At 45.8% G+C, this 451,890-nt stretch overlaps 1 protein-coding gene across 1 annotated transcript; it reads right to left on the bottom strand.

Annotated features, from left to right (window-relative positions):
• Positions 1-180,171: 180,171 nt before the first annotated feature.
• On the bottom strand, positions 180,172-437,510 carry LOC146863565 (phospholipase A2 inhibitor and Ly6/PLAUR domain-containing protein-like). The gene is made up of 4 exons (XM_085643188.1): positions 437,459-437,510; positions 428,825-428,941; positions 416,135-416,290; positions 180,172-180,344 (listed from the first exon to the last, which is right to left on the bottom strand). The coding sequence occupies exons 1-4, from the start codon at positions 437,508-437,510 to the stop codon at positions 180,172-180,174; spliced, it is 498 nt and encodes a 165-aa protein (XP_085499314.1).
• Between the last annotated feature and the right edge of the window lie 14,380 nt (positions 437,511-451,890).

Here is a 451,890-nt window from a genome sequence, read left to right as displayed (position 1 = left end):
AAAAAGAATTTGGAACCCAGATGGCGGGAGCCCCGGATGGTCTTGCTGACCACGAGATCAGCAGTTAAAGTCGAAGGAAAGAAAAATTGGATCCAAGGTGTGCATTGCAAGAAAGTGCCTTTGCCTTTGCCCTTTGATCAGTGGGTTCGTAGAGGTGTTGGTGACTGTGAAACTGAAAGGACTCCACGATTCGTGCCTTTTAGCGATGCACACCTGAAAGAGACACTGTCTGAGAAAGAGGACAACAACATTTTGCAAGAGGCAATACCACCACATCGTCGCTTAGAAACGACTAATCCACGAACATTGTTCCAAGACCAAAGCGCCCCTGGGAAGGAGCGATACCACTTAAGACCTAGACCAAAGAACATTTAAAAACCTTTTCTCTCCTGTGTAGTATTCTGTCCCGGTTGCAGGGTCACGGTAGGAGTCTGAATCACGACCTGAGTAGTGGCAATAGGCCTGCCGGACCTTACAGTGTCATAGGACGGTAGACAATCGTGATTCAGCGATTGAGGAAGATTGCCGTGAGCATCCATTAGTAAGATTGAAAATACACTAGGCAAAAGAGAGAGAAAAGAAGAAATAAAGAAAGAATCCTGTAAAATAATGTACAGTCGTTTCAGTATAACTTTATGTGTTATTATATTTTTGAGTATTGTTTTGGCGTTTATAAGTTGGATTATTTATGCTCTGCAGCCAAAAGTTATATCTCCTTCTCCTTCTTCATCTTCTTCAACTGTCTCTCCACATCTCTTTTATACTCTTCCTCAACATGAACTCATTAGAAGAACTGAATATTATAACAATTCCTTTATCCAGTTACTACATCAGCATCAGTTAGTGGTCAATACGACTAATTGTTGGGTGTGTTGACTTATGCCACACACCACAGAGAAAGGAATGCCATATTTAGTTCTCCCGTTTTCTTATGAGGGTTCTGCTTGGGCTTATTTCGTCATCTTCTCCAATGCTTATCAAAGCAAATTCAGACGATCTATTAATTCACATGTTAGCGATCCTGATTTTAGTCATAGTTCTTTGATTAAGGGAAAGGTGGCTATGGCTAAAATCATGGAGAATAGTAAAATCTCCATTGATGAAAGAAAGGCATACACCAATTGGAATGTCACCCAATATATGTCCAGTCTTAGTGATAAAGTTAAGAAAGGAAAGTCTTCACCGATTTGGACTATACCACATCAGGGCAACTTCTGCTTACAGATAAATGATCGCTCTTCTGACACTATACAAAGGAATAATCGATCCTACACGTACTTTTATTCCTCTCAGAACTCGCCTCCTCTAGTACCGTCTCAAGGCACCTATTTCATTTGCTATAACAGAGCTTATATATGGTTACCAACGGGTTTCTCCGGTACTTGTTATATAGCCTTTCTTCTTCCTCCTACTTACACCGCTTCCGCAAACCATCATCGAACCAGATACGGCAGAGGGATTATCGATTCAAAGGACACAGCAGGACAAGAGGGAGGAGATTTCCTCAAAGGATTTCTTCCTTTCTGGGGTCCAATGGCCAACAGCAGAAATATAAGGCAACTGGTTCGTGTCGTAGAAACCACAATAGACATCACTGTAGGAGCCTTGAGTAACATCACGGCAGAACTACAGGCGGATCGTCTTATGACCTTACAGAATCGAGTTGCCTTAGATTTTGTTCTCGCAGATCGTGGTGGAGTGTGCAAATTGATCAGGTCAAGTTGTTGTATTTTCATACCTAATGACGCTCCGACAGTATACCAAGCTATCTCCAAGTTGCACATAATCTCCGAGTCTATTCACCAGGACGAAGGAGATTGGTCTTTTACGAAGTGGTTTTGGGGACTACTGTCCAAATGGGGTTGGAAAGCATTAACATTCCTAGGTATAATTCTGACCATTATTTTCTCCTGTTGCCTTTGTATGTACTGTGGTCCCGCTATCTGTGACCTTTGTGCTACTATGTGCATTCCAAAACCCAAACCACCAGTAACGGAAAACATAAGAATGATGTTACAGCAACAACTCGATGACCTCATGTCCATCGACATTGACTCAGATTAGCATGAATCTATATTGCCTGAGTTCTGGCAAAAGGAGGGTCTGAGGAACTTCGATTTCTGATCACGATCGAATCGACCCGCCATTTTGTGCTCCACCGCCATTTTTATGTTGCCATCACTCAGGCAGCATGGCGAGCCAAGTCCATTCTGCTTTTTCTGCACCCTGGTGTCGAAATACGCTTTCTGCCTCTATTTACAAAGCTGGTGTTAGGACTGGCTGAGTACACTAATCCCTGTCTGGCTTTCCTGATCCCTGGCTCAACTATCTATTGATTCACACCATTCTTTTCTGACTTTATCTTGTCCCCTGGCCTTCACTGCCTTCTGCTAGCATTCTCTCGTTTCACAACTGTCCTCCAACACACACAAACGTATCTCGCCACCTGCAAGTTAGTTATGAATCTGTTAATGAATTAGCTTGAGGGAGGGGTGACCGACATGATTGGAGGAGAGGTTTCTTCGAGTCATCTGACACTTTTGTTTTCCGATCTCTCCTATTGGTTCTATACTGTTTTCCAACTTTCCTTATTGGTTCTTTCTCGTGTGTTCTGGGAGTGTTCTTAGTAAATGTTTCTGAGCCCTGTATAGTATAAAACCCTGTGCGCCACAGAGTGAAGTGGCAGTCTCCTGAGAACCTACTTTGTGTACTTCTAGGATAACTGTACTAGCTGCAACTAAATAAATCTGATCTTCTAACGCCGACAGAGTGTCCCGTGTCTCTGTGTAGCTGAGCAGGAGAACTCCGGAGACTTGGGCGTACCCTGCGCCGCCAGACTCAAAGAGTTCTGGTTCTTCAATACCACTGAAGGGTTTAGTGTTCATAGGCAAGACCCACGCTATGTATAGTCAGAACACTCGGGGTGGTGACATCTTACAGTGTAGGTAAACTATGCCTAGAGTGACTAAAAACCTTGACGCTGTCTCAGGTGAAGCAACACTTGTCCCTTCTATCAGACAACATGGATCTCAGGGATTTTTTGTTAGGTCTCCAGAAGCACCGTCGTAAGCGCTTCTTGTATGCTATTTACAACTAGCTATGTAAAATCTCCCAACAGGAGGCTGATGAGAGATTACATGAAATAGATAGGGTTAACCTAGGAAAGGCTTTGGCTGTGGCCGGCAATGGTATGGCACGCTATTGTCCAGAATGTATTCACTGGGCAACATTGTGTCTTCTGCAATAGATATAAAGGAACAAGATTTCTATATTTTACAACATGGGCAGTCTCAATTGCGTTCCAATTATATTGCTAAGCTGGACACTACAGTCCTTGCGATCTGGCCACATGCCCTGGCGTTACATCAACAGGATGACTCTGTTTTCTGTATACAATCTAACAGAAAGACAGATGTCAAAGGCACAAAAAGATGCAAAGCACACCATGCTGCAAACTGAAACATTGGAATTTCACCGTGGCTGAGTCACCTTCCACAGAATGGTTAATCCGTGGCTCTATCACTCTACTAGTCATGACTCTCCAATTTCAATTCTGTCTCCAGTATCATCCGGTAGGCAGGTATGAAGCGCTGGGAGAAGGGTACATACATGATTACTGGGAATTACCTACAGATTTAGGTGCAGGAATGGGGACACTGAAGTTTTTCTCAGCGGTTCAAACTGTGAAAGTGCTTTAAGTGGATCTCTTGTTTGCAAAGAGATTACACTCCACAGAGCCTGCAACGCTTTGGTTGCAAACCTATCCTGTTATTTGAAGGGCTCCCCAGCTGCCATGATTCATCCGGTGTTCGAGCTGGAGTTACTTGATACTGAATGATCAAGGCTGCTGTGGGATGTGACCGGGCATCGCATATCTGGTCACAGTAAGCTCCAGGGTTACTTGTATGGAAGTATTATTTCCACCAGGCCCATACAGTTAGGGAGGCAACGCTATGGCATATGTTGAAAGTTTCCTTTGTACAGTTTGATTCTCTGAGCAGACTGAAAGCCATGCTTTTTCAGAAAGATGTGGCCTTAACCTCAGCCCTAGAGACTTTTCATCTCCAGGTTGCATAGTCTTCATCTAACATGCAAGCACTAGTCCGTACAAACTTTCGACTCCATTTCGGGGAAATGGTTCATCATATCTTTAACATATCTGATGCTGGGGGGGAAGTATCGTAAACCTATTTAAACGTATAGGTTCTGGACTGGTTAGCACCTTTCAGACGATCTTCTGTGTAATTCCAGCATTTGTACACTCCGTATTGGAAAGCGTTTTTGGAGGGTTCCTGCTGGTCCTACTACTTGTAGTGGGCATCCTGATTTACATTTTTCTGCTTCACAATTGACATCCTAGTTCATCGAGAAATAAAAAGAGCCCTACTGGTCCAACGTTGTCGTGAATGCATGGTGCTCCATCTGGGCACACCTCGGCTTGGGGAGTTCAGTGAGCATTGGTTCCTATCGTTCAGACCTGTCTGGTTTGACTGCATCTTGCCTGTGCTCCTCTGCATATTCTGCAGATAGGAATGCATGTTGGACTTGTGTCTGACCCTTCCATCGGCTGCGCCGCCAGACATGGACATACTACTGGACCCCTTAAAGGCCCTTGTGTATCTATGTCCTCAGCGCATTCCCATGTTGATGATGGCATTCTTAAAGCCTCCATGGGATGCTTTAGCTCTTGGCCAAATGGACACTGGCTCTACAACAGGCTCACAGGTGTCTAGTTCTTCCTCAGGGACTGATGTGGGAACCTGAGAAGATCACCTTTGCTCCATTGACCAGATACATGAGGTGCTAGAGGGACCATTGTCTGTCAATGAGAGCAACAGTGATGTTGTGTCTCCCACACAGGAAACATGAACAGTTCAGCTCTCTGTTTGATGGTAACAATTCAGCCTTTTCCAAAACAAGCCATATTGGAATGTGAAACATCTTTTTGTTTTATTTTTTCTGCTCTCACTGAGCACCATGGCTTTCAATGTGCTCAGTCAGTCTGATCATATATTGACTTTTAGAGCTTATTGGATTTTTTACAGCATCCTTTTACCGCATTTAAGATTAACATGTTTTTAGATGGTTTTAGACAATGATTTTATAGCAATAATTTTATGCTTTTTAGCTGGCTTATTTTAGCATTAGCTGACCTTATCCACCTTCGGATAAGGAGTGGGTGTTATATTTCATAAGCTAGGCCTAAGTAGAAAAGCGACCCTTTACCTACATTCATCCTACCTTTCTCTATATAACGGTTCTACTGCTGACCTTTTACCCAGTTATGTGCTGTATAAATGTTGGGTGGTTTACTTTGAAAACCAGCCTAATTTATTATGTATGAGGATTCTTAGTATCATATCTTAATCCCCTGCACATAACGTACATAACAGGAATAACATACTCTGCATAATAACTCTGTACAAAACTCACCGCTATCGTCATCCTTGGACGACAGGCCACATAATAGCAATTATTGATTCAGGTTGATTCACATAATTGCAACCATAACATATCGATCTGGGTAGAACCCCTGAGGGCACCTTTTTGGTATAAAAGAACCACACCTTCTCTGGGTAACCAGAGGAGACTCTTCCACGCTGACACTGGGTCCTGCATGCTGAAACTTCTACACACAGCAGTCTGACATTCCTTGCGGGGTGTCCAACTTGAGACCAAGACGGGGCCCTTTATTCTCTCCCATTAGGTAATGGGGTTGGCTCTTCCCAGGGGATTCTTGGCTTCACACACATACATGTTTCACACTGATATACGTTAGGTACGGGAAACATTGTTTACAATGCGGGCATTGCATCACAATGCCATTACATCACGGTCATTACAACGCAAGTCATTACAACGACTTGCGCTGGATGGCACTCTAACCTAAGGAACAGTATAATTTACTATTCCAACACCTTCCCTACTGTACGTAGATGGGAGTTGGAATAGTAAATCATATTATTCCTAAGTCCACCGCCCTCCAACGCAAGTTGTTATAACGACTTGCATTGTAACAAACGTGATGTAAAATACTGCGTTGTAATGGCTTGTTATGTAATGACATACATCCGTTAGGTACATTTAGGTACACTTAGGGTCTGCGTCATAGGAGTATGCAGAGATTACTGCTTTATAAATTCTTGCATATATTCATTGCGTTAGCCCCATGGTAGAAATATATCTACTGTTTACTCTGTTGTTGCTTGTAATCTCTTACATTTGCTTCTGTCTAAAGCTTGTTGCAGCACATATGTTTTTAACTAGAATGACACTGGTTCAATAAAGGCTTATTTAAAACAACCCAAACGTTTATTCTGTGTATCTCTCCGAAACTAAGGGGCAGATTTACAATAACTTGTGCATCCCTGCATATCAGCAGGGATGCGCCAGTTATTGTGCGTCACGGCTCCACCACGATGGATGCGCCGCATTTACAATGCGCCGCACCATGGGGCAAAAATGGACAGATGCATGACGCATCTGTGCCGTAAAGGCAGCGCATTGCTGGAGTTGCGTCGCAAGCGTGACGCAGCTCCAGCAAGGCTCTGGGGTGCCCTATCTTTACAATGCTGCGTCAATCCTTACGCCTGCTTCAAGCAGGTGCAGGGTTTTGACGCAGCATGGGCTCAAAAGAGAGTGAGTGAAATCTTGTAGATTTCACTCAGCCACTTTTAGGAGGCGTTCCTGCGACTGGACGCCCCCCCTGCACAGGAACGCCTACTTCAGGCGCAGGGCTTTACAACAAGACGCATCTCCCAGATGCGTCACATTGTAAATACCCCGCAGCATGGCGCTGGTTTTGCGCCGCCACTGCGTCACAAAAGTGACACAACGGCGACGTAAAAGAGGCGCAAGGGGCTTGTAAATCTGCCCCTAAGTGAGAACACGTGACTGAGTGAAAAGTACTGTACAGTTTCCACGATCCCTGAGGGGTCAGTGTTGTCATGTTCAGTGGTTGCCAGAAAGTATTCGCTCTGTGGTAAGATTCTGGGGCTTATGGTGGCACTGTGAGCTTGCAGGTCTATAGTCCGACAAATCCTGCAGGGGTGTCTGGAATCAGTCTTGACACCAAGCCCTTAGTTTCTATTGACCAACAAATGTGCATATCCTATGCATTTTAGTAACTACATGACAAGCCCATACCCCGTTCAGAAGCAGAGTTCTCAGTAGCCTGGGCATTTCTTATTTTAAGGCCAGCTACCTTCTTATTTTTATTTTGAGCTTTAGTTTTGGGTTTATCTTCTTGTTTGATAATGTAGTCTGAAGTGCGATGTGTCTCCCTTTTTGAATTGACTCGCTCTTCTGATCTTTGTTCTGAAAGTCCTTCACTCTCCGTGTGTTTTGATGAATTCTGAGAGGAACGTATATCAGTATCCTGATACCTGTCAGGTTTTTTCATATTATCATGGTTTTTGAGATTGTATCGCTTTTCAGAGGGCTCCTGTTGAGGAGACACACCCCGTGATTGTGATGCATTCTGCATATTATTTTATTATTGTTTGTTATTCCATTTCTTTTGAGATGAATCGGGTGCTTGCTTAGACTTATCCTTTTCAGAATTACCCGCCACTTGTGGTTTCCCAGGTCTGGCTCTCAAATTATCTCTACCTAGTGAATCATAGGTTTCGTCAATAATCCTAGGCAGTTCTCGCTCCTGTTGCACAGGAGTGACTTCCCTCAGGTGTTGGCATATAGCCACCGCTGAAGCCTCCCCTTTTATGTTACTTAACATAATTGCTGATACCTGGGCAAAACTGCCCATCAGTTTCATCCCTAAGTCCAGGTCAGGTCCTGCCCGTACTCATTCTGCATCTGTTTCAATATATCCGGTAAAACTGCTATCGATGAGGTAGCATGAATTCTGATATAAACAGCAGCGAAAATTGTACCTCGAGTGGTACAATCCTCTATCGGGGGAGCCATCCCCATTGGCAAGCAAATTGCTGGTATTCTGTGTTTTTCCTGCGGGCTTGTATGGGGAAATCCTGTTTAGAGCTGTGCTATTTTCTGTGCTATCCAGAATGGAATTTGCTCCCGATTGGTGGGCATTCTTCCCATAATCACGTTCATCATTTGTCAGCTGATAGCTGGTTCAGTCAATTGAGGTTGACCAGCTTGAGAAATCTTTGCAGATTGAATTGGAAATGTTTGCATTATGAACTTTGTAAGGTTTCTGTAGAGTTTTACTACTTCTCTGTAAAGTGTATGGTTTTCTGCTGCTGACAATGTATCAATGTCTGGATGAGTTGTATAAGCAGCTAGGACCGGCCAAGTCGCTCCTTCTCTGCTGAGTGGACCAAGTCTCACATTTGCTGTGGAGTGGGGAGAGCACTTTAAACCAATGTATATGCTCTTGGTAAGTAAACAGGACTTCTATGTCCACGTACGGAAAGTATTCTTGAGGTGTGTCATCTTCAATGTAAGTATGAAAGAACTGTGTGCGTGCGTGTGTCTGCAGGGGGAAATTTAACCCAAGAATAGAATACCTCTGTTCTGAATGCTTCATGTGCCTCTATCAAGAAGGTAACACTACCACCCATTGCCAGGAGGCCGTATTGCAATGATTTCTTATGTCTGCAATTTTCTGTAACGTTAAGAACGTCTTCCTGCTCTTCTACTCCTGTGCCAATACAGGTGTTTCCATAAATAGACAATGTGGGAGGAAGTAGTAAGGAAAAGAGATAAGGTTTTGCACAATGTGGGAAGCTATAATCCTTCAAGCTTGATTTAACCTACCACCAATACATAGGGTGCACCTACTCAGCTGAGGCAGAGTTCCCTTCCCATGCCAGACGTCTCTGGTTCAGTGTGAGTCGGGGTCTCTGAGAAAGAACAACAAAACTACTCAGATTTGACTGTTAAATAAGAACCAAACAAACGTTGGCGGTGCCATGTCGTGTAGTTCCTATAAATATATAGGATATACGCATTTGCTGGACAACTTAAATGAAGGGCTTGGTGTCTAGCCTGATTCCGGACACCCCCTAAGGATATGTTGGCCTATAGACCAGCTAGCTCACAGTGCCACTGTAAGCCCTTGAAAGCTACCATGGAGCGAATAGATTCTGGCAACCACTGACCATGACAACCCTTGACCCTTCAGAGATCGTGGAAACAGTACAGTTCGTTTCGCTCAGTCACTGATGCTCACTTAAACTCAGAAAGATACACAGAATGAACATTGGGGACGCTTTCAATGAGCATTTATTGAAGCAGTGTCAATCTAGTATAAAATATTTGCTGCAACAATCAGTAGACAGAAGCAAATGAAAGAGATTGCAAGCACCAACAGAGTAAACAGTAGATACATTTCCACCATGATGCTAAAGCAATGAATATATGCAGGCATATATAAAAATAGTAATCTTTGTGTACTCCTACAATGCGGACCCTATCTAAGTATACCTAAATGTACCAAGCATGTATGTGCGTGTAAAGCCAAGAATCTTCTAGGAAAGAGCCAACCCCATTACCTGAGGTGAGAGCATGAAGGACCCCGTCTTGGTCTTGAGTAGACAACCCACAAGGGATGACTGACCACTGCGTGTCGGAGCTTTGGCATGCAGGCTTACCTAGTGAAGGTTTGGTTCTTTTATACCTTAAGGGTAGCCTTGGGGGTTTTATCTAGATCAATATATATATGATTGTGAAAAAGCCACTATCACTTATCTTTTAAAAAAATTCTATTTCCTAACTACAACGGCCCTGTGACCTTTTTTCAGTGAATTTCTATGTTTTTTAAGTAGCAATGGTGTTTACAGAGAGGTGTGGAAAAGGGGCGGGCCTCTGACCAGCTCTAAGCAATCCCACTGGCTAGGACCTACAGAAAGTACCACAAGGGCTTCTTGTTCCCCAAGGTCCCTTAGCATCCAAGAGAATTTATATCCCCAACCAGTGGTGTGCCAGGAGACGTGTTTGCAGAGTGGTGGAGAAAGGGTGTGTTGCCTCATTAGACAATCTTAGCAAATTAACTGTGTGGGACTTGCTGGAGGTAACGGGGGGTAGTTGTCCCCCAAAGACCCTCAATAGCCAAGGGGACTTCATCCCCTAATTAGTAGTGTACCAGGAGGCACGTTTGCAGAGTGGTGGAGAAATTGTTCTTGATGATTGTGCATGTAGTGCCTGTGGGATTCTATGAGTGCAATTGCCAAGGACACACTGCGAATACCGGATGTGTTTAACAAAGTGTAAAAAACACATATAGACATATTTTACATAAAGTTTCAGTGTAGCTATTTAGTAAGATACTAATTTAACTTTCCACTTTGTATTCATTTGTCGAAATTGTAAATGGTGTACTTGCCTGTTAAACCGCATAATTGTTTTCCTCCACTGGATAATATTGAAGTGTTCTGAAATTGCACTGTTTACTTCTGAACCTGAAAAGTATTTTTAAATGAAACTTACTTACCTGATTGCGAAGACCTTGGTCGGGAAATAAAGTTTATTTTTCTAAAATTGGTCCGGATCTCCTTCTTGAGTCGGGTGTCCATTATTGATCACTGTTGTGCGATAAATGCCTTAACCTCCTCTATGTTAGGCCTGCGGCTGCTCGCCCACACTACTACTCTTAGAGCACTTTGGGTTTTACGTTGAGCGCTGCACACTTTTGGGGAACCACCTAGCGGTGATACGATATACAGAGCCAACTTCCTACATCTAGAAATAGTATTTTGCACTGAAAGGGGGCCATTCCTGTACAAAACATATTCTAGATATGATACATATACCTTTGCACTATGATGCAAAGATGTTTTCGTGGTGCTAGGCATCCTGAGTGTGCATGACCACTAGAGAGAGAGAGACTTACAGTGGAATTCAGCACAGTACTTTGGTTGCAGGATTGTACTGAATGACATCTTTATAAATGTGCACCTAAGTGCTGGGACTGTAGTGTAGTTCCTATATCCCTGATAGGCTCTGCGCATTGTTATAACATACACTATAGATTTGACATAGGACTAAGGTCAGTATGTCTCTATCAAGTATATTAAACTTAATTACTTGTGTGTGCCAGCTAACTCAGAAGTCACTAGAAACTTCTCGTATATACAAGAAGTGATCAGTCTCTGACATCCGCATAAACATGACAACTTTGTTTCCCTTTAGAATCGGAACAGTCTCAGAATTGTGGAAACACTAGATAACAGTTTCACTCAGTCAATTGTGCATGCTTCGTTTCTACAGAGTTGCACAGAAATAGAGAGACGGGCGTTTCAATAAAAGGGTTTATTAAACAGTCTTATTTCTCATGCAAGAGATATGAATTGCTACAATCGTAAGACAGACTGCGAAGTACAATATGTACGAGGTTAGCAGTAAGATAAAAAAATACTGCAATAGCATGGTTTGTAGCTATGACACATATTAATCAAAATACATACATAAATAACACAAGCGAAAAATGTGATACTCATCTGATACCATTAAATTGTTCTACCCCAGTGTACCTAACCTAAGTGTAGTACGAGGTTTGAAGTAGGTGCCGTTTCTAAAGTATAGCTAGCTATATTTTAGTTTTAACCAAGAGTTGCCAAAAGTTTCTCTAAGTTCTAGTCAGCTCCATACCTTAGAATGAGAGAGGTTGGAATCTCTTTTCTGGACTCGATAGTCTAACCCCCCGCAAGGGAAGTCAGAGAGCACTGGAGCTGGATCCTCTGCGAGGAGGATGGCAGCGCCAGGTCAGTGCATCAGGCTGGAACTCGTTCTCCTTCCGAAATTGCCGTGGCGAACCGCGTAGTCTGGGTTGGATCGAATCATCCGGGAACCGCAATTTACCAGAGCAAGTGCAGGTATATTTATACCTTGAAGGTGTTTAGGAATGCCAGTATTGCCGTAAAAGTCAGGCAGAGGAACGTCATGAATGAACCCCTAAGGGATAGATGTTCATGCATACTTAATGATTTCTTGGAGAAATCAATATTCAAGCTGAGGGAAATTCCTGAAGGCTTCAGGGTCTGGTTTTCCAAGAATTTGTTGTGACGTGGATGGACGGATGTAGGTGGCCATGCCTGTATTTGGTTTGTACGAACGATATCTAAATAGGGCTGGATTTCTATGTCCAAATAAGGGCAATGTGAATTGTACCTATATAAGGGCATAAATCGGGAAACCTATATACGGAATCTAAATCAGCACACAACAGGACCCAGAGTTTTTCTTAGAAGTCCGCCACCGGGGCTGCAAATGTCAGCATTGTGAAATACCATGGCAGTCTAGCCTTAATCATATGTTATGCCTCTTCCATCCTTCTCCCTGCATTCTCTGTCCCTTTATCTCTCTTTTCCAGGTTATTTTTCATCAATTCTTTCTCCTATTTCCTTTATTTCCCTATCTTTTTGTTCTTCCTTAATTTTCTCCTTCTTATTATTTGCTCTCTTGCTCTGGGTCAAACTTTGTTTACTGAAAATAAGTTCTGGTCCACAAGAATGAGTGCAGGTGGGGCCCACCATGTCCTGCAACCACTGGCTCAGATTCGGCACTGCTGATTCCACAAACTGCAACAGATACACTTAGAACTCTGCATTGACTCCACAAGCGCAGGCAAGAGCACCTGTGGGACATATTTACGGGAATGGTGGCACAGGACAGTGCGGCGAATTACCTTGCTACGTTGCCCTGCGCCATGGGAAACGGGCAGGAATGCACCACATTTCTCTGATACGGTGCACTCCTGCCCTTTCCCCCTGCGCTGGTGACATTTCGGCAGCCTAGCGCCAATGCAGGCACCATTGCACCAATGGTGCAAGTGTGCCTGTGTTGTAGGCATGATTGTTTTCGTGCAGCAATGGGCATTCAGACCTTCCCTTCTGTGCAGGGCGAGGGAAAAACAAGACAGATCTTGTGCTGCGTCTATTGAGGGGTCAGGACCTTCTCTTCTGTGCAGGGTGAGGAGGGGAAGATGAGATGGATCTTGTGCTGCATCTACAGAGGGGTCAGGACCCTCCCTTCTGTGCAGGAATAAGACAAGACAGATCTTGTGCTGTATCTACTGAGGGGCCAGTACCTCACTTCTGTGTAGGGTGAGGAGGGGGAAGACGAGACAGATCTTGTGCTGCGTTTATTGAGGGGTCAGTACCTCCCTTCTGTGTAGGGTGAGGAGGAGAAGATGAGACATATCTTGTGCTGCGTCTACTGAGGAGTCAGGACCTTCCCTTCTGTGCAGGAAGAGGGAAGACAAGACAGATCTTGTGCTGCATCTACTGAGGAGCCATGACCTCCGCTTCTGTGCAGGGCGAGGGGGGAGAGACAAGACAGATCTTGTGCTGTGTCTATTGAGGAGCCAGGACCTCCACTTCTGTGCAGGGTGAGGGGGGAGAGACAAGACAGATCTTGTGCTGCGTCTACTGAGGGGTCAGGACCTTCCATTCTGAGCAGGGCGAGGGGAAGACAAGACAAATCTTTTGCTGCGTCTACTGAGGAGTCAGGAACTTCCCTTCTCTGCAGGGTGAGTAGAAGGCAAGACATATCTTGTGCTGCCTCTACTGAGGAGTCAGGACCTTCCCTTCTCTTCAGTGTGACAAGGGGAAGACAAGACATATCTTGTGCTGCGTCTACTGAGGGGTCAGGACCTTTCATTCCGTGCAGGAAGAGGGAAGACAAGACATATCTTGTGCTGCGTCTACTGAGGGGTCAGGACCTTCCCTTCTGTGCAGGAAGAAGGAAGACAAGATATATCTTGTACTGTGTCTACTGAGGGGTCAGGACCTTCCCTTCTGTGCAGGAAGAGGGAAGACAAGACAGATTTTGTGCTGCGTCTACTGAGGGGTCAGGACCTTCTCTTCTGTGCAGGGCGAGGAGGGGAAGACAAGACAGATCTTGTGCTATACCTACTGAGCGGTCTGGACCTTCCATTCTGGGCAGGGCGAGGGGAAGACAAGACAGATCTTGTGCTGCGTCTACTGAGGAGTCAGGACCTTCCCCTCTGTGCAGGGTGAGAAGGGGAACACATGACAGATCTTGTGTAATCCTGGGCGTAGTTCGCAAAGTAGCACTACGCGAAGCTACGCAAAGTGAACTTCGCACTACGCGAGCTACGCATAGCACTTCGCGAACTGCGTAGTACCCTGTTCGCACTGTGCAAGATGTCATTTTCAATGATTGCACAGTGCAGACAAGCAACCGGCACTGTGCAATCATTGAAAACGGCATCTTGCACAGTGCGAGCTGTAGTTTTCTGCTGCTCGAGTCGATTTTTACTCGAGCGGCAGCTTTCTCAACGCGAACTGGTAGTTTCTCATCGCGAGCGGTCTCGAGCATACGCGACCACTCGCAATGAGAAACCTTACCTCCTCGCGTTGAGAATCTCGCCGGGAGGTTTATTTTCCACGCTCGCGATCGCCAACTTGATGTTGCTGATCGCGAACGAGGAAAAAGTCTCGCCGGGATGTCATTTTGCTTGCTCGCCGTCACCAACTTGACGTTGAGGACTGCGAGCAAGCAAAAAATGACCGCTGCACTACGCAACACTACGCTACGCGTGTTCGCACTGTGCTACGTGCAATTCGCGTAGTGCGAAGTAGCGCAAACTTCGCAAACTACGCAAGCGTAGCGTACTGCTTTGCCCAGGCTTAATCTTGTGTTGCGTCTATTGAGGAGTCAGGACCTCCCCTTTAGTGCAGGGTGAGGAGGGGAAGACGAGACAGATCTTGTGCTGTGGCTACTGAGGGGTCAGGACCTTCCATTCTGGGCAGAGCGAGGGGATGACAAGACAGATCTTGTGCTGCGTCTACTGAGGATCCAGGACCTCCCCTTCTGTGCAGGGCGAGGGGGGAGAGACAAGACAGATCTTGCGCTGCCTCTATTGAGGAGCCGGGACCTCCCCTTCTGTGCAGGGCAAGGAGGGGAAGACAAGACAGATCTTTGTGCTGCGTCTGTTGAGGAGCCAGGACCTCCCCTTCTGTGTAGGGCGAGGGGCGAAAGACAAGAGAGATCTTGTGCTGTGTCTATTGAGGAGCCGGGACCTCCCCTTCTGTGCATGGCGAGGAGGGAAAGACAAGACAGATCTTTTTCTGCGTCTATTGAGGGGTCAGGATCTCCCCTTCTGTGCAGGGCGAGGGGAAGACAAGACAGATCTTTTGCTGCGTCCATTGAGGGGTCAGGACCTCCCCTTCTGTACGGGGTGAGGGGGGAATGACAAGAAAGATCTTGTGCTGTGTCTATTCAGGAGTCAGGACCTCCCCTTCTGTGCAGGGCGAGGAGGGGAACACAAGACAGATCTTGTGCTCAACCAATCAATCAATAAAATAATTTGTAAAGCCCACTACATACCCGTGAGGGTTTCAAGGCACTGGGGGGGGCTGCTGCTGCTATTGGTCGAAGAGCCAGGTCTTGAGTTGTCTCCTGAAGGTCAGCAGGTCTTCGGTTTGTCGCAGGTCGAGGGGGAGGGTGTTCCAGGTCCTGGCGGCGCGATGGGAGAAGGATCTGCCTCCGGAAGTTGTTCTCCGGATGCGCGGGACCGTGGCCAGGGCGTGGTCAGCAGAGCGGAGTTTCCTGTTGGGTACGTAGAAGGAGAGCCGATTGTTGAGATAGGCTGGTCCGGTCTTGTGGAGTGCCTTGTGTGCGTGGATCAGGAGCTTGAAGGAGATTCCCCTGTAGACGGGGAGCCAGTGCAGGTTCCTTAGGTGGGGGGTGATGTGGTCACGGAGCTGGACGTCGAGGATCAGGCGTGCAGATGCGTTCTGGATTCTCTGCAGTCTGTTGATGAGTTTGGACGAGACTCCTGCGTAGAGGGCGTTTCTGTAGTCGAGTCTGCTGCTGACTAGGGCCTGGGTGACTGTTTTCCTTGTGTTTGTCGGGATCCATCTGTAGATCTTGCGGACCATGCGGAGGGTGATGAAGCAGGTAGAGGAGACTGCGTTGACTTGTTTGGTCATGATGAGTTTCGAGTCGAGGATGACTCCCAGGTTGCGTGCGTCGTCGGTGGGGGCCGGGGGTGACCCCAGTGATGTGGGCCACCATGAGTCGTCCCATGCTGAGGGGTTGGACCCGAGGATGAGGATCTCCATCTTGTCTGTGTTCAGTTTGAGGTGGCTATCCTCCATCCAGTCTATGACGGCCTTTATTCCCTGGTGGAGGTTGGATTTGGCAGTGAGGGGGTCATTGCTGAGGGAGAGGATCAGCTGAGTGCCGTCGGCGTAGGAGGTTATGTTGAGGTCGTGCTGTCGGGCGATGCGTGCTAGAGGTGCAATGTAGACGTTGAACAGCGTCGGGCTGAGGAAAGATCCTTGAGGGATGCCGCAGATGATCTCGGAGGCATCGGATCGGAACGACGGGGAGGCGGACTCTCTGAGTTCTGCCAGAGAGGAAGAAGGTGGTCCAGTCCAAGGCTTTCTCCCGTATCCCTGCGTTTTGGAGTCGTGTACGTAGTGTGCGGTGGCAGACGGTGTCAAAGGTGGCGGAGAGATCCAGGAGGAGGAGGGCTGCCGTCTCGCCGTTGTCTAGAAGGATCCTGATGTCGTCTGTGGCGGCGATGAGGGTAGTCTCGGTGCTGTGGTTACTGCGGAATCCTGATTGGGACGGGTCCAGGATGTTGTTGTCTTCGAGGTGATGGGTGACCTGGGTGTTAACTATCTTCTCGATGAGCTTTGCTGGGAACGGAAGCAGGGAGATGGGTCGGAAGTTCTTGAGGTCGCTCGGATCCGCCTTGGGTTTCTTCAGTAGGGCGTTGATCTCTGTGTGCTTCCAGTTCTCAAGGAAGGTGGCGGTCTCGAAGGAGAGGTTGAATGATTTTGTGCAGGTGGGGTGCGATGGAGTTGCTGGCTTTGTTGAAGATGTGATGCGGGAGAGGGTCGGACGGGGATCCGGAGTGGATTGTTCCCATGGTCTTGATTGTGTCTTCGATGCTCACATTGGCCCAGTTTGTCAGGGTGTCGTGGGCGGTGGGGTGTGGTGGGTCTGGTGCGGCGAGGTCTGCAGGGGTCGTCCGGGGTATGAAACTGTCATGGATGTCGGTGATTTTCCGGTGAAAGAAGGTGGCGAGGGAGTCGCACAGGGCTTGCGATGATGGGATGTCGTTGGCGTTGAAGCTGGGGTTGGAGAATTCCTTCACGATGGTGAAGAGCTCCTTGCTGTTGTGTGCCTAGTTGTCAAGGCGGTCTGTGAAGGAGGTCCTTTTGGCGGCTCTGATGAGGTGGTGGTGGTTGCGGATGGCGTCTTTGTGGGAAGCGCGGCTGTCTGGCGTCTTGTCGCTGTGCCGTATGTTTTCCAGTTTCCGGCAGGTGCATTTTGAGTTGAGGAGTTCCGGGGTGAACCAGCTGACTCTTTTGCTGGTGTCTCTGCTGGTGGGTTTTTTCAGCGGGGCTACGATGTTGGTGCAGTCGTTCATCCAGCAATCGAGGGTGAGTGCACCCTCATCGGGGTTGGTGGGGTTAGTTGGAGGATTGAGTGCGAGGCTTATCTGTAGTTGTTCTTGGGTGACTTTGCCCCAGCAGCGGCGGGGGGTCTGTATTGTGCGGTGGTGTGTGAGGGGTTTTCGGGAGTAGAAGTGGATGCAGTGGTGGTCTGTCCAGGTGAGTTCGGAGGCGTGGCTGAAGGTGACGTGGGGGCTTGAGGAGAAGATGGCATCTAGCGTGTGGCCGGCGATGTGGGTCGGCGTTGTGACAAGCTGTTTCAGTCCGAGGTTGGCGAGGTTGTCGATCAGGGTGGAGGAGTTGTTGTCGTTGTTGTTCACCAGGTGATAGTTCAGGTCTCCGAGGAGGATGTAGTCGGTGGAGGTCAGCGCGTGTGTGCTGATGAGGTCGGCGATGGAGTTGCAGAATTGAGGCCGGGGTCCTGGCGGTCTGTAGACAAGGGTGCCCCTTAGGGTGGTCTTGGGGTCCGTGTGGATCTGGAAGTGCATGTGTTCGGCGGTGCTGAGGGTGTCATTGGTGTTTGTTGAGACCCTGATGGTGTTTTTGTGGACGATGGCGATTCCTCCTGTTGGTGCGGTCTCTGCGGGTGATCTTGTACCCGTCGGGGATGGCTATGGCGATGTCTGGCGAGGAGCCTTCGTTCATCCAGGTCTCGGTCAGGAAGGCGACGTCCGGTGATGTGGTGTTGAGTAGGTCCCAGAGTTAGTTGGCGTGTTTGTGTGCAGAGCGGGTGTTGATCAGGATGCATCTAAGCTGGTTGGGTTCGGTCGTGGCAAGCGTCTTGGTGCTTTCGCGGCAGGAGAAGCTGCAGTTCCGGCAGGAGAAGGGACCGTGGGTACGCTTCGGGGCGGCCTTGCAGCAGGTGTGGGTCCTTCCTGGGTTGAGCGCGACGAGGGTGTTGGCGTCGTAGCGGAGGCGGCAGTCCTCATGGCTGCTGCGGGGTCCAGGGGTTCTGGCACTGGGTGCGGTCCGGGCACGGACGGGCGCAGACGGGCTTGCCTTAGGCGCGCCTTCGGCGCGCCAGCGGCACGGCCGCGCATCGGCAGCCATATATGGGAAGGTGGGGAGGGAGGAGCAGATAGGAGGCGGGAGGCGAGGGACGGGTGGAGCGAATGGGCGTGGAGGTGGCGGGGCCGCAGGGGCGGCAGTAGTGGGGATGGGGCAAAGGAGACCGGCGCGGGGCACGGACTCGAGAAGGGGGCACAGAAAAAGAAGCACAAAATCAGAGGGGGCACACGAGTACAAGCACAAAATCAAAGGGGCACAGGAGTACAAGCACAAAATCAGAGGGGCACAGGAGACAGTGGTACAGAATATAAGGGGGCACAGAGGTTGGCGAGGGGTACAGAAATCAGAAGGGGCACGGAAGCAAGCGGTGAGAGGGGCCAGGGGGGCACAGAAGAGGAGCGGGCAGACAGGCAACACAAGCAACAGGCACAGTGGAAACGAACCTTAGGCCACCACTGGCCACGAGGGATGAGGCACACGGTGAAACCTGCGGGTGAAGGAGGGCCTCGATATCACCGGCGGCGGCAGCAGAGACAGCGGGGGTGACGGCGGAAGTGCAGCGGCGGTGAGTGGCCTACCAGGAAGGTCAAGGGTCACTCTCCTCACCGCGCAGCGGCCGCCATATATGGGGAGGTGGGGAGGGAGGAGCAGATGGGAGGCGGGAGGCGAGGGACGGGTGGAGCGAATGGATGCGGAGGGGGCGGGTCGCAGGGGAGGCAGCGGCAGGGACGGGGGAAAGGAGACCGGCGCGGGGCACGGACTCAAGGAGGGGGCACAGAAAAAGAAGCACAAAATCAGAGGGGGCACAGGAGTACAAGCACAAAATCAGAGGGGCACAGGAGTACAAAGCACAAAATCAGAGGGGCACAGGGGACAGTGGTACAGAATATTAGGGGCACAGAGGACAGAGGTTGGTGAGGGGTACAGAAATCAGAAGGGGCACAGAAGCAAGCGGTGAGCGGGGGCAGGGGGGCACAGAAGAGGAGCGGGCAGACAGGCAACGCAAGCAACGGGCACAGAGGAAACGAACCTTAGCCCACCACTGGCCACCAGGGATGAGGCACTGGTGGAGCCTGCGGGTGGAGGAGGGCCTCGATATCACCGGCGGCGGCAGCAGAGACAGCTGGGGTGACGACGGAGCTGCAGCGGGGGGGAGAGACCTACCATCACTCACTCTATTCACACCCCAGAACCAGCACTGTCTGCATTGCCAACGGGGAATGCTCAAACTTTGTGCATGAGTGGATGATTCATCTCTGGACATAAAGTGCCATTTCAGGTTAACCCACCTGCTCTTCAGACCAGAGGTGGGCTGACCCACTGGGTGAAATGAGGGACGTAGAAGGGTTGGTGCCCGTGAAACACCTGTACCAAACCTCTCCCGCGTTTTCTCGGTTTTCCGTCGTTTGTGTTATGTTCCGGTGGACCATAGTATCTGGTGGCCCGCCGGTGGGTGTACTGAGGGTTCAGGACCGCCCCCTCTGTGCAGGGCGAGGAGGGGAACACATGACAGATCTTGTGCTGCCTCTAATGAGGAGTCAGGACCTTCCCTTCTGTGCAGGGCGAGGATGGGAAGACGAGACAGATCTTGTGCTGCGTCTACTGAGGGGTCAGACCCTTCCCTTCTGTGCCAGGGAAGGGAATACAAGACACATTTTTTGCTGCATCTATTGAGGAGTCACAAATCATTTTCAGATCATCTGATTGATAGATTTCGAGCATCCATAGTCACTCTGATGGGTGCCGGTTTGAATAATCCAAGTTTGGGGCCTGGTGTAGAGTTTTGAAGTTTAGTTACTCTGTCACAAATGCAATGGAAAATCCTGTCTGTCTGGTTAAAAGAACCATAGGATATATTGCACTTTTATTAAGGCAGACAGGATAACTTGCATGTCTGTGACAGATTACCCAGTCCTCCAAACTTCAGTTCAGTCTCCTAATGTCCAATTCGACGATAAGGGGTGCAGGGCCAAATATTCCATCCATTTAATGTTGGTTTCTGGGTAGACATCTGTGGAAATATACATTTTATGAGGAAAGTGAACAACATAGGAGATTATAAAAGCCATCGCTTTCCCTGTTCAATGTGTGGACGGTTCAAAGGTGCTTACCTTTGGCATGTCTGCTGCATTTGTCTGATGTGTGTGTAACCACTGCACAGCCAAGAGAGCACCAGCCATGTTCTTGTATCCTTTTATCGTGATAATGGGATATTGCGAAGGTATTCTTGCTTACACAATTGGATGACCACCACTGTTCAGTTTCATGCACTTACTGGTTCAGTGGTGGAAACCGGTGTCACTCTAGCGCCTTATTAAATCCCATGATACCTGACACTGTAGAACAACTTGAGCAGGATACAAAATAGAAAACACTGTTGGAATGGGGCAGAGCGCTTTACATAGCACCAGTTGCGTTACATGAGGACATTCATTTTTGTTGGGCATGGGGAGTTTAAGTGATTTGCCCAGGATAACAGGATGTTCAGCGTCATTGCCAAGACTCGAACCCCGTTCCCCAGATTCGAGGTCCACCGTCCTAGCCGTTAGGCCACCTCCTCGCCCCAATAGTGGGCAGGGAGATGGACTGTGTGCTGCAGGTCTCACAACTACCTGGCCAGCATGTTGGTGAGGTGGTGACTAGAGGATGCTGTTATCTCATCACACAACGCGGCGGATTTAGTGAGTTGTCACCTGCCTGGAACCATGCTTACCATACCTTGCCTGCTCATTGTGACATCAATTTGAACCAAGCAGAGTCTGGTGCTAAAAGATAATCAAATATAGAATAAGGCATGCTCACATTGCTTATGACTGGATGATATTTTTACAAGTCTCAGAGCCTGGGATGTCATCTCCGAACTGATGTAACCTCATATACACTATGGAAAAAATACTACTGAGATTTTGGCGTTTCAGACATAGAAGACGGACATTTGGAGGAAGAGCAGCGCAGAGAGCGGGGTGCTCCACTGTGGGTCAGCAGACCGAAGTGACCCATGGAATCCTGAAGAACTCCCCAGGAATCTCCCAGAGGAACCCAGTCACACCTGCCTCTCCCCAGCCTATCCTCAGCCTGTCCTCAGCCTCTGCTCAGCCTCTCCCCTGCCTATCCTCAGCCTGTCCTCAGCCTCTGCTCAGCCTCTGCTCAGCCTCACCTCCACCTCTCCTCAGCCTCTCCCCAGCCTCTCCCTAGCCTCTCTCTAGCCTCTCCTCAGTCGCTCCTCAGCCTCTGCACAGACTCTGCTCAGAACCTCCCCAGCCTATTCCTAGCTTCTCCTCAGCCTCTCCTCAGCCTCTGCTCAGCCTCTCCTCAGCCTCTCCTCAGCCTTTGCTCAGCCTCTCCTCAGTTACTTCTCAGCCTCTGCACAGCCTCTCCTCAGCCTCTGCCTGCCTCTCCTCAGCCCCTCCCCAGCCTGTGCTCAGTCTCTCCTCAACCTCTGCTCAGCCCCTCTGCTCAGCCTCTCCTCAGCCTCTCCTCAGCCCCTTCTCGGCTTGTGCTCAGCCTGTGCTGAGCCTCTCCTCAGACTCTCCTCAGCTTCTGCTCAGCCTCTCCTAAGCCTCTGCTCAGCCTCTCCTCAACCCCTCTTCAGCTTGTGCTCAGCCTCTCCTCAGCCTCTCCTCAGCCCCTTCTCGGCTTGTGCTCAGCCTGTGCTGAGCCTCTCCTCAGACTCTCCTCAGCTTCTGCTCAGCCTCTCCTAAGCCTCTGCTCAGCCTCTCCTCAACCCCTCTTCAGCTTGTGCTCAGTCTCTCCCCAGCCTCTCCTCAGCCTCTCCTAAGCCTCTGCTCAGTCTCTCCTCAGCCCCTCCTCAGCCTCTCCTCAGCCTCTGCTCAGCTTCTCCTCAGCCCCTGCTCAGCCTCTCCTAAGCAGGGGCTCTTAAGTTCCAGACAGCAGGGAGCTCGGTGGGATATGTACCAGGTGCGTAGGGTAGAGTGGTACATGGTCGCGGAAGCTGAGAGGCCATTGCCTCTTGTTCCTGCTCCGCTCCCACATCCTGCTCAGTGTCCTGAACTCCAGTAACTCCCTTGGCCCCCAGTGGCCCTCTTCATATCCTTATCTAGCTTCAGGTGCTTCCGTGGCTGTTGGGGTAGGGGTATAAGCATATGTTCCTCCCTTCAGTCAGTCTGTTTTTTCATTAGGTTGATTGCTTTATTTTGTGACACAACACAGTAGTCTAGTTAGAGTGTAGAGAAGGAAGATATTTTATTTCCATTTATCACTTTTTAAAGCCATTCCACTCGTTTTTAGGTCTCGCCTATGCAGTGCGCATATGAAAGATCTTTAGCCGTCGGCACAGCTTTGAGGGCAAAAATGTGCAAGCGTTGCATTGCTTCCAATGGCAACCCGTGCACATCTGGAGATTCCCTTGCAGGAGCGAGCAGCGTCATATTGTCACACCATATGGTCGCAATCATCGCGCCTTGCTGCTCGCTCCCGCAAGGGAATCTCGTAGGCCCCCTCCCCCTTGAGAACAGCAGAGAGCCATCTGAGAGTGGGGTTCGGGCTGCGAGTGGGCTCCTGAATTGGTGGACAGCTGTGCTAACCACTTTTAATCAATTTTAACTAATGTGACAGAATTGTTTGGAATTTTTAGTTGTATTGCAGACACTGTTTTAAGGATTCTGCAGACTTTTAAAACTCCGGGTTTTACCTCCATCATTCTCCCTTGTCCTTTGGAGCACTTCTCCCGTCTCCACCTCCCCTGGTGCGCGGTGCCCGTCCGTACGAGCGGGCCCGCCCACCATCTTCCGGTGAGGTTAGCGCTCTAGTTTCTGCCTTTGCTGTCCATAAAACACACGCTGGCACGAGCGCGCAGCGTGTGTTTGAGAACAGCAGAGAGCCATCTGAGAGTGGGGTTGGGGCTGCGAGTGGGCTCCTGAATTGGTGGACAGCTGTGCTAACCACTTTTAATCAATTTTAACTAATGTGACAGAATTGTTTGGAATTTTTAGTTGTATTGCAGACACTGTTTTAAGGATTCTGCAGACTTTTAAAACTCCGGGTTTTACCTCCTTCATTCTCACTTGTCCTTTGGAGCACTTCTCCCGTCTCCACCTCCCCTGGTGCGCGGTGCCCGTCCGTGCGAGCGGGCCCGCCCACCATCTTCCGGTGAGGTTAGCGCTCTAGTTTCTGCCTTTGCTGCCCATAAAACACACGCTGGCGTGAGCGCGCAGTGTGTATTTGAGAACAGCAGAGAGCCATCTGAGAGTGGGGTTCGGGCTGCGAGTGGGCTCCTGAATTGGTGGACAGCTGTGCTAATCACTTTTAATCAATTTTAACTAATGTGACAGAATTGTTTGGAATTTTTAGTTGTATTGCAGACACTGTTTTAAGGATTCTGCAGACTTTTAAAACTCCGGGTTTTACCTCCTTCATTCCAACTTGTCCTTTGGAGCACTTCTCCCGTCTCCACCTCCCCTGGTGCGCGGTGCCCGTCCGTGCGAGCGGGCCCGCCCACCATCTTCCGGTGAGGTTAGCGCTCTAGTTTCTGCCTTTGCTGCCCATAAAACACACGCTCGCACATGCGCGCAGCGGGCGCGCCGGCGGCGCGCCAAGGGCGCGCCAAAGGCAAGTCCGTCTGCGCCCGTCCATGCCAGGAACGCACCAGACGCCTTGCCTTTGGTCGCCAGGCATGCCTTATATTATACTCAGGAGAGATTGATGGAGCTAAAGGTGAGGAGCTTCCCTCAATCTATTCCCCTGCATGTGCATGACGACACACATAAGTATCTGTGCCCAGGCTGTTGCTACTCTGTGGTCAGGGAGGCCAGCATTGATGGAGGAGACCTGAATACTGCCTCATGTAGGACTGGGGACAGTAAGAGGGTGGGGGTTGGAACGGAGGTTGGTCCCTATGACAAACAGACCCGATCCTCAATCCCAGCCTCACGGGCAAACTTAGGGAATCACTTGTTGGGGATCCTCTTAAACGCACGTTCCGTGACTAAACATAGAGTAGAACTGGAGCTGCTGCTAACGGATCATTCCCCTGATTTGGCCTTTGTCACAGAAACGTGGACAAACGCAGCCTCCTGCCAGCCTCGCAGTGGTTGAAAACCTTTACGCTGAAGCAGTACAATTCAGTATTTTTTCAAAAGATATAATTGTCTCCCATGGGCTTTAGGTCTATAGACCACCTGGACCACGGGTCGCTTTTTTGGGGGCCCTGCAAAATTATTTGGAGTCCTGCACTAAGTTTGAGCCGTACATTATTCTTCGGGACATCAATTTTCATCTGGAGGTCAAGAACCATTCAGATACGGCCAGACTGTTGGATAGTATGGAGGGATATGGATTCCAGCAGTGGGTTTCCGATCCCGACCCACATGGGGGGACACACTGTAGATGGTTTATTCTCCAGCCATCCTGAGCTTCTATATCTTGGGACAGAAGCTCTCCCATGGACTGACCATCGGGCTGTGCTATTTAGTGTGGGAGTTAAGACTAGACCCATAGGGAGTCCGCAGAGACCTGCCAGAATCATGTTCAGGAGATGGAGTAGAGTCACACATTCATCCCTTCTCGAGGCGCTGGATACCCCCCCCCCACCCTGGACACTAATAATGACACAATCGATGTGCAGTTTACGGACTGGATCACTAGTGCTGTCAACCACGTCGCCCCCCTCCAGGTAGCTACCCAGAACAGACGTCCACCTGGTGCCCCTTGGTATGGCCCAGAGTTGAAACGTCTCAAGGTTGAATGTAGGCGGCGGGAACGGTTGTGGAGAGGAAGTTATGACAGGACCTGTAAGCAAGCCTACGGTCTGGCATTGTCCAACTATAAGCTTGCCATTCAGAATGCTAAGACGGATTACTACTCTCGGAAAATCTCGGAGGCAGGAAATTCGGGTGTGTACGATCTGTGATGCTGACAGCTATAACAGTGGGATGTGCCAGGTTTGTACGATCTGTGACGCTGACATCTTTAAAAGTGGGATGTGCAGGGTGTGTACGATCTGTGACGTGACATCTTTAACAGTGGGATGTGCCGGGTTTGTACGATCTGTGACGCTGACATCTTTAACAGTGGAATGTGCAGGGTGTGTACGATCTGTGACACTGACATCTTTAACAGTGGGATGTGCCGGGTTTGTACGATCTGTGACGCTGACATCTTTAAAAGTGGGATGTGCAGGGTGTGTACGATCTGTGATGCTGACAGCTATAACAGTGGGATGTGCCAGGTTTGAACGATCTGTGACGCTGACATCTTTAAAAGTGGGATGTGCAGGGTGTGTACGATCTGTGACACTGACATCTTTAACAGTGGGATGTGCAGGGTGTGTACGATCTGTGATGCTGACATCTTTAAAAGTGGGAAGTACAGGGTGTGTACGATCTGTGATGCTGACATCTTTAACAGTGGGATGTGCCGGGTTTGTACGATCTGTGACGCTGACATCTTTAAAAGTTCGATGTGCAGGGTGTGTACGATCTGTGATGCTGACATCTTTAACAGTGGAATGTGCCGGGTTTGTACGATCTGTGACGCTGACATCTTTAAAAGTGGGATGTGCAGGGTGTGTACGATCTGTGACACTGACATCTTTAAAAGTGGGATGTGCAGGGTGTGTATGATCTGTGACGCTGACATCTTTAACAGTGGGATGTGCCGGGTTTGTACGATCTGTGGTGCTGACATCTTTAAAAGTGGGATGTGCAGGGTGTGTACGATCTGTGATGCTGACATCTTTAACAGTGGGATGTGCCGGGTTTCAACGATCTGTGACGCTGACATCTTTAAAAGTGGGTTGTGCAGGGTGTGTACGATCTGTGATGCTGACATCTTTAATAGTGGGATGTGCCGGGTTTGTACGATCTATGACTCTGACATCTTTAAAAGTGGGATGTGCAGGGTGTGTACGATCTGTGACGCTGACATCTTTAAAAGTGGGATGTGCAGGGTGTGTGCCGGGTTTGTTCAATCTGTGACGCTGACATCTTTAACAGTGGAATGTGCAGGGTGTGTACGATCTGTGACGCTGACATCTTTAACAGTGGCATGTGCAGGGTATGTACAGTCTTTGGCTCTGTCTTCTGTATCTGTTCAACTTCAACATCTGTAACTGGGTTGATTTGCAGAGTACTCAAAGTCCGTGACTCCAACATCTGTAATGGAGGGGATGTGCAGGGTACCTTTAGTCTGTGACTCCAACATCTGTAACAGAGGGTGTGTGTAGGGTATTTGCAGTCTGTGACTCTTTTGTCTGGAATAGAGGGAATGTACAGAGTACATACAGTCTGTGACCCTGACATCTGTAACAGGGTGGATGTGCAGGATACATACAGTCTGTGATTTTGACATTTACAACAGGGGAAACATTCATAGTATGTACAATCTGTGACTTTACCATCTATAGCAGAGGGAATATGCAAAGTAGTTACAGGAACAGAGCTGATGTGAGTAACCACAGTCTGTGACTCCATCAGTAGCAGAGGGCATTCAAGTGCATGTATAGTCTGTGACTCTGACTTATGTAGTTGATGGAATGTGTAGAGTGGGTACAATAACAGAGGGGATGTGCGTATGTATAGTCTTTGACTCTGACATCTGTAACAGAGGGGCCGCACAGGGAAGGGGGAGTATTGGAAAGTGGTTTATTCGTAGAATTGATAGTGACTTTCCACTAGTAATAAGACCACAAACACAATATAAGGTTCAGTTAGGGTCTCAATAAATGAATCTCTTGCTCAACTCTTGGCAGCTGGCAGTGAGCAGGAAGGATTAACTTAGGAGACAGGGGTGTAAAGCATTTAAAAACACTAAAATACATAATAAGTAGGACACAAACACAACACAAATCCAATACAATTTATGAAAACAAGATTATATTTTTATGACAAATAGACATTGAAATGACAAAAAACTAATGTAGGGAATCAGAGATATGATTTTTTAAAGAGTAAAATAATAAAAGTAAAACTAGTGTTTATAAGCAAACAGCGCTCAAAGGGTCAGAAAATTGAGAGTTCTGTACTTGGTCCATAGCACCAGCCAACGGATCATGTGCTCTGGTTTGCCTCTTTGGGTCTGGTACTACAATTATCACAATGCACCTGGCCACCTTATAGAGTATTTTTACAAATGTTGCTCCAAATCTGATGGTCTTCTTGTGGGTTCAAATTGGCCAAAACTCGAATCCAAGAGTCTAGGGGCTCTGAGATAGATGTTAGGATTACAATTCCCACAATGCACCTGGGCAAATTGTTAAAAGCCATTAGACACACTCCAGAATGTGGACTTCTTGGTGGAGATGATGGAGTTGGACTCTGTTAATCTGTGGCTTTAAGGAAGCCCACTCATTAATCCTTTTTGAAGCCAGGCAAAGTCCTTAGGGCTGTAGTTCCAGGATGTCCAGCAGGTGAAGTTCATAAGAGTGCAGACCTTTGTAGTGCAGAACAGGTTTCTAGCAGGGCAGTCCTTCTTCTTCTTATAGTTTCAGGCAACAGATCTGAGTTGTTTGGCAACACTTCCATATTAATGCATTGTTCATGGGCAGCAAGCAGGTGTGCACCCCTGGTCAATGGGATGCAGAGTGCCACCCTCAGCCATGACCACTTCCACCAAAGTGCGGCATATTCTTGCCTTAGGAAGCACCGACCCTCCAAAACCCAACATGGAGAAATTCTCTCCTTGGAGGTTAGATCAGGCTGAGTCAACCCATTGGTGTGGCTAAGACTCCCTAACATTCCCATTCCAACCCTCTCCCTTATCTAATTTCAAGGGGCCCTGTGAGGCTGGGGATGCAGGATGGCCAGTTTGGCTGCCCCTCCCTCATCCTGCCTTCTGCCCTGCATTTCTCAACCAACAGTTTCTCTAGCAGGCTACTTCACACTAGATTAGAACAGCTTGGCTCAGCCTGGCAGAGGCTAGCCAATCAGAGAAGCACTGCGGGAAGGCTGGATTTAAGCTTACAGAAAATAAAGTTATGGCTTATTTTCTATCATAGCTATTAAAAATGTAACAGTGGCAAGTTGTTGGATTTATCATAACTATCATTTTGAGTCTTTGAATGAAATTTCCTCGTTCATGTCAATATTTATACATTAATACAATTTTCCAATGTCAGCCCATGGAGCTAATTATTTACATGGGGAAAAACGAGATTGGCAGGTTGGGATGTATGTCGTTACAACGCACACTTTTACAACGCATGCACTTACAACGCATTTTTTACAACGCAACATCCATTACAACGCATTCCATTACATAGCATGACACTACAACGCATTTTTAAAAACTACCTTTACAACGCATTCCATTACATCGCATACTACCTTTACAACGCATACCATTACAACGCATAATATTAAATTGCATTTAAGGTAAGTATTAGATAGTATAGGGGTAAAAATTACTTTTCTAACTCCAGGGGGTGCAACAGTAAGGTAAGTGTTGGATAGTATAGGGGTAAAAATTACTATTCTAACTCCAGGGGGTGCAACAGTAGGGAAAGTGTTGGATAGTATAGGGGTAAAAATTACTATTCTAACTCCAGGGGGTGCAACAGTAGGGTAAGTGTTGGATAGTATAGGGGTACAAATTACTATTCTAACTCCAGGGGGTGCAACAGTAGGGTAAGTGTTGGATAGTATAGGGGTAAAAATTGCTATTCTAACTCCAGGGGGTGCAACAGTAGGGTAAGTGTTGGATAGTATAGGGGTAAAAATTACTATTCTAACTCCAGGGGGCGCAACAGAAGGGTAAGTGTTGGATAGTATAGGGGTAAAAATTACTATTCTAACTCCAGGGGGTGCAACAGTAGGGTAAGTGTTGGATAGTATAGGGGTAAAAATTACTATTCTAACTCCAGGGGGTGCAACAGTAGGGTAAGTGTTGGATAGCATAGGGGTAAAAATTACTATTCTAACTCCAGGGGGTGCAACAGTAGGGTAAGTGTTGGATAGTATAGGGGTAAAAATTACTATTCTAACTCCAGGGGGTGCAACAGTAGGGTAAGTGTTGGATGTATAGGGGTAAAAATTACTATTCTAACTCCAGGGGGTGCTACAGTAGGGTAAGTGTTGGATAGTATAGGGGTAAAAATTACTATTCTAACTCCAGGGGGTGCAACAGTAGGGTAAGTGTTGGATAGTGTAGTGTAATATTATGCGTTGTAATGGTATGCGTTGTAAAGGTAGTATGAGATGTAATGGAATGCGTTGTAAAGGTAGTTTTTAAAAATGCGTTGTAGTGTCATGCTATGTAATGGAATGCGTTGTAATGGATGTTGCGTTGTAAAAAATGCGTTGTAAGTGTAGTGCGTTGTAAAAGTTGCGTTGTAAATGTTGTTCCCCGGCAGGTTGTCCTCCACCAGGGCACATAAAAACAGAGGGCCCGATTCACAGACCTAACTTAAGTCAAAATCCTAAACTTACTACCATTTTGGTATTCACAGAAAGCACTTACTCATTTTGGTATTTACAGAAGTTAAGAGTCCTAACTTTAGGACTCCTAAATGCCTTCTGTGAATACCGAAAGCCTTAAAATTAGGATTTTTCTCAGTTTAGTAGTAGTAAAGTTGGGAGTCCGAACTTCTGTGAATACCGAAGTGAGTAAGTGCCTTCTGTGAATACGAAAATGGTAGAAAGTTTAGGATTTTGTCTTAAGTTAGTTCTGTGAATCGGGCCCATATTTTATAATGTTCCTGCTTATAGATACATGGCATCCTACTACCGGGGTGCCTACAGGAGACCTTAGGGGTGACTTATACGTAAAAGTAAGGTAAGTTACTACTTTGAAAGTACCTTTAATTCCAAAATTGAATTTGCATATAATTAAATTTTTATAGGCAGTCTGCAAAGCAAGGCTGTTTTTAAAATGACAGCTGGCATAACAGCAGTGCTGACTCCAGCGTAGGAAATTTAATGGACCTATATACCACCCTGCCTGATTCTAGGGATTTATAGATGGTTTGAATATCACTTGCCTGAATTCTCACATATGATCTGTGACTCCGACATCTATAGCAGAGGGAATGTTCATGGAATGTAAAGTCTATGACTCTGACATCTGTAGCAGAGGGTATGTGCAGAGTAGGTACAGAAAGAGATGGGGTGTGCAGGGTACACAAAGGTGCCGATTCCGATCCGGTAAAACCCGGGTACAAATGGCGTTTTCTCCGTCTGACTCGTACCCGGGAAAAACACCTTACAAACTCGCAAGTACGATTCGCACAGAAATACCATTTCCGTACGAGTCGTAAAAAACACCGACCGGCTAAAAAATACATACAAATCTGATTCTGGACGGTGCATACGCGACGTCCGGACGGAGTCAGGCAGCGTTTTATGAACCAGCAAGTACGATTCATGCCTACGTCACTCCGCTCGTAGCATTTTTTACGGGAGCCAAAAACTGCCTGGAAATTGAGGACGAGGTGAACAAGGAGCACCGGTACGCGACGGACAGTGATGGACCCCAACCTATGCGTCATCCCGGCCCTCATAGCCTTCGACCTTGTGTTCAGAAACCGACGCAGACGCTGCAGAAGGTCAGAACAACCCCCAGGGGCAAAGGGGGGTGGGGGTGCAAGGGCAGGAAACATAACCCATACCCCACAAAATACAAATACAATCTGCACATTAATTACCTCCATGGTCTGGTCACTTCGGGGGGCGTGTCCACCAATCCCACGTCCCGCCACAACGGAAGTGGACGTGGACGCGTACCCGTCACCACCATAATGGTGGTACGGGATGTACCCATGCCCCTCAGAGCATGGGTACGGTCCGTACCACCATTGTAGTGGTGATGTAGGGGTACGCGTGTACGGCCCGTACCCACGCCCCCAGAGCCTGGGTACGGTCCGTACACGCGTACCCCTACATCACCACTACAATGGTGGTACGGACCGTACCCACACCCCCAGAGCGTGGGTACGGTCCGTACACGCGTACCCCTACATCACCACTACAATGGTGGTACGGACCGTACCCACACCCCCAGAGCGTGGGTACGGTCTGTACACGTGTACCCCTACATCACCACTACAATGGTGGTACGGCCCGTACACACGCCCCCAGAGCGTGGGTACGGCCCGTACACGCGTACCCCTACATCACCACTACAATGGTGGTACGGACCGTACCCACGCCCCCAGAGCGTGGGTACAGTCCGTACACACGTACCCCTATATCAACACTACAATGGTGGTACGGAACGTGCACACGCCCCCCAGAGCGTGTGTACGGTCCGTACCACCATTGTAGTGGTGATGTAGGGGTACGCGTGTACGGACCATTCCCACACCCCCAGAGCGTGGGTACGGGCACTCCCAGCAGTGCCCAGACATATGAGGGGTGGGTGCCTATCACTCCCAGCAGTTCCCAGACATATGAGGGGTGGGTGCAGAGGACTCCCATCAGTGCCCAGACATATGAGGGGTGGGTGCCTATCACTCCCATCAGTGCCCAGACATATGAGGGGTGGGTGCCTATCACTCCCAGCAGTGCCCAGACATATGAGGGGTGGGTGCCTATCACTCCCAGCAGTGCCCAGACATATGAGGGGTGGTTGCAGAGGACCCCCAGCAGTGCCCAGACATATGAGCGGTGGCTGCCTATGACTCCCAGCAGTGCCCAGACATATGAGGGGTGGGTGCAGAGGACCCCCAGCAGTGCCCAGACATATGAGGGGTGGGTGCAGAGGACTCCCAGCAGTGCCCAGACATATGAGGGGTGGGTGCCTATCACTCCCAGCATTGCCCAGACATATGAGGGGTGGGTGCAGAGGACTCCCAGCAGTGGACAGAGACATGGGGGTGGGTGCAGAGGAATACCACCAGTGGACAGGGACATGTGAGGGGTGGGTGCCCATCACTCCCAGCAGTGGACAGAGACATGGTGGTGGGTGCCTATCACTCCCAGCAGTGCCCAGACCTATGAGGGGTGGGTGCCTATCACTCACAGCAGTGCCCAGACATATCAGGGGTGGGTGCCTATCACTCCCAGCAGTGCCCAGACATATGAGGGGTGGGTGCCTATCACTCCCAGTAGTGCCCAGACATATGAGGGGTGGGTGCCTATCACTCCCAGCAGTGCCCAGACATATGAGGGGTGGGCGCCTATCACTCCCAGCAGTGCCCAGTCATATGAGGGGTGGGTGCCTATCACTCCCAGCAGTGCCCAGACATATGAGGGGTGGGTGCAGAGGACCCCCAGCAGTGCCCAGACATATGAGGGGTGGGTGCAGAGGACCCCCAGCAGTGCCCAGACATATGAGGGGTGGGTGCCTATCACTCCCAGCAGTGCCCAGACATATGAGGGGTGGGTGCCTATCACTCCCAGCAGTGCCCAGACATATGAGGGGTGGGTGCAGAGGACCCCCAGCAGTGCCCAGACATATGAGGGGTGGGTGCACAGGACCCCCAGCAGTGCCCAGACATATGAGGGGTGGGTGCCTATCACTCCCAGCAGTGCCCAGACATAGGAGGGGTGGGTGCAGAGGACTCCCAGCAGTGGACAGAGACTTGGGGGGTGTACATCATTATCAGATGACCACAGCTCCATGGGTCAATGTACGTATCCATAACTTAGGACAATGATGATAGTGCCATACCAACACATCACTGACAGCAGTGTCCCACTCCCAGGAGGATGGATGTCTTTCCCCCACTGCATGACACACCACATGTGGGTGTGGGGACAAATTACACATGCATAACCACCCCTGGCAGATGCAGCACAATACACACACTGAGATCATGCCACAAGACTGTATAGTCATGCCACTGCCTAATAAACTAAGAGAGCCAAAGAGAACACACACTGACACGCACATCCCAGGACTGATAGGAATGTTCAGGTGCTGGGCTAGCCACCAAGATGGTGTCTGTCACGGAAGGAATCGGGTGGAGTTCCCACAGATACAAAGGCCACAATTGTGAGTCAGGTGTTCAAATACCCAGCAGAACAAGTACCATATGTGTACTAGGCTGGGATTACACACATGCATTGTGCGGAAAAGGGACAATGTCTCCATGAAGGCATGGCAAAACACTCTATACACAAGTACAGTGAGTACCAAGGATGGCACAGACTATGCAGCCGGACACATTGCTGAGCAGGCATGGCCAGAGTTGAAGGGATCCATCACCAGCAAAGGAAATGTAGACACAGGGCAACACAACAATTGTGCAACTCTCTGCAGGGGAAATGTCAGGTGACAGAGAGGAAAGAACACTCCTTAGGACAATGTCTCCAAACACAACGAGCATACACGACAAAGAATCTTTGCAGAGACCTTGTGATGGCACGCAGATACCAGGTCCCACCCCATGAGCAGCAGACTACAACATTTCCCTGAAACATAACACATGCCCACAACCCCAACTCCTGGAGCCTCAGCATCAACATCAATACCTGAAATGCAAGACTTTCCAAACGAAAAAGAAAATGCTTTATTCAGCATGAAAATAAGAATCTGTAAACGAGACAATTCACAAAGGCCAATGGCCTGTCCATATCATCAGTCCTTGGGGTGGGGGACACATGGCCATGCGTCTCCACTAGCTTGCCTGCACATCACAAGACTGTGTCGTCGACTGGGGGGTGGGCATCATGTGGGGAAGGACCAGGCACCGCAGGGACAGGAGGGGGAAGGGTAGGTGTGGTGGGTGCAGGGACGGACGACTCCACCACAGGGGGTGGGGCAGCACCAAAGGTGGAGGCGAGCTCGGTGCTGCACACTTCTGCCAGTTCTTCAAGCGTCTCCCCTGCACCCGGAGAAACAACAGGCCCCAAGGAGGGGGGGGTCGGAGGGATGGGTTGCAGCGCTACTGGGGGAGGTGGTGGATGGGCTGGGGGACTTAACTCCCCTACCCGTGGAGTGCCTTGACCGTTTGCATCCAGGTGAACTAGTGGGGCTGAGGCCCAGCCCAGCAAAGTGGGCCTCCTTCTCCGAATCTGGTACAGGTGAGCCAAGGGGAGTGAGATCGGAGGGACTGGGGAGTGAGTCATGTGGACGAGGACTGTGGCTGCGTGCCTGCCTGTGTGCCCCAGACCCAGTGGGTGTGCCTGCTTCCCCCTGAGTGTGTGTGTCAGGAGGTGTGCGCTTGCCCTTATGTGGTGGTGTGCTGCTACTGTCTGGTGGGGTGCATGTGTGTGGATGTCTTGGTGTGCCTGGGACAGGCCTGGGTGTGGGACTTGTGGATGGGGCAGGGGTAGGGGGGGACGCAGCGCTGCAGGTGACTCGCTACTGCCACCAGTGTCGAGTCCAGGGACCTCAGCAACATCCGTTGGTCAGACATCGCTGATGACATGCCCTCCATGTACGACACCATCTGAGTCAGCAGTCTGGTGTGGCCATGGAGGACAGTCAGGATCGATGTCTGTCCAACTTGCAACTGCCACTGAATGTCCACAGACTCAGCAGTGAGGGCAGCAGGGGGGGCAGGGGGTGCGGTGCCTGGCACGAAGGAGACACAGTGTGGCCTTGCACGGACAGAAGGGACCCGAGCAAGTGGGAGGGCGGTGATGGGAATGGAGGGGGCGGCGAGAGATGTATTGGTGCTTTCAGCTGTGGGAGCAGCCTCCGCCCCCTCTGAGAGCTCAGCCTCGGACCCGTCTGCCTCGTAGTCAGTGATGGTACTGGGCAGATTCTCCGCCTCACTCCCCTCGCCCTCCGTGCCACTAGATTCCGCCGACTCCTCAGCAGTGGTGGCACCAGTGCTCGATCCCTCCTCCACGTCCGTGCCGGTGTCTCCCTCGGTGTCCTCCGATGATACTGTGGGCAAGGTGAAGAGACAGGAAAAAAACAGTCACCTGTATACATCTGACACATGAGTCCAAACAAAATAGGCAACAGTGCATAACAGGAAAGGCATCATGAGTAACATCTAGAATACTCCCCACATATGTAAGCCCTGCACTCCCCAGTTGGTTGACCCACCAAGCCACTTGGAAAAAAAGAACATTAGGACACAACAGCAAAGAACTTGAAATACCAAGATCCTGAGAAGCTAGTGTCTGGGATCAGTTGAGCACAGCAAGATTATGAAGGCATGCCACCTCTTCTTCACTGTGAACCCAACAGTAATGTCGCACCCAAGGCCAAATACCACATGCCAATGCAGAAGGTGTCCCCACACTCAGAGACCTGTGAGTACTTAGGAAACCCCAAAGGAATACATTGTGATTCCTGGAGAATCACAACCCTTTACAAAATGGACATGTCTCGAATGCGTGAATGTGCCACTTTGTGAACAGAACACACATGTGTCTGTATAACAGAAGTCACACAAGCAGGTGCACACCAAACTACATGTACACAGTCATTGTCTGAGCTGCCAGACTCATTCAAATAAGCCACTGTTACCCAGAAATGGGGTATCAGTAAGTACATATACATGGCACCACGGTGGTCTGGATGACTTGACACTCGTAAGTTGGTATCTGCATCAACCAAGGACTAACCCAGATGCAACCACACTGTGAGAACATGGATATGTATGAACTCCAAACAAGTTTTGTTCAAACTGTGCCTTACTTTAAAATGTGCCAGCGGCTCCCAGGAAAGTGTAAAGGTGGTGTCTTGTGCACTTCCTTGGGAGACATCTGTCATGCAGGCACATTATTGTCCTTCACAACACAACAACAAGGTCAAGCATATGAAACATTGAGAGATGTTGACTGGTGTAGTGATTGCCAAGGGACAATTTGTCTGAGTAACAACTTGAATAATGTCATTTGTCACATGGCTATCCGCACCTGATTACCCAGTTGGCTACACATATGACCTACTGACTGTCATCTGGAGTGGCACACATGTCCACACCCAGGACAACAAATAAGCTAATGGGCCTGCAATTGTTTTGTAAAAAAAGCCTAGCTGTACTGTGGGGACACCCTCATGGCAAGCCAGAATGTACCCACAGATGTCAGCACTAGGGATGGGCGGAATTTGCTAAATTAACTTTCGCAAATTATCGCGAAAATGCTAAAAATCTCCGCAAACACGCCGGAAATATCGCGAAGACGCGGAAGTTTTTTTCCCGCCTGTTCGCAGTATTTTTTGCGTGATCGCGGGTCGCCAACTTACCCATGCGGTTGCTCAAGGGCGCGGCCATCTTGTTTTCACTTGTCCCTCCCTCTCGCGATGCTTGCTTCCTGTTCCGGGCCGCGCAATGCATGTTTGCGCCCGTTCGTGGTCGATATTTCCTGTTCGCGACCGCTTTTACTTGATCGCTTTGCTTTTTGCTTGCTCGGGGAGAAAATATCGCGCGAACTTGCGCACGTGGTCACAATGGGCGCGGCCATCTTGTTTTTCACTCTATTGCATGGTTCTGGGGCCTGATTTTCAATCCTCCCAAAATCCTTTCAATCCTTTGTTTATAGCCACTTTTTTTTGATCTTTATTACTTATTATTTCTCTAACTATTTTCCTGCATCTATATTTTTGTTTTTTTGCTACTTTTTCCTCTTTCTATTGCCTGCTATTTATTTCCTTTACTTCTTTATTTATATTACCTTTTCTTTCCTGCCCCGTCCCCAGAACCATGTCCAAGGGTAGGGCTGTTCGCCGGCGCAGCCAGAGCCGCGACTGCCTTCCTTGCGGAAGGCGGCGCCCACAAGGGGTGCAGGCACGGGCCTTATTTGGGGAGGAGGAGTTGGCTGCACTAATGTGCAGCGCCACCTCCCCTCAACCCTGGCAGCAGGTGGCAGGCCTGGGTCCGGGTACGGCCTCCGGGAGCGTCGGCAGTGGTGGGGGAAGGTGCACCGGGCAGTGTCGCGCATCTCTGGGGTCCGGCGCACCCAAGCACAGCTGACGCACCGGTGGTCCGACATCCTGGACCGTGAGCAGGACCGTGAGCAGGACCTGCTGGACCTGCTAGGAGTGGAGGTCCCGGGGCTTGGTGAGTACATATTTAATTACTACAACTTTGTGTCTGTTCTTCTGCTCTGTGTTATATATTGCGAATATTTTTTTTCCTTCCAACCAGCTAGAATGTTGCTGCTTACAATACATTCCAGGTTAATAAAGTTTAAAAGTCTTCTGTGATTATGGTGCTCTTCTGCGCTACTACTAATCTTACTTGTTTGCAGCTTTGCGTTTGCGCTTGCTTAGCGTGATTCTTTACGAGTTTATTTTAGAGAAATTAAGTTACATAATGCTACAGTGACTCTAGTCAACTCCTTACTTTGTCCCGTCACTAATAGATAGGGGCGGATTGATGTTTAGGTACACCACTTTGTATGAGCTTCTAATTTGTTAGTGGTATGCGTGATGCCCCCTCACTCAGTTACGTGACGTGCTGCTAGTACGGCAGTCTTTAGAACCTTTTCTAGTTTCTTCAATGAGTGGTGGTAGGCTTAGCAGTTACTTAGCAGTAGCAGATCAGCATCAATCAAACCAAAATTTGGTGTATACAAAAAATGTAGTCATGTTCATGTGTCCTCCATGATTTGACCATACGCATTGTTGAGGAATACAGTCAAATGTACAATTGGCATGCCTGGAATAGGTAGGCTAGGTTGGGTGGTACGTTGTACTTAGGCTTAGTTGTAACTTAGTTTTCTGGAATCAGAATGGAAGACTAGATTACTGTTGATAAATAGTAACTTAAGTAGTCGAACTGCGAATCCCCCGATATTACATGTTGACCAGATGAGATCGGTCAATGTAGTTATTGCAATTGTTGTTTACATAAGTGTTTTTTGACCGTTGTTGAAAAATATTGTATTTGTTTGACACCATCCATCAATGTTTGTCTCTTTCTTATATCTTTCCTGTTCATCAGCACCCAGGGGCTGACCGACTGGGACTGGGCAGTCGGCGGGACAGGAACAACACCACCAGGAGGACACCGCTGAGTGCTCCTCTGCTGGCCCCAGTAAGTCTTCTTGTTTTTAATAATATTTCTTATTCCATAACTTTTACTGCCCCATATTTTTCCTGAACTATTGTTTGTTTCCAAATGCAATTTTTTTACCACCAATTATCCTTCGATCTGTACGGTTTCAAAAATCGTATCCCTGCCTCCGCTATGATGACTCTGAGTACTACTACTACTACATACTATCAGTCTGTCTGTACTGTAGTAGCTAGTCTTGCCCAGTTGGCCAGTGCCACTCTTTGTGAAAGATTGTAATATAAAACTCATATTCACCAGTAGCTCGAGCCACTGAGTCCAATCCGTTGGGTCGTCGTCTTGTACTACTTTTACTCTTATTGATCTTGAGGCTTTGAAAATTCACAGCAACAACAGCCCTACCAGATTTATTACTATTTTGAAATGATACCCTATAGGACATACTACTGTTGTAGGGATCTTGCACATACATTTGCACCAGAAAATAGGATGTTGGTGATGGTAGGTTGGACCTTCCTTGCACACCTCAATCAGAAATTCCGCACCCACCACAATTCCACTGCTTGACTATAGTACTGTCTTGTCAAAACTATTAGGTCTCGGAACCCTCCCCCCAAGATACCCAACAAGTAGACAACCCAGAACATAACACACCCAACCTCTCAGTCGTGGAAGCAATTCACATGCACACCCTTACTTTAATTTGCTCACTCGTGTAAGTTAGTCCACACCAAATACCACCAAGTCTATATAAGTTCAAAATGTTTATTTCAATTTGAGAAGGTCTGTACACTGTTTTCTTAGCAGCACCAACCGGAAAATCAATAACATTAAAACAATATACATTGTTACACTTATACAGTTGGGAATTAAATCATGATAACTGAACAGTGGTGGAAGGCAGGAAGCACCACCATTCCCTAGGAATTTATTTTATATAAATTTATAAAAGAAGATGTGAGTGAAGGAACCCCTCACCTTAGAAGAACCTAGTACTGGTAGTTGTTGCATCATTCAGAAGCTCTGGTTCGTAGAAGGGAATCTTGCGTCTGTAATGCGAAAAAAGAAATGGTGTGCGTTAGTATATTGCAACTTGCAAGCATTTCTCAGCCGTGCCAAAAAGTGTAGCATCTATGGATAAGCAATATGGACTAACAGTAACAGTAGTACACCAGTACTTCCTAAAAAAGTGGCTTGTTAATGTTTGTGGACCGCTTGTACGCAGCGCGTAGACTAGACAGTAGCAGTGTGAGGCTGGTCATGTGGGCTCAAAGGTGTCTTAAGAAGCTGCAAGGTAAAGGTAACGTCACATGTGCAAAAATAAAAGCCACAAAGGTAAAATGGTAGCATGGCTAGGGCTAATTAAGCAAAGGCTACAATGATCATATATAACTATTAGTGTCTACTCTACTACTACCTGATTTGTACTAGTGATGTATGTTAGTATTAACTCATTTTTCAACCTTGCAACTGATCAATAGGGGGGAGGTGTATATGACGCCTAATAAATGTGTAATGTTTTCTAGGCGCACTACCGACCACCAGTGCCGGGGCCAGCGAACAAGGCGACGCGGAGGGAGAGGATGCGGCAGTTGCTGCCGATAACGACGATGGAGCGGTAGGGGGAGTGGCAGCACCAGTGGCAGGCGGTGGTAAGTTAGATTCATAATCCTTAACTATTGTTGAACTTGACAGCACACTCACTGCAAGGGTGTACTGTATGTATATGTATACTGGACAGTTATGACTTAGGGCCCCATTAGGATGGTGGGCGTATTGCCCCCGCCGGGCCGGCTGGAATTCACTGCCGACACCGCAGGGGCAAACTTCCGCCATCCCTGTAGAAATTATTCAGACCCCCCACATGTCGACCAGGCGGAAAAGGGTTCAATATGCCGGTGGTGTCTCTCTGAACACACCGCCAGCCATATAATCTGCATTTTGGAATGCCTTTGCGTGGCGGTATTGCCACGGAAAGGCATGCAGACATTGCAGAGTATGCTTGGGGGCCCCCATGGAGGGTACCTACCTATGCTATGGTACCCCCCTGCCTTTCCAAGCAAAACGTGACAGGGTCCGTGCGGGGCCCGTCATGTTGTGCTTGGAAAAGCAGCACAACATGTATTTTTAGCATTGCTTTCGGCACCGCCAACCAGAATAAAAAAAAAACAGGATGCGCCAGCCACTGTGCCGGGCGCATCATCCTAATTAATTGTCCCCACGGGACCCCCACCCTTTTTAGCGTGAGGATGGCGGGCGGACAAAGTCCGCCCGCCATACGATGTCGTAAGTAGTAAGTATGAGTTGTTGTGAACGTTTGAAGTGTGAACTATAAGACTAGAATCCCTTTAATTGGCATAGGAGCGGGAGTATTGAGTAACCAATGGCCTCATCTATCTAATTTCAACTCCGCTTTGAAAGTTTTATGGAGAAGAGCACCTGGTGCACTGTTCAACTAAAAAGTGAAAGATGGGTGGAAGGAAGAAGGACGGGCGCGATTTAAAATGTTATGTACTACTGTGCTTTATAGTGCTACTCTACCATGCCACTATGTGTATAAATAATTAACTTGTCTTACTGTTTTTCTAAGAGTATATTTTACAATTGTCTTGTTTTTTTCTTTTTGATACACAGCTACTCCTAAACTAAATCGAAGGGAGTTGGCCGCCAAGGCACGGCGCCGGAAGCTGGAGGCAATCCAGCGAGAATACCGGCGGCTGGTGGTCTTAGCCGAGAAGGAGGAGGAGACTGCGGCTGCAATTGGGGAAGCCTCCTCCCGTGGCCCGGGCCCCAGCCACCACCCTCCAGCGGTACGGCGCCACCGTCTGGCGGCTGCCCGCCGCCACCGTGCCATCTCCGGTGCCCCCCCCACTGTGGCTGCAACTGCCGCACCCTTAGACGCCGTGTCGCCCGTTTAGAGGGCGAGATGCGCCAGATGCGTGTCCTCCTCGAGTCCTGCCCCACCAGTTAGTCCCTGTCATCCTGTTCTGCCCCTTTTTTAATTCTTGTTTGGGTGGGTGGGTGGGAACTTGTTTAGGTGTTGTTACGGACTTCTATGGACATTGGTTGGGGTTAGGGAGGGGGGTGGGTCAGCTTTTGTGTGTTAGTTTATTTATGTTAGGGTAAATTAAATATATTTTTCTATGTTACATGCAATGTTGTTAATGTTTTGTAGGTGGGGTAACTGTTTAACATCACACTGTTTCCTTGCTGGTGCATGGCCACCCATAGCCTGTGTTTGATTTCAATAATTGGCTGACTGTATAAGACCCAAACCGATAGATGAGAGACACACCTCACTCATTGACTGGTCCTTCTAGTACTTTGTCTGTCCTCTAGTCTATGCATTCTTTGTACTGGTGTGTGAAAACGAAATCATTGACATGTCCATTATTAATTCTGCCTCCCCCAAACTTGTCTCTTACCGGTGCTTGATGTTTATGTCCAACTGTGTCCCAGCACTGGCTGCATGGTGAAGATGGTTTCCTTTTTCATACATGCCATGATTGGGGTGGTGGTGGTAGTATAGTAGTAGTAGTAGACACTGGCAGGGCGGCAGCATTTCCAAAAAAAGAAAAGGAGACAGTCAATCGCCTTTGAGAGACTGTTAGAGGAGAAGTTGAATGAAGTACAGTAGAGAACTTACCGAGCAACAATAATATGCTCAAATATTTGACAAAAAAAACTGAATGGTGGTTAGGAGGATAGCCTACTAGACAGAGTTACAAACTATAGTTGTGTCGAGTCACTTGACTAGACCTACAGCCTAACAGTTAGTGCTGTATATGAGGAATGACAACAAAGAAATCCAATCAATGCCGGCAATTCATGCTGAGGTATATGTTCCTTTGTTAAATAAAATAACCTCTGAAATATCCTACTCATGGGTGGCCAAGCAGAAGAAGATCATCGCTCTGCCTTGAAATTGAAGTAGTGTTGCTTTCACCACATCCACCCCAGCAAGTGTGTGATTAAGTATTGGTGTACATTTAATTTAGTTACACCTCGACAATAAGTCACGCAGCCCGGGGGAAGAGGGTTAGGGTTTGTTGAATGGATGGGAAGGGGGTTTTTGGGAAAGGTTTGACATAGAAAAACAGTATGCATACATAGACAAACAAACGACAATCAATGAAGACTACCATATCCATATGTTAAGGGAGAAAAAGGCAATGCATGCATGATGATGAGAGACCCGTATTACATACACTTCTAGTTCTTGTTCTGTTGTTCTGGCCTTAATACTTTAACACATAGCAAATAGAACTTTTAAATATTGGTAGGGAAGAAACGTAAACACAGAGCAAACCTAATGATGATAACAACTCCAAAAACACACTGTTGTAAAGATTGTATACAAGATATTAATCAAATTATTTAAAAGAAGATAAAAGTGGATACTGTTACTGTCTTATCCCGGTCAAAAATGTGGACTGGATTTGCATCTCGGCATTCCTCTTGATCCTCTCGTCCATCAATCTTGGGTGTGTCGCCTTGCCACTGCCCGGCTGGAAAAAAAAAGGTGATGGATTGGTAAGGTAATTAATATGCATTGTAATGTTTTACAGAGTTTAGGGCAAGGCCCGGCCTGTAATTGTAGATGGAAAACCAAAGGGGATATTGAGAAAGAAAGTTAAAACAAATGCACAAGTGATGGTGTAGTGCAACAAGAACAAGAACACTTTCCGAGGTGGCATGTATGCATATGCATCATCTCTAATCTAGTCTGTTTCCAGCATTGACCTTCAACAGTAACAGGAGAGAGCAGGCCCACAGTGCTTAGCATTAGCACATCCTACGTTAACACTTTAGAGTCCTTTTTTATTCTCTCAAAGAGTTGGACAAACGCAAAGCACATTATCCATTCCAAACATAGCATTTTACAGTTTAAGTTAGTAAAATCAATGCACTGCAGTCATCCCACCGCTACACTCTATTCAACTTCTACACAGACATTTGGGTCTGCAGTGGTTGTTGTTGACGTGTTTACCTTTAGGCTTTTCCGTTTTATGCCACTCCTGAAACATCCTCCTGACATCTCTGATACTTTTACTGACTGACTGTGAAGATCGGCCTGCAGTATAAGTAACATTTTTATGACACAACAAGAGTAGAAATATAAATATTACTGACTTGAGTCATTCTTTATTGTGTACAGAAAGATAGATTACTAGTACACTTTAACATCACTTTGTGCACAACAAACAAACAACAGAAACACAAAGACCAATAGCTCAGAGTCAGGTGTCCAATGCATGCCATTAATTGTCATCATTCATTACCTGTTCCTTCTCATCTTAAGTTAACGGGCCGTCTCTTTCGCCATCATCATGATGGACGGTGCTGTTTGTGTCACAGTCATTTGCATTGCGCAGATTGAGTGAGAAGTACACATTTCTTATTTGCAAGAAGGGGAAAATTAGTGTGTTCTGTAGAAAGTTGATTAGTGGCAGTGCACAATTACATAAATTCATGCGCAACAAAGTACAAACACAACAAAATCTGCATCATTCCGTCTGTGACTCTGCTGCCAATGCATGGCATCAATCATTACCTGTTCCATCTCATCTTGTTAACGGGCCGTCTATTTCGCCATCATCATGATGGACGGTGCTGTTGTGTCACAGTCATACGCATTGCGCAGATTGAGTGAGTTCCCTTCCTGTATTGAATTAAAAGCAATGTATCACCAAGATGCAGGAGAAGTACACATTTCTTATTTGCAAGAAGGGGAAAATTGAATTCACCTTGAGTTAAGTTTAGTGTGTTCTGTAAAGTTGATTAGTGGCAGTGCACAATTACATAAATTCATGCGCAGCAAACACAACAAAATCTACATCATTCAGTCTGCGACTCTGCGGCCAATGCATGGCATCAATCATTACCTGTTCCATCTCATCTTGTTAACGGGCCGTCTATTTCGCCATCATCATCATGGACGGTGCTGTTGTGTCACAGTCATACGCATTGCGCAGATTGAGTGAGTCCCCTTCCTGTATTGAATTAAAAGCAATGTATCACCAAGCTGCAGGAGAAGTACAAATTTCTTATTTGCAAGAAGGGGAAAAATAGTGTGTTCTGTAGGAAGTTGATTAGTGGCAGTGCACAATTACATAAATTCATGCACAACAAACACAACAAAATCTAAATCATTCAGTCTGCGACTCTGCGTCCAATGCTTGGCATCAATCATTACCTGTTCCATCTTATTTTCAGTTAATGGCCAGTCTCTCTCGGATCTGAAAGGAGGATAGCTATAGTAGTCATCTGATTCATGGTCCACTTGTTTTGGAAGGACGAGGAAAGTTTGAAATTGAATTTGTTGTTACCATCATCCAATCATCATTCATGAGGGAAATGGAATTGAGCAGGAGATTCAGTATGATCGAGCGGAGGAGCTGGATTCGGAGGACTGTACTGTCAAATGGCAGACACCTGAAACTTGTATATTAAATTAGAAGAGTAGAAGATGGTGATAATGGATTTGTTGCGATTCACAAGTTTATAACCGGAACGACAGACACATAAACAAAGGGGGAAAAAAGGGAGGAAGACAGTAAGTGCGAGCCTAATTGTCAGGGAAGTATAGCTCGTCCTCAAACTCTGGGGGTTCTTCCAGTAGTAGGTAATCATCTGACACAATACTTCCGTCACCTGAGCCGCTGTCCTCATCTTCCTCTGTTGATTCATGTATTGTGTAATTCGGTGGTATGAAGTGCTGATTCATTTTGATCATTGTTAACCTCTCCACGTTTTTTGGAGATAGACTGGTCCTTCTCAATGTTACAATGGAACCAGCAGCACTGAAAACACGTTCGGAAGAGACACTTGCAACAGGGCAAGCCAGATAGCTTATCGCCAGCCTGCTGAGCTGTGGCCATTCAGACCTTTTCCTATACCAATACTGCAATGGGTTTTAATCAACGTACACCTCTGTTGGGTCGTCCAGATAGGCCTGGACCATCCGCTCAATGTTCAGGGTTGCTGATGGTAAGCTTTTGTGCTGTTTTTTCTGTGCATCAGCACTGTGCTTACAATAGCCCATCTTTACATACCAATCCTGTAATGATAATGATTGTGCTCGGCCTAATGATCCATTTTCTGTTTCTGTAGTCGATAGTGATGGTGAGTGTTGTGATTGTGAGCCAACCGCACTGCCCTCAGCCGACGAAGTTGCACTTGATTCTGCGTGATAACTCTCCTTCAATATGCGGAAATACTCCTGTTTCATCTCGCCTCAAATGAAATGAAACAGGAGTATTTCCGCACTCGAAGCTGCTAACATCGAACATATAGGTGACGCATATTGAAGGAGAGTTATCACGGATCCCCTTCACGCCGTCTTGAGTTGCTACGTGACGCTAATATTCGCGCACGATTTTTGGGAACAGGTGACGCACATTGAAGGAGAGTTATCACAGATCCACGTCACGTCGTTTTTAATATATTTTAGTATATCCGTCCGTGAAACATACAAGTCCCAGATCAAATAATGAGGACTTAAAGCCTATAAACTTGTCTTGATAAAGATGGATTAATAAGATTTACCATCGAAACGCGTAGACGCTTCTGATCTACACAATCTTGGGAGAACCGTGGTTTCAGGAGTAGATATAATTGTGCAAAATATCACAAACTACGGATATTGACTCATTACCCAACAGGATGTGTAACAAATGACAAAGCATACTGTCTCTCGTTGTTTTCTGTTATGCGGGCTCATAACAGTTTGTTATATGTATTTTAACTGATATTTGTCAAGTAATATATGGTGTGAAATCCGGTGTTTTTTAATACTCATGTAAATGTATGATTTGATTTTATGAAATACATGTATGTAATTTTTTACAAAAATTTTTGTTGCATAATAAATGTGATTAACATACCATGACTATTTGAGTGGAATAGGATTGATTGTGGTGTTACGTGATACTAGTATTGTACCATTGTGTCCCAGCAGAGGGATTGCATCTTGTGAAGTGGTTGTAGTACCCCATTCCCTTGGAAGATACAAGGGGTCGCTCTCGTTCATTTGTCAAGCAACAAAACCAATACCAAGCCCTCTGGGCCGCAGCCATTCCAAAACCTTGGTGCAAAACTCTTCTAAAATGTTTTCAGCCGTATGAGATTTCTCCATGGCGAACATGGCTACAGTTGCATGTTTCCGAGTACCTTCAAAAATCGCAGCTGTGTCAACAACACCTCGTGCAGATAGTTTATCTCTAACCCCCACAAAAGAGATCCAGTGTGCAGTGATGCACATGTGATCTGTGGCTTGGCAACTGCTCCACATGTCTGTTGTCAGGTGGATATTGTGCACAGCACTCTGCTGCAAACCGTGACCAACCAATTCCAGCACATCATGATGTAGTGCCGGAACAGCAATTCTTGCGAAATAGGACCGGCTGGGAACTTTCCATTTCGGGCAGATGGCAGACACAAATTCAAGGAAACCCACCCCTTCCACAAATGAAAAAGGAAGAAGGTCCAGCGCTAACATTTTAGCCAGCTTCGCATTGTACAATCGTGCCGTTGGGTGGTTGCGTTGGAACTGCCCCTCCAACCTAAACATGCTCTTAATGGTAGGCTGGCTTACTTTCCTTAGTGGTGCTGTTTTCATTAACCCACTAAGGCTCAACGACACAGATTGTCTCATTGAGGTACTCGCCGGTCGCCTTGGTGTCTCACCCACACTCTGAGTATGGCTCTTACTGCGGTGCCACTCTGATGTTACTGAGGAGGATGTGGGCGTTACCACTGCAGTGACTGCACTACTGGAGAGAGGGCTAGAAATGCCTCCCTGTTCTTCACCTGCCACCACAATAATATCGCTCCCTGATTCTGAATCCTGACCAACTTCAATGGGTTTAGTTTTTCTACTTTCTTTTAACTTAAGTAGGTGATCCTCCCACACGATAGTGTGGTGTATTCTGAGATGACTTGCTTGTCCTCCGGTACCATAGTTTGTACCAAGCTTACCACGCCGAACACCTTGCCGACAAATTGAGCATATAGCAATGTTCTCCTCCTTGGCGCTAACAGAAAAGAAGTCCCAAACTGGGGAGGAGAACTTTCTGGCACTGCTGGATGTGCCACTTTCAACACCAGATGAACTTGAGGGGGTGCTTGAAAATATGTGACCCTGTGCACCTCCACTGTGACTTTTACTACCACTTCCTACTGAGATGGTTGAGCTGGATGTAGGTCCCTGCCGGGCCTTGGAAAATATGGCAGCTGGAGGTAGTGGTGGTATAACCTGTGTTGGTGAGATCCGTGCTACATCCCGCTCAGTAGCAGCCTTTCTGGATAGGGTGAGAATGTCGGTCTCCAATCCCTTTGGGGCGGGAGTAATGTGCGTGATGACTGGCTCGTCTTTATCAACATCATCACCCCCCCTCTTCTACATCTACCTCCATAACCCTAAGTTTTTCTGGGACCTTCCTTTTCAGAAGCATTGTCTTGTGGCGTATATCACTCTCAGACTGAGCTGGTGGGACCCAAGTGTCATCACGATCATAAGAAGCGGGGCTTGAAGAAGAAGATGATGGACTAAGCCTCCTTTTCCTTGCTGGTGGTCTGGAAGACAATAGATCTTCTGAAACAGTGGTTTGAATTTGCTCCACTTTCTCTGCAGGAAGCTCGATTTCCTGAAATGCCCCTACGTCAGGAGCAACAACTACTATGGTGGGCTGTTGCGGCAGCTGCTGCTGTTCTTGTAGCGGCGGGTGCTGCTGTTCTTGTTGCGGCGGGTGCTGCTGTTCTTGTTGCGGCGGGTGCTGCTGTTCTTGTTGCGGCGGGTGCTGCTGTTCTTGTTGCAGCGGGTGCTGCTGTTCTTGTTGCGGAGGCTGCTGCTGTTCTTGTTGCGGCGGGTGCTGCTGTTCTTGTTGCGGCGGCTGCACACTGATCTGCTGAGTTTGCGCCTGCGTTGAACTTGATTGTGTACTACTTTGCGGTAATGACATTTCTTCAACATCGCTGCTCGTTAGTAGACTGGCTACCTCTGCGACACTAAAGCCCTTGGGCCTAGGTTGGTGGGGTTGGACCGCTGTGCTGCTCCCAGCTTGGTTCCCGGACAACGCTTTGGTGCCAAAAAAACATTGGCCGGCACACCACCAGTCGTGGTTAATGGCACTTCCTTTTTCTGTTCCTTCTTCTCACCGGCAACTTTCTTGGTACTGGACCTGGTACCTTTCTTTGTCAGGCAGATGTCAGGCAGGATGCAGATGCACAACAAGTTCTGGTCACACGTGGACGTGATGCGCAGCAGGACTTCTGTCTGTCTGGCAGTACAACGGGTAGCCGGGTGATGCTGATGACACCTCCTACTCTGTCTTTTGTGCACCTAAAAGCAAATAAGACAGGAAAAGAACATCAGTGAAATGTTGCATTTGTTGTTGTGGTTCAGTTACTTAGTACTGTACTAGTGCAAACAAAAGATAGTCTAGCCATTTATGACTTTTTTTTTTAACTAGAGCTATGTAATACTACTGTGTACAGCCACACACTACACTCTCAGGAAGGATAGGAAAGTTAATAATAACCACCAAAATAAAAATGAAATGAAAGTGGGGTGGACCGTTAAATTTTTTGAGCATCTCAGCATCCATGGAGATGCTGCTGGCAAAGGGGGTCGATGGATGGAAGCAGTAAGCCAAATAGCCAATAGGAAAACCATGCAGGCCTATGGCAAAAGCAGGACACTAATAACTCACAGTCCAAACACCAAAAAAGCCACCACCCACATGGACACTCACAAATCACAAACAAGCCGGGGGCCTGGGAAACACCAGGAGCTGACAAAAGGCCTATAAAAGCCAGGTAAAGGATGCATGCTAAATCACACTGCTCTGCCTTTTTAATGCAACAAAATGGAAATACGAACATTCACAGGCCCCAAAAAGGTCTGCAGGGTGCATGCATTGCACACCAACACACCAGACACATACAACAAATGCATGTCTTTAAGACAACCAACATCAGAAAGGCCACCCCCAAAAAACACTTCCCCAACTCAATCCAATGCCATCCATGCCCTAAATGATGTCTAAATTCAACAGATCACACAGAAAACACTTGATTAATAAAGCTGTGGCTACCTGCTCTGATCCTAGTGGATGAAAAAGCAGGCCTGTTGGCAGATAACGCCAGGCAAGCTTGCAGGCCTAGGCTTCAAAATGGCCACCAGCCACATGGCCAGGCCCAACAACATCACAAAGGCCACCCCAAAAAACACACTTCCCCAACTCAATCCAATGCCATCCATGCCCTAAATGATGTCTAAATTCAACAGATCACACAGAAAACACTTGATTAATAAAGCTGTGGCTACCTGCTCTGATCCTAGTGGATGAAAAAGCAGGCCTGTTGGCAGACAAGGCCAGGCAAGCTTGCAGGCCTAGGCTTCAAAATGGCCACCAGCCACATGGCCAGGCCCAACAACATCACAAAGGCCACCCCAAAAAACACACTTCCCCAACTCAATCCAATGCCATCCATGCCCTAAATGATGTCTAAATTCAACAGATCACACAGAAAACACTTGATGAATAAAGCTGTGGCTACCTGCTCTGATCCTAGTGGATGAAAAAGCAGGCCTGTTGGCAGACAAGGCCAGGCAAGCTTGCAGGCCTAGGCTTCAAAATGGCCACCAGCCACATGGCCAGGCCCAACAACATCACAAAGACCACCCCAAAAAACACACTTCCCCAACTCAATCCAATGCCATCCATGCCCTAAATGATGTCTAAATTCAACAGATCACACAGAAAACACTTGATTAATAAAGCTGTGGCTACCTGCTCTGATCCTAGTGGATGAAAAAGCAGGCCTGTTGGCAGACAAGGCCAGGCAAGCTTGCAGGCCTAGGCTTCAAAATGGCCACCAGCCACATGGCCAGGCCCAACAACATCACAAAGGCCACCCCAAAAAACACACTTCCCCAACTCAATCCAATGCCATCCATGCCCTAAATGATGTCTAAATTCAACAGATCACACAGAAAACACTTGATTAATAAAGCTGTGGCTACCTGCTCTGATCCTAGTGGATGAAAAAGCAGGCCTGTTGGCAGACAAGGCCAGGCAAGCTTGCAGGCCTAGGCTTCAAAATGGCCACCAGCCACATGGCCAGGCCCAACAACATCACAAAGGCTACCCCAAAAAAGACACTTCCCCAACTCAATCCAATGCCATCCATGCCCTAAATGATGTCTAAATTCAACAGATCACACAGAAAACACTTGATTAATAAAGCTGTGGCTACCTGCTCTGATCCTAGTGGATGAAAAAGTAGGCCTGTTGGCAGACAAGGCCAGGCAAGCTTGCAGGCCTAGGCTTCAAAATGGCCACCAGCCACATGGCCAGGCCCAACAACATCACAAAGGCCACCCCAAAAAAGCACACTTCCTCAACTCAATCCAATGCCATCCATGCCCTAAATGATGTCTAAATTCAACAGATCACACAGAAAACACTTGATTAATAAAGCTGTGGCTACCTGCTCTGATCCTAGTGGATGAAAAAGCAGGCCTGTTGGCAGACAAGGCCAGGCAAGCTTGCAGGCCTAGGCTTCAAAATGGCCACCAGCCACATGGCCAGGCCCAACAACATCACAAAGGCCACCCCAAAAAACACACTTCCCCAACTCAATCCAATGCATTCCATGCCCTAAATGATGTCGAAATTCAACAGATCACACAGAAAACACCTGATTAATAAAGCTGTGGCTACCTGCTCTGATCCTAGTGGATGAAAAAGCAGGCCTGTTGGCAGACAAGGCCAGGCAAGCTTGCAGGCCTAGGCTTCAAAATGGCCACCAGCCACATGGCCAGGCCCAACAACATCACAAAGGCCACCCCCAAAAAGCACACTTCCCCAACTCAATACAATTCCATCCATGCCCTAAATGATGTCTAAATTCAACAGATCACTCAGAAAACACTTGATTAATAAAGCTGTGGCTACCTGCTCTGATCCTAGTGGATGAAAAAGCAGGCCTGTTGGCAGACAAGGCCAGATAAGCTTGCAGGCCTAGGCTTCAAAATGGCCACCAGCCACATGGCCAGGCCCAACAACATCACAAAGCCCACCCCAAAAACACACACTTCCCCAACTCAATCCAATGCCATCCATGCCCTAAATGAGCTTGAAAATGAAATACATTAAAAAAACAACAAAAGGAACAGTTGCTTCATCATGCACACACACACCCATGAGGCTATGCCCATGGCTAGCTCGGGCCTACTACTACTACTACCCACAAAATAAAAAATAAAAAAAAGGAATGATGATAATTATTTATCAAAAATAAATTGTAGTTACAACAACTGCAATGCCCACAATCAAACAAACACAACAACCACTTACTTGTAAAATATCCTATTCCAAAAATCCTCAAATCCAATTGCAATGATGCAGCAGACAAAAAGAGTGATCTTTCCAGCTCCAAATCCAAAGGCAGAATGAGCAGGAGATGGACAAATCAGTGGGAGGAGCCTGCTGGACAGGAACAGGAAGTTGGAGATTCTGTGTCACTTCCTCCCTCTCTCCACCTTTTAAAAAAACGACTCCTTGCACAAAAAAGGAAAGCCAAATATCAATGTAAGGAGTTGTTTTCATCCAAAATCAGCATTTGCAGAAGGTTTCATGCTGCTAGAGCTGATATTCCTCTCCAAATTGAAAATTTTACGTTGTTGAGTTCTCGAGCTTCACATTACTTCCGCCGGCGTGTCGAAAATGACATGATCGCGTTCTCTTCTTTGTCCCTGTCGCGTTGGATATGACGTGTTCGGGGTCTCTTTCTCCTGTTCGCGTTCGATTAGACGTGCCCGCGTCCTCATCCTCTGGCTTGCGATGTAGAATGACGTGTTCGAGATCTCAATCTTCTCATACTTGCGCGGTGCATGATCGCGAGAAGAAAGACGTGATCGCGTGACAAATGACGTGATCGCGCGACAAATGACGTTAATGCGGCCGCGAACTGTCGCGAGACAGTGCAAAATGGCTACCAACAATCCAACATCTCGTGGAGAACGCGACCGGGTCAGGAAAACTTGTCGGCGAACGCGGGGATTCAGGTAAGGCGATCGCGCGAACGCGAGAATGTATTTTTTTAGAGCGCGAGCAAGAAACAAATTATCGCTAAGCTGCGGAATGCGGAAATTTTGACATTTTCGCGCTTTCCGCGGAACGCGAAGATGCAAAAATATCGCAATTTCCGCGAACGGAACGGAATTTTGGCCCAGGCCTAGTCAGCACAGAAAGTCACAACTGTGTAGCATCTGAACCACACACAGGTGCAAAAAATGTACAAGCAGGATACATGATTGTCAAAAACTGACCCAGGCTACGAAGCACGAACGTTAAGCACTGGCCAACATCACGGGGGCACTGCACGATGACTTTCTGTACTGCGAATCATCACACACAAGTCAGAACTGGCAATGAAACATCAGGGTTGAACATGTACGCCCCTCCCGCACACACCCACCCATACCTGAGTCAATGTGACTGATACCGATCAAGAAGTTAAACCTCTTACTCAGGGTTACAATAACTGTGCATGAAAACTAGCTTCATTAACACGACATCACCTTGTAGGGCTGGCAAAACATATTGGTCACAAACAAACATCAACAGATTGTTGTGAATAGCCACACAGGCACTGCCCAGTGTGAGTATGCATAAGCAAACTGGTGTATCCCTGTCCAGTGGGCAAATGTATCACACATGTGAACACTACTACCTAGGCCAGGGAACAATGCCACAGAGGTAGAGCCATGATGTACCCACAGTGAATGTGCACAGTGTTGGATGACACACATGAGTAGGAGGGCAGGCTGTGTCAAGGGACTGTAGTGTGCACACTGCTCCATGGTCCTGGAATGAGCTGACTGTTACAGGAGCAACCATCCCGGCACTATGCATATGTCCCACTCATGCACATCATGTCTGAGGCCACAACATTGGTAATGAATGCTGCAAGTCTGTTCATTTTAACCCTCACACTCCTATGTTGAGACTCAGCATCAGTGCCAACAATTAAACACCCCCAAATGACTGCACAGACGGACGCTCCCTCCCACTGCTGCTACCTACCTGCCTCCGCTGCCTGACGCCTGTTTGCCGCTCCTCACCACCTACCTGACGCCGCTGCGTGCATCTCGCCTCCGCCTCCCAGGTACCGCCTGCTGCTTCCTTGTCGCCACCCACGCCGCTACCTTCACTCCTCACGCCCGCTGACCACCGCCACTTACCTGGTCACTCCTTAGGCTCCGTCGCTTCCCGCCGATTTTCCCGCCGTTTTCTCGGCGCCGCTGCCCCAGGCGCACACTCCCACTCCCGCCTCCTCCTTCAGTCCCGCCCCCCCTCCCTGCCCATTGGCCACCCCGCTCCCGCCTCCCGCTGACCCTCCCTCCCGGCTCCTTATTTATGACGCCCCATCAGCGACCGCGCAGCGGACGCGCGCAGCGGGAGCGCCAACTGAGCGCCGAAGGTGCGCCAAAGGTAAGCCCGTCTGCGCCCGTCCGCGCCTGGACCGCGCCCAGCGCCAGACCCCCTGGTCCCCGCGCCCACCAGCCCCCCCGCAGGACCTACGACTTCGCTACACTCATCGCACTCAAAACCGCCCGAGCCCCCGGTTGCTACCGAGCGTCCCCGCGACGCACCCATGGACCCTTCGCCTGCCGATCCTGCAACTTCTCTTGCCTCCAAACAAGCACCACGCCCACCAAGACGGACAACAGCAACCACCTCAAGTGCATCCTGCTCAACACCCGCTCCGTCCACAGACACGCCGTGGAACTCTGGAACCTCCTCGACACTGCATCTCCAGACGTCGCCTTCCTCACGGAAACCTGGATGAACGACTCTTCAGCCCCCGACATCGCCATAGCCATCCCGGACGGCTACAAGATCATCAGGAAGGATCGCGTCAACCAGACCGGAGGAGGCATCGCCATCGTACACAAGAGCACCATTCGCATCTCGACTGACTCCATCGACGTATTCAACGCCGCCGAATACCTGCACTTCCAGATCCACACCGACCCCAAGACTACCCTCAGAGGCACCCTCATCTACAGACCCCCGGGACCACGCGCACAGTTCTGCGAAGACATCGCCGACTTCATCAGCCCTCACGCCCTCCCCTCCGCCGACTACATCCTCCTCGGGGACCTCAACTTCCACCTGGAGAGCAACAATGACCGCAACACCACCGCCCTGCTGGATAACCTCGCCAACCTCGGACTTCAGCAACTGGTCAACACCCCCACCCACTTCGCCGGCCACACGCTCGACCCACTCTTCTCGTCCAGCAAGTACGTCACCTTCAGCCACTCCACCGGACTTCACTGGACCGACCACAGCTGCGTCCATTTCAGCTTCAGAAAGAACACGGTCCACCATCACCCGAAGCAGGCTCCCCACAGAAACTGGAGCAAGATCACCGCCGACCAGCTCGCCACCTCCCTCAGCCAGAGCCCACCTGTCAGGACCACGGACCCTAACACAGCTGCCCTCGACCTCACGCAGTGGCTGACCTCCTGTGCCGACGACCTCGCGCCACTGAAGAACCCCCTCACCAGGCCCAGAAGCAAGAAGGCCCCCTGGTTCACCGACGAACTTAAGGACTCCAAGAAGGCCTGCCGCACCCTCGAGAAGGCCTGGCTCCTCAACAAGACCGCCGACAACAGAACAGCACTGAAACTCGCCACTCGCAGACATCACCAGCTCATCCGCACCACCAAGAAGAAATCTCTGCGGGAACGACTGGACAAGAACGCCCATGACAGCAAGGAGCTCTTCAACATCGTCAAGGAGTTCTCCAACCCCAGCACCGGCAACAACGACATCACTCCCTCACAGGACCTCTGCGACTCCCTCGCCTCGTACTTCCACCGCAAGATCGCCAACATCCACAACAGCTTCGACATTTCACCCCCGCACCCATCGGTCGTACCTTCGCACCCCGCCGCCACCCTCCAGACATGGACCGAGGTGACCCCCGAAGACACGTCACGCATGATGAACACCATCCACTCCGGATCTCCGACCGACCCGTGCCCCCATCATGTTTTCAACAAGGCAGCCTCTACCATCGCACCCCACCTCCGAGACATCATCAACACCTCCTTCAACACAGCAACTTTCCCGGAGAGCTGGAAGCACGCCGAACTCAGCGCTCTGCTGAAGAAACCAACAGCGGACCCGACCGACCTCAAGAACTTCCGCCCCATCTCGCTCCTTCCTTTCCCCGCCAAAGTCATCGAGAAGGTCGTCAACAAGCAACTGGCAGCCTTCCTCGAGACGAACGGATCCCTCGACCCATCACAGTCCGGATTCAGAGCCAACCACAGCACCGAGACCGCCCTCATCGCAGCCACCGACGACATCCGAGCCCTGCTCGACAACGGCGAAACAGCGGCACTCATCCTCCTAGACCTCTCCGCAGCATTTAACACTGTCTGCCACCGCACACTAGTCCAACGCCTCAACGACACCGGCATCCAAGGGAAGGCTCTGGAATGGATCATCTCATACCTCTCCGGCAGAACACAGAGAGTACGCCTCCCTCCGTTCCGCTCCGAGGCCACCGAAGTCATCTGCGGCGTCCCGCAAGGATCGTCGCTCAGCCCCACTCTCTTCAACATCTACATGAAACCCCTCGCTGCCATCGCACGCCAACACAACCTCAACATCATTTCCTACGCCGATGACACCCAGCTAATTCTCTCCCTCACCAGAGACCCCGACACCGCCAAAGCCAGCCTGCACGAAGGGATGACAGACGTCGCTGAATGGATGAACATCAGCCGCCTGAAACTGAACACGGACAAGACAGAAGTCCTCATCCTGGGACCATCACCCTCCGCATGGGACGACTCCTGGTGGCCCCCGGCACTAGGCACCGCACCTGAACCGACGGACCACGCACGCAACTTGGGCGTCATACTGGACTCCCTCCTATCGATGACCAGACAGCTTGCTTCCACAACCTCCGCATGCTCCGAAAGATCTTCCGATGGATCCCAACCGAGACCAGGAAGACGGTCACCCACGCTCTCGTCACCAGCAGACTAGACTACGGAAACACCCTCTACGCCGGTACTACGGCCAAGCTTCAGAAAAGACTTCAGCGTATCCAGAACGCCTCCGCCCGACTCATCCTGGACGTCCCCCGACGCAGCCACATCTCGTGCCACCTGAGAGACCTGCACTGGCTCCCGGTCAACAAGAGGATCACGTTCAGACTCCTCACCCACGCACACAAGTCCCTCCACGACCTAGGCCCAGGGTCCCTCAACAGCTGCCTCACCTTCTACATGCCCACCCGCCGGCTACGTTCCGCTAACCTCGCCCTCGCCGTCGTCCCTCGCATCCAGAGAGCCACCGCTGGAGGAAGGTCATTCTCCTACCTGGCAGCTAAGACTTGGAACTCCCTACCCGTCCACCTGCGGATGACCCAGGACCACCTGGCCTTCAGGAAACAGCTCAAGACCTGGCTGTTCGAGCAGTAGCAGACCCCCTTCCCCAAGCGCCTTGAGACCCTTACGGGTGAGTAGTGCGCGATATAAGTTCCATGATTGATTGATTGAATGACCGAACAGGACAGGGCACAGGCAGACCACCCCCACACATAATGCTGAAAGCAGTGTGCACCTTGATAAACTGGCAGCCTAGATGACCATGTGCAATAGTGATGGCACACAGACCAGGTAACACATGTCAAGGAGGGGAAGTGAGGAAGAACAGCACAGGTTGACTTTGGGTAACAGGATATGCACTGCACATATATAGCCTGGCAGTGTATGCAGGCGACTGAACAGATCCAAAATCTGGCAACACACATCAAACACACATGTACCTACCCCCTTCCTGCTGCTGTAACTCCTGTATCCGCCCATCCAGGTCAGGGAAGACCACCGCCAGGAAACGCCGCATCTGGTGGGTCAGGCGCCGGCACCCGCCATGCTTGCGAGGAGCCTCCTCCTTCAGCATGACCCGGGCGATCCTCCGGGTCCAGCACCGGATGTCCTGCCATCTCTTCCTCACTTGTGGCAGGCGCCACATGTGACCCTCCACCGATTGCATGGCCTTGACGGCATCCTTCCAGATCTTCCCCTTGTGGTAGGGGGATACCTGTGTGTATGACAAAGTGGGACAACATCACTACACCTGCACCATGTCACAGAGACACACATTTGAACATCTTTGATTTGTTGAACAGGGCATAGTATGCTGGCAATTAATAGCACCTTAGTCATAGGGACTTTTTCCACTGTGGGCGCACCAATGTACAACATGGCATAGTAAGTGCACAGGTGGCATGAGGGGTGCGAAACAATCCCTGATCATGGCACACACTGTGCATCCCAAGCAACACAAGGCTGATGGACAGCACCGAAAATCAGTCTCATGCCGCAGGCCACTGACAAAACCTCAGCAGAGTACACAGACACACACTGGCACACATCAATCACCTGCCATTGCCAACTGCGGATGCACACCTCACTCTGCACATGTGCCACTTGCCAGGGGGGGGGTCACAGGTCTGGGGCTAGCTCAGCAAATCAGACACACAGCACGGCTTACTTCACACATCAGATGGATTGAGCAGTTGCCTCCTCCATACAGCTGTGGTGCAACACTCCACATAGACACTCACCCACATGACAAGAAACATTCACACACATCAATGTCCAGGGGGCGTACACATCATTTGGATACTCTCACCACTCTCACCACAGCTCCATTCAACTCTCACACACATCTGTGGGTGCAGTCACCTGTCACAGCGTGGTGACCACTGAATCACCGCAGGACAATAGAACAAGAATGCCCAAGAGGATTAGGCTGACGGAATGTGCCATGCACTAATCAGTGAATGTCACAGTAAGCACAATGCAAGTGAGGAGTGCACACATGAACTACATCAAGCCCTGCATGAGAGACATAAGCCACCCCCCTCCTGGGACCCACTCCAACCAACATTGCATGGCTGTCACACCTGGCCACAATGCCAGAAGTGACAGACACAAGAAAGGTGCACAGGCAAAGGTAGTGGAGTCAGCACTCACCTGCTCCCCTGGTCGACCATACAGCATGGGGTACTGTGGGAGGATCACATCCAGCAGGGCCTGGTTCTCCTCCTGGGTGAAAGGCTGGGCCCTCTCCACAGTCCTTGACATGGTGCCAGAGGGAGACAATACAGCAGCAGCAGTAGTATCGACTGACGTGTTGTGCAGGCAAGTGCCCTCTCATGGGTTCTGGCTGCCTTATATCTGCCTTGCTGGCCTATTTCATTTAAAGGAGTACAGAGTGATTGGTCAGACTCATTTGCATCCTACGTTTCCTCCAATAAACATACACCAGTGACAGCCTTTGCATCTTTCGATTTTGCAGCATCATGTCAAGTCAACAACCACTTTGCAACAATGTTAAATGTGGCCAACTGCTTTTTCCAGACCACATGATGTTAAATTTTGAATGTGAAACTCAGTATCCATGACAACCAGCATGCATTTAGGCCCTAATACTTGTCCATTATGTGTCCCCATTGTAATTCCTAAGTCCCCACACAGGTACGGCGCGTTTCACACGTACCCCTAGGGCACCATCACTACAGTGATACGGGCCGTACTCACGAGTGTACGGGCCGTACACGCGTGAGTACGTGCCCATCACTATAGTTGGGGGTACCATAGGTCCTAGTGATACGGGCCGTACTCACGCGTGTACGGCCCGTACACGCGTGAGTACGTGCCTATCACTATAGTTGGGGGTACCGTAGTTCCCAGTGATACGGGCCGTACTCACGCGTGTACGGCCCGTACACGCGTGAGTACGTGCCTATCACTATAGTTGGGGTTACCATAGGTACTAGTGATACGGGCCGTACTCACGCGTGTACGGCCCGTACACGCGTGAGTACGTGCCTATCACTATAGTTGGGGGTACCGTAGGGCCTAGTGCTACGGGCCGTACTCACGCGTGTACGGCCCATACACTCGTGAGTACGTGCCTATCACTATAGTTGGGGGTACCGTAGGTCCTAGTGATACGGGCCGTACAAGTATGACTACGGGCCCTACACACGCCCTCAGAGCGTGTGTACTGCCTTTCACAGCTTACACTGGTGATAGGAGGCGCACACGAAAGGAATGGAGGCGTCAGACTCGCACAAGGCTGTACATCAAGTCATTGTCAGTGCAGTCCTTCATGTGCAGGGCCTAGGTGTGTCAGGCAGTGATGTGGCACATGTCTCCTCATGATGTGTAACAATAGATGTGTGATGAGCTGTTTACACATGTCATGTGTGATGGGGCACTACTTGGCACACTTCCCATTCACACTTTGCACATGTGTGCATGTACGACACACGTGTCAAGCACTGCATCACTGGTATGGCACAGTCAGCAACACCCACAACTGTCCCCTGATGCCAGGTACATGGATAATTACACCTGACATGTGACTCCCAGCGTGCCACGATTTGACTATGTCAAGTGTGTGTCATGTGTTCCCATGAGCTTTCCGTTGGTGTTCCATCAAATCCATCTGCTGTTGCAGCATCCAACATGTGTCTGTGTGCATATGTGCATGACACGCATATACGCACACTATGCCACATGTGGACTCACACGTTACATGTGTCATGATAGTTCGAAGATGACTTCCTGACATGAGGCAATATCTGCATTCTCTCAATGTCTGTGTCATCAGTTTTTGACATGTACCCCTTCATGGAAATGTGTGTTATCTGTCCTTTTCAAGATTACATGTGACCTGTGCGTCTAGACTCCCACCAGCTGTCTGTATTAGATGACATCCTTCAAATGCTGATATGTGGATGTCTGTCACTCATGTAATGTGTCTGGCTTTTCACTTACACTGGCCCACAGCTATTTTAATGGCATGTCACGTCAACATAGCCATGCAACTATTGTGGCTGGCTCTTCTTAGGAGTATCACCTGGCTGGCCTATGTGTCCTGGATGTATTGCACAGCACAGACTCTGTATTAAGCAGATGTGTATTAGCTGTTGAACATGTGCTCACCTCAGTGAAATTGGTGTGGTAATGTACTCACTCTTTGTTATTCCTTCCAAATCTCTGCAGGGCACCGCCTCTCCCCAGACGAATGCCAGACCTGGATGCCATGCATGAATATGACTGCATACACAGATACCGCTTCTCCCAAGAGTTGATAGAGGACTTGACCCGCCGGCTTGCACCACACCTCCAATCACAACACAGGTATCCTACAGCTCTGACCCCCAAGATGAAGGTGATGGCAGCCCTACATTTTTTTGCCACTGGCACGTTTCAATTGACCATAGCTGATGTCGGTGGCATGTCCCAGACAATGTTCAGCCGTGTCCTGCATGATGTTATAGAAGCCATGTTGGTGCACCTGGATGACTTCATCCATTTCCCCACTCGTGAGCAGTTGACAGGTGTCAAGGGTGAGTTCTATGCCCTGGGAGGGATGCCTCATGTAATTGGGGCCATTGATGGGACAAATGTGGCTTTGGTACCACCACAGGCACAGGAGGTAGCCTATAGAAACAGAAAACATTACCACTCCATTAATGCCCTTGTGGTGTGTCTTGCTAACATGCTGATTTCCCATGCCTGTGCCCGTTTTCCAGGGTCTGCACACGATGCATACATCATGAGGCGTAGCAGGGTGCCAGAAATGATGCTGCAGCTGCACGGGGAACGAGCATGTCTTGTTGGTGGGTATACTCTGTTGGTCCTGTGTTCAGCGCTATCTTTGTATCTTACGGCATCTCCTGACCCACTTCTTCACATGATGTTTCCATGTAGGGGACTCTGGCCATCCCAACATGCCATGGCTGATGATGCCTCTCCGCAACCACAGAACAGCCGCAGAACACCGGTACAACGACACCCATGGGCAGATGAGGCGCGTGATTGAGAGGACGTTTGGACTCCTGAAGAGCAGATTCCAGTGCCTCCACAAGACTGGCGGCACCCTTCCATATGCCCCGGTGAAGGTCTGCAAAATCTTCATTGTCTGCTGCATGCTGCACAACATGGCAGTGGAGAAGGCCGTGCCACTCATCCCTGATCCGGATGAGCAGGATCATCCACCCGTGGAGGATGAAGGGCTCGGGCACGGGCAAGTGAGGATGAGGATGAGGACATCCAGAGTCAGCTTATCCGCAACTTCTTCTCATGATGGTGAGTCCCTGTGTCTGAGTGTGCACGCTTTGAGCCTTGTGTGGCATGTGTTGCAATGTGTGTGTCGAGCTGACTGTGTGCTAAGGGACTTGGAGGTGTGTTCTGATGTGTAATTCAAGTGATGATGTCAGTCCACACATTTTAGCTGGGACACTAAATTTATTAAGGGCATGGTGACAACATCATTCCTGTAGAGTACATGTACATGTCTGAGGATTACTAGCTCTTCGCTGACTTGTTGTGTGTCTGTCCTCCCCAGGTTCTTGCGGCTGTCGTCTGCTCATGTCATCATTGCCCTCCTGCTATTCCTCATGAGTATTGCAACGTGTGCTGGATTGGAGTTACATGCACAGACATGGTGAAAAGTCATTTGGGGTAAGGAGTGCAGCAAGGCATTTTGTGGGTGGTACGTGTTTGTGATATGTGGGAACTGCTCCTGTGCATGTAGTGTTACCATGCATACATGTCGACTCACCATGGGCCACATAACGTGTTGCATGGCTCCCATGAATTGATAGTCACCCTTCCTGACAGTCATCTGTAATGGTTTGTGGATTCTGATGAAGGCATCAATGTGTGTATAACGTCCATCAGGCACATACGGGATGCTAATGGTGGACATAGTGTGGGTCATCCCCATATGAGGCTCAATGGGGAATTTCAGACTCTCCGTGAGCAGCAAGGGGTGTTAGGCTCAACCCCTTCACTTGTGTGCCAGCTCAGTAGGATTTACCACATCTGTGTGTTGAAGGGGGTGTCCAGTGTAGGTCACACATGGTCAGCCAAATGACCTGTGAGTCTGTTCCAATGGATGCATTTGCATTAGTGTGAGGCTGTGTAATAAAGGTGTTCGTCACACTCCAAGGTGCCTCATCTCTGTCAATGCAGGTCTCTTGCCACTTTGCATGCGGCATATCTGGCATAGTTGTGGAAGATTATGCATAGGAGTCCATGTGTAGTTTAGCAACCTGCATGCAGTAGCTCATGGATTAGGCTCCCTATTGGGCATGAAGTACATGGTCGTGTATGTATTTTGGCATGTTGGTCCACACAATGGGCCATCAACAGCTGCTGAGGGTGTGTCTCCTGTGCGCAGGTCGGCCTTCAGTTTCATGATCCGGTGTCATGCTTCTTTAGTGATTGTGCATGCATTGTCTCTGGGTGTGCCATGTGACAATGGACACTCCTTACTTTCCACACGCGCCTGGCTGGAGTTAGTTCAACACTCAGGCATAGTTAGACATTTCCACACACATATGTCGTTGAATAATGCCAAATGACAGCAACATCTCAGGAGAAGAAAAAAAGATTTTATTTTTGGTGGGGTGAGTCTTTTGGTAGATGTGCTAAGGTGCTCTACCGGGTGCATAGAATCGAAAGTTCACAGGGGGAGATGGCATCCTTGTCAGTTGGAGTCATCAGAGTCCAGAGCACAGTGTTGGTCATCATTGGTCAGACTGTGACCAGCAAGTCCATGTGGCAGAGAATGTGATTGCATGAGGTGCTGCTGTTGCGCCAGAGGGCCAGGTGCCAGGCCAGGTGACCTGGGAGATGTGGATGGTCCGCTGACTCTCACGGTCTTTTCCGTCGACGACCCACCTTCCTCCGGGGACCCTCAGATGCAGGCCTTGACGATGCTTGGGACGCTCCGTCAGACGAATCCTCCTCCTCCTCCTCCCTCCCTGTGTCTGGTGCTGGTCTACGCCTGGCGGCACAGGGAGGGTTGCCGATGCTTTGGGCGATCTGACGGAGTGATTGGCTCACGTCCCTATGCACCGCCAGGAGCTCAGCCAGTCTTGCCTCCATCCGTCCTTGGTGTTGTTGATGACTGGCATGATGCTCGACCTGCAGGTTCTTAATCTCATCGAGGGTCCGTCCCCTGCATCTCGGAGAGTCTTGACACGACCTGGTTGATGCCTCTGGTGTCACGCCAGTATGAGTCCAGGATGTTGCGTATGTGTGACATACCGGTGTCCTGAGCTGGCTGGTCAGGTTCGCGCCTCCGCCTGCCTCCACTCCCACCACCCCTGCCCACTTGAGGCTGGCCTGCCCTTGTGGGCACATCGGGTCTACGGGACCTCTGAGGGATGGCATTTGCAGGGTTGCCTGCCTCCTCCTGGGTGCCCGGAGAACCTTGTCCCTCCTGGTCAGACTGGCTCTGTTGTTCAGTGTGAGCAGGGCTCCTGGGTGTGTCCTGGGATGTGGCAGGAATGGGGGTGGTGGTTGGCACAGATGTACCTGACGCAGGTGCTGCAGGGGCTTGGGCACCAGAAGGTCCAGGTTGGTCGGGGTCATCCACGGAGTGGTGAGAGTCGTCGCTGCCGGTGGGATCGTCTTCACGCGGAGCCTGGGACTGTGATTCTTCCCCCCCAGTGTTGGGGGGAGATCGACAACGTTGCCCTGTGTGAGAGAGAGAGACAATGTTAATGGTGTTTCATGCCACATCTATGTTTCATACATATTCAAGTTGACACAGTTCCTCCATGTAGTTGGATGTCCCTAGCATTCCTCTCAATGTCCACTTGGGGATGGGTATGTTGCGGGGGACAGATTGGGATGTTCTCCTGAGTGTTTGAGCTGTAGATAGTTGGCTCTGATGCTTATTTGGCTCTGGATTGGTCTTGTTGTGTCACATGTCCATTGTGGAAGTGTGTAAATCTGTTGCCTGCCCCGGGGGTGTGTGCTTGTGTTAGGGGGGGGGGGTTACCGGGCCTGCTGTTGTGTGTAGTGTGAGTTGTCATTGGGTCTCCCAGGTGATGTGTCTGTCCCCTCGTGGTGCATGCTGGCATGACAGTGAGTGTGAGTTCCTGTGCTAGATACCTGTGCTTGTGGAGTTGGTGTTTGAGTGTACAGTGGTCCCAGGAGGGCCTTGTGCTGCATACAGTAGGGCCCAGTGTCAGCTACCTTGTCAGTAGTTTGCCAGTCCCTGTGCATTGTGCATGGGTATGTACCATATGGGCTGAGGGCATTGTTGTCTGCGTCTCATTTCCACAATGTGTTGTGTGGGGCCCACCCTCCTGGACATCCAGTCTTGTGTTTGTGGTTGTTGTAGCCTTGGACATGGCCTTGCCTTGATTTGTGAAGGGTGCATGGAGACGTTAGTGGCATGAGCGTGGTTTTTGAGTGTGGTTGTGTGCGGTGAGTGCTTGGGGGAAGTTGCGTGAATTTGGTGTATATGTGGTGTGGACTAGGCCTGGGCGGTAAATTCCGTTCGCGAAATTTGCGGAATTTGGGTAATTTCGCGTTCTGCGGAGAATGCGAAATTGCCCAAAATTCCGCTTTCCGCGACTTCGCAAAATTTTTGCTTGTTCGCGTTCTCAAAATGCGTGTTCGCGAGATATTTCTCCCCGAGCACACAAACAGCGATTGTGAACAGGAAAAAAGCATCGCGAACAAGCAATTCCGCGTGTTCACGGAATTTCTGCGTGTTCGCGGAGATTTTTACCGATTCGCGGAGATTTGCGTAACGCGATTACGCAAATTCCCCCCACCCCTAGTGTGGACCCCATTGCCCCCATGTTACGTAAGTTGTTTGTGTACTCACCAGGCTCTGCGACTCCTTCAACTCCGTGTACTCCCACCGGCGGTAGCAGGGCCATCACCTTCTCCTCCCAGGGATGGTAGTGTACGGGTCTGTGGGGCGGCCCACCTCCAGTGATGTTACTCTGGGCATATTCTTCATTCATTTTCCTCTTGACCGCCCGGCGCAGATTGTACCACCTGGCTTGGCATTCATGCCTGGTCCTTCGGATGGGCGCAACAGCATTCACCTTATCGACAATCCTCTGCCACATGGCAGATTTTGCAGATATGCTGGTCTGTCTGACCAATGTTCCAAACAGCTGTGGCTCGACTCTGATGACTTCGTTGACAAGGAGGTCCAGCTCCGCCGTTGTGAACTTTGGATTCTTGTCTGTGGGCATGGTGTGGGGGGTGTGTGTGGGTGTGAATGGTTGTGGGTGTGAATGTGAGTGTGTGTGTGTGAATGTGAAGAGGGGGATGTTTGTGGAGGAGGTTGTGTGAAGGTGTGTGAGTGAAGGTGTAGTGAAGGTATGAGTAATGTGCAGTTGTTTCTCTGTGGGGTCTGGCAGCAGTGGGTCTGTTGCAAAGGCTCATGGGTTGTGTGTGTGGGCCCTTTTTATTGGTCAATTTTTGGGTGTCGCTGTGTTTGAATTTTGGTGGGTATGTTATAAGAGGTGGTTGTGATTTGGGGCCTCTGTTTGCCTGTTTGGATGTGCCAGGTCAGTCATTGAGATGTATTTTGTCTTGTAGACGTGTTTTGTGGTGTTGTGCGAGTCGAATTGACCCTCCTTGTGCTGTTTTACAGTGTCCTGGTTCTGTATGAGTCTTTTTCGTGTAGGTACGATCCGTACATACGCGATGCTGGATGAGGGTGCTGGGGTACGGTGTTGGAGTGCGGCGCGTACATGCGGTGGGGGTACGGTGCGTACACGTGCGTCCCTGGGGTACGGCGCGTACATGTGGAGGTATGGCGCGTACATGGGGGGACGGCGTGTACATGGGGGGTGCGGTACATACATGCGGTGGGGGGGCAGGGGGTTCGGTGCGTACATGCGGTGCTGGGGTACGGTGCGTACATGCGGTGGGGGGTCAGGGGGTACGGTGCGTACATGCCGTGGGGGGGCAGGGGGTACGGTGCGTACATGTGGTGCTGGGGTACGGTACGTATATGCTGTGCTGGGGTACGGTGCGTACATGCGGTGGGGGGCTAGGGATACAGTGCATACATGCGGTGGGGGTACGGTGCGTACACGTGCGGCCCTGGGGTACGGCACGTACATGCGGAGGTACAGTGCGTACATGCGGGGGTGATGTGTGTACATGGGGGGGAGGCGCGTACAGTTGCGGGGCTGGGGTACAGTGCGGACAGGGTGGCGTACGGTGCTGACATATTTGGGGTGGGGGGCTCTACGGCTCGTACAAGGGCATGGGTTTACCCGTGTACATGTGTGCTACTGCGTTAGCTCTGTACGGGCCATTTTCCGTGCGATTGTGTATTCGGACGGACGGTCGGGATCGTACTTGCGCGCTCGGACTTGTGTTTTACGATTTGCACGTAAAAATGTCCGGCTCACTCTCGTATGCTTTTCCCGACGTTATTCGGACGTAAAAACTTTCAGACGCACTCTCGTAGACTTTTTCCGACGCTACTCGTAGATGTTTTTCACGTACGAATCGTACTTGGCCGTTTGTATGGTACTTGTGCGACTCGTACGTAAAAAAATACGGATACGAGTCGTATGCACAATTTGTGACTCCAACTGTAACTGAGGGCATGTGCAGGGGATGTTCAGTTGTCAGTCTGTCATCTGGAGCAGAGGGAATGTACAGAGTAGGTACTGTAAAAGGGTATGTGGAGTGTAAGTTCAGTCTGTGACTCTGACATCAATAAAAGAGTGGATGTGCAGGGTACTTGCAGTCTGTGACTCCAAAATCTATAACAGAGGAAATGTGATGGGTACGTATATTCTGTGACAACAAAGTCTGAAACATATGGCATGTGCAGGGTACTCACAGTCTGTGAAGGTGATGTCTGGTAGTGTTGGCAGTGGGAGGACTGTGGTCGTGAGTGTGGTCTTTGATGTGAGTGTTGTGTGTGGTGTGCAGAGGGTGTAAGAAGATCATTGGGGTGAAAGAAGAGGTGCAAAAGTGACAGGAGAATGCCCCGTCACTGTGTCTAGTGTTGTGTGGCCGCAACGCATGAAGGGAATGAGGGCATGGAGGAAGGCGAAGGACTAGCACTGGGGGGTGCGGAGATGATCATGAATTGTCAAGGAGCGCAGGGCTGGAGACTGTAAAAGCTGCCGGGGTAACAAAGGAGAGCAGAAGAGTAAGAAGGAGGGGAGGATGCACAAGGACTAAGATGGGGGAAAATGTTCATAGAAACATTGATGGAAGTGAATAGAGCAAAGACAAAGCAAAAAAGGCACAGGAGAGCTGCATGAAGGAATGCATGAGAGGAGTGTGACACTGTCCAGAAAGCTGCAAAAAGAGATTGCAAAGCTTCAAAGGATGAGAGAGAATGAGAAAAAGACAATGCAAGGCAGCAGAAATGAACAAAAGATATCAAAGAGAGACTTTGAAATACAGAACCGCGGCAGAGCAAGAGAAAGAGAGAAAGCACATTACAAGGAGGCAGCAAAGTTTGAGTGTGTAGGGAAAAAAAGTGCCAAGAAGAGAGGTAAAAACTGGATGCTAGAGGGCAAAGAGAGTAAAGACATGAACAAAGGGCACACATATATGTAAAGTTGAAACATCTGGGCCTCCAATGGGGATCTAAAATGTCTGTATCTGTAATACCATTCAAAGTGGGATGTCTAACGCTATTGTTTGATAATGGGGGGATTTAGTCATGACTTAGCAGCCCTTTAATGAATAGAATTGTGCTTCTCAATTTCTGTCCTGGGCCATTTCAGTGCCTGCTACAGACAACACCCCAAACAGATATAAATGTGAGGAGTGCTTTAATGAACAATCTGCGGGCGACTGCATAGCGACAGGAGCGATTCAATGCACGGGGAAGCAGAACACCTGCAGCAGCTTCTCTGGAATTGCCTCCAGGCCTGGTGAGCTATCTGCATTTTGGTAATTTTGATTTATATATCCCACTGCACCAAACCACTTGGTTTCCAATTATTTCCTTGAAATTATATCCTCTTCTAGCTAATTATTTGCACCACATAGAATCCCACTGGATATCTTCAGCAGGCCTCATTCTACCAAATACAAAGTGCAAACCATGTCTCATTAGCAAAATACAACCTGGCATCTGATTAGACCATCTTCATATAGTGCCAACTACTTTTCAAAGCGTGCAGGTTTTAGTGAAGTTACCTAACTTATTGTCTCATTTGTACTTCTTGGGCAATAGGAGGTTCAGACGTTGTTTGTGTCTGTAAGTGTGTGCCAGTTATGCAAGACAGACCTACAACAACCTGAAGGGGGCACTGCATAGGTTCAAATGCAAACTAATCCAAGGCTAGCCCTTAGAGTAACCACAGTGGTTTGGAGATTGAGTTTTTGACCCCTGGAATGTGTGTCTTGGAAGACTCTAAGCCCAGAGAGCTCCTGCTGCACTGCACTAAAGCAGGGCCACCAGGCTCCTTTACAGGGTTGGTCTTTGTTGCATTAGTTGGCGGTTTCCAATTAATTCAAGAATAACCTCTGTGCTTAACTGATAAGCATTTCAGGGATATGGCTACACATTCCTTAGAACTAAATGTCATCTCTACAGTCATAAGCTTTGTTTCTCTTACATTTGTTCTCAGCAAGCCATCTGTGTTATTGTTTTATCAGTTCTTACTGCCAGAAGGCCCCCTATTGCAGCAGACATCTTGTGTAATATCTGAATTACATTTCATGAAACAGCAATACATACCATGACACTGCAGTATGACTCCCAAGAGCACAATGAGCTATGAGATATAGGCTACAGTGGCATTTTACTGATAATAATTCCAGGGCCATGAATTGTCTTTGATAAAACTGAGCACAGTCCGTCCCTATCACAGTCAAGGAAGATCATTACAAATCAAAAGTAGTTTGTACATTGTTTTTGCCCCGCTGTCTGTTCAGGACACATAGGGGGATATGTACAATGAAGTGATGGAGTGAGGCGTTCGCCGTCATGGCTTAACGCCTCACTCCGCCTCTTCAGGAATGCCAGGCTGATATGATTCAGAAAGGATTGAGTACCTGGAGCAAGATGGCGGCAGCCTAGATTGCCGTCACCGAGGTGCTCCCCATAACCAGCTCCGGTGATTACGGCTCGGAATGACTGCTAATTGAGGAGAAACGAAAATTGATTACCTATTTTTGGCATTCCGGTGTGAGAAGGTCTTGGTGCGGTAGGCTCTACCTATTGCTGGACTTTCTTTGTGTTTGAAGCGAGCACTGCGAGCGTCCATGCTGATGCTGGCCAGGCTGCTCGGAGCAGGCATCGGGTCCTCACCGCGGATTGGGCTTCAGGATCCAGCGATGCTGCCCTGTTCTAACAAAGTGCAAAAGGAAAAGGAGAAAGAGCGCATAGAGGTGCCGAAAACCACAGTTCTACGCCTCAGATCACCAGCGGTGGCAAAGCGAAACTGAACAAGCATTGGCATAGCCAATAGGTCTAGCCTTTGGGATCATATACGTTTTTTGCCATGCAACAAGCACATCACATAGGGGCATATTAACAATGCGGCGATAACAAATTATCGCCGCTTTTGCAGCCGTTTATCAGCAAAGACACGCTATCGCGTGTTCGCGATATTTACAATGCGGGGAGGCGATTATTTAAATCGCGCTAAGTATGCCTTAATGCAGGAATTTAACATCTGTTAAATTCCTGACTAAGGCATACTTACCATGGGGAGTGGATTGTGTGGCTAAGACCACAGGGCCCTATTATCAAGGGTATCGCCGTTTTCCATGGAACATCGCTGGAAAACCAGCGATGTTCCATGGAAAACATCGCTATTGCTAGGATAATTATCACCATTGCGCTGAGCGTTGTTGATACAGCGCTAGCATGGCGTGTGTGTGTGGCAGCAAAGGAAGGTGTGCGTTAAAGCAGTGAGTGAGACATAATTGAGCGTGCGTTGGGGAAACGCAATTTATTGGGTACCACATACAAGAAAAGATTCAGAGTACATGGAGCAGAGTAGGGTCACTCAGGGCAGAGGGGCAGGATTTATACCTGCCTCTCCCTGCGTGCTTCGCCTTTTAGAGTATTTGGGAGAACATGAGGCAGCTGCAAAAGTGAACGCGACTGCCATCTTTGGGGGGGTTGGGGAATTGTCTGGCTGCCTCTTTGGCAGAGTGTGTAAAAGCGCGTGTGTGGCAGCAAAGGGTAGGTGCGTGTTAAAGCAGTGAGTGAGACATAATTAAGGGCACATTATGGAAACACAAGTTATTCGGGGCAACGTACAAGCGAAAATTCACAGAGTACATGGAGCAGAGCAGAGTCTGTCAGCTCAGAGGGTTTATACCTGCCTAACCCTGCGTGCGTCACCTGTTAAAGTGTGTGGGAGAACATACGGCGGCCACAAAAATGAACACGACTGCCATCTGTTTCCAATTAACGCGACCGCAAGATAGGCAAAAGTAAACAAGCGCAGGCACGATATTTAGAAACAGATGGCGCCGCTGCTTGCTCCTGCAAGGTGGATGCCGTACATGCACGAGTACTCATTGGAAACAGCGCAGTACATGCACGAGTTTGCGAAACAGTACAGACCAATTCCAAGAGGTCATCTCCTAAGTAGCGCTTGTGCGCTGCCCTTGGTTCGACCTAAAGACAGCATGTTTGCTTGACGCTAAATACAATTTAGCATTGCCCTGTGACACAAAGGCAGGGAGGCACAGTCTTGCATGAGATTTCAACTCATGGCACACTCCCCGGTACAAATATTTACCTGTAGACACTTCACCTGAGTGTAAATCGCGTAATATGTTTAATGTCAAAGAAGTGATAGCTATTTTACTCAGGAAAAACGTTCGATTTTCATTTTGACCACTGTTTGCTCCTGTTTTCATTTGCGTGAAAGATTACACGCAAAGCCATGTGGCTTTGCTTCAGTTGATATCACAGGGGTTCTTGCGCTCTTCCCTCCCTATTACAGCTCCTATGTTTAACTCATCTGGGTGTTTGGCACTACACAACACGATGGAATTTGGTAATGACGCTGTGTCAAGATTAAGATCAGGAAAGACTTTTGCCTACAAGGGTTGATCCACACTGCCCTTTACACCACTGAAGAGTCTGTGTAAACCTTTATCTTACCTGGCCCTCAGTCACTTATACGGTCACCAGAGCAGCCTGGGTACAAGAGCCATACAAGATAGGCATAAGAATATTTATGGTGATTTCTGTAGGATAGTGTAGATACATCTGCTATTTGCAAATCTTAGAAACAGCAGAAGTATGGGATGAAGAGCTTGATAAAAACATGTTGTTATTGTTATTATCACTCGTTCCCAAAGATCCTTTATGATGGTCGTTTCCCAAGATCCTGTCTGGCTCCGGTGGGTTTTGCAGCATCTCACTAAGGGGGTGTTCTTGTTATCAGCTGATCCCTGTGACATCAGTGCCTGAAGCACAGTTTGGGTCCATTAAGATTGCAATAGGTGCCGGTGACACCAGGGCCTTTTTCTTCCACAGAAGAGGGGTGTTTTTTCTTGGCCATTTTCCCTTTGAAATTCAAGGTTTTTAAATCCTGTTGGCCATGTTGCATAGGTTGGATGTGACAACCCCTGATTTAAGCTCTCTGTGGTTCCTTCCTAGGCCTCACGTTTGCATCCAAAATGCCTTACGTCAAAAGGAGACCAATTGATGGCCTCAGTGAGACGTCTTAATCTAAAATCTAGCCTCACTCTCCTTACAAGAACTCTTACCCTCATTTTCCATAATGAATGTGCTCTCCTAAAACAATATAAGCATTCCTCTTCTTCATCGCCTCAGCATCAAACCTGTAAACAAATGAAATAACAGAATGAAGCGCTGCAGTTCTTCAACGGATGCAGTTGCCATGACTAAGTTCACCTCTTTGGATTTGCCAAGATCACATAAGAGCTCTTAAGGAAGCCATGATGGTCTTACTCAGTGTTCCTCATGGAATCTCTGGCACGTCCTCTAGAGATGCTACAAATCTACTGGTTCTTACATCGCGCACTGGCTCGTCGCAACACTGGCAGCTTCAGCCCGAGCCCGTACGTCCTCTGCCCGTACCTGCTGGCACCGCCTTCAGCACATGGCTTGGCAATGTTGCTACCTGGACTTCTGAAGCCCAGGAAGCTGACCACATTGGTTTCAGACAATACAGTATCAGGCTTTGCTCCAGCCCTGAAGTCAGTAGACCCAGCTCTCTCCTGCCTCTGACCCCAATGACCGACCTTACTCTTCTCATAGAGAAGAAGAGCCAGCATGAAGCCGCTGGACGAAGGCTGAGAGCCTGGAAGCAATAGACAACGATTATCAGAGCAGACGACTTCTGAAGATTCCCTGACCCTCACTCCGCATGAGAAGAAGGGTAGGATGGTGTGATCACGTGTTGCAGCGTGGAACATCAAATTCCCCCTTCGGCACAGACCAAATACCTCAATAGTAATTTCACTCAAATACATTAATTGGTGGGGCCCATAACACCAACACTCACACTCCGTTGATCTGCTTCCCTAGAGGAATAAGCTTCCAAACACTGACATGAAAGGAACATCTTTACCTAACCCTAAATGCGTTGACTCCAAACCTGAGATATTCCCCTCATAAGGAGATGAATCATTTAGTTGTTATAAATGGTTTTAGTGATCAAATTCATTTATCTATGCTTTACTCTTTATCCTAGTTTTTCTTCTTCAAATAATCGACACAACACATTTGTCAATTTATCAAATATCCATTTATCTAAGAAAATTGCACACTGTTAGAAATCATCACTAGAACCGCGGAACATCATATTTACCTAATCTGGCTAAAAGTCGTCCTCTAAGTGAGTCAAGTCGTGGAAAAACCTTTAAATTTCATCAAAGTCCGCCCGCAATTCAGTCTCTCAAAGGTTCAGGATAACAGCTGTCCAGCAGTGTCACCGTCCTCTCCGTCAGCATAACGTCAGGAAATCGAGTTCGTAAAAGAAGAATAGTTTTTTAGTTCATTTCCCTACCTACTTTTATAATGAAAATAATGTCAAATGTATCAAGATCGGGGTTTTGGAAAGTTCTGATTGGTAGTCTTGGGGTCATTCGTTAAAGTTCTCACAAAGTCTGCAAAATGAAGTAATCGCACTTGCTGGTTCCGGTTTTAAGACAGTCCTTTGTTTTGTCGTTGGCAAAGTTCCCGGAGCGACCTTGAATAGAACATCAGCTCCTGGGGTCAGGACCAGGCCACTGTTGCTGGCGGTGACGCATGCGCACTTCACCTAGAACCTTGTGTTGTCAGGAGCAGTCACGTTCAATGTCTCGTTCAGCCATTTTGACTAGGCCGAAATGGACAACTTAAGCAAAACAAACACAAAAATGTAATTAAAACATGGAAATGACTAATAAAATGTTAATCCCTCGCTAATACCCTTATGTGTAAGTACTTATCTAGCAGAAAGCATCATCCAAAGCGTTTATACTCACTCAATAAAGCCCAATTTACAATTACATCACAAAAGCAACATGTATCAGGCAAAATTCTAATTTTCTATTATTAGTATGCGTACATATGTTAGTTTACAATTAATTTAGCCATGCAAAGTGCAATTCCCACTGAAGAACCTGAACCTTTTGGGCCTGGCGGCGCAGGGTACGCCTTAATCTTCTAGGTTCTCCTGCTCAGCTACACAGAGACACGGGACACTTTGTCGGCGTAAAAGATCGGATTTTATTAGCTGCAGCTAGTACAGTTATCCTAGAAGTACACAAGGTAGGTTCTCAGGATACTGCCACTTCACTCTGTGGTGCACAATCTTATATACTATATAGGTAACATATACATTAACCAAATACACACCCAGAACATATAAGAAAGAGCCAATAAGAAATGTTGGAAAACAGGACAAGACCAATAGAAAAGGTTTGAAAACAAAGTGTCAGATGACTCGAAGCAACCGTGTTTGTCACCCCTCCCTTAAACTAATTTATTAACAGATTCGTAACTAACTTGCAGGTGGCGAGATAAGTTTGTGTGTGTTGGAGGACAGTTGTGAAACAAGAGAATGCTAGCAGAAGACAGTGAAGGCCAGACGATAAGATAAAGTCAGAAAAGAATAGTGTGAACCAAAAGATAGTTGAGATGGGGATTAGAAAAACCAGGCGGGGATTAGTGTACTCGGCCAGTCCTAACATCAGCTTTGCAAACAGAAGCAGAAGGCGTATTTTCGACACCAGGCTGTAGAAAAAGCAGAATAGACTTTGTTCGCCATGCTGCCTGAGTGATGGCAACATAAAATGGCGGCGGAGCACAAAATGGCGGGTCGATTCGATCACGATCGAAAATCGAAGTTCCTCACCACGTGTAATTCTTTTGTTAATATGATTGATAAGTCTTTCACTGCAAACAAATTAATAACATTACTATTAGCTAATTATTGAGATTAATATAAACATGCAGAATGGGGGGGTATACAAAATGTTGTACTAACATGCTCCAGCAATTCCCCCCTTTGGTGATTATATCACCACACCAACAAAACATTTTGTATCCCCTTTCACGGAATTTCAAATTGATTTCTTGTTTCATTCATATTTCAGTTTCTCCTGTCTCTTTCCTTTTTGCTCTTTTATACATACTGTTGGACCTGTCAGCCCTAGGGTGGTCTCCCCGTCTATTTTTGATCGTGCCTCATTTTTTCCACCCTCATTTTTATGTTGGACTAGGTCTCCGGGCGCCTTTTCATTGCTAATCAGTGTTAAGGTGCAGGTGCTCCCTTCTCCCAAGATGGCTACCACAGGCCCCTGCTACTGCAGAGTGGTCTTTCATTGTAGCACCCTAGCTGCCAGGAGCTGGCTGGAACCCCACAACAATGTTGTGACTCCAGCCCGCCTTTTTGTCCCATAGGTAGAGTGGGGAAGCTCCTGGAATGTGCTGGAACCTTCTAGAAGGGAGGTGTGGTTTTTCTTTTGCCGCCTTGGCCAGAGGTCACCTGACCTAGGGCTACTTAAGTGAGGGAGGGAACTTTTTGTGTTGAGTTGGCCAGTGGGGTGAAGCAGAGCTGGAAGAATCCACCAGGAGTGTAGGCGGTAGGGCCTAGCCAGGGACTTATGCCTCTGAGAGTGACAGGATTTAGGTGCTGACTCTTAAGTGAGTGAGGGACCCTGTGAAACCCACTGATCTTGCCCAGCAGTAGGAGGACCCAGAGAAACTCTGCCCAGCCTGACTAGGAAGGACCTAGTCGCCTTCTCCATCCCTACCCCCCTGTAACAGAACCCCTTTAAGGGCGCCAGATACATCTGCGCCAACAAGACTTCATCTAACATCTGAGAACAGAAACTTATAGGCCAAGCACTGAGACTGCGTGTCCAGATTGAACTCTAAACTCATATGCCAAGCACTGACACTGCGTGTCCAGATTGAACTCTAAACTCATATGCCAAGCACTGAGACTGCGTGTCCAGATTGAACTCTAAACCTTATATGCCAAGCGCTGAGACTGCGTGTCCAGACTGACCCCTGAAGCCGTATGCAAAGCAGATTGGAGAGCCACCGGGGATCGACCAGGTATCAGCACTGTGACCCCTGCGCTCCCTGACCTGAGCGCGGAACCCCCATCCTTAACTTGAGCACCCCCCTGTGACGTGGGAGCCAGCGCGCTCACCGCCGCGGCCCGGAGGCCGGAAGAAGTGCCCTGCAGAAGTCACGAGGCCCGTGAGAAGCCCGGGGCCCCGCCGAGGGATCCTCTCCTTGTGCCCCCTTGAACAGTACTGAAGCGTGGTGCCCTAAGAACTGCACCGGAGCTGGGAGACTCGCTCTGCAAGTCCCGTGCGCTCCCTGCGGACAGCCCCCTTGTGAAGCATTGACTGCCCCTGAGTACGAGTAGCGCTCTGATAGCCCGGTTCCGACCTGAAGGGCTAGACACCCGAACTCCTGAATAGCGCTATGTTATCTATGCTCCGTAGTGAAATGCTGAATGTCATTGCTCACAAATAGCGCTATGTTATCTATGCTCCGTAGTGAAATGCTGAATGTCATTGCTCACGAGTGGCGCTCTGTTATTCATGTCCCATATTCAAGTGCTACGTGCTAGTGATTACGAGTAGCGCTCTGTTATTCATGTGCCATATTGAAGTGCTACGAGCTAGTGATTACGAGTAGCGCTCTGTTATTCATGTGCCATATTGAAGTGCTACGTGCTATTGATTACGAGTAGCGCACTGTTATTCATGTTCCATATTGAAGTGCTACGTGCTAATGATTACGAGTAGCGCTCTGTTATTCATGTTCCATATTGAAGTGCTAAATGTCCTTGATCACGAGTAGCTCTCTGTGCTAGATGCCCCGTTCTGAGGTCGTTACCGATTAGCGCGCCTAGCGCTATAATCACCCCCCTAAGGCGCTACAGGAAAGTGAAGTGCGCGAGTACATATACGTAAATGGTAATTGTATCTCAGGCAGTACTGATATTTTATGAATTGCATTTAGGGGATGACCAACCTTTATAGCTCCTGACTGACAGGTATATCGCTAGGAATGGTGTTATCAGCTTATGAAATGTACTGCTACCTCATGAACTGCATCTAACGTGATCTACTTGGATAAACTTGAGTATTTACATAACTCCTCCAGTGTGGCGTCACTTATTGTGTGTGTTCCTCGTCCCATGTGAGGTGCGTGTTGTGTGGTTGCTTTACACACAGACCTTTGGTGGCCCGACCGCTCGTGTCACGTTACCGCCCCATAGGGCCTGGAGACCCCAGGTCCTACATTGTTGGCGAGCGGTGGGATCCTCAGGACCTGTGACCATACAGCACCCTTCCGTGAGGCGGAGGGCGCCTCAATTAAACGCCTAATTGTTCCAGGGCACTAAAACCATTGATTGCTGCATTGTTATTTCCACTGTCCAGGGTGAGAGTACAAGAAGCCTGGTTAGCAGAGAACTGTTGCCTATCGCCTAGGAACTTTTCTCCTTGGTGTCTAGGTCCCCACCTGCCAGAATGGAATTCCGGTTAGCTGACCTCGAGGGGTACTCGGTGAAGCAACTAAGGGAGTTCGGGCAGGGGATGGGGGTGCCTGGGGTACGGAGGGCCAAAGGACCGGAACTCCGCACCGCCATTAGGGCATGGGTAGAGGCCCACCCAGAAGGGAGAGAGGATGAGGGACAGGAGGCGCCAGATGCACCTCAGGAGGAGAGCGCCCAGGAAGTACTAGACATACTAAATGTAGATGTGTCTGAAAATGTGCCCCAGGGAGACGTTCTGGGGCCAGTAGTAGGACAGGGTCTAGGAGGAGCGCGTCTCCAGAGGAGTACGAGGACAGGAGGGAGGAGAGGCAGTTAAAGTGGGAGCTGGCCAAGTTGGAACAAGAAAGAAAATGGGAACTGGCCAAATTGGAACAAGAGAGAGAAAACAAGAGATGGGCAATGGAGGAAAAGAAGCTGGCGCACGAGCTTCAGCTAAAAGAGTTGGAGCTACGCGCCCTCCAATTGAATGCGTCCAACAAGGACAATGGTGGCAGCATACCTAAAGAGTCTCACGAATCAAAATTTTACCTACCCAAGGAAGTCATTGCCAATTACACAGTGGGGGACGACATTGCTAAATGGTTGGAGGCATACGAGGTAGCCTTGACTGCCCATGGGGTACCCGAGAGTAATTGGGGAGGTGGTTTATATCGGTATATACCTCCCAATGTCAGGGACACGCTGCTATATTTGGCCAAGGCGGATCAGGTCAGGTATGCCCCCATGAAAGAGGCCTTGCTCAAAAAGTTTGGTCTTAACCCCGAGAGGTACAGGCAGAAGTTCCGTGGCAGCCATAAGCTGTCCACACAGACGTGGGTGGATTTTTTTGATTATGCAAGAAAGGCACTAGATGGTTGGGTGCGTGGCAGCGAGGTGCAGGACTACCAAGGGTTGTACAATCTTTTTTTAAGGGAGCACCTCTTCGATAAGAGCTTTCCGGAGCTGCGCCAACATCTGGTGGACCGCAAGCTGATGGATCCCCGTGAGCTTGCGGAGGAGGCAGATATTTGGGTGAGCACCCGGGTGTCTCATAAGGGCCCCGGGGGAGATGGCTCGAAAGGCGGACAGGGTTTCCCCAAGAAGAAAGAGGGGGAGATAAAAAGGTGGAGTTCTCAAAAGGTCCCCAAAATAAGTTTGGGAAGGGAGTAGGAACCCCACCCCCGTCCAATTCCACAAGACCCACTTACCCTGACAGGAGTCAGCAGCCTAGGATTGTGCGGTGCTACGAATGTGGGGAGATTGGACACTACAAGGGAGATCCCAAGTGTCGCAAGCGACCCCCAGCCCCAACGGGCGGGAAAAGCCCAGGGGTGAGTAGTATAGCGCTTGGGGTGGAGCTGCCCTTAGATAGGGAAGGGGAGTGGACAGGCCTGACGCTGGTTTCACTCGGGGATAGAGAGGTGGTCCCCGTAGTTTCCCTGCCCCCGAACACTGCTAAATATCAGCAGAAGGTGAGAGTTAACGGGGAGGAGGTGGAGGCTCTGAGGGACACAGGAGCCAGCATGACCACTGTAGTGAGGCGGCTGGTGTCCCCAGACCAAGTAGTCCCCGAGGAGTTCCATCCGGCCGTATTGGCTGACGACAGTGTGAGTCACTATCCAGTGGCTCTCGTTCCATTCGAGTGGGGAGGAGTCAAAGGCCTACTGAGACTTGCGGTGAGCCCTGCCTTACCTGTGGGGTGCTTGCTAGGGAACGACCTGGAGCACACCAAGTGGAAAGATGTCGAGTTTCAAGCTCACACCGAGATGCTGATATTACCAGGGTGGACTTGCGTAGTCACACGGTCCATGGCTGCCCGGCATGGAACTCACCCTGGGTTGGAGCCTGGAATCATGGCCCAACCCAATGCCAAACATGGAAAGAAGAAGGTGGTAGAGGACACGCCCCGTGAGACGGATGGGGAGGCCGCAAAGGTGCCCCCAGAGTCCGCGGAGGTGGATGTCATTCCTGTGGAGGACTTGCCGACCCTTGCTGACTGGCATGTGGGAGGAGGGCCTACCCGGGAGGAATTTTGTCAGGCACAAAGGCATGCGGCGACAGGCCGAAGCCCAAGTGGCCAGTCAGGAGATGGGAGGATATCATGTGTATTGGGAGGATGGTCTCCTATACAGTGAGCCCAGGGTGCCGGTACATGGATCTTCGAGGGCCATAGTGGTCCCCCAATGTTACCGGGCCTTCCTGCTGGAGTTAGCGCACAAGATACCCTTAGCCGGACATCTGGGTCAGGACAAAACCTTTGCATGGTTGGTCCCACATTTTTATTGGCCCAGGATGAGGATTGCATCAGACACCTTTTGCAAGACCTGTAAGTCTTGTCAGACAAGTGGCAAGACTGGGACTAAATTGAAGGTCCCGTTGGAACCGCTCCCGGTGGTCGGGACCCCTTTTGAGAGGGTCGGTATGTTGTAAATTAGAACAGCAATGTGATTAAGCATTTACTGACGACATTAATGCTTTCCCTTTCGATCATGTTTTCTCCGTTATGTTGACCGAAGTTCGGACTCCATTTTGTATTGTCATGCTGCCACGTGTTCGCCACGAGGAGAGTCCGACCTTTGTGTTAGTTGCTCTTGTAATCTGCCTAGTAACAGTTTATAAATAGCTCTCTCTTGTCCATTTGGCGCATGCCCAGACTTGACCACATCTGTTATAATTAGCCTTGCTTGACCATGTGTTTTGCGGGCTCAAGAAGTGTGTTGGCTCCGCCTATGTATTGATTCAGTATCGAGAATGACCATAAATGGTAATGTTCTTCGGCCTCATGTTGTATCCACCCACTTATGAGCCCCTCTGGTGTGTATAAAAAGGGACTGTGTACGCAAGTTCTTCGTGCTACTCTATGCAATACTGAAGGGTATTGTATGGATTGTAGGACCACCCTTAAGGGTTAATAAACCTTGTTTTCGTACTTTGCAGTTTCCGTGCCAACTTCCTTATAGATTCCGTTACAGGAGAGCGAACCCTTGTGCCTTGCGGGCCTAGCTGGGGCCTGTACACATCAATTGGCGCCCGTCACGTGGGGCTCATCGGCGACTCGGATGCTCGAAGGACTGGTCGCGACGAAGGTGAGGAGTTTGGCCGGGGACGTGATCACTGCCGGCGGCGTTTTAGCCCTGGCATCCCGAGGTTTTTCTTCCTTCCCTTCCGAGCTGACCGTCTGGGTGGCGCCGGTCATCGACTGAGACCTCTTCTGTCGGTCCTGCCGTGAGAGCCGTTTGGGCGATTGTGGAGCTTGGCAGTTGGAATCTGGACTCTTGATTGGTAAGAACCGTTGTACGGTACTTGCTCCGAGTTTTTGAAGCCTGGGTTGGCTATTTGAGTTTGATTGATGATGACTAGTCATATTTTGGATTTGTCTTTGTGAATATATATGCGTTGCAACACATATAGGCAGGTAATGTGGAGAGATTTCTCCAGAGCTGTGTAACTTTGAACGGCGCAACGATTAAGTGCCATTTTTTTTATAATATTGCATATTTTGCATTATTTCTGAGCATGCCTGCTTTCAGCGCACTCCGTAAGTGGTGCTGCTGCTTTGGACACCGGTTGAACCTCGAGGAATCTGCTCCGGCTCCCCCAGAGGGGACGCCTAATAGGGATATGTATGTGAAGCATGGTCTTTCTTCCATAATGTACAGCACAGTATGGAGGAAATACACGAGGAAGGATCCTGAGTTGCGATGGCCTTTGTATGGATCGTTTGATATACGTAAGATTGAGTATGTGGAACAGTGTATGTGTAAGCGACGTGCTCGTCAGGATATGTTTGAGTGTGTGCGATTATGGGTGAAGGAAGTGCGTGAGCGAGAGAAGCGTGAGAAAGCGCTGTATGATAAAGACCAACGAAAGAATGATCATGTGCGAGCACAGGAAGCGAAGCGTCGGGAGGACAAAGAGCAGGCGGACAGACAAGAGAAAGAGCGTAGGCTCCAAGTTTCGGGTCAATATGTTGTTCGCCAGCCACTTTATCCTGTCCTTAATAATCCTGATGATGATTTTTATTTGCTAGATCGCTCTCCGCCCCCTTATGTTGGCGCATCTGCTCCGCGGCCGCAAGATTCTGGCCCGGCCTCGGGTAAGGTAGACACACGGTCCATGTTATCGGCCGAGCATATGGCTGAGCTTCGGAAACTTTCCCTCCGTGCACTTAAGGGCAAGATGTCTAAGGAGGAGTTGTTCCATACTTGGGGGTCGTGGCAAGATAGAGAGAGGGTGTATTTTCTGTCTCATTTCGCGGATGAAGTAATTACCGCTTTCCGAAAATATTCTAGTGTCCTTGAGCCTGACGAAGTGTCTTCGGATGCCGGAGCATTACGTAATGGTGTTTTTTCTCCCCCTAAGGCTCCTGAGGCGGCTCGGCGGTTGTTTGCTTTGCGGGATGAGGTGCTGGCCCTTAGAGAGAAGGCACGCCAACAAACGGAGGAGGAGAAGCAGTCGGATTCGTTTGCAGCAGGGGGCCACTCATCCACCTCCCAGTCAGATAAGGATGACGTAGTGCATGCTAAACCAATGCGAGAGGCAGCGCCTTTGTATGTTCCTCCTAAAGGAGCAGGGACTAGCTCGGACATTACCTCCGCCGATGCTAAGGGATATTTCGTGTATAATTGGGTTTACACTCCGTGGCATAGGGCTGATGTTATGGCATTGAAGAATGCGCTGCCCGACCCTCGCAAGAATCCAGCGGCCTTCTATGAAGAAGTTGAGGGGGCCTTGAATTCTTGCGTTATGACTTTAGCAGACATAGACCTGTTCTTTGGCCTTATTCTACCACCGGACATGTGGCGATCTGTACGAAAGGTAGATGATATAGTTGCCTTTAAGGCCCGGTGGTCTGAACTTGAGGATGAAGACAGGGAGAGGAAGCCCGCGCAGAAACCGCCGCAGAGTATTTTAGATCTCCCTGCTGCTATTGTGACTAAGCTGAAGACGATTATCCCCCCTAAAAAGATTGACTGGAATATGTTAGCCGCATGTAAACAGAAAGTTGACGAGTCAGTTGCAGATTTCTTCACGCGCTTTGAGGAAACGTTTCATGATTTTAGTGGCCAGTCGCTTACTGACGACACTGGCCGCCACCTTTTCGCGGACAAATATGTGGCTAATCTGTTACCGGCAGTTGCGGCCCGTTTAAAAGCGAGCGAGAGTTCCTGGTCCTCCGCGACGCCGACGGCCCTTCTGACTATCGCTCAGTATTATGAGCGTCAGGAGCACGAGGCGAAGGGCCAGGAGGAAAAGAAATCGAAAGATCTTAAGACTAAGGTAATGTTGGCACAAGTTTATGGCCCGCCCCGACGGGGTAATAATAGAGGAAGGGGAGGATCTTATGGTCCCCCTTCGGGCCGATCTGATTTGAATAGGAACCAGTGTGCGTATTGTAAGCAATTGGGCCATTGGGCCAGGGATTGCCCAGTGTTGCGTGCCTCGCGACAGGGGCATACTCTGGGTGGCCCGAGAGGTAGAGGGGGTTCCTCGAACTTTAGAGGGAATTCTACCGATCATGTTCGTTTCGATACTGCTGGGCAGCACCGAGATAGCTCAAATGTTTTCGATCGCCAGCACCAGTATCACGTGTCGGAGATCGATCGGTCGGGATATCATGATTCGCAGCATGCATAGGAATGCGTTGGATGGGGGTCTGAATCAGTTGAGGTGCCGGTCGATCAGACGGGTCCTTATGTATCGGCTGAGGTTTTAGGTTCTACTGATCAGTTCCTAGTAGATACAGGAGCGACACGTAGTGCATTGTCTAGGTACTTGGTTCCGGGGGCTCCCCCATCCGGCTCAGTGGTTACATCGGTAGGGTTTGACGGTACACTCTCCCGAAGCCCTCTTTCACAGCCCCTTATATTTAAGGTTGATTCTTTTTCTGCGCCCTGTCCGTTTCTGCTTGCTCCGTATACACCGGATAACATTATGGGCTTTGATATGTTAAAGCACTTTAGGGCTACGATCCGCTGCTCCCCTGAGGGTGTGAGGGTGATCTTAAATGACAACTACCCCCGGTCAGAGCGGATGTGTACGATATCAGAGGATGCGTTGTTGGCCACCCTCCCTCGAGCTTTATGGGCGACTTCGGACACAGATGTGGGACAAATGGTGATTCCTCCGGTCCACATTAGTGTCCAGGAGGGGGCGGTGTTGCCACGCCTCCCGCAGTATCATATTTCCCAGGAGGGCGAGGAGGCTCTCATACAGATTGTGCAAGATTTGATCGCAGTGGGAGTAGTGGAAGAAGTTCCCTATAATATCTGTAACAGTCCGATTCTCCCTATTCTGAAAAAGGACACGGATGCAAAGGTCTATCGGTTCATAATTGATTTGAGGGAGGTAAACAAGATCGTGATACCTCAGTACCCGGTGGTTTCCGATATCACGACGTTGCTTACCTTGGTCCCGCCTACGGCGACCATGTTCTCAGTGATTGATTTGAAAAATGCTTTCTTTTCTATTCCCATTCACCCCGATAGCCGCTTTCTTTTTGGGTTCACATTAAACAATAGATCTTATCGTTTTTGTAGAATTCCCCAGGGCTACACAGAAAGCCCTAGTATTTACAGTCAGGCTTTGAAACGACAGTTGGATTCCTTTGTTTTACTCGAGGGGGTCGCTCTCATTCAATATGTCGATGACATCTTGTTGGCGGCTGACACCCTGGAGCTGTGTGAGAAAAGCACGCTATCCTTACTTTCCTTTTTAGCCTCCCACAATCATAAGGTATCTCGGAAGAAATTGCAATTCTGTAGACCAAAGGTGACTTATTTGGGTCACCTTTTGTCTAAGGAGGGACGTGCACTCACACCGGATCGTATCCAAGTAATTTTGGATACACCGAGACCATCCACACAGAAGGATGTCCGTGCATTTTTGGGCCTCGTTTCTTTTTGTAGACAGTGGATATTGGGGTTTTCACACATAGCTAAGCCATTGTTAGCCCTTTTGACAAAGGATACACCTATCCCAATCCCGCACCAGTGTTAGGGACCCCTGATTATGCAAAACCCTTTTCGTTGTATGTGCATGAGAAAGATGGATGTGCATTGTCAGTTTTAGTGCAGATGCACGGCGACAAGCAGCGCCCTTGTGCATATTTCTCGGCTGTACTTGATCCTGTCACCCGAGCATTGCCTGGTTGTTTTCGCTCGGTTGCGGCGACAGCTGTGTCAATACGCCAAAGCGAGGGAATTGTGTTATCTCACAAGCTGTTGGTATTAGTCCCCCATGCTGTTGATGCCCTGCTTAATCAAACAAAGACGCAGCATTTGACCAGTGCCCGTTTGACGGGATATGAGTTGACGCTTTTGGCTCCTCATATTACGTTGAAAAGGTGCGTAACACTAAACCCGGCAACATTGTTGCCATACCCCGAAACTCAGCCTGAGGCGCGGAAAGCGCATGATTGTATTCTTGTGACTGAGGAACAAACAAAGGGTCGTATTGATCTCCAGGATACGCCCTTTCCAGATGTAGATGGAGAACTGTGGGTGGATGGATCCTGTCTGAAGCTACCAGATGGTACGACTTCAGCAGCGTATGCAATTACCACATTACAAACAATAGTGGAGACAGCACGCATACCGCAGAAATCAGCTCAAGCAGCGGAACTGATAGCATTAACACGAGCATGTGAGCTCAGTACAGGATTATGTGTGAATGTTTACACAGATAGCCGCTATGCCTTCGGAGTAGCGCACGACTTCGGCCTACTCTGGAAGGAGAGAGGGTTTCTAACGTCACATGGGGCGCAGATAATGCATGGAGAGTTAGTTCACAATCTTTTAACCGCATTGACATACCCAAAGAAAATTGCCATTGTTAAGTGTAGCGCCCATAGGAAAATAGTTGATAAAGTTGGAGAAGGGAATGCGTTAGCAGATCGAGTAGCACGGGAGACTGCGATGCAGCCCGGTGCTACTGCCATGTATGTAGTAAAGTCACAGGTGGAAAGATGGCGTGATGCGAAGGAGGAAGTGCGAGAAATGCAAAGGACCGCTTCTGATAAAGAGCGGGAGCAATGGGCTAGCGAGGGAGAGTTGGATGATGAGGGTTGTTGGAGAAATAAGCAGATGGATAGATGGAAGTTACCCACGGCTTTCGTACCACCTATGGTTCAGATGGCACATGGGCTAGCACATGTTGGAGCTTCCGCAATTGTGAAATTGCTTACTCAAGTTTGGGAGCATCCAGAGATTGCTAGCACGGCAAAGAGGGTGGTGCAGACCTGTATGATCTGTCTGAAGTATAACCCAGGAAAGGGTACTCGAACTCCAGCAGGAGGATTTGCGACACCTACTGCACCCTTTGAGGTTCTGCAGATGGATTACATCCAGCTCGAGCGCTGTAATAATCTGAAGTATGTTCTAGTAGTGGTCTGCGCTTTCAGCAAATGGGTTGAAGCGTACCCTACGAAAGACAATACTGCAATGACTACTGCGAAGCTGCTGTTGAAGGAGTTTTTCCCCCGATATGGCGTTTGTAGACTTCTGTGGAGTGATAATGGCCCTCACTTTGTAGCGGATGTTATAAAGTATGTCTTGAAGGGTCTAGGCATCACTCAGAAGTTCCACGCCGTGTTTCACCCTCAGTCTGCAGGCCTAGTCGAGAAGTATAATGGTACACTGAAGCTTAAGATAGCCAAAATCCAAGCTTCAACGTCTTTGACTTGGCCAGACGCCCTGCCACTGGCGTTATTGTCAATTAGATCAGTACCGCACTCTCGATCTGGCCTTACGCCGTATGAAGTGGTATTCGGACGCCCAATGAATATTTGGGGTCCACCAAGGCCTAAGGCTGTGTATGATGTACCTTGTGTAATGATGAGCGATTATCTGGCACAGTTAACGGATAACTTGGTTTCTATTCATCAACAGGTCCGAGAGGCGCTCCCTGATCGGTCTACCGGTGAAGGACATGGTCTCCGGCCTGGTGACCATGTGATGGTGAAAGTCTTTGACAGAACGAACAGCTTGGAACCGAGATGGGTGGGCCCTGAGCAAGTCCTCCTTGCAACGAGGACGGCTGTGCGAGTCTCGAACAGGAAGAATTGGATCCATTCCTTGCATTGTCGAAAGGTACCGCCCGGATTGGTGGAGTCTGCCGTGCTGACCGATCAACGAGAAATCCTGGCAGCAGAGACAGGCCGTGCTGCAGAGCCAAGTGACACTGAAGAGCTCTTTCCGGACCACGCGACTTCTGGAGGAAGGCGATATCATCTTCGACCACGGAAGTGAGTTTTCCAGTACCGGGACACACTGTCAGAACGGCCCTTGGGTTAGTGAAACGGAGAGCCGATGAGGCAAGGGGGGGGGATCAGCCCTGCATTAGTGTAGCGACACCCGTCTTGGCCCGCTGGTGAAGAAATCAACCGCTGCCCAAGGGGAAGAGTTCTGACAGACTTTTTAGTTTCAGGAAGATATCAGGGTATTGTTTCCTTTGACATGGAGAAGAAGAAAATCCTTTGTGCGTTGGGGTTCATGCTAACAGTAGCTATTGTTGGGATAACAACATGGTTTGTAGAGGAGGTAACTCCTGCTCGGAAAACACTTGTGTTGACGACTCCGGTGCCTGCGGAGCACTACTTCTATACATTGCCGTATCAAGAGTTGAAGCATCGACAGTCTTATTTGAATAACACTTTCATTCAGATGCTGCATCATACCCACGTTGCTACAAACGCTACGAACTGTTGGATATGTGGGATGATGCCGGCCCATCAGAAGAAAGGAGGTACGCCATTCATACCACTTCCTTTCTCTCATAATGGCTCTTGTAGAGCATGGTACACCTTACTGTTTGCCACTCGGAAACCGACAGTGGGACGATTGCTTTTTAGACTTAATAAAGAATGCCATCAAGACAAGAATGGGTATCCACAAGCGAATGGGACAATTTGGGAGTGGGAAGAGTACCGACCAGACAATGAATCCATTCCCTACATCTTCACGAACACCAGAGACACTGTGGGGAAGGACAAATTCGTGATCCAAGTGGCACAGGCTCAAGCGGACCTGTGTGTCCAGAGTGTGGGTTTTATCCCTGTTGGTGTCAGTGATTGCCTAACTGTCTTGAACATTGATGGGTTGAACAACAGTACCTTCCTAGCGTCCCATAATACCTATTTTGTGTGCGGAAATAAAGGTTATTACCGTTTGCCGGCTGGGTGGTCTGGGGTATGTTATGTATCCTTCTTATTACCTCCTGTATTCCTAGCACCAGCATCTTACCATAAGGACTTGAAATTGTTGAATAATGTGACTGTAAATAGGTATAAACGTACTTTATCGATTGATGATGTGGATCAAACTGATACCAGCTTGCAGCAGTATATTGATTTTAACTTAGGACTGTTTTTCTTTGTTGGAGCCGCTTTGAATAGTAGGAAGATCCGAAGATTAACAAGAGTGGTAGAAGCTGTGACAAATCAGACTGCTGCTGCTCTTGGGAATCTTACGGAAGAGTTACAAATAACTAGGATTGTTGCATTGCAGAATCGTATGGTATTAGATGTAATGCTAGCTGATCGAGGTGGAGCCTGTAAAATTATTGGAAGCAGTTGCTGTGTATTCATCCCTGATCATACGCCATCCGTTTATAATGCCATTAACAAGTTGCATAAAATAGCAGCTGAAATCCACACAGAAAACGGCACTTGGTCCTTTTCTAGATGGTTTTGGGCATTGGTTACTGCCTGGGGATGGAAGGTCTTAACTGGTTTCTGTATTATTATAGCAATTCTGTTTTTTTTCTGTATGTGTGTTCAATGTGGACCATTGTTCTGTTCTGTATGCATTTCATTCTGCATTCCGGATAAGAAAGCTATTGCCGATGTTGCTCATCAGAAGCGTCTAGCTAAAGAGGTTAAAGGAATGATGATAATTGACATATATGATGATTTTTGGAAACCGGATGTCTTCAGTAAATGCTGAAAGGGTCGTCTGTTGTAAATTAGAACAGCAATGTGATTAAGCATTTACTGACGACATTAATGCTTTCCCTTTCGATCATGTTTTCTCCGTTATGTTGACAGAAGTTCGGACTCCATTTTGTATTGTCATGCTGCCACGTGTTCGCCACGAGGAGAGTCCGACCTTTGTGTTAGTTGCTCTTGTAATCTGCCTAGTAACAGTTTATAAATAGCTCTCTCTTGTCCATTTGGCGCATGCCCAGACTTGACCACATCTGTTATAATTAGCCTTGCTTGACCATGTGTTTCGCGGGCTCAAGAAGTGTGTTGGCTCCGCCTATGTATTGATTCAGTATCGAGAATGACCATAAATGGTAATGTTCTTCGGCCTCATGTTGTATCCACCCACTTATGAGCCCCTCTGGTGTGTATAAAAGGGGACTGTGTACGCAAGTTCTTCGTGCTACTCTATGCAATACTGAAGGGTATTGTATGGATTGTAGGACCACCCTTAAGGGTTAATAAACCTTGTTTTCGTACTTTGCAGTTTCCGTGCCAACTTCCTTATAGATTCCGTTACAGGAGAGCGAACCCTTGTGCCTTGCGGGCCTAGCTGGGGCCTGTACACATCAGGTATTGATATTGTTGGGCCATTGGACCATCCAACCGCAGCGGGACACCCGTTCATCCTGGTTTTGGTGGACCACGCCACTAGGTACCCAGAGGCTATTCCTCTGAGGACCATCACTGCACCGCTGGTGGCGTGGGCACTGTTGGGGATTTTTACCCGAGTGGGATTCCCCAAGGTCGTGGTGTCAGACAGGGGCACGAATTTTATGTCGGCCTACATGCAGGCCATGTGGAAGGAGTGTGGGGTGACCTACCGGTTCTCCACTCCTTACCACCCCCAGACAAACGGACTTGTAGAGCGCTTCAATAAGACTTTGAAGGGAATGATCCGAAGCCTGCCAGAAGGCTTCAGGCGTAAATGGGACGTCCTCCTCCCCTGCTTGTTATTCTCCTACCGGGAGGTCCCGCAGAAGGGAGTCGGGTTCAGCCCGTTTGAGTTGCTCTATGGCCATCCCGTTAGGGGGCCCCTCAGCTTGGTTAAGGAGGGGTGGGAGAAGACTTCGCAGAAGCTTCCCCGTGACATTGTCAGCTCAGAGAACCTGGAGGCTAGCCAGACCGTTATGAAGGAGTGGTATGACCGCAACGCTCGGACGGTCGAGTTGGACGTTGGACAGAAGGTGTGGGTTATGGAACCTGGGGAGCTTTGTGCCCTCCAGGACCGGTGGACTGGCCCGTACGACATTGTGGAACGGCGAGGCCAGACCACGTACGTTGTAGATTTGAAGACCCCCCGTCAGCCCCTCAGGGTGCTCCACGTCAACCGCCTGAAGCCGCACCATGAGCGATCAGGCCTTGCTCTCCTTATGGTGACGGATGGGAGCGAAGAGGAAGAGAGTGAGGCTCTTCCTGACCTTCTCGCGGTACAAGAAAAGGATGGTTCGGTGGAAGGTGTAGTCCTCTCCCCATCCTTGACCCCAGAGCAACAGAGAGACTGTCGCCATGTCCTGGGACAGTTCGCCTCGTTCTCTCATTTGTGTACCCATGATGTGGACACAGGGGACAGCCCCCCGGTGAAGAACAAGTCTTACCGGCTCTCTGACCGAGTGAAGGATAGCATCCAGCGTGAGGTGGCAAAGATGCTGGAGCTGGGGGTGATAGAACCTTCCAGCAGCCCGTGAGCTAGTCCAGTGGTGCTGGTGCCGAAAGCGGCCCCACCGGGTACGACACCGGAGCTTCGGTTCTGTGTGGACTACCGGGGGTTGAACTCTGTCACGACGACAGATGCTCACCCCATCCCACGTGCAGACGAGCTGGTGGACCGGCTGGGTGCAGCCCGGTACCTCAGCACCATTGATCTGACATCCGGATATTGGCAGATTGCCATGGCCGACGGAGCAAGGGAGAAGACAGCGTTCTCCACCCCCGAGGGCCACTACCAGTTTCGAGTGATGCCCTTTGGGCTTAAAACTGCTCCGGCCACATTCCAGCGGTTAGTGAATCAGGTACTATCTGGCCTGGAGTCCTTCTCAGCGGCCTACCTGGATGACATAGCTGTCTTCAGTAGCACCTGGGAGGACCATCTGCAACACCTCCAGGAGGTATTGAAGGCGCTGCAACGCGCTGGCTTAACAATTAAAGGCATCAAGTGCCAGATTGGACAGGGATCTGTCGTGTACCTGGGACACCTTGTGGGCGGAGGTAAGGTGCAACCCCTCCAGGCCAAAATAGAGACCATCTTGGTTTGGGAGCCCCCCAAGACCGAAACAGAGGCCCGAGCTTTCCTCGGCCTCACTGGGTATTACCGCCGGTTCGTCAAGAGATATGGTACCATCGTAGCCCCCTTGACGGAATTGAGCTCAAAGAAGCAACCTCACAAGGTCATATGGACAGCTGCATGCCAAGAAGCCTTTGACACGCTGAAATATGCGACGTGTACCGCTCCAGTACTAGCAACACCCGATTTCAGCAAAGAATTTATTGTACAGACAGATGCCTCAGAGCACGGTGTGGAAATATGGATTTTTATGATCAGTTATGTCCCCTATCTTGGACCCCAACGGTTTCATGTATAAATCACAAGTACATGTATGTTCTCTCCAGTTCCAGTTATGAAGACGCAAACACATGTGCGTCCACCGTCAACATGTCCTCTTTCAGATCCGCCATGAATGGGCCGGATATTCCATTCCTAAGTATGAAAGGCCACCGGCTTTACATGGTTCACTTATGCCATTTTACAGTCCGGGCAAGTAGGCCCTGATTCTGCCATCAAGCTTTTCCTGCCTTCTGCCCCTGAAAGCTCCAGTCTGAGCTCGCATCTGTATCCATGAACTTTGTCCTATTCCCTGCGCGGCTAACGGTGCCTGACTCCAGCCTGTTGCCTGCCAAAAACTGTATTTCACCTTGTGATTATCTGCTCCGCTCCCTACCCAATGCATTCCTGTCTAGTAGTTTAAGTAAACATTCTTCCAGCTACCGAGCAAAAGGCCCGGCTTCTCTGTCATTATGCAAGTAATTCATAGCCGTGTTACTATGGAAGATTTCTGCCCTCGCATCTAGTGTAGACACTTAGACGCTTGTACACGCACTAACAGTCAGTATAGTCAGTATAGAATAAGATTCTACTCTAAGAGACCTCTCTTTTGGATAACATAGTTCTCTAAACATAGGATGTTAGATATGATTTGGGATTAGGTTGACTTGACCCTCCAGACTTCTGTCGCCACATGTAGAGCTAAATGTCAAGTCCCCTTCACCCCCTAGTTGCACGTCAATCACACGTCATGCTGCTGCGCGCGCATTTCTGCCAAGTATTTCTGCTGACATTGCGAAATTCTTTCATGGAACCACCCTATTATGACATCATACCTGATGACGTTCTTTTAGTTACGCCCAGTTACACCCACTTTTGCTACGCATGTATGTTTTATCTTTACTATCAATTGTTACGCCTCCTGCATTTGCTTCACTGTAATGCCTATTGTATAAAAATGATTACTTGTCAATAAAGTAGCGTCTTCACTTCCTGAACCTTCGTGGTGATGGAATATGGAGCTCCTCAATTTAAATTGATCTTGGAATAAAGCCCGTTCCGAACCTCTAATACCACGGATTCTGCCTCTTATTTTACTGAGCTATTGTTATAGATTTTCCGCATCAAATTAAGTTCCGGTAATTAAATTATTTACCACATAAATGGCGCCCGAATAGGGACACTTTCTCATCTCACGCGCCGGCGGTGCGTTGCAGGCCCGGTCTCCTGTCACGGCTGGACGGACAACAACGCGTAACCACAGGATTTCCTGTATCTCCCTCCTGCCGAGCGGGGGTAACTGAGGCTGCGATCAACACCCAGACGAGGCGGTGAGAAGTGCGAAGTATCCCGACCAGAGCCTAGCTGAGAGAGCAAGATCCGAGGTATACAGAGGCCCACCAGTTTCCGAAGTTTCCGAAGTTTCGAGTCGAGTCCAGTCCGGTTCAAGTTCAGTTCAGTTCCGAGGCCTTCCGTTCCGAGCTACCCGGTGAGTACCATTATCGGGGAGGCGTTCTGACGTGCACATAGGTTGTGCCGGTCAAGACGGGTTTGGGTACACAAATCCGGTCTGCACTGTTTCAGCAGTGTATCTGTACTGTTTAGCAGTATATCAAGTATGTCTAGTATAAAATTCAGAATTACCTAGTTAGTATCGAGTATTATGCTTAGTGACTAGTTCCCCAAATGACCATCATTGTTTATTCATTAAATGTTAAATGTTGAAATGTTTTAAATACGTTCTGTATATTGTGGTGTGAATGACTGTTCATTATTGTGTTTTATGGTATTAAACGTGTTCAAAATTAGGTATCAGATCAGTTCTCAATATGCCGCTCTTTTCGAAATTAAGACAGATCAAAACCAGAAAAGGGGTACTCGAAGAAGCTGTTCCCATTCCTCCTAGGGACACTCCAGGGTACTTCATGTATCATAAACATGGCCTAGACGCCATATTATTTCTTGATCTATGGGTAGACTACACCAAGGAATTACCAGAAAGTCAGAGGTGGCCCGCAGCTGGGACCTGGGATGCAGATTGCATTATGAAAGTAGAAGAAGAATTATGGAAAAAGAAAGCTAGACAGTCACAGAAAGATGCCATTGAATTATGGTGTAAAGAATCATATAGACGTACAGAAAAAGCGCTCAGACAGGAAGAGAAAAGTAAGGAGAATTCAAATAAAGTTCGAGAAAATGTATTAATTGAAGAAGGTACTCGAGTAAAGTCAGAACAAACAGACAGACAAAGAAATGCCCTTGTGAATGGTATGTATCCTCTTCTGGCCGAAGGATTACCTAAGGCTACTCCGGAAATACCAAAAGACTTGCCACCCCCATTGTTTCCGATAAAAGTACATCCCAAAGGGCACCCCAGATCCGCAGAAGATGTTTTTCTTTCCTCTTATTTAGACGACGCAGCTCCCGAGTATGCTAATGCTGCGCCACATAGACCGTCTGCCGAGGGGGTTCAACGCCAAGACCCTCCTCCGTCTGTACCTCTGCAACAGCAAACCCCGACACAAGTTCCGGCAAGCACATCTGTTTCTACATCCGCATCCACACCTATGGTTGCTATATCACGTTCAACGAATCCTTTCACATCCAGCACCCCAGGTGGTGCTACCGGAGGTACATCAAGCATTTTTTCCACGCCGCCTAGAACAGATAAACTTTCCTTTCAAGAATTAGCCCACCAACGTACACCCAAACTAGTAACTCCCAACACGCTCAAGGAACTTCTAATAGATTGTAGATATGACCCTGTGCCCGGAAAAGGGGACGAAATGATGCTGGCATCATTACGTATCCGACGAGCTGCAATATACTTAGGAAAGCTACCAGGAATGACTGCACATTTAGAAAATATATATCACTTTGTTCAGTCAGGGCGAGACCCTGAGAGTATTAACAGAGCCATGGAGTACCAAAAGGTGGAAATACAGGGGGAACTGTTACGTTTCCTCATAAACTGCGTGATCAGAAATCAAGATCAACCAGGGGTAAATCCGGAAGAAATGCAAATTCTTACCACATGGGGTAAGAATATATCAGAGGGGAGACACGATAAACGAGCATGTATAGTAGCTATGAGCCGAAAGATCCGCAAAGAAATAGAACGAATACACGAAGAAAGATTAGCAGTAGACGAGCCTGAACAAACCGAGGACGAGGAAGAATTAGAACTGCCCACAGGACAGTTAGAAACTATGGCCTATGTAGGTAGAGGAAGATCTTGCAATAATACTAGATGCTTTACTGATCCGATATGTCCGATACGTCCAGATAATAACAGAAAATTCCAAACTCCTATAATAAATATAAGGTCCCCCGAACATTCATTCCAAGCCGCTGACAAATTACTCCGAGAACAAAGGGGTTATCATATACTCGATTCTATGGACGAACAAGAATTAGCCAGGTCAGCCGTACACTGGGTTGATAGTCCTGGAAAATATGGTGATGATACACTAGCACATACGTTTTTGAACCTCGCCCCAGATGAACAGCGTTTAGCTGGTATCTATATGATTCAACAACTCCTTATATTATATAAAAGCCAACACTCCGATCCTGGCCCCTTACCTGATATATTGACTGAATTACTCACGAATAAATGGAGAGGTTCCGGTACCAAGTTAATTAGAGAAATACTAGAATCTAGAAGGCAGTACATTCTTTTTGTATGTCCTGAACATGTCTCACTGCCCATCAAGGAAAGAACGACGTATTACATGGATAGACAAAATCCCTTACGCGAAGTGCACCCGATAAAGGGTGATGACAATGAGTTTAAACGTGTGTTTGTATACACACCCATATCTAAAATAGAACTATTAGAAATGAAGAAAGTGGTACCCAGTCATGACAAAGACCCAGCGGGTTTCCACAGTGAAATTAAAGATATGTTACTCATGGGAGAATATACCTACCCCGACATTATGACAATATTGAAGGTATTAATGCCTGCGGGCATTTACGAAAAACTCAAGGAAAAGGATTGGGAGGTGGGAGACCAGAAGATAGATTGGACAGGATTAGAGAACGAAGAAAAAGCTCGAGGTCCAGGTTCAGGGCTCGGGGACAAGACCAAAGCACTACCAGGTTTACTAGTACAGGTACTGCCACGTTTATTAACTACGAAAAAGGAAGACTGGGGTGCAATCTCAGCCTGTAAACAAAAATCAGATGAAGACACTAGTGATTTCTATTCCCGATTTGAGAAATGTTTTGGTATAAATAGTGGAATAAAAGCAAGTAGCGAGTCGTATCCACATCTGTTTGTGACAAAATTGGTTGAAAATGCCTTGCCCCAAGTTAAGAATAGAGTATTGAAGTTCGAGAGTACCTGGCAAGGTAACACTCCGTCACAAATGTTACAAATGTTACAGTACCATCACAATAGAATTAGAGAAGAACAAGAACATGAACATAGACGCATGAAAGACACGAAAATGAAAATGCTAGTTTCCCAGACAGTTCCAGCTGATGGTCATAAGAAGGGTATAACACAGCCCAGTGTTTCAACAGGTCCTGTTAAAGGGACGTGTAATTATTGTAAACAGCCAGGTCATTATGTAAACGATTGTCCAGTCTTAAAACATAATATCGCCATAGGTAACACAAAAGAAAGACCACGACCACTTAGACAGGATCAGAACCAACAAGGAGCACTGCAGCATGCACAGTCCATGCCAGCTCCGCAACAGTCTATGCCAGCTCCACCACCGCAGCCTATTGCTGCCACACAAGCAACGACCCGACAGATGTATCAGACCGCACAGTATGACTATCCTGATTATCAACGATACTCATGAAACAGCCTAGAGAGGGAAGTTGGCTTACCCCTTATTGAGGTCCCTGTAGATCAAGAAGGACCTTATGTACACAGTGAACTGTTAGGTCAAGATAGAAAATTCTTACTTGATACAGGGGCAAGCCGAACAACAATAAAACGTAGTGAAGTTCCAGGGGCACCCCTCTCAGGCTCACAGAATATTTCCCTTGGCTTTTCAGGAAAACCTATCATTAACGAAGTAACACAGCCTCTTCCACTTACGATCGGTCCCTTGACACGAACTACAGATTTATTACTTACTAAATCATGTCCAGAAAACTTGTTAGGCATAAAAACTTTGAAAGCTCTAGGAGCTATTATATGTTGTTCTCCGGAAGGAGTAAGATTGTTTTTACGTGATTTCAAAGGGCACTACGTGTCCCGAGACATGGATCACCGACTACAGACTTTACCCACACATTTATGGGCACAAGGCCCTACAGATGTTGGTTGCATGAACATTACACCATATCGAGTCACACTAAAGGCAGGAGTGGTACTTCCACGAATGCGACAATACAAGTTACCCCCAGATGCTGTAGTGGCTTTACTACAAATCATTGACGAGCTTATTACCCAAGGAGTGGTTGTGGAAACAGACTCCAATGTATGTAATTCACCGATAATTCCGATTCTTAAACGAACTGATCCAACAGCCCCGCCAGTATATCGATTGGTTATTGATCTGCGCGAATTAAATAAATGCATAGTACCACAATACCCCGTAGTCCCAGACATTTCTTCATTACTGACAGCCATTGATTCCGAAGCAACATTCTTTACTGTAATTGATCTCAAGAATGCCTTCTTCAGCGTCCCAATAGATCCGGAAAGCCAATACTTGTTCGGATTTAGTTTAAATGGACGAAGCTTTAAATTCACACGCGCACCTCAAGGATTTACAGAAAGCCCCAGCATTTATAGCCAAGCACTGAAACGAGAACTCGACAGTATCCACATGCCAGTCAACACTGCCCTGCTTCAATACGTCGATGATCTGCTGATCACCGCTAGAAGCGAACCTGAATGTGAAAAAGCCTCACTGACGGTTTTACAATTTTTGGCCGAAAAGGGGCACAAGGTGTCCCCTTCTAAGCTGCAATTCTGTGTCCAGCGAGTTGTTTACCTTGGTCACTCGCTGTCCAAGGAGGGAAGGCAGCTTACACCAGATCGCATCCAGCTAATTGCTAATATGCCAATACCCAAGACACAAAAGGAGGTGCGGGCTTTCATAGGCCTCACTTCATATTGTAGGCAGTGGATCCCTCAGTATGCATTTCTAGCGAAACCACTCATTCAATTGACAACACAGGAGGCAGCCACATCGACTGTTCTCCCTTGGACCCAGGAACATACACAAGCTTTTGAAAGCCTAAAGAAAGCCTTATGCCAAGCACCTGTTTTAGCAACACCATGTTACAATAAACAGTTTACACTCTTCGTTACAGAACGCGAAGGTACTGCCTTGTCAGTACTCACACAGGAACAAGCAGGATCACACAAACCATGTGCTTATTTTTCTAGTACATTAGATCCCGTAGCTCAGGCTTTGCCTGCATGCCTGAAATCAGTGGCAGCAACAGCTTTAGCAATCAGACAAAGCGATGCCATAGTATTAGGACATCAATTGACAGTACAACTACCACATGCAGTAGAGGTTCTCTTGAACCGCACACAAACACAACACTTGACTATAGCACGACTCACTGGTTACGAATTAACATTGTTTCAGCCACATATAGAAATCAGACGTTGTAGTACATTGAATCCTGCTACACTGTTACCTGTAAATGGAACAGACCCACTAGCACATGATTGTATTGAAGTTATCACTATCACGACGAAACCCAGACAAGATTTAACAGACGTCCCATTGTTAGACCCAGACCTGACGTTGTATGTAGATGGTTCATGTATGAGAACAGGTACAGGAGAGCTAGTGGCCGCTTACGCAGTCACAACAGACACTGAAATCATTGAAACAAATTGCATAAATACCTTGTCAGCTCAAGCCGCAGAGCTCATCGCTCTGACACAAGCCTGTATTCAAGCCACAAATAAAAAAGTCAACATATACACTGATTCACGTTATGCATTCGGAGTTGTACATGACTTCGGCGTGCTGTGGCGAGAGAGAGGTTATTTAACTTCTCACGGTGCCCACATTCAGCACGGACCCCTTATTCATGCCTTATTAGATGCAATACATCTACCCACTGCAATATCAATTATGAAATGTAAAGCTCATACGAAAGTTACTGATATCATTTCTCAAGGCAATGATCTAGCTGACAGAACAGCTAAACAGACTGCTCAAACTCAAACATCCGACATGACAAAGACAATAGTCCCGACACCAACACATTGCATGATGGTTAAGGATCCCGCTCTTGACGTAATCGACATACAGACACATGCTACACCAGACGAAATAAAGAAATGGACTGCATTAGGAGGGATCCAAACGGATCAAGGATGGATGACGAAGGAAAAATCTGTGTGGTTCCTTCCTGATTCAATGGTCCAAGTCGTTATTAACACTGTACATAGTCCAGCACATCTAGGAGAAAAAGCTATGCTAGACAGCATCCAACACATTTGGTTCAACAAACATTTACGAGCAGCAGCTAAACAAAAAGTTCGTACCTGTATGATCTGTTGTCAGTTTAACCCAGGAAAAAGCATTCCCGTAGAACAGGGTGGATTTCAGCCTCCTGATCACCCTTTTGAAGTCCTCCAGATGGATTATATCCAGATGGAACGATGTCGAGGATTCAAATATGTTCTCGTAGTTGTCTGTGCTCTTTCCCGTTGGACAGAGGCATACCCGGTTTCAGATTACACTGCCCCGACTACTGCCAAACAGTTAGTTCGAGAATTCTTCCCACGATACGGTTTACCACGTGCTGTCTACTCAGATAACGGCCAGCCGTTCTCATCCGAACTAATGAAACACGTTTTACTTTTGTTAGGCTATCAGTGGAAATTTCACTGTGTCCGACACCCCGAGGCAGCAGGTCTCGTGGAACGACATAACCAGACCCTGAAAATTAGATTGTCCAAAATTTGTAGAGAGAAAGGTGTCGACTGGGTAGTAGCCTTACCCGTTGCACTCTTTTACATGAGAATGGTAGCACACTCTCGAACAGGGCTATCCCCGTATGAGGTGATCTTTGGCAGACCACCAAATATGTGGGGGACGCCTATACCACGCAAAATAACTGATATTGACTGTAATATGCTGACAGATTACCTGGCTTCCTTGATGTCTGCACTACAATCTTGTCGTTCACAGGTAGCTGCAGCCTTTCCCGACAACACCGAGGTGAAACCCCATGACGTAATTCCAGGAGACTTAGTTTTAGTGAGGAACTTTGACCGGAAGTCTCAGCTGGATCCTAGGTGGAAATCGCCTCAACTCGTATTACTAACGACGAGGACAGCCGTAAAGATCGAAGGACGAAAAGGCTGGATACATTCAAGTCATATCAAGAAATTTCATGGACTACCGTCAGACGTAAACGACACACCTTGCGTGTCTTCACCGATTGACTCTAAACTTCCTTTGGTTGAACTGAATAACCATGAACAATATAAACTAAAACTTCGGTCTAGCAAGTCAGGCAATTTGATTGTTTAAGTCCTCTCCAAGGTGAAGCGGTCGAATTTGTCTCTGACATGTATCCCTTAGACCTGTATTGAGAAAGAAACAGAAGGATAAAGTTGAAACGACATGCGTACTGTAAATCACTGCGTAGTCATTGCACAGTGACGTTATTAATTTTGTTTTTCTTAAGTCTTTTAATAATTACTGCAAGTATATTGTTGCACACATATTATCCTATTTCTAGACATGTTTATAATGTTACTGCTGAACATTCTTTTAGTGAATTACCTCCGCATGAGTTGTCTTATAGATTTGCGCTGCGCAATAACACTTTTATTAGTATGTTACATCATTCCCATCAGGTTAGCAATGCTACAAATTGTTGGATATGTGGTCGACTCCCTCCCTATCAGAACTATAAAGGAATTCTGCCTCTCTTTCCATACCCGTTCACACACAACGGCTCCTGTGGAGCATGGTTTAGTTTAATTAATTCCCTAGATTCGAATTCTGCAGTTTACCAGAATAACTGGGTATGGGGAAATCTGAACTTAGTTTTACTCAGAGTCTGTCACCCTAACAAGGAGGGACTTCCCAAAAGAACAGGAACTGATCTAGAAAATGAAGTATATGGATTAGGTAATTTTACGCTTAATCTTATGATCCTAAATGTCGAATCCGAAGCTACACTAATTTTGCCCGCCATGTCAGTATTTCCAGTTAAAGGTGAATTATGTGTAAGAAAGAATGGTTCCATACATATGGGCCATAGTAGATGCACCACTGTGATAGAATTTAGTAATCAAGGCAAGTCTACATTTAGAGCTTCCCGCCATTCCTACTTCATATGTGGTCAGACGGCATATATACGTTTGCCTCTAGATTGGGATGGTACCTGCTACATCGGATTCCTTTTGCCACCTGTTTTCCTAGCTCCTCCTGATTATCACAGAAACACTCATTTAGTACACAATAGAGAAAGGAGAGATCTCCCAATAGTCGATTACACTGAGACCGCATGGGAAAAATACACAGATTTCAATAAAGGTCTCTTTCCCTATATAGGTACAGTTACCAATAGTAAGCTGATACGTAGATTAACCAGAACCCTTGAAGCAGTAGTGAACGAAACTATTTCCGCCTTAGGCAATTTAACAGAAGAGCAGTCTGCTATGCGGATTGTTGTGCTTCAAAATCGTCTTGTCCTTGACGTCATCCTGGCCGATAGGGGCGGAGCTTGTAGGGTCATCGGATCAAGTTGTTGCATTTTCATACCAGAAAATTCGCCATCTGTATATAAAGCCATAACTCGCCTTCATAAGATTGTAAGCCAGATACACCAGAATCCAGGCACTTGGACTTGGTCCAGTTGGTTTTGGAGTGTATTATCTACCTTTGGATGGAAGGTCCTATCCTTCCTAGGTATTGGCTTCCTCATATTATTCAGTTGCTGTCTATGCCTACAATGTGGACCAGCGATCTGTGGTCTGTGTGCCACATCGTGTATTCCACCACCAAGATTTCATTCATCACGGAAGAAGAAAGAAGAACAAATGATGTTATATGAACAGATCAACGGATTGATGAAGATTGATATCTCTTAACGGGCAAGTAGGGGACAAGGAGGGAATGTGGAAATATGGATTTTTATGATCAGTTATGTCCCCTATCTTGGACCCCAACGGTTTCATGTATAAATCACAAGTACATGTATGTTCTCTCCAGTTCCATTTATGAAGACGCAAACACATGTGCGTCCACCGTCAACATGTCCTCTTTCAGATCCGCCATGAATGGGCCGGATATTCCATTCCTAAGTATGAAAGGCCACCGGCTTTATATGGTTCACTTATGCCATTTTACAGTCCAGGCAAGTAGGCCCTGATTCTGCCATCAAGCTTTTCCTGCCTTCTGCCCCTGAAAGCTCCAGTCTGAGCTCGCATCTGTATCCATGAACTTTGTCCTATTCCCTGCGCGGCTAACGGTGCCTGACTCCAGCCTGTTGCCTGCTAAAAACTGTATTTCACCTTGTGATTATCTGCTCCGCTCCCTACCCAATGCATTCCTGTCTAGTAGTTTAAGTAAACATTCTTCCAGCTACCGAGCAAAAGGCCCGGCTTCTCTGTCATTATGCAAGTAATTCATAGCCCTGTTACTATGGAAGATTTCTGCCCTCGCATCTAGTGTAGACGCTTGTACACGCACTAACAGTCAGTATAGTCAGTATAGAATAAGATTCTACTCTAAGAGACCTCTCTTTTGGATAACATAGTTCTCTAAACATAGGATGTTAGATATGATTTGGGATTAGGTTGACTTGACCCTCCAGACTTCTGTCGCCACATGTAGAGCTAAATGTCAAGTCCCCTTCACCCCCTAGTTGCACGTCAATCACACGTCATGCTGCTGCGCGCGCATTTCTGCCAAGTATTTCTGCTGACATTGCGAAATTCTTTCATGGAACCACCCTATTATGACATCATACCTGATGACGTTCTTTTAGTTACGCCCAGTTACACCCACTTTTGCTACGCATGTATGTTTTATCTTTACTATCAATTGTTACGCCTCCTGCATTTGCTTCACTGTAATGCCTATTGTATAAAAATGATTACTTGTCAATAAAGTAGCGTCTTCACTTCCTGAACCTTCGTGGTGATGGAATATGGAGCTCCTCAATTTAAATTGATCTTGGAATAAAGCCCGTTCCGAACCTCTAATACCACGGATTCTGCCTCTTATTTTACTGAGCTATTGTTATAGATTTTCCGCATCAAATTAAGTTCCGGTAATTAAATTATTTACCACAACGGCATAGGTGCGATGCTCTCGCAACTCAATACCGAGGGCCAAGATCAACCAGTGGCCTTCATATCCAGAAGACTCCTCCCTCTGGAACGGCGATGGAGCACCATTGAGAGAGAAGCCTTCGCGGTGGTCTGGGCGCTGAAGAAGTTGAGGCCATATCTCTTTGCCACTCACTTCCTTATTCAGACCGACCACCGGCCCCTTCGCTGGTTCATGCAGATGAGAGGCGAAAACCCCAAGTTGTTGAGGTGGTCCATTTCCCTACAGGGGATGGATTTTCGGGTGGAACATCGGCCCGGAGTTGACCACGCCAATGCTGACGGTCTCTCCAGGTTTTTCCGCCTTAGTGATGAGAACTCCCTAGAGGTTGGGTAGCTCTCCCCTTTTTCGGCTGGGGGGGAAGCATGTTGGACCTGTCAGCCCTAGGGTGGTCTCCCCGTCTATTTTTGATCGTGCCTCATTTTTTCCACCCTCATTTTTATGTTGGACTAGGTCTCTGGGCGCCTTTTCATTGCCAATCAGTGTTAAGGTGCAGGTGCTCCCTTCTCCCAAGATGGCTGCCACAGGCCCCTGCTACTGCAGAGTGGTCTTTCATAGTAGCACCCTAGCTGCCAGGAGCTGGCTGGAACCCCACAACAATGTTGCGACTCCAGCCCGCCTTTTTGTCCCATAGGTAGAGTGGGGAAGCTCCTGGAATGTGCTGGAACCTTCTAGAAGGGAGGTGTGGTTTTTCTTTTGCCGCCTTGGCCAGAGGTCACCTGACCTAGGGCTACTTAAGTGAGGGAGGGAACTTTTTGTGTTGAGTTGGCCAGTGGGGTGAAGCAGAGCTGGAAGAATCCACCAGGAGTGTAGGCGGTCGGGCCTAGCCAGGGACTTATGCCTCTGAGAGTGACAGGATTTAGGTGCTGCCTCTTAAGTGAGTGAGGGACCCTGTGAAACCCACTGATCTTGCCCAGCAGTAGGAGGACCCAGAGAACCTCTGCCCAGCCTGACTAGGAAGGACCTAGTCGCCTTCTCCATCCCTACCCCCCTGTAACAGAACCCCTTTAAGGGCGCCAGATACATCTGCGCCAACAAGACTTCATCTAACATCTGAGAACAGAGACTTATATGCCAAGCACTGAGACTGCGTGTCCAGATTGAACACTAAACTCATATGCCAAGCACTGAGACTGCGTGTCCAGATTGAACTCTAAACCTTATATGCCAAGCGCTGAGACTGCGTGTCCAGACTGACCCCTGAAGCCGTATGCAAAGCAGATTGGAGAGCCACCGGGGATCGACCAGGTATCAGCGCTGTGACCCCTGCGCTCCCTGACCTGGTCTGGGACCCCCGGCAGCGTGCTCCGCTGAGCGCGGAACCCCCATCCTTAACTTGAGCACCCCCCTGTGACGTTGGAGCCAGCGCGCTCACCGCCGCGGCCCGGAGGCCGGAAGAAGTGCCCTGCAGAAGTCGCGAGGCCCGTGAGAAGCCCGGGACCCCGCCGCTGCCGTCGCAGCTGTGTGAGAAGGTGCGCGAGGCCTGGGGCCGAGTTTCCCCATCGTCGCTGGAGCGGACGCCTGCTGACGCCGAGAACGAGGTAAGCCCGGAGGCTGGGATTTCCCCTGGTGCACCCCCTACTGGTTGGGAGCCACACCGCACCCTCAGCCCGGATCCCCTCTCCGTGGGAGTTCCCCCCCTGTCATCGCGACGGAGAGACCCCGCCGAGGGATCCTCTCCTTGTGCCCCCTTGAACAGTACTGAAGCGTGGTGCCCTACGAACTGCACCGGAGCTGGGAGACTCGCTCTGCAAGTCCCGTGCACTCCCTGCGGACAGCCCCCGTGTGAAGCATTGACTGCCCCAGAGTACGAGTAGCGCTCTGATAGCCCGGTTCCGACCTGAAGGGCTAAACACCCGAACTCCCGAATAGCGCTATGTTATCTATGCTCCGTAGTGAAATGCTGAATGTCATTGCTCACGAATAGCGCTATGTTATCTATGCTCCGTAGTGAAATGCTGAATGTCATTGCTCACGAGTGGCGCTCTGTTATTCATGTCCCATATTGAAGTGCTACGTGCTAGTGATTACGAGTAGCGCTCTGTTATTCATGTGCCATATTGAAGTGCTACGTGCTAGTGATTACGAGTAGCGCTCTGTTATTCATGTGCCATATTGAAGTGCTACGAGCTAGTGATTACGAGTAGCGCTCTGTTATTCATGTGCCATATTGAAGTGCTACGTGCTATTGATTACGAGTAGCGCACTGTTATTCATGTTCCATATTGAAGTGCTACGTGCTAATGATTACGAGTAGCGCTCTGTTATTCATGTTCCATATTAAAGTGCTAAATGTCCTTGATCATGAGTAGCTCTCTGTGCTAGATGCCCCGTTCTGAGGTCATCACCGATTAGCGCGCCTAGCGCTATAATCACCCCCCTAAGGCGCTACAGGAAAGTGAAGCGCGCGAGTACATATACGTGAATGGTAATTGTATCTAAGGCAGTACTGATATTTTATGAATTGCATTTAGGGGATGACCAACCTTTGTAGCTCCTGACTGACAGGTATATCGCTAGGAATGGTGTTATCAGCTTATGTAATGTACTGCTACCTCATGAACTGCATCTAACGTGATCTACTTGTATAAACTTGAGTATTTATATAACTCCTCCGGTGTGGCGTCACTTATTGTGTGTGTTCCTCGTCCCATGTGAGGTGCGTGTTGTATGGTTGCTTTATACACAGACCTTTGGTGGCCCGACCGCTCGTGTCACGTTACCGCCCCACAGGTCCTACACATACTCTCCTTGATTTCTTCTAATTCTATTTCTTCAAATTCTCTTTCTTCTTTCTTATCTCGTCTCCTTAAGTTTTCTCTTTTTAATCTTTTCTGATTTTTATTCTTTTTACTACAAATACATCCTAGTTTAATTAATACTACTAAGAAAATCACACATGTTAACGGAAACAATATCTTACCAATAAATGTACTACCTAATTTTACTACAAAGTCTTTAATAGCTGATATCTTCTTACCAATCTTTTCCCAACACCTTCAACCTCCAGTGGTACAATTTTGTCATGCATTTCTCTAATATTCTTAATATAAATTTTCAAATCTCTACTTTCGTCAGGAATGTAAGTACTACAATGTTGAACTTTCAGCATTCAAAAGACTCCACCCTCTTTTGCCAATAAAATATCAAGGGCAAGTCAATTTTGCATTATCATAGCATGCATGGCAACCATTTCAGTATTTACCAATAAGAATCCTCCAGCAGTGCTTGATGACAAGCGATCCACTACTGTTGAAAGTCTTCTAATTTTGTTTGCATTCAGAGATATTCCCAATGCGGGTATTAGTGCTCCAAAATTTCTGTCCAAGATTCTCTCTTACTACATGCTAAATAACTACCTAAGCTATGTACACCATCTTCTCCTCTATCGATATGACAAATCTTTGGAAAAACCAGGCCAACATATCATGTGCCATACCAATGGTCTGGTAAACGATAATATGCCCTGTTCCCACAAATAAAATACAGTCCTGGAAAGACTGGATCTCTTCTACCTTTAAATCCCTATCCTCCCTTCTTATACACAATTTCCCTTTCTGAGGCCAATCTAAAGACATAGTTGGACTCGTTTCCCCTTTCAAGTGATTCTCCATTTCTACATCCCAAACTGTTTTCTCCACTTTCCCTTCCAAAGCCTTTCTTTGCATTTTCAATCTCCTTTCTTCAACCATATCTAAAAATGTCTTCTCCTCTTTCTTTAAACTGCAAGTCAAGTTATTTCTAAATATGTATTCTAATGTTAGTTCTTTAGTCTCAAAGAAAAATTCACCTAATATCTTTGCAGGTTTTACCTTGTTTAGTTTGTTAATTGCTGGAAAATATAGTATCTACATCTGAAAAATAATACTCTAATTTACCTGTTTGATAAAATAAACTAGCTATTACACTACATGTTATTTCATATGTTACTGGAAGGTAATTATAAGTCACTCCTTCAGATACAGATGCAGGTAACTGCATACATACGTAGCAATCCCTTAGGTCCATTGTTTTTACGTATTCATACAATAAATGTGAAAACACATTATTAGAAAAATCGGTTATAGACCTGTCTTTATACAAATAGTTTCTATCTATTCTAGTCGGAACTACCTTTTGAATCTTCCCTATATTAGTTATGTTATCACTATGTCCTTCTAATGTATCTATAGTAACTTTAAATGAAATTAGTAGAGCAAGTATACTCCAAAGAAGCATTAATAATCTTGTACAACAACAACACATTTTGCACCATCTTCTAAAGAAGGTACATCTAATTTTGCTACTTTCTATGTTTGCCATCTTATCTAAAATGAGCCGTGGCTTTTGACTTAGCCTCTTCTACTTCACAACTAGTTTCTAACCCAAGGCTCTAAGCACCTACGTGGTTCTACCAGTTTTTGTCATTTTCAGTATTTTATTGTCTTTCCATCAGTAATTTTCTTGTCTCATTCAGTTTGGCATCTTATCATCTTTCACTTTTCCTTCGTTTTCAGCATACAGATTGTCCTGAACATCCGCTTCTTCTCCAATATCGGACAAGATAACTCTCAGGATTTCCGATTCTTCGTCTTCCTCAACCACTTCTGGTACAACCACCTCTGGATTTCCTTGGCTATCCGCCTCTTCTTTTACTTCAGGCATGGCCACATATGTCCATTCTGGTGATTTATACCTCTGGTTGGGTTTCCTTGTTCTTTTGCTTTCTTTGAATGCTGACAATTCCTCTTTATTCAAATCAATTGGATCTCTCACATCACTTCTTGTCAATCGTACCAAAGGTTTTGCAATCAATGAAAAATTGCTTATCCACTGACGACAATATCCAACCGTTCCCAGAAACATTCTCACTTCTCTTTGGGTCATTGGTGGACTCATGCTTTTGATAATTCTGATTCTGTCTATGGTTATTTTTTTTTTCCTTTATCAATGTTATGTCCTAAATATTGTACTTCCTTCTTACAAAATTGTAATTTCGATGGTGACACTTTTAGTCCTCCATCTGCCAAGTGATTCAGCAAGGCCACTGTGTCTACCTCACAAGCTTCATGAGTTTTCGATGCCACAAGGAGGTCATCGATGTATTGAACCAATACAGAATTTTCAGGCATTTCTAGACTTTCCAAAGAATTCTTCAACAACTGATTAAATATTGAGGTGGCTTTCTGTATACCCCTGTGGAATTCGGCACCACGCCAAAATACGCTCACCGAAACTAAATGCAAAAATCTGCTGACTGTCATGGTGTAATGGGACGGAAAAGAAAGAATGGCATAGATCAATTACTGTATACCATTCTGCATCATGAGGGATCTGATATAAAATCACAGATGGATTCAGTAAAATGGGACAACATGGTACAACAATCTTGTTTATCTTTCTCAGATCTTGCACCATCCTGAACTTCCCACTAGGCTTCTTCAGTCCCATTATTGGTGAATTACATGGGCTACTCATTATTTCTCTCAAAATTCCTTGTCTTATCATTTTCTCAATCACAGGAGTAACTCCTTCAATTATTTCAGGTGTCAACTTATATTGTGGGATATTTGGGTAACTTACTCCTTCTTTTACAGTTATTTTTACTGGATCTACATTTCTCATCAATCCTACATCTTCTCCAGTGAAATCCCAAACTTCTGGCTTAACAGATTGTTTTAATTCTTTTGGTAATTCGTCAGGGTTAAATACAGCATAGGTTCCTGTAACCTCTTTTTCCCTGTTTGCCATTGTCATTTTATACAGCACATCATCATCTGGTGTTTCAAAGGCTATTCCATCAGGAGTACAAAATATGGTGCAGTTCATCTTGCACAACTAGGGGTAGATTTATGTTGCCTGGCACATCCCTGCAAATCAGCAGGGATGCGCCAGGAAAGATGCGTCACGCAAGTTTACCCTGACATCACCACAGGTGCACCACATTTACAATGCAGCGCATCGTGGCGCAAGGATAAACAGATGCGTGACGCATCTGATGGCATAAGGGCGGCGCATTGCTGGAGTCGTGTCGCAAGCACGACGCAACTCCAGCAATGCTCACGGGCTGCCCATACCTAGCATGCTGTGTCATGCCTTACGCCTGCTTCAAGCAGGCGCAGGGTTTTGACGCAGCAGCATCGGAAAAATGACTCAGTGAAATCTTGCAGATTTCACTGCGTCACTTTTCCAAGGCTTTTTCCGACGGAACGCCCACCCTGCATACATTAAACCTGATGCAGGTTTAATGTAGCGCAGGGCTTTACATCGTGACGCATCTCCCTAGATGCGTCACGCTGTAAATAAGGCGCAACATGGCGCATGGTTTACGCCGCCGCTGCATCACAGAAGTGACGCAACGGCGGCGTAAATGTCTCTCAAGGGGCCTGTAAATCTGCCCCTAAATGTCTACCTAACAAGTTCACAGGACTGGTGCCGCACACGACAAACCGGTGCATTTCAGAACATTTCCCTAAACTAACTTTCACTGGTTCTGTAAGGTAAGTTTTAATCTGTCTGTTGGATACACCAACTACTTGGATCGTTTCCTCCGAGAGAGGAAGATTCTTGACATCAGATGATCTAACAGTTGATCGAGTAGCACCAGTATCTACTAGGAAAGTAATATTTTCATTGTTAACCTTCCCATCTACAAATGGTCCTGTCTGGTCTACTTCTAGAGTTGTGCCAAGTACGCACTCTACTTCCTCCCTTCGGCACCGTCAATAACCCTCTTCTGAATCGCTTTCATCGCATTGCAGCCAATACTAGCGCGTGGCAGCTTATTTACCTGTTCTTCATTGTAGAATCCATTCTCTTTACTATACTTCTGGCAATTTTTGTTCTGTGGAAAAGGTGGTTTTGGCACCTGATTCTGTTGTGTTACAACCTGCTGTTGTCATTGCTGTTGACCACTCACCTCATTCTGCACCTGTGTATTCAATGATGCATTTTCATCGTTAGTACTCGGAGAAAATTTACACTCAGATTTCCAATGCCCTATCCTACCGCAATTATGACACGGAAATTTATTTTTAGCTTCCTCGATATTCCCTTTATTTTTCCCAGGATTACATTTTTGTCTTGACCCAGCTTGTTCCGCTAATTGAGCTTCCTGTCTCTCTGCTACCTTTGCTTGTGCCCACATAGCCTTTTCTTTTAATTTCCACTGTTTTGCTTCAATTTCATCACTGAAATATTTAGCATGTCTCAGTACTTCGTCTATTTTCTTATTTTGCCAATCTACGGTATGCTGTTTTATCATCTCACTAATTTCTGGACGAAGACCATATACAAATCTGTATACGAAATGACTCAAATCCTTGTCACTTAGATTTTCATCTCCACTGAATTGTTTAAAGGCTAAAATTAACCTCTCATAATAGGCATGTACTGACTCTTTGCTTTCCTGATGTGTTCTGTCAATTTTTACCCAGTCTGTCTCTTTAGGGGGTACCTTGTTTTTCAAAAATGCCATAACCTGTTCATATTTCTTCATTACCTCGGGGTCTGGAGCCCTGTTTTTGGATCCCTTGGGTATTCCTGTGTCGGCCAATCTATCATGATTTTGCACTCTGTCCATAAATCTGCTGGTACTATTATATCAAACAAGCTATTTAGATCAATCCACAATACTTTGGATAATTTTACAAATCTATCCACCTGTCTGTACCACTCAACGGGTTTTTCACGAAGTCGAGGGAAGTCATACATAAATGACAAAATATCCTGTCTAGTCAATGGGACATGTATATATCCTCCTCCTGGAATCTCTCTCATAGGGCATTCTGTCACAACCTTCTCTTTGTCTCTCACAGGGAAAGCTGAAAACGTTTTGCCTGAAACTTCATCTCGTTTATGATACCATCTGCTTTTCCATTTGGCCACATCTCCCCATTTTCTCAACTAAATAATTATCTCTTTAATCTGACCTATTCATCCTGTGGTATTCATGTTTTCAATGTCTTTTTCAGTGAAATTTACTCTATAGGGTTTCTGTAGTGCTTTACCTTTTCAATATCAATACCCATTTCATTTGCCACTTCTTCTAATCTTTCATGGAGACTTTTTGCTCTCCATGTTACGCTTTTACACAGAAATAACAACTCCTCATCTTGGATAGTTCCTACTATTAATTCTTCCAGTACCATTCGTAGTTTGGCCACATCTATTGACTGAGATTCTTTGTCTTTCCTTTGCAAGCTTCTCAACCATTCACTTAATTCCTCTGTAGATGGTGCTACTGGCTACATTTCCTTGTCCAAAATTTTTTGTGTTTCTGACATTGACTCCACTATTGTCATCCGCTTTTCTGCACAGTTTTGACCTACGAACGGATTATTTGCAAAATTTGGTTCAATCATACTCATTGTCTGTCTCCATGGATTCTCATTCTGACTCATTCTTGGTTGTGCAGCCGGTTTACTACTTTTATAAGGGACCGTCAGACAATGTTCGCTATCTTTCTGTTTATCAAAAATAGGCATTACTGGACCTATCGTTACTGGAATGGTTACCGCTTCCAGATTCTTAGTTGTTAGAAATGGGATTTCTGGTTGGCTAGGGCTTGCGCCAAAGCCAGGCAGAAACCACCACTTTTGTCAGGGCAAGGAAGTTACACGCCAAAGATAACCCCTGCTCACCACCTTGGTAGCTTGGCACGAGCAGTCAGGCTTATCCCGGAGGCAATGTGTAAAGCGTTTGCGCGTGCACCCAGCAACAACACCCAAGGCCCACCACAAAAGAAACTCCACACAAGGTTATATATAAAAATAGCTTTTGTATTATACCAAACACATTAGATAATAAATACACACTTCACAATGTGCCACTGGCACGGGCAGAATTTAAAGGGGAATTATCTACATGGGACAGGACCTCATGGACCACTGTCAGGAATAAGCACTTTTAGAACTAGCACTTTGTAGGAATAACACTTTGGAACATAGCACATATAATCACTGTAGCACCAATTAGAAAATGTAGCGCACAACCAGTAACCACTGGTAACAGGTAGGTACCACCTACGCAACCCTAACCACCTTAGGAAAATATTACGCAGGGAACCATGAACTCACTAGTATCACTATACTAGGTAACACAACCTCCTAGGTATAAAAATACATCTAGAGGGATACACAAAGCATTGCATAAATCACATTAGGCAATAATTACAAATAGCGCACAGATCACCTAGACCTGTCCCCTAGGCCAACCTGGCCTCTCAGGGGCTCAAACGCCCTTTGTCCAGCAGAGTCAGGGCAAGCTGCGAATGCAGCAACGCACAGGGTGCAGGGCACCACCTAAACGTTGCAGTTGCAGTTGCAGTTGCCCACTAAGTGCTGGGCAGCTGTGGAAAACGAGCCTGGGCAACGCTGTGCCTTTAAATATGCAGCGCGTAGGGGGGCCACCTAGGCTCTGGGAGTAACTCTGCCCAAACGTTGGAGCATGCAAGCTCTAAAAGAATAATGCCCCCAAAAAGTTGGAGCGCACTGGTGCTCTGGATTAATAAAAGGAATATGCCCCAGTCACGTTTTAAGCCTTGTGGGCTCTTGAACAATGATGCCCCCTTTTGCTGGAGCCTCTCAGGGGCTCGAGAACACTGCCCCCGACGTTGGAGCCTCTCGGGGGCTCGAGAACACTGCCCCCTATGTTGGAGCCTCTTGGGGGCTCGAGAACACTGCCCCCTACGTTGGAGCCTCTCGGGGGCTTGAGAACACTGCCCCCGACGTTGGAGCCTCACAGGCTCTGCAAAATATTGCCCCCGACGTTGGAGCCTCTCGGGGGCTCGAGAACACTTACCGGGTTTCTGCTCCGGGGTGCTGGAGCTCTCTTCACCGGAGCTCTTCTCCTGGGAAGCCTCCGAGGCGCCGGTGATTTCGGTGGCACGCGGGACTCCTTCCTTCGATACAGGAGCCCCGCCAGTACTTCTACCCGCTCCCTTCTTTCGGGGGGGGGTCTGGTGAGACCGGAGCCGTCCGTCTTCCCAACGTAGTGCACCAGAGAGCGGGGTAGGCTCCCGTCGCTTCCGGTTTCCTCCTTCCAGTACAGGAGCGTGGGGTAGGCTCCCGTTGCTTCCTGTTTGAAGTCCCGCCCACGTCTTCACCAAGGCTGCCTTGCTTCCTGTTACAGACCGGGCCGCAGCGGTGATTTTTTCCTTATCCTTCCACTGAACCGCGGGGTGGGCTCCTGCCTTCGTTTCAACGCTAGATACGATCACATAAGCGGGGTGGGCACCCGCCAACGAGCACCCCAATGCGGAGTGGGCACCCGCTATACAACACGGCAGAAAGCGGGGGAATCCCTATGTCGGGGTTCCCTCACAAATTATCGCAGCACAGCGCTGCGGGTCACCACGAAGGCGCTCCTCCATCCAAACCACAGCGCTCCTCCAGACAAGGCAAGGTTCCTAGGAATAAAGGCATCCAGGAGGCAGGGGGGCAAGGGCTGGGCCCAGGGGCCAGCTCACAGGGCCCTCCAGGCAGGGAGGCAGTCCCCAGTGGCGGTCTCTCCTGGTGCCCAGCAGCAGCAACAGGCCCCCCAGTTAGGATCAGCAGAGATCATTTTACATGGGGTCACAGCCCCTTTTTATACACAGGTTACCTTTGTTTCAAGGTGCAGGGGAGGGGCGAACCAGATGCAACTGGTTCTTGAGCACTTTGTTTTGCTCAGCCCCTCTCCCTATTCACAGAACAGGCCAGGGTCATCAGTCACACCACAGGGGGCGGAGTCAGCATTGTGTGGGGAAAGCCCAGCCCTATTCAGGTCCCAGGTGTACTCCTCCCACCCATCTGGATGTAGATCTCTCCACCCACCACTGGGGCAGACCCATCCTGACTCTGGGGATTCCCTAGCCCATCACATGATCTCAGCCAGCCAATCGCCAGACAAGGCACTCATCTTACGCTGCACACAGAAATGCCAACTTCTAGAAGTGAAATCACAATAGGGCAACCCACTATTCCCCAAGGAATTGGGTAGATCAGTTAAATACAATAGGTACCTTGAGGATTTATTTAGTAACACATTAATTATTTATTCAGGAAGTCACAAAGTGATCTTAATTTCCTAGGACTCAAGCAAAGTCGGGGAGAGCTCATATAGTGTGTAGATACAAAAAACTCAGATTCATTCGAAGTTTTTTACCAAAAATAAATTTGTATTTTGAGTTTCTGAAGTCGTGAAATAATACACTTTACATTTCATGTATGGCAACATAAAGCTACTGTCTTATTTACAATCTAGTTGGCAGTAGTTACTGACATTTCTTACATATACAGCAGAGCCCACCAATTGTTTGGCCAGGCGATGAATTAAATTCATACAAACTTAAAGAATTTTCTAGGCTACCAATGCCTCTTAGTTATGCAAGAAAATGTCGCAGCGTCGACGTTTCGGTCTCACTCACAAAGAACAATCACAGAGACCATCCTCAGGACCGAAGTTGCACCATGAATCGGCAGTCACCAGCCGACGAGACGGCAATAATCGTCTCCTCCGTAAATTTAATTCACCTTCTGGTACAGACAGCTCCGAATTCTGCCTCTCACTCACTGGATCAGCTCGATCCAGTGAGTGAGAGGCAGAATTCGGAGCTGTCTGTACCAGAAGGTGAATTAAATTTACGGAGGAGACGATTATTGCCGTCTCGTCGGCTGGTGACTGCCGATTCATGGTGCAACTTCGGTCCTGAGGATGGTCTCTGTGATTGTTCTTTGTGAGTGAGACCGAAACGTCGACGCTGCGACATTTTCTTGCATAACTAAGAGGCATTGGTAGCCTAGAAAATTCTTTAAGTTTGTATGAATTTAATTCATCGCCTGGCCAAACAATTGGTGGGCTCTGCTGTATATGTAAGAAATGTCAGTAACTACTGCCAACTAGATTGTAAATAAGACAGTAGCTTTATGTTGCCATACATGAAATGTAAAGTGTATTATTTCACGACTTCAGAAACTCAAAATACAAATTTATTTTTGGTAAAAAACTTCGAATGAATCTGAGTTTTTTGTATCTACACACTATATGAGCTCTCCCCGACTTTGCTTGAGTCCTAGGAAATTAAGATCACTTTGTGACTTCCTGAATAAATAATTAATGTGTTACTAAATAAATCCTCAAGGTACCTATTGTATTTAACTTCTAGAAGTGGCACTTCCACACTAGGTACATTGACGCCGCAGACATCATCGCGCAGCATTTCATCACCCGAGTCCGCACATACCAAACTCGCACCTGCACTCCCCACGCATCAGGAACTAGCAGGGACACATACATTCCCCCATGCATTCCTATGGGAGGGCAGGCCAACCTCACTACACGCACGCACTTTACCCTGGTGTCACAGTGGTAAAGTGCGCAGAAGCCAAAAATCACTAACACCAGGTCACAATAAAAAAACAAAAAGTTTTAGGGGTGAACCAGCCTGAAGGGCCAAGTCCAACACAACCATCTTCCAGCCAAAACGCAGGGTAGACCAATCACCACCGTGATGGTCTTCCCTGCTTGGGGCGATAAAACACGGATGCAGGCCCGCAACGGCAGGGACACTCTCCAGTTTTACGCCACTCTGAACCCACAGAATTGCATGACGAAATTGTACCACTGGAGGTTGAAGGTGTTTGTGAGAAGATTGGTAAGATAATAACAGCTATCAAAGACTTTTTAGTAAAACTAGGTAGTACATTTATAGGTAAGATATTATTTCCATTAACTTGTGTGATTTCCTTAGTATTAATAATAAGACTAGGTTGTATTTGTTGTAGAAAGAATAAAAACAAGAAAAGAATAAAAAGAGAAAACTTAAGGAGAAGGGATAAGAAACAAGAGAGAGAATTTGAAGAAATAGAACTAGAAGAGTTAAAAAGAGCATGTATAAAACAGCAAAAAGAGAAGAAACAGGGGAAACTGAAATATGTATGAAACAAGAAATCAATTAGAAATTTCCGTAAAAAACTACAAAATGTTATGTTAGTGTGGTGATATAATCTTCAAAGGGGGGATTGCTGGAGCGGGAAGTACAAAATTTAGAATACCCCATTCTGCATGTTTATATTAATCCGAATAATCAATTAATTGTAATATTATTAATCTGTTTGAAGTGATAACTCACCAACTATATTAACAAGAGAAATATATGTGGGAATTGCACTTTGCATGGCTATATCAATTGTGAATTAACTTGTGTACGCATATTAATAGTAGAAAATTAGAATATATATGTTATATGTTGCTTTAAGTGATGTATTTGTGATTTGTGCTTTATTTAGAGAGTATAAACCACTCTGAGTGTTGCTTCTGCTAGATAAATACACACACATCTGGGGATAACATTTTATGAGTCATTTCCATCTTTTATTTACGTTTTTGTGTTTCTTTTGCTTAAGTTGACCATTTCGGCCTATACAAGATGGCTGAACGGGACAGTAAATGTGACTGCCCTGACAACACGAGGTTCTGGGTGAAGTGTGCATGCGTCACCGCCAGCAATAGTGGCCTGGACCTGACCCCGGGTGAACATGTACCCTCCAAGGTCATTCCAGGAACCCATCCAAGACTAAGAGACAATGCCCAATTTAAAAGCCGGAACAAGCAAGTTTAATGACTTTACCGCTCATTGCCAGTCGAAATTGACCAATCAGAACTCTCTAAACCCAATCTTGATACATATTTGTTAGTATCTTCATTATAAAAGTAGGTAGGGAATTAGGGTAGTATCGTTACAACCGGCTCGCTCTTCTTTGACGAACTCGATTTCCTGACGTTATGCTGACGGAGAGGACGGGGACACTGCGGGACAACTGTTATCCTGAATCTACGAGAGACGGAATTGCGGCCTAACTTTGCTGAATAAATTCTTCTTTGACTGATTGACTTAGAGGACAACTTAGCCAGAATAGGTAAATATGATGCTCTGTAATGCTGATGATGAGGATTTCAAATTTTCTTGCAAAATAATTTAGATAAAGGGTATTTGATTAATTGACAAATGTGTTGTGTCAGTTATTTGAATAAAAGAAATGTGGTAAGAAAGTAATGTATAGATAGACGAGTATTATTCATTAAAACCAAGTAAAACAACTAAATGATCAATCTCTGTATGAGAGGGATATCTTAGGTTTGATGTCAAAGTATCTAGGGTAAAGTAAAGGTATTCCTCTCATGTCAGCATTGAGAAACGTATTTTCCCTCAGAAAACAGGTCAACCGAGTGTAAGTATATTGGTGTTATGGGCCCTGATGTAGTCTTTACGATGCTACCTTGTTGTGTGTCCCTTTCAAGCTCTCAGACTCTGGTGTAGTGTTTATGATGCTACCTTCGTGAGCGTCCGTTACAAGCTCCCAGAACATGATGTAGTGTTTACGATGTTACCTTGGTGTGCGTCCCTTGCAAGCTCTCAGATCCTGATGTAGTGTTAATGATGCTACCTTGTTGTGCGTCCATTACAAGGTCTGAGACCCTGATGTAGTGTTTACGATGCTACCTTGGGATGCGTCCCTTGCAAGCTCTCAGACCCTGATGTAGTGTTCACGATGCTACTTGGTGTGCGTCCCTTGCAAGCTCTCAGACTCTGATGTTGTGTTCACGATGTTACCTTGTTGTGTGTCCATTTCAAGCTCTCAGACCCTGATGTAGGGTTTACGAGGCCACCTTGGTGTGCGTCCCTTGCAAGCTTTGATATCCTGATGTAGTATTTACGATACTACCTTGGTGTGCGTCCATTACAAGCTCTGAGACCCTGATGTAGTGTTTACGATGCTACCTTGGTGTGCGTCCCTTGCAAGCTCTCAGACCCTGATGTAGTGTTTACGATGCTACCTTGTTGTGTTTACGATGCTACCTTGTTGTGTTTACGATGCTGCCTTGTTGTGTTTGCGATTGTCAGACTACCGCTGCTGGCACCACTTCCTCTCAGCACGGGAGCAGAATGTCGCAAGTTCCCAGCACCTCCCCTAGCCTTCCCAGTGTTCCGCGTAATAACCTGAGCGAACACACCAAGGAATTCCAGGGGGGGAAAGGGGATGGGACAGAGAAGAGACAGCCACTATTGTCCTCTTGGTTCTTCACTCTTACGCCCTTCTATCATCTTGGACTGGACAGGTGAGTCTTTACTAAAAGAGAAAACAACATTTAAATCAAAAACATCCTTCCTGCCTATCCATATGTTGGTGTGTTGTGTAATCCCCCTCTAGACACCTACCCAGTCTATAGTGACCTATGCTTCTCTTCTTTCGCTCTTTAATCTCGGTTCTTTCTTTCTGTTCTTCTGTGGCACTGTAACTGAATGGATCGATATTAGTTTTCTTTTCCTTTGGTCTTTCTATTTTAATTTCTTTATTTTATATCTCCTTAGATGCCCTTACCCACAGACTCGATACGAGCGCCTCGACTGGATTCTTTTCTGGTGAGTAATATCCCTCTGTACACGTTTTATTCGGTTTTCTGTGAGAGTCTGGAATTCCTTAGGGGCATATCAACAAGGGCTTTATCTCTGCTTTTTTGGCTTTAAAAGCCAAAAAAGCAGAGATAAAACTAGCGCCCTATCAGCAACAGGGTGCTAACATGCAAATTTGCATGTTAGCACCCTTTTACTCTACGCTTCCCCTTGCATCTCTAATGAAATGCAAAGGGGGCGTTCCAGAGTAAAATAATAGGAGAAATGTCGCTAAGCGACATTTCTCCTATTATCAAGAATGTCGCTAACCCTGTTAGAGACAAAAAAAGCAGCGCTAACCGCGGTTAACGCTGCTTTTTTACGTCTGGTATTTTTCTGACTTAGCCATGATATCCTATGGAAGGAGGATATCATGGCTAAGTTTGCCTGTCCCTATCAACAAGCTAACGTGAGATTATCGCTGGGTTTCTCACGTTAGCCTGTTAGCGTGAGGATTTTTATCGCTATTGAGATAAGCGTTGCTAATAGCACGCTATCTCAGCGATAAAAATCCACGCTAGCCAGCGATAATTATCCTAGCGCTAAGTGCGCTTAGAGATAATTATCGCCGGTTGTTGTTGATATGCCCCAAAGTTCTTTCTCCTCCTTGCTCTGAAAATACATCTGACTGAAAATCTTTATCTTACATGGTATGAGTTGTTCTCATGAAAAGCCTTAAACTGTTGATTTCTGCTCTGTATTTCTCCGCAAATTATTCTGCCTTAAACTGCGGTAGGTAATTGCCACTAATGTGCTCGAAGACAAGGCAGACTACTTCAGCTCCAGGAAAATATCTCAATAATTAATATCAGGAACAGTCTTACTTTGCTTTCCTCCGCTACAGACTAACAATGTTCAAATACAGGTTTGCGCGACGAAGCGTCTTATCCCTGACTGATTTCACAACGCTTGCCAAAACACGACCTCAGCTTCTTGGTGAAGTGCAAAGCGGCAACCGCTCAATACCTGCACCTTCATTATCTTTGTGGAACGCTAGAGCGCTAACCTGCAGCTCCTTCGGTCCAGTGTTGGCGGCCATTTTGGGTTCAGCTCGATCCTTAAATAAGCTTAAGGAGCCGCTCTTCTTCTTATGAACGTTCGTTTCCAGCACCCTTGCCCTTACAAAAGACTTCAATATTATCTTTGGTCTGACAGTCCTGACAGTACCCCCTCTCAAAGAGCTTCCTCCCGGCCTGGGCTTATTTGGAAATCGCCTATGAAACTCCCTAATCAATCAGGGGGCATGAACATTAGAGGATGGTTCCCAAAATCTTTCCTCTGGCCCATAGTTCTTCCAATCCAACAAATAGTACAAATTCCCCTTTTGCACCTTAGCATCCAATACTTGGTGTACCTCAAATTCTTCTCCTTTCTCAGTTTGGATCGGCTTTGGGGGGCTTTTAATTCGTAAATCCCTTGAAACCTTCTTTAATAACGAGACATGAAACACGGGATGAACCAGCAAGCCTTTGGGTAATTGTAACTGATAGTTGACTGCACTTAGTTTCTTCTTAACTAGATAGGGGCCTACAAATCTTGGCTGAAACTTTCTTACCCCTTTTAGTCTAAGGTTCTTCGTGTTTAACCATACCTTATCTCCAGCCTGTAAATCGGGCTCCTTTCTTCTCTTCACGTCTGCATAAAATGTGTAACTTTCCTTGGCCTTAGTTAAATTTTCAGTGGCTAATTTATGTATTTGTGTCAGATGTTCTACTAAATCAGTAACAGCTGGTACATCTACTTCCTGGAGATTTAGAGATTGATGGGGGTGCCTTCCGGTATTCAAATAAAAAGGTGAGTAACCTGTGGACATATTCTTTGCATTGTTATGTGCAAACTCTGCGGCCCACAGATAATCCGGCCAATCCCCCTCCTGTTCTAGCAAACACAATCTGAGGTATTGCTCTAATTCCTGATTGGTTTGTTCAGTTTGACCATCAGTTTCTGGGTGATAACTGGTTGTGTACCTAGAATCTATACTCAATTTTTTTGTAAAAGCCTTCCAGAAATGAGATAAGAATTGAGAACCCCTATCTGATATTAACACCTTAGGTATTCCATGGGCTCGAACTATGTTCTGACTAAAGGTATGTGCCAAAGTTGCTGCCGTGGGAACCCCTTTTAAAGGTATAAAATGGGCCATTTTGGTAAAAGCATCTACACACACCAAAATAGTATCAAACCCTTTGCCAGATGGTAAATCTACAATCAAATCTAAGGTTATAGTGTGCCATGGATAAGGTGGTGTGGGCAAAGGTTGCAATAGACCCTTGGGAGCTTGTCGTTCCGACTTTCCCCTAGCGCAGACCTCACAAATGGTTACGTAATGTCGCACATCCTTAATTACCCCTGGCCACCAAAAACGTCTCCTCACTAGATCTTCAGTCTTCGTAATGCCCTTGTGCCCAGCCAATATGTCATCGTGACTTTCCTTCAAGGCCTTTTGCTGCATTTCTTGTGATGGCAGGTAAAGAGCCCCATGATGGTACGGTAAACCTCCTCGAATCTCTCGCCCAGGATCTTCTTTCACCCAGTTTTCCATTTCCGCCAAGGACATTGACGTCTGGTCTTGTTCTTCCTGCGACTCTTGCAACACTGCTCCAATTACCCTATCAGCAGGTAAAATTGTTTGGTTCTTGATTTCTTCCAAATTTCCTTCTGTTCCCCTTCGGGACAAGGCATCAGCCTTACCATTTTGGGAACCAGGACGATAAGTAAAGACTAAGTCATAATCTGCGAAGTATAGAGACCAACGTAACTGTCTTGGAGTTAGCGTTCTGGCTGACTTCAGAAATTTTAGATTTCTATGATCTGTATAGACAGTCACCTTATGCCTTGCCCCCATCAAATAATGTCTCCACTCCTTGAACGCATCTTTGATGGCTAACAACTCCTTCTCAGTGATGGTGTAATTGACGCGTTACAACAAACAAATGATGGACGGAATGCTGACAATGCAGACATTCTCCCCCAGTCAAGAGATCTGGGTTAAATCCATCGTTCTTTTGCCCACTACGCCACCCCAGTTTAGACATGGCCATATGCAAATCAGTCTTGACCCTGTGCCTCATGGGAACAGTCCAGCCCGAACTGCCAAGCCATGTCTTCCCTGGACCGGAATCAAGCATCCTAGGACCGGTTTCTGGCTATCAGCCGTCATCAGCCAGGATAGCTTGACTCCAGTGGCGTAGTGAGCACGGGTCCCATGTCTGGGAATACCCATCCCACTTAGGGCGAAAAGCGTTACAACAAACAAATGATGGACGGAATGCTGACAATGCAGACATTCTCCCCCAGTCAAGAGATCTGGGTTAAATCCATCGTTCTTTTGCCCACTACGCCACCCCAGATTAGACATGGCCATATGCAAATCAGTCTTGACCCTGTGCCTCATGGGAACAGTCCAGCCCGAACTGCCAAGCCATGTCTTCCCTGGACCGGAATCAAGCATCCCAGGACCGGTTTCTGGCTATCAGCCGTCATCAGCCAGGATAGCTTGACTCCAGTGGCGTAGTGAGCACGGGTACCACGTCTGGGAATACCCATCCCACTTAGGGCGAAAAGCGTTACAACAAACAAATGATGGACGGAATGCTGACAATGCAGACATTCTCCCCCAGTCAAGAGATCTGGGTTAAATCCATCGTTCTTTTGCCCACTACGCCACCCCAGTTTAGACATGGCCATATGCAAATCAGTCTTGACCCTGTGCCTCATGGGAACAGTCCAGCCCGAACTGCCAAGCCATGTCTTCCCTGGGCCGGAATCAAGCATCCTAGGACCGGTTTCTGGCTATCAGCCGTCATCAGCCAGGATACCTTGACTCCAGTGGCGTAGTGAGCACGGGTCCCACGTCTGGGAATACCCATCCCACTTGGGGCGAAAAGCAGTTCGGGCTGGACTGTTGCCATGAGGCACAGGGTCAAGACTGATTTGCATATGGCTGGGTTCAAACTGGAATGGCATGGTGAGCAAAAAAACAATGGATTTAGGCCCAGATCTCTGTACTGGGGTGAATGTATGACATTGTTCTGCATTCTGTCCATCAATTGTTGTTTTTGCATTTGTCACCCCGAGTGGGACGGGTATGCTCAGACGTGAGTCCCGTGCTCTCCATGCCATTGGAATCAAGCTATCCTGGCTGAAGAGGGGTGAAACCCCGAAACCGGTCCTAGGATGCTTGGTTCCAGTCCAGGGAGGACCTGGCTTGGCAGTTCGGGCTGGACTGTTGCAATGAGGCACAGGGTCAAGACTGATTTGCATATGGCTGGGATCAAACTGGAATGGCATGGTGAGCAAAAAAACGATAGATTTAGGCCCAGATCTCTGTACTGGGGTGAATGTATGACATTGTTCTGCATTCTGTCCATCAATTGTTGTTTTTGCATTTGTCACCCCGAGTGGGACGGGTATGCTCAGACGTGAGTCCCGTGCTCTCCATGCCATTGGAATCAAGGTATCCTGGCTGAAGAGGGGTGAAACCCCGAAACCGGTCCTAGGATGCTTGGTTCCAGTCCAGGGAGGACCTTAGCTTGGCAGTTCGGGCTGGACTGTTGCCATGAGGCACAGGGTCAAGACTGATTTGCATATGGCTGGGTTCAAACTGGAATGGCATGGTGAGTAAACAAACGATGGATTTAGGCCCAGATCTCTGTACTGGGGTGAATGTAGGACATTGTTCTGCATTCTGTCCATCAATTGTTGTTTTTGCACTTGTCACCCCGAGTGGGACGGGTATGCTCAGACCTGAGTCCCGTGCTCTCCATGCCTTTGGAATCAAGCTATCCTGTCTGAAGAGGGGTGAAACCCCGAAACCGGTCCTAGGATGCTTGGTTTCAGTCCAGGGAGGACCTGGCTTGGCAGTTCGGGCTGGACTGTTGCCATGAGGCACAGGGTCAAGACTGATTTGCATATGGCTGGGTTCAAACTGGAATGGCATGGTGAGCAAAAAAACGATGGATTTAGGCCCAGATCTCTGTACTGGGGTGAATGTAGGACATTGTTCTGCATTCTGTCCATCAATTGTTGTTTTTGCACTTGTCACCCCGAGTGGGACGGGTATGCTCAGACCTGAGTCCCGTGCTCTCCATGCCTTTGGAATCAAGCTATCCTGGCTGAAGAGGGGTGAAACCCCGAAACCGGTCCTAGGATGCTTGGTTTCAGTCCAGGGAGGACCTGGCTTGGCAGTTCGGGCTGGACTGTTGCCATGAGGCACAGGGTCAAGACTGATTTGCATATGGCTGGGTTCAAACTGGAATGGCATGGTGAGCAAAAAAACGATGGATTTAGGCCCAGATCTCTGTACTGGGGTGAATGTAGGACATTGTTCTGCATTCTGTCCATCAATTGTTGTTTTTGCACTTGTCACCCCGAGTGGGACGGGTATGCTCAGACCTGAGTCCCGTGCTCTCCATGCCTTTGGAATCAAGCTATCCTGGCTGAAGAGGGGTGAAACCCCGAAACCGGTCCTAGGATGCTTGGTTTCAGTCCAGGGAGGACCTGGCTTGGCAGTTCGGGCTGGACTGTTGCCATGAGGCACAGGGTCAAGACTGATTTGCATATGGCTGGGTTCAAACTGGAATGGCATGGTGAGCAAAAAAACGATGGATTTAGGCCCAGATCTCTGTACTGGGGTGAATGTAGGACATTGTTCTGCATTCTGTCCATCAATTGTTGTTTTTGCACTTGTCACCCCGAGTGGGACGGGTATGCTCAGACCTGAGTCCCGTGCTCTCCATGCCTTTGGAATCAAGCTATCCTGGCTGAAGAGGGGTGAAACCCCGAAACCGGTCCTAGGATGCTTGGTTTCAGTCCAGGGAGGACCTGGCTTGGCAGTTCGGGCTGGACTGTTGCCATGAGGCACAGGGTCAAGACTGATTTGCATATGGCTGGGTTCAAACTGGAATGGCATGGTGAGCAAAAAAACGATGGATTTAGGCCCAGATCTCTGTACTGGGGTGAATGTATGACATTGTTCTGCATTCTGTCCATCAATTGTTGTTTTTGCATTTGTCACCCCGAGTGGGACGGGTATGCTCAGACGTTAGTCCCGTGCTCTCCATGCCATTGGAATCAAGCTATCCTGGCTGAAGAGGGGTGAAACCCCAAAACCGGTCCTAGGATGCTTGGTTCCAGTCCAGGGAGGACCTGGCTTGGCAGTTCGGGCTGGACTGTTGCCATGAGGCACAGGGTCAAGACTGATTTGCATATGGCTGGGTTCAAACTGGAATGGCATGGTGAGCAAAAAAACGATGGATTTAGGCCCAGATCTCTGTACTGGGGTGAATGTATGACACTGTTCTGCATTCTGTCTATCAATTGTTGTTTTTGCATTTGTCACCCGAGTGGGACGGGTATGCTCAGACGTGAGTCCCGTGCTCTCCATGCCATTGGAATCAAGCTATCCTGGCTGAAGAGGGGTGAAACCCCGAAACCGGTCCTAGGATGCTTGGTTCCAGTCCAGGGAGGACCTGGCTTGGCAGTTCGGGCTGGACTGTTGCCATGAGGCACAGGGTCAAGACTGATTTGCATATGGATGGGTTCAAACTGGAATGGCATGGTGAGCAAAAAAACGATGGATTTAGGCCCAGATCTCTGTACTGGGGTGAATGTATGACATTTTTCTGCATTCTGTCCATCAATTGTTGTTTTTGCACTTGTCACCCCGAGTGGGATGGGTATGCTCAGACGTGAGTCCCGTGCTCTCCATGCCATTGGAATCAAGCTATCCTGGCTGAAGAGGGGTGAAACCCCGAAACCGGTCCTAGGATGCTTGGTTCCAGTCCAGGGAGAACCTGGCTTGGCAGTTCGGGCTGGACTGTTGCCATGAGGCACAGGGTCAAGACTGATTTGCATATGGCTGGGTTCAAACTGGAATGGCATGGTGAGCAAAAAAACGATGGATTTAGACCCAGATCTCTGTACTGGGGTGAATGTATGACATTATTCTGCATTCTGTCCATCAATTGTTGTTTTTGCATTTGTCACCCCGAGTGGGACGGGTATGCTCAGACGTGAGTCCCGTGCTCTCCATGCCATTGGAATCAAGCTATCCTGGCTGAAGAGGGGTGAAACCCCGAAACCGGTCCTAGGATGCTTGGTTCCAGTCCAGGGAGGACCTGGCTTGGCAGTTCGGGCTGGACTGTTGCCATGAGGCACAGGGTCAAGACTGATTTGCATATGGCTGGGTTCAAACTGGAATGGCATGGTGAGCAAAAAAACGATGGATTTAGACCCAGATCTCTGTACTGGGGTGAATGTATGACATTATTCTGCATTCTGTCCATCAATTGTTGTTTTTGCATTTGTCACCCCGAGTGGGACGGGTATGCTCAGACGTGAGTCCCGTGCTCTCCATGCCATTGGAATCAAGCTATCCTGGCTGAAGAGGGGTGAAACCCCGAAACCGGTCCTAGGATGCTTGGTTCCAGTCCAGGGAGGACCTGGCTTGGCAGTTCGGGCTGGACTGTTGCCATGAGGCACAGGGTCAAGACTGATTTGCATATGGCTGGGTTCAAACTGGAATGGCATGGTGAGCAAAAAAACGATGGATTTAGGCCCAGATCTCTGTACTGGGGTGAATGTATGACATTGTTCTGCATTCTGTCCATCAATTGTTGTTTTTGTAATTGATTTCCGCAGCAGTTTGTTTTCTCGAGCGGTAAGCCACCGGGTGCAGTTGTCCTGTGATTTTATGTCTTTGAGATAGCACTCCTCCTAAGGCCCAGTTGGAGGCATCAGTTTCTACAAAGAATGGCTCTGAAGGATTGGGATGGAGTAATATTAGTGCTGTGGTGAAATCCTTCTTCAACAGTTTGAACGATTCTTCAGCTTCCTTAGTCCATTCAAACTGAACTCCTTTCTGCAGTAATCTTGTCATGGGAACCAATTACTGAGAAAAATTTGAAATGAACCTCCTATAAAAGTTTGCGAATCCTATGAAACTCTGTATTTCTTTTACTGATTTAGGAGACTCCCATTCCAACACTGCCTTGATCTTGTTTTCATCCATGGTCACCCCGCTCGGGGCTAACACAAACCCTAAAAACTCCACAGTGGTAACACTAAATGCACATTTCTCCAATTTGACAAATAAATTGTTCTCACGCAGTTTCTGCAGGACTTTCTTAACGTGTTCTTGATGTTCTTCCACTGTGTTGGAGTAGATGAGTATGTCATCTATATATACAATAGCATTCCTATCAATGAATTCTTTCAGCACATCATTAATGAAGTGCTGAAAGGCAGCTGGAGCATTGCATAAACCATATGGCATTACTTGATATTCAAAGAGCCCATGCTTGGTCCTGAATACCGTCTTCCATTCATCCCCTTCTCTTATTCGGACTAGATGGTACGCCCCTCGCAAATCCAGCTTGGTGTAGATTTTAGCTTCCTTCACCTGGTCCAATAACACAGAGATTAAGGGCAAGGGGTATCGATTTTTTACAGTTATCCGATTTATTGCCCTGTAGTCTATACAAGTCCTCAATTCTCCATTTTTCTTCGGAATGAAAAAAAGTGGAGAAGAGACTGGGGATTGTGATGGCCTTATAAATCCATTCTCCAAATACCTTCGTAGATACTCCTTCAAATGTTTACTTCTTGCTCTGTTAGGGCATAAATTCTGCTACAGGGAGGATTACATCCTGGCTCCAACTCGATCTTGCAATAAAAATTTCTATGCGGGGGAAGCTTCTCAGCTTCTGCTTCACTAAAAACCTCCTGAAGCTCGGCGTATTCTTCAGGCAATTCGATTGCATTTATCACACAGATAGTGGATTCTTTTTCACTTAGATGAAAAGCTGGCGTCCTTTCTTGATCTTGTAGACGTTCATGATAACAATACTCTTTACAATACATTGAGTTCAATGTTACTGTTCGGGCCTCCCAATTGATGGTAGGGTTGTGTTCTGTAAGCCATGGCAGTCCCAATATCAGTTGGAATTGAGGGGCATCTATTAAATTAAATTGCAAGCTTTCTCGATGTCCTTCTTCAGATTCCAACTCCACAGGTTCTGTATGGCTTCCTATGGGCCCAGATGAAAGGTTTGTTCCGTCTACTGCTCGGACCGCCTCACTTCTTTCTTTCATGATTGCCTGTAATCCGATCTTTTCCGCAAACTTTAGATCACAAAAGTTGCCCGTAGCTCCTGAATCAATCATGACAGTTACTTGTTTCAAAACTCTTTCTCTATACCGTAGCGTCATCATTATCACCATGTGCGGAGCCGCTGACTGTAAGGTATTCGCCAAGGTATGTTTTGTTGGAGCTGTTTCAGTATTAGCAACCACCAGTCCAACTCCACTTACTGGTGGTGCAAGGCGTTTTCCAACGTTTTCTGTTTCGGCTTCTTAGGACAATCTCGGACGAAATGTCCTGTACCTCCACAGTAAAGACATTGCTTGTTCACCCTCCGTCTTTCCTTTTCTTCTTTAGAAAGCGGTCCTCGGATTGCTCCTATTTGCAAATCGTTTTCCTTGTTGCCTTCTGTCCTCACTCGATCGAATCTAGCCACAGTTGGACAATAATCTCGTTTCCTCTCTCCTATTCTCTCATTCTGATGAAAATCGATTTCTAATACTAGATCTATTAATGCCGAAACCTCTGTGGGCCTATTGGGGACTTGTGCTAATGCATCTTTTAATTCATCTTTTAGCCCACGATAGAACACTGCTGCTCTTTTATTCTCCGGCCATTCGGTCTCCACAACCAACTTATTAAACTGAGCCAGGTAAGCCACTAAATCTCGATTGCCCTGTTTTATCTCCAGTAACTCGTTGTCAGTTGCCTGCGAAACTCTTCTTCTGTCAAAGATTCGAAGAAAATCTTTTTTAAACTCATCCAAATCGTATAAGATTGGAGCATTTCTAGTGACCAAGGGCATGGACCAAGATGCGGCATCCCCACTTAGGTAAGACAGGATAAATGCCACACGAGATTGCGCGTCGGGGAAAAGTGCTGGACGACATATAAAGTGTAATGTACATTGTGTCAGAAATACTTGAGCCTTTTGGGGATCTCCACTGAAACACTCAGGGGGTGCTAGAGGAATTACTGAGGACAGGGAATGAATTACTTGTGTAGTAACCTTAGGTTGAGAATCCCGAGTGTCACTAGTACTCCCTTCAGTATACGCTGAATATCTTAAATTAGGGCAAGACTCAAAACTACTCATCTTTAAGGTTAAATCAGTAGTTTCTTTCCTCAACTCCCTATTCTCCTCTCTCACAGAAATCAACTCCCTTTGTATTCCCTCCAGGATTTCTCCTAACTTTTTTAGATCCAAACCTTCCGCCATTCTGCTCAGGTGCAAATAAAAAACGTGGGCACTTCACTCTGTCAGACTACCGCTGCTGGCACAACTTCCTCTCAGCACGGGAGCAGAATGTCGCAAGTTCCCAGCACCTCCCCTAGCCTTCCCAGTGTTCCGCGTAATAACCTGAGCGAACACACCAAGAAATTCCAGGGGGGGAAGGGGATGGGACAGAGAAGAGACAGCCACTATTGTCCTCTTGGTTCTTCACTCTTACGCCCTTCTATCGTCTTGGACTGGACAGGTGAGTCTTTACTAAAAGAGGAAACAACATTTAAATCAAAAACATCCTTCCTGTCTATCCATATGTTGGTGTGTTGTGTAATCCTCCTCTAGACACCTACCCTGTCTATAGTGACCTATGCTTCTCTTCTTTCGCTCTTTTAGCTCGGTTCTTTCTTTCTGTTCTTCTGTGGCACTGTAACTGAATGGAACGATATTAGTTTTCCTTTCCTTTGGTCTTTCTATTTTAATATCTTTTTTTTTATATCTCCTTAAATGCTCTTACCCACAGACTCGAGACGAGCGCCTCAACTGGATTCTTTTCTGGTGAGTAATATCCCTCTGTACACGTTTTATTCTGTTTTCTGTGAGAGTCTGGAATTCCTTAGTTCTTTCTCCTCCTTGCTCTCTAATTCTTTTCTTATTATTCTGTACACTACTCTCCACACTAAGAGTTCTGAAAATACATCTGACTGAAAATCTTTATCTTACATGGTATGAGTTGTTCTCATGAAAAGCATTACATTAAACTGCTGATTTCTGCTCTGTATTTCTCCTCAAATTATGCTGCCTTAAACTGCGGTAGGTAATTGCCACTAATGTGCTCGAAGACAAGGCAGACAACTTCAGCTCCAGGAAAATATCTCAATAATTAATATCAGGAACAGTCTTACTTTGCTTTCCTCCGCTACAGACTAACAATGCTCAAATACAGGTTTGCGCGACGAAGCGTCTTATCCCTGACTGACTTCACGACGCTTGCCAAAACACGACCTTCTCTCCTCAGCTTCTTGGTGAAGTGCAAAGCGGCAACCGCTCAACACCTGCACCTTCATTATCTTTGTGGAACACTAGAGCGCTAACCTGCAGCTCCTTCGGTCCAGTGTTGGCGGCCATTTTGGGTTCAGCTCAATCCTTAAATAAGCTTAAGGAGCCGCTCTTCTTCTTATGAATGTTCGTTTCCAGCACCCTTGACCTTACAAAAGACTTCAATCTTATCTTTGGTCTGACAGTCCTGACAACGATGCTACCTTGTTGTGTTTACGATGCTACCTTGTTGTGTGTCCATTTCAAGCTCTCAGACTCTGTTGTATGGTTTACGATGCTATCTGCATTGACTGCCCATAAAATTGTCAAACTGGAGGCTACCCTGTCTACATCCTCCTCCTCCTCCTCCGTCATCACTTGCATCACATCCCATGGTTTGAATGTTACATTTAAGACTGCCCCAAATACTCGTCCAGGATAAGTAAAGTTGGAGAGGCATGATTTAAGCTTGGGAATCGATTATATAAGTTTAGGAGTTGTATTGTAAAGTCTCCACTAAGAGAGGAAATATTCAGACCTAGTATATCAGTAGTCTTAATGTTTAGCTTTTTTACATTGCATATCATGGTTGTCTTTATCCAAATTATTAACCTGCCCGGTGGCCAACCCATTGGTGAAGAAGAAGCCTCTAGATTATCATGCATAAACCCACTCTACATTCTGGGCATGACGCCCATGTTTCCTGAAGACGCAGACATGGACGCCATCTATGACTGTCCCCTTTCCACGTTCTTTAGTTTTGACCTCAAGCCTGCCACATTCCACAAGGGTCCTTCAACTGTGTGGAGGCATCTATTACTTTAAGGATTTGTGATGTTTGCAGGGGCCCCCCTATTTCCTTGATCTCAGCAGTATTTGTTTGTACCCCTGGGACCCTGGTAGAATGGGACTAGACTCAGTCTCTTCCATACAAGCCACCCCTGTGTGTCAATCCAAACTTCTGAATCAGACAACAACAACATTTCCCTCCCCCTTCACCCCTTGCTCTAGTGAGGGTTGTCGGATAGCCTGATCTTTATCCTTTACATCAAGCATGCTTCTCTCTGGGGTGGATAGTAATCTTGGATCCATGGGGGGGTGGGAGCGGCGGGTGAGGGGGGGGTGGGTAGTAAGCCTGTTGAGATTCACCAGACTTTATGCAAGTTCTTTTTCTAGTTCCAAAATTATGCCATCACATTGATCATCATATTGGCAATGTTTCACTGCAAGTATATCAGATCTTACCATTGTATAAACAGTGCCAGTGATGTCTAATCCAGCGTATTACATTGTTTGCTAGTGAATCATTCTTCTCTCTTACTCTATCCCAGAGTCTAGGAACATGGATCATGTACAATGTAGTATCATTCCTCTTATGTACCCCACTTGACCCTGGGAACTGCTCTTCTCTCGAGCTGGTATCAATGTCCCCTTGCTCCCCTTTCCAGCAACAGCTCACTTTTGTTCCCACTGTGTTTTTCTACTACAATCACGCACAAGCCCAATTGGGTGATTTTAAGCTATTGACATCGTAAATGGTAATGCCTTTTATTTATGTGTTTTTCAAATATATAAAAGGCATTGTCATGTCTAATGCTCATAGCTCAAACTCTCACGAATGCGAGACCACTTTAATGGTGGCCACACCCCTTTCTTTAGACGCTGCTCGCCATATTCAGGTTACAGTGAGCTGCCTCTGAAGAAAGGGGCGTGGCCAACATTAAAATGAAAGCGCAGAATGGGCAATTTTACACAAAGTGTAATTATAAATAAAGAAAGCTTTTGTAGCACAGCCGTTACAGTGAAAGTGCTCGCGCTGTAAATTACATAAATAAATAAGCACGGCTACTAAAGTGAAAGCGGACCATGCCATAGATTAAATAATTAAATAAGTGTGGCTGCTATAGTTAAAGGGGACCGCGCTGGAAATTAAAAAATACTTGACTTATAACAATATAAAACGGTGGCGGCATGCTGTGATGGCATGGGTGGAAAAGGGAAGTCAATGAAGTAAAGAGTTCTCACCGAATAGGTAAAGACTGTGTAGCAACAAAAGTAAAAAGTCCAGTCGTTATGGGAGGTTACAAATGCAGACAAGGCGGTACCAAGATGGGACCACTAAGCCTATTCACAAATGAAAAGCAACGATTTTGAAAGTACAGTAACAGAAGACAATTGAAAAGATGGGCAGGAAATGGGCAGAGCTTCTACGCCAGGGCCGGACTGGGAACCAAAACCGGCCCTGGCAAAGTGCTCAGCTGCCCCCCTCCACCCCCCGCGGCTATGCTGCAAAAACGGCACTGCAACAAAACTGGCCCCCACCCGTGCGGCGCACCGGGGGATTGCCCTGTTCAATGCCATACCTCAATACAGCATTCTTCGCAGAGCAGCGCATTCGCTGCCCAGTCTCAACCTTAAAAAGGTAACCTCATCTCTTAACCACTGATGGAGACAGGAGGCAATCTGACATCTCTTAAAGCTATGCAATCTCAGAAGAGGCAAGAACAGGCTTTTGTGAAACCCTGGTGATATTTACAAAAATGTAACAGAGAGTGACTTGTGACTCCAACACAGGGGCAAATGCAGATGTCAGAAGTACTGTAATGCCCTAATAGGAAACAGAGTGCGCATCGAAAAGCGACATACCCAAATAAAAAAAGTAAAGTTCTCTCCCAGGGGCCTAGAACCAACTTCAACTAGGGCAGACAGGATTTTAAAATAATATGTCCTTCTTTATAATAGCAGAAGGATTCAAAAACAGAGAACAAGCAATCCCTTTTAAAAAAATGTTCATCAATGTACGACAGACACAGCCTTTCTAGAACTTTGGCACAATATAAACAGCCATTCATAATTGACTGAATAAGAATTGCTTAGCAATTAGACCAAATCAAGATCCATAACATTAAGGGGAGATCTCGATTAGGTCCTGCAAGTACAAAATCCCCAGCTTCATGTGACATAAGTAATTGGAAGTACAAGGTGGCAGTGAGAGAAGATGTCAAAAAAATCAATTCTCTTCAACATGTAAAGATATAGTATTGGCAAATCCTCACACTCCAGACCCATAACTAGAAATCATTCCACTCTGAAGCTTGTAAACTTTCACAATCCGTACAATAGATTTCCCTCCTAAAGATGACAAAAGATTAAACAAGGCACCTATTGCATGAATACATTTTAGGCGCATTAAGGCAATATTAGACCCAAAGGATGAACAAGATGCAAAACCTACACCCTAATATGGACAACTTGGAACTAATTCCAATCTGTTGTTATCTATGTTGAAGTTGTGCAAATTGGGACTTCAAAATCAACAGGGCATTAGTTGAGACTTTGAGAAATTAGCGCTAAGATCAAGACTGGCAGGCCAACTGTACCACATCATCTTCATATAGCAGAACTGGGGTTGATTTACCATGGACCATTGGAAAATTGGAAAGGCTTGAGTTTATTTATACGTAGAATGAACAGTAGTGGGACAAGTATAGCGCCTTGGGGGACACCATTTTCCAAAGTGAAAAAATCAGTTAATTCTCTTTCTGGACCATACCACGGGCCCGATTCACAGAATCCTAAACTTACTACTTTTGGTATTCACAGAATGCACTTACTACTTTTGGTATTCACAGAATGCACTTACTACTTTTGGTATTCACAGAATGGATTTACGACTACTAACTTTACGTCCGCACTCGGGCCGGAAACTCCGGCCCGGAGGTGGAGCTTCCGGCCCGGAGGCGGAGCTTCCAGCCCGGAGGTGGGGCTTCTGGCCCGGAGGCGGAGCTTCCGGACAGGAGGTGGGGATTCAGGCCAGTGGCAGAGATTTAGCCATGGCCAAAATCTCCACCTCTGGGCCGGAAGATCCCTGATTGGTCGATGTTCAACTTCAGACAATGCTCTGACATCCGGGTCGCCATCTCTGAGAGGCAGTTGTTCAAATTAATCCTGGTGTTCTCATGCTTTTCCTCAAGGGCAATCATCATCTTTATGTCATCTGCATTGGAGCAAATGCTGAATCCCCACTTCTCACTGATTTTAGCCAAAGATGATAGATAGGCGTTAAAGAATGTGGGGCTCAGAGAGGCTCCTTGCGGGACACCATAGCTGGTTTTGGACTTGAGGAAAACGTGCCCATTTGTGCAGTTTGCGTTCTATTGCTCAAGAAAGAGCTGAGCCATTGAAGGGCTTTGGCATGTATACCTTTTTCGTGTAGAATTTTCAGCAGTAGTCCATGTGAGACCGTATAGAACGCCGCCAACAGGTCCAATAGGATCAGGACTGCGGCTTTCCCCTGATCAATTAAAGATCTTATGTTGTCTAAGACATCCAGGAGAGTTGCCTCCGTACTGTTGGTGGCTCTGAAACCAGTTTGAGAAGTGTCCAGCAAATCATTGGTTTCAAGATAGTTTGATAGTTGTTTATCGGGAGATTGGTCAATAATTAGTTGTGTTGCGGACGTCTGCTCCTGCCTTTTTCAGTAATTGGGTCACAGCAGCCTTCTTCCAAATTTCTGGGAAAACTTAAATTTCCACTGATTGATTAAATAGTTGGGTTACATATGGGCATAGTGCTGGTATAATCTGGGAAAAAATTAAATGCGGGCATTGTTCACGTGGGGATCCTGATTTGACTTCCCCCATTGCCTTTGCAACCTGTTCCTCTGTTAAAGGTTGCAGGAATTGCTATTAGCATGAGCTGACAGTCATTTTGTTCTTGGCAGCCATTTTAGTTAGCCATGTGCTTTCTCCCTCTTCTAGAGCCTTGCACATGCTCACAAAGACCTGTAGCTGCCAGAATGCACCTGCTCCTAGTATAGAACTGTCAGGCTGTTCTAACTGATGTCAGCAACTCAATACTCCTCCTACTTGTTGAATGTGCAGTTTCTGTATGACCATCTATGTGTGTAACTCTTCTCATGTTTTCTTGTACCGCCGTCTTTTGAGCCCCTGTGTGGGTATATAAGGCCCCTGTTGTCTGTACTCCCTAGAATGCCTCCTACAGTGATTTGAGATTACTGTGTGACGCAATCTCCCTCATCTGAGGTTAATAAATGCATTATTTTTATATTCCAGCTTCCGTGCCAATCTCTTCTTTGTTGGTTTAAAGGACCAGGTGTATCAGTGAACCCCTTAGGAGGTTTCTATTTCTTCACCTCTGTAAAAGGTGAAAAACCTTCCAGTCGAGTTAGGGCATGAAGGTGAGCATCCATGTAATCCCAAGCTATTATGTCTGTCGGAGGTTTAATACTAAATGAAGAATATATCTCACTGATTTTGTCAGAGAAGAAGTTGCTAATCTTCTCACAGCATTCTTCTGAAGGAAGTAGGTTTTCGGACATACTTGCTTGTTTGCAGAGTTCTTTTACTATTTTACACAATTCTTTAGGCGAGTTAGTGTTTTCGTTTATTTGCTTTACGAAGTAGATTTTCTTAGCTTTCTTAATGGCATCGTTGTAGCTTTCCAAGTCTGCCTTATATGCCAGCCTGTCCGTGTCCTGTTTAGACAATCTCCATTTGTGTTCCAGCATTTTACACCTTCTTTTTTGTGTCTTAAGTTCAGGCTAATAACATTTGCCAGATGGTGTTCTCCTCTTAGGTTTGTTTTTTATTCTAGAAATAAATAATTCATCGTAATTAAAACACAATTTGGAGCCACCTGCTGTGCAAGGGTACTTTGTAAGCATGGAGTGACATTGTTGAGCCCATTCATAGACTGAAAATGAGGGACCCATAGGGATTCAGAAATAAAGGTACTTGTTGTGGGTAAAGTGCAGTCACTAGCCCATATCAAATTTATTGTCTGCCAAAAAAGCTTCAGGCTACGCCTTTGATAACTATCCACTACAATTTCCCAATTCATTTTCTTTAATTCCATTTTCCTCATTTTAATACCAAGTTTAGAGATAATTTAGCAGGACTTAACTTCATCTTTAATTCTACGTTTTCTCGCTAATGCCTCAGTCAAATTCCTGTTGGCAAAGGAGCATGAGTCATCAAACCATCTGGAGTGCTTTGATTTTCAAGGAGCTTATAGTATCAGATGAGCAAGACAAGCAAATGTGGAGATTGGATTCTGCCAATTTCTTTAAAAATGCCTATGGAGAAGGAAGATTTTATACTATACTAACGTCAAGCGGTTGTGTTGAGCTGATAGTGAACATAAATAGTTGACAGATGTACACATTTTTTGCTTGAAGGATGTACAAGGGCCAGAATTAAGGGACAATGATGCCCATAATGAGCATTCAAGATATCACTGCATAGTTAAACCACAGGACATACAAATATAATCTATAGAAGAGGCACAGCCTCAGCTAAAAAAAAGTTGTCAATTTATACGTTTTTGGAGGAGAGGAACTCATGCAAATTTATGAAACCCTGAAACAGAATTTAATCTTGTAAAGCATTACATTTTGTAAAATGCCCAACCAGAAATGATGGTGTTTTGTAAAATATTACGAAATGAGCTGATATAATTATTAACAGTTAATCGTGTGCTAAAATCACAACTAATTAGCAAATTCACTTGAGGTTTGGAAGACTTTTTATGAAGCGGTGAATTATAAGATTGAACAACAGTTGAAAATTAGGATTTTTTTCAAATGTATAAAACCATGGTTCAATCAATCAGGATTTTTATAGCAGTGATAATGACCTTCAAGGGTTTCCCGGAGCTGGAGGTTCTGCTGCTCAAGGGGAATCAATCGAAAAGCCAGGTCTTGAGTTTCTTCCTGAAGTCCAAAGGTGGGAGGTGTTGTGAAAATGGATTGAAAACAAATTGTAGTTGTTCAGTCCATTTATTAAAAATGCTTGAACTCCTCACAGACAATGTTCAAATAAGCTATGTTAGCCATTAATGACAATTTGAAGAATGCATATCTTCCTCCCTTGGCTCTCCCTGAACTTGATGAGATAATGAGAAAAGCAAAAAACAAATAATCCCATCTAATAACACCGGGGTAATTTAACAGGTTTCTGTAACAAAACTATATCATATTTAATCATAAAAACACACTCAGGCCACCTGGGATTTGAATGAATGCCTGCAATGTTCCAGGTACTTAGGGTAATCAAATTATGATGGAACTGTGAGCCGCTGTTAGAAATGGAATTTCTCAATGTGGGTATATAAAAAGAAGATTTGCTAAATGGGTTTGGGTTTAATAACAGTTCAAGTCAATCCACCACGGTCCAATGAGGTACGACTGAATATCTATTAGATAATTCAATGTTGTTACCACCTAGTGATGAACCATGATTTTCACACTGCGTCGCAGGGATTGTAGCTGGAATCAGTGGCTGTTTCAACAGCCTTGGTGGCTTACTAAATTAGCAAAGAGGTGGGCCAATATACAGGTCTGCTTAATAGCAGAGAACTGATTCCAAAATAAACTGTGAACCTAAATAGGGTTTCTAAAGTGAATTACAATTCAATCCCTTTTGAAGGATTTAAGAGAATGGCCTACACAGAGACCTCTTCTCAGAAATAATCTGATTGTAATTACAAATATTAAAGGCCTTGCGTGCACATAGCCAATGTAAAACATTATTCATTCATTAATCAACATCTTCGCTCGTATTGGGATTGAAAGTTGGAGCATTCGCTAAAATGAGAACATAAGGACAGGCTGAAGAGGGCAACTTGAGGCTTCAGGAGTCTTTGAGCCTCGTTTAGAGTCTGGTGGAGCAAGAACCTCGCTCAACCCTTCCAAACCTGCCAACCCTTCCGACTCACTTAGACGTGGGATAAGAGACAGATTTCTTGTGGCCATGCCTCAGTTCCACCTTCAGAAACCTTCGACCAGCGGCCCACCAACATATGACCATCAGTCTATGTATGCGTGAAGGCACACCTCACTCAGGGCAGTCTTTCCTGCAAACATGCTTCCTTTAAAGGTTGAAAGCGCGTCATGTGATTCTGAAATTCGTAGGGGTGCATTATATTCACTGTTAGTCGGCACCCGCATATTAATCGATGTATGTTAAGAATGCCATAGAAATGTATTGCTGAAATCGTTTAACATAGAGGTGATTAGAAATGTAATAATGCTTTTGTGAAGAGTAATGTTGCAAGTTATTGTGAATGTATTTAGTAAATGCATAATGATTAGTTTTTGTGCAATGCAATGTATTAGGTTAAACGTGTGTTATGCTGAAATTATACATGTAGGTTGCTTAGCCACGTATATGAGGATAATGAACTAATGATTTTAGAGTGTGATTTAACAGTGTGTTAACATTGTAAAGGCATGATCGCATATACGTTTAAAGAGAAAGACATGTTCATTTCTTATGTTAGCTAACGTTGTAGGCCGAAAATGATTTCCCTTGGTAAAGGCTTTGGGTTGCAGGGAGATGTAAAATCTTAAAGACGTGAAATGGTTTTCGTTCGCATGTTTCTGTTGCAGGTGCAAGGACATTTGGCTCCTTAGTGAGAGTTAAATGAGGCTTTGTTCAACATTTCCACCAACTACTAATCCCTATTCTAAGACAATGGGGCTCAAAAGATGTCAATCAGAAGTCCAGAAGTAAGAGTGAGTTAGCATAAGCCAATCAATAATTAATAATAGCAGAATCTCCCATGAAGGGAAACAAAGGATAGAGCAAATAAGCCTTGGCAAAGCCAATGAGTCAAAGCAAAAATCTGAATGGAACTAAACCTACAGCTCATCTGCCTACGTCTGCCTACGTTCTGCTCTCCATCAAGGTCTGCCCTCTCCTTCACTGCATCTGTAAATCACTTCTGCCCTCTCCTTCATTTCTGCGTCGGAGTCTGAAACTCTTCTGCAGCTTTGCGTCTCTAAATCTCTGTCTGTCTGTCTCTCTCAAAGGGCTCTGAAAGTCTTCCTGCCTGCATTCTTAAAAGCGTCCTCTCTCCACCTCTCTTCTCTCTCCTCTCTCCCCCTCTGCTCTCTCCCTCTACTCTCTCCAAACTCCTAACTAGGAACGCATTTATCAAATAATATTGTTACAAAGCATGTGGCATGACTTTCTCTTCCTCCAACTGTAATCCAGCATTCTCCAAAAGGATGCCTCCACCCATCTGCAGATTTCATACGTCATCTCTCAGACAGGCAACAGGCAAAGATCCTTCCCACGGTACATTCTGCATCTTATTGAATACAATTTCATCTCCTAACCTTCCTTTTAAAAGAGACCTTTTATTTCTAAATACACACATAACATGAACTGCAATATAACCTTTTTAAACTAAGCAAGAAACATTAAACTTGGTAATGAACTTTTGAAATACGTGATTTTCTGTTCTCACTAAAGCAAAGAATTAAATGAGGCTTTGTTCAACATTTCCACCAACTACAGAGATAAAGCTCAGACCTAGGTCACAGCTGTAAATCACGCCACTGTTCTCTTCCCACGGAGAGAAAAACATTCCTCTGCTTATCTTTAAGGTCGACAGAAACTAACAGACAAAGCTGAATCAGGAGCTGGTTCTGTTTTCTACATTATAAAATGTTGTTCTAATTCAAATGCAAGTTGTTGGAAGGCGTTCCCCGGGGAGGCTGCGGAATGCGTTCCTGACCACCCTGAGGCCCACCTTTCCCAGAGCTAGGCCGAGCAAGAACAGGGAGGCCCTTCCTGGAAGGGTCTCGTACCTAGGATCGCACACGCTGCGCTTACTCTCTTCTTCGGATAGAGGGACACCACACAGTAATTCGTTGTATGAGAATATACTTTTATCGATGGTTAATAGGGATCTTTATGATCCGGCAGGCAGGTGCAGAATTAATGCCACAAGCGGCAGCGATCTTGTGATGAGGGGTAGGGGGTAGCGGGACAGTCTTTCAATCAGTGTCTCTGCGAGGTATCCGGCACCCAGCTCTCAATCCTCGAGCTGAGGGGATGTTGCTGCTCTCGGCGACCTCTGCCGATTCTCTTGGAGGAGCGGGCCGCGAGTCACTTAGCAGGCACCGAAGGTTCTTAGTTCAGGGAGCCGCGACGGCGTCAGCAGGGCTCAGGTGGTTCAGAGTTCGGGGAGCCGCGACAGCGTCAGCAGGGCTCAGATGGTTCAGAGTTCGGGGAGCCGCGACAGCGTCAGCAGGGCTCAGATGGTTCAGAGTTCGGGGAGCCGCGACAGCGTCAGCAGGGCTCGGATGGTTCAGAGTTCGGGGAGCCGCGACAGCGTCAGCAGGGCTCAAATGGTTCGGGTAGCGTTCTTCGGTTCGGGGAGCGATCGAGCCGCGACCAAGTCCGCAGGCTCTCGTCAGTCCAGGTCTTCTCTGCCTCCCGTCCCTTCAGCACCCCTTGTTATACTTCCCCTCCTCTTTGAAGTCCGGAGTCCTCGCAGAGAGGGGTCTGGTGCCTGGGGGCGGTGTGTGGGGGTTTTCCCGTCGCTCGGCCCTTTGATCTGTTCAGGTGTGTCCGGGAGGGACTCCAGACGCCCAGCAGGCGATGCGCCCGCTCACCGGGGGCCTGGTGGTCGATCGAAACCTCCCTCGGGGAAGAGACCAGAGGTGTGACCGGGTCGGCACCTCTCGGTCTGGCCTGGGTTGGGGGGTTCGCTCTCCCTCGGCCAGGCATTCGTGTTGGGGGTCTGGTCGGCCCTCGGGATGTTGGTCCACAGGAGCCGGAAGGCCGTGTCCACGAGGTTCGGCGTGGTTGTCGTGTAACTCGCTGGTCGGGAGGGCCCACGCCACGAGGCCGGTCTCACACGTGCCCCCCCCAGCTGAAAGGCGGGGAGAACTACCCATCCACTTGGGAGTTCTCCTCGCTGAAGCGTAAGAATCGGGACAGGCCGTCCGCGTTGGCGTGGTCCGTCCCGGGGCGATGTTCCACAGTGAAATCCATCCCCTGGAGAGAGATGGACCAGCGTAGCAGCTTGGGGTTTTCTCCTCGCATCTGCATCAACCACCGCAGGGGTCGATGATCTGTTTGTACCCGGAAGTGTGTTCCGAACAGGTAGGGCCGTAGCTTTTTGAGGGCCCAGACTACTGTGAACGTCTCTCGTTCAATTGTGCTCCACCGCTGTTCCCGGGGCAGTAACCTTCGGCTGATGAAGGCTATGGGTCGATCTATGCCCTTGTCGTCGAACTGAGAGAGGACTGCCCCGATGCCGTGTTCCGAGGCGTCCGTCTGGACTACAAACTCCCGGGCGTAGTCGGGTGCCTTGAGTACTGGCGCCGCGCACATTGCGGCCTTTAGGGTGTCGAACGCCTTCTGGCAGTGTGGTAAATATTTCATTACCGGTACTATTTTTTATGCGGTAAAGTCTATTAAGAATAACTCAGTAAATATAAGAGGCAGAATCCGTGGTATTAGAGGTTTTAAAAGGCTTTATTCCTATACAAAGGAATACAATTCGAATTGTAGGCTTTCTATCCCAGTTCACGGAAGTTCAGGAAGGAAGGGCATACATTATTGACAGATAGGCAGTTTTATAGAAAATACATTACAGTGAAACAGATGCAAGAGGCGTAACAGCTGATAGTATAGATAAAAGGTGCATACGTAACTAATAGAGGCGGATGTATGGGCGTAATTTAATAAACGTCATCATACATGATGTCACAAGTGGGTGGATCCATAAGAGAATCCTGTAATGTCAGCAGAAATATTTGGCAGAGATGCGCGCGCAGCCGCATGACGTGTGATTGACGTGCAACTAGAGGGTGAAGGGGACTTGACATTTAGCTCTACATGTGGAGACAGAAGTCTGGGGGTCATGTCAACCTAATCCCAAATCATATCTAATATCCTATGTTTAAAGAACTGTGTTATCCAAAAGGAGAGGTCTCTAGGATAGAATCTATTCTATACTGACTGTTAGTGCGTGTACAAGCGTCTAAGTGTCTACACTAGATGCGAGGGGGTAGGAATATTCCATGGTAACGGGGCTATGAATTACTTGCATGAGGACAGCGAGGCCTGGCCCTTTGCACGGTAGCTGGAGGAATGTTTACCTAAACTACTAGACAGGAATGCATCGGATGAGGAGCGGAGTAGATAATCTTGAAGGTGAAATACAGTTTTTGGCAGGCGACAGGCTGGATCAGGCATCGTTAGCCGCGCAGGGAGTAGGACAAAGTTCATGGTTACAGATGCAGGCTCAGACTGGAGCTTTCAGAGGCAGAAGGCAGGAAAAGGCTTGATGACAGAATTTGGGCCTACTCGCCTGAATCTGTAAAATGTGGAAAGTGAACCACATAAAGTCGGTGGCCTTTCATACTTAGGAATGGAATATCTGACCCATTCATGGTGGATCTGAAAGAGGACATGTTGACGGAGGACGCACATATATTTGCGTCTTCAAAACTGGAGCAGGAGGGAACATACATGTACTTATAGCATGCACATGGAGCCGTTGGGGTCTACGATAGGGGACATAACTGATCACAAAATTCATATTTCCTCATTCCCTCCTTGTCCCCTACGGACCCTCAGGAGATATCGATCTTCATCAATCCATCGATCTGTTCATATAGCATCATTTGTTCTTCTTTCTTCTTCCGGGATCTCGAACGAAAACTTGGATGTGGGATACACGAGGTGGCACACAGACCACAAATCGCTGGCCCACATTGTAGACATAAGCAGCAACTGAATAGTATGAGAAAGCCAATACCTAGGAAGGATAGGATTCTCCATCCCCAGGCTGACAACACGCCCCAGAACCAACCGGACCAAGTCCAGGTGCCTGGACTCTGGTGTATCTGGCTTACAATCTTATGAAGGCGAGTTATGGCTTTATATACTGACGGCAAATTTTCTGGTATGAAAATGCAGCAACTTGATCCGATGACCCTACAAGCTCCGCCCCTATCGGCCAGGATGACGTCAAGGACAAGACGATTTTGAAGCACAACAATCCGCATAGCAGACTGCTCTTCTGTTAAATTGCCTAAGGCGGAAATAGTTTCGTTCACTACTGCTTCAAGGGTTCTGGTTAATCTACGTATCAGCTTACTATTAGTGACTGTACCTATATAGGGAAAGAAACCTTTATTGAAATCTGTGTATTTTTCCCATGCTGTTTCAGTGTAATCGACAATTGGGAGATCTCTCTGCTGTCTATTATGTACTAAATGGGTATTTCTATGACAATCAGGAGGAGCTAGGAAAACAGGTGGCAGAAGGAATGCTATGTAACAGGTACCATCCCAATCTAGAGGTAGACGTATATATGCGGTCTGGCCACATATAAAGTAGGAATGGCGAGAAGCTCTAAATGTAGACTTGCCTTGATCACTGAATTTTATTACAGTGGTGCATTTACTATGGCCCATGTGTATGGAACCATTCTTTCTTACACATAATTCCCCTTTTACTGGGAATACTGACATGGCGGGCAAGATTGGTGTAGCTTCAGATTCAACGTTCAGGATCATAAGGTTAAGTGTAAAATTACCTAATCCATATACTTCATTTTCTAGATCAGTTCCTGTTCTTTTGGGAAGTCCCTCCTTGTTAGGGTAGCAGACTTTAAGCAAAACTAGGTTCAGGTTTCCCCATACCCAGTTGTCTTGATAAACTGCGGAATTTGAATCTAGAGAATTAATCAAACTAAACCATGCTCCACAGGAGCCATTGTGTGTGAACGGATAGGGAAAGAGGGGCAAAACTCCCTTATAGTTCTGATAGGGAGGGAGTCGGCCACATATCCAACAATTTGTGGCATTGCTGGTTTGATGGGAATGATGTAACATACTAATGAATGTGTTGTTGCGTAGCGCAAATCTATAGGACAACTCATGCGGAGGTAATTCGCTAAAAGAATGTTCTGCAGTTACATTGTAAGCACGCTTAAGAATAGGGTAATACATGTGCAATAGTATGCTGACAATGATGATCAGAAGACTTAGAAAAACCAAAATTAATAATGTTACTGTGCAGTGACTACGAAATGATTTACAATACGCATGCTTCTTAAGCTGCATCTGATGATTTCTTTCTCTATTCCGGTCTAGAGGATACATGTCAGAGACAAATTCAACCGATTCACCTTGGAGAGGACTTAAACAATCAAATTGTCTGACTTACTAGACCTTAATTTTAGTTTGTAAAGTTCTGAGTTTGACTGCTCAACCAAGGGGAGCTTTGAGTCTGTCTGTGAGGGAATACAGGGTTGAGTATTCACACTGGATGGTAGTCCATAAAATTTCTTGATATGACTCGAGTGCAACCACCCTTTCCGTCCCTCAATCTTCACGGCTGTCCTTGTAGTCAGTAGAACCAACTTCGGTGACTTCCACCTAGGATCCAGTTGGGTCTTCCGGTCAAAATTCCTGACCAGAACCAGGTCACCAGGGACCACGTCATGGGGCTTCACCTCAGTATTATCGGGAAAAGCTGCGGTTACCTGTGAACGACAAGATTGTAGTGCAGACATCAAGGAAGCCAGGTAATCTGTCAGCATATTACAGTCAACATCAGTGATTTTGCGAGGTATAGGCGTCCCCCACATATTTGGTGGTCTACCGAAGATCACCTCGTACGGGGATAGCCCTGTTCGAGAATGTGCTACCATTCTCATGTAAAAGAGCGCAACTGGTAAGGCTACTATCCAATCGACTCCTTTTTCTCTACATATTTTGGACAATCTAATTTTCAGAGTTTGATTATGGCGTTCCACGAGACCTGCTGCCTCGGGATGTCGGACACAGTGGAATTTCCATTGGTAGCCTAATAAAAGGGAAACGTGTTTCATTAGTTCGGATGAGAACGGCTGGCCGTTATCTGAGTAGACAACACGTGGTAAACCGTACCGTGGGAAGAATTCTCGAACTAACTGTTTGGCAGTAGTCGGGGCAGTGTAATCTGAAACCGGGTATGCTTCTGTCCAACGGGAAAGAGCACAGACAACTACGAGAACATATTTGAATCCTCGACATCGTTCCATCTGGATATAATCCATCTGGAGGACTTCAAAAGCATGATCGGGAGGTTGAAATCCACCCTGCTCTACGGGGATGCTTTTACCTGGATTAAACTGACAACATATCATACAGGTACGAACTTTTTGTTTAGCTGCTGCTCGCAAGTGTTTGTTGAACCAAATGTGTTGAATGCTGTCTAGCATAGCTTTTTCTCCTAGGTGCGCTGGACTATGTATAGTGTTAATGATGACTTGAACCATTGAGTCGGGAAGAAACCATATAGATTTTTCCTTCGTCATCCATCCTTGGTCCGTTTGGATCCCTCCTAATTCAGTCCATTTCTTTATTTCTTCTGGTGTAGCATGTGTCTGTATGTCAATTACATCAAGAGCGGGATCCTTAACTGTCATGCAATGTGTTGGTGTCGGAGCTATCGTCTTTGTCATGTCAGTTGTGTGAGTCTGATTCTGAGCAGTCTGTTTAGCTGTTCTGTCAGCTAGGTCATTACCCTGAGAAATGATATCGGTAACCTTTGTGTGGGCTTTGCATTTCATAATCGATATTGCAGTAGGTAGATGAATCGCGTCTAATAGGGCTTGAATGAGGGGTCCGTGTTGGATGTGGGCACCATGAGAAGTTAAATAACCTCTCTCTCGCCACAGTACGCCGAAGTCATGGACGACTCCGAATGCATAACGTGAATCTGTGTATATGTTGACTTTTTTATTTGTGGCTTGAATACAGGCTTGTGTTAGAGCGATAAGCTCTGCTGCTTGAGCTGACAAAGTGTTAATGCAATTTGTTTCAATGACTTCAGTGTCTGTTGTGACTGCGTAAGCGACCACTAACTCTCCTGTACTTGTTCTCATACATGACCCATCTACATACAATGTCAAGTCTGGATCTGACAAAGGGATATCTGTCAAGTCTTGTCTGGGTTTCGTCGTGATAGTAATGACTTCGACACAATCATGTGCCAATGGATCTGTTCCGCCCACTGGTAACAGTGTGGCAGGATTTAACGTATTACAACGTCTGATTTCTATATGTGGCTGAAACAATGTTAATTCATAACCGGTGAGTCTCGCTATAGTCAAGTGTTGTGTTTGTGTGCGGTTCAAGAGAACCTCTACTGCGTGTGGTACTTGTACTGTCAATTGATGTCCTAACACTATGGCATCGCTTTGTCTGATTGCTAAAGCTGTTGCTGCCACCGATTTCAGGCACGCAGGAAGTGCCTGAGCTACTGGATCTAATGTACTAGAGAAATAAGCACATGGTTTGTGTGATCCTGCTTGTTCCTGAGTGAGTACTGACAAGGCAGTACCTTCGCGTTCTGTAACAAAGAGTGTAAACTGTTTACTGTAACATGGTGTTGCTAGGACAGGTGCTTGGCATAAAGCTTTCTTTAAGCTTTCAAAGGCGTGTGTATGTTCTGGAGTCCAAGGGAGGACAGTCGATGTGGCCGCCTCCTGTGTTGTCAACTGGATGAGTGGTTTTGCTAGAAATGCATATTGAGGGATCCACTGCCTACAGTATGAAGTGAGGCCTATAAAAGCCCGCACCTCCTTTTGTGTCTTGGGTGCTGACATGTTAGCAATTAACTGGATGCGGTCGGATGTAAGCTGCCTTCCCTCCTTGGACAGCGAGTGCCCAAGGTAAACAACTCGCTGGACACAGAATTGCAGCTTAGAAGGGGACACCTTGTGCCCCTTGTCGGCCAGAAATTTCAAAACCGTCAGTGACGCTTTTTCACATTCAGGTTCGTTTCGGGCGGTGATCAGCAGATCATCGACATATTGAAGCAAGGCAGTGTTAACTGGCATGTGGATACTGTCAAGTTCTCGTTTCAATGCTTGGCTATAGATGCTGGGGCTTTCTGTAAATCCTTGAGGTGCACGTGTGAATTTAAAACTTCGTCCATTTAAACTGAATCCGAACAGATATTGACTTTCCGGATCTATTGGGACACTAAAGAAAGCATTCTTGAGATCAATTACAGTGAAGAACGTTGCTTCTGAGTCAATAGCTGTGAGTAATGAAGAGATATCTGGGACCACAGGGTATTGTGGTACAATACATTTGTTTAATTCGCGCAGATCAATAACTAATCGATATACTGGTGGTGCTTTTGGATCCGTTCTTTTAAGAATCGGAATTATCGGGGAATTATATACATTGGAGTCGGTTTCGACAACCACTCCTTGTGCAATGAGCTCGTCAATGATTTGCAATAAAGCCACTACAGCATCTGGTGGTAAGTTGTATTGTCGCATTCGTGGTAGTACTATTCCTGTTTTCAGTGTAACTCGATATGGTGTAATGTTCATGCAACCAACATCAGTGGGGCCTTGTGCCCATAAATGTGTAGGTAAATTCTGCAGTCGGTGATCCATGTCTCTGGACACGTAGTGACCTTTAAAGTCACGTAAAAATAGTCGTACTCCTTCCGGAGAACAACATATTATGGCTCCTAGAGCTTTCAATGTTTTTATGCCTAACAAGTTTTCTGGACATGATTTAGTAAGCAATAAATCTGTAGTACGTGTCAATGGACCAACTGTAAGTGGAAGAGGTTGTGTTACGTCATTAATTATAGGTTTTCCTGAGAATCCAAGGGAAATATTTTGTGAGCCTGAGAGGGGTGCCCCTGGAACTTCACTGCGTCTTATAGTTGTTCTGCTTGCCCCTGTATCAAGTAAAAACTTTCTGTCTTCCCCTAATAGTTCACTATGTACATAAGGTCCCTCTTGGTCTACAGGAACCTCAATAAGGGGTAAGCCAACTTCCCTCTCTAGGCTATCTCATGAGTATCGCTGATAATCGGGATAATCTGTTTGTGCGTACTGATACATCTGTTGTGTCGTTTCTTGTGTTGCAGCAATAGGCTGCGCTTGTGGTGGTGCTACGATCTGTTGTGGAGCTCCCTGTTGTGGAGCTAGTTGTTGCGGAGCTAACCTAGGTTGTGCATGCTGAGGGATTTGTTGTTGATTCTGATCCTGTCTAGGTAAACGTGGTCTTTCCTGCGTTCTACCTGTGGCAATATTATGTTTCAGGACTGGACAATCGTGTATATAATGACCTTGTTGTTTACAATAGTTGCATGTCCCTTTCGTAGGACCTGCGGAATCACCCTTTTGATGACCATCGGCTGGAACTGACTGTGCAACAAGCATTTTCATTTTTGTATCTTTCATACGTCTTTGTTCGTGTTCTTGTTCTTCTCTAATTCTATTGTGGTGATATTGTAACATCTGTAACATCTGTGATGGGGTATTACCTTGCCAGGTACTTTCGAATTTCAATACTCTATTCTTGACTTGCAGCAGAGAATTTTCAACTAATTTTGTCACAAACAGATGTGGATATGACTCACTACTGGCTTTTATGCCACTATTTATACTAAAACATTTTTCAAATCGGGAATAGAAATCACTAGTGTCTTCATCTGGCTTTTGTTTACAGGCTGAGATTGCACCCCAGTCTTCCTTTTTCGTAGTTAATAAACGTGGCAGTACCTGTATTAGTAATCCTGCTAGTGCTGTAGTCTTTTCCCCAAGCCCTGCTCCTGCAGCTCTGGCCTTTTCTTCGTTTTCTAATGCTGTCCAATCTATCTTTTGGTCTCCCACCTCCCATTCCTTTTCTTTGAGTTTCTCATAAACACCGGCGGGTAATAGGACTTTTAATATTTTCATAATGTCGGGGTAGGTATACTCTCCCATGAGTAACATGTCCTTTATCTCACGGTGGAAACCTGCTGGGTCCTTGTCATGGCTGGGTACTACTTTCTTCATTTCTAATAATTCCAGTTTAGTTATAGGCGTGTACACAAACACGCGTGTAAAATTATCACCGTCACCTCTTATTGGGTGCACTTCGCGTAACGGGTTCTGTCTATCTATGTGATACATTCTTCTTCCCACGATGGGAACTGGAAAGATTTCTGGGCATACGAAATTTAAATATTGGTTTCGGGATTCTAGAATTTCCTTAATCAAATCAGTACCTGACCCTCTCCATATGTTCGTGAGTAGTTCTGTCAATATGTCAGGTAAGGGTCCTGGATCGGAGTGTTGGCTTTTATATAATATAAGGAGGTGTTGAATCATGTATATACTAGCTAAACGCTGTTCATATGGGTCAAGATTCAGAAACGTGTGCGCAAGTACATCATCATTGTATTCGCTGGGACTGTCAGCCCATTGTACTGCTGACCTGGCTAATTCTTGTTCGTCCATGGAATCGAGCATGTGGTACCCCCTTCGATCTCGGAGTAATTTATCAGCGGCTTGGAATAGGTGTTCAGGGGATTTTGTATTTAACATAGGGTTTGGAAGATGTCTATTATATTCTGGACGTATTGGACGTATCGGGTCATTAAAGCTTCTGGTATTATTATGGGGTCTTCCTCTACCTACATAAGCTATCGTTTCTAATTGCTCTGATTCTTGCTCCTCCTCTTCTTCTGATTCTACTCTGTCTGTTTCTCGTCTTTCTTTATGTATTCGTTCTACTTCCTTGCGGATCTTTCGACACATGGCGATTATACACGCCTGTCTATCATGTTTCTCTTCTGATATGTTCTGACCCCATTTGGCAAGTCTTTGCATGGTATCGTGATCTGCCCCAGGCCTGTCTTGATTCCTAATTACACAATTTATGAAAAAACGTAGTAGTTGTCTTTGGACATCCACTTTCTGGTATTCCATAGCTTCGTTAATACTTTCTGGACCTCGCCCTGTTTGGACAAAGCGATATATTTCGTCTAGGTGTTCACCCATTCCTGGTATCGTCATTAAATATAATGTAGCTCGTCTTATACGTAGTGATGATATGAGCAATTTATCCTGTCTACCTGGTACTGGGTCGTATCTACAATCCACAAGCTGTTCTTTAAACATGTCGGATGTCGCTAGTTGGGGTGTACGTTGGAGTGCTAAATCTCTAAGGGTCTGTTTATTTCGCGGCGGTGTGGCAAACATGTCTGTCGTACCTCCTGTAGCACCATCTGAGGTGCTAGGCACGAAAGGATTCGTTGGGCGTAGGATAGAGATTGTAGATGTGGGAAAAACTGTAGAAACGGACGGGCCTGTTGGAACTGGTGTAGGAGTTTGTAGTTGCGGGGATACAGCCGAATGCTCTTGGTGCTGAACACCATCGGCAAGCGGTGTGGGTGGTATGGCATTAGCATACTCGGGAGCTGCGTCATCTAAATAGGAGGAAAGGAAAACGTCCTTTGCTGTTTTGGGATGTGTTTTGGGATGTGCTTTTATCGGGAGTAATGGAGGAGTTAAGTCTTTTGGTATTTCCGGGGTAGCCTTAGGTAACCCTTCGGCCAGAAGTGGATACATACCATTCATAAGAGCGTTTCTTTGTCTATCTACTTGTTCTGATTTTACTCGGGTACCTTCCTCAAGTAATAGATTTTCTCTGGTTTTATTTGAATTCTCTCTACCTTTCTCTTCCTGTCTGAGTGCTTTTTCTGTACGTCTATATGATTCTTTACGCCATAATTCAATGGCATCTTTCTGTGACTGTCTGGCTTTCTTTTTCCATAATTCTTCTTCTACTCTCATGATGCACTCTGCATCCCAGGTCCCCGCTGCGGGCCATCTCTGACTCTCTGGTAATTCTTTGGTGTAGTCCACCCATAAATCAAGAAATAATACGGCATCTAGGCCATGCTTATGATACATAAAGTACCCTGGAGTGTCCCTAGGTGGGATGGGAACAGCTTCTTCGAGTACACCTTTTCTAGTTTTGATCTGTCTTAGTTTCGAAAAGAGCGGCATTTTTAGACATTATTACTAGAACACACTTTATACAAGAAAACACAATAATGAACAGTCATTCACACCACAATATATAGAACGTATTTAAAACATTTAACACTTAACAGTTTTACGAACAATGATAATTAATAGAAAACTAGTTACTGACATAATACTGACATTAGATAATACTAGATAATACTTATTTATATGCAAGACATACTATATATACTGCTAAACAGTACAGATACACTGCTGAAACAGTGCAGACCGGATTTGTGTACCCAAACCCGTCTTGACCGGCACAGACTATGTGCACGTTAAATGCCTCCCCGGTAATGGTACTCACCGGGTAGCTCGGAACGGAAGGCCTCGGAACGGAACTGAAACTGGACCGGACTGGACTCGACTGGACTGGACTCGGAACTTCGGAACCTGGTGGGCCTCTGTATACCTCGGATCTTGCTCTCTCAGCTAGGCTCTGGTCGGGATACTTCGCACTTCTCACCGCCTCGTCTGGGTGTTGATCGCAGCCTCAGTCGTCCCCGCTTGGCCGGAGGGAGATACAGGAAATCCTGCAGGTACGCGTTTTTGTCCGTTCAGCTGTGGCAGGAGACCGGGCCTGCAACGCACCGCCGGCGCGTGAGATGAGAAAGTGTCCCTATTCGGGCGCCAATTTATGTGGTAAATATTTCATTACCGGTACTATTTTTTATGCGGTAAAGTCTATTAAGAATAACTCAGTAAATATAAGAGGCAGAATCCGTGGTATTAGAGGTTTTAAAAGGCTTTATTCCTATACAAAGGAATACAATTCGAATTGTAGGCTTTCTATTCCATCACCACGAAAGTTCAGGAAGGAAGGGCATACATTATTGACAGATAGGCAGTTTTATAGAAAATACATTACAGTGAAACAGATGCAAGAGGCGTAACAGCTGATAGTATAGATAAAAGGTGCATACGTAACTAATAGAGGCGGATGTATGGGCGTAATTTAATAAACGTCATCATACATGATGTCACAAGTGGGTGGATCCATAAGAGAATCCTGTAATGTCAGCAGAAATATTTGGCAGAGATGCGCGCGCAGCCGCATGACGTGTGATTGACGTGCAACTAGAGGGTGAAGGGGACTTGACATTTAGCTCTACATGTGGAGACAGAAGTCTGGGGGTCATGTCAACCTAATCCCAAATCATATCTAATATCCTATGTTTAAAGAACTGTGTTATCCAAAAGGAGAGGTCTCTAGGATAGAATCTATTCTATACTGACTGTTAGTGCGTGTACAAGCGTCTAAGTGTCTACACTAGATGCGAGGGGGTAGGAATATTCCATGGTAACGGGGCTATGAATTACTTGCATGAGGACAGCGAGGCCTGGCCCTTTGCACGGTAGCTGGAGGAATGTTTACCTAAACTACTAGACAGGAATGCATCGGATGAGGAGCGGAGTAGATAATCTTGAAGGTGAAATACAGTTTTTGGCAGGCGACAGGCTGGATCAGGCATCGTTAGCCGCGCAGGGAGTAGGACAAAGTTCATGGTTACAGATGCAGGCTCAGACTGGAGCTTTCAGAGGCAGAAGGCAGGAAAAGGCTTGCTGACAGAATTCGGGCCTACTCGCCTGAATCTGTAAAATGTGGAAAGTGAACCACATAAAGTCGGTGGCCTTTCATACTTAGGAATGGAATATCTGACCCATTCATGGTGGATCTGAAAGAGGACATGTTGACGGAGGACGCACATATATTTGCGTCTTCAAAACTGGAGCAGGAGGGAACATACATGTACTTATAGCATGCACATGGAGCCGTTGGGGTCTACGATAGGGGACATAACTGATCACAAAATTCATATTTCCTCAGCAGGAGGGAGTCCAGTGTACCTTCTTGGGGTGTTTCTTCGAGGTTAGTTCTGTGAGGGGGCCTGCGATGCTGCCATAGTTCTTAATGAACCTTCGGTAGTAGCCGGTGAGGCCCAGGAAGGCTCGGACTTCCGTTTGGGTTGCAGGGGGTTCCCAGGACAAGATGGCGTCGATCTTCGGCTGGAGGGGGGGCGACCTGCCCACTTCCCACCTGGTGCCCCAGATAGGTTACGGAGCCGTGTCCAATTTGACATTTGCTAGCTTTGATGGTGAGGCCGGCCCGGCGCAGAGCCAGCAGGACTTGACGGAGGTGCTGGAGGTGCTCGGCCCATTGGGAGCTGAAGACCGCTATGTCGTCGAGGTATGCTGCGCTGAACCCCTCTAGTCCGGACAGGACCCTGTTCACCAGCCGCTGGAAGGTGGCCGGGGCATTCTTCATTCCGAACGGCATCACCCTAAAGCGGTAGTGCCCATCCGGGGTGGAGAAGGCGGAGCTCTCCTTGGCTCCCTCGGTGAGGGCAATCTGCCAGTACCCACTGGTCAGGTCGAAGGTGCTGTGGTAGTGAGCGGCCCCAAGGCGGTCAATGACTTCGTCGGCACGGGGGATAGGGTGAGCGTCCGCTCGGGTGAACGCATTGAGGCCTCGGAAGTCCACGCAAAACCTCAGCTCGGGGGCAACACCTGGGGTCGTTGCTTTCGGAACCAGGACTACCGGGCTGGCCCAGGGGCTGTCGGAGGGTTAGATCACCCCGAGGGCTAACATCTTTGCCACCTCGGTCTGGATGCAGGTTCGGACCCGATCAGGGACCCGGTAGGCCCGATGTCTCACTGGCGGGCTGTCTCCGGTGTTCACGTCGTGGACACACCAGTTGGTGACCCCGGGGGTCAGGGAGAAGAGATCCGCAAACTGCCCTAGTAGCTGGTGGCAGTAGTCGGTCTGTTGGGCTGTGAGGGCGGTTGACAGTCTCACTCCCTCCACGGATCCATCGGTTTCCTTCACCCCCAGGGGGTCTGGAAGGGGCTCAGTGTCTTCTTCGGCCCCATCGTCGGTGGCCAGGAGTAAACTTAATTCGGTCCGTACAAAGTGAGGTTTGAGGCGGTTCACGTGGAGAACCCGGAGGGGGTTCCTCGGGGACTGCATATCGATGAGTTATGTGACTTGGCTCTTCCTCTCGACCACCTTGAAGGGCCCAGTCCATTTATCTTGGAGAGCGCAGGGTCTCACCGGGGCCATGACCCAGACTTGTTGGCCCGGCTGGAACTCGACCAGCGTGGCATTGTGGTCATACCAGCGCTTCATTTCTTCCTGACTGGCTTCGAGGTTTGCTTCTGCGAGTTCTCTGAATTTCCGGGTCTGGTTGCGGAGCGCCAAGATGTATCGGAACACATCCGGGGGGGTCCCCCGGGGCATTGTTTCCCACCCCTCCTTGACCAGGCTCAGGGGTCCTCGGACGGGGTGCCCATATAGTAGTTCGAATGGGCTGAATCCCAGGGATTTTTTGGGGACCTCCCGGTAGGCGAACAGGAGACATGGGAGGAGGACGTCCCACCTCCGGCGTAGGGGTTCCTCGAGGCCCATGATCATCCCTTTCAGTGTTTTGTTAAAGCGCTCGACTAGTCCGTTTCCTTGGGGGTGGTATGGGGTGGTGAATTTGGACGATACTCCGCACTGCTGCCAGAGGGACTTCATATATCGGGAGATAAAGTTCGTGCCCCGGTCACTCACGACTTCGCAGGGGAACCCCATGCGGGAGAAGATCCCCATCAAGGCCCGGCCTACCACGGGGGCCGTCACGGTGCGAAGAGGGATGGCTTCGGGGTAACGGGTGGCATGATCCACTAGGACGAGGATGAACCGGTGGCCCTGGGCGGTCTTGGGGTGCAGCGGCCCCACAATGTCTATTCCTACCCGCTCAGAGGGGGTACTGACGACGGGGAAAGGTTGTAGCGGAGCCTTGCGCTTGCCCCCACTCTTTCCGCTGGCCTGGCACGTGGGGCAGGACTTGCAGTGGGCCTCCACATTTGCTCGCATCTTGGGCCAATAGAAGTGGGTGACGAGTCGTTGGTAGGTCTTATCTTGGCCTAAGTGTCCGGCCAAAGGTACATCATGGGCCAGTCCCAGGAGGAGACTTCGGAAGCGTAGGGGTACCACCAGTACCCGGGCCGATCCCAACTCGGCCGACTTCTGTTCGCTGTACAGGAGGCCGTCCTCCCAGTATATCCAGTGGGTGCCAGTCTGGTCGCCTGCTGCTTGGGCCTCGGCCTGTTGTCGGGGTCCGATGAGGGACGGGCAGGTGGATTGTTCTTGGCAGAACTCTTCACGGGAGGGGCCCCCTTCGCAGGGCCACTGGGCCAGTTCTGGCAAGTCCTCGAGGTGGGTCAGGGTTTCGGGGTCGGAAGGCACTGACCCTTCGTCGGGAGCGGTCGGCTCGTCCAGAAGGGGGTCGTTCGCCTCTGGTGGTGTATTCTGGATCTCGGGGGTGGTGGCGGTGTCCAGCGGCCGGGCCTCTTCCCCCTCGGAGGGAGGCGCCCTGAGAGTCATGGAGCGCGTGGTGGCGCATACCCATTCGGGTAGGCCCATCATCTCGAGATGGGCTCTCCGTTCCACTTGTCCCCACGGGGAGTTCTCGAGGTCGTTGCCCAGGAGGCAGTCCACGGGCTGGGAGGTTCGGACCGCCACCTTTAACTTGCCGTGACTCCCCCCCACTCGAAGGGGACTAGGGCCATCCGACAGAGGCTCTCGGAATTGTCTGAGGATATAACGGGGCAAAAGGCGCCAGGCAGGATCTGATCTTCGGAGATCAGGTGACAATGGACCGCCGTGACACTCGCCCCTGTGTCCCGGAGGCCCTCGATGCGGTGACCGTTGACCGTCACCTGCTGTCTGTACTTCTTCGTATTGGCGGGCAGGGACGTTCCGGGGACCATCTCCCGATCCCCTAGGGAGACCAAGGCCATGGCGGCTGGTTCCCATTCCTCGTGGTCTTCTATCTCTTCCCCCAGGGCTACGGAGGCCATTTGTCGAGCCGGCGGGGTTGTTGTGGCGGTTCGCTGGTACAGGGGACATTGAGGGTCGCTGGCATAGTGTCCGGTCTGTTGGCAGCGAAAACAGGTGATCCTTACTCAGGGCCCCGGCCTCCCTGGTGGCCCGGTGCTGGCCGGAGGTGGAGCTGGAAAGGGCGGAGATGGTCCTCTGGGAGGGCTGAGCGGGGGTCCCCCCGGGAGCTCCCGTTGCCGGCCTTGATTCCCTCCGCCCCTCTGGCGGGGGGGCCCTTGACTGTGGCGACCGTAGTCTCCCACGGGGCCCCGGGAGGCCCGGGTGTTCACCCATCAGTCAGCCTCGACGGCCAGTTTTCGAGGGTCTGTGAGCTTGCTGTCCAGGAGGTGCTGGCGTAGCTCTACGAAGCAATTAGCGGACAAGTGTTCCCATGCGATTAGGTCGAACAGCTCCTCAAAGGTGGAGACCTTGCTGCCCTTGATCCACCCGTCCAAGGCCCGGCTGTAGAAGTTCACGTACTCCACCCAGGTGGTACCGGGTATCTTTTTACAGTCTCGAAACCGTTGCCGGTACATTTCAGGGGTGAGCCCATACCTGGCTACTAGAGCCTCTTTCATGTGACTATAGGAGTTCATCATGGTGGAGGGTAGGTCCAGCAGGGTATCTCTTCCCTCGCTCAGGAACCGGCCCCACAGCCCAGCCCCCCAGTCTTTCTGCGGGACTCGGTGGGAGGTCATGGCGACTTCGTAGGCCTTGAACCATTGCTGAATATCGTCGTTCTTATAGTATTTTTTTACCACATCCTTGGGGATGTGGACATTTGGTTCCACGGTGGAGGAGATGGGTTGTGTTCCCGAGGGTTGGGCCCCCTCCTTCCTAGCCTTGAGCTCGATTTCTTTTAGGCTACGTTCGTGCTCTAGTTGGAGTTTCTTTTCGTCGTGCTCTCTCTGTCATTTCTTTTCCTCTAGTTCTCCTTGTAGGCGTAACTGTTCCACCGCCAGTTTTTTCTCAGCCAGTTTTAGCTCTCCTTCGATTTTCAATTTTGCTAGTTCTAGTTCGTGGTGGCGATCTCTTTCTCGGTCCGCTAGTTCCTCTGGGGATAGGCCCCTCTCGGGGGTGCCGTTCCTCCCCGGGTTGCTTCGTGGTTCGTTGGGGGGTTCTCCTTCTGTTTGTGTCCGGGGAGTTTCCGCCTCGACCCATGTTTTTAATGCCCCCTGAAAGTCCTCTTTCGTGCTTAGTCCGGTGGTAGCGATTCCAAAGTCTTTGCAAAATTGTTTCAGTTCTCGGTGCGTATAATATTCTAACTGGTCCTTTTGGAATGCCGTGCTCGGGTTGGTGCCTGCGGCACCTAGGGAAGTTTCTCCTTCCATTCTTCTTGGTAGTGCGTACGCCGTCTACTGTATGATCTCTAGGTGTTGGCTCGGATCCCGTCGCCTGCCACCAAATGTTGGAAGGCGTTCCCCGGGGAGGCTGCGGAATGCGTTCCTGACCACCCTGAGGCCCACCTTTCCCAGAGCTAGGCCGAGCAAGAACAGGGAGGCCCTTCCTGGAAGGGTCTCGTACCTAGGATCGCACACGCTGCGCTTACTCTCTTCTTCGGATAGAGGGACACCACACAGTAATTCGTTGTATGAGAATATACTTTTATCGATGGTTATTAGGGATCTTTATGATCCGGCAGGCAGGTGCAGAATTAATGCCAAAAGCGGCAGCGATCTTGTGATGAGGGGTAGGGGGTAGCGGGACAGTCTTTCAATCAGTGTCTCTGCGAGGTATCCGGCGCCCAGCTCTCAATCTTCGAGCTGAGGGGATGTTGCTGCTCTCGGCGACCTCTGCCGATTCTCTTGGAGGAGCGGGCCGCGAGTCACTCAGCAGGCACCGAAGGTTCTTAGTTCAGGGAGCCGCGACGGCGTCAGCAGGGCTCAGGTGGTTCAGAGTTCGGGGAGCTGCGACAGCGTCAGTAGGGCTCAGATGGTTCAGAGTTCGGGGAGCCGCGACAGCGTCAGCAGGGCTCAGATGGTTCAGAGTTCGGGGAGCCGCGACAGCGTCAGCAGGGCTCGGATGGTTCAGAGTTCGGGGAGCCGCGACAGCGTCCGCAGGGCTCAAATGGTTCGGGTAGCGTTCTTCGGTTCGGGGAGCGATCGAGCCGCGACCAAGTCCGCAGGCTCTCGTCAGTCCAGGTCTTCTCTGCCTCCCGTCCCTTCAGCACCCCTTGTTATACTTCCCCTCCTCTTTGAAGTCCAGAGTCCTCGCAGAGAGGGGTCTGGTGCCTGGGGGCGGTGTGTGGGGGTTTTCCCGTCGCTCGGCCCTTTGATCTGTTCAGGTGTGTCCGGGAGGGACTCCAGACGCCCAGCAGGCGAGGCGCCCGCTCACCGGGGGCCTGGTGGTCGATCGAAACCTCCCTCGGGGAAGAGACCAGAGGTGTGACCGGGTCGGCGCCTCTCGGTCTGGTCTGGGTTGGGGGGTTCGCTCTCCCTCGGCCAGGCATGCGTGTTGGGGGTCTGGTCGGCCCTCGGGATGTTGGTCCACGGGAGCCGGAAGGCCGTGTCCACGAGGTTCGGTGTGGTTGTCGTGTAACTCGCTGGTCGGGAGGGCCCATCCCACGAGGCCGGTCTCACACAAGTTATTTTCTACTAATGCACATTTAACAGTTTTCAGAAGTTAGAGTAACATTTTCATAGTGAGAACATCTATCTAAACGCATTTAAATCGAACTATGAATTACTTGCACATGGGTTACATACATTGCTAAATTAAAGTGTCTGGCTGAAGTCTGTGAATTTCAAGAGCTCATGTTTTCACTCTGTGGCACTGAAATGTGCATGCCACCTTTCAAATGCAGTTCTTTATTTCTGAAGCAAAGGCAGGATTTCCAAAAGTAAAGAAAGCACAGGTTTAGGCTCTTTCAATAGTAATAGTGAATAATGTTAGATTATTCACTATTAGGCTTATAAAAATGGAGCAGAAAACCTGGAAAATGACTTTTCCTGACAGATGAGATAAGTAAAAAAATGCTGTCAAATGGATGCTGTGTCCCACCCACAGTCCTCCGTCTGGGATCCGAGGTTCCCTCTGTGCCTGTCTGCCCAGGGCAGTGCAGCTGGGCTGTCTCCGTCCCAGCGAAGCTCTGGGGCTCGGGAGGGTGGTCAGTGAGGAGTCGGATGGAGAGAAAGGGGCATGTCTGGGATTCACTTCCGGTGTTGGAAAGATTCCTTGAACACATTGTGAGAAGTTTCAGGAAACGACAGAGGCAAAGACTAACAAAGTTTTTCTACTTTTAAAGCAACGTTAAACTGCTCGTGTTTTTCCCTCTACCTTTGGGGTTTCATTTGAGTTAGTTTTGCAGGTTAGGGGTGGGCGAGTCAACAAATTCACAAGGGGGGCGGAGCCAAAGGTGACACTTCATTGTAAGAGCCCCTGCGGAAACCGAGCCCTGAGAAGATCTGGCATTTAAACTATGCAACAAACATCTCATAATAATATCAGAAAGTCTGTTCAGAATTAAACAAGCATTTACAATGCAAATTGGTCTCGCCTTTGGGACCTTATAAGTGTTTAGCCACGCATTATATTATCGCACTTTACTACAAAGGACTGTGTGGAAGTGATTATAACTGTGGCATTAGATTAGTTAGTGAATGTGGTATTTGAGCTCTTAGTAGTTGTCTGAAGATCAATACATTAAATTATTGATAAACTTTAATTACATTTATAATAAGTGGAGCCTACAAAGAGGTGTGTGTACGTTTCTATAAATTAACATGCATGCTATGCAGTGTTTGAGGTGCACAGAGAAAGAGAAAGTCAGACATTGTTAGAGCAGGGAGGCTTTGTCAGGGGGACAGGTGTGTAAATATGAGAGAGGAGGGGGGTGAAAGACAGGAGGAGAAATAGAAGAGAAAGAGAGTGGGGCAATTAAAATGAGAGAAAAGACAGCATATGTTTGGGGACAAGTGATGGTTCTTATTGTAGTTAGGGCAGTGACCTCTGAGAGGTAAGGCAGTGACACAAGCAATGAAACATAGCTGGGCAGCACAGTAGGGTGCATTAATGGTATAAAACTTTAAAATTATTAGTGGGAATTGAACTGGTCTGTGTTTGGTAAATCTGATGACTGATGAGAGGTGTGGCACAGCGATGGAGAGGTGTGCTGCAGCAGCCAGGGCAACTGGCCTCGGAGCTCAGGGCTCACGGTTCGATCTACGGCAGCAGCTCAGCTCAGCACAATGTGACTCTGGGCAATAGCTCACTTAATTTCCATGACAGTCCCCAGCGCCTTGAGACCCTTAGGGGTGAATAGTGCGTGCTTTACAAATACAGGAGTTACGATTTTTATTTTATTTTAAGGCTTTGCTGATGACTAAGGCTTTGTTATGACTTTAAAGAAGAAAAGGAATCGCTATTGTTTACCTAAGATAAATGGCGCTGTGCTGAAAAGATACGAGCTGTGTGAATGCTTCAGTTTTCCAACCTGAAAACAACGTCATGGAAATGATGTTCTTTCGCACTCTGCAGAACATTTTAGAAAACATATGCGCATTCAGCCTTAGATCCTGAGAATTTTTTGTTGTCAGGATCACTCTGTTTCGTCATCGCATATTAAAGATGTCAATCAATGTCACGTTCTTCACAACAGCACAGCTAATTTTCAAGTAAATCTTAAATTGACAAAATGTATTTATTATATAGACTTTAGTTTAAGGGAAAATCCGCTCTCAAAACTGGAGAATGACAAGTGATTAGACAAGATCAGAGAGAGTGTCTGCTTTGGCACTGATGGCACCTGGAGCAATATTGTTTGTTGGCACAAAAAACCCTTCTCCACAGATTCCCCACCCACTACCACACTGACACTCCAAAATTGCCCCTTATCTCTCCATAGCCCTTCTCTCATGCAATTCTGTTTTATACTGCTGTGTGAGGTGTGTACACTGTAGCTGTAGTGTAGGCTAAGGTGACTGCTAAGGCGTTATATATTTCAAAGTGAAGTAAAGCAGAAGACCGATGGTACGTTAACCTATGCATATCCTGCTGTCACAATCATTACAATACCCAGACTCTAAAAGCCCACAACAATGGTTTCAATGCTCAGATGTTCAAGTCGTTGCATCAGTTTTGTACACTTTTATATTTCTTGTCTGGATGTGTGACTCCTGCTGTGGTCTTTGAATGGTGAACTAAATGAGTCCACAATATGCATATCTTCTCTTATTACACCCCCCTCATGGCATGGGAGTTGCCAGGTAGAATATCATATCACCATCACCACCAGGCAGGCAATACATTAATCCTAAAATTTCTTCTTGAATGCTGCTGGTTTGTGGCCTGTTTAGCTGGTTGTTTGTTAAATTAAAAAAATCTGTGAGGTACTCAGCATTGTATCTCGAAGTCTGTTATGAAGCGCTGTGGTTATACTAAATAAGCAGCTACCTATGTTATTATATGATATTTCTTTATGAATGGAATAACTGCACTTCACAATTGCTTTATTAACCTTCTTGCTTTCTCATATTTGCTTGAAAATGCACCATTTGCCCACTCTATTTTCAAAATTTTCTCGGGAAGAGAAACCCCCCATCCCCCCGGGCCCCCCTTAGGTTGTTCGGGCTCGCTCGCCGCTGTGCATTGCAAAACAGATTTTATGGCTACCACTTTCAAATGTAACCAGCTGCCACTACAGGAGGGTGCCCCTCCACGTACCTCACAGGGGGCCCCCCTCGAGTTTTGTTACACCACCGCTGCCTATCACAGACTGCTGAAACTGAACAAAAGTCAACTTTTACGCAGGAGAACACTCCTAGAAAACAACAAAAGCATTGAAAGTTGCTAAATTGAAGAACTGGATGGCCAACTTCTTATACCAAACATAAGCCTTACGAATAGCAGTGTAAGGTTCCAACCTCTGATCTACTCTATCAACACCACCCATGTGCTTATTGTAGTCTAAAATGCACACAGGTTTGCGCACTTCAGCAATCTGACCCCAAACAGCCACAGGGGAAGTACTCTCATCATGGATGGTAGTCAGCATGTACACATCCCTCCTGCCCACAAATTTCACTGCTAGTAGTTCATCACTATGCAAGGAACTGCACTGTCCCCTCTGAAGTTTTTTGCAAACAAGCTCTTTTGGATAACCTTTACGGTTAGAGCGAATTGTGCCACATGCAAAAGTGTCCACTTTATACAATTCCTTAAATAATTGCACAGCAGTATAGAAGTTATCAAGGTACAAATGGTGGCCTCTGTTAAGCAGTCCTCTTGCAAGATCCCACACAATTTTCTCAGAAACTCCAAAAGTGGACAGACAACCACGGGGGTCAATAGTGGAATCCCTACCACTGTACACACGGAAATTAAAAACATATCCTGTCCTACACTCAGACAACATATACAGCTTGCTAGGGATGTACTGTCTAAAAACCAAACGGCCCTTGAACAAGACCAAAGACTCATCAATAGATATTTCTTTCCCTGGAGTATAGATCTCTGAAAATTGATCTACAAAGTGATCAAGAACAGGCCGAATATTAAAAAGACGGTCACAGTCAGGGTGATCTTGTGGCAAAGCAAAAGTAAATACCGATCACGAGTCATAACTGCAGGAAATATGGCTGTTGCCATCAAGGGACTGGTAGACCGATATAAAGCCATGGACGGCTTCCTTATCAAACCCATCAATAGAGTCAAACCCCAAAAACTTCTTCATCTCTTCCAGATATGTGGGAGTCCACCGGGTAGCTCTAGAGTGGGGCCTATGTTTGTCACTGTTGTCCCTCAAAAATTGTTCAGCATACAAATTAGTCTGCTCAACCATCTCACCCAAAAATACATCATCCATAAACAACGGAAAAACTGTATAAGCAAAACAATTTCACAATCCACTCTACACCCTGCATCACCGCTAAAGGCAGGCAACACCGGCTGCACCATGTTTGGATCAACCCACAGTCCAGCACTTCCAGTAGGAAGCCTAGCAGCCTCAGACTGCAATCCAGATGCCTCTTGCACCGTCGGCACAGCAGTTTCCTCCTCTAAGACAGGCACTTCATCCGCACTGAGAGTTGCTTCATCCACACCAAGAGTACCTTCATCCGCACTGAGAGTACCTTCATCATCCGATGATTCCATGTGGAGAGAAAACTCACTGCCAGAATCTTCCCCTCCCTCCTCTCCCTCAGACGCACTGTCAGTCTCATAATCCTGCTCAGAGCAAGATTCAAGAAGCATACCGACCACCTGCTGAGCAGTCATTCTACGGCTAGACATAATACTTACTAATACAGGTAACTTGACAAACAAGTCTACAACAACAAACACTTTGTAAAATAAGTAATAAACAAAATGCACCTTTATCAGAAATACCTACATACTCCAAAACGATACCACTCACTTGCCAGATTCAGCTAAACTACTCACCACCACCTACTCTGCACAGACATAGTATGGATCAACAATATCTCACTAAACAAGAAAGAGAAAAGGAAATTACACATAAGACAATGCAAAACACATTGCAAAGAATGTCATGCTAAAAACACTAACTAACTATGCTGCCATTATGACACCACTTACATACAGGACAAGAATACTCATTTGGAGTAAATGCAAAAAAAAGGTTTTTCTTACCAAAAAAATGCAACTACGCAAAACTGCAGAACAACCACTGTCGAAACTGCAAACAGGAATCTAAAGCTTTACACTAGAATAAAAAGGAGAAAAAAACATTACTATCACATATGCAAATAATGCACCAGTCCACACACAATCCACCAGCCAAGCTAAGGAGTAGGTGGGCCTAAGAGTATAAATAAAAAATTCACCCCCGTAAAAGGGGAGCAACCCTTGCCCTTGAGGCCAATCCCCAACACAAAAATAAAATAAAAAACTGGTGTCTATTGGCTTCTGCCCCCCTTGGTGGCAGATGGGCCTAAAAACATACTGCTACCCAAAAAGGGCAGAAATGGCCACAATCATCCTCCCATAAAGGGGAGCGAACCATGTCCAAGGGGCCGCTCCCTTGTGGCCTAGTGACCCTACAAAAAAAAAAATCAGACGATCTGCCCCTCAGGGTGTCAGAAACTGGCAAATTAATGCTCCTCAAAGGGGAGCAACCCTTGTCCAAGGGGGCACTCCCCACAAACAAATCCCTGGTGGTCTAGTGGGCCCAATTTTAAAAAAACATGGCAAGATCTGCTCACCAGACACAGCCACAAATATTGCCCCCAAAGGAGAGCGACCCTTGACCAAGGGGTCACCCTCCACAAATAAATCCCTGGTGGTCTAGTGGGCCCAATATAAAAAAAATGGTGAAATCTGCCCCCCCCCATGGGGGCAGGTGGCCACAAACAATGCCCTCAAAGGGGAGCGACCCTTGCCCAAGGGTCCACTCCCAACAAATAAATCCCTGGTGGCCTAGTGGCCATACAAAAAAAATCAGGCAATCTGCCCACCCAGGGGGACAGAAACGGCCAAATTAATACTCCCCAAAGGGGAGCGAACCCTTGCCCAAGGGGCCACTCCCCACAAACAAATCCCTGGTGGTCTAGTGGGCCTAATTTTAAAAAACAGATGGCGATCTGGCCCCCTGATTGCCAGACACAGCCACAAGTATTGACCCCAAAGGAGAGTGACCCTTACCCAAGGGGTCACTCTCCACAAATAACTCCCTGGTTGCCTAGTGGGCCCTAGATTTAACAAATGGCAAAATCTGCCCCCCACGGAGGCAGACAGCCGAAAACATAGCCCCCAAAGGGGAGTGACCCTTGCCCAAGGGGCCACTCCCCACGAAATACTCCCTGGTGGTCCGGTGGGCCGTTTGTGTTTATATTTATGCAAAATATGCCCCCCAGGGGCAGACAAAGCCAAAATTATTACCCCCATAAGGGGATCTACCCTTGCCTAAGGGGCCGCTCCCCCAAACAACAAAACTGACTCACATAAGCAAAAAAAAATAGCCCCAAAGGGGAGTGACCCTTGCTCAAGGGGCCACTCCCCACTAAATACACCCTGGTGGTCCAATGGGCCATTTTTGTTTAAAATTAATAAAAATCTGCCCCCTCAGGGGGGCAGACAAAGCCAAGATTAATACGCCCCATAAGGGGAGTGACCCTTGCCTAACGGGCCGCTCCCCCAAACAACAAAAATCACTCACCAATACAAAAAAAAAATCCCTGGTTCTAGTGGGCATTCTTGCTGCACGATCGCACGATCGTGCAGCAGGAATGCACCAAAGAGGCATCGGGGGAAAGGATAACCCTTTCCTTTCCCCAGATCCCTCTTTTGGATAATTTCCCCCTCCCCCTCCCCAGCCCCAGAACGTACTTGTTTGTTCCCCGATGTACTGGAAGCAAATGGTTTCCTGTGCATCGGGGAACAAAGGAAAACCTCCAATGACGTCAGTTGACTTATACAGGGGAGTGGGGGGAGGCAGGGGAAGGGCTTCCCCTGCCTTCCCCGGTAAAAATACCCGGATCTGCCTCCCACGGAGGGAGCACCAGCGCATCCCCGTGGCTGGATGTCATGACGAGCTGGGCTTGTCATGAGCACACGCCCACTGTGCCATGACGAGTCCAGCTCGTCACGAGCACCAAAGAGGTTAAGGGTTGTTCAACTATAGGCTGAGTAATTTGAATTATTTTTGATTTGTGAGCATAAGTCACTCAACATTGTCAGAAGAGTAACTAATTTATCAACAATCGGGCTATACCCACAGATGCGGTTATTATCTAGAGCATAATCCTGTATGGTTTGCGGAGAGGTGTTCAACGGGCCTAACTTGCCATCGATTGCAACCACAAACACTGCCAAAGTATTCAATAAGGTTAGTTGTGTGTCCATTTTGTCAGATTGATAATGTAGGGCCTCTACCAGGAGTTGCACTATTTTTAGCAGAATTGACCAGGCACTCCCATAGTCTGTTTGCTGCGTGACTCCATGTCGATCATCAGGTGCACCACCTATGCATCCGGGTGAGTTATGTTTCTCTTGCGTCTTCTCGGCTGCCCAATAATCCTTAGTTTTCTTGGGCCCCTCTATTTTTGAGTCTACAGGGGTGTCATTCCTGCACTTGTCCTGCAAGTAGGTTTCAAAAAGTCCCTCCCACTCCTCTTTATCAAGATAGGAAGATAGGAGAATATGGATCTTAATATTCTGTATCCCTGGGTATCCTTGTACACCAAGATTATCAAATTTTGTTAAAGTCAAGTCTAGCCTGCTGGTGACTACCACAGAGAACTAGAAGCTCTGAACTAGAGACTCGTGGTAATCTCAAATTTTCGAGGTATAGTTTATTCTATGTACTCTTTTTTTTTAGTACTAGTTATTTATTATTACTTGATACTCTTTGTGGGTGCCGAGAAGATGTTGTCCTTAATGTTGTCCTTGTCCTTAATTGCCACTAATTTCGGAGGCCTCCGGGTGCTTAGAGGATTCAATGGGTTCCTTTGAATTCCCCTGCTCCCTGTCCCTCACTCACTCTCTCACTCACTGCCTGCTCCTCTTTTTAGGCCTCCTGGTATCCTGCTGTCTTGATGTCACTGCTCGTCACACCTGGATGAACCACATCCCTTCTCCAAGGTTACAGGCAGCTACAGGTGGCAGCCCTCCCTTGTGTATGCTTTCTACTCTACTACCGCAACATTGCAGTGTACGCAACATACACAATATGACCTATGAGCTTGTAGCACGTTTGTTGTATGGCATAGGGGGCTATATGGGGGGAGGGCAGTACCCCAGTGATCAAAGGGGTGCCCCAATGTTCAATGTCCAATACAGCAAGCAGAAGACAGACTCCACAATATTTTGCCTTGCTGCCTTGCTGCCTGCCAGTCTGTCTGCTCTCTGCAGTGTTGAGCTCACAGCACCCTGCTTCCCGTCTCCCAAGAGCAGTTACAGGGGCAAGTAAGGGGCAATTTTAGGGGCAGGAGCAGTTCATCAAGATCCCTGCAATGCCCCCGCCTGTGTGGCACACGCAATAAGTGGCAGCTGTACCACACCATCTGCTCTCTTTTACTATGCTGAGCCCCAAAACAGCCACCGGCACACCAGCAACGACGTCACCGATTACTGCAGTCTTGCCGGCACAGTGACGCTTGATTCCCGGTTTCCAGGTCAGGGCAGGGGCTGTGGCTGGGGATGGCCCTGCTCCGTGCTGTCGTGGGTACAAGGATTCTGTTCTTTCGCAAGCAGTGGAGAGAGCAAACAAACTGGAATGCCCAGAAACATTATTATCTAGAGAATGGCCTAACATAGAACGTCTGTCTGTTAAGTAGGGAATTCAAGTTGTGGAGGCAGGGAAGTAGGAGTGGGGTTAGAGGTAGGGAGAGAGTTTGGAGGGGGTTGGTTGTTAGAGGGAGTGAGAGTTGGCATGACAGCATGTGCAGTTGTGATGTGTAGGTGGGGTGGGAGACAACATAAGGCCGTCAGGCATTTGGGCTGAAGACGGGTTTAGAACTGGTTGACAAACAGGTTGAGGTGGTAAACAGGGAGTTGAATGTGTGAAGAATGAAGGCTGATCGCCAGGGGAACAGAGGGATATCTATCGATATGATAATCCCAACCCAGGAGCTCAGGGAAGATCTCCTACTCAGCTGCTATCTTATCCTCTGCACCAGCTGGTCGAGTGGAAAGGGATGAGTGGCCTGGACAGTGAGCCAGTCACTGCAATGTCATACTTGTATATTTTCTCTATTAAAGGGTCATCCTGTCTAGTATTTCAGAGCAAATAATTTGTTTCCCAAAGTTGTGGTAAGGAAATCGCGAAACTGAGATGAGACAGGAAACTGAGTGAAAAGACAAAGGGCCAGATGTATGACCCGCCAATTAGCGAGTCTCAAATTGCTTCGCATTTGTGACTCGCAATTTGCGACTCACTAATTGGGATGCACAACAGTGTCTGAGACACTGTTTACAATTCCCAATGGGGTTTCGAATTGCTGGCACTCTCAGGGATGGTGGGCTGCTGGGGTCAGCAGACCTCCATGTGACTATTTTTAAATAAAGCAGTATTTTTTTTTTAATGCAGCCCGTTTTCCTTGAAGAAAAATGGGATGCATTTAAAAAATAAAAAATGGATTTTTTTCAGTTTCATTTTTTTAAGGGCAGTCAGTGGTCCCTAGGCCTGCCCTTACAGATATTGAGGACACTGCTTTGAGTGGGGTGTGGCCTCTGACAATGCTAGACAATGCGGCATAAGTCATAATAGTTCAATGAAAGATTGTCTGGCAGCAGTAGTGTTGAGTGCATATATTGAGGTGCCAACACCACATACACGGTAAAGTGTCCTGCATTGTTGATCTGAGATGCATCTCCTGGTGGAGGACTTAGACATAGAGAGACCAAAAAACATTAATCTATAAAAATTCTCTTGGCTAAAAAGTATTGGTCAGCGTAATTTGTCATAGACTGCTTAAAGGGAGAAGTTCACATGTTACCTTCTTTCTCTGCCCTCGGTCCTGAGTCATTAAAAAATTCATGTTTCAAGTATTGGGCTTTAGCATAAGGTCCTTCATTATACTACAACCCTCTGGGGTGGGAGAATGGTTCCCCATATCATGAAAAACAACTGAGAACGACACCACAACTTCAAAGGCCTATACCATTAAAAATGAGGGCAAAAATTAAGTTAGTGAAATTTGCGAATGGCTTGAGCTGCACCTCTCTCATGAATAAATATTTGTTTCCCATAATGAGACCAGATCATTATCATTGCTTTGTGTTAGATTATAGACACCTAAGCACTGCTACACACACCTTTGTAGTGCAGAACACTAAAAGTGCAACACTAATAAGCAACAGAGTGTGAATAAAATACAAAACCACACTGGATATCTCAAATGGGTATTTCTGCCAAAATATGGCACCTGAAAGCAGGTATTTGACTGCATTCAGTGTGATAGGTTCTCAAAAGCAGCTCTGTCATTTGTAACAGGATTAGAAGAATAGCCCCTGGCTGTTTTCAGCAGGGGTGACAAAAATCTTACAACATTTTAATGACCAGACATTGTCCTATGTTGATGACATATATTTGACAGATGACCTTTTACTACACTTTACAAGAATAGATCGCATAGTTCTAGGATTTCCTCACAAAGGCTACAAATTTAATTTAAAACAAATCTAAAATTGCCCACCTAGTTGTTCTATTTCTGGAATATGAATTGTTAATTGAAGGCAAAAGTCTTGCAAAAAAACCCTTAAAGAAGTTTGTACAATCCCTATGTTTCCAGAATTTTGAAAGAACTTACATTCCAGATTACACAGACCACGTTAAATCATTCTACGACTTGATCTGTCCAGATTTTTCAAGCATACAACTGAACATACACAGAATTTATGTTCAGTACAACCTGACATGGTAGCTTTGAAACACTTACACACACGTGTAAACACAACTAATCTGGTGATCGGATAATTGCGAGGGCATCAGGGTACGCCAATGTTACATGGAATGATGGTGACACTGTATTGATTTCAAATAAATCCCTTTTATACACCAATGCTTAAATGTGTTTTGTACCAGCAGAAAAAATACTAACTGCAGTACAGACTGCTGTGGTGAGAGAGAGAGTACTAGCTCAGGGAAATCAAATAATTGTTTTGACCTCGGTGCGGACCTTAGAGGCGGTCATGAGAGCATGCATTCCAGATACAATAGCAATACATACAAGTTGGATACAATGGACTACCTTACTCTTTGCAACCGATTATTTTCTTTAATATGAACATGATTATCCTCTGCCTAATGAAGTCATACTTCTTGATTAATATGATTACATGATCTAAACTACCATGCCTGCTGTAGGGACAAAGCACCAATACTCAGCCGCATGCACAGCCATGAAGGGTCACACGCAGGACAGGGAATGCTATCCTTGAAAGACCTGTATGCAGTCAATCGATGACTGCACAGCACAGCTGCAGAACTCAGAGCTCTAATTCTGGCGCCATAAAATACAGATCCCAGATTCCTCACACTTATAGTTTATGATTCGTATTATTGTGTCCAGTCTTACAATGAGAACTTACATTACCGGAGCAAGAATGTGTTCAGAGATTCTAAAAGGTGCACAATAAAGCACAAGAATGCTTGCTGCCGACTCTTGCATACTTTGAGTCACCAACGTGTAGGTGTACATCTCGCATGGAATTCCATGGCCGGTGAAGCCACAAAAGCAGCATTGCAAACTGCTGCTGTCGCTGCTTTCACTCATTCCAGTCCGTGGAAAGATGGAGACATCATGACGGCTGCCAACGCTGCACATGGTGTCACGCACCTACTTAAAGACTTTCCACTCAAGTACTCCTTTCAGTTAAGTGTGGGACACATACAATTTGCTCATATTCCCAGATTAAAGGATAGAGTAATGCCAAACTCAGACCACTGGTTATCTTAATCCTAGCAGCACATAAGGGCATGGCATCTGCACATGGGTGGCAGCTACAATTTCACTATTGTAGCCACGCTATTGGTGGTCACTGCCCTACAAACAGACCAAGGACTTTGGCCTTTTATGTGACATTTGCCAGCGGATGAAGGGTTCAGCCCTAGCACGCCCACCACAGACACCTGTAATGATTTCAAACAAGCCTCAGACTTGTGTTTACTTGTGGTATGTTCCCGGGTTAGGCCCGTGTAGCGAAGCTGCTCATTTCTTACATTGTCCTCTTTTTCACATAACCATTTCCGCCATAAATATTTTTGCACACACTAAAAAGTCGGATTAATTTCCCTGAAACTACCTTTTTTACACATCTAGCTTCCCACAATGGAATCACGAGGCCTCGAACATCATGTATCTATGTGCAAATGTAGTTTTATATTCATCCACAGGGCGAAAGAGCTCTGTACATATCCACAACATCGCTAATCTACAATGTACATCGCAAGGCTGCTTTCTTTTTGAAATAATGAGCATCCCGATAGATTAGCAGAGGATGCACTTCAGCTGACACTGAGGGTCCCAGCAGGCTGAGACTTCACCATGGTCTGCCGTCTTGTGAGGGGTGTGCAGTTCATAACCAAGATTGGGTTCTTTATTATCTTCCTCTAGGTGATAAGGTTTGATCGTCCCTAGCGTAGATGCTCGGCTCTACACCTGCACACACTAGGTACACTTAGAGTAGTGTTTGCATAGTAGGAATATACCTGATTACTGCCTTGTAGAATATGCCTGTATATCTACGCTGTTTTTCTACCATCATAGAACTGTATCTACTATTTACTCTTTTGGTGCTTGTAATCGTTGTCATGGCTTCTCTCTACTGGTTATCGCAGCACATATTTTCTATACAAGAATAAAGGGGCATATCAACAACAACCGGCGATAATTATCGCTCAGCGCACTTAGCGCTAGGATAATTATCGCCGGCTAGCATGGATTTTTATCGCTGAGATAGCGTGCTATAAGCAACTCTTATCTCAAAAGCGATACAAATCCTCACACTAACTGCCTAACGTGAGATTATCGCTGGAAACCCAGCGATAATCTCACGCAATGTGGCGTTAGCTTGATGATAGGGACTCACAAACTTAGCCATGATATCCTCCTTCTATAGGATATCATGGCTAAGTCAGTCCTGCAGCAGGCGTGAGTAAAGTAGCGATAACAGGGGTTATCGCTACTTTTCTTGCCACTATGCTTCATAGCGTGGGGCTTGATGATAGGAGAAATGTCGCTTAGTGACATTTCTCCTCTCATGTCAGGTCAGAAACGCCCACTATGCATCTCATTACAGATGCAAAGCTGGGCGTTAGGAATTCCTACGCCAACGCAAGTTTTCACGCGTTAGCGTAAGCTTGCTAATTAGGCGATAAAATTATCGTCGCTTTTCGGCCGAAAACGGCCGCAAAAGCGACTATAATTTTATCGCCTCGCCTTGCTGATATGCCCCCAAGCTGGTTCACTCAATAAATTAAGGTTAGGGGGCTTATAGTGGCACTGTGAGGCAGCTGGTCACTAGGCCAACATATGTTGCATAGCAGATCATACGGATTAGTAGGAACTACACAATACTTTGACACATGCAAAACTATTTAAAAAGATCGGGGCATACACAGATGGCACATTCCACTTTGGCAATGGGCCGGCGTTCACTTCTGAGGCTTACAAACATGCCAAGGGAAGTTTGGGTGTGGGCCTGAGGTTTCCTTCACCCTAACTTTCTGAGGTAAATTTTGCTGTGGAGAATGACAACTTGGTTTTAAAGCAGTCCTGAACAGCTAGGGTAGTAGGCTCAGGTTACAGTTGTGTCCATCACCTATAGGGAGTCGGGAGTACTTTGCACACTGTACCTGTAAAATCTCAGGGTGGTAGGACTCTGTATGAGCTTGTGTTTGGGGTTGAGATGTGGGTCCAAGACTTAAACTATCCCAGCACAGTGGAAGCTGAAAAATCATTTGACATCAATTATTAATTGACTGATTTACAGGAACTGATTATCTTCCGGGATGAATAAAGCAATGTCCAAGTAAAATGCACTGCCAGTGGACAAGAGAATGAAGCACCAGTGACTCCAAGTTTGATACCTAAGATTGGGGATCCGGTCCAAGAATAAAATATTGGACAAGAAATAATTCAGGCCATCTTACAGAATGCCTACTCCCATCCTGTCTGTGAAAGGTGCAAGAGCTATACTTCTCCTGTGCAATAGTCATTGCAAAAACAAGGCGTTCCTCTTAATTGATCTCATCAAACTGCATTACACAGTAGGTTTCTTGGGATCCTAGGTAGTTACCTGCCTCTTCTCACTACCATACAGGAAGTTCCGATGGAAGCTTTGATCAGTGATGAAGCTTCTTCTCTCCAACTGGGACTGTAACTAACAACTAAGTATCATGCCTACCTGTTACACAAACAGCTATCATAAGTTAACTGCCAAAAAAAGGTTGGACTGCCACTGGATACTTCAACGGCTTTGATGACTTCTCTTTGCATTCATTTGCCTCTGTCTCTACTCTTCAGAATGAGACTGCATGCTTTTAATCTTTGGCTAAAGAAGACGGAATTTGTTTCTCCATGGGTATACCTATTGATTAGAATGTTGTTACTTTTCCTCATCCTTTGTATTTGTTTTGGACAGTCTTTATCTTGCTTCTTAATGCACACTATCTTCCAGAATGCTCTGCTGCTAGTGACTTGGTTTTAACATCCCATTCTTCCTAAAGCAAAGTGTAAAGATATCTTTTTCCTGGTGAGCATTTCCGCTGTTCCGGTTCCTGATGTCATTGTTTGGGATAGGGTATCAAATGATACATTTGGTCCTACTGAACTTCTGCAAATATGATATGCATTTCACATTTCTCTGAATGACTTCATCACCCCTAGTTTTATGTCTGATAATTGGGACATTGATACAGTGCATTCCATGCTAGAAGATCTAGAGCATTTTACTGTTTTTAGCTCAGATGACTTGCATAATGGTATGGCTAAATATGATGAAATGATCGGTTTTCAACATTACGGTCACCATTTCTTTTATAAATCAAGTACACCACATGCACATGCGTAATTTAATTACACACAATGGGAACACTGCCCTACACCATCTCAAGGTAGTTCAAAGTCGTTTGCACAGAGGTTAGGTTGTTTTTCTGGTTACAATACAGCTGATCCAGAGTCTTATTATAAGCCTGCAGCATCACTTGTGAAGACAATTTTGAAAACAGATACCAAGCTGATATATTCTGCATCTTTTCTTTCCCATTTGTCCACACAAAGGTTCGGCTTTTGGTGGGATACTGTACACGTGAAATAGATTTGGTGAAGCAACGATTGGCAGGTTCAGGGGAACAAGATTTTGTTTACAGCATGTCGATAATATGAGGGACGGAGGGCCAATGAAGGCCCCGGATACATCCCCCAAAATGCAAGTAATGTCGAGGGTATGCGGCTCCTAAGAGAACAGACAGGTCAGGAGCACCTGAGAAATAAGATCAGGGGATCTGACCTATCAGGAGCGAGAGACCTCACACAACCTACGTGTTTTCATGCTTCATCATCGTGCAGCTCCTGGTTGGGCTGATGCTGCAATGCCCAATGTGCCCCTCAGGGGGCCTCTTTGCTGCAGTTCTTCTTGTTTGCTGATGTGAAGAGTGAGGTGCTGTGTGGTTGTGATGAAGTGTGTAGGTTGCACTGAAGTTAGTTAAAAGTAACTAAGGCTAATCATCATCATCATCATCATTTCACTTTATTCGGTTATAAAATACAATAACCATCAAAGTACAATGTTAAAAGACACATATAATTAGCAACAGTAAAATCCCGATCAAAACATAGGTATTTTAAAAATCACATAATCATTGTTTTCCGGCATCTAAAAACATTTTTAAGAAATACAGTTACAGTAGCAATGATGAATTTGTCTTCTAGAAATTGCAAGGCTAAGAGGGCAGGGCGACAACGTCTCAAACCAAGGGTCCTCAAGGCTGGTACAATCCAGGTCTTTCTTGGCACTTCATAAAATTTGCAAAATAGAATAACATGAATAGTGGATTGCATGGATGTACCATCACAAGGACAATTGCACAAATGTTTGGACCAGTCGTTCATCATTGGGAAGCTAAGAAGTCTAAATATCAGGTTGAATCTAAAACGAGTCAACAAAAAACGATCAAAATCATTATCAGTTAGGGATAGGTATAACTGGATGGTGGGTGAGGAGAGGGTCAGATAATGAGCTTGGGCAGTAGGTTTTTTTAATTCAATAGCTATTCTTTTATCATCTAGATGCTCCATGCAGCAAGCCTTAAGATCTTTCCTGGAAATGGTACGCATGGTAGTTGGATCTATATAGTATTCTGGATGGCCTATGTCTAGCATGAGTTTTTCCACGTATTCTAGCCACTTGATGGATTTAACACCGTCTGATTTCAGTACATCGGTGAGTAGGTAGCGGTTAAATCCTGTTTCCTCTGACATCCAGATACTATGCCATAGAAGGACGGGTTGGATTTTAATGATATCTTCCAGGTATGGGATACCCAATTCCATATGTATTGCATATGTTGTGGTACTTTGGGGTACTGCTAAGAGGAACTTCAGGAACCTGTTTTCCGCAGTCTGCATAGTGTGTGTATCAGCATATCCCCAAACGCCTGCTCCATAGATGGCAATAGGAACACATTTTGCCTTGTAGATGTGTATAAGTTCAGCCGGTGAGCGCTTGCCTAATTTTCGACTGAAGTTCGACAGGGCCGCTAATGCCCTGACGAACAGTAGATGTCTATTCTTAATCGACTCAGTCCAGCTTCCTGTCCTCTCAAATAAAATCCCCAAATAGGAAAATGTTTTAGTTTGCTCAATAGGGCTGGTATTAATAAATATAGTCTTAGCCCTCCTGTTCGTCCCAATCCCGCAATTCATAGTGTAAGTCTTTGTACAGTTTATAGACAACCCCAAATTTGACATAAAACTAGTGTAAGAATTAACTACCCTCTGTAGAGCAAGTGGGGTACGGGCCATTAAAACAGCATCATCTGCATACAGAAGTGCTGGGATAGAACGTTTTGCTGCCATGGGTAGATCCCTACACTCCTTGGTTAGGATAGTTTCCAGACCATTTATATAGAGTGTGAAAAGGAATGGAGCAAGGACGCAGCCTTGCCTCACCCCTTTCTCGATACCAAAGTGCCTCGTGCATTCTCCATTTCTTCCATATCTTACCTTAGCCCTGGCCCCCGAATAAAGTTCCCTTAAAAACGAAATGATTAAAAGATCTACGCCGAGCCCTTCTAGAATCAACCACAGCTTGTCATGCAGGACACAGTCGAAAGCTGCCGTAAGGTCGACAAAGGTCATGAATAATCTACCCTTTTTTGCCTTTGTATATTTTTCCATCAGTATATGGAGGTTCAACCCCTGTTCGACTGTGCCCAATCCCTCGCGAAACCCGTATTGGAGGTCACTAATGATAGCTTGTTCGTCAGCCCAGGTCTGTAGTCTATTAAGTAGTACCCGGCCTATGATTTTGGTGGTAGAATCCAGCAAAGATATCGGGCGATAACAAGCTGGATTTGATCTATCACCCTTTTTAAAAATTGGCACGATCAAGGATTCGTACCAAGTTGGTAAAAAGGTAGAATTGCATGCGTTAGAAACCTGGGTTAAAAGAGGACCCCATAGTGCTGTACTAGATTTAAAAAGGTCCGCGGGAATGCCGTCTGGGCCTGGAGCTTTACCAGAAGGGCTAGAATCAATAGCTGCAATAATTTCATTTAAGGTAAAATTCATTTTAAAATCATTTACTATATCCAATGTATTAAAAGTGGGACCTTGTTCCTCAGAGTTTGAATTCTTGTACAGATTGGAGTAGTGTTGGACCCATTCAGATTCCGAGATGGCAACCTCCATTACTGCCATATCTTTATCTGCCATGAAAGGTGAGTTCACCACTTTCCAAAAGGCAGAGAAATCACGACTATCTGCAGCGTCGCGTAATGCCCGCCAAGTATTGAGTTTTAAAAAAGACTTAGCATTTTTAAGGACATTTTTATAATTTCGCCTTGCCTCCCTTATGTGTTCAGTGTTCTTGGGTGATGCATGAATACAGTTTTTAAGGTAAGAATATGCTTCTGAACACTCGATGTTAAACCAGCCTGATTTGCTTCTCGAGGTCTTATTCTTTTTAACAGATAATGACTCTTTTATGTATTTCGAGATTGCCAGAAAATTCTCCCTAATCTCAATACTGGGTGTGGTCTCGTCGAGGCACTTCAGAAACATGTTTTTACAATTGGTAACTATATTTGAGATAAGTTCATTAGTATTTACGTTGGACCATTTTAGTGCAAACCCATTTTGTCTAATGCCAACAATGTGGTCAACATTGTCAGCAATTATTGATCTAGTGGTACAGCTCTGTTTGGATGTAGTTACGTCAACACTAAGAGGGAAATGGTCACTAAGGACTATCTCATGTGTCTTAAAGTTATTAATACAAGAGGAATATCTGGATGAGAACAAGATAAAATCAATAGTAGATACTCGACCATGTGCATGAAATGTAGGGGAAAAGGGAATCGTGGGGGAGCACAGTCTGTTAGCAAACCCTATATCAAATGTAAACATTAGATCATTTAGAACATCTCCATAAAGCGTGTGTGAGAAATGAGCGAAATTATCCCCGTTTCCATAAGTTAACCCACATACATCGTCATCAAAGTGTTTACATAAGGAGGAATTAAAATCCCCACCCCAGATCACAAGCACCTCTTTCTTTAGTCGGGCAATTAGTGTGTGCAGGAAATCGGTCAATGATCTCAGGGTATCTGTAACCAGAGTCGGTACAATATTATTATAATAATTTATAATTACTAAACAGAGGGCACTATTCAGATGGAGGGTCACAAGATGATAATAAGGATTGGTGGAAAGAAAATCAATTTTATCGACAATAAGAAAATTAGAAACATATGTGGAGAGGCCCCCCTTGGCTCTCCCATGTGGTGCTGCAATGGCTGACGTATGAAATGTTTTATAACCATTGATATGTAGGGGGTCTTGCATCCAGGTTTCTTGTACATTAATTACATTAGCGTTATCGATAAACTCGATCCAGAGGGGGTTATCCACCTTTGATTTTAGCCCGGCGATGTTCCCAAAAATTATTTTACTCTTAGCCTCTTGGGCTCTTTCATGATCATTAGTCCCTACTCTATTGTCTTGGGGTTGTAATGAATCAGTTTGTTGATCTGGGTTAAGCGCTCCCTCCCAGGTACAAGGACCCAGCACAGCTTGCACTAAGGTAATGTTTGTTGGGTCATTATGCGCAAGTGGCTCTTCCAGGGTGGTGTCAGATTGTAATTCAGGGAAGTTTGCTGGGTCATTTTGTGCGGGTGGCTCTGCCAGGGTGATGTCAGGTTGTAATTCAAGGAAGTTCATTCTGTCCACCCGATCTTTGATATTGAATACATCAGTGCTGGGAAGTTCTCTCAGTTGTTGTCAATCAACTCAGTTGAGGTTTGAGAAAATTTCAAAGCGGTTTTGAACAGGGATACTAAATGAACTTGCGGGGCCTGAAATAGATGTTTCCCTGAAATGGGCCGGTTTACTTAGGCTATCTGGATGGTAAAAAAAGCCTAGTGGTACCAGATTTATGCCCTGAGTGACGGTAGAGAGGGAGCCTGCTCTGTGCAAAATTTCCCGGACCAGATTTGGGGTTTTAAATGACAAGATCACACAGTCCCCTCTCATAAGTTTCTGGCCTTTGCCAATCCACGGTGCCCTTCTGGCCAACTTGAATTCATCATACAACCTTTCTGTGAGGCCGGTTCTAGTGCCTAGCCAGTGTAGTGACTTGTTTCGTAAGCTCTCCCAGGATTCTATGGTTCCCTTTGGAAGGCTCGGTACATTGGTTAAAACGGCTACATAGGGGGTCACTGCGGGTGGTAAATCCGGATTATTTTTCCATTGATCAACTGCACGATCTTTACCAGTAACGGCGGGGGTGTAGTTTGGACCCCCGGCATTCAAAGTTGTGAGCATGGTTGGGGAATGTATGATTGGATTGATGTCAGGTTTAGGAGAGGGATTGTGAGCAGAACTACGTGGTAAGCCTCTAGTCTGTTCCTCGTTGCATTCAGGCAGGATACCGACCAGCTGACAATTGACTCTCTTTTCGTTACCTCCCTTTTTTGGTTTATGCATATCTAATAGACCCTCAGAGAGCTGCTGGGTACTACTAACGCTGGTGTGTACTAGATCCTCTAACTTCCCAATTCTATTAGTTAAATTATCTAGGGTTGCCCTAATGAAAGCATCCAAAGAGTCCAATTTAACATTCATCTTGTTTATCTCCTTTGTAATCTGTGCGTTTGAAGTGCCTAATTGCTTGCTCCTGTCCCCTGGTTTATGGTACCCTACCTGGGGAGCCTTTTTATAAGTCTTTTGGCGCGTCGTTGGTTGGAGTATTACCGGCGGTACATTAAGGTTTCCCGCGGGTTTTTGTGTGGGAGCTGGGTTTCTTGGTCGTTTCGGGGGTGGTTGGTCTTCCTGCTCGTGATCGCTTTCAGAGATGTGATCTGAAATATCCACACTGCACCCATTAGTAGTAATATTTGCTGGTGCAAGTGTAGCAGAAGTATTAGAGTTCCCCTGCGTATTGTTATCGGCCGTTGACTTAGTAGAGGGTTCTAGGTTGGCAGTACTTATCGACTCCTCCACCGTTAGTATCTGCTGCTCAATTACACCCACTGCCCCAGTTAAGTAGGTGAGTAGTGTCTGTCGTGAGCGCGTCTGTGGGTTGGGTTGTTTATTTACATTATGGGGACCAGTTTGTGCCTTTCGTTTACCCATAGTTAGTACTCTCCAAACTCAATTCTGGAGTGGATATTACTCTCCCACCTTAGGTATTAAAAAATATGAACATCAAAAGCGTATGATCTTAATAAGCAAACACAGGAGTAACAGTCACAGGACTAGCTCACACAGTACCTTGCAGGCTCGCGGGACGTGGCCCAGACCAGTCTACTTCAGTCTATGACGGGCTAAGACGGGCCCGTCTTGGCCCGGTCTTCGCCCGGGCGTGCCCGCGCGTGTCCCGCGGTGCGGGACCTCGTCCGTGCTTTTCACATCCCTCCAGGGACCGGTAACAAAGTGCTGCGTGCGTCTGCAGGGCCAGGGCTCAGAGAAAAGTGCAGGGTGCTTCTCAGGTTTCTAGCGGTCTCCCGCCGATGCGGGACCGCGTCCGTGCTTTTCACGTCCCTCCAGGGACCGGTAACAAAGTGCTGCGTGCGTCTGCAGGGCCAGGGCTCAGAGAAAAGTGCAGGGTGCTTCTCAGGTTAGGCTAATCTAATAGTATATGTAATTTCTGAATCGCTTTGTTCTACTAAAAACCCTTGACCTTGTTCAGGCAGGTTGCTCCCCACGCCACCCAGCTCCACCTGTCTGTGCCGTGTCTCCCGCCTTGCTGCGGCCGCGAGTTCACCCTGCCAGAACTCTCCCTGGACATTTCCTCTGCCTCTGTTATTTATTTTTCTGAATCTTTCTCCTGCTGCTCTTTTTCCTCTGCCTCTGATAATTATTTGACTGCCCCTTTTCCTGCTGTTCTCTCTCCCTAGCCTTTCTCTACTTTTTGTTCTTAAGCTCATTCTTGCCCTCTTGCCTTCCTGCCCTCTTTCGTCCCGCTCGCCTTTCCTGCTGGTACTTCCCCTGCGGCCCTGCCCTCCTCGATCACCCATTTGCCCACACACTCGCCTCCCAGCTGCCCCTCTCTCCCACCTCCCTTTCTTAAAGGCACATCTAAGGCAAGCCCGCCTGCGCCCGTCCGCGCCTGGACCGTGCACAGCACCAGATCTCCTGGCCCCCACAAGCACCACGACACCCGATGCTGCAATGACGCCAACCTCCTCCATGCACTCAACGCCGGCTGATCAACCACCTGCTTACAGGTCACCCCAAAGCTCACCCGCGGACCCTTCACCTGCTGGAACTGCAGCTTCACCAGCCAGCGAACACCTGCACGTCCTGCCCCTCCCACCAGGGCAGGTCGCAACCACCTCAGATGCATACTACTTAACACCCGCTCCATCCACAAACACGCCGCCAAACTCTGGGACCTGCTCGACTCATTCTCCCCGGATGTCGCCTTCCTGACTGAGACCTGGATGTACCCCTCTTTTGCGCCGACATTGCCATAGCCATCCCTAATAGCTACAAGATCACCTGCAGGGACCGCACCAACAGACCGGGAGGAGGAATCGCAATCGTCCACAGGAATACCCTCAGAATCTCGACCTGCACCGAAGACACCCACAGCAGCGCCGAACACCTGCACTTCCAGATCCACATCGATCCTAACACCACCCTCAGAGGAACCCTCGTCTACAGACCGCCCGGACCCCAGCTTCAGTTCAGCGACTCCATCACAGACATCGTCAGCTCACACGCCTTGGCCTCCACAGACTACATCCTCCTCGGAGACCTGAACTTCCACCTCAAGAATGTCAATGACAGCAACTCCACTACCCTGCTCGAAAACCTCGCCAACCTCAGACTCAAACAGCTCATCAGTAGTGTAGGACTACTGTCTCAGTGTCGCACAAAACTCTGTGTGAAAGATTCACTATGAATTTGTCTTGTTGTGGCTGCTGGTCTGTCTCCTCGTTTGTTGCTGTGTTTCTGCCAGGGGTTCTAGCCGCTGCAATAATTTGTGCTGTGTGCCTCTTCTATTTCCTTGCACTCTGCCCCAACCTCTCCCTAAAAAGGTTGGTTGACAGGGTGATGCAAAAGTATGGTGTGGGCCCTGAGGGCACATGGAATATGGAAGAGGATACATTGTTGGAGGGACTTTTAATGTAGGCGGAGGGCCTTGGTATGAGGTCATACCATAGCCAAATTGTGACAAAGGGTGAGGCCTAGGGAATTGTGGACCGCATCAGGTCCTGTCACTCCTCCAGCTGCCGATGTGAGGAGCCACTGTCGTCCGAGGAGTATCCCCAACCTATAGGGTAATCCTCTCTTAGTTAAGGGTAAATCTTCTCCTTTTTCAATCTGGCCTACAGTCTTTACCCAGAAACATTGACAATCAATGACAAATGCAAAGAAGACGAAGCTGATAAATGAACCTTATGACCAGGGCTTATGGCCAGTGCAGAAGCAGCTATCTAGGGTCAGGATGGAGGTAACTAGACCCACATTCCAGGCATCTTACAATCAGTTTGCAAACACTGAGATCACTCCAAAGTTCAGCCCCGGTTTATTTTGCCTTTGATCTTATACAGTGCCCCCTTCATTTTATAGAAGTTAGTGCAGTACAGAAATCACATACATACAGATACATATATATTACAGATGTGGGAGATGGACCCAGGGAAGTTTGAACCCCCTTTTTGGCATGCTGACCTGGTAGCAAAGGGAAATTCCACTTAGAGGACAAAAACTGCACTCCTTGAGAGGACCTTGGCCCTAAATGAAGATAGTCTGGTTAGATATCAGGTAGTGTTTGGCCACTGGGACATGATTTATATCACGTTCTTAGTAGAATGATGCACTCTGAGAGTATTCAGTTGGATTCTATGTGCTACAGTTAATTAGCGGGAACAACATTTATTTTGAGAAAAATGCTTGGAAAACAAGTAGTGTGCTGTAGTGGAAAATAGAACTCCAAACTACAAAAATCTGTATATCTCACCAGGCCTAGGAGTATTTCCATAGCAGGTGACACAGGCGTTCTGCATCCCAGAGCACTGAATTTTTTCATTTGCTGTGCAATCGTCTGTGGATTGGTCATTAAGGCAATCATCGCATTTATATCCATTGGAAGTCTTGTCTACAGCAGGCACTGAAACAACCCAAAACAGGAATTGAGAAGACAAGCTATGGTTATGAAAAGGATGCTAAGTCATGGGTAAATTCCCCCATCCTCACAACAATATCTTTAAACATCCCACTCTGTAAAATTAATGTAAGATCAACTCTTGGGGCCCAATATTTTCAAATTCACGATTGCTCATAAAAAGTACCAGAATCCTTTAAGTCTTGCGGAATTTCGTGTGCTTTGGGAAACTTACTAGACATGATACATTATATTTTCCAAATCTGTGAGTTGTGATGCCAACAATACATTCACACACATATGAACCGTGGAACAGAATGCAATGTACCATTGAGTTTTAAGTGAAAAGAGTCTTTGCAATGTGTTAAGTATCTTTATACACGTCAATTGGCACATGTTCAATGCCACAGCAGACAGAGAAATTTAAGGCATGGGCAAAGTAAGCTCTCCAGCTTGGGTAGCAGACCATAACAGGCATCATTGAGGACACACAGTAATAGACTTGATTCCAACTACAAAAAACAATGATGCTACCAGGAAGTGTGTCAATTGTTTCTGAATCATCACCTTCATGTTGACAACTATCATACTATGAGCAGATGTATGGCTGGCAGGAACCACAACAACTCCATCTGACCTTTAGTGAGACTAACCTTGTGTTGAGAAGGACAAAGCGGTAACAGGAAGTGCAGCTGGCACTTCCTCTTCCTCTTCCTCTCTAGCCTCCCTTACAAGGTAGCCGCTGAAGCCTTAGATGCCTTCACTGAGCTGCCCAAAAACAGTTAGAAGCTGGTGAGAGGAGCTTTTAGATCCAGGAGATTCCCCTTCTTTAGACTCACCCTGAGAATTATCACCAGACAACAAGATCACTACAAGCAACCAGAACAAAAAACAACCTGTAGCAGAAAGAGAGAGTGTCTACACACATGGACTGCCTAATCCTGTATTTGAAGCCCCAATCGAAAAATACTATTTCATCATTTTATTGCTCACTACCTCTATTCAGAAGCAGGAAAGTTTATTTCTGTGGGTGACAGGTTTTTCATTCTTAGGTTTATGACAAAATCCCTGGGGAAGGTTAATATAGACATACTGTGCAACACCCACTCTGGTCATTTTCAAACTAACCTGGCCATAAATGCCTTTGTCATGAACATATTCTGGCCTTAACCTTTCATTTTTTGCATACATGTTGACCCGTATTTAGTTCGAGAACTAAGTAGGAACCTTGAAGTTCTAAAATTAGGATAGCCGGGGAACTATTGAAGGTTCACTGTGATTGTGTTAATGTTTTGATTTTTTAGATGCCTGTGAAGATGGGCATCACTAGAGTAGAGCAAGTGCAGAGAGAAGCCATTCATATAGTGCCTTTACTGGGGCCATGGGTTTCCAGGGCCCAGTTATTGGAACTGGTAGAAGAGCAGACCCATACTCTAAAGGCAAGAGACCATACAAAATATTTTCAGGAGAAGCCAAAGGATCCAAACAAGTCATTTTGCCCACTTAGTAGCCATACAAGGAGTCTTTCCCCGGAGAAAAATACTAACTACATAAAACTACATTCATAAAGTTTATAAATCATACACTCATACGTCCTTTGTTCCTATTATAACCTCCTTAAACAATCAATCCACAGCTATTACCTGCTATTAGTCTTTCCCTTTTATTGACATCGGCAGAATTTTCACAAATGTCCTGATAATCTGATAATGCATTGCTTGATAGAGTGACCAAGATGCACAATCTGCTTCTTGGAACTAATAGTTAATGTGTCAAGCAATGAACAGGTGAAGAGTATACTATTTTCTGTTGTGGCATATAGAGCTTCAAAATGTGGCAAAGCACTTTAGTTTCTATCAGAATTATTAAAATGCCCTTTTAGGAGGGCATAGTTGGAGTGGTGTTGGATATAGCAGTCCTATGTGTGTAAAGTTCTGAATTTTTTTTTCATTGTTGGTATGAAAAGCGTTTCAAAAACATATTCTGATTTGCTGAGAGTAGCTGCAGCCAAGCATCTACTTGCCAATTTGTTGAATGAAGTAATATTGATATGAAAAGCCAAGCGGATATGATAGATAAGTCTCCATATTTGAGGATGCATTAACTTTGAAAAGTTGGTTAACTGGACAAAAGTGGAGGCAGGTTTGCTAGATTGTGTTTTTTGATGGGAGGTACAGTCAGTGGTTCAGCCACCCTTGAGCTGTAATTGCAGCTCTTGCTTGGTAATATATGAGATGATTTTGATGACGAAAGCCTATTCTCATGGACTGTTCAGAGAGCTATGGATGAGACTTTAAAGGCTATTGCAAGCCAGTTTCCTGAAATGAGACCCAATGTGCCGCGGCTCTACAGCAAGAGATTAAGAAGCTGATTGAAAGACACTGTTTGGATTTACTGCAGTTTCCAAAGTATTCAAAGGGAAGCATCAATTTATAACCAATAGGCATGGTCACTGTGGGAGATTGCCAGTGATCTGTCTGCTTGGGCTTTTTGAGAAAACCTATGGTAAATAACAATTCCTCAACATTTAAAAGCTTTGTATGGTCACTTTATGGCATCTAAGCTCTTCATTTGATCTGAGTGGGGTGGTGGCCGTAAAAGTTCCTGAGGACAAATGTTTGACTGGTGGCCTCTGATATGGTTACCACATGCTGGAATCTCCATTTTTGGAGATGTTGAACTTGGGATATTTCGCATAATTTCAGTGACCAATTGTTCACAGACTCAGCCCTAATGTTTTGGAATCACTGACAAATGCAAATGAGCTTTAGAGCATTAGAATGATGTGTGCATCTTTAGCATCATTACAGCAGGTGGGATTAACAGTGGTACTCACAAAGGGCAGTGCCACCCGTGGGAAAGCTACACATGTAACTTTACTCTCACTCTTTAGAGTGACTTTCCTACTTTTGGCTATTCACTTTTAACACGTGTACACAGTGGGAAGAGGCAATCTTATCAGAATAAATGAATGCAACCAAAAAAGGAGCAGTAGTGAGCCCACCCCTTCAAATGGGAAACCAGTGACACTGGAACACTCTCTCACAGACAATAATGGAGGCAGGGCCTTAAAATAGAACTATATCTACATTAAAGGTTTTGTTAAGTGGTGTGTTGGAGAATATTGTGGAGAATAGTGTTGTACAGTGTAAGGTTATACAGTGTTGTGTTGTATAGTCGAATACAGTGAAGTGTAGTAGAATGGAGTGCTGTAGCATTCAGTGGAGTCACGGTAATACAGTGAGTGGCATGGTGTGCTGTATAGTGTTGTAGAGTGAAGGGTCATGTTGTACTATGTAGTTGAGTGTCATACAGTGGAGTGTTGGTGACTGCAGTGTTGTGGAGTCGTGTGGCATGGAGTGCTATCGAGTATACTGTTATACAGTGACATAGAGTGGTGAAGAGTGGTGCAAAATGTAGTGGCATAGAGTAGAGTATTGTGCATTAAAGTGTCATACAGTTTAGTGTTGTAGAGTGCAGTATCGCCCAGTTGAGTGTGCGACATTCCACTCAACTGTGTATTGTCATACTGTGGAGTGTTATGAAATAGCGTGTCTTACAGTGGACTATGATAAAGTGTTGCACAGTGGAGCAGAGTAACATAGAGAGGAGGGGTGTGTCACATAGTGGAGTGGCGTGTTGTAGAGCATAGCGGAGTGGCATGTGGTACAGTTTCATAAAATGTAGCACAGTGGCATATAGTTAGGCTTTCCTGTTTTCAGTTTCTATTTTTGGTAAATTCTGGTGGGGTTTTTTAAGTGTTTTCCAGTGATTTCAATACCTTAAAAAAACAGTGGTTACCATTTTGCCTATTAGTGAAAGAATCAAACACAGCCAAAAAATCAAATATAATTTTGATTGTTCCTGATTCTCTACAGTTTATAAAATAATTAAACAAGGCCTAAAACATGCTTCTAAACCCTGTATCTTTAGACCAAAGACCACAAAACTGTAAAAATCAAAAGGAAGAAGAAACAATATTTTAGTGGCATCCCTAACCAACAAAAAAATGACTCTTTCACTCTCTTCTTCCTTTCTTTGAATGGCATTTAGTTTGTGGTGGTGCAGGTGTTTTTTCAGTGTTTATATGTTTTCACTGGTGAGGGCTATTTCTCTTTCAGTGGGGTTTTATCAGTTATTATAGGTTTAAACCTAAAACCGGACAGCCTACATATAGTGGATGGGCAGAGAGTGGACTAGAGTATCATATAATGGCACAGAGTGCAGTTGAGTCTTGTTAAGTGGAGGTGCATAGATTACAGTACGCTATCTTACAGTGGAGTGGTGTAGAGTGGAATGTTGAACAGTGCCTTAGAGTGGGGTAAACTATTGAACAGTAGATAAGAGTGGAGTGGAGTTCAGTTGAGTCACATAGTCTTGCGTGGAGAATAGGATGTAGCCTTGTGGCTAGAGCGGTCAACGTCGAAGCTGGGGAACCAGGTTCGAGTCTCGGCTACAACGCTCAACATCCTGTGATTCTGGGCAAATCACTTAATCTCCCCGTGCCTAAGAAAAAATGAATGTGTTCTTTTGTAAAGAAACTGGTGCCCTGTAAAGCGCTCTGATACCCAATTTATCGGGTCTAGTTCACGCTATATAAAACTTCCCAAAATAAAATTAAAAAAAATAAATGTTTGGAAAAACAGGAACAAGTTGGTTTAATTAAAGCAACGGCCGGGAGAGCATCAACAGAGTCGCGTCTGAAGATAGTCTTGATGTACAGATGTTTTGGCAAGTTCTTGAGGTACAATACAACGATTACACATTCTTGTGAAGCATGTAGCTATAGGCCTAGTCATGAACCATAAATACAACCATCTGATAAGGGGGACATAGGTGGCTCTCAACCTTGTGAGAGCTAGTGTGGCCCAGTGTGAATGTGTCAAGATGTACGGCATGGGAATGATCACAGCATGTAGTGTGCATGCTGTCTTCTGATTGGCTGAGTGTTCCTAACTACATGTGGCATCTGACTTTGTTTTATTTGGAGAACACACGCCTTTGGCCAAATTTTTTCTTTTTGGCTAATCTCCTCAGACCTGTTTGTGGTGTAGTACCGATCAGGGTTTTCCCCTACCCCACCTATCAATCGGTAGGCTTTGGTTTGGGTGGCAGGGCCTGTTTGACCACATATCTCTGACTCAGTGTTGACAGGGAGCACTGATATGAGTTTTCTATTAAGTGTACATATAAAATGCCATTCACTAATATCATATTTACCCACATTCGTATTGTTATGTGCACATTTGTCATTAGCATTGATACGTGTGCATAGAATATGGGGTATACTGACATTGCATTTACTGGTATTGAGGTTGTTATGCTTGCATATATCATGGCATGGATTGAAATTGCAATCATGAATTTTAACAATAGGATAGAGTGGAGTAAACTGTAATACAGTGGAGTGTTATGTTGTATAGTAAAGAGGCATGGAGTCAAGTGGAGTGGCCTGGTGTATTATAGACTGGACTAAAGTGTCACAGAGTGGAGTGCTGTTTGGAGTTGGAGTTGCCTGACATGCCATAGAGTGTTGGAAAGTATTGTTCATTAGAGTCACATAGAGTGGATTAGAGTGTTGAAGAGTGGTTTGCCGTATAGTACAGTATTGTAGAGTGTGGTACAGTGTAGTGGTATCGAGTGTTCTAGACCTGAATGCCACAGAATGGAGTGGCACACATTGTAGTAGAGTGGAGTTGTGTGTTGTAGAGTAGAGTGGAGTAAAGTGGGGTTGATTGGCATAGAGAGAGTTGTGAAATGTGTTTTAGAGTGGCATAGAGTGTTGTAGAGTCGCGAGAGTTGAGTGTCGTACAGTGCCACTCTGTGGAGTAGAGTGTTGTACAGTGGAGTGTAGAGGCATATAGTAAACTAGAGTGATATACACTAGCATAGAGTGCTGTAAAGTATTGTAGAGTGGACTTCTTTAGAGTAGAGTGTTAGAGAGTAGAGTGTGTAGAGCTTAGTGTCATACCTCAGGGCTAAGTGGGGTAAACAGTTTAGCCAAGTTGAATGGTGTAGCGTCTAGTCACATAAAGTGTTTTATTGTGGAGTGACATCTCATATAGTACAGTGCTGAGGAGTGGAGTACAGAGAAGTGTAATAGCATAGAGTAGATTAAAGTATCACAGATTGGAGTAGCGACTCGGACAGTCAAGTGGTATCCATGTCACAGAGTGTGGAAAACTGTTGTAGAGTGGAGTGGGGGAAAATAGTGTGGTGGTGTGTGGTACAGTGGAGTGTCATTGAGTTTTGTAAAGTGGCATACAGCGTTGTTGAATGGTGCAGCATAAAGTAGAGTAGTGGATTAGAGTTGAATAGATTGGAGTAGTGTGTTATCAAGTAGAGTGGAGTCAATTTTGGTGAAGCATCAGAAAGTGCATTACATAGTGTCATAGAGTGGAGTATACTTTGCTAGAGTGGCATAGAGTGGACTGCAGTGTGGCACTGTGACATGGGCTTGAGTACAGTGACACTCTTCTGGTTTGGGGCTTACTTTGCTGCATAAATCCTACCCACATATGCCCTGGTGGGACTCCATGTTCCAGGGTGCTCCTTCATCCAAACTCACCTCAGCTGTCACAGGGAAGGCGTGGTCATCGTTCTTATAGCACTGCCTCTTCCCTCATGGTGTGGGACGCTCTTCTGGTTTGGGGGCTCCCTGTGCCAGGGTGCACCTTCATCCAAGCGTGCTGCAGCTGACAGCGGGAGGCAAGGCCATCACACTTTTAGCTTTGACTCCCCCCTCATGGCAGGGAATACTCTCTTGGTTTTAGGGCTTACTTTGCTGCACAAATCCTGCCCGCATACATTCTGATGGGACTCCATCTCCCAGGGTGCACCTTCATCCAAACATGCCGCAGCTGACAAAGGGGGAGGCATGGCCAGCGCGCTTATAGTGCTGCCTCTCCCCTCCCTGTGTGGGAATCCTTCCTGGTTTAGGGGCTTAATTTGCAGCACAAATCCAACCAGCATACAACCTGGTGGATTACCCATTAGTCGAGGCACACATAGACAAAAGTTTAGCCGAATTAAGATGATTTCCACTGTGCATAAATGTATGTTCAAAGTCCACAACATGCTCCACAGTTTTCTTTTAATTTTATTCTTTATTGCTCCTTCTTGTCATGCACATATATGTACTAAACAGCCAACACGTGTTTCGTCCATCAGGACTTTTTTAAGGCTGTAGACAAATATATACAAATACACAATCACAAACTTAAAAAAGAACACATTAACAAAATGTAATAGTTTGAAAAAGCATTGTTTTCATAATAATCATCAACAAATGCTGGTGTCAAGACATTAACACTGTATCGCTATTTCTAAAAACAAAAATCAGGACAGGGGGGCTTGTGTCCAAAAATTGTTAAAAAGAAAATATCTCAGACAGAAATACCTTGTTACTGACTAATAGAAAACTGATTTAGGACCACCACCAAAAACCACAGTGTCTATAAAGAAGTGGATCCTATAATGTCACCAAACAGACATAATGTGCACGAAGTGACACCAAAGAACCAAACATTCCCTAATAATAATTACTCACCTACTACGTATTCAGACGGAAGTTAAGAAACTCCTTAGTCGATTGCTCAGTTATAGACAACTAAGTCCTTTGCAACTCTGTATCGATCCTTTCTTTGTGGACCAAGTAATCGCATTTCCCAATTTAATTTTAATCCTCATGATATTTCGATCAGAATCGCATTAACAAATATCACCGTGTTAGTACATTTCAATCAAAAAGGAATACGACCCCAAATCCACATTAATGTCTAGACACACCGAAGGATCGTGTCTATAAAGTCAAAAGACCAACCTACATTTGCCCCAGTACATCCTTAAAGGAATACTCCTAGTTGGGAGTCAAGATGTGTGAGAGAGAAAGGAGACGAAAGTAAAAGTGGTTAAGATTGTTAACAGCCCCAAAGTGATAACAATGTTAATTCAAAGCAGTCATTTGTACTTTCGCACATTTTCTCAATATCTTGATGTTATCATGCAGACATTTTATAGTTGTTTCATCTAATAAACTTGTCTACAAAAATGTATACAGTTCTCTATCAACGTTCAAACCCAGATCCACTGCTCTCAATCTGATCAACCATTTACTTTCTAACTGTCTTAAGTACAGGGTATGGTTGCCCCCACGATTGGATATTTTAAGGCTTTCAATTCCATGGAACATAATATTGATTTTTCCTTCCACCATATGTTGTTCGTTATAGTGCACTGCCAAAGGATAATCCAGATTCCTATTCCTAATAGCACGGACGTGTTCCTGAATACGTTCTTTTAAAGGACGTATAGTGCTGCCTACGTATATTTTGCCACAGCAGCATTCGATACAATACACCACATGCTTCGAATTACAAGTCATGAAATCATGGATTTTGTAGGTTTTAAACGTGTTATATTTGAAAGACACTAATTTGTTCTTAGCTAGATGGCAAATACTACACTGTCCACATCTGTGGAAACCGCTAGGCGGCGCTGGCATCCAGGTAATAGTAGGCAATGGTTTGAGGTAGCTATGACATAATGTGTGTTTTAATGTCTTCCCCCTACTGTGTATGATATTCGCCCTTTTGGAAATTGACCCCTTTATTGTGGTATCCATCTTAAGAATATACCAATGTTTATTGAGAATGCGAAAAAGGTCTGGAGTGGCTGCACTATATGGAACTACTAGTGCTGGCCTCCTACCCCGATCTTCCTTTTTCATTTTTTTGTTTCTGTTGAGTATTGTACGGTAAGTCAGATCGTTTTACCCGGACAAGTTTTTCTTTTGCCGAGGCCAAGATTTGTCCTGAATAGCCTCGGTTTTTGAATCTCCTTTCCCAATTTTCAAGTTCACCAAAAAAATCTTGATCTGTACTGCAGTTTCGTCTCGTTCTAATCATTTCCCCATAGGGGATTGATTTAATCTGTGTTGGAGGATGGGCACTGGTCGCATGCAAAACCAAATTGCAAGCTGTTTCCTTGCAGAACATCTTAGATCTAATCGCCTGTCCCGCTACATACAATGTAGTATCCAAATAGTTAATACTTTTAGTATCAAGTTGATACGTAAAATGTATATTAAAAGTATTATCATTCAGATAACAGATACATTCTAGTAGGCATTTCTCAGTTCCAGACCAAAATAAAAGAACATCATCTATATATATGGTCCATAGAATGATGTTCTCACTATAGTTGACTGGACATTGTCTCCAGATGTGTATCATTTCGTATAGACCCATATACAGATTTGAAAAAGAAGGCGAAAATTTTGCGCCCATTGCAACACCCCTCTTTTGTCTAAACCATTTGCCTTCATGTAGGAAAAAATTATTATCCAAGACAAAGGTTATTAGGTCCATAAGCAGAATATTATGCTTATGTGCATTGGCACTTCTTGTATCTAGAAAGTGTTGGATTGCTTCTAGTCCCTTATCTCTCGGTATACAGGTGTATAAAGAACTTACATCTAACGTGACCAAAAAGTGACCTTCTGTCCATTCAAAATCTTCCACTTTACACAGCAAATCTTTTGTATCTTTAAGAAAAGCAGGTAGGTTCTGTACTAGAGGTTGCAAAAAAAGATCAGTATACTCTGACAATTTTCTGTAGGGGACCCAATCCCGGCAATGATAGGCCTGCCTGGGGGAAAAACCCCGCCCTTGTGAACTTTAGGTAAAATGTAAATGCAAGCTGTAGTTGGTAAAGGGTTAAAAAGATATTTTTGTTCAGCATTTGACATTTGACCCTGCGTTTTCCAAAACTCCAACTTCCTTTCCATGAGATTGGTTACGATGGTCGTAGGATTATAGTTAACCTGCTCATATGATGCACAATCCAACAATTGTCTATCAATTTCTGCAATATAGTCTTTCCTGTTCATAAGGACTATATTTCCGCCCTTGTCAGCTTCTTTTATCACTAGGTTCTGATTTTGAGCAATTCTATACAGAGCCTCCCTCTCTTCTTTACTGATGTTATATTTGACATGTTTTAATTTGTTCTGATATTCATCCTCTAATTTATACAGTTATTGTGTGATTTTGTCTGAGAATATATCAATCACATTGTCTGGAGGCAGGTTTGGTGTAAACCGTGACCTTGATCTCAAACCGCTATTAATATCAGTTTGTGGATTGATATCTAAATCATGCAATATTTGACTGATAGTGGGATCAGGGGTTTCCATTTGTTCCAGGGATAAAAGAAGTTGTATGTTCTTGGCATCACTAACAGTTATTGCACACCGCGTAGGACCTCTAGATTGATCTAATTCATTCTCGTTCTTATTAGCAAAATACTTTTTTAATTTCAGATTCATGACAAATCTAAAAAGACCAATATGATACTCAGTGAAATCTGGCAGTGAAGCAGGTCAAAAACCCAAACCTTTGCTCAAGATTTTTATTTCGTTCTCATCTAGAACATGATCGGAAAGATTTATCACATTTACATTTTCATTGTCACCATTCTGTACAACACTTACTTCTGAACTGTTTTGGACGTGGATCTTGTTGTCATCCTTTCTTTTCCCTTTGTTCCCCCTGTGTCCTCTTTTTTTCCCTCTTCTTGTCTTTTTGGATTTGAAACCACATTCTGTGGTCTCTGTCTGGTGCCTTTTCTGAATCTCTCCATCTCTTAAAAAAATGAGTTGGATTGCCCTAAATTGGCACTGGTTGATGGCCCTCCTGAGGAGTTAGATTCTTCACTTGTGAAACTGGTGATGCTGGATAGATCTCTTTCACTGGATGTAACCTTATTCAAAACACCAGTTTCAGGTCTATTAAATCTGTCTTGTTGATTATTAGTGTTCACATTGTCAAATTTACTGCCATACGTGAATACTCGGCCATTTCGATAATCATTGTCATCGCGCTTCAATTTGCGCATCTTTTTCTCCTTTATGTACAACTGGTGATTTTGTAAAACTCCTTTGAGAATTTTATAATTTTTCTCTATCACCTCAGGTAGGTTTGTTGCTTTAATCTCTTCCTCTAGATCCTTAATCTCCAACAACAATCTCTCTCTTTTTAAATTGGCATCTCTTATTAGTATTCCTATCATGCCAACCGAAGAGGACGTAATCAAGTGTTCCCATTCCTTTAATAAATCCGCCCCCAGATCATCAGTAGAAGGAAAGATTACTCAGTCCTCTAGGAACTTGTTTGATGTCCAAATACCTTTGTAAAATAGTGGCGTCCCACCAACGTGAGAGTTCCTGTTTTTTGAGACGTTCTAAACGTATAAACTTCACTTTAAGCCCTTCTTGTGTTGAACCACTATCAGCAACATGCTTAACACCAGTGTTCATACTAAACAATTCTTCTAGTAGATTGTCCCTGTTGTCATCAAAGCTGGACATATTTGTAGACTTATTCTCACTATTTAATACCCCTAAAAGGACAACAAATCTGTATACATCACAGAAAAATAAGCAATGTGTTGAAACTCCTTGTAGAGCATGGAGTGCAATACTGACAAGCTAAAATTTTAAGTCATTGCACACACGAAACTAAGCAGAAGTTTGCCAGAAATTCACATGCACATCCATTATATCATCAAAGTACCTTCATATTTAAAGTAAAGAATCTTTTTTTTGGTGAACAAAAGGTGCTCTCAGACAAGAAAAATCCCTCTGCCTTTGGAAGATACAACAGATTTGCAGGGGAACCAACCGGATACCCTACTGAAGTCCACACACTAGTTACCCATTAGTCGAGGCACACATAGACAAAAGTTTAGCCGAGTTAAGATGATTTCCACTGTGCATAAATGTATGTTCAAAGTCCACAATATGCTCCACAGTTTTCTTTTAATTTTATTCTTTATTGCTCCTTCATGTCATGCCCACATATATGTACAAAACAGCCGACAACCTGGTGGGAATCCCTGTCTCAGGGTGCATCTTCATCCAAACTCCCTGCAGTAGACTCAAGGAAAGGCATGGCAATTGATCTTCTAATGCTGGTTCTCGCTTTCTGGCGTGGGACACTAGTGGGCCATGCCCAGGCTAAGCCTGGTCCAAGGGCTGGCCCATTCAGGCCCTTCAGAGCCCGGAGGAGGCTGGGCTAGATCCTGCCTTGACTTTGGAGTAAGGAGAATGAAGACCTTTCGTCTATGTACTGACTAGCAGGCAAAATAGGTCCGAGGTGGAAGGGGTTGAAACATTGAGCCAGACTCAGTGTCTCCTGAGCCTCACCTGATATTAAGTGAATGATAGGAGTGTTTCCTTTTTTTAACACATTTTGCCACACAGGCCCAAGCTTCATGTGTTCTACTTGCCAAACTAGGTCTTTATTTCTGGTCCAAGAAATAAGTAATTGGGGTCTGGACAAGTAGACCTAGGCAGTGGGCATATTGTAGAAGAGCAAGCTTTTTAGGAGTCCTATCTCAGTTCTTGCATGAGATAATATTAGGGCATAACATAGGGAAGCATCAACCATGGTTTTGTGTTTCCAATGCCCCTACCAGTACAGTTACCACAAGGGAAGCCTTTTCAACAAGGGTAGTGGGCATTCCAGACGGAGAAATTGAGCTGGGAACTAAGAGACTGTGTTTTTTCCCCATCACTACCTTGTCTTCTGAGTTACCTAATGCACTCTTGACTGCTCCTATTGACCTGGTTGTTGGGCTTTCACTTACATCACCCCTCAAGAGTAGAAGGAGAGAAGACTCCCTTTCTGTCCTTGATGCTTCCTCCATAGATGGGCCAGTGGAGCTTGGCATGGGAAGGTCAAATAGCATAGTGTTAACCTTGAAACCCTAATGGAATCTATTCACGCTACTGTAGTTGCAGTGCTGGATGTAAAACTTGATCCTATTTGCCAACGATTATTTGCAATTGAGACAGAAATGTCAAAATGGAGCCATCTAATCCAGTCATTGGTGGTTGTCTCCCTGCATGATCAATGGCAATTTCCAACGTCATTTGAAAGGCCGGGCAGATTTTGGATCCACCAAAACTGGCTTTCTTGCACAGATTCACACCACTGTCTGCTCCGGATGTATGTGATTGACTGACTGGAAAGACCCAGCTGAACATTTCCCTCGAAAGGAACTTCAATTAAGCTAAAAGTTACAGCCACTTGCGACTCCAGCAATATCATTTACCTTCTTAAATGTCCATGCGGTCTACCATACGTAGGCAAAACTGAAAGGAAGATGAAAACCAGACTGATAGAACACAAAAGCAACATTCGAACTCTCAACACTAAGTCTACGGTTGCGAAACATTTCCTTGAAAACAGACACAACTGCAGCCAACTGAGATTTTTGATTTTGGAACAAGTTCCACTGTTACAGGGAAGAGATAACAGTGCCTTTCTATTGCAACGTGAATTATTTTGGATAAATAGACTTAATGCAGTTCATCCCTTCGGAATGAATGAACGTGTTGAATACAGTTGCTATCTGTAAAGGACTTTTTGAATTGTATGCGCTTTTCTACCACACTGAATTTTAATGGTTTACTTTTTATGCTGCCATATTTATTTTGTTATTACTTTGTTTTTATGTTGTTTATGCATTTGCAGTTATCGCGCTATTGTACATTCGGATACCTTTTCCGGTTATCCTCACTTTTTCTTGTGGTTTCCTTGACTACCTCACACATATTCTAGTCTTTTTTCACTTGCTCTTGATCACACGTCACTTTACGCAGTACACGTACCTGTCACTTCCGGGTGAATGGGCTTTATCTTCCGCTGTTTAAACTTCGTACCGGTATCACCTCTCCACGCGTCTACTTTGTAGAAGCTCTGGCGGTTTTTTCAGGTATTTAATGTCGTATTTTAATTTACCCGCATGTTCCTTTACCTTTTGGACGCACTATTTTGACTGGGTTTTTACGTAGAAAATGGTTCACCCGTTGGTCTTTCGGCTTTGCACTACATATACCTTGTTCCACCCCTTTCTTGTCATATCAGCTCCTTTCCGTTAACCTACTGCTGACCGCATTCCGACTATTTCTTCATTTAACACAAACTGAGGTTTATTTTCCTTTTCGTAATTCACCATCGATCACCTGATGCTTCGGCTTGTTAGCTTACTAATCCACACTCTCTACGTCCTGGACCTCTGCTTATATTCTCTCTTTTTCTCATAGAAATACACATTCCCCTGACGAAGGGCGAGTCCCGAAATGCATCGGGGACATCTGAAAAACCATGTCATAAATATTGACCTTCTTGCCTATTAATATGGAAATCCTAATTTGAGTATGAGATGTATCATACTTGACTACTGATGAATTAAAAGACATTACAAAGACCTACGAAAACAGTTTACTTTGTCTTTAAAGCGGAGTCTCCGCTCATTGAGTGCTGACGTGAGGTCTTCTTTCCTATGAGACGCTGTTTCCACTTTCATACGCACACCTCTGAGGTTAGGAGGTGGTCTCACTAGCACCTAAGCAGTTTACCTTGATTAATTTCTTCGTACCAGTCTACACTGAGTGCAACCGTATCTCATCTTTTTCATTCATTGACTCCCTAACCTACACGGTTTGCACCTACCTGATCATGTCTTACGACGACATAGCTAACCTTACAGCAAACAGAGCAGAAACATTTGGTTTCTCCACGGAAGAAACTAATCAAATTTATGCATTGATCCAGGACACAGAAAACTTCACTTCCACTACCGTTTCAGCTCAATCATTAATTAAACAATTATTATTTACAGCCAAACGCGAGATTAACCAGAGGCTGCATGCAAGTACCCTGATTCGCTACCACAAAGTCCAACGAATACCTAGGGGATTACGCATTCCTTTAAAGTCTACCCTCTGCAAAAACAACACGAGATTTACTGAACGTTGGTACGCAATCCTTAATAAGTGTTCTTTGGACCTCATCCTTTTAATTGTTGAAGAATTATCAATTCTTCTAGAAGACCTTAGCAAAGAAGTCACACAGTTAAAAACAGAACTAAGTGCCAAAATAACCCCTGAAGAAATGACTAAAACATTAGAAGACGTCAATAGTCAACTTGATAAATACCAGAAAGAAATCAATGACAGAAAAATACGTAAATTTAAGAGAGACACCATGGATTATAAGCTTGGGGAGGTGTACACATGGGCAGATGTGTATGCTGTACGTAGACAACAAAGACCATACAACCGATCTACGGATGGAGAGACATCATCGTCAGATGACACACAGGCTCAACCGAGAAGACCCACATCTAAACCATCGGACGACCCCACTACGAGTCAACCATCGACCTCCACAGAAAACACTAACGAAACAACCCCTTTTTTAGGGAGAGGCCGAAAAATCCCAGACGAACCAGGAGGGCAAAATCTAAGAACAAAAGATACTCCGATAGCGAGAACAACTCGGAGCCAGAAAACTTAGTCATCAACATATCTCACAGACACCTAACACCAGAGGAGACATTCACCCTACAGAAGGGCACTTCATTCGTACCCACTTACAACACCAACGAATTGGAAACCCAAGTATGCTTATTCAAGTTTATGCGTAATCTTCGCCTCAAACATTTCTTTACTAACATCATAGAACCATCCACGACTCATGATAAAGACACACTCATGGGCTTAAGACCCAAAAACAAATTCATGGCCCCGGTGAGCCATAAAGTCTTGGATTCTTTCGAAATCATTGTTGGTAAAGAAATCACCAATTACTTCCAAGAGCCACCGGCTAAATCAAGCAATTTGACTCGCAAAGAACGAAACATCATAAAAACATTGGCAGCGGATAAGGACATCACGTTTAGTAAGGCGGACAAAGGGGGAGCTCTTGTCGTATTGGAAACTGCCTTTTACACTGAAAATGTTAACGCTCATGTTAACGATCAAGACACATACCTTCAATTGACTACGGATCCTACCAAAGAATTCTCAGCTATTTTACTGGCAATTGTAAATAAGGCACTGGAACAAGGCACTATCAATGATAGAGACAAACGGTTTCTCATCACAGACTATCCCAGGGTACCATATTTATATATGATACCTAAAATTCATAAAAATCTTGAGAAACCTCCATTCAGACCAATTGTCAGCACCAGAAACTCCATCCATGAATCAATTGGGAAATATATTGATAGACACTTACAACCCATTGTCCAAGCCATGTCTACATACCTCAAAGACACTACAGACTTTCTTGTCAAACTCAACCAAATTCAAGTTCCAGACAACGATCAAATAGTTTTATGTACTATTGATGTTAAATCTTTGTACACCTCCATCCCACATGATTTGGGCATGCAAGCGGTTGAATCGTTCCTTGTAAACACGACTATGGATGAGGACTTAAAAGTTTTTCTACTCGAACTATTACACTTTTCTTTATACCATAGTTACTTTGTTTGGAATGACAACTATTACATTCAATTGTCGGGGACATCGATGGGCAATTGTGCCACACCAGCCTATGCCAATATCTTTATGCATCGCTTTGAGATTGATCACATTTTGTCACAAGAAGCATGGTCACAGAATTTACTTATGTTTTACAGGTACATTGATGACATTTTCCTTATTTGGAAGGGCACACAAAGGGATCTGGTGACAGAGATTACCCACCTCAACACCATCAACGACCGTATCCAATTTACCCATGAACTTAATCAGAAACACATTAAATTCTTAGATGTAGATATCACAATACAAAATAATGAAATCATTACCTCCGTCTTCACGAAGACGACTGACCGGAACAATATCTTACACTTTTCCAGCTTTCACCAAAAATCTTTGAAGAAACACCTCCCATACTCACAACTCCTAAGAATAAAACGCATATCTTCTACAGAGGAGATTTTTCGGAAACAAAGTGACATCCTCATGGACAAATTCAAAAAGAGATCTTACCCAGCTCCTATTTTACAAGATGCCAGAAATCGTGCTGAAACTAAAGACCGATCTACCCTTTTAAAAAAATCTACCTGTATGACTTCTAATGAAAGATTGGTATTTGTATCCAAATTTTCTAGACAAAGTCACAAAATTAAGAACTCCATTCGGAAATATTGGCCACTTTTGCAGTCCGAGCCTGATTTTAAAGGTATTTTTGATCAGTTGCCGATTTTTGCTTATCAACGGACTTCAAACCTCCAACAACTTTTGAACAAGACCTCCTCCGAATCCAATACAATACACAAAGGAACTATCCCATGCTACAATTGTGGTGGGTGCAACAACATCATCAGAGGAACTAGTGTCATGCATCCCTCGAAAGGAACTTCAATTAAGCTAAAAGTTACAGCCACTTGCGACTCCAGCAATATCATTTACCTTCTTAAATGTCCATGCGGTCTACCATACGTAGGCAAAACTGAAAGGAAGATGAAAACCAGACTGATAGAACACAAAAGCAACATTCGAACTCTCAACACTAAGTCTACGGTTGCGAAACATTTCCTTGAAAACAGACACAACTGCAGCCAACTGAGATTTTTGATTTTGGAACAAGTTCCACTGTTACAGGGAAGAGATAACAGTGCCTTTCTATTGCAACGTGAATTATTTTGGATAAATAGACTTAATGCAGTTCATCCCTTCGGAATGAATGAACGTGTTGAATACAGTTGCTATCTGTAAAGGACTTTTTGAATTGTATGCGCTTTTCTACCACACTGAATTTTAATGGTTTACTTTTTATGCAGCCATATTTATTTTGTTATTACTTTGTTTTTATGTTGTTTATGCATTTGCAGTTATCACGCTATTGTACATTCGGATACCTTTTCCGGTTATCCTCACTTTTTCTTGTGGTTTCCTTGACTACCTCACACATATTCTAGTCTTTTTTCACTTGCTCTTGATCACACGTCACTTTACGCAGTACACGTACCTGTCACTTCCGGGTGAATGGGCTTTATCTTCCGCTGTTTAAACTTCGTACCGGTATCACCTCTCCACGCGTCTACTTTGTAGAAGCTCTGGCGGTTTTTTCAGGTATTTAATGTCGTATTTTAATTTACCCGCATGTTCCTTTACCTTTTGGACGCACTATTTTGACTGGGTTTTTACGTAGAAAATGGTTCACCCGTTGGTCTTTCGGCTTTGCACTACATATACCTTGTTCCACCCCTTTCTTGTCATATCAGCTCCTTTCCGTTAACCTACTGCTGACCGCATTCCGACTATTTCTTCATTTAACACAAACTGAGGTTTATTTTCCTTTTCGTAATTCACCATCGATCACCTGATGCTTCGGCTTGTCAGCTTACTAATCCACACTCTCTACGTCCTGGACCTCTGCTTATATTCTCTCTTTTTCTCATAGAAATACACCCCCCTGACGAAGGGCGAGTCCCGAAATGCATCGGGGACATCTGAAAAACCATGTCATAAATATTGACCTTCTTGCCTATTAATATGGAAATCCTAATTTGAGTATGAGATGTATCATACTTGACTACTGATGAATTAAAAGACATTACAAAGACCTACGAAAACAGTTTACTTTGTCTTTAAAGCGGAGTCTCCGCTCATTGAGTGCTGACGTGAGGTCGTCTTTCCTATGAGACGCTGTTTCCAGCTGAACATTTCACAGGTGGAACAAGCCCCGGTATACTCTCCACAGACATATGATACTTTGATGCACAGGAATAATGAGAAAACTTACAAAGATTTTAGTTGGACCTTTGCTGGTATTGCAGGAAAGTTTAATGATTCTAAGTGGTTATCCTTTATCAGAGGTTTTTCTGTAATTTGCCTTCAGGAAGCTTGGGCAACAGAGAATAGCTACTTCCTAGAGGGTTACAAACCCTTTTTTTTCCAGCAACAGCTTTAAGGTTAGGCAGACTGAAGGGGGGAGGGTTGAGTACTTGTGTTGCCTTAGGAATCTTAGGCTGAAAGTGATAATTTCTAGTGATGTACCCCGGCAGGTCTCTACTTTTTCATCAGGCACAAACAAGCTGCTATTGATACGTTTTTATGATGCGAAGTCTCCCTCACAGGGCGTTTGTAAATATCCATCCTTGGGATATTTCCTGAGGAGCCTTAATGGATTTACGGAGTCTGCTGCACACATAGTAATAGCAGGGGACCTCATCGTTCACTTGTGTGGGGGCCCAAGGGATGACAGGGAGAAACGTGTAACATGCCCTCTAATGACTGATATTCCCCTGGAACAAAGCAAAGGAGGTTTAAACCTAATGCATTCCTAAATTAATTCAACCTAGCTTATACCCTGAATAGGATGTCCCTGTTTAGAAATGATATTGCCCGACCTTTGTAGTGAGAGATAGCGGGTCTTTTATAGGCTTTGTCTCAACACGTTTTCTCTCGTACAATTCTGAATTCAGTAAGCCCTCAAGTATTTTGAGTGACAATAACCCAGTATGTATTTCAGTCTTTTGACACCCTTGACATCAAAACCCAAAGGTACATACCAGTGGGGCATTGAAGGCGAAAAGTAGTGTTAGGAGACTTATGTGGGCTCAGATTACAGGATGAGTTTTATAAGTCTCTGTTCTCTAGTTGCACAAAGGCAATGGTTCAAGCAAGTCATGTGATACTTGGGGACTTTTAAAGAAATTTCTAATGTAGTATCCAGCTTACTAGAAACACCTGTGCCATGGCCCCATAATGATTCACCTCGAAGGTTCACCTCTGGGTGCTCCAAAGTGGCAAGGCATCTTCAGATAGCCCTGAAAGACCAGTGCAGGTACCCAGTCAAAGTTGAGTCATGTCGCTATGTATAGAAACATGAGCAGGCCAAGTGTAAAAATGACCTTAGGGAGGAGGCCTTGACCAAATTGTCTAAGTCTAGTACCTAGAAATGTAGGGGCATATTAACAAGGAACAGGGAAAATTAACGCTACGGGCGCTTAGCGTTAATTTTTTTAACGCCCGCTATCGCTGGATAATGTCGCCTGGTTATCGCGTTATTAACAACGCTAACCGCCTAGCCGATAAAAAATCCAGCGAGAGCCGCATTTTGAGAGGTTATCGCTGGTAATACAGCGATAAAACTACAAGTATAGGGATATCCTTGTTGATAGACCATGGTGGACTTAGCCATGTAATCCACCTCCCATTGGATTACATGGCTAAGTCTGAAAATTAGCAGACGTAAAAAAGCAGCGTTAACCGTGGTTAGTGCTGCTTTTTTTGTCTCTGACATGGTTAGCGTGAAGATTGATAATAGGAGAAATATAACTTAGCGACATCCTCCTATTATTTCTCTCTGGAACGCCCACTTTGCATCTCAAAGGGAAGCGTAGTGAAAAAGGGTGCTAACATGCGATTTTGCATGTTAGCACCCTGTTGTTGATAGGGTGATATTTTTAACTCTGCTTCTTAGGCTTTTAAAGCCAAAAAAGCGGAGATAAAGCCCTTGTCAATATGCCCGTAGTTCAAAATTCTGGAGAATCATTAATGGTCCTCTCTTCTGGTCTGAGGTGGCCATATCCTTAGAGTCACACATTACTGATGATTCAGGGATGTCCTACTATGAGGATATATATCATTTAGCCACTGAGAAAGTTAGGACAGTGGAGGGAGAGTTGGAAGAATCCGCCTCATTGATGTTTACATGCGAGGAAGTAAAAAAGGGTATTATGGGTCTTTCAAAAAATAAAGCACCTGCTTCAGGCGGAAACCTCCTGCTCTTTATGTGAATGATGCAGGGTTTTAGGCCCATATTTTGACAGCCCTTTTTGATGCAGCAGTAAGAGTAGGTCCTCCAAGTGGGATAGAGATAGCCCTCCTTGTGATACGCCCATCTCCCAATTAGATTTAGCTCTAAAGGTGATGAGGAGAATCCTTCTGGATAGAACTACTTAGCACATATTGGACAGGAGTGTCCATTATCTACACATGTGTTATCATTGATAATATCATTACTCATTTTTAGAAACTTCACATTTCCATGACCGATGAAGCCCAGACATCATAATTAATAAAGACCAAATATATATATTGTCCAACCCATAATTACAAGAGTGTACATTAGTTATATACAAGAGTCATTGAATCTTGATGAAAAAATCTTGATTTATTTCTATTCTCTTTGTAGGTGTAAGCATTAATTCCGCCCATCCATCTTTTTTTTACCGTAAATGGGTTCAGAGTGATACTCTGAAACCGGTTGATGGTAGCTGTTGCTTTGGCTCCATGGAAGAGCAATATAATTGATGACAATGAATTCACTTCTGATGAGGAAGATGGAGAATTGGAATAAATACATTGAATATTTGATAACTCATCTTTTATACTATCATCTGGGATCCACTCCATTACAATGCAAAGCCTAAGCAGAGATGATAGACCTGATTTTGATCATTTACTTACAACCCTGATGAAGTCCATTTTAGACGAAACGCCTTGGCTGGGCTGAATTTATATATTTGGTCTATATTAATTATGATGTTTGGGCATCATCAATGATGGAAATGTGAAGTTTCTAAAAACGATTAATGATATTATCAATGATAACACATGTATAGATAATAGACACCCCTGTCTTGAATGTGCTTAGAAGTTTTGTGCAGTTATTCGTTGACGGTAGAATCACAAACAGTTGAGTGTCTGGGACTAACTAAAGAAATAATACAGATAAATACTAGTGTGACTGTCCTACAGCCCTACTACCTATCTTTGTCTTATAAAATCCTTCTGGATGGACTTTCTGTCTGGGCTGAGGCAGGAGGAGTTCTAACTGAAGTCAGGTCAACTATCAGCCAATGTTTTAATTTGTACCTGGTCCTTTGTAAATATACAATTGCACATCCCGGTTCCATATAATCTTAAGGATCACAATTATAGCAGATCATGTTGAATATGGGGGTGGATCTCAACATTCTCCTATTTCTTATGGACCTTCATAGAGATACTGAGGCTTCAGTGTGATTTTCCATGGATCTACATTGCACACGATGACTGAGTATAAAAAGAGGTGTCTGCCTGGGCTGCATTTTGGTCCCTTATTTGTTTAACTTGTACATTAACAATTTAGATAAAACCATGGAGAACGTTAGAGCTGATTTTCTCCAAGAGGGGCCACACAGCCGTTAGGTGTTGTTATATGAGGATAGCGCCGTTCTTATGGCCAAGACCGCTAAGGGGATGTAGTTGCTGTTGAACTCCCAATGTTTTCATGAGGAAGTCGGACCTATCAGTCAATGAGAGTAAATCATTTGTGATGGTTGTTGGTCCATGTGCTACTAAACCACCAAGTTTAACATAAGATCTTGTACCAACCCTAAGACTAAGGAGTTTACTTACCTGGGCATGTTTTTTGGCTTGGCACCCTCAGATAAACAAAAAAGTGATGATTTTAAATGCACTAATGCTGCAGTTTTTAGTTATGCCCAAGGTTGGTCAGTAGCCCAATTGGTGCCCTTCCATAAGTATATAGAACCAAATGTATATGGAAGGTAGGAGTGAAATATGGGGCAGGAGTGAAATATGGGGCTATGTTAATTTGGTTGAGTTGCAAGCTAGGGAAAATACATTTTTACGGTGCCTCCTGTGTGTTCTCCAAAGCACCTCTACCTTCACGATGCATAAGGACTTGGGTGCATGACACATAATGGACACTGTGGCATTTCACCCTCTTGTGCTTTTGCTGAACATTTGGTTAAGATCTGGCATTAAGGTTAGCAGGAAGATTTTAAAAGAATATTTATCCCTTGACCATGCTTTTCACATCCCCTGGCTAAAATATATTATGGTCTCTTTGCAGAATCTGGGGTTAAGACACCTTTTTAGTATGCCAGAGGGGATATGCACAGCAGATTTTATAAGGACGAAAAAGCAAATTTTCAAGATGAGATTCACGGAGAGAAAAGGGCTTTCCTTAGCCAAGCCCTGTGCATTTTATGTTAAAGGCAGTGCCATCTACAAAGCCATATCGTCTTATTGTTAAAAGAAGGCATGACCCTTTCTTGTTAACCAGGTTCCATTTTGATTTACTGCAATTCCTGCTAATCCTTGGGGCAGTCACAGAGGCCATGAGCTCTCAGCATGTGAATGTGATAATAGGTCCCTACAAGGTACTCTCCATTTTACCATGTTTGCAGTGTTTATGAAATGCCAAGGAAAGTGATTATGATTCCCATTTTGAAAAAGGCAAATTTACTCCGGGTTAGACCCGCCCTCATGTTTCTACAAATGCTCTCAGGGACATTAGTTTTAGCATACTTCATTTTTTCAAAGTTGCTGTAAGACTGAGGAACAGTTGTTAGTAGGAATTACTTGATGCATGTTTTGACTATTCCCTGGTGATATGTACTGTATTAATTGCGCTTGTACATCTGGAAAGATTTCTGGACTACCTCAATACCCCCTAGCAACATTTATTGTATTAGCTGTGTTTGTATAAATAGTAATATTATATGTCTTTCTAATTCCTTTTTATGACTTTTCTTCTATATTTTATTAGTTGCTTTGCATATTGTATGTGATTTCATGTTTTTTCTTTTTTTGAAACCGAATAAAGTTTATTTTGTTTGATTGATTGATTATCATGTTGTACAGTGGGACTGCATACAGTGCTGTATAATTTGGTAGAGTGGAGGGGCTTAGAGTGGAATAGAGCTTAGTAGAGCAGGGTAGACTTGAGTGGCATAGATTGGAGTGGTATAGAGTGCAGTATCGTTCAGTGTTGCATCGTATTGTGTCGTATTGTGGTGTAGAGTCATGGCGTGGAGTGGAGGGACTTAGAGTGGAGTAGAAGTCAGTAGAGCAGAGGAGACTCAAGTGGCATAGATTGGAGTGTCATAGAGTACAGTATCGTTCAGTGTTGCTTCGTATTGTGTCGTAATGTAGACTATTTTGGCATAGAGAGTCCTGTCATAGAGTGGAGGGGCTTAGAGAGGAATAGACATTAGTAGAGCAGAGAAGACTCTAGTGGCTTAGACTTGAGTGGCATGAAGTACAGTGTCCTACTGTTTTGTGTCGTAGTGTGTTGTATTGTAGACTATTGAGGGATACCGTGCAATAGCAGAGTATAGAGTAGCATATGGTGGAATAGCAAAGAAAGGAGTGCTGCAGAGTGGAATGGGGTCCAATAGAATAGCATACAGTGGAGTGGCCTAGAGTTCAATGGCATATACTGGAGAGGCGTAGAGTGGAATACTATCTAGTAGAGTTGCATATAGTGGTATATCTTAGAGTGGAGTGCCTTAGAGTGGAGTGGCATATAGTCAAATAGCATAGAGTGGGGTGGTATAGAGTGGAGTATCATAGAGTAGAGTAGTCTACCGTGGAGTGGCACATATTTCTTTTAAAAGAATCTCAGCTAGAGTTGCGCTTGGGGCGCAAATCCGTAAGTAAATAAAAAATAAAAAAAAAGTGCTGGCTCTCGTGCTTCATTTGTATTAAGCCGCAGAGTGGGCCAGGTCCCAGGGGCAATGTCCAATTATTTAAGGGGGCCCGCGGGTACCCACGGGGACCCTCTAAGCCCCGTGACCACCACCTCCCCAGGACTTTATCAATAATGTGCACTGGGCATGCAATCCCCCCTGCAGCCCTGGGGACTGTCAACGCCCTGGGGCTTTATTTATTTTAGGTCAGGAAGCCCTCACAGGTCCCATAAACCTTGGGGACAGCCACCTCCCAGGGGCTTCACTAAAATATGGGTGGGGGCCTCGTGGGCCCCCCAAGCCCAAGGGACCACCACCTCCATCAGTGATGTCATCAGTGATGTCATGTGAGATGTCATCAAAGATGTCATTAGTGATATCATCAGTGATATCATTGACAATGTAATGAGTGATGTAATATGTGACATCATCAGAAGAGTATTGCGGGGGCACGAGTTATAGTTATTACAACTAACTATAACGGCTTAATTTCTCTGCTTTTGTACGAGTTAAATGGCGAACGAACTATAATGTCCCTAAAACCTATGTTTTTTTCGGAGAATATATATATATTCACTGAAAAACCCATAGGTTTCAGGGGCGTTATAGTTAGCTGGACTTTTCACTCGTACAAAACCATTAAAATTCCCCAGTTATAGTTAGTTCAGCTAACTATAATTCTCGCGCCCGCAATGCACTGCTGATGACGTCACATATTTATCACTCATGACATGGTCAGTGACATCACTCATGACATCACTGATGACATCTCAAATGACATCACTGATGACATCACTGATGACATCATCCAGTGAATGTGTGTTTTTCTGAAAATTACATATGTTTTATATATGTATATTTCAAGGTCGACGGAAGAATAAATGGGTATATAAGTGTCTAAATGGATGATTTGTTTTTTAAAAATTGATTGTATAACTGACTGATTAAGTGTATCTTAGTGAATACATGGCTTAGTGAGTAATGTTTAAATATGTAAATATCTGTATCAGTCTCTCACTTTGTGTATAAGTGGCTGCATGGGTTGGTGAGTAGCTACATGAGTGTCTATATAGGTTATTAGTTGGCTTTTTGCGTATCAGTATGAGTGTCTAAGTGTCTGTATGGTTCGGTGGGGTGTATTACGTAGTGAATAGGTGCATGAATGAGTGACTCACTGTTTGTATGTGTTGAAGACAGCATGTGTGCAGGACTGTATGGGTGGATGAGTGTGTGCATGGGTGTGTTAGTGAGTGAATGACTGTCTCAATAGTGTCTTTATGAGTAACTACATATGTTTTAAACTAGTATATGTGACTATTGGTGTATATAATTGAGTATATGTGAGAGTGAGAGATTGAAAGAGTTCCTGTATGAATAAGTATGTGTTTCTATAAGTGATTGTTTAAAAGACTAAGTATGTGTACGTTTCTGTAGAAGTAAGTGTGGTGGTGTGTATAACTGTATATGCAAGTAAATTGATGTTTGATTCTTTATTAGCATGAGTGACTATGTGTGTGAGTAACTCTATGGATGAGTGGCGTTATATAACAGGATGTAGAGGTGTATGAATACATATGATGAGTGAGTACATGTATGAGTGACTGTATAGGACTGTTGGTGAATGCGTGGATGTGTATGTGGATCTTAGATTTACTGAATAGGTTGTTGTAACTGATATTGGTATGTCCATTATTTTGAAACTTTTAGTTTCTATTTTTGAATGTTTGTATCAAAGGTTATATTAGGGGGAGGGGAGGTCTGCCACGCTATCACAAGGATGATGTCATCAATTATGTCATTTGAGATGTCATAAGTGATGTCATGAGTGATGTCACTGACCATGTCATGAGTGATGTAATATGTGACGTCATCAGCAGTGCATTGCGGGCGTGCGAGTTATACTTAGCTGAACTAACTATAACGGGGGAATTTCAATGGTTTTGTACGAGTGAAAAGTCCAGCTAACTATAATGCCACTGAACCCTATGGTTTTTTCAGTGAATTTCTAATGTTTTTTAAATGCTAATTCCTAACTATAACGTACCTGAAACCTATGATTTTTTCAGTGAATTTCAAAGGTTTTTTAAATGATAATTTCTAACTATGCCTACAGAGATAGGACATGTGAAGAAAGAAGAAAAAACGCACAGAAAGAAAAAAAAAGAAATGCAGAAAGAAGCAACAGAAGTCCTCAAAGACGAAGAAAAGTGCAGGAAGAAGGATAACGTGCAGAAAGAACAAACAGAAGAGCAGAAAGAAGCCTTGATGCAAAATAATCCCATACCCTCAACTTTTTCAGACGGATACTGGTGGTAACTGAGTCTGACTAACCAGTCCTAGAGCCAGTGCTATGTTAAAAGACACTCAGAATACAGTGAAAACGCCTACATACACTATGGAACACTATGCGTTGGGGTCCCCCTGTGATCAGCATGACCTCCTCTGTAAGCCCCTAGTATATAATAGGGCAGGGGATTAAAACTACCTCTCAAAACGCGCCACAGGACGTGTTTGCACACGTCACCTCAGGCCCCGTCCCCTCACTTCCTCACTGTGTAAACACGCCATGTGGCCATTTTAAGTTGGGAGATTAAGTCCCCTTGAATCCTGAGGGTCCCTAGGGTCCAACTAGACCACTGGGTACCTCCAGTAAGCGCCACAGAGCCGCGTTGCAAAAGGAGCACGGCCTAGACCACCTCTCTGCAATGCAGCGCAGTGGCGTTTACTGGAAGCACCTGGTGGGCTAGTTGGCCCCCAGTGTCCCTCAGGATGGAAGGGGAATTATTTCCCCAACTTAAAATGCGCCACAGGGCTTGTTTGCACACGTTAACTCAGGCCCCGTACCCTCCCTTCACCACTGGATAAACACGTCCTGTGGCCGTTTTTAGTTGGGAGTTTAAGTTCATTTGAACTCTGAGGGTCCCTAGAGTCCAACTAGCCCACTAGGTACCTCCAGTAAGCGCCACAGAGCTGCGTTGCAGAGAGATGTAAAAAGGGGCACGGCCTAGACCACCTCTCTGCAACGCAGCGCAGTGGCGCTTACTGGAAGCACCTGGTGGGCTAGTTGGCCCCCAGGGTCCCTCAGGATTGAAGGGGAATTATTTCCCCAACTTAAAACGCGCCATAGGGTGTGTTTGCACACGTCACCTCAGGCCCCGTCCCCTCCATTCCCCACTGTGTAAACACGCCCTGTGGCCGTTTTTTAAGTTGGGAGATTAAGTCCCCTTGAATCCTGAGGATCCCTTGGGGCAAAATAGCCCACTAGGTATGTCCAGTAAGCGCCATTGCAGAGAGGTGTAAAAAGGGGCACGGCCTGCACCACCTCTCTGCAACGCAGAGCAGTGGCGCTTACTGGAAGCACCTGGTGGGCTAGTCGGCCCCCAGGGTCCCTCAGGATTGAAAGGGAATTATTTCCCCAATTTAAAACGTGCCACAGGGCGTGTTTGCACACGTCACCTCAGGCCCAGTCCCCTCCCTTCACCACTGTGTAAATGCGCCCTGTGGCCATTCTAAGTTGAGAGATTAAGTCCCCTTGAATCCTAAGGGTCCCTAGGGTCAATCTAGCCCACTAGGTACCTCCAGTAAGCGCCACAGAGCTGCGTTTCATAGAGGTGTAAAAAGGGGTGTGGCCTCAGAACACCTGTCTGCAACGCAGCTCCCTGGCGCATACTGGAGATACCGGTTGGGCTAGTTGGCCCTCAGGGACCCTCAGTATTGAAGGGGAATTAATTCCCCAACTTACAACTGGCCAGGGGGCGCGTTTGCAGAGTGCTGCAAGGAGGGGGCATGGCCTCCAGCGCGATGCCGGTCTTTTATTATTTTTTTTTAAAGAAGGAGGGCTGTGTGGCCCCCCTTCTTTTTCTAATTTACTGGCCCTGGGGACCCCATTCCCCAGGGCCTGCACCCTAATTTTTTTTGTCGAAAAAAATACATTTGGCCCTCCCAAGGCCTTAATCGGCCCCGGGGATCCCAACCCATGGGTCATGGCCTTTTTTTGTTTTTTAATTCTTTAGGAGGGGGCTGCGTTGCCCCCCTCCTCAGGCCACTTATGGCCCCGGGGACCCCATCCCCCGGGGACGGCCTTTGTTTTTTATTATTTTTAAATAATATATATTTAGAGAAACACCTAGGACATGCTGGACAAACCATATGTAGCTATCACCATGACGATTTGCGTGATATTCATTAAAAGGCGACTATGCATAGAATGAATCCACATGGAATGTATTTACACCGCTAGTGAAGCTCTGACGTGTCTGACGCCCTACCGTGCCTAATCCCGGCGCCCCTGCCGGTGGGTACTCTCCAAGTAGACACCCTTGTTGTTTATTTATACAAACATGGGTAGCTATTGACGGGCACATTTAATATACACGCACACCAAGCCATTCAAAGGGGACTCGACAAAAATTCGACCAAACTATGCAAGAAACCCCCCTCACGGTTAATAAAACACACATCCACCGCCGGATGTGTAATACTTTTTATTTTACTCTCTGGAAAGGAGACAAACCTCACTTGAGAGTCACAGCGTGCTCCTGGCTGAGCCCAATGCTGTGTTACACTCACCAGTGCCCGCCGAGTGCCTCACACCTCTGTGTTGTATTCCACCAGCTAGTGCGTATGCTATGACACTCTCTAGCCCATGTGCACTGTAACACCACCCCGTGAATATGTCATGCCACACTTGCCTTCGCACGGGTTATATCGCCCCATCTAACACGCCTTCCTCGATGCCTATGTTATAATGCACAGCGCTATGCCATACATATTACAATCTGGGATCCATATCTTTGTCACAGTGCATATGCAACGTTACACTCCCCAGCACATATTTTATATTACAACTTTAGAGACTAGTTAGGTTACACAACACTGCCCTGTGCATATTACACTCCAAGGCGCATATCGCATAGCACGCGCTAGTGCCTGTGCTATCTCGCGCTCTCCAATGAATCTGTCATTGCACAAAATGTATTGCATATTATATTTCACGCCCCGGTTCATCTTATATCACACTTTTTGGTGCATAGTTTATACCATATACCATATCTAATTTTCATTTTCAATCTTGCTCTCAGGACTATGTTCTATATAACACTGCATCCACCTACCCTTTTTACTGGCATTACATTTTGCGATGGGGGTGGAGGGTCAAGGGGTGTTTCTGCCAAGTGAGCCCGGAGTCACAGTCACAAACGTCCTCTTCTTCCTGAATAAAAGTGAGATTATGCTGCATACTTGTTCATATTTTAAGTAGTTCGCACAGACACACATTTTAAAAACAATAAAGTTCCTAATACCCACTTTCTCTGAACAGTTAGCTTGCTGCCCCATCCACCTCACCCCTATCCTCTGTTGTCTGAATCCATGGACTAGCCTCTTCCCTCCTGCCATGCATGGTTTGATGTGCTGCCACTGCCCTCCATTTAGCATGATGTACCAGTCCACTCCTCCTGCCCTCCATTGCCCAATTCTATGGCCCATCATTGACCTCCTGCTTAGCCTCTGTGCTTAGATTGCTGCCCCTATTCTCCTTCCCCCTGCCCTCCGATGTCTTTGTGCATGCCCCTGCTCCATCCTTTTTGCCCACCATGTTCCATGGACCTGCCACTCCTATCTACTCTGAGTGTTCTGTTGAGCTGCCACTCCCCTCCCACCTGCCTAGCATTGTTAGATGACTGTAACCTGTCCCTGCAGCCTCCACCCTGCCTGTCCACATGCCGTGCCCCTATCCCCTTCCTCCTGTCCTCCATGGTCCATTTTACTGCCACAACCTTCTGCCCTCCCTGGTCTGTTGTGCTGCAACTGCTCCTCCTGCCTGCCCTGTGCGGTCTGTTGTGAGGCCCCTTCCCCTGAACTCTCTTGTCTGTGCCCAGGCCATGACCCTCCCTTCTATCCTCCATGGTCCTTTGTGCATGCCCCTGCACCCTCCTTCTTGCCCATAATAGCCATTGTGCTGCCACTAACCCTCCCGCTTGCCACGCATGGTCTTCTGTGCTACCATGGCCCCTCCCACCTTCCCTGTGTGGTCAGCTAGCTGCCCCTGACCCCCTCCCACCTTCCCTCCATTGTCTGTGTGTATGGCATCATAGTCTCACTGTTGCTCTCCATGGTGTGTCTTGTTTCTAGTGCCCATCCTGCCTGACCTCCATGGTCATCTTGCTGCTCCTGCCCTGCCCCCCTTGCCCCCAGCCCTCTGTTTCCATGTGCAGTCCCCTATTCCCTCCCTCCTGGATGGTCTGTTCCATTGTAATGCCCCTGATCCGTCCCTCCTGCCCTTTATGGTCTGTTATGCTGCAGCTTTCTCTCCTGTCTGTCCATTATGGTCAGCTAGCTACCATTGCCTCTTTCCCCTCTGTTCTCTGTTGTCCATGTGCATGGTCCTGTCCCCTCCCTATTGCTCTCTATGGATTGTTGTGCTGCACTCCCGTCCCGCATGCGCTGTGTGGTGTATTGTGCTGCTGCAAACCCTGATGCCTGCCCTGTAGGGTCAGTTTGGTGCACCTCTCCATGTCCCTCCTGTCCTCTGTTATTCCAGTCCATGTCCCTACCCCAATTCCTTCTGCCTACCATGATCCAATGTACCATACTTGCGAACATTTTGAACAGGGTAAGAGGGAGATTTTGAAAAAAAACTGGGGTATTGATTTTCCCCTTTGAGTTACATTGAAAAAGAGGAGATTGTAGACAGGAGACAGATCAAATAAAGCCCATTTGAGCTTAAAAACATTGGACGTTTCCTGGCTGAAACGGGTCTGTTGGCATGTATGGTTGCACTACCACTGCCCCTTCCTTCTGCCCACAATGGACTATTATATTGCCACAGCCTCTCTTGCCAGTCCTGTATTGTTGGTTTGTTGCCCCTGCCCCCATTTCCACTGCCCTCCTTAGTCTGTTGTGCTGCCACTGCCCTTCCAGCCTGCCCAGTGTGGTCAAATTGTTGCATCTGCACTCTCCTACCTGCCTTCAATTTTCAGAGTCCGTGCCCCTGGCCTCTGCCTCTCAACAGTATCCCAATGAACAACTAGTTGCTAACATTCTATATTTATTACAAAAGTGTGGAACGTCTGACATCATCTTGATGTAATCAAAACTGTAATACCTAGAGTATTTCCTTTCGAAATTACATATATGAGAGGGTCTTACTTGCATCAAAATTATGGTTAGTGCTCTAAAAAACTAAACTGAGGACATATTTTCTGAGTTTTCAAATAGCGACAAAGAACTTTTGAATTAATTGTAATCTTTATGTTTTTTTATCCAGTTGACCACTTGATTAAATGTTGCACCTAGGGGAGAGGATGTGGTGTTACTTCCAGAGCTGCAGACTTTGCAACTGGGGAACCAGGTTGGAGTTTCTGCTTCAGCTCAACATTCTGTGATTCTGGTCAAATCACTTAATCTCCCCATGGCTACAACCAAAATGAATTTGATCTTGTGTGATGGAACCAATGCTCATGTAAAGCACTCCAATACCTGACTAGTCTACACTATATAAAACTGCAAATACACAAAAAATAAGTGTTTTGCACACTTCCGTCATTGGGCTATACTTGGGCTACATCTGGGTGATATTTGGGATACATTTGGGCTCTTTTGTCTCTGGTGGCCATCTTGGGAGATTTATTTGTTATGAAGTTTCCTAATTTCATTATTTACTGCAGTCTCCTCAGTAGGAATACTTTCAGTTTTTTATTTTGGTTCCATCAAGAAGGCATTCAGATGTGTCACACATTTGCCATAAATTCTGAATGTTAGTACTCTAGTTGCTCATTAAATCACTGTAGTAAAACTACTGCTCACCAGGGAAGTCTGCTGCTGGTATTCAAAGTGCATGTTTCAGTCTGCATGTCAGAATTCTTTTATGAAATAGAAGAGGACTTGAGAAGTCACTCAAAATGTGCCCTAATTTTTCTTTCTGCAGCACTGATCATACTTTCTATGGCAAAATTAACCCTCTCATTTTGTTCCTTTTTAAATGAAATGTTTTAAGAGTTACCACTTTATTCCAACCAAGATGGCTTCAGGTGTGCCATACTTTTGTCATAAGTAAGACTGTTAGCGCTCCAGTTGTTCGTTAGAACACTCTGGGACATTCTGTCATTTGGCTATACTTGGGCTACATCTGGGTGATATTTGGGCTACATTTGGGCTCTTTTGTCTCTGGTGGCCATCTTGGGAGATTTATTTGTTATGAAGTTTCCTAATTTCCTCATTTACTGCAGTCTCCTCAGTAGGAAATACTTTCAGTTTTTTACTTTGGTTCCATCAAGAAGGCATTCAGATGTGTCACACATTTGCCATAAATTCTGAATGTTAGCACTCTAGTTGCTCATTAGATCACTGAAGTAAAGCTACTGCTCACCAGGGAAGTCTGCTGCTGGTATTCAAAGTGCATGTTTCAGTCTGCATGTCAGAATTTGTTTATGAAATAGAAGAGGACTTGAGAAGTCACTCAAAATGTGCCCTAATTTTTCTTTCTGCAGCACTGATCATACTTTCTATGGCAAAATGAACCCCCTCATTTTGTTCCTTTTTAAATGAAATATTTTAAGAGTTACCACTTTATTCCAACCAGGATGGCTTTAGGTGTCCCATACGTTTGTCATAAGTAGGACTGTTAGCGCTCTAGTTGTTCTTTAGAACACTCTGGGAAGCTGCAGTAGAACACAAAGGAATCAACTGACAGTCTCTGCCCTTGTTGGATGTACATGTTTTACTGAGAATGTCAGACTTCATTCTCACATGACTGAGAAAGATAATGTGAATTTACAGAAAATATGCTCTCAGTTTAGCTTATAGATCACCTTCCAAACCTCTTTGGAAAAAGCATGAGAAAATAGTTTTCTCCCAAACATGATTCATGATATCACTGCAGAAGGCTTTTTCACATGGTAAAATCACCTTAGAACACACCACAATTCCTAAAATGAGTATGGTACCATTAACAAATGATTTATAATGTAACTAAAGTCTTAAAACCTTCTATTAACTGCAATGCTTTTTAATGAGGTGCTATTGATGGAGCAGGGTTTTCATTATAAACCCAAATATCTGTTTGTCATTATTAAAAATACTACTGATTAATTAGTAACTACTAAAGGTTTGTCGTATTTGATTAATCAACCTTATTAACAGAAGAATTACACGTGGGAATGCAATTGCTTGGCTAAAATAATAAGTGAACTAAGTTGGTGAGCATATTGACAATATAGATGTCGCATATGTGATGTTATTATGTTTTGCGCTTATAATTAATATGCATTAATGGCTTTTATGTCGCAAATGGCTAGATAAATACATACACATAAGGGTTTTAGCAGGGGAATAACACTGTATAATCATTTCTGTGCAGTAATTATGTTTTGTGTTTCCTTTACTCTTAAGTTGACAATTGTGGCCTGCTGAAATATGGCTACCATCTGCAGCCTGTATTCGAGTAGATGTAATAATGAAAAAGGCTTTGCGCAGACTGCGACCCTGACTTCTACTTGAACTGAAAAGCCATCAACATGACGACAGATCCAGGATGGCATCCAAGTACCCCTGGAAGTGATTATTGTAGCAACTGAAAAATCCGACTAGATGAACTTTTAGTGGTCTTACAAAGAATGATACATTTTATCCAAAAGAGACATCCGTAAAACTTATGATTTAGCCATGAACTTCTGACTTTCTATTCAGAAATTAGATTATCAATATGTGAGAGAGAATACCGAAAAGTATCAAGACGACATCTTTTCCGGCCTGACAGATGTTTGAATAAACCATTTGTAACTTATGAAAAGTAAAATTTTAGTATAAATACTAGTAGACTAGAGAGGTCTAGTGCCACTTCTTTCCGAACCATTGATCAGAGGTCCTGACGCTGACGAAGAGGATGGTGACTCTACATGATGGCTAGAAACTTGAACTTTTGCTGAGGACCAGATTCTGACTTAGAAAAACGACTTTTAGCCAGAATAGGTAAATATGAGAAGAAATGACTTTGCTTTTATTTGGCTTTTCTTACAAATTGATTTAGATAAACTATTTCCTGTTTGAATTACTGTGTCGGGTGGTTATTTTATTGTCATGATTTATTGAATTTATTTGCTTGTCTAAGATGTTTTTCACTAGATCCATAAGCAACTAGTTGGTCGCATTGACCTCAAGGTATATGCAGAGTGGTTAGATATATAAAGAAAGTGTTTCCCCTATGCAAGGCACGGATAAGGTGGTTTAAGTTTGAATGTTGGTGTAATGGGCCCCACCAGCGTGTGATGTGTGTGTGTGCGTGTGACTGTGAAATCACTCCGTCCGTGGAAGAAGAGGGGATTCGGAAGCTCTGATCTGCACCACTATCATGTATATTGGTCCCAAGATGGCTGCCAACACTTCTTGGATGAAGTGCTGACAGCCAATCAGATCTCACGATGAGATGTGTGGTTAGACTCTGCCCAGATATGTATATGATTTTACTTTTGATTTTCTCAGGAACTACTGAACGGATTTACACCATTTCAGCAAAAGGCACGAGTCTGAACTGAGGACTACCTCTTTGCCAAATTTGGTGTAATTCCGTTCAGCACTTCGGGCTGTGTTTCGACTAAAGGTCCTATAGGAAAATGCATGGGGAAAACGTGTTTTGAGACCCCCCTTTTTTCTCAGACCCCACTTGACGAATAACCCCGAGACTTTCAGGGTAGGAGCTGAGCGGAGCGCCCCGTTAGTTTTAAAAATTTCGCGAAGATAAGTCAACCGGCGCCAAAGTTATTCAAAATAGAATTTTCAGATTTCCTATGGAAACTAGGTTGTAACTATAACTATCTACTGGCGACCGCCAGTAGATAATTATAATATAATATTATGATATATATATTACCTACTGGCAGTCGCCAGTAGGTAGTTATAGTTAGGACCTATTTTCCATAGGAAATCCGCACCATTCTATTCCCAATAACTTTGGCGCCGATTGATGAATCTTTGCGAAATTTTCAAAACTTTTGGCCAGCTCCGGTCTGCTCCTTTCCTGAAAGTCTTGGGATGATTTGTGTAGTGGGGGCTGAGAAAAAAGGGGGTCCCAAAACATGTTTTCCCCATGCAAATTTCCCATAGGACCTTTAGCCGCAGCTACAGCCCGAACTGCTGAACGGAATTCGGCAAAGAGGTAGTCCTCAGTCCTACTGAGGAGAATGTAGTAAATGAGGAAATTAGGAAACTTCATAACAAATAAGTCTCCCAAGATGGCCACCAGAGACAAAAGAGCCCAAATGTAGTACAAATATCACGCAGATGTAGCCCAAGTATAGCCCAATGACAGAATGTCCCAGAGTGTTCTAACGAACAACTAGAGCGCTAACAGTCTTACTTATGACAAAAGTATGGCACACCTGAAGCCATCTTGATTGGAATAAAGTGGTAACACTTAAAACATTTAATTTGCAAAGGAACAACATGAGGGGGTTCATTTTGCCATAGAAATTATGATTAGTGCTGCAGAAAGGAAAATTAGGGCACATTTTGACTTCTCAAATCCTCTTCTATTTCATTAAAATATTCTGACATGCTGACTGAAAGATGCACTTTGAATACCAGCAGCAGACTTCCCTGGTGTGCAGTAGGTTTACTACAGTGATCTAATGAGCAGCTAGAGTGCTACCATTCAGAATTTATGGCAAATGTGTGATACATCTGAATGCCTTCTTGATGGAATCAAGTAAACAAGCATTGAAAATGCAATAGGTCTCGCCCTCGTTTAAGTTAAAGCAATTCTGTTTGTAATTAGGTGGCTTTTTAGCTTTGCTTGTATTGACTGTTTTTCAATCTTTCATATACATAACATGCATATGTATGCATATATGTATATGTATATGTATGCATGCATTTATATTTGTATTTATATAGATATGCAGATTATATATATGTTTATACATGTATGTATATTATCTACTGGCGGTCGCCAGTAGATAGTTATAGTTAGGACAGAGTTCCCATAGGAAATCTGAAAATTCTATTTTGAATAACTTTGGCGCCGGTTGACTTATCTTCGCGAAATTTTCAAAACTAATGGGGCGCTTGGCTCAGCTCCTACCCTGAAAGTCTCGGGGTTTTTCGTCAAGTGGGGGCTGAGAAAAAAGGGGGGTCCCAAAACACATTTTCCCCATGCATTTTCTCATAGGACCTTTAGTCGAAGGTACAGCCCGAAGTGCTGAACGGAATTACACCAAATTTGGCAAAGAGGTTGTCCTCAGTTCAGACTCGTGCCTTTTGCTTAAATGGTGTAAATCCGTTCAGTAGTTCCTGAGAAAATCAAAAGTAAAATCATATACATATCTGGGTGGAGCCTAACCACACATCTCATCGTGAGATCTGATTGGCTGTCAGCACTTCATCCAAGAAGTGTTGGCAGCCATCTTGGGACCAATATACATGATAGCACCTCATTAAAAAGCATTGCAGTTAATAAAAGGTTTTAAGACTTTAGTTACATTATAAATAATTTGTTGATGGTACAATACTCATTTTAGGAAATGTGGTGTGTTCTAAGGTGATTTTACCATGTGAAAAAGCCTTCTGCTGTGATATCATGAATCATGTTTGAGAGAAAACTATTTTCTCATGCTTTTCCCACAGAGGTTTGGAAGGTGATCTATAAGCTAAACTGAGAGCTTATTTTCTGTAAATTCACATTATCTTTCTCAGTCATGTGAGAATGAGGTCTGACATTCTCAGTAAAACATGTACATCCAACAAGGGCAGAGACTGTCAGTTGATTCCTTTGTGTTCTACTGCAGCTTCCCAGAGTGTTCCAAAGAACAACTAGAGCGCTAACAGTCCTAATTATGACAAACGTATGGTACACCTGAAGCCATCTTGGTTGGAATAAAGTGGTTTCATTTAAAAAGGAACAAAATGAGGGGGTTCATTTTGCCATAGAAAGTATGATCAGTGCTGCGGAAATAAAGATTAGGGCACATTTTGAGTGACTTCTCAAGTCCTCCTCTATTTCATTAAAAAATTCTGACATGCAGACTGAAACATGCACTTTCAATACCAGCAGCAGACTTCCCTGGTGAGCAATAGCTTTACTACAGTGATCTAATAAGCAACTACAGTGCTAACATTTTGAATTTATGGCAAATGTGTGACACATCTGAATGCCTTCTTGATGGAATCAAAGTAAAAAACTGAAAGTATTTCCTACTGAGGAGACTGTAGTAAATGAGGACATTAGGAAACATCATAACAAATAAGTCTCCCAAAATGGCCACTAGAGACAAAAGAGCCCAAATGTAGCCCAAATATCACCCAGATGTAGCCCAAGTATAGCCCAATGCCAGAATGTCCCAGAGTGTTCTAACGAACAACTAGAGCGCTAACAGTCTTACTTATGACAAAAGTATGGCACACCTGAAGCCATCTTGATTGGAATAAAGTGGTAACACTTAAAACATTTAAATTACAAACGAACAAAATGAGGGGGTTCATTTTGCCATAGAAATTATGATTAGTGCTGCAGAAAGAAAAATTAGGGCACATTTTGACTTCTCAAATCCTCTTCTATTTCATAAAAAAATTCTGACATGCAGACTGAAACATGCACTTTCAATACCAGCAGCAGACTTCCCTGGTGAGCAATAGCTTTACTACAGTGATCTAATAAGCAACTACAGTGCTAACATTCTGAATTTATGGCAAATGTGTGACACATCTGAATGCCTTCTTGATGGAACCAAAGTAAAAAACTGAAAGTATTTCCTACTGAGGAGACTGCAGTAAATGAGGAAATTAGGAAACTTCATAACAAATAAACCTCCCAAGATGGCCACCAGAGACAAAAGAGCCCAAATGTAGCCAAATATCACCCAGATGTAGCCCAAGTATAGCCCAATGACAGAATGTCCCAGAGTGTTCTAACGAACAACTGGAGCGCTAACAGTCCTACTTATGACAAAAGTATGGCACACCTGAAGCCATCTTGATTGGAATAAAGTGGTAACACTTAAAAAATTTAATTTACAAAGGAACAAAATGAGGGGGTACATTTTGCCATTGAAATTATGATTAGTTCTGCAGAAAGAAAAATTAGGGCACATTTTGACTTCTCAAATCCTCTTCTATTTCATACAAAAATTCTGACATGCAGACTGAAACATGCACTTTGAATACCAGCAGCAGACTTCCCTGGTGAGCAGTAGTTTTACTAAAGTGATCTAATGAGCAACTAGAGTGCTAACATTCAGAATTTATGGCAAATGTGTGACACATCTGAATGCCTTCTTGATGGAACCAAAATAAAAAACTGAAAGTATTCCCACTGAGGAGACTGCAGTAAATAAGGAAATTAGGAAACGTCATAACAAATAAATCTCCCAAGATGGCCACCAGAGACAAAAGAGCCCAAATGTAGCCCACATATCACCCAGATGTAGCCCAAGTATAGCCCAGTGACAGAAGTGTGCAAAACACTTATTTTTTGTGTATTTGCAGTTTTATATAGTGCAGACTAGTCAGGTATTGGAGTGCTTTACATGAGCATTGGTTCCATCACACAAGATCAAATTCATTTTGGTTGTAGCCATGGGGAGATTAAGTGATTTGACCACAACCACAGAATGTTGAGCTGAAGGAGAAACTCCAACCTGGTTCCCCAGTTGCAAAGTCTGCAGCTCTGGAAGTAACACCACATCCTCTCCCCTAGGTGCAACATTTAATCAAGTGGTCAACTGGATAAAAAAACATAAAGATTACAAATAATTTAAAAGTTCTTTGTCACTATTTGAAAAATCAGAAAATATGTCCTCGTTTTAGTTTTTTAGAGCACTAACCATAATTTTGATGCAAATAAGACCCTCTCATATATGTAATTTCGAAAGGAAATACTCTAGGTATTACAGTTTTGATTACATCAAGATGACGTCAGAGGTTCCACACTTTTGTGATAAATATAGAATGTTAGCAATCTAGTTGTTCACTGGGATACTGTTGAGAGGCAGAGGCCAGCGGCACAGACTCTGAAAATTGAAGGCAGGTAGGAGAGTGCAGATTAAACAATTTGACCACACTGGGCAGGCAGGAAGGGCAGTGGCAGCACAACAGACTATGGAGGGCAGTGGAAATGGGGCAGGGGCAACAAACCAACAATACAGGACTGGCAAGAGAGGCTGTGGCAATATAATAGTCCATTGTGGGCAGAAGGAAGAGGCAGTGGTAGTGCAACCATACATGCCAACAGACCCGTTTCAGCCAGGAAACGTCCAATGTTTTTAAGCTCAAATGGGCTTTATTTGATCTGTCTCCTGTCTACAATTTCCTCTTTTTCAATGTAACTCAAAGGGGAAAATCAATACCCCAGTTTTTTTTCAAAATCTCCCTCTTACCATGTTCAAAATGTTTGCAAGTATGGTACATTGGATCATGGTAGGCAGGAGGTATTGGGGTAGGGACATGGACTGGAATAGAAGAAGACAGGAGGGACATGGAGAGGTGCACCAAACTGACCCTACAGGGCAGGCATCAGGGTTTGCAGCAGCACAATACACCACACAGCGCATGCGGGACGGGAGTGCAGCACAACAATCCATAGAAAGCAATAGGGAGGGGACAGGACCATGCACATGGACAACAGAGAACAGAGGGGAAAGAGGCAATGGTTGTCAAGTACCTTCAGCTGAACGTGCCGTTTCCACAGGAGCAGATGCTTGATCTCCACTCCCCCACTCCGCTACCGCGAACTCAAGGCTCACAAGCAGCAGTGAGGGGGAAAGGGGAATTGGACAGACAAGAGAGACTGAACTGTGTCTTCTTCCTGGACTGGACTCGGAACACCTTCCTCAAGACTCCTGTAATGAGAGTTACTCAACAACAGCTCTACAACTGACTAACTCTAAATGTGCATATTAGAAGTAAGTTCCACACTATTACCTGTCCTGACACAGTGGGTAGCTGCTCTCTGAACTCATTCTGCTGGGTACCTTTTAAGTGGAAGAGGGGTTGAACTGTTGGCGTGCAGCAACTCCTGCACTGCTATTTTGCTATTTGTACTCTTCCCTCTCCACCCTATGTCCGCACTGCTTGCACCTTAAAAACCGAAATTTACTAGACTCACCATTTGGGTGATTTCGTGCTGCTCTCTCCCCCGACCGCCATCTTGGTTGTGTGTTCGTGACGCTCCCGAGACGCCTCTGGGGATAGCGTTCTAGTGTTGACGCCGGTTCTCTGGCAAACACTATTTAGGGGACTAGGTATCGGCGCTAGGACTACTGACAGAATCATTATACCATTGCTGCTGCTCTAGTATTATCGCTGCTCGCTCTTTTGTGAAATTTTTAACTTGTGTTAGAGCATTCTGCTTTTTAAAAATTTTGTGACCGTATTGTTCTGCTGCACTGCTATTTTGCTATTTGTACTCTTCCCTCTCCCCCCTATGTCCGCACTGCTTTCACCTTAAAAACCGAAACTTACAAGACTCACCATTTGGGTGATTTCGCGGTGATTTCGCGCTGCTCTATCCCCCGACCGCCATCTTGGTTGTGTGTTCGTGACGCTCCCGAGACGCCTCTGGGGGTAGCGTTCTAGTGTTGACGCCGGTTCTCTGGCAAACGCTATTTAGGGGACTAGGTATCGGCGCTGGGACTACTGACAGAATCATTATACCATTGCTGCTGCTCTAGTATTATCGCTGCTCGCTCTTTTGTGAAATTTTTAACTTGTGTTAGAGCATTCTGCTTTTTAAAAATTTTGTGACCGTATAGCTCTGCTGCACTGCTATTTTGCTATTTGTACGCTACCCCCAACTTGTGTTAGAGCATTCTGCTTTTTAAAAATTTTGTGACCGTATTGCTCTGCTGCACTGCTATTTTGCTATTTGTACTCTTCCCTCTCCCCCCTATGTCCGCACTGCTTGCACCTTAAAAACCGAAACTTACAAGACTCACCATTTGGGTGATTTCGCGCTGCTCTCTCCCCTGACCGCCATCTTGGTTGTGTGTTCGTGACGCTCCCGAGACGCCTCTGGGGGTAGCGTTCTAGTGTTGACGCCGGTTCTCTGCCACACACTATTTAGGGGTTTAGCATGCGAGCGTGCAGCGCACGCGCGCAGCGTCGCGCCGGAGGAGCGCCAGAGGAAAGCCCGTCTGCGCCCGTCCGCGCTGAGGACGGGCTGCAGGACGGGCTGATTAAGGGGAACTTAGAGCTTTCCTCCAAGGTAACCCACTCATATACCATCCAGGATTTGCTAGCTATGAAACCTAGCTCGCTCTCTTGCCATCATAGACATACCCCGGAAGCTCTCCGGGAAGGATATTTATGTGGTATATGTAGGTCTAACTCATCTACTATCCCTGATCTTACTAATAATGTTCAGTCTCCCTGCCATTTGTTTAATGAGGATACTGCTGAGAAAGGCTATTTGATCAACGCCCGTTCAATCATCAAAAACAACATCTACTTTCACGATTTCGTGACAGCTAGGAATCCAGCATGGGTGTTTATCACGGAGACTTGGGCTATAGATACATCGGGACATGATCTCCTCCTAGCCATCCCAGAAAACTATGCCTTACAGAGATTAGACAGAGTTAAACGTAGAGGTGGCGGCCTAGCTATTATTTACCGGTCCCATCTCACGTGTAGAACTAACGCTCTGTCAAAAACATCAGACCCCTTTGAGGCCCTTCATTTCTGTATTCCATCATCACCATCCTCGTCATTCTCTGGGATTCTGATGTATAGGCCACCTGGGCTGAGATCACAGTTCAGCAGTGACCTGTTTAGATTATTAGAACCTTACGCAGGCAAACCGCACTTCACCATATTAGGGGACTTCAACTTTCATCTAGACGATATCACATCTAAAGATACTATATCTTCTCTAATGAGTCCCGGATCATGACAGGCCCACTGGAGCAGCTAGTTTGGACTGATCACCTAGCAGTACCTATCGTACTTACCACCTCTAGTAAACAGTTTCCTAGGAAGGAGTCCTCTTCAAGAGAATGTAAACGAAACTACAAAAATATCTCTAATGAATCCCTGGCCCCGTTTTTTGGAACCTTTTCCCTGACTTCAGACCCAGAGAAGGCAGCCACGGAACTAGCCAATTGCATTTATAGGGCGGTGGATGCTTTAGCTCCGGCCATCCCTAGGTATGCTGCGAGGCGTAAACCCTCTGCCCCGTGGTTTGGGGAGCAACTTAGGCTCATGAGACAAGGATGTAGAAGACAGGAAAGACAGTGGAGGAGGACATGGGACACTAAGGATAGAGAGCTGTATAAAAGCTCCCTAAAAATCTATAAGACCTCAGTTATCAAAACCAAACAAGACCACTTCTACAATATTACTACATCCTTGTCATCATCGAGGGAACTTTTCAAAATCGTAGATTCCCTCTGCTCACTACAGACACCTGATCCTATAATAGGCTCTCAGGAGCTCTGTGACAGCATCTCCAGCTTCTTTCACATGAAAATTGTAGATATTTCCATGCAATTGGAAATACAGAGAAAGCGTCTGGGAACACATATAGCCACGGATCTGTCAATTTTAGAAACATGGTCAAAGGATCCTGACAAGACCCTTATCAATTTCCCTCTTGTCACTCTGGAAAATCTTAACCTCCTCCTGAATAGGACAAAGTCCTCCTCTCCCTTGGACCCATGTCCGCTTAAAACTTTGAAGGAATGCAGGGACACCCTCCTTCCCTACATCTTGGAGGTTATGAATGGTGCTCTACAGCGCGGTGTATTCCCCTCGGTTTGGAAGAGGGTTAAAATGGGCAAATACCTCTCCCCGGTAAAGTCTCTGCAATTTGGGGTGCCACAAGGGTCGGCTCTAAGTCCGACCCTATTCAACATCTATGTGGCCCCACTTGCTAGACTAGTGAGATCTCAGGGGATCGAGGTAGTGGCGTATGCAGACGACACTCAGATCATGGTGTCCCTGTCACGGTCTGTCAGCACCACATCGTTCAGCTTCAGGAGTTGCATGCAATCGGTTGCCGATTGGATGACCCTCAATTCCTTGAGGCTGAATGGTGATAAGACCGAGGTGCTGATTTTCGGAAAGGACAGGGACGCCTGGTCGAGTGAATGGTGGCCGTCATCACTGGGAACCTGTCCAACCCCTTCACAGTCGGCAAGAAACTTGGGGGTCATCTTTGACGTTGAGCTGGCCATGAATCTACAGATTAATAGAACTGTAGCTACCTGCTGGGGAGTTCTAAAAATCCTCCGTAGAATAGCTCACTACTTATCCCCGCAGGCAAGAAAACAAACAGTCGTAGCATTGGTTGGATCTCGCTTAGATTATTGCAATGCGCTATACACTGAGATTAACAAGGGATTGTTACTTTGTCTGCAAGTAACACAGAATGCAGCAGCGAGATTTGTTCTGGACCTTCCTTGTTCTGCCTCTGCCACATTAGCTAGGAAGAATCTCCATTGGCTGCCCATTGAGCAACGCATCTCTTTTAAAATTATCTGCCTAGATCATAAGGCCCTTACAGCAGGACCTGCCGACGGACTGGGATCTATGCTTTCCAACTATGCACCCAGCAGATGTATCAGATCTTCTCAACAGAACCTCCTTGTTATCCCCTTCATTAAAAAGACAAGATGGGGAGGTAGAGCCTTTGCATCAGTGGCCCCTCGACTATGGAATGCTCTCCCCTTTGAACTCAAGGCTCTGTCATCCTTGCCCCTCTTTAAGAGAGCTTTGAAGACCTGGTATTTTGGGAAAGCCTATTACTAAGCAGTGCATGGTGATTCAATATATTATGTTAGGCGCCTTGATGCCCTTTGGGCTGAGTTTGCGCATTATAAATTTATTTTCATTCATTATTTTCATTCCTGCCATGAGAATCACATGTAATCCCTGTTTGTCTGAGACCCCACCTACCGCTCTATATGACTGTCATTACCTGTCTACGACCTTGGAAGATTTACCGTCTTTTCATAGAATGTGAATAGGTTCTTATAAGTATGCAGACTAAATCCTTCTTTCTGGTTCCTGAACTCCGCAGATGGATGCTGGGTTGGTAAGTACCCTTATGTATATATAATTGTATCTACATAGATCTTACGGTGAAAGTCTCTTTCTCACTCCCTCCTCCTTACTGCCTCTTCTTTCCTCTGAAAAGCTGAATTCAGTCCTTTGCTGGCTGGCGCTACATCTGCTGCGCAACTGCTGCTGGACTATTAGACTCTATTATGCTTGACACTCTCTGGCTTTACAGTCTGACTGTCTTATCTTAGTTTCCAATTTAACTGAGTCACTGGATGCCTTCTCTAGATTGCGGGCGCTACGAAGATATGATAGAAGGCAGCACTTACTTCTCTGAATGTCATTCACTGGACTTGCCTCTATCACTTCTCAACTTCTGTAGCGCTGAGTAGGGGTGGGCGGAATTTGCGGAAGCAACTTCCGAAAATTATCGCGAAAATGTTAAAAATCTCCGCAAACAAGCGGAAATATCGCGAAGATGCGGAAGTTTTTTTCCGGCATGTTCGCGAGATTTTCTGCATGGTTGCGGGTCGCCAACTTACCCATGTGGTTGCTTGCGGGCGCGGCCATCTTGTTTTCAGTTGTCTCGCGGTGCATGATCGCGAGAAAAAAGACGTGATCGCGCGACGCATGACGTCACTGCGGACGCGAACTGTCGCGAGACAGCGCAAATGGCTAAAACAATACAACATCTCATGGAGAACACGACCGGATCGGGAAAACTTGTCAGCGAACGCGGGGATTCAGGTAAGGCGATCGCGCGCGTGCGAGAATGTATTATTTTACAGCGCGAGCAAGAACCAAATTATCACAAAGCTGCGGAATGCGGAAATTTGGACATTTCCGCGCTCTCCGAGGAACGCGGAAATGCCAAATTATCGCAAATTCCGCGAACGGAACGAAAATTTTGCCCAGGCCTAGCGCTGAGTCAACTCGTCGTGTTTGTGAAGCCTGCCTCACTCCTGTAAGCTCCGGACATTAACTCCCCAGTAATACCAAGGAGAGAAACTTATACGGAAAATCCCACTCACGGGACCAGAAGACTGGTGCACTGGAGCGCAACAATCACAGACAGATAATTTGGAGACAAACTCCGACAGGAAAACCTGAAGAGTACGGAGCTCTCTTCGAACACCGCCTCTCCACAGAAGTTTAACGGTTGAAGTGCACCGCGCTCTGAACGCTCGCGCGCAACATCAACCAAGAAACACTGCACCTCTGCCTGAGCGAACATCTAGGGGAAAAGATGACTAAACCAGCGGCCATCTTGGAAGGGGGAAATTAACCTAAACCTTCAATGCACGTAGGAAGGCGGAGAGCGATCTTACTGAAACGCTTCTACGCCTTCCCCCTACACGCCAAGCCTGACTCCTGGGTTGTATCCTTAACTGGGGGAATCGAGCCATCTCAGCCTCGGACCTGACAGTACGCCCCACCAAACCCTCCCTCCTCTCCTCCTTGGGCTTAGTGGGATGAGTGTGATGAAACTCTCGGAGCAAACGTGGAGCATGGATATTGGATTGTGGCTCCCAGGATCTCTCTTCAGGCCCACAACCCTTCCAGTCAACTAGATAGAATATTTTCCCTCTTTGAAGTCTAGAACCAAGACTTCTCTTCACCTCAAATTCCTCACTTCCTTGCACCGAAACAGATGAGGGAGAATTCCCGGCTCTAAATCCCTTTGGACAACGCTGGAGCAGGGAAACATGGAAAACTGGATGAATCTTCAACCTTGGAGGAAGACAAACCTTTACACTGACTGGATTCACCATTCGGTCTACCTGAAAAGGGCCCACAAACCTCGGCTGAAGCTTCCGGTTCCCCTTCAGGCGTAAGTTTCGAGTGGAAACCCAGACCTGATCTCCTTTCTCATAAACTGGATTTGGACGTCTCTTCTTGTCTGCCTGCTTCTTATAGGAAACCTTAGCCTTAGACAAATTTCTGGAAGCTAATCGATAGGCCTCGTGTAATTCTTGTACTACCGTTTCCACTGCAGGAACATCACTGGTTTCTTTATCTACCAAAGTGTTTGGATGTCTACCAGAATTTAAATAAAAAGCGGAGTAACCAGTGGAAGCATGTTCGGCATTATTGTAAGCGAACTCTGCTGCCCAAATCAGGTCTGGCCACTCTCCTTCTTGATCCATCAAGAATAGGCGCAAGTATTGCTCCAATTCCTGATTAACTCTTTCCGTCTGTCCATCCGTCTCAGGATGGAAGCTGGTGGACAGACGGGAGTCAACACCCAACCTTTTCAAGAAGGATCTCCAAAAACGAGAGACAAACTGAGGGCCCCTGTCGGAAATGACTGTCTTTGGGATACCATGAGCCCTTACTATGTGTTGCGTGAACAGTTTGGACAGCTGTGTGGCATTTGGGAGAGCTTTTAATGGGACGAAATGGCTCATCTTAGAAAAATGGTCCACCACCACCCAAATGACCGAAAGACCTCCACTGGACGGGAGATCCACGATGAAATCCATGGAAATGGTATGCCAAGGGTACGGGGCTAGAGGCAATGGCTGTAATAGACCTTGAGGAGCCCTTCTAGGAGTCTTTCCCTTGATACACAACTCACAAGTGGCTACATACTGTCACACCTGAGCTTCCATTGCCGGCCACCAAAACTCTCTTCGGATCAGCTCCATAGTTTTCTTCACACCCTTATGTCCAGCCAGTGGCTCATCATGGAAGTGTTCAATTATTTGTCTTCGCAGTTCCAGATTCGACACGAACAACTTGTCTAGGTAGAAGGGCCTTCCATTTTTGACTTGGAATTCTTTCCCCTTGGCCGTCCAATCCCTCACCTCTTCGTGTGACAGCGAATCTAATAGCTTCTTTTCTATGTCTGTGTAGGTGAGAGTTCCGATTATTCGATCAACAGGAATGATAACTCCTTTTTCAGCAGTCTTGACATTATCGCTCACATTCAAACGAGATAAGGCATCCGCCTTTCCATTTGCCGATCCTGGTTTGTAAGTTAAAACAAAATCATAATCTGCAAAAAATAGAGACCATCTCAATTGACGTGGGGTAAAGGTACGGGCGGACTCCAGAAACTGGAGATTCCGAAGGTCCGTGAAAACGGTGACCACGTGCCTGGCCCCCAACAAATAATGTCTCCATTCCAAGAACGCGTCTTTGACTGCCAACAGTTCCTTATCCGCGATGGGATAATTGATTTCAGCAGCTGTTAATTTCCTCGAACGAAACGCTACAGGATGTAACTGGCCCGTCTGCTTATGGCGCTGAGACAAAATTCCTCTGATGGCCAAGTCTGCTTCCACAAAAAATGGTTCTCCAGGATCCGGATGGAGCAGCACCGGGGAAGATACAAAAATTCTCTTGAGTTCATTAAATGCTGATTCTGTTTCCGCATTCCACTCAAACTTAGTCTCCTTTCTCAGTAATCTTGTGAGAGGACAAACTTGCTCAGAACAGTTAATTATGAAGCGCCTATAAAAATTGGCGAAGCCGAGGAAACTCTGAACTTCCTTCACGGAACTCGGGGAGGGCCACTCCTTGATGGTCCTTACCTTTGATTCATCCATAGATACACCATTAGGAGACAAAACAAACCCCAGAAACTCTACTTGTGTGGAATGAAACACACACTTCTCCAATTTGACAAAAGGTTGGTTCTCAAGCAACTTCTTCAAGATGGATCTGACGTGCTGGATATGTTCTTCTAAGCTGGCCGAGAAAATGAGGATGTCGTCAATGTATACTACTGCGAATCGATCCAAAAATTCACGCAAAACATCATTGACAAAGTGCTGGAAGGCTGCTGGAGCGTTGCATAAACCAAAAGGCATGACTTGATATTCGAAGAACCCAAAACGAGTACGAAAGGCCGTCTTCCACTCTTCTCCTTCGGCCATGCGTACCAGGTGATAGGCGCCTCTCAAATCCAATTTTGTATATACCTTCGCTCCCTTGACTTGATCCAAGAGCTCTGAAATCAAAGGTAGTGGATATCGATTCTTCTTGGTAACCAGATTGAGAGCGCAATAGTCTATACAAGTTCTCAGCTGGCCATCTTTCTTTGGAATGAAGAAGAGTGGAGACGAAACCGGAGACTGTGAAGGGCGTATGAAACCATTGGCCAAATATTTACTCAGATATTCCTTGAGATGGACATTTTCTGCTTCCGACAGCACGTAAATTCGGCTACAGGGCAGGGAGGCTCCTGGCTCCAGCTCAATTCGACAATCATACTCTCGATGGGGAGGTAAACGTTCAGCTTCTCTTTCATCAAACACTGAGGCGAGATCTTCATATTCTTGTGGAATTTCTTGGGTATCTAAAGCACAAATGGTCTTTGGAATGCTTGCTAAAAGTTGGGATTGTGAAGCTACTGGTGGTTCTGGATTTGAGTGAAAACAATGACGTAAACAATAATCTGAGTTCATGCGAATAGATCATCTGGCCCAATCAATTTGAGGATTATGCTCGGTGAGCCAAGGCAGACCCAAGATTAATTGAAATTGCGGAGCATCAATCAAACTGAATTGCAAGGAACTAAGATGTAGACCGGGTCCACACAACAAGATCTCCTCAGAATCATAAACAATTGGTCCAGAGGACAAACTCGTTCCATCTACTGCACGAACCAGCTCAGGCCGTTCCTTCCTCACGAAGGTGATTCCGAGAGCCTTTGCAAAACCAATATCGCAAAAATTTCCCGTGGCCCCCGAATCGATCATGACCGAAATCCCTTCCTTGATCTGACCTCCAAATCTTATTTGAACAGATAACATTAAATGTGGGGCCGATGATTGCAAGGTATTTGCCACTAATTTCGGATCTGGAGTTGACTGTTCCTTCGCTTCCACCAGGGCAACCCCTTCTTCTGGTGGAGCCGATCTTTTACCCAGGAATTGTTCTTGGGCTTCTTTGGGCATTCCTTCACAAAGTGACCAGAGTTCCCACAGTACATGCACAGCTTGCCCAAACTTCTCTTCTCTCTTTCTTCCTTTGACAAGGGTCCTCTTACAGAACCAATCTGCATTGGCTCGTCTTCAGATACAGTTTCCTTGGGCTTGGATCCCTCTGATTTCATTCTGTCAAACCGGGGAGGAATGTACCTAATTTCCTTTCGCCTCTCGTTCTTCCTCTCACTTTGACGCTGGTTGTTAGAAATGGGATTTCTGGTTGGCTAAGGCTTGCGCCGAAGTCAGGCAGAAACCACCACTCTAGTCAGGGCAAGGAAGTTACACGCCAAAGATAACCCCTGCTCACCCCCTTGGTAGCTTGGCACGAGCAGACAGGCTTATCCCTGAGGCGATGTGTAAAGCGTTTGCGCGCGCACCCAGCAACAACACCCAAGGCCCACCACAAAGTAAACTCCACACAAGGTATTATATAAAAATAACCTTTGTATTATACACAACACATTAGATAAAAACACACACTTTACAATGTGCCAACAGGCACGGGCAGAATTTACAAGGGATTATATGTACAGGGGACAGGGCCACATGGACCACTGTCAGGAATTAGCACTTTGTAGAAATAGCACTTAGAACATAGGAATAATATTTTAGAACATAGCACACAATAACATATATAACACCCAACCAGTAACTACTGGTAACCAGAAAGTACCACCTTCGCAACCCTAACCACCTTAGGAAAATACTGCGCAGGGAATCAGGACCTCACTAGCACCACCTGTCCTAGGAGCAAAACAACCACCTAAGTATCACTCTACCTGTAGGGGTCTAAGCACATAAACACAGGATGCATAAAATACATTCAGAGGTGTAAAGCAAAGCACATGAGGCATAAACACATTCAGAGGTGCAGGAAAGGTACAATGGTGCAAAAACTCACATTAGCCACTATCTGTGGCAATCCCTGGGCCAACTGGCCTAGTAGGGGCAAGGACGCCCTGCGTCCAGAAAGTCAGGGGCAAGACTGCGCCAGCTGCGCCAGCCAAAGCGTAAGGATCCCCACCTAAACTTTGCAGCTGCCCACTAAGTGCTGGGCAGCTGTAGAACTGAGCGTGGGCACCACGGTGCCCTTCGAACACAAATCTGTCGCTCTCGTGGGGAGCCTCTCTGGGCTCTAGCTAAAAAGAATGCCCCCTAGAGCCTTCGCGGCTCTAAATAATACTGTGCTCCAGCGTTGGAGTCCCACACGGGGGACTCTTTAAACACAATGCCCCCGGAGCCTTCACGGCTCTGAAACAAAATGCCCCCGAGGTCGGAGCGTTCACTGCGCTCTTCGTTTGAGTCCCTCTCAGGGACTCGAGACACCACAATGCCCCCGTTCGTTGGAGCGCTCTGGGCGCTCTGAGCACAAGGATGCCCTGTACACGTTGGAGCCACGGGGCTCTGAACACAAGAATGCCCCCTCGGTGCAGGGTATGGAGGAAGGATACGGAGGAGCTCTACGTGAGCTCCTCACTTAGCCAGCACTCACCGGACAGACGCGGGGCTCCTCACGGCGGGGGCGCCTCCTCCGGGGTAGGCGCGGGGCTCTCCCCTCCTCACGGGAGCCCCGCCAACCACGGCTGCTTCTCTTCCGGAACTTCGGCGCCGTCCAGCGCGGGGTGTCACAAGAGAGCTCCCGCTCCTCGGGGCTCTCTCGCTCTGTCGTTCTCACTTTGTGGACCGGAGCGCGGGGTAGGCTCCCGTCGGCTTCCGGGTTGCGGCGAGGCCCCGCCCCCGTCACAACAAGACTTGCCTAACTTCCTGGTTGCACCAGGGCCGCGGCGGTGACTTCCTCGGCGGCAACGAGGGGTAGGCTCCCTCTGTAGACGCGATATACGGCGGGGTGAACACCCGCCGTAAGATAAACAAATTAGCGGGGTGGGCACCCGCCGACAAAATAAGCAAATAAGCGGGGTGGGCACCCGCCAACACGCACGGCAATGTCCCTGGCAGGGTGGGCACCTGCCAGTGGACGTAGGAATCGGCAAGGACGGGGCACACGCCGGGTGGGCACCGGCTTTTCGAAATAGCGCGCTCCAATCGCTAAGGAAAACAAGGGAGAGCGCTCCCAGCGCTCACGGCCAGTTCAGCGCTTCCAGGTGCTTAGAGATCCAAATAAAGCGCTCCCAGCGCGTTAAGGGTGCCAGTAGCACAAAGTCCAGTAAAGTTCTCCCCTGCATGCAGCAGGGCAGGGGTGGGGGGCAAGGCTGGACCCAGAGCCAGCTCACTGGGCCTCCAGGCAGGGAGGTAGTCCAGGTGGCGGTCCTCTGGTCCAGCAGCAGCAGCAGCCCCCCTCAGGCAGGATCCTGGCAAAGAACAGTTTCTGTGGGGACACAGCCCCATTTTTATACAGTAAAACCCTTTGTTCTGGGTTCAGGGTGAGGGGGAAAACCAGTCGCAGCTGGTTGGGGAGCACCTTTGATGTGCTCAGCCCCTCACTCTATTCACTGGAAGGGCTAGGGTCGTCAGTCGCACCACAGGGGACGGGGCCAGCATTGTGTGGGGAAAACCCTGCCCTATTCAGGACCCAGGTGTACTCCTCCCACCCATCTAGCTGCTGATCTCCCCATTCACCACTGGGTGACTCATCCTGACTCTGGGGAATCCCTAGCCCGTCACATGACATGACCAGCCAATCACGCGACAGACACACTGCACACAGAAGTGCCCACTTCTAGAAGTGGCACTTCCACACTAGGTACATGCACGCCGCACACATCATCGCGCAGCATTCACTCCCACGAGTCCACACATACCAAACTCGGGCCTGCACACCCCACGCATCAGGAACTACTAGGGACACATACATTCCCCATGAATTCCTATGGGAGGGCAGGCCTATCTCACCACATGCACTCAGAGTGCGCACGCACTTTACCCTGGGACACAGGGAAAGTGCGCAGAAACCAAAAAATCACCACACCAAGTCACCAGTAAAAAGCAAAAAAAGTTCAGAGGTGAACCTGCCAGAAGGGCCAAGTCCAACACAACCCCCTTCCAGCCAAAACGCAGGGCAGCCCAATCACCACCGTGATGGACTTCCCTGCTTGGGGCGATAGAACACGGACGCGGGCCCGCAACTGCAGGGACACCCTCCGGTTCTACGCCACGGTGAACTCATGGAATTCTTTCTAACACCACTGTCTGGACCAACTGGGCTACCCCACTGGTACTCCCAAGCTGTCCGCGGCCAAGACCAGGCCCTAGGCCACCCAGGTGCCACCGGTCTTTGCCTAATCACAGAGTGGGGGGTAGTAACCCCTGGCACATAGCGGCCATTCTCCACTCTTCCTCTCTGCAAGACAGGACTAGACTGCCACTGGTTCTCCAGCCTAGGGTCTACACCCTCAGGCGGACCTGGAGTCTCAGGGAAGGCTCTCCTCCCCCCACCTCTCCTCCTAGGGTTCCTCCTCCTCCGGCGAGGGGTACACCTAGAACGCCATTCCAACCCAGGGTTTAACCCCTCAGGTTGTACCGGGGCCAGAGGTGGGCTCTCCCACCCTCTGCACCCCCTTCCAGAGCCCTGCTCCCTACCAACTGGGGCGGTACCTCTGGAAGAAGAACTGGTCGGGACGCTGGTTACAGACGTCCCACCCTTCAGGTCAGGCTGATCCCGAACCTGGCCTTCCAACCTCCGGCCTAGAACCTTTGGTGGAATAATCGCCTGGTACTCCAGGACTTTTGGGGAATTCCACTCCATCCCCCTGAGGCTATCAAATGACACATATGTCGAGCGACTGTCTGTCTGGCGCTGATCTCCTGTCCCCTGTCCACCTGACAGTGCGCGGAGATCCCCCAGAACAGAAGTGGTGCCACCCTGGTCACTACACGGGATCCTAGCCCAACTGGGTAGTCCCTGACCCACAGGCTCTCCCACTGGGGAACTCATCCCCCAATCACTCCTCACACTGGACTCCTGTACCCTCCCTACCGGAGGGGTACTGCCAGACTCTAGAACCACAGGAGCCCTGGTTACAGGTGCTCCAGGTCCTCTACACACTAAGAGATCTTCCTCAAGTGGAGTAACAGGACAGCCTAGGTCCCCAACTTGGTGTTCCCTCAAGAAACCATCCAAGTCCTGAGGCAGGGTTTCGTGCGTCTGGGGACCCTCGGTCACCCTCTCACTCCTGCTCCACTGAGCCAGGCAGTGAGCCCCTACACCCTCCTCGCTATCCTGGGACCTAGCTGGGCTACACTGAGCCTCCTCCACCACGCTGGGCTGGAGGATCTCTGACCCACTATTGTTGGAATCACTCACTAATGACACTAGAGGACCTCTAGCACTTTCCCAGCGCTCTGCTTCATCTCCAAGCTCAAATGGCTCAGACAATCCACACCCCAACAGGTGTTGGCGCAACCCCGGCACACAACAATTGAGCAGGTGTTCTCTGAGAATCAGATCACACAGTTTGTCATAATCAGATTCTGCGGGAACTCTTATCCAATCAAACAGTGCATCCTCACATTCATCCACAAACTCCTCCCAAGACTGGTGAGACAGTTTCCTACTGCCCCTGAACTTCAACCTTAACTCCTCCTCCTGGGGAACAGGTACCAGACTGGGGGAACTGGGACTGGGATTTCCTACACTGGAATCTATCTGGCTGCTACCACTGGACTCAACCCTCCCTGGGGAGTCCAGAAAACCACAACTGCGCTCAGGGGATAACCTACCCTCCAGAGCTAGTTTCTCTCTAGCAAAGGCCCTCTCAGCCTCCGCCATCTGTCCTTTGACCTCCAGCTGCGCCATCGCCTGGGCATGCTGCAACCTGAGCTTTTCTAACGTCAGCTGGTGCTCCCTTTCTTTCCTCCTATCTTCCCACTCCTCTGGGGACAGGGAAAGGGATGAGGTGCTGCCTCCTACTCTGGACCCAGCAAGGGACGCCCTACCTATGGGGTCTTCACTCTCTACTGGCGTCCAGGTATTGTCATCCTCTACCTCCTCTTCTGAATCTTCAGGGCTCCCCACAGACCCACCACCCTCCAGGTGTGAGGCCTGGGCCCTTTCCGTACTGCGCTCAAGATCCCTTTGCCTCTTAACCCACTGGATCATGTGGCCCCTAAGTTCACACATAGTGTCTGACTCTCTCACCCCTATGCCTCTCTCTCTACAGAACCTTTCCAACTCCTGCATACTGTAATAAATTAGATCACTGAGATCAAAAGCAGACTCCATTCTGGCAGACGTTCTAGAGAAAAGATCACACAGGGAACCTAGGGGTCTGTGTTTAACACAGGAGTACACACTTCACAAAAAGATTCAGCAAGCTCTCTAACCCAGAGAACTCACACTCACTTGCCTAGTGCCACACACCATTCATCCACACACAACCCTCCCCTCGGACTGGTAAGGCAGTTTCTACCACCCCTGATTCCTCAACCTGACCACTACGTGACACAGGTACCAACTCTGGGCGCAGGGCGGGGGACAAATGTACTGGACACGATTACGCTGCCACCACTGGATCCCACCCTCTGGTGAATACAGAAACACAATGCACTAAGGGGGATGATCTACCCTCCCGAGCTAGGGACACCTAACTCACAGTGCACAAAAACACATTTCCAAAGAAATGACAATTAAAAACAAACTCAATAATCCCTATACCATGTGATTTATCTAAATGCAGAGTTTTGTAGTGCGGCCAGTTGCCGCTGCGGTACAGCGCAAACGCAAGTCCAAATCCCACCGCTGATCACCAATGTTAGAAATGGGATTTCTGGTTGGCTAAGGCTTGCGCCAAAGTCAGGCAGAAACCACCACTCTAGTCAGGGCAAGGAAGTTACACGCCAAAGATAACCCCTGCTCACCACCTTGGTAGCTTGGCACGAGCAGACAGGCTTATCCCTGAGGTGATGTGTAAAGCGTTTGCGCGCGCACCCAGCAACAACACCCAAGGCCCACCACAAAGGAAACTCCACACAAGGTATTATATAAAAATAAACTTTGTATTATACACAACACATTAGATAAAAACACACACTTTACAATGTGCCAACAGGCACGGGCAGAATTTACAAGGGATTATATGTACAGGGGACAGGGCCACATGGACCACTGTCAGGAATTAGCACTTTGTAGAAATAGCACTTAGAACATAGGAATAATATTTTAGAACATAGCACACAATAACATATATAACACCCAACCAGTAACTACTGGTAACCAGAAAGTACCACCTACGCAACCCTAACCACCTTAGGAAAATACTGCGCAGGGAATCAGGACCTCACTAGCACCACCTGTCCTAGGAGCAAAACAACCACCTAAGTATCACTCTACCTGTAGGGGTCTAAGCACATAAACTTTGCCCCTGACTTTCTGGACGCTGGGCGTCCTTGCCCCTACTAGGCCAGTTGGCCCAGGGATTGCCACAGATAGTAGCTAATGTGAGTTTTTGCGCCATTGTACCTTTCCTGCACCTCTGAATGTGTTTATGCCTCATGTGCTTTGCTTTACACCTCTGAATGTATTTTATGCATCCTGTGTTTATGTGCTTAGACCCCTACAGGTAGAGTGATACTTAGGTGGTTGTTTTGCTCCTAGGACAGGTGGTGCTAGTGAGGTCCTGATTCCCTGCGCAGTATTTTACTAAGGTGGTTAGGGTTGCGTAGGTGGTACTTTCTGGTTACCAGTAGTTACTGGTTGGGTGTTATATATGTTATTGTGTGCTATGTTCTAAAATATTATTCCTATGTTCTAAGTGCTATTTCTACAAAGTGCTAATTCCTGACAGTGGTCCATGTGGCCCTGTCCCCTGTACATATAATCCCTTGTAAATTCTGCCCGTGCCTGTTGGCACATTGTAAAGTGTGTGTTTTTATCTAATGTGTTGTGTATAATACAAAGGTTATTTTTATATAATACCTTGTGTGGAGTTTCCTTTGTGGTGGGCCTTGGGTGTTGTTGCTGGGTGCGCGCGCAAACGCTTTACACATCGCCTCAGGGATAAGCCTGTCTGCTCGTGCCAAGCTACCAAGGGGGTGAGCAGGGGTTATCTTTGGCGTGTAACTTCCTTGCCCTGACTAGAGTGGTGGTTTCTGCCTGACTTTGGCGCAAGCCTTAGCCAACCAGAAATCCCATTTCTAACACTGGTCAATCTGAAGAACTAAGTCAATTAATTCGGAAACCTCCGTGGGACGTTTAGGAATCTGTGATAGACCATCATTGAGCTCATCCTTGAGACTGCGATAAAAAATTGCTGCTCGTTTTGCCTCAGGCCAATTTGTTTCCACAATTAGTTTGTTAAATTGAGCCAAATATGCCACTAATTCACGATTTCCCTGCTTAAGATCTAATAACTCATTATCCGTGGATTGAGAGATGGACCGTCTATCAAAATCCGTAGAAATTCTCTTTTGAATCCTTCAAATTCATACAAAATGGGATCATTGTTGTTCACCAAAGGCATGGACCAGGCAGCGGCATCTCCACTCAGGTACGACAGCATGAACGTCACCTTAGACTGGTCTTCCTTAAAAATGATGGGCCGACAGAGATAGTGTAATGAACATTGCGTGAGGAAAATTTGGGCCTTGTTTGGGTCCCCACTATGTCTTTCAGGAGCTGCCAACGGAATTGTAGGGGTGATTGCGTGGATAACCTGCGTAGTGAGTTCAGCTGCAGATGGGGCAGGGGAAAAAGAGGGTGGCTTATCTTCCTTGAAAGTTGGACGAGAACCCCCGGAAAACTCTTCAAACTGTTGACGCAAATAACGTGCATCTTGGGCTGACTTCCTAACCTCCTCTCTCAGAGACTTGTTCTCTTCCATGGTATCACTTAACTGCTTTTGTATACTATCTAATACTGTGGCAAGAGCCTTTACATCAATTCCCTCAGCCATCGTGCTCAGGTGGAAATTAGTTGCGGGCACTTCAATCTGTCAAGTACCTTCAGCTGAACGTGCCGTTTCCACAGGAGCAGATGCTTGATCTCCACTCCCCCACTCCGCTACCGCGAACTCAAGGCTCACAAGCAGCAGTGAGGGGGAAAGGGGAATTGTACAGACAAGAGAGACTGCACTGTGTCTTCTTCCTGGACTGGACTCGGAACACCTTCCTCAAGACTCCTGTAATGAGAGTTACTCAATAACAGCTCTACAACTGACTAACTCTAAATGTGCATATTAGAAGTAAGTTCCACACTATTACCTGTCCTGACACAGTGGGTAGCTGCTCTCTGAACTCATTCTGCTGGGTACCTTTTAAGTGGAAGAGGGGTTGAACTGTTGGTGTGCAGCAACTCCTGCAATGAGAATCACAGGTAATCCCTGTTTGTCTGAAACCCCACCTACCGCTCTATATGACTGTCATTACCTGTCTACGACCTTAGAAGATTTACTGTCTTTTCATAGAATGTGAATAGGTTCTTATAACTATGCAGACTAAATCCTTCTTTCTGGTTCCTGAACTCCGCAGATGGATGCTGGGTTGGTAAGTACCCTTATATATATAATTGTATCTACATAGATCTTACTGTGAAAGTCTCTTTCTCACTATCTCCTCCTTACTGCCTCTTCTTTCCACTGAAAAGCTGAATTCAGTCCTTTGCTGGCTGGCGCTACATCTGCTGCGCAACTTCTGCTGGACTATTAGACTCTATTATGCTGGACACTCTCTTGCTTTACAGTCTGACAGTCTTATCTTAGTTTCCAATTTAACTGAGTCACTGGATGCCTTCTCTAGATTGCGGGCGCTACGAAGATATGATAGAAGGCAGCACTTACTTCTCTGAATGTCCTTCACTGGACTTGCCTCTATCACTTCTCAACTTCTGTAGCGCTGAGTCAACTCGTCGTGTTTGTGAAGCGTGCCTCACTCCTATAAGCTCCGGACATTAACTCCCCAGTAATACCAAGGAGAGAAACTTATACGGAAAATCCCACTCACGGGACCAGAAGACTGGTGCACAGGAGCGCAACAATCACAGACAGATAATTTGGAGACAAACTCCGACAGGAAAACCTGAAGAGTACGGAGCTCTCTTCGAACACCGCCTCTCCACAGAAGTTTAACGGTTGAAGTGCACCGCGCTCTGAACGCGCGCGCAACATCAACCAAGAAACACTGCACCTCTGCCTGAGCGAACATCTAGGGGAAAAGATGACTAAACCAGCAGCCATCTTGGAAGGGGGAAATTAACCTAAACCTTCAATGCACGTAGGAAGGCGGAGAGCGATCTTACTGAAATGCTTCTACGCCTTCCCCCTACATGCCAAGCCTGACTCCTGGGTTGTATCCTTAACCGGGGGAATCGAGCCATCTCAGCCTCGGACCTGACAGTACCCCCCACCAAACCCTTCCTCCTCTCCTCCTTGGGCTTAGTGGGATGAGTGCGATGAAACTCTCGGAGAAAACGTGGAGCATGGATATTGGATTGTGGCTCCCAGGATCTTTCTTCAGGCCCACAACCCTTCCAGTCAACTAGATAGAATATTTTCCCTCTTTGAAGTCTAGAATCAAGAATTCTCTTCACCTCAAATTCCTCACTTCCTTGCACCGAAACAGATGGGGGAGAATTCCCGGCTCTAAATCCATTTGGACAACGCTGGAGCAGGGAAACATGGAAAACTGGATGAATCTTCAACCTTGGAGGAAGACAAACCTTTACACTGACTGGATTCACCATTCGGTCTACCTGAAAAGGGCCCACAAACCTCGGCTGAAAATTCCGGTTCCCCTTCAGGCGTAAGTTTCGAGTGGAAACCCAGACCTTATCTCCTTTCTCATAAACTGGATTTGGACGTCTCTTCTTGTCTGCCTGCTTCTTATAGGAAACCTTAGCCTTAGACAAATTTCTGGAAGCTAATCGATAGGCCTCGTGTAATTCTTGTACTACCATTTCCACTGCAGGAACATCACTGATTTCTCTATCTACCAAAGTGTTTGGATGTCTACCAGAATTTAAATAAAAAGGGGAGTAACCAGTGGAAGCATGTTCAGCATTATTGTAAGCGAACTCTGCTGCCCAAATCAGGTCTGGCCACTCTCCTTCTTGATCCATCAAGAATAGGTGCAAGTATTGCTCCAATTCCTGATTAACTCTTTCCGTCTGTCCAACCGTCTCAGGATGGAAGCTGGTGGACAGACGGGAGTCAACACCCAACCTTTTCAAGAAGGATCTCCAAAAACGAGAGACAAACTGAGGGCCCCTGTCAGAAATGACTGTCTTTGGGATACCATGAGCCCTTACTATGTGTTGCGTGAACAGTTTGGACAGCTGTGTGGCATTTGGGAGAGCTTTTAATGGGACGAAATGGCTCATCCTAGAGAAATGGTCCACCACCACCCAAATGACCGAAAGACCTCCACTGGACGGGAGATCCACGATGAAATCCATGGAAATGGTATGCCAAGGGTACGGGGCTAGAGGCAATGGCTGTAATAGACCTTGAGGAGCCCTTCTAGGAGTCTTTCCCTTGATACACAACTCACAAGTGGCTACATACTGTCGCACCTGAGCTTCCATTGCCGGCCACCAAAACTCTCTTCGGATCAGCTCCATAGTTTTCTTCACACCCCTATGTCCATCCAATGGCTCATCATGGAAGTGTTCAATTATTTGTCTTCGCAGTTCCAGATTCGACACGAACAACTTGTCTAGGTAGAAGGGCCTTCCATTTTTGACTTGGAATTCTTTCCCCTTGGCCGTCCAATCCCTCACCTCTTCTTGTGACAGCGAATCTAATAGCTTCTTTTCTATGTCTGTGTAGGTGAGAGTTCCGATTATTCGATCAACAGGAATGATAACTCCTTTTTCAGCAGTCTTGACATCATCGCTCACATTCAAACGAGATGAGGCATCCGCCTTTCCATTTGCCGATCCTGGTTTGTAAGTTAAAACAAAATCATAATCTGCAAAAAATAGAGACCATCTCAATTGACGTGGGGTAAAGGTACGGGCGGATTTCAGAAACTGGAGATTCCGATGGTCCGTGGAAACGGTCACCACGTGCCTGGCCCCCAACAAATAATGTCTCCATTCCAAGAACGCGTCTTTGACTGCCAACAGTTCCTTATCCGCGATGGGATAATTGATTTCAGCAGCTGTTAATTTCCTCGAACGAAACGCTACAGGATGTAACTGGCCCATCTGCTTATGGCGCTGAGACAAAATTCCTCCGATGGCCAAGTCTGCTTCCACAAAAAATGGTTCTCCAGGATCCGGATGGAGCAGCACCGGGGAAGATACAAAAATTCTCTTGAGTTCATTAAATGCTGATTCTGTTTCCTCATTCCACTCAAACTTAGTCTTCTTTCTCAGTAATCTTGTGAGAGGACAAACTCGCTCAGAAAAGTTAATTATGAAGCGCCTATAAAAATTGGCGAAGCCGAGGAAACTCTGAACTTCCTTCACGGAACTTGGGGAGGGCCACTCCTTGATGGCCCTTACCTTTGATTCATCCATAGATACACCATTAGGAGACAAAACAAACCCCAGAAACTCTACTTGTGTGGAATGAAACACACACTTCTCCAATTTGACAAAAGGTTGGTTCTCAAGCAACTTCTTCAAGATGGATCTGACGTGCTGGATATGTTCTTCTAAGCTGGCCGAGAAAATGAGGATGTCGTCAATGTATACTACTGCGAATCGATCCAATAATTCACGCAAAACATCATTGACAAAGTGCTGGAAGGCTGCTGGAGCGTTGCATAAACTAAAAGGCATGACTTGATATTCGAACAACCCAAAACGAGTACGAAAGGCCGTCTTCCACTCTTCTCTTTTGGCCATGCGTACCAGGTGATAGGCGCCTCTCAAATCCAATTTTGTATATACCTTCGCTCCCTTGACTTGATCCAAGAGCTCTGAAATCAAAGGTAGTGGATAACGATTCTTCTTGGTAACCAGATTGAGAGCGCGATAGTCTATACAAGTTCTCAGATGGCCATCTTTCTTTGGAATGGAGAAGAGTGGAGATGAAACCGGAGACTGTGAAGGGCGTATGAAACCATTGGCCAAATATTTACTCAGATATTCCATGAGATGGATATTTTCTGCTTCCGACAGCGCGTAAATTCGGCTACAGGGCAGGGAGGCTTCTGGCTCCAGCTCAATTCGACAATCATACTCTCGATGGGGAGGTAAACGTTCAGCTTCTCTTTCATCAAACACTGAGGCGAGATCTTCATATTCTTGTGGAATTTCTTGGGTATCTAAAGCACAAATGGTCTTTGGAATGCTTGCTAAAAGTTGGGATTGTGAAGCTACTGGTGGTTCTGGATTTGAGTGAAAACAATGACGTAAACAATAATCTGAGTTCATGCGAATAGATCGTCTGGCCCAATCAATTTGAGGATTATGCTCGGTGAGCCAAGGCAGACCCAAGATTAATTGAAATTGCGGAGCATCGATCAAACTCAATTGCAAGGAACTAAGATGTAGCCCGGGTCCACACAACAAGATCTCCTCAGAATCATAAACAATTGGTCCAGAGGACAAACTCGTTCCATCTACTGCACGAACCAGCTCAGGCCGTTCCTTCCTCACGAACGTGATTCCGAGAGCCTTTGCAAAACCAATATCGCAAAAATTTCCCCTGGCCCCCAAATCGATCATGACCGAAATCCCTTCCTTGATCTGACCTCCAAATCTTATTTGAACAGATAACATTAAATGTGGGGCCGATGATTGCAACGTATTTGCCACTAATTTCGGATTTGGAGTTGACTGTTCCTTCGCTTCCACCAGGGCAACCCCTTCTACTGGTGGAGCCGATCTTTTACTCAGGAATTGTTCTTAGGCTTCTTTGGGCATTCCTTCACAAAGTGACCAGAGTTCCCACAGTACATGCACAGCTTGCCCAAACGTCTCTTCTCTCTTTCTTCCTTTGACAAGGGTCCTCTTACAGAACCAATCTGCATTGGCTCGTCTTCAGATGCAGTTTCCTTGGGCTTGGATCCCTCTGATTTCATTCTGTCAAACCGGGGAGGAATGTACCTAATTTCCTTTCGCCTCTCGTTCTTCCTCTCACTTTGATGCTGGTCAATCTGAAGAACTAAGTCAATTAATTCGGAAACCTCCGTGGGACGTTTAGGAATCTGTGATAGACCATCCTTGAGCTCATCCTTGAGACTGCGATAAAAAATTGCTGCTCGTTTTGCCTCAGGCCAATTTGTTTCCACAATTAGTTTGTTAAATTGAGCCAAATATGCCACTAATTCACGATTTCCCTGCTTAAGATCTAATAACTCATTATCCGTGGATTGAGAGATGGACCGTCTATCAAAATCCGTAGAAATTCTCTTTTGAATCCTTCAAAATTATACAAAATGGGATCATTGTTGTTCACCAAAGGCATGGACCAGGCGGCGGCATCTCCACTCAGGTACGACAGCATGAACGTCACCTTAGACTGGTCTTCCTTAAAAATGATGGGCCGACAGAGATAGTGTAATGAACATTTAGTGAGGAAAATTTGGGCCTTGTTTGGGTCCCCACTATGTCTTTCAGGAGCTGCCAACGGAATTGTAGGGGAGATTGCGTGGATAACCTGCGTAGGGAGTTCAGCTGCAGATGGGGCAGGGGCAAAAGAGGGTGGCTTATCTTCCTTGAAAGTTGGACGAGAACCCCCGGAAAACTCTTCAAACTGTTGACGCAAATAACGTGCATCTTGGGCTGACTTCCTAACCTCCTCTCTCAGAGACTTGTTCTCTTCCATGGTATCACTTAACTGCTTTTGTATACTATCTAATACTGTGGCAAGAGCCTTTACATCAATTCCCTCAGCCATCGTGCTCAGGTGGAAATTAGTTGCGGGCACTTCAATCTGTCAAGTACCTTCAGCTGAACGTGCCGTTTCCACAGGAGCAGATGCTTGATCTCCACTCCCCCACTCCGCTACCGTGAACTCAAGGCTCACAAGCAGCAGTGAGGGAGAAAGGGGAATTGGACAGACAAGAGAGACTGCACTGTGTCTTCTTCCTGGACTGTACTCGGAACACCTTCCTCAAGACTCCTGTAATGAGAGTTACTCAACAACAGCTCTACAACTGACTAACTCTAAATGTGAATATTAGAAGTAAGTTCCACACTATTACCTGTCCTGACACAGTGGGTAGCTGCTCTTTGAACTCATTCTGCTGGGTACCTTTTAAGTGGAAGAGGGGTTGAACTGTTGGCGTGCAGCAACTCCTGCAATGAGAATCACATGTAATCCCTGTTTGTCTGAGACCCCACCTACCGCTCTATATGACTGTCATTACCTGTCTACGACCTTAGAAGATTTACCGTCTTTTCATAGAATGTGAATAGGTTCTTATAAGTATGCAGACTAAATCCTTCTTTCTGGTTCCTGAACTCCGCAGATGGATGCTGGGACTGAAAAGCTGAATTCAGTCCTTTGCTGGCTGGCGCTACATCTGCTGCGCAACTGCTGCTGGACTATTAGACTCTATTATGCTGGACACTCTCTTGCTTTACAGTCTGACAGTCTGACAGTCTTATCTTAGTTTCCAATTTAACTGAGTCACTGGATGCCTTCTCTAGATTGCGGGCGCTACGAAGATATGATAGAAGGCAGCACTTACTTCTCTGAATGTCATTCACTGGACTTGCCTCTATCACTTCTCAACTTCTGTAGCGCTGAGTCAACTCGTCGTGTTTGTGAAGCGTGCCTCACTCCTGTAAGCTCCGGACATTAACTCCCCAGTAATACCAAGGAGAGAAAATTATACGGAAAATCCCACTCACGGGACCAGAAGACTGGTGCACAGGAGCGCAACAATCACAGACAGATAATTTGGAGACAAACTCCGACAGGAAAACCTGAAGAGTACGGAGCTCTCTTCGAACACCGCCTCTCCACAGAAATTTAACGGTTGAAGTGCACCGCGCTCTGAACGCTCGCGCGCAACATCAACCAAGAAACACTGCACCTCTGCCTGAGTGAACATCTAGGGGAAAAGATGACTAAACCAGCGCCCATCTTGGAAGGGGGAAATTAACCTAAACCTTCAATGCACGTAGGAAGGCGGAGAGCGATCTTACTGAAACGCTTCTACGCCTTCCCCCTACACGCCAAGCCTGACTCCTGGGTTGTATCCTTAACCGGGGTAATCGAGCCATCTCAGCCTCGGACCTGACAATGGTAGCTAGCTGACCATAATGGACAGACAGGAGAGAAAGCTGCAGTGTAACAGACCATAAAGGGCAGGAGGGACGGATCAGGGGCATTACAATGGAACAGACCATCCAGGAGGCAGGGAATAGGGGTCTGCACATGGAAACAGAGGGTTGGGGGCAAGGGGGCAGGGCAGGAGCAGCAAGATGACCATGGAGGTCAGGCAGGATGGGCACTAGAAACAAGACACACCATGGAGAGCAACAGTGAGACTATGATGCCATACACACAGACAATGGAGGGAAGGTGGGAGGGGGTCAGGGGCAGCTAGCTTACCACACAGGGAAGGTGGGAGGGGCCATGGTAGCACAGAAGACCATGCATGGCAAGCGGGAGGGTTAGTGGCAGCACAATGGCTATGATGGGCAAGAAGGAGGGTGCAGGGGCATGCACAAAGGACCATGGAGGATAGAAGGGAGGGTCATGACCTGGGCACAGACAAGAGAGTTCAGGGGAAGGGGCCTCACAACAGACCGAGCGGGGCAGGCAGGAGGAGCAGTTGCAGAACAACAGACCAGGGAGGGCAGAAGGGTGTGGCAGTAAAATGGACCATGGAGGACAGGAGGAAGGGGATAGGGGCTCTGTGGTTCCGTAAATTCTGAACCCGTGTGTTTATATCATGGTTCCGTTACGATTTTGGTATCTGCATATCGTAAATAGCGAGTTTGGTATGTACGAGTGTTTTCGTCACGCTTCCCGATGAATTTGCTGCCTATTAGTAAATCTCGTTAATGAACACACGGGTTCCATCTTGTGCACGGCATCCATTTTGTTTACATTGCCCTCACTGTAGGCAGCCTGACTCTGCAGGACACGTCCACCCCCCCAGTTTGGCCTTGCGCTGACTCATGACCTGGCGAAAGCTGACGCTATTGCCTGAGGCTAAAACTTGCCAAACCAGTACCTGCCCTCGAGTTAAGCGAGGTTTTGATCAAAGGCCAGTGTTGTATAAACTTATATGACCCGCACACACCTGCCCAACCTTACTTACTATCTCTTTCCTCCGTTTCTGTTCCTTCCTTTATGACCTGTTTATGGTGGGGAGGTGACCATTTGTTTGTTATGAGTGGACGGTCTCTTCAAAGGAGGATGTTAGGTTGGTCCGGTTTCAACCCCAGAAGAACGTACGTTTTAGCCAAGAGGCCGGACACATGGGATTGTCATCAATAATAAAGTATTGTTTTGGGTACATGGGGTGCGACCAACTGCACTTCAAAGAATGTTTGCCTGAGGCATGATTTTGGGTATAAAAGGAGCGACCTGCTTTGTATTGTTGAGCAGTCTCCTCGCAACCTACTTGTGTGGTACTTGTTGGACCTCTGCTACTGGCTGCAGCCAATAAACCGATCTTTGATGCCATCTAGAAGAATCCCGTGTTTCTGTTATATTGGTAATCCAGGCAGGAGAACCCGAGAGCTTAGAGCGTTGTTCCCTGGCGCTGCCGGACTATAAAAAAGTTTGGTCTCTCAGTTGGCGCCCAACGTGGGGCGATATCAGCGGTACCGGTCCAAGCTTGAAGATCGTGTGGGGCTTCGTAAGAAAATTCCGGAGGAAGAGATCTCCCACTTCATCGATCCCTGTATGTCGCAAAAGTGGTCCGAAGGTCTTTTTCTGCGAGGTTCCCTCTTCCAGACGGCTACGAAGGACTGCTGCCCTGACTGTCGCCCTGCCTTGGACCCATTCATAATTCTTTGGACGGCGAAACACTAGACGGGTGATCTTCAGATGACGTCATCGATCATCAATAAATTGAGTTAAGTATAAAGTGGGTCGCACCCAGTCCTTAGTTCTTTGGTCCCTTGGTTTAAAAACCTTGGTTTGTATTTGGTCTGGTTCTTTGGTACCTTGGTTTAAACACCTTGGTTTGTCTGGTTTTGCATTGGTCCTTTGCATATTGGTTTGGTCTTTGGTAACTTGGTCTTTGGTAACTTAGTTTGGGTCCTTAGTTTTATTTGGCAATTGCAATTTCCAAAAACCGAGGGTCTCGTACATTTACGAGTATATCGGTAAAGATAAGCCCTCGAAGTTTGAAACTGGGTTAGTGAGCACGATGCCTAGCCGCAGTATTTTTGGTAATTTGGTTTTTTGTTGCAACAGAGATTCCCGGTTGGAGGATTCGTGTCCGATACCTCCAGTTGGAACTCCAACGTATGAGCTCTACTCGAAGCATGGCGTGGGTCCAATCACGTATAATGAAATATGGGTCCGCTACACCAAGAAAGATGGTGTTTTGCGATGGCCCCAAAATGGAAGCTTTGAAACAGAAGTCTTAGATAATTTAGAAGTAAAGTTATTTAAGAAAAAGGCTAGACCCGCAATGTTTGACTCTTTCCGCCTATGGCGTAAAGAAGCCCGACAACGCGAGATTAAACAAGCGAAGAAAGATAGAAAAGTAAATGGCATATCTATTATGCAAGCTGCTAGGCAATTTAAAAATGATGTAGAGGATAAGGCTCTTGAGGTGTCTGAACGACAGCATAATATGGCAACCGATAGATGCTATCCAGTATTAACACCTCTGTTGGAAAAAGTAGCGGAAGATTCTGAAAAGGATCCATTAATGTCTTATTTGTTAAAGTCTCCTCCCCCTTACGCACAAGGTGCTACTGCACCAATGTTGCCACAGGTTGCTCCTCCGCAATTGCATGTTCCCGTTCCTGCTCCCCAGTTTGTCCAAGTTCCTCCGGCACCTCCTCAGCCCGGATTACCTATTGCACCTGTACCTACTTTACCTGTGCCTGTCCTGCCTCCCACTACTTTGCCGAACTTTTTCTCTCCTGTCCTTATGACTGACTCTCCTTCTGTTCGTCGGCGAGTAGCTGACACTGTCGCTAATTTTCTGACTCCTTTGTTTAGTTCGTTAACTACGAACGCCGTTTCTGACAGTCGACAGAGACGTAGTCAGCTCCCTAAATTTCAGGAGCGAGAAGTGTTGGATTTGTTAGCTCGTAGGTGGATTTCTAAACCGGCCAAATATAGTCCGCAGGTGGTATTGGATACGTTTCTGCAGTGGGACGAGCCTACGCAAAGATATGTGTTTGACATTATGTGTGCTTTCCTTAAAGAAGTTTGGGATAGTGATGAGTTAGATACAGTCCCCGAGGAGTTGTCTGAGCTACGGAGCAAGTTTGCTAAAGGTGTGATTGTGGGTTCTGAAGTTAAAAATGCGGTAGTAATACTTCTTTCGTATAGGTCTGCTCTGCCGCCGAGAACTTTGTTTAAACCTGATCATTCAGTTGGGATGAAAGCTAGGCAGTATCCTATGAGAGAGGTTCCTCCAGTTTGGCGAGAGGGAGATGCAAATGCTAATCCTCCTGTTTTACCACACTTCCAGCGCGTATGGATACATGTCCCATGGAAACGATCGGAAGTATTGACTCTTAAGCAGACTTTACCTGATCCCCGCAAGAATCCTGCAGGGTATTATGAAGAGCTATCGCAGACAGTAGAAGCTTGCGTACTGAACTTGGCTGATGTTGATATGCTGTTTGGCAATGTAGTACCACAGCCTATTTGGGCAAAAATTCGGCATGAAAATCATGTAGCAGAACTGGGTGATACGTGGGACAACATTGCTTTAGCGGATGGTAGACAAGTGGGCGGTGCGAAGCCAGAACAGTTAGTGACGGATTTGCCAGGTAGGATAATTACTCTCATGAAAACTCTAATGCCCGCGCTGAAGGTTAATTGGGATAAGTTAGCTGCCTGCAAACAGAAGAAGGATGAAAGTGTCTCTGATTTCTTCACGAGGTTTGAAGAAACTTTCATAGACCATAGTGGTCAAGATATGAGCTCTGAGGGTGGTCAACGGTTATTTGTAGACAAATTCGTTTTCAACTTACTTCCTGAATTGAGCCATAAGTTAAAAGATTCCGAGAGTTCTTGGGCAGTTTCATCTACAGCTCAAATATTGGCTACAGCTCAATATTATGAGAATAGAGACAAGGAGGAGAAAGACAAGGTAGAGAAAAAGACGAAAGATCTGAAAACTAAAGTCCTGTTACAACAAGCGTATCCACCCCGTTCAAACCAGCCTGAAGTACAGCAACGCCCTGCGTATCAACAGCAGCCCCAGCATCAGCGAATGCCACCCAGGTTTGATTATTACCATCAAACACAGCCCTTAGGTTTGAATCAGTGTGCGTATTGCAGAGAAGAGGGCCATTATAAAGGTGAGTGCCCTGCTTTACGGCAACGTATGAATGGTGCTTTTGTTCCAAGGGGACGTGGTAATTCTCAGCAGATAGCTAGGGGTAGAGGACGTGGTGCCCCTGTTCAGAATGAGCGCTCTTCTCAACCACAACAGTCACAGAACTATTTTGATCGACAGAATGTGCAAGATGGTAGATCTCAGCAGTACTATGCTGACGATTATCATGTCGATAATGAGAAAGTAGAATATGCAGATTGCTAGGACAGCCATAGACAAAGAGAGGGAGTAGTGTCGGTTCCAGTAGACCAAAAAGAGCCCTATGTCTCTGTAGTTACATTAGGTGTGACAGAGCCCTTTCTTCTGGATACTGGTGCGGCTAAGAGTTCTATCATGCACTCTAAACTTCCTGGCGCACCTTTGTCTGGCTTAACTAATGTCTCGGTGGGATTTTCTGGCGCCCCGGTTCATAATCCAGTGTCTAGTCCTTTGTCTCTTTCCATTGGGCCTTATGAATTGGAAGCTCCTCTGATCTTAACGACAGGTTGCGGCGAAAATTTGTTGGGTCTAGACTTGTTGAAAAGATTATATGCGACCCTGCATTGTTCTCCCTCAGGAGTACATCTTACCTTGGGACGGAGAGTGGTTTCTCCAATGTATGTGTCAAAAGATAAGCTTCCACTGGAATTGCGCTGTCTCCCTGATTCTCTTTGGGCTGATGGTCCTAATGATGTGGGTCTCCTTGAGATCCCACCATATATTGTGACTTTGAAAACAAATGTTAAACTACCACGCATTCCTCAGTATAAGATTTTGAGTGATGGTGAGCGAGCACTTTTGGCGATCATTTATGATCTGATCGAGAAGGGTGTGATTGAGGAAACTAGGAGTAATGTATGCAACAGTCCAGTTTTACCGATTATGAAACGTACAGATTCTTCTCAGCCACCCGTATACCGCTTTGTGATAGATCTTCGCGAAGTCAACAAAATTGTCATCCCACAGTTTCCTGTGGTACCGGACATAACTGCCTTACTGACGTTGATTCCTGCCTCAGCATCCTGGTTTTCGGTTATTGACTTAAAGAATGCCTTCTTTAGCATCCCGATCGCTGAAGAAAGCAGAGATATCTTTGGCTTCTCATTAGGTGGGCGTAGTTTCAGATTTCGGCGCGCTCCCCAAGGTTATTGTGAGAGTCCCTCAATCTATAGTCAGGCTCTAAAAATGCAGCTTGATACTCTTGTGTTGCCGGCTGGTGCTGCTCTCATTCAGTACGTAGATGATCTTCTTGTGGCAGCTGATAATGAGGAAATATGTAAAACAGCTACGATTTCTTTGCTCCGTCATTTATCTGACTACAAACATAAAGTATCACCTTCGAAACTACAGTATTGTTGTCAAGAGGTGACCTACTTAGGTCATCTCTTATCAAAGGAGGGAAGGAAGTTGACCCCAGAAAGAATTAGAGCGATTGCACAAATGACTGTACCAAGTACACAGAGAGAAGTGCGTGCGTTTTTAGGTATTACGTCATACTGTCGCCAGTGGATCCCCAATTTTTCTTTGTTAGCAAAACCTTTGTTGGCTCTGACATGCAAAAATACACCCAATACTCTTCCTTGGTCTGACGAGTGTCAGAAAAGTTTTTCGGAGTTACGTACTGCACTCTGTTCGGCTCCTGTGTTGGGTACACCCGACTACTACTGCCCTTCACATTGTTCGTTCACGAGAGAGAAGGTTGTGCATTGTCGGTTTTGACACAGTTATTTGGTGACAAACAACGTCCATGTGCGTATTTCTCGTCAACTTTAGATCCGGTAGCTAGAGCATTGCCGAGTTGTTTGAGAGCTACAGCAGCAGCTGCAGTCTCTATTCGACAATCTGCTGGTTTGGTGATGGACAATGACCTGCTGGTATTGGTTCCACATGCAGTGGATACCTTGATGAACAGAACTAAAACACAACACCTCACGAGTGCGAGATTGTCAGGGTATGAGTTGACACTATTAGCTAGTCACATACACATAAAAAGGTGCAATGTGCTGAATCCCGCAACACTGTTGCCGGTTTCCATGAATGCGAATGAGGTAGAGCATGATTGTTTTCTGAGGACGGAAGAAGAAACAAAAGGAAGAGTGGATTTACAGAATACCGCTTTTTCAGATCCGGATGGTACATTATGGGTGGATGGATCTTGCTATAAGTTGCCGAATGGTGATACGACTGCTGCGTATGCGGTGACGACGTTGAGCACGATTGTTGAAACAGCACGAGTGAATCACAACTCCGCACAAGCTGCAGAACTGATTGCATTGACAAGAGCGTGTGTTTTGTCTGAGGGAAAGAGAGTGAATGTGTATACTGATAGTCAGTATGCATTTGGTGTGGTGCACAGTTTTGGACGTCTGTGGAGAGAAAGGGGATTCCTGACGTCCCATGGCACAAAGATTCAGCATGGACAGTTGGTGAATGAGCTTCTGGAAGCACTTACATTGCCGAAGCAAGTTGCGATTGTGAAATGCAGCGCGCACCAAAAGATTACAGATGACGTTGGTCGTGGGAATGCGTTTGCGGATGAAGTTGCGAAAGAGACAGCGAGAAACATGATGAGTCGAATGTATGTTGCGAGTAATGCGAGATGGATGAGTGAAACCGGAATGTGTGAAGATACGATTGAAAGTGTGAAACAGATTCAAGCTGAAGCTACTGAGAGTGAGAAGAACGTATGGAAAGAAAGCACAGGTAAATTGGATTCGACTGGATGTTGGATTGATTTGTCCGAGCATCAGAGATGGATGTTGCCAAACGCGTATGTACATGCAGTAGTAACGATGGCACACGGTCTGTCGCACATCAGTGTAAAAGGGATTTGCAAGGTGCTAGCTCCAGTGTGGAAGAATTCTGGAATTTCTAAGTGTGCAGATAATGTGGTGAAGAATTGTATGGTGTGCTTGATGCACAATCCTGGTAAGGGAACTCCAACTCCTGCAGGTCACTTTGCTCCCCCTACATGCCCCTTTGAGGTCCTACAGCTAGACTTCATTCACATGGAAAGACTCAACAACTTGAAATACGTCCTTGTCGTAGTTTGCGCCTTTTCAAAATGGGTAGAAGCTTATCCGTTAAAGGATAACACTGCTTTGTCCACTGCCAAAATCCTGCTCAAAGAATTTTTTCCTAGGTATGGGTTGCCAAAGATTGTGTGGAGTGATAATGGAAGTGAGTTCGTGGGTGAGGTAATGAAGAAAGTGTGTGCTGGTCTGGGGATCAGGCAGAAATTCCATAGTGCAAATCACCCCCAATCAGCGGGGCTTGTTGAGTGCTATAATGGCACTCTGAAGCTAAAACTGGCTAAAATTCAAGCGAGTACTGGATTATCATGGCCAGACGCGCTGCCCTTGGCGCTTTTGTCCATAAGGACGACCGCACATTCAAGAGTTGGGCTTAGCCCATACGAGGTAGTTTTTGGTCGTCCTGCCAACATTTGGGGTGTCCCGAGACCTAAACAATTTAGTAGCATAGAACATCCAATGTTGATTGACTATTTATTTGATTTGACTACTAAATTGCGAATCATTCATCAGCAGGTTGTTGAGAGCTTACCTAAGGCATCCGAAGATCCCGGCCACAAGTTGCAGCCAGGCGACCTAGTCTTGGTCAAAAATTTTCAGAGGACCGAAAATCTACAACCTCGCTGGCTTGGCCCGTATATGGTCCTTTTGTCCACCCGCACTGCAGTCCGGCTCAAGGAGAAAAAAAACTGGGTACACGCTGCCCATACAAAGCGAGTACCACTCCCTTTACCTTTTGATTCCTGGGTTCGAGAGGGTGTGGGGAATTCCGAATCCGAAACCATCCCTCGGTTTATTCCTTTTTCTGATGCCCAATTTGAAGGACATGAATCTGTGACCACTTCAGACACTACTGAACAATCTGGAACATTGCCGTCACCTACGGACTCTGGAACATTGCCAATACTCACAGACCCGAACACTCCTGCTACTGAACTTTTTCCGGACCATACTCGACCTGGAAGAAGCAGATATAACCTACGTCCCCGAACTCTCATGAACTGATTTTTTTTAATGATTTTTGTGTACATTTCTCCCAACCAAGAAACTTGCTTGTTTTTTTGTTGTTTTACCTTTTTCCGAACCGCCACCCGGGTTCAGCCGGAGGGTCGCGGTGTAAAGACTCAGGAGTACAGGCTCCTTGACACAAGGTCAGGCGTTCTATTGGTCTTAAGGGCGTTCCTTGAGCTAGTAGGCGTAGTCCTGAGCACAGAAGACCCAACCGCCGCGGACGGCTCGTTAGAGGGTGGAGTTTCTTGGTTTGATGGGATTAACTGATAAAATGTTTTTTAGTAAGAGTTTTCTAGTTAAATGTACCCTATTGACACTCAGTATTTCGATAACTTTGGTGGGTGGGATTGTCCTCCTTTTTCAGTTCCTATCCACACCTACCCCACAACCTACGTCTACTCCTTTGTTTTCCACTGTTTCTATACACTCTTTTCACCCCTTGCCTGAACATGAACAAACTAGAAGACTGGAATTCACAAACAACTCGTTCATCCAATTGCTTCACCAACACCAATTAATAGTCAACACCACTAATTGTTGGGTGTGTGGTTTGATGCCACATACAATGGGAAAGGGTATCCCCTACTTAGTCCTACCTTTTAGTCAAAACGGGTCATCATGGGCTTTTCAGACGATGTTCCTTTTTGCTTTGGAAATCTATCCCCCGCGTCCCCCGCGTTCTGTGAAACATAACTCGAATCCAGCCTTGGTGAAGGGAATTGCGAACATGAGCAGAGATGTGAATGCCTATATGTCTATTCCCAGGGACGAGTTATCAGCTTACACTGGGTGGAACGCAACTGGATACCGCATTAGTCTGGGTGGGAAACAGCGTAAGAGATCGTCTCCGATTTGGGTCGTACCCCACCGAGGTCATTTTTGTCTGCAAGGAAATGGTACGAATCCGAGGGCTCAGCTAGGGAAGAGTGTTTGCACTCAGACGTACATTTTTCCGTCGCAGTCTTCCCCATCATTTTTGGCTGCTAAGGGTACGTACTTTGTATGCCACAATCAGGCTTATACATGGCTGCCCCCAGATTTTTCGGGCATTTGCTTTGTTGCCTATCTGTTGCCCCCTACGTATACCGCTTCCGCTGACTATCACAAGACGAGAGTTGTGAGAGGTGTCTTCGATAAGGAGGACACCGCGGGTCAAGAAGCAGGGGATTTCTTTAAGGGATTCCTGCCGTACTGGGGACCCATGGTAAATAGTAGGCATTTGAGACAACTAACCCGAGTGGTTGAGTCCACGGTGAACGAAACTGCTGGTGCCCTTAGTAATTTGACAGCTGAGCTTCAAGCGGATCGCCTCATGACATTACAAAACCGTATGGTTTTAGATGTTCTACTTGCTGACCGAGGGGGAGTATGTAAAGTGATCCAATCGAGCTGCTGTGTCTTCATACCAGACAATGCTCCAACAGTGTACAAGGCCATTTCCAGGTTACATAAGATCTCCGAGTCTATACATATGGCCGAAGGAGATTGGTCGTTAACTGATTGGTTCTGGGGACTGTTGTCCACGTGGGGATGGAGAATTCTGACGATCAGTGGAATGGCTCTAGCAGTCCTTTTCACTTGTTGCCTCTGTGTGCAGTGTGGTCCTGCCTTGTGTAGCCTTTGCGCTACGGTATGCGTGCGCAGTCCGCCTGTTTCACGGGAGGAACAGAGAGGTAGGATGATGCTTCAGCAACATACTGATGATCTGATGAAGATTGATATTGACTCAGATTCAGAATGGGTTATTGCCTAAGTGAGGGCAAAAGGAGGGTCTGTGGTTCCGTAAATTCTGAACCCGTGTGTTTATATCATGGTTCCGTTACGATTTTGGTATCTGCATATCGTAAATAGCGAGTTTGGTATGTACGAGTGTTTTCGTCACGCTTCCCGATGAATTTGCTGCCTATTAGTAAATCTCGTTAATGAACACACGGGTTCCATCTTGTGCACGGCATCCATTTTGTTTACATTGCCCTCACTGTAGGCAGCCTGACTCTGCAGGACACGTCCACCCCCCCAGTTTGGCCTTGCGCTGACTCATGACCTGGCGAAAGCTGACGCTATTGCCTGAGGCTAAAACTTGCCAAACCAGTACCTGCCCTCGAGTTAAGCGAGGTTTTGATCAAAGGCCAGTGTTGTATAAACTTATATGACCCGCACACACCTGCCCAACCTTACTTACTATCTCTTTCCTCCGTTTCTGTTCCTTCCTTTAAGACCTGTTTATGGTGGGGAGGTGACCATTTGTTTGTTATGAGTGGACGGTCTCTTCAAAGGAGGATGTTAGGTTGGTCCGGTTTCAACCCCAGAAGAACGTACGTTTTAGCCAAGAGGCCGGACACATGGGATTGTCATCAATAATAAAGTATTGTTTTGGGTACATGGGGTGCGACCAACTGCACTTCAAAGAATGTTTGCCTGAGGCATGATTTTGGGTATAAAAGGAGCGACCTGCTTTGTATTGTTGAGCAGTCTCCTCGCAACCTACTTGTGTGGTACTTGTTGGACCTCTGCTACTGGCTGCAGCCAATAAACCGATCTTTGATGCCATCTAGAAGAATCCCGTGTTTCTGTTATATTGGTAATCCAGGCAGGAGAACCCGAGAGCTTAGAGCGTTGTTCCCTGGCGCTGCCGGACTATAAAAAAGTTTGGTCTCTCAGCACGGCATGTGGACAGACAGGGTGGAGGTGGCAGGGACAGGTTACAGTCATCTGACAATGCTAGGCAGGTGGGAGGGGAGTGGCAGCTCAACAGATCACTCAGAGTAGATAGGAGTGGCAGGTCCATGGAACAGGGTGGGCAAAAAGGGATGGAGCAGGGGCATGCACAAAGACATCGGAGGGCAGGGGGAAGGAGAATAGGGGCAGCAATCTAAGCACAGAGGCTAAGCAGGAGGTCAATGATGGGCCATAGAATTGGGCAATGGAGGGCAGGAGGAGTGGACTGGTACATCATGCTAAATGGAGGGCAGTGGCAGCACATCTAACCATGCATGGCAGGAGGGAGGAGGCTAGTTTTAACGCCCTGAACGTCTCAGGATCGTTTAACAGACACGACAATGAGGACGCAACCACTTGTGAAGGGTTAGTTCTTTTAATGAAGGCAAATAAAATACAAAGAACAAACAAAAGTTATAGTCACTGGAATCCTCCAGGCTAAGTACGTTACCAGCCCACAGCACGGATGGTCCTAACCGTCCTCTGCATATACGCCGATCCCGGCGTATGCCAACAGAGGGCAGAAATGAAATGGCCGACAATGCCAATCGGTAGGCTGTGAGGGGCACGAAGAGTGTTGGGGAGAATCGAGGAGTCAGGGAAACACCCAGCCGGGGTCTCTACCTGAAGGGAGCAGCCGCTCAACCTCTTCCTCAGACTGCACCGGGACGCGGAGTCACCTCCTGGTGATGCGTCACCGATACCCCAATCACAAGCAAGAAGACTGAACCGAGAGCAGCCGCTCGATCGATCCTGTGGACTTCCGAGTCTGTAACGCGGCAAACACCTCCTGGTGTGCGTTACAGCTGGCAGTCCCTGTGTCTCTGGTCGGGCTGGGAGTTACGACTCCAACCAGCAAAAGCGCCACTGCGCTTGGACTCAGCCGAGTCAAAAAGCGAAGCTCAATGGTTGACCGGTAGAGCTTCCGGGTCCTTCACAGGTGACGATGGGGCAAGACACGGCCCAGGGAGTAACGACTCGACCTACCTCCGTTCTTGCCTTACTGGAGCACCACTCCGGAACACTGCTCTTCACGAAGCAGGTACGTCGGTGTAAACACAATATCCGACAGCCTTGTACCTCCCGGTTCCTCCCTTTATAGGGCGTGTTTTCCTTGAGTTATGTAACAGCTCTCCTGTTTACATAAGGGCGTGTTTCCCTTGAGTTATGTAACAGCTCTCCTGTTTACATAACCTCTCAACCGCTAAGCATCCTGGGAGATGTAGTCCGTTTTCGCTGGTTACCGTTTTCCTCCCCTCGTATGACAGGAATTCTTGACACTAGTCCATGGATTCAGACAACAGAGCATAGGGAGGAGGTGGATGGGGCATCAAGCTAACTGTTCAGAGAAGGTGGGTATTAGGAACTTTATTGTTTTTAAAATGTGTGTCTTTGCGAACTACTTAAAATATGAACAAGTATGCACCATAATCTCACTTTTATTCAGGAAGAAGAGGACGATTGTGAATGTGACTCCGGGCTCACTTGGCAGAAACACCCCCTGACCCTCCACCCCCCATCGCAAAATGTAATGCCAGTGAAAAGGGTAGGTGGATGCAGTGTTATATAGAACATAGTCCCGAGAGCACAATGGCTATGATGGGCAAGAAGGAGGGTGCAGGGGCATGCACAAAGGACCATGGAGGATAGAAGGGAGGGTCATGACCTGGGCACAGACACGAGAGTTCAGGGGAAGGGGCCTCACAACAGACCGAGCGGGGCAGGCAGGAGGAGCAGTTGCAGAACAACAGACCAGGGAGGGCAGAAGGGTGTGGCAGTAAAATGGACCATGGAGGACAGGAGGAAGGGGATAGGGGCACGGCATGTGGACAGACAGGGTGGAGGTGGCAGGGACAGCTTACAGTCATCTGACAATGCTAGGCAGGTGGGAGGGGAGTGGCAGCTCAACAGATCACGCAGAGTAGACTAGAGTTGAAAATGAAAATTAGATATTGTATATGGTATAAACTATGCACCAAAAAGTGTGATATAAGATGAACCGGGGCGTGAAATATAATATGCAATACATTGTGCGCAATGACAGATTCATTGGAGAGCGCGAGATAGTACAGGTACTAGCGCGTGCTATATGATATGCGCCTTGGAGTGTAATATGCACAGGGCAGTGTTGTGTAACCTAACTAGTCTCTAAAGTTGTAATATAAAATATGTGCTGGGGAGTGTAACGTTGCATATGCACTGTGACAAAGATTTGGATACCAGATTGTAATATGTATGGCATATTGCTGTGCATTATAACATAGGCATCGAGGAAGGCACGTTAGATGGGGCAATATAACCCGTGCAAAGGCAAGTGTGGCATGACATATTCACGGGGTGGTGTTACAGTGCACATGGGCTAGAGAGTGTCATAGCATATGCACTAGCTGGTGGAATACAGCACAAAGGTGTGAGGCACTCGGCGGGCACTGGTGGGTGTAACACAGCATTGGGCTCAGCCAGGAGCACGCTGTGACTCTCAAGTGAGGTTTGTCTCCTTTCCAGAGAGTAAAATAAAAAGTATTACACATCCGGCGGCGGATGTGTGTTTTATTAACCGTGTGGGGGGTTTCTTGCATAGTTTGGTCGAATTTTTGTCGAGTCCCCTTTGAATGGCTTGGTGTGCATCTATATTAAATGTGCCCGTCAATAGCTACCCATGTTTGTATAAATAAACGACAAGGGTGTCTACTTGGAGAGTACCCACCGGCGGGGGCGCTGGGATTAGGCACGGTAGGGCGTCAGACACGTCAGAGCTTCACTAGCGGTGTAAATACATTCCATGTGGATTCATTCTACGCAAATCGTCATGGTGATAGGTACATATGGTTTGTCCAGCATGTCCTAGGTGTTTCTCTAAATATATATTTTTTTAAAATAATAAAAAACAAAGGCCGGCCCCGGGGGAAGGGGTCCCCGGGGCCATAGGTGGCCTGAGGAGGGGGGCAACGCAGCCCCCTCCTAAAGAATTAAAAAACAAAAAATGGCCATGACCCGAGGGTTGGGATCCCCGGGGCCGATTAAGGCCTTGGGAGGGCCAAATGTATTTTTTTCGACAAAAGAAATTAGGGTGCAGGCCCTGGGGGATGGGGTCCCCAGGGCCAGTAAATTAGAAAAAGAAGGGGGGCCACACAGCCCTCCTTCTTTAAAAAAAAAAAAAAAAGACCGGCATCGCGCCGGAGGCCATGCCCCCTCCTTGCAGCACTCTGCAAACGTGCCCCCTGGCCAGTTGTAAGTTGGGGAATTAATTCCCCTTCAATACTGAGGGTCCCTGAGGGCCAACTAGCCCAACAGGTATCTCCAGTATGCGCCAGGGAGCTGCGTTGCAGACAGCTGTTCTGAGGCCACACCCCTTTTTACACCTCTATGCAATGCAGCTCTGTGGCGCTTACTGGAGGTACCTAGTGGGCTAGTTTGACCCTAGGGACCCTTAGGATTCAAGGGGACTTAATCTCTCAACTTAGAACGGCCACAGGGCGCATTTACACAGTGGTGAAGGGAGGGGACTGGGCCTGAGGTGACGTGTGCAAACACACCCTGTGGCGCGTTTTAAGTTGGGGAAATAAATCCCTTTCAATCCTGAGGGACCCTGGGGGCCGACTAGCCCACCAGGTGCTTCCAGTAAGCGCCACTGCTCTGCGTTGCAGAGAGGTGGTGCAGGCCGTGCCCCTTTTTACATGTTTCTGCAATGGCGCTTACTGGACGTACCTAGTGGGCTATTTTGCCCCTAGTGATCCTCAGGATTCAAGGGGACTTAATCTCCCAACTTAAAAAAACGGCCACAGGTCGTGTTTACACAGTGGGGAAGGGAGGGGATGGGGCCTGAGGTGACGTGTGCAAACACGCCCTATGGTGCGTTTTAAGTTGGGGAAATAATTCCCCTTCAATCCTGAGGGCCCCTGGGGGCTAAGTAGCCCACCAGGTGCTTCCAGTAAGCGCCACTGAGCTGTGTTGCAGAGAGGTTGTCCAGGCCGTGCCACTTTTTACACCTCTCTGCAACGCCGCTCTGTGGTGCTTACTGGAGGTACCTAGTGGGCTAGTTGGACCCTAGGGACCCTCAGGATTCAAATGAACTTAATCTCCCAACTAAAAACGGCCACAGGACGTGTTTACCCAGTGGTGAAGGGAGGGTACGGGGCCTGAGTTAACGTGTGCAAACAAGCCCTGTGGGGCATTTTAAGTTGGAGAAATAATTCCCCTTCAATCCTGAGGGACCTTGGGGGCCAACTAGCCCACCAGGTGCTTCCAGTAAGCGCCGCTGCGTTGCAGAGAGGTGGTCTAGGCCGTGTCCGTTTTTACATCTCTCTGCAACGCAGCTCTGTGGCACTTACTGGAGGTACGTAGTGGTCTAGTTGGACCCTAGGGACCCTCAGGATTCAAGGGGACTAAATCTCCCAACTTAAAATGGCCACAGGGCGTGTTTACACAGTGAGGAAGTGAGGGGACGGGGCCTGATGTGACGTGTGCAAACACATCCTGTGGCGCGTTTTGAGAGGTAGTTTTAATCCCCTGCCCTATTATATACTAGGGGCTTACAGAGGAGGTCATGCTGATCACAGGGGGACCCCAACGCATAGTGTTCCATAGTGTATGTAGGCGTTTTCACTGTATTCTGAGTGTCTTTTAACATAGCACTGGCTCTAGGACTGGTTAGTCAGACTCAGTTACCACCAGTATCCGTCTGAAAAAGTTGAGGTACAGGACTATTTTGCAACAAGGCTTCTTTCTGCTCTTCTGTTTGTTCTTTGTGCAAAATATCCTTCTTCCTGCATTATTCTTCGTCTTTGAGGACTTCTGTTGCTTCTTTCTGCATTTCTTTTTTTTCTTTCTGTGCGTTTTTTCTTCTTTCTTCACATGTCCTATCTCTGTAGGCATAGTTAGAAATTATCATTTAAAAAACCTTTGAAATTCACTGAAAAAAACATGTTTCAGGTACGTTATAGTTAGGAATTAGCATTTAAAAAACCTTAGAAATTCACTGAAAAAACCATAGGTTTCAGTGGCGTTATAGTTAGCTGGACATTTCACTCGTACAAAACCATTGAAATTCCCCTGTTATAGTTAGTTCAGCTAACTATAACTCGCGCGCCCGCAATGCACTGCTGATGACGTCACATATTACATCACTCATGACATGGTCAGTGACATCACTCATGACATCACTGATGACATCTCAAATGACATCATTGATGACATCATCCTTGTGATACCGTGGCAGACCTCCTCTCCCCCTAATATAACCTTTGATACACACATTCAAAAATAGAAACTAAAAGTTTCAAAACAATGGACATACCAATATCAGTTACAACAACCTATTCAGTAAATATAAGATCCACATACACATCCACACATTCACCAACAGTCCTATACAGTCACTCATACATGTACTCACTCATCATATGTACTCATACACCTATACATCCTGTTACACAACACCACTCATCCATAGAGTTACTCACACACATAGTCACTCATGCTAATAAAGAATCAAACATACATTTACTTGCATATACAGTTATACACACACCACCACACTTAGTTCTACAGAAACTTACACATACTTAGTCTTTTAAACAATCACTTATAGAAACACATACTTATTCATACAGGAACTCTTTCAATCTCTCACTCTCACATATACTCACTTATATACACCAATAGTCACATATACTAGTTTAAAACATATGTAGTTACTCATAAAGACACTATTGAGACAGTCATTCACTCACTAACACACCCATGCACACACTCATCCACCCATACAGTCTTCAACACATACAAACAGTGAGTCACTCATTCATGCACCTATGCACTACGTAATACCCCCCACCGAACCATACAGACACTCAGACACTCATACTGATACTCAAAAAACCAACTAATAACCTATATAGACACTCATGTAGCTACTCACCAACCCATGAAGCCACTTATACACAAAGTGAGAGACTGATACAGATATTTACATATTTGTGGAACCCTAACCTCTGAGGCGGAAGCCGGAGGAGATATTCGCCATTTTAAAAGAATTGTTGATTTTTGTGTTTACATATTTTAAAACTTCTATTTTCTATTCTATTCTCACCTGAGCTCTTTTCTGGGCTAAAGCGCCAAGCAGGCTCAACACATTTCAGCGGAACTAGCGCTGTTTTGGCACATTGTTGTTCGCGGCCGCCATCGCAGCAGACGTGAGGCCACGCCCACCTGACAGGCCACGCCCACACCCCCCGCCTATAAAATGTGCCTCCCCCGCAAGCGCAGCGGACGAGCGCAGCGGGAGCGCCGTTTGTGCGCCGAAGGCGCGCTTAAGGCAAGCCCGTCTGGGCCCGTCCGGGCGTGGACGGACCCAGGCCCAGGGATGCTGCCAGATCCATCCCCCAGTCGCCTGATGTACTCAGCAGACATGCTTCGGGACCTCCGACCTGAAAAAAACCAAGGTTGTCGCTACACTCACGAAGCAGGTAAACCCTTTACAAGCTGCATGCGCTGCTATACAGCCACTCAGAACCCAGCCAATTCCAGGCTACAGCTCGGTCTTCTCAACTGTCGCTCCCTCCCCAAGCAGGCACTCGAAATCAATGGGCTGATCCAAGATCAAGGCTTAGACACATTGTTTTTAACAGAAACCTTGCTTTCTGACAGCAATGATGCGGATATGGTCACCGCCCTTCCCCCAGGCTACCTCATCCAAACCCGCCATAGACTCAGAGGAAGAGGAGGCGGGTTGGCTATAATCTACCGCGATCACCTCAGCTGTAGAATCCATGATGCCAATATTGAAGACGCTGAAAGCTGCCACTTTCCCCTCCAAACCTCCCCGACGCACTCCCTTTCGGGACTGCTTATCTACCGGCCCCCGGGTACCCTTGGGAAATTCCTTAACGCAGTCACCGAAACGACCTCTCAATTGGCCGCCTCTGTTTCCAACTTTCTTATTGTAGGTGATCTTAACCTCCATTTTACTGATCCCGCTGATCGGTCTGCCTCTGACCTTCTAGTGGACCTTCTGTCACTCAACATTCGATTGGTGAATAACGAGCCCACCCACGTCAAGGGTCACCTCTTAGATCCCGTCCTTACTAATGACGCCAATATTACCACGAGTCCTTCTTTGTCACTGCCTTGGACCGATCATTTTTTAATCCCCATCTCCTGGGAGTCTCCTACTGTTACCACCCAGTCCACGAAAATCAAAGTCACCGACAGACGTTGGCACAAACTCGTACCATCTGAATGGTCCTCCGTTCTCTCTAATTCCATTCCATCGCTTTCCCCTGATGCCATTACGGCCGATAAACAGTTTAGCTCCTGGATCACAGCCTCGTTGGATACACTCCTTCCTAAAATCACCACCCTCAGACACACCAAACGAATACCTCCGACCCCGTGGTATACTCCAGAGCTCAAGTCGCTTCGGCAGGACTGTAAAAGAGCTGAACGTTCCTGGAGGATGGAGAAATCCAACACTAATAAGGATGTCTATCGCACTGCCTTATTAGTATACAAATCTTCTATTGGTAAGACAAAAAGTCTATTCTTTCAGGAAAGAATTGAAAAAGCCGCCTGCTCTAGTAAAGAAACCTATACCATCCTGAAAGAACTTCTCAATGTTCCCGATCCCGTCCCGAGAAACCCCCCAGACCCCAAAGCGGACCAGGAAAAATGCCATCAGCTAGCCAGCTTTTTCCAAGAAAAAATTAGAAAAATCCTTAATTCCATCCCTCCCTCCATTCCGAGCGACATTGGCGACCCCCTCGGCACTCCGATCTCCCCTAACCTAACTTCCTGGGGGCAAATAACCATCGAAGAAGTCGAGAACACGCTAAAAACTATCAAAAGCGGATCTCCTAGGGACCCCGCACCGCTACGGATCCTCAAGGAAGTAGCTCCCATCATTATCCCCCCCTCACCCATCTGATTAACGCGTCTTTTCAACAGGGAATCGTCCCCCTTAGTTGGAAAGCGGCAGTTGTTAAAGCGCTTTTAAAGAAACCCTCCTTGGATCCAGCGGAATTGGCTAATTATAGACCAATATCCCTCCTCCCTGGGACCAGCAAGATCGCCGAGAAACTGGTGAACAAGAAACTTTCCCAGTTTCTTGAATCTAATAATCTGCTAAAAAACTCGCAGACAGGTTTTCGCCCAGGACAGGGCACTGACATCGCCCTCCTGGCGGCAGTGGAGGAGGCCAGAGCACTCTTAGACGAAGGAGGTTCAGTGGCAGTGATCCTCCTCGACCTGAGCGCGGCCTTCTACACCGTCAACCACCAACTCCTGATCAAACCGCTCAAGAAGGTAGGAGTAGAAGGTACTGCTCTATCCTGGCTTTCCTCCTTTCTGGCCCAACGTTCCTTTCAGATCTGGGAGAATAACACCTGCTCCTCCGAAACACCCCTCCAATGTGGGGTGCCTCAGGGCTCCTCCCTGAGCCCCACATTGTTTAACATATACATGGCCCCATTGGAGGAGGCTGTCATCCCGTTCGGAGTGAGCATCGTCAGCTATGCGGACGACACACAATTAATCGTCTCCCTATCCCACCCCAGTCAACAACCTGCGGACTTATTCAACTGCTTGACGCAGATACAAGGGTGGATGAACAACTCAGCTTTAAAGCTGAATGGATCTAAGACGGACATCCTCCTTCTGGGTCCGAAAGGTCTTACTTTTTCCTTGAACATCTGGCCACCCTGTCTGGGTCCCCCCCCCAGACCCAAAACAGGAAGTAAAAAGCCTGGGAGTATGGATGGAAGCCGATCTCTCATTCACCACGCAGGCCAAAAAAGTAGCCGGTACCTGCTTCGTACTACTGAAATCTATGAGAAAGATCCTGCCCCTACTTCCACCCACATCGCAAAGACTTCTTATCCAAGGCCTCATACTTTCCAGGCTCGACTATAGTAACGCAATCTACCTGGGCGCACCTGAAGCAACCCTAAATAAACTTCAGAAAATCCAAAATGCGGCGGCCCGGATCCTCACTAACACCCCGGCCAGAGCTTCAGCCAAACCTGCTCTGAAGCTCCTTCACTGGCTCCCAGTGAGGGAACGAGTGATTTTCAAAGTCTTATGCATGGCGCATAAGTTACTGCAGAATCAAGGCCCTCCGATTCTTAGAAAATTCATAAAATCTTACAAAGCCCCAAGATCCCTTCGATCGGACAAGGAGTCCCTTATCATCATGCCCAGATTCAAGAAAGCCCGCTCGGGTGGAAGACGCTTCTCGGTCCACACTGCTCGCCTCTGGAACGCTCTCCCCCGAGACCTGAGAAAAGAACTCAACTACTTACGTTTCAGGAAACTGCTCAAAGCTCTGTTCCCTTAATTTTAACCTTCCTCCTTCTGAAACTTGCCGTCCCCCCCTCTCAGCCGCCCAACCCACAGAGGTAGGGATCTTTAGCGCTGGGATACCTCAGGGTGACTATGCGCTCTATAAAATTTTTTAATAATAATATTAATAATTTAAACATTACTATCTAAGCCATGTATTCCCTAAGATACACTTAATCAGTCAGTTATACACACATTCACTGGATGATGTCATCAGTGATGTCATCAGTGATGTAATTTGAGATGTCAATTTGAGATGTCATCAGTGATGTCATGAGTGATGTCACTGACCATGTCATGAGTGATGTAATATGTGACGTCATCAGCAGTGCATTGCGGGCGCGCGAGTTATAGTTGGAGTGAAAAGTCCAGCTAACTATAACGCCCCTGAAACCTATGGTTTTTTCAGTGAATATATATATATATTCACAGAAAAAACATAGGTTTCAGGGGTGTTATAGTTAGCTGGCCATTTCACTCGTACAAAACCATAGACATTCCTCCATCATAGTTAGTTCTGCTAACTATAACGCGCGCGCCCGCAATGCACTGCTGATGATGTCACATAGTGCATCCCTCATGACACGGTCAGTGACATCACTGATGACATCACTGATGACATCTCAAATGACATCACTGATGACATCACTGATGACATCATCCAGTGAATGTAGTTTAGTTTAAAATTTAAATATGTATTATATATATATTTACCAATCTGTATTGAAGATTGAGTGGATATATAACTGTCTGGATGTAGGATTTAGTAGCTCTCTGACTGTCTGTTTAAGTGAGTAATTAAAATTGTCTCACTTAATACATTTATTAGTAACTAAACTATGTGAATGTGTGCATCACTGTCTCTGTTGTTTTATAACATGCTGAATCATTTGGTCACTAACTACATGAGTGTGTATATTAGTTATTGATTTGTTGGGTGAGTATTTGTATCGGACACTGAGTTTGTGTGTGGTTGGATTGGGTGTGTGTAACTCTATGCATAGATGAGTGAATAGTTGCTTGACTACGTGTATTGGTTTAAGAGTGCATGTGGAAACAGTTGTTTGGGTGACTGAGTGCACTTATTTGTGTGTTGGTGAGCGAATATATGTTTTAGTTGTACATCTTCAACAAAGTAAAAAATATAAAAAGCATTGTATGTGAGAGTTGGTGTATATAAATAAGTATGTGTAAGAGTCAGTGATTGTGAGAGTAACTATAAGAATGAGTGTATAATTGTAATGGGGATTTTTTAACATATTAACTATGAGTTACTATGTGTTTGAATAAATGAGGTGTTGTGCGTATAATTGTGCAAGTGAGCAAATGTAAGTGTGATTAATTTTTTTCATGAGTGAGTAGGACGACTGCATAACCAACTAAGATGACTGCTGATGTGTCAATGTCTATATATATGTGTATAAGTGCATTTGATAGTGTTCTATTAATTAGTGAATGCATGTATAAATGATTCTGTTGTTGAATGGGTAGTTGTGTGTGTAGACTTAGGAATGAGTGAGTGGGTATGTCAGTCAGTCAGTCAGTCAAAGTACTTTATTTCGATAAATAAATATCAAAAAAGGCATAATAACAGTACAATAAATATTACAAACAATCAACAATTCATACTTCCTAAAATGTTTAAAAAGAGGTCAGTTAAATAAAACATCCTAAAAACATCATTTAGCACATTAAGTTTATATTCTCTCAGATTCACAGATGGGGCATTTCATATAAAAAGTTAAGTATTCAACCATTCATAACATTGTAATATTCGGATTAATAGAAAGCTTCCTTTTCTTAACCCTAACAGCACCCACCAAAAAACTAGCGACATGGAACATGATCCTAGGGGTCTGCAGTAACTGTAAATACAAGAGGGCAGGTTTAACCTGTATAAACCCAGCCTCCTTTAAGACTGGGATCAAGTATTTATTTCTTAATGCCGCGTAATGGTCACAGAACATCAAAAAATGCATTGTGTTCTGGGTCGAAAAATTGTCACAATTACACGGCATTCCTTTTTCGGGAATACAGCAAGTTGGAAAATGGCCAAGGGTTAAATGAATCAGATTGAACCGAAAACGTGTAAGGAGAAACCGGTGAAATGGTTGATTTACAATAGATAAGTATAATTCAGGGCCAGCATGAGTACTCAAAATGATACTAGCCCTCACCGATGGTTTCTCATATTGATTGATTGATTGATGTACTTATAGAGCGCAGCTATCACCCTACGGGTATCTTGGCGCTTGCATTGGGAACCCGTCCTGGTTTTTCCCTGTAAGATAACCCGTACTGGGCATCCCCAAGGTGAAAGCCAGGCATCCCGCCGCGGGGGGCCGTTGTGGAGATTAAGCAGGCTTGTTGCCCAGAGCTGCATAGTGTGAACTCGTGCTTAGAGTGGGCACCGAAGCGAGAATTATCGAGTCCGTGGACGATTGGGCTCTGGACCCTGCCGCGTCGGGAATCGAACCCAGGTCCCGGGTCTGATCTCTGCTTCAGGGTATGCCTCCTCTAACCAGTGAGCTACACTTCTCCACTTCTACATGTTCTCTTTCTAGACATAACAAATCTCTCATCATGCCTTTAATCAGGCCAATATCTTTAACAGTTATCAATTCCGGGGAATAGAAAAGATCTGGTCTTCCTATTTTAACAAGGCAATTTTTGATGTAGACTATCCAAGCTATTTTATTTACTTTATCCAGCTGCAGGCAGTCTTTTAAAATAATATGGTTGAGGGGAATTTCTTGGTTCAACCAAGTCTTTAGCCAGGCTAAAACGGGGGCCATTCTAATCAAATCTGAAATGTAACCCACACCAAGTTCAGTATGAACAATATGTTTGGAAGTAGACTTGGGAAGAGAAAGGACAGATGTTAAAAATTTGTTCTCCGTGACCTGTATACTTTCCATAGAGCAATTACACCATATCCCACCTCCATATGTGGCAACAGCAAGACATTTTGCTTTATACATTTTTAACAGAGTTACAATAGGCCTTGCTCCTAGTTTATTCATAAAACCCTGAAGAGCAGAGGATGTTTTAACAAGGGCAACGTTTCTATTTTTTATATGGGGACCCCAAGAACCTTTCTCGTCAAAAGTGATCCCCAGATATGGAAACGTTGCTACTCTACACAATTCTTGCTTCCCACAAATGAAAGTTTTGGAGAGTTTATTTTTGTTACACTTACCCATAATCATTACCTGAGACTTTTTAAAATTGATCTTTAAGTCCAACGAAGTCATAAAGACCTCAAACGCGTCCAGTAATCGTTGGAGGCCAACACCAGTTCGGGAAAGCAAGACAGCATCGTCCGCGTATAGGAGGACTGGGATACCAAGTTCTCCTATACGTGGAATGTCATGGGTGGCATCTTTTAGTGTGGGTTCCAAAGCATTTATGTAAATAGTAAAAAGGAGGGGTGCCAAAATGCACCCCTGCCTAACTCCCCTTTCTGAGTTAAAGTGGCTTGTGCATCGCCCCGCGGTGGTAACTCTAACTGAAGCAGTTAGATCAGTATGTAGATCTGCTAAGAGATTAACAAGAGCCTTGTCCAGTCCCAAGTCAAGCAGAATTTTCCATAATTTGGAATGGTTTACAAGGTCAAAGGCTGACAGGAGGTCCATGAACCCCAGGTACATGGACCCCTCCCTAGCCTTCGTGTATTTTTCTATTAATAAATGCAAATTCAAGCCTTGATCTATAGTGCTCCTTTTCGGTCTAAAGCCATACTGAACGTCTGCTAGGACCCCTTTCTCTGTAAGCCAATCATTCAGTTTTGTTAAAATAACCCAGCCCAATATTTTCACTGATGAATCGATCAGTGAAATGGGTCTGTAACAGGATGGGTCTTGCCTATTCCCCTTTTTAAAGACTGGTATAATTATAGATTTCTTCCAAGAAGGCGGGATTTTATCAGATGAAAGAGTATTAAAAACCTTACATAGTATTTTAGACCAAAATTTCGGGGAACTTTTAAAAACGTCCCCAAGTACCCCATCTGGGCCCGGGGCTTTATTGTTCAAGGTCTGGTCTATAGCCCTTTCCACATCTGCTACTGCAAAAATAACAACATCCTCGGCAGTGCAGATTTCCCCGACTTCGACTTCTAAGATGCCAGCAGGAGGTCCAATATTACATGTTTCAGAGTATATCTGAATAAAGTGTTTAATCCAGCCCTCATCTGGGATGTTTGCCTCTAAGGGAGTATTAGTGCCATCAGAAAGGAAGGGCTGATTTATTATTTTCCAGAATAAACCACCATTTTTTAGGGTTTCTGGATCTAAAAGTTGAGCCAAAGCGTTATCTTTCAAAACCCTCTTTCTTTCTAATATAGTTTTTTTGTACACATTCCTAGCATTTGCTATGTCTGCTCGATCTTTAGGAATTGTTTTTAATGCTTTTAGTAGTACTCCATGCGCTTTAGAGCATTTCTTATCAAACCATCTATTGCTCACTAGCGCCTTCTGGCTAGATTTATCCTGGAGACTACGATTAATTTCTATGCAGATATGATCAAATGCTAATATAACCTCCTTGGGATCTGGACTTTCCGCTAAACATATAGAGACTTCAACCTCCACTTTGGATAGGACCTCTTGAAGAAAGATTTCAGGGACTATTTTTGTCCACTTCAGCCTACGATTCTGGTCTTTAACTTTAAGGTTCAAGCCCCCACTAACTTTTACTGATTTGAGAGAAATTAATTCAGTATTCTTTAAAACAAGTAGGACAGGATTATGATCACTAAAAACTGACACCTCAGTATAATAATTTAACACATTATTTAACAAAAAAGAAGACAAAAAAATATCATCTATAATGGTATCCTTATCTTTGCCCTTAAACGTAGGGGATCTATTATTTCCATCTCCACAACCAGACTCATATAAGTTCCATTTTGCAAGAAAAAGCTCAAGATAATCACCCTGCCTAGTGTGTTCTGGGTGAGCAGTTGAGGAAAGGGTAGGGCCTTCATCATCCATCCTATTGCATGGTAGGGTACATGGGTGTATATTAAAGTCCCCTAATACAATTAATTCAAAGGTATTTACATTTATACTATAGACTGACAGAAATGTATCCAAGTCATCCAAATTTTGACTGGTGCATTCATTAGCATGCGAGTGAGTGGGTATGTAGTAACTGGTATTGGTGTGTCAATGGTTTCAAATATGGTACTCTGTATTTTACAGTGAGTGATGAAAGGTTATACTAGTTTATGATGAGGTGTATCAGATTGTCACGTGGATGATGTCATCAGTGATGTCATCAGTGATGTCATTTGAGATGTCATCAGTGATGTCACTGACCATGTCATGAATGATGCAATATGTGACATCATCAGCAGTGCATTGAGGGTGCGTGAGTTATAGTTAGCAGAACTAACTTTAACGGAGGAATTTCTATGGTTTTGTACGAGTGAAATGGCCAGCTAACTATAACACCCCTGAAACCTATGGTTTTTTCAGTTAATTTTCAAGGTTTTTAAATGCTAATTTCTAACTATAACACCCCTGAAACCTATGGTTTTTTCTGTGAATATATATATATACATATATATATTCGCTGAAAAAACCATAGGTTTCAGGGGTGTTATAGTTAGCTGGACTTTTCACTTGTACAAAACCATTGAAATTCCCCCGTTATAGTTAGTTCAGCTAACTATAACGCGCGCACCTGCAAAGCACTGCTGATAACGTAACATATTACATCACTCATGACATGGTCAGTGACATCACTCATGACATCACTGATGACATCAATGCAAAAAGACCCTACACATGAAGGGAGGGTGTGGGTGGGGGGGTCCGAGGGATAGGTTTAAAGACCAGCTACAGTATAAATCCCCAATCAACAAACATTATACAAAGAATACTGTGGGTCTAAAGTTCTGTGTAAAAACCTGATATATTCAGTAGAGTGAAACAGAAAACCATCTGGGGCTTACCCAGAAAGGTTAAGTTCCCATCACCCACCAGAGGTGGCTATTCATCATCTGGGAACTATGGACGTGACCATAAAAACCAACCACTTAGGTGATTGTGGTGGTTATGTGGTAGTCCCAGTCATGGGTGCCAAAGATGGGGTGATGGTTTGCAGTGCAAAGAGTATGAAAGGAAAAAGTGCTATTAAAAATGGCTATCAAGACACAATCAATTTTATTCTGGTGCTGTCTTGGTGCCACTTTAAAAACAGTGCGTAGACAGCTTAACAAATAACTGTCAGGGTGTCGGTCTACATGTTTCGGCTACTGGACTAGGGAGTCCAAGCTCTCATCAGGACCATATTGCGCTACTGCAAAAACGTGTGAAAAAGGAAACTTATATACACTAAAGGTTGGGGTAGATACCCAATACAACCTGATTGTTCAAGTACGTTCCCACAAGGTTTTTAAGGGAAAGAGACCTAGTAACAATGGAGAAAAGAAAATCAACTCATTTAAAAATATCAGTGTTAATCACAGAACAAAGCTAGATATAATGTGCTAGCAACCATTAACACAATACTACATGATGTATTGTCTGAACAAGGTGATAATCATATCAACAAAACAGCTCGTGCACTTACCCGTAATTTTTAGGGTACGCACCTCGCCTCGCCTGGCATCCGCTCAGGACGTGAGGCACCGCTCTACAAAGAAGAGAGTATCAAAAATATATATATAATAAGATTACCCCTAGGTGATTCATCCTGTTTAGTTCAAATAGGGGGGAGGAAAAAACTTCCAAGTAGTGTCGTTTGATAGAACAATTATGAAACCAAGGCAGAATCAAACAGTCTAGAGATCTTAAAAACACGGTTTACAGATATATATATACTGGTGTATTCAAAAATTACTGAGCCTCTAGTAGAGGATCTAGAGTTGGTATGTCATTCAAAAGCATATAGTGCAACTGCGCGTTCAGCCCTAGACCGATACGTCTAGAGTGCACGCTGACTCGGGAGACCCGTAGCGGAGGGGGCTCAAGCTACGTCCGTGTACGAGTCATAGTGCGTGCTGCACGGCATTTAAAGCACACGCCTATACAGAGACCCAAAAAAACAGCAACAACGGGAAAGCAGGGTCTGGGACTCACCTCTCCGTCGGTACCCCGCTCTGGCAACTGAGCTGGAAGGGGAGGTGGCGAACCGACCGAGCGAGTTTCCTTATAAGCACCAATGAGCGTCTTGCTTTACTGATTGCTACGGGGCGCTCGAAGGTGCAAAATACCTAGTGTTGTGTTGCGTCGTAGGGAAACTTGAGAAATGTAGTGTCCAGTATGGTTTCTTCCATAATCAACGGAGTCTGGATGGATCTTAGGCGACATATTGGAGTGTCTTCTAACCAGGTCCAATTATTGTGACTGTTCATAAAGTATTGGTCCTCAATAGAGCACCTGTGTCCAAATAAAAGGCCCGTAAATGTGTTGTTACTCGCTCTGAAAAACATGTGATCGTGTTGTCACTATAACAGCGCTACACGGAACTGATTCTCGTGCGAAGTCACATGTCTCTCTAAACTTGAAACATAGAGTGTCGTGTATGGTTCTCCGTAAGTGTTGAGGGAGTAATGGAAAAAACTGGAATGGAACATCCCTTTTTAAGATGTTGCCGACATGGTGGGATCTGTATGGTAATAATAGACTAGTGGACACTGAAGTGCGCTCTAGTTTGAGTGAATAGTGTCCTATGGGCTAAGATGATAGTAGTCTCAGAAAATGACAACGTTATTGGGTGCACAAAATGTGGGTTCCTCAGGAAATTAAAGAGATGACCATGGAATATCATCGTTTAAACCCAATTGATCACTCTTAAGTTTAAACACCCATTTCTGTTCTTTTATGAACAGAAATCTACTGATGTCTGTCACATGTATGGGGATGAAAGGCTGTTCTAAAATCACCCATCTCAAATCTTCTGGTTTGTGTCTTAGCGACAAAAAGTGGTTGGTAAGTTTGGTCGCTTGTTTGTTCCGTCTGATGGTGCTCTTATGTTCATTGATGCGTGTTTTGATCTTTCGTGTGGTCATGCCCACATATCGCAATGAACATGGGCAGGTTATGAGGTAGATTACTCTTTCTGTATTGCAGTTGGTGTGCTTTTTTAGAATCCATGGTGTATTAGTGCCTATGTCGATGATTTTGGTAGGCTGAGTCTGTGGACAAGCAGAACACTGGCCACATGGGAAATGCCCCTGTACTGGTGGTAAACTCCACAGTGTGTTAGTGATAGTGGGGGGTTTAACCCGTGGTCTTGTATGCACTAGACTATCTCTGAGGTTAGTACCTCTTTTGAAAGAAAAAAGGGGGGGTGGTAGGACCTCATTCTCTGTATTCAGTATCCGCCAGTGTTTCCGGATCGTTTTTTGTACGTGGTTAGACCACGTACTGAAAGTGTTGACACAGGTCATTCTAGACAAGGGAGGCTTCGGTACTGGAGGTTCTAAAAGGGCTCCCCGATGATTGTTGGAGGCTCTTTTCCAAGCACGTCTGACCAGATTTTTTGGGTATTGTCTATCTTGTAACTGATTGGATAGATCTTCTGCATGATAATTGAAGGTTGTTAAGTCCGAACAGTTTCTGCGAATGCGCAGGAACTGTCCAATGGGTAGATTTTCCCGAAGAGATCTGGGATGATGGCTATGAAAGCTCAAAAGAGAGTTTTTTGATAAAGGTTTTCTATGTAGCTCACACCCCAGTCTGCCGTGGTCAGGGCATATCACAATGTCTAGGAAGGGTAGTCGAGTTTTATCATAGACTACCGTGAACCGCAAAAACTCGTTCTTCTCATTTAGCCATGCATGGAAATCTAACAAAGAGGCAACAGACCCATGCCAGACTACCAGAATATCATCAATGTACCTTTTCCAGATCTTTATCTGGTCTCTGAATGGTTTGGACTGTGTAAGTACATTGTTCTGTTCGAAGAGATGGACGTACAGGTTGGCTAGGCTCGGCGCGAAAATGCTGCCCATGGATTTACCCGAGACTTGTAGGTAAATCGTCTCCTCGAACCTGAAAAAGTTTTCCATCATGGCCAACCTGGCACATTCCATTATGAAATGGACCGATGTGATGGTGTCTAGATCTCTCATCTCTAGTAGACTCTCAATGGCTTCTAGGGTTTCCATTTGTGGAATGGAGGTGTACAAAGATTCCACATCGAAGCTCACCAGCAAGTCCATTTCTGTATCATAAGTGATGGCTGGAAGCAAACGAAGGACATCCTTGGTATCTTGCAGGTAACTAGGCATTTCCTTAACAAGCGGTCTAAGGAAAAAGTCCACAAAGGTGGAGAGAGGTTCTAGTAAGGAACCTATACCTGATATAATGGGTCGCCCTGGAGGTGGCCTTTGATTTTTATGTATTTTTGGTAAAACATAAAAATATGGCATAACCGGATGTTTGGTAGTTAAGAAGTGTGATTCTTGTTCTGTGATCCAGCCTGCAGCTTTTGCATCATCTACGAGGGTTTGTATCTCTCTCGTGAGTCTGGGAGTGGGATCTTCAGTGAGCGGTTTGTATGCTGTAACGTCGTTGAGTTGTCTTAGACATTCAGTGCGATATGCCTCTGTATCCAAGATGACGATTGCTCCGCCTTTATCGGCCGGTTTTATCGTGATGGAGTCGTCTTTCGTTAGAGCCATTAAGGCATGTTTGTCATTTTTAGAAAGATTATGATAAACCTTGTTATCTCTGGTATTGTAGGTGGTGATGTCTTGAATCGCTGCTTGTTCAAAAACTTTTACTCGATCTGGAATAAGATGGACTGGAGGGTTGAAAGTGGAAGCTATTTTCAGGCCAGTATTCTTATCAGAAGAGTCATCTGAAGAATTTGTGAGTTCTTTATCCTTAAAGAAGAAATGGAGACGTATTTTTCTGAAAAATTTGGCCATTTCGCAGCGGAGTTGGAATAGATCTCCTTCGTTAGTTGGGACATACCCCAAACCTTTATTAAGGACCTGTTGTTCATTGGGTGTCAAGACCTTAGTGCTTAAATTCACAACTAACTCGTTGTGCTCGTGCTTGTCCCCGGTTGTGGTTGTCCTTTCTTGCTGCGGGTATTTGGTAGTTGACGGGTCCTTCATATTTGGGAATATTCACCGCCTTTTTACTACGTTTGGCAATCTATGAACATGGCAGAACTTACAGGTCTAGCTTTTAATGAAGATGTGCTCCAATCAATACTGAGCACCAATCCGAGTATTCTAGACTCCTTACCCACTGTCACAAGTAACACACAGGATGACTGGCAATCTTTACTCAGCCTGAAGAACTCTCATTCTCGCACCTTCATTCACGGTGCGATTATGACCGAATATTTGAGAAATAATAGTGCCCCTATGGGCCTAATAGTGACAAACACTCCCAGACTCTTTCTATCAGACAAAGCATTCCTCAAAGACTGGTCACTAATCGCGTGGCGTTGCACACGCGATTGGTTAATCCTTATCATTAACACGGCCAAAAGGGTAGCAGATGCCATACTTATTGAGATTCAAACTTTGGAAGGGCAGATTAAAACCACCATCTCTAGCGCCGTATTCAAAAGAAACATAGAAGAGACAAATAAAACCAACAAAGAACACAAAGACTCGATCTTATTGATAAAAATAGATAAGTTCAAAAAAGATTTAGCGCGCTTCTCATTTGAAAAGGTTTATCCATACACCAGCGAGCAGTACGTTCCACCTGAGTACAATAGAAAAGGCAAGAGATACGGGTCCAACTACTCCTCATCTGGGTCAGACACCTATTCTACTGACTCAGATTCCCAGAATAATGCACAACCACCAAGGAGAGGAAGTGGACAATCTCGGCCTAACTTTAGACAAAATATGCCAAACCCTTATCAACAAGGAACATCTTGGTGGCCTCCCGCACCATGGGGTTATCAACCTCCTTTCACCCAGCCACTGCCTCCATTTCCAGCCCAGCCTCCATTTTTTGGTCAACCACCTTTTTTAGGATCAGGCCGTGGACGAAACCGGGGCAGAAGAAGAGGGCAACCACAGGTACACTGGCAGACGGAACAACAACTACCAAATACCCGCAGCAAGAAAGGACAACCACAACCGGGGACAAGCACGAGCACAACGAGTTAGTTGTGAATTTAAGCACTAAGGTCTTGACACCCAATGAACAACAGGTCCTTAATAAAGGTTTGCGGTATGTCCCAACTAACGAAGGAGATCTATTCCAACTCCGCTGCGAAATGGCCAAATTTTTCAGAAAAATACGTCTCCATTTCTTCTTTAAGGATAAAGAACTCACACATTCTTCAGATGACCCTTCTGATAAGAATACTGGCCTGAAAATAGCTTCCACTTTCAACCCTCCAGTCCATCTTATTCCAGATCGAGTAAAAGTTTTTGAACAAGCAGTGATTCAAGACATCACCACCTACAATACCAGAGATAACAAGGTTTATCATAATCTTTCTAAAAATGACAAACATGCCTTAATGGCTCTAACGAAAGACGACTCCATCACGATAAAACCGGCCGATAAAGGCGGAGCAATCGTCATCTTGGATACAGAGGCATATCGCACTGAATGTCTAAGACAACTCAACGACGTTACAGCATACAAACCGCTCACTGAAGATCCCACTCCCAGACTCACGAGAGAGATACAAACCCTCGTAGATGATGCAAAAGCTGCAGGCTGGATCACAGAACAAGAATCACACTTCTTAACTACCAAACATCCGGTTATGCCATATTTTTATGTTTTACCAAAAATACATAAAAATCAAAGGCCACCTCCAGGGCGACCCATTATATCAGGTATAGGTTCCTTACTAGAACCTCTCTCCACCTTTGTGGACTTTTTCCTTAGACCGCTTGTTAAGGAAATGCCTAGCTACCTGCAAGATACCAAGGATGTCCTTCGTTTGCTTCCAGCCATCACTTATGATACAGAAATGGACTTGCTGGTGAGCTTCGATGTGGAATCTTTGTACACCTCCATTCCACAAATGGAAACCCTAGAAGCCATTGAGAGTCTACTAGAGATGAGAGATCTAGACACCATCACACCGGTCCATTTCATAATGGAATGTGCCAGGTTGGCCATGATGGAAAACTTTTTCAGGTTCGAGGAGACGATTTACCTACAAGTCTCGGGTACATCCATGGGCAGCATTTTCGCGCCGAGCCTAGCCAACCTGTACGTCCATCTCTTCGAACAGAACAATGTACTTACACAGTCCAATCCATTCAGAGACCAGATAAAGATCTGGAAAAGGTACATTGATAATATTCTGGTAGTCTGGCATGGGTCTGTTGCCTCTTTGTTAGATTTCCATGCATGGCTAAATGAGAAGAACGAGTTTTTGCGGTTCACGGTAGTCTATGATAAAACTTGACTACCCTTCCTAGACATTGTGATATGCCCTGACCACGGCAGACTGGGGTGTGAGCTATATAGAAAACCTTTATCAAAAAACTCTCTTTTGAGCTTTCATAGCCATCATCCCAGATCTCTTCGGGAAAATCTACCCATTGGACAGTTCCTGCGCATTCGCAGAAACTGTTCGGACTTAACAACCTTCAATTATCATGCAGAAGATCTATCCAATCAGTTACAAGATAGACAATACCCAAAAAATCTGGTCTGACGTGCTTGGAAAAGAGCCTCCAACAATCATCGGGGAGCCCTTTTAGAACCTCCAGTACCGAAGCCTCCCTTGTCTAGAATGACCTGTGTCAACACTTTCAGTACGTGGTCTAACCACGTACAAAAAACAATCCGGAAACACTGGCGGATACTGAATACAGGGAATGAGGTCCTAACACCCCCCCTTTTTTCTTTCAAAAGAGGTACTAACCTCAGAGATAGTCTAGTGCATACAAGACCACGGGTTAAACCCCCCACTATCACTAACACCCTGTGGAGTTTACCACCAGTACAGGGGCATTTCCCATGTGGCCAGTGTTCTGCTTGTCCACAGACTCAGCCTACCAAAATCATCGACATAGGCACTAATACACCATGGATTCTAAAAAAGCACACCAACTGCAATACAGAAAGAGTAATCTACATCATAACCTGCCCATGTTCATTGCGATATGTGGGCATGACCACACGAAAGATCAAAACACGCATCAATGAACATAAGAACACCATCAGACGGAACAAACAAGCGACCAAACTTACCAACCACTTTTTGTCGCTAAGACACAAACCAGAAGATTTGAGATGGGTGATTTTAGAACAGCCTTTCATCCCCATACATGTGACAGACATCAGTAGATTTCTGTTCATAAAAGAACAGAAATGGGTGTTTAAACTTAAGAGTGATCAATTGGGTTTAAACGATGATATTCCATGGTCATCTCTTTAATTTCCTGAGGGACCCACATTTTGTGCACCCAATAACGTTGTCATTTTCTGAGACTACTACCATCTTAGCCCATAGGACACTATTCACTCAAACTAGAGCGCACTTCAGTGTCCACTAGTCTATTATTACCATACAGATCCCACCATGTCGGCAACATCTTAAAAAGGGATGTTCCATTCCCGTTTTTTCCATTACTCCCTCAACACTCACGGAGAACCATACACGACACTCTATGTTTCAAGTTTAGAGAGACATGTGACTTCGCACGAGAATCAGTTCCGTGTAGCGCTGTTATAGTGACAACACGATCACATGTTTTTCAGAGCGAGTAACAACACATTTACGGGCCTTTTATTTGGACACAGGTGCTCTATTGAGGACCAATACTTTATGAACAGTCACAATGATTGGACCTGGTTAGAAGACACTCCAATATGTCGCCTAAGATCCATCCAGACTCCGTTGATTATGGTAGAAACCATACTGGACACTACATTTCCCAAGTTTCCCTACGACGCAACACCACACTAGGTATTTTGCACCTTCGAGCGCCCCGTAGCAATCAGTAAAGCAAGACGCTCATTGGTGCTTATAAGGAAACTCCCTCGGTCGGTTCGCCACCTCCCCTTCCAGCTCAGTTGCCAGAGCGGGGTACCGAGGGAGAGGTGAGTCCCAGACCCTGCTTTCCCGTTGTTGCTGTTTTTTTGGGTCTCTGTATAGGCGTGTGCTTTAAATGCCGTGCAGCACGCACTATGACTCGTACACGGACGTAGCTTGAGCCCCCTCCGCTACGGGTCTCCCGAGTCAGCGTGCACTCTAGACGTATCGGTCTAGGGCTGAACGCGCAGTTGCACTATATGCTTTTGAATGACATACCAACTCTAGATCCTCTACTAGAGGCTCAGTAATTTTTCAATACACCAGTATATATATATCTGTAAACCGTGTTTTTAAGATCTCTAGACTGTTTGATTCTGCCTTGGTTTCATAATTGTTCTATCAAACGACACTACTTGGAAGTTTTTTCCTCCCCCCATTTGAACTAAACAGGATGAATCACCTAGGGGTAATCTTATTATATATATATTTTTGATACTCTCTTCTTTGTAGAGCGGTGCCTCACGTCCTGAGCGGATGCCAGGCGAGGCGAGGTGCGTACCCTAAAAATTACGGGTAAGTGCACGAGCTGTTTTGTTGATATGATTATCACCTTGTTCAGACAATACATCATGTAGTATTGTGTTAATGGTTGCTAGCACATTATATCTAGCTTTGTTCTGTGATTAACACTGATATTTTTAAATGAGTTGATTTTCTTTTCTCCATTGTTACTAGGTCTCTTTCCCTTAAAAACCTTGTGGGAACGTACTTGAACAATCAGGTTGTATTGGGTATCTACCCCAACCTTTAGTGTATATAAGTTTCCTTTTTCACACGTTTTTGCAGTAGCGCAATATGGTCCTGATGAGAGCTTGGACTCCCTAGTCCAGTAGCCGAAACATGTAGACCGACACCCTGACAGTTATTTGTTAAGCTGTCTACGCACTGTTTTTAAAGTGGCACCAAGACAGCACCAGAATAAAATTGATTGTGTCTTGATATCCATTTTTAATAGCACTTTTTCCTTTCATACTCTTTGCACTGCAAACCATCACCCCATCTTTGGTACCCATGACTGGGACTACCACATAACCACCACAATCACCTAAGTGGTTGGTTTTTATGGTCACGTCCATAGTTCCCAGATGATGAATAGCCACCTCTGGTGGGTGATGGGAACTTAACCTTTCTGGGTAAGCCCCAGATGGTTTTCTGTTTCACTCTACTGAATATATCAGGTTTTTACACAGAACTTTAGACCCACAGTATTCTTTGTATAATAAATAAAATCACTGATGACATCTCAAAGGACATCACTGATGACATCACTGATGACATCATCCAGTGAATGTCTGTTTTTCTGAAAATTAAATATGTTTTATATATGTATATCTCAAGGTCGATGGAAGAATAAATGGGTATGTAAGTGTCTAAATGGATGATTTGTTTTTGAAGAATTGATTGTGTAACTGACTGATTAAGTGTATCATAGTGAATACATGGTTTAGTGAGTAATGTTTAAATATGTAAATATCTGTATCAGTCTCTCACTTTGTGTATAAGTGGCTGCATGGGTTGGTGAGTAGCTGCATGGGTGTCTATATAGGTTATTAGTTGGTTTTTTGAGTATCAGTCTGAGTGTCTGCATGGTTCGGTGGGTGGTATTACGTAGTGCATAGGTTTATGAATGAGTGACTCACAGTTTGTATGTGTTGAAGACAGCGTGTGTGCAGCACTGTATGGGTGGATGAGTGTGTGTATGGGTGTGTTAGTGAGTGAATGACTGTCTCAATAGTGTATTTATGAGTAACTACATATGTTTTAAACTAGTATATGTGACTATTGGTGTATATAAGTGAGTATATGTGAGAGTGAGAGATTGAAAGAGTTCCTGTATGAATAAGTATGTGTTTCTATAAGTGATTGTTTAAAAGACCAAGGTGCCAATTACGATCCGGGAAAAATATTCCCCGTGCGACTCGTATCCGGTCTTTTTACCGTACGAATCGTACAAGTGCCGTACGAACTGGCAATCACGATTCGCATGGTAAAAAGTCCATACGAACCGCATTGGGAATCATTCCCCACACGTCCTCGGGTCGGAAAATGTGTCCGACACGTCCTCGGACGATGTACCGTACTAATGTGAAAGGTGAAGTCCGACCGAGGAATCACGATCCATCCCGTGCGTCCGATCTCACAACCGTATGGAAAAAACACCGTCCGCACCGAACTCCCATAGCAACCATGGAGACATGTGCCCGCATACGCGCCCAACACTCCCCCCAGCCCCCGTACGTCCGACACGTACCCCCCGTGTATGTACACCCCCACCCGTGTATGTACACCCCTGTACGTTCGAGTCCTACCCCCACCCCTGTATGTGTCGTACCACCGTCTATGTACACCCCCCCACCCCTGTACGTGTCGTACCACCGTCAATGTACACCCCTGTACGTTCGAGTCGAACCCCCACCCCTGTACGTGTCGTACCACCGTCTATGTGTACCCCAGTACGTTTGAGTCGTACCCCCACCCCTGTACATGTCGTACCACCGTCTATGTACACCCCAGTACGTTCGAGTCGTACCCCCACCCCTGTACGTGTCGTACCACCATCTATGTACAACCCCCCACCCCTGTACGTGTCGTACCACCGTCTATGTACACCCCCCACCCCTGTACGTGTCGTACCACCGTCTATGTACACCCCCCCACCCCTGTCCGTGTCGTACCACCGTGTACCCACACCCCTGTACGTGTCGTACCCCCGTGTACCTACACCCCAGTACGTTCCAGTCCTACCCCCACCCCTGTACGTGTCGTACCACCGTCTATGTACACCCCCCCACCCCTGTACATGTCGTACCACCGTCAATGTACACCCCTGTACGTTCGAGTCGTACCCCCACCCCTGTACGTGTCGTACCACCGTCTATGTACACCCCCCCACCCCTGTACGTGTCGTACCACCGTCTATGTACACCCCAGTATGTTCGAGTCGTACCCCCACCCCTGTACGTGTCGTACCACCGTCTATGTACACCCCAGTACGTTCGAGTCGTACCCCCACCCCTGTACGTGTCGTACTACCGTCTATGTACACCCCAGTACGTTCCAGTCGCACCCCCAACACAACCTCCTAAGTACGGAGCGCACCCCAGGCCCCAACATCACAACCGCATGTACGAGTCGTACCAAGCCACACACAAGGACAGCACCGTACAACCAAATGGCCCATGTACACACCGTACACACGCTCAAAACGCACGTACACAACCAGGACAAAACAAAACAACACAAGAATACACTATTCGAATGGCACAAAGCCACTAAACATGGCCAACAAACACTAAAAAAACACATACACTGACCTGCAACTGCCAAAAACAAACAGAGGCCCTAAACACCACCACTCCTTATAACACACCCACCCAAACTTCAAACACAGCCACACCCACCAATGGACCAATAAAAAGGGCCCACACACACAAACCATGAGCCTTTGCAACAGACTCACTGCTGCCAGACACCACAGACAACCTACAGCACCATACTAGAAGCTTCACCACACCTTACACTTGCACACCTTCACACAACCACCTTCACAAACACCCCCTCATCACATTCACACACTCACACACCTGCACAACCACACCCACACACCCACAACCATCCACACACCCCCCCCATCCACACACACCCCCCACCATCCACACCCACACCCCTCACCATGCCCACTACCAAGAATCCAAAGTTCAGTAACCGAGAGTTGGAGGTTCTTGTCGATGAAATCCTCAGAGTCGAGCCACAGCTCTTTGGAACATTGGTCAGAAACACCAGCATGGCAGCTAAAACAGCCATGTGGCAGACCATCATCGATGCTGTGAATGCTGTTGGGGACACCAGAAGGACCAGGCAGGAATGCCAATCCAGGTGGTACGATCTGCGGAGGAGGGTCCGAGCCAAGATGCAGGAGGAACACAACCAGGCCAACGCCACTGGAGGAGGGCCCTCCCGCAGACCCGTACACTACCAGCCCTGGGAGGAGAGGGTGATGGCCATACTGCCGGTGGAGGCAGTGGATGGATTAGAAGGACTCCGAGACCCGGGTGAGTACACAAACAACGCACCTCACATGGGGGGAACGTCATCCACAACCAAAATCACTAACAGGCATGCAAACCACCCCAAGCTATCGCATAACTCAACCACACTCCATGAACACGCACATGCCACTGCTGCCACCATGCCCCATGCACCCAGCTGGACAATGTCAAGTCACAGGCCACAGAAGACACCAACACATGACACGGTAACCCGGATGGCGGGAGGGTGGGCCCCAAAAATCACATAGTGCAACTCAGAAGCAGACAACAATGCCTTCTGCCCATATGGCCTAGGTCACAGCCAGACAAACACTGTGTCCCCACACAGGAAAGACTCGCCAGCAAATGGCGGACACCTTGCATCAACACATGGGGGTGAAGGCACTGTTTTGCACATGACAGCAGCTAATGAACAGCCAACATTGTGAAAGAGTGGCAGCACACACCACCACAGCAGCAGCGCACACACAGACACTACACCCAATGGGTGCCTGGAGATCAGAAACAAACTCACTTCAACAAGCCAAGGGCCATTCAAAGATCTGCTAACAGTGTGTGCCCAGGAAGCTGACCTGAGGAGACAGAGGGTGACACACAGAGGGAGGGAGAGGGGGACACAGAGGGAGGGAGAGGGGGACAGAGAGGGTGGGAGACACAGGGACACGGACAGAGGGAGGAGGCTGACACACGGAGGGAGGTAGAGGGGGACAGAGAGGGAGGGAAAGGGGGACAGAGAGGGAGGAAGAGGGGGACAGAGAGGGAGGAAGAGGGGAACAGAGAGGGAGGGAGACACAGGGACACGGACAGAGGGAGGAGGCTGACACACGGAGGGAGGGAGAGGGGGACAGAGAGGGAGGGAGAGGGGGACAGAGAGGGAGGGAGAGGGGGACAGAGAGGGAGGGAGACACAGGGACATGGACAGAGGGAGGAGGCTGACACACGGAGGGAGGGAGAGGGGGACAGAAAGGGAGGGAGAGGGGGACAGAGAGGGAGGGAGAGGGGGACAGAGAGGGAGCGAAACGGACAGAGGGAGGAGGCTGACACACGGAGGGAGGGAGAGGGGGACAGAGAGGGAGCGAGACGGACAGAGGGAGGAGGCTGACACACGGAGGGAGGGAGAGGGGGACACAGAGGGAGGGAGAGGGGGACAGAGAGGGAGGGAGAGGGGGACAGAGAGGGAGGGAGAGGGGGACAGAGAGGGAGGGAGAGGGGGACGGAGAGGGAGGGAGACACAGGGACACGGACAGAGGGAGGAGGCTGACACACGGAGGGAGGGAGAGGGGGACAGAGAGGGAGGGAGAGGGGGACAGAGAGGGAGGGAGAGGGGGACAGAGAGGGAGGGAGACGGACAGAGGGAGGAGGCTGACACACGGAGGGAGGGAGAGGGGGACAGAGAGGGAGCGAGACGGACAGAGGGAGGAGGCTGACACACGGAGGGAGGGAGAGGGGGACAGAGAGGGAGCGAGACACAGGGAGAGCAAATCAGCCGTGTGGCGTGTGGGAATGTCTGCTCGTCAGCAGGTAGACTGCGTGCATGTAGCCAAGGGTGGCCAGTGCCAGAACCCCCCCCTCTTCTCCATGGCAAAACACAGGGCCATGTCACAACCTGTTCACGAGCACAACGACAGCTACCTGCATCATATAAGTGTGTGGATCCACTCCATGTGCACATGTACAGTGCTACACGGAAGGCACCAATGCATGGCCACCACACCTGCCCACTCCACTACATAGCTAAAGGGGCCAAAGTGGTGCCCAAGGGACACACCCATGCACAAGTGCACTGTGAGTGGAATGCAAGACAGATCCTAATTCCAAGAGGAAAAGTGCCAACTTTGAAACTGATGAAACATGGATGTTGCATGGACCAAAATTAACATTGTCTCTCTCACACACAGGTCAACGTCGTGGTTCACCCCCCAACACTGGGGGGGAAGACTCACAGGACCCGGATCTGCAGGAGCCCGATCCCACCGGCAGCGACCACTCTCACCACTCTGTGGATGAGCCCAACCAACCTGGCCCCTCTGGTGTCCAACCACCTGCAGCACCTGCATCAGGTACAACTGTGCCAACCACCACCCCCACTCCTGCCACATCCCAGGAGACACCCAGGATCCCTGCCCCACCACCACAATGAAGCCAGGCTGGCCAGGAGGGACACGGTGTCCCGGGCTCCCAGGAGGAGGCAGGCGACAACGCCAATGCCACCCCTCAGGGGTCCCGGAGACCCGATGTACCCACAAGAGCAGGCCAGGTGCAAGTGGGCAGGGGTGGTGGGAGTGGAGGACGGTGGAGGCGCGAGCCTGACCAGTTGGCTGGGGAACCGGTATTTGCCCATGTCCGTAACATCATGGACACATACCGGCAGGACACCACGGGCATGGCCCAGGTTGTGTCCATCCTCGAGGGGATCAAGACCCAGCAGGCCCAGCAACATGCCTGTCTACTGCAACACCAACGGAGGATGGAGGACAGACAGGCTGAGCAAGTGACGGTGTTCCAGGGGATTCACGATACACTCCATCGGATGGCCGACAACATGGCTGACCCTCCCTGTGCCAGAAGGCGGAGAACATCACCACCCACAGGGAGGGATCAGGAGGAGGAGGAGGAGGAGGAAACATCCGATGGAGCATCCCAGACGTCGTCACGGCCTGCTTCTGAGGGTCCCCGCAGGAGGGCGGGTCGTCCACGGAAAAGACCGTGAGGGTCGGCGCAACATCACCATCTCCCAGGACACCTGGCCTGGCACCTGGCCCACTGGAGCAACAGTATCACAGCATCAAGAGACATTCTCTGCCACATGGCCCTGCTGGTCACTGTCTGACCAATGTTGACAAAGACTGTGGCATGGACAATGAGGATTTCCAATGGCAAGGACACCAACTCCCCTACTGAACTTTGGATTCCAAACTCCCGGAAAGCCCCTCACTTCATCCCCCCCCCTAAAATAATAAATCACACTATGAAGAGAAGATGCCTGCTGGTTGCATTATTACCTTACATGTGTGTTGTAAAGTCTAAACATGCCTGAGTTCTCTTTTGACTTCAACCATCCACACCCTGGGGCCTGAGTCTGGCACAGGACACACGGGTCACAGTGTATTAGGCAAGACAGACATGGAGCACCATACACACCCGTGATGGGCCCACCCAGCTGAGGGGGTGGCCGCACAACCGTGCTGACAGACACATTGAGTACAGCAACAGTCATGCGCAGAGGTCAGGGATCATGTGGAGTGTCCTTGGGGGCACCCAGGTATGTGTAGACAGGTGGCAGAACCATGTCCTGCAAGCTTGAGTCCGGTGGATGCAGAGAATGGGGGCCTGGCCAACGTTGGATGCATGGGGATGGCACATGTCACAATACCCACACAGTCATGGACATCATGCCCACTACACAGTCTCAGCCCACACACACAGCTTGCATCTTGCTACTCGACACATTGACACATAGCCACAATCAGGGAATACCATGCCAGACATGCTGGATGCACCGTGGCAACACACCAGCATTGACTGAGAAGAGGCACCTTGGAGGCATAGGGACACCTTTATTAGTCATGTTTTCGGGATTGCAGAGGCAACTTGAAGTACACATGAACACATCTTGTGGAGTAACATGTGGGTCCAACACTGGCACCCCCCTTCTGCAGCACAAATGCATGGAACTGGCACACAAGCGTCGGCTAACAGCTAAACACCCACAGCTGCTGAAGGAGAGCCTGCCATACACCATAGATCCGCTGATGTGGAAGTCCCACACCATGTCAAGCCAATGCTAACCGTATGCGTCCGAGGGCAGTGTCACACACATTGATGCCATCATCACAATCCACTATCCCATCACTGATGACTGTCAACCAGTCAGACCATCTATTCAGGTGTACACAGCTGCATGTCGTGTCCCATGGTGATGCTACATGGCTGCAGAGGAACCAAACATCGACAGGGGCAGTGTGCATACATCGTGAACAACTGCCACACCCAATACACCCCTGATGCATCCCTTACCCTATGGAGACTTCCAAACGTGTCCGTGCCTGTAACGCTGAGTCAGCCCACGATGACGTGTCCATGAGGAATAGCAGTGCCACAACAATGCAACCAGCAGACGGCATGCGCAAGTACCTGGGGAAGAGAGACACACAAGAAGTCAGCCACAAAAAGCACAGCCACTTGCATGTGCATTTACTCGACACATGTATGGATGACAACATGCTAGGTCACAATTATGACTGGGGAAATACAACCATCACTGCCACCATCACTCCAGTGACACACCCACACACACCTCTGACTCACGTGCCATACATGCAGGTGGACACACACATCACAACACATGCCACACGGGGACAAATGCGTGCACACTCAGACACTGGTACTCACCACTAAGCAAAGAAGTCGCGTATGAGCCGAGTCCGGATGTCCTCCTGCGGCTCCACATCCTCCACATCACTAGCCCCATTGCCAAGGCCTTCGTCCTCCACGGGTGGATGGTCCTCGTCATGTTGATCCAGGATGAGTGGCACAGCTTTCTCAACTGCCATGTTGTGCAGCACACAGCAGACCATGAAGATTTTGCAGACCTTCGCAGGGGCATATGGGAGGGCGCCGCCGGTCTTGTGGAGGCACCGAAAGCGGCTCTTCAGCAGGCCAAACGTCCTCTCTATCACTCGCCTTGTCCGGCCATGGGCGGTGTTGTAGCGGAGCTGGGCCGGCGTGATGGGGTTGCGGAGAGGTGTGAGCAGCCAAGGCATGTTGGGATAGCCAGCGTCCCCTACATGGGAAGCACATGGACATCGTTAGAACTGGTGAAGCGGTCGTGCTGGTAGGCTATGCAAAATACAGGACAGACAGACTGTACCCACCAACAACACATGCTCTTTCGTTGCGCAGCTGCATCATCATTTCAGGCATCCTGCTACACCTCATGATGTAGGCATCGTGTGCTGATCCTGGAAAACGAGCACAGACATGTGAAATCACCATGTTGGACTGACACACCACAAGGGCATTGATGGAGTGGTAGTTCTTCCTATTGCGGTACGCTACCTACCGTGCGTGTGGTGGTACCAAAGCTACATGTGTCCCATCTATGGACCCAATGACATGGGGCATCCCTCCCAGGGCATAGAATCCACGCTTGACCGCAGTCAACTGTTCAGGGGTTGGGAACTTGATGAAGTCATCCAGGTGAATCAACATGGCCTCTAAGAAATCATGCAGCACACGGCAGAACATGCTCTGGGACATGCCACCAACATGAGCTATGGTATATTGAAAGGTGCCCGTGGCAAGAAAATGTAGGGCAGCCATTACCTTCAGCTGGGGTGTCCGTGCCGTAGGATACCTGTGCTGCGGTTGCAGGTGTGGTGCCAGTCTCGCCGTCAACTCCAGAATCAACATTTGGGGGAAGCGGTAGCAACGGATGCTGTCATTCTCCCGCATGTCAGCCAAGTCCGGAATTGGTCGGGCAAGAGGCGGCGCTCTGCAGTAATTGGTAAGTGACAAGGAAGAGTGAGTGCACTACGACAACAATTCATATGTACTGAGCACATGTTAATCTGTCAATACACATATGCTACATAGGGAGTCAGGTATGTGCTACATGCCCAGGACACATATGGCTGCCAGGTGACACTCCTACCAAGATCCAGCTACACACGGAGATTCTGAACCTCCACATGCCATGGCATGGGAAAAGCTGTGTCCCAGTGCAAGTGAACAGCCAGACGCAAGACAGGAGTGACATACGCCCACACATCTGCAGAAGTAGGATGCCGATTGCAGAGACTGGTAGCGGAACACTAGAGCCACAGGTCACATGACATTACACTAGGACAGCCCACACACCTTGCCAAGAAGGTGCACATGTCATGACTCACCACACAATCATTGTGAGGATGCAGACATGTCCTTGTCACGCTACTCCGTGTCCCATGCATACATGTGCACCTCACATCCGATACCACATGTGGCATGGTGTGCGGAACAGTGTGCAATGTCCATCTACACACAGACACATGGTGGTTGCTGCAACAGCTGCAGCTTTTGAGGGTGCTCCAACATCAACCTGATGGGAAGCCCCCACACATACATGACATAGTCACATTGTGCACCGTGGGTAGTGTCAAGGCAGGTGTGGTAACCCCTGTACCGGGCATCAGGGGACACTTCCGTGTGTTGGTGTCCGTGCCATGCCAGTGACGCTCACCCCAAGTGTGCAGTACGACATGCACACATGTCAAAGGAGTCAAGGGCATGCCTGGCACACATTGCACCGTCACACAGTACACCTGTACACATCTCATCATACATCTGGTGCCTTCTCCACTCAGGAGTAATGTTCCACATCACAGCCTGTCACACCTGTGCCCCACACATGTAGTAATGCACAGACGATGCCTTGATGTCCATTCCTGGACAAGTATGTCCATCCATGGACAAGTATGTCCATCCATGGACAAGTATGTCCGGCCTATTCCTACCTGTCTGCCGCCTATCACCACTGTGATGTGTGAAAACCGCCGTACTGCTGCTAAGAGGGCCTGTGTACGTTCCCAAATCACTATGGGAGTGCTGCCGTATGTGTACCCATCGTGATGGTGAGCGTACAGGCATTTGTACGGTCCGTACCACTACGAGTACGCATACGCAAGAACACCCATAGTGGTAGGTCCGTACGCACGCATGTACGCTCACTATCACTATGGGTCTCCTCGCGTATGCGTACTCGTAGTGGTACGGGCCGTACACACGCATGTACGCTCACTATCACTATAGGTCTCCTCGCGTATGCGTACTCGTAGTGGTACGGGCCGTACACACGCATGTACGCTCACTATCACTATGGGTCTCCTCGCGTATGCGTACTCGTAGTGGTACGGGCCGTACACACGCATGTACGCTCACTATCACTATAGGTCTACTCGCGTATGCGTACTCGTAGTGGTACGGGCCGTACACATGCATGTACGCTCACTATCACTACGAGTACGCATACGCGAGGAGACCCATAGTGATAGTGAGCGTACATGCGTGTGTACGGCCCGTACCACTACGAGTACGCATACGCGAGGAGACCCATAGTGATAGTGAGCGTACATGCTACCCATGTTTGTATAAATAAACGACAAGGGTGTCTACTTGGAGAGTACCCACCGGCGGGGGCGCTGGGATTAGGCACGGTAGGGCGTCAGACACGTCAGAGCTTCACTAGCGGTGTAAATACATTCCATGTGGATTCATTCTACGCAAATCGTCATGGTGATAGGTACATATGGTTTGTCCAGCATGTCCTAGGTGTTTCTCTAAATATATATTTTTTTTAAATAATAAAAAACAAAGGCCAGCCCCGGGGGATGGGGTCCCCGGGGCCATAGGTGGCCTGAGGAGGGGGGCAACGCAGCCCCCTCCTAAAGAATTAAAAAACAAAAAATGGCCATGACCCGAGGGTTGGGATCCCCGGGGCCGATTAAGGCCTTGGGAGGGCCAAATGTATTTTTTTCGACAAAAGAAATTAGGGTGCAGGTCCTGGGGGATGGGGTCCCCAGGGCCAGTAAATTAGAAAAAGAAGGGGGGCCACACAGCCCTCCTTCTTTAAAAAAAAAAAAAAAAAGACCGGCATCGCGCCGGAGGCCATGCCCCCTCCTTGCAGCACTCTGCAAACGCGCCCCCTGGCCAGTTGTAAGTTGGGGAATTAATTCCCCTTCAATACTGAGGGTCCCTGAGGGCCAACTAGCCCAACAGGTATCTCCAGTATGCGCCAGGGAGCTGCGTTGCAGACAGCTGTTCTGAGGCCACACCCCTTTTTACACCTCTATGCAATGCAGCTCTGTGGCGCTTACTGGAGGTACCTAGTGGGCTAGTTTGACCCTAGGGACCCTTAGGATTCAAGGGGACTTAATCTCTCAACTTAGAACGGCCACAGGGCGCATTTACACAGTGGTGAAGGGAGGGGACTGGGCCTGAGGTGACGTGTGCAAACACGCCCTGTGGCGCGTTTTAAGTTGGGGAAATAAATCCCTTTCAATCCTGAGGGACCCTGGGGGCCGACTAGCCCACCAAGTGCTTCCAGTAAGCGCCACTGCTCTGCGTTGCAGAGAGGTGGTGCAGGCCGTGCCCCTTTTTACACCTCTCTGCAATGGCGCTTACTGGATGTACCTAGTGGGCTATTTTCCCCCTAGTGATCCTCAGGATTCAAGGGGACTTAATCTCCCAACTTAAAAAAACGGCCACAGGTCGTGTTTACACAGTGGGGAAGGGAGGGGATGGGGCCTGAGGTGACGTGTGCAAACACGCCCTATGGTGCGTTTTAAGTTGGGGAAATAATTCCCCTTCAATCCTGAGGGCCCCTGGGGGCTAAGTAGCCCACCAGGTGCTTCCAGTAAGCACCACTGAGCTGTGTTGCAGAGAGGTTGTCCAGGCCGTGCCACTTTTTACACCTCTTTGCAACGCCGCTCTGTGGTGCTTACTTGAGGTACCTAGTGGGCTAGTTGGACCCTAGGGACCCTCAGGATTCAAATGAACTTAATCTCCCAACTAAAAACGGCCACAGGACGTGTTTACCCAGTGGTGAAGGGAGGGTACGGGGCCCTAGTTAACGTGTGCAAACAAGCCCTGTGGGGCATTTTAAGTTGGGGAAATAATTCACCTTCAATCCTGAGGGACCTTGGGGGCCAACTAGCCCACCAGGTGCTTCCAGTAAGCGCCACTGCGCTGCGTTGCAGAGAGGTGGTCTAGGCCGTGCCCGTTTTTACATCTCTCTGCAACGCAGCTCTGTGGCACTTACTGGAGGTACATAGTGGTCTAGTTGGACCCTAGGGACCCTCAGGATTCAAGGGGACTAAATCTCCCAACTTAAAATGGCACAGGGCGTGTTTACACAGTGAGGAAGTGAGGGGACGGGGCCTGATGTGACGTGTGCAAACACATCCTGTGGCGCGTTTTGAGAGGTAGTTTTAATCCCCTGCCCTATTATATACTAGGGGCTTACAGAGGAGGTCATGCTGATCACAGGGGGACCCCAACGCATAGTGTTCCATAGTGTATGTAGGCGTTTTCACTGTATTCTGAGTGTCTTTTAACATAGCACTGGCTCTAGGACTGGTTAGTCAGACTCAGTTACCACCAGTATCCGTCTGAAAAAGTTGAGGTACAGGACTATTTTGCAACAAGGCTTCTTTCTGCTCTTCTGTTTGTTCTTTGTGCAAAATATCCTTCTTCCTGCATTATTCTTCGTCTTTGAGGACTTCTGTTGCTTCTTTCTGCATTTCTTTTTTTTCTTTCTGTGCGTTTTTTCTTCTTTCTTCACATGTCCTATCTCTGTAGGCATAGTTAGAAATTATCATTTAAAAAACCTTTGAAATTCACTGAAAAAACCATAAGTTTCAGGTACGTTATAGTTAGGAATTAGCATTTAAAAAACCTTAGAAATTCACTGAAAAAACCATAGGTTTCAGTGGCGTTATAGTTAGCTGGACATTTCACTCGTACAAAACCATTGAAATTCCCCCGTTATAGTTAGTTCAGCTAACTATAACTCGCGCGCCCGCAATGCACTGCTGATGACGTCACATATTACATCACTCTTGACATGGTCAGTGACATCACTCATGACATCACTGATGACATCTCAAATGACATCATTGATGACATCATCCTTGTGATACCGTGGCAGACCTCCTCTCCCCCTAATATAACCTTTGATACACACATTCAAAAATAGAAACTAAAAGTTTCAAAACAATGGACATACCAATATCAGTTACAACAACCTATTCAGTAAATCTAAGATCCACATACACATCCACACATTCACCAACAGTCCTATACAGTCACTCATACATGTACTCACTCATCATATGTACTCATACACCTATACATCCTGTTACACAACACCACTCATCCATAGAGTTACTCACACACATAGTCACTCATGCTAATAAAGAATCAAACATACATTTACTTGCATATACAGTTATACACACACCACCACACTTAGTTCTACAGAAACTTACACATACTTAGTCTTTTAAACAATCACTTATAGAAACACATACTTATTCATACAGGAACTCTTTCAATCTCTCACTCTCACATATACTCACTTATATACACCAGTAGTCACATATACTAGTTTAAAACATATGTAGTTACTCATAAAGACACTATTGAGACAGTCATTCACTCACTAACACACCCATGCACACACTCATCCACCCATACAGTCTTCAACACATACAAACAGTGAGTCACTCATTCATGCACCTATGCACTACGTAATACCCCCCACCGAACCATACAGACACTCAGACACTCATACTGATACTCAAAAAAACAACTAATAACCTATATAGACACTCATGTAGCTACTCACCAACCCATGAAGCCACTTATACACAAAGTGAGAGACTGATACAGATATTTACATATTTGTGGAACCCTAACCTCTGAGGCGGAAGCCGGAGGAGATATTCGCCATTTTAAAAGAATTGTTGATTTTTGTGTTTACATATTTTAAAACTTCTATTTTCTATTCTATTCTCACCTGAGCTCTTTTCTGGGCTAAAGCGCCAAGCAGGCTCAACACATTTCAGCGGAACTAGCGCTGTTTTGGCACATTGTTGTTCGCGGCCGCCATCGCAGCAGACGCGAGGCCACGCCCACCTGACAGGCCACGCCCACACACCCCGCCTATAAAATGTGCCTCCCACGCAAGCGCAGCGGCCGAGCGCACTTAAGGCAAGCCCGTCTGGGCCCGTCCGGGCGTGGACGGACCCAGGCCCAGGGATGCTGCCAGATCCATCCCCCAGTCGCCTGATGTACTCAGCAGACATGCTTCGGGACCTCCGACCTGAAAAAAACCAAGGTTGTTGCTACACTCACGAAGCAGGTAAACCCTTTACAAGCTGCATGCGCTGCTATACAGCCACTCAGACCCCAGCCAATTCCAGGCTACAGCTCGGTCTTCTCAACTGTCGCTCCCTCCCCAAGCACGCACTCGAAATCAATGGGCTGATCCAAGATCAAGGCTTAGACACATTGTTTTTAACAGAAACCTTGCTTTCTGACAGCAATGATGCGGATATTGTCACCGCCCTTCCCCCAGGCTACCTCATCCAAACCCGCCATAGACTCAGAGGAAGAGGAGGCGGGTTGGCTATAATCTACCGCGATCACCTCAGCTGTAGAATCAATGATGCCAATATTGAAGACGCTGAAAGCTGCCACTTTTCCCTCCAAACCTCCCCGACGCACTCCCTTTCGGGACTGCTTATCTACCGGCCCCCGGGTACCCTTGGGAAATTCCTTAAGGCAGTCACCGAAACGACCTCTCAATTGGCCGCCTCTGTTTCCAACTTTCTTATTGTAGGTGATCTTAACCTCCATTTTACTGATCCCGCTGATCGGTCTGCCTCTGACCTTCTAGTGGACCTTCTGTCACTCAACATTCGAGTGGTGAATAACGAGCCCACCCACGTCAAGGGTCACCTCTTAGATCCCGTCCTTACTAATGACGCCAATATTACCACGAGTCCTTCTTTGTCACTGCCTTGGACCGATCATTTTTTAATCCCCATCTCCTGGGAGTCTCCTACTGTTACCACCCAGTCCGCGAAAATCAAAGTCACCGACAGACGTTGGCACAAACTCGTACCATCTGAATGGTCCTCCGTTCTCTCTAATTCCATTCCATCGCTTTCCCCTGATGCCATTACGGCCGATAAACAGTTTAGCTCCTGGATCACATCCTCGTTGGATACACTCCTTCCTAAAATCACCACCATCAGACACACCAAACGAATACCTCCGGCCCCGTGGTATACTCCAGAGCTCAAGTCGCTTCGGCAGGACTGTAAAAGAGCTGAACGTTCCTGGTGGATGGAGAAATTCAACACTAATAAGGATGCCTATCGCACTGCCTTATTAGTATACAAATCTTCTATTGGTAAGACAAAAAGTCTATTCTTTCAGGAAAGAATTGAAAAAGCCGCCTGCTCTAGTAAAGAAACCTATACCATCCTGAAAGAACTTCTCAATGTTCCCGATCCCGTCCCGAGAAACCCCCCAGACCCCAAAGCGGACCAGGAAAAATGCCATCAGCTAGCCAGCTTTTTCCAAGAAAAAATGTAAAAAATCCTTAATTCCATCCCTCCCTCCATTCCAAGCGACATTGGCGACCCCCTCGGCACTCCGATCTCCCCTAACCTAACTTCCTGGGGGCAAATAACCATTGAAGAAGTCGAGAACACGCTAAAAACTATCAAAAGCGGATCTCCTAGGGACCACGGATCCTCAAGGAAGTAGCTCCCATCATTATCCCCCCCTCACCCATCTGATTAACGCGTCTTTTCAACAGGGAATCGTCCCCCTTAGTTGGAAAGCGGCAGTTGTTTAAGCGCTTTTAAAGAAACCCTCCTTGGATCCAGCGGAATTGGCTAATTATAGACCAATATCCCTCCTCCCTGGGACCAGCAAGATCGCCGAGAAACTGGTGAACAAGAAACTTTCCCAGTTTCTTGAATCTAATAATCTGCTAAAAAACTCGCAGACAGGTTTTCGCCCAGGACAGGGCACTGACATCGCCCTCCTGGCGGCGGTGGAGGAGGCCAGAGCACTCTTAGATGAAGGAGGTTCAGTGGCAGTGATCCTCCTCGACCTGAGCGCGGCCTTCGACACCGTCAACCACCAACTCCTGATCAAACGGCTCAAGAAGGTAGGAGTAGAAGGTACTGCTCTATCCTGGCTTTTCTCCTTTCTGGCCCAACGTTCCTTTCAGATCTGGGAGAAAAACACCTGCTCCTCCGAAACACCCCTCCAATGTGGGGTGCCTCAGGGCTCCTCCCTGAGCCCCACATTGTTTAACATATACATGGCCCCATTGGAGGAGGCTGTCATCCCGTTCGGAGTGAGCATCGTCAGCTATGCGGACGACACACAATTAATCGTCTCCCTATCCCACCCCAGTCAACAACCTGCGGACTTATTCAGCTGCTTGACGCAGATACAAGGGTGGATGAACAACTCAGCTTTAAAGCTGAATGGATCTAAGACGGACATCCTCCTTCTGGGTCCAAAAGGTCTTACTTTTCCCTTGAACATCTGGCCACCCTGTCTGGGTCCCCCCCCCCAGACCCAAAACAGGAAGTAAAAAGCCTGGGAGTATGGATAGAAGCCGATCTCTCATTCACCACGCAGGCCAAAAAAGTAGCCGGTACCTGCTTCGTACTACTGAAATCTATGAGAAAGATCCTGCCCCTACTTCCACCCACATCCCAAAGACTTCTTATCCAAGGCCTCATACTTTCCAGGCTCGACTATAGTAACACAATCTACCTGGGCGCACCTGAAGCAACCCTAAATAAACTTCAGAAAATCCAAAATGCGGCGGCCCGGATCCTCACTAACACCCCGGCCAGAGCTTCAGCCAAACCTGCTCTGAAGCTCCTTCACTGGCTCCCAGTGAGGGAACGAGTGATTTTCAAAGTCTTATGCATGGCGCATAAGTTACTGCAGAATCAAGGCCCTCCGATTCTTAGAAAATTCATAAAATCTTACAAAGCCCCAAGATCCCTTCGATCGGACAAGGAGTCCCTTATCATCATGCCCAGATTCAAGAAAGCCCGCTCGGGTGGAAGACGCTTCTCGGTCCACACTGCTCGCCTCTGGAACGCTCTCCCCCGAGACCTGAGAAAAGAACTCAACTACTTACGTTTCAGGAAACTGCTCAAAGCTCACCTGTTCCCTTAATTTTAACCTTCCTCCTTCTGAAACTTGCCGTCCCCCCCTCTCAGCCGCCCAACCCATAGAGGTAGGGATCTTTAGCGCTGGGATACCTCAGGGTGACTACGCGCTCTATACAATTTTTTAATAATAATAATAATAATTTAAACATTACTCACTAAGCCATGTATTCCCTAAGATACACTTAATCAGTCAGTTATACACACATTCACTGGATGATGTCATCAGTGATGTCATTTGAGATGTCAATTTGAGATGTCATCAGTGATGTCATGAGTGATGTCACTGACCATGTCATGAGTGATGTAATATGTGACGTCATCAGCAGTGCATTGCGGGCGCGCGAGTTATAGTTGGAGTGAAAAGTCCAGCTAACTATAACGCCCCTAAAACCTATGGTTTTTTCAGTGAATATATATATATATTCACAGAAAAAACATAGGTTTCAGGGGTGTTATAGTTAGCTGGCCATTTCACTCGTACAAAACCATAGACATTCCTCCATCATAGTTAGTTCTGCTAACTATAATGCGCGCGCCTGCAATGCACTGCTGATGATGTCACATAGTGCATCCCTCATGACACGGTCAGTGACATCACTGATGACATCACTGATGACATCTCAAATGACATCACTGATGACATCACTGATGACATCATCCAGTGAATGTAGTTTAGTTTAAAATTTAAATATGTAATATATATATATTTACCAATCTGTATTGAAGATTGAGTGGATATATAACTGTCTGGATGTAGGATTTAGTGGCTCTCTGACTGTCTGTTTAAGTGAGTAATTAAAATTGTCTCACTTAATACATGGATCAGTAACTAAACTATGTGAATGTGTGCATCACTGTCTCTGTTGTTTTATAACATGCTGAATCATTTGGTCACTAACTACATGAGTGTGTATATTAGTTATTGATTTGTTGGGTGAGTATTTGTATCGGACACTGAGTTTGTGTGTGGTTGGATTGGGTGTGTGTAACTCTATGCATAGATGAGTGAATAGTTGCTTGACTACGTGTATTGGTTTAAGAGTGCATGTGGAAACAGTTGTTTGGGTGACTGAGTGTACTTATTTGTGTGTTGGTGAGCGAATATATGTTTTAGTTGTACATCTTCAACAAAGTAAAAAATATAAAAAGCATTGTATGTGAGAGTTGGTGTATATAAATAAGTATGTGTAAGAGTCAGTGATTGTGAGAGTAACTATAAGAATGAGTGTATAATTGTAATGGGGATTTTTTAACATATTAACTATGAGTTACTATGTGTTTGAATAAATGAGGTGTTGTGCGTATAATTGTGTAAGTGAGCAAATGTAAGTGTGATTAATTTTTTTCATGAGTGAGTAGGATGACTGCATAACCAACTAAGATGACTGCTGATGTGTCAATGTCTATATATATGTGTATAAGTGCATTTGATAGTGTTCTATTAATTAGTGAATGCATGTATAAATGATTCTGTTGTTGAATGGGTAGTTGTGTGTGTAGACTTAGGAATGAGTGAGTGGGTATGTCAGTCAGTCAGTCAAAGTACTTTATTTCGATAAATAAATATCAAAAAAAGGCATAGCAACAGTACAATAAATATTACAAACAATCAACAATTCATACTTCCTAAAATGTTTAAAAAGAGGTCAGTTAAATAAAACATCCTAAAAACATCATTTAGCACATTAAGTTTATATTCTCTCAGATTCACAGATGGGGCATTTCATATAAAAAGTTAAGTATTCAACCATTCATAACATTGTAATATTCGGATCAATAGAAAGCTTCCTTTTCTTAACCCTAACAGCACCCACCAAAAAACTAGCGACATGGAACATGATCCTAGGGGTCTGCAGTAACTGTAAATACAAGAGGGCAGGTTTAACCTGTATAAACCCAGCCTCCTTTAAGACTGGGATCAAGTATTTCTTTCTTAATGCCGCGTAATGGTCACAGAACATCAAAAAATGCATTGTGTTCTGGGTCGAAAAATTGTCACAATTACACGGCATTCCTTTTTCGGGAATACAGCAAGTTGGAAAATGGCCAAGGGTTAAATGAATCAGATTGAACCGAAAACGTGTAAGGAGAAACCGGTGAAATGGTTGATTTACAATAGATAAGTATAATTCAGGGCCAGCATGAGTACTCAAAATGATACTAGCCCTCACCGATGGTTTCTCATATTCTACTTGTTCTCTTTCTAGACATAACAAATCTCTCATCATGCCTTTAATCAGGCCAATATCTTTAACAGTTATCAATTCCGGGGAATAGAAAAGATCTGGTCTTCCTATTTTAACAAGGCAATTTTTGATGTAGACTATCCAAGCTATTTTATTTACTTTATCCAGCTGCAGGCAGTCTTTTAAAATAATATGGTTGAGGGGAATTTCTTGGTTCAACCAAGTCTTTAGCCAGGCTAAAACGGGGGCCATTCTAATCAAATCTGAAATGTAACCCACACCAAGTTCAGTATGAACAATATGTGTGGAAGTAGACTGAGGGAGAGAAAGGACAGATCTTAAAAATTTGTTCTCCGTGACCTGTATACTTTCCATAGAGCAATTACCCCATATCCCACTTCCATATGTGGCAACAGCAAGACATTTTGCTTTATACATTTTTAACAGAGTTACAATAGGCCTTGCTCCTAGTTTATTCATAAAACCCTGAAGAGCAGAGGATGTTTTAACAAGGGCAACGTTTCTATTTTTTATATGGGGACCCCAAGAACCTTTCTCGTCAAAAGTGATCCCCAGATATGGAAACGTTGCTACTCTACACAATTCTTGCTTCCCACAAATGAAAGTTTTGGAGAGTTCATTTTTGTTACACTTACCCATAATCATTACCTGAGACTTTTTAACATTGATCTTTAAGTCCAACGAAGTCATAAAGACCTCAAACGCGTCCAGTAATCGTTGGAGGCCAACACCAGTTCGGGAAAGCAAGACAGCATCGTCCGTGTATAGGAGGACTGGGATACCAAGTTCTCCTATACGTGGAATGTCATGGGTGGCATCTTTTAGTGTGGGTTCCAAAGCATTTATGTAAATAGTAAAAAGGAGGGGTGCCAAAATGCACCCCTGCCTAACTCCCCTTTCTGAGTTAAAGTGGCTTGTGCATCGCCCCGCGGTGGTAACTCTAACTGAAGCAGTTAGATCAGTATGTAGATCTGCTAAGAGATTAACAAGAGCCTTGTCCAGTCCCAAGTCAAGCAGAATTTTCCATAATTTGGAACGGTTTACAAGGTCAAAGGCTGACGAGAGGTCCATGAACCCCAGGTACATGGACCCCTCCCTATCCTTCGTGTATTTTTCTATTAATAAATGCAAATTCAAGCCTTGATCTATAGTGCTCTTTTTCGGTCTAAAGCCATACTGAACGTCTGCTAGGACCCCTTTCTCTGTAAGCCAATCATTCAGTTTTGTTAAAATAACCCGGCCTAATATTTTCACTGATGAATCGATCAGTGAAATGGGTCTGTAACAGGATGGGTCTTGCCTATTCCCCTTTTTAAAGACTGGTATAATTATAGATTTCTTCCAAGAAGGCGGGATTTTATCAGATGAAAGAGTATTAAAAACCTTACATAGTATTTTAGACCAAAATTTCGGGGAACTTTTAAAAACGTCCCCAGGTACCCCATCTGGGCCCGGGGCTTTATTATTCAAGGTCTGGTCTATAGCCCTTTCCACATCTGCTACTGCAAAAATAACAACATCCTCGGCAGTGCAGATTTCCCCGACTTCGACTTCTAAGATGCCAGCAGGAGGTCCAATATTACATGTTTCAGAGTATATCTGACTAAAGTGTTTAATCCAGCCCTCATCTGGGATGTTTGCCTCTAAGGGAGTATTAGTGTCATCAGAAAGGAAGGGCTGATTTATTATTTTCCAGAATAAACCACTATTTTTTAGGGTTTCTGGATCTAAAAGTTGAGCCAAAGCGTTATCTTTCAAAACCCTCTTTCTTTCTAATATAGTTTTTTTGTACACATTCCTAGCATTTGCTATGTCTGCTCGATCTTTAGGAATTGTTTTTAATGCTTTTAGTAGTACTCCATGCGCTTTAGAGCATTTCTTATCAAACCATCTATTGCCCACTAGCGCCTTCTGGCTAGATTTATCCTGGAGACTACGATTAATTTCTATGCAGATATGATCAAATGCTAATATAACCTCCTTGGGATCTGGACTTTCCACTAAACATATAGAGACTTCAACCTCCACTTTGGATAGGACCTCTTGAAGAAAGATTTCAGGGACTATTTTTGTCCACTTCAGCCTACGATTCTGGTCTTTAACTTTAAGGTTCAAGCCCCCACTAACTTTTACTGATTTGAGAGAAATGAATTCAGTATTCTTTAAAACAAGTAGGACAGGATTATGATCACTAAAAACTGACACCTCAGTATAATAATTTAACACATTATTTAACAAAAAAGAAGACAAAAAAATATAATCTATAATGGTATCCTTATCTTTGCCCTTAAACGTAGGGGATCTATTATTTCCATCTCCACAACCAGACTCATATAAGTTCCATTTTGCAAGAAAAAGCTCAAGATAATCACCCTGCCTAGTGTGTTCTGGGTGAGCAGTTGAGGAAAGGGTAGGGCCTTCATCATCCATCCTATTGCATGGTAGGGTACATGGGTGTATATTAAAGTCCCCTAATACAATTAATTCAAAGGTATTTACATTTATACTATAGACTGACAGAAATGTATCCAAGTCATCCAAATTTTGACTGGTGCATTCATTAGCATGCGAGTGAGTGGGTATGTAGTAACTGGTATTGGTGTGTCAATGGTTTCAAATATGGTACTCTGTATTTTACAGTGAGTGATGAAAGGTTATACTAGTTTATGATGAGGTGTATCAGATTGTCACGTGGATGATGTCATCAGTGATGTCATCACTGATGTCATTTGAGATGTCATCAGTGATGTCACTGACCATGTCATGAATGATGCAATATGTGACATCATCAGCAGTGCATTGCGGGTGCGTGAGTTATAGTTAGCAGAACTAACTTTAACGGAGGAATTTCTATGGTTTTGTATGAGTGAAATGGCCAGCTAACTATAACACCCCTGAAACCTATGGTTTTTTCAGTGAATTTTCAAGGTTTTTAAATGCTAATTTCTAACTATAACACCCCTGAAACCTATGTTTTTTTCTGTGAATATATATATACATATATATATTCGCTGAAAAAACCATAGGTTTCAGGGGTGTTATAGTTAGCGGGACTTTTCACTTGTACAAAACCATTGAAATTCCCCCGTTATAGTTAGTTCAGCTAACTATAACGCGCGCACCCGCAAAGCACTGCTGATAACGTCACATATTACATCACTCATGACATGGTCAGTGACATCACTCATGACATCACTGATGACATCTCAAAGGACATCACTGATGACATCACTAATGACATCATCCAGTGAATGTCTGTTTTTCTGAAAATAAATATGTTTTATATATGTATATCTCAAGGTCGATGGAAGAATAAATGGGTATGTAAGTGTCTAAATGGATGATTTGTTTTTGAAAAATTGATTGTGTAACTGACTGATTAAGTGTATCATAGTGAATACATGGTTTAGTGAGTAATGTTTAAATATGTAAATATTAGGCCTGGGCGAAGCACTACGCTACGCTCGCGTAGTTTGCGAAGTTCGCGCTACTTCGCGCTACGCGAACTGCACGTAGCACAGTGCGAACACGCGTAGCGTAGTGTTGCGTAGTGCTGCGGTCATTTTTTGCTTGCTCGCGGTCCTCAACGTCAAGTTGGCGACCGCGAGCAAGCAAAATGACATCCTGGCGAGACTTTTTCCTTGTTCGCGATCGCGAGCATGGAAAATAAACCTCCCGGCGAGATTCCCAACGCGAGAAGGTCAGGTTTCTCATTGCGAGGGGTCGCGTATGCTCGCGACCGCTCGCGATGAGAAACTACCAGTTCGCGTTGAGAAAGCTGCAGCTCGAGTAAAAATCTACTCGAGCAGCAGAAAACTACAGCTCGCACTGTGCAAGATGCCATTTTCAATGATTGCACAGTGCCGGTTGCTTGTCCGCACTGTGCAATCATTGAAAACAACATCTTGCACAGTGCGAACATGTTACTTCGCAGTTCGCGAAGTGCTACGCGTAGCTCGCGTAGTGCGTAGCTTCGCGAAGTGCTACTTCGCGAACTACGCCCACCCTTAGTAAATATCTGTATTAGTCTCTCACTTTGTGTATAAGTCGCTGCATGGGTTGGTGAGTAGCTGCATGGGTGTCTATATAGGTTATTAGTTGGTTTTTTGAGTATCAGTCTGAGTGTCTGCATGGTTCGGTGGGTGGTATTACGTAGTGCATAGGTGTATGAATGAGTGACTCATAGTTTGTAAGTGTTGAAGACAGCGTGTGTGCAGCACTGTATGGGTGGATGAGTGTGTGTATGGGTGTGTTAGTGAGTGAATGACTGTCTCAATAGTGTATTTATGAGTAACTACATATGTTTTAAACTAGTATATGTGACTATTGGTGTATATAAGTGAGTATATGTGAGAGTGAGAGATTGAAAGAGTTCCTGTATGAATAAGTATGTGTTTCTATAAGTGATTGTTTAAAAGACCAAGGTGCCAATTACGATCCGGTAAAAAAATTCCCCGTGCGACTCGTATCCGGTCTTTTTACCGTACGAATCGTACAAGTGCCGTACGAACTGGCAATCATGATTCGCATGGTAAAAAGTCCATACGAACCGCATTGGGAATCATTCCCCACACGTCCTCGGGTCGGAAAATGTGTCCGACACGTCCTCGGACGATGTACCGTACTAATGTGAAAGGTGAAGTCCGACCGAGGAATCACGATCCATCCCGTGCGTCCGATCTCACAACCGTATGGAAAAAACACCGTCCGCACCGAACTCCCATAGCAACCATGGAGACATGTGCCCGCATACGCACCCAACACTCCCCCCAGCCCCCGTACGTCCGACACATACCCCCCGTGTATGTACACCCCCACCTGTGTATGTACACCCCTGTACGTTCGAGTCCTACCCCCACCCCTGTACGTGTCGTACCACCGTCTATGTACACCCCCCCACCCCTGTACGTGTTGTACCACCGTCAATGTACACCCCTGTACGTTCGAGTCGTACCCCCACCCCTGTACGTGTCGTACCACCGTCTATGTACACCCCAGTACGTTCGAGTCGTACCCCCACCCCTGTACGTGTTGTACCACCGTCTATGTACACCCCCCCACCCCTGTACGTGTCGTACCACCGTCTATGTACACCCCCCACCCCTGTACGTGTCGTACCACCGTCTATGTACACCCCCCCACCCCTGTACGTGTCGTACCCCCGTGTACCTACACCCCAGTACGTTCCAGTCCTACCCCCACCCCTGTACGTGTCGTACCACCATCTATGTACACCCCCCCACCCCTGTACATGTTGTACCACCGTCAATGTACACCCCTGTACGTTCGAGTCGTACCCCCACCCCTGTATGTGTCGTACCACCGTCTATGTACACCCCCCCACCCCTGTACGTGTCGTACTACCGTCTATGTACACCCCAGTACGTTCGAGTCGTACCCCCACCCCTGTACGTGTCGTACCACCGTCTATGTACACCCCAGTACGTTCGAGTCGTACCCCCACCCCTGTACGTGTCGTACCACCGTCTATGTACACCCCAGTACGTTCGAGTCGTACCCCCACCCCTGTACGTGTCGTACCACCGTCTATGTACACCCCCCCACCCCTGTACGTGTCGTACCACCGTCTATGTACACCCCCCCACCCCTGTACGTGTCGTACCACCGTCTATGTACACCCCCCCACCCCTGTCTGTGTCATACCACCGTGTACCCACACCCCTGTACGTGTCGTACCCCCGTGTACCTACACCCCAGTACGTTCCAGTCCTACCCCCACCCCTGTACGTGTCGTACCACCATCTATGTACACCCCCCCACCCCTGTACATGTTGTACCACCGTCAATGTACACCCCTGTACGTTCGAGTCGTACCCCCACCCCTGTACGTGTCATACCACCGTCTATGTACACCCCCCACCCCTGTACGTGTCGTACTACCGTCTATGTACACCCCAGTACGTTCGAGTCGTACCCCCACCCCTGTACGTGTCGTACCACCGTCTATGTACACCCCAGTACGTTCGAGTCGTACCCCCACCCCTGTACGTGTCGTACCACCGTCTATGTACACCCCAGTATGTTCCAGTCGCACCCCCAACACAACCTCCTAAGTACGGAGCGCACCCCAGGCCCCAACATCACAACCGCATGTACGAGTCGTACCAAGCCACACACAAGGACAGCACCGTACAACCATATGGCCCATGTACACACCGTACACACGCTCAAAACGCACGTACACAACCAGGACAAAACAAAACAACACAAGAATACACTATTCGAATGGCACAAAGCCACTAAACATGGCCAACAAACACTAAAAAAACACATACACTGACCTGCAACTGCCAAAAACAAACAGAGGCCCTAAACACCACCACTCCTTATAACACACCCACCCAAACTTCAAACACAGCCACACCCACCAGTGGACCAATAAAAAGGGCCCACACACACAAACCATGAGTCTTTGCAACAGACTCACTGCTGCCAGACACCACAGACAACCTACAGCACCATACTACAAGCTTCACCACACCTTACACTTGCACACCTTCACACAACCACCTTCACAAACACCCCCTCATCACATTCACACACACACACACCTGCACAACCACACCCACACACCCACAACCATCCACACCCCCCCCCATCCACAACCACCCCCCACCATCCACACCCACACTCCTCACCATGCCCACTACCAAGAATCCAAAGTTCAGTAACCGAGAGTTGGAGGTTCTTGTCGATGAAATCCTCAGAGTCGAGCCACAGCTCTTTGGAACATTGGTCAGAAACACCAGCATGGCAGCTAAAACAGCCATTTGGCTGACCATCATCGATGCTGTGAATGCTGTTGGGGACACCAGAAGGACCAGGCAGGAATGCCAATCCAGGCGGTACGATCTGCGGAGGAGGGTCCGAGCCAAGATGCAGGAGGAACACAACCAGGCCAACGCCACTGGAGGAGGGCCCTCCCACAGACCCGTACACTACCAGCCCTGGGAGGAGAGGGTGATGGCCATACTGCCGGTGGAGGCAGTGGACGGATTAGAAGGACTCCGAGACCCGGGTGAGTACACAAACAACGCACCTCACATGGGGGGAACGTCATCCACAACCAAAATCACTAACCGGCACGCAACCACCCCAAGCTATCGCATAACTCAACCACACTCCATGAACATGCACATGCCACTGCTGCCACCATGCCCCATGCACCTAGCTGGACAATGTCAAGTCACAGGCCACAGAAGACACCAACACATGACACGGTAACCCGGATGGCGGGAGGGTGGGCCCCAAAAATCACATAGTGCAACTCAGAAGCAGACAACAATGCCCTCTGCCCATATGGCCTAGGTCACAGCCAAACAAACCATGTGTCCCCACACAGGAAAGACTCGCCAGCAAATGGCGGACGCCTTGCATCAACACATGGGGGTGAAGGCACTGTTTTGCACATGACAGCAGCTAATGAACAGCCAACATTGTGAAAGAGTGGCAGCACACACCACCACAGCAGCAGCACACACAGACACTACACCCAATGTGTGCCTGGAGATCAGAAACAAACTCACTTCAACAAGCCAAGGGCCATTCAAAGATCTGCTAACAGTGTGTGCCCAGGAAGCTGGCCTGAGGAGACAGAGGGTGACACACAGAGGGAGGGAGAGGGGGACACAGAGGGAGGGAGAGGGGGACAGAGAGGATGGGAGACACAGGGACACGGACAGAGGGAGGAGGCTGACACACGGAGGGAGGTAGAGGGGGACAGAGAGGGAGGGAAAGGGGGACAGAGAGGGAGGGAGAGGGGGACAGAGAGGGAGGGAGAGGGGGACAGAGAGGGAGGGAGACACAGGGACACGGACAGAGGGAGGAGGCTGACACACGGAGGGAGGGAGGGAGAGGGGGACAGAGAGGGAGGGAGAGGGGGACAGAGAGGGAGGGAGAGGGGGACAGAGAGGGAGGGAGAGGGGGACAGAGAGGGAGGGAGACACAGGGACACGGACAGAGGGAGGAGGCTGACACACGGAGGGAGGGAGAGGGGGACAGAGAGGGAGGGAGAGGGGGACAGAGAGGGAGGGAGAGGGGGACAGAGAGGGAGCGAGACAGACAGAGGGAGGAGGCTGACACACGGAGGGAGGGAGAGGGGGACAGAGAGGGAGCGAGACGGACAGAGGGAGGAGGCTGACACACAGAGGGAGGGAGAGGGGGACACAGAGGGAGGGAGAGGGGGATAGAGAGGGTGGGAGACACAGGGACACGGACAGAGGGAGGAGGCTGACACACAGAGGGAGGGAGAGGGGGACAGAGAGGGAGGGAGAGGGGGACAGAGAGGGAGGGAGAGGGGGACAGAGAGGGAGGGAGACACAGGGACACGGACAAAGGGAGGAGGCTGACACACGGAGGGAGGGAGAGGGGGACAGAGAGGGAGGGAGAGGGGGACAGAGAGGGAGCGAGATGGACAGAGGGAGGAGGCTGACACACGGAGGGAGGGAGAGGGGGACAGAGAGGGAGCGAGAGGGACAGAGGGAGGAGGCTGACACACGGAGGGAGGGAGAGGGGGACAGAGAGGGAGCGAGACACAGGGAGAGCAAATCAGCCGTGTGGCGTGTGGGAATGTCTGCTCGTCAGCAGGTAGACTGCGTGCATGTAGCCAAGGGTGGCCAGTGCCAGAACCCCCCCTCTTCTCCATGGCAAAACACAGGGCCATGTCACAACCTGTTCACGAGCACAACGACAGCTACCTGCATCATATAAGTGTGTGGATCCACTCCATGTGCACATGTACAGTGCTACACGGAAGGCGCCAATGCATGGCCACCACACCTGCCCACTCCACTGCTGACTGCAGTCATACTTGACGCAGCAAGTGAGACTGTGCCACACATAGCTAAAGGGGCCAAAGTGGTGCCCAAGAGACACACCCATGCACAAGTGCACTGTGAGTGGAATGCAAGACAGATCCTAATTCCAAGAGGAAAAGTGCCAACTTTGAAACTGATGAAACATGGATGTTGCATGGACCAAAATTAACATTGTCTCTCTCACACACAGGTCAACGTTGTGGTTCACCCCCCAACACTGAGGGGGAAGACTCACAGGACCCGGATCTGCAGGAGCCCGATCCCACCGGCAGCGACCACTCTCACCACTCTGTGGCGACACAGGCCACAGAAGACACCAACACATGACACGGTAACCCGGATGGCGGGAGGGTGGGCCCCAAAAATCACATAGTGCAACTCAGAAGCAGACAACAATGCCCTCTGCCCATATGGCCTAGGTCACAGCCAGACAAACAATGTGTCCCCACACAGGAAAGACTCGCCAGCAAATGGCGGACGCCTTGCATCAACACATGGGGGTGAAGGCACTGTTTTGCACATGACAGCAGCTAATGAACAGCCAACATTGTGAAAGAGTGGCAGCACACACCACCACAGCAGCAGCACACACAGACACTACACCCAATGTGTGCCTGGAGATCAGAAACAAACTCACTTCAACAAGCCAAGGGCCATTCAAAGATCTGCTAACAGTGTGTGCCCAGGAAGCTGGCCTGAGGAGACAGAGGGTGACACACAGAGGGAGGGAGAGGGGGACACAGAGGGAGGGAGAGGGGGACAGAGAGGATGGGAGACACAGGGACACGGACAGAGGGAGGAGGCTGACACACGGAGGGAGGTAGAGGGGGACAGAGAGGGAGGGAAAGGGGGACAGAGAGGGAGGGAGAGGGGGACAGAGAGGGAGGGAGACACAGGGACACGGACAGAGGGAGGAGGCTGACACACGGAGGGAGGGAGGGAGAGGGGGACAGAGAGGGAGGGAGAGGGGGACAGAGAGGGAGGGAGAGGGGGACAGAGAGGGAGGGAGAGGGGGACAGAGAGGGAGGGAGACACAGGGACACGGACAGAGGGAGGAGGCTGACACACGGAGGGAGGGAGAGGGGGACAGAGAGGGAGGGAGAGGGGGACAGAGAGGGAGGGAGAGGGGGACAGAGAGGGAGCGAGACGGACAGAGGGAGGAGGCTGACACACGGAGGGAGGGAGAGGGGGACAGAGAGGGAGCGAGACGGACAGAGGGAGGAGGCTGACACACAGAGGGAGGGAGAGGGGGACACAGAGGGAGGGAGAGGGGGATAGAGAGGGTGGGAGACACAGGGACACGGACAGAGGGAGGAGGCTGACACACAGAGGGAGGGAGAGGGGGACAGAGAGGGAGGGAGAGGGGGACAGAGAGGGAGGGAGAGGGGGACAGAGAGGGAGGGAGACACAGGGACACGGACAAAGGGAGGAGGCTGACACACGGAGGGAGGGAGAGGGGGACAGAGAGGGAGGGAGAGGGGGACAGAGAGGGAGCGAGATGGACAGAGGGAGGAGGCTGACACACGGAGGGAGGGAGAGGGGGACAGAGAGGGAGCGAGACGGACAGAGGGAGGAGGCTGACACACGGAGGGAGGGAGAGGGGGACAGAGAGGGAGCGAGACACAGGGAGAGCAAATCAGCCGTGTGGCGTGTGGGAATGTCTGCTCGTCAGCAGGTAGACTGCGTGCATGTAGCCAAGGGTGGCCAGTGCCAGAACCCCCCCTCTTCTCCATGGCAAAACACAGGGCCATGTCACAACCTGTTCACGAGCACAACGACAGCTACCTGCATCATATAAGTGTGTGGATCCACTCCATGTGCACATGTACAGTGCTACACGGAAGGCGCCAATGCATGGCCACCACACCTGCCCACTCCACTGCTGACTGCAGTCATACTTGACGCAGCAAGTGAGACTGTGCCACACATAGCTAAAGGGGCCAAAGTGGTGCCCAAGAGACACACCCATGCACAAGTGCACTGTGAGTGGAATGCAAGACAGATCCTAATTCCAAGAGGAAAAGTGCCAACTTTGAAACTGATGAAACATGGATGTTGCATGGACCAAAATTAACATTGTCTCTCTCACACACAGGTCAACGTTGTGGTTCACCCCCCAACACTGAGGGGGAAGACTCACAGGACCCGGATCTGCAGGAGCCCGATCCCACCGGCAGCGACCACTCTCACCACTCTGTGGACGAGCCCAACCAACCTGGCCCCTCTGGTGTCCAACCACCTGCAGCACCTGCGTCAGGTACAACTGTGCCAACCACCACCCCCACTCCTGCCACATCCCAGGAGACACCCAGGATCCCTGCCCCACCACCACAATGCAGCCAGGCTGGCCAGGAGGGACACGGTGTCCCGGGCACCCAGGAGGAGGCAGGCGACAACGCCTATGCCACCCCTCAGGGGTCCCGGAGACCCGATGTACCCACAAGGGCAGGCCAGGTGCAAGTGGGCAGGGGTGGTGGGAGTGGAGGACGGCGGAGGCGCGAGCCTGACCAGTTGGCTGGGGAACCGGTATTTGCCCATGTCCGTAACATCATGGACACATACCGGCAGGACACCACGGGCATGGCCCAGGTTGTGTCCATCCTCGAGGGGATCAAGACCCAGCAGGCCCAGCAACATGCCTGTCTACTGCAACACCAACGGAGGATGGAGGACAGACAGGCTGAGCAAGTGACGGTGTTCCAGGGGATTCACGATACACTCCGTCGGATGGCCGACAACATGGCCGAACCTCCCTGTGCCAGAAGGCGGAGAACATCACCACCCACAGGGAGGGATCAGGAGGAGGAGGAGGAAACATCCGATGGAGCATCCCAGACGTCGTCACGGCCTGCTTCTGAGGGTCCCCGCAGGAGGGCGGCTCATCCACGGAAAAGACCGTGAGGGTCGGCGCAACATCACCATCTCCCAGGACACCTGGCCTGGCACCTGGCCCACTGGAGCAACAGCATCACAGCATCAAGAGACATTCTCTGCCACATGGCCCTGCTGGTCACTGTCTGACCAATGTTGACAAAGACTGTGGCATGGACAATGAGGATTTCCAATGGCAAGGACACCAACTCCCCTACTGAACTTTGGATTCCAAACTCCAGGAAAGCCCCTCACTTCATCCCCCCCCCCTAAAATAATAAATCACACTATGAAGAGAAGATGCCTGCTGGTTGCATTATTACCTTACATGTGTGTTGTAAAGTCTAAACATGCCTGAGTTCTCTTTTGACTTCAACCATCCACACCCTGGGGCCTGAGTCTGGCACAGGACACACGGGTCACAGTGTATTAGGCAAGACAGACATGGAGCACCATACACACCCGTGATGGGCCCAACCAGCTGAGGGGGTGGCCGCACAACCGTGCTGACAGACACATTGAGTACAGCAACAGTCATGCGCAGAGGTCAGGGATCATGTGGAGTGTCCTGGGGGGCACCCAGGTATGTGTAGACAGGTGGCAGAACCATGTCCTGCAAGCTTGAGTCCGGTGGATGCAGAGAATGGGGGCCTGGCCAACGTTGGATGCATGGGGATGGCATATGTCACAATACCCACACAGTCATGGAAATCATGCCCACTACACAGTCTCAGCCCACACACACAGCTTGCATCTTGCTACTCGACACATTGACACATAGCCACAATCAGGGAATACCATGCCAGACATGCTGGATGCACCGTGGCAACACACCAGCATTGACTGAGAAGAGGCACCTTGGAGGCATAGGGACACCTTTATTAGTCATGTTTTCGGGATTGCAGAGGCAACTTGAAGTACACATGAACACATCTTGTGGAGTAACATGTGGGTCCAACACTGGCACCCCCCTTCTGCAGCACAAATGCGTGTTAGCCATGGAACTGGCACACAAGCGTCGGCTAACAGCTAAACACCCACAGCTGCTCACGGAGAGCCTGCCATACACCATAGATCCGCTGATGTGGAAGTCCCACACCATGTCAAGCCAATGCTAACCGTATGTGTCCGAGGGCAGTGTCACACACATTGATGCCATCATCACAATCCACTATCCCATCACTGATGACTGTCAACCAGTCAGACCATCTATTCAGGTGTACACAGCTGCATGTCGTGTCCCATGGTGATGCTACATGGCTGCAGAGGAACCAAACATCGACAGGGGCAGTGTGCATACATCGTGAACAACTGCCACACCCAATACACCCCTGATGCATCCCTTACCCTATGGAGACTTCCAAACGTGTCCGTGCCTGTAACGCTGAGTCAGCCCACGATGACGTGTCCATGAGGAATAGCAGTGCCACAACAATGCAACCAGCAGACGGCATGCGCAAGTACCTGGGGAAGAGAGACACACAAGAAGTCAGCCACAAAAAGCACAGCCACTTGCATGTGCATTTACTCGACACATTTATGGATGACAACATGCTAGGTCACAATTATGACTGGGGAAATACAACCATCACTGCCACCATCACTCCAGTGACACACCCACACACACCTCTGATTCACGTGCCATACATGCAGGTGGACACACACATCACAACACATGCCACACGGGGACAAATGCGTGCACACTCAGACACTGGTACTCACCACTAAGCAAAGAAGTCGCGTATGAGCCGAGTCCGGATGTCCTCCTGCGGCTCCACATCCTCCACATCACTAGCCCCATTGCCAAGGCTTTCGTCCTCCACGGGTGGATGGTCCTCGTCATGTTGATCCAGGATGAGTGGCACAGCTTTCTCAACTGCCATGTTGTGCAGCACACAGCAGATCATGAAGATTTTGCAGACCTTCGCAGGGGCATATGGGAGGGCGCCGCCGGTCTTGTGGAGGCACCGAAAGCGGCTCTTCAGCAGGCCAAACGTCCTCTCTATCACTCGCCTTGTCCGGCCATGGGCGGTGTTGTAGCGGAGCTGGGCCGGCGTGATGGGGTTGCGGAGAGGTGTGAGCAGCCAAGGCATGTTGGGATAGCCAGCGTCTCCTTCATGGGAAGCACATGGACATCTTTAGAACTGGTGAAGCGGTCGTGCTGGTAGGCTATGCAAAATACAGGACAGACAGACTGTACCCACCAACAACACATGCTCTTTCGTTGCGCAGCTGCATCATCATTTCAGGCATCCTGCTACACCTCATGATGTAGGCATCGTGTGCTGACCCTGGAAAACGAGCACAGACATGTGAAATCACCATGTTGGACTGACACACCACAAGGGCATTGATGGAGTGGTAGTGCTTCCGATTGCGGTACGCTACCTCCCGTGCGTGTGGTGGTACCAAAGCTACATGTGTCCCATCTATGGACCCAATGACATGGGGCATCCCTCCCAGGGCATAGAACCCACGCAGTCAACTGTTCAGGGGTTGGGAACTTGATGAAGTCATCCAGGTGAATCAACATGGCCTCTAAGAAATCATGCAGCACACGGCAGAACATGCTCTGGGACATGCCACCAACAACATGAGCTATGGTATATTGAAAGGTACCCGTGGCAAGAAAATGTAGGGCAGCCATTACCTTCAGCTGGGGTGTCAGTCCTGTAGGATACCTGTGCTGCGGTTGCAGGTGTGGTGCCAGTCTCGCCGTCAACTCCAGAATCAATGGTTGGGGGAAGCGGTAGCAACGGATGCTGTCATTCTCCCGCATGTCAGCCAAGTCCGGAATTGGTCGGGCAAGAGGCGGCGCTCTGCAGTAATTGGTAAGTGACAAGGAAGAGTGAGTGCACTACGACAACAATTCATATGTACTGAGCACATGTTAATCTGTCAATACACATATGCTACATAGGGAGTCAGGTATGTGCTACATGCCCAGGACACGTATGGCTGCCAGGTGACACTCCTACCAAGATCCAGCTACACACGGAGATTCTGAACCTCCACATGCCATGGCATGGGAATAGCTGTGTCCCAGTGCAAGTGAACAGCCAGACGCAAGACAGGAGTGACATACGCGCACACATCTGCAGAAGTAGGATGCCGATTGCAGAGACTGGTAGCGGAACACTAGAGCCACAGGTCACATGACATTACACTAGGACAGCCCACACACCTTGCCATGAAGGTGCACATGTCATGACTCACCACACAATCATTGTGAGGATGCAGACTTGTCCTTGTCACGCTACTCTGTGTCCCATGCATACATGTGCACCTCACATCCGATACCACATGTGGCATGGTGTGCGGAACAGTGTGCAATGTCCATCTACACACAGACACATGTTGGTTGCTGCAACAGCTGCAGCTTTTGAGGGTGCTCCAACATCAACCTGATGGGAAGCCCCCACACATACATGACATAGTCACATTGTGCACCGTGGGTAGTGTCAAGGCAGGTGTGGTAACCCCTGTACCGGGCATCAGGGGACACTTCCGTGTGTTGGTGTCCGTGCCATGCCAGTGACGCTCACCCCAAGTGTGCAGTACGACATGCATACATGTCAAAGGAGTCAAGGGCATGCCTGGCACACATTGCACCGTCACACATTACACCTGTACACATCTCATCATACATCTGGTGCCTTCTCCACTCAGGAGTAATGTTCCACATCACAGCCTGTCACACCTGTGCCCCACACATGTAGTAATGCACAGACGATGCCTTGATGTCCATTCCTGGACAAGTATGTCCATCCATGGACATGTATGTCCATCCATGGACAAGTATGTCCATCCATGGACAAGTATGTCCGCCCTATTCCTACCTGTGTGCCGCCTATCACCACTATGATGTGTGAAAACCGCCGTACTGCTGCTAAGAGGGCCTGTGTACGTTCCCAAATCACTATGGGAGTGCTGCCGTATGTGTACCCATCGTGATGGCGAGCGTACAGGCATTTGTACGGTCCGTACCACTACGAGTACGCGTACGCAAGAACACCCATAGTGGTAGGTCCGTACGCACGCATGTACGCTCACTATCACTATGGGTCTCCTCGCGTATGCGTACTCGTAGTGGTACGGGCCGTACACACGCATGTACGCTCACTATCACTATGGGTCTCCTCGCGTATGCGTACTCATAGTGGTACGGGCCGTACGCATGCATGTACGCTCACTATCACTATGGGTCTCCTCGCGTATGGGTACTCGTAGTGGTACGGGCCGTACACACGCATGTACGCTCACTATCACTATGGGTCTCCTCGCGTATGCGTACTCGTAGTGGTACGGGCCGTACACACGCATGTACGCTCACTATCACTATGGGTCTCCTCGCGTATGCGTACTCGTAGTGGTACGGGCCGTACACACGCATGTACGCTCACTATCACTACGAGTACGTATACGCGAGGAGACCCATAGTGATAGTGAGCGTACATGCGTGTGTACGGCCCGTACCACTACGAGTACGCATACGCGAGGAGACCCATAGTGATAGTGAGCGTACATGCGTGTGTATGGCCAGTACCACTACGAGTACGCATACGCGAGGAGACCCATAGTGATAGTGAGCGTACATGCGTGTGTACGGCCCGTACCACTACGAGTACGCATACGCGAGGACACCCATAGTGATAGTGAACGTAGGCACGCGTGTATGGGCCGTTGCAATGCATTTGGGGTGCCCTAGGGCCCCGAAACGCACCGTACCTGTGTGTGACGCTCCAAATTACATAGGGGACACATGAGGGACAAGTATTAAGGCCTACATGCATGCTGGTTGTCATGGAGACCAAGTTCAAATTTCGAAATTGTTCTGGAAGGTGCACAGCAGAAGTCAGTTGGAATTCTTCTACTTTGTTGCAATGTGTTTGTGGGGCTGACATCATGCAGGAGAATGAAACCGATAGAGAACCCACAGACTGCTAGGTTTGAAGGGATTGGAGGAAACATAGGATGCAAATGTGAGTGACCAATCACTCTGTACTCCTGTGCATGAGATGGGCCAGCAAGGCAGATATAAGGCAGCCAGGTCCCATGAGGGAGCACTTGCCTGCACATCTCTGTATTCCACGACCCAGCTGCTGCTACTGATTCCCTGGAACGATGTCAAGGGCTGTGGAGAGGTCACAGCCATTCACCCTGGAGGAGAACATGGCTTTGGTGGATGTGATCCTCCCACGGTACCCCATGCTGTATGGGCGACCAGGTTATCAGGTGAGTGCAGTGTCCACTGCCACAGACTGTGTCCCTTTTTTGTGACTGTGACTTCTGCCATTGTGTCCAGGTGTGACACACATGCCATGTACTGTAGGGGGGGTCCCAAGGGGGGGAATGCCTGATGTCTCCCAGCAGTGCCCTGAGACAGGAGGGGTGGGTGCAGAGTCCTCCCAGCAGTGCCCTGAGACAGGAGGGGTGGGTGCAGAGTCCTCCCAGCAGTGCCCTGAGACAGGAGGGGTGGGGGCCTATCACTCCCAGCAGTGCCCTGAGACAGGAGGGGTGGGTGCAGAGTCCTCCCAGCAGTGCCCTGAGACAGGAGGGGTGGGGGCCTATCACTCCCAGCAGTGCCCTGAGACAGGAGGGGTGGGGGCAGAGTCCTCCCAGCAGTGCCCTGAGACAGGAGGGGTGGGGGCCTATCACTCCCAGCAGTGCCCTGAGACAGGAGGGGTGGGAGCAGAGTCCTCCCAGCAGTGCCCTGAGACAGGAGGGGGGGTGCAGAGTCCTCCCAGCAGTGCCCTGAGACAGGAGGGGTGGGGGCCTATCACTCCCAGCAGTGCCCTGAGACAGGAGGGGTGGGTGCAGAGTCCTCCCAGCAGTGCCCTGAGACAGGAGGGGTGGGGGCAGAGTCCTCCCAGCAGTGCCCTGAGACAGGAGGGGTGGGGGACTATCACTCCCAGCAGTGCCCTGAGACAGGAGGGGTGGGGGCAGAGTCCTCCCAGCAGTGCCCTGAGACAGGAGGGGTGGGGGCCTATCACTCCCAGCAGTGCCCTGAGACAGGAGGGGTGGGTGCAGAGTCCTCCCAGCAGTGCCCTGAGACAGGAGGGGTGGGGGCCTATCACTCCCAGCAGTGCCCTGAGACAGGAGGGGTGGGTGCAGAGTCCTCCCAGCAGTGCCCTGAGACAGGAGGGGTGGGTGCAGAGTCCTCCCAGCAGTGCCCTGAGACAGGACGGGTGGGTGTGATGCACAGTGTGAGCCTGGATCTTTGATTGTGTCATTGCCCTCATTCCACCTGTGTACTTTCAATGGCACGTACTGCTTTTGCCCTTCCCCAGATGATCATGTCCCTATGACAAAGGTGCAATGTGTTGGATGCATACTAGGCCTTGTTGTAAACAGCGAATATGTTCTAATCTGTGTCCCTGTGACATGTGCCAGGTGTATTGATGTAGTGTCACTTGTCCATCCTCACAGGTAGACGCCTCTGCCAAGGAGCAGATATGGCTGGACGCTGTCAGCGCCGTGAGGAGTGCGGAAGGTCGGAAGCGGCGCCTGTCCCAGGTGAGGAAACGCTGGCAGGATATCCGGTGCTGGATGCGGAGGATTGCACGGGTCCTGCTGGGGGACTCACCTTAGAGCCACAAGAACCGCGGGCGCCGCCGTCTCTCCCACATCCAGAAATGTGTGCTGGCGGTGGTCTTTCCTGACTTGGACAGGCGTCTACAGGAGATGCAGCAGCCGGAAGGGGGTAGGTACATGTGTGTGTTTGTTGTGTTTCACCAGCATTTGTAAGTGCAATGTTCCATGGATACACTTCCAGGGTTTATGGTGCTGTGCAGATCCTATTCCCCACAGTATTGCAGTGCTCTCCTGCCTCCCTTCCCCTCCTTGCAATGTGTTCCCTGGTCTGTGTGTAGTCACTCCATCACAAGGTTATGTAGCCTGACACCTTCTACAAGTGTACAATGCCTGCAGCATCATGTGTGGGGGTGGTGTGTAACAGGTTTTGGGACCTTGCCTGTGCCCTGTCCAGTTCTGGACTAGTGGGTTCCATGTCAGTTGGCACTAATGCTGAGTCCAGACATGGGAGTTAGTCTCTCAAGTGTGAGGCCTTACAGCACGCATGTCCTATGTGGTGGCCTGTGACATGATGTGCATGAGTGTGCGGTACGCATAGTGCAGCGATGTTAGCGTGTGTTGCAGTCATTCCCATTCAGGAGCATGGAGTTGTGTGGCCACTACTGTTCCCAGGGGCATATTTTCCTAGGTATCATGTGTGTAATCCGAATATGTCGACAATCTCTGTGTCTACAGCATAGGTTGTGCTCTGTGCCATTGTCCCCTGGCAACATGTATATTGACGTGCGATGTATTACAAGTGTCCACTGTACAGCCTGACCTGATTTTCCTATTACATACTCACGGTGGCCATTGCCTTTGTGTCTTGTTGCAATCATTTGATGCTGCCCATTTGTACATGATAATTTGCACAGCCGCACCTTGGGTAGTTTGTGTGCAATATAGAAGTTTTGCATCCCATGTGTATTTCACCCAGACTAAGAGATGTACGTGCTTCCTGTGTCTCCATAGATTTGTCTCATGTAGGGGGTGGGTGGTGCGGGCATGTCCGACATGTCAAGACCTGATATCTCCTTGCTAGGACTGGCCAGTGTGTGATGTTTGCCTGGACATACACTCAAGGTGCAGTGTGCCAGTCAGGGTGGGCATGTTATCAGTATTACCTATGCTGCATGTGCCTGTAGTTCCTGCCTATGGTCCCTGCTCATCCCTATTTGCTGCCACGCTGTGTGGTGCAGATGCAGTGCTGGATTGTCCCCAGGGCCTTGCTCCTCAGTAAAAATTCCATATCATCTCATTTGCTAGTATGTCATGCTCTCCATAGTTTTTCCATGGCATGGTGGGTCGAAAAACTGTGTCTTGCATGCCCTACATATGTACCTTGTTTTGTAGATGTAACTCTTCCTTTGTTTCAGGCTATGCACTGTAACCTACGTAGATTTGACTCATGTGACATATGTATACAGGTGTATGATTACTTTCTGTCTCTTCACCCTGCCCACAGCATCGTCGGGGGACACGGAGGGAGACATGGACACAGACGGCGCGGAGGGACCGAGCACCAGTGCCAGCGGTGACATCGGGGCTGGCACTTCGAGTGGGACTGAGGCGGTGGAGAGTGAACCCGGGGACCTGTCGACTGGCACAACAGAGTATGAAGCCGACGGGTCCGAGGAGGATCACTCCGAGTGGGCGGTGGCTGCACCACCATCTGACAGCAGCCCTACATCTGGCACCGCCCCCTCCATTGGCATCAGTCGCCTCCCACGTGCTCGTGTCCCTTCCCAGCGTGCCCGGTCACCACATGTCTCCTTCCTGCCAGGCACCGCACCCCCTGCCCCTGTCTCCACTGCTGCCGCCAATGCTGAGTCTGTGGACATCCAGCGGCAGTTGCAGATTGGTCAGACTGCAATCCTTAATGTCCTCCATGGCCACAGCCAGGTCCTCAACAACATGGAGGCATACTTGGAGGGCATTCATTCATTGCAGGCTGACCAACGCAACTTGCTGAGGTCCATAGACTCCACACTGACTGCAGCAGCGGGACTCCTGCAGCGCTACGTCCCACCCCCTACCCCTGCTCCTTCCACAATTCCCACTCCCATGCCTGTCCCACATACACCCAGACGTAAGCATGCACCCACCACAACAGACACAGGCACCACACCAGCAGGGAAGGTCCGCCGCACACCTCCTGACACGCACACACAGGGTGCAGTAGGCACACCCACTGGGTCGGGGGGCAAACGTGTGACACACAGCCAGAGTGGGAGTCTGCATTCCACCCAATCCACTCCCTCCAAATCCCCTCCCCTCAGCTCTCCTGGCCACATCTCCCCCAAAGACTCGTTCATGGCCGCTCTGTCCCTGAGCCCCACATTGACACCACCCCGCAAGCGGTCAAGGAAGTCCCCGGTCAGGGTGCTTGAGTCCCCCCCTGTCCACAACCACCCCCAGTGGCGCTGCGACCCATCCCTCTGACCCCCCCCCCCCTCCTTGGGGCCTGTGGTTCCTTCGGGTGCAGGGGAGTCCCTGGAGGACCTTGCCAAGGTGTGCAGCGAGATCCTAGAATCCACCTTTGGCCCTGCCCCACCCCCTGTGGTGGAGTCCTCCATCCCTGCACCCAATTTGCCTACCCTTTGCCCTCCTGTCCCTGCGGTGCCTGTTCCTCCCCCCCACATGATGCCCTCACCCCTGTGGAAGACGATGACTTGTAACTGTGCAGGCAAGCTAGGGGACACGCATCCCACTGTGTCCCCCATCCAGCTGGGACTCCTGGACTGCCCTATGGCCTTTGTTAATATTGGACTTACGTCATACTAATTTTTTGCTCATGCTGAATAAAGCTATTTATTTTTTGCCCTTGGAACACTCCTGCATTGCTGGCATTGCTGTTGCTGGGGCTGCTACATGGTTGTGGGTGTTGGTCATGTGTTGGGTGTGTGGGAAATGTAGTAGTGTGCTGCTCATAGGGGGGACCCTGGGATCAGTGTGCCTCACACGGTGTTAGCTACCTTTCTCCATTCATGTAAGCAGTTGCTGCATGTTGCAATTGTCCCAAGGTGTTTTCCTTCCTCTGTGTACCCAGACTTCTTCCCTGCAGGGTGTTCCCAATATTTAGTGCAGAGCTGTGTGTACATTAGCTGGGTGTGTGACGGACTCCTTCAACTTTGCACATGCATGCTGAGCCATTCTCCACCTGCATCATTCGTGGCATCCTTGGTAGTCATTGTACTTGTGTATGTGGACTATTGACATGACTTCATGTGTAAATGTTTTCTTTTTGGCCCTATGCATGCGTATACTTTCAGCCTCGCACACATGTGGTACATGTACTGCAGGGTCTTTGTGCACCTGACTGACATTTGTGGGCATGGTATATGTGACTACTCCACCCTTTGCGTTCCATGGGCACTGCTGGGAGTGATGGGCACCCACCCCTCCTGTGTCTGTGCACTGCTGGGAGGACTCTGCACACACCCTTCCTGTCTCTGGGCACTGCTGGGAGGTATCTGCACACACCCCTCCTGTCTCAGGGCACTGCTGGGAGTGATAGGCCCCCACCCCTCCTGTCTCAGGGCACTGCTGGGAGGTCTCTGCACACACCCCTCCTGTCTCAGGGTACTGCTGGGATGACTCTGCACCCACCTCTCCTGTGTCTGGGCACTGCTGGGAGGTCTCTGCACACACCCCTCCTGTGTCTGGGCACTGCTGGGAGGACTCTGCACCCACCCCTCCTGTCTCTGGGCTCTGCTGGGAGGACTCTGCACCCACCCCTCCTGTCTCAGGGCACTGCTGGGAGTGATAGGCCCCCACCCCTCCTGTGTCAGGGCACTGCTGGGAGGTCTCTGCACACACCTCTCCTGTGTCTGGGCACTGCTGGGAGGTCTCTGCACACACCCCTCCTGTGTCTGGGCACTGCTGGGAGGACTCTGCACACACCCCTCCTGTCTCTGGGCACTGCTGGGTGGTCTCTGCACACACCCCTCCTGTCTCTGGGCACTGCTGGGAGGTCTCTGCACACACCCCTCCTGTCTCAGGGCACTGCTGGGAGTGATAGGCCCCCACCCCTCCTGTCTCAGGGCACTGCTGGGAGGTCTCTGCACACACCCCTCCTGTCTCAGGGCACTGCTGGGATGACTCTGCACCCACCTCTCCTATGTCTGGGCACTGCTGGGAGGTCTCTGCACACACCCCTCCTGTGTCTGGGCACTGCTGGGAGGACTCTGCACCCACCCCTCCTGTCTCTGGGCTCTGCTGGGAGGACTCTGCACCCACCCCTCCTGTCTCAGGGCACTGCTGGGAGTGATAGGCCCCCACCCCTCCTGTCTCAGGGCACTGCTGGGAGGTCTCTGCACACACCCCTCCTGTCTCAGGGCACTGCTGGGATGACTCTGCACCCACCTCTCCTGTGTCTGGGCACTGCTGGGAGGTCTCTGCACACACCCCTCCTGTGTCTGGGCACTGCTGGGAGGACTCTGCACCCACCCCTCCTGTCTCTGGGCTCTGCTGGAAGGACTCTGCACCCACCCCTCCTGTCTCAGGGCACTGCTGGGAGTGATAGGCCCCCACCCCTCCTGTGTCAGGGCACTGCTGGGAGGTCTCTGCACACACCTCTCCTGTGTCTGGGCACTGCTGGGAGGTCTCTGCACACACCCCTCCTGTGTCTGGGCACTGCTGGGAGGACTCTGCACACACCCCTCCTGTCTCTGGGCACTGCTGGGTGGTCTCTGCACACACCCCTCCTGTCTCAGGGCACTGCTGGGAGGACTCTGCACACACCCCTCCTGTCTCAGGGCACTGCTGGGAGTGATAGGCCCCCACCCCTCCTGTCTCAGGGCACTGCTGGGAGGACTCTGCACCCACCTCTCCAATTGCACAATATGTACGCTCATGACATGCACGGATGTGGGTACGCTCCATGCATTAGAGGTGGGGGTACGTGTGGTACTTACACTGTTGGGTGGGGGTACGCTCCATGCATACGGGGTGGGGGTAGGGGTCGTACTTACACTGTTGGGGTGGGGGTACGCTCCATACGTACGCGGGTGTGGGTACGGGTCGTACTTACACTGTTGGGGTGGGGGTACGCTCCATACGTACGCGGGTGGGGTTACGTGTCGTACTTACACTGTTGGGGTGGGGGTATGCTCCATACGTACGCGGGTGGGGGTAGGGGTCGTACTTACACTGTTGGGGTGGTGGTACGCTCCATGCATATGGGGTGGGGGTAGGGGTCGTACATACACTGTTGGGGTGGGGGTACGCTCCATGCATACGGGGTGGGGATAGGGGTCGTACTTACACTGTTGGGGTGGGGGTATGCTCCATGCATACGGGGTGGGGGTAGGGGTCGTACTTACACTGTTGGGGTGGGGGTACGCTCCATACGTACGCGGCTGAGGGTACGGGTCGTACTTACACTGTTGGAGTGGGGGTACGCTCCATACGTACGCGGCTGAGGGTACGGGTCGTACTTACACTGTTGGGGTGGGGGTACGCTCCATGCATTCGAGGTGAGGGTACGGGTCATACTTACACTGTTGGGGTGGGGGTACGCTCCATACGTCCGCGGGTGAGGGTACGGGTCGTACTTACACTGTTGGGGTGGGGGTACGCCCCATACGTACGCGGGTGTGGGTATGGGTCGTACTTACACTGTTGGGGTGGGGGTACGCTCCATACGTACGCAGGTGTGGGTACGGGTCGTACTTACACTGTTGGGGTGGGGGTACGCTCCATGCATTCGAGGTGAGGGTACGGGTCATACTTACACTGTTGGGGTGGGGGTACGCTCCATACGTCCGCGGGTGAGGGTACGGGTCGTACTTACACTGTTGGGGTGGGGGTACGCTCCATACGTACGCGGGTGGGGGTACGGGTCGTACTTACACTGTTGTGGTGGGGGTACGCTCCATACGTACGCGGGTGGGGGTAGGGTCCGTACATATCCGTCCCCACGCTATGTGATGCTTGTGCGGCCGTACCCAGGCCTTTGCCACGTGGGTACGAGCCGTCCCACCATTGTTGGGGTGACGTGGGTGTGGGCGTGGTACGACTCGTGCCCACGCTCTTCAGGCGTGGGTACGGGACGTACATGTCTGGTTGTGTTGCCGGTTCGCGTCGTGACGGACTTCCGTTGTGGCGGTCGCTGGCTTAGCTGGACACGCCCCCACCCCCTCGTAGTGACCAGGGCCTGGGAGTCAGGTATGTCCAGGGCATGTGTGCTGTGTGACTTTGGTGGGGGGTTTGTGGCCTGCCCTGGTCCTGCCACCCCCACCCCACCCCACTTTCCCCCCTCCCTTAGTTGTTCTGACCTTCTGCGGCGTCTGCGTCGGAACCTGTAGAGGAGGTCGACTGCTATGAGGGCCGGGATGACACGTAGGTTCGGGTCCATGTCTGTCCGTCGCGTACGGGTCCTCCTTGTTCGCGTCGTCCTGTGTGTCCGTCACGTACTGGTCCTCCTTGTTCGCGTTGTCCTGTGTGTCCGTCGTGTACTGGTCCTCCTTGTTCGCGTCGTCCTGTGTGTCCGTCGCGTACTGGTCCTCCTTGTTCGCGTCGTCCTGTCTTTCCGTCGCGTACTGGTGGTCCTTGTTCACGTCGTCCTGATTTCCCAGCAGTTTTTGGCTGCCGGAAAATATTCACCGTGCGGGATGACGTCGGTGCGAATCGTAATTCCTGGTTCGTGAATGGCAGGCTGCGAGCGTCCTGACGTCAGGTCGGCGCTTTCCCGGATCGCATTTGTAGGTTTATTTTGATCGGTCGGGGTTTTTTACGATTCGTACGGAAATGGTGTTCCCATGCGAATCGTAATTCCATGTTTGTATTTTTTTACGACCGGGTACGCGTCGGACGGAGAATATGCTCCGTCCGTCGGTTCGTACCAGGTTTTTACAGGATCGTAATTGGCACCTAAGTATGTGTAAGTTTCCGTAGAAGTAAGTGTGGTGGTGTGTGTATAACTGTGTATGCAAGTAAATGTATGTTTGATTCTTTATTAGCATGAGTGACTATGTGTGTGAGTAACTCTATGGATGAGTGGCATTGTGTAACAGGATGTATAGGTGTATGAGTACATATGATGAGTGAGTACATGTATGAGTGACTGTATAGGACTGTTGGTGAATGAGTGGATGTGTATGTGGATCTTAGAATTACTGAAGAGGTTGTTGTAACTGGTATTGGTATGTCCACTGTTTTGAAAATTTTAGTCTCTATTTTTGAATGTGTGTATCAAAGGTTATATTAGGGGGATAGGAGGTCTGCCACTCTATCACAAGGATGATGTCATCAGTGATGTCATCAGTGATGTCATTTGAGATGTCATCAGTGATGTCATGAGTGATGTCACTGACCATGTCATGAGTGATGTAATATGTGACGTCATCAGCAGTGCATTGCGGGCGCGCGAGTTATAGTTAGCTGAACTAACTATAACGGGGGAATTTCAATGGTTTTGTACAAGTGAAAAGTCCAGCTAACTATAACACCCCTGAAACCTATGGTTTTTTCAGTGAATTTCTGAGGTTTTTTAAATGCTAATTCCTAACTATAACGTACCTGAAACCTATGGTTTTTTCTGTGAATTCAAAGGTTTTTTAAATGCTAATTTCTAACTATGCCTACAGAGATAGGATATGTGAAGAAAGAAGAAAAAATGCACAGAAAGAAAAAAAAGAAGTGCAGAAAGAAGCAACAGAAGTCCTCAAAGACGAAGAAAAGTGCAGGAAGAAGGATAACATGCTGAAAGAACAAAAAGAAGAGCAGAAAGAAGCCTTGTTGCAAAATCATCCTGTACCCTCAACTTTTTCAGACGGATACTGGTGGTAACTGAGTCTGACTAACCAGTCCTAGAGCCAGTGCTATGTTAAAAGACACTTAGAATACAGTGAAAACACCTACATACACTAGGGAACATTATGCGTTGGGGTCCCCCTGTGATTAGCATGACCTCCTCTGTAAGCCCCTAGTATATAATAGGGCATGGGGATTAAAACTACCTCTTAAAACAGGCCACAGGGCGTTTTTGCACACGTTAACTCAGGCCCCATCCCCTCCCTTCACCACTGTGTAAACACGCCCTTTGTCCGTTTTTAGTTGGGAGATTAAGTTAATTTGAATCCTGAGGGTCCCTAGGGTCCAACTAGCCCACTAGGTACCTCCAGTAAGTGCCACAGAGCTGCGTTGCAGAGAGGTGTAAAAAGTGGCTTAGCCTGGACCACCTTTCTGCAATGCAGCTCAGTGGCGCTTACTGGAAGCACTTGGTGGGCTAGTTAGCCCCCGGGGGCCCTCAGTATTGAAGGGAAATGATATCCCCAATTTAAAACGTGCCATAGTGCGTGTTTGCACACGTCACCTCAGGCCCCGTCCCCTCTCTTCACCACTGTGTAAACGCGCCCTGTGGCTGTTCTAAGTTGAGAGATTAAGTCCCCTTAAATCCTAAGGGTCCCTAGGGTCAAACTAGACCACTAGGTACCTCCAGTAAGCGCCACAGAGCTGCGTTGCAGAAAGGTGTAAAAAGGGGCTTGGCCTCAGAACACCTGTCTGCAGCGCAGCTCCCTGGCACATACTGGAGATGCCTGTTGGGCTAGTTAGCCCTCAGGGACCCTCAGTATTGAAGAGGAATTGATTCCCCAACTTACAACTCGCCAGGGGGCGCGTTTGCAGAGTGCTGCAAGGAGGGGGCGTGGCCTCCGGCACAATGCCAGTCTTTTATTCATTTTAATTTTTTAAGAAGGGGGGCTGTGTGGTTCCCCTTCTTATTCTAATTTATTGGCCCTGATGACCCCATCCCCCAGGGCCTGTCTCCTAATTATATGTATTTGACCCCAATCCACAGGGCCGGCCACTGTTTTTTATTATTTTAAAAAAATATATATTTATAGACACACCTAGGACATGCTGGACAAACCGTACGTACCTATCACCATGACGATTTGAGTGATATTCATTAAAAGGCGACTATGCATACAATGAATCCACGTGGAATGTATTTACACCACTAGTGAAGCTCTGACATGTCTGATGCCCTACCATGCCTAATCCCGGTAGACACCCTTGTCGTTTATTTATACAAACATGGGTAGCTATTGACGGGCACATTTAATACACATGTACACCAAGCCATTCAAAGGGGATTCGACAAAAATTTGAACAAAACTATGTAAGAAACCCCCCTCACGGTTAATAAAACACACATCCACTGCCGGATGTGTAATACTTTTTATTTTTCTCTCTGGAAAGGGGACGAACATCACTTGAGAGTCACAGCGCGCTCCTGGCAGAGCCCAAAGCTGTATTACACCCACCATTGCCTGCCGAGTGCCACACACCTCTGTGTTGTATTCCACCAGCTAGTGCATATGCTATGACACTCTCTAGCCCATGTTCACTGTAACACCACCCCGTGAATATGTCATGCCACACTTGTCTTCGCACGGGTTATATTGCCCCATCTAACGTGCCTTCCTCGATGCCTATGTTATAACGCACAGTGCTATGCCATACATATTACAATCTGGGATCCATATCTTTGTCACAGTGCATATGCAACGTTACACTCCCCAGCACATATTTTATATTACAACTTTAGAGACTAGTTAGGTTACACAACACTGCCCTGTGCATATTACACTCCAAGGCGCACATCGCATAGCACGCGCTAGTGCCTGTGCTATCTCGCGCTCTCCAGTGAATCTGTCATTGCGAACAATGTATTGCATATTATATTTCATGCCCGGTTCATCTTATATCACACTTTTTGATGCATATTTTATACCATATACTATATCTAGTTTTCATTTTCAATCGTGCTCTCAGGACTATGTTCTATATAACACTGTGTTCACCTACCCTTTTCACGGGCATTACATTTTGCGATAGGGGTGGAGGGTCAGGGGGTGTTTCTGCCAAGTGAGTCCGGAGTCACAGTCACAAAGGTCCTCTTCTTCCTGAATAAAAGTGAGATTATGCTGCATACTTGTTCATATTTTAAGTAGTTCGCACAGACACTCGTTTTAAAAACAATAAAGTTCCTAATACCCGCCTTCTCTGAACAGTTAGCTTGCTGCCCCATCCCCCTCCTCCCTATCCTCTGTTGTGTGAATCCATGGACTAGCCTCCTCCCTCCTGCCATGCATGGTCTGATGTGCTGCCACTGCCCTCAATTTAGTATGATGTACCAGTCCCCTCCTCCTGCCCTCCATTGCCCAATTCTATGCCCCATCATTGACCTCCTGCTTAAACTCTGTGCTTAGCTTGCTGCCCCTATTCTCCTTCCCCCTGCCCTCCGATGTCTTTGTGCATGTCCCTTCTCCATCCTTTTTGCCCACCATGTTCCATGGACCTGCCACTCCTATCTACTCTGAGTGTTCTGTTGAGCTGCCACTCCCCTCCCACCTGCCTAGCATTGTCAGATGACTGTAACCTGTCCCTGCCATCTCCACCCTGCCTGTCCACATGCCATGCCCCTATCCTCTTCCTCCTGTCCTACATGGTCCATTGTACTGTCACACCCTTCTGCCCTCCCTGGTCTGGTGTGCTGCAACTGCTCCTCCTGCCTGCCCCGTGCGGTCTGTTGTGAGGCCCCTTCCCCTGAACTTTCTTGTCTGTGCACAGGTCCTGACCCTCCCTTCTATCCTCCATCGTCCTTTGTGCATGCCCCTGCACCCTCCTTCTTGCCCATCATAGCCATTGTGCTGCCACTAACCCTCCCACTTGCCATGCATGGTCTTCTGTGCTGCCATGGCCCCTCCCACCTTCCCTGTGTGGTCAGTTATCTGCCCCTGACCCCCTCCCACCTTCCCTCCATGGTCTGTGTGTATGCCATCACAGTCTCACTGTTGCTCTTCATGGTGTGTCTTGCTTCTAGTGCCCATCCTGCCTGACCTCCATGGCTATCTTGCTGCTCCTGCCCTGCCCCCTTTCCCCCAGCCCTCTGTTTACATGTGCAGACCCCTACTCCCTCCCTCCTGGCTTGTCTGTTCCATTGTAATGCCCCTGATCCATCCCTCCTGCCCTTTATGGTCTGTTATGCTGCAGCTTTCTCTCCTGTCTGTCCATTATGGTCCTGCCTCTTGCCCCTCTGTTCTCTGTTGTCCATGTGCATGGTCCTGTCCCCTCCCTCTTGCTTTCTATGGATTGTTGTGCTGCACTCCCATCCCGCATGCCCTGTGTGGTGTATTGTGCTGCTGCAAACCCTGATGCCTGCCCTGTAGGGTCAGTTTGGTGCACCTCTCCATGTCCCTCCTGTCCTCTGTTATCCAAGTCCATGTCCCTACCCCATTTCCTTCCATGATCCAATGTACCATACTTGCGAACATTTTGAACTTGGTAAGAGGGAGATTTTGAAAAAAAACTGGGGTATTGATTTTCCCCTTTGAGTTACATTGAAAAAGAGGAGATTGTAGACAGGAGACAGATCAAGTAAAGCCCATTTGAGCTTAAAAACATTGGACGTTTCCTGGCTGAATCGGGTCTGTTGGCATGTATGGTTGTACTACCATTGCCTCTTCCTTCTGCCCACAATGGTCTATTACATTGCAACAGCCTCTCTTGCAAGTCCTGTATTGTTGGTTTGTTGCCCCTGCCCCCCTTTCCACTGCCATCCATAGTCTGTTGTGCTGCCACGGCCCTTCCTGCCTGCTCAGTGTGGTTAAATTGTTGCCTTTGCACCCTCCTACCTGCCTTCAATTTTGAGTCCGTGCCCCTGGCCTCTGCCTCTCAACAGTATCCTAATGAACAACTAGATTGCTAACATTCTATATTTATTACAAAAGTGTGGAACGCCTGACGTCATCTTGATGTAATCAAAACTGTAATACCTAGAGCATTTCCTTTAGAAATTACATATATGAGAGGGTCTTATTGGCATCAAAATTATGGTTAGTGCTCTAAAAGACTAAAATAAGGACATATTTTCTAAGTTTTCAAATAGCGAGAAAGCACTTTTAAATTATTTGTTACCTTTATATTTTTTTATCCAGTTGACCACTTGATTAAATGTTGCACTTAGGGGAGAGGATGTGGTGTTACTTCCAGAACTGCAGACTTTGCAACTGGGGAACCCGGTTGGAGTTTCTGCTTCAGCTCGACATTCTGTGATTCTGGTCAAATCACTTAGTCTCCCCATGTCTACAACCAAAATGAATTTGTTCTTGTGTGATGTAACCAATGCTCATGTAAAGCACTCCAATACCTGACAAGTCTGCACTATATACCACTGCAAAAACACAAAATAATAAGTGTTTTGCACACTTCTGTCATTGGGCTATATTTGGGCTACATCTGGGTGATTTTGGGCTACATTTGGGCTCTTTTGTCTCCGGTGACCATCTTGGGAGATTTATTTGTTATGAAGTTTCCTAATTTCCTCATGTACTGCAGTCTCCTCAGTAGGAAATGCTTTCAGTTTTTTACTTTGATTCCATCATGAAGGTATTCAGATATGTCACACATTTGCCATAAATTCTGAATGTTAGCACTCTAGTTGCTCATTATATCACTGTAGTAAAACTACTGTTCACCATGGAAGTCTGCTCCTGGTATTAAAAGTGCATGTTTCAGTCTGCATGTCAGAATTTTTTAATAAAATAGAAGAGGATTTGAGAAGTCACTCAAAATGTGCCCTCATTTTCTTTCTTCAGCATTAATCATACTTTTGTCATAAGTAAGACTGTTAGCGCTCTAGTTGTTCTTAAGAACACTCTGGGACATTCTGTCATTGGGCTATACTTGGGCTACATCTGTGTGATATTTGGGCTACATTTGGGCTCTTTTGTCTCCGGTGGCCATCTTGGCAGACTTATTTGTTATGAAGTTTCCTAATTTCCTCATTTACTGCAGTCTCCTCAGTAGGAAATACTTTCAGTTTTTTACTTTGATTCCAAAGGCATTCAGATGTGTCACACATTTGCCATAAATTCAGAATGTTAGCACTCTTTTTGCTCATTAGATCACTGTAGTAAAGCTACTGCTCGCCAGGGAAAACTGCTGCTGGTATTGAAAGTGCATGTGTCAGTCTCCATGTCAGAATTTTTTAATGAAATAGAAGAGGATTTGAGAAGTCACTCAAAATGTGCCCTAGTTTTTCTTTCTGCAGCACTAATCATACTTTTTATGGAAAAATGAACCCCCTCATTTTGATCCTTTTTAAATTAAATGTTTTAAGAGTTACCACTTTAATCCAAGCAAGATGGCTTCAGGTGTGCCATACGTTTATCATAAGTAGGACTGTTAGCGCTCTAGTTGTTCTTTGGAACACTCTGGGAAGCTGCAGTAGAACACAAAGGAATCAACTGACAGTCTCTGCCCTTGTTGGATGTACATGTTTTACTGAGAATGCCAGACTTCATTCTCACATGACTGAGAAAGATAATGTGAATTTACAGAAAATAAGCTCTCAGTTTAGCTTATAGATCACCTTCCAAACCTCTGTGGGAAAAGCATGAGAAAATATTTTTCTCTCAATCATGATATCCCAGCAGAAGGCTTTTTCACATGGTGAAATCACCTTAGAACATACCACAATTCCTAAAATGAGTATGGTACCATCAACAAATGATTTATAATGTAACTAAAGTCTTAAAACCTTCTATTAACTGCAATGCTTTTTAATGAGGTGCTATCATGTATATTGGTCCCAAGATGGCTGCCAATACTTCTTGGATGAAATGCTGACAGCCAATCAGATCTCAGGATGAGATGTGTGGTGAGGCTCCGCCCACATATATATATGATTTGACTTTTGATTTTTTCAGGAACTACTGAACAGATTGACACCAGACCCACAAAAGGCACATCCCTGACCTGAGGACTACCTCTCTGCCAAATTTCAAGTAATTCTGTTCAGCCGTTCGGGCTGTACCTTGGACTAAAGGTCCCTATAGAAAATTGCATGGGGAAAACGCGTTTTGGGACCCCCCTTTTTTCTCAGCCCCCGCTGGACGAATCCCCCCGAAACTTTCAGGGTAGGAGCGGAGCGGAGCGCCCCACCTATTTTGAAAATTTTGCGAGGATTTGTCAACCGGCGCCAAAGTTATTCCAAATAGAATGTTGCGGATTTCCTATGGAAACACGGTCCTAACTATAACTATCTACTGGCGACCGCCAGTAGATAATATATATATATTATCTACTGGCGGTCACCAGTAGATAGTTATAGTTAGGACCGAGTTTCCATAGGAAATCTCAAAATTCTATTTTGAATAACTTTGGCGCCGGTTGACGAATCCTCGCTAAATTTTCAAAACAAATGGGGCGCTCCGTTCATCTCCTACCCTGAACGCCTCGGGGTGATTCGTCAAGCAGGGGCCGAGAAAAATGGTGGTCCCAAAACGCGTTTTCCCCATGTATTTTTCAATAGGACCTTTAGTCGCAGCTACAGCCCGAACGGCTGAACAGAATTACTTGAGTCATCAGTGATGTCACTGACCATGTCATGAGTGATGTAATATGTGACGTCATCAGCAGTGGATTTCGGGCGCGCGAGTTATAGTTAGGTGAAGTAACTATAACGGAGGAATTTCATTGGTTTTTTACGAGTGAAATTTCCAGCTAACTATAACCTGTGTGAAACCTATGGATTTTTAAGTGAATATATATATATATATATATATATATATATATATTATCCACTGGCGCTCGCCAGTAGATAGTTATAGTTAGGAAATCTCAAAATTCTATTTTGAATAACTTTGGCGCCGGTTGACGAATCTTCGCGAAAGTTCGAAAACTAATGGGGCGCTCCGCTCAGCTCCTACCCTGAAAGTCTCGGGGGGATTCATCAAGCGGGGGCCGAGAAAAAAGGGGAGTCCCAAAACGCGTTTTCCCCATGCATTTTCCCATAGGACCTTTAGTCGAAGGTACAGCCCGAACGGCTGAACAGAATTACTTGAAATTTGGCAAACAGGTAGTCCTCAGGTCAGGCATGTGCCTTTTGCATATATGGTGTAAATCCGTTCAGTAGTTCCTGAGAAAATCAAAAGAAAAATCACATATATATCTCGGCGGAGCCTAACCACACATCTCATCGTGAGATCTGATTGGCTGTCAGCACTTCATCCAAGAAGTGTTGGCAGCCATCTTGGGACCAATATACATGATAGTGCTGGAGCAGAGTTTTCTGTTGAAAATTTATTGAGTTTTAAGCTCCAGTTTCGTCTAAATGTTAAGATTTTAAACCAATAATTTGTAACAATTAATTAATAGTTTGTTTTGTCTGGACTAACCAATATCACTAACGAGAGAAACTACACGTGGGATGCATTTATGTTGCTTAATAATAGTGTGCGGTTTATTCACAAATGCTATTTGTTTTGTGTTTTGTGCATTTAAAATAACGTGTACTAATGCTTTATTGTGTTGCAGAGGGCTAGATAAGTACATACACATAAGGGTATTAGAGGGGTTTTACACTGTACAATCATTATGATGTGGTAACGTTGTTTTTGTCTCTTTTAATTAAGATGGTCCGTTTTGGCCTAGAAAAAGATGGCTGCCTTTTACAGCCTGCGCCCGAGTGATTGAATTTTGATGAGAGGGCCTTGCTGAATATGGTCGAGAGTCACCTGACCACAGCCTTTGCCTGGTTGAAAAGTTTTCCGTGAGGACAGCAGCTCTGGGCGCGAGTCCAATTGCCCTTGGACAAGGATAAAGCCACAATGAACAATGGCAATGCTGCGGTGGCTCTGCTAGAGATATCAAGGAAGAGCGTCTTCGAAAGAAACATTTGCAAACTCGAGTTTCCTTCTTCCGTCTTTTTATTTTTGTGATTTTTTCTGAGCAGTGATTTTCTAAATGTATCTAAAGACTTCCTTTCCTGCTCGCTCTGCTCAGTGGCTCAATGGATATTCAACATTTATTTGTTACTTTGATTTGTTAGTTTTTCTATAAAAATGTTAGACTAGAGAGGGTCCATGTTCATTGCGCTCTTTACATTCATCGCGTTCCTTGTGGTCATCGCGTTTGGACTTCATGCTGAGGACGGCAGTTCGAGAGACTTTACCGAGAGACCTGTCCTGTCCCTTTTAGCTAGAATTGGTAATTATGAGAATAACGATTTTGCTAATGATTAACTTTACTTTTGAACTAATTTTAGATAAACAAGCACTTGTTTGAATTATGGTGTCGGGTGTTTATTCTTTGTCATTTATTGAGTTTCAAATGTATTTCTTATGTTCAAAATCATGACTCAAGGCAATGTCATTATGGTCGCATTGACCTCATTGTAGCTGCAGATTGGTCTAGGTTTTCTCTCCTATATTCAGTGTGGATAGAGTAATAGCGTGAATTTAGTGATATGGGCCCTAGTGTATGATGTGCGACTGTGCGTGTGACTGTAGATTTACTCTGTCCGTGGAAGCTGGGAGAATTTATATGCGCCGATCTGCAGCAGTTTCCTGGTAGCAGTATGATGGTTTTGATCATTGTCTTGATCTGATTAGATTGCTTGTACATAGGCTTTGATTTATTGATTATTGATTGATGTTGGTATATGTACTAATACTATATGTTGAGGTCGTCGTGTTGAGTTCTATTTAGTGTGTGCGGCTTCTGGAACTTGGGAGCTGGTGACAGTTCCGTAGTAGGGCAGAGGGAAGTAAGTGCTGCTCTCGGGAAAAACAGGATTGTTGGCCCTGTACGTATGCAGAGAAAAACGTGTGACAATTGAAGTTGCGCGTCACATTGTCTGGGTTCGGAATCAGTGACATCGTCGTGTGTTACTAGAGATTTATTTCCGGTATAAAAGGAGTGTATATGGTAGCGAGGGTTATCTGTGAAACTCTGGTTTTAAGTCCCAGGGATCCGTAAGGTTCGCCGTTAAAGCTTATCGCGCGAGGAGTAATAGGTATTCTCTGAGCTTGTCTGAAGGACTGGGCAGAGATAGGCTGCTTGGTTAACGTGTGTTATAATTCTGTAGCGGGACAGATTGTTCGCTGTCCTCGGGAAAGGCAGGATTCTGGGTGCATGTGCTACATTTTCTGGTGTGAAAGTGCGTGAATGTATGAGCATTTAATTGATTGTAAGACTCCTTGGAGCAATCCTAGAGGAAACAGTTAATGGATGCATGTTAAGAGGGCAGAGTAGAGGGATGTGCTACTGTGTCAACGAAAGTGATTATTCCGTGGTGGAGCAGAGGTAATGGCTGTTCTAGAGAGAAGCGGGATTTCTGTGAGAAAGATTTTCTTTACTATTCTGTGGTTAGCGAAGCAGAAAATGGAGATGTTTATATGTTGTAACTAATAGATTTGTAGAATCTGAAACGAAGTCTACCAAGAAGGTTTTGTAAAGGAGGGGTAGACGAGTGACAGGAGACAGAGCAGAAGCGGCTGCAGCGACTGCTGACATCATTTAGACCGCGCTGTGATTGGATAGTGACTCAGAATAGTGCTCGCGCTAGGATTGGTGCGTTGGTGTGAGCCGCGCAGGGATTGGAAGAAGTACAGAGTGACGTGGACGCTCCAGGATTGGTGCGTTGGTGTGAGTCGCGCTGTTATTGGATAAAGATCCACAACTGTACGGAAGGGACTAGATATTGGTAAACGTTAAAATGTATTACCAACCTGAGGAAAGGAAGAAAAAATCTTTGTTCGGTAAAATAAAAAGGTGGTTCGACAAAGATAAGAATGTGATAACTTGAGAAGGTGAATTGCTACCTCCGATGAGAACTCCTGCATCCTTCATGGTTGCGAAATATGGGTATCATACCTGTATATGGTTAGATAACTGGGCTAAGTATACTAAAGAAGATGGTGTCTTAGCATTCCCGGAACATGGTTCATTTAATCTGGCCGTGTTGAGAAATTTACGAGAGAAGATTATGTGTCTAGAGCCTAGACCAAGGCCGACACAGTTTGAGGCGTTGGTGGAATGGGAAGATGAGGAGATGGCGAGATGCTAGTATGTCAGAGGGATTATATCCTATGAGGACTGTTGATGAAGCGGAAGGGAGGAAAGGTGCAGAAAAGGTGCCTGATACGGAAGTGAGAAGATATGGAGTTACTGATTATGAGGATGAGGTCTTGGATGACATGATTTACAAGAGACCACCTCCGTATAGACCAGAACCAGAAGAGAGTACGCCAGTTTCTACTCCTGTAAGAGATACTTTGCGAATTATTAAAACTGAGGTTGTGACACCTGATCTGAAAAATAGTAGCTCTTTCGTGGAAAGGGAGAGAGAGAGAGAGCGAGAGAGAGAGAATCGAGTCAGTTAAGAGAAAACAAGAGAATTAGCAAGAACCACATCTGAGCTGACTGAGAAAATTTGTGAGCTGACGAAAAATCTTGAAGCAGTTACAGTGCCTGTAACTATTGGTCCGGTTGTGCCTATTTTTGATAAACAAAGAATGGGTGAAAATAATTTGACAGTTCCTTATGTCGGGAATGGTTTGGTTGGTACTTGTACTTTGGAGGAATCAAGAGTGAGAACAGGAGGAAATGATTCGAGGCAGTCGAGACATGACACATGTAGTGGAGGATTAGATGTGCAGCCTAATTCAGGATTGAATACTGGTTGTTTGGGAGGAACAATTTTGGAACCACAGAGGATGACAGAACAAGTGGGTGCAGTGAAAAAGTCTACTGAAATAACAGCTGAAGATTTGAATGATTGGTTGAAAGTTCTTCAAAAGAAGGATAAAGATTCACAGGCAATTGATGTAGCCAGGTTGCGCATGGAATTTGAGGAGCTTATTGTAGGGACAATTTCTACAGATATACTCAAAAACCATCATGATGGAGAATTGTTATTTATGTGCAAAAGCATCACCTGGAGGGCTAAGAATACACATGATAGGTTAAGGGCAATAGCGAGTGAACAGGGAGTTGACATGGATAAGGTGAAAGTTTTGCAGAAGCCTTACAGGGTGGATTTCTCTGATAAGGATATTGAAAATCTAAATGGTGCTGGCAGAACAGGGCAGATTAAGGAAATGATGGCCTTATGGCGAGAATGGGGTGATGTAGAAAAGTGGAAGGATAGGTGGTACAAGAAAAGGGAAGATTCAGTGGACAGGACTTATTCAGCTTTTCCTGTAAGAGAAAAGGAGAAAACAGTGGATGCTTATCCTATGAGAGAGATTCCTGGAGGAGGATATGTACATGTCCCATGGACTAGACAAGATATTTTATCATTTAAGAATGATTTCCCTCGACTGAGAGAAAAGCCCGTCGAGTGGTATAGGCAGGTAGACAGGTTTGTGAAGTTGTCAAAAGTGCTGTGGATTGACCTGAATAGTCTGTTTGATATAATTGTTCCAGCAGACTTGTGGGCTGAGTGTAAAATAGTTGTAGATTGGCCTGCTAAAGAGTATCCAAGAGATCAGACAACAGGAGCACCAGATCCAGAGGTCATGAGGAAATATGATCAGGTAATTGTATTCCTGAAAAATAAAGTACCCCCAAAAGAGACAGACTGGATTAAGATAGATCGGACACATCAGGAAACGAAAGAATCAGTTGATGCTTTTTACGAAAGGCTGATACTGGCTTTTAAACAGTTCAGTGGAGATGAACACCTAGGTGATAAGGATTTGAGTCATTTTGTTTACAGGTTTGTATATGGCTTGAGACCTGAAATAAGTGAAAGAATACGTGAGCACACGGTTGATTGGCAGAGTAAAAAGATTGATGAAATCTTGAGACATGCAAAGTACTTCAGTGATGAGATTGAGGCAAAACAGAGGAAGCTGAAAGAGAAAGCAATGTGGGCACAGGTGAAAGTTGCTGAAAGACAAGAAGCACAGTTGTTAGAACAGGCAAATAATCCAGGAATTAGACCCAGATATGCAGGAAAAGGAAAGGGGAATTTAGAGGAGGCAAAGAAAAAGTTCCCTTGTCACAACTGTGGACGATTGGGGCATTGGAGATCCGAGTGTACCAATCCACCATTAGTGAGTAATGAAAGTAAACCCTTAAATCAACAGGTGCAGAACGAGGGGTGTAATCAACAGCAGCAACAGCAGAAGGTTGTCAGACAGCAGAGTCAAGAGCCAAAACCGCCCTTGCCGCAGAATAGAGGGTCCCAAAAGTATAACCAGGACTCAGGATTCTACAATGATGAGCAGGTAAACAAACCAAGACGTTCTAACCTGGTACAGCAGTACTGGTTAAAGAATGAGGGGAGTGAGTCTGAAGGGGACTATTGACGGTGCCGAAGAGAGGAGGAAGAGTGCATACTTGGTGCAACTCTAGAAATAGACCAGGCAGGAAAATAAATGGGGAGAATGTTACTTTTTTGGTAGACACAGGAGCAACGAGATCAACTGTCAGGTCAGCAGATATTAGAAATCTTTCTCTCTCGGACGAAGCAATCCAAGTAGTTGGTGTAGCAAACCACACAAATTAAGACTCGTCTTACCGAACCAGTAAGGGTGAGAATAGGGAAATTTTCAGATATGCACAGATTTGTTGTCTGTGACACCAGTCCAGTGAACTTGTTAGGTAGGGACCTATTGTGCAAGATGAATTGTACAATTTTTTGTACTCCGGATGGAATAGCTTTTGAGACACCAGATGAGGATGTTTTGTACCGGATGACTCTAGATAATAGAGAGAGTGAGATTGTTGGTACATATGCTGTGTTTAATCCAGACGATTTGCCTCAGTAGTTGAGACACACGGTAAAAACAGCTGTTTGGGATTTTACTGGAGAAGATGTGGGATTGATGAATAATGTAGATCCAGTGAAGATTTCAGTGAAAGAGGGGATTGTTTATCCTAATATCCCACAGTACAGACTGACACCAGAGATAATTGAGGGAATAACTCCTATAATTTACAAGATGATTCAACAGGGTGTCTTGAGAGAGATACTGAGTAGCCCGTGTAATTCACCGATAATGGGGCTGAAGAAACCTAATGGAATGTTCAGGATTGTACAGGATTTGAGAAAAGTTAACAAAATTGTTGTGGCATGTTGTCCCATTGTGCCAAATCCTTCAGTGATTTTGTATCAGATTCCTCATGATGCCGAGTGGTACACAGTGATTGATTTGTGTCATGCTTTCTTTTCAATTCCATTGCATCATGACAGCCAGCCGATTTTTGCATTCCGGTTTGGCCAGCGTATTTTAGCATGGTGTCGTATCCCACAGGGGTATACAGAGAGTCCTTCGATATTCAATCAGTTGTTGAAAAAGTCATTGGAGAGTTTGATCATGCCTGAAAGTTCAGTGCTAGTGCAGTATTTTGATGACTTACTTGTGGCATCAAAGACACGTGAAGCTTGTGAAGTAGATACCATAGTTTTATTAAATCATCTGGCAGATGGAGGGTTAAAGGTATCTCCAGCCAAATTGCAATTTTGCAAGAAAGAGGTGCATTATCTTGGACACAATATTGAAAAGGGTCTGAGAAAAGTGACCGATGACAGGATCAAAATTATCAGAGGAATGAGAGCCCCGATGACCCAAAGAGAAGTGAGGATGTTTTTGGGGATGGTGGGTTATTGTCGTCAGTGGATAAGTAATTTCTCCCTGATAGCGAAGCCACTGATTAAACTGACCAAAAGTGAAGTGAGAGACCCATTGGAACTGGATGGGGAACAAATGGCGGCATTTGAAGAGCTGACAAGCAGAATGTGTGAAGCCCCTGCTTTGGGAATGCCATACTATGAGAAAGAGTTTGAGTTGTACTGCAGTGAGAGAAATGGGTGTGCACTTTCAGTGTTAATTCAGAAGCACGGACAACTGAGAAGGCCGATTGCGTACTTCTCATCGACACTTGACCCCGTAGCTGTGGGTTTGCCAGGTTGCCTGAAAGCAGTAGCTGCTACATGCAGAAGCTTGGAACAGAGTGAGGGTATAATAATGGGATATCCTGTAAGGGTATTTGTACCTCATGATGTGGCAATTCTTTTGACAAGAAGCAGGACTCAGTACATGTCACATAGTCGGCTGACTAAATATGAGAAAATCATTTTGGGAGCATCAAATGTGACTCTCGAGAAATGTGTGAATGTGAATCCAGCAACGTTGTTACCAGATGCTGACAATGAGAATGTTGGAGATGATGTTGATCATGATTGTTTGTATGTGCTTGACTATTGCACGAAACCAAGACCAGACATAAGAGATTTGCCATTGCCTGAGAGTGATCATGTGCTGTTTGTGGATGGATCGTGTCTGAGAACTGATGATGGTGTGCTAAGTGCAGCATATGCGGTGTGCAAGGTTTCAGAAGTTATGGAAGCTTCACCTTTGAAAGGAGTGAGATCTGCTCAAGTGGCTGAATTGGTGGCATTGACAAAAGCTTGTAAGATTGGGAAGAATCTGAGAGTGACTGTGATGACTGATAGTCAGTATGGATTTGGAGTGGTTCATGATTTTGGCCAGCTTTGGCTACAGAGAGGTTTCTTGACGTCGAGTGGGACTCCAATAAAGAATGCTGAGGTGATTGGGAAATTGCTTGAGGCAATACAGCTGCCTAAGGAGTTAGCAGTTGTGAAGTGTGCTGCTCATGGACAAGGAGATGATTTTGTTACTCTTGGTAATAGATTTGCCAATGACATAGCACAATATTGTGCCAAAAATAATCATTCGATTAATAGGGCACGAGAAAGGGAAATGTCTTTGTGTTCTGTGATGTTTACTAATGTCCTAGAAACGTGGGATGAAGTGAAACAGTTGCAGGATGAGGCAGGAGATGAGGAAATGAGAGATTGGATCAAGGCAGGTTGTGCCCCAAGAGAAACAGATCATGTTTGGATCTACAGGGATGGTAGACCAGTCATGCCTAACTCAATGTTATCGACAATGGCAAGAATGTATCATGGTCAAGGACATTTGGGTAGGGATGCGATGATCAGGTCTTTTAGACAGACTTGGTACAATGCAAAGTTCAGGTTGATTGCAGAGAGCATCTGTCAGAGATGTTTGATTTGTCAGCAGTTCAATACTGGAAAAAAAGACAGTGGTGAGTCTAGGAACGATAGGCAGAGAAGGAGGTCCTTTTACCAGAATGCAAATAGATTTCATTGAAATGCCCCAAGTGAACAAATTGAGGTATGTTTTAGTGGTAGTCTGTTTGTTCTCAAGATGGGTGGAGGCCTATCCGACTAGGAGAAATGATGGAATAACAGTTGCAAAGTTACTGTTAAGGGAGTTGATTCCTAGGTACGGGTTCCCAGTGACCATTGAGTCTGATAGAGGTGGACACTTCTATAATGAGCTCATGGGTTTAATTTGTGAAGCATTGAGCATACAGCAGAAGCTACATTGTGCCTACAGACCAGAGGCTTCTGGTGTTGTGGAGCAGATGAATGGCACAATAAAAAACCGAATTGGTAAGATGTGTTTAGCCACTGGAATGAAATGGCCTGATGTCTTGCCTCTAGTACTGATGACCATTAGGTCTACTCCAGATAGAACAACAGGTTTGAGTCCGCACGAGATCTTAATGGGTCGTGCCATGAGACATGCATTTGTGCCTGTCAACAAGTTGATGACAATAACTGATGACATGATTTTGGATTACTGTAAAGGCCTGGCTGACGCAGTTCATTCTGTGTTTCACCAGGTTGGAGGAGACGCTACCACACTTGACAAGAAGCAAGCCCATGATCTGAGTCCAGGGGACTGGGTGAGGATTAAGGTACACAGGAGAAGAAATTGCTTGGTTCCAAGGTGGGGAAGGCCGAGACAAGTCATTCTCACTACGACAACTGCAGTAAAGTGTGCCGGTGTGAAAAACTGGGTGCATGCGAGTCATACTCTGAGAGTTCCAAATCCAAAGGATGGGACTGGTAAGGAGTATTTTGAAGAGTCAGATTCCAGTGATGATGCAGAAACTGAACCAGTGAGAAGGGGGAGAAATCCTGAAAGAAGCGAAGGTGAAAGAGAATTGAGTGATTCTTTCCCTTTTCCAAGAGAGGCTTCAAGAGAAACATTGAGAGTCTCAGAGGAGAGATCAGATTCTGTAAGAGTGCCTGAAGTTCCAACAAGCAGTAGGAGAGAAAGGAGTAATTCCACAGAGACTACACCTGAATCAGATGAAGAGGTTGAAAATCCACTTGAGACTACACCTGAAGAAGCAGGGTCAGTAGAAGATAGAGAGGGACAGATTGCGGAAGACCCCCGAGGAGGTGTAGGGAACATTCCTGATAAGCTAGGTGAAGGGACAAGCAGACAGCAAGAAGATTGCGTGTCGGAGTCCCGAGGAGGGACAGAATTAGGGAAGTCTCAATCGGTGGTGGAAAAGACTGTGGAGCGAAAGAAAATTATTGAAGAACAAGTGGCAAATGAGACAGAATCAGATGAGAGTGAAAATGAGAAATCAGAGGGTCGAGTTTTGAGAAAGAGAACTTGGATCAGAGAAAGAAATAATAAAGAAGTAAGACCAAAAAGGGTTGTAAGAGGAGATCTTTGGCCCAACAGGATAAAGAGACTGAGGTACAGACTGACACGAGCAAGTTCATCGAAAGCTGAACAGGTAAACGAGGTGTCTAGTCAGAATCAAGCAAAAGGTGAAATACAAAAGGTTACAAAGGAACCAGAGGAGATCAAGAGAGTCATCACCATTTACCAGCTACGTATGGAATTTCTTGTAGTGTGCTAAGTAGTGTTTTTTATTTGTTAGGGAAAATAGATTATGAGATGTCTAACAAAGATAACATTTTTGGGCAATTGCCTATGGATAAAAAGCTGAATCCGGCTAAAGAAGCTAACATTTTTGGTGAGATTTTTGTTGAGAAAGAAGAATTAACTTTAGATTACATTTTTCGAAACAATTTAACTTGCAGTCTGAAAGAAGAGGAGAAAGCTTTCCTAAATATGGTAGAGGAAAGGAGAAAGAGCATGCATGAGAAGGCAGGGAAATATAAAGTGAGTGAGACAATTTGGGACATTGAAATGGGAAAGGAGTTGAGAAATGGAGCTAGTCCAACTTTGGCTTTAGATGCACCACAGAAGGGTAAGCTATGCATTACCAGGAAGAAATCTCAATATGATACATATTTTGTTGGGACTAGTGATTGTCATGATACATATTTTATTGCAACAGGATGGGGTTTTAAAGGTGGTGAAGATCCAGTTTTCCCAGGAGTATATTATGTTTGTGGGAACAAGGCTTATTACAAGTTGCCTGACCATTGGTATGGCACATGTTATGTGGGCCTGGTCTTTCCAAAGATTTTTCATATAGATAGAATAGAAGATGTAGAACACATTAACATATTAACACGTTTTAAGAGAGAAACTTGGTCAGAGATAGTGGGTGACATTTTTGGTGCTTTAATTCCAGCAGTGGGAATTTCTTTGAATGCTTATGGGATTCGGAAACTGTCAACAGTGGTGGATCGTTTATCGACAAGTACCGCTGGAGGATTTCTCTTGGTGAATACGGAAATGATTGCCGTACGAGCCATGTCTATGCAAAATCGACTTGCCCTTGATATTCTTTTGGCCAAGGAGGGTGGGGTTTGTGGAATGCTGAAAGTTCAACATTGTTGCACTTACATTCCTGACGAAAGCAGAGACCTAAAGGTCTATATCAAAAATATTACTGATTTGCATGAAGAATTAGTACCACTTGAAGCTGAAAGTGTCTGGACTAAAATAGCTAATGAGATAGTTGCTGTTAAGAGTTTTATTACTAAAATAGGTAGTACCATTATTGGTAAAATATTGTTTCCTTTGACATGCATAATTGTTGCTTTATTGATATTAAGATTGGGGTGTTTGTGTTGTAAAAACAGGGGAGGGAAAAAGAGAATAATTAGAAGCAATGCTGAAAAGAAACAAAAGAGGTCAAGGAGAGACCCACAAGAAATAGAATTAGAAGAATTAAGGGAGAGTGTGTACTTGGAGTCAAGGAGGGATGATGTGAGAGAATCTGGTGTTTAATGTTGTGTTATAAAGACATTTTCAATTTCTCCTAAAAATTGGGACTACATTTTTCTTTTTGGGTGGTTTTTGTGGTGATAAGATATCACCAAAGGGGGGATTGCTGGAGCAGAGTTTTCTGTTGAAAATTTATTGAGTTTTAAGCTCCAGTTTCGTCTAAATGTTAAGATTTTAAACCATTAATTTTTAACAATTAATTAATAGTTTGTTTTGTCTGGACTAACCAATATCACTAACGAGAGAAACTACACGTGGGATGCATTTATGTTGCTTAATAATAGTGTGCGGTTTATTCACAAATGCTATTTGTTTTGTGTTTTGTGCGTTTAAAATAACGTGTACTAATGCTTTATTGTGTTGCAGAGGGCTAGATAAGTACATACACATAAGGGTATTAGAGGGGTTTTACACTGTACAATCATTATGATGTGGTAACGTTGTTTTTGTCTCTTTTAATTAAGATGGTCCGTTTTGGCCTAGAAAAAGATGGCTGCCTTTTACAGCCTGCGCCCGAGTGATCGAATTTTGATGAGAGGGCCTTGCTGAATATGGTCGAGAGTCACCTGACCACAGCCTTTGCCTGGTTTAAAAGTTTTCCGTGAGGACAGCAGCTCTGGGCGCGAGTCCAATTGCCCTTGGACAAGGATAAAGCCACAATGAACAATGGCAATGCTGCGGTGGCTCTGCTAGAGATATCAAGGAAGAGCGTCTTCGAAAGAAACATTTGCAAACTCGAGTTTCCTTCTTCCGTCTTTTTATTTTTGTGATTTTTTCTGAGCAGTGATTTTCTAAATGTATCTAAAGACTTCCTTTCCTGCTCGCTCTGCTCAGTGGCTCAATGGATATTCAACATTTATTTGTTACTTTGATTTGTTAGTTTTTCTATAAAAATGTTAGACTAGAGAGGGTCCATGTTCATTGCGCTCTTTACATTCATCGCGTTCCTTGTGGTCATCGCGTTTGGACTTCATGCTGAGGACGGCAGTTCGAGAGACTTTACCGAGAGACCTGTCCTGTCCCTTTTAGCTAGAATTGGTAATTATGAGAATAACGATTTTGCTAATGATTAACTTTACTTTTGAACTAATTTTAGATAAACAAGCACTTGTTTGAATTATGGTGTCGGGTGTTTATTCTTTGTCATTTTTTGAGTTTCAAATGTATTTCTTATGTTCAAAATCATGACTCAAGGCAATGTCATTATGGTCGCATTGACCTCATTGTAGATGCAGATTGGTCTAGGTTTTCTCTCCTATATTCAGTGTGGATAGAGTAATAGCGTGAATTTAGTGATATGGGCCCTAGTGTATGATGTGCGACTGTGCGTGTGACTGTAGATTTACTCTCTCTGTGGAAGCTGGGAGAATTTATATGCGCCGATCTGCAGCAATAGCACCTCATTAAAAAGCATTGCAGTTAATAGAAGGTTTTAAGACTTTAGTTACATTATAAATCATTTGTTGATGGTACCATACTCATTTTAGAAATTGTGGTGTGCTCTAAGGTGATTTTACCATGTGAAAAAACCTTCTGCTGTGATATCATGAATCATGTTTGAGAGAAAACTATTTTCTCATGCTTTTCCCACAGAGGTTTGGAAGGTGATCTATAAGCTAAACTGAGAGCATATTTTCTGTAAATTCACATTATCTTTCTCAGTCATGTGAGAATGAAGTCTGACATTCTCAGTAAAACATGTACATCCAACAAGGGCAGAGACTGTCAGTTGATTCCTTTGTGTTCTACTGCAGCTTCCCAGAGTGTTCTAACGAACAGCTAGAGCGCTAACAGTCTTACTTATGACAAAAGTATGGCACACCTGAAGCCATCTTGATTGGAATAAAGTGGTAACACTTAAAACATTTAATTTACAAAGGAACACAATGAGGGGGTTCATTTTGCCATAGAAATTATGATTAGTGCTGTAGAAAGAAAAATTAGGGCACATTTTGACTTCTCAAATCCTCTTCTATTTCAGAAAAAAATTCTGACATGCAGACTGAAACATGCACTTGGAATACCAGCAGCAGACTTCCCTGGTGAGCAGTAGTCAAGTCAAGTCAAAGTCCACTTTATTCGATTAATTAAAATCATAAAAGTATTCTACAACAAATATCATACATTCATATATCTTAAGAAACAGGTTAAAACAGTATTAAACAGTAGGTGGATTTTAAAAGCAAGTTAAAAAGGCATTATTTACACAAAATTCATTACAGTTTGCACTCAACACTACAATAAACATGAATTCAAGTATCTGTCCTCGTCTGTGATTCCAATCTTAACCTTGATCTCTTACGTCTAACAGATGCAGCCAAAAAGCTAGCAGTGCAATACATAATTACAGGGGAATGCATCATCTGTAAATATAACAACGCAGGCTTGTACTGCGTAAAACCCAGCTCCTTCAGAATTGATTTTAAATATCGGGTACGAGGTTCGTGATAAAAAGAACAGAAGAACAGAAAATGGGCATTGTCCTGAGTGGAGAAACCATCGCATTTGCATGGGGACGATTCCTCGAGCTTACACCAGTCTTTCTCGTCCCGCAGAACCATATAAATTTGGTTAAAGTGGAATTTGGACAGTAGCCACCTATGAAAAGAATTAGTGACCACTGACAAATAAGGAGCCAACTCAAAAGATGGGGTTATCAATACATGAGCCCTCACAGAGGGTTTACATAACTCATCCGCTTCACGCTCGGCCATACGTAATCTGATGAAATTGGTCTTCACCCACAGCAAATCAGCTTTGCACAGGGATTCTGGACTATTAAAGATTTCAGGGCATCCCAAATGTGCGGCCATAGATTCAATATATGACAGCCACTGAATATCCCTCCTGTGATCTAATATAAGAAAGTCTTTGATTATCCTGTGATTAAGGCTGAGGTTCGGGTTAAGCCAGAGCTTGATCCACGTCAAGAGTGGAGCTAGATTGATTATATCTAGAATATAACCCAAACCCAGCTCAAGGTGTAAAGAGTGAGTGGCAGTTGACTGGGGTAGTCCCAACAGAGAACGAAGAAATTTGTTTTCCTCTGTCTGAATGCATTTAGAATTAACATAACCCCAGGCTGCAGCCCCGTATCTAGCGATCGCGGCTGTCTTGGCTTTGTAAACGGCCAGGACAGCCTCGATTGGTTTCCCCCCCAATCTCTTAGTAAACCCCAGGATTGCAGAATATGAGCTTCTCACCGCATTCGCTTTAGATGTTAACTGCGGTGTCCAAGTTCCCCTTTGGTCAAAAATCACTCCCAAGTATGTAAAAACTTTCACACTTGTAATCACCTCTCCATCGCAAAAAAAGGTTTTTTCCTTAAGTTTACCACATCCTACTGACATAGTGTGTGATTTGTTCTTGTTAACCACCAGGTCAAGACTGGACATAAAGTTGCCGAAGGAGTCGAGTAACTTTTGCAGGGCAACTGGGGTCCTGGCTATTAGCACCGCACCATCGGCATAGAGGAGCACTGGAATTGGTGCACCCCCCATGCTCGGGATATCCTTTGAGGCAGCCGTTAGGTCATCCTCCAAAGAGTTCACGTATAGCGTGAACAACATTGGCGCCAATATACATCCCTGACGGACCCCTCTAGTTGATCTAAAACTCTCGGTACACCTTCCGTCAGTGGTCATTCTGATGCGGGCCCTCAGGTCTTTATGGAGCTCCGCCAGAAAGTGTACCAAGGAACTATCGAGGCCCATCTTCAGGAGCATTGCCCACAGCTTAGATCTATTAACAAGATCAAAGGCTGTGGACAAGTCCATGAAGCCAAGGAATATACTTCCCCCTTTTGCTCTGGTATATTTAGAAATTATGAGGTGGAGATTGAGGCATTGATCCTCTGTACTCCTCCCTGACCTAAATCCGAATTGTGCCTCGGACAGGATGTTGTTCCCCTTGGCCCACGCGGATATTCTCGCTAGGACAACCTTTCCTAGGATTTTTACCGAGGAGTCCAGCAACAATATTGGTCTGTAGCATTTTGGGTCTCCTCTCTGCCCTTTTTTAAATATTGGCACAATTGTAGCTAAAGACCAGGTCTGAGGGAATCCCACTGCGGCAGAGGCATTAAAAACTTTTGTTAAAATATTGGCCCAAAACAGCGGATTTGCCCTAAACATATCCGCTGGCACTCCATCGGGGCCCGGGGCCTTGCGTCCTGCTGTCTCCTCTATAGCTCTAAGTACCTCAATTGTATCAAATCTCACAGGCTCCAGGGGGATCTCAATAGTAGGGATTGTGAAAGGATCCAGCTCCCTATTACTATCATAGATTTTTTCAAAATGCCGAAGCCAGTCCTCCTCTGATATGTTTAGTTCCAGCACTGAGTTTTGGTCGCCTGAAAGTAAGGGGGTGTTAATAATTGACCAAAACTTAGCGCTGTTTTTAGGGTGGCTTTATCCATTAAATCTTCCCAAGCTTTACTCTTTAGTTCATTTTTACGCAAATTAGTGGCCGTGGTAAAATCCTTTCTTAGTCGCGCCACTAACGCTTTGTCCCTTGGGCGAGTATTGAGGGCTTTCTTAAGGCGGTTGTGTGCTTTGCTACAATTTTTGTCAAACCAGCCTTTCACCGATTTATGTTTGCCCCCCTGACCTTTAGCTGTGAGGCAAATGGACACAAACCGGCAAATACCTTCAAAGGAAGATATAACCTCCTTGCTCCCAGTTAACGGGTTGGCACACACATTTAGCTCTTCAGAAACTGAGGAGGATAGAGTTAAGAAAAAGTTGTCCGGTACAACCATCTCCCATTTAATTCTTCTCCCCTGATCCTTATCCTTTACAGGCAATATAGACCGATGGAAGACAGCTGATTTTAACAAGAAGGAGCTATTCACTAGCTCCAACCCCACAGGATTATGGTCACTCATAGGCATAGCAATTGCATTATATGAAATCACATAATTCAGAAAACCTCTTGAAACAAAAATAAAATCAATTATCGAGTCACTAGCCCTTCCCGTATAAGTGGCAACCCGTGTACTTTTATCGTAGAATTCTGGTTCATACAGCTCATTTTCCCGTAATACATTTTCGAGCACCAGACCCTTCTGTGTATGTTCTAGGTGAGGGGGGACACGCTATCTGGCCCATCTTCATCCACTAGGGCACAATGTGAGCACAAATGAACATTAAAATCGCCCATTAAAATAAATCGACACAAAGTGGATTGTTTGTCTCTATAAAGACTTAAAAAGTCTGATAACCATGTAAAATGCACAGATTCTGGGTGACCGTTCGGTGCATTATAGCAGTTAACAAGAAGCAATTTACAACCATCCTCTAATATTATCTCCAATACGAGGAAACTATGAGAGGCACAGTCTATTGGGGTGATTTTGCCCTTGATGTTCACCGATACCAGCGTCAAAAGACCTCCTTTGTTCCGGCCTGCGGGGAAGGCAAAGCAGGTACAAAATAAGATGTAAAACCGTCCAACCAGTAATCACACTCCATATCCCAAGTCTCTTGAATGGCAATGATATCGTGGCGCTTTACAAAATTTTCCCAGTTTGGGTCTCCCTTCTTAGACCGCAAACCAGCAATGTTCCAGGATAACAGTCTGACCGTGTCCCCTTTATCAATTGTGATCTCTGGTAAACTGTTATCATCCACAGCAGAAGAAGGTACATGAACCGTTGGTGTTGAATCCACTATGACATCGTCCACTGTACCCTCTCCGTCGCCCCGTCAATCGCAAAGATCGAGACCTGAGAGAGCATCGAATCTGTTGTGATTTGTAATAGGGGGTCCAAAGGTAAAGAGGTTATCGCGTCCCTGAAACAAACTTTGAGGAGCCGATCTGGGCCCCACCGGGGTAAATGGACTTAGTCTTTGTCTGGGCAGGGAGGCTAAATTGACATGATTGTAGAAATACCCTAACGGGCGCACTTGAATACCATTGCTGTCCTCCATCAGAGATGCTGCCCATAGGAGGACTGTGGCCACATGTTGTGGGTATTTAAAGTTCACGACCACACAATCCCCTCTACATGTTTTCCTCGAGGGACCAATCCAATTCACTCTCCTAGTCGTGATAATGTCTCCAGCAAATTTAGTAGGGAAACCACATTTAGCACTCAACCAAGCCACCACTTTGTTTTTGAGGGAATCATGCACTTCCTCTTGTGGCTCGGAAGAGCCTGGGGTATGCACCGGAACATTGGCTAGCACGACGACATAGGGGGCGCAATCCGGGGGCAGATTAATAAAATTATTGCGCCTACTTTGTATGGCATTCGTGTTATATAAGAGACCTGATCTCTGATGGCTCCTGGCCGGGTCTACATCCGAGTCTACTGGTGGGGGACAGGTGGCTGGGGGGACAGTAAGGTTGTTAACCGTGCAATTGACCTGAGGGATCAAAGGAGGTGGATTGGGGGCTTTTGTAGCATTTTTCCCTACAACCTCAGAGCTCACTGAACTAGTTGAAGGGAGTGGGGGGTTAGCCTTAGATAGATTGGCCAACTGTTGGTCCAATAAACCTCCTAGTCTTTTTAACTCCGCATTCGCGGTGTCCAATTTGGCTGCAAGGCAGTCAATGGAATCCTTAAGTTTTAGGTCAAAAGTGGCCTCTATGGTTTTGATTAGCAAACCTAACTGCTCAGGGCTCAGGGTGATGCTAGTTTCCTTTTTACTCTCTGCGTTCGATTTAGCTTTAGGGGAGATGTGACTATCAGGCAAGTGAGTGTCCCCTCTTCTCCTGTGGGTGATCTTACCCCCCCTCTTTGCTGCTTTCTACAGGTTCTAACAGGTCTCTCTCTTTTACTTCCTACCATTACCTCTGCCTCTTCCTCGGAGTCAGAAGATAATTTATCAAGCAATAAAGAATCAAGCGTAATAGTATCAGGGGCCTGGTGGATCGAAGCTACTACTACGCTAGCTGGATTACATGCGTTTTGTTCTCCTAACACACGGTCAGTGCTATTTTCGCCCTCTAGAGGTGCCTCCGGCGTAGTTGCTCTTTCTGGAGGGAGGTCATAGTCTAGAGAAGCTACTTTGCCCAAAGAAGCCCTTCTGTCATCATTGATTTTATTCACTATTTTGACAAGGAAATTGTTCATGGAGCCTGCCCCCGTAACCACCTTGTCTTTCTTTGTGCCTGACATTGTAGTAGATTAAACGGAGTTGATTTTCAGCTTTGACTATGCCTAGGTGTCACCAGGAATCAAATGACCAGTTTATCAAGGTATAAGCCAGCAAAGTCCCACAGCCTTATCCGACGCTGCTCCGGATAAATAATAAAGCACAGTTTGTTACTCACAGGGTCTCTGGCCCAGCCCAGCCTCCTCCTGCCTCTGACGGCCTCAGACGGCCTGCCCTCGGCCTGCCCTCTGCCCGGGCTCCGCCTCCGCGCGTCCCGTGGGGGAAGAGTCCTCTCTTAAACCGGCGAGCCGGAGGTCGCCGCAAATCTCCCTGGGAGCTGTAGTCTCCAGCCGCAAACCGCCGGGCGTTGCAAAAGCGGCGCGGCGCGGCGAGACTGCAGCGTTAGAGACCCAGGAGACTCTCCAGGCCAGGTAATGTGCCTCTGCTCCTCTGCGCTCCTCTGCGCAGCGGTATTACTCTCCCCCCGTTCAAAGTTCAAACAGATGAACCCCTTATCACTCAGCAAAAGAGACCCTTGACCTCTGTACTCCTTCAAAAAAAATAGTTTTATACAGGACTTACAATCTCCTGTGTACACCAGGATAAAGTTGTTCCTCTGCTCCTTCTGTTTCTCTGACAATATTTCGATAGGCAAAATCTTGCCCAGTCTTTTGTGCAATTAATAACAGCTCCCTTCAAGTATTCAACGGGGGCCACCGACCGCTAACCGCTGACTCAGGTGCGGCGTGGCACTCCCCACCTTGCTCCGTCCCGCTCTGCCTACAGCTTACCGCCGGCAATTCAATTCAGTCTGCAAGCAAACCTCCGGAGAAAGTTCTATCCGCTGCCTGCTCATCGTACCACAGCGGAAGCCGGAATTACTTTAAACGCAGACGAAAGCCTCGGAAAGCGCTCCTGTGAAGGTCCTGTGTAGGTGCCCTGCTTTTCCTCCGTGACCGTTACGGGAAACGAACGCCTTCCACCATCGCAGACCTCGTGTGGGGGAGGAGTCAAACTGGCGTCGAGGTGACTGAACCTTCCAAAAGAGCCCAAATGTTGCCCAAATATTACCCAGATGTAGCCCAAGTATAGCCCAATGACAGAATGTCCCAGAGTGTTCTAACGAACAACTAGAGCGCTAACAGTCTTACTTATGACAAAAGTATGGCACACCTGAAGCCATCTTGAATGGAATAAAGTGGTAACACTTAAAACATGTAATTTACAAAGGAACACAATGAGGGGATTCATTTTGCCATAGAAATTATGATTAATGCTGCAGAAAGAAAACTTAGGGCACATTTTGACTTCTCAAATCCTCTTCTATGTCATAAAAAAATTTCTGACATGCAGACTGAAACATGCACTTTGAATACCAGCAGCAGACTTCCCTGGTGAGCAGTAGCTTTACTACAGTGATCTAATGAGCAACTGGAGTGCTAACATTCAGAATTTATAGCAAATGTGTGACACAACTGGATGCCTTCTTGATGGAACCAAAGTAAAAAACTGAAAGTATTTCCTACTGAGGAGACTGCAGGACATTAGGAAACTTCATAACAAATAAATCTCCCAAGATGGCCACCAGAGACAAAAGAGCCCAAATGTAGCCCAAATATCACCCAGATTTAGCCCAAGTATAGCCCAATGACAGAATGTCCCAGAGTGTTCTAACGAACAACTAGAGCGCTAACAGTCTTACTTATGACAAAAGTATGGCACACCTGAAGCCATCTTGATTGGAATAAAGTGGTAACACTTAAAACATTTAATTTACAAAGGAACACAATGAGGGGGTTAATTTTGCCATCGAAATTATGATTAGTTCTGCAGAAAGAAAAATTAGGGCACATTTTGACTTCTCAAATCCTCTTCTATTTCATAAAAAAATTCTGACATGCAGACTGAAACATGCACTTGGAATACCAGCAGCAGACTTCCCTGGTGAGCAGTAGTTTTACTACAGTGATCTAATGAGCAACTAGAGTGCTAACATTCAGAATTTATGGCAAATGTGTGACACATCTGAATGCCTTCTTGATTGAACCAAAATAAAAAACTGAAAGTATTCCCACTGAGGAGACTGCAGTAAATGAGGAAATTAGGAAACTTCATAACAAATAAATCTCCCAAGATGGCCACCAGAGACAAAAGAGCCCAAATGTAGCCCAAATATCACCCAGATGTAGCCCAAGTATAGCCCAATGACAGAATGTCCCAGAGTGTTCTTAAGAACAACTAGAGCACTTACTGTCTTACTTATGACAAAAGTATGGCACACCTGAAGCCATCTTGATTGGAAAAAACTGGTAACACTTAAAACATTTAATTTAAAAAGGAACACAATGAGGGGGTTCATTTTGCCATAGAAATTATGATTAGTGCTGAAGAAAGAAAAATTAGGGCACATTTTGAGTGACTTCTCAAATCCTCTTCTATTTCATTAAAAACTTCTGATATGCAGACTGAAACATGCACTTTTAATACCAGCAGCAGACTTCCGTGATGAGCAGTAGCTTTACTACAGTGATCTAATGAGCAACTAGAGTGCTAACATTCAGAAGTTATGGCAAATGTGTGACATATCTGAATACTTTCTTAATGGAATCAAAGTAAAAAACTGAAAGCATTTCCTACTGAGGAGACTGCAGTAAATGAGGAAATTAGGAAACTTCATAACAAATAAATCTCCCAAGATGGCCACCAGAGACAAAAGAGCCCAAATGCAGCACAAATATCACCCAGATGTAGCCCAAGTATAGCCCAATGACAGAAGTGTGCAAAACACTTATATTTTGAGTATTTGCAGTTTTATATAGTGCAGACTTGTCAGGTATTGGAGTGCTTTACATGAGCATTGGTTACATCACACAAGACCAAATTCATTTTGGTTGTAGACATGGGGAGATTAAGTGATTTGACCAGAATCACAGAATGTTGAGCTGAAGCAGAAACTCCAACCTGGTTCCCCAGTTGCAAAGTCTGCATCCCTGGAAGTAACACCACATCCTCTCCCCTAAGTGCAACATTTAATCAAGTGGTCAACTGGATAAAAAAACAAAAAGAATACAAATAATGTAAAAGTTCTTTGTCGCTATTTGAAAACTCAGAAAATATGTCCTCATTTTAGTTTTTTAGAGCACTAACCATAATTTTGATGCAAATAAGACCCTCTCATATATGTAATTTCATCAAGATGACGTCAGGCGTTCCACACTTTTGTAATAAATATAGAAAGTTAGCAATCTAGTTGTTCATTGGGATACTGTTGAGAGGCAGAGGCCAGGGGCACGGACTCTGAAAATTGAAGGCAGGTAGGAGAGTGCAGATGCAACAATTTGACCACACTGGGCAGGCAGGAAGGGCAGTGGCAGCACAACAGACTATGGAGGGCAGTGGAAATGGGGGCAGGGGCAACAAACCAACAATACAGGACTGGCAAGAGAGGCTGTGGCAATATAATACATCATTGTGGGCAGAAGGAAGAATGAATGAACAACCCAACTCATTTCTTTAGATGTTCAAATACAAATTTATATTAATATTGCAGATTAAATCATTCATTTGATCAAGTTGCCATTCATCTTTACCTATTCTGGCTAAAGTCGTCCTCTATGTCAAATCTGGCAATCTCGCAAATCTATGCCCATCAATTTAGCAGGTTAAGTTCATCAGGATTTTGGGCACTAATTCAGTCCGTCAAAGATTCAGGCTAACAACTGTCCTGCAGTGTCACCGTCCTCTTCGTCAGCATATCATCAGGAAATCGAAGGAGTGACCCTCCAACCTCTCTATTCTATGGGTTTTATAATAATTTCAATAGCAAAATGTAACAATATTGAGTTTTAAACTGTTCTGATTGGCTGATCAGGGGTCAACCTCTCCGTTCCCATATGGTTTAGTCCATGTTGTCAGCATACTTGCTGGTTCCGGTTCTTTAATAAAGCCTTTTGTCTGTAGCGCTGGCACCTTTCCCAGTGGCCTTGATAAGTACAGCTTGCCTGGGGTCAAGACAGGGCCATTGTTGCTCATCTTTTAGCGCAGGCGCACTTCACCCAAGCCTGGCTCAGTGTCGGCAGTTGGGTTAGGCACCAAAAGCAGCCATCATTTGATGGGCCAGAATAGTCAACTTAAGCAAAGAAACACAAAAACGTAATTAATACATAGAAATGGCTAATTAAATGTTATTCCCTCACTAATACCCATATGTGTGTGTATTTATCTAGCCAAAAGCAACACTCAATGCGGTTTATACTTACTAAATAAAGCACGAATCACAATTTCATCACCAAAGCGACATATATCATGCAATGTTCTAATTATCTATCATTAATATGCGTATGAAATTTAGTTCACGTCATTAATTAGGCCATGCAGATGCAAATCCCACGTGTATTTCGGTCATTAATGAGGTTGATTAGTTATTTCCACATCACTCCAAACCATTAGAATGATTATGATTAATTAATTAATCTAATTAATAAAACGGGTGAACAACCTTTACAACGCAACTTTTACACCGCACTACCATTACAACAAAACTATTACAACGCGAAATCTGTTACAAGGCATGCCATTACAACGCATGCCATTACAACGAAATGCACTAGATGGCGTGCTAACATTAAAAATAGTGTAGTTTTACTATCCAAACACCTTCCCTACTGCAACGTGGACTGGAGTTAGAATAGTAAATTATACATTTCTAATGTCAGCACTCCATCTAGTGTACGTCGTTGTAAAAGCATGCGTTGTAAAGGCTGGCGTTGTAACAGATCTTGCGGTGTAAAAAATGCGTTGTAACGGCATGCGGTGTAAAAGCATGCGTTGTAACGTCATACATCCAATAAAACGACATGCAAAATGGGATGGGTATACAAACATTTTGCATAACCCGCTCCAGCAGCAGCACATCAGACCATGCATGGCATGAGGGAGGAGGCTAGTCCATGGATTCAGAAAACAGAGGATAGGGAGGAGGTGGATGGGGCAGCAAGTTAACTGTTCAGAGAAGGTGGGTATTAGGACCTTTATTGTTTTTAAAATGTGTGTCTGTGCAAATTACTTAAAATATGAAAAATTATGCAGCATAATCTCACTTTTATTCTTGAAGAAGAGGACATTTGTGACTGTGACTCCGGGCTCACTTGGCAGAAACACCCCCTGACCCTCCACCCCCATCGCAAAATGTAATGCCTGTGAAAAGGGTAGGTGGACGCAGTGTTATATAGAACATAGGGCCATATGTAGGTAGGCTGTGTTTTGCGATTCTCTAATTGCAATTTTTAGGGAATCGCAATTAGAGAATAGCAAAACGCTATGTAGGTAGGATTAGCAATTTTGTTTGCGAATCCCACCTATTCCTTATTTGCGATTCTCTAATTGAGAATCGCAAATAAGGAATACCTTGCCATTCATTCCTATGGGCTAAAAGGCCCATAGGAATGAATAGGAAGACATTCTCAATTTGCGATTCTCAATTAGAGAATCGCAAATTGAGAATGCAATTTCAAGGGTGCAAGGGTATCAACATGACACCCTTTTGCACCCCTGTAATGAGCATGGGTGCACATGTGGCGCACATACATGCCCTAAGGGCATGTATGTGTGCCACATGGCACATTGAATAATGCAAAAAACTGCATTATTGAAAGAAATCGCAAATTACCATCAACCTGAAGTTGGTGGTAATTTGCGATTCCTTAAGCCAAAATAGCACAACTTGGGTGCTTTCTACATTGCATTTAAGGAATCGCTATTTGGGATTCCTTAAATGCATTAGCAAAATAAGGAATCGCAAATTTTGCGATTCCTTATTTTGCATGCAGATTTGCCTTCCTACATCCCACTTAGCAAAATTGCGATCGCAAACGCCGAAATTCGGCGAATTTCGGCGTTTGCGATCGCAATTTGGCTTTCTACATATGGCCCATAGTCCTGAGAGCACGATTGAAAATGAAAACTAGATATAGTAAATGGTATAAATAAGGCTCCCGGTTTTCCATTTAAACGGATTTTTACTTATAAATGCAGACGGAAAACGTTTTGTCCTTCGCCTATATTTATAAATAAAAACGGAAAAATACTGCCAAAGTGCTTTAGCTCAAGGTTGCCTGATCTGATGCATAGAATGCAGGCTGCTCTCTGCACATGAAAGGCGCGCCCTACTTAGAGGGCGGACTCTTAGCACAGCATTTGGCACTCTCCCTTCACAGGTCATTACTCAGGACCCCTGGGGGGAGCCTAGGATAGTCAACCCATCCAGCATGGTCTCACTGCTAGGCAGAGGCACAATAAAAATTTCGGGGAGAGGGGCTAATTATTCCGGCCGAAGGGTGAAAAAACAACAAAGCCTCGCTAACAAGTGAAGTGATGGTCTTTCAAAGACATTTGAAGTACCTGGGTGCGGCTGTGTGTGCCCGGGAAGCGTATCAGCCCTGGCAGACAGCAGACACACATGACAGGTGGGTGGGGGGGGGGCTGGCTATGTGCACCTGCATAGAAGAGATAAGATCGGAGAGACATGGTGACTGCAGTGAAGGAGACCAAGGTTAAAGGGTACGGAAAGAGAAGTGAGGGCGGGTAACGGAGAGGGTAAAGACACGGGGTGAGAATACCAGGAAGAGATGAGAGACGGTGTAATGGGAAGGGTAGAGAGAAAATGGGAGGCGCTGGTTCCAGCAGAGGCAGTGAAGAGGGCACAACCAGCAGAATCCAGAGCCCGCACGCTCACTACAGTGCCTCAGCTGTACCCTGCTCAGTACTGTATGTTACCTTTGCTAGGCCAGTACATGCTGTGGACTCGGAGCCGCGGGGAGGGGTGAGGGGCCGAGGACTCGTGTCAATGGCACATTAGGTACTCAGTGATGTGGCGCCCCCTTGGCTCCTATCTGGCCGCTTTAGGGGTCAAAGAGCCTCTCTGGAGAGGGGCCTTTTCGACTGCCTGGCGCACAGATGGGGGGGATGCTTGTCTCTTGGTCATTTGGAGCATGTTTGTGCCCCTGGAGGCCCCCCCAACTTCCAGAGGCTTTCATCCACTCTCAGCCTTACACCCCACTTCTCCTTCCGTTCCCTCACTTCACTCATGCATAGCTGGCACAAACATGGTCGTACAGCTTCTAGTCACAGCAAAGAGTCCTAGTAGTAAATGGGCATGGAGTCTGATGGGCAGTGTCAGCTATTGGCATACGTAAACAATGTGACGAACCGACCCTGTCGGGCAGTGTGAGATGCTGTCACTGATAGACAGCATGAGGGACTGGCAATTGGGGGCATGTGAGGATCTCCCCAAGTGGGCAGTATGAAGAAGAGGTAGTGGGGGCAAAATGTGTAGTTGCAAGTGATGGGCAGTTTAACCCTCTCGATACGCATGACGGAGCGGTTCCGTCCTGCGCATTGGTCGCGCTGTGCGGATGAGGGAACCGCTCCGTCACGGCTCGCCCGCGCAACGAACCTTCAGCACGGCGCGGTAATCCATGTGGCTGGTGGCCATTTTGAGGCCTAGGCCTGCAAGCTTGCCTGGCCTTGTCTGCCAACAGGCCTGCTTTCATCCACTAGGACCAGAGCAGGTAGCCACAGCTTTATTGATCAAGTGTTTTCTATGTGATCTGTTGAATTTAGACATCATTTAGGGCATGGATGGCATTAGATTGAGTTGAGGAAGTGTGTTTTTGGGGGTGGCCTTGCTGATGTTGTTGGGCCTGGCCATGTGGCTGGTGGCCATTTTGAGGCCTAGGCCTGCAAGCTTGCCTGGCCTTGTCTGCCAACAGGCCTGCTTTCATCCACTAGGACCAGAGCAGGTAGCCACAGCTTTATTGATCAAGTGTTTTCTATGTGATCTGTTGAATTTAGACATCATTTAGGGCATGGATGGCATTGGATTGAGTTGGGGAAGTGTGTTTTTGGGGGTGGCCTTGCTGATGTTGTTGGGCCTGGCCATGTGGCTGGTGGCCATTTTGAGGCCTAGGCCTGCAAGCTTGCCTGGCCTTGTCTGCCAACAGGCCTGCTTTCATCCACTAGGACCAGAGCAGGTAGCCACAGCTTTATTGATCAAGTGTTTTCTATGTGATCTGTTGAATTTAGACATCATTTAGGGCATGGATGGCATTGGATTGAGTTTAGGAAGTGTGTTTTTGGGGGTGGCCTTGCTGATGTTGTTGGGCCTGGCCATGTGGCTGGTGGCCATTTTGAGGCCTAGGCCTGCAAGCTTGCCTGGCCTTGTCTGCCAACAGGCCTGCTTTCATCCACTGGGACCAGAGCAGGTAGCCACAGCTTTATTAATCTACTGTTTTCAATGTGATCTGTTGAATTTAGACACCATTTAGGGCATGGATGGCATTGGATTGAGTTTAGGAAGTGTGTTTTTGGGGGTGGCCTTGCTGATGTTGTTGGGCCAGGCCATGTGGCTGGTGGCCATTTTGAGGCCTAGGCCTGCAAGCTTGCATGGCCTTGTCTGCCAACAGGCCTGCTTTCATCCACTAGGACCAGAGCAGGTAGCCACAGCTTTATTAATCTACTGTTTTCTATGTGATCTGTTGAATTTAGACACCATTTAGGGCATGGATGGCATTGGATTGAGTTTAGGAAGTGTGTTTTTGGGGGTGGCCTTGCTGATGTTGTTGGGCCTGGCCATGTGGCTGGTGGCCATTTTGAGGCCTAGGCCTGCAAGCTTGCCTAGCCTTGTCTGCCAACAGGCCTGCTTTCATCCACTAGGACCAGAGCAGGTAGCCACAGCTTTATTAATCTACTGTTTTCTATGTGATCTGTTGAATTTAGACATCATTTAGGGCATGGATGGCATTGGATTGAGTTTAGGAAGTGTGTTTTTGGGGGTGGCCTTGCTGATGTTGTTGGGCCTGGCCATGTGGCTGGTGGCCATTTTGAGGCCTAGGCCTGCAAGCTTGCCTGGCCTTGTCTGCCAACAGGCCTGCTTTTTCATCCACTAGGATCAGAGCAGGTAGCCACAGCTTTATTGATCAAGTGTTTTCTATGCGATCTGTTGAATTTAGACTTCATTTAGGGCATGGATGGCATTGGATTGAGTTGGGGAAGTGTGCTTTTTGGGGGGTGGCCTTGCTGATGTTGGTTGTCTTAAAGACAATCCATGCTTTTTTTATGTGTCTGGTCACTGGTGTGTTGGTGTGCAATGCATGCACCCTGCAGAGCTTTTTGGGGCCTGTGAATGTTCCTACATTTTGTTGCATTAAAAAGTCAAAGCAGTGTGCTTTAGCAGGCATCCTTTACCTGGCTTTTATAGGCCTTTTGTCAGCTCCTGGTGTTTCCCAGGCCCCCGGCTTCTTTGTGATTTGTGTGTGTCCATGTGGGTGGTGGCCTTTTTGGGTGTTTGGACTGTGAGTATTAGTGTCCTGCTTCTGCCATAGGCCTGCATGGTTTTCCTATTGGCTCTTTGGCTTACTGCTTCCATCCATCCACGCCCTTTGCCAGCAGCAGCTCCATGGATGCTGAGATGCTCAAATAATGCAATGGTCCACCCTACTTCCATTACATTTTTATTTTGTTGTTTATTATTAACTTTCCTATCCTTCCTGAGAGTGTACTGTGTGGCTGTACACAGTACTAGTAGTATAACATAGCTCTAGTTAAAAAAAATAGTCATAAATGGCTAGACTATCTTTTGTTTGCACTAGTACAGTACTAAGTTTACTGAACCACAACAACAAATGCAACATTTCACTGATGTTCTTCTCCTGTCTTCTTTGCTTTTAGGTGCACAAAAGACAGAGTAGGAGGTGTCATCGGCATCACCTGGCTACCCGTTGTACTGCCAGCCAGACAGAAGTCCTGCTGCGCATCACGCCCACGTGTGACCAGAACTTGCTGTGCATCTGCCTCCTGCCTGACATTTGAAGAAGATGGCCCCAAAGAAAGGTACCAGGTCCAGTACCAAGAAAGTTGCCGGTGAGAAGAAGGAACAGAAAAAGGAAGTGCCATTAACCCCGACTGGTGGTGTGCCGGCCAATGTTTTTTTTGGCACCAAAGCATTGTCCGGGAACCAACCTAGGCCCAAGGGCTTTAGTGTCGCAGAGGTAGCCAGTCTACTAACGAGCAGCGATGTTCAAGAAATGTCCTTACCGCAAAGTAGTACACAATCAAGTTCAACGCACGCGCAAACTCAGCAGATCAGTGTCAAGCCGCCGCAACCAGAACAGCAGCAGCTGCCGCAACCAGAACAGCAGCAGCCGCCGCAACCAGAACAGCAACAGCCGCCGCAACCAGAACAGCAGCAGCCGCACCAACCAGAACAGCAGCAGCCGCACCAACCAGAACAGCAGCAGCCGCCGCAACCAGAACAGCAGCAGCCGCCGCAACAGCCCACCATAGTAGTTGTTGCTCCTGACGTAGGGGCATTTCAGGAAATCGAGCTTCCTGCAGACAAAGTGGAGCGAAGTCAAACCACTGTTTCAGAAGATCAATTGTCTTCCAGATCGCCAGCAAGAAAAAGGAGGCTTAGTCCATCATCTTCTTCTTCAAGCCCCGCCTCTGATGATCGTGATGACACTTGGGTCCCACCAGCTCGGTCTGAGAGTGATGTACGCCACAAGACATTGCTTCTGAAAAGGAAGGTCCCAGAAAAACTTAGAGTTATGGAGGTAGATGTAGAAGAGGGGGGTGATGATGTTGATGAAGACGAGCCAGTCATCACACACATTACTCCCGCCCCAAAGGGATTGGAGACCGACATTCTCACCCTATCCAGAAAGGCTGCTACTGAGCGGGATGTAGCACGGATCTCACCAACACAGGTTACACCACCACTACCTCCAGCTGCCATATTTTCCAAGGCCCGGCAGGGACCTACATCCAGCTCAACCATCTCAGTAGGTAGTGGTAGTAAAAGTCACAGTGTAGGTGGACAGGGTCACACATTTTCAAGCACCCGCTCCAGTTCATCTGGTGTTGAAAGTGGCACATCCAGCAGTGCCAGAAAGTTCTCCTCCCCAGTTTGGGTCTTCTTTTCTGTTAGCGCCAAGGAGGAGAACGTTGCTATATGCTCAATTTGTCGCCAAGGTGTTCGGCGTGGTAAGCTTGGTACAAACTATGGTACCGGAGGACAAGCAAGTCATCTCAGAATACACCACAATATCGTGTGGGAGGCTCACCTACTTAAGTTAAAAGAAAGTAGAAAAACTCAACCCATTGAAGTTGGTCAAGGTGAATCAGGGAGCGATATTATTGTGGTGGATGGTGAAGAAGAGGGAGGCATTTCTAGGCCTGTCCCCAGTACTGCAGTGGTAACGCCCACATCCTCGTCAGTAACATCAGAGTGGCACCGCAGTAAGAGCCATACTCAGAGTCAGGCTGAGACACCAAGGCGACCGGCGACTACCTCAATGAGACAATCTGTGTCGTTGAGCCTTAGTGGGTTAATGAAAACAGCACCACTAAGGAAAGTAAGCTAGCCTACCATTGAGAGCATGTTTAGGTTGGAGGGGCAGTTCCAACGCAACCACCCAACGGCACTATTGTACAATGCGAAGCTGGCTAAAATGTTAGCGCTGGACCTTCTTCCTTTTTCATTTGTGGAAGGGGTGGGTGTCCTTGAATTTGTGTCTGCCATCTGCCCTAAATGGAAGTTTCCCAGCCGGTCCTATTTTGCACGAATTGCTGTTCCGACACTACATCATGATGTGCTGGAATTGGTTGGTCAAGGTTTGCAGCAGAGTGCTGTGCACAATATCCACCTGACAACAGACATGTGGAGCAGTAGCCAAGCCACAGATTACATGTGCATCACTGCACACTGGATCTCTTTTGTGGGGGTTAGAGATCAACTATCTGCACGAGGTGTTGTTGACACAGCTGCGATTATTGAAGGTACTCGGAAACATGCAACTGTAGCCATGTTCGCCATGGAGAAATCTCATACGGCTGAAAACATTTTAGAAGAGTTTCACAGCAAGGTTTTGGAATGGCTGCGGCCCAGAGGGCTTGGTATTGGTTTTGTTGCCACAGACAATGGCAGTAATGTACTTAAGGCCATGGAACTTGGTTCCTATTTCAGGGTTCCATGTTTGGCACACTGCACAAACATTATAGTGCAAGACTTTCTTAAAAAAGAACCCATAGTCAGCAATTTACTGGCCATCTGCCGAAGAATATGCACTCATTTCAGCCATTCTTTTAAAGCTCGGAAGCAGCTGAGGATCATCCAACGTGAATTTAGGATGCCAGTCAAGGCACTCATCCAGGAGGTGGCAACACGTTGGAACTCAACATATTACATGCTTGATCGTCTGTACGAACAGCACAGGTCACTCCATGAATATGTCTGGTACAGAAGCAGTGATGCTAGTGTTAAAGGCATGACCCTTCAGAGGGAGCAATGGACCCTAATTAAATGCCTGACTGAGATGCTGTCTCCTTTTGAGGTCTTCACACGTGAAGTCAGCAAGGAGGACTGTACAATGGCCAAGTTATCCCATTGTTGCAAATGCTAGAGCATGAGCTGAATAATGTGTCTGAATCCTACAAAGGTGTAGAGGACAGAAGGCAAGCCCATGACTTGGTGGAGAGCTTATCCAGGCGCTTAACTGAAAATGTAAGGATACAAAATAAAATTTTGTCACAAAAACATTACATTTGTGCCACAATTCTGGATCCACGTGCAAAATTAGGACTAGTGAAGACATTCCTTGCTTTTTCCGACAATGATGTTGCCCGCTACAAAAGTTGTATAGCTGAAGCAGCCATTAAGTTTGAAAAGGAAGGGCTGCTAATTAAAAGCCGCAACATCAACCCACAACAAATACTGATACCGAAGCAGGCCATGCAGAATCAAGTGCAACTTCGTTGGCTGAGGGCAGTGCGGTTGGCTCACAATCACAACACTCACCATCACCATCGACTACAGAAACAATAACTGGATCATTAGGCCGAGTACAATTATTATCAGATTGGTATGTAAAGATGGGCTATTGTAAGCACAGTGCTGATGCACAGAAAAAACAGCACAAAAGCTTACCAGCAGCAACCCTGAACATTGAGCGGATGGTCCAGGCCTATCTGGACGACCCAACAGAGGTCTACGTTGATCAAAACCCAGTGCAGTATTGGTATAGGAAAAGGTCTGAATGGCCACAGCTCAGCAGGCTGGCGATAAGCTATCTGGCTTGCCCTGTCGCAAGTGTCTCTTCCGAACGTGTTTTCAGTGCTGCTGGTTCCATTGTAACCTTGAGAAGGACCAGTCTATCTCCAAAAAACGTGGAGAGGTTAACAATGATCAAAATGAATCAGCACTTCATACCACCGAATTACACAATGCATGAATCAACAGAGGAAGATGAGGACAGCGGCTCAGGTGACGGAAGTATTGCGTCAGATGATTACCTACTACTGGAAGAACCCCCAGAGTTTGAGGACGAGCTATAATTCCCTGACAATTAGGCTCGCACTTACTGTCTTCCTTCCTTTTTTCCCCCTTTGTTTATGTGTCTGTCGTTCCGGTTAAAAACTTGTGAATCGCAACAAATCCATTCTCACCGTCTTCTACTCTTCTAATTTAAGATACAAGTTTCAAGTGTCTGCCATTTGACACTACAGTCCTCAGAATCCAGCTCCTCCGCTCGATCATACTGAATCTCCTGCTCAATTCCATTTCCCTCATGAATGATGATTGGATGATGGTAACAACAAATTCAAACTTTCCTCGTCCTTCCAAAACAAGTGGACCATGAATCAGATGACTAATATAGCTATCCTCCTTTCAGAGCCGAGAGAGACTGGCCATTAACTGAAAATAAGATGGAACAGGAAATGATTGATGCCATGCATTGGCCGCAGAATCGCAGACTGAATGATGTAGATTTTGTTGTGTGTGTTGCGCATGAATTGATGTAATTGTGCACTGCCATTAATTGTCAGGGCTCCTAGGGGCGTTTGGACAATAGCGGGCACAGTGTTGGGCAGAAGTTATGGGTCAGGAAGAAGAATGCGGGCCAGAGGCAATGGCTGGACCAGGCTGTATCAGAAATGGAACCGAAGAAAGGCCGCCGCTTTCTAATCATCGCAGCGGTCTAGGTTATTTATTCCCCACAGGTGTTCAGAGGCAGCTTGAGGCGCGCGCGCTGGAACCAACGCGCACTTCACTGAGGAAGTTTCAGTGCACGCAGGTTAATTCTTAGTCTCCTCAGATTTAGTCAGAGAGCAACCTCATCGGGTTTCGCCCGGTTTCCCGTCCGCTACCTCCGTCGGAAGTAGTCAGAAGCAGTCTAAGTTCGCAGCAAGTTTGAGAAGGAGAAGTTTGCTGAGGTAACAGTTTGTGGCGCCTCTTCCAAATTTTTTCGGCTTCAGCTGGTGAAAGCAACTCGTCGATGGATACCTAGCGCTGCCAGAACCTGAAGGAAGAAAGAAGTCATAAGCTAAGTCACAAAAGAAAATAATAGAATTACTCTGAAAAAAATGTAAAAAGATGTTGTATATAGTTAGAGACTAGACAGTACTTAACAGAAAAAATAGATTAACGGCAATATCCTGCTAAGAAGGAAAAGGTCGTCAAAAAAGGAATTCCAGAACAGTTAAGAGAAGTCGTTAGAAAATAGATACTATTAAGAAGAGTCCCTACAGAGATAAAGGCACACACACTCAAGTAAGTGAATTAGATTACCTAAAGAGCAAGAGAGTTCAAGGGGTAAATAGGAAATAAATACATTAAGTGATATCTTGTTGACAGGTAAATTCCAGAGGTGCTTTTTCAAGAAAAAGAAAGAACAGAAAGAGAGAAAGTACAAAAGAATAATAGAAGAGAGGCACAGTGCTTGGAGCTAAGGGTAGGTAAAGAACAAGGGAGCGGAATAGAATATAGAATTCAGTTAAGTGTAAGAGATTATAACTTAATGCTTGGTTTTTAGATTCTCTCAGTTGTCACGCAGTCTGCAGATTGAACGAAGAAGTAGACGAAAGAGAGAAGACAAGCTTCAGGACCAGTCTCTTCTTGTTTATTATTTTATCCACTCCCCCTTCCCCCTTGGGGGTAGATTTGTGGGTCTAGAAATTAAACTGGACCGCAGAAATATCCTTGAAGGGGAGTTGGGAATCAGCGTCTCTGTTCCTGTGCAAGATTACTGAAAGAATACTCTTGAACCCTTGACAGAGTGAAGTGCCCACGTTTAAAAACTTGCACCTGAGCAGAGATGGCTGAAGGAATACATTTGCAAACCTTAGGAACAGTTTTAGAGACAATACAGAAGGAGTTGGTGGCAGTAAGGGAGGAAAATCAGAGTCTTAGACAGGAGGTGGTCAACTCTAGGAAGGAGACAGCCGAATTAGCTCAGAGGTTAAGACAGCCATTTGGTACAGGACGAGAAACCGGAGACCCCCCTATTGAAGGTCCAAGTAGAATAGCAACACAAGTAATTCATTCTCTGTCCCCAGTTATACCGTTAGCTTCCCCAGAGCGATTTAGCGGAGACCCACAAAAGGCGCAGATATTCATCACTCAGTGCTCACTACACTTCATGTGCCGCCCTTCGATTTTCCCAGATGCACAGTCAAGAGTAGCCTTCGTGTTGTCATACTTAAGCGGAGATGCGGCGTCCTGGTCAATGCCCTTGGTTTCCCGTGATGACCCCCTACTGCATAATTACGAAGCATTCAAACAAGAATTTCTTCGGATCTTTGACAGACGGAGAATCTCTCAAGCGGTAGATAACGAATTACTTGACTTAAGACAAGGAAACCAAGATCTCGTGGCATACTTGGCACAATTTAACAAACTAGTGGTGGAGACTGACTGGCCTGAGAGTAAAAGAGCAGCAGTCTTCTATAGAGGGCTAAAGGACGAACTCAAAGATGCACAAATTCCAAATCGACCCACCCAAATTTCAGAGCTGGTAGATCTGGTCTTAGAAATAGACTTCCGCCAAGGAGAGAGAAAAGGAGAAAAGAGAAGAGATTTTAAACCAATAGTTCCAAGGTTTGACAGGGCTCGGTCCGAAGGAGTCAAGTTTGCGGACGGACAAGTGGTGTCAGAACCGATGCAAATAGGAACTATAAGGGGTCCTTTGACCAAGGAGGAAAAAGAAAAGAGAAGGACAGGCAATTTATGCATGTACTGCGGCTCCAGTGGACATTTCGTTAGGGGGTGTCCAAAGAAACCAAAGACTTCTTTCAAGCCGAAGGAAAACTTGCAGCATCACCAGTAGCGGGAGTTGGACCGGTGGATGCTAATCAAAAATCAACTCCAACTGAACATCAAGTAGCAAATACCCTGCAATCATCGGCCCCACACTTGATTTTGTCAATGGTAATTAAGTTTTGGCAAGTAACATTGACCGAGGTTTCAGTAATGATAGATTCCGGAGCTACTGGAAACTTTTGCGACTTAAAATTTGCAACCAAAGTAGGGTTACGAGCAATATTGAAATCTAGTAGCGAACCCGTCCGGGCGGTTGACGGAACAAATCTTTCCTCCGGACCCATAGTGAGCCATACAGAGCAAGTACAGCTAATTTCCAGTGACGGACACCAAGAAGTGATCCAATTCAATCTAATTGACGCACCCCAGTTTCAACTCATCTTAGGCCTACCCTGGCTTACAGAACACAACCCAACAATCAATTGGAGCTCCAGGACAATAGTAATGGATTCGGAGTATTGTAAGAAGAATTGTTTTGAAGCAAAAGAAAAAACCAATGGGTGTAATCCAGCGCATTCTTTGTGTATGACTGCAGTATCTGTTTGCGTCATCAATTCTCAAGAAATTCCACAAGAGTATCGAGATTTTGAGGATGTGTTCAATGAAACGGAAGCAGAACAATTGCCACCACATTGGGTGTATGATTGTAAGATAGACCTGGAACCGGGCTCAAATCTGCCTTGCAGTCGAGTTTATGCCTTAACAGAAAAAGAACATCGTCATTTAAAAGAATACTTAGACAAATATCTGGCAAATGGTTTCATCAGGCCATCGCAATCTCCAGTGTCTTCGCCTCTATTCTTCGTGCCGAAGAAGGAAGGTGATTTGAGAACTTGTATCGATTATCGCGCAATTAACAGAATCACCAAGAAAAATCGGTACCCGCTTCCACTTATTTCCGTCCTTTTGGATCAGGTGAAAGGAGCACAGATATATTCAAAACGCGACCTTAGAGGAGCTTACCATCTTGTCCGAATGCGAGAAGGAGATGAATGGAAGACAGCTTTCAGAACAAGATTTGGGCTACTTGAATACCAAGTTATGCCGTATGGTCTCTGCAACGCTCCGGCAGCTTTCCAACATTTTATTAATGACATCCTCCATGAATACATTGATCAGTGTGCAATAGTCTACATTGACGATATTCTGATTTATTCATCTGACAAGAATAAGCATCGAGGAGAAGTGAGAGGAGTTTTACAGAAGCTCCGAGAAAATAAGCTGTTTGTGAAACTAGAAAAATGTGTGTTCAACGTTTCCCAGGTGGAGTTTTTAGGCTTTGTCCTTTCACCAACCGGAATAAACATGGACGAACGGAAAATCAAGGCAGTGGTCGACTGGAAGTCCCCCGAAAGAGTGAAGGAGGTTCAGAGCTTTATAGGGTTCGCAAATTTCTACAGAAGGTTCATAAGTGAATTCTCACGGAAAATACTTCCTCTAACAAAACTACTCAGGAAGGGAGTTCGCTTTGATTGGACAGAAGAAACCGAAGAAGCTTTTAAATCTCTGAAGAAAGACTTTACCACTGCTCCAATACTTTTACATGCTGATCCCTCAGGACCATTTTATGTTGAGACTGATGCCTCCGATTTAGCAGTTGGGGGAGTGTTATCTCAACGACACAAGGAAACAGGTCAGCTGCATCCAGTAGCTTACAGATCGAGAAAACTAACGCCAGCTGAAGTAAATTACACTATAACGGAAAAAGAGTTATTGGCCATTAAAGACGCCTTTAAAGAGTGGCGACACTACCTAATGGGAGCTCAGCATATCGTGACAGTTTTCACAAATCATCGAAATTTAAAATTTCTAAAATCAGCTAAGACACAAACACCAAGGCAACTTAGATGGTCATTGTACTTTGCCGATTATGACTTTGTAATCACCTACAGACCTGGGGCACAGAATTGGAAGGCGGATGCCTTGTCCAGACTAGGAACTAATAACCAAAAAAGTAACACGGAAAATCAAGCCATAATTCCAAGTACCAGAATTATTGGAGCCACCACCTCAACTGACCTGAAGAAACAAATAATCGAAATCATGAGTCCAGAAGAAATGCAAGGTTGGGCCGAAGAGGGCGCTGGAAGAGAAATCCAATATCAGTTGCCATATTTTAAAGGAGCCTTGTATTTGCCTACCAAAGAGTTACAAAATCAAGCGCTGTACGAGTGCCATGATGCTCTTTTAGCTGGGCACAAAGGAGAAGCTAAAACCGAAGAATTAATTAAAAGACTTTATTGGTGGCCTCAAATGACCAGGGACGTGGAGCAGTACGTCAAGACCTGTGAAATCTGTGCTCAGGGAAAATCAGAACGGCAGGCTCCTAAGGGGTTGTTTCAACCTTTGCCTACACCACCCTTTCCATGGCACACAGTTACGTTAGACCTCATTGTAGATTTACCCATTAGTCAAGGTTACAACACCATCCTAGTGGTGGTGGACACATTTTCTAAAATGGCACATTTTAAGAATCTAAAAGGGGTTCCCACAGCTAAGCAACTTGCCAGACACTTCAGTACACAAATTGTGAAGATTCACGGAATTCCGAAGATTGTCATTTCAGATAGGGGTACACAGTTCGTATCCCATTTTTGGAAGGCTTTTCTGGAAGGTCTGGGAATCGAAGCCAGGTATTCAACCAGTTATCACCCAGAGACAGATGTGCAAACAGAGAGGGTGAACCAAGAATTAGAGCAGTACCTAAGGTTGTATCTTTCGAAAGAAGATGGAGAGTGGGCAGATTATTTATGGGCAGCTGAGTTTGCACACAACAATGCCAGGAATGTTTCTACAGGTTATTCCCCATTTTACTTGAACTATGGCCGACACCCAAATTTCACCATAGGGCCGACTGATATTCTAGTCCCAGCAGTGAAAGACCTAGTATCTCATTTGAAACAAGTCCATCAGACGGTCATACAAAACTTAGAACAGGCTAAGAAAAAATGCAAGACCTATGCAGATAAAAAAAGACGAGAGGGTCCTCCCTTAGAGGCAGAAGATTGTGTTTGGTTAAGTACAAAGAACCTAAGGTTAAAAGGTAACAGGAAATTTCAACCAAGATTTATAGGGCCCTATCGTATAGAAGAAAAGATGTCTCAGGTTACCTATCGGTTAAAACTACCCACCAAATTGAAGGTTCATCCAGTGTTTCACGTATCATTGTTGAAAAAGGCACCACTAGCACTGCGAAACGACTTGCCTCCGAAACCCATTCTATTAGAATCTGGAACAGAATTTGAAATCAAGGAGATTTTAGACTCGAAGGAGGTAAAGGGCAAATTGTACTACTTAGTGAACTGGAAGGGCTATGGGTCAGAGGAGCGATCTTGGGAATTGGAGTCAGATGTGCATGCTCCGAGATTAGTAAAATCTTTTCATCAAAGATTTCCTACAAAGCCCCGATTGAGAGGACCTCCTTTGTTGGGGGGTACTGTCAGGGCTCCTAGGGGAGTTTGGACAATAGCGGGCACAGTGTTGGGCAGAAGTTATGGGTCAGGAAGAAGAATGCGGGCCAGAGGCAATGGCTGGACCAGGCTGAATCAGAAATGGAACCGAAGAAAGGCCGCCGCTTTCTAATCATCGCAGCGGTCTAGTTTATTTATTCCCCACAGGTGTTCAGAGGCAGCTTCAGGCGCGCGCGCTGGAACCAACGCGCACTTTACTGAGGAAGTTTCAGAGCGCGCAGGTTAATTCTTAGTCTCCTCAGATTTAGTCAGAGAGCAACCTCATCGGGTTTCGCCCGGTTTCTCGTCCGCTACCTCCGTCGGAAGTAGTCAGAAGCAGTATAAATTCGCAGCAAGTTTGAGAAGGAGAAGTTTGCTGAGGTAACAGTTTGTGGCGCCTCTTCCCAATTTTTTCGGCTTCAGCTGGTGAAAGCAACTCGTCGATGGATACCTAGCGCTGCCAGAACCTGAAGGAAGAAAGAAGTCATAAGCTAAGTCACAAAAGAAAATAATAGAATTACTCTGAATAAAATGTAAAAAGATGTTGTATATAGTTAGAGACTAGACAGTACTTACCAGAAAAAATAGATTAACGGCAATATCCTGCTAAGAAGGAAAATGTCGTCAAAAAAGGAATTACAGAACAGTTAAGAGAAGTCGTTAGAAAATAGATACTATTAGGAAGAGTCCCTACAGAGATAAAGGCACACACACTCAAGTAAGTGAATTAGATTACCTAAAGAGCAAGAGAGTTCAAGGGGTAAATAGGAAATAAATACATTAAGTGATATCTTGTTGACAGGTAAATTCCAGAGGTGGTTTTTCAAGAAAAAGAAAGAACAGAAAGAGAGATAGTAACAAGAATAATAGAAAAGAGGCACAGTGCTTGGAGCTAAGGGTAGGTAAAGAACAAGGGAGCGGAATAGAATATAGAATTCAGTTAAGTGTAAGAGATTATAACTTAATGCTTGGTTTTTAGATTCTCTCAGTTGTCACGCAGTCTGCAAATTGAACGAAGAAGTAGACGAAAGAGAGAAGACAAGCTTCAGGACCAGTCTCTTCTTGTTTATTATTTTATCCACTCCCCCTTCCCCCTTGGGGGTAGATTTGTGGGTTTAGAAATTAAACAGGACTGCAGAAATATCCTTGAAGGGGAGTTGGGAATCAGCGTCTCTGTTCCTGTGCAAGATTACTGAAAGAATACTCTTGAACCCTTGACACTAATCAACTTTCTACAGAAAACACTAATTTTCCCCTTCTTGCAAACAAGAAATGTGTACTTCTCCTGCATATTGGTGATACATTGCTTTTAATTCAATACAGGAAGGGGACTCACTCAATCTGCGCAATGCAAATGACTGTGACTTACAGCACCGTCCATCATGATGATGGCGAAAGAGACGGCCTGCAGCGTTAACAAGATGAGATGGAACAGATAATGATTGATGCCATGCATTGGCCGCAGAATCGCAGACTGAATGATGTAGATTTTGTTGTGTGTGTTGCGCATGAATTGATGTAATTGTGCACTGCCACTAATCAACTTTCTACAGAAAACACTAATTTTCCCCTTCTTGCAAACAAGAAATGTGTACTTCTCCTGCATCTTGGTGATACATTGCTTTTAATTCAATACAGGAAGGGGACTCACTCAATCTGCGCAATGCAAATGACTGTGACTTACAGCACCGTCCATCATGATGATGGCGAAAGAGACGGCCTGCAGCGTTAACAAGATGAGATGGAACAGGTAATGATTGATGCCATGCATTGGCCGCAGAATCGCAGACTGAATGATGTAGATTTTGTTGTGTGTGTTGCGCATGAATTGATGTAATTGTGCACTGCCACTAATCAACTTTCTACAGAAAACACTAATTTTCCCCTTCTTGCAAACAAGAAATGTGTACTTCTCCTGCATCTTGGTGATACATTGCTTTTAATTCAATACAGGAAGGGGACTCACTCAATCTGCGCAATGCAAATGACTGTGACTTAACAGCACCGTCCATCATGATGATGGCGAAAGAGACGGCCCGTTAACTTAAGATGAGAAGGAACAGGTAATGAATGATGACAATTAATGGCATGCATTGGACACCTGACTCTGAGCTATTGGTCTTTGTGTTTGCGTTGTTTGTTTGTTGTGCACAAAGTGATGTCAAAGTGTACTAGTAGTAATCTATCTTTCTGTACACAATAAAGAATGACTCAAGTCAGTAATATTTATATTTCTACTCTTGTTGTGTCATAAAAATTATACTTATACTGCAGGCCGATCTTCAGTCAGTAAAAGTATCAGAGATGATGATGAAGTCAGGAGGAGGATGTTTCAGGAGTGGCATAAAACGGAAAAGCCTAAAGGTAAACACGTCAACAACAACCACAGCAGACCCAAATGTCTGTGTAGAAGTTGAATAGAGTGTAGCGGTGGGATGACTGCAGTGCATTGATTTTACTAACTTAAACTGTAAAATGCTATGTTTGGAATGGATAATGTGCTTTGCGTTTGTCCAACTCTTTGATAGAAAAAAAAAGGACTCTAAAGTGTTAACGTAGGATGTGCTAATGGTAAGCACTGTGGGCCTGATCTCTCCTGTTACTGTTGAAGGTCAATGCTGGAAACAGACTAGAGTAGAGATGATGCATATGCATACATGCCACCTCGGAAAGTGTTCTTGTTGCACTACACCATCACTTGTGCATTTGTTTTCACTTGATTTCTCAATATCCCCTTTGTTTTTCAATCTAAAATTACAGTCTGGGCCTTGGCCAAAACTTTGTAAAACATTACAATGCATATTAATTACCTTACCAATCAAACACCTTTTTTTCCAGCCGGGCAGTGGCGAGGGGTGAGGCGACACACCCAAGATTGATGGACGAGAGGAGCAAGAGGAATGCCGAGATGCAAAAACCCAGTCCACATTTTTGACCAGGATAACACAGTAACAGTATCCACTTTTAACTTCTTTTAAATAATTTGATTAATATCTTGTATACAATCTTTACAACAGTGTGTTCTTGGAGTTGTTATTATCAATCATCATTAGGTTTGCTCTGTGTTTACGATTCTTCACTACCAATATTTAAAATTTCAATTTGCTATCTGTTAAAGTATTAAGGCCGGAACAGAACAAGAAATAGAAGTGTATGTAATCCGGGTCTCTCATCATCATGCATGCATTGCCTTTTTCTCCCTTAACATATGGATATGGTAGTCTTCAATGATTGTCATTTGTTTGTCTATGTATGCATACTGTTTTTCTATGTCAAACCTTTCCCAAAATCCCCCTTCCCATCCATTCAACAAACCCTAACCCTCTTCCCCCGGGCTGTGTGACTTATTGTCGAGGTGTAACTAAATTAAATTTACACCAATACTTAATCACACACTTGCTGGGGCGGATGTGGTGAAAGCAAAACTACTTCAATTTCAATGCAGAGCGGTGATCTTCTTCTGCTTGCCCACCCATGAGTAGCATATTTCAGAGGTTATTTTATTTAACAAAGGAACATATACCTCAGCATGAATTGCCGGCATTGATTGGATTTGTTTGTTGTCATTCCTCATATACAGCACTAACTGTTAGACTGTAGGCATAGTCAAGTGACTCGAGTCGACACAACTATAGTTTGTAACTCTGTCTAGTAGGCTATCCTCATAACCACCATTCAGTTTTTTTGTCAAATTATATTTGAGCATATAATTGTTGCTCGGTAAGTTCTGTAATGTACTTCATTCAACTACTCCTCTAACAGTCTCTCAAAGGCGATTGACTGTCTCCTTTTCTTTTTTTGGAAATGCTGCCACCCTGCCAGTGTCTACTACTACTACTATACTACCACCACCACCACCCCAATCATGGCATGTATGAAAAAGGAAACCATCTTCACCATGCAGCTAGTGCTGTGCCACAGTTGAACATAAACATCAAGCACCGGTAAGAGAGAAGTTTGGGGGAGGCAGAATTAATAATGGACATGTTGTCAATGATTTCATTTTCACTCACCACTCCAAAGAATGCATAGACTAGAGGACAGACTGAAAGTACTAGAAGGACCAGTCAATGAGTGAGGTGTGTCGCATCTATCTGTTTGTGTCTTATACAGTCAGCAAATTATTGAAATCAAACACAGGCTATGGGCGGCCATGCACCAGCAAGGAAACAGTGTGATGTAAAACAGTTACCCCACCTACAAAACATTAACAACATTGCATGTAACATAGAAAAATATATTTAATTGACCCTAACAAAAATAAACTAAACCCACAAAAGCTGACCCACCCCCCTCCCTAACCCCAACCACTGTCCACAGTAGAAAAAAGTCTTAACGGCCAAACGAGTAAAGAACAAGAACAGGAATTAAAAAAGGGGCAGTGACAGGGCCTAACTGGTGGGGCGGGACTGGAGGAGGACACGCATCTGGCGCATCTCGTCCTCTAAATGGGCGACGCGGCGTCTAAGGCCGCGGCAGTTGCAGCCACAGTGGGGGGGGGCACCGGAGATGGCACGGTGGCGGCGGGCAGCCGCCAGACGGTGGCGCCGTACCGCTGGAGGGCGGTGGCTGGGGCCCGGAGCACTGGAGGAGGCTTGAATTGCTGCTGCAGTCTCCTCCTCCTCCTCGGCTAGGACCACCAGCCGCCAGTATTCCCGCTGGATTGCCTCCAGCTTCCGGCGCCGTGCCTTGGCGGCCAACTCCTTCCGGTTGATTTTCGGAGTAGCTGTGTATCAAAAAGAAAAAAACAAGACAATTGTAAAATATAGTCTTAATAAAACAGTAGGACAAGGTAATTATTTATACACATAGTGGCATGGTAGAGTAGCACTATAAAATAAAGCACAGTAGTACATAACATTTTAAATGTCGCCCGTCCTTCTTCCTTCCACCTGTCTTACACTTTTTAGTTGAACAGTGCACCAGGCGCTCTTCTCCATAAAACTTTCAAAGCGGAGTTGAAATCAGATAGATGAGGCCATTGGTTACTCAATACTCCGGCTCCTAGTCCTATACCAATTAAAGGGAATTCTAGTCTTCTAGTTCACTCTTCAAATGTCCCCAACAACTTATACTTATACTCATACTTACTTACGACATCCGACTGCTAAAAAGGGTGGGGGTCCTGTGGGGACAATTAATTAGGATGATGCGCCCGGCACAGTGGCGGGCGCACCCTGTTTTTTTTAATTTAAATTCTGGTTGGCTTTGCTGAAAGCAATGCTAAAATGTTGTGCTGCTTTTCCAAGCACAACATGACGGGCCCCGCACAGAGCCTGTCACGTTTTGCTTTGAAAGTCGGGGGGGTACCATAGCATAGGTAGGTACCCTCCATGGGGGCCCCCAAGCATACTCTACAATGTGTGCATGCCTTTCCGTGGCGGACGGCAATGCCGCCACGCAAAGGCATTCCAAAATGCAGATTATATGGCTGGCGGTGTGGTGAGAAAGACACCACCGCCATATTGAACCCTTTTCCGCCTGGACATGTCTGAATATTTTCTACAGGGATGGCGGGAGGTTTGCCTCTGCGGTGACGGCAGTGAATTCCAGCCGGCCCGGCGGGGGCAATACGCCCACCATCCTAATGGGGCCCTAAGTCACAACTGTACAGTATACATATACATACAGTACACCCTTGCAGTGAGTGTACTGTCAAGTTCAACAATAGTTAAGGATTATGAATCTAACTTACCACCGCCTGCCACTGGTGCTGCCACTCCCCCTACCGCTCCGTTGCTATCTGCAACTGCCGCATCCTCGCCCTCCGCGTCGCCTTCGCTGGCCCCGGCAATGGTGGTCGGTAGTGCGCCTAGAAAACATTACACATTTATTAGGCGTCATATACACCTCCCCCCTATTGATCAGTAGCAAGGTTGAAAAATTAGTTAATACTAACATACATCACTAGTACAAATCAGGTAGTAGTAGAGTAGACACTAATAGTTATATGATCATTGTAGCCTTTGCTTGATTAGCCCTAGCCATGCACATGTGACGTTACCTTTACCTTGCAGCTTCTTAAGACACCTTTGAGCCCACATGACCTGCCTCACACTGCTACTGTCTAGTCTACGCGCTGCGTACAAGCGGTCAACAAACATTAACAAGCCAATTTTTTAGGAAGAACTGGTGTACTACTGTTACTGTTAGTCCATATTGCTTATCGATAGATGCTACACTTTTTGGCACGGCTGAGAAATGCTTGCAAGTTGCAATATACTAACGCACACCATTTCTTTTTTCGCATTACAGACGCAAGATTCCCTTCTACGAACCAGAGCTTCTGAACGATGCACCAACTACCAGTACTAGGTTCTTCTGAGGTGAGGGGTCCCTTCACTCACATCTTCATTTATAAATTTATATAAACTAAATTGCTATGGGATGGTGGTGCTGCCTTCCACCACTATTCAGTTATCATGATTTAATTCCCAACTGTATAAGTGTAACAATGTATATTGTTTTAATGTTATTGATTTGCCGGTTGGTGCTGCTAAGAAAACTGTGTACAGAACTTCTCAAATTGAAATAAACATTTTAAACTTACATAGACTTGGTGGTATTTGGTGTGGACTAACTTACACGAGTGAGCAAATTAAAGTAAGGGTGTGCATGTGAATTGCTTCCACGACAGAGGTTGGGTGTGTTATGTTCTGGGTTGTGTACTTGTTGGGTATCTTGGGGGGAGGGTTCCGAGACCTAATAGGTATGACAAGACAGTACTATAGTCAAGCAGTGGAATTGTGGTGGGTGCGGAATTTCTGATTGAGGTGTGCAAGGAAGGTCCAACCTACCATCACCAACTTCCTATTTTCTGGTGCAAATGTATGTGCAAGATCCCTACAACAGTGGTATGTCCTATAGGGTATCATATCAAAATATTAAGAAATCTGGTAGGGCTGTTGTTACTGTGAATTTTCAAAGCCTCAACATCAATAAGAGTAAAAGTAGTACAAGACAACGACCCAACGGATTGTACGAGCTACTGGTGAATATGAGTTTTATATTACAACCTTTCACAAAGAGTGGCACTGGCCAACTGGGCAAGACTAGCTACTACAGTACAGACAGACAGACTGATAGTATGTAGTAGTACTCAGAGTCATCATAGCGGAGGCACGGATAAGATTTTTGAAACCGTACAGATCGATGGATAATTGGTGGTAAAAAAATAGCATTTGGAAACACACTATAGTTCTGGAAAAATCGGGCAGTAAAAGTTATGGAATAAGAAATATTATTAAAAACAAGAAGACTTACTGGGGCCAGCAGAGGAGCCCTCAGCGGTGTCCTCCTGGTGGTGTTCCTGTCCCGCCGACTGCCCAGTCGCTGTCGGTCTGCCCCTGGGTGCTGATGAACAGAAAAGATATAAGAAAGAGACAAACATTGATGGATGGTGTCAAACAAATACAATATTTTTCAACAACGGTCAAAAAACACTTATGTAAACAACAATTGCAATAACTACATTGACCGATCTCATCTGGTCAACATGTAACATCGGGGGATTCGCAGTTCGACTACTTAAGTTACTATTTATCAACAGTAATCCAGTCTTCCATTCTGATTCCAGAATACTAAGTTACAACTAAGCCTAAATACGACGTACCACCCACCCTAGCCCACCTATTCCAGGCATGCCAATTGTACATTAAGTATGCATTTCCACTGTATTCCTCAACAATGCGTATGGTCAAATCATGGAGGACACATGAACATGACTACATTTTTTGTATACACCAAATTTTGGTTTGATTGATGCTGATCTGCTACTGCTAAGTAACTGCTAAGCCTACCTCCACTCATTGAAGAAACTAGAAAAGGTTCTAAAGACTGCGTACTAGCAGCACGTCACATAACTGAGTGAGGGGGGGCATCACGCATACCACTAACCAATTAGAAGCTCATACAAAGTACCTAAACCTAAGTATCAATCCGCCCCTATCTATTAGTGACAGGACAAAGTAAGGAGTGGACGTGAGTCACTGTAGCATTACGTAACTTAATTTCTCTAAAATAAACTCGTAAAGAATCACGCTAAGCAAGCGCAAACGCAAAGCTGCAAACAAGTAAGATTAGTAGTAGCGCAGAAGAGCACCTGTGTCATAATCACAGAAGACTTTTAAACGTTATTAACCTGGAATGTATTGTAAGCAGCAACATTCTAGCTGGTTGGAAGGAAAAAAAGATATTCGCAATATATAACATAGAGCAGAAGAACAGACACAAAGTTGTAATAATTAAATAGCCCCGGGACCTCCACTCCTAGCAGGTCCAGCAGGTCCTGCTCACGGTCCAGGATGTCGGACCACCGGTGCGTCAGCCGTGCCTGGGTGCGCCGGACCCCAGAGATGCGCGACACTGCCCGGCGCACCTTCCCCCACCGCTGCCGACGCTCCCGGAGGCCGTACCCGGACCCAGGCCTGCCACCTGCTGCCAGGGTTGAGGGGAGGTGGCGCTGCACAAAGAAAATTAGTGCAGCCAACTCCACCTCCCCAAATAAGGCCCGTGCCTGCACCCCTTGTGGGCGCCGCCTTCCGCAAGGAAGGCGGTCGCGGCTCTGGCTGCGCCGGCGAACAGCCCTACCCTTAGACATGGTTCTGGGGACAGGACGGAAAAGAAAAGGCAAAATAAATAAAGGAGTAAAGGAAATAAATAGCAGGCAATAGAAAGAGAAAAAGTAGCTAAAAAACAAAAAAAAAGTAGACAAAAAACAAAAATATAGAAGCAGGAAAATAGTTAGAGAAATAATAAGTAATAAAGATCCAAAAAAAGTGGCTATAAACAAAGGATTGAAAAGATTTAGGGAGGATTGAAAATCAGGCCCCAAAACCATGCAATAGAGTGAAAAACAAGATGGCCGCTCCCATTGCGACCACGTGCGCAAGTTCGCGCGATATTTTCTCCCCGAGCAAGCAAAAAGCAACGCGATCAAGTAAAAGCGGTCGTGAACAGGAAATATCGACCGCGAACAGGCGCGAACATGCATTGCGCGACCCGGAACAGGAAGTAAGCATCGCGAGAGGGCGGGACAAGTAAAAACAAGATGGCCGCGCCCGTGAGCAACCGCATGGGTAAGTTGGCGACCCGCGATCATGCAAAAAATCCCGCGAACAGGCGGCAAAAAAACTTCCGTGTCTTCACGATATTTCCGGCGTGTTTGCGGAGATTTTCTGCATTTTCGCGATAATTTCCGAAAGTTAATTTCGCGAATTCCGCAGATCACAGGGGGATCCCAACGCATAGTGTTCCCTAGTGTATGTAGGTGTTTTCACTGTATTCTGAGTGTCTTTTAACATAGCACTGGCTCTAGGACTGGTTAGTCAGACTCAGTTACCACCAGTATCCGTCTGAAAAAGTTGAGGGTACAGGATGATTTTGCAACAAGGCTTCTTTCTGCTCTTCTGTTTGTTCTTTCTGCACGTTATCCTTCTTCCTGCACTTTTCTTCGTCTTTGAGGACTTCTGTTGCTTCTTTCTGCTTTTTTTTTTTTTTCTGTGCGTTTTTTCTTCTTTCTTCACATGTCCTATCTCTGTAGGCATAGTTAGAAATTAGCATTTAAAAACCTTTGAAATTCACTGAAAAAACCATAGGTTTCAGGGGCGTTATAATTAGCTGGACTTTTCACTCGTACACAACCATTGAAATTCCCCCGTTATAGTTAGTTCAGCTAACTATAACTCGTGCGCCCGCAATGCATTGCTGATGACGTCACATATTACATCACTCATGACATCTCAAATGACATCACTCATGACATCACTGATGACATCTCAAATGACATCACTGATGACATCATCCTTGTGATAGAGTGGCAGACCTCCTCTCCCCCTAATATAACCTTTGATGCACACATTCAAAAATAGAAACTACAATTTTCAAAACAATGGACATACCAATATCAGTTACAACAACCTATTCAGTAATTCTAAGATCCACATACACATCCACTCATTCACCAACAGTCCTATACAGTCACTCATACATGTACTCACTCATCATATGTACTCATACACCTATACATCCTGTTACACAACGCCACTCATCCATAGAGTTACTCACACACATAGTCACTCATGCTAATAAAGAATCAAACATCCATTTAGTTGCATATACAGTTATACACACACCACCACACTTAATTCTACGTAAACTTACACATACTTGGTCTTTTAAACAATCACTTATAGAAACACATACTTATTCATACAGGAACTCTTTCAATCTCTCACTCTCACATATGCTCATTTATATACAGTAATAGTCACATATACTAGTTTAAAACATATGTAGTTACTCATAAGGACACTATTGAGACAGTCATTCACTCACTAACACACCCATGCACACACTCATCCACCCATACAGTCCTGCACACATGCTGTCTTCAACACATACAAACAGGGAGTCACTCATTCATGCACCTATGCACTACGTAATACCCCCCACCGAACCATACAGACACTCAGACACTCATACTGATACTCAAAAAACCAACTAATAACCGATATAGACACTCATGTAGCTACTCACCAACCCATGCAGCCACTTATACACAAAGTGAGAGACTGATACAGATATTTACATATTTAAACATTACTCACTAAGCCATGTATTCACTAAGATACACTTAATCAGTCAGTTATACAATCAATTTTTAAAAAACAAATCATCCATTTAGACACTTATATACCCATTTATTCTTCCATCGACCTTGAGATATACATATATAAAACATATGTAATTTTCAGAAAAACACACATTCACTGGATGATGTCATCAGTGATGTCATCAGTGATGTCATTTGAGATGTCATCAGTGATGTCATGAGTGATGTCACTGACCATGTCATGAGTGATGTAATATGTGATGTCAACAGCAGTGCATTGCTGGCGCGCGAGTTATAATTAGCTGAACTAACTATAACGGGGGAATTTCAATGGTTTTGTACGAGTGAAAAGTCCAGCTAACTATAACGCCCCTGAAACCTATGGTTTTTTCAGTGAGAATATATATATATATATATATATTCCAACTCAAAGTGCCCAAGCATATCTGGAGGCACACACCGCTGCTGTTAACCGCTGAATCACACCAACGATTAAATTAAAATATAGCAACCAGCAGGATCCGGGATTACAGTCTTTCTGCCGACGCGTTTCGAGGATGTCACCTCTTCTTCATGGGCGACTGCATTGCTAAGTCAATTTCGGAACGACCAGCACACCATTTTAATCAGTTCCCGCCCTGAGTGGGTGTTGCTTAGTGCACAGGAGGATGCTGGTAGAAGTAGTTCATTCCCTGAGTGGGATTCCGATGACTTCTTTTTGCGGTGATATTATTACCCTAGGTAGGGTTCCGAATAAAAGCGCTGGTCTTGTTCTGCTACAGCAGTGGCGCCGATTAGGCAAGGATCAGTTCCCACAACGGCCTCTCCTCGTTTGGGACGGTGCTCTCCAGCGCGGCAGGGCTGCCGCGGTTTAAATTCCAACTCAAAGTGCCCAAGCATATCTGGAGGCACACACCGCTGCTGTTAACCGCTGAATCACACCAACGATTAAATTAAAATATAGCAACCAGCAGGATCCGGGATTACAGTCTTTCTGCCGACGCGTTTCGAGGATGTCACCTCTTCTTCATGGGCGACTGCATTGCTAAGTCAATTTCGGAATGACCAGCACACCATTTTAATCAGTTCCCGCCCTGAGTGGGTGTTGCTTAGTGCACAGGAGGATGCTGGTAGAAGTAGTTCATTCCCTGAGTGGGATTCCGATGACTTCTTTTTGCGGTGATATTATTACCCTAGGTAGGGTTCCGAATAAAAGCGCTGGTCTTGTTCTGCTACAGCAGTGGCGCCGATTAGGCAAGGATCAGTTCCCACCACGGCCTCTCCTCGTTTGGGACGGTGCTCTCCAGCGCGGCAGGGCTGCTGCGGTTTAAATTCCAACTCAAAGTGCCCAAGCATATCTGGAGGCACACACCGCTGCTGTTAACCGCTGAATCACACCAACGATTAAATTAAAATATAGCAACCAGCAGGATCCGGGATTACAGTCTTTCTGCCGACGCGTTTCGAGGATGTCACCTCTTCTTCATGGGCGACTGCATTGCTAAGTCAATTTCGGAACGACCAGCACACCATTTTAATCAGTTCCCGCCCTGAGTGGGTGTTGCTTAGTGCACAGGAGGATGCTGGTAGAAGTAGTTCATTCCCTGAGTGGGATTCCGATGACTTCTTTTTGCGGTGATATTAAATTGGTGTGCTGGTCGTTCCGAAATTGACTTAGCAATGCAGTCGCCCATGAAGAAGAGGTGACATCCTCGAAACGCGTCGGCAGAAAGACTGTAATCCCGGATCCTGCTGGTTGCTATATTTTAATTTAATCGTTGGTGTGATTCAGCGGATAACAGCAGCGGTGTGTGCCTCCAGATATGCTTGGGCACTTTGAGTTGGAATATATATATATATATATATATATATATATATATATATATATATATATATATATATTATCTACTGGCGGTCGCCAGTAGATAGTTATAGTTAGGACCGAGTTCCCATAGGAAATCTGGAAATTCTATTTTGAATAACTTTGGCGCCGGTTGACTTATCTTCGTGAAATTTTCAAAACTAATGGGGCGCTCCGCCCAGCTCCTACACTGAAAGTCTCGGGGTGATTCGTCAAGCAGGGGCAGAGAAAAAAGGGGGGTCACAAAATGCATTTTCCCCATGCATTTTCCCATAGGACCTTTAGTCGAAGGTACAGCCCGAACGGCTGAACAGAATTACTTGAAATTTGGCAAAGAGGTAGTCCTCAGGTCAGGCATGTGCCTTTTGCTTAAATGGTATAAATCCGTTCAGTAGTTCCTTAGAAAATCAAAAGTAAAATCACATATATATCTGGGCAGAGCCTAACCACACATCTCATCGTGATATCTGATTGGCTGTCAGCACTTCATCCAAGAAGTGTGGGCAGCTATCTTGGGACCAATATACATGATAGCACCTCATTAAAAAGCATTGCAGTTAATAGAAGGTTTTAAGACTTTAGTTACATTATAAATCATTTGTTGATGGTACCATACTCATTTTAGGAATTGTGGTGTGTTCTAAGGTGATTTTACCATGTGAAAAAGCCTTCTGCTGTGATATCATGAATCATGTTTGAGAGAAATCTATTTTCTCATGCTTTTACCACAGAGGTTTGGAAGGTGATCTATAAGCTAACTGAGAGCATTTTTTCTGTAAATTCACATTATCTTTCTCAGTCATGTGAGAATGAAGTCTGACATTCTCAGTAAAACATGTACATCCAACAAGGGCAGAGACTGTCAGTTGACTCCTTTGTGTTCTACTGCAGCTTCCCAGAGTGTTCTAAAGAACAACTAGAGCGCTAACAGTCCTACTTATGACAAACGTATGGCACACCTGAAGTCATCTTGGTTGGAATAAAGTGGTAATTCTTAAAACATTTAATTTAAAAAGGAACAAAATGAGGGGGTTCATTTTGCCATAGAAAGTATGATTAGTGCTGCAGAATGAAAAATTAGGGCACATTTTGAGTGACTTCTCAAATCTTCTTCTATTTCATAAAAAAGTCTGACATGCAGACTGAAACATGCACTTTCAATACCAGCAGCAGACTTCCCTGGTGAGCAGTAGCTTTACTACAGTGATCTAATAAGCAACTAGAGTGCTAACATTCTGAATTTATGGCAAATTTGTGACACATCTGATTACCTTCTTGATGGAATCAAGTAAAAAACTGAAAGCATTTCCTACTGAGGAGACTGTAGTAAATGAGGAAATTAGGAAACATCATAACAAATAAGTCTCCCAAAATGGCCACCAGAGACAAAAGAGCCCAAATGTTGTCCAAATATCACCCAGATGTAGCCCAAGTATAGCCCAATGACAGAATGTCCCAGAGTGTTCTAACGAACAACTAGAGCGCTAACAGTCTTACTTATGACAAAAGTATGGCACACCTGAAGCCATCTTGAATGGAATAAAGTGGTAATACTTAAAACATTTAATTTACAAAGGAACACAATGAGGGGATTCATTTTGCCATAGAAATTATGATTAATGCTGCAGAAAAAAAAACTTAGGGCACATTTTGACTTCTCAAATCCTCTTCTATGTCATAAAAACATTTCTGACATGCAGACTGAAACATGCACTTTGAATACCAGCAGCAGACTTCCCTGGTGAGCAGTAGCTTTACTACAGTGATCTAATGAGCAACTAGAGTGCTAACATTCAGAACTTATGGCAAATGTGTGACATATCTGAATGCCTTCTTGATGGAACCAAGTAAAAAACTGAAAGCATTTCCTACTGAGGAGACTGCAGTAAATGAGGAAATTAGGAAACTTCATAACAAATAAATCTCCCAAGATGGCCACCAGAGACAAAAGAGCCCAAATGTAGCCCAAATATCACCCAGATGTAGCCCAAGCATAGCCCAATGACAGAAGTGTGCAAAACACTTATTTTTTGTGTATTTGCAGTTTTATATAGTGCAGACTTGTCAGATATTGGAATGCTTTACATGAGCATTGGTTACATCACACAAGATCAAATTCATTTTGGTTGTAGGCATTGGGGATATTAAGTGATTTGACCACAATCACAGAATGTTGAGCTGAAGCAGAAACTCCAACCTCGGTTGCAAAGTCTGCAGCTCTGGAAGTAACACCACATCCTCTCACCAAGGTGCAACATTTAATCAAGTGGTCAACTGGATAAAAAAACATAAAGATTACAAATAATTTAAAAGTTCTTTGTCCCTATTTGAAAACTCAGAAAATATGTCCTCATTTTAGTTTTTTAGAGCACTAACCATAATTTTGATGCAAATAAGACCCTCTCATATATGTAATTTCTAAAGGAAATACTCTAGGTATTACAGTTTTGATTACATCAAGATGACGTCAGGCATTCCACACTTTTGTAATAAATATAGAATGTTACCAATCTAGTTGTTCATTGGGATAGTGTTGAGAGGCAGAGGCCAGGGGCACAGACTCTGAAAAATGAAGGCAGGTCGGAGAGTGCAGAGGCAACAATTTGACCACACTGGGCTGGCAGGAAGGGCAGTGGCAGCACAACAGACTATGGAGGGCAGTGGAAAGGGGGGCAGGGGAAACAAACCAACAATACAGGACTGGCAAGAGAGGCTGTGGCAATATATTAGACCATTGTGGGCAGAAGGAAGAGGCAGTGGTAGTACAACCATACATGCCAACAGACCCGTTTCACCAGCACCAGGCGAGCATCAGCGTGCCTTGCACATTCATCAGTTAGCGCACCTGGGTCCTCTTCCCGACTCCTCCTCTCGACTATTTAAGCCAAGCCCAGTCTTGCGTGAGCGGGACGCGTGCAGGGCGCAGACCAGGGCGAAGCCCGGGCCAAGGGTGGGCCCGTTCTAGCCCGTTACAGACCGGTTAAGACCGGACCGGGCCATTTCTCTTTCATTTGCTTTTTGTATTTGACTTTGTCTCCCTCTTAAGTGCTTCCAATTCCTATTGCCTTGCTGTATATTGGTACCATGTCCGTGAGGGAAACCCGCAGCAAAGCTCTAATTGGCTGTCGATTGTCTGTCTACATTCGAAACCAGGAACTGTTGGCAGCCATTTTCTGCCTCAGTAGAAGCGAGGCTGAAGAAGCAAGGGGAATAATTGTGTAAAACATATAAAGGGGGCAGAGTGGAAATACTCTGACCCTGTAGAGGTGCTTAGGGGGTCCCAGAAGGACCCCCTGGGCCTCCTTGTTTTTTAAAAAAAAAACGACGAAATGTGCGCACGGTGCGCGCATCCTATCGCGTTTGGTGCACGGATCCTCTCGCGTTGGGTGCGCGGATCCAAGGAAAAAAAATTTGAAAAAAGACAAGAAATCATTTGTTGTATGACAACTTTCTACACTAAAAGGTAGGGTGTATATTTCAGTTTTTTATAGGCATGATTCTTATTGGTTAAAAAAAACTGATTGTAAGGAACATTTTATATGATAAGCTGATATGTTGAAAAGTCAAGCACACTTGCTGTCTTGTTTAGCAACATTGTGTGCTGAACTTGTGACCTGTGTGCTCAGTGCAGTGTTCCTTGACCTGTTTCTATGGTAACAGGCAGAAGGCAGATTGGGGGAAGGGTTGAAATGTGTATCATTTGGAAAGGGTTGAAATGTTTAACCAATAGAAATGTGTGTTTGCTTTTGAATTTATGTGTGAAGGATTGTGATTTGATGTTTACATGTATATGTGTGGAAAATGAAAGGGAAACTTTTCCATTCTTTGTTTTTGCTGAGAGGTGCACTATGCAGTGATTCTGTAAAAGAAAATCTGGTGTGTGACTGATATACTTCTTAATCTACAAAACAACTTGAAAGGTGAGTTATTTAATTGTGAGGGGATGTATGTAGACTATTTTGATTTTAATCAGACTAATGTATTTCTCCTGCTAAAGTGTAGGGAATACTTTTTTTCTCTACAATCTTATTGACAGTGTGTGTGCATGTAGAAACCAGTCTGTGATAAGCATTTGTGTTTTTCAAGTGTTTCAGACAGATAACAGTGCTTTTTTCATATTTTGGTAGAATTAGAAACCAGTCATTGTTTATGAATTTGTTAAATGAGTTATGTTTCTATATTAAAATGTAGTACTCCTTCTAGATGAAGAAATGTGTTTTGGTATAGTGCAAGGGATAGTGTTGCTTGTCTAGAATCACACTGTGAGTCTGTGTGCATTTGGGAACCACTGTGAGAGAAGTATGTGGTAACATTGTGTATTTGCTGACAGATAACTGTTTTAAAACCTGTCTTGTTGTCAAGTTTTAGTAGCATTGGAAGGCAGTTTTTGCTAACGCTTTGATTAAATGAGTCAGGCTTTGACACAAAAGTGCAGTCCTGAAATATGTAGATTGTGTACAGTTCCCTTACCACTTCCACTGTAGTGAATGAGTTTTGGCAAACTCCTAGGGATAGTGGTGCTAGTCTAGAATCACACAGTGAGTTAGTGTGCATTTGGGAACCACTGTGAGAGAAGAATTTGGTAACATCGTGTATTTTCTGACAGATAACTTTTTTAAAACCTGTCATGTTGTCAAGTTTGAGTTGCATTAGAAGCCAGTCTTTACTTATGTGTTGATTAAATGAGTTAGGCTTTGACACAAAAGTGAAGTCCTGAAATATGTAGATTGTGAGCAGTTCCCTTACCACTTCCACAGTAGTGAATGATTTTTGGTAAACTCCTAGGTATAGTGATTGTTGTCTAGAATCACACTGTGAGTCTGTGTGCATTTGGGAACCACTGTGAGAGAAGCATTTGGTAACATTGCGTATTTGGTGAAAGATAACTGTTTTAAAATCGGTCATATTGTCAAGTTTTAGTAGCTTTAGAAGCTATTTTTTGCTTATGCATTGATGAAATGAGTCAGGGTTTGACACTAAAGTGCTGTACCATGTACCATTCTCTTCACTGTGCCATAACTGAAATTTTAAAAGTTTTACCCCGGCACTGTCCTAGCAGTAGTCTGATGATTTAGTCAGTTTCCAAGTACTCATGTTGTTAACCATACATTACCACATAAACTGCTTCAAATGTCTATGCAGTATACATGCTGTCTTCTAACATACTATACACTTGACTTCCACATCTTCAATTCCCTAGTCAGTATCCATACAGTCCAGCAAACATCCTGTCACTCCCTTTGCACTCCTCTAGTGACCAATTCAGTACCAAATACTAATCCATTCACTGTGTCAAAAGCCAACCACTTATAAATTCCCTCAGGCACTCTCTTTGCTGTACTCTAATCATTCCGTCAGTTCCAAAGTACTCATGCAGTGAGAAAGGCCTTAGCACATAGACTGCTTCAAATGCCTATTCACTATGCATGCAGGCCTCTAACGACCTACACAGTTGTCTGTCACACCTTCAATTCCCCAGTCAGTATTCATACACTTCTAGCAAACACTCCTTATAGTACTGTAATCATTCAGTCAGTTAGCATGTAGTCTTTTAGTGAGGTAGGCTTTAGGGCATGAACTGCTTCAAAGTAGTATGCACTATGCATGTAGTGTTTTAACCATCGTCACACTTGTGGTTCAGGGCTATAGTTTCTCAGTTTTTATATAAAATGTGTTTGTACAGTAATGGAATAGTATAAATTTGAAAGTTATTAATATACATTTATTTGTGATTCTTTTTTACAGATACAGAACAGGAGTGTTTCTCATCCGTTTGCACTCTTCTCATGCAAGATTGTTTGGATGAAGGGTCCTTTGGTGTTTCATCATACTTGCCGTACGAGTAAATTTCTTTTTTAGGATCCCCTTGCAACAGAACTCTTTTGAAAATCTTGCACGTGACCAAGGTGGCATTGATCTTTGTTTGCCCCTCGGGAAAAGTAAAAAATTTCCACACCACTGAAGGAAAACGTTGTGGGTGTGGTGCGTCTTCCAAAAATTCATCCTTAGATTCGGTGAATATTTTAAAGCGACAACATTTACAGTTTTTGTAAGTTAAACTTATAAAATGTTGTTCGCTGTAAGCATTTTATATATCTGTGATTTGTATCTTGTGGTATTTTGTTTAGAATAGCATGTTGTTTTGTTTTTTAACAATCTTTTTGATTGTTTTTTTTTTGCCCGCTGTTAAGTGATGAGTACGATTAAAATCACTATTTTTAGTGAAATTTAATATATTCTGAGAACAGCAAAAAAGGCAAACAAATTACTTTGTGGAAATTATGCTGTGTTGTAAAAAAATTATTATTACATGTTATAATTTTTTTTTCCTTTTCTTTCACAGATCCAAATTTAAAAATAAGCAATTTATATGAATTTAGATTGCAATAAAAATCTGAAAAAAATGTATACCATTTTCTATTGCTATTACTGTGAAGGTAAGTTTAACTAAGTCTCAATATGCAGAATGAGGAGGTCTGCAAGAAGCTACAAAGTTGAAACATGTTTCTAAAAACACTCTGTTTATACCTATGTAGTTTTGAAATCTGACCATGATCAGATATCATGTGACCTGCAAAAAAAGAGATTTGAGGGGTTCATAATATTTCCCATTGTAGATATTGAAGGACCACAATTATTTCAAGCATTCTTCTTTGAACATCTTTGCAGACAAAACTCTGTGCTTACCTTCTATCATTCGCAAGGAATTTTTAAACTGGAAATATGTCACTTTTTGTAACATAGTTATTGTGCAAGACACTCTTTCATATTTACAAAGAGATGAAAAGGCACTCTGTGCACTTTTTATACTTCATGTAAATACAACCTCATTATGCACACCAGTTTGCGTTGAAAGGGTGTTCTATAAGTGTTGTTGTGCATGATTGCACTGAATACTCATAGAACAAGACACATGTCTAGATTTGTCAGAAATCATAAATCTCGATTTGTGTGTGAATGCTGCACAATTCTAAAATTGGTGTAGGAATGCACAACAAGGAGAATTGTTTTCATTTCTCCACCTTTTTACATCTTCAATGCATGCTAAAATGCTCAGCATACATTGAAGGAGAAAAATGGCTTTACTGATTGTTTTTTGTGCAGGAAGGTGTGTCTTCCTGCACAAAAACAAACAGCACATGACACAGATATCCTTGCACTATGGTGCAAGGGTGCCTGTGTCACCACATGGCTGCAGTTTAAGCAGCCGTGCAGAGAGAAGCATAGATTTGCAACATATTTATGTACATATGTTGCATCCCTGTGCTTCGGAAGTACTACAGCTCACTGTAGTTAAAGAGGTTACTGTGTGATGCTGCAGCACTTCCTCGTAGTTCTGCACTCATACATTCACCATACGCTACTAATGCATTAGTTCAGTCAATTACGTACTACTCATACATTCATCTAAACTTTCACAGACAAACAAACAAATATAGCTCTTTTTTTAAAGCAGGAAAGTTAGTTCTTAGAAGAACTTTTTTTTTCTTCTTTTTTGTTATTTTTTTGTTTTTTTCAAAAGGAAAAAAAGACAACAGGAGGAACAAAACAGTCAACTTCTGCAAAAAAAAAAAATAAACACAAGTTTAGCACTTGTGGTTTTGCTGCGCTCGGCAGATTATTTCAATTGACTGCTCGCCGTAACATAGCAGTTTGTTGCATTTAATGCAACTAATTTTTAGTATTCCAAATTCTGGACGTATGTCCGGGTGAGTGCTTGATGGTGATGCTGCAGAAGTGCTTGCCACTGCTGGCTGAGGCTGCTGTCGGAGTCTTCTGCGTTCCTGCTTGGCCAGGTTCACGGTGTTTTAACATACTCGCAGTCCCAAAAGAGTATTTTTTTTATGGATCTCCTCTGGAAAGCACTCTTTGACATATTTTACATGTCACTTTAGTTGAATTAGTTTTGTTTTGTCCTTCTGGGAAGGTAAAAAATTTCCACACCACAGAGGTGTATCTTTCTGTGCGTGGAGTTTCCACAACAAATTCCTCATTGGACGAATGGTCTGATTCTGATGGTGGCTGCTGTGCAGAAGTCATTGTCTTCAGAAAAATTGCAGCTGTGGAAATCTTCCCCAAAAACTTTCTTTTAGTTCTAAGGTGTGAGATGTTCCTCCAAAGAAGCTCAAAGAAGAATGATTGAAATGGGTGGGGTCTTTCAATAGTTAGAATAGGAAGTGTAATGAACCAATCAAATCTCTTTTTTTGCAGGTCACATGGGATCCACGCACCGTGCGCTTACGCAGCATGCACCCAACACGCATCCGCAAAATTGAATTTAAAAGGAATATAGGATTAGATGTAAAAATATATTACTTTCATGAGTAGTTTACAGTTTGTGTTCAATTAATATTCACATTAAATACATATATATATGTTTTTTTAAATGTTAAATATTTCGCTGGATCCGCGCACCCATCGCATCATGCATGCATATGACGCATCGCGTAAGCGCGCACGCGTCGTGTTACATATATCGTACGTGTCGTGTATAGGCTTGGAGTCGCGTACCGGTCGCATTGTTAACACATACCCAACGCATACCGTGCGTGGATGCTTTCGCGTAGGGATCGAGAACGGTGCGCATAGGGTGTGCGAATCCCCCCAAAAATGAAAAAATAAAATAAAACATCAAGTTTTGAAAATATAGTTTAAAAATAGTTTTAAAAATATCAAAAAATATTTTTTAAAAACCCAATAAATACAAATAATATTTTAAAATTTTTAAAAGAATTAATTGAAAAAATAAGTAAAAAAAGGTGATAAAATAGTATTTAAAAAAACCAAAATTAATTAAATTGAGACACTGAAATTGAAAAATATAGAAATCCAATGAAAATCATTAAACATGATATCTTTAGAGATGAGTTATGGATAGGAATTAGCATTTACAAAACCTTTGAAATTCACTGAAAAAACTATAGGTTTCATGCACGTTATAGTTAGGAATTGGCATTTAAAAAACCTTTGAAATTCACTGAAAAAACCATAGGTTTCAGGGGCGTTATAGTTAGGTATTGGCATTTAAAAAACCTTAGAAATTCACTGAAAAAACCATAGGTTTTAGGGGCGTTATAGTTAGCTGGACATTTCCCTCATACAAAACCCTAGAAATTCCCCCGTTATAGTTAGTTCAGCTAACTATAACTCGCGCCCCCGCAATGCATTGCTGATGACGTCACATATTACATCACTCATGACATGGTCAGTGACATCACTGATGATGTCACTGATGACATCTCAAATGATATCAATGAAGACATCACTGATGATGTCATCCAGTGAGTGTGTGTTTCTTTAAATTTTAAATATGTTTAATATATATAGGGAAAAACCTATGGAAGAATGAGTGGGTGTATAAGTGTGTGAATGGACGATGTAGTAGGTGCGTGACTGACTCTATAAGTGAGTCATTAAACGTATCTTACTGCAGACTAGTGAGTAAGCTGTGTGAATGTTTGTATCTGACTGTGTGTTGGTATATAAGCAGCTGCATGGTTTTGTGAATAGCTATATGAGTGTCTCTATGGGTTATTGATTGGTTGTCTGAGTATCTGTATGGGTGCCTGAGTGTTTGTGTGGGTGGGATGTGTGTGACTCTGTGCATACATGTGTGAGTGGGTGATTCTATGGGTGCATGGTGTTAAGAGTGCATCTATGATGGACTGTATGGTTGGGTGAGTGTATGCATGGGTGTGTTAGTGATTGAATGTATATCTCACTGGTACATGTGTGACTAACTACATATGTGAAAGGCAGTATATATGTGTGTAAGAGTATTTAAGTGTGTATATGTAAGAGTGTGTGATTGTGAGAGTGGCTGTATGGATGAGCGTGTGCTTGTATCAGTGATTGTATAAGAGCGTAAGAATGTGGTACTATTTTTATGAGTAAGTGAACTTGTGTGTGTATAACTGCATAGGTGAGTAAATGGGAGTGTGATTAATTATTTGCATGACTGACTAGTTGTGAGAGTACCTCTATGGATAATTGGTGGTTTGTGAGTGTCTATGTAGGTGTATAAATGCATATGATAGTCCTGTACTGAGTGACTGTAAGTATGAGTGACTGACTGTACAGGTGAGTGAGTAGATGTGTGTGTAGATCTAAGAGTCAATGAATGGGTATGTAGTTATTGGTAATGGAGTATCTATGGTTTTGAGAATTGACGTCTGAAATTTTGATTGAGTATATCAAAGAGTGTGAGAAGATGCACTGATTTATCACATGGATGACGTCATCAGTGATGTCATCAGTGATGTCATTTGAGATGTCATCAGTGATGTCATCAGTGATGTCACTCACCATGTCATGAGTGATGTAATATGTGACGTCATCAGCAGTGCATTGCGGGGGCGCGAGTCATAGTTAGCTGAACTAACTATAACGGGGGAATTTCTAGGGCTTTGTACGAGGGAAATGTCCAGCTAACTATAACGCCCCTAAAACCTATGGTTTTTTCAGTGAATTTCTAAGGTTTTTTAAATGCCAATACCTAACTATATTGCCCCTGAAACCTATGGTTTTTTCAGTGAATATATATATATATATTACCTACTGGCGGTCGCCAGTAGGTAGTTATAGTTAGGACCACGTTTCCATAGGAAAACCTCAACATTCTATTTTGAATAACTTTGGCGCCGGTCGACGAACCCTCGCGAATTTCTCAAAATAGGTGGGGCGCTACGCTCCGCTCCTACCCTGAAAGTCTCGGGGGGATCCGTCAAGCGGGGGCTGAGATAAAAGGGGGGTCCCAAAACGCGTTTTTCCCATGCATTTTTCCATAGGACCTTTAGAACGAGCTACAGCCCGAACGGCTGAACAGAATTACTCAAAATTTGGCAGAGAGGTAGTCCCTAGGTCAAGGAAGTGCCTTTTGTAGGTTTGGTGTAAATCTGTTCAGTAGATTCTGAGAAAATAGCCTTTAAATCAATATATATATCTGAGCCCGCTTACGGTGCGCTTACCGTACGCTTACGGTAAGCGTACGGTGGCGTGCGCGAGCGCGATTCTGATTGGCTCTTAGATCTTAGTAAACATTCGAATCGGCCGAAACCAGGAAGCGGCGGCCGCCATTTTGTGTATTTCACTCTGAAAAAAAAGAGTGAAAACAAGGAAAGGGGGCAATGAGGAGAGTTACAGACCCCCTAACATTTGTAAGGGGGTCAAAGAAGGACAGAAAAGTACAAAAAAAACATTTATTGATTTTAAAAAAAATCACGGGGTACGCGTACGGTAAGCTTACGGTAAGCGTACGGTAAAAAAAATAAAAATAAATAAATGAAAAGCAGATTTAAGAGTTTAGAAATTAGGGAGCTCTAAAAAGAGCTGTTGTGTTTATGAAGTCATTTTTTTAGTGGTACCTACAAGTAAGTACCAATGCAGAGTCTAAGGTTCAAGAGGAAGACTCTGTTCCCTTCATCATTGAAGTGCACACCATCTCCTCTATAAATGTCTTGCATGTCATAACGCAAGTTGTTGTGGTAAATGGCACCCATACCATAGTCACGGAGGAAAGCAGAAACAGATTTGTTGACGTGCTTTCTTGCTTTGTCAATCTGCGGACAGAAATGATTGGACCAGTTCCATTTTTGCCTTTGGCATATGTTGGAAAACACAAAGGCAGTTTTAGGGAAAAGTGTAAACAGTTGTGCAAAGGTGTCCTTCATAAGCATTTCCAGACCTACCCCAGTCAAAGTGCCTAGGTCATTGCCACCACAGTGCACTATTATGAGGTCAGGGTGTTGGATTTGAATGAAGGATTTCACCAATGGCATCAATTGGTGCCACTTTAACCCTCTCTGACCAATCCATTTAATGTCTACATTTGGCAAAGCAAGGTCTCTCACCATACCTGTTTTCTCTGCAAACTTTTCACTCCAGAAGACATAGCTGTGCCCTACAATCCACACTGTGAACATCTTCAAAGGAGAACTGGATGCACTCAGGAGGTGTCTTTCAGTAGAATGGCAATATGAAAAGAAAGACAGTTTGGAAATGGAGGCATACATATTTTTTTCAAAACAAAAAGAACTGATTGGCTGTTTCATACCATTCTAGAATAAAAACTAGGCTGTATGTGTAAATTAATAGAAGCATGTTTTGTATTGGTAAAAAAAAATGTGTAACCAAAGAACAGTACTATGGATTTGCTGTTAGGTTTGAAAAGTCAAGCACTCTTGCTCTGTGGAATTGAAACATTGTGTGTCGAACTTCTGACCTAACTGCACACAGCAGTGTTCCATGAGCTGTTGCTATGGTAGCAGGCAGAAGTCAAGTTGGGGGAAGGGTACTAGGCAGAAGTCAAGTTGGGGGAAGGGTACTTTTGGAAAAGGGTTCGTTTTCAACCAATAGAAATGTGTGATTACATGTGAAAAAAAGGGGGAAGCACTGAGATTTGAAACTTACATGTATATGTGTGGAAAAATAGAGGGAAAGTTTGCCATTATCTGGTTCTGCTGAGAGGAGAGAGGTGAACACAACAGAGATCCTGGCTCTGATAATCTGCTGTTTGAGTGTCACATTTCTTTCACAACTAACTAATTTTAAAGGTGAGTTTACAGTTTGAGAGGGTATGTATGTGGTAACTTAAGAAATGAATAATAGAAATGGGAATTGTTTTTGTTGTAGTTACACATGGTGGTTTCATAATGTGTCAGTGTGTAAAAGTGATTTACACTTGCCCCTGAAAAAAAAAAGAGCAGTAAGTGTGCTTTCAAATTGGCAAAGAAATTTCGTTTTGGGACTAATGTGAAAACATGACTCTGTGTGCAGAGAGGAATTATAGGCAGAGATTTATTGCGTCTTGCTCTGGTGATTTCACAGTTGCATTAGATGGAAAGGGGGAGCGAATTTTTGGGGGAAGAAGCAGAGTCTTAGCACACACCCATGTGCTTGCCATGTATAGTCATGCACAGTATTTACAAGCGAGTGGGGTTTTCAGGTTTCAGTCTGTAATGCAAATACATTCAGCATCACTAAGGCTGGTTGCCCTTGCTGTAGTGTAGCAGTCTGGACATGGGCTTTTTAAAAAATCTGAAAAGTGGATTCATAATGTGACAGTTTGTAAAAGTGATTTTCACTTGCCCAAAAAAAAGAGCAGTTAGTGTGCATTCAAATTGGCATAGAAATTTTGTTTTGTGACTATTGTGAAAAGAAATGTAGTAATATATTTAAATACAATAAAGGAATTGTTACAGAGAATCGGTGAGATCTGTACAAATAAAACTTTAGAATTTTATTGGATTACCATTGGAAATTTAATCAAAAAAGAATTTTAAAATTACTATTTGGTCTAAAGGAAATGAAATCAGATGTATTTTGGAGTTATTTGAGATATAATATTGTGATTATACTTCTGAAACAAACATATCAGACGGTATTTTAAAGAAATAAGTATTGGTATTAGATGATATTTTTTTAGAATATTATGCATTTCTATAATGTTAAGTTTAAGTAAAAAAAGAATCAGGGCTTTTTTAATACAATCTTTGTGATTGTTATTTTTTTTTGCCCGCTGTAAAATGATGAATGCAATTGCTTTCACAATTTATAGTGAAATGCAATATATTCTGAAAACAGCAAAAATAAGGCAAAAATATTTTATGGAAAAAAATGTAAATATGTGTACTGTATTATAAAATGTTTTAAAAATATTAATACTTTTTTCTTTTTTTCCAGATAGATATAGAAAACTTTCGAAAACTACAAACATTTTTAAAACTATTTTTAAAAAAAACAAATGAATAAATATTTTTTCAGTGAATATGGTAAGTCAATAATAATAATTGTAGTCTCTCAAGGACCTTGTAATGTGTTTATTGATTTTTAGTGTTTTTTTAAAAAAAAATAAAAAAATACGCGCACCGTACGCGTACGGTAAAAAAAAATAAAAAAAAGTTTTTAAAAACATATGTAAAAAAAAGATGAAAGATAAGGTTGGCTCTTAAAAGAACCGTTGTGTTCATGCAGGGACAGAGGAAAGGAAGCATGGGAAAATTATTCAAAGCGACAAATGTGTTGATCTATTTTGTTGTTCACTAGGGAAACACTGGTCTCCCTATAGCAAATTAGATCTTGACAAAATGTGCATCGAATATCAACCTTCCGAAATCGAGGGTTGATTTCCAGAGGGCCAGCAAAAGGAGATTCTCCCCCCACAGATGAAGGGCTCACCTGACCTGCAGAAGAAGGAGTCAGCCCTGCAGATGATGGTTCAGGCTGAGCTGCTGTGGATGTACTGGCTTGTCTTTCTGAAGAGTTACCTCCAAAAAGATGACCATGTGTCCTTCTGTGTACATCCTGGAGGTGTCTCTTCATGGTGTGATTCCCAAAGGAATACTTCCTGTTAGGATTACCTCTAGAAAGTACACGCTTACACAGCTTACAAGTCACTAAGGGTGCATTTACCTTTTGCTGGCCTTCAGGAAAAGTAAAATAATCCCATACATAAGAGGGCTTTTGTTTCCTCGATCTCTGCCTCAAGACAGTGCTGCTAGTGCTAGCCTCACTCTCAGAAGAGCTCTGCTGTTCTGCCATCGTATCCCAAAGACAAACCAGCTCCTTCTCCCAAGGGATCACAAGCAGAAATGAGGGGAATGGGTGTGGTGTAGGAGAGTTCTAGAACTGAAAGTAGTTTCAACCAATCAAAAGTTGTGTTTCATGATCACATGACCTACCGTACGCTTACGGTACACTTACGGTACGCTTACGGCAAAAGTGCGCATGCGCCTAAAAAAGACACGCGCTTGCGCGCATGCGCATAACAGTCACTCCCGGCACTTCCGCGTAACGTGCGCGTGTAGCGTACACGCGTACGCGTCCCACGCGGAGTACGCGCGGCTACGCAAATTGCGTAACTATACGCAAGCAGCGTAGGAAAATTACGGACGTTGCGTAAGCCGTACGCTTACCGTGAGCTTACGGTACGCGTACTAAAAAAATAAAAAAAAAAATAGAAAAAAAGTACTGCAAATAAATTTTACATGTTTATTTTAAAAAATATATAAAAAAAAACATATTAAAGAATTTTAAAAATTTTATCATAGTCTTTATAAAAGGTAAGAAAATTAAAATAAAAATATGTTAGAAAAAATAGAAGAAAAAAAAAAATTAGCATTTAAAAAACCTTGCAAATTCACTGAAAAAACCATGGGTTTCACACACGTTATAGTTAGGAATTAGCATTTAAAAAACCTTGCAAATTCACTGAAAAAACCATGGGTTTCACACACGTTATAGTTAGGAATTAGCATTTAAAAAACCTTAGAAATTCAGTGAAAAAACCATAGGTTTCACACACGTTATAGTTAGGAATTAGCATTTAAAAAACCTTAGAAATTCAGTGAAAAAACCATAGGTTTCACACATGTTATAGTTAGCTGGACATTTTACTCGTAAAAAACCAATGAAATTCCCCCGTTATAGTTAGTTCAGCTAACTATAACTCGCGCGCCCGCAATGAACTGCTGATGACGTCACATATTACATCACTCATGACATGGTCAGTGACATCACTCATGACATCACTGATGACATCTCAAATGACATCACTGATGACATCACTGATGACATCATCCTTGTGATAGAGTGGCAGACCTCCTCTTCCCCTAATAAAACCTTTGATACACACATTCAAAAATAGAGACTAAAATTTACAAAACAATGGACATACCAATAACAGTTACAACAACCTCTTCAGTAATTCTAAGATCCACATACACATCCACTCATTCACCAACCGTCCAATACAGTCACTCATACATGTACTCACTTATCATATGTACTCATACACCTATACATCCTGTTACACAATGCCACTCATCCATAGAGCTACTCACACACATAGTCACTCATGCTAATAAAGAATCAAACATACATTTACTTGCATATACAGTTATACACACACCACCACACTTACTTCTACGGAAACTTACACATACTTAGTCTTTTAAACAATCACTTATAGAAATACATACTTATTCATACAGGAACTCTTTCAATCTCTCACTCTCACATATACTCACATATATAAACCAATAGTCACATATACTAGTTTTAAACATATGTAGTTACTCATAAAGACACTATTGAGACAGTCATTCACTCACTAACACACCCATACACACACTCATCCACCCATGCAGACCTGCACACATGCTCTGTTCAACACATACAAACAGTGAGTCACTCATTCATGCACCTATGCACTACGTCATACCCCCCACCGAACCATGCAGACACTCAGACTGATACTCAAAAAACCAACTAATAACCTATATAGACACCCATGTAGCTACTCACCAACCCATGCAGCCACTTATACACAAAGTGAAAAAATGATACAGATATTTATATATTTAAACATTACTCACTAAGCCATGTATTCACTATGATACACTTAATCAGTCAGTTACATAATCAATTTTTCAAAAAGAAATCATCCATTTAGACAGTAATATACCCATTTATTCTTCCATCAACCTTGAGATATACATATATAAAACATATTTAATTTTCAGAAAAACACACATTCACTGGATGATGTCATCAGTGAGGTCATCAGTGATGTCATTTGAGATGTCATCAGTGATGTCATGAGTGATGTCACTGACCATGTCATGAGTGATGTAATATGTGACGTCATCAGCAGTTCATTGCGGGCGCGCGAGTTATAGTTAGCTGAACTAACTATAACGGGGGAATTTCATTGGTTTTTTACGAGTAAAATGTCCAGCTAACTATAACATGTGTGAAACCTATGGTTTTTTCACTGAATATATATATATATATATATATTATCTACTGGTGGTCGCCAGTTATAGTTAGGACCGAGTTCCCATAGGAAATCTGAAAAATCTATTTTGAATAACTTTGGCGCCGGTTGACTTATCTTTGTGAAATTTTCAAAACTAATGGGGCGCTCAGCTCAGCTCCTATCCTGAAAGTCTTGGGGTGATTCGTCAAGCGGGGGCTGAGAAAAAAGGGGGGTCCTAAAACGCGTTTTCCCCATGCATTTTCCCGTAGGACCTTTAGTCGAAGGTACAGCCCGAACGGCTGAACAGAATTACTTGAAATTTGGAAAAGAGGTAGTCCTCTGGTCAGGCATGTGCCTTTTGCATATATGGTGTAAATCCGTTCAGTAGTTCCTGAGAAAAACAAAAGTAAAATCACATATATATCTGGGCGGAGCCTAACCACACATCTCATCGTGAGATCTGATTGGCTGTCAGCACTTCATCCAAGAAGTGTTGGCAGCCATCTTGGGACCAATATACATGATAGCACCTCATTAAAAAGCATTGCAGTTAATAGAAGGTTTTAAGACTTTAGTTACATTATAAATCGTTTGTTGATGGTACCATACTCATTTTAGGAATTGTGGTGTGTTCTAAGGTGATTTTACCATGTGAAAAAGCATTCTGCTGTGATATCATGAATCATCTTTGAGAGAAAACTATTTTCTCATGCTTTTCCCACAGAGGTTTGGAAGGTGATCTATAAGCTAAACTGAGAGCATATTTTCTGTAAATTCACATTATCTTTCTCAGTCATGTGAGAATGAAGTCTGACATTCTCAGTAAAACATGTACATCCAACAAGGGCAGAGACTGTCAGTTGATTCCTTTGTGTTCTACTGCAGCTTCCCAGAGTGTTCTAAAGAACAACTAGAGCGCTAACAGTCCTACTTATGACAAAAGTATGGCACACCTAAAGCCATCTTGGTTGGAATAAAGTGGTAACTCTTAAAACATTTAAATTAAAAAGGAACACAATGAGGGGGTTCATTTCGACATAGAAATTATGATTAGTGCTGAAGAAAGAAAAATTAGGGCACATTTTGAGTGACTTCTCAAATCCTCTTCTATTTCATTAAAAACCTCTGATATGCAGACTGAAACATGCACTTTTAATACCAGCAGCAGACTTCCGTGGTGAGCAGTAGCTTTACTACAGTGATCTAATGAGCAACTAGAGTGCTAACATTCAGAATTTATGGCAAATGTGTGACATATCTGAATACCTTCTTGATGGAATCAAGTAAAAAACTGAAAGCATTTCCTACTGAGGAGACTGCAGTAAATGAGGAAATTAGGAAACTTCATAACAAATAAATCTCCCAAGATGGCCACCAGAGACAAAAGAGCCCAAATGCAGCACAAATATCACCCAGATGTAGCCCACATGTAGCCCAATGATAGAAGTGTGCAAAACACTTATTTTTTGAGTATTTGCAGTTTTATATAGTGAAAACTTGCCAGGTATTGGAGTGCTTTACATGAGCATTGGTTATATCACACAAGACCAAATTCATTTTGGTTGTAAACATGGGGAGATTAAGTGATTTGACCAGAATCACAGAATGTTGAGCTGAAGCAGAAACTCCAACCTCGTTCCCCAGTTGCAAAGTCTGCAGCTCTGGAAGTAACACCACATCCTCTCCCCTAGGTGCAACATTTAATCAAGTGGTCAACCGGATAAAAAACATAAACAATACAAATAATGTAAAAGTTCTTTGTCGCTATTTGAAAACTCAGAAAATATGTCCTCATTTTAGTTTTTTAGAGCACTAACCATCATTTTGATGCAAATAAGACCCTCTCACATATGTAATTTCTAAAGGAAATACTCTAGGTATTACAGTTTTGATTACATCAAGATGACGTCAGGCGTTCCACACTTTTGTAATAAATATAGAATGTTAGCAATCTAGTTGTTCATTGGGATACTGTTGAGAGGCAGAGGCCAGGGGCACGGACTCTGAAAATTGAAGGCTGGTAGGAGAGTGCAGATGCAAGAATTTGACCACACTGGGCAGGCAGGAAGGGCAGTGGCAGTACAACAGACTAAGGAGGGCAGTGGAAAGGGGGGCAGGGGCAACAAACCAACAATACAGGACTGGCAAGAGAGGCTGTGGCAATATAATACACCATTTTGGGCAGAAGAAAGAGGCAGTGGTAGTACAACCATACATGCCAACAGACCCGTTTCAGCCAGGAAACGTCCAATGTTTTTAAGCTCAAATGGGCTTAATTGTATCTCTCTCCTATCTACAATCTCCTCTGTTTCTTTTTTTTTTTATTTTTTTTTATTTTTTTTTATTTCGAGCAAAATTCATACAGCATAATATTTCAGACAATATACAGAAAAAACAATAACAAATCTGAAATAAGAATTCAAATCAGGATTTACATAAATATAAAGCCCAGCAGAGGGGACTAACAATTGACTAATTTTAGAAGCCAAAGAAACATAGGACTTAAATAGCGGACAGCTCGTTTAGTTCAAAGGAGGTATATCATTGGACCTATGTTTTAGATACCATTTAGAAATAGGAGCCCAAATCTGAGCCCCAAAAAGCCGGGTTTTTTTACCTCTAGAACTATAAATTAAAAGCTCCTGTTTATATGTTGCTAAAAACCGGCTAAGCCACATCTGGAAAGTAGGTGATTCAGAATCTTTCCACCGTGCAGCTAAAATAATACGAAAAATAGCGGTACCCAAAAAAAGTATCCTTTGTTCTTCCGTGTTATGACCGAGCGATTCATCATGTCCCAATAAATAAAGAGTTATTGAATCTTGAATATGATGACCAAATAGCTGGGTCCAAAAGCCCATAAACGAAGCCTTTAATAAATCTAATTTGGGACAGTTTGCAAACATATGTACTAAATTCGCTTGGGGTTGGGTACATCTCGGACAACTATCATCAGCCCGTAGACCCCAAGAAAATAACTTTGCGGGCGTAAAATAAAGGTTATAAAGAACTCTATAATATTGGGCTTTAAGATTTGAAGGAATAAAAAGCTCAGATGAAAGGACCAAACAAAGATCAACATCGACATTTGGATTAGCTAACCTTGTGGCCCAGGCCTGTTCAACCCGTTCTAAATCATCTGGAGTACTTTGGTTCAGCAATTGATAAAAAGTGCCGATCTTAGTAGAATGTTTCCCAATAATAGAAAACAGATTAATGTTATCCAATTTAATTCTGGGAATACAGTCACGAATGCTTGTAAACACCTGAAGGTATTTCAGAAAATCAGTAGATGGAATATTAAATTTATGTTGCAACCGTCCAAATGACAAAGTAGTATCCTGGCCTAAGAAATCATCCACTGTATTAATACCTAAAAGTTCCCACCTACGGGTGGTAGAATCATTAAGACTAATAGGTATAATAGCGCTATGCCATAAGGGGGTGTATTTCGAGAATTTTGGAATTGATAAGTATTTAGATACAGATTTCCAGACCTTCCAAGCATCCGTGACTACCTTTAGCTTAATTTTTTTATAATATAGTTGCTCAACCTGCCTTAAAAATAAACCTTGACATTTAGTTCCAAGACTCAGCTCATAAATGGAAGGGATATAATATTCCATACTAAGCGAGGTAGTAGTTTTATAACTAAATAATGGGGCCATTTGTTGAAGAAATGTTGCCCATAAGTATAATGTTAAACTGGGAATACCCAGCCCGCCTCTCCTCTGGGGCAAAGTTAGAAAGGATAGGGCTCTTCTGATCTTTCCAAAGCTCCAAATAAACTTAGACATGGAGGAGTCAATGATCTTAATAAAACTACCTCCAGGTAGAAGCGGGATTGCTCGAAACAGGTTGAGTATTCTTGGGAAAATATTCATTTTTAAATAATTTGCCCTGCCAATTATAGATAGATGTAGATTATCTACTCTCCTAAGGTCAACCTTTATTTTATTAATCAAGGGAGTATAGTTGAGATGATCAATTTCCTTTACATCAGAAGAGAGGCATACACCTAAATAGGTGGCTTGCTTCACTCTTAGAGGGCTATCAAAAACCGTATTATTTGTACACAGAACCATTGTTTTATCCTTAGTGAGGGAATAACCTGAAAAGAAACCAAAGGACTGAGTGATTAATTCAATTTCCTGAACGGCATCAGCAGGATTTGTTGTTAAAATGGCCACATCATCGGCATAGGCCAGGACTTTCGTCGATGACACACCAATATCAATAGGCCGGATAACGGGTGAGGAAAGCAATTTAACAATTAATGGGTTAATATAAAGAGAAAATAATATAGGAGAGCAGGGACATCCCTGCCTCGTGCCTCTCTGTATATCAACAAACTCCGACTCAACACCACAAATGGACACTTTTGCTTTAGGATCGATATATAGAGATTTTATAGCTCTAATGAACTTGTTCCCAAAGTTGTTAAATTCCAGGATATTCCAAAGAAAACTCCATGATACGCGATCAAATGCCTTCTCGGCGTCGAGAAGGATCATCGACATCTCACCCCCCGTGCTGCCCATGATGTCAAAAAGGGTGATGGCTCTCCGCGTATGGTCCGTAGTACCCCTACCTGGGATGAAGCCATGTTGCCATGGGGAGACAAGATGTTCGATGATCCCACTCAGCCGGTTAGCTAGAATCTTAGCATATAGTTTTGAGTCAGAGTTTATCAAAGATATAGGTCTGTAAGAGGATGGAATATGTGGGGGTTTGCCTTTTTTCAGGAAAATGGCTATATTGGTATGTTTCCATGATTCAGGTGGAAGTGAGTGATACTGAACCCCCAGAAACAAGTCCAGTAAGTAGGGTAGAATTTGTTTACCTAGCACTTTATAAAGATCAAGTGGAATTTTGTCCGGTCCTGCTGCCTTGCCATTTGCTAGATCATAAAGTGCAATCTCCAGCTCCGACATTGAAATTTCTCTTTCGAGATCTTCTTTAACTAAATCCTCAACCACCGGATTGAGATCCTGATCCGATAGCCAATTTTTAAGAAAAGTTTTTAAGTCGTTATCAGAGTGTGAATTATCGCTGTGATAAAGTTTTTGATAATATTTTCTAAATGCCTCCACAATCTCGCATGAAGAGGCGTATTCTTGACCCTCATACTCAATCTTCTGAATCTTGTTTTGAGTTTGTTTTTGACGTGTTCGGAGGGCTAGATATCTGCCTACATTCTCTCCGGATTCATATAATCTGCTTTTATTGGCTTCATATGTTTCCACAGCTTTCCGAGTTAAGGTACCATTAATTTCAGCTTTTAATACCAGTATTTTTTGAAGAGTATCAAGAGTTGGGACTCCCTGTTGTATCTGGGTAGCATGATGTGTCTCGAGGTTGGACAGTTCACGCATTAAGCTCATATTGATATTATCTTCTATCTTTTTGCGCTTAGCAACAAACGCAATAGTCTCCCCCCTTATTGCAGCTTTGAAACAATCCCATCCGATCAGTCTCGAAGCACTATACTGATTGCAGTCGAAAAATTCCTGGGCCCAAGATGTGATATGGGCTATATATTGATAATTAACAAGTAGCTTTCTATCAAAGGACCCTTGCGTTTTCGGCTTCATACTGTTTGGAGAATCAAATATAAGGGTAAGTGCAGTATGATCTGAGATCGTTTTCGGGGATTTAATTATATCTAACAAAAACGGGAGCTCTAATGATGACATAATATAATCTATTTGGACATACTTGTTGTGTGGATATGAAAAATAAGTAAAACCGTCATCATTTTTCTTCTTTAGTCCCCATATATCCTGTAAATTATGGCTATCCATCAATTGACGCAAGGCCCTATATACCCTAGGTTTACGTCCCTTGTAATTTGTGAAATTTTGATTATGAAAATGACTCCCTGTAGCAATGTTTAGATCCCCACATAGAATAAGAGGTCCAGACCAAGAGGCTAATTCCAGCTCTAGATCTCTAAAGAGTAGGGGATCGTCCAGATTTGAGCCATAGATTGCACAGATTACGAGACCAGATTTTAATTGAGCTATAGCCCATCTGCCGTGGTTATCGGCCAGTGTTCGAATAGGATCACCAATTAAGGGCTTTACAAGAATAGCAACCCCGCGTGTTTTAGATGTTTGTGATGTTGCTATAATAACATTGTACCCTGGAATATTAAGCAGTTCTTTATCTGATTCTGAAATGTGCGTCTCTTGTAGACATAAGATATCGACAGGATCCTGCCGCAAGAGTTGAAATAATTGTGCCCTTTTATTTCTATCATTGAGACCCGCAATATTCCAACTACAGAGTTTTACTCTCCCCATCTATAGAAACAAGAACAATTCCGGACCCTAAACACCAGAAAGACAAAAGGCTGTATAAAAAACAAAACATAAATCTTAATCTGGTCCCCTCTAATTACTAGAATATATTCAGTGTACAAAAAACTGAAAGTTACCTTATTTGCATGAAATTGCTCATTTTTATATTTTTCCCTCCCTCCCCCTCCCCCTCCCCCTCCCCCTCGCCCAACCCCCCCCCTCCCCAAACGGCGGCCAACAGGGCATTAAGACTCCAAAGGAGTCTATGGCGATGGAGAGATATGCCCTAACCAGCATATAAAGAATAAACATCAAGAGTGAAAAGCCAATAAGGCCAAAAGGGTGCAACCGTGGTAAAAAAAAAAAAAAAAAGAGCAAAAAGGTAAAGAGAAGAAAATGGAAAAAAAAAAGGATAGAGAAGCTAAGCAACCCAGCCCATTTCCTAACTCAATACTACTAGTATATATAATATAATGGTATAAACAAGAGAGTTTAAAGTTTAAAGGTTCAAGGCAGGCTATCTAAAAACTCCTTAGCTTTAATTTCTGAAGAGAAAAATTTAGCCTGACCCTTGTGAATAACTTTAAGCTTAGCAGGGTTGTTGAGATACACCTGCACTTTTTTTTCCTGAAAGGGTTTGATCAATTGGCGGAGACGCCACCTCCTCTCAACAGTAGTGTGACAAAAATCAGGCCTCACAAAATAGGAGATAGCGCCTCTGCTACGCCGAGCTTCAGGTCTTGCTTTCTCCGCGATAGCCTGGCGGAGTAGAACATTTCCAAAAAAGACCAGAACTGCACGGGGGTATCCCCCTTGTGGTGAGGTCTTTAAAGTAATTGGGACTCTATGAGCACGTTGAATTTCTAAGTCCCAGTTCCAGGATGCCAGCTCGGGGAGTGTGTCCTTGAACAGCTGGATTATAAATGAGCGTACATCATCGCCCTCAATTTTCTCTGGAACTCCAAGTACACGAAGGTTGTTGCGTCGAAGGCGATTTTCCATTTCCTCCAATTTCCACCTGACGTCTTTCAAATCATCTTCATGAGCCTCCACTTTTTTCTGAATTGTAGTGGTTTCGGTTTCATTAGTTACTATTCGATCTTCAATCTCCGTCAGTCTCGTGTTGAAGGTTGTAACTGTTTTAGAAAGTTTCCGGACCACACCTTGAACTTTAGGAAGAGCTACTTGCGCCCTACGACCATCCCTGGAAGTCTGTTCCCGGTGGGAAGCAATAGCCTGGAGTACTGTATCCATAACAGCTGATAATGTAGTGGTTTGCGGCTCAATGGCGGGCAACTCAGGATGAGATACAGAGGCATGGTCCTGTGAGTTTGGTAGCACCGTTAGGGAATAATCCCGTACTGACCCAGATGCTCCATGAAGGCTCCTTCTCTTCCGCAGCACAGACCGCCTGCTCTCCCTAGACTCTCCATGAGCTGGGTCATAATCACTCTCAGTCGGTGCAGTATCAGGACCAGTGTTGATTTCAGAATCTGAGTCCGAATCGGACTCTTGAGACCATCTAAGCTCTTCCAAACCTTCAGATATAGAGTAAAAATCCGACGGATCTTTATCGGTATCAAAAGAGTCAGAAGCATAAGCCTTGGACGCCTTCCCACTGGGGACCAGAGCGCGATGTACAATATTTTTAGAGGCATTTGATACATTTGATACAGCACAAGACGTAGGGAGGCCAATGACACCCCCTTGTTGAGAAGGGGAAGACACTAGCGGTTGTAGTACGGCAGTTGCAGCAGTGTCTATGAGTGAGGTAGAATCTACAAACACGGGAGGAGCATTAGAAACCACTGTGACTAGTGAAGAGGAACAAGTAACTTTGGCATCCCTACCATCAAAGTCTTCGACCATTTGCACTTGCACTTCAGAGGGTGGTGGTTTAATGCTCCCTTCTCCCCCTTCTCCCCCTTCTCCCTCTGAATTGCCCGGTATACTGCTTACCAATCCTGTATCAGTTAAACTCGCCGTACCTTTCTCTTGCTGGGTTTGCTCGAGAGCGCCACCCCCAGGCAGCTCATTCTGGATCAGCGAGATCACCTCCGTGGTGGTAGATACGGGAGCGGGGGAGGGAATCCCAGGCATTTTTTGTAGAAGCTCCATTACCGAGGGGCCGGGTCCCGGAGTAAGCGGCAGTTGCTTTGTTGTTTTATTCAATTTCACAGAGGCTATGTCCGGGCAGCTAGGTTTATCCGAGTCGAAAAGCTCACCGCGTTTCATTGCCAGCTCACGATCTCTGAGCGCCTGCTTCGCTGCTCGGGTTTTGGAAGCTGCCGCAGCTGCGGCGTTCTTTGGAGCCATTGAGCTGCCTCGGACCAAGCCTGCCGTGACCAGAGCGCTGGAGGTATTTTGTGTACTTTGTGGACTTTGTGCGGTCACTGTGTCGTCCCCCCAATCAGCGGCAGCGGGGGCTTCAGTGCAAGTTCTAATCAGCCGTGAACGTCCGACTGCCCGCAGCACTACGAAGCCAATCAAAGAAGCCAGGACCCGCAGGTGAGAGTGATTAGAGAGTGGGATCGCCGAGCTTTCCTCCAACTCCATTAGGCTTACAGAAGCCCGCAGCGTTAAATTCTTTCAGAATTAGTCTCAAAGCCTCAACATGGTTTAAAGAAGTAGTAAGTTTACATATTTTCTCTTCTCTTCCGAAAAAAAAGGCACCCGTTAGACCATTATAATCAGAGCTGATGCCGGTCAGAGAGGATCTCACAGCGGTCTAGGACACCGCCGCCATCTTGCCATCTTTAGTTGTTTCCTAAAGCTCAGCCCAATCTCCTCTGTTTCAATGTAACTCAAAGGGGAAATTCAATACCCCAGTTTTTTTTCAAAATCTCCCTCTTACCAAGTTCAAAATGTTCGCAAGTATGGTACATTGGGTAATGGTAGGCAGGAGGAAATGGGGTAGGGACATGGACTTGGATAACAGAGGACAGGAGGGACATGGAGAGGTGCACCAAACTGACCCTACAGGGCAGGCATCAGGGTTTGCAGCAGCACAATACACCACACAGCGCATGCGGGACAGGAGTGCAGCACAACAAAACATAGAAAGCAATAGGGAGGGGACAGGACCATGCACATGGACAACAGAGAACAGAGGGGAAAGAGGCAATGGTAGCTAGCTGACCATAATGGGCAGACAGGAGAGAAAGCTGAAGCATAACAGACCATAAAGGGCAGGAGGGACGGATCAGGGGCATTACAATGGAACAGACAAGCCAGGAGGGAGGGAATAGGGGTCTGCACATGGAAACAGAGGGATGGGGGCAAGGGGGCAAGGCAGGAGCAGCAAGATGACCATGGAGGTCAGGCAGGTTGGGCACTAGAAACAAAACACACCATGGAGAGCAACAATGCGACTATGATGGCATACACACAGACCATGGAGGGAAGGTGGGAGGGGGTCAGGGGCAGCTAGCTGACCACACAGGGAAGGTGGGAGGGGCCATGGCAGCAAAGAAGACCATGCATGGCAAGCGGGAGGGTTAGTGGCAGCACAATGGCTATGATGGGCAAGAAGGAGGGTGCAGGGGCATGCACAAGGGACCATGGAGGATAGAAGGGAGGGTCAGGACCTGGGCACAGACAAGAGAGTTCAGGGGAAGGGGCCTCACAACAGACCGTGCGGGCAGGCAGGAGGAGCAGTTGCAGCACAACAGACCAGGGAGGGCAGAAGGGTGTGGCAGTAAAATGGACCATGGAGGACAGGAGGAAGGGGATAGGGGCATGGCATGTGGACAGGCAGGGTGGAGGTGGCAGGGACAGGTTACAGTCATCTGACAATGCTAGGCAGGTGGGAGGGGAGTGGCAGCTCAACAGAACACTCAGAGTAGATAGGAGTGGCAGGTCCATGGAACATGGTGGGCAAAAAGGATGGAGCAGGGGCATGCATAAAGACATCGGAGGGCAAGGGGAAGGAGAATAGGGGCAGCAAGATAAGCACAGAGGCTAATCAGGAGGTCAATGATGGGCCATAGAATTGGGCAATGGAGGGCAGGAGGAGTGGACTGGTACATCATGCTAAATAGAGGGCAGTGGCAGTGCTCCAGCGCAGAGTGCAAAATCCCTCCCTACCGTTGTGGACCAAAAGATCTCACACACGCACACTATCCATACATTCGCTGGTGGGGCCCATAACACCAACACACACTCACCATAAGTCCGTACGAGAGGCGATTATCCTTCCAAGTGCTGGATAATGAGGGAGGAAGATACCATTTAACCCTAATGAGCAACAAACCTACAAACCCTTCTTATACTCATTAGGCCCTAGATTCTACATTTGGTATTCCCCTCATGATCGGGATGGATCTGTTAGTTGTAGATTTAAGTGAATTTCTAATACTCTAATTAACCTTTTCATTAACACATTTCAATGAATAAACAACCCAACTCATTTCTGTAGATGTTCAAATCCATATTTATATTAATATTGCAGATTAAATCATTCATTTGATCAAGATGCCATTCATATTTACCTATTCTGGCTAAAGTCGTCCTCTATGTCAAATCTGGCAATCTCGCAAATCTATTCAACCTCTCCGTTCCCATAAGGTTTAGTCCATGTTGTCAGCATACTTGCTGGTTCCGGTTCTTTAATAAAGCCTTTTGTCTGTAGCGCTGGCACCTTTCCCAGTGGCCTTGAGAAGTACAGCTTGCCTGGGGTCAAGACAGGGCCATTGTTGCTCATCTTTTAGCGCAGGCGCACTTCACCCAAGCATGGTTCAGCGTCGGCAGTTGGGTTAGGCACCAAATGCAGCCATCATTTGATAGGCCAGAATAGTCAACTTAAGCAAAGAAACACAAAAACTTAATTAATACATAGAAATGACTAATTAAATGTTATTCCCTCGCTAATATCCATATGTGTGTGTATTTATCTAGCCAAAAGCAACACTCAATGCGGTTTATACTTACTAAATAAAGCACGAATCACAATTTCATCACCAAAGCGACATATATAATGCAATGCTCTAATTATCTATCATTAATATGCGTACGAAATTTAGTTCACGTCATTAATTAGGCCATGCAGATGCAAATCCCACGTCTATTTCGGTCATTAATAAGGTTATGATTAATTAATTAATCTAATTAATAAAACGACATGCAAAATGGGATGGGTATACAAAAATTTTGCATAACCCGCTCCAGTAGCAGCACATCAGACCATGCATGGCAGGAGGGAGGAGGCTAGTCCATGGATTCAGACAACAGAGGATAGGGAGGAGGGGGATGGGGCAGCAAGCTTACTGTTCATAGAAGGTGGGTATTAGGAACTTTATTGTTTTTAAAATGTGTGTCTGTGCAAACTACTTAAAATATGAAAAAGTTTGCAGCATAATCTCACTTTTATTCAGGAAGAAGAGGACGTTTGTGACTGTGACTCCGGGCTCACTTGGCAGAAACACCCCCTGACCATCCACCCCCATCGCAAAATGTAATGCCCGTGAAAAGGGTAGGTGGACACAGTGTTATATAGAACATAGTCCTGAGAGCACGATTGAAAATGAAAACTAGATATAGTATATGGTATAAGCTATGCACCAAAAAGTGTGATATAAGAAGAACCGGGGCGTGAAATGTAATATGCAATACATTGACAGATTCATTGGAGAGCGCAAGATAGCACAGGCACTAGCGCGTGCTATGCGATATGCGCCTTGGAGTGTAATATGCACAGGGCAGTGTTGTGTAACCTAACTAGTCTCTAAAGTTGTAATATAAAATATGTGCTGGGGAGTGTAATGTTGCATATGCACTGTGACAAAGATATGGATCCAAGATTGTAATATGTATGGCATAGCGCTGTGCGTTATAACATAGGCATCGAGGAAGGCACGTTAGATGGGGCAATATAACCCGTGCGAAGGCAAGTGTGGCATGACATATTCACGGGGTGGTGTTACTGTGCACATGGGCTAGAGAGTGTCATAGCATACGCACTAGCTGGTGGAATACAACACAGAGGTGTGAGGCACTTGGCGGGCACTGGCTCAGCCAGGAGCATGCTGTGACTCTCAAGTGAGGTTCGTCTCCTTTCCAGACAGTAAAATAAAAAGTATTACACATCCGGCGGTGGATGTGTGTTTTATTAACCGTGAGGGGGATTTCTTGCATAATTTGGTCGAATTTTTGTCGATTCCCCTTTGAATGGCTTGGTGTGCGTGTATATTAAATGTCAATAGCTACCCATGTTTGTATAAATAAACAACAAGGGTGTCTACTTGAAGAGTACCCACCGGCGGGGGTGCCGAGATGAGGCACGGTAGGGCGTCAGACACGTCAGAGCTTCACTAGCGGTGTAAATACATTCCATGTGGATTCATTCTATGCATTGTCACCTTTTAATGAATATCACGCAAATCGTCATGGTGATAGGTACATACGGTTTGTCCAGCATGTCCTAGGTGTTTCTATAAATATATATTTTTTAAAGTAATAAAAAACAAAGGCCGGCCCCGGGGTTGGGGTCCCCGGGGCCATAAGTGGCCTGAGGAGGGGGGCAACGCAGGCCCCTCCTAAAGATTTTTTTTTTAAAAAGGTCATGACCCGGGGGTTGGGGTCCCCGGGGCCGATTAAGGCCTTGAGAGGGCCAAATTTATTTTTTTCAACAAAAAAAATTAGGGTGCAGGCCCTGGGGGATGGGGTCCCCAGGGCCAGTAAATTAGAAAAAGAAGGGGGGCCACACAGCCCTCCTTCTTAAAAAAATAAAATAAATAAAAGACCAGCATCGCACCGGAGGCCATGCCCCTCCTTGCAGCACTCTGCAAACGCGCCCCCTGGCCATTTGTAAGTTGGGGAATTAATTCCCCTTCACTACTGAGGGTCCCTGAGGGCCAACTAGCCCAACAGGTATCTCCAGTATGCGCCAGGGAGCTGCGTTGCAGACAGGTGTTCTGAGCCATGCCCTTTTTTACACCTCTATGCAACGCAGCTCTGTGGCGCTTACTGGAGGTACCTAGTGGGCTAGTTTGACCCTAGGGACCCTTAGGATTCAAGGGGAATTAACCTCTCAACTTAGAACGGCCACAGGGCACGTTTACACAATGGTAAAGGGAGGGGATGGGGCCTGAGGTGACGTGTGTAAACACGCCCTGTGGCACGTTTTAAGTTGGGGAAATAATTCCCTTTCAATCCTGAGGGACCCTGGGGGCCAACTAGCCCACCAGGTGCTTCCAGTAAGCGCCACTGCTCTGCGTTGCAGAGAGGTGGTGCAGGCCGTGCTCCTTTTTACACCTCTCTGCAATGGCGCTTACTGGACGTACCTAGTGGGCTATTTTGCCCCTAGGGATCCTCAGGATTTAAGGGACTTAAAAAACGACCAAAGTGCGTGTTTACACAGTGAGGAAGGGAGTGGACAGGGCCTGAGGTGACGTGTGCAAACACGCCCTATGGCGCGTTTTAAGTTGGGGAAATAATTCCCCTTCAATCCTGAGGGACCCTGGGGGCCAACTAGCCCACCAGGTGCTTCCAGTAAGCGCCACTGCGCTGCGTTGCAGAGAGGTAGTCTAGGCTGTGCCCCTTTTTACATCTCTCTGCAACACCGCTCTGTGGCACTTACTGGAGGTACCTAGTGGTCTAGTTGGACCCTAGGGACCCTCAGGATTCAAGGGGACTTAATCTCCCCTTGAATCCTGGGGAAGTGAGGGGACGGGGCCTGAGGTGACGTGTGCAAACACGCCCTGTGGCGCGTTTTAAGAGGTAGTTTTAATCCACTGCCCTATTATATACAAGGGGCTTACAGAGGAGGTCATGCTGATCACAGGGGGACCCCAATGCATAGTGTTCCCTAGTGTATGTAGGTGTTTTCACTGTATTCTGAGTGTCTTTTAACATAGCACTGGCTCTAGGACTGGTTAGTCAGACTCAGTTACCACCAGTATCCGTCTGAAAAAGTTGAGGGTACAGGATGATTTTGCAACAAGGCTTCTTTCTGCTCTTCTGTTTGTTCTTTCTGCACGTTATCCTTCTTCCTGCACTTTTCTTCGTCTTTGAGGACTTCTGTTGCTTCTTTCTGCACTTCTTTTTTTTCTTTCTGTGCGTTTTTTCTTCTTTCTTCACATGTCCTATCTCTGTAGGCATAGTCAGAAATTAGCATTTAAAAAACCTTTGAAATTCACTGAAAAAACCATAGGTTTCAGGCATGTTATAGTTAGGAATTAGCATTTAAAAAACCTTAGAAATTCACTGAAAAAACCATAGGTTTCAGGGGCGTTATAGTTAGCTGGACTTTTCACTTGTACAAAACCATTGAAATTCCCCCGTTATAGTTAGTTCAGCTAACTATAAATCGCGCGCCCGCAATGCACTGCTGATGACGTCACATATTACATCCCTCATGACATGATCAGTGACATCACTCATGACATCACTGATGACATCTCAAATGACATCACTGATGACAGCATCCTTTTGATAGAGTGGCAGACCTCCTCTCCCCCTAATATAACCTTTGATACACACATTCAAAAATAGAAAGTAAAATTTTCAAAACAATGGACATACCAATATTAGTTACAACAACCTATTCAGTAATTCTAAGATCCACATACACATCCACTCATTCACCAACAGTCCTATACAGTCACTCATACATGTACTCACTCATCATATGTACTCATACACCTATACATCCTGTTACACAACGCCACTCATCCATAGAGTTACTCACTCACATAGTCACTCATGCTAATAAAGAATCAAACATCCATTTACTTGCATAAACAGTTATACACACACCATCACACTTACTTCTACAGAAACTTACACATACTTAGTCTTTTAAACAATCACTTATATAAACACAAACTTATTCATACAGGAACTCTTTCAATCTCTCACTCTCACATATACTCACTTATATACACCAATAGTCACATATACTAGTTTAAAACATATGTAGTTACTCATAAAGACACTATTGAGACGGGTCATTCACTCACTAACACACCCATGCACACACTCATCCACCCATACTGTCCTGCACACATGCTGTCTTCAACACATACAAAAAGTGAGTCACTCATTCATGCACCTATGCACTACGTAATACCCCCCATGAACCATACAGACACTCAGACACTCATACTGATACTCAAAAAACCAACTAATAACCTATATAGACAATCATGTAGCTACTCACCAACCCATGCAGCCACTTATACAAAAAGTGAGAGACTGATACAGATACTTACATATTTAAACATTACTCAATAAGCTATGTATTCACTAAGATACACTTCATGAGTCAGTTATACAATCAATTTTTAAAAAACAAATCATCCGTTTAGACACTTATATACCCATTTATTCTTCCATCTACCTTGGGATATACATATATAAAACATATGTAATTTTCAGAAAAACACACATTCACTGGATGATGTCATCAGTGATGTCATTTGAGATGTCATCAGTGATGTCATGAGTGATGTCACTGATCATGTCATGAGTGATGTAATATGTGACGTCATCAGCAGTGCATTGCGGGCGCGCGAGTTATAGTTAGCTGAACTAACTATAACGGGGGAATTTCAATGGTTTTGTACAAGTGAAAAGTCCAGCTAACTATAACGCCCCTGAAACCTATGGTTTTTTCAGTGAATTTCTAAGGTTTTCTAAATGCTAATTCCTAACTATAACATGCCTGAAACCTAGGGTTTTTTCAGTGAATATATATATATATATATATATACACATACAAACACACACACACGAATATATGTGTTTATTAAAAGTTTAAAATGTAATTTACAAGATAAATATTTTGTGATAATATATCTCGGTACAGTAAATGTGAGCTTAATTTAGAAAAAATATATCTTATTTCAAAAGTGGGCTTTTTCAATCCATCTTCAAACATAACACTAATTTTGCAAATAATATAAACCATTGGTAATTGCTCTGAGTAACATTACAACTCATAAGTTTTTGTACACGGTGCCACTCCAGGAATAGGCCTGCTTTATGCAAATTAGTCTTAGTAGTGACTCAGCTCCTCTTAAGAGCAATTCATTCCAAACTAGCAGAAAAGGCTCCCTCCATAAGGGAACAGAAGAAGACCCAAACTGCTTTCATCAATATCAGGCTTCATCAGTGAGGTATATCTTAGACCCTGTGGCACAGCAAGCAAGAAATCCATGTTGGGGCACACTCTCTGACTTGTAAGGCATAATGTCAAAAACACAAAAATCCCTTTTTCTAATAATTACGTAAAATATTCCAACCAGGATTGCGTTATTCATGCTACCCATAATTCACTGATACTCACACATCAGAAAATGTCTAGTATGTCAGGGCCATCATTTTCTCATTAATGCCTTTTTCGCATTAGGCTAAGAGTTACCCATAATATGGTAGCATCAGCATTTTACCACAGGTGCCACTCTATTCTACAAATGATCTCCACTGTGCAGGACCTGCATTTTGCTACAGGTGCTCCTATATTCCACAAACGATATCCACTATGCAGGACCTGCATTTTGCAACAGGTGCTCCTATATTCCAGTAATGATCTCCTTTGTGCAGGACCTGCATTTTCCACAGGTGCCCCTATATTCCACAAACGATCTCCACTGTGCAGGACCTCCATTTTGCAACAGGTGCCCCTATATTCCACAAACAACACCAAATGTGGGACAGCTCTGCACTCCGTCATTCTGTTGTAAATATGACCCTGTGTGTACCCTCCACATTCCCTTTGTTATAGACACCAGAGTCACAGATTATACATACACTGTACAATCCCTCAGTTACAGTTGTCAGAGCCACGAACTGCAGGTACCCTTCACATTCCCTTTCATGCACATGTCAACGTTACAGGATTTACATACCCTGCACATCTCCTCCATTGCAGAAGTCAGATTCACAGCACATTCTGCTGATGTAGAAAGAAAATGCTGAGTTTTTGACGGACAACTCTCCACTGCAGACTGCTATTTGGGAGGGATTCAGACAGTCCTTGAACGCAGTTAGATTAACATTGTTCCCTGTTGGCAAAGATGCATATTTTGATTTCACATAAAATAGATTTCAGCATTATTTCCAGAGCAGACATCTTTACCCAGAAGGCAAAACAGGTGTACCCAGAACAAGCAAGGACTCAGTGCTTCAAAATAGCTTTATATAAATGTTTCTTTTCAAATGCCAATTTTAAGTACGGAGAAACCTTCTTTTGAACATTTTATGATTGGGGGTGTCACACTGCTCCAATCCCACCATGATGCTTACTCAATTGAATTATGTCACTGATTTTTCATTCACATGCCCTTTTACACTTGATTTGCACATGTATTATGTGTATTTATAAACCACACTGTTCCCCCTGACGGTATGCTAGATTTTAGCAGGTATGTGTGTGCTTAGCCCTTCCCATGGTAACCTGGTTAATTGAAAAAAGGTCTTTAGCTTCTTGCAGAATTCAAGAACAGAAGAGGAGGCTCTGATATGGAGTGGGAGACCATAGGAGTGATGTAAGAGAATGCCCATTCTAATGATCTGGTTCTGTGTGGGATGTGCAAGTAGGATCCCTGTTGAGTTGCTGAGTGGTTAGTGGAAACCAAATGTGACTATTCAGGTAATTATGTCCTAAGTTGTGTAGTACCTTGAATTTGTGTGTGTGAGGAGTTTTAAATTAGCACATCTGTGTATCAGGAGTCAGGGAAGCTCCCTGAGGTGTGGTGGGATGTGAGTTCCACATGATGGGTTGAGGATGAGTCTGGCTGCTGAGTTTTGTATGTATTTTAGACTTCTAGTGAGTTGCCTGGTGATCCCAGCATTAAGGGTATTCCTGCTGGTGACCAGGGCATGAGTAACAGTTTATGTAGTGTTGCCTCACAGCAATTCAAAGATCTTCCTCAGCATTTTCAGGGTGTGGAAGCAAGATGCAGTAACAGCACTGACCTGTGCCATCATATCCACTCTGCTGTCAATAAATATTCCAAGCTTTCTTGCCATACATCACTACTTCTGTCTCGTCAGTGTTGAGTTTGAGGCAGTTGTCTTTCATCCATCTAGCCAGTTTTGGCATCTAGGCGGCAAAATTGTTTCTTGTGTTGGGGACCTTGTTCAAGAGGGACAGTATGAGCTGTATGTCATCTATGTTGGAGAGAATGTTGATGTTGTGTGAGTAGATGATGTTGGACCGAGGGATCATGTGTTCATTGAAGAGGGAGCAGCTAATCGATTAAACTTAAGTCATTCAGCAGATGAGTCTGCAGGCTTCCAAAGAGTAAGATACCAGGCTGACAGCTTGTGTTATATCAGTGAAGAAGGAGCAGATCCAGCAGACAGTGGGTCCTTGGATGCCGATCTGGTGCAGGTGCTTGATGAGGATTGGGGTGTGAGACTGTGACTAATCCTGCACAGAGGTCCAGGAGGATGAGGGCTTTCATGTCTCCTCTGTCAAGGAACATGTGGGTCTCATCTTTGGCCATGAGTGCTGTTTTAGTACTGTGGTTGATGTGAACCTGGATTGTGTTACGTCAAGGAGCTGGTGGTTGTTGAAGGGTCAATACAGAATTGGTTGATTAGTTTCTCCAAGATTTTTGCCAGATTTTGTAGGAGGGAGACGGTTCTTAGTTGGACCCCATAGCTGGGTCAGTTGGTGGCTTCTTGTGCAGGGGCACAATGGTTGCATGTTTTCAGGTGTCTTGGAATGTGGCTGGGTTGATTAAAGCATTTAGGCTGTGTGTTAGTGGTTCACTGCTCAGTAGGACTCCTTTGGTGAAGGCGTTTTGGGTGCAAGTGTCGGATGAGGCCCATGAGTGGATGGCCCTAATGGTTGCAGTGATTTCAACAATGGTGATGGTAGGCCCCAAGGTCGGGGTTTATTCTTCAGTCATGATGGGAAGTTGAGTTGCGATGGTGACAAGGTCTGTTTTAAGGTTAAGGTTGCTGTATATGAAGGAGATTTTGTTACAAAAGAGAGCTTGCTGAATATGTCATGTAAGGGGTTATGTTGCTGGGACAGGAGGAAGCACAGTGAAATCTTTGGTTGTAATGAACATTTCCTTGCTGCTGTTTTGTCGGCCTGAGAACCTGCAAGCACCAACTGGCCTGTGGTCGGGCTCTTGCTGTTGGGTTGTGCTTGAGGGGAACCAGTGTGTCTGCACATGTAGAAATCCAGCTGTTGAGGTTCTTGGTGGCTTATAATATGTTGCTGAAAAGCTCATACCAGTGTGTTGAGAGGGCGGAAACCCACTCCTCTCCTGTGAGGAATTTCTAGCTAGGGTAGGTAGATCTAGTGGTGATAGATCTGTGGTGGTACAAGATGGGTATAATGAATTTGAATACTGCATGTCTGTCCAGGTCACAGTTGCTGGCATGCCAGCTGTTATGTTGCTGATTAGGTTGCAAATTGGGTGCAATATGCATCCAACGGTGTGAGTGACTTCTGAAACATGCTGAGTAAGGTCAAGGTTTCTGAGGTTTTCTAAATGACCATATAGTTTAGTTCAGTGTGGTAATACATCTAATACAATTTCACCCTCCTTGTGCTTCTTTTCTGTTATAAATACGTTTTCGCGCTGTCCACCGACTGTGAGGCTGTGAGGGGCGACGCTGAAGGACGCCTGTCTCGCGCCCTGTGGCTTCCAACTGTTAGCCCCCCCGGCTCCAACTCTGCCTGAGGGGTGTGTGCTGTGCCCGGGATTCACGGCAGCTGGCGATCGGCGGACAGAGAGCACACGGAGACCAACGACCCTCTGATCAGGGACTGGCATTTGACAGAACTGTCCCGGATGTGGTATCGAGTGCAAGGTACGACGGTGTACGCAAACAAGTGAACAAAGTGGCGAATGGCGCAACAGTGATAAATGGTGCAACAGGGCAGAAACAAAGAGCACCAGAGAGATACCTGAGCCCACGGCTACACGGCTACAAGGAAGGTGAGCACGGCCGCTCTGAGGCTGGGATAGCACAGATGCTGGGTTTGCTCTGAACGCTAAGGAGGAGTGTCCCGGCCCGGACAGAAGGGCCCGCGACTTGCAGGCGGGAAGAGGTTAGAATGCTTGCCTGCCTGCCTGTTTAGGGTCACTGGGGAGCTTGCACCTGCCATAAGCCTGGAGCTCAACCTACCGGAGGCGTCAGGAGCATCCCGAGTGACCTGAGTGCCCTGAGTGCTACACAGAGCAAGTGCTGCAACCACACAGCGAAGCTGTGCACAGTGGGATGTGCGCTGGGACAAGGACTGGCACATTGGTAGACACCTCCCTGGGTGTCGGGGCAGGGACAGACCCCAGGTGGAAGCACTGACTGAACTCTAAACAGCTTCTCTTTGCTGACCTGTGGACGTGCTCTCAGTGCCTGTGCTGCCACTCACCTTGTGCCCACTGCCTCGTTGCTGCCCTTCGTCCTCCGCCGCCGCCATCTCCACCAGCGGCTGCCGAGCGGGGACGGACCACAAATCCCATCATCCTTTGCGGCAGGAGACCCGCTGACACCGTTTCCCGCGCCAGGAGGCGCTTAAAAGTCTGGCGCTTCCTCCGCGTCGCGGGACGCGCGGGGGCGGCGCCGGGCTAAGCCCAGGCAAAGGGCGGGCCGTTTAAGGCCGACGAGGGATGGGACGAGCCACTCCCCTGACATCTACTACATGGTAAGACTGTCCTCCGGATTTGTTGCGACCACTGTTTGGACCTCTCAAAGATTTTACAGGAATTATTATTTTTTTTCTGTAACTATATTTCTTCGTGCCTGGAAACCCTCAGTACAATCTCTGTTGACTAGTATTCTACCATGTCTACACAAATGGGAAAATCCCGCACCATAACTGTCAATACATTACATGGAACTGCAACTGGGACAATCGATCAATTTTTTAAGAGGGTAACAAATGTACTTGAAAAAGAAATAGCTGATACAGAGAAGCGTCTTTCACTGGATTTATTAACTGGGAAACGCTCTTCTCTGGGGTTATTAGCCCAAGTTGCTTCCCCAAGGAGGACACACTTGGACTTAGCACAGGGTTCCACTCTCCCAATAGCGGTAAGGGTGGAGGACGATGATGATATACCTTCCACCGCTAACGCTAACGCTGTCCTTCTTACAAATTCCTCCTCACCTTGCTCAAATACATTTGGATTATCAAATTCCGCCAAATTATTCTCAGTTTCTCCATCGACCATAGACCAGCATCGTGGTGACACAAAAAATAGGAAAAAGAAGGGGATCTCCATCTGTGACAACCCAAACAAAAATACAAAAATCCCTCTGCTCCCTACTCTACTAGATCCTCTGAATCGGTAGGACCCTCTCTCTTCTTAGAGATAAACAATCCGCCCGCTATTTCTAATCCTTCAGGATCCTTAAATACCTTACACTTAGAAACAGATTTCATCAACAAATTAGAGGTTTTGATGAAATCCCTTCTACTCCCCCTGTTAGAGAGAACACGAATGATAAGTGCACATCTAGATAGCTTGGGTAGCCAAATAGAAGGGAATACTGCCGCCCTGATAGAATTGCAAAGCGCTTATGCCAAAAACATTGATAGTAACCATATAATGCCTCCCATTTTGTCAACATCACAATCTTCGACAAGCGCCGTGCCTGTAACAACAGTTAGCATACAGGGGAAAAAAGCTCTGTTCAAAACAAATAAACCAACAACTAGTAAGGAGAAATTCTCCTCTCTAGCCAATAGTCAGGGAAACAGGGAGACCGTCCAGTCTAGCAATAAAAGGGAAGGGGATAAGAAAGGACCTACTAAAAATCTTCCAGCAGATAAAATCTCCCAATCAGTAAATGAAGTAGTTGGGAATGAAAAGGGAAAGTTGCCACTCACACAGCTACCTAGAGAAACAAAAAGAATAGTAGATTTACCACCACAATCGGCCCCTTATACGATTATTATGGCTGGTGTACCAGAGCTTGTAAAGGGGGCAAGAGAGGATCATCATGCTTTAAAAAATAAAACTATCCATTGGCTGGAGCAGAATAGACCATTACCTGCCCATGTCAGTGGAGAAATTTTGACCGTGAGACGAGCAATCTGGGTGGGATCAAGACCCAAAGATAGAACTGGGGATGTGATAATTATAAACTTTAAAGATCATAGAGCAGTAAGGTGCATCGGAGACTGGTACGAAACAAGAGGGGGGGACTTTATTTCCACCCATTACATCAGTTATTTTTATCCAAGAGACCCAACCTTATATTCAAAATCTATCCCAGTAAAAAATCCTTATTTGGATTGGAAGGAAGTGGGTCCCCGATTTCTGCGTCAAAACGTGGATAATTATCACCCTTATCCCCAGTCATATAGGGGGTTCCACAACAACAATAATTTTCCTCCACATTATGGGTGTAACGTGCCCACCTATAATCGTTATTCAATGCTCTTTGGACTAGATGAAGTTGATTGACTTAGACGGCAGTGGAGAGTCCCGCAAAGGCCGCCTCCTTCAGAGCCTTGCATAGTGCAGAACTCTGTAACTGCGGAAGGGGATGTCATTGGTTGAGCATTAGAAGATGCATTGGGTGATCTACCATCTGCAAATGAGGAAGACATTCCCCTTCTGCAGGAAGTCATAGACGACTCAGTACATAGATTGCCCAATGAAGACGACCCCCCCATGTTGGAAAACACACTAAACGGCATATCTAGTTTATTAAGAGAGGAAGGTCAACCGACCGTAAAGAGTTCCTCACAAGAGGAAGTACACTCGACTGAAAGGACTGATGTAACCCAGAAAAGTCTAAAAATACAATTTCTATACTGGAACATTGCGGGGCTCAAGAGAAAAATCATAAACGGGAGTATTTTAAATTATGTACAGGAACACCATGTGATTTGCTTACAGGAGACATGGGCAACAACTGAGCTGCATTTAACAGGGTATAAAACCTTTTTTACTTCAGCAAAAGCCGTCCCGCATGGTAGACCCAAAGGTGGGTTGGTAATCTACATAGCGAACACTCTATTGGGCCTAGAGATTACACCCCTTGCACTAGAACCAAACTATCAGGTACTAAAACTAACATTTGAGGAGAAAAAGATCATTCTTGTCGTAAACTTATACGATAATTTGACAGAAATTGACAGATTGCACATATTAGGGGCTCTCCGTAAGAAACTTGTAACCTGGTCTAAACAGAAAAAAACTCAGGATCCCCCAAGCATCACCCCTGTATCAGAAGTAACACTAACCTCTGCGGGATGGTTGATGAAACAGATGGTCAAACAACTCATTTCAGCCACTCAGAGGTGGGAAACCTCTTAAACGAAACCATGTCTGAATTAGGCCTTGTAATATTAAATACGCCAAAACCTTTTAATGGTCAGCTGGAACCAACGTATCTGGGAAGGGGCTGTGAGTCAACAATCGATTAAGTATTGGCCACAGCCACATTAGAAAACAAGGTTGGAAATTTTAGTATTCTCATAAATACCCTAAGTGACCATGCTGCCCTGTCCATAGTTTTATTCCTGGACCAAGGTCAGCTCCCGCCCTCGCATATAAATTCCATCCTTGCCCAACACGAAATATATCTTAAAAGAATAAACAGCTATACCTTAGGGTGGGGTAAGATAGACCCCGTAGATTTAACAAAAAGGGTGGTGCGTACGACATACGAGGCAATAGTAAAATGCTTAGATATTAACACGGGGGAGCAGGAGGTTTTGGATAACTTCGGGGAAATCTTAGACAAGGTAAAGGAGTTGCTAACCAAAAAGTGCAAAGGAAATGGGGGGAAAAAGAGGGTGGTTTGATCACAAATGTTCTATGGCACATAAAAAATGAAAGCAAGCCCTGTCAAAAGTCACTAGAGCCCAGGACGAGATTAGGAGGCTAAGAAGAACTTATACTTTAGTATGTACGGGCAGGAAACAAGAATTGAAACAAGCATTATGGGATCAACTCCATGAGAGTTCCCTGACTAGAAACAGCGATGCCTTCTGGAAACTGGTCAAGGCTCCATTTCTGCAAGATAATAGCAATCAGCCATCAGTAGATGTGGCAATTGATGGCCCGGCTTTGCCAAACCTTCAGAAACTGACCTAATAGAAGATAATGTCAGGAGTACCCAGCCCAACTCCTTCCCAATTTCAATAGATGTCACACTAATTGAAATCATCAATGCAGTTAAATCAAGCAAAAGTGGGAAAGCCCCTGGCCTGGATGGTGTGCCAGTGGACTTTATTAAATCTAATCTAGAACTGTGGGCCCCCATCCTAAAAAGGGTATTCGACGCAGTAATGAAGTGCGGTTTGATTAAATCCTGGACACAATCAACCATGGTCCCTATTTTCAAGAAGGGAGATAGGGAGGATGTTTCCTGCTATCGTCCAATCTCGCTCCTGGACTCTGGGGAAGGTACTGGGCAGAGTGGTTCTCCAGCGACTCCAGGAGTGGGTGGACGATGACAAGGTCCTCTCTGATATCCAGTTTGGCTTCAGGGAGGGCTTTGGGACAATTGAGCAGGCCCTAAATTTGTCCTTAATTATGGGGAAATATGTCTCTGCAAAGCGGGGCAGATTATATATGGTCTATGTTGACCTGTCCGCGGCTTTTGACTGCGTCTCTCACTCGAAACTATGGATAATTCTTAGCAAAATAGGTGTAGACCCGGTCCTAGTAACTCTCCTTCGTGAATTATATAGGAATGCCTCTGCCAGGGTACGCTTTGGAGTCCGGGGAGAAGTCTCGAATTCATTTGCAGTAGAGCGTGGTGTCAGGCAGGGTTGTGTCCTGGCCCCTTTCTCTTTTCGTTATATACAAATGGTCTTGAGATGGAGATGTTACAGGGGGCCCAGGACCTCCCTCGAGTTGGAGAACGCTTGATACCAGCGCTCTTATACGCGGATGATGACGTGATACTTGCACGTACCCCACGAGAATTACAAAAGGCAACGGAACGGTACGCAAGTTTCATGGGCAAATTAGACCTTCGCATAAATATAAAAAAAACATTTGTTATGGTGGTGGGGCAGGGCAGAAAAAGGAGGAAGAGTATCTATCTAGACAAGGAAAGGCTAGAACCAACGGACCAATACCCATATCTTGGTGTAATGATAGATGCGAAGCTAAATTGGAAGCCAGCCATAGAAGCCCGCAAACATCACCTTCTGATGGCAAATGCCGCCCTAATAAAATTTTCACAAAAACTGGGTAAGAGGCCACCTGTAGAGCTTCTCCGTATCTACAAAGCGAAATGCCTTTCGACAGCACTCTACGGAGCAGGCCTTTGGGGATACAAAAATATTACCTCCCTCCAGGTGGCAGAAAACAACTTCTTGAGATTTCTCCTGGCGGTCCCAAAACGATTCTCCACCTTCGCATGCCATACTGAATTGGGGACTCCCCATATTGAGGACCTCGCAAAAATTGAACCACTCCTACTGTGGCGCCGCGTCTGGACTTCGACCAAAAATACCTTCACAAAGAAGCTACTGGCAGATTGTATGTCATTGGACCACGTGGGGAAGATCGAGTGGCTGATGTACATAAAACATTTTTTATCTGACCTAGGACTGGGTAAATACTATCTGACACCAGAACTTATTTCTGAAATACCCAAGAAGGAACTAAAAATAAGGGCATTGTCCCATGTCGAACAATTACGTATGTGCGCAGAGGTACGGAAACCATTGGTTCGCCATTCCATGGTAGTGATGACAACTCTGAATATTGAACCATATCTGACGTATGTCCAGTCACAGTTTGAGCGGTTTTTATTGACCAGATTTAGGTTAAACATCTTCCACAGGATAGTTCTAAAAACACTTGGGAGGAACATTTGCCGGTGTGCCCATGTGACGAAATAGCAGAGCAATCTACAATGCACACTATTTTGTTCTGCAAATATTATACTATATTTAGCTGAAACTGTGTGTGTACCGCTAGAAACCCTTACCTGACTTCTTCACTACAGCGCGTAGCCCTTCCGGTCACTCCCCGGTCCACCACGGGTCTTTGTCCCGATTGTGTGGAGGGAGCCCTACTTTCGGTTTTGGGTCAGCGCTCTAGCTTCTCTGTAGCTCACCTCATAAATCCCGATGCAAAGCGAAGCGCGCAGCGGACGCGTCAAGGTAGCCATATCGTTGTTTGCTGTTTGCCCACCTGGCGCTAGCTGATTGATCGCACTCGCTCTTTCTCTAACATTTTATACGTTTTAATCGTTTTAAAACTGATTGTCACCTATTTTTGCTGAGCACTAAGTATCTTTTAGCTGAAACTGTGTGTGTACCTCTAGAAACCCACTGTGGATACAATCTTGCCCCCAAACTTAACAACTCGATTCCTGCAAGCATGCAACTGAACATGGCCTTGCTGAACTGCAGATCCCTGCCAAAGCACGTCACAGAAATATTCATACTATTACACGAGTCAGAAATAGACATTTTATTCCTCACAGAGACTTGGCTCTTACTCAATTCAGATCCTGATGTGATCCAAGCACTCCCTTCGGGTTACACGATCCAACGTCTTGACAGAATAGGCTGCAGAGGTGGAGGAATTGCCATTATTCACAAAAACCAGCTAGTCTCGGCGTATCAGCTTCATGTGAAAAACCATCTCGCCACACACGCAAAGGGCCACCTTCTGGACCCTATTTTTTCCAACATCAATGACCTAGAGGGATTGGACCCCATCCCCCTTCCCTGGTCAGATCATTTTCTGATTCCTTTCCTATGGCCCTTCCCCCAGTCCCACACATCCTTAGTGTCTTCACGAATCTGGGCGCGACATTGGCCCAGACTTAGCACCAAAAACTGGATCCAAGAACTCGAACGGACTACTCCTAGTCCCGACTCCAATCCGGCAGCTGCTAACAGAAAGCTTCACGCATGGATTGAAAATTCACTCAACGTAGTACTCCCCTGCAAAAACAGGCTGCAAAAAAGTGGTCTTAATAAATGTCCTTGGTTCACGCCTGACCTTCGCATTCAAAAACAACAATGTAAAAGATTAGAACGAGCATGGAGAAAAGATTACTCAAACGAGAAAAAAGTTGCGTATAGAGCTTCTATTTCTGCCTATAAAACAGAAATTAGAGCAACTCAGAAGGCCTTCTATGAAGAAAATATTCAAGCCTCAAGCAACTCTTCTAAAGAAATCTTCAAAATTATAAAAAAACTCACTCGTACTACCGACCCTCCACAGGTGGCAGACCCTACGGGTCGCCACTGTGAAGACTTGGCAGGCTTCTTTTCCACAAAAATTAAAAAAATCCTCAACCTTCTCCCTCCCATCTCGACGAACCACCTTCTGTACCCGGAACCCCTGGAAAGCAACAGATGTCTTGACTCTTTTGCCCCCTTATCGGAGGAACACCTGGGCCACATTTTAGATTCAATAAAAAGTGGCTCACCTAATGACCCGGCCCCCTTCAAAATCCTTAAACAGGCACTGCCTACTGTCATCCCTCCCATTGCCAACTTGATCAATGCCTCCTTAGCCGCAGGCACAGTCCCTCGGGACTGGAAAAAGGCCATGGTGAGCGCTCTTTTAAAGAAACTTTATCTTGATCCTTCGGATCTGGGCAACTATCGTCCCATCTCGCTGCTCCCAGGCATCAGTAAGGCCGCGGAAAAGTATGTCAACCAGATACTCTCGGCCTACCTGGAATCCTCTAACCTGCTTCACTCCTCAAAAACTGGTTTCCGACCTGGACAGGGCACGGAGACGGCGCTCATTGCAGTGGTCGAGGAATCCCGAAAAATTCTAGATGCGGGAGGATCCTCAGCCATCATCCTTTTAGACCTGAGCGCCGCCTTCGATACGGTGAATCATCACATCTTAATTCACCGTCTCAGAAACGTGGGAGTGAAGGGTAAAGCCCTCTCCTGGTTGGAATCTTTTCTAGAAGACAGATCCTTCCAGGTATTTGAAGGGAACACTCAGTCTCAACCTGTTCCCCTCTCATGCGGAGTTCCGCAGGGCTCCTCCCTGAGCCCTACCCTTTTCAATGTATATATGTCCCCATTAGCTCAGATAGTCTCCCCGTTTGGAATTCAGCTGGTTACCTATGCAGATGATACCCAGCTCATTGTGGCCCTGAATCAGGAAGAACAGTCCTCTGCAAACCTCTGTTCATGCCTCACAGAAATCAATAGCTGGATGAGCCTTTCCCATCTCAAGCTCAATGGGGACAAAACAGAGCTCATGTTGCTGGGTAATCAAGCTAGCCTTCATTCTACCATATTATGGCCAACAGACATGGGACCCGCACCACTACCCAAACAAGAAATAAAAAGCTTGGGCATATGGTTAGACCAAGATCTCACCTTTATGACACAAGCGAGGAAAACAGCGGCTACCTGTTATGGCATACTCCGCACTCTACGAAAAGTACTTCCCCTCCTGCCCTTCCACTCTCGAAAACTGGTTCAGGCACTTGTCCTCTCCAGGCTGGACTTTGGCAATTCCCTTTATTTGGGCGCACCGGGAGCAGTAATCTCCAAACTTCAGATTGTTCAGAACTCGGCCGCTAGGCTTCTCACTGATACCAACAGCCGCAGCTCAGCCAAACCCGCCCTGCACACTCTGCATTGGCTCCCTATACAGAAAATAATTCATTTCAAGACCCTCTGCATCGCACACAAAGTTTTTCATAACAAAGGCCCTCCCGCCATTAAAAACCTTCTTAAACCCTACAAACCCGCAAGAAACTTTCGCTCGGATCTTCTCCACCTAGCAGCAGTCCCTAGAATCAGAAAGGCTCGTTCAGGAGGCCGCCTTCTGTCCTACAATGCCCCGAAACTTTGGAACACCCTCCCCCTCTCCATCCGCAAAGAAGCCAATCATCTGTCATTCAGAAAACAACTTAAGACTTGGCTTTTTACGTAATGTACATCATCTCCTTGACCCTCTCCGCAGCGCTGGGATGCCTCCGGGTAGCCATGCGCTATACAAGAACATCTTCATTCATTCATTCATTCATTCATTCATCCATTCATTCATTCATTCATTCATTCATTCATTCATTCATTCATTCATACTTCACACCGCAAACTCTGGTTAGTTCCTGTGTTGAGACGGTTAGGTTTTAGAAGGTGCCGGCCAGCTATGTTACGGTTGCAATTCCTGGACTCTGAATTTGTCTCCAAAAGTGTTAGTACTTTTCTTAAATGCATTTTTTATCATAGGAAAAATCTTTGAGGATGTATAGCCAGTTATTTGAGGTTATACGGTATAATATACTTTTAAATTGTATTAATAATAATTCTTTTCTTGAACATTTTAATCAAATCTATTTTATGGATTATTTTTATCAAATTGTATGTTATTGTTGAAATTCTTTTATGGTTTTTTCTTCTTCAAAAACCGAATAAAGAAGATTTATTATTATAAATACTTTGTAAATTATCACTTTGAAAACTTGCAAGCAAGAGTACTGGGGACGTCAGGTTGAGGAATTTATACCTGACATCACATATTAGCCAATCACCAGCTGGTGCCATGTGAACACAATAGAAAGGCATTCTGAAGGTCGTCCAGAAAGCTTGTAGCCAACCCAAAAATGACCATATATTGGTGATGAAATTCAAATGTTACAGATATGTGGCACGTGACACTCACCCACTGTCTTGTTCTTTAGGCCTGTGACACAGTGAGTGACATCAGGAGAACATTGCTTGGGGATACCAGAGCAACTACTGGCATGGGCAGCCAAACACTCCTCACAAATTAAGCAATCTGCAAAAAAAATAAAAATAATCTACAGTTCTGTGTACAATTCTATTTTTCATTTCAACAGAGCTACACAAATATAAAAACACACTGGCACAGTTTTAGCCTTAGAGACTTCACATTGAATTGTTTAAGGACTGAGGAGAATTCAAGCAAGTTCTAGTGCTCAATAATACGAAATAATAAAAAATGACCACAGGATTGGGATTATATGATGCAGGTTTTGGAGAGCAGGGGCATAAATGAATCTAAACAAATAAGGCTGCATCGGGCAGGGCTGAGCACTAGATACAAGCAACAACTGAGGTAGAATTAAGACACTTTATGATGAGTGAAGACAGCATGCAGAATTACTAACATTAGATGCAATGTAGAGCAACAACCAACGCTGATACGCTGCTTTGCGTCAGATAAGATGTGCAGAACATTGCCATAGCTACAATGGATGTGGTTGTGTTTCTCTCTTCCCCTGCGTTGGATCACTTTGAGACGCCTTGTGCCATGCACACTTCTTTTCACCATAGTGTTATGTTATGTTATTGTTATTGTTATTGTTATGTTTAGTGCACACATATCACCTGGAAGGGCCTGGCATTTTCAAAGGGGGAAACACTGGTCTGTCTGGTGTCTTGTGGAAGACAAATGTCTTCTATTTCTTTCTGAATTTGAGGACAGAGCTGGAGGCTCTGAGGTGGTGTAGGAGTTATTTCCTGTTGTTGGGGAAAAGGTAGGAGAAGGATTGTCCTCCAGCTCTGGTTCGGCTGATGCGGGGAAGGTCGGTGAAGAGAAGAATGACAGAGCGGAGATATCTGACAGGAAAGTTCAGCTAGATGTGCATGTTGAGGTATCAATGGGTGTGCTTAATAGGGTGTGGGGAGGGGCTGTTCTCTCCTTTCAGACCTCTCTTTCAGATGACTGGCATGTGTTGTAGGGTGTCAGGAGGGAATGGCTTCTCTGTTGAGTTCCCCCTTAAATTCTTTAACAAGTTCTTAATTTCTTACAATTAAAACCTTCAACAGTTCTACTCTGATCATATTGATGTCATATTTGATCAGTGTGACAGCACATTTTATGGCTCATTTATAATAGGACATTTAAAGATGAGGAACATGCAAAACATATAAAACAGTCATTGTCTTAATATCTTAATGACTTTGCTTATGTTATTGTTTATATTGATGGGAGAAGCGCATGGCCTGCGCAAAGACCAATGAACAACGGGCTCACAAAATAGCTATGTGCGCTCATTATATTGATTATATATTCATTGTCAGGCGTGGTTCCGAAGCAGAAGTTATTGATGGTATAATGTAAGGAAAGATACATTTATTAAAAAATGATCGCAACATTTTCTGTAAAGGGATACCTTTTGACCCAGAGTTTTTTAGTCCATTTTCAATTATCATGACACTAATAATGTTTAAAAATATTTGTAGCAGTGTGGCACGCGGACATTGACAAAGGGCGTCTTGGCTGAAATGCATTTTTCTGTTTGAAATAAAGTACCGGAATCTGACTAATGTGCACACTACTAATCTTGCAACGGCAAGGAAAGTTTAATTATTGCGTTGCGATTTCGCCACTGCAAAGTAGCAGCACCCGTATCTTTGTGAACGGTGGTATTGGCGAAAAGTCTGATATGTATACGAAGAATTGAGTACAAAGATACAAAGACAACGTCGGAAGCGGAGGACCGGAGGAAGACAGGGGCATATCAACAACAACCGGCGATAATTATCGCTAAGCGCACTTAGCGCTAGGATAATTATCGCCGGCTAGCGTGGATATTTATCGCTGCGATAGCTTGCTATTAGCAACGCTTATCTCAAAAGCGATAAAAAAATCCTAGTGCTAACTGCCTAACGTGAGATTATCACTGGAAACCCAGCGATAATCTCACAAAATGTGGCGTTAGCTTGTTGATAGGGCCTCACAAACTTAGCCATGATATCCACCTTCCATAGGATATCATGGCTAAGTCAGTCCTGAAGCAGGCGTAAGGAAATTAGCAATAACAGGGGTTATCGCTACTTTTCCTGCCGCTATGCTTCATAGCGTGGGGCTTGATGATAGGAGAAATGTCGCTTAGCCACATTTCTCCTGTCATGTCAGGTCAGGAACGCCCAGTTTGCATCTCATTAGAGATGCAAAGCTGGGCATTAGGAATCCTGATGCTAAAGCAAGGTTTCACGCGTTAGAGTGAGCTTGCTAATTAGACGATAAAATTATCGCCGCTTTTTGACTGAAAACGGCCGCAAAAGCGGCGATAATTTTCTATTGCCTCGTTGTTGATATGCCCCACAGCTCAGAGAACGCATAGTCAACCGAGGAACAGCTTTTTTAAGTCAAACTTCTTGCTACAATTATCAAATTGAAATAACTGCCTCAGCTGGCATTGACGAGTCATAATTTAAACTCAGATGCAACTGCAATATCCGATTTACATTACCTTGCTTTACAAAATGTTTATTGACGAATAGAGATCGTAAGTGGCAGTCTCTTTTTTCTCAGTGAAACTTCATGATAACAAAGGAAATAGAAATGTGCAAGGAGGAACTAGTACCAAGGGTACTTTAAAGATGTATGAAAAAGAAACAGGGAAATGGTGGGAGGCAACTTCCCTACGAAGAGCTCAATCGCATTCCAAGGGGTCTAAGGATCTAAACAGTGCCCCCTATGAGAATCCAGACCCGAACATTCTGTTAGAATGGGCAGAGCATACGACATCAGTTAAAGGAATGGTGGAAATTCGTATAAAGTATGCTACAAGTGATAGAAGCAAGCTCCTGTTAGAAATTATGGGGCATCTTATCAAGATGTCCTTCACATCTAACATGAGCTTCAATTGGAATTCCATAGACCATATTATCAAGCCCATTATCGCCGTTTTAGCGGCAGTTTTCTTCCGCTAAAGCGGCGATAATTTTATCGCCTGTCTTGATAATATGCCCCTAAGTGCCTAGAGGACCTATTGCGCAGGATTCAACAAAATAAATTGCTGAAAATTTAAAACAACAAACAAAGTCTCGCCTAGTTAAATATGAAGAAACTATTCAGCAGCACCAACATGAGACATTTGCAAGAGACCAACATGTTAACCTTTGCTAAGAACTTTGTTTTACCCAAGGAAATTGGTACAAGTGGCAAGTAAGAGGAACACCACTTCAGCAATAAGAGACACATCAGAATCTGAGATTGAAACTGATCAGTGAGAAACAAAAGGAGCTACTGCCGATTTGTCTTCAAATTTGGTTGGAGTTGCACATTTTTCCAAAGGAATGTCAGATAATACAACAATCGAGACTCCAATTTCCACAACAAACAAGACCCCTGGAACAAGAAAGAGAAAAAATAGAAGGAGTAGCAAAAGAAGCAAAAGAAACAAGACAGCAAGGTACCACAAAAGTTACCAGGAGCAAAGGAGGGGCATTTCAGAAGTAGCATAACATGACCTCACTGTAGTAAGCTTATCTAAAAGACAGCAAGCATCAAATGATTACAAGTTCTCCATAGATGGCTGACATTTTGCACAACAAGAAGATGGGAGTATGTACAAACAAGGATAGATGTCTATACGGTAATAAGATAACTCTCATTGAAGAAGCAATTCCATGGAAAAACTAAGAAGCCTGTGAACATTGGAGATATTTCTGTAGAATCAACGTACGTTTTTAACTGTGGGTGATCTGGCAGCTTTAAGAACTCCACACAAACTAGAAGGTCTCTCAGCACCAACAGAGCATGACTCAGTAGAAAGTGGTCTCCAGTTTCTGGAACAGATTAATATACCTCAGAAAAGTACCAAAATATAATTCAAAAGTAAATCTATATTCATTCCTAAAACAGCATTCAACATGATTAATAGATTCCATGCAGTTGTTATTAATGTAATGTGATATAAAAAGAACTTATAGAGCGCACTGCAACTCATCGAGCATCCTGGAGCTAAAGAGGGAAAAGACGGGACAGTTATTATTATATAAGCAAAGAGATGTTAGATTCTGGGGAAAAGCCAGGTTTTGAGTTGTTTACGAAAAGATAGAAGATCTTTCAACTGTCGCAGCTCCAGGGGCAGTTTGTTCCAAAGTCTTGCAGCAGCAACACTAAAAGCTTGTCCCCCCAGCTTAGCTCTTCTGAACCGAGGTACTTTCACCCAGTAAGCTGTAGAGGATCGAAGGCAGCGGGAAGGGGGATACCAGCAGAATTTACTCTTCAGTGGTATGGACCCAGACCATGCAGTGCCTTAAACACAACGCAGAGGGATTTAACGTGGATCCTCTGTGCTATGGGGAGCCAGCGCAGCTCCGCAAGGGCCTGAGTAGAGGAAGATTCATGGGGGCGCGCCAGAGCCAACTTGGCCGCCATATTCTGAATTCTCTCCCAGTCATACATTTAGGAAGTTCCAGCAGTAATGAATTACAATAATCCAACCTGCTCAAAATCACGCTCCTCACTACAAGAGGGCGCGTTTGAGCCGGGAGCTGAGATCACGCTCCTCACTACCAGAGGGCACGTTTGAGCCGGGAGCTGAGATCACGCTCCTCACTACAAGAGGGCGCGTCTGAGCAGGGAGCTGAGGAAGAATCTTCCTCAAGATCCTAACAAGAGAGAAACGGGTCCCCAAGATCTTGTTGACGTGTGTTTCCAAGGTCAGTTTCTCATTAAATGTAACTCTCAAATTGCGGACTGCCTTAGATGGTCGCAAAGGTGGCATCTGCAGGAATGGGCCAAAAGTTGACCGGAAGAGAATGGGACACTCTCCCACCCTCAGTACAGAGGATTTCAGTTTTATCTGCATTAAATTGCAGAGAATTAATTCTTAACCAACAAGCCACACTCTGCATACAAGCGTGAAAATTCTTCAAGGAGGATGACTGTTCTCCCTCCAGTGATAAGATCAACTGGGTGTCATCTGCATAGTTTACCATGCCTATGCCATAAGATTTAATAATATCCACCAAGGGACGCATGTAGACATTAAACAGAATGGGGCTTATTGCAGAGCCCTGCGGCACACCATGATGGATTTTGGTGAACTTGGACCGAAAGGGGGAAAGAGCTACGGCATGACTTCTATCAGATAGCTATGAATAAAGTCATTTATGTGCTAGACCGGTCCCCACTCCTTCCAACTGCTCCAGGAGGACCTTATGATTGACCGTGTCGAATGCGGAAGACAGATATAATAGGTCCAAGATGGCATGTTGGCCCTTGTCTGCACGCAGACGAAGATCGTCCAACACGGTCAATAGGGCAGTCTCTGTCCCATGTCCTGGGCGGAATCCAAACTGAACCTCATCCAGTAGATCATTTGCGTCTAGGAACTGGGAAAGTGCTCTGCTCACATGGCGGTCAATGATCTTTACTGGATATGGAAGGAGTGAAATAGTAGTTTTTAAGACACGCCGGGTCAAGTGAAGGCTTCTTCAATAGGGGGGAAACAACCGCTTGCTTCCAGCATGAGGGAAAAATCCCACTAAGCAGGGATTGATTACAGATTATTAAAGATCTGGATAAAATGAGGAATCAAATGGAGAGTAAAGAGAAACAATGGAAACAATACAATGAATCTAAGAATAAACGAGAAGTAATTCCGGGACTAAAAGAAGACACTACAATAGTGATTAAGCCATCTGATAAGGGTGGGAATGTAGTTATACAGGACAGATTGCAATATCAGGGTGAAGCTCTATGACAGCTAAGTGATGCTATGTGAAGATCACTAGAAAATAATATAATAAAAGTATCCAAAAGTTTTATCAGTTGATTATGATTTGGAGAGAAAGAGGCATATTGGGTCAAGATGAATATCAATTTTTGATAGTGGAGAATCCTGTAATCCCTACTTTTATCATATTCCCAAAATTCATAAAGGCATTAAGAAACCACCTGGACAACCAATAGTTTCCTCAAAGGGAAGCCTTCTAGAGAAGGCCACAATTTTAGTAGATGTTGTGCTGAGTCGTTTTGTCTATAATATAGTATCCTATATTAAAGATACAACTGATTTCATCAAGTTAATTGACAATATCCTTTTGGAAGAAAACTATTTGGTGGTGACTATTGGTATTACCAGTCTCTATACGGGTATCAATCAATCATCAACAAGGCTTAGAGGCTGCTGGAACTTTTCTTAAATCAAGACCACTGAAATCTTTAGAGCATAATCAAATAGTGTTGCAGTTTAAATAATTTTGTCTTCATAACAATATTTTTGTATTTGGGGATCAGCTATACATAGAAAAACAGAAATTGAAGAATATATTACAATTCTTAACACTAACAAATACAATCTACTGTTTTCTAGTCACATCAGCAATGCAGGGTGGCATTTTTGGATCTCTTGGTATAGGTCAATGGGGGACAACTAATGACTAAATTGTACTGTAAGCCCACAGAGGGCAATGCACTATAAGAGTCAACATCCTCACTGTCTAGTCAATAGTATCCTGCATTGGGAGCTACTTCGTATTAAACAGAATAGTACTATTCATAACAATATTGAGGCAGCAAAAAGTGAAGCTTTATTACGGTTTGAGAGAAGAGGGTATCCTAGGAAGTTTTGTGAGCAGCTACAAATAGGGTGAACCAGCAAGACAGACAAGGTCTTCTAAGTAGCAAGTGTAAGAAAAAGAGGATGAGGTAACCAGGCTAATTTTCATGTTCTCCAAAGATTTCAGTGAGATACATAGAATTTTAGATAAACTTTGGAATATTTTGCAAGCGGATGGAATATTTTGAAATAAAATTCCTTCACATTCTATTAGCACTTACAGGAGAAATACTTCTTGAAAATATTTACTAGTGCAAAGTCATGTTCCAGGCACTGACAATAGAAAATGGATTACTTAACTGCAATACCGATTTTGTGATTTATGCCCTTGTAATTTACTGTATGTAGAGAGCACAGTTTATCAAGCTAAAACGAGGGTGTTAGAACATATGCAGGCAATCACTAAATTGCACAATAGTTCTCATCTAGCTAGGCACTTCACAACATTTCATCAGAGCAGTAGCAATCTTTTGAGGTTTTATGGCATAGATCAGGTGCCCATACTAGAGAGAGGAGGGGACAGGGTGAAAATTCTACGCCAGCTCAAATCCAAATATATATTTGAGCTAAGGACACTCGTTAATGAACAGTGAGGAAGAATTTTGGGTTCACATTGGTTAGAGGTCCAATAAGCAATTTAAGATACACATTTCTAGTATTTGTTTTGGGATCAACTTTATATATTCACAGTCTTTCTGAGTATTTAAAGAAATAATGAAATATGAATTGAGTAAAGAGGTTGGAGGTTAAGGCACGAGAGCTGAGTGGATGTGTTGATAGACTCTATGTGAAAAATAAAAATTACCTTGGCCTTATGTATAGCATTGTAGTTGAGGTATCCAGTGGATGAGTTTATTTGATTCACTATGTATTGATAAATGGGGGTAACTGTTATAGCTAAGAGAGGTTAATAAATGATTACTTTGATTGGAAGGAATCTCTTAGCACTACCCATTCAGGGCTTGATTATTCAATATAAACAATAACATAAGCAAAGTCATTAGGCTATGAACATAATTACTGTTTTTTATGTTTTGCATGTTCCTCATGTGTATATGTCTCATTAAAATGAACCATAAAATGTGCTTACACAATGATCAAATATGACATCAATAAATCAGAACAGAAATGCTGATGGTTTTAATGTAAGGAATTATTAATTTGTTTAAAAAAACTGGAATAATTTGACCATTTAAAGATGGCTGCAACTTTTTCTGTAAAGGGACAACTTTTGACTCAGAGTTTTTTCATCCGATTTCAATTATCATTACACTAATAATGTTTAAAAATGGTTGCAGCAGTGTGGCAGGCTGACACTGACACAAGCTGTCATAGCATAATCACGTTTTTCTGTTTGGGTGTAGAAATAAAGTAACAGAATCTCACATGTGTGCGCAATATTAATCTTGCAACTGAAGTTTAATTATTTCAGGGCGATTTCACCACGGCAGAGTAGTAGCACTTCCCAGTTCGTGAGCGGCGTTATTAGTGAAAAGTTTGATATTCATATGTATATATGTATATCTATATATTTATATGCATACATATGTATGAAGAAAGGGGCGGAGCTCTCAGGAACCCAGCTGTGTAAGACTTACAGGAGGTCCCAGGTGGGCTTCTTGGCCCCCAAGGTCCCTCAGGAGTAAAGTGGACATTAACCCTACAACCAGTAGCACACCAGGAGCCGCGATACAGAATGGTGTAGACGGGGGGCATGGGTCCGACACCCTCCTAGCAATACCGCTGTGTGGGACTTACTGGAGGTATCAGGAGGGGTAGATGGCCCCAAATGACAGGGGCAAAGGGGAAAAGGTACATCATATGGCAGTAGATGGAGTTAGCTGGGGACGGTTATTCTTATTGCGGATTTTTTGGGAGAATTATGCACTATCCTGATCAATGTGGATTCTTGAATGGGGTGATTGTGCAATCACCCCATTCAAGAATGATAAAGGTTATGACAATCTTACCTCCAGTTATCAGTGCCTGGAGCATGATGACAGCTGCAAGGAGGGCCCTCATGGTGCTAAGAGAGCAAGGAGCAGCGAGATGCAGTCACTGTACCTGAGCACCTTCCAGTGTCCTTTTTGTATTTCATGCTCAGGGTGCTCCTTTTATGCTGTCCCAGAAGAGGTGGAGCACATGATACCCGAGCTCTATAAACAGGAACACAAATGTGATGAGGCTGATCTTTTCATGTGTATCTGTGTCATTGGCTGGACTTCTCTGGTTGCTGGGATCAGCCTCTAGAAATAAAAGAATATGATGCAATTCAGATACATTGAGTAAATACCAGAGTGTACTGAGGAAATGTTTATAAGTTCAGGGCTAAATTCCAATTCATTAACAAAGAATGCCTGCAGTAATCATAATTATGAATCATAGGTCATTTCTTCTTGGGATATTTACCTTAGAGAAGGTTACTGATGACATAGGGTAACTACCAGGCCTCTGACAGTTTCTCTCCTACATTTTTGTCTTGTGCATGCTGCAATTTATCAGGGGAAATGTGCAGAGAAGAAGAGAAACATGAAGAATCTGGTGCGTTAAATATTGCATCTTCATGGTTTGCCACATTACCAGGCTAAAACTTGAACAAGAGCTATTTACCAGACTAAGGAAATACTTCGCCTTGGAGCATTACTGTTTTCTTGGAGCATCAAATACCTTATCCCAATCTGTTCCACCTGTAATTGGGGCAAAACGTGTTATGCAGATGTTCTGCAGATGTTAATTTATATTTGTACATTATCTCATTCATACATTAATACCTTTTTTCTGTATCACTGCAGAAACCTTTAGCAGTCTGATGCAGACAGCATTGAAAGCAATACTTTAGAATATACTTAGGGTGAGCTTTGGATCTGTCATTGTGCATTATTGGATGGCTTTCTTATTTATTTCAATTCCATGCTTCTGAATCCTTGGCTTTATGTTGCCATCATTATATCTTTATAAAATAATGATTCATGCCTCTTTTTTAATATTTTCCCTAGTCTCTCTAATGTTCATCTTGGCCATCTTCATATACAGAACACTTGACGTGCTTAAACATGTATTGAGACCGTGATCCAGAGTGCTATTGGGGCTTTGGTCATTGAGGGCAGTGGGGTCGGTAATAAGAGACGTCAAGAGTATCAACTCCTTTGGTGGTAAGAGGTGGCTCTGCATATACAGAACATTACAGAATGGTCTATAGTAGTGGCATCTGCAAAATGGGTATTGTCGGTATGTGATACATCGTAGCCGTCAGTCAAAGATCATAAAATGTGTAGTGCAAAGCAAAGTAATGTAAGCTTGACCAGTAGTTCACTAGTGGAAGCTAGACAAGGACCGCCGGCGATAGGTAAGGAGGGGGAATGCAGTAGTCCCTTTTCCAATAAAGGATGGAGCTTGCATCAAGCCCAGCTGGACGTTGATAGGGTCAGGATGTCAATAGGGTCCATTGGTATTACATGCGGGTATATGGCATGCAGAAGCAATGAGTCTGATTGGTCTTTTCTGGGTATGGTATATGGTATTCGACCATCGCCATGGTTACAATGGCACGTGAATTGACACCACACCGCTAGGGAGTATAACTGAAAGTGTGGCACACCAAAGCCACAAAGTTTGTATGCTAGAGTTAATGTGTCCCAGCCTATCAGGGGTCAGTGGCCCTCCCACACTAGTCGAAAAAGTAGGGTTCACAGCAACAGAAAAAAGGATTTTGTGAGAGCAATTGGAATGTTTAAAAACAAATATAAAAAATGAGGAAGCACCGCCATCTTGATAATGGTGATCTGGCCCGCGATTGAAAGTAGTAAGTTATTCCAACGCTAAACCTGCATCGAGAGTTGTTCGATGGCTGGGCCATAGTTCAGATGATGGTTTTGTTCCTTCTCATGATGAATTTGAATGCTTAGGTATTTAACTGATTCCACGCACAACTTTAGGGGATGTCGCTCACCCATGGGGTTGTTTCATTCGTGATTGGGAACAGCTTGGACTTGTCTTAATTAATATCGGGACCAGAATGTCCTCCCCACCTCACGCAATACGTGGTCTAAAAAACAGATGGGTGTTGTACAAATAGCAGGATATCATCTGCATAGATAGAAATTAATAAGGGGTCTTCCCAAAACTTGACACCATAAAGGAGGTGATGAATCAAGGGGACCATGGGAATGCTGGAGAGTATTGGGGACAGAGGGCATCCCTGCCTTGTCCAACTGACAATACCAAAAGAGGGGGTCAACGTGCCCTTTTCTCTTGCTTATGAATACAGCAGCATGATTAGGGATGTGAACCCCATGGGGATACCCAGTTTCTGAAAGGAGGCCTGCAGAAAGACCATTCCATAGATTCAAAAGTCTTCTCTGCCTCAAGCAGAGCCACCACTGCAGGTGTCTCAGAGGATATTATGTGGAGCACCGAGAATAGTGTACGCAGATTAAGAAAGGCAGAGCAGTGTGGGATCAAACCAGACTGCTAGAACAAAATTATTTTGGCAGGTAAGGGGGCCAGGTGAGCCCCCAAGATTTTGGCGAGAATATTGTTGTCAAAATGTAATAAAGGTCTGTAGGAGGAGCATGCAGTGGGTCCTTCCCTGGTTCTGGTTTCAGTAGGAGGACAATGACTATCTTTCGGAGTGTGGGAGGGGCAGAGAGCCAGAATCCAGCGACTCTGCTTACATTTCCAGTAGGTGCATGTTTGTATGATTTGCAGAATGCACCCATGAGCAGGTGCACCAAAGTCAAGCTTGTCAGCACCCATCCATGCCCAGATCGCACCTCTCATCAGAATCCCCTACTCTTTTATTACAGGACAACCGCCATCTGACACATACTCAAAAGAGGAACTTGCGGTACTAAACACAGCCAGTAAGAATACTAGATGCACAATCCTTGAGCACCATCTTGACCCCTCTCAATGCACAGTCTGCAAACTGACTCTCTTTTATGATACCGTTCAAGCTTGCCATTCTGCAAGCTCCCAACAAGCCTCTTACCAATCCCTTTTGGACTCTTTTAGATGCAGCGTAGTAAATTCACTTTCCCTATTAAAGTACAATCTAGATCTTGTGGAATTTGTAGGCACACATATGTTATATATCATATTTGTTACAGAAACATGGGCGGACCCTAATTCCATCCTGGACCTTTTCCAAGCGGTTATGGCAGGTTATTCTATCCTGAGGGTTGAAAGATCAGGTAGACCTAGGGGTGGCATGGCCATTATCTCCAGAGACTACCTGACAGTATCAGGCTCTACAGTAGATCTTAGCAAGACCTACCTCTTCAAAGGCCTGCGTGTCTATTTTCTTAAAACTCCTAGAATCCAGCATTGAGTCATCAGATTTTTCAATATTAGATGGTTTACATTTTCACCGAGAAAACTTAGATGCCTCTGGCACCTTCTCTCTTGTTGACACACTTGCCAACTTTGACCTACACCAACAGGTAGCACTGCTCACTAAAGAGCAGGACACACTCCTGATAGAATCTTTATGAGCAATCTAGGAATCTAAGATCAACTACTGACAAATCTCCGTAGTCCCCAGAACTAAAAGAGCCCACTTGGAGGAAAAAGCTTCACCACAGGAATGGCAAAATTGTGTCATTCGCTCAATTGCCATCAAGCTAAACAACAGTACTTTATCTATGGTCCTAAAGGAAAACATTAAAAATCTGACTTTTTAATAACTAATACTGTTCTTTTTAACCACTCTTACTCTCACTCTTAAGAAGCAACACCAAGACGCCTTATAGTATTTGAGCGCTTCATGGCATTAGATTCAAATTAAATCCAAATCAAATCATGAGGCCATCTAGCCAAGGCGCCTTGAATCCATAACAAGAGTTTTTTGCCTGTATCGCTTCTTCTGAAAATATGGGCTCACTAAATAAAAGCCTCTGAGAACTCATCCAGCAAAGAAAAACGGTGCTGCAACTGTGATCTGCAGCCCTGCTGTCAAGGTCATCAATATTCTGTAGTTAGCTTTCGACCCAAGTGTGAGAGTTTTGAAGTCACATAAAATGTCTGTGTGTTTCGAAATGCAGACCCCCATCGGATGTGGCCTTTAATGCCTTCCATAAAGTAGCCTGCCTGGTCACAGAGCCCATATTAAGTTCTTAGTATTCCATGATAGCCGTGCAAAGTTCTTCGTAGAAGACCTCGGGCCCGATCCACGAAAGTAATCTAGGAGAGGAGTTGGCTTTACGGCTAAGGCAGATGAACTAGGAGCTGGGGAAACAGGTTTGAGTCTTGGCTGCAATGGACAACATCCTGTAATTTTGGGCAAATCACAGAATCTCCCTGTGCCGACCAAAAATGAATGTGTCCTCATGTAACGCATTTGGTGCTAGTGTAAAGCGCTCTGATACCCGATACCTTCGGGTCACGTTTGCGCTACATAAAACTCGGTAAAAAAAGAAATCTAACTTTAGGACTTTTAGTAATCACAAAAGTCATTTAGGAGTAGTAAAGTTACGATTCCTAACTTCACTACTCCTAAACTGAGACAAAATCCTAACTTTATGACTTTTGGTAATCACAAAAAGCATTAAGGAGTAGTAAAGTTAGGATTCTGTCTCAGATTACTTTTGTGAATTGGGTCCCAAATCTGACAGAGCATAATAAGGAATCATCATTGGCATTCAGGCATAATTCCTAGAGGCAGCAGTAGAGTTATGTGGACTGGGGATTGGTCAGTTAGTGTATGAGGAAGTTGTGTTGTGGATTCCAGCCAAGTGGGAGTCAGGGGAAAGAGGAGTCAATAATGAATTCAGTTCCAGTTTTTGTGTGATGCAGAATAAAATGTGTACCCCAAGGTCTCTGAATGTACAGGCATCCTGAAAGAGATATGTGTTATAGATGTCATGTAGGATGTGCAGGGAATGTGGCATACTGTTAGTTGAGGGTTCACAATCATATTAACATTGCTCCCAATATGGTACACACACCCCAGAAGGGATAGTATTTTTTTAAAAAGTCTGCATCATCTATGTGAGGGGAATAGGCATAGAGCAGTGGTCCTGCTAGGAGGCCAGTGACCGCTGCATATCATCTGTCCTTGTCAACATAGCTAGCCTTAGGGGTGAAGGGAACTGATCTGTGTTTTGGGGTACGTACCCCATGTGAGTATTTATGCTGGTGGTACGCAGAAGCATAAGTATAAAGGGTGTCTATGGAGAAGGTGCATCTCCTGCAAGATGGTGACTTTGACATTGTGCCATGTAAGATATTGAAGTGCCTGTTTACCCTTCATGGGGTGTTGATATCCCTAATGTTCCAGATTAGGAACCCATTCCCAGCGTCGCTCGCCATGTCCAGTTGTGTGAAAGGATAGAAGTATTCTTACAGGTGGAACATATGCAGGCTTTGGTCTTCCTAAGAGGTTAATGGGCATTAGCCATCCAGTAATAAACTTGTTCAACCGTACCACAACCCACACCAAGCCCTCCCACACCAGAAACAAACACAAAGCTAAGCATAAAGGTGGTACACATCATAAGGTGCAGGTAATGCAGGACAGTATGTGCCCTAAGGTGACTGTAAATGTAGTAATAACAGTTGGATTAATGCTAAATAACAGAGATATTACTTACGTGGGAGTTTGTCATGCGGAGTCAAAGCCATGCACAATAAGTGGGCTGGCTGGACTGACCCCGGAGTGGGGTGTTGCACTTTGCTCGGTACTGTGTAAAGGGATCCAAGCTGCTGGGGACATGTAGGTCTAGAGCATTGCGGTAAGGGCTCTGGTGGTCCTTGGTGTACTGCTGGCAGAACACATGGTTAAAGTTTTATCTTGCCGTTAACATTCACTTTCAAACAGGCAGGGTAAAGCATTTGATATTTTACTCCATGTTCCCTAACCATGTCTTTGACATCAGTATACTTGCAACATGCCTCTTGGACAGCCAGAGGGAAGTTTGGAAAGAATGGGAGTTTCATAAACTGGTACTGTATCAGTCCCTGTTCTCAAGCCAATCGATGGGGAGTGTCCCGGTCCCTAAAATATAACAAACATACAATAAGTAAAGAGGGGCTCAAGAGGGAGGCCTTGTGCCAAGGGATTTATGCGCTCTCCTGACTACGAATGTGGAGGTGAACTGCTGACAGTCAAAGTGTTCCGTCAGGAGGTGTTCAACAAATTGATCCATCCTTCCCTGTAGCAATACCCATGATCTACAGGTAATTTACAGGTTATTGTGGCGGGATCTGGCTTCTAAATCTTTGTTTTTGATGGGACCAGTTTTGAGCAAATATTCCCATCTTTTGTTTTCATGGTCATAGAGGCATTTTCCTCCACTGTGTTATGTTATGGTAACACATTTGTCCCAGCACTATTCTAGAGAGATGACACAGCAAAAGGGGCAGTGGGTTAGATCAAGAACAACAAAGTCTTCACAGCCCTTCTGAAAGCCCAGCGATTAGGAATAGTCCTAGCAGACTTAGCAGACCTAGACCGAAGAAGCATATTCCACAAGGAAGGGGCTTTCACCCTTACTCTTCCTACCCAAGGCACATGAGCTGAAAGTAGCTTAGCAGACTACAATGCTCGGGGGGGGGGGTCATAAGGACTGAGCAGATTGGCTAGAATGAGGAGACCCTGATGAGTTAGAATTGAATGGGTAAAACATAAGGTTTTAAAAATAATTATTTGTTCCACCGGGAGCCAGTGCAACCTATTGATAAAGACAGAGATAGAACATGATTTAGGAAGGGCGAATAAAAGCCGAGCCGCAGCATTCTGGCATATTTGAAGCCTTTTAAGCAGTGTCTTATTGCAACCCAAAAATTGCATATTGCAGTAACCCATCCTAGCTAGTATGGTAGACTGGACAATGGTAAATAAATGTTTATTGTTTAGTTAATTAAAAGCATAACAATTTGTTGCTTATATTAAAAAAAATCAACGCATCAGTGATGTCATTTGATATGTCATCAGTGATGTCATCAGTGATGTCACTGACCATGTCATGAATGATGTAATATGTGACATCATCAGCAGTGCATCACGGGGGCGTGAGTGATAGTTAGCTCAACTAACTATAACGGCCGAATTTCTATGGTTTTGTACGAGCAAAATATTCAACTAACTATATCGTTTTTAAAACATTTGTTTTTTTCAGTGAATTTCAAAGGTTTTATAAATGCTAATTTGTAACTACAATGTCCCTGAAACCTACATTGTTTTTAAGTAAATTTTAAAAAGACGTGCATAATTTTTTTATTGAAAAACTAACTGTAACAGTAGTCTGTTATAAGTTATAATTTAACAATGTTTAAAAATTAATTAGCACTAATTAACATATAAATGTGGAAAAAGTGTGACGCAGCAGCTATGATACCTGACTTCGAACAACATCGTTTACAGTTTGATTTTCTTCTCCGGTTGCACGCTATCCCACCAATATGTCACTGTGGGCAATACCTTGCTTAATCTTCCCGACGCGTCGAGCGCCGGGACACCTCTCTGGAGGTAGCTGTACGCTTTACAAATGCTGGCATTTTTTTATTTAAAACCATAGTGATGAGAAATATTAGCATGTATTTTTTTTTTCTATTCTGAAATATATTTTTAGTATATGTTCTATTTAGAATTACAGCAGTTAATAGATGTTTTTAGTCACCCAAAAGGAAATGACACGGTTTGCCGGGTAACAGTTTTTAAGCTCTCCAACGTATGTAGCTTATACATGTGAGGATCGAAATCGAAACCTTTACCGCTTCACATTTTGTAACTTTTCCCAACACGTGCACAAGTTAAACAGTAAAAACGTGAGCAAGTGTCAACTGTAAAACGTGACATCTAAATTGGCAGAGCCGCTTTGTCCTTCCATAGACTACTCAATAACCAACAAGTATATAAACCTCGCCCGTTGATCCATTAGTTTCGTTTGTGCGAGTTATTTACGCGTGTCCATTCTGTGATGCAGGTTCCGTTTTCTAGCATCGGATTCTTATTTTGCGACAACAAAACATATTACGGAGTTGTAAGTTGTTTGTTTATGGCATAGTAGATATTTATAATATGTAGCTATTTGTAAATATGTAAAGATTTGTATTTAGAAAAAAGTGCTATTGGTTGTTTTCGCCATTTATATGTAACGTCAGCAGCTTGTATTCAGAAACAGAATAGAGGAAACACTGTTCCTTTTCTGGCTCATTTGACCTCATATAGCGTGATTTTGTGTATTATAATATTGACACTATACTTGACCTCAGAGGTGTTGGTGACCCGTGGGCGCAAAGACTAAAGATTTATAAGTAACGTCAGCAGCTTCTGGTTTTTCCTCTATTTCCCCCCTGGGATCATATAGTGTGAGTATATATATTGTAATATTCCCATTCATACTGACCTCGGAGGAGTTTATGATCCGTCGGGGTGAAGATGAAAGTCCCGGAGAAAAGAAGCTTTGAACATATTCACCGCTGGAAAGTATTTCATCATTGATCTTGTTTTGTGTTCATGACATTATTTTCCTTTTCCTTTTTGTCTGTCATCAGTGACACTCTCTATATTGTAGTACAGTATCATATTTTCACACAACAGGAATTGGAGATTTGTCGGCGCCAGGAGTAAACCATCTGAAATACAGCTTACTGACCTTTATAACTTACTTGATCAGATATTTTTACAGTGAGAATATTTTTCTAAATTGCAGTTTAAGAAAATATTGTTTGCATAGATACTTTCTTACTGAATGCCTTTGATAAACCCTACATTTCTGAAAGATATTTTGGTATTTCTCTTTTTCTGTGTTGTGGTTCCTATTCTCCTTCTCCCTATAGAATATATAGGAATAGGAGTGTATATATTACTACTATCCTTTATGTTCTTAAAGGAGTATGTGTTCTGTTAGCAGAGCAGTGAGCAACTGCTAAGCACTACAACAGAACTTTCCAGACTTTCCAGACTTCTACAGAATAGAAATTCTAAAAATGTTGATTTTTTTGTTCTTCTTCTCCTGTGGAAAAAATCACCCTGTACATTTTAATACTGTGACTTTATAGTACTTCAAAGGGGTTGGAGATCTATCTGTGCTAGAAATAAACAACATATACTACAGTTATTTCCATTGATAACTACCTCAGAGTTTGTAACACTGTTAATGTTTTATAAAACAGTAGTCCCTAAAAAAGAATTGTATACATAGTGCTTCATTTAATATTTTGATAAAGCGTACATTTCTAGGAAATATGACTTCATTTGTGTTTAACTGTTTTTTACTTGTTATTGTTGTTGTGACCTGAGATGATGTAGCGCGGGAGTGTTTCTTGTAGCACAACTTTTCTAAAAGTAACTGATGCCCTCTTAGATTAACAAGAATATTGGGCAACACTTTTACAAACTATAGGTGACAAAAAAAGGGAGGGTGTGGCCACGCTTAAGGGATATTTTATGAATTGCGTTTTTATTTTTCACCCCTCTGATATATGCAGCTTCCCTTTCCTAAGAAAGTATATTTGTGATTGCTTAATAATAACTGTTTTACACCTAGACTGAAATTTTTGCAGCGCAACCGCACCTACTATTTTGCTGCAAGGAAGTAGCACTCCCCGCGACAGAAGTAAGCACAGCACTATAACTATACATTATAAGTAATCATTGCTCCCGAGAAGTAGCCTTCTCAGAACCTTATTTAAATGAAGACCACAACAGCGCACTTTGTATTTGCAGCCTCCTCCTCCATATTAGAATATTTTCTCCAAAGATGTAGCACTCCCCGTCAGAAAAGTAAACACCACACTGCTCCTGAGAAGTATCCCACCCACTGACTTAATAAAAAGAAGACCGCAACATACTCTGTTATTTTCCCACCGTGATTTGTAGGACCCACGCAAATTATATAAATGGCCCTACCCCTAAAAATATATAAAATACAATTTTTACCTTCACAGTCCCTGTCCACCACCTTCTGACCACTGTACAGAGTTAATAGTGTTCAGACCCTCCCCACTACTACTTTTTTTCCCTGTACTCCTATGAAGTGTGTCACAAAATGGCTGACAACAGTGAACCGTTCCCACCCAATAAGGAGCAAACTTGTACTCGGAACACGTTAGTCAATAAAATGCCCATGGTGTTCCACAGAGGAGGAGGGAATGGCTGCCAAAATTTCTACTTTTAATGCTGTAGTGGAGACGGAGTTCCAAATGGCGGTCACCATGTCGGCCTAATGTTTGGGAGGCGGTACTGCAGCGGCAAGGGGTACCTTGTAATGTTACTGTTTAGTGTCCCGCGGGCTCCGTTGTGCCTGCCTAGCAGAGCTTCGCGGGAACTGTACGATTGGCTCCTGAGGCGAAAAGCCGGGAGCAGGGGCAAACTACTTTTTAAAATTATTGTGTTTTTATATTGTGTTTTTAACTGGTATCTTCACCTACCAGCATCTCTTGGCTTCCTACAAACAGCGCTACTCGCTGCAACGATTCCCTTCCTTCAGCCGCCATTCCCGAGGGCGAGGCGAGACACGCCCCCTCGGCTGGCCACGCCCCCCCGCCATACCTACAAATAGAGCGCGCCGGTGCCAGGCGTCGCATTTACGATTGGCTCCTGAGGCGAAAAGCCGGGAGCAGGGGCAAACTACTTTTTAAAATTATTGTGTTTTTATATTGTGTTTTTAACTGGTATCTTCACCTACCGGCATCTCTTGGCTTCCTACAAACAGCGCTACTCGCTGCAACGATTCCCTTCCTTCAGCCGCCATTCCCGAGGGCGAGGCGAGACACGCCCCCTCGGCTGGCCACGCCCCCTCCAACCTCCTGACCCACCGGCATAAAGCATGTGTCTTAGTAGGAAGCGCAGCGGACGAGCGCAGCGGGCGCAACTTTTGCGCGCCGAAGGCGCGCCTAAGGCAAACCCGTCTGCGCCCGTCCGCGGCCGGACGGGGCTAGGGGCACGACATTATGCCAAAATGATGTCTTATTCCTCAAAAGAACTCATCGCCCTTCAAGGCCACTGGCCACTTCCCGATCCCACCCGCAGGCTCGTCTCCGCATTAGGCCTCGCTTCTTCCTCTTCCTCCCCCACGACACCACACCCTCCGTTGCATACCCCCCGTCACCATGTCCCCTCCCACCCGACCCTCACCCCACTACCCCGCCTTTGTCTGTATTCCTACTCAACACCAGGTCGGCGGTCAAGCACCACCATGAGCTGTTCGTCCTACTCGATTCAGAGAAACCTGACCTACTTCTCCTGACCGAAACCTGGTATTGTGATTCCTCCCTTCCTGTTCTCCTGGCCACCCTACCCCCCTCCTATGTGGCCTTACGTGCCGACCGCCCAGCAGGCAGGGCCGGTGGTGGGGTCGCCTTAATCGCCCGGTCGGAATTGAACTTTCAATCACTTCCCTTTTCCCCTATCCCCTCTGCTGACTTTTTGGTTGTCCGTTCTCTTCTATCCTCCCCTCCTATTATTTGCCTTTTAATGTACCGCCCTCCTCAGCCTTCGCCCTCATTCCTACCGGCATTTCAAGACCTATTGGCCAACTTGGTGGTCAACTACGCCTCGGTCTTGGTGCTGGGAGACTTCAATTATTGGCCCTCAGACCCACATGAGTGTACGGCCTCTAAAGAATTCACTGAATCTCTCCTGTCTCTCAACTTTGCTTCGCATATAACTGTCCCTACTCACTCCCATGGGCATATACTCGACCAGGTCTGGTCCCTCAACCTCCCAGTGGCTTCGGCAGCAGTCTCTCCCTGCCCCTGGTCTGACCATGCCCTCATTTCCCTCTCCATTCTCCGCAACCCGGTATCAAAAACTCCGCATGCCAAAAACACCTGGGCGCGGAACTGGAACAAACTGGATTTTCCCTCCCTGACCTCCCTGCTTCGAAACTCCACTCCCACCCTCTCCGGCTTATCATCTACCTCTCAAGCCAAGGCCATAAACACCTGGCTGGCTGGCGGCTGTGATTCAGTGGCTCCCTTACATCGCATTTCCATCGGTCGACCTAAGGATTCCAACAGATGGTTTAACGACCACCTGAAAGAGCTTAAACTGAGCGTCCGACGGGCGGAGAGGCAATGGAGGAAAAATTACTGTCCTTTATCAAAAACTCACTTCCTCACATCACTGGCCAAATATAAAATAGCAATTCTCGCCGCAAAAACCACCCATTTCTCTGCAAAAATAACATCCGCTGAAAATAAACCCAGGGACATTTTTGGCATAGTGAATGACCTGGCATTCTCAGATCGAACCTTACCCCAAATCTCCCCCTCCCAGCCTCTTTGTGATCAACTTAACGCCTACTTCCTGGATAAGATCGTTACCATCAAGGCCAACATTCCACCACCTTCACCTGCATTCGTTGATCCTTCCCCTCCCATCGCTCAATGCCCTCTCACCTCCATTCCCCCTCTTTCTCAGGAATCATTTCTGGAGATCCTTCCCAAAGTGAAGTCGGGGTCTCCGGCGGATGTCTGCCCGGCACGTATTCTGCAGCAAATTTACTCCTGCTGTTCTGAACCCCCCATCGCCTTCCTCAACAGCTCCCTAGCACAGGGTGTAGTGCCCCCCGCGCTAAAGGCAGCTACTATAGTACCCATTTTGAAGAAACCTGGCGCTGACCCTTCCATCTCGGCCAACTATCGCCCCATCTCCTTGCTGCCCTTCTTGGGCAAGGTGATGGAACGCCACGTCACCGTGGTACTCAGCGCCCATATTGAGACCAATGGGGGGCTGGCATCTCGCCAGGCCGGTTTCCGTCCCAGACATTCGACTGAATCGGTTGTGGTCTCAGTCCTAGACAACCTCAGAAAGGGTATGGATGATAACAAACACCAGGCACTGGTCCTCCTTGACTTGTCCGCCGCCTTTGACACGGTGGACCATACCATCTTACTGTCCCGTGTCAGGGCGGCTGGAATCGGGGGATCAGCCCTGGTTTGGCTCTCCTCCTTTCTGAGGGACCGCACCCAGGCAGTGCGGCTAGGCGTCTTCTCTGCCACCCCCCTCCCTGTCACTTGCGGCGTTCCCCAGGGATCCTCTCTTTCCCCCCTGCTTTTTAATCTCTATATCTTCCCTCTTATCTTCGCACTTCAGCAGCTGGAGGTCACCGTGTACAACTTCGCGGATGATCTCCAGCTCATCTTTGATCTGTCCTCCTCTCCCCTTTCTGTCTCTAATTTCCAGTCTACCATGACATTCATCAGGGACTGGATGAACCACAACCACCTTAAGCTGAACCCGGATAAAACCGAGTTGGTTCTCACCGGTGGTTCATCCAGCCCCTGGAACTCTCTTTTTTGGCCCCTCTCTCTTGGGCCCGCACCTTCCCCCTCAACCACGGTGAAAACACTGGGTGTCAAAATGAATAATCAGCTCACCCTTCACCCACAAATCAGCTCCGTGGTCTCCTCTTGTTTCCTCACTCTCCGCACCATCCGCTCTGTTTCCCGCTTCTTTTCCCCTCAGGCACTCAAGATCATCATGGCCGCCCTGGTGATATCAAAGCTGGATTATGCCAACGCCCTCTATCATGGCATTCCAGCTTACAGCCTGCGAAGACTTCAGTCGATCCAGAACCAGGCGGCCCGGCTGGTTTACGGCCTCCCACGCTATCACCATTCCACCCCCCTTCTCAGGGAGCTTCACTGGCTTCCCGTAAAAGAACGCTCCCTTTTTAAGACGGGCTGCATGGTCTTCCAGGCCCGCCAGGGCACTGCCCCCGCCTTTATCTCTTCTTTAATAAAACCCTATGTCCCCACAAGAGAGCTCCGGTCTTCCTCTAAGTCCCTTCTTCAGATCCCCCGCTTCACACGTAAAAAGTGGGGTGGGGCCAACTTCTCCACCTTGGCTTCAACATTCTGGAACTCCCTTCCTGACCATCTCCGTTCTGCTACCCAGTACCTCTCCTTTCGCAAAGATTTAAAAACCTTCCTCTTCAATCAGGCTTTCCCCGCTTAGCTCTTCATTCTTATCACTCTTGTCTTTTCCCTCAGTTGCCGATCCTGCCTACTAGCGCCAAGAAACCGCATGGTGTACGCTGCGCTTTAGAAATGTTTTAAATTAGAATTAAATTAGAAATTATGTACACACATTGCTATGTTAGCATAAGCGGCTTGGATGTAAAACGCCATCTTGCCACTTTTGCTGCTTTTGCACACAACACTGCAGGTAGCTGTTATCACAAGAAAAACTGCTTGCTTGCTTTTTCTTCACATGAGAACGGTCTGTTGTTCACATCCCTAGAAGTGCATTGCGACCTTAGTCTGAACACTGTGTGTAGAAGCCGTCAAGGTCAAATAACAATGTATGCTTTTGAATTCATGTTGATCGACCCACGCTCTGGCCATAACATGCACACAGCTGCAAATATCTGAAACTCGGTGCCTTTAATATTGTATTTGCATGCATGATTCAGACACTTTGGAGAAAACCTTTTCCAGACACAGAAAAAAGCCT

The sequence above is a fragment of the Triturus cristatus genome, chromosome 2_2, assembly GCF_964204655.1.
Source record: "Triturus cristatus chromosome 2_2, aTriCri1.1, whole genome shotgun sequence".
Lineage (NCBI taxonomy): Eukaryota > Metazoa > Chordata > Amphibia > Caudata > Salamandridae > Triturus > Triturus cristatus.
This window is presented reverse-complemented; position numbering and strand designations above follow the sequence as displayed.

Coding starts and splice junctions, on each gene's coding strand:
- LOC146863565 (XM_085643188.1), bottom strand. CDS start 437,510: ATGAGGGCCCTCCTTGCAGCTGTCATCATGCTCCAGGCACTGATAACT. Junction 416,291..428,824: donor CCTAAAGAACAAGACAGTGG/GTGAGTGTCACG, acceptor CTTTGCCAACAG/GGAACAATGTTAATCTAACT. Junction 180,345..416,134: donor CAATGGAGGAGATGTGCAGG/GTATGTAAATCC, acceptor GGGTTGTTTCAG/TGCCTGCTGTAGACAAGACT.